General features: G+C 43.3%; 4 protein-coding genes, 2 long non-coding RNA genes and 1 pseudogene across 16 annotated transcripts; 5 read left to right on the top strand and 2 right to left on the bottom strand.

The window, feature by feature from the left end:
* The first annotated feature begins 84,565 nt into the window (after nt 1-84,565).
* On the top strand, nt 84,566-95,108 carry LOC147824599 (uncharacterized). The gene is made up of 4 exons (XR_015442181.1): nt 84,566-84,982; nt 89,824-89,935; nt 91,176-91,353; nt 92,388-95,108. It is a non-coding gene; the product is annotated as an uncharacterized LOC147824599 (long non-coding RNA).
* A 10,165-nt stretch (nt 95,109-105,273) lies between these two features.
* On the bottom strand, nt 105,274-129,627 carry Mtrr (5-methyltetrahydrofolate-homocysteine methyltransferase reductase). Of its 2 annotated transcripts, XM_021258600.2 has the most exons (16): nt 129,527-129,627; nt 128,832-129,035; nt 128,310-128,474; nt 125,606-125,759; nt 123,527-123,644; nt 120,268-120,646; nt 119,182-119,307; nt 117,888-118,041; nt 116,987-117,075; nt 114,173-114,353; nt 112,236-112,278; nt 111,159-111,348; nt 108,403-108,521; nt 106,841-106,933; nt 106,543-106,725; nt 105,274-106,257 (listed from the first exon to the last, which is right to left on the bottom strand). In XM_021258600.2, exons 3-16 carry the CDS (start codon nt 128,436-128,438, stop codon nt 106,113-106,115), a joined length of 2,103 nt encoding a protein of 700 aa, XP_021114259.1. In that variant the 5' UTR covers nt 128,439-128,474; nt 128,832-129,035; nt 129,527-129,627; the 3' UTR covers nt 105,274-106,112. The 2 variants fall into 2 exon arrangements, with proteins under 2 accessions (XP_021114259.1, XP_004845230.1); XM_004845173.4 differs by lacking the exon at nt 128,832-129,035 and having other exon boundaries at nt 105,515-106,257; nt 129,527-129,619.
* A 65-nt stretch (nt 129,628-129,692) lies between these two features.
* On the top strand, nt 129,693-138,910 carry Fastkd3 (FAST kinase domains 3). Of its 5 annotated transcripts, none has more exons than XR_015442180.1 (7): nt 129,693-129,781; nt 130,524-132,050; nt 132,678-132,763; nt 135,087-135,261; nt 136,296-136,468; nt 136,783-136,897; nt 138,144-138,323. XR_015442180.1 is itself a non-coding variant. In XM_004845170.4 (7 exons), the coding sequence occupies exons 2-7, from the start codon at nt 130,613-130,615 to the stop codon at nt 138,658-138,660; spliced, it is 1,983 nt and encodes a 660-aa protein (XP_004845227.1). In that variant the 5' UTR covers nt 129,693-129,781; nt 130,524-130,612; the 3' UTR covers nt 138,661-138,910. The 5 variants fall into 5 exon arrangements, 4 of the variants coding, with proteins under 4 accessions (XP_004845227.1, XP_087045317.1, XP_021114261.1 ...); XM_004845170.4 differs by lacking the exon at nt 138,144-138,323 and adding an exon at nt 138,562-138,910 and having other exon boundaries at nt 136,399-136,468; XM_087189191.1 differs by having other exon boundaries at nt 136,399-136,468; nt 138,144-138,656.
* Nucleotides 138,911-146,737: 7,827 nt separating this feature from the next.
* Nucleotides 146,738-168,808, top strand: Cfap90 (cilia and flagella associated protein 90). Of its 5 annotated transcripts, XR_015442179.1 has the most exons (5): nt 146,738-146,969; nt 156,249-156,320; nt 158,171-158,287; nt 159,911-160,074; nt 160,826-160,995. XR_015442179.1 is itself a non-coding variant. In XM_087189190.1 (4 exons), exons 1-4 carry the CDS (start codon nt 146,745-146,747, stop codon nt 168,477-168,479), a joined length of 435 nt encoding a protein of 144 aa, XP_087045316.1. In that variant the 5' UTR covers nt 146,738-146,744; the 3' UTR covers nt 168,480-168,808. The 5 variants fall into 5 exon arrangements, 4 of the variants coding, with proteins under 4 accessions (XP_087045316.1, XP_021114258.1, XP_087045315.1 ...); XM_087189190.1 differs by lacking the exons at nt 159,911-160,074; nt 160,826-160,995 and adding an exon at nt 168,459-168,808; XM_021258599.2 differs by lacking the exons at nt 159,911-160,074; nt 160,826-160,995 and adding an exon at nt 164,593-164,773.
* On the bottom strand, nt 164,791-570,334 carry Adcy2 (adenylate cyclase 2). Of its 2 annotated transcripts, XM_004845165.4 has the most exons (25): nt 570,117-570,334; nt 547,316-547,513; nt 438,491-438,652; nt 345,561-345,710; nt 278,923-279,071; nt 272,887-272,998; nt 270,207-270,334; nt 266,113-266,271; nt 265,079-265,211; nt 263,594-263,770; nt 260,217-260,260; nt 256,670-256,750; nt 251,153-251,222; nt 248,475-248,572; nt 231,346-231,430; nt 218,857-218,994; nt 210,163-210,282; nt 208,294-208,463; nt 201,836-201,920; nt 196,537-196,695; nt 187,752-187,898; nt 185,782-185,889; nt 173,652-173,766; nt 169,182-169,306; nt 164,791-165,605 (listed from the first exon to the last, which is right to left on the bottom strand). In XM_004845165.4, exons 1-25 carry the CDS (start codon nt 570,321-570,323, stop codon nt 165,453-165,455), a joined length of 3,273 nt encoding a protein of 1,090 aa, XP_004845222.1. In that variant the 5' UTR covers nt 570,324-570,334; the 3' UTR covers nt 164,791-165,452. The 2 variants fall into 2 exon arrangements, with proteins under 2 accessions (XP_004845222.1, XP_021114257.1); XM_021258598.2 differs by lacking the exon at nt 438,491-438,652.
* LOC106009417 (E3 ubiquitin-protein ligase Mdm2 pseudogene) lies at nt 223,861-225,455 on the top strand (annotated as a pseudogene).
* On the top strand, nt 526,069-528,458 carry LOC110349274 (uncharacterized). Its single transcript, XR_002395121.2, has 3 exons — nt 526,069-526,203; nt 527,756-527,831; nt 528,246-528,458. It is a non-coding gene; the product is annotated as an uncharacterized LOC110349274 (long non-coding RNA).
* Nucleotides 570,335-576,716: the final 6,382 nt, after the last annotated feature.

The following is a 576,716-nucleotide window of genomic DNA, read 5'->3' as shown; positions in this document are numbered from 1 at the left end:
ACTCCAACTAACCATGATCAAAAAAAATCTAGACCTAGACATATAGTAATCAAGATTCTGGAAACCCAACTGAAGAACAAAATACTGCAAGCAGTTAGAGGAAAAAAAACCAAATCACATGCAAAGGAAAGCCGATCAGAATCACAGCAGACTTCTCAACACAAATGCTCAAGTCAAGGAGAGCCTGGAGTGAAGTATTTCAAGCCCTAAAAGAAAACAACCTCCAACCTAGACTGATGTATCCTGCAAAACTATCTTTCAAAATTGGTGGGGAAATAAGATACTTCCATGACAAAGAACACCTGAAAAACTTCATGAATACCAAACCAGCACTCCAAACAATTCTAAAAAATATCCTAGAAAAAGACAATGAAGGTCACAACCCCATGAAGCCCAACAGAGCAAATCCATCACACAAGGCAAGAAATTAAAGGGAATCAACAACAGAAAAATAACATGAAAATGATAAGTCAGTACATATCAATGATAACCATCAATGTTAATGGCCTCAATTCACCAATCAAAAGAAACAGACTGGCAGAATGGATTAAGAAGCAAAATTCAACAATATGCTATATACAAGAAACACACCTAGTTCAAAAAGAAACTCATAGACTGAAAGTCAAAGGATGGAAAACAATTCTCCATGTGACAGGAACCCAGAAAAAAGCAGGGGTAGCTATCTTATTTGCAGAAAAAGTAAATTTCAAACCAAACCTAATTAAGAGAGAAAAAGAAGGTCACTATATCCTTGTATAGGGAACAATCCAAGAAGATAATCATAAATATTTATGCACCAAATACTAATGCCCATAACTGTACCAAAGAAATATTAAGGGACATGAAAAACCAAATAAGCACTGATACAATTGTAGTGGGGAACCTCAATACTCCACTGTCACAAATAGACAGATCATCTAGACAAAAAAATCAACAATGAAATAATAGAACTGAAACAAGCTTTTGAATAAATGGACTTAATAGATGTTTACAAAGTGTTCCACCCCACAAAATCAGAATATACATTCTTTTTGGCTGTACATGGGTCATTCTCCAAAATAGACCACACACTAGTGCTTAGAACATGTTTAAGTAAATGCAAAGGAATTGAAGTTATCCCATGTATATTATCAGACCATAGTGCAGTTAAACTGGAGATCAATAGTATAAGAAACTGCAATAACTTCACAAACGCCAGGAAATTGAATAGCACTCTCCTGAACAACCAATGGGTAACAGAGGAAATTAAGGAAGAAATTACAGTTTTTACATTTAAATGATAATGCCAGTACAACATATAGGAATCTATGGGACACAATGAAAGCAGTTTTACAAGGGAAATTCATAGCAGTAAATGCCCACACTAGGAAAACAGAGCCAGCTAAAATAAACAACCTATGCTGAATCTTAACCTCCTAGAAAAAGAAGAATAAGACAAACTCAAAGCTCATAGAAGGGAGGAAATTATAAAGATGAGCAGAAATCAATGCAATGGAGACTAACAGAACAATACAAAAAATCAGTAAATTGAAGAGTTGGTTTTTCAAAAGAATAAATAAAATTGATAAACCCTTAGCCAATCTTATCAAAAAAGGAAAGAAAAGGCTCACATCCATGCAATTAGGAATGAAAAAAGTGAAATCACAACAGATCCAGCAGAAATCCAGAGGACCATAATACCTACTTTGAGAACCTGTACTCTAATAAAATGGAAAATACAGAAGAAATAGACAGATTCCTGGATACATATGAATTACCAAAATTGAAGGAAGAAGATATAAAAATTCTAAACACCCCAATTACAATCAGTGAAATTGAAAACATAATTTGAAATTTACCAACAAAGAAAAGCCCAGGTCCCCATGGTTACACTGCTGAATTCTACAAGACATTTTGAGCAGAACTATTGCACTACTCTTTAAACTTTTCAATCAAATTGAAAGAGAAACAATATTTCCAAATTCATTCCTGGAACCAAGTGTTACTTTGATTCCAAAACCAGGGAAAGACCCAACCAAAAAAGGGAACTACAGGCCAATCTCATCTCCGTAATGAACATAGATGCAAAAATCCTCAATAAAATACTGGCAAACAGAATACAGCAGGTCATCAAGAAGATCATAAACCATGACCAACACAGATTTATCCCAGGGATGCAAGGATGGTTTGACATACGTAAATCAATAAATTACACTATATTAACAGAGTCAAGGACAAAAACCATATGATCATCTCAATAGATGCAGAGAAAGCATTTGACAAAATTCAACACGCATTGAATAAACTCATGATAAAAACCGTACAGAAAATTGAAGTAGATAGTCTTTATCTTAACTTGATAAAGGCTATCTATGACAAACCACCAGCCAACATCATACTAAATAGTTAAAAACTGAAAACGTTCATGCTAAAATCAGGAACAAGACAAGGATGCCCATTATCACCACTCCTGTTCAATGTAATCATGGAAACATTAGCCACATCAATTAGATAAGAGAAAGAAATAAAAGGAATAAAGATAGGAAAAGAAGGTAAACTGTCATTATTTGCTGATGATATAATACTCTATACAGAAGACACAAAAAGCTTCACCAAAAGACTTCTAGGGTTAATTGACAGATTCAGCAGAGTAGCTGGATACAAGGTAAACACTCAAAATTCAATAGCTTTCTTTTACACAAATAACAGACTCACTGAGAGAGAAATTAGGGAAACAGTCCATTTCACAATAGCATCCAAAAAAATGAAATATCTAGGAATCAACCTAATGAAGGAAGTAAAAGACCTCTACATTGAGAACTACAACACTCTTAAAAAAGAGATTGAAGAGGATATCAGAAAATCGAAAGACATCCCTTGTTCCTGGGTAGGAAGAACCAATATAGTGAAAATGGCCATACTTCCAAAACTGCTATGCAGATTCAATGCAATCCTGATTGAAATCCAACAGTATATTTCACAGAACTAGAGAAAACAATCCAAAAATTCATTTGGAACCAGAAGAGACCTAGAATAGCAAAAGCAAGAGACATGGCAGGTGGTATCACAATCTCCAACTTGAAACTATACTACAAAGCCACTGTGATAAAAATGGCATAGTACTGGCAAAGAAAAAGACCTGAGGATCAGTGGAGTAGATTAGAACACGCAGAAACAACTCCAGACATACTCAGCTACCTCATCTTTGACAAAGGAGCCAATCATCCTCACTGGAGGAAAGATAGCCTCTTTAATAAATGGTGTTGGAAAAACTGGATTTCTACTTGCCAAAAATTAAAACTAGACCCCTATCTGTCACCATGCACTAAACTAAAATCCAAATTGATTAAAGATCTAAATATTAAAACAGAAACACTAAACTTGCTGGAAGATAATTTAGGTAAAACTCTTGAAGACATTGGCATAGGAAAAGACTTTATGAACAAATCCTCAGTAGCATGGGAACTAGCACAAAGAATCAACAACTGGGATCTCACCTTGTTAAAAAGCTTCTGCACTGCAAGAGAAACCACCAACAGAGCTAAAAGGCAACCTACAATGTGGGAAAAAATTTTTACCAGCTGTTCCTCAGACAAAGATCTACTATCTAGAATATAGAAGAACTCAAAAATATCAGACCTCCCAAATACAAAGACCCAATTCAAAAATGCACATCTGAAATGAACAGACATTTCTCAGACAAAGAAGTAGAAATAGCAAATAAATATGTGAAAAAATGTTCAACATCACTGGTTATTCCAGAAATGCAGATGAAAACAACGCTGAGATTCCAACTCACCCCAGAAAGAATGGTTGCTATCAAGAAATCAACCAATAACAAGTGCTGGTTGGATTGTGGGAAGAAAGGAACCTTTCTTCATTGTTGGTGGGAGTGCAGACTGCTACAACCACTCTGGAAATCAATATGCAGATACCTCAAACAACTAGGATTGGAAGTCCCATTTGACCGAGCAATTCCCCTGCTGGGTATCTTCTGAAAAGAATTAAAAGAATCATACCACAGTGATATATACTCACCCATGTTTATAGCAACACAGTTTGTAATAGCTAAAACTTGGAAACAGCCCAATTGTCCATTAACTGGAAATTGCATAAAGAAGATGTGGTTATTTTATAAAATGGAGTACTACTCAGCCATAAAGAACCATAAACTACAGACATTTATAGCTAAGTAGATGCACATTGAGGCCATCCTCTTAAGTGAAATAAATAGGACACACATGTGTAAATACTGAATAGTTCCTCTAGTGTGAGAAACTGAGAGTGTAAATAAGGATTAAAAGGTATAACTGATATTGTGAAATAGGAAGAAAAGGTCTAAAGGAATAGGGGAAATGGGAGGGATAGGGGAAAGGAAAGAAGGGAAAAGAAAAATATGAGGAAAGGAAAAAATGGAAACAAATTATTTGTAGATAGGGAAGCATGGAGGAAGTGAAAGGAGGGCTGGGGAATAGGGGAAAAAATAAGAACCAAGATACATCATGTAATGGTACAAGATCCCAATGATGAATGTAACTGTATTATATACCTAGAATGTATAAATAAATAAACTTAATAAAAATTTAAAAAGTAGGACACTAAAAATATATGTTGATACAAGGAATATGCTTTAAACATGAAAATGCAGCAAAATTGTGAAAAAGTCCTCACACTGCAAATGCAAAAGATTCATCTGAATGAATAAAATAGCTTCAAGACCATGAAAAAAGTAAAAACATTACGTAGTGATAAAGTGAATAAACCAAGAAAATTTAACCCCCCTCTATCTATGTGGGTATATCTGTTAGAGAGCTTCCACTTACGCGAAGGAAGAACTAAGACTAATGAAGGAAATAATTTTGCAGTCATTGTGGAGGAGTTTAATAGTGGTATCTCAAGTATCAGAGCACATTAGACAAAAAAGAAAAAATAAGAATATAACACTCTTGAAAAATCAAATAACACCCTCAACCAAGTTGACCTAGTTGACATTTATAAAACATATCATCCTCAAAAGGAAAAGCATTCTTTAAAAGTGCACAAATAGGGCAGGGATGTAGCTCAGCGATGGGGATGTAGCTCCTCGCCTGCCTTGAAAGCACGAGGTCCTGAGTTTGATCCCAGTACTGGGAAAAACAAAGTGCACAAATAAACATAGCACACTTTTTATTAATTAAATTTTCTTCCTGGTACTACATGAAAACAACAACAAAAAAAGGTACACATTAATGGAGTACTTTGTGCTGTTCCAAGACATGTATGCATTGTGTAATGTTTCAGTCAGGTTAAATGTATGCATCTCCTCAAGGAACTACATTTCTTCATGGTGAGAACATTCAAAATCCTTCTAGCCCTTTGAAACATAAATGGTCATCTATGGCCACTGTGCTGACAAGCAGCACATCAGAACTTCTTAGGCTTAGTAGCTAACCTACCCACACTCCTTGAGCCCTGAAAACCACCACTCTCCTCCAACTTCCATGAGACTAAATTCAAAGTCCACGTAAGAGTGAGATCACTTAACATAAAGTTCAATCCACTTTGTCCCGATCAATAGTATTACACCCTCTGTATGACGGAATAGTACTCTGCAGTGTATGTGCACCACATTTTCTTTCTCCTTTGATCGATTGATCACATATCCTGGCTCTTATGAACAGTGCAGGGAGTGCAGGGGTCTCTCCAACATGCTGACCTCACTCACTTTGAATATATACCCAGGAGTGGAATTGCTAGATAGTAACACACCTTTTCATCAGTTTATACTTAAAATTACACCCTGGAGTACTGCACTACTGTAAAGAAAGATAAACTTGAGGCATTCATAGGTAAATGAGTGCAACTTGAGGCCATGATATTGAGAACAGTCAACAACACCCAAGCTTAAATATCACATGGTTTCTCTTACACAAGAAATATATATATATATATGGAGGGAGAGAAAATGGAAGAGAAGGTAGACAAATAGCAGGTAGGGAGATAATCTTGGAACTTTTTTTCAAATGGACAGGAGAACAAGAAAGGGGGCAGGGCCGGGAAGAGAGGGAAAAGGTTTGGAAAAAACTGAAGGGGAAAGAGGCGAAAATAGAGTTTTGCACACGGGAAAGGGTCCAAGAGTTGGAGGGAGCAGGGAGGGAAGGAAAGACAGAAAATGCAAAAAAAAAAAAAAAAAAAATAGGATGTATTAGGTGCCTGTACCAACTCCCCATTGATAAATATAATCATTGTGTACTCCACATATGTGCTAATGAAAGTATAAATAAAATTGCATTGCATATTGACATTGGCTAACCACAGCAATGTTAAATTGAAACCAACAAAAGTATCCGAAAGTCCTCCCCCAAATATTTGGAAACTAAACAACACAAGTCCAAACTACATACGGGTCAAAGAAGAAATTTCAAGCAACATTGCAAATAGTTCAGTAAGTGGTAAATAAAATGATACATATCGACTGTGTGGAATGTTACTAAAGCAGAGCTTATAATAGAAGCATATGTTTACCTGCTTATTGGGGGAAAGATAAAAAATCAAAGCAATGGCCTAAGTTTCCACCTTAATAACCTGGAAAACAGGAGAACACTGAACCCCAAGTAAGGGGAAAGAAGAAAATCAGAAACATGAGAACAGAAACAACAAATATGGAAACAAGGACAAAAGTAAATAAAGCCCAGTCTGAATGTAAAATAGAGCTGGGAAGTGGTCGCTGCATTCTAACAACGAGTACAAAGCAGAACAGAGAAAAAGATCAGCAGCTCTTCTCGGATCCATCAGACAAGCGAGTTTAGGGAAACTGGAGAGCAAATATTTGGAGGCAGAGAATCGGAGCCTCACAGGAAGCGCCTTCTCAGGCACCTCCGCGGGAGCGAGACTGGACTGAAATAGTGCGGCGAGTCCGCTGAGAAGTTGCTGGAGCCTCTGACTCAACTCGCCTGAAAGCTGAGAAGTCCCGAAGGACAGGATCATTCAGGATCCCCACGCTTTCGCGTAAGTTTTACTTCCAAGAGCTTTACTGCTTTCTCACAGTAAAGACCAGGACCCCTCAGGCTTCCCGCAGAGCAGAGGAGGAGACAAGAAACCGTGCTGAAATACTCCAGAGCCTCATTTCCTATTTAACAAGGTCAGTCTTCAAGAGAATGTGTTTCAGCAGAGCCTGACCCACTGCGATTTTGTCAGGGACGGAGTGACCCGGGTGCGGGTGCGGGGCAGGGAATATCCAACTCTAACGCTCTACCGTCACCCCGGGGGCTGAAAACACCCGGGAAGCGCCTGTGAGGTTCGTAGGCCAGGGCCACAGGCTCAATGAAAGGCTGAGCCGAACCTCAGAAAGAGAAATGTACACACACACTGATTCGATTCTCTCTCTCTTCCTTCCTCTCTCCCTTCCTTCCTCCCTTCCTCCATTTGCCCATCCCCAGATATCAATATGCTTCCAAATGCTATTCAAATACTAGCTCGATAACACCTCTAATTTCACTTTTGGCCCCTGTCATTTAAAGCAGCTTCCATCCATCTCTGTTGCTCCGTCTGAGCGTGGAAATGACTCAGCTTGCGCTAATGGAACATAAAGGCAAATTTCCCCTGACCGAAGTGAAACTTGTTCTCATCCTCCCAAGCAAGTGCCCAGGAGCAGCTTCCCCCATAGCCAAGTGTGAGCGAGGAGTCCTGGAATTTCAGTCCTCGAAGTCCCCCTCCAGGGTCCTGAGACCCAGGCCAGGGAGGGGCTGGAGCGTAGACAGGAAGCCCCGGGACAAACAGAGAGCCTGGGTCCTCATAACTCCACGGGCCAGCGCCAAGGCGGGCAGCACTTTGGACCACCCGGGCGTGGGCAGCCGGAGCCCTTACTGTTCAGAACTCGTGGATAGATAGCATTGCTCGCGATGGAAACCACCACCGACGTTTCCCAGAAGACAGGATCGCGTTGTTTCTCACTCAGTAGACAATGCACATGGCTAAAGAGAAGTGCCCTGGGAACTTAGTCCAGGAAGTTCATCTAGAGCTCCTTGTCCAGAGACTGAATCCCTTTTTAATGAAAGACAGATCAGTTATTTCTCCTTTCCATGCTTTGGTTCATCACCAGTTCTAACACTGAAACTGATAATAGTAAATAAATAAATGTATCATCACATGAGACTCAGCAGATATGTAAATGACTGACAATGCCCACCCCAAGTCAATTATAATTAAATTTATCATACCTCCAGCTTGGTGTGCTTCATTATGAGGAAGTGAATTTTCAGATGACTTTGAATTAATGCTAAAATAACATAGCAGTTCCCAGCTCCTTCCCTTGAAGCACTATTAATAGTCAGCCCACGGTGGTGATTTAAATTGCATCCCATTTGGAACTCAGCCATAGGAATGCCCCTACAGAAGTGAATGAAAATGAAGTGGCTTAATATGCTTATAGCCCTCTTTTAAACTGCTTACCAGCAAAGTTCTAGATGAATATGTTTATAATCAGACACAGTAATATGTTGAGTCTATTCTGGGCAGGATCCCAAGGGACTTAGAGTAACACACAGCTTCCAAAAACACAGGAGAAAGCTCCCCACCTATGGGAGAAGCACCTGTTAAAAGTTGGTTTTGTAAGCCTGTTAGCAAAGCTTGACTCCAGGAAAGAAAATCAAATGTTCTCCCCAGGATTTGTGTCCTGAACAGGTGACAACGGCAGGTAGTGTGGCCAGCTAGTGACCACATCGTTCCTCAAAGCAGTGATGATGTTGTTCCCACCTCTCTTCCCATGTGATGCCTTTGGGTCCGCCCAGCCCACTACGATGCCTGGCCTGACCCCAAGCCCCAACCTCAGGCTTTTCTCTGACAGGATGCTAGGAAATTCCATCTGTGGTTAAGATGGCGAGAATCCAGTTCTTCCACTAGTAATGAGGACTGTGATTCCCACACACACTCAGTCTCCTGCCCTCCTTCACAGTCTCAGAGGGTGTCAATGCCATGTTGGGGACTGAGAGCTCCAGGATTTTCCCAATCTGTAATGGGAGGGAAGAGAGAGGGAGAAAAATGAGTGTAATGAGCACGTCCAAGGAGAATCATGGCAAGGTGGGTTGATGCTTCTGTCCAACTGGGAAAGACGATTGCTCTTAGCCCCAGCATTTCCACTGTGCCCTGCTTTTGTGACACCTCTCCTGAGCATTTCCAGAGTGCCCTAGAATGTCACACAGAGATTCAAACATAAGGCTTTGGACCCAGTCAGATCTGAGTTTGAATGAAAACTCTTGCCGTTGGGAGTTGTATATACTTAACAGCTCTGATTCTCAATTCTTTAAAATGCATAGGAGCTGAGGGTATGGCTCTGGGGTGGAATACTGGCCAACATACATGAAGCCCTGGTTCTATCTCTAGCACTGCAAATAAATAAATATTGTCTAATGTGCATATGACTGAAGGATGAGAAGTGCTAGAGGGAGCAGCTGGCACATCGGAGTGCACCATAAACAGTTGCTATCCTCATCCTCATCCTCACCCCAGGGCTCACTCCTCTCACCTCCCTCTCTCTAATGTTGCTGCACACAAATGCACTTTTCTTCAGAACAGAATGGTGGCAGAAGTTTAACATTTTGAAGCTGGACAGGTTTGCTTTAAAAGCTGGACCTTCCACCTTCCAGCAGAGTGAAAATTCAAGTATAAATGGAGCTTTAAACATTGGCTTTGCCAATGAGCATGCATTTGAACCTCAGTCTCTTTCTCGTGTCAAAAGGGATACAATGGACCTTCTCATAAATTGCAAGAGAGTCTAATTAGACAGTATCTCCCTAGCCCCATGACTAACTCATAGTGCCAGATCAGTTTTTGTTTACCATTTGTTCTCCTTTTGCCCTTCAAAGAGTAATATCCCCCTAGCCAGTATTCAAGCTCCTATCCAACTTGCATGCTGGTCAATGGGGGCTGCTACAAGGAAGTGTGGCTCTTAAACAGCAGATCTTCGCTCCACATCCTTGGGAGTCTTCAAGTTCCAGGTAAGGACACAGTGGCGAGGTCAGCTTCCGGGAGGCGCTTCTCCAGGCTGCAGACTGCAGGCAGACATCAGGCCGTGCCTTCACGCAGGAAGGTGAGCGAGTCGGATCTCTGGCGTCTCCTTTCCTGAGCCCCCATCCTGTTCACCGGGGCTCCGCCTTCAGGGCCTAAGCACCTCCCAAGGGCCACGGTTACCCCTACCCCACACTGGAGGTTCGAATCTAACGTATTAACTTTGGGGGGACAAAACACTCAAATTTAAACCATAACAAATGGGTTCCAATTTAACCTTTAGCCTCATCCTCCGTTTTTCCCCTAAGATGCCCTCCTTTCTCTGCGGAACCATCAGCTCTGTGTCATGCTCATCCCTACGCATTACCACCCCACGGGCCACTCTACCATGGCCACCCCTCTCACGGGAAGGCCACCTCGAGTGCCTCCCCACGCTCTGGCTTCTTCAAGAGGCCCCTTCTGCGGCTGCACACATGGCCCCCACTTCAGTGCTGAGCATTTGCAGTTCCTATGCTCTTCTCAGAGGCTGCCTGGATGCACCAGCTCCCACCTGGTTGTTCAGCCTCGAGTGTCTAATTTCCCACTGCCCAGACCCTGGGCTTCCTGTGGGCTGGAGACTCAGGACAACGCTCTCCCATACATGGCCGTGGAAGCTTAGCGGCCCCTCTCCTCCCTGATGTCCTCACTACTCATGTACTCTCCAGTTACTGCCTGGGTGACCTGTTCATTTCCTCTCTATTCATGGCATGGTCAAAATGTATAGTGAATGGTTAAAATTAAAAGAAATATCACAGTAAAGGACATGTTGCCACTGATGCTTCCCAAATCCCCCCTCACTTGGAACACACTTAGCCCCTCATGCTTGCCACTTCCTGAGGCAGCTCTGGAGTCCTCTTTCGTGAATGCCTGTAGTCTCTCTGCCCTGGCTGCCTCCATGTCCTGAATCGATTCAAAACATCTGTCTTTCAGGCCAGAGATTTAGCTCAGTGGTTCACAAGCACAAGGTCCCCAAGTTCAATCCCCAGTACCAAAAGAAAAATCTATCTTTCATGGTCATTTGACTGGGAGAAGAGCTGCAGAAGCTACATTCTTCCAGATCTGGTGAATAAGGCGGATGGGGACACAGCATCATGTTTTTAGGAGCCTGCCCTTCTGTTGGAGGTCACTCCACAGTAACTTCCACATTCATTTTCTTATCACAGAAACATTCAGGAAGGAGGACTTCCGGAACCGATCCAGAAAGTGGCACTAATGATGGGCTGAGTGTGTTCTCAACAACAGGAAGTGTTTTGAGAGGGCTTAGGGGAAATACATCTTCTACCATAATAACTTTTTCATTAGACACACTATATTTTTGATTTGCCTATTTATTTTGATGATTGAGCAAGACCATCTTTATTAAACAGGACATAGCTGGAAAAGAAAACGCTTTTCAAACTGGGGTGTGTATATTTATGACCCACAAAATTGAAATTCTCAAATCAAAATTATTCTCTTCCACTTTATTATTTTCAATACATAAATTATCCTATAAATGAGCCAGAGAAACTGGTGGCTTTGGTATTTGCTGTCATTTTATGAGCTATTCACTTCCTCCCTGTGATTAGCATCATATCTATCCCATGACAAATCCCAGCCGGACACCGCCACTTGTGTGAGGCTCAGCGGAAGGGTCCCAGGGGCCCTGCACCTGCTGCTGTGAACCCCTCAGCACAACTTGGGGTGCGAGATGAGGGTCGTGTGAGGTCCTTGCTTCCCCTCACCCAGCCTGTGCCTGGAGGCGGGGCTCTCCTTCTATCTTTAGGCAGGAGAGAGATGAAGCAAAAGGACGGGTCACGATTAGAAATTTTAAAATTTGGATGTGTGTATTTATGAATGATAAAAATGAATTAAATGAACCATGAATCTTTTCTCTCAAGCTATGTCTAACCCCTGGATGAATCGGAACCCCCTAGCCTCAGCTGCAGTCCAGGCCAAAGGGACAGGTCTCCCCTTTTCAGGGAAAGTCTGAGTGAGACAGGACGAGTCATCTGTGAGGCTGTTTTCCCACTTTGACCATCTGGCAGTGTGGAGGAGAACAAGTTAATCTGCCACACTCTCTGATGCTGACAGGAAATACACAGCCCCCAAGTCAAAAGCAAAGAACTGCCCTGTTCTCAGTAAATACAGCCTCAGGATTATTACCCAGGCCTTGGATTGCTAGACTCGCAAATCCCACTGAGCATCACAGAAGTGCAGCTGAAGGCTGCAGGTGCCGGGGGTGCAGGGCAGGAGGAGTGGGATCCTGAGTCCTGCGGTGCTCAGCTGTCCTGCCGCGCTGTGTCCAGAGGAAGATGGGCTGCAGCAAGAGCCTCATGGCGCCTCGCTTTCCAAAATGCAGAGCCGGCCCGGTGAAGGAAGAGCCTGGCCCTGAGGCTTCCACCACTGAGCAGGATGAGCAGAGGCAGGAGGGGTCGCTCCCTGTGCCACCGGGAACCCCTCCACCGTGCCCCCCCATGCACTGTGCCTACCCTTGGCCGGACCTTTATGTCCAGTGAGAGTGGAAGTGCTTACTTCAGAGACTTCTGTTACTGCTGGAAACGAACAAAGGAAATAGTCTTTTAATGAATGCAAAACTACACAAAATGGAAAGCAAAATGACCCAATTCGAAGACATTTCATTTGACATTTATCTCAGAGCAATTAAATTTACTCTTTTGGGAGAATTCATTGTTTAGTTACAATTATCATTCATATCGCCTGACTTTGTTGGCAGAAAAATCTGAGAATCTAAGAATATAATGATTTGTAAGAGCCAAACTGAGAAGTCCTGACTTAGTAAAATGCAATCAAAGTCTGGATTTTTGTCAGATGCTGTGCCACAAAATGGTCGACAAACCAGAACCACAAGCAACTGTTTTATCTGTGTACTGATATTATCAAATATTTATAATTAAATTTTTATTTAACTCATTTCAGCTGCTTGCACTGAATGATACTTCTTATAAAAAGGAAAAATTAAAAATAACACAGTCAGACAGTAGGGCATTAATATATTTTTAAATACAGTAGTTTCATAGAGGTGACATTTATATCTTAAAATGAACTCTGAATACAGTACAGTTTGATGGTTGGCATTGAGCTTTTAAACCTAAATGTTGATCTACAGTACATGACTGTGTCTATGGGAAGACCAAAAAAAGGTGCATATTTGGCTACATAACCACAGTACAGAAAAGAAAGTCCCTTCTCTAGGGGTCTGCCAGAAATCCTGCTGACTGCTGAAGAAAATAGAACTGTGGTGTTGTGATAAGAAGAATTGAACAAGGCCACATGACAACTGCGTACTTAGCTGCAAGGCTTTTCTGTGTGTGGAAAGCGGATGCTACATCTGCTCCCTGACACCCATCCAAAGGCAATCTTGCCTGGGAAAAGGAAGTTTGCTGATAAGACCAAGAGAAGGACCCTGATGTGGAGACGCCATCCAGGGTTACCCAAGGGGCCCAGCGTACGCCCAAGAGCAGGGCTGGACGTCAGTGAGATAGCATAGGAGGACTTTCCAGCCTCAGTCCGCTGCAAAACGCTCAGGAGAACACCTCCTGTGAGCTGGACTCAGAGACACGAAGAGCGGAGCGACGCTGCCCAGGAGCTGGGGGCGGAGGAGGTGGAGGAGTATTCACCGAAGGAGGTAAAATTTCAGTTAGACGGGAGGAGTAAGTTCAAGCGATCGATTGGACCACATGGTAACCATAAATAATATTATAATCTTAAAACATCACTAAGTGTGTTATCACTGGAAAAATAAGTACATAAGCTGATGCATATGTTAATTATCTCGATTTTGCCTTTCGACAACATATTTCAAAACATCATTTTCCACAGTAAACATATACAATTTTTATTTGTTAGTTAAAAGAGAAGCATTAGGTTGTCTAAATAAAAAGAAAAATTTAGCATGTATGTCCATCAACAGATAAATGGATAAAGAGAATATGACACACAAACTTATGTATCACAGAGTTTCTCTAAAATATAAATCTAAATAAAATAAAAAGCAAAATAAAAGATAACGGGAAGCAGGGAGATCGCTCTTTCTCAAATGGGATGGAGATCAATAGATGGAGGAAGGAGGGAGAAAGGGGAAGGAACTGTAAAGGGGATAAAAATAGAATTAATATGTGTTATATGGGCCAAGTGTGGTGGTGCACGCCTGTAATCCCAGCACTAGAGAGGCAGAGGCAGGAGGATTGCTGCGAATTCAAAGTCTGCCTGTGCTACATAGTGAGTTTAAGGCTGGTATGAACTACACGGTGAGATTCTGTCTCAAAAAAAAAAAAGCATGGGTTATGTACCTGTGCCAACTGCACACTGGGAATGCAAGCATTATGCACGGCACATGTACATGAACTTTTTAAAAAGAGCAGCAGGGTAGAGCCAGAGAAAGATGAGTTTCTAGAGCAGAGGTGGGACAGCGCCCTTCAGAGGTGGAGGCGTGGGTCACGGAGAGCAGGCAGCCACGGGAACCTGAGGGACAGCCACGGGTCCTCCCCAGAGCCCCCTGACAGGGACACGGCCCTGCTGCTAGCTCTCACTAACCCAGGGCAACTCTGTGTGGACTTCCGGCCTCCAGAATCCCAGATCACGTATTCCTCTTGTTTGCAGCCACTGCGCTTGCGTTGATGTGTCGCAGCAGCCTCATGCAGCACATCCAAGTGTGCACTTTCTTAATCTTTAAGATACCTCTGTTGGGTCCCTACCAGTCTTCCTACTCTTCCTCGTCCCATGTGAATGCCCTTCATGAATCCTTTTTTTTTTTGACACCCTGCATCCAGTTCATCAGCCAATCTTTTCTGCCCTATCACCAGGATGTGATCGTTCCTGATGACACACAGCACAAGCCCATGATCCCAGCAATATCGTGCCCAGCATAAAATCAAATAGCAATTGCTCCCTGGCTGGTCTGGCAGCGCTGACACAGACCCCATGTCACTCACAGAAGGAGGGACTCTTGAAAACCCAACTCAAACCTTGTCCCTTCTGCAATCCCTCCTCGCTCAGCCTGAGCCGGCATCCCCTCTGCTCCTCCTCCCCAGGCTGTGCCAGGCTGTCCTCCTCCCAGCTGCCCATTGCCTCTCCACCCAGGGCATGGTCTCACCTGGTTCTGGAGCCCACCAGGCAGCAAGGACATAGGGAGAAGACAGCATCTCTGGGCCTAAGAGAGAGGCCTTGAAAGACCCAACCATGCCAATGTTTTGGTTTTTCACAGACAAAATGGAAAATCACATCGTTCAAACAGTTGAGTCTGTGGCACTTTGTCTTGCCAGCTCTAGCAAACCATGCTCCTGTCATGCCTCCCAGGTCATTGCTCAAAACTACCTTCTCCACATGGCCCCTGCTAAGCATGCTTTCACCCTCTCTGCTTCTGAATGTTTACATCTGTTTCCCTTATTTGTGTTTGCAGCAGGTTCATTCACAGAGCCAGGCACTCCTCGGGGCCAGCTGCAGGTTGGAGACATCAGCAGAGGGTGGCGATGCAGACCAGCATGGTAATGCTGTTGCCTGTTCCAGTGGAGGAGAAGATGGACTTGTGCAGCTGCCTGCTGAGTTCTGAGGCAGAGGAAGGTGGAGGAAAATGACTGACTCCCAAATAGGGCTGCTCATTACCTCAGAGTGTCTCGGACCTACCCACCCAGCCGTGGGCCATGACAGCCCTGGCAGGCTCAGGACCGTGGGCCAGCCACCCAGATAAGACACACCTTGAAGGAGCAGAGTAGAATTGCACTTCCTGCAGGGAGTGCTCAGCCAACAGGGACCTCTCACTCAAGGTCCAATTTAGGCGGCTGATAAATCCTAGGGTGGACAGGAAAGGGACAGGACTGGGAGGACTGCACTAATTGAGCCCTTCCCACTGGAAGGAAACACCAGGAAGGGAAAAGAATGTTTCCACCCTAACATCTTCTTTCAAGAACAAACTCAACTGCTCCTATTTCCAAAAGACGGTTGACCCTGCAGGCAGAATCGGTCTATTTTTCCTCTGAGTTCCTTACAGTCACAGGGTCTTGGAGAGAACTTACCCTCTGCTCCTTGTATCATAGATATCTGTTAATATACCTAGTATCCCTGAATAAGCTGCAGGCTCATGACGAAATGGTCTTTCTCTGTGATTTGTTTTACTTCAGTAACTAACATTTTGCCTTTGGGGCACACTAAAATCCTAATGACAAATAAATGACTGGAATGTGACTAAGGTTAAGCAAAACAGGCTGATTTGCATCTATGACACAAGTGTAAGTTTCTTTCTCTGTGGCCCGGTGAATTCACACTCAGTACATGGGATGCTGCTCCAGAGTCCTGGCCAAGTGCTGCTCCTATATCAAAACCTGAATGATACAAAAAGAGTTTGGAATCTCACAAGGCCAATTCACTGCAGATCCTGAAAACACAGCTTCAGTATTTCAGTCTAGCTCCTAGATTTTTAAAACAACGAACTAATTACTCAACAGCACGTCGAACAATGTGAATTGCTCATGATTTTTAAAGGAAATCTGAATATTTTCTGTGCTTGAACATCTCATTTTATCCAATGTTGGCAACAATGAATTATTGATATGGCTGAGCAATTTCCATTAAAAGACAAACTTTACAAAAAGCTTCTAATTCAGAAGTCAGTTATAGCTTTGGTAATGTAAATTCCAACTTTGAGAAATACCATTCACTTCACTGCAATGAAAATATTGTGAGTTAAAAGATTACAAGTAATATTTTTTCTTCCAATTAGGGGAAGTTGGTTGTTGGAAGCATGAATTACCAGACATCATTTCAGAACAAAATGATATAAGGAAATAACCTAATTGAAATCTGTGACTTTATTATTCCACTTGGTAACGTAATTTGGAAAAAGAATTTTCATGACTATTGAGCATAAAGGAGCTGTTTCTCGACCAGTCTGTGACTGTCGATAGGATTCACCCTTGAACTTCCTGGGAGCTTCTCAACACTTCCGCCACGTGTCTGCAGTTGCATCCAGTCTGTGATCTCTATCCCTCTTCACACATGAGGCCGTCGTCCCTCAAGGCAGCGACTATCTGCTTCAACCAGCGCCGTTTCTGCATGGTGTGGACACCTAATAACTGACCTTCCTGGAACCAGTAATGCTCCTGCGGTCTTCATATTCCTCAGAGTCTGCCCTGCTCAATCACTGTAGGGGAAGATATTTGAATAATCAGCTCATTCTTGGAGTGCATTTAAAAAACTGTCACAGGCCATTAAAAATATTCCACATTGAGAAGAAAGTGACCTAAAGTTAGAGAATCTAATTTAAACATGTTTTAAAATTTTAAATATTTGTTATTGTAGTTGAAGACAAAAAATTTCTTCAAATGCCATAAGATATCCAAAATTAAATCAACCCTTGAAGATATGATTTTATCGAATCAACATATTCAATGTGATGAAACAGGCATTGAGTAGCCCCAGTGCTGAAGAAAGGCTGATACTAATGGTTCCCCAAAACAGTGGTAGACAAAGAATTTCCACCATTTAAAAGTGAGAGACCCCAAAGCTCAGAGGTCTTCGCATAAACATCCAGAAGCACCACTTATCCTATGCTTTCCCAGAGATGGGTCACCTCCATGACACAGGCAGACTTCATGGGACAGTTGTCTCATCTATGGAAAATGGAAAACAAAAACTCCACACACCAGTGCAAGGATCTACTGTGGACCGAACGGTGCCCCCTAAACTCAGGCTGAAGCTCTGAGCTCGGATGTGACTGCACTTGAGGACAGCACCTCTGAGGAGCTAACGAAGGTCACAGGAGCATCACTCTGCAGCATGGATTCCTTCAAGAGTATTTAGAGAAATTGTGCCGGGCCCTGTGTGGGGCCCAAAGTCCTTCCTTGATGAGCAAAGGAAGTGGATCCCTGCCTTCACAGAAACTCTGTTACACAGGAAGGACAGAATTAAACACACGAGAATATTGATACAGGCGATGTAATGGGTGGTAGGTCATACACCGAAACCATGGAGAGACTACCTGGGGAGGAGATGATGGGCCCTGGGGCCAAGGATAGCTGCTCAGGGCTGCTTACCCACAGAGGGCCAAGTGGGTGGGATGGAGGCAGGTGAATGGGGGGCTAGGCTGGGAGAGCAGAAAGGGCCCACACCTGCAAATGGGCCAGGAGCCACAGCGGCCGGGCTTTTCGGAACAAAATGGTGGTGCATCAGGAGTGGGGGGCAGAGAGAGCCCTAGATCCAGGTCGTGGGGTGCTGCAAAGGCATGTGAGGGCTGGTTTCATCTACACACAGTCAGCGTCTTGGGAGGGCTGAGAACAGGTGATCCAGTGATGGGATCCAGGTGCAGCTGAGTACGTGACCTCAGCTTCACTGTGGCACAGGGCTCCAGAAAGAACCTGCGGGAAAAGTGGGCCAGTGGGGCTGCACCCCAGCCACCAGGCGTGGTACGGGGAAGACGGCGCCTCACCCCTGTGGTGAGGGAGAGAGCACCCCTGAGCCACCTGGGTGTGGGTGGAAAACTAGGCCTGGGAGGAGGGAAGGACACACACGAGGTCAGGCTGTACTTGGGGTAGAACTGGCAGGTGTGTTACAAATGGTAATAGGCAGCAGCTCTACCTCCTGCTTGGGAGGGAAGTGACATGTACAGTAGGAAATAACACAAATCTATTAATAAAACGTCGTGCTAGACTAATCGATTTTGAAAATTATTATCCAGGATAATTGGAAATGTTTTGATAAGTCACTTTTTCATTGCAGGAATAATATAATTCCTCCTATTTCACTAGAACAAATGAAAGCAAGGTATTGCTTGGGGATTGGAGAGAGTACTGATTACTATTTTATTCAACATTAATCAGTTTACCCTTCAGATTTCTCTTATATGAATCAAATGTGATATGCTTATACTTTACCCTCAATATCACAAGTGCTTATTTGCCTTGGGTATTTTTCTAAGGTTTCCTTCCATGCATCTTCCCCAGAGGGATCTGTATTTCGTTCCTTCAGTTCAAGTTGCCACAATCATTTTAATCACATGTTGCTCCTGTTTTATATCTTATTTTCTCCTTTCTTTTTCTTTCATTTGCCTTTCTGACAAGTACATTATTCGTTTACACAAAACGTAGCTTTCCACAAACACAACATAAAAATAGCATTTTGGCCACTTTTCCAAGGGTTACAGTTCTGAGAACAGACTCTATGCTGTCGATACATTGATAAAACCACATAGAGCTCCCAATAAGATGCCAGACATCCGAATTTGGAGTTACAGTGCTTTGGAGTTTTGACCATCACCACATTTCAACTTGTCATCTCATCTTAATAATTAATGCCCCTAAATTATTTCTCCTTCAGTTTTATTTGCTCTAGTGAGACTCTATTCCCAGGGAGGAGGCCACTTGTTCTCACAAACTGCTCATTGGCCCTCTACGATTCCTCATCTGGGAGGTGATTTTCTCACAGCAAATATTTTCATAAACTCCTCTCTTTTCAATTTACAAAATGATCGATTCATTTTTAGTGTATCTTTCACTCACTCACATGAATATAAAAATAAATTATAACTCACACCATTCCATCAATACAGTAGTGCCACAATTTGGGGCTAGTATTGAAGATGCTGTTTCTACCACGTTGTTATGAAACAGACTGTAAGGACGGCAACAATGGTCTCTGCATGTTCCTGCATTCGTCCCCTTCTTGAAATGCAGCCAAACCCAGAAGTAATTAAAAGTCCACTTATTCCAGGGATGTGCATGATATCCAACTTTGTACTCCCATGAATTTCTGTAAGAGTGGAAAGGAGATGTTTCTGACTTCCCAAAAGCTTTGGCAAAGCCTGTGGGGGACCAGCTCTTCCTGAAGGGCTCTCTCCAGGAAAGTCATAGGCACAGTGTGACCTCCTGCCTGATCAGAGTCAGCTGTACATTAAGCTCTTGTGTGGGGCAATACTGCCAAGGTAATTTCTCATCTCTTGAAGCCCTGATGGTTCATAAAATTTTGAGAAGAGATTTTTTGGTACTAGGGATCAAACTCAGGACCTTGTGCTTGTGAAGCAGGTGATGGCACCACTGAGCTAAAGCCCCAGCCTGAGAAGAGATTTTTTTTAAAAGTTCGAATTAGCCTCAGTTCCACAGATTACATACAACTAGCAAGGCAACAAATTTGATTTCGTTTTCTCATCTAGAAATCCCTATCCTCTACATGGAATAGCACGATCATAAGTAGAAAGACATACTTACAAATCTTATTTCTTTAATAAAGTGTACTGAGGTTTATATTAGTATGGATCTCACTCTGACTTTGATCTGCACTTCAATGCCATGGGGAAGGAGCAGCAGGTATGGACTGTGTTTGTCAGTTTTCTGTCACTGTGGCAAAATCCCTGAGATAATCAACTTATGAGGAGGAAAGCATTCTTTTGGTTTGTGGTTTCTGAGGTCTCAGTCCATGGTCACTTGGCCCCAACACTTTGGCCCTGTGATGACACAGGACTGCACAGCAGGCAGCACAGCAAGGCAGTGGAGATCTGTCCGCTGTTGCAGCAGGGAAGTTAAAAAGGAAAGAGAGGAAGGGGCGGAGTCCTGACATCCGCTCAAGGTCGCATCCCCAGGGCCCAGCTTCCTGCCACTGGGCTCCAGCTCTTAAGCCAGTTCCACCACAGGCTGGGGACCATGCCTTCAACTCATGGCCTTTGAGGGGTTTTTCAAGATCCAGACCACAGCACTGGTTCTATTTCACAGATGAGGAGCAAATGAGTGAGAAATTAAAAAAATAGATGATTCTCCAGGGTACCACATTCACACTTGCAAAGTCACACTGCACACAAGTGTGTGACTCCCTGCAGCTCCTCTGCCCCTGCTGGCCACTGGCCCACTGCTCTTCCTAGCCAGGGCAAGGTTCAGCGGAATGAGGGGCAGAAAAGCCTACACTGCTGGGTCCTGTCTCTCTTCCTGTTACGTGGCTTCATGCTGCACGGTTATCTCTGTTAAAACTGTGAGATTTGTTTATTTTTGGTAATTGTGGGTTGGCATGCTGCAGACCAACTCTCATCAAGAACAACTAGCAACACCTTAAAAAAATAAAAAGAAATTGGTGGTGGTGATGGCTTCAAAACAAAGTAAATTTTATTACTTCCTCTCATGTTTAGTTCTTACCAGTTTTGTTGTGCTGTCTTTGGTGTGTTTGTCTCCATACGTAAAATTGTTTATTTTCATCTGTGATTTCACATTCCTCATTATTAAAGTTTTAGGCCTTAATTTTTAAATAGCGCCTGTCCCCATTTTTCCCTTCTCTCAAACGTTCCAATTCCACATCTGCTAAACCTCTTCCCACGTATTTCCCAGGCTCATATCTGTATTTTCAAGAAGACTTCTTAGTACAAATAAGCATGAAATACAATATTCAGAATGTCGAAAGAAAGTAAATGTCAGTTCAGACTTCTACAGTAACTGAAAACATCATTTATAGACAAACACAAAATAGAGACATTTTCAGATAAAGAAAGAGTGGTAGAATTTGCAGCGAAAATACACATCCTAAAGAAAATTATCTCAGAAGGAAGAACAAGATATAGGAACTGATGAAAACCAAGGAAAATTACAGATTTTGGGGTGAATCTGTGCAAAGTAATAATATTATATGGCTTTACATTGTCTAGAAAAAGAAAATGCAGAGCAACAAAAGCATAAAATCTGAGGAGAGAGTAGACAGAGTTAACCTGTGGTAAGATCATGGAAGGCAAACGTAGGAATTTATAGTAAACTTTATACAGCAGAGATTCATGTTGTAAATTATAGAATAACTACTGAAATACATTAAGACACTGTACAAATGATAAACTATTACTTTGAAGAAATGAAGCAATGAAAATATGTAATACAAATTAGTCAAGAAAGGCAAAAAGTAGAAATACAAAGCAAACAATAAAATGATGGCATAGTATAAACCCACTAAATACTCCAAATGAAGTATTTATCAAGCGTTATACAAACAACAATTGTAGGAAGTCTTACAGTCAAGCCAGAGGATTCAGACTAAATCATTTGAAAAATCTCTACAAACTTTTTGGAAAAATACTTTATAAAACAGATATACAGTAGAATTTTCTGTATAAAGAGTGTCATCGAAGAACTTGCAGGGGAAGCATACATATGGCAAAATATTGAAACTTTGCCCCTGAGATCAGAAGTGGCTTCAAGAAGCCACTTTCCTTAACACTGTACCAGTGCTTCTGGACAAAGCATGCAAGACTTTAAAAATCAGGCTTAAAGGGGGAAAAGAAGAAATATATGTTACTACTTGCAAATATCACAACATATACTCCATGAAGCAAAGTAAATCTGCAGGCAAACTACCAGTAGGTAAATTTAGCAAGGTTTGCGGACAGAATTTGTGCTAGCTAGTTGGAACTGCCTGAACAAAACCAGCCGAGTGGCTTAAATAATAGAAGTTTGCAGTCACACAACTCTGGAGGCAGGAAGTTCAAGATGAAGGCTTTGGCCGAGTTGGTTTTCCTAGAGATTTTTCTCCGTGGCTTGCAGACCTGGTCGCCCTCTAGCTGCCTGTCACGTGGTCGTCCCCGTGCTTGTCCTCATTTCCGGTGTCTCCTTTCAAGCCCTAACTGCCTGTTTTTATAAGGAAGCCCATCCTACTGAGATGAGGCCCCACCCTATGACCTTATTTAACCTTAATGACCTCTTCAAAGCCTTTATCCTCAAATACACTACGATTTTGAGGTTCTGAAAATCAGCACATCAACATACAAATTATGGAGAACACAATCAATTCTAAAAATCTATTATATATCTATACGCTCACAACAAACAACTCAGAAAAATTAGAAGATACATTTTTTAAAATATTATACACAACAACAAAAACATGAAATTTTGAGAATAACGATAAAAGGCATTTGCAAGACTTCTGTGTAGAAAATTGTAACACTATTGAGAGAAATTTTGTAAAAGCAAAAATGTGCCATGCAAATACACTGGGACCCCCAATATTTTAAACACACTAATTTTCACCAAACTAGTACATATAATCTGGATTAAAAGCCCACCTGGTTTTTATGTAGAAATTTAAATGATGAAGTTAAAATCCATGTGGAAATGCTAATGACCAAGGATAGCCAAGATAAATGTGAACAAGAAAAACATATTGGAAGAATTTTTATAAAGGTGGAAACTGACAGAGATAAACAGAACATGGAGTATTATAGAATCTAGAAGCAAACCCATGTGTTAATGGACATGGAATCTATGCAGAGGCTGGTAGTGTAGCCTCATGGAGAAAAGAACAGTTCTTGAATAAGTTATGAAGGATCAAGCATATACACACAAGGGAAAAACATTGCCCCCAACTTCACGCAATAGTAAAAATCAATCCCAAATGTATTTTAGACCTAAAGAATAAAAGAACAATGAAGTTTCTAAAGGAGGATATATTTGACCTAACCCTAACCAAAAATTTCTTAAATAGCACAATAAACATTACCTATAAAGAAATATAGTGATAAATTAGGAAACAGTAAAATTGTAAATTTCTCTTCAATATGAGAAAGTGGAAACACAACCCAGAGTAGAAATATGCTTTCAAGGCCAGGGATTTAGTTCAGTGGTTCTGCCGCCTGCATCTAAAGCGGAAGGACCCAAGTTTGATCCCCAGTACCAAAAAAGAAATATGCTTTCAATATATGAATGCAACAAAATTTTACATCCAGAATTATTTTAAAGTCTTACAAATTAATGAGGAAATGCAGCTACCCCACAGTAGAAGACTGGACTAACATGAGTTTATATAAGTGGACTAACATGAGTTTATATCTGAACCAAATTATCAGAAATCAACAATTGTGACTATTTCTAGTAAAATAAGACCATGACAGATACAATATTTTTCACTGAAACTGAAGTTGTTCAGAAATATAGCTTACTTTTTATTAGCTTGAACTATCCTCTTGCTATTTTTTATATTGAATTACAGTGAGCAAAAATGACTTTATCAGCTAATTTTATTCCAAAGCAGAATTAGGGGGTTTGAAATCTATTATTATTAATTTAGTTTAGCGTTTTGTTTCTTTTTATGTCTGTTGGTTTATGAAGCTACAGGGCTTTATGTCAAACCCTTCTAGCTTCTTTTGAAATGGGAAAAGAAATATCGTGCATGTCATGTTCTAAGGGCATTTCCTTGTATTTTCATTCACAACCATTACTAAAATAATGGGGAAAAAAGATGGTGTGCTTTTACAGTAAATATATGTTCCAGAGAAAATCTCTAAATTAAAACAAACCAAAAAGGGGGTGGACTGCATTCTCTTTCCATCCATTAATGTCTGTGAGCTGTAACCAACTCATTTTCCCTTTCTCTTCCAATGATTCTTTCAAATATTTCCACTTTTCCTGAAAGCCCCATGTGTTTATCAACAGAAACCTTTATTTGACAGATTAAACATTGATCTACCTCAGACTTGTGTCACCAGTTCTACAACGTCGCAGGTACTGCCATTCATCACGTTTCCTTCACCTCTCTTACCAGGAGCAGGTGCCCTGAGTCGCCTCAGCCTGACTTCTCCACAGCTGCCCTGGGACTCTCCACAAACCTCCCGGCTTACCCTGTTCTACCCGCCATCCTCCTTTTGCCCTGTATTCAACCTTCCTTCTGTGTCTTCTCATCATATTAAAAACTATTTAACAATCTTTAACCTTTTAAAAAACTGCTACACAGGGATGCATGTTTAAATAAAATGCAAATAAAAGACACATTGATATTAATCTCCCCCAAAATCCTCCCTCTCACTTCAAATACCCTCATCCTATCATGCTTGCCATTTTCTGTAGCAGCTCTGGAATCCTCTTTCCTGAGTGTCTTTAGTTGTGCTGTTTGGCTGCCTTGATGTCCTGAATTGATTCAAAACATTTCTCTTCTATAGTTGCTTTGACTTTGGAGAAGAGTCAGAATTCACATAGTGCCAGATCCAGTGGATAAAATGGATGAGGACACAGCATCATGTTTTTATTTGACAGATTGCTGTAAACATGTTGAATCTATTCAGGACATAATGAAGGCAGCCACAAAGAAACACAAAGAAAGACTTCCAGAACTGCTTTGAGAAGTGGCAAGAATGATGGGCTAGTGTGTTCCGAGTTGTCAAGGGGATCAATGGCAATGTAGCTTTTACTGCACTGAAAGGTTTTCAAGATTCACTGTATTTTTCGGTCACTGCTAGTATGCCCCTCCCACTTCTCTCGTGATTCTTTTCTCCCACAATAAGCTTCTTCAAACTCTGCTACTTTACTCTCTCTTCCTCACTCCCCTATCCTACTCACTGCCCACCTCAGTCCTGTTTCTCCTCCAACAGGAAGCCAAAAGTGTTCTGCGTGAGGCACACAGCCGTAAGCCTGTGCCCAGGGGTGTTTCCGCATCTTCCCTCCAAAGTGGATCCTGCGCCTCATTCACAATGTCCATAAATAAACGTCACCACTTTCCACCCAGTTGTTTGTGACAAAATGTGAGCAAGAAGCAGCATTGGCCTGGGAGCCCCATGACAAAGTGTGGCTCCATCACCTGTCTCTGAAGGAACTGTGTTGTGTCTACGTAGGAAACATGCTTCTGTGATCTTCTGTGATTGTAGCACGATCACTTCTTATAAGTGTTTTCACTGATAATTTAAAGTAACACAATAAATATATACCAAGTATTACATGAATATGCACCACCTCATTTATTCCCCATGAAACCGAGTACCTGGTTCCCATGGCAGAGGGAGGCTGGCACCGACCTTGCTCTTATCTCCAGGGGCAGTTGCCCGAGTTTACATTTCAGGTACAACTGACCTATTTCATTCTTCCATTCAATTTCAAAGATCACGCTCACTGATCCTTGCAGTTTTACAAAAGTAGACAAGATAGAAAGTCAGTTGGTTCAGCCACAGAACAAAAAAGAAAACCAGAGTGGGTGTGGCTCTTTCTAATTGGGGCACTTGCACTAATTTTCTAACACAACTTCACTGCTGTATCTCCTTTTCCTTCCCATCCCCACAAACAACAGAAAAGAAGAAAAGTATACTTAATATTTTATTCAGACGTTTTGATGTTCACTCCTAATGCTCAGTGATAAACAGTGAATGCTGCTGCCGAGGGCCATTCCACATGACGCTGCGTCCTCACCACTCTTTTACTAGATCTGGCACCACGCGACCTGTGGCTCTTCCCCAGGGTCAAAATGACCACAATCTACGGCTCACACTCACCAAGCGCCTGCTCCTCAGTGCCATCCGGGTGCAGAAGATGTCTCTGCAGAGCTGTCCTGGAAGCATGCATGTGAGCTCCGAGCCATCCTCATGGGGGGAAAGAACCGAGGGCGGCTAGTATAAAAAATAAAATGTACACAGAAACATGGACACAATACTCCAGCTGGAGAACTCTCCCTGTCACACTGATTTTGAAGTCATGATTTGGAAAAATGGATGACTATTCCTTATACATGCAGAGTAAACCGGCTCACTTTCTTTTATGATATCTCATCAGCTTTGGGTTCCTACAAACACAAAGCAAATCTGAATTTCAAAACTATGTTCCAAGTCTTATTACACTGCTTTGTATTAGGAAGAGAAATATTTTCAGGTTCTGAGGGCACACACTTGTCTTTCACGGGGTGGTCCTGGTGTGCCTGAGTGAGCTTGTGCCCTTGTTCCATCCTGAAAACTGCTGTAGGGATGAATCCCAGCCCGGCGCTTTCCCCTGGCAGCAGAGAACCTTTTGCCTCTGCCTCCCTGGGAAGCCCATTCCCTCCTCTCTACCCACTGTGGCCACAGACTTTCGGCCTCCAGTACCCTCTCACACAGTCACCAGACGGTTAATTCTTCTTTAAAAAGGCCACTTAGACACGCAGAGGACTTCTGCAACTGTCTGACTGGGCACATTTTCATGTTGAGACAGAAATCATCTGGTTTCTAGGTGGAGCCCACATTTCAAACACAAAGGAGAGCAACTCTTTGGTCTTGAGAAGGTAGTTTACCAGCAAGGCCCAGGCTAACCAGATTGACACACAGAGAGTTCGCACTGAGTTTTTATCCCCAGGACACCTCCTGCTGTGCAGTGTTATCTTCCTTCAGCTGCTGAATCTTCAACCTAATGGCAGGTGTCTCATCTTTGTTCCTCACCATGCCTTTATCTATGGACATGAAAAAGAAACACGCAGCTTCTCTTCTCCTTAACCATCAAAATATGTCACCGCTTTTCCTGGAAACTGAAGTACATTGTTCCTCTTCCTCCAGAACCAGACTCCCTCTGCTGTAACTTAGCCTACCAAGGTTGCAGTGAGGAGCAAATGTACAGGCTCTGTTATTTTCAGTTGCAACTAGCTCTGTGCCAGGCCACCCCTCGTGAAGAGCAACCAGTTAATTAAATGACTGTTACTTAATTGACACTGTTAAAACCACATGTGGTGATGTGTTTTGTTTCCTCTTATTTTCCCCTGGGTTTGGAGTACACAGATTTATGTAAGAGGTTACCTCAGTAACCAAATTGTCCTTTGCTTTTCTATCTCATACTGGATTGTCTTAGTCTGTTTAGTGCTGCTGTAACAGTGCACCATAGACTGGGTAATTCATAAAAAACAGAAATTTATGTTCTATACCTCTGGATGCTGATTCAAAGCTCCACCTCTGATGTCTCATGAGGGCTTCGTGTTGTGTCCCCACCTGGAAAAAGGCAGAAAAGCAAAGGGGAGAGTTCTTGTTACCAGCCCATTTCAAAGCTACATGATGCCATTCATGAGGGCTCCTGAAGCTGCCACATCTCTGTACTGTTGTACCAGCAACTATACGTCAGCCTGGCTTTTGGAAGGGGTGAAACACTCAAACTATAGCACAGATTGGGCACTGTGGTCAGTCAGTGGCCAGTAGTCTAGTCTGACCATTTCTGATTGTTTTTGCGGTGCAAGGGAAATATTCAGAGTCCAAAGTGTTACATGTGGGACTTCATGTGGAATTGGTGAGCCTGCATTTCACCTGCATATGGCCACTGAGAACTCTGTGAGAGGCAAGTGGACAGTTACAGGCTGAGAATTCCATAAGTGAATTCTTAGACCCCTGTGAACTGTGAGCCTGCAGATATAATTATTGGAAAAGCAGGTGAGATCCAAGCAATTGAAAAGCATAGAAAAACATCACACATTTTTCCCATAAGTGGAAAAATAGACTGGAAAAAAATCCTTCAGAAATCTAGACATGCATAGCTCAAATTCAATACTTATGACAATACTGGAGTGAATTGTCAAAAAATCAATTTGTGCCCACTTATACAGCCACAGGAGCCTCAGCAGAGAAAGCTACATGGCTTTGTGAAGACTGAATTCAAGAGTCAAAACCAATTTCCTCCAGGGTATTGTGACAGCCACAGACGGCCCTGCATGTGATGACAGCCTGTGTCCACTCCTGTGGAATTCTCCCGCGATGAGTTAAAAAGTTTGACCCTTGGGAACTTGGAAGAGAAACACGGATTAGCTGCACACATAATAGGCACGGCAAGCCAGGAACCTGGGACTATAAACCTGACATCGTTCCCAGCTACAATTTACTAAGGTAATCAATATTAGCCAAAATACATTTTAAAAGCTACCAATACTGATTCCATTGAAATCATTCACTTAAATTACGGGAACAGAAATTGAGCCCTATGAATACAAGCCTAAATCCTCTGGACACATTTGATTCATGATTCATTGATTTGATATTTAATTCAACAGTTATTTTATACTTACTCTGATTCATAATACCTGTTGAATAACATTGCGAAAATAAATGAAGACAAGCAAATGAAGCTAAGCACGGGCTATGTTTTCTGAGCGGGCTGTAGCCAGAGTTAGGCTTGTCTCTCGTGTCTGGTGGAGACTCAGAAGCAGCAGAGGAGCAAGGGAGTGGTGACGTGCGGAATGGGGAGTGGAGAAGGCTTTGGTGTGCCCTCGTCAAAGGCTGCGGCCCGAGGAGGTGTGGGGAAGAGAAACGCGAAGCAGGAGGACTGCGTGCGTGGTTAACAGAGCATGCTTCATTTATTCTAACTGGTTCTAAATTGAAAGAAAAGACAAAAATGATGGGAACTGGCCATTACTATGCGAGTCCTGGCTATTTGGAGCCGGTTATTACAGTGTTTGTTTTTCTGGCTTCCTGGGTTGTTTGCAGGAGCCCGGGATCTGACTTCCTGCAAGTCTGGTTTGTAGCGAGCAGGCCGGCTTGCTGGACCGGTTACTCTGGGTAAGGAGTCTTTTTCTGCGATGGCTGCTGCGGATCTAGACCCTGTTCTGTTTTCATGTTTGTCCTGACCCCTGCCCCTTTGCACATCGTCTCTCCCTCCAGTATGGCCAGAATTAACAGGTGCCATTTGGTATTTCAGTTGGTCCCTTTTACCCCGTGAAGTTCTGAGAATGCCTTTTCCGCAGAGGTCCCCTGTGGCTTAAGCCATTCGGCACTGAGGCCACACGAGGCTCCTCAGGTGCTCCGCCCATCACCTAGGGCTGCGTGTCCTTCTTCCCAAATTGTCCCTGGTGAAACGAGTGACCACGTGGGATCTGGAAGTAAAGGAGCAACTGACACGTTTCTCGGCCCAGTTTTTTTCCAGTTCTTTGGCGATTTTATCATAGGCTTACCAAACTCTCCCTCCCCTCCTCCCTCTCCCTCTCCTCTCCAGAATTTTAAATTAACTTCTAAAGCAAAGGGTCCGGCTGCAACTCCAGGTCCTGGCAGGCAGCCTGTGTGAGTCTCCTAAGTACAAAGCCCTGGAGGGGAGGGGTCCGTCTCTGCCTTTAGAAGCCTTGGGCCGTCCCCAGCCAAGGCTTTCGATTTATTTTACTGACACTGACTGAGCAAACAGAACCTTCTGGGCAGGAACTCGAGGACCCCAATTCCAAGATGTGCAGTGAATCTGGGCAGGAAGATGCTCAATTGAAAGTATGGTCAGAAGTGTACTTGCTGAAGAATCATGTGAAGACTTTCTACTGCACCTTCTGAATAAATAGGTCTTAACCTGGTACCCTTTTTGAAAATTAAAAAGTGAAATAATTTGAATGCAGCAACGTAATTGGGAAGTCATACAGAACAGTAAGAGATTAAAAATTGGTTGGTATAAAATCTAATTGCATGCATTTTTGAAGTTTGTTGCTATTATACAATTCTACACTTTCAAAGGTTAAAGCTCTCTGTTCTCTTCTGCTGTAGTCCGTCTGCCATCATCTTAATGGGAACAATCAGGGCTGCCAGGTGGAATTGTTGATTTATGCAAGGTGGTTAAATGTTAGATTCCACTGGGCTATGTATATAGAGAACAGAACTGGGGAGTGGTTCTTCTTTGTTAAAATGGAGGATATTCCAGGCTGCACTGAAGATGTCTGAGAACTACATCTCACGTGTTGGAGAATACTAAGGTGCAGTGTGTGTGGACCTGGACTGAGGGGAGCAGTGGTCCCCGGCAGCTCTCAGCTATTGGACCCTCAGTCACTGCTTCACTTTAAAGACATGACACACACCCCTGAACCCAGGGAGTGGGTAGGAGGGAACAAGAAAAGGGAGGATGGCACTAGATTCAAGTTTTCAGAAAATGAGGAGCTCACTGCTAAGACAGATCCCTGTAGATTTTGCAGGGAAGATCTTAAGAAGGGGGCCAGCAGATCTGTGCAGACTCCGGGCCCAAAGGCCCACCGTGGGGCAAAGGCGGGAGGGCGAAAGTCTCAGGGCCGCAGTGGGAGAGAAGCCATCCCGCAGAACTCTCTTTGCCAGGAGCCAAGTCATGTGGTTTAGGACCCAGATTTCTGCAGAGAGGGGAAGAGGGGAGAAGGGAAATGAACCTAATCAGTAGGATGACAGCGCATCACATCTGCCCAGGACTTCCCACTTACTTCAAAGGTTTAGCCAAAAGTCTGGATGGTTAAGAGCAGGGATACAGTATCCCCCTCTTGTCTGTCTCGCCTGAACTCATCCGTGGTCCTCCCCAGCATCTCCCCTCCGAAAGCCGGTGGGTGGAAGTGGGGTGCGCCATCCGACTATAAAGTAAAACTTAAAAACTCTCGTAAGACATGTCACAAATGAACCCCAGTGAATGTAAACCTTACGGTCTCAAGCACGAACTAAATAATTAATAATAATAATAATATCAATAATAATGAAAATGAGGAAAGGAGATCCAGAGGTGGAGAGAGGAAGGTGGGCAGGGAGATGAACAGGGATTAAAAAAAGAATAAAAATAGGTACCCACTCCCTAAGAAGGATGTAAACCTCTTGCACTGCAACATGTACTAATAAAATAATTTTTTTAATGGAAGAGCATTTTGAAAAGAAGAGGGTGGCAAATAGTGGTGAGATCTATAAATATGGGTTTAAGTTTATGACTTTTAAGACACTTGATTATGAAGGGAACTATCGAATAAAGTTATAGAAAGGACCAAAAGAAAATGTGGTATTTATATATAATAGAGCACTACTCTGCCATAAAGAAGGATACACTTGAGTCATTTGTAGGAAAATGGATGCACCTTGAGGCCATCATGTTATGTGAAATAAATCAGACATGCAAGCTTAAATATTGCATGGTTTCTTTTATATGAGCAAAATAAAGAGCAAAATAAAATATAGTTAATAGGGAGGTAGATCTCTTGCAAATGAGGAAGAGACTGAGAAATAGAGGAAGGGGGAAGGGAGAAGGGGAAAAGGATTAAAAAATAATTGAGATAAATTATGTACACGTGCCAACTTCCTACCAAGAATATGATCATTATGTACTGCAAGCATATGGTAATAAAAATTAAAATGTTTTAAAATATCTCAAAAAGAGAAAATGAATGTGTATGACACTTGCTCAGTAGAAATCCGGACCCTTGATTACTCAGTGTGAGCACTGTCAACCAGCTGTGAAGGGCTCCTTTCCAACTCTCACCCCTTCACATGGGAGAACTACACCGAGAGCTGATTATGCCCCCTTGGGAAGAGATGTTTAAGCTGCAGAGGTTGTAGTTTTAGTAAACACTCTAAAGTTGGTTGACTCTGCCCACAACATTTCTGTCCCAGGAAACAAGGAAACCTGACCTTCACAGCAGTTTCTTCTTTTCTTTTTTTAATGGTCAATTGAGTTTAATGGGAATGATGATAGTTAAACAACAGAAATCTTAACTATCTCAGTAAAAGTATTAGGTCATATTCTTTTTAACTTTTTTTTTTTAAACAGAACCTCACTATGTAGTTCAGGCTGGCCTTGAACTCACTGTATAGCCCAGGCTAGCCCCAAACTCACAGCAATCCTCCTGCCTCGGCCTACCAAATGCTGGGATTCCAAGTATGCACCACCACATCTGGCCTTCTTTTTAACTTTTTGAGGAACCATGAAATGTTTTCCATAGCAGCTATACCATTTTACATTTCCATTAGCCATGCAGGGTTCCAGTTTCTCCATTTCCCTTTTTTTTTTTTTTTTTTTTTTTTTTGGTGGCAGAGATAGCCATCATAGTGAGTGTGAAATGGTATCTCATTGTAGTTTTGATTTGCATTTTCCTAATGATGTTGAACATGTCATCATAATGCTTTTTGGTTATTTGTGTATCTTTTTTGAAGAAAGTCTATTCATATCCTTTGGCCATTTCTGACTTGGGTTGTTTTTTTCTTGTTGGGCTGTAGGAGTTCTTTATATATACTGGATATTAATCTTTTATCAGAATATGATTTGCAAATACTTTCTCCCATTCTGTGGATTGCCTGTTCACTCTCTTGATGGTATCCTTTGGTGTACATTTTTTTTTTAATTTTGAAGTCCAGTGTTTTATTTTTCTTTTATTACCTATGGTTTCAATGTCATACTTAAGCAGCCATTCCCAAATTCAAGGCCATAAAGGCTTCCCCCATGTTTTCTTCTAAGGATTTTATAGTGTTAGCTCTTAAAGGAACACACATTCTTACTTCTGTCTCTCGTGATGTTTCTTCCCAAATAAAATCTATTTTTGCTTCTTTGCCTGGAGGATCCTCCTTTCCCTTGGGCCCAGTTTCTGCCTCCATGAAGTTCAGCGCCAAGTCAACTGGACAGGACTGTCCAGGTGCAGGACGCAGGTCCGGGGCTGGCAGACTCTGCCCATGGCCGCTCGGGAGGCGACGTGCAGGGCTAAGCCGCAGCGTTTCTCCTTTATCTTCAACTTTATTGTTAATAAGACAAAAGCCTAGTAACTTGAGGTTCAATTTGAATGGTACAAACGAACGCAACACACGTTCATCACCAATTAGACAAAGAACTGTTTTCCTCCAACTCGCTCTGCCTTGCCCCTAACTCCTTTGATTAATTTCCCAATTTGATTTTCCAGGCTCCCTTCTGATAAGGGCCAAGAACCTCATGCTAGACCAGCTACCCTGAAGGTGGCTGTATAAACCCTGGGCCGAATATGAAACACAACTCCTTGAAGGAACAGGAAGGTGACCAGAAGGACGACAAACACACTACGTGGGAGACCCAGGAAAAAGAAATGGCATTGCACATGTCAGGGATTTGGTTCTCTTTGTTTGTATTTGCCTGAAAGGAGGCTTTCTGGGTGACAATGAAGTTGCTGCAACTCACATAGAATCCTGCTCCCTTACTGGCTTGAGGAATCAGAGAAAGAGTTTGGGGCAAGTAGAGAAGCTAGGATATGATGAGAAAAAAAGCCAGCCATAGAAGGGAGCCCAGATCTGGGCTATAAATCCTACGCAGAGTTTTTGCTGACCTTTAAACCACTCATGTGCAAGCAGAGCCCAAGAAGCAAGCTCAAGTTATAAGAACTGAACAATGACTTCAGCTGCTGCCCAGCACAGTCAGGGGCAGAGTGGGGAGCTTGATTTCAATCACGTTAACTGCCTGTGAATGCAAGCATTGAACTCCTTTAAAAGCCACATGGCAGAATAGTCTCTGCGTCATTTTACCACAACGACCGGGAAAGAATAAAAATTTATTAGAAATACACAGAAATGGAGAAATGTCACTCATATTCAAGGAAAAAGATGGTGGCCAATGGAAACTTCATTCTCTGCAGACATAAGAGGAAATGCAATGATGGAAATACACCTAGCCTAACCCCAAGGTTCTCTAGTCTAGAACTGCTGGACAGAGTCCCATGCTTTTAAACACCCCCATCACCCATTTTTAGTTTTCAAAGATCAAGTCAGGAGGGTTCTAATGCACGGCCTCCTCCATTAGTGTGTTTCCTTTTGCTATTATCAGTGGAGAGCAGGAGAGCAAGGCCACACCTGGATGGAAGGAAGCAGAGAGAGGCATTGTGCTTCCTAGGACTATGACCTTGCATTGAACCCGCCCGGGTCTGATGACATGTGGCATTTAGGAGAACTCCTGAGCTCTGGTGATTCTGCAGCTCATTAACTGAACCTCCCTGGAAAAGACTTTGGAGGCAACATAATTCAACCTCATCATCTAACAATTAGTTACAGAAACATTCAAAGTTGTGTACAATCACACCTAGTTAGTTCCAGAGATGAGAACCCCCATTTCCTGCACTGGTACCCTTCAGTAGAAGGACATAGAGTATGAAAAACAATAAATTTGAATAATAAAATTTAAATAACAAAGGGTTAGCAAGGTTAGTTAGGTTGTTTCAGATCACACAGCCAGGTAAAGATAAAATGTGACAATCAGTTTGCCTTCCCGGACAAAAGTGATAGTCTTCCATTACAATGGGCTTCTCAAACTTGAATACTATTTGGAAATTTTTAAAGAAAAATAATGAATAATTATTTGTAAAACCAACAAAAAAGCCTTTATTCCTGTAGCTATGTGAGCTCATGCTCTGGAGCTAATTTACACAGATTTACATTGTTGTCCTTCAATATCCATATATGAGATAACACATCTCATTCTCTCCAAAATCTAAAACCAGATGAGCCACTTGAAGCTTTCCTTCCTTTAGTCAGAGAAGAATTTCAGTTCAATTGGAGATCTTGCTGAAATCATTTTGTCGACTCCATATTTTCAATGTTAAAATAAAAAGAGCAAGAAATCTCTGTCCCAACTTAATCAAATATAGAAGATGCTCTACATCCTATTCATAGGGATTCAGAATAGGTTGTTCCCTGTCCAACATCCCACTGCCCAGGTGGCATTTCTGATCAGACTCCAGGTCACAGGGCAGGGAAATCCCCTCCAAAGTGGCCCATACCAAAGCCTATAGCCAAGGACAATGCACTGTGTATCTCATAAAGCTAGAAGAAAAGATTTTGAAAGTTTTCACTACCAAGAAATGATACATATTTGAGAAAACAGGTATGTTTACCCTGCTTTAAATAATATAAAATGTATATGTGTATCAAAGCATCACATGATAACCCGTCAATATATACAAATGTATGTTTTCATGTATCAGTTAAGATCAATTTAATTCCACTGCATCATAGTTTACCAGACCCAGTGATGTGGAAGACTGGGTGACAAAGGTGGATGGTTTAGAGAAGCCTGGTCATTAATTCCCCAAGGTATGTGGTGAAGTCTTGTGGCGTGCCTGATAACGCCTTCCTTCATCACTGTCAGGGTGGGAGAATCATGCAGTACCAGCCAACACCGTCGCTGTCACCCACCGCCCTGTGTGTGGTTCCACCCTCCCCAAAAGGTGAGTGAGCAGGCTTTCCGGTCCTCTAAATGTTTACATCTTCTTACTGCTACCCATTTTCTTCTTCAACTGAATAAATATCCTGATATTTGAAATATCACAACCACAAGCTACCTTTTCTACAAAAGCAGGACCCTGCCCACTGTCGGGTCATCTCTGGTACACTCAGTCCTGGGCATCTGCAATGTGCTCAGTGACAGCTGTGGTCACAAACAGCAGCCTGGATTTGGTGCACATTCACATCTGTGTGTGGGCTGGGAATTCTCACCACATGGTTTCCGTGCATGGAGGGCTCATCATTAAAATGGGAAAGATGAGCTTTCTTCTGTTATTCATTCACTTATTTTTTATTTGCCTTCATCTTAATGATTAAGAAAGATCTACAGTTTATCACAGGTGTTTAGGTGTGGCAGATAAAAGAATAAGTAAGATAAAATATCTTCTTCCCTAAAGAACAGTCTGAGAGGATATATTAGATACTGAATACAGAGAAAAAGTCAGCTACAGGCTAAAGCTACCTCTCTTCAGTTAGCTCTTTCGTTTTCTAAATTCTGCGGGGTTGTAGTGTTTGGTTCTAACATCATGAGCATTTCCCCTGGATGCAAGATAAAGATTGTCACACATTGGGATTATCACACATTAGCTGCTGTTTGAAGTGAAGAGTCCAAGAACAAACCTATTGGGCCTTTTTTAGAAAAAGCTTTAAATAACAGCATTTTCATGATCTTCATAAAGTTTTATAAATCTCTTAGATAAACCAAGATATGATGAACTCCAGTTCAAGGATCAATTGTTATCTACTTCAATAGATGCAAATGTGCTGGCTCACACAGGACCTGGGAATGTACAGGATCTCTATTTAAGTGAGGCACTGATGCTCTGCCATTGTGGTGAGCACCCACATTTGAAGTCAGAATCCACAGGTGGAACTTTTGTCCCCTACTTGAGTGGTGGGAAGGTACACGGTGTGGAGCTGACTCCTTCTGTGGAGCCACATACACAACTTCACTGAACTCAAAAAGTGTGAAAAGCTCTTCCTTCTATGCTCCCAATGGGAAGCAGATTCCAGCTCCTCTGAATTAGGGTATCATTTTTCCACTCTGTCTGAACTCCCCAATCTCTCTCTTGCACCTTTACACAAACATGGAATGAATGCTGAGTTCCTAGAGGGCAGAGTTTTATCATCTCGGTATCCAAACAACTGCAGACTGCTTTGGGGTGTCCCTCCTCCACGGAGGCATCTGAAGACGATGAGGTCAGCTTTAAGTCCCCTCAGCAGTCCTCAGGGGGACAGTAACAGTACATAAAGGGTTTATTGTATTTAAAAGGAAAATTCTTCCGGAACATGAAAAAAATGCTGTTACTTCTTACTTTTCATGATATAGAACTGTGTTCCACTTTGTTGCTAAAGGGCACTCAGCCCAGTGAGCAGCTCCAAATAGGGGACTTCTTGCTATTTGGCTCTCCTGGGTCTCTAAGCCCCAAGTCAACCTCAGGCGCAGCTGAGCTTCCCTTGTGCCCTGGGGACAACTCCAGATGCAGGTGCATTGATCGCTCTCCTTAATACAGCAGAGTCCAGACTGTGCAGGAAGCAGGTATACAAGTGAAGACCAGGCCAAGGGGGCATGACAAATGGACACTAGAGGCTCATATAATTCAGAGTACTTCAACCCCTTTGCCTGGCCAAACTGGGGGAAGAACACCTAGGGACCTGTGACACTGGTGGGAGAGAATTAGTCCCCAAGCCATACGCGCGCGCGCGCACACACACACACACAGGTTACAGTGTGCATGAGGACAGATGCACACTCAGGATACTCCACCCAGGACACTGCAGGAGACAGAGCAAGAGGCTGAACATAAGAAGATAAGCAGCCAGCACTGACTCCAACCAGCATGACCTGTGACCCAGAAAGACACCAGGCCACTCAAGGTAAAATGAGCTGTTTTAGCTCAAGCCAGAAATTTCCTGACACCTCAGAGCTTGTAGATGATCATATGACTAAGGAATTTGAAGTGTATGGTGTCCTGAGATTTCTGTTTTTCTCCAAGAAGTTTATAGAAGTCAGTGCCCAAAGGTTGATTGATTGATTGATTGATTGATTTCTTTGTGTGTGTGATATTGGGAATCAAATCAGGGAGGACTGTCTATCACTGAGCTACATCCCCAGGCTTTTTTTTTTTTGAGACAAGGGTTTTCTAAATTTCCCAGGCTGGACTGCAACTTGTGGTCTCCAACTGCAACCTCACTACATGTTGAGATTACAGATGTAACCACAGCACATGGCTCCCATATATTTTATTCTTGAAAGACACAAAAGTGAAGGATTCCCCCATGCTCAGAGGTACCAAGTAGCTATTGGAATAGCAACGAACGCAATTTTTGCCTGTTTTTATTTTATTTTTAATAAATGGTATGTTTAGTTTGTATCAACTCTGTTCCTTTGAATGCAGGAGAAAAATCATTAAGTGACAGAAATCAAAGAACCTGTATTAAAACATGGAATTATGTTTGTTTTAATGATAGAAATTTCTAAAATGTATAGCATCTAAGTACAGGTGCTATATTGGTCACTTTCCTGTCACTGATACAAAATAGCTCAAACCCACAACTTGGAAGAGGAAAGGTTTATTTGGCACATGGTTTCCAGTGGGTTCAGTCCGTGGTTGAATGGCTCCAAAACAGAAACGCATGGTGGAAGGACCTGGCAGAGGAAAACTGCTCATCCCATGGTGGTCAGGAAGCACAGAGATAATAAATAAAATATGCCAGATTCAGAAAGGCAAATACCTCAGTTTTCTCTTACATGTGGAATCTATAAAGAAATTTTTTTAAAAAGAGAGGTGTCAGGAGTAGAAAGAAGACTACAGGAAAATAGAAAGGGTTTGGGGGAGACAGGAAGGAAAATGGAGGGGCAAGAGAGGATGAGCTTAATCACAGAATTTTATATGCATGTACAAGCATGCCAATAATTATAACTTGACCCATGTTTAACCACAAAAAAGTGGAAACATTTATCACAATGTGAATATATAGCTAATGATATAGGTGGATTAAACAGCCTCTGAAATAATCTACTAAAATTTTCATAATAGTGCTAAAATACATGCTTTTCAACAAATTTTACTCATGTGAAAGAACCTTGTGTTTATTAAACAACTGGCCAGAAGAGCATACAGTGGTGTTGGAAATAAAGACAGGCAACTCTGTGAGCTGTGAACAGTGCTATTTGCCAGTGTGCTAGCTGTCAACTAGGCAGAAAACAACCGTGCACTCTGTACAGGCTTAACTGCGTGTCCTGTGGAAACAGAACTATTTTAGCACAACCTTGTGCAAAAAGACATCTGAAGAGCTGGAAAACACGTTGTCTTGGTTCAAAAAAGGGTAAAAATGGATTCATGACCTGTAGCACCTTTATCCCCACCCCTTCTAAGCTTAGGTTCCTTCAGCTTTCACTATGTCAACAAAGCTACAAACTGTGCAATGAGGTAAATCCTGCTGGACTCCCAGCAAGGTTAGGGAGCTGATTTCTCCATTTAACATCATTTCCACCCAAATCTCAGAGCTCCCTAAGTCCAAGACCCAAAGAGTCTCTAAGAACTAAACGCACTTTTGCGTTCTCATTGCTCTCCCTGCAGCTCTCTTGCACCTGGCTTTCTCCTTGCCTTGCCGACCTCCTTTTGTTCCCTGGCTTATCACCATTAGATGCTCCCTATCCTGGACAAAGAGGGTTAGGTCTTCACTCTGACAAGTGCTGCATCCAGCCACTTTCAAAGAATAAAATGTAAAGTGGTCTCCAGCCATGCTCCTCCCTAAGTGGGACAGTGGATCTTGTGTACCTGTCAGTCACATTGCCACTGCTCAGGGCTTGGAATCACGTGCGGAGCAGTGGAGAGGGACATTTGTATTTCTCCCTGTCATCTCCTGGGACTGCACACCACAGTCTGCACAGCACACTTGAACTCCTGGGCTTTGGCTCCTTTAAGACAAAAGCCAAAAAGCAAGACAGGATCTGATCCAGCCCCTGGAAGTATTGGGGAGGTCATTCTGCAAGGAAAATAATCAGAGATGTCTTATAAGTATTTATAAAGATGCTTAGGGAATGTTTTTCTACATCAATTATTCAATAACTTCTAAACATATATATCCCAAATAATTTCACTTAGAATGTTACTTCAACAAGTCTATAATTTTAACACCCTTGTCAGTCATTTTTGACCCATTAATATTTCTGCATACTTAGGAATATACCCCTAGCCATGATTAGCTTTTCACATTTGTCCTAACACCCATTTCTGAACACTTAGAACTAGTGTTAATTAACCTTTTCCTTCTTTTACTCTTCACATTGCACATAACCTGCTGTATGGATATTCTTCAAACATGAATAAATGGTAGACAAGTAAATATATAATGTCCCACTTAAAATAATAATCTGACTTAACTACGTGTTTAAGTGTAAACTGCACATATGAGCTTTTCAATACAGCTCAGTGAAGTTTTTGAGTTTCGAGTTATATAGACTACGTAAATTGCCAATGTTCTAAAGACTTATTTCAGGTAAGAGGCATAATGTAAATTTTGTTATAATGGCACAGATACATGTGGGTATATAATGCGCATGTTTATCTTTATAATATGTCTACTGGTGAATTATTAATTTTCATTTTATGAGTTTTATTATATCAAACAATGGGTACTTAACAGGAAGAAAATATTTAAAAGTATTGAATTTTTAATATTTATTGTTTAAAAAAGCATCAAAATTTTCAACATCAGGGATTTTGTGTACAAAGTCTAAAAAAGAACAACAAATAAAAATTCTTATATGAACTACAATGAAAACACCAATAGCACTCTACAAAAAAAACTTTACTTCAATTATCACACCTGAGGTGGTCTTCACACATGACAGCAACACATTCCATGCACACATATTGCTTACGCTGACAGCACATGTGTTGTGCTTTCCTGAACTTTTTGTAGGACATAATTGATATCTTGCTGGTCTTTCTGTTTTGTCAGAAGGTTCTTATTACTTTATACCATGTGTAGTTAACAGGAACACAAAATATCAATAAAATAAAGTATTAAGTTCTAAATACATATTGTACTTTTAGAAGAAACACCAACATTTTCACATTAGCTCTGTACTTGCTTATAAAACCAAGATAATATCAGAAATAAATTCTTATATGAACTACAATTAAAATATCAATAGCACTCTACAACAAAAATAATCATTGCTTCAACTTCACACATGTCTTCACACATGACAACTGCATGTTCAATGCATATGTCTCACATTGACAGCACATGTTCTTAGCTTTCCTTTCTTATGTGGCAGGCCATTCTTGTCATCTCTCTTCTCTTGCTGTTTTGTGAGGAGCATCCTACTATATTGTACAATATTCACTTAGCAGGAAAATAAAATATCAATAAAATAAAATATCAAGTATGTAGAGAATACTTAGAATAGATATCAGCATTTTCAGATCAGCTGTGTACTTGCTTACAAAACCTAAAAGACAACATCAGAAAAAAAACTTAGGTGAACTACAGTGTAAATAAAAACAAAAGTCTACCACAGAAATAATCTTTGCTTCAACTGTTACAAACAAGGCAGTCTTCACACATGAAAACTTCATGTCCCATACACAAGTATTGCTCACACTCATAGCACATAGGTTTTGTTTCCCTCTCCTTTCTTGTAGGGCACAGTTGACATCATTTTGGTTTTCCGGTTGTCATAGTAGATCTTTGTGATGCATTGCCTGACTGTTCACCTGTCAGCTCAGTAGTGTGCTTCACAACTGTTTTGTGTGGTTCATTGGGCAGAAATATTTTGTTTTTCCTCTGCTGTAAATGATCGCTTATGAGTTCCAGTCCCAATCCTCTAAGAAAACTTCTCTGTGGAATTTTGCACTTGCTATTTTCTTTGTAAACTATCAAACTATTTATGGCACATATGTTCAGGATTAAGTAAAACCCAAATCACTGGCCAATCCTTTTCTTGAGTGACATCATAGTTGCTGCATAACTCATCAACAATATCTACTCTGCCTTTGGTTTTGTTGTAGAAAGTTTCCATCTCAGGCTTCCATTTTGTTGAGGTTTTCCCATCAATATTTCCATCATGGTGCAATGTTGACATCAGCAGTATCAGTTTATCTTTCCTTGCCATATATGAGGCCAATGTAAATTTTTCTGAAATTCAAAGATTGTACTATACAATTCTCTGTTTTGAATTTGAAACATTTAATTGGGAATTTCTTTTTTGTTCCTGAATACAGTTCCTTCATTGGTCAACTTGTGCTCTGATAGCAAATGTAACATCAATTGGAAACGAATAAACCAATTTTCAAATGTCACATTCTGATTTGGGAAATGAGAGCAACAAGCCTGTTCACAACATCATTCATTTTCGTTCTATACAAACAAGGAACCAGCAGCTGAGTTCAAGGATAAATTTCTAAATTGAAAGCATAATAAATCTTTCCATCTATGAGGGCATAAATTTTAATGCCATATTTTGACCCATCACTTTTCAATAATCCTTTTACATTCTTGTGGTTACCATGAGAAATTCCTGCTAAATACAGCAGACTTATGAATAGTCAGATAGTAAGGTGTCATAATAAATCCATTTTTTAATATGGCTCTTGGTACATACTGAATGTTTTACTCATATTTCAGCATTTGTGCATTTCACAACATCTTGTAGCATCTCATCTGTTAAAATTTCCAACATTGAATGGCAGTGCTGGCATTCTATCCAGTAGGTTTCATCCTTGCTAAGATCCTCACTAAATTTTTGTACCTAGTCCTAACATATTCCATTTAGTTGTGTAACCATTTTGCCACATTTCCACTAGTCAAATATGTACTCACATTGCTGTTTTCTTTGTCATCTGAATCAAGGAGATCTGCATTCACTGGGTCCATATTGATCATTTCTTGCTCCATTTCACTGTCATAGGAACTTTGATTCATATGGCCAACATCAATGTCATTATCATCTTCATCATCCATGCATGAGTAATCTGATGATTCACTTTTGACCTCTTCCAAAACTTGCAAATCTGGTTTCCCATGTGCCATTGTACTGAATTGGCCTACTTCTACCAGAAGCAAGAGAAAACTTTTTATAAACAAATCCTAAATGCACAGAAATTTAGCAAAGAGAATTTCATGGGTAAAACTCACCTGTTGGTGTTTTGGAGCTGCTTTACACACCTTGCCATTCATCTGCCAAGTGGGTGAATCCACAGAAGGGGTATTTCTTTCCCCAGGTGCAGCTACTGTGAGTCATACCCACATTCCATTATGTTAAAATGCAGTGGACCCTCAAATTACAAACAGTCTGACATACAACATGGGTTATGACCAGAATTTTAGTTTTAACTTATGACAAAAGTCTTGAGTTACAACCCTAATGCCAGCTGCTTATGCTTCCATATGGTCTTAGATATAGATTTAACACTTAAAGTGTCCTGGAAGAAACAGTACAACATCTTTTCCTGTGTGGCATTAATTGAGAAATCCTGTGCTGAGATCTGCCTGGAAGAAAGTATGGACTAAAGTTATACAGGAGAGAGATTTTGAAGGCTGTGTAGAAGAGCATAACCAACTTGAGTTACAACCAGCCCTCACAAATGAATTGAGTTTGAAAAGGAAGGGTCTACTTACATGTTTTCATAACAAAAGAGTGTTATGGGTGTATTTTACCCCGTGATGTTCAGATAAACATATACAAAACCTGTTAGGTGGAGCATTATGTGGGTAAAAATCCCAGTTTGACATTTTTGCACAGGTGCACACATCAGGCCATTCATCATACAAAATGGATAAACACAAAGATTCCTTCTTGTATCCCTCAGGCACAACTATTGAGATGCACAGCTGGCTACTCTAATGCTAAAGTACAAATTTATGGTAGAAAATATGGGATGGGTTGTTGTAACTCAATGTTATGTCCCATGGTTAATTAAATTCCAAATTTTCTATTTGCACTTTGGGTTCAGCAACTACAAATATCTCTGTGTTAAGTGCTAACAATTCTAGTCACTTTCTACCTGAGGGTCTAGGTAAGTAAAAATCAGTTTACTTCACTAGTTTGTAAAATTGACAAGAAAAGAGTATCTGTTATAAAGTTTAATTAGCAGGATATTTTGAAGCTAATGCAAAATGATGTGGAAGGATCTTAATAAAATATAAAGCATAATGCTAATATGAAGTAGGACTATTAAAATCCCTTTGCTGTTTTTCTTTAAATGTGTGTATTTTATGTCCAATATACTAATACTGATATATAAGCATGATTTGGTTAGAAAACAAAGGGAGACATTTAAAATCAAAGGTGGCTATGTTATATCTTTAGGAATTAGATAATATAAAAAATGTTTCTTTATCTTTTGATGTGGACAACTTTCTTGGCCTGATGGCCAATCCTCTTTGTCCCATTTTTGTAACAATGGTGTCACATTTTCCATGGACTATTCAGGGGCACAAAATAGAGTTCAGCTGCAGGGCTTTAATGATAAAATAGGTACATCTCCCTCCAGCTGGCACTGATAAGAGTGTAGCTCTCAAGGATGCTGCCTAGGTCTACTGACCCTCATGTGGAGCTGGCTGGATGGGAATGGAAACAATACAGAAAGCACAGTGTGAAATGGAGAGAGCCAGGCTGGTGACACATGCCGTTTGCAGGCACATGGGTGTCTGGGGCAGAGACTCCTGCAATTAACGCCCTAAGGATGATAGATCTCTTCTGTTCTCACCAGTCTGAGATAGGCATCCTACAACTTGGGGGAAAAAATCCTATATAGCAGGTATTTTGAATCATTGGCAATTTTTAAAATATTAATTATACAAGTGATCTATTAAATGTAATAGGTTAATAGACATTAGCCACTAAACTTTAATAGGTTAAATCCTAAATTCACACAAAAAATATGTGTAAGAAAAATCTCCCCAATGCCAAATAGAAAACTCCATGCAAAGCCACTTGAAAATGTGGTTGGCAAAATGATGTTCAGAGTCATAAACATCAGTATCACCTAAATGGCTCTAAAAAACAACTTCATAGTGAAGTAGCCTTGCCCTGCTCTCTAGATCCTAAGGACAAGTTGTGTGTCAAACTGCAAATGGAGAATCTCCCCCAGAATTCCCTGGGCAGAGCTGAAAATACAACATGTGGAGGGAAATGTTCTAAACTCCTTCCTACTTAGTGGAGAAGAAAGATACCAATGAAACTGTACAGAATTTTGTCCAAATCTTACATACATGATGTCTACATGCTTAGTACCCATCTGTGTGGACACTCTACAGCCCATCCACCACTCAAATTGGCTGCTTGTCCCAGGCCAGTAAGAAGGATGCTGTGAAAATAGGCAGCGATGTTGGTAGCCTTTCTTTCTAACTTGCCAGTTCTCCCACCAGTATGTGAGTGTGTATCACGTACAAATACAAGTTTCAAACAAATGGTTCACAAACAACTGACTGGTGTGTTTTTGTCTGAATCAAGCCATCAACAGTCAGACTTCAAAGACATAAAAAGTCTTATGAAACTTGAGGGGCTCTAATTCTCTTGTAGTATTATTAATCCAGAAAGAAGCCTATTAAACCTTCCATAGAAAGTCATTATGCTTTCTTTATATTCTATGCAACTCATTGAAACTTCTGATGCCTCCTCTTAATTTTGAAATGTTTGCTTACTATCTTTCTGCAGCTCATGCATTTGCTTTTTAGAATGGAGTTCTTTTTCTCATTTGTGACTTTGGTTTCAACACGAGTAGCTTTATTTTTCTGATTGTAAAATTAATGGCTGCTCATAAAAGGAAATCACTTATAAAAAGTGCATGGATGACAATATGTATAAATGTATCTGTTTTAGATTCTTGAACTAGTTGACAATGTTGATTTGCCAAACCCCTTGTTTTCTTTAACTCTGTTACTCTCCATGTCTTACAGCTTTTCAGTCCAAAGTTCAGAGCACTGATGTCATTGCCTCAGACAGTGATAGCTTTTAGCTTTGTTGCCTTTACCCATCAGTTCTTTACCTTTACTTGGCCTGTACCCATCAGTTCTTTACCTTTACTTCACCTTTACCCATCAATTCTTGAGGTTCTGGTTACTGAGGCCACTCTGGAATTTTCACTACCTGTCTTCTTGATTTCCCAGCTCTTTCTGTTGATCAGAGTCTTAACCACCTGCTTTCTTGAGTTTTTGGTAAACCCCATTGACCAATAAGACTCAGATTCATAGGCTGAAGCAGGATGAGCCATAGCCTACCCTGTCTACTTTGATTGCTGGGTCCTGCATCATTGACTCTGCCCTCACTAGAGATAGAGTCTCCAAGAACAGAGACTCACCTGAGCACAATGCTCAGATCTCAGAATCTGGTCCTGTCACCTTTGACTAGGTGTGCTGAAAATCTATACAAGAAACAGATTCCACATCTCCTTCCTTGTACCAAGGCACCAAACACATTCCAAGGCTCCAAGCCAGCCCAAGACTGGGATTCAATCCCTTCAGCAACTGACCAAGACCCTGGACTTGGGGACCAAGAATTGGTGAGGAAATGAGGGTCTCTGTGAAAAGAGGGTAGCTGATGCAAACCTACTCACTAAATGCTGAATCATCCCGGACCCACTTCCTGTCCAGACTCTGAAAACCCCAAGAACCAGCCTTTAACCCTCTCATCCAGCCCCAGGCAGGAGGCAGGAGAAGTCCTCATTAGGGGAACACCTGGTCACATAAAAGCCCTACATATGGATAGTAGATTTATTTTTTGCATGAACAATAAAAGTCCCAGCCCCCTACATGATTGTCCTGTGGTAAAGTTAACCACTGTACCAGCCCTGTCCATTCTCACTAAACTTTCCAGTAGCTATTTATGTTTACCTTGCATAAGAATAGATTGGAAGGAAATCTACCATCCAAGAAGGATAAAATAACAAAAAGATAACACAAAACACAGAGACAATTCATGGAACACAGAAGAATTATATAAAAACTAATAACAGCCTGAGAGAGAAAAGGAAAGATAGGACACCATTAAGAGCATCATACCATAGCAATCTACGCACACCCATGATTATAGAAGGAGTTTGTAAGGGCTAAATCCTCGAAACTACCAAATGCCCATCAAAAGAAAGAAAACGTGGGATTTTTTACACAGAGGATTACGATGCCATGAAGAAGGATAAGCTTGAGATATTTCTAGCTAAATGGATGCACATTAAGACCACTCTCTTAAGTGAAATACATCAGTCACACATGTTTAATATCACATTGTTTCTCTGGTGTGAAAACCTGAAAGTGTAAAAATGGGCCAAAATATATAACAGATTTTGGAAAATGGGAAGAAAATGGTGAAATGGGAAGAGGAACAAAGGAGAGGCCAGGGCAAAAAGAAGGAAAGGGTGAGAAAAAAGAATAGAAGGAAAAAATGCAAACAAAGCTTTTGTAAATAAGGAAGGGAAGGGATTGAAGGGAGGGGAGAGAATGGGAAAAACAGAAAAAGCAAGATACATCATGACAGTACAAATTCCCTATGATGAATGTTATCAGTATGAATATCTAAATGTACCAATAAAATAAAGCCGCCCCCAAAAATTAAAACATAAAAGGCTGCTTAAAAACAAGAGAAATATTTTTAAAGAAAATAACAAAGAACTTGCAAAAAGTAAAAACAGAAAGTATTAGACCAAAATCTAGAGATAATCCTGAATCTGCTGATTTCTAATCCAAAAATCTTTATTCAAAATTACCCCATCCCAACTTTCCTTTATTTCTATATTTATTTCAGTGTAACTATACTTAGTGAAAGTCAGAAAAAGTGCTGTATTTATCTGATTTTAATGTCTTTCCACATACGAGCATCAGTCACTTTCACACAGTACTCACCCCAAGGTACCAACTTCGCCTCAGTTCTATTTTTTCTCAGCTGGCTGCTGTAAAGTTTCCAAGCCACAGATGTGGGGTCCGACTGACGTATGAACCTATGTGAAGGTCAGTAATTAATGTTCCTAAGATCTGGGTCATGGCTTTAATCTTCAGAAGGTTTTATTCTTTGGTCACTCAGTTTGGTTTGGTGTGTTTTAAAAATATTCTCAGAGAATCCTGAGAACTTACATTCTTTATTTTTCAAAAATGCAAAATTTCTATGAATCCATCATGTCATAATCTTTGAAGCCAAAAATAAATTTCTTAAGGGCTTGACATGCTCAGAATCACAATATACGCTTGCCTCTTTTTAAAAAATAATATGCATTTTTTGTAAAGTACTTTTGCTATTATTGGAAACCATGTTCTGTAAGCTCAAAATCTTCTATAAAAGTCATCTCTTTTTGAAATTATGCAGCACTACTGATATAAAAAGGCACTTACTTACTGAACAAACAATAGTATCAAAAATATATTATTCATTTTCATTTATGAGAATTCAATGTTCAAATTTCTAGTACATGATACATATTTCTATAGAACTAAAAAAAAGATGTTTCAGATGGAGTTAAGGCAAATTAATTGCTTGTAAAATAGTTCAAATAAGTAATTGGCAAATAGTTTCTCTAATTTCATAGTTTGCCTTTTCATTTCATTGATTGTTTTCTTTGCTATGCAGATGTTCCTTAATTTGGTGTAATCCCAATTGTCTATTTTGACTTCTGATATCCTTGATTTTAGTATAAAATCCATGGAATCAAAAACCAACATCAAGATTTTCCTCTATATTTTCTGCTAATAGTTTTATGGTTTCAGGTATTCCATGTAAGTCTTTAACCCATTTTGAGTTTACTTGGTATGGTGCGAATTAGAGGTCCAATTTAATTTTTTGCATATAGTTATCCAGCTTCCCAACACTGGGTTTGAAGAGACCATCCTCTCCTAATTGAGTATTCTTGTCACTCTTGTTGAAAATGTATTAACCATGAAGGGTGGGTTTAGAATATGGGGTTATTTTCCAAAATAACTCCTCCAAAGAAATAGATAACTCAATTTAAAAATTGGACTTAAAGAATCATTTCTCTAATGACACACAAATGGCCAATATGGAAATATGGTCAACATCAATAATTATGAGTTAAATTTAAATTAAAAGCATAAGATAACATCTCACACATTTTACCATAACTGTGAACAAACAACAACAAAAGAATGCTGGCAGTATCATGGAGAGATTGGAACCCTGCACATGCCTGTGGGAATATAAAATGGTGTAGAAGTCATGGAAAACAGTATGGAGGCCCCTTAAAAATTAAAATTACTACTATTTTATCTCTAGACTTTTGACTAATAGTTAGTTCCCAATCTTGATTTTTGCAGGTTCTTTGTCTTTTTTAAAAAGTATATCCTTTATTTTTAAAGGATCCAATAATCTTACTTCTGGATATAGACAAAAGCATTGAAATCTGACTCTTGTAGAGATACCTGCACTCCCACATTCATTACAGCAAAACATGGAAGATAGCAAAGAACAACAACCCAGATATCTACCAACAGATAAATGACAAAGAAAATATGATCTATATATACAGTGGAATATTGCTCTGCCTTAAAAAAAAGACATCCTTCTATTTGCAACAATGTAGATGAACCTGGAAGGCATTATACTAAATGAAATAAGATAGTAATAGAAGGAAAAATATTACCAGATAGAATTTGTATTCCTTAGTTTTGGGGAAATGGGAAGTTGTCCAACAGGTTTAAAGTTTCAGTTGTGCCAAATAAATTAAGTTCTAGAAGTCTGCTGGACAAGATAGTTCTTCTAATTAAAAAATATAGAAGTAAGCCCTTCAATGTGTGCTAAGGGGGTAGATTTTATGTTAACTGATCTTACCATAATAAATAAATAAATATTGTTTTAAAACAAAAAACAGCGAAACTGAAGGAGGTACTGCCTCTATTGTAGTGATAGTATCACTAGTGTTTCCATATGCCTAAGATCAATAAATTGTACACATTAAACATGTTCAGTTCTTTTTATTCTTCATATATCAACTATGTTTCAATAAATCTATATGTGTATATGCATGCACACAAACACTGTGTGCATGTATAATGATTCAAGTCCATCTGAATTATATTTTGCCTATTTGCTCAGATAAAGCCTTTGGGGACAGCAAAGGGAGAATCAAGAGGACTCAATTCCTAGGACTAGAGGTCCCATTTGACCCAGCTATTCCCCTGCTGGGGATCTTCCCAAGAGAATTAAAAGAATCATACCACAGTGATATATGTGCACTCATGTTTATAGTGGCACAGTTTGTAATAGCTAAAGCTTGGAAACAGCCCAAGTGCCCATCAACTGGAAACTGGATAAAGAAGAAGTGGGATTTTTTATAAAATGGAGTACTACTCAGCCATAAAGAATGAAAAACTAGAGTCATTTATAGTTAAATGGATGCATATAAAGGCCATACTCTTAAGTGAAATAAACAGGACACACATGTGTAAATACCAAATAGTTTCACTAATGTGAGAAATTGATAGTGTAAACAAGGATGAAAATGATTAAAATGAATAATGGATAATTTGAAATAGGAAAAAAGGTACAAAGACGAAGGGGTGAAGGGAGGGGAAGGGGAAAGGAGAGGAGGGAAAGGAAAAACTATGAGGAAAGAAAAAAAATGGAAATGATGTCTGTGAGACCAGGATAAACCCAAGAAACGCCATCTTGGCCTATAGATAAACTCCCCTCATGCCCCTCCCCTTATAAAATAAATGATTTTTGTGACTGCTTGTTCTGCTTCTGTAAACTTGCTTCATCGCTTCTCAGAAAGAGATAGTGCCTGGTGCCTCCCTTTACTGTAAATTGCCCTAACCTAACACAGCAAGATAGCTGAGTTGTGAAAAATACTTTTGCAACTAGTCAAAAACATGTTAACCTCCCCTTGAACTTCTCTTCTTAAAAATAACACCTATAAAAGCTATGCTGCTATAACACCCTATATAAACTGTGCTGTTCCTGGACTCAGGGCTTCACTTCGCTTAAGGAGTGGAGTCCACGTGCGTGAATAAACTCCTTCAGTTTTAACTTTGTCATTTGTCCCAGTGTTTGGTGATTTACTGGCTCTCTTGGTACAACAAAGTCTTTGTAAATAGGGAAGGGTGGAGGGAGTGAAGGACGCATAGGTAATGGGGAAAAAATAAGAACCAAGATACATCATGTACAGGTACAAGCACCCAATGATAAATGTAAATGTATTGTGTACCTAAAATGTCCCAATAAAAGAACTTAGAAGAGAAAAAAAGAAAAAGAAAAGAGGACTCAGTTCCTAGGAGTCATTTGGCAGCTCCGTCCACAGTTCTCGGTGACAGCAATGTGCTGGTTTCCCATTAGACACACTTTGCTCCTTTGGTGAAGTACTCATTATGGGCTAACACTACATTTGTCTCTGGCATGGGCTCCTCATACCAATTCTAGACTGGAATTATTTTTTAAATCAGCTTTAGTGAGCAACTAATTACAAAAATAAAATTCAACAATTTAAGTGTACGATTTCATTGGGTTATAGCATTTACATTTTTGTAAGACGATAATGGTAAAACAGAGCTTTGTCCTCAGGCTCTCCCCATCATTTCCTGGAGCTCCTTTGTGATCAGTGTCTTTTCTTCCACCAAAGACTGTCCTGCTGTTACCCTAAATCTGCCCTTCCTAGAACTCTGTATAAGTGAAATTGTGCATTTTGTAATTGCTGTGTATCTTGTTTCTTTCATTTCATATGGAGATTTTGAGATTTATGTGTGATGTTGTGTATATATGTTATTCTTTATTTCTCTGTATTTGATGACATGAATATATAATAATATATAAATCCATTTACCTATTGGTAGATCATTGGATTGTTTCTGGCTGGGAGGTTATGAGGGAAATGCTACCAATACTCATGGAAAGTCTTTCTTTGGGCCTGTTTTCTTTTCTCATTGACTAAATTGTAAGGAGCACTTCCTGGCTTGCTTGATAAGTGTATGTTTCGCCTCATAAGAAACCACCAATGTGGTTTCAAAGTGGTTATGCTATTTCACATTATCACTAGCAACTTACAAGTTCAACGTACTCTGAATCTTTGCCAAGACATGCCATTGTCAGTATTTTTAGTTTAGTTAATTTGATAGTTGGGTAATAGTAGATTTTTGCACTTGAAATTTGTATTTACTTAAAACTAATGACATCATCTTTCATTTGCTTGTTTGATATTTGTGTCTATTCTTTGGTGATGCAAATACTTTGCCCATTTTTAGAATTTTTCACTCTTACAACCCACTCACGCTGCTGCAGCTGGAACCTGGCCCACTCCATACCCATTTTAATGGAGTTTTTGTCTTCATGTTGTACAGTTGCTTCTTGCATTTGTTCTGGATGCAGTTCCCTTCGTGGGTGCATTTTGCAAGTATTTTCCCTGTCAATGATTTGCCTTTTTATTTTTTAATTGAGACATAATATCTGTACAGCTCTATATAATACAATACAATAATTTGATACAGGTGTATGACATAGCAATCTTATTACTATATGTTCAAAGGAAATGAGATCATTACATCAAAGAAAAATGTCGCCTCCTCCCGTGTTTTTTTAGGGCTACTTACAATAGCCATGATCTGAAATTAACCAAGGTGCCATCAGTAAATTAATGGATAAGGAAAATGTGTTACATAAATATGACAGAATTTTACTCACCCATAATAAATACAGTCTTTTCATTTGCAGCAACATAGATGGAAGTAGAGGTATTCTGTTAAGTGAAATAAGACAGGCACAGAAAGTCAAATACCTCGTGATCTCACTCATTTGTGGAAGCTACGAAAACAAAAGACAAGGAAACTGAGAATTCAGTGGAATCATGGTCACAAGAGCCTGTGAATAGCAAATGAGGGGAGACGGAGTTATATAAAAGGACACCAAAACTCAGTTAGATAGGAGGAACTAGCTCTGGCTTTCTGTAGCCCCGCAGATTAGCTATTAGTTACAACAATCTCAGATTATCTTGAAATAACCAGAAGGGTGCAAAAGTTCCCAACACAAGGAGATGATTAATGTTTGAAGAAATGGAAGTGATTGTTGCCTTTATGAAATCACTATACATTGGAAAGCCTTTGTGCTTTTTAGCAAGGGTTTGGATATCCAGAAGGTTTTCATTTTAGTCAAGTCTACCTTCTTTTTTTCTTTTTCTTTATTGCTCATGCTCTTTGTGTCCTCTTTAGTCAATAAGTTCCTAGACCAACATCACAAAGAAGTGTTCTAGGCTGTATTATAGTCTCGCTCTTGAATTCCAGTTTGCAATCCATCTTAGTTAATTTTTTGTTTATAACATGAAATAGACATTGAGGTTCATCTTTGACCACGTAGACATCTACCTGTCCCAGTACTAGGTATGGGGAAGACAACCTGTGCCCACTGAATCACCTAAGATGCTTTGCTCCACCTGTGACACGGACTGTGTCTTCAGTGTGGCCATTACAACCTCAAAACATGTTATTGTTAACCAAACACTCCATTTTTGAGGAGTTTAAAAACCGGCAACAGTATTGTATTGTTATCCACAGCACCATCATTCTTTGTGTAGATCTATATTTCCATGTAGTGCTATTTTTTCTTCCTAAAAACTTAATTAACAAATTTTTAGTACAGATCTATAGAAAAGAAGTCTCCTAAATTTTAGTGAAAGGGAAAGAGGTAGACAGAGAGAGAGAGAGAGAGAGAGAGAGAGAGAGAGAGAGAGAGAGAGAGAGAGAATATCCTTATTTTGTCTTTTTTTTTGTAAAATGTGCTTGCTAAAATTGGAATTCTTTATTCACAGTGTTTTCTTGCAGTACTTTAAAACCACTGTCTCCTCTTCTCTCTTCCTTACCTCGCTTCTGACAAGAACTTTGCTTCTCTGATAAGAAATTTCTGACAAAATGTTTAGTTCACAGATAGGTGATTTCATTTTTGTTTCTCTGCGTGTCTTGTCTTGTTTGCCTCTTACAACTGCTCTCAGATATTTTCTTTATCACTGGTTTTCAGAAATGTGATAATGTTCCTTGGTGTGATTTTTGTTTTCATTTGTTTGGATTTTGCCAACATCCTGGATCTGTAGGTTTATCATTTATACTAACTTGGGGATTCTTTAGCAATTTATTTCTTCAAATATTTTTACCTCCCCATTTGGTCCCTTCCTCAACTATACACAATCACTTCACAGAGCCTCTGATGTTCTGTGTGAATCTTCTTCCAGTTTTTTCTGTTACATTTTGGATCATTTCTATTGAGATGTTATTTCATCTATAGTGTGTAATTTGCAAATAAAATTTTAATTTCAGACACTGAACTTACTCTCCTCTGAATTCCATTTGGGACTTAAAAAAATTTCCTCCCAAATCATACTCATTTTTTTTCCTTTATAACTTTAGGCATAGAGAATTTCAAATAGCCCTTGAATATCTTAATCTGACAGTGCCATCATCTGTCATTTCTAATTATTGCTCTATATCCTGGTTTGGGGTCATATTTTCCCACTTATTTGCATTTTTGATACATGGATGCGTTCTAGAAGTTATGAGTTTTATGTTGATTGGGTACCATATTTCATACTCCTTTACAGTCTTTGTTCTGGCATCCAGGTAAGTCACTTTTGATCAATCTGATTTTTTATCTTTGCTTTTAAGCCTTATTTTGATGAATCAATGGCATCTCTGGATATGTATAGATTTTTTTCAACCCCAGTTCAACACTAAATTCTTCCTGGTGTGTGGTGTGAACAAGAACCCCAAGCTAATGGCTGTCAAAAGATGGAGGTTCTGCCTTTTCATGGGTTTGAATTTCCCAAATATTGTTCACAAGTAGAGCCCACATAGGCTCTCTATTACTAAAGCATAGGCAGAGGTTTTCATGAGCAAGGTTTTCTAGTCCATCCCCACTCTACTAATTCAAGATGATACTGTCCTTGAAGGGACAATGAACACTTGGCACCTAAGGCAATGTCTACGCCTGCTATCCCCTCAAAGGGGGCCTGTTCCCATGCTCAGCATGCTCAATACCCACTCCAGCTTTGGATTTAAATCTCATCTCATTTCAAGCACTGGTGATTTTATTTTTCTATTTTGGAATCTCAGCTAAGCACTTTAATTTTATACTGACCATGGATTTTTCAGCATTTACCTCTTTTTCGGCATGCATATATGGAAGAAAAGTGGAGGGATGGTCATTCACTGTCTATGCAATGTCCTAGACAGGAATTCTCATGGCATTGCCCCAGGGAGATGGTCCCAAGGACTCCTGGATGCCAGGTTACTGGATGTTCCATTGTCCGAGGCACATGGGGCTATATGTGAGCCTTCACGTGCATCTATTGAAAAGTGTTCTTTTTTCTCAGCATCCAAAAGAAATGCTGCCTCTCTTTATAGTAAATGTTAGTGTCTGTTATGTCCAAAAAAGACAACACACAGGAAACAAAAGTTTCATGTGAGTGGGTGCTAATCAGTACCTACCTGAAGGTGGCCCTTCTGAGACTGCCCTTACCCTTCATTTTAACTATATAGTTCAATAAAGCAATAGCAAATTAAATGTGGGAAACAAAACTAGTTCCTTGCCTGCATTCTAATTAGCAAAATCTTCTGTTTTAATAAACAATGTAGGGCTGGGGATTTAGCTCAGTGGTGCTGCTGCTTGCATTACAAGCACAAGGTCCTGAATTCAGTACCTGATACCAAAAAAATTTCAAAATAAAAAAAAGCTAAAGTATGTAAGTTTAAGGTCTTTAGGCATTTTTTTTTCATAGAGCAATTTTTTCATGACAATGTGTTGATTCTCACAACTTTCTGTAAATTTTTTTTCCATTTTAGAGTAATTTCTTGAGTATTAGTAGAATGGCCTGTACAAAAATGGAAAGCTTAGTTGTGGAGTCCACTGTCATAGCAATTCGGAGGTGACATAAAAGCAATGTTGACCATATTTTCCAGAGGACATGATTTTTTCCTTGAAACCTAAATTACCTTAAAAGAGAAAATTCTGATATAATTTAGCAGAAACAATAATTTTCTACCCAAAACAGACAAAACTTGCCAACTTTCTTTGCAATGTACTGATTGTAGAGCAATCCATATGCTATGGTCGAGACTGGGCAAGTCCCCCAAGGTCAGACTCATGGGTGAGTCTTTGGAAGGTGACGGACTGATGGGCACGTTATACATGACTCGCTGTCAGGGTGGGGTTTTGTTGGGAGAGGCAGGACATTGTGGGTGTGACCTGGAAGGTGTGTCTCCCTCCGGGATCCCCTTTGCTCTCTGCTTCCTGGCTGCCATGAGGTGAGCAGTTTCCTCCACCACATCTTCTTGCCTTGGAGGCAGCCAACTATGGACTAAAAATGTGAGCCAAAATGAACTTTTTCTTTAAATTGCAGGTACCAGGTATTGTGCTCAGCAACAAGAAAGTGACTGAGACAACATATTAAACTGGTTTACTAATTCAGACTAAAATTTTGTAAATATCAATATTCAGGTCTTACAGGAAACGCAGAATTGAACAGTGCTACATTGGTTCCTGCATTCCCGTCTCCATTGTTTCTAAAATCTACTTTTTCTTTCTATTTGGAGAATTAGACTCCTCCTAATTTGGGTAATATCTCATTGTTGTTTTCAAAAGTCTTGTGCTTTCTCACATGGGATGACCTTCACAAGCTCCCAGACATCTTACAGTGTCTAACAATGGTCCCACTTTAATTTTATTACCATGGTGAAACCTATTTCCAGAGAAAATAGAAGCCAATTCTAGAAAATAGAAGCTAATTATCAAGTTAGCAGTGCTTTCTCAGTGCACATTTGTCGTACATAGTGTTTCCACTCCTTGTGTGGAGTTGGTCCATGTACAGAACGCAGCCTCAGGCCTTTCGGGCTCCCCTTTCCCTCCCTCCCTCCTCTCTCCACCCATCTCTTGATCCTCTTCCTCTTTCTTTCTTGAACACAGTCAGCTCCATTCTGAGCTCTGCGCTCACCCCTGCTTCTGCATCTCTGGGCTCAGCAAGCTGACCTTTGCTGACTGCCAACCACACAGGCCGTCCTGAGCCAGGCTCCGGCTCCTGATCAAGGCTCCAGTGCCCTGCACACCTGTCTGTCGCCGCTCCTCTCTCCTGCTCCACAGTGACAGCCCCGGTCTTCCCGGCTGTGGGCTGTCGTCCCGGGTCCATGAGTGGCCACCCTCTTCCAGCCGGGTCTGCAGGGCAGCGGCTCTTCCAGAGCAGATGGAGCTAGAGGACAGATTGGCGCCCACAGCCCGGGCTGGGGCAGCCGCACAGGAGAAGCGGGTCCCTCATTCTCCACAGCCAGACCAGCGCCACCTCCAGCGGCTCCAAGCGGATGCTCCTCACTGTCACAGAGAAGAGCTCCAGGCTCACAGGAAGAACTCCTTGCTGTGGAGTAAGAGTCACCTGGGCACCTGGGCCTCCACATGGGCTCCTCCCGACCCCTCTGAGCCCTCGCCTCCCTGTCCACAGACAAGCTCGGCCCCCTCTCTGAATGACCAGCCTCCCGCCAGCTTCCCAGTCTCTGTCGCTGACCAGTACTCTTTCCTCTGCCTGCAGTGCACAGCACTGACTGGACATCCGCCCTTCCGGCCGCTCAGGTCCTGCCGCAGCTGGTGAGCGGCCAGGTGTGAGGTCTCCTGGGTCTCTCCTGAGCCCACAGCGGCCCAGGGCAGCGCCTCCGCGGAGCCTGCACGGGACCCCAGACCTGGGCACAGCAGTCGGGCTCCGTGCGGGACTGCTCAGCTCGCCCTGCACACCGAGGACTCGGCGCACACTAGGCCGTGACCACGGGCTAACCAATTTATTTGAGCCGCGCAGCCTCGCTTCCCACACCATTTCGATGAGGGTGTGAACACCTGGGAAGGCATCTTGCTCAGCGTGCCCACCACAGTTCCGTGCTTAGGCTCAGCTGCTGTGAGAGACGATGTTTGCTCACTGGTGTCTGTCCAGGTAGATGCCGGTCCCTGCCCGGCACTGAGGGGTGTGGACGCCGTCAGTCCTCCTAATCTGACGGTGGCCCCAGCTGTGCGAGAAGGGAAAGGTTCAGATGAATGAGGGGGAAGGAAGGAGAAAGAACTTCACTCGGGCATGGCTCAGTGAGCGCCAGCACGGCTTGGCATAGGCATTTGTTCGACTTATTAAAATTCCTCTAAACATCTGTCATGCTGGTCCTCACCGGTCCCCACCGGTCTCGTGTGGTCTCTGCTTCTATGAAGGGTTTCAGAGCTGCTCCCTGCACACGCAGGGATTGGGGTTTGGGGGCGGTTGTTTTTGGGTTTTTTCCTGCTGAAGGACAAATCTGACTTCCATGCACACCAGTGCTGTGATGCTGCTCTCCCTCGCATGCCCAGTTTCTCCCTGCTCAGCTGCATCTCATGTCCAGTGCACCCATTAGCCGTCTCATCCTGGTCCTCTCCTAAGAGAGTAGTGAGGTGGAAGCAGGTGAGCGCATGCAGCCCAGGGCACACAGCAGGCTCGCCCCTCTGCCCCACCTGCCCCTCGGCCCGCTGTGGGTGCCCCCGCCCCACTGCCATGTGCCTCCAGGGTCCACGGGCAGGGGCCAGACTCAGCCACCTCACAGGAGGGCGCTGTTCTCACCTGCACCCTCTGCCCTCCATCTGTAACCACAGTCACCCATCCCGTGAAGAGCCAGTGTCTCCCAAGGGTGGTGCCCAGGCTCCCAAGACCAGAAGGTCCCAGGGAACAGAGAGCTATGGTTCCGTGCAAAGCGGGGACAGCCTGCCCCCAACTCCCGTCACTCCTCAGAGCCACACCAGCTGCTGTAGTTTCCCCCCGGAGGCTCGCAGATTCTCAGGCAGAGAGCCCCTCTGCAGCCTTGCACAGAAGCCCAGGCCGTCTGGGCCCTCCTTGGGGGTCCCGTGGGAAAGAGACTCGCCCCACCTCAGCTCTTCTTGCTAGATTCCACATCTGCACCGCCCACACGTGGCCCAGATGCCCCACACTTCGCTTCAAAAGCCACAAAAACATAAACGTGAAAATAGCTGTTTATGAAGGTCCTTTGTCCACCTAAAAGCCACCAAACTGTTGATTTCTATTATTGTTTCTTTTACCAAAAAGAAAATAGAGAAAGAATAATAGTAATAATACTAAAATAATAATGAAGTTAAGAGCTTCCTGACCTTGACTAGTCTTGGTCTTTCTGTGATGATGTCCAGTGCACAGTGAGGCCAACATAGAGAGTGGCCCTTACTAAACTCAGCAAGCTCATATTCTCCTTGGTTTATCAGTGAATCATCTCACATCTCACACTATTCCCTCTAAGGTTGCCTGCTAATGAGGACCTTAACCTCTTAATTGTAGAGAACGCTTTTCTTCCTAAGAGTTATACCCAGAGAGATGTTGGAGTTGCTCTTCCCATCACCATCTGAGGGCAGGCAAAACCTTTGGTCCAATGGGTTATTCTGTGTCCCACAGAACCTACCAACAGAGAATATAAATTTTTCACTTCCCATGAGCAATGGATGATTGTTACTTGCTTATGATCTTGCTGAAACTTTAAGGGCTGTCTAGGCTGTATCTCAAATAGCAGAACTCTTTTCAGATCATGAAAATGTGTATTAATATGCCCTTCATCTCTTCCAGTCCCGAATCCAGCTACAAAAAGATCTTGATAAAGTATCACCCCTTCAAGTACTGTCAAATTCTACATCCAGCCTAATAACAGTAATGATAACAGTGACCTACATTTGTTGAACTTAACATTTCTGTCTGTACAGGAATATTTCTAACTGCTTTATCCTCATTAACTCAATGAACTTTCCCATTGCTCTTATAACAGAGGTGTTACTCCATCCTACAGATGGAAAAAATGAGGCTGAGGGGTTGATCGTCATCCCAAGGTCAGAGACAGTGGTTGAGGCAGAGGAGGCTGCCAGTAGGCTTCCTGTTAACACCACAGATCTGAACTACCTTCATTCCTGTGAGTTTTCAATTATATCTTTCATTTGAAAACTTCATTTCATAAGAGGCAAAGATGACCTTTGAAAGATGAAGATAATGGGCTAAGTGGAGATGATCCAAATAAGTGATAGACATTGGAACCCAGTATTTTATGCAATTAATAGGTGCTAATAGTTAAAAGAAAAGAATTGAAAATAAAAGCCAATATACAAATGCAATGTCTTACCCTTGCATTTAGTGCAATTAAGGGTTTCGGTTTTTTTCTTTTCAAATGTTTATATGGCAAATGATAAGTTAAATAATTTTTAAAAAAGAAAAATCTGAAACAAAAATTTAGAAAAGGATGTTTCAGGATGTGTGATTAAAATCTTCTCAAATTTTTAAGGTACAAACTATTCCAAAGGCCCCATTTCAAACAACAAATAGTTCAAGAAAACTACACTGGCAGCTCCCAGCCCCAACCCCTGTCCTGGCCCATCCTAGCGGGGGAACATGGGCCATGCTGAGACAGTTAACTGACAGTGCCTCTGTTTCTCGAATCAAAACCATGAACTTCCTGAGGACAAAGAGTTGGAATCCATGACTTCTTTGCATTCACACTGTGTCTCCTGAGCTCAGAGTTCGCAGGTTTGCATTGAGTCTCTGCCATTCCTCGTCCTTGGCTAGGAGCAATGAGCTTCCCAGCATCTCTTAGCATGTTTCTGTTGGTAGAATCAGACACAAATTTCTAGTTTGTCCGCAAGCTGAGACGTGTGTTTGTTTCTCCACTTCCACTGCTGCAAGCATTGCTGCATGAGCTTCTTTCAGGGTTTCTTCAGCAACTCATGGCCACTCAGAAGCAGAGCTAGAATGGGCTTCATAACTGAGGAGGCTGGTTTTGCTCCAAGCAGTTGGCCTTTGTTTCTATTTTCTTCTTTTATTAAAATAACTTCAGCTCTTCTTCCTGTCTCTAATGGTAGATGTACATTTCCCAGGCTTTGCCATGCACTGACCCAGGGATGGCCCAGTTTTCTGGTGGAGGTGAACTGTTGGAGAATACCCAGCATGGCCCACAGCTGGAAGCATCCCCTCACATGGGCATCCACGCACCCTCAGTTGAGGTGCACACTCACCCACCAGGTTTTGGGGAGCATTTCTGCTCTTCTCTTCATCCCCTCAGCTGGATCCACAACACATTTGGCCTCTCTGAAACTTGTCCTCTCTCCCAGGTCGTTAAAAAGCACTCTGATCCCACCAGGCCTACGGACCCAGTCGCTCTGTTGCTTTTCATACTCTAGATGTTGACTATTCCATCAGACATTGCTCTCCACCCCCATAGACTTTGTCAAAGTCACTGATTGTTCTTGCCAATACCTCTGAACTGCATCTCCACTCTCTTATGTGAGAATTAACAAAAGCTTTCACATCTAGAAAATGTTTGCACATCTAAATAAATTATGTCTCCTAAGCTTTTATCAACCTCTAATGTCAACTTCATAAGTTCAGAAGTCTGTTCATTATATTAAAAAATTAGTATTCTCCATTTTTAAATTTTTATTAAATTCATTTGATCAAAATTTACTTTGTTTTCTTTTAAATTCTCTTTCCCTTGTCTCTTGATAATAGAAATATACACTAAACATATCCACTGGAATCACACTGTTCATAGACTTTCTTTTTTTTTAAGTAATTTTATTCTTTATTGAATCTGCAGGTTTCATAAAGGAAGCCAGCACATGGCATCTTTTCATACCAGGTGTCAGGCTCTGTAGGTTAATTACAGGGTGTCCCTCTGGGGCTCTAGATTTCATTCACCCACACTCTCTGTGGACAACTGGTCACCCCAATACCCAGATCTGAATGTTTTACAGGCGTGCTCTGAAGCCTCCTCATGTTTCCAAGGATGAGGCAGGAAAGTGAAATCTAAGAAGCCCTGTGCAATTTCCTACCCAAGGACATTGGAATCAGTACTGCAGGCTATTAAATTAGGAAATACCCATCAAGCCAAACTCAAGATACCTTCTCTCTGGCCCACTTGTCATGGAAATGTGTCCAAAAGACAGTAAGTCCTGCATGAAGCTGCTCCTGGGACAGCTGGAATGAGGACTGTTCCTCACCTGGTGTCTGTCCCTGACAGCCTTAGTGTGGCTGATCGCACGTGGTGCTAACACAGCCAATGGGACCCAGGATTAGACCGTGCATGTGGATGGCTCCAAAGGAGCCACTATCCACCACCTAAGCTTCTGAAGAAGGAGGCTCGCACATGTGTGCCATTGTCCCACAGGTGTCAGCTGCTCTGCTCATACTGTCTGTCTTGACAGCACTTGGGCACAGGTCCCGCAAGTCATGAATGCCTCAGGTGAGTCACCTACACCTTCTCATCTTCCCAGGTAAGGTTTCCCAGAAGTGCTTGGGGGACTGACTCCCCGAGGGCTGGTGTGCTTTGGAGAGACCTGGGGAGGAAACCAAGAATAGCAGAAGGAACACGTTCTTCCCGGGAAGGCCTCCAGGAGGGCACCCCTAGGAGGACCAGGTATGGTGTGGCAGTGGCTGCTGATGCAGGGTCAGGAGAGCCTTCCAAAGCAGATGATGCAACCTCCCATCTCATCTCAGCCGTGCTGACCCTGACACAGCTCCTAGACTGAAGAGACCTGGTTCGAGTCCAGTTGTTCCTGTCCACACTGGAAATGTGAAGATGAGGATCAGGGCAGGGAGAGGGGAGATGGGGGAGGACAGCAGTGTGGAGGGTGGTGAGGATGCTGGGTTTAATGAGGAGTTGATCCCTAACGGCCATGTGGGTGCTGTAGAGCAGAACACACTAGGTGACACTGGGACCATCGCTTCTGAGGACTCACTGGGTGTATATTACATTTCGTCCCCATTGGCTCCTGCCTGTGGCTGCTTCTACCCTACACACCTCAGAATCCCTGCCCCTCTCCACCTCCTGCCAGTATCAGCACCCTCTGACATCCATCCCACCTGGCCCAAACCCCAGAAGGGAATATTTCAGCACCAAACACTTGAACTCTAGAAAATATAATATGTAAGGTGAGAAAAAGAGAAATAAAGAGGAAGTGAATGGGAAAAAGGAAGAGAGATAGGAAAGAAGAGAAAAAGGAAGGCAGGAAGAATGGAAGGAAGGGACAAAGGGAAAGAAGAAGGGAGGGAGGAAGAATATAAATATTAAAGAATTACTGTTCAGAGAAAAGGGAAATACTGTGCCTGTTTTCACACATTCCAGGAACAGCCAGACTGTTTTTTAGCAGTTTTCAACCAGGAATTGATATTTGAAATGTTAAATGAAAACAGTGAAACTGATTTCCACAGCTACACTCAATCCCCAAAGTAGAAAAAGGTGAGCTATTTAAATTCTAATGCAGATGCTTGTTTCTTGTTATTTATTTAATCAAGAGTTCAAAGTGCACACTATGGTAAAATTAACAAATTGAGCCTTTTGTTATAGAAATGTCCAGGTGTCACAGCCTCTCTTATGATATAAAACATTCCAGATCAGCTCTTCAAACACAACTACTCCATTTAAAGCAAACATAACTAAAAACAGTAGAAATTTTGTTTTTTATCTTTTTTGTAGAACATTTAATATTTTAAATTCCTTAGGAGAAAAACTTACACAGAAAATCCAAATCTTTCTTTGAGAAGACAAGTACAGTCTTCAGCGTTATGCTCTTAGACACTGAGAAACATTATGTGAGAAACATTTTGGAACCTCTCCCATACATTAGAAAAACAAAATTCTGCTTCTTGAAGAGTTCAGAAGAAGGTATTGCATTTTTCATGAGGAAAACAGAACTCCTAGAAGTCCCCATGCAACAAATGCCAGAGAAGGACGATCCTTCTGGCTGGCCTGGACCTTGTCTGTCCCTTCCCACGGACCTCCCAGGGCTGGGAGCTGAGGCCTGCACCACTTAGCATTCTGACAGCCACTTCTGAGGTCGTTGAGCCAGTCACCCTTCCCACAGCTCCCCAGCCAGCCCACCTGCGCTGAAAACCGGGCGCTCAGCCAGGGGCCACGTCCCTTCCTCGTGGCTCCCAGGAAACACACCTGGCAACAGTGCACCAGACTCTCTCCATCTTTTCCGGGGACTCCCACGCCACCTGGTGACAGCCTAGTCTCTCGTGCATTCCTGGGGGCCCCTCGTCAATTCTCTATCTCTCTCTCACTCAGGGACTCTGCCCCATTCAATATTCTCACCTCCACCTCATCCTTTGTCCTCAGCAGTCACAACACCCTCCCATTATCCCCTCTTTAATGACATCTTCGGCTGCAAAGAGCCTACTTTAAGGACACACCCACAAATTGGACAGTCCCATTGCCCCTTGTGATCAGAGTCCTCTGACTGGCTGGGTAAACCCCTGGCCTCGTCTGCCCCAGTCCCTTCTGAACTTCCATGATTGATCCAGGGAGTGGGCTCGCTCCCTAAGTTACCACCATTGGTGTCCTGAACGGATTTCTGCAGCAATCAGGTATCCTGAAGCAACAATCTGAAACATAGACCTGGTCGGCTCTCAGAGAATTTAACCCTAGGGAACTGATGATCAGAAAAGATACAAGCAATGACCATTGGAAGTTTATTTTGCTCCTATCTACCCAGATTTTGAATAACTATAAAAATTAAGATTATAAAGACTGAAAAAGCGTATAGTTCCCTGAATGCATTTGCAAAGAGAAGGCCAGCAAAACACCAGCCTCCCAGCAGGGCAACCAGAATTCCATTTCCTCATTCAGATGGAAGAAGGCCAATACCATTTCACTGCACTCTCACGCTTCACAGGGTAAGGATAGACCGCACTTTCCAAATGCCCTTTGTGGGCAAAGTGAAGTCAGTAACTTCCTGCATGTTTACCAAAGGTTGAAATTAGCTTTACAGAATACCCAATTTTTTAAAAATCCAAATAGATTTGATTTTCTAAATCACAAAGCAGGCAAGAGGAACTCAGCACTGTGTGACACAAGAGCATTTTCCCATGTCTCTGGAGGTCTCTTCAGGGGCCTAGCATGGGCACTGCCACTGCAAAGTTGGGGCCAACCTGGGCTGGAGGCTGCCCTACACTCTGTGATCAGAGATTTGGGAGGCCTGGAGGCAGGACTCAGAGGCAGACAGCAGTAGTTTGTAGCAAGCATGCTGATGGAAAGACAAGCACAGTACAAATAACAATCATAGTGAGAGTAGCACAATCGGGAGAGTTCTAAGTGCCAGAGCCAGAGGTGGCAACCATCAGCAAGTAAAGTACCCCCTCAAGAAGGTTGGCAGACAGTGCCCAGTGGTGGCAACTGCCGTGAGTTCCAGGGCCAGTTTTTCTAGAGGGGGAGTGATTGGGGATGGGAGCTGACAGGGCTTCTTTCCAATGAACACTGAATCTCTCCCCCCACTTCAGGAGGAGGAGTTTCTGAACTTCTGGAGACTTAGTTGGAACCAACATAGCAGCTGAAGCTCATTAAGGGGGGCAAAACCACACTGCAAATGCATATAAATGAGGTTTCATTGGGTTAGTGGGTTGGTGGGGTCACCAGAGTTTAACTTGGGGCTTGTGGCCCATGGACTGACTGTGCTGGGTCAAAGTATGAAAGGCTGGGCACAAAGGGAAAGTTGCAAGGATAGCATGACATGCTTTTCTCAGGAAGTCTGGGGACCACAGACTCAGAAAATCTTAGAATTCCACAGCCCATCTTACAATCCTCTCTAACGGCCCTGGTGCCAACTTCCCAGCTCCAGCTAATTTCTGACCAACTACCTACTATATCAGCATTTCCAGGCACCTGAGAAGAAATCTGTACTATAATGAGTTTGCTTTCTTCAGGAGTAAAGTAGTTTCAGCACCGAGTCTAGATGTTCAGAGTGGACATTCATACGGTGCTTGCCTTTGAAGTGCTAAAGTTCAAAGCTGGTATCAGACAGTCATGATATAGGACAAACTTTAGCAGGAACTACATTGTTAACTTTCTTAGCCAAAGGTAAGAGTGACATCTTCTGTAAGCTTGTGGAGCATTTTGAAATAGACTTTTGAAAGGCAAGTGATTTTCTAAGAGCTTTTATTTGGCCACTTGCCATAACCACACTAGCTGTCACTAGTTTGTTTCTCATTTTCCTATACCAAATTCTCATTGACATCCTAGAACAGAAAAAAAATGCTACAGTGATTTTAGGATGTTGTTTTTGTTTCTTTTTGGACTATGTAAAAATTATAGTGATGTCTGATTATGAAAGGCTGAGTCTGGGTTAACCTAAATTCCAAATATGCCTTCATAAGTATTCTGACTCCCCAGTGAGGGATTGGATCTTACTTTTCTTGTTGCTGAGACAAAATACCCAATGCCCACAAATTAAAGCAGGCACGGTTATTTTGGCTCACAGTTTGTAGAGGTTTCATTCCATAGTCAGCTGTCCCCAAGGCAGGGTGGCATGGTAGAGGAGAAACAGTCCATGGAAGGGTAAGCAGGAGGCATCAAGAAGCAGGCATCATCAGCAAGCCTTTCCCTTTTATCCCATGCAGGCTACCAGCCTTTTGAGTGGTGCCGCCCATGATCAGGGTGGGCTTTCCCATTATCCACACCCAAAACGATGCTAAACCAATCAGTGAACTAATCCAATTATCACACACTTAATCCATATTCGCACACTCTAGACACAACCACCCTCGAAAAACCCCACCTATGAGCACATGAGGCTTTGGGGGGATAGCTACATGTAAGGCATAACAGGGAGGGAGACATGGGAAGTTTTATTAGTCATGTCCTATAACTCAAAAGAGTTATAAGAGCAATTTTCTTAAAGTATATTAAATAAATTCTCTGCTTCTAATCGGAGCAGATTATATGTAAGTGAAATGATAAGCCATCATTCTAAACAAAGTCCTAACACATTTTAGGGGAAATTAAACTATCTGTCCTTACAGGAGCTACAGCTAACAATGTGTTCTTCTTGGCAGCATAGGAGAAGCATGGGTTAGATTTTGCAGACCCCAGACCTTCCTCCCAGCTGTGAGTCTTTAACATTGCAAGCTTCCATAAACTGCATAGCATTAAATTGCCCAGAAGGTGAGAAAGAAATGGAGCATGTTTGAGCTACCGGTGCAATAGTTCACAAGAGGTACAGTACAATTTCTTGCTTGACCTACACTTTAAGAAATATCATGAACTGATTGACTGCCACTAGCGATGTATACAGAATTTTACACTACTTTTCTTCTTTGCAGTGTGAAAGTGTTCTTGACTGGTTGGGTTTATCATGTCACAGTGTATAATTCATTAGGTTTGTCTGAACTACGGGTGAAATCAACTCTTATCAGGTATGATAAGCATGAGCTTTTGCACTGGCGTAGCTACTATGGTCCTCAGAAAAGACTGTCTGAGATAACCTCTCCTAGGGAGCATGCAGCTGGTGAGAATCAGGCTCTGAATTGAGTCTTTTTGATGCTCAAAGTTGATTTTCTATGTCACCTATATGAGGTGTGAATGAAAAATATGGTTCATGTTTAAATTTTTTTAAATATATTACAATAAAAGACTATATATTTCCATGAATCCACCTCAGAATACTCCCCACACACACACTTTATACACACTCATCCCATGGTTCTTGTCACTTTCTGAAGCAGTTCTGGAGTCCTCTTTCCTACATGTCTTTAATTGCACTGTGTGGCTGCTTCAATATTCTGAATAGATTAAAAATGTTTACTTTTTATGGTCATTTTCACTTTGGGAAGAGCTGGAAGTCTCCTGGTGCCAGATCCAGTGATTGAGGAGGATGAGAACACACTGCAGTGTTTTTATGAGGCTGCCTTTCTGTTGGGTGGCGTGCAGGACAGTAGCACTTACTGCATTTCTGATCATACATGACAAAGACCCTCATGAAAGAGGACCCCTGAACTGCTTCAGGAAGTGGCAAGAGTGATGGGATGTGTGTATCTGAAGCAAGGAAGAAGTATTTCGAGGGACACTAATGCCAATATTACTTTTACTGTAATAATTTTTAAAAATATAAATAGCATATTTTTGATCAGCTCTTGTGTTTTCAGAAAAGAGCAGTTCTTGTTCCTAATATTTCTGATAGGAAATTTTTGATAATAAATTATATTAAGATGAATAAAACTCTGTTTCCATCTGCTAAAAGAAATTTATAATCCTTTATGAGTATAGGTCCATTAAAAATAGTGTGGAGGCCACAGAGGGGTTCCCGGTGGCAGGGCACCCACCCCATCCAGCCCGCACCCCTGGCAGCAATCCACATAGCCACACGGGTGCCTCCAGGACCGCCCCCCACCCCGCTCCTCTGGCCTCTTGGCTGTACTGCCACCTGGTTCCACACTACAAAGACACAGGGGAGACCGGATCACCAGACAACAGTACCGAGTAAGTTGGAGGGATCATCACCTCCCATCAGAACTGGGACTATCTTCAGGGGAAGGGCAGCTGGAACCTGCACTACAACCTTGCAGAGTTCAACCCTACAGGAGGACAGTGAGCTCAACTTGGGCCTTGCAGCCAGAAATCTGCCTGAATCTCATGGGTCTGTGACTGGCTTGCTGAGACTCATTGACTTATATCTGCACACTGCTATCCACATTGTCTATTGTGACAGCAGAGACATACCCTGAAGGAGGCCCTTCATTTTCATTTTTATTTTTTATTTCCAAAATTAGTATTATTGATTTGGTTTTTGCTCCTCTTATCTTTAATTATTTTCCTACTCTTTGCAAATTTTTGTTTTTCTCTCCTTTTTTCTTCTTTCTTTTCTCTTTCCTTTCTCTCTCACGCTCACTCTCTTGCTGTCCCACATTGTTCATCTCACTTATTGTTCCTGTTCTGGCCCACATTCAGATTTCTTCTTTATTTTTCTATTATTCTCCTTTTCCTTCTCTCGCCTGTGTCCACTGGCCTCACTGTTAACCTTCCCCTGTCCTTCTACCTATCTATCCCTCCCTCCCCAACTCCTTCTAACTCCCCATCCCAAAGGGTAAAGTTGTTATATTGAAGAGTTTATTCACTATAAACATATGATGGGTTGGTCCTCGGTTTTGATTTAATTCACACAGTTAAAGGCGATACATTAATTACTACCACAAAATGTCATTTTCTAAGATGTACTTGATGCTATGGTGTTGCTGATTATATCACTTGGGCTAAGGTGTTGTTATTGATCTAGTCAGTGGTTCTTCCTGGTATAATGAAAATGAGATAGCCTCAGAGTCATTAGAGACTCAAAACTTTAAGACCAGCTATATCTGGAAGACACCTCTGAGAAGCAATCATTCCATAAGTGTTCTTATTCGAATAAACAAAGATACTTGCAATAAGCAATATCGAAGTTTCAACCCAAGAGTTAAACCAAGGACAGTACCAAAAACAAAAATGAGAAGACATTTAAGCAAGTCACAAACTCATACTTCTACCCCACCAAAGGTAAACCCTGGGGGAAACAAGGTGGGAAAGTCTGATAATCAACCACCTGGAAACCCTGAAATAATAGCACAGGAAGTAATAAAACAGATGAATGAGGCTCTAGAAAAATTCAAAGCAGAAATAATCTCCCAGATATCTACAGAGATGGTGAGCACAATGAAAGACATGATTAGAGGCTCTAGAACAGGAACAGATAAAAAAATAGATGAGGTCAAAAATGTGCTGGAAGACATGAATACCCAGCCTAAGAAAGAAATGGAAACCATGATCACTCAACATAAGAAAGAAATAGAATCCATGAAACAGATTCAAACAGATATTCAGGAGATTAAAAACTCCACTGAAAGTATGCATAGCAGATTAAGGGAATCTGAAGATAGAATATCAGATATAGAAGACAGGATCACAGTTAAGGACCATGAAAACAGAGATTTCTTAAAAATAGTAAGGGACCACAGGAAATCAATCCAGCAGCTGCTAGATGATGCAAAGAAGAATAACAGAAGACTGATAGGCATCCATGAAAAAACAGGAGAAAGTACAATTGACATAAAAAAACTGTTCATAGAAGTAATAGTGGAAAACTTCCCAGATAGAGGTAGAGAATTGGACATACAGATAAGTGAGTAATATAGAACTCCAACTAGCCATGACCAAAAAAATCTACACCTAGACATATAAGAGTCAAGATCCCAGAAACCCAACAGAAGAACAAAATCCTAGAAGCTGTTAGAGAAAAGAAACAAATCACCTACAAAGGAAAGCCAATCAGAATCACAGCAGACTTCTCAACACAAACCCTCAACTCAAGGACAGCCTGGTGTGAAGTATTTCAAGCCCTAAAAGAAAATAACTTCCAACCTAGACTGTTGTATCTTGCAAAATTATCTTTCAAAATTGATGGGGAAATTAGATACTTCCATGGCAAAGAACACCTGAGAAATTTCATGAACATGAAAGCAACACTACAAGTAATTCTAAACAATATCCTAGAAAAAACAATGAAGGTCACAACTCCATGAGGGCCAACAGAGAGAAGCCACCAGGCAAGGTAAGACACTAAAGGGAGAGGGGGAAACATAAATAAAAGAGCCAACAAAAGTAAAACGTCATGACAAGGATGAATCAATATCTGTCAATGATAACCATCAATGTTAATGGCCTCAATTCACCAATCAAAAGAAATATACTGGAAGGATGGATTAAGAAGCAAAATCCAACAATATGCTGTATACAAGAAACACACTTAACTCAAAAAGAAATTCATAGACTGAAAGTAAAAGGATGGAAAACAGTTCTCCACACCACAGGAACCCAGAAAAAAGCAGGGGTAGCAATATTATTTTCAGACAAAGTAGATTTCAAACCAAAACTAATTAAGAGAGACAAAGATGGTCACTACATCCTTGTGAAGGGAACAATCCAAGAAGAAGAGATGACAATCCTAAATATATATGCACCAAATACGGATGCCCCCAACTATACAAAACAAATATTAATGGACATGAAAACCCAAATAAGCACTAACACAATTGTAGTGGGGGACCTCAATACCCCTCTATCACAAATTGACAGATCTTCTAGACAAGAAATTAACAGGAAATTCTAGAACTGAAACAAATTATTGAACAAATGAACTTAATAGATGTTTACAGAGTGTTCCACCCCACAAAATCAGAATACTCATTCTTTTAGGCTGCACACAGGTCATTCTTCAGAATAGACCACATGCTAGCTCATAGGACATGTCCAAGTAAATGTAAAAGAACTTAAGTTACCTCCTGTATATTATCAAACCATAGTGCAATATAATTGGAGATCAATAACATAAGAAACCGCAAAACCCCGACAAACTCATGGAAACTGAATAACACCATCCTGAACAACCAATGGGTCACAGAGGAAATGAAAGAGGAAATTAAACAGTTTTTACAAGTAAATGATAATGCTAGTACAACATACAAGAATCTATGGGACAAAAGGAAAGAGATTCTACGTGGGAAATTCATAGCAGTGAATGCCCATATTAGGAAAACAGAGAGAACTCAGATAAATAACCTAATGCAGAACCTCAAGCTCCTAGAAAAAAAGAACATAACAAACCCAAAGCTCCTACAAGAGAGGAAATTATAAAGATCAGAGCAAAAATCAATGCAATGGAGACTAAGAGAACAATACAAAGAAATCAATGAATCAAAGAGTTGGTTTTTGGAAAGAATAAATAAAATTGATAAACCTTTAGGCAACCTTATCAAAAAAAAACAAAAGAAAAGGCCCAAATCCATGCAATTAAGAATGAAAAAGGTGAAGTCAGGACAGATCCAACAGAAATCCAGAGGATCATCAAAACCTACTTCAAGAACCTGTACTCCAATAAAATGGAAAACACAGAAGAAATGGACAGATTCCTAGATACATATGAATTGCCAAAGTTAAATCAAGAAGACATAGAAATTCTAAACACCCCAATTACAAAGAGTGAAATTGAAAATGTAATAAAAAAATTCACCAACAAAGAAAAGCCCAGGTCCTGATGGCTTCACTGCTGAATCCTACAAGACATTTAAAGAAGAACTATCACCATTACTCTTTAAACTCATCAAGGAAATTGAAAGGAAAGCAAGTCTCCCAAAGTAAAAGCAGCAAATAAACACATGAAAAAATGTTCAACTTCACTGGTCATTCGAGAGATGCAGATGAAAACAACACTGATTTTCCACCTCACCCCAGAAATAATGGCTGCTATCATGAAATCAACCAATAACAAATACTGGTGGGGGTGTGGGGAGAAAGGAACCCTTCTCCATTGTTGGTGGGAGTGCAGACTGGTGCAACCACTGTGGAAGTCAGTACGGAGATACCTCAAAGAATTAGGACTACAGGTCCCATTTGACCCAGCTATTCTCCTGCTGGATATCTTCCCAAAAGAATTAAAATAATCATACCACAGTGATGTATGTCCACCCATGTTTATAGCGGCACAGTTTGTAATAGCTAAAGCTTGGAAACAGCCCAAGTCCCATCAGCTGGAAACTGGATAAAGAAGATGTGGGGTTTTTTTTATAAAATGGAGTCCTACTCAGCCATAAAGAAAGAGAAACTAGAGACATTTATAGCTAAATGAATGCATACCGAGGCCATACTCTTAAGTGAAATAAATAGGACACACATGTGTAAATACTGAATAGTTTCTCTAGTGTGAAAAACTGAAAGTGTAAATAAGGGTTAAAATGATTAAAATTAATAATTGATAATTTGAAATAGGAAAAAAGGTCCAAAGAGTTAGAGGTGAAGGGAGGGGTAGGGGAAAGGAAAAATTATGAGAAAATAAAAAAAAATGGAAATGATATCTATGTAAATAGGGAAGGGTGCACAGGTAATGAGAAAAAAATAAGAATCAAGATACATCATGTACAGGTACAAGCACCCAGTGATAAATGTAAACGTATTGTATACCTAAAATGTACCAATGAAAGAACTTAAGGATAAAAAAAATAGTGTGGAATAATGTCATTTTAGAAGTCATTGCCAAGACTTCCACATTATAGAAAGGCAACCAAGCTAGGAAACTGTCTTTCATTCATTATTTTTAGCATCCAAATGAGAAAAGAAGCAGAATTAGAGCAATATTTTATTTTTGGTTTTGTAGTTCTGAAATAGACAAAGCTTTGGTTCAGTATTTATTGAGTTACAAAATATCTTTAAATCAACTATAAATCACAGTATTTATTATTAAATAAACCCACAGGGACAAACAGCAGAAACAAATTCCAAAATAGCATTTGCTCCACTAATATGCTATTGTACATCACACTTCAGGGTGTACTATCTCCCCTGAGTTTCGCAGGTCAAAGTGAATATTGCTCTGCCTTTGCCCATTTTACAGCCCCTGCTCAGAGGTGTTTCCTTGGCAAGGATGTCTTCCCACTCGCTCCTTGTAATTCCTCCTCACTTCCTTTAGAATCCCTGTCCATCTCTCCATGCACATAAGAAACTCTCGTTTTGTTTCTTCCCCTGCTTAATGCTAACTCCAGTCCAAAGCTACTGCACCAGGTGCAACAAAGCACCGTCATAGGTGGGGGGGTTCTGATCCCTTTTGTAAATTTTAAAGGGCCACAGCATGGAAAGATGCCTAGAGAAAAACAGGAAGTTTGGAAAGAAATGTTTGCCAGTCTGGTGACTGATTCTTCTGCATAGCTGAGCCTGGTCCAGCACCCAGAGGTCCTTAGAACTCACTGGGGCCAGGTCACTCATCAGAGTCCTCAGTTCCATTCTCCTTCTGAGCCAGGGCATTTTAGGACCTATTGACTAGCCTACACTGGAGAAAGCACCCTAAACAACATGGGAACTCAGGTTCCAAGAATTCAAATGCAAATCTGTACCCAGACTCCTAGTGAAAACCAGACAAACTTCAACTGCACCCAGAAATAAACCTAGAAGTGAAACCAATTAATGTCATTTGACATGAGTTCCTTTTAGAGAGATTAAATTATTTATTGCAGATTAAAAGTGTTAGATTTCAACTGTACTTCTTGTAGTAAAATAAAAATAGAGGTAGCAAAAGAATCAAAAAGTTGTACAGAAATTAAAATCAACAAATGTCCCCAGATGGTTTCAGCAGGAATCCCACATCTGGCCCAGGTCCACTCCAGAAGAACTGTTCTGTGACGGGGTGCTTGAGTGCAGACAGCGGGCACCTCTGCGTGACCACACCTGCAGGGCAGGGGTCCGGAGATGCCTGGAAGCCTGCACAGGGCCCATGACACTGGCAGCACAGCGACCGGAAGCAGGCGCGAGCCCACTTGTGGACAGCGTGCTCAGAATGCAGCTCTTGGCCCACCCAATCACAGTCCCAACCACGGAGGATGGAAGGAGACGCCGTGGAGAAATGTCATCTGTGACCCCAGATGGGACCCTGGACAAGAAAAAGGGAAAAAGAGAGGAAAAGACTATGCAAACTTGAATAAAGTATAGGCTTGAGAGAGAGAATCTGAATAACTTCCTTTGAGTAGAATGCCAAGAAAAGATTAGCCAATACTTTACAGTCTTGAAATTTATATTTTCAACATGAAAATTCTGTGTGTTGGGATTGGGGCTGCTTTCCCCTATTCATTACATGAAATTTACTAAACAACATTTTGGATGTCATTTAGAAAGCCTTTCTGGTCAAGTCTAGTGAAGCTTTTTTGAAGTAGTAGTATCCTCTTTCCCGGGAATAATAATGTTGCCACTTCTATGAAGGTGGGGTGGAGAGTAAAGAACAGCCACAATACGCGTGCTACACAGGGAGGACACGGTTGTTTGGTTTGGTTTGGTTTCCAGAGCAGTGATGAGATGAGCTGCAGTATCCCATAAAAACCCAATCCAGCACCACACAGGAAAACGGGCTATCCTGAGTGTGGATTTTGACTGCATTCGGACAGGAAGCTCACACATGGACGAGGAACCGTGAGCCACACTATGAGCTCTGCCCCAGAAAGACCTGGAGCAGACAGGCCTTTGCCATCCATCAGACCTTAGCTCCAGCCCACCTGTCCTTTTAGCTTTAATTTTAGTATTGAGTTTTACTCGTAAATTTTGGTACATAAAACCAACAGAATTCACAGCTAAACACAAGATACATGCACTATCCTGACACTTTAAATCGTTTCTTTAAATTGTACAGAATAGAAACCAAACACTACTAAGTCTGTTTCTCAGTATCTATATATTTTCCCAAATCATACATTTCCTTTATCAATAAGAACATGTATTAGTTTCTGCTCAGGCCTTTTATCACATCCCGAGAGCCACTGGATGACAGTTTCTATTCTGTTTTTACTTTCAATACTTAGTCAAGTAGCTACCGTGTGCCGTATGTATAGGTTGTTCGTCGTTACTAAATTTCTTTTCTTCTCTTCTGAAGACCTCTAAGAAGAACACAGGCCGAGACCCAGGACGGTCAGAGCCCTTCCGCCCTCTCCTCGCTCCAGCCCGACCTCCACCCTTGCCTCAGTGCAGGGAGAGGCAGGGTGGAGTCATCAGCCTGCTGACCAGCTGCAATCTGCCGGCTGCTCGGTGGGACCATCCTGTGGACCACAGCGGGGCGAGCTCGGGCCCACAGGAAATCGGGAAGTTGGAATGAAGGTGGCCTTGTAGCAAGCTGCAGAGCGCTGTCCTGCGGCCCTAGGTCTGCGCCTCTGCTCCGCCCGCTCATTCTACAGCGGAGCACAGTCTCGTCTCGGCCTCTGGATCTGGAGGGGCCTCAGCTAACCGTCACCTGGGCAGGTGCAGGGGAGGTGGGATCCCTGGGCTTCCCGGGCAGGCAGGAAGCATTCCAGGTCTGCACACGGGAGCTTCTGGGAATCCACAGTATTTTCCAGACTGGAGAAGCTTGGAGGTCTGCGGCAGAAACCTCTAAATGGTCACATTCATTTTTCTCAATTCATTCACACCATGGACTAAGCACTCCTTGCGGGGTCTCAGATAAAGCATCTATTGAATTAAAACATTTTGAGAATCTACTCTTTCTTATTTTGGTGCAGTGCTGGGGATCAAACCAGAGACTTGTAGGAGCTAAGCAACATCCCCAGCGCCAGGAACCCTCACCTAAAAGCAGGAAGCTGTTGGTGTCCAAAGACCTTTTCCAGTATGACTGGCACTCTCTCCAACTTAAAAACACCCAAGGAGATGATCCACTTGTTAGGGGCAGTGCTCGGAACACAACTGCCCACATGGGGCCAAAATGCCTCCCACAGCCCAGTCGACTGCAGGCCCACTCTACAGGCTGCTTTTCCTCTGAAGGGTGGAGATTTTGTTGTTTTTAAGAGACGTGATTTTTGACAAGGATGGAAACTCCAGGCTTAAAGCGAGCTTCCAGGGTATCATGCTTCATTTCTGAAATTTCAGAAACTCGGGAAATCACGGAGCTCAGGCCTCAGGGTCCTGAGGAAATATGAATCCAAAAATCTAAAAGCCACTCAGCTTTGTCAGAATGCTCAAAGTCTATAAAGTAGGCATTGGAATAGTCCTCTCTCTGAGATGTGGATAAAACTATTTGCTTCCTTCCTCTAAAATAGAGTTTCATAGTCAAATTCCTGGGAGGTTAGAAGATATCAATAAGTTGGAGTCTAGGACAGTGGAGGCAAACCTATGGCATGCATAGTGTTTGTTTTTCTTTTAAGACAAAAGCGGTGTTTTTTTCTCAGCTAAAACCTCAGTATTCAGGTTTAATATCAGTGTTGGCACTTTTTGATAAATAAGTGGGTTTTGGGTGCAGTTTGGGCCCTCGTCTCTAAGAGGCTCACCCTCACTGGGAAGAGAGTGCTGTGGAATTGGAGTTCTCTCCAAAGGTCTCCTTGTGGTAAACTCCTCCCACTTCATTCCACCCCAGCTTAGCTTCTCTGCTTTAATTTACATTTAGTTACCAAACTGGACAATATGTGTCTATTTTCTCCAGGCTAGTTTTGTGCTTTCATCATAAATTCCCAGGAGTTGAATATCATCTAAACTCAAGAAAGGCAGCAAACTGTTGATTTCAAGTTAAGAGACATGCATGGCAGTGTGCTATTCCCCAAAAGTGAGTAGGCACAGAAATAGATTTCTAATTCCCACAGAAAGGTACATTCGTAAGACCTCTCATCGGTGTTTTTCAAATAAATTTATTGTATTTCAGATGGTTGGATTTCCATTCACGTTTGCATGTGTGTGCATTCTTTACAAGGTAACTGCTGCAGCTGTTTCTAGCTAAGACCCTCCTCCTCATGAGCACCACAGTTAGCTGAGATTTCAGACGTCTTTCCTTCACACAGAGGGGAGGAACTGAGGGAATCGAGAAGATAAGGAAGGATGGCTACTTCCGGTGACACTGGCTCCCTGGTCAGCACCGTTCTGAGAGACTCAGCAATGATCAGGGTGAGGTGCCGCCATCTTCCTCTGCCCACGTGGGACAAGGATTTCTCACTGCCCCAAACAGCTCTTGCTCCCCGAGAGAGTTCTCAGAACCAGCAAAATCGTGGTCTAGAGGCCTACAGGAACCGTGACTGTAGAGTCCTGGTGACCCCATTTTCCCTATTCTAGAAAGTTGTCTGTACATGGGAATGTCTGCGTAAAGGGGGATCAACACTTCAATGGGTTGCTTGAGTCTGCTGTCAGAACAGATGACGCCGGGCTTCTCTTGGAAATCTTATGACAAAAGCACAAAAAGAGCTGAAAAAATAGATAAATAGTCTCCAATTTGATCACTTGATCAATTTTCCTCCTCTTCACACTCTAGGAGCCTGGGCCAAGGGCTCTGAGGGGTGTGCTTTTAGCTCACGATGTTTCATTCCCTGGCTCAGGAGAGGGGCTGTTAGATTCTGGGTCCAAGCTTAATCAGACCCGCAGGAAAAGCAAGCCAGTTGGGAGGATTATTAATTACTAAGGCAAATGGCATAGCTGGAACAGAAAAGGGGTCAGGACCCGCCCTAAGAATTGAAAGGGAAATCATCCGATGAATGAGACCATTTACTCACTAAGTAATTAAGTAAGTGTTTCATTTACTTCACCAAGAGCTCCCTTCATCCGTGGATGTGACCATGGTTGGAGGCCGCCCTCAAGTCTCTTTGGGAACCTGCAGCCTTTCCTGTAGGCACAATAAGAATGCCAGCTACTCTTTGCCAGGTACTGGGCTTCTGCACACTTAAACCGTCAGGCAGTATGGAAACTCATGGTGTTGTACCTCTTTTAAAGTGAAGAAACCATGACACACAGCAGCTGAGTCACTTACCCGGGACCACCTCGGTAATAAGAATTACTCCAGGCTAATTCTAAGCCTTATTCTCTGACCGCCTACAAAACCCTTCAAAGACACCAATTTAATGAGCACTTAGGTACCACAGTGTTCAGGCCTTGTAGAAATTGCTTCACTTGCTCCCTCCAGTGTGGCTGGAAGTGAGACACTGTTACCTCCAATTTACAGATGAAGAAGAGCAGTTTAGAGGGGTGAGAAACTGGCCCAAGTTTACACAGACCAGCCAAGCTCATGGTCATCTCCACAGAATGTCTCCTCTAAAAGCCAGCAGTTTACTTCTCACTGGGGAAAAAAATTGACGTACACGATCTCACGCCAGATATACAGAGCATTGCTTTATATTATGCAAAGAACTTTTCCGCACTTGACAACTATCAGAAGGCGGCCTTGAAAACCACTCAAAACTTGTCTCAGGGTGCCTTCTAGTGTCCAGCTGCTAAAGTGACACCCATGTTCCCTCCTGCTCTCAGGCCTTGGATGGGAGCCACACAGTAGGGGGCTGAGGCAGGGCAGGAGCGGACATGGGACCACTGCCCAACCCAGAGCTGTTCCTTTGCAATTTATGTATTCACAATGACACACTGTGGCTTCTCTGGCAAAGCAAAAAACCCACAGGTCATCATAGAGGAGTCCCCTTAGCTGTCACCAACTGTCCCTGGGGTCTGCCGGCCTTCTCTGCATACCTGGCTGCAGCTGTCACTGAGGATTCCTCACCTTGATGGCCTCCATCAAGTCACACCTGTCCAGTTTGTTGACATGGTTGGTGCAGAGCAGGGCACGAGTGAGCAGGGAGGGCCTAGCGTGGCATTGGTACCTACACAGGCGTCAAGGCCCAAGCAGGGTGAAGGGAAATCCGGGGAGAGGCCGGCCAAGCCGGGACATGCTGTGCCTGCAGCGTGAGCCTCCAGCCCAGGGAACAAAGCTTCCGGGCTGCAAGGCAGGAGGAGCCTGCCAGCCTGCTGCCCACCAAAGGGCCAGCCCGTGTGCACCTCACCCATTCCGACCTCCTGCCCAGGGTGACAGAGCCACCTCCCTGTGCTCCAGCACCTGCAGGTCCACCTTCCACACTCACTGCTCAGCAGCGTTCCATCCCATCGGCCCCAGCCCCACTCCGACACGTGGTGTCAAAGGGTCACAGCTCCTGTGCTATTCTCCAAGCACCTGCGAGATGCCAGGACCCCAAGACCCTGCCTGAGGCCTTCCTGCTCCCCACTGAGGCCAGGGTATGGAGAGACCTCGGGAAGCTGAGCCTCGGGGGATGGGAGGGGCCCTCAAGGCCCCCTGCAATATGTGTTAGAAGTTCAGTACCCCTCATCTGCCCCTGAACCCCGGCTTCCCCTATGCTGCGCTCCTCTGCTCCTGGACACCACGTATCAGGGACCCTGAGAGAAGCACCTGTCATCCAGTCCAGGCCAGTAGATCCTCCTGCAGGGAGCAGACAGACCTGAGGTGGAGGGACGCAGTGACCCAAGGCTGCTTCCTCTTGCATCAGGGTCAGCCCAGCCAGCCTCCAGCTGCTAGAAGCCCTGGAATTCCAGACTCCAGCAAAGCTCCTGATGCAGGAGTTCACTCTTCAGTGCTGATGGTTGGACAGTCCAGGCAGGCAGCCCTGGAGCTTTCCGCAACTGCTCCATCCTGGACAGCTGCCTCAGGTTTTCCTGCCTGGCCCACTTGACCAATGACCACGGAAGACTCTGCACACTTTGGCCTTCCCTGGTTTTGTCTCAGAGCCTGAGAGAGTTGGATGAAGCATCTGGGAGCTGTCCCACCAACAACCACAGAATCTTCCTGAACCCTGGACTTGTCCTTAAGATAAGCAAGTGCAGGATCACACGGCTCCCATTGCTCTGTACTCCAGCTGCTAGGACTCCCTGGGGTCAGAGTCACATACAGATAAAAATATTTCCTGCCGCACCAATAGCTCGTATTTCACTGTAACACACAGAAGATGTATGATGGCCTCTGCATGCAGATACTTTGTCATTAGTCAAATGAATCGATCCTGCAGGTGCCTGCGGAAAGGCTGAGGCCACTGACATCTTCACAAGGATTACGGAGTCTTTGCGTCTCATGCAACTAAAAATAGCTAAGTTGAAAAATCTCCACAAGAGCACATTTTTTGTTGAGAGAGAAATAGTGCCTATTAGCTTGGTTTTGAATCTGCTTCATATGGCTCTTTCCTTCGAATATATTTCTGTTGGTCGGGAAGCTAAGAGAGCAGCCCACCCATTTGGTTTAAGTGGCTGATTCTCTGTTAAGGTTGGGCTCTCAGCAAATAGCAGAAAGGTGTCTATGTTGACTTTCTAACTATCATCCTTAGATACGTTGTTGTTTTCACCAGGCAGCTGTAAAATAAGGTCCGCCCAGCTCTCAGCTCCAGTGTTGGTGTATCAGCATCAGCAGCAGGGCCAGTTCCAACCTCACCGGTGCCCAGGAGTGCAGATGAGGGCCTTTCTGTTAGTTTCCCACAGCACACAGCTGTGGCTTCTTACCTTGGAATCTGCTCTGATACCCTAGCAAGTGAGCGAGCGAGCAGCATTAGCACTTCCAGTGCTCCTGGCACTCTAGGCCCTGGCAGGCTTCCCACAGCCTGGTCCAGATAGGGCTGGTGTGGGGAGGAGAAGCTGCTGGAGATAAACCCCACTCTCCAGGCTTGCCGGCAGCAGAGATAAAAACCTTCATTGCATACAGATGGCACGGATGGAAACGTCCAAATTTTTCATAGATTTGAAATAGAGAGCATGTGGCATCCGGGTTTGCAGACTGCCTCTCAGATGTCAGTAACACTGCAGGTGACTTGGCACTGACGGCAGGGACCTGTGCATGTTGCACAGCGCCATGTGAGCTCATCTTACTCCTGGTGTATTTACACTAGCTGCTCTCTAGACAACAACTACTCAGTATCGTATCTGTGGACAGCACATAGGCATGCTCATAAGCACAGACATGCCATGCATCCAGTTCATTGATCTTGGCCACTAGAAGAAGAAACAATTTATAAAGGGGGAAGAGGAACTGGAAAAAAAACAGAAGAAAGTAGGCAGCTGGGGAAATGCTGCTTCCACCCGCTTCTCTTCTCCGCCCTGGAGCTTGCTGCAGAGCAAAGGGTACGGAGAGACAATGATGGTGATGCCGCTGTTCAAAAATACCTAACTAGTTTTTATTTTTGTGTGATGTGAAGTCCTAGGAGCTTGTTTTTGCATTCAAAATTATGACCTGCAGGTGTTGATTTTTTATTCTCCCATGGGTTCTATGCTTGTTTTTAGATGGCTGTTTTTAATCAGGGATAACTTTAAGACGAGGCAGGACATAGCCCAGCCCTGACCAAGTCTGAAACCACTGCACTGGCCTCAGCTTGTGCCCCAGTTTCTGGCAAAATGCACACTTCCAGCTGTGGCCCGCTGGCCTGCTGTGCTCCTGCCTTGCCTGATGTGTGCCATTATTAAAGCGGTGCCGTCACATTGCTGTGGACAGAGAAAATCCATGAGAGCCCAAAAGGAGTCACCAGAACAAACAGAGTCACCGCGGGGGCCGTTTACCCTCTCTCCTGTGCTGCACGTGAAGTCCATGTGCAAGAGGCAAAAAGAGGCAGACACCAAGGCGTTTTACCCCAGTGATGTTCATAATATTTAGGGTTATTTATAATATTTAACATTAAATGTTTCTTTATTGTAGTTAGCCCTAAATATTTATTTATGATGTCTAGAATATTTAGCATTATTTCAGGGCTCCAGGAAATTTTTTTCTCCCTTATAATGATTTTTTTAAAACTTAGGCCAGGGTTAAACAAAAAAGAAACACACTCTTACGATTCTGTCCCCATACCCAGTCGACGTGTTGATTAGGTAAAAGCTAATAATTCTCTCTAGAATAGTATTGTCTTCAGTGCAAAAAAAAAAAAGAAATATAAGCCAATATGGAAAACAGAATTGTAGCTTTTTCCTTTGGTCCTATTGGAGAATGGACTCAAGGCCTTATGCTTGCTAGACAAGTGCTCTGCATTGATCCACATCCCTAGCCCTTCATCTTTTTCATCACTTGAGCTTTGCCTTGGTTCCAGTCAGAATCTGAGCAGAGTATGCCCTAGTGGCACACAGGAAATGCCACATGTACCCAGAGAGCTCCTGAGTTCACAACACCATGACAGTTCTACGCGCTCACTCAGTGGAAACCAGTCTTGAAATTTCCACTACTGATACTTCCTCTGGTCTTTTCTTGTGACTCAGGCCATTGGCAGCAGCCCAGGCTCCCAGTCAGCCCCAAGACCGTGAGGAAAGCAACCACCCTTCTGCCTCGTGGTGCTTGCTGGGAATGTCACAACAGTAAAAACACCTTCAGGTGGGTCTTCTGTGTCCGTGGAACATGCCTGAGTAGTCTTCATTTTTCTGAGTCCGTAATACTTGTTTAAACTACATGACCTACATACTAAGGAACAGAAGGGCCAGGCTTTAGTATTAGTGGAGTCACATCGCTCCTCTGTGAATGCGTGCAGGACTGAGCATAGGCAAGATGCCAGGAAGTCCCCTCAGACCCAACGCTGTGGTTCCAGGATCTTTGGCTCCGGCAGCCGTGATGCCCGAGGGTGCGTGCCCACAATCATCCTGTGAACTATAACCGCACACCAGGAAGCCAAGGCACACAGTGGCCTCTGCAATGCCTGAAACAGCCTTTATTCCCACGCGTTGTTCAGTGCCCACACCACATAGGTAAGGCATCTGACCCAGGAGGTCCCCGCCACCGTCTGTCCCTCTTGCTTCTCATCACTTCCCCGTGCAAAGCAGCTTTGCAGAGACCTGGAGAGAATAAAGCCCTCTGAAACACGAGCAGCACCAGGGGCCTGGAGGGGACATGGGCATTCATAACCGAATCCAGTTCCTAAATCATTCTCATGTGTGACGTTCAAAGTAAGCATTACACTCTCCTGCTATCATCTTCCATTTCCTTGCCCTTGGAGCTAAGTTCTAAAAGCCCAAGACATAGATGTATCCAGTATTAAGGCAATTGAAGGAGACCTTCAAACAGTTCAGTTTCAGGCTTGTTCCCTTCGCAGAGCTGCCTGCTTTGGGCTCCTTTTCACTTGCCTCTGCCTCCCTCGTGCAGCAATTATTTCCATTTGTCTGGAGGCTGGCTTTTCATTCTCCCCAGATCCCAGACTCCTGCAGGTAATTATAACCAGCCAGCTGAAAGCACCTCCCTCTTCCAGGACAAGGCTTTATAAGGCTGTCACCTCCTGAAACCTCCTCTGTCTCCCTTTCTTCTGAGCCCCTGCCATGGCTCTAAGGCCCAGTCACTTTAATTACTCCCAACTGACCTTCCATTCCCAAAGTCACAAGCTCTTCACCCGAATGATGCCGATGCCCCACAGATGCACAGCCACAAGTCTGCCACCTGTGCAAAAGCTCCGGAAGAGAGAGTACCCCTGTGATCACTCACTCAGCAAAGTCCCCTCAGCTCCTGCCACACGTGGGACCCGCCTAGAAATCCCTGTTGCCCTTTGTTTGCTGAAGGGGGAGGGAGCAAAGAGTTAGGTGCTGTCCCTCACTGCCACAGCACTCCATTGCTTTGTTCACTGCATTTCTCAGCACACATTTTTGGATAACGCACACTTGCTACTCACAGGGTATGACAAGATGCAGCAACATGATCTGGGTCAAAAAGGGGTCAGTGGGGAGGCCCCCTGGGAATAGCATGAGGCCCTGTGACCAGCAGCTGCCAGGCGGGAGAGGCTGCAGTGCCTACAACACCCAGGGACTTACTGAGCTATAATCCTGACAGCTCACCAGCCAGGCTGGCCGTGAGCTGAGTGTTGAAGCAAAGGAGATGGCCAAGCCGACAAGCAGGAGGGGGAATCAGAACCATTCTAAGAAGTGAGTACCATTGTTGTGGAGGCACAGAGGTCTGCAAGTACAGGTGGTTTTGCATTGCAGGAGGCTCAGCAAATTAAGACTTGGATGTGGTGGGACAAGTGACTGAAGAGACAGAGGACGACATGCATTCTTAATGCATCTGCATTGTGACTTACTTTGCATTCTTTGGGAGCACAAAAAAGGGAAGAGATTTGTAGTACATGGTTAATGACCATTTGTTGGATGGATGGATGGATGGATGGATGGATGGATGCATGATAAATAGATAACATGTAGATAAAACTGAACATGCACAGCTTCCAGCTTTGTGGTCGAGTCTTCCAATGATGTCCCTGATTTTACAGCGATGCCTCTCCACCTAGGGCATCTCTGCCTGAATTTCTCCAGCCTCAGGAGACTGCTCCTTGATGCCAAGAGGCTATGAAAGTCACTGGGCTGCTCCTTCCCATGGCCCTGGGGGAAGGATTGCTCCCCTGGGAGGAAGCTGTGGATGTTACCGGAAGACTCGACTCAGCACAAGAGAGGTGGTAATGGGCATACCAGACACCCTGGATCCTTGTGGCCGTCTGTAGAACATGTGGGTTCCTCCAGGTGCTGGATGCTGCCCTAGTCCCCAAATCCAAAGGGTCTCCATCTGTCTCAGAGCAACCCCACTGAAATCATCAGTGCATAGCTTTTGCTGATTTGACAGTCAGACTAGAGGGAGGGTACATAGCCCTAAGTATCTTAGTCCTACAGTGCTTGCTTCCTACTTCTTCTTTCTAAACACAAATTACCCAAAGAAAGGCCCAAAAAACCAGAAAAATTTTTACTTCTTCTAAGTACAACCTGGCTTTTCTTTTCTTGCCTTGAACCAGACTTATACAGGAATGCATTGAAATATGAAATGCTGACTATTTTGATAATTTAATTTCTAACTATAGATTTTATACATCTTACAGTAATTATAGCTACCTTTTACTCATCTCTAAGAACCGTCTCTGACTATGACAGATACTAGCTAAAATTAGGCTCACCCACTGAGGCTCTAAAAGAAGTCCCACCCCCTTCTCCGAGGCAGAACAGTTCTGCAGAATAGTTACAAGGTCCAACGTCCTGATTTTATTCCACTGAGGGATGTGTTTCCCAGACAGTTGCAGCTGCTTATCAAGAGGGAAAGCTGGGAGACTGCTAGGTTTTAGACCTAGAAGTCGCCTCAGAGGGCTCCTGTGTTGAGAGATTGGGCTTTGGGAACGTGGCTCAAGCATGGGATGCTTCAGTCATCGGTGGATAAGTCCACCCAGTAGCTCAGAGCTAAATGAGCTGTGAGGAGGTAGGACCTGGACAGAAGGGGTGTCACCGGGCCCCTGTGCTTGCCGGCTACCATGACCTCAGAGCTCGCTTCAGCCAGACCTTTCCACCTGCCCTTCTTGCCTTGTAGCGGGTGGACTGTGGACTAAAAAGGTGAGTGAAAATAAACCTCTTCTTTAAGTTGCAGGAATTGAACCAGTGATGAGGAAACTGACTAATGGGATTCAGGGTGTGATGCAAGCAGAACTGACTTGGAACTTTGGCTCAGGTCAGCTCTGGGGCATGGGAAGGAGGAAATGAGCCCCTCTTAAGCATCATTGGAGTTCCTTTTAGAGAAACAGAATTTACCACTCACTGGGGACTGCTTTGTTTCTCAGTTACAGGGCTTCGTTTAGCCAACGGGAGAGCCGCAAGTCTCATATTCCAGGGACAAGTGGGCCAGTAGTAAAGCCCATTCATTTTCCCCTATCTTTTATATTGAATATTCTGCCACTTTGCTCCATAGAATTGAGACACATGCTAGGCACTAGTTTGCAATTATTACCCACATAATCAGCAGCACCCTCAAACCTTATCTGATCAACCCACATTCATCCTCCGGATTTTTCTAGTCCAGCTCCACAAGAAAGGAATCCCCCTGCCTTAGTGAATCTTTTTTAACCATAATAAGGAGAAAAATGTAGGTGAGCAATAATCTGCTACAATACTAGCTTATTTATCTGTAGTTGCTATTAAATAAGCATGCCAATGAGAAAACTATATGTGTGTGTGGCAAAGTCCCTCAGCTGTAGTATGTCTTGTGACAATAGTTCACACACACAATTTATTGAGAAACCTTCTCTCTTCCCCTGGAAAATAGTGAAGGAAAAAAAAAAATCTTAATCGCCCACAGATATGTTGTGAAACAAAGGTAGCATTTAAGTGCTCTTGTACACAATAGAGTCACGATCTTTTGTTAAAATCATCCATCTGGAAAAATAGAAACATGATTTAGAACCTTTCTGAACCTGTTCCTCCACCTGTTAACCTTTGGGAAGTGAATGAAAGCCGCCGAAAGCTCAGTTAACTGCTACTGAACCAAGGACCCTGGACACAGACGTCTGTTCAGGAGCCGGGCAGTGCTGGGCACTTGCCAGGGGAATTAAAAAAAATCAAGATGACCTTGCTGTGCATCAAATCCTCCCCAAAATTCAGAGCACACCTATCAACAACAGGGAGTTTCTCCAGGAATTGCTCCAAGCGGTAGGAGTAGTCACAGTGGAAACAGCCTGTAGACACCATGCATTTTAAACAGTTGTGCTGTGTCGAGCAGAGATTTATGTGCTTTACATGTGTCGCCTCATCTCGTGAATAGCCACCAACTTTCTGTTCATTTAAATTAAAACTTCCACTCCATTGGCAATATCGGAGAAGAGTTAATAATTCTCTCAAAATGGGCAACCCGACAGACGGTCAAAGCTCTGATACATGAGAAGCCAGCGAGTCAGGAGGAATCCATGCCACTGAGCTTGACTGACTGCTCTTCGTGTTGACCGGAAGCTTCTGAGTCAAAACACTGCTAGGCTTCTGCTCAGAAACACACGTGGTGGGGATGGTCTTGTGAAAAGAACTCAAAGCCACCAAGCTCTGGTCTTCATGTCACACTGTCAGAGGAAATAAAGGAGGTCTTCCGTAAAGGAAGACGCCCTTTGTCGTTGGCTTATGCCCTAGGACTGACAACAAGGACCAGCTGTGTATGAGGAAGTAAAATTCCTCCTACTAAACTTTAGAGATATAAATACTAAATTGTATATACAAAGCCTATAATATATGTTATATATTATATTAAGATATTTTATTTATTTAATATATTTATGTGTATACAGTTTAGTAAGAGGAATTTTCACTATCTACACTTCTTTTTTCTCAGTGTTATTAATGAGTTGGTCTCATTACATAACATACTGAAATAACATCTGGAGAGGAGGTAGGAATACATATATGAATACGAGAGATAAAGACAGAAAGAGAGACCTGAAAATTGAAGCTTAAAAAAGTGAATGTTGAGAAATTAGAATGCAACTAATGCATACAGAAAAAGCATCACATATACAGTGGATTCTTGATTTATGAACTCAATTCATTCTTGACAGCTGGTTGTAACTCAAGTTGGTCAACTGAAGGCTCAGGCTCCTCTACACAGCCTTCACAGTCTTTCCCCTATACACAGGCAGATCTCAGTGTCCTCAGAGAGACACTGGCCCAGGATTTCTCAGTTAACCCCACACAGGAAAGGATGCTGTCATGTTCCTTCCAGAGCTCTGTAAGGGTTAAATCTGTATCTGAGACCATCTGGAAGCACAGCAGCCAGCATTTGGGTTGTAACTCAAGACTTTGATCACAAGTTAAAACTAAAATTCCAGTCATAACCCAAGTAGTTCGTATGTCAGGAGGGCGGCAACTCGAGGGTCCACTGTACTCTCTCTAATTCCATGTGAGAGAAAGCCTGAAAGACAGAGGGAGAGAAAGTGAGAGAGAGAGGGAGAGGGAGAGGGAGAGGGAGAGAGAGAGAGAGAGAGAGAGATCACATAATCTGCTCTCCAAGGCCCCGCAGGGAAGAGGTGATAAGTGCTCACCAGTGAGTAACAGCACATTTTGGTTTCAAAGCCAGCCAGGGCAGGACTTCCAGAAAATGCATGTGTGGCTGGAGACAATGTGGTTTCCCCTTGATTTTCAGAGCTAGCAAACTGCTCCATCAGAGCTCTTGCAACCCACGAGACCAAATTACAAGTCAAAGGGATCAAAACACCCCTCCACTTTCCAACTGCTGTAACATCCCAGCAGCCATGAAAGCACACTTCAGTAGCTTTGCACTCCTCATTGGTCATTCTTAAGTGACTTAAGCTGCTACACAATTAAAAACCGGCATTTTTAAATGACAGTGAAAGGAATGTCTGTTTGCCATTTTTTAAATTTTATGTGGTAGAGAAAACATATCATGTTAAGAAAATGGTAAAACCTTTAAATATTTTGTTTTCTTGCATTATTTGTAATGAGATTCTCCACCCACTGCGACAGAACACACTTTTCTCAGATGCTGTCTTGGGCCGTAATGATCCCCAGATTCCTTTCTCTGACCCCCGCCTTGGGGTGGCACTGGTGTCCCCAGCACACCAAGCACAGCCTGGTTTACCACCCACCTCCCCTGGGGACAGCATTTCCAGTGTGTTACATAGTGAGACACACCCATGTCAATAACAGTGAGACAGGAATGTAAATAGGAAAATTCCTCGTACTGAGCTTCCTCTGTGTCTCTGGAATGATACCACTTGAAAACAAAAGTAGATGTTGTAATTTAATAAGATAAAAAGTGATGTCTTTTTAATTGTGCTAATGCACTTTTTTAGAAAGAAAGCAGATTTATACCTACATATTGGTCTGACACCTTAGTGAATTACATTTCAATATGTGTTTTCCACCCATAACTTCTGCATATTTGTCAAAATTAATCTTTGCACATTCTTGCTCAATGAATATATAACAAAATTTGTCATCTCTCTTCACCTCATTTAGTTGAAAAACACTTTTTCCAGTTTCTTCACATGATGTAATAAACACATGAATAGTTGAGAAAAGCTTTAAGCCTCAGAATGAGTTTGTCAGAGATTTTTTTTAAATTCACATTTCACAATAAATTCTAAGAACTGAAATGCTGTTCATGCTTTTGCTTCTTTGGGATTTATTCTGATAGTTTTCAAACATCTTTGTAGGAGAAGAATTTCCCCTAAGATGTCTTCTCCAGGAAATCCATCATAAACTTCTTTTATAGTAGGTGAAAATTTCTAGAGTGTTTCCTCTTCTATCAAAAGATTCTGAAGACAATGGCTGAATGATAACAAGTGTTGAGAACTTTTAACCCACCGCTGTAGAAGTGCCCAGTAGCTAAAGGAAAAAAGTCAAGGCATCAAACATGCTCTTGCTATGCAAGGCCAGCATCTTTTCACCTTCTTTGATAATTTTCCTTGAAATTTGACTTTGTAGGGAGGTTTTTTTTTTTTGGTATAAATGTCCATTAGTTTTCACTTTCTTGTTGCATGCTTACTAGATTCCTTCAAAAATTTTGTGTGCTGATCTTGAAGGAATAAATACAAAGCTTGAATTTCTCTGTTTCACTTTTAGGCTGATTCTGGTTTCCTGCAGGGCTGTTTGAACTGTAAGGCAGAAAAGGACTGAATGCAACATGGGGTCCCTGATGGGGTTCAGGAGCAGGAAAGTGTTAGCAGAAACACTGAAACTGGAGTAAGGCTGATTCTGGTTTCCTGCAGGGCTGTTTGAACTGTAAGGCAGAAAAGGACTGAATGCAACATGGGGTCCCTGATGGGGTTCAGGAGCAGGAAAGTGTTAGCAGAAACACTGAAACTGGAGTAAAGCCTGGAATTTAGCATTTAAAAATCTCATCAAAATTCTACAGTAATATTATTGTATGGATTATAAATTATTTAATATTATTTGCTAAATAGAATAAGTTACTATGATTAGTCTTATTTTTAAACTAGATTTTCAACTTCTACAAACTCTTTTGTTAAAGTTTCAAAAAAAGTAATTTATGAATTACAGACTACCTAGCATTTCCCAAAAACTGTACAAATGCTGCATGGGTAAAAATATAAAACATTACTGACAGGTACTGCATCTTTAATAAGATGGAAGGTGATACTGCTTTCATGGATGGCAAACTACAATATGGTAAAGATTTTTAATCCTTCCAAAAATCTATCAATTCAAGGCAACTCCAAGTTTAAAACCTCACTGAGGTGTTCAGATGAACCTGAGAAGCTGATTTTATTACAAAAAATAACAAATCTCTAAGAATGTCCAAGACACTTCTTTGGAAAAATAAAGGGAGTTATGAAGTTTATTGGGTTCATTTTACTACTGAGCACAACAACATTTAGATGTGTTATATAATGTATTTTGTGAATGAACTATCATAATACAAACAATTTTTTCTTAAGAGATCGTGGGCTTGGAGCCCAAGCAACCTGGGCTTGAAGCCGGCTGTACTATTTACAACCCAGGATCTTGGAGAAGACAGAGCTTCTAAAGCCAAACTGCCTTGTCTTCAGAGTAAGCATAAGAACTCCTCCTACAGAATTTCAGAGATAACCCAGTGAGACCTGAGAAGGCTTCCTGACACACAGCAGTTGACAAACACCCTTAGCTCACTTGACAGAAGGGTGGTGCCAGGGGGGTTCTGAAATGGGCTCACCTTACCCTGCCATTCCTTAGAATAGCAGGTGATGTACAGTGCCACACCCAACATACTAAGTAAAGGCTGGAAGAGAAACTGGTCAAACACACCAAAACTCATTCACTCTGCTTCACTCAACTGTCACTTATTCTCTCACATTAAACAGGTACTTTTAAAGATAAAAATTGTCTTAACTTCAGAAAACACATCAGAAACCCTAGATGTGAAAATTTAATGAGTGTCAAAAGCAGCGTTTGGATTTCCATGAAATGTCAACCCACTACATTCAAAAAGAAGAATGTTCGCATTAAATAAAACATAAAGCCTGGAAGAATTGATTTAGTGTCAGCATAAGTAACATCACTTTTATTAGCCTTTGAATTAATGCTCCATTCCAAGTGGAGAAGGCTTATACTTTCCATTCAAATATTGCAAATATATTTAAATTACGTCAGTTTTCAACTTTGGTGGAAGTAAGTCATTTTGATGTGCACATACATAAGGCAAACCAGACCACCTGGGTGAGGCAGGAGACAGGGTGACTCAGAACAGGAGGGATATCGGATGGGACTGGGTCTCAGAGCTTGGAACAGTGTCCCTAGCCTGCAGCCTGCCTTCCAGGCATGCTTCTCACTAAAACATTTAGTCATTCAGCTCTGGTTCTGGGTGGATCCAGGTTAAGGTGTCCATGAATGCTGATTTGGGAGTTTGAACATTTAAAATGTTGATAACTTATACCTAAATAGCAAAATAAAATGAGAAATTTTGTGGGACCAAAGGTGATCCTGGAGCATAGAGTACCTCGGTTACATCTTGTCGAAAAGGAGAGACTATATAGCACGCAGAAAACACAGATTCCATATGAGTCAGCACCAAGAGCAGTTGGGTTCATCTCTATGCTGGGCTCATTGGATGCCAGGAGCTCTTCTCGGGGCTTTTCACAGATGACCTCCTTTAGCTTAGGTGACTATGCCGAGGTAGACAGTGGCATACACCCCTTCTCCGAGCAGGGCACAGAGAGAGTCAGGAACACAGCAAGGTGTGACAGGCAGGTTCTGAACATGTGGCCATGTCCATCCCTATGCTTTTAACCCCCATGCCTCTCATCTTTCCAAGGAGCTGCAGTTGTAAGTGATTCCCGACCCTGCAAGCATCCCTCTCATCTATATCACAGTGCCTGTCAAGCATCTCTGGAAGCAGGATGAAACTTTCCATCACCCCAAACCAGAAATGAAAAGCAAAGTCTATGTAATCAGGAATAAACTTTAACTTAAGCAGATAACTAAACAAAGAGGTAAGTAAGTAAATAAATGAACAGCAAAATATCCACTCATGGGAAAATACAACTCCTAGACAAAATGACATTAAAATATGTCATCCTAGACAAAATGACATTAAAATATGTCACAAATATATTGTGATCATATAGAATTTAAAGCTTAAATTTACTACCATGGGCATATCTTTAAGTATTTCATCTTATCCATCTGACTGATTACAGATTAAATGGAAGTCTCTTAATCCAGGGCTGGTAACCAAGGCATCTTTATTCACACTTCTGACCAAATATGTGGGGTTTTCCTTTCAGACAATTTTCCAGACCCCAAGTGAGTGCCCTACAATTCAGTTTGATGTTAACATGAGCAGAGTTATTGCAGACCCCTTAGGTTAAGAGTTTGGACCCACTTCAGATGCCATTCACAAGGCCCAGGATGTCACCTGTGCTTCCAGCCAACCTGTTACCAATCAGGGGTTTCCACGATACACCCTCTAGCCTTTATGTTTAGCAATCCGCTAGAACAGCTCTCAGAATTCAGGAATGCCCTTTATGTACAATCGCTGGCTTATCATAAAGAAGGCAGATAAACAGAAGGGCTGTGAGGGGTGAGTTGGTAAGGGCTAACTCAGTGCCTCCACATCTCTCGGGGTGACCACTGCCTGACACCTCCATGCCTCACCAGCCAGGAAGCTCTCTGGTGCTGAGTCTTAGGGGGTTATGGGGGTTCACTACACAGATACAGTTGAGGGAGTCACTGGCCAGGATCTCCAGCCCCTCTCCCTACCTAGATGTTTAGGACTGGGGCTGAAACTCCAACTATCAGACCAAGACCTGGTGTTTCTGGAGGCCAGCAGTCTTCCTGAAGCTGTGTAGGGGGAGTGCCATCGAGAGTGATCCCGTACACACAAAAGATGCTCCTACCCCCCAGGAAATGACCTACTGAGACTTAACTGGGGTTGCACTGAATCTGTAGGTCCATTTGAGAGAGTTGATATCTTAACTATACAGTTTTCCAGTTCATGAACATGGATTAATTCTGTTTATTTCAGGTTTCCTTTCACTTCTATCACCAATATTCTATACCTTTCAGTGTGGTATTCCTGCACATCTTTTGTTAGACATATTCATGGAACGCTGGTTTATGGTGACTGTGATGGTTAATTAAATGTGTCAACTTGACTAAGTTAAGGGCTGCCCAGATAGCTGATGACTTTATTCTGAGTATGTCTTGGAGGTATTTCTAGAAAAGATTAGCATTTGAATACATAGAATGAGCAAAGATCAACCTCACCAGTCTGGGAGATCATCTTCCAATCCACTGAGGGACCAAAAGGCGAATTTGCTCTCTGCTTGAGCCCAGGCAGCCTCTCCTGCCCTGGATGTTGGGAAATTGACGCTCCTCCTGGTTCTTGGGTCTGACCTCGAGTTTGATCCACACTGCTGGCTCTTCTCAGCTCCTGCTTGCATCTGGCAGCCTGCAGGACTTCTCAGCCCCTATAACTGAGTGAGTGAATCCCTCATAACAAATATCTGTCTCCACGGGTACACTGGAGAACTGTCATACACTGCTCTTCATAAATAGTATTTTACTTTGATTACTTGTTGCTAGTGAAGTTTTGTGTATTGACCTTGCAAGCAACAATCTTGCTAAAATCACTTAGTGAGAGCAATACTTTTCTTATAGGTTGTATTTTCTATATAATCAATTATACAAATAATAACAAATAATGATAATTTTGTTTTCTTTTCTAATTCTATTTTATTTCCTGTTCTTGACTTACCCACTGGCAATGGGATATACCCCAATTTCTGAATCCATGATAGTGGACATTCCTGTTTGTGTACAGACCTCAGTGGGTGGGCGTGCACTAATATGAGGTTAGCTGTAAGATTTCTACAGCTCTCCTTTACCAAAATAAGGAAGTTCCTAGTTAACTGAAAATTTTCCATAAAGAATGGATACTGAATTCTATCAAGTATTTGTTTGCATTTATTTTGATCAAGTATCTTTAAACAATGGACATTGTTAGTTTCATTGAAAAACAACTATATCCCTTTGCTTATATATTTTCTACAGCTGTTTCCCTGCTAAATTTGCATGTGAACAGTGTGACAGAGACCACAGGACTTGAAGAACATAAAATATTTGCTTTTAATCACTATAGAAAATATGTGGGCCCCTGATTTGGAGCATTTTTTCTCTTTTTTTCTGTAAATATGTATTAAACTGATTGACTTCAACCTAACATTCAAAGAAAAAACAACATGCATTATTGTTTACTTATTGATTAAATTTGCTAATGCCTAGATTTGAATTTTTGTATGTGTTCATGGGATAGAAAATGATCTGTATTTTACTTTTCTTATAGCATCTTTGTACTTTTTTTAACTTGGCAAGTAAACACTGCCTATATTTATGGTGTGCGACACGATGTTGGAATATATGTCTACATTATGGGATACCTACACCAAGCTATTTAATATACGTGTCACCTCATCTGGAAGTTTTGTATGGAAATTTGTTTTTATTTTGTGAGAGTTTGCTAAGGGCCAGTCCTTTTTCTTTCCTAAATATCTGAAGATGACCACTGATGACATCTGCCCTGGGGTTTTGTTAGGAAGATTTTAATTAGATATTCAACTTTTAAGTAGGTATAGAAACTGTACATGCTATAATTTGGATCTGCAGTGTCCTCAATAGGCCCATTAGATAAAAGCTTGGCCCCCAGATGATGGTGCTACTGGGAGCTTGTGCAGCCTGTAATAGGTGTGGCCCAGTGGTAAGTTTTCATGTCACGGGCGGTGTTCTTTTGAAGGTAACTGTAGGACCCGGTCTTTTCTCTCATTTCCTAGCCATGAGACGCATGGTTTTGCTCCAACACACACTCGTTGTCATGATGTGCTACGTCACCACAGACTCAAATAATGGGGCAATCAACCATGGACTGATACCTCTGAAAACATAAGCCCAAAGATTACTTTCTCTTTACAGACCAATTCCTTTAGGCATTTGTTATAGTAATAGAAACTAACACAATGAGTATTGTATGCCTATTTCTTTTTTTGTCAATTTTGGTAAAACAAAGTTTTATGAAAATTTGTGTGATTTGTCTAAATTTTCAAATTATGGACAGAAGAATGTTCAACAGATTCTCCTATGATTATTTGGAAGTTGTAGGACATGTAATAAGGTAATAATGTTCCAGCTATCTTTTTTATATTGGAAACATGCTATTTTCCCCCAACTTTGTGCTAGATCAATTACATTAATCTTAAGCAACTAACTTTTGTGATGCTAGTTTCTGTATTGAATTTTATTTTTCCTATTTTATTGAACATTTCTCTCATCATTCTTATTCCTTCTCTGACCCTTTCCCACATTCCCAAGATGGAACCTAGTATCCTTGGCTTCTAAGCTTTTGTATTTATAATGTGTGATGCAGGTTCATATATTTCCCTCAAAGCTCTGCTTTACTCGCATGTGCAATTTTTACTATGCCATTTTTCATCAAACATTTTCTGACTTCCTTGGTGAGTTTTCTTTGATTCAGAGCAAATTTGTGTGTGTGTGTGTGTGTTCTTTATTTCCCAAATATTTTGAGATTATTCTACTTTCAAGTAGTTGCTGTCTTCTGGCTTAATTTTCAAAAAAAGTTTTTTTTTTAAAGTTGGTATATACTGACAAATAGCCAATTAAACTAGAAGATAATTTCTATTCTACAGTTGTTGGCTTTAGAATGTTCATACATGTGTGCACGAGCATGTGTCTGTCCCCGTGTGTGTGTGTTTTGTGTGTGTGTGTGTGTGTGTGTGAGAATTACGTCCTGTATGTTAATTATGTTGTTAAAAAACCTCTTAAGTGGCTGGGCACAGTGGTGCTTGGCTGTAATAACAGGTACACGGGAGGCTGAGGCAGGAGGGTTACAAGTACAATGGTAGCCTGGGTGATTTAGCAAGCTTCCATCCTAAAATAAAAAGGAATGAGGCTAACACTTTGAGCATATCTGGTAATTCTAGAGGCCAAAGGTAACTTGTATTAATCTCATTATGTCTCAATAAATTTAGTATTAAAATTTTAAAAAAGGAATGAGGATGTAGCTCAGTGGTATACTGCCCTGGATTCAATCCCTAGTACTGAAAAGAAAAATCTTTTAAATGGTTACTCGATATTTTGTATGCTTGTTTTTTCTGCTAGAAGAGTGATATGTTACATTTCTCAACTGTGGCTTTGGATTCGGCTTTTTCCCTTTTTAGTTCTCGCAACATTTGCTCAGTATGTTGTGAAACTTTATTAAGTGCACACACATTCTGGTTTTTAGGTTTTCCTCTTCAGTTGACTAACTACTATGAAACTATCTCCAGCAATATTTCTCACTTTAAGCCCCTTTTTGTTTCTTATTTTGAGACAAGGTCCACTAAGTCACTAAATTGGCAAGGCTGGGCTCAACTCTGTTACCTTGCTTTGGCCTACCAGAGTGTTGGTCTATGTGCTGCCCACAGTGAACACTAGTGTTGGAATTACAGGTGTACACCACCTTGCCTGGCTTAGCCTCCTTTTTATACTAATACTTGCTTTCTTTTGGTTTCCATATAGCCTTTCTCACATTCTCAAACTTTCTGTATCTTAAAATGCGCCTCTTCCAAACATATTAGTGGGTTTGCTTAATAATCTTTCCCTTGAATTGCTTAGTACACTGACACTGAACATAAATAGGGAGTACTTTTGGCAAGAGTACTTGGTCTGTCTACAGTGCTCACTAAATAAACCTGCAATACAGCTTAATGGGGCATGGCTCTAGTTTTGGCTTATAATTCAGACACTATTGGGGATAAAATGTGGATATTTTGTGGCCTGAATAGCACCGTTTTTAAAATAAGTGATGCCCCATATGCAACATACACATATTAAATCTCAGTTGAGGCAAAAAGGGTTGCTGACACAGCAGGGCACACCAGGAGGAGTATTGTGGTTGGCTATGTGGCGCCCAATGTGGGGTTTGCACATACCAGGTAAATATTGAAGTCCGGGTAAGGATCCCTATCATGGGTAATCTCTTAAGTCAGGACAAGATAGTTCAGGCTGCACTTGTGAAGGCTCTGCTAAAGACTAGGGGAATGAAGGTCTCCAAAGAACGCCTTCTGGTCTTCTGGGAGACTTCTTAAATCATCCCCATGGATGGAGGGTGCTGATGTAGTGGATCCTAACATCTGGGAGCGCACTATTCATAACTCCCAGCGCACAGAGAGACGAGGAGAGGTATCCATCCTGTTAGACTTTTTTCCTATCGCCTCAGGGATTGTTCAATGCTTGGATCCACATGCCACCAAGGCATCAGAGACATTTACCGCTCAGGCCAAACAGATAAAGGGACCCTTTTGTTGTTCTCAGGATGGCGGCAAATCACCTCGGGATACAAATGGCGAATGTAAATCTCCACTTCTGCCTTCTTCTTCCCCCGAGGCTTCTGCCCCTCCTGCTAAAGTGGAACTTCCCCTTGTTCACACATCTCCGCCTAAACCTCCGGGTCAGCAGGATGCAACGTTAACAAAGGAGGGCAGAACTTCCTGTCTAAAATGGTGTCCTCCGGTATGCGTGCCATCATCTTAACGATCAAATGCAGATACCTCTGATTCCTCCTCCAGTGAGAAGGAATCGGGCGAGGAAGAGTTTCCTAACAATAAATCATTCTTTAAGAAAACCCTCTGGAGAAACAAATTTCACCAACCTTCGCTGAAGGCTTACCCGGTAATAACGGGGGGAGGACCAAATGCCCCTCCTTGGGTGCTCCATTCACTGAAGGTGTGGAAGGAATTCAGACAAGCTGTACAAGAACATGGTCCACAGAGTCCGTATGAATTACAGCTCCTAGATAATTTTGCTTATAATATCAACTGCCCCAAAGATTGGTACAATATGGCATGGGCCTGCTTGCCCCCGGGGATTTTTTGATGTTTAAGGCTATGTATAGGAAACAATGTAACCGACAGGACCAGCACAACAATGTAGCCAGGTTGCCTATCTCTTCCACCATGCTGCAGGGAACAGGCAGGTTCTCTGATGTGTTACAACAGGCCCATCAAACAGGGGTACATTATGATCAAGTGTGTAATTGCACACTGACCACATGGAGGTGTATGCCAGTGACTCAGGGGACCACCACTATTGGAAAGCTCATACAAAAGCCCAATGAGACATTCCCTCACTTCTGTCAGAGAGTTATTCAGGCGGTCCAACCTAAGGTCACTCATCATGATGCCCAGAGGGCCTTAGTTCATGAATTAATACATGAAGGCTGCCATAATGCTATAAAAACTCTCATAACTCTGATAAAGGACAAAATATTCAATGATTGGATTTTATAAACTAAAGACATAGGAATCCCAGACCATACCAATCGGACCCTAGCAGCTGCCATTACTAGTGCCTTTGGAGCAGCCACTCCCTTTCAACAATCTAAACAAAACAGTGGCTCAAACTGCTGGGGCTGTAATCAACCAGGTCACTAAAAAGACTATGCCCCCTAACCGCTAGGGAACCCACAGGAGGCCAAGTGTGCCCAGCGACGCCTTGTCCAAGATGCCAAAAGGGCTATCATTGGAAAAAAGATTGCTGTTCTAAATACCATAGAGATGAAACACCTCTTCCTCCTATGGAAGGGCCTGCCGACCTCACCCAGCCTTTAAACTTCAAAGGGGGCAACTCCCAGCCCCACTAAAAGGGAGATCCCCAGTTCCCATTTCCAATCAATTGGCTGACTCAAGCTCACCCTGTAAAATCATGTGGACCACCCCCATTGATATGTTCAAGCCTAGATTGACCCTGTTCTGCCTGGGGAAAAGGTTCCGCATGCTTATTGATACCAGCACAGATTGAATGATCTTGCTTCAAGAGGAAATCCCCCCGGATTGGGACTTAGTGCCAGGGCCCCCTGTAATAGGGGTAGGAGGCACTCAACCCTCACTCACCATGGCATAGCCTATTCCATGGTCACACCCTGATGGACATAAAAGCAAATTCTGCCCTATCATATTGTCTGATCTGTCTAATAATCTGTTGGGCAGAGACCTCCTTGAGGCTATGGATGCTGTAATTACCACAGATGATAAAGCCTTTTATGATGAATTGTTAGATGAGCACTGCTCCCCCCAATCCTAGAGGCCACTGCTCTGTCATTCCATCTACCCATACCCTTACAGTGGTGTAATGAGATGGGTAGAGCAGTGGCCATTACCCCAACATAAATTAACAGCACTACAGGACCTCATACAACAACAGCTACAACTTGGACACATTGAACCGTCCGCTAGCCTGTGGAATACTCCTATATTTGTAATTCCAAAAAAGACCCCAAGCCAATATCGCCTACTACACAACCTGAGAGCCATAAACGCCACCATGGCTGACATGGGTGCCCCTCAAGCAGGGCTCCCTCTTCTTTCAGTGATTCCTGTTGATATGTATTTATGTTCTATTGACATTAAAGACTGTTTCTTTTCAATTCCTCTTCACCCCACAGATTGCAAGCGTTTCACTTTCACCATGCCAATGGTCAATAACTGTAGGCCTATGCGGTGATATCAATGGTGCGTTTTACCACAAGGGGTGAAAAACAGTCCAGCCATCTGCCAGCTTACAGTCGCTCAGACACTGGCCCACATTCAAGAAGACAGATCCTCCCAGTTGTATAGTTACATGGATGAGATCCTTATTGCCAGTACGGCTTCATCAGATTTAGAGGCCTTACTGGGTCGAGTGATGTTGGCCCTTAAACAGGCTGGGTTTAATATACAGCCTGATAAGATCCAAAGGAGGTGTCCAATGTCCTTCCTGGGTCTCATTATTGATTTGACCCAAACCTCCCCTAAAACTCCACAGATAACTATACCTGTCTTTCCCTTGCTGAGCTACAGCAAATCTTAGAACAAATTAATTGGTTCTGCCCATGGCTTAAAATCCCCACCAGTTTATTTGAGCCTCTCTTCCAATTACTCAAGGGAGATCGCTCCCCAACTTCAAAAAGATGTTTAAATTTGCCCACCAAGCAGGCGTTACATTTGATTAATAAACAGCTCCATGGTGCGGTTATTGCTCGATTGGATCCCACTCAGGCTATAACAGGATTAGTCTTATGCCATAAACCAAGATCACCTATGGCATGTTTACGGCAGAGTCATGGACCTATTGAATACATTCACTGGTCTTCCTCATTATCACAAAAAAAGATAACAAATTTTATTGAAATACTTAGTAAGATGATAATCAAATTGAGAAAGAGGACCTTACAGGTGCTGGGAAGAGAACCTGAGGTGCTGATATTACCTTTAGAATTAGAAATTATTCCTTATCTTCTTGAGTCCGAAGAGATGTTTGCTATAGCAATGACAGGTTTTACAGGACAAATAGATAATCATTATCCTAAACATAAAATTCTCCAAGGCCTACTTAAGCTTCCTCTTCAAATGTTTAATCCAATAACTCAACAAGCTATACCGGAAGCCCCCTTGGTATTTACGGATGGGAGCCCAAATAAATATGGCTTTGTGGCTTTTGATTCCCTCAACAAAAATGAGCCCCTTTATAAGATCCATGAAACCCCATTTGGCTCCCCCCAGGTTAAGGAGCTCACAGCTATTATTTTAGCTCTAGAATATTTTGTGAGTAAACCCTTTAATTTGTTCACAGATAGTGCTTTTTGTGCAACATTGCTTCCCACGCTGCCTCATGCCCTCCTCAAGGTTCTCCCAGAGGTCCCCTTAGATGCTCTTATAATAAAGACACAACAGTTGTTGGAGAGACATTCACACCCTCTCTACGTACAACATATTCGGTCACATTCAGATCTGCCTGGCCCATTAGCTTTAGGGAACAAGATGATAGATGAAGTGGTATCAGCTCTTCCCTCTTCTGTCATTCAGTGTGCTATCAATAGTCATAAAATATTCCACCAATTAGCACACAGTTTAACGAATATGTTCCCTTCACTTACTAAAGAACAAAGTAAACAGATTATATGCACATGTGCAACTTGTGGTCCTCTATTACCTATAGGCCCATTACAACTCCCAGGGGTTAACCCCAGAGGCCTAAAGGCTAATGCTTTATGGCAAATGGACGTTACGCATGTCTCCTCGCTTGGAAGGCTCAGATACGTCTATATTTCAATTGACACTCATTCTGGATTCACCTGTGCCACTGCCACTCCAGGAGAAAAGGCTAAAAATGTTATCAGTCATCTTCTGAGATGCTTTTGTACAATGAACATACCACATAAACTAAAAACAGATAAAGGGCCAACTTACACATCAAAGGCCTTTCAAGATTTCATACAGTCCTATAATATTATTCATGTAACTGGAATTCCTTATAATCCCCAAGGCCAAGGAATCATTGAAAGATTTCATAAATCCTTTAAACAAATGTTTGCTAAACAACAACAGACAAGCATATTTGTTTCCCCCCCAAGATAGGGTCCATATGGCCCTGTTCACTCTTAATTTCCTAACTTTTGATAATAATCAACAGAGTCCTGCTATTAAACATTGGCAACCTTTACAAGGAACAGGCTCCACTCCTCTTGTAATTTGGAAGGATCCCCTATCAGATACATGGCAAGGGCCAGACTCCCTCCTCATGGTGGAGCAAGGATATGCTTGTGTTTTCTCACAGGAAGCAGAACAACCTACATGGATTTCGGCCTGGAATATCAAGCCCTACACTGTTGGACAGCAAAATGAAAGGTCTTCACCTAGAAGAAGGCCCTCACCACAAGCACAGGAGACTCCCAAGACCCAGTAATTCTCCCCCAGTTACCTGGGGTGCTATTAAGGCTCTTTGTGCACAGGCACAAAAGATGGCTCCACCTGGGACCCCTAAACCCATTCCTGGGCCTATGATGGTAGTCCTCCTGTGTGCCGTGCTTATTGCCAATACTGAACAAGCCAACCTGTCTACGGTCACGCAAGTATGGCCCCTTGTACCAAACCCCCCTGTCCTTGTCACTGTTGATTGGAATTCTACCTTACCCCGGCCTTTTCACAATGATTCTCGATTACATCCTTCTTCCATAGATGGAAACTTCTCAGTACCCTTTCAAAGGACAAAGTGGAATATTTCTGTTTCTTTGGGTTCTGTGTGTTTCACTAATGATGCCTCAAACCTATCTAATCCCAACCCTTGTGTTTATCTACAATGACAAAACCTTATAGGCTGGGATGTTCTCTTAACTGCCTTCGATGCTTTCAGTACTAAACCACCAACTAACAGTGCTAAGCACCATACAACAGAAATTCATGCTCCCCCTCCAGTTCCCGTGTATGGGAGTTGATCAACCTGGGGCCAATCCCCCTGCCTTTTCTCTCCCCCTCCAAACATGTCAATCACTAATACCTGTCTCACTTTTTCCTTCACAAAGTCAAGCCATAGGATGGGGGCCTTATGGACCTCTAAATACAACTGCTGATGTTTCGTTTCGGCCTTATGAAAATAAAACGTATACCACTTGTGGTTCCAAACCCAATTGTATTTGGGGGCCTACAATTTCCTCTAGATTCATAGAATATCATCAGCCAGTTGATTTCAGTCCCCTTTTTCTGGCCCTGGGTGCAAATGCTTCCTTTAGTGCTCAAACATATTTTTCCAGAACAAATACTTCAGTCTCTTATGTGCCTAATAATACTGTTCTACCTTTTTCAACATGCCTCCCTTCCCCCATTCTTCTTCATCATAACCAATTCTACCCTACAGGTCCAGGCCAAGGTAATGGTTACCCCTTGCCTAAACCCTTCCTATGTCCCCAATTCTACTTGGTATATATATATTGACAGGAATCCCCCAGCGATCTGGATCCCCATTAATCTCACCAAAGACTGGCAAGATTCAGACCCCTTATTCAACCTGATGCTACACCCTTGAAGAAAACGAGATTTTGGTGTTTCTGCTGTTGTCGCTATCATAGTCTCAGTGGTCGCTGCCATCTCTGCTGCAGTGACTGCTGCTGTGACCCTCCAAAACCAGATTACAACTGAAGTACTGAATTTACAAACTCAAATAGACCTAGTTTGGGAAGAAGTTAAATTATTAGAGGCTAAAGTATTGGGTAGATGTCATGCAAATTTCACCAATATGTGTAAACCCCTATTTTTGCAAAAATTATGATCAATATAAAAATTTGTCACAGTATATATGGAAAACTTGGGACCCTTCAACATTTGTCTAAATTGACCCATACAATTATCCAAATTAATGATACCCAGGCCATAGATATAATGACCTTTAATAATGTATGGGACGATATCTGGAATGGCATAAGTGCTGGACGGGCAAAAATGGGGGCCTGGATGAGGGGGCTCATTCTTACTTCGCCCTATTTTTTATTTCTGTTTGGATTCATAATAGTCTTTGCTGTTATTAAAATGGGTAGACGGGCCAGACGTAGATATATACAAAACCATAAAAATGTGGTCCTTCTGGCCAAGGCTCTGGAGTCAAAGACAAAAGGGGGAAATGAAGGAGAATTTCAGGTCTGGCTGGGTCAAGTACGCCGCACTCCGGTCTCTTGAGCATGCTCAGAGACAAAAAACAGAGTTGAGCAAGCTCACTCCAGTGTGTAGAAACTAGATCAAGTCGACCATACCTCCTCACTCTTTGGGTCATGACTCCTTCGCCTCACCCAGACAATCACCCCATACGGTTTAAAATAAATTTAACTAATAAGAGGATGTCATATTTTCTCCATTGTGTACAATTATATCCCTTTCCATCCAATCAAATTATGCCAAGGCTAAAGCTGTTATAACCCCGCCTATGTAATCGCCCTTTTATTTTGCTATATAAGCTTGTGTAGTTCCTCCATAAAGCAGAAGGGTTCCTGAAACCTCTCTGGAGTCGGCTGGTGACTCTGCGCCTTACCCTCCCAGTCAGGGCTCCCGAACCTAGGTCTGCCAGCAGGCTTGCGGACAACAACAGCTATGAAGTGTCTCCCGAAAGGCTCATGTGCAGAAGGCTCAGTCCTCAAAGCAGCAGTGTTCAGACGTGGGGCTTGAAGCAAGTAACTGGACCATAATGGCTCCGGCTTGATCAATGGATTAATCCATTGATGGGTTCTTAATTTCACAGGCTGCTGGGCCCTGACAGAAACTCACGGGGTGGGATCTACTTGAAGGGCATGGTCCTGGGGGCATGCTCTTATGGATGTATCTTGTGCTTGGCTGTTTCCTCTCACGTTCTGCTTCCTGGCTGCCATGAGGTGAGCAGCATTCCTTCACCATGAGCCTCTGCTATGTTTCTGCCTTGCTACAGGCCTAAAAGCAATGGAGCCAGCTGACCATGGAATGAAATGTCTGAAACCGTGAGCCAAAATAAACCTTTCCTTTTTTGTTACTCTTGGGTATTTTATCACAGTCATGGAAAAGTTACTAACACAAGTGGTGTGGGCATTCCTGAGAAATTTCCTGCACCTTCAATTAGTCAAGCTTGATTCTGGTTCATCTCTAGCTCTTGTGAGTTGGATTGGATGATCTAATCTTTAGCATCGCCTCTCATTCCTCTAAGTGGTTTCCTGCTTCTCTCCTTAGTGGCCCTTCCATTTAATCTCAAGTCCTACAGCCACAGCAAGCCTTAAGAATGTAAGGGTAGATCACGCAACTCTTGTGATCAGGTGGCGTTCTACTTTTTCTGAGTGAAAGCCCAAACTCTCCAGTAGCGTCAAGGCAAGGCCTTGTCAGGGCTCATTTCTTTCCTGCGCATGGCTCACTGTCCTTGTTTCTGCTCTCTACCCATGCATGGCTCTCCCTGCTGTCTAACTTGCCAGGCAGTTCAACCTCAGGGCCTTTGTTCAGACTTCTCCATTTGCCTGAAGACATCCATCTTTGGTTTTTTACAAATTTTAATCACATTTTTATGTGTTTAAAATTCTTCCTTGTGGGCTTTGTGGGTCTTCTGCTGCAGTTGACTTATTTGTCAGTGAAAATGCCGTTTTAATGCAGTCTGTGGTCTGCCTTCATGGCTCAGTGTTTCAGGTGCTCATGAAACCAACAAGGTGCCGTCTGCTGGATGGACACACTTCCCTGGTTTGCTCACGATATCATCTAAATTCTCCTACGAAAACTACTGAAAACAATGGATGCAATGGTGGCTTACTAGAATAACGGGTTAGAAGAGGTCCCACACTTCTGACGCCTGTGCTATTTAATATGTGGAAGTAGGGCAGAGTAAGTTAAAGTACTCCCCAACCTTGCATTGACAAGTTCTAGCAAGCAGCTGGGGGTGCCTGAGTCTCACCTTTAAAATAGCACCATCCAGCCACCAGGTTAGAGCCAAGGACAGGGCACTGTGACAACAGGAACAAAACTTTGCCCTAGAATAGTCAGTCTTGAACAAACGCTTCAAAACATCTTCCTGTGCGGTAATATTTCAACTAAAATCTATTTTTACTGTCACCAGCTGGGAAGGCTCCAGGGAGCTGTTGATCAATGCCACCTACAGCTTGTTATCTAACAGGATCTACAAATAACTTGGATGCTGTGTATAAAGAAATGGCTTGGGGCCGGGAATTTAGCTCAATGATGCCATCACCTGCCTCATAAGGGCAAGGTCCTGAGTTCAATCCCCAGTACCAAACAAAAAATTAAAAAAAGAAAGAAATGTCTCAGATCAGTTTCCACACCAACTGTAATTGGCTACTTATAGGTCTATCGGTTTTGGGCCATGGATTTACAGACATTATCTTCCTGTTACAGTCACTGCTATAGAAAACTGCTGTCTGTCCCTTCTAAGTTTCTCTTTGCTGATATATATACAACCCATGCATGTCATTAACATAGCACTGCTTGTTGTGTTTACCTCACCCACTTTTAGAATAGTTGTTATACTGTATATAAAACATGTAACAACAAAGATAAAATACATAGGACTGGAGAATAAACAGCCAAAAGGCCTTATTAAATCTTAAAATTGTGTCCGTTTTTCAGATCTTTATTTCTCAAAATGACCAGAAGCTTTTGACAGGAAGAGTTGCTAAGGAGTAGCAGAAATAAAAGGAGCTTAGGAGGAATGAGAAGAAACACTTGTAACTTTAGTAAAATGTGCACATTCTGGCATTTGCAATTGAATGAGTGTCCCTAAATTCTGAGATTGCAATATTTAAAAAGTGATAAAAAACAACTTGCCAGAACAAAATTTCAAAACATATTTGTTTTAATCCCATAAAAACTCTTACAGATAGATTAATTTAAAATTAAAATATTTTCTCAGAAATACAGTTTTGGTGATAAACAATCATTTGCTAGTTATAAATATGCAACAGGTAGATTCTACACGTATAATTTAAATAAGTCAAGATGAATATTCTTTATCAATATACATTAGACAAATTACTTTCACATTATTTAAAAAAAAATATCAGCAAGGGAAGTTTATAAGTGTGGTGTACCCAGCAGATTCCAGCCCATCCGGCACCCACGAGAGTATCCTATCCGAAGACTCCTCAGGCAATGCAGCATCCAACAGACTGGGCGAGGTCTCCCACTTCTCCAGACGTGAGGCCCTGCAGGTGAGCAGGGGCCGCCCCTAGGCTCCGGGAGCCACACACAGGCACTTGGCCGGGGGTGGCAGGCAGAGGAAGGGAGCGGGTGGGGCAGGCAGAATCGCTGTTAAGTGACCCACTTCCCTCCGGCCCCCCAAAAATGTAAAACATTTTTTTTCAGATTTAAATTTCACCTTCATTAAAACTGCTGTTTAAGATTTTCAGCAAAAAAAGCTTATTTCTTTTTTGGTTTTATGACCAAACATCCTGAAGGTAACGTTTTTCTTCTTTTAAAGTAGCCAAAGTTTTCATTGCTTCCAGTTTGTCAACTCCAAGCTCTCTGCTTATTATTTCCACAAGGCTGTCATTGACATCCTTGGCCATATTCTTTGCATCTCTAAAAAAGAAAATAAGATTATCCTTTACAGAATCTTTAGTGCACAAATCAAGCTCCCTGTGACCTGCCACCTGCCTATCTAGACTCCTAGCTTGCCAGTCTTTGGTTTCTTTTATTTATTTTTTTGGTGCTTCTCTTTTTCTGATATCCGGGATGGAACTCAGGATCTTGGGCTTGTGAGGCAGGCTCAGTGCCACTGAGCTGCATCCCAGCCCTCTTTTGTTTCTTTTATACACATCATTCCCTGCCTTCCCCCACGTGGCGCTGAAGCAGCAGGGCACTTACCCACACACGTAAATGCAGCCGCGCTCCCGGAGGAGGACCTTTGCCACCTGCTGGCTGTGCAGCTGCAGGCTGCCTTGCACATACTTCGCTGAAGCCTTCTCCTCCCCAAAAGGGGCATCTCTTGAAAAGGAGACCTTTAGGTGAGTCAAGATCCCCTGCTCAAGGAAATGCCTGAGCTCTTCTCTGAAATATAACACACCATGATCACACGGAGGTCGCAGGTCAAGGGGAAAAAGCCTGGACGGTAGAGCTGCACACCCAGTGGTAGCAGCAGTACAACAGCAGCCCTGTGTGGTACCTGAATAAGTAGTCCCTCTCCTTATGTCTACAGCCGAAAAACAACCACATGGCCCCAAAACTTCCATCTGGGTGCTGTTCTTGGAGTTTCTCTCTAGAGACAAAGAAGGGTTATATGTTTAACACAGAGAATATGGCACGGCAATGTAAAGCAAACCTCTTTCCTCAAGAAACCACCAGGAAACTGAGGTTTGTGGAATCCGTCTTTATAGACCTTGAAAGTCTACTCATTTAGTTAACACTTGCTATGGTTAGAATCCTTTTTACTTTACGTATGGCGGGGGGGGGGGGGGACTGGGGATGGACCCCAGGGCCTGGCACGCGCAAAGCAAGCAGCACGCCAGCCTGAGCTGCTGAGGAGCGCGACATCCTCCGATGGCCCAACACTTACACCCTCATACCCAGCGCGCCATTATGGGGGCAGTGCAACCTTCATGGGCGGGGCTGCAGGGAGCGTCTAGGTGGCCAGGAGGTGTCCCCAGGGGCTGGGGGATCCTGGCCCCTTCCTCTTCCTCTTTCACTCCCTGGGCATTAGGTAACAGTTTTGCTTTGCCACAGTCTTCTGCCACCACACGCTGGCTCCTCACAGACCCAAAGCAACAAAGCCAACTGATCATGAGCCCGAGCCTCCAAAGATGTGGGCCGAAATAGCTGAGCTCGGGCATTACATTACAGTCACGGAGAGATGACTGGCACAAGTTTACTACGGCTGCATGGGCGGTCACAGGCATGCCACAGACAATATGTCTCCTCAAGCACATTGAGGAGCTGAAGACTTCCCTGAGTTACATATAAAACATGGAAACCAAGGATAATAAAAATATCACGCTGTGAAACCTGGAGTGATTTCTATGTCAAGTAACACTGGTAACAATTTTATGAGTAAGGTAACGCTTATTCATAAAAGTGGAGAAGTAGCACAGGCTATAAAAGGTAGAAGGCATCAAAGTATTTATGAAATAATAAACACAACACTGTGACAGAGTACATCTACCACTGTGTTTCTGCTTAAGAAAAAAAAGAAAAGAAAGACTCCACTATCTGGGCAACAGATACGAACAGATACTCATTCACTGCTTCACAAACACGGAAAGAAGCATGATTAATATATTTTACATCACGCGGTTCTGTCCTGATACTGTTGTATCTATTATTACCATTCATGTTAATATCATGTTAAAATTACTAGCATCTGGCTTTCACTTTGAACCTTTTGGTATAACTGGATCTCTGTTACTACCAACTTTATCCACTTAAGAAATAAATGGAACAGCTGTACCTTACCACAGCATGAACCTGGGCCATCCCCAACTATATATGCTATAAACTACAGTGCAGCTGAGAAATATGCACAGTGAAATAGAAGCTCCAGTGCAAACCACAGTACCGGGAATGTACTGTGTCTATTTTACCCATGGTGATGTTTGATGGTAATTTTTTCAAATAAAAATCTTACAACCAAAATTCAATTATTCTGAAAACTGAGGAAACAAAAAAAGGCCACTATATTTCCACCTGGGATCACAAGTGGCAATTTCCCCAGGGACCAAACCAAGCACATACCTATGTTGCAGGAAGCCAATGAAGGGTGCTATGCCGGTTCCCGGACCCACCATGACGACAGGGACTGAGGGGTCATCTGGTAAGTGGAAAGAACTGGCTGCTCGAGCAGAGATGGATATCTGGAATAGTAAGCCATCTGTGATAAGTCTGAAAGAAAACCCAGGCACAGCACAGAACCAAGCCGAGAGGTACTGGGAACAGAAAAGTATAAATCCTGGTCAGAGAACCAGCACTAAGTTAAATAGCACTAGACCTTCAGAAACTGAACACATTTGTCATGACAGAGGATGTTTCCTGAAAATGTCTTTTTTTTCTGTCCATATCAAAAGCTTTTTTAAATAACAGGCATGAAATTACTGAGAACAGTGAATAGATCATAAAGTTTTTTCTAGGCCCATGGATGATATTTGCTTTCTAGTAGGCAACAAATCACAGACAGAATGAAGACATGCGCCAAAGAGACAGTTCTTCAGGTCTGTACACAGAGAGCCAATGCAGAGGAACTCCAAGGTGGGGCTGGAAGTTTGAAATGAAAATAAGGGGACCAAAAGTCTAGAGGGCTGCGCTATCCTTACTCTTCTGGGTGCAGATTTATCCAGAATTATTTGCTTGTGTACAACTAGATGCGGAAGTGATATGGTTAAGATCTTTTTCTTAAAATTTCCAGATTTTTCCTTCAAATCATGTGCCAAGGGTACTCACAGAAGAATTAATCTGTCTCACTTCCAGTTTCCCTCCATCCTACGCGTAAGTCACACTGCAGCTCACTAAGGGTCCATCCTCTCTGCAGTGCTAGAGCTGTATAGCACTCAGTGTTAACTTTTAAGTCAAGTGAAATTTGAGATGTTCATGAAGAGCCTCAACATTAAACCTTCTGTGTCTAATTATTGCTCCTCTTTGGTGAAATGGGGATTAATGCTACACTGGCCTGATTCACATGATTCACTCATTTAACAGTTTCACTGAGAGGACTCGGTATGGCCAACAGAGGATGGAAATGACCCCATCTTCAGGAAGCTTACATTCTAGTGGGAGGAAATGTAATCAACAACTATGCCCCCAGGACGACAGGCAACCATGAGTCCCACGGGGCAAAATTAAACAGGCAAGGAAACACTGGGTAAGCAGAGAGCTGCCGATCCAAACATCAGTGTCAGAAAAGGTCCAGACCCTGGGGGAGACCTGTGACTGAGACTTGACCATCGAGTGGGGGCCAGCCATGGTGGGGCCTCCTCCTGTCAGAGAACTAGCGCCAAAGCCCAGAGAAGAGCGGACACTTCCTGTGCCCCAGAGACAGCAAGGATGCTGCAGGAGACCCCAGCTGGCTGACAACCGGAAACTCCCATTCCTGGCTCTGTACATGGCCACTCCTCTGCTCCATGGTCTCCTGCATGGGCCGCACCCAGAAAGTGCATCCCGGACCGGGGTCCCACCGACCCCCACGGCAGACAAGGCCCAGAGAAGCAAGCTCCACTGCCCCCGGGCTGTCTGCTCATGGTGGGGTGGGAGAGGGTCTCCTTGTCCCTGGGACACAACATGGAGCACAGCTGGCGCTACGAGGCTGATGACATGCAGATGGCCGGAAATCCTATCCTTTACCTCTAGTGCCTACTCTCTGGGTAGTCTGTGGAAATCCATTACACTGGAAAGGGAAAGAGGAGGAAGAAAAACAGTATGCGACCCGTGCACTGAGTCTGTCCTACACTGGATTTTTTAACTTTCTGGAGATCACTGCTGTTTTGGTGTGACCATGAAATGATCCATTCGGATGTCAGCACTGTAACATTCTTTTTCTTGATAGTTTCAGCTTCCTAATGTTTTGCACCTGTACAACGAATCGGCCGTGTGTAATGAGCACAGCGAAGCACCTCTCCGCTGGTTCCAGATTGGGGATGACCAGGTAGAGGGCAGCTGCAGGTAGCGTCTTCCATTTATGCATCGAGAGACACAACAAAGGGCTCTGAACTTACTTCTTTACAAACCCCAATAACTTGGAGAAATCCCACTTGTCCTGACACTACTGTTGATACATGAGTTCCTTCATGACCATGAAGAGAAAGCCTGACACTGTTGCTATTTTTACTCAACCATCCTCTGGGAAAGGACGGCCAACTTAGAACTCTTTTCTGCAAGTGGTCCCCAGTGGGGCTCTGCTGACTGCCGGGCAAAACATAAAAGATGGCCCTCGGTTCAGGTGTAAATGCGTCCATCCCTGGTCCAGAAAATCAGAGAACGTTTTCCCTTTAAAGGAGATTTCCCGCCATTTTTCGCTATTAATAACACCAAGTCAAATCCCACACACGGGGACTATGACAAAAGGGGAGAAATACTGATGGGAAATCCAAATACCCCACACAGGAAGACAAACTACACGCTGGCAGACTGCAAGGTACAACCTCTGCGTGCGACAGCAGCCCCATCACCCTCTTCAGGACTTCTGCAGTTTCCTCTGCCCCGCTCTGGACCAATCAATCTAGGAGAACACGTGCAAGAAGGCTTCCTTTTCTAGGAACAGGACAAAGAGGAAAAAGGCAGACTGCAGAAGTTAATGCTCCATGCCTTCAAGGAGCCCACGGGCGAGTTAGGAGGGTGTGAGAGCAACGCTGCTTCTCTGATCTTCCTGCAGATCTCAGAGGCCAAGCACGGCGTACGTTTTCTTCAGGATGAAGCGACTGTGGCTGTGACGGACAATGCAGGAGACCACACCGCTTTTCCCGTCCACAAAGCTGAACGGCTACTGGCTACTCCCTTAGTACCTTAGGAGCCGGGGCTTTTCCGCCGTCCGCATGCGATGCCTGTGAGTCTGGCTTAAGAAATGGGGCGACCAAGGCGGCCAGCCAGCCCGTGCAGAGGCCCTTCCGCAGAATCACCACCTCCGGGGTGTGTGACAAGAACTCCACGACATTAAAGACAAAATGAAGCTTGTCTGGGTGACGCAAACTCGAGCTGCGAAGACACACAGGGGCACCTTGAGTTCCGCACTGGGACCAGCACACAGGGGCGAAACGAGCCTTTCTCTATTGTGAGTTGGCTCCTAACGGACTCCAGCCTACCTTCCAGCTCCTCAGAGAGAAGCAATCTGACTACTGAGCCTCCTGCTCCCCCGCCCTTCTGTGAGGTCATTCAGGAAAATGTCCAGTTTTATTTGCTTCAATACTAGGTAAGATTAATAAAAACGGAGGTGCTCTAAGGGTCTCCCTGTAAAAGACAATCTTTACAAAGACTTTTCATCCCGTGAAAAGACAGAAAGAAATCCTGTGAAACCTCTCATACAATAGTTATTAAGTTGAAATTTGCAAGTAAATGAAGTATATATAGCCAGCAAACTAAATTCACCAAGAGAAGACGTCTCTAAAAGACATTTCTACCTATTTCTTCTCACATGCTCACCGAGGGTAAAGAGCTCCGGAAGGCTCGCTCAGCCCTCGAGCGCACCTCCAGGACCCGTCAATGTGGAAGGCAGGAGCCAGTGAGACTGAGACGGGAAAAGAGGAGGCCACCCCTGCAGGAAGCAGAGCTCCCAGGTCTACCGGCGTGGGGCTTCTCTCTGTTCCCTGCCCTTCCCCACCACTCAGGCAGGTGGACAACCTCAGCTGGCTGCCCTGACTGGGGGACCAGTCTGGAAAAGGGGAGCCACCCGAGACCCCGACTCTGTGCCATGCTGAGGATGGGGTCCTCACAGCTCCCGTCTTCATACTGGATCGTGCCTGGGACCTTCCACAGGCTGCAGACCTTCCCACTGATAATTAGTGGTTAGGAAGGATTTGGAAGTTGGACCTTCTTACGATTTGGGAGGAAGAGATGCTTTCTGTTGCGTTAGTAAACAGCAGTACCTTGCACAAGAATATGGCCTGGGCTGGAGTTTAGGAAGATGTTCTAGAAAAAAATAAAAACAAGCAAGTATTAATTTACTACTGCTGAAAACAACCTTATATACAAAGGTAAAAACTTCAAGGCCTAAATTTGATCTTATTTTCTCTTACTTAGTATATCTAAATTAATTTATCTTCTGGTTTTAAATCCTGCTTTTTCATTCTACATATATATTCCTTGGGTCAAAATAAAATATTTCTCATTTTTTCCTCCATCTCCTAAAGTCAAAAGCCAGACATGCACTGCCTTACTCCGACATCAGTATTCCACCCAAATGCTGAGTCTCATGAACCAAAACCTAAGAGCAGGACTCGTGGATGGGCTTGAGTTAGGGAACTCATCAGACTTCCACATGGGCATGCAGTTTTCTGTGAAGAGATCTCCAGAGTTTTTAAGTAAAGTAACAACCTTAAAAAGATTAAAGACCACTATTTTAAAGATTATTGGAAACACACAGGGGCATAAAATATTTTCCTTCTTATATTTATATAATAAGTTAAAAACCATGTGTCTGGTGACAGTGATTCCTAAACTGCATTATCCACAAACCTAGCGGTTTCCTAAACATACAGAAACAAAAGAAGCGCACACAGAAATTGGTTCTTGTAGTAACAATTTATCTCACTGATATCTGAATCACCCGTTAACAGACTTTGGAATTTTCACGTGTAGGACATTTCCAAGAGCTATTTAAGTGAAATTTCAAAACCATCTAAAGTAGCTTAGAGTTTTCATATGTACTTGAATAACGTTTAGTAAGGGATCATCTTAATAAATTTTTATAGGTCCCAGTGTCTTTTTCTTTTGGTACTAGGGATCGAACTCGGGTCCTTGTGCTTGCACAGTAGGCGGCGAAACCACTGAGCTAAATCAGTGTCTTTTTTATATAATTGTGTAATAAACGGTATTTTTATAAATGCTTAAAAAGCTAACAGGAATCTACAAAAAGCCCTGAAACATCTGCACACATTCAGGGGCTTCCCAAGACTCGCTGTGGCTTCCCCAGCTGTGTTCCGACTGTGGCCCCAGCCCCAACCCAGCACCCTGAAGACTGAACCGAGAGCCTCGGGGTGCCAGCCCGAGGGCAGGACCAAGGCAGGAGAAGAGCTGCACCCAGCACCGCTTTGTTTCCATTTTGGGGAGCAGGAAGAGAAAAGAACACTAAGAAATAATGAGGGGAAATAAGGACCTGACTCGGAGAGGACCGTGTCCTGTACTGCAAGGGCACGGAGCACTGAGCCAGCGAGAGACTTCAGTGTCACCAGAGGCACCGAGCATCACAGCCCTGAGCTTACTCTACAGGCAAACAGGACGTGTGGAAACCGCACGCCTGGGCGAATAAAAGACTGAGCGCCGACCACACAGCAAGACGCGAGCCTCTCTGCTGTCGGGACATGAGGATCGAGAGCCGCTGTGGACACGACACTGGAGGACCCTCCACTGGCAGCATCTTAGGGCAGGTTTCTGCCTCCAAGCGCCCTATGCTCGTCAACTTGTACCACTGTGACACAGGCGGTCCCTTCCGCTCCTGAAGGGTCCCAAATGTGGACGTGCCTGGATGGAGGTATTCCTGCCTGCTCTGGTAACTTCGGTCAGTGAGATCAGATACTATCTTTCACAAATATCATTTTTCTTAGAAAACTCATGTACTTAGAAAAAACTTAGCAAACGGACCTCTGGAGAAAAATCAAAATGCTTGAAAGGGTTTCTTTGGCTTCCAGAGGACAAATGGATGTCACTACACCTAGGAGATGTAATTCAAGACGTTCCTAAGGGGTCCCCAGTCCCTAGAACGTGTGGCTCCAGGAATCAGAGCAGTAGGAGCAGCAGCTGTCCACCCTTGGATGTTCACCTGCTGGGAACGCGGAAAGGAGGTGACGCTGAAATGAGGACTCACCGAGCAGGACGGCAAGTGGCGGCTGACAGGATGGGAAGGCCAGGAGCAGGTCCAATAGGCAGATGCAGGCGTCCCGGACGAACCGGTTGTAATCTGCTGCTCCCTGCTTACTGCATAGCTCCTGCAGCCGCCGTTTTTCAGGACCATTGCTGGTGTGGTCCACAAGAGCTCGCACAAATGCCTGGAAAGGAAGCTGCCTTCAGTGACCTGCGATGACAACCCTGCTGTGGTCAGCGCTGCTGGGGGGGGGGGGGCGTGCAGCTCAGTGGCAGAGCACTAGCCTGGTGTCCAGTCCCCACCAGTGAAAGCAAAAATCCAAACACAGAGAGGAGAGAACACTTGTTCAGAATCTGCCTGGGGACAGTGCCCAGTTACCCAAAGGAGCAGGGAGAGGGCCACTGTGAGTGCGGTCGGGAAAGCCGAAGGCGACTTTCTATCTGCATTAGTGTTGGCCTGCTACAAAAATTCTATTTTTAGTTCTATCTTCAATCACTTTTCCTCTAATCCAAGCAACCCCATCTGTCACAAGTATGACCTCAAATGGCACAAGAGGTGTATGACTTCATGATCACAAACATTTCGCCTTAGCGGATGATTACAACTCACCCCCGACCTTCATTTGGAAATCATGCAGTGCTTTGTATAAGTGAGACACTGGGCGCATGAGGCGCTGGGGACCAGATGGCCCCCATTCTTGTCCATAAAGCTGCACAGGCTGGTGGCAGCAACAGAAGTAAACGAATAATCAGTGTGCATCAGGGCACGTGCAGGACAAAGGGGCTTCCCACTGAGCCCAGGCTGTCCAGGAAGCAGGCTCGGCTGGATGCTGGCCACACAGAAGTAGGAAGGTAGTCGTCTACACAGGTGGTACAGGTGCAGCATTGGCATGAAGGAAGGGGAGGCAGGCAGGAGAGAAAGTGAACCCAGAGACAGGGAGGCAGAGACAGAGGCGGAAGGGATGGGTGGCACCCAGAACGTGAAGGGCCCACCTGTATGTGGGTTCTCAGTCATCTCAGACTCAGTGTGGAAAGAGGGCAACAGAAACAAAGAGAGGATATGAACCAGATCCTAAGTCCCCAGTCTCGAAATCAGAACAAGTCCCAACTCCAGGACAAAACTTCAAACTTGCTAATCACTTTGTTTTCCATGCAACTACCAGCCTAGGAAGCTCTACTTAAGACACCTGGAGACTGACAAACTGTATGCATTTCTCCAAGTGCCAGACTCAGGGCTGAACAGAAACAAGTACTAAGGAACGCTATTAAATAAATCGGTGCCCAAAGCACTGCAAGGTAACAGAGAGTTTATCAATAACCATTTGTAAATTCTAAAGTCTATGTCTCTTCAATTACAGGCTCAAACAATGGCAATTATAAATCCTTTAAAATAATTTTTACTTTGGAAATACAGAAACTTTATGGTCCTAAAACAGTTTTTAGAGAACAAGCTGACAGACAACACAAACATTACTACAATTTAAACTGTAAATATTTTTTAAGAGCAATTCTAGTCCAAGGAATTTACCAAACTGTGTGTGTAAACAACTTCAAGCAGTGTGTGAAGATTAATATAAGAATGTTCATCTAGACATTGTTTTCCACAGTGTAACAACTCCATTGTTCATGAGTAAATGAATAAATTACGGCGCATCCATTAAAATATCTTTAATCTTTCCATACTGAAATATACAGAGTTTGATTTTATTTTAAGTAAATAAGACAAGTTGTAGAATAGGATTCATCATATAAACTCTGAGGGTTTGAGCATCAAAAACTTTTACTTCCTGGGTTACTTATTTTTTGTATCTATAATTTCTACAATGAGCACAATATTTTTGTAGTAGGAAGGGAAATACATATGCTTTAAAAGAGACACTTAACTCAAAACCGTGAATGTACTGAATTTCATAAAAAAAAAAAAAAAGCTCATCACAATGAATTAATTCTAAATGTACTCGAATTATATCTAGGACTCAAGTGTTCCAAAAACTAGACATACAAACAAACGTACAACAAACAAACATTACATCAGGGAGAGAGCAGCCTGATTACACCCTCTCCACACTCACTGACAATCCCCATTTGGCAAAGCACAGCCTGGGAAATGAACCCACGAGTGTCCACTTGTGGGAGATTGTTAAATCAGTTTCAAGAAAATATTCTTCCTGATGTAATACTGACCTCTAGTGGACTGCCATATCTCTGAACTCATCTAAATAAACATCAATATAATCTACCAAAACCTTAATTTTCCCTAAGGAATTCTGACTCATCAGTAAGGAATTACACAGTGCTGCACACAAGTGGTCTAGTAACTCAGGAAGTGGCCGAGCCTGTGTGCGCATGGGGAAGGACCCCAGTCCTGTAACCTTCCTGTCACCACTGACATAACAACTGCAATGTGTGCCTGGACAGCACAGGACTCACCTCTGGGTAACGTGCTGTGCAAAGTCAATGTCTGGGGGAAAAGCTTAAGGAAAGGGTCGATTCTATAAATCTCATTTTAGCGGAAAACAAAAATTCCAATATGAACACAAGATAGAAATATGTGATTGCAACTGTGAAGATACCACACATCCTTGGGAACTGATTTTTTTTGGTACCGGGGATCGAACTCGGGACCTTGTGCTTGCGAGGCGGGCGGCAGCACCACTGGGCTAAATCCTGGCCCAGGAACTGATTTTTAAAATGTGCTATAAAGATTTTACTCTCTAAGGCTTCACAGGCAGACACTAGGTCTGTTCTAAAAGAAATCCTAGACAGAGATAAGATAAGCTTGCTGTAAGACAGCTACTCACAGAAGACAGGAAAATACCTTTTTCGGAACTGCTCGTATGTCAAGACACCAGGTGAACATGAACCGGAGAGAACACTTCTCAGGTATGTGCTGGGGAAGGGCAGCTCCTTTCCAGACAAACAGGAAAGAGGTTCAGGACACAAACAGCGAAGAGCTCACACAAAACATATCTGGGGGGACACGTTCTGCATTCTGCATTCGCCAAGACACAATCAACACTTCATGTTATAATGCTTATTAAAGTATAATGCCTGGTGGCAATATTTAATCAGCCAAAAAATTCTCCCAATATGAATACAGCAGAAAAAGCCCACGTGACTAAGAGATGAAAGAATCATAAATTCAAGATATGCCAAATAAGAGAACAAAAAATTATCTAAAAAAAATAGCAATGCTTTGTTAGAATATGCACTATTCTCAAAAAGTATTTCATGACAGAACGCAAGTACAAGACTGTAAGAAAAATGAATATATGTTTGAATACTTTAAAAATAAATAATTGATTTTAATTATGGGGAAAGCAATTATTTTTACATAATAAAAGCAATAACAGGTGGCAAGAAGAAAATCATTTTCTTTTTTTTTTTTTTGTGGTACCAGGGATCGAACTCAGGACCTTGCACTTATGCGGCAGGCGCGGTGCCACTGAGCTACATCCCCGGCCCCCAAGAAAATTATTTTCTATAATGGTCCTCAGCCACGGGATCTCAAAGGCTGTGCTCTCCATTCACACCCATAGGTATCTAACAGCACAGAATCCACCCGTACCTTACTCAGCACTATCACCTGGCAATGTCGGAGGCACCTCCAACCCCAGGCATGACTGAGCCAGGCAGCCACACACAGCCAGCTTGCCTGCGGGCGGCCACTTGAAATCCAGGCCCGGGACGGAGCCCTGCCAAGTCCAGCACCCGCGTACCTCTCTTCCTGGTGTCGGCCTTGACCTGCAGGAGAACGCGCTGGTCCCGCTCATCAGCGAGCTGCAGCCTGTGGAGCAGATCCTGCACCTCAGAGTCACTGTTCGGACAGAGCACATTGAAGGCATCTCCAGGCTGGTAGGAGAAATCTGTTTTCTAGAGCAGAATCGAAATGAAAGAATTTTGTGTGTTTAAGTTTTAAGAAGAAAAATATAGTTTTCATCATATGACCATTTTAACACAAGAACTGAAAAAAAGAATTATATAAAAAGAATTAAGACATATGTTTTATGTGCATGTACCAAGTGGCCACAATGAATGCAACCGTTAGGTACCACAAGCAGGTACTAATACGAGCAACAGAAATAAAATTAAAAGGAATTCTAACTGTAAAAAAATAAACTAATGAGTCAGCCCAGTTAATAAAGTTTACAGTAGATCCTCGAGTTACGACAGGCCTGACATATGAACAATATGGGATATGACAGGATTTTAGTTTTAACTTATGACCAGAGTCTTGAGTTATGACCCAAATGTCGGCCACTTGTGCTTCCAGATGGTCTCATACGGATCTAACCCTTAAGAGTTCTAGAAGGAATGTGGTAGCTCCTCTCCTGTATGGGGTTAACTGAGAAATCCTGGGCCAGGGTCTCTCTGAGGACAGAGATCTGCCTGTGTACAGGAGAGAGGCTTTGAGGGCTGTGTAGAGGAGCCTGAGCCTTCAGTTGACAACCTGAGTAACAACCAGCCTCGAGAATGAATTGAGTTCCTAAGTCAAGGGTCCACCATAGAAGTAGTTGCTCTAAAAAGAAACTTGGTTATCATTTAGTGCACTGTGCTGCCTTCCATTCTGCACTTACTGAATGCAAATGAGACATTCCTCACTTCTACAGAGTAAGGTTTGGTAGCATTTTAAGTGATCTATGTAAAAATTCTTATAAAACACACACACACACACACACACACACACAGGTACACATATGCTATGACCTAAACAAGCTACCGAAGGCCATCTGCATTAGTTTTCAATTTCCTTTTCCTTGTTTTGTTTTTCCCTTTAGGTAGGAAGAGAGGAAGGAAAGGAAGATTGCTCACATTCCTCTCCTAGGAGGGAAACAGACTCCAACCATTAACTGGCCAGCTGTGAGGTGAAGGGAAAAGGAAGGGTCAAGAATAAAATGCCACACATCCCATAGAAGACCTCTGGCTCTCCCGAGATATGAAACCAAGCACCACACCGGCTCCCTGGGCACCCTGACATCGGAACGGCACTGAGAAATACATCTGGCAACTTACGGAAATGTCCAGTTCTAGCAGCAGAGTGGTTTTTATGGCATCACTGGTAGTAAGTTGAACAGCCTTTGAGACTGGAACTTGAAAGACTGGCTCCACTGAAGGCACAGATGCTTGACTTTCTTCCTCCTCGAGAAACAAATGGGATAAAATGCAATTGCAATCATACCACTCCTTCGCTCAGTGACCATGCAAGATCTTACACACGATCACATCAGAACTTCTTGTTTTCATGGCACCTGCCCATCACATCAGGCCACGCACTGAGACACTTTGGGCCCTAAAAAGTCCCCCCAAAGCCCACATCCCAAGTGCAGCAGTGGAGAGAGGAGGGGCCTTCAGGAGGGGACTGGATCACAAGGGCTTCGACCTCATGAGTGGGTGATTCACTGATTCATCGCCTGAGGTGCAGCTGCAAGGGGTGGACGGTGGAATGTGTAGGCAGTGGGGCATGTGGGGTGGCGGTACGGGAGGCCTCTGAGGAGGGTATTTTGTTCCTGGCCCCACCCTCACTCTCTCTGTTCCTGGCTGCTATGAGGCGAGCCACTCTGCCCAGCCACACACTGAGGAGCCACAGAGCCACGTGCCATGGACTGAAACCTCGGAAACTGTGAGCCAATGTAAATCATTCTTCCTGGAAGCACATTTTCTCAGGTATTTTGTCTCAGTGACAGAAGGCAGACTACACAGGTACGTAATTCTCCAATTGTGGAAGCACACCAACACTCCAAAACTTTTAAATTTCAGAGCGCTTCTGATTTTCAGATTACGGATGTCCCATCCATAACACAAGCTGCTCTATTAACACCTGGATGAACTGAAAGCGCCAGGGAGGAAATGCTTTTGGCTTTACAGGACTCCGCATTAATCACTCAGCTTCGCAACTGAGCTCAAAAGTACACACAGATACTATGCAGGAAAACAGGCATGGCTGTGTCAATCTCATTATTTATAACTGAGTTACAATGGGTCACATCTGGCTAGGGACTCACCATTTGCTGACCTCTGTTCAAATGCAACAAAAACAAAAAAGCAAAGCAAATAGCCATGGTTAAATAACATTATGCAGCGTACAATGAAACAGCTCACCTGGCCAAGGGGCTCCTGCAGATGCACCTGCAAATATGCTGCGGGCAAAGCAGGAATACTCAGAGAGGCTTTCGAGAGTGGGGGTACCGAGCAGATCAGCGAGGGTTCAAAGCCTTCAGTGAAAGCACTTGATTGACCTCTATTCGCTTCATTTTGTTCCAAAACCTCAGAATCCTTTCTTCTTGAATCACCCAACCTCAGAAGTTCCACTTGAGATTCAAGCGGCAATGACTCCGGCTTCACAGCCTCTGTACTCAAGGAGGCATTCGGTGCTCTTGGGAGACCCCCATTCATCTCCCAGTGCTCTTCCCTTGACCTAAAGTGCTTTGCGAGAGCAGCCCAGAGTCCAGCAATCCATGGCTCAACCACAAGTTCCAAACTGGGGTGTGAGAAAAAAGAAACAAATGCCTAAGTCATCCACTTAAACACAAAATGGGATAATGTCAGAGAATATTCATTTAGCAGAATGCTGCATGCAACTGTTAGAAACACCATGAATTTAAGAAGTACGACTGAGGAACCTCCAAATGGATTTTACAGTGGTTGTACAAGTTTATATTCCAGCAACAATCCAGACAGGCTCCTTTTCCCCACAGCATCACCAGCATTTGTTACTATTTGATTTTTTGATGATGGCCACTTTTTCCAGAGTAAGATGGAATCTCAGTGTTGTTTGAATTTGCATTTCTCTAATGGCCGGTAATGCTGAACATTTTTTCATGTATTTATTGGCTATTTGTACTGCTGCTTCTTGTAAGTGTCTATTCATTTCGGTGGGTCATTTTTTGATTGGGTCTTTTATTTTGGGGGTCTAATTTCTGTTTAGTTCTTTAAAGAAGGGAAAAGGGATGAAAAAAAAATTGAGATGTGTTCTGTACATGTACCAACTTCCCACGAGGATGTAATTATTATGTACTGCAAGCACACACTAAAAAATAGAAACTGAAAGGGATGAATGATGAAGCTCCAAAGAACAGAAGATTATCAAGTGCTCATCAGCACCGTACCTCTAAATATGAGCGTGTATAAGGTCAAAGAAACAAAGTGAGATACGAAGATAGTTTAGTAAGAAGACAATAGGAATGCAATTCCTATCCCACTGCAATTCCTCTTAATTCCCTGAAAGAGTTGATAATCTTCATTTAAAAGAAGCTATAATTTTAAAGAGGCATAATAAATCCTGACGCAGCTAACAGAACTTAGCCAAAACCCAAGGCTGCTCTGATGTTGCAAATGATCACTACATCCATCGAATACTCCATGTTTTTTGTTTAACATAGTGATCTTTCTTCAACAGATGAAGATTTCATCAAGAAATCATTCTGGATTAATACCAAATGATTTCCTAAATTTAAAAACTCAAGCTTTTCTATCAGTTCTGAGCAATTGTTTTGGTAAAATTTTAGGGAGGCTGGTTCTGATCTGAGGGAAAGAAAGCAATTATCTTTTGGGAACCGAATTAATCACGATGTGGCAGTCTAGTTATTAATAACAAAGTGTAACTCAACAGAAGCTTTCCCTTCATCCTCCAAACGGAGAAGGTAACCAGACCCACGGGTAAGGAGGACTGTGTCAGCAACCCGAGAACTAGCAGCTCCATCACCTTCCACCCCAAAGGAGCCACCAGTCACAGCCTGACTCACACATGACAGCAAGAGGAGGCCCACTGCAGGCCCCTGACTTACTAGGACACAGGCTGCAACTTCGCAGTGCTCATCGGGTGCTCAAGTGGTACACTGCTCAAACTTTGGTCATACAGTCTCTCTACCCCAAGGGGCCTTCACGAAAGCCGGTGAATAAAATGAAGCGTTCAGTAACAGTTACATTTAAAATATGATTCTCAACACTCTAAAAAGTTAAGTCGACCACATCCCTAACTGTGAAGAGAACTCATGTTCACTGAGCATTCGCCATGTGTCATCATGGTTCTAGAAGACTAACCCGGGTGTCCAGTCTGAACATCCCCACGAGCTCACACAGTGAACACTCGTATTAGCTCCTTCCTGGAGGGAGAAACCAAGGTACAAAAAGTTGAAGTAACCAGGGTTCAGTCAGTAGGTGCAGGATGAAGGATGAGTGTGGAGGTCAATTCAGCAGGAGGTCTTCTGGAAAACATCTTCATTTTGGGAACAGGGAAAAATTCAAATCAAGTAGCTACCTTGAAAATGTAAAAGGTGCAGACTAGTAAAATACATAGTCAAAACTTGTATTTAATATGTGACCCAATAAACGAGCAAGCAAAAACTTGAGAAGAGATGTGAAATACGGATAACCGAGAACCTGCTGGACTAGGGTCAGTATAGTATTAGCGATTATCATGGCTTTTTCATATCAATGAGGCTCTGGCAAAAAACAAGTCAAAGACATAAAACTGAAATAATGGGAGGAACTGTCACAGAGCTTTGTTGCGGTGAGGAAGCACGTGTGCTTTGGAGAGACGGCAAAAATGCACAGCATCACCGCCGCAGAGAATGACCTGGAGAGGATGCCAAGGGTGGGCGAGGGGAGTGGAAATGTGGGAGGAGCCTGTACCTCCCGGGGGGACTGGAGAGGAAGAACAGGGAGACATCTGTGAATGTGCTGATTCCCGATAGAGAGTATTCATTAACTCAGTGAGTGAAAATTCATTTCATACAGGCACCTAGTGGGAAACAAATCGAAGTGTGTATGTTGTTTTCTGGCTACCACAAAAACAAGAGCTAAACAACGGCAGAACAAATGAGAGGACAGCACCTGTGCGTGAGACGGCTCAGTAAACGTGGCAGGATGAGTTTCAGGGTGGCCCCAGGGGAAGTGCTGCTTTGTACCAACAAGAAAAAAAGACATGAAAGGCATGCAGCCCATGGTGACTGAGAGGGTGAGCAGCTGCGGCCTGCAGACATGTCTTCTCCGTCAACAGCCCTGACCCGCCAGCCCCTCTGTGCGAACAGCCAAAGCCCCCAAAGCAGACGCTGCACGGTACCAAAGCTTCCGCACTTTCAGATACCTGCTCCTGGGGCTCTTCAACTAACTAAACCAAGAAGGGTGAGACAGGCAGACAGAGACACCAGGCACACAAAATCTGCGAAAGAGGTAAATCCAGTTCTGGCTCATGTTCTTGGGCCGTAGAGCTCCAAACTTTAAAACTGTAACGCGACTTTCAAGGTGAAAGTGTCGCTGCTGGACGGTGGCCGACACACTTTGCACACTCACCTCTGCCAGGCAGAGCAGGGGCTCTCTGGACAGACAGACAGACAGACATGCATCGCACCTCGCTTACCCTACACAGTCATCGGCGTGGCCAGTGTCGTAGAAATGCCGGGCGCCAAGCTGCTGAAGTCGTTTATCAATTACCTTTCCCCCGTTACAGAAGTACGTGTATTCTGAATCACCCAAACCTAGAGTCCAAATAGGTAACAGGTGCACATTAGGGCTTAAATGTAAGAGATGTAAGGAGCACATAAAAGTGTCTCACAACATTGTTTCACAATCTACTGATGCAGGAAGAAATAATGTGTCACTTCACACTTCCTTATTTTCCTTGAGTAATACTAAATATGCAAACAACTTTCTTCTATTTTACAACCTTACAGTACCAGATACACTGAAGGAAAACACAGACCACTGTTCAAAGAAATACATATGTTCCACGTTTGTGTTCCCACGAAACTGGTAAAACTACAGAAATCTTAAAACAGGGATTAGACAGATTCCAGAACTACAACATCAGCCAAGTGGTGGCACACACCTGTGAGTCCTGCCCTCTGGGAGGCTGAGCCCAAGGGATGTCAAGTTCAACCCCAGGCTGGGTGGGCAATTTAGCAACTTAGTGAGACTCTGTCTCAAAATGAAAAACATAATTAAAAACCAGAAGGGCTGGGATGTACCTCAGTTTGAAAGTCTAAGGATCAATCCCCAGCAATACCAAAACACAAAACAAAACCCACAACATCTCTAATATTTTTCTATCTTTATGAGGAGTCTGGCAACCATAGCCCCTGAACCAGTGTCCACTACTGTTTCTGTAAATAAAGTTTTATTGGAACACAAGGACCTCTGTCAATTTACATGTTCCTTATGTGGCTTTGAAGCTCCAACAGCATTCAGACAGTTGTGATGAGACTACATAGCCCACAAAGCCTGCAGTCCCCAGAATCTGGCCCCTTACAGCACATATGACTCCTGACCTAGAGTCCAGAGAGGCATGTGCCCGAAATAAGCATGTGGTGTGATTGTTTCAGTGTTGAATAAGATTTGCTTCTATGTGTCATGGTAAGAAAACAGACTAACATTTCATACTTAGGTGAAACCTTAACACTGAGTTTTAGATTCCCAGCCCTGTAATTATCCCCATGTTCTTTTTCAACAATGGGGTGAGGGATTGCAGGGTCCGAATGTGGGTCCCATATTGATTAGAATGACTGAATGGTCTTCAGTCTTGTTTTTATAAGTGTTCTGAGGGATTTTCAAAGCAATATATGCTCACTCTTGAAAACACAGAAACCAGAAAAACTTTGGTTTAAAAAAATGTGTAAATACTGTACCATACACTCACAGACATGCTACACATGCCAGATCCCAGTTATAAACTGAAGTTTCTAATCAGTGACCACAGCACAACCCATCCATGCTAGATGCTATGCCCCAAAAATAATCCTCAAGGGTGAACAATACGGATGACAAGCTAAGAACACGGGCCCTCAACTCCCTCTCCAGAGTCACCTTTTGCTGTGCTAGTACTTCTGATCCATTACCTTAATCTGTTTAAACTATGCTCCAGAGCCCAGCATGTGCTTAACCTGGGACGCATGGTATTACAACCACCAAGGAGCTTTTAGAATTACTGGTGCCTCGGCCCTGCCTCGGAATGCTGGAATCCCTGGCAGTGGCCCAAGTACAGGAATCATGAAGAACTCCTGCAGCTGATCCTAACATGCAGCTGGCCGTGGGAAGCCACTGTCTTAGAGGCATGGTTCTTGGACAGGGAAGATACCACAATGACCTGGGAGTTTTTTTTGGCTTGGAGTTAGGAAACACTTCCCTCATGGATTCTGTTTTCATAGTTTTGGGGTGAAGCCTGCCACCAACAGCCTGAACATGCTTCATGGTTGAGCTGCTGTGCACCTTCGGTTATGAAAGCTACTCACAAGGTTCTGCAGAGGAATTACTGTGCAAACCGAGGAAGCATTCACACAAGACAGCACACTGTTTACATTTATTCATTTGGTTTATACACAGAATTTATGTAAAAAATAAAAAGACCCATACCTTTACATTTCATGGTTTTAAAAGATATATTCAGATCCTGGAGTTAAAGCCAGTAATAATAAACACTAAGAGATAAAATATAGTCCATTACCTAATAATCCATATCGCAGGTGAGCAAAGAAATCACCCGGCAGTGTCTTGTCATGTATTTCTTTAACAAACTTTCGGGCGGTGTCAGGCGGGTCTCCAGTGCCTGTGGTAGAAACAACCACCACCAAAGGAGCTGTTTCCGTTTTTAGATCATACTACAAAACAAAGAAATTGAGTCAGGGACCTAATAACTGTACACACTTGTGATTGAACACATCAGCAAGCAAAGCAATCAGTTTGTTTTCCTTGTCTTGTATTTCCTTCCAACTTTCTTCTTTTTTGCATTACTAGAGATGCATGGAAGAATGACCAGTCCAGGACCAGGTGCCCCCTGTTCAACCAGGTTGTCCAAAGTCTATTACAGCTCAGGGCAAAGCAGGCATTTGTTTTGCTGACGCGCATCAAGGGGTTAGGAAAGTCGAATGCGTCCTGTGTCTTTCTCTCCATGAAGTTCACCAGAGCTGGAACCCAGCACTCCAGGGTCCCTGCTCGCCTGACCCCTCATGGCAGGACAGTAAGAGAAGGGATGCGTATAACTGGCTCTGCCACTGGGCCCTAGGCCAGACGTTCAATGTGAGCTCTGATCTGAAAGGCAAACAGGCCCAGCCATGAGCAAAGATGGCTCAGGAAGAACCACACTGAGCTCTCAAGGAGAAAAGGCAGCTAGTGGGGTGGGAATGTCAGAAAGTAAGAAAGTCAAAAAGGCAAGCACAAAGATCTTAAAAGTAGGGAAGGGTAAAATTCAGAAATAAAGAAAGCAGACATATAAGTATCCGGGATTAAAATGGCAGGACAACGAAGGAGCACCAAATAGAATATTCTTCTTCAATTCATTTCTATTTCAACATAGTTGAAAACAGAGCAGCTGTGAAATCTTCAGCAAAACGGTCAGGTGTATGTGCATATATAACGCAAAGGCAAAGGCACGTGGGCATTTTAAAGATGGAGACTGAGCGTTAGTCCTCAGCTCTTAGGGGCCTGACTACAGAGAACAATCCTCATTCCTTAGGGCTCCAGGCAGCTGAGGATATGGTCAGCTGCAGTCAGACCCTCAGTATTCCCAGGCTTATAAACCAAGTCTTCTAATTCTTTAGTAAATTTACTCAAAATAGGGCACTTCACCATTTCTTCTTAGGACTTCATTAATTGTACTGCTCATGAAAGTAACCTAATTTGGGTCCAAAGAATTCCCCTCATTTTACTTTACTTTCTGTGGTCCTGAGGACTGCACCCAGGGCCATGCACATGCTAAGCGTATGCTCTTTCACTGCCCACACCTGCATAGCGATACGGTAAGAACTTGAGCGAACATTTAACACGTTCTTACATACTAGACGCTACATGGTTTACAGGTTAAACTGTACAGAGTTGGGTAAGTAACCTTGGCAAGGACTGTTGCAATCTAGGAAGTTCAGCTGCCTTTTCAACTCAGGCGATGAGCAACAGGTGAAACCATTCGGCTAATACCATGGCTAAGGTGGTTAAAAAATAAAAAATTCACCGTTCACTCATGACTAATCAAGAGCTACTCTTACGACACTACTTGCTCATAGTAACGGATTCAGGTTGCAGCCCCTCAAGTAGCACCATAAGGTAATTTGTTTGAAGTCACTGTCCAGTGACCAAGCTGCCAACGCATGGACGGACAGCGTCCACAGGAAGAACGCGTGTGTGACTGTGCCTGGAGTTACACTCGAAGTGCTTCATGAAGGAACCACATGAGCTGGGGTTATAATTCACCTGTGCTGCTGACGGTCTAATCTCTCGAACCCGAGATTTCTGAAGGTCAGAGAGGGCTGAAGACTTAAGTGAAGGGACACTGGCAAGCTAACTTTTGAAGTCCCAAAGTGAGTTTAGACTGCTCGGTGGCTGATACGTCAACTTGTATAACACCCCTTCTATCTGTTAGCACCTACTTGTCTGGAAAAGTACAATCCAGAAGACTCAACTAACTCAAAGAACACAGAGCTGAGCATGGTGGCGCACACCTGTAATTCCAGCGCTCTGGAAGACTGATGCAGGAGGACTGCAAGTTTGCCCTGGGCAACTTAGAGAAACCCTGACTCAAAACAAAAAAATAAAAAGTAAACTGGGGCTGTAGCTCTGCATGAAAGCACTGGGTTTAATCTCAAGTCCTAAAAAAAAGAATACAGGAAACACAAATTGTTACGGTCTCATATAACCTAATGTAGGAGTGTCTGCAGAGAAATACTGAATGTAGAGAAGCAGTCTGAGGCCTTAAGCAGCTGGATCCTCCCCAGATGATTATACCACTGCTTTAACTTGTATCTCACAACATAATCCAGGCGGCTCTTCCATGGAGGAACTCTCACGTGAATGTCTGCTCTCTGGGGAGCTGGTAAGCGACACTGAGGTTCCTGAGATAGAGAGCACACATGTGTGCAAACACCCATGTCATTTGCCCTCACGGCCAGCTCGTGAGCTACCCAAGGCCTATACTACCGCCAGCATTTACAGCTCAGGAGTAGCTGCTTGTTTCAGTTTCTGAGATTGCTTAGCCTAATTCAAATGTATACCTCTATGTTTAAAAACGACGCTGGTGAAATCCCACAATACAGTTGCTCAAATGAATTTCTGACTGTTAAAGAAAGATTATAGTGGTATTTATCACCTTAGCGTGTTGTTCAACACACATTACTTCCCAACCAAAATACTTGGAAGAATAAAGCAGAGTGAGCTCTTACCTTGTCGGACTCGCTGATACAGTGAAGATCTGCAGAAAACCCATGTGCTCCCGCCTGCTCACATATTTCTTCTGCTATGGCCTTTGCCTGCCCTCGCTGTGTGGCATACAGTAACACAAACCTCCTCATCACCTCAAGGGATGTGCTGTCACTACAGAGCTGACACTGAAAGAAATGGGGAAAGAGATTTTCTGTTTAATGAAGTAATAATAGCCTACAGTATTAACTCTACCTCAAGCTTTCAAAAAGCATACAATAATAGACACACATACGGTCAAGTAGCCTCTAAATTTGTTTCTTAGTACTAATTTTAAATGAAATGAAATAGGAAAGAATTCATCAAATTACAGAGAATACAAGCAAGAATCAAATTCTACTTTGATGACTCACAAATGAGACTATGAGAACAAACTACTTTGGGGGCCTGAAATTGTCGTCCAGAACTTTGTATCTCTAAACAAGCTACTCGGCTGTTCCGTACCTCGATTTCTTCGTCCTTAAAATCAGAATCCTAACACCTACCTGATGAAAATGTGATACACGTGCAGCACCTGAGCAAAGCTTACGGCCCAGTATCACTTAAAAGACTAGGACATCTTTTTGTTTCAATCAGACATCTTTTGTTTCCTGTTTAAAAAAGAAGTTGGCCAGGCGAGACGGCACACGCCTGTAATCCCAGCTCTGGGGAGGCAGAGGCAGAAGGACTGCAGCGAGTTGGAGGCCAGCCTGGCTCAAAACAAAAAAAACAAAGAAGTAGAACTTCCGTTAAAATTACAGGATTTCTGGTTCCTATTTCATCATAATTCTTAAAAAGTAGTCACGGTTCTACATTTAATCAAAGTGCACATTCTTCTGAACTTAGGTCAAAACCTTGGGTTCTGGTGACTGAATCAGTAGCTTTATGTACCTCCGACCCATCGAAGGACAAATGAGCCACAAATAAAGAAAAGGCGTGTCAATCGCGAAGTCTTGGGGACGAGAACGCCGGGCTTCACGGCGCTCGCAAAGATAGCGGAGCGAGCGAATCCGAGAGGACGGTGGACACCGCGCGCCTGCGCTCCCCGGTGCTGACGCCGCATCTCCCGGGGCCACGCTGCCCCGAGCCTCAGCCCCGCTCCGGGTCGCCGAGCTCAGCCTGCCTGCGTCCCGCCCTGTCCACCGCGAGCCCAGGTCGCTTCCCCGCGGGGCCTCATGGTCCCGCTTCCCGAGGTGCTCACCTGGGCGGCGCACACCGGGGTCGCTCCGCTGTCCACCAGGCGCGAGGTGCTGGAACACATCGCGCATGCTCGGCACCCTTGGCCAATAGGACGCTCCGGACAGACCCGGGCCAATCACAGAGCGCCGGATGGGACGGTGCATAGGCGTCTCCGGCCCCCGCGCATGCTCGGTCCCCGCCCGCGTACGGTGGCTCGCGAGGCTTGGCGGGTCCCGGGTGCAGTCTGAGCGTCTGAGCGCGGGTCCGGCGCGGCGGGGTAAGTGTCTTCGAGGGCTTTCCGTGCGGCTGACGGTTCCCGGCCTGCAGGCTTTGAGACTGCAGTGTTGATCCACGCAGCCCCTCTCGAGCGGCGCCGGGGCCCCGGGCCCGTTCCTTTCTCGGAGGACGCGGCTCCGGATCCCGGGTGCTGCACCCTCGTGTCCCGATCCCCTGTGGACGTTCAGCCTGGGGCCTGCCGTTGTTTCTCACTGACCTTCCTCGCTTTACTTCTATCCTAGTGCTTTTCCCTGTCTCGTTCCTTCTCAGTCTTTACCGCATTTGACCTGGACGGGAAACCGCCTTCCGGGGGCTTTTTGGGCGCGGGTACTGTGCCTTGCCCCGACCCGTCCGAATTTTGCCCTCTCTCTCCATTTCTTTTTTCCCCTAGAGACTTCCTTTCAATCCAAAGCAGTTCCTTTGGCCAAACTAACACACGAGAAACTCAGTTAAGAGCCAGAGCCTGTGAGTTGAAATCCCTGCTCTTTCTCACAGCTGCGCAGAGCCAAAGTCACTGCCCGGTGGTTTAACCTCTTTCTCAGCTGTAAAATAATGAAAATACTTCATTTGTGTAGCTTAGTACACAGAAGGCACTTGAAACAGTACCTAGCAAGGGATGGGGATTATTGTTATTGCGGGGGGCTTTTCTACACTTGAGAACACACAAAAAATCTTGTTTTTCAGTTATTTCTGTTTTAGTGGGAAATAGTTATTCATTACTATTTTTATGCCTTTGTCCTTAGGTTCATCAGTATTGGAGTTTTAGTCATGTTCTCAGTGTATCTGACTTTTTTTTCTCTCACGCATCAGGAAGAGTTCAGAATCAGATAGCATGGCATTAGTCACCTTGCGGAGGAACTTTTGTCACCTGCCTGATTTTCGGGTATGTGGAGCTCTGGTTGCTCTGAAAAGTCGCCCTGTAAATCGCATGAACAAGGTCGTTAAGGGGCATCAGCATCCTTGGTTCTGTTCAGTGCAGCCTAAGCCTGTCAGGGTGCTGATCCATCCTGCCTGTGGGAAAAAGTTCCATGCAGAAAATGGAACCGACCATGCCCCACTTGGTGAGCAAAGGTTCTCTCAAGCACACGACTGGGACGGGCTTGACCAGAGCCTTCGAATGGAAGGCGAGCAGGTATTTTACAAGAGGCTGGACAGCCTCACCTCGTGGGAAGAAGTGTTAAGTTTCGTAAGCACACTGGAAACTCTGCCCGAGACTTGGGCCGCGGGAGCTTTACAGCGCATTTGTGAGGTGGGAAAAGGAGATGATGATCAAAGACTGCCAAAGGAAATACAGGAGGATAGTGTCTTTCAAGCTTTGTGCTTTCGGTTGGAACAGCAGCCCTTGCGCCTGTCCAGCACTGGTTTGGTGACTGCTTTACAAGCTCTCATTCTGTTGCATGTGGATCCTCAAAGTAGCCTGGTACTGAACCTGGTGGCTGAATGCCAGAATCGTCTCCAAGCCGGTGTCCTGGAAGCCTCTGATCTCTGCATTCTTGGGGAGACTCTGATTAGGCTGCAAGGTCCAGGCTGTGCGACACTAGAACTGATTATACACCAACTGCAAGGTAAAAAACTGGAAACACTTACCCCAGAGGATATTGTGGCCATTTACAGAATACTGCAGACCTGTTCTGAAAAAGTGGACCAACACCAAACTTTTTTGAACGTGGTAAACAACTTCTCTCTTTCAGTCGTTTCCTACCTGAGTCCTAAGTCAATTAGCCAGATGTTGGCTGCCCTCGTGGTTCTTGATCAAACTCAGGCCCATCCTCTGATTATAAAATTGGGTAAATATGTCGTGAGGCACATTCCTCATTTCACCAATGAAGAGCTCAGGAAAGTCTTGGAGGCTTTCATATATTTTGGAGTCCGTGACAGGTTTTTTACAAAAGCCCTAGAGCGGCGTGTAGCTTCACACTGTCTCACCCTGGATCCTGAAGTTATCAGTAAAGTCACAGAGTACTGCAGTGGAAAACTGATTCTTTCAAAACGCATTCTGAATGCAGTGGCAGAAACTTTTGTCTGCCAGTCAGAAAAATTTTCACCTAGTCAGATTTCTGAATTAATTGAACCATTTGGCAAGCTCAATTATTTGCCACCAAACGCCCCTGCCTTCTTTAGGAAGCTAGAAAATGTGCTGTTCACTGGTTTCAATCATTTTCCACCCAAAACGCTCCTGCGAGTTCTCCATGCCTGTTCCCTTATTGAGTACCATCCAGTCAACTTTATGCCAAAAATATTCAGCCCTTTTTTTCTTCAGCAGCTGCAAGGTAAGTTGGCTATTATTTCTGACATTTGGGCAAAGTTAACATTGTAACTTCTGGTGTTTTCAGCTCACATAGGTATCTTTTACCTTGAGCAAATGCTCTGCCTTTGTCTTTTCTTCCATAATAATATGAAGGAGAGACCTGAAGTTACAGATGCTGGCATAAACAGAGCTAAAAAATGCTAGAATCGTGTACAGTGGGAGGAAAGCAGTGTCAGATAAACTGACTGCTGCCATCTGGGACCCACAGCATTCCTGTGGGATGTGGGGTGTCGATGGCAAGAGCCACTGTCACCTTTGATGAGTGAGCACTGTAACCTCTTTACAAAAGATGATATTGTTTATCTTTATTCGGCCCACACAGGCTGTCACATTTCTGGCTCTCCATAGTTAATATTTCCAGTAATTCTGCAAACGTGGCACTTTTCATTATTCGCTGGCTAGGAGCTGTGAGTTCTTGAAAGTTTCACTGTTTACAAGAAGAGGGCGTGATTAATTCTAACAAGCTCACTTCCCGGTGTCATTTTGAAATTCCTTCTGGAGTGAGTAAATTGATGTACATTCACGGCGTTTCTTCTCTCCTTAAATATTCCACACTTAAAACTGAATGACACGCAGCTTCTTATTGTAGGTGAAGAGTCATACTTGGACAGATTGAGTCTGGCACAGCTGACCCAGCTTTTCCTCACCTCTGTGCTAGAGTGCCCTTTCTATAAGGTAAAAGCATGACGATGCAGCCTGGCTTCGTTTCCCTATGGAGCCACTTTGCTTCTGTCCTCTCGGAAGTTGTTAGTTTCCTTCATGTTTGGTCTATCTCAGTACTCTCCTTAGTAAGTGGGGCGTGTGTTTATTTGAAGTTAGTTACCACCACAAAGCCTGTTCTCTGATAAATTGGCCTCATTTCTGTGATCTTTTCCCAAAAGGTCCAACTTCTACTGCATAGGACCCTTAGGTTTCAAGTGCCACAGGCCTGTGAGTTACAGCAGGACACCTGGGTTCTCTTGGCTTTCACGGGGCTTGGTACTTACCCTAGCTGTTGTTATCACAGTATAAACCTGTGAACGGAACAGATCCTCAATTATTTCTGAGTACATTTTTAAGCTGAGCCAGGAATTTCACTGTCATCTGGTAGGGTTTGGTTCAGGGGAATCTGCTCTTCCCATGTAGCACTGTAATGACCTTCCACCTTCCCTCGGTAGGATCAGAAATGGCCTCCACAGGGTTTGCCGTACCTGCCCAACCCTCCATGCTCTAAGCAGAGTTGAGAGTATCTGATTTTTGGAGAAAGGTGTAAGAATGGGAAGACATTAGTTTCTTTAAAATAGCTAAGCCAGCACTAATGTGCTTACCTCCTTCCAGCCCTGAGCAATGGCAGGAGCAGTTCCTATGGGCAGATAGATATATGAACATACATACAAATATTGTCCAGTTTTTCACTTTTAATGGGATGGGACTGACCAAACAAAGTAGTTTGTTTTTCTACTCAGTATATCATGAGCATTCCGGGAGTCCCATGCGTACAGATCAAATTTCCTCTCTCAAGAGAGGCATAACCATCCATGATATTTATTCTGCCATTCCACTGTTATAAAGTACTTTCGGTTCCTTCCAACTTTTGTCCCTGTCAACAGTGCTGTAGTAAGTAAACATCCTTGCATATCTTACCATCCTGGAGCCTTTTGTTTCTTAAATCTGTAAACTAGATTCCTTAAAGTGGGATTGCTGGCTTCGTTTTGGATAGATGCTGACAGATTCCCCGCTGGCCGTTGTAGGTGTTATTTCTGCAGCAATGAGTGAAGGTGACCCGGTCTTCCCCGCTTCTGCAGCAGTGTTAGTCCCTCATCCACTCAGTGGGAAGGGCTGTAGCATGTCACACATTTAGATTGCGATTTGAAGTTGAGCTTATTTTCAAATGCTCACTGGCCTTATACATTTTCCATCAATTGTCTTTTTACATTTAACTCATGGGATTATTTGTCTTTTTGTAAGGACACATTATAAAACAGATGTTAACTTTTATGTATGTTGCATACATTTTGGCCTGGTCTGTAATTTTTTATTTATTTTTTTTAAACTTTTGTTTATGACGTACAAAAGTTTTTGAGTTTTCTTTAGTCAGATTTGTCTTTTGTGACTTGGATTTTCTATCGCACAAATATTTCACCACTACTAAATCAGTACAAACCTTTTACTAAATACTTTGAAATATTTTTCTTATTTTACTTAAATTTTTAATTCCTGGAATTTTAAATTCTTATTTATGTATTTTATTTTATTATTTATGTATTTTAGTTGATAGTAAAAATTATGTAGCCTGTTGATGTTGTTCTGAAATAAATATACTTAGCCATTCCACAGCATATGAACATACACACAGTGTAATGAGCATATATGCATTGTCTCCCATACTTGTTTCTGTGGTGAGTACAATTAAAACCTCTCATACAGATTTTTAGGAATACAGTGCACTGTTGTTAACTGTGGTCACCACCTAATACCACCTGAGGTTTATTGCAGTCAGTGATGAATGATAGAAGTTGAACTCGATTCTTTTCCACATGGATAACACGTTTGCCAGCACCGTTTATTAGATCACTAACCTCCCTTACAAAGTTGAATGTCACTTTTATCATACTTTGCACTGTTAAAGCTTTAGCTTCGTGTACTTAAGGCTCTTGAAGCAATTCTAAGAGTTCCAGAGATGTCTTTAAACTCGGAGCATGCTTACTGTGCTTCTTCTCCACCCCCTCCACATCTCCCTCACTCTCTCTTCCTGCCTCTTTCTCTCTTTTCTTTCTGCTCTCCTTCCTTTTCCCTTCCGTTATGGCGACCAGTCACTTCTTTTCAAACATGTTTAAAAGATCTTGAAATATAACAAGAATATTTGCATTGTCATATTGAGAAAGCTATCGCCCTAGCCCCTGGAAAAATGTGCCTATAAAGTAATTTTATACCAACCTTTTATGCATGGTTATCTTTCAGTTTACTGTCTGGTTTTATATTTTATTGTTTTCTCATATTTGCATGTATGATTTTTTAGGGTCCAAAACTTTTGGCTAAATATCGAGTGAAATCATTTCTCACTCCATACTGTTCCCTGGAGACCCCAGTGGATTTTGCACTCTATAAATATGTGGTCATGGCCCTGATTGACCTTCTAGGAGGAAGAATGTATTTTGCTTCCAAAGTGTTAACACCGTACTGTTACACCATAGGTAAGTAGTAGCAGGAGTCAGGTGGTTTTGAACAGAAGCACCTTGTCCTCTTGGAGTCATGGGGGGTTTGGTAGCCACTGAAGGTCCCCAGAAACGTAGACTGGAATTGCCCCTTCCTCAGAGGCAGCCGAGCAGTGGTTACAGTGGGGCTGGGGAGTTCGGACTGGGTTTGACTCTCACGTATTAGCCACACAGGAGAAGCTGTCCTAGGCACAGCATTTTAACCTTTTCCTGCTTCTCTCCTCATCTGTAAGATGAGAGAAAGAAGAACGGAGATCTCAAAGATTGAGGATTAAATTATTAATACCAGGCAAATAGTAAATGCCCAGTAAATGTTAGCTGCTGTTGTAATCCATGCCTGTGCTGTCCAAACGCTCTAGCCTTGATAGAGTGGCTTTAAAGTTAAAATTCAAAATCCGTTTCTTCAGTCACACTTAGCCGTATTTTAAGTGAGGAGCCACATCCGTGTGGCTCGTGGCAACCAGGTAGGACTTGGCTGTTACACACATTTCAGGATTGCAGATGCTTACCAGACCCTGCCTTTCTGGCCCTTGAGTCCTTTCAAATTGATGAGTTAAAGAAGAATCATCTCATAAAGGACAGTGGCCCCTAGGCTTCCCGTGATCCCGTCTCACTGCTTGTCTTCTTCACTGGACTCTTCAGAAAAGAACACGGTGGACCGGACGCGAGGGAGGGAGGGAGGGAGGGAGAGAGGGAGGGAAGGAGGCTGGCTGGTCGTGCTTGAACCACACGGTCAAGTTCAGGATGCTCTGCCCCACCTAGGCCACTTCAAGCCAGTTGCAGGATTCGAGTTACACAGCTGTCTGTGCTTAACCTGAAGGTTGGCTTTGCTCTAAATTGAAAGATCTCCTCCACTGGCACAAGAGGAGAAAGAAAGCAGCGGCCACAGGTCATTTGAGGAGCCACTGTTTGCTTTGGTGGTGCTGAGCCTTCTTACTGTAAGGCTGACTTGGTTGATCATCAAATCAGTTAAGTTACAGTTCTCACCAGCGTCTGGTTGTGGTCATTTGCAGCTTCACCTGCTGGTAAATGCAATTTGGAAGAGACTACAGAGGAACATGGGAAGGGTGTCTGTGAGGTGTCACAGGAAGAATTTTTCCTTTCCTCTCTCACCAGATGTTGAAATTAAATTAGATGAAGAAGGATTTGTCTTACCATTTACAGCTAATGAAGATGTCAATAAAAGGTAAAGAAAATTGTGGTTTGTACTGTTAGAAGACTTGTCAGAGTTAAGAAACATTTTTCTTAGTAAGGTGAAAAAATAGACATGATTTTGGAGATTAAAATGCATTTCAGCATATCATTTTTGCAAGTCCTTGTAATGTTGTACAAACATTAATAAAAGTTGAATGGTTTTTCAACAGATTATTCATGATTTATTTTAAAACAATATTGGCACTTAAGACTAACCAAATCCCACATAAATTCTAGCAGTGACAGTATATAAATATTTTGAATTGTTCTACAAATTAGTTTTCTTTCTCCATTTTGATTTCTCAGGATAGCACTGTGCATTGATGGTCCAAAAAGGTTTTGCTCCAATAGCAGTCACTTACTAGGAAAAGAAGCTATTAAACAAAGACACCTAAGATTACTTGGTTATCAAGTTGTTCAGGTATGGTGTCACTTTTTTCCCAAAAACAATTCTTACTTCAACTTTGCATTTTACAGGTACTATTAATTCTGCTGAGTCATGATAAAATTTTAAAATGGTTTTTATTTGAGCAAATCTTTCTTCATGAATTGGGCAATGCCAAACTAGAAGGGACTTGGCACTCTACCAGGGGAACATGAAAGGAAGTCTTTTAAGAACAGACACAATGAAGCAAAGAAAATAGTTGATTGGCTGTAGGTATATAGCTTCCCAATTTGACCTGTTGTTTTCCAAAGTCCCTAGTTATGTAATTATAAATTTGTGGGATGCCTCTGAGTGGCTGAGCTGAAGTTCTCTCTTTTTTATTACATACCTTTATAAGAAATGGCCCAACTGTTGCTTAAGATTGTAGTTGAAGCAAGGTTACAGTTATTTTTCATGGCCCAACTAACATATCTGCTCCAGGATTTTTCAGGGCTAGTGTCTGTTTTAACAGTGGACAGCCTAATGGAACAAGAATCTTAGATCCTGTTTAAATCTCATGGTATGACTTTATTGGCTGGTCTTAGACTTCTTGACTTAAATTTTGAAATACAGACTTTTCAAAGCTTTGGTTTTTCAAATGCAGGGCAGTAGAGCACACCTACATTCCTATAAGGCAGAGATGTCAAACCTGGTAAAGACCGAGTGCCAAACTGCAACCCAAAACCCACTTATTTATCGCAGAGTGCCCGCACTACAATTAAACCTGAATACTGGGGTGTTAGTCTAGAAAAAATCAACTCTTAGCATCTTTTGTCTTAAACATGTATGACATAGGTTCACCACCACTGTTATAAGCTACACGTAACTCTGCTTTTAAAATTAATTAATTGTTGGACTATTTTATTTTAATTTTTCTCTGATTTAATGAATAAAAATGGACATGAAGACCAGGACTCGCATTAATATTAAGACCTTGTTTCTGTTTCCACTGTGAAGGATGGAAGAAAGTCAGGGGCGGGTCCATGGTAAATGTCAATGAGCGGGCTCCCAATTCTCTAGCTGTTGATTGATTTCTTTGAGTTTTTATTCTTATCAGCCCATGTTTGCAGTTCATAATGGTTACAGTGACTGTGGGCAGTTGTCCCGGCCCTCCCATCCATTTATACCGCTCTGCTCCCTGCTTTCCCAGCTGCTAGCTTTCTTCCACTCCATCTTGCAGTTTATCATCTTCCTAAAACTCATCATGCCAGCCTTTGCTAAGGAACCTTCATTATTTCTCTAGCGCTTACAGCATAAAGTGAGAACGTGTCTACCTCTCAGCATCCAGGAGCCAGACACGCGGCCTGCTGCCCTCCCTGGCCACTGTCCTGCGCCTCTGCGGCCGGGCTCCCCAAGTGTCCAGTTCTGCCCAGTGGGGTCTCCCTCGTCTCAACACCAGTCTGTCCCCCTGCTGCTTGCTTCTTGCATTTCCGTGTTTCCACGTGGCCCCTGGGGTGTGGGCTCCTTGAGGAGGAGGGTGGTGGCTCTTCTCCGTGGGCGTCCATCCCTGTTTGTGCAGCGCATTCCTCCCTGCCAGCACCGCCCGGCACGGAGACCCAGGTGACAGAGCCAGGCAGGACCTTTACCTGCCACCTTAACTCTGGCCGAGCGGGCGGTGCGGGAAGTGGGCCGCACACTGTGACCCCTGTCTCCCTCCACAGGTCCCCTATCACGAGATGGAGATGCTCAAATCCAGGCTTGAGTTGGTGGAATACTTGCAGGGAAAACTCTTTCCCCAGAACCCTTCTGTTCATTGGTGACAAGGATACTGGCTTTGGGACACGATAGTGAAAGAACTTGTGGTCTCGGGACAGTTTATGAAAGGAAAATGACTTTTGAATCGGTCATGTTGCAGAATTTTGTCTATGGCCTGGTGATCCAAAAAGAGTCTGTGGTTTTCCTTATATTGTGTATATACTTATTTGTAGTAAATGTAAAATTAATGCTAATGTCATAGACATTTTTACACAGAAAGAATTGATCAAGTATAATAAACAGTGAATAAATGTTCCTTTTGAGTCTTTTATTTGTAATAGCTTTCTGCTAAGAGAAAATACACTCTTTAGAGACCTTCGTTTCAGAGAAGGAATTTTATTGCACTTATTTTTATATTTTGTCACAAGTGATGTAAGAAGCAGAAATAAGAAACAGACTGGTATTTTTGATATCAACATAATTACAGAACCATCCATAAATAACACTTAGTAAGCTATTAGTATTGGAACTTTATCATTTTTTAAGTATAAAAAAATGAAAGCAGATTAATTTAGGTTGGGTTTGGGGGACAGCATTAGCAGAGCAAGTCTTCTGAGGTGAGATCGGAGTGAATTAACTGTGTAGGGAAAGGGGAGTTGCCAGAGAACCCTGCAGTGGCCCTGGCCTCCTGTGAGCCAGGACGAGGTCCTCGAGATAGGAAAGGGAAACAGAAAACACTCAGAACGACTTGAGGGAAACTGAGTCCTGGGCTGATCTAAGCCTCTCTGGGCAGCAAAGACACAGGGCTCCCAGGACGTCCAGTGATTACTCATTGCCAGTGTGGGAAGGGGAAGCCGGGCAGCCTTGGGACACCTGCTGATAACAAGCACCAAGCAGGCGGGACTGGGGAATGAGGCACAGCTGTGCTGCAGAGAACACAGGGTTCATTCAGAGGGGAGAGTTTCGCTGAGCCAGTGGACCCTGACTGGGGGTGAACTCAGCTGAGCTCTGCCACTTCAAGGTCACGGCTGGATTAAATGACGGAGGGTCGAGGAGAAGCTTGGACCAGTGCAGCCTGCTGATCCTGGGCAGAGCTGTTGGCTACAAACTCGGTTCACTCTTGGTGCTGCACTGTCCTTTGGCTCGGGGTAGTGTTTCAGGCAGGAGAGGCTGAGGTGTGGTTTGGAAAGAACTTTGGAGCCAGGGCCCGGGTTCTGCCACCGCCTTGTGCCAGGGCTTTGGACAAGGACAGGCTGCCGTTTGTGGTACGCGCACTCCACGGAGCCTGCACTGAGCGCCTGGGCATCGTGCCTGTGTGCTCTTCCTAGTCCCGGTCCGGTGCTGTCCCCATCCTGGAGCGCCGAGCAGCTCCCAGAAGCTGCGTGTCCTTCCAGGTGTCACTCAGTAGTGATGAGCACACCATTGGAGTTGTGCTGAGGAGCAGCAGCACAGTCCGTGGTCGCCGAGAGTCCAGGTTCAGGAATTGGTGTCTCAGTTCATCCCAGCTTTGCCACCTGATGCTGCGGCTTGGCCTTCGGCTTCCTGAGGGAGAACCACCTGGCAGCGGGGTTGTGTCTTGGTCTCCTAGGTGTGTGTGACAGAGTAGCACAAAGTGGGTGGCTCACATCAACAGATGTGATTCTCTCGTCCCTGGAAGCTACAAGGCACAGGGTGTGGCCAGGGCCTTGCTCCCAGAAGGCCCCAGGGGCCCCTTTCCTGCTTCTCCCAGCTTCCCGTGGCCCCGGCTGCCTTATTTTGCCTTGGTGTGGCTAACCTGCCCCCTTCGTGTCCCCGTCCCTGCTTCCTCCCTGGCCCTAGGCGTCCAGGTGTCTGTCCCCACGTGCCCCTCTCCGCTGTGGCCGTGTGCACGTTTTCCTCTTACGAGGGTGCCGGCCATGCTGGATTAAGGTCACCCTCATGAACTCACCTTCACTTGCTTACGTCTGCAAAACCCCAGTCCCCAAAGAAGTTCACATACACACACGTTTTGTTTTGCTTTTTGCGACAGGGTCTCGCTGTGTAGTTCACGCTGGTCTTGAACTCACTGTGTAGCCCAGGCTAGCCTGGAACTCCCAGTGACCCTCCTGCCTCAGCCTCTGGAATGCTGGGATTACAGGCGTGCGCCACCACGCCTCATGACACATACAGCTTTTGAGGGGAGGAGGCAAGGACGCAGTTGAAATGAGTGTATAGTTAGTATGTGTAGAGAATACCTAGGTGCCTCGAACAGAGCGAGTGCGGAACCCCTTAGCTAATATTGGTGGCGAATCCCCACCCCGTCATGCTGCAGACCTCTTTAGCTTTGGTCTGTCTTTAGGAAGAGGAGACTAGATGAGCTCTAAGACCGCTGTGACATTATGCCTTGGCTGTGGAAAGGGAGGGAGACACAGAAGCAAATGGAGAGTGCACAGGAGAGGTGCCACGGATTCAGACGGCTCCAGGCTCCCGGAAAGGACTCTCACCTCTCAACATCTAGTTAACTGCGGTTCACAGGTTTTCACGGAGGTTAGACCACTTAGCAAGTGGTGCTGACCGAGCCCAAGATCTGCTCTGGGTCCTGTGGGGAGTCGCCTCACACTCGCTGCCAGACCCCCGTCCGGGCCACCTCGGGCTCCTGTGAGCGAGCTTCCCACCCCAGCCGGCCTCCCTCTCCTCCCGCCCCTGTGTCCACTCAGTCGCGGTGTGGAAGTCCACCCTAAACACGGTCGCGGTGGACGGTTCCCAGTTCCAGAAGGACAGAGACCAACGCAGTCAGGAAGGGCACACGCGAGGACGAGCCGTGACAGGCAGACGCTGCCGCAGTGTGTTCCTCCTGTTCCTCCTGAAATGCTCCTCTGCCTTAGGAAGACAGCTTGGGTCCTATGTACAGGGCTGGCGGCTTCCCAGGTAGGGGTAAATTTGATAAGCCAAGTCCCTTTAAACTGAATCTTCACGCCTCCGAGCTTTAAAGTCTGTGCCGTGCAAAAGCGGTGTGGACGTACACGTCCAGCCCAGGAGCACTGGGTGCCATGGATTTGGCGATTGTGAATAAGGCACAGCCTTGCTCCGTGAGTCTTTACAGTAAAGCAAAGAAAGAAAAAACAAGTGGGAATAAATGTTTTCTAAGCATAATCATTGAACAGTAATATTCTTCGGGCTGTCACGAGGGGGCAGCAAAGTTTAAGAAATCGACTGGGTTACAGCATTGCAACCCTTGTTCGCTAGAGTAGATGGGGGGAGGGGAGAGGGGTGGGGCGGTGGACGGGTGCAGCGACAGTTCTGCCTGAAGACAAGCAACTTCCTTTTCCTTTCCCCTACCTGAACCAGGTGTGGACAGAAGACTGCTGGGATGAAGAGACGCTGGCTGGAGGGAAACCATTGAGGATGATGATCCTTCCTTTCAAATCTTGGTTCACTCGCGGCCACGTGGACACTTGGCAAACACTGTGCAGATGGAAGAGAGTAATCGGAGCAGAGTTCATTATATGGGGAATTCTGGGGAATTCTGGGGAAACGAGGAAGCAGCCCGTTACCTCTAAGAAAGGTGACCAAGGCCAGTTAGCCTCCCTCCAAAGGTGGGGTTCCCCCAACCTGGAAATACACCCAGATGCATTTGGATCTTGAACATCTAGCTTAGCGGTGACATGAGGCACGCCTGCCAGTTGTGCCGGTTGCGGTGAGGGTTTCTGGTCATGTGTCTTTCTCAGCGAACCTGTACTATGCAGCTCACAATCATAGTCCAAGCAGGAGCGGGCTGTAAGCAGGAACAGGACACACTTGCTGCTCAGACATCCAGGATACTGCTGCCAGGACCTTGGGCCAGGAAACCTGGGCTGTTTGAAATCAAATCAGTGAAATGGGACATCCTGATAATGGCTACAAAATCTGACCCACAAAGGACACTTTGAATCAGAGAAGTGGCCTCAATGTCCAGCCTGATGGAGGAGCTTCAGATATAGAAATTTAGGACAGAACGTTTGCCACTGACTTCTGAGAATCCTGAATCCACCTCTCAGCCCTGGCTTAGTATCTATCAGCTGTGTGTACAGCCCTGCTGGGCTTCATCTCTCCAGCCCATCTTCATTGGGTTTTACTGACCACCTTTCCCCAAATCTGCAAGGACGCTATCTATGCCTTTGTTTCTCTAGAAGCCCCTGGGTTGTTTGAGGCGAAAGCTCTCTTGATGAACCAGTCAGAAAACTTAACTTTCGTGTTCTCTGGCTTTTGGGCTCCATCAAAGGAAAATGTGCCTTTCTATCCTTGTTACGGCATCTCTCCGAAGAAACAAACATCGCTCCCCAACACCTCCCACACTCTCTGGCATATAATGCATGGTATTTGTGGGCTGAACAGATATTTTTGGTTCTGATGTTTGCTAGAAACAATACCTAATAGTCCTACTGTTTTTAACTTTTATTATGGAAAATTGTGAACACATATAAGAGTGGAAAGGATGGTAGAATGGCTCCACATGAGTCTCTCTGTTCAGCATGAAAAATCACCATAATTTTCCAATCATGTTTCATCTATTCTTTCCCTTTGTTCCTATTTTTTTTTACTGGAATGTTTTTAGAGAAATTGAAGCTATCCGATTTTATCCTAAATATTCCAGTACGCATTTATAACTAGGAAATTTTTTTTTATTGTCTAACCATTAAGTCATTATTGCAATTATAGAAATTAACAATTACTCCCTGACTTTACGTGGACTATATTCTAAGTTTGCTGTTTCAAAATTAACTTGTTGATGTGTTTGAATCAGAACCCAAAGGCCACCTACTACTTGCAGTTATTACAACACTTACACCTGCTCTCTCCTTTTCATATCATTAACCCTACATTAGAAGACTTGGATCAGCTGCGTGTAGAACGTGGAGTGTCAACGCAGTTGTCTAACCTGTCCTCCAGCTGTTGTCTGCCCTGTTAAACTGAAAGTTACACCCGAGGCTTGCTTGCAGTCAGGTTGGACTTCACAGACCAGGAGGTTCAGGGCCAGCTGTGGCCTTCTCCCTTCTGCTCTGACATTGGCCTGCCCCCCCCACAAGTGATGTTTCTTCAGCACGAGAAGCCCCTGTGTCGCTGGCATCTTCTGTCCGACCAGGGTTCTCCATCAACATTTCTTAGGATGGATTTTACACCTGCTGATGGTTGTGGCCTGGACTCATTATTTCACCAGGTATCAAAAAGAAAAAAATCCAAAATGGCTTTCTAATTCTATCATTGTATTTGTCTATAAAGAACTTTTAGCCAGGTACGGTGGCTCATGCCTGTGATCTTACCACTCTGAGAGGCTGAGTCAGGAAGATTACAGATTCCAGCTCACCCTGGGAAACTTAGCAACTTAGCAAGACCATTTCAAAATGAAAAAATCAAAGAAAAAAACAGCTAAAGATGTTCAATTCCTAGTACTGAAAAAGCCAAAAAAGGAAAGAAAAATAATTTTTACATTAACTATTTGCAGACTCTAAAATAAGGCTTACACAGAAAAAAAACAAATGTTTTCGTATGAATTCTTAGGATAAAGTGTTGATCTAGTCAATTGTTTGTTTGTTGGGGGATGCAGATGGATTTGTGAATTTTTATGTATTTGATATGCTTCAATCCTTTACATTTCGCTTTTTGACTTAAATTATCCCCTTTGGGCTGGGGTACGCTTTGTCTGTTTGACCTTGTCATTAGCTTCTGAATTTTTCTTTGTGAACAGAATGTCTTTGGCTCCATTCCTGTCCCTGACCTGGGAGGAAGCGCCTCTCCAAGGACCCTGGCTTCTGCACCCCCAGTGTCTTAGTTACTTTTCCTCATTGCTGATACAAAATACCCAACACCCAAAGTTAAGGGAAGAAAGGTTTATTGGGCTTGCAGTTTGTGGAGGTTTCAGTCCATTCTTGGCTGGCTCCAAGGCAGGGTGGCATGGCAGAGGGGCGCTGCAGAGGAGAAACAGTCCATGGGAGGGAGAAGGCAGGAGGGCAGCAAGCAGCAAAGTAGCAAGTGACAACAGCAGCCCTCTTTCTGTCCCTTAAATTGTATACAGGCTACCCGCCCTTAGGGTGAGTAGCATTCACACCCAGGTGGGGAACCCTTATTCCCAGCATCGAACTACAAATAAGTCCAGCATCGCATCCTTAATTGAAACATCATGCACTCTTGATCCAGCCAGCTCCAGAAAGCTCCACCTATGCCAGCATGAGGCTTTGGGGGGATATCTAGGCACAAGCCATAACATGCCGGGTGGTGGGTGGTGTGCTCACTGCTGAAGTTGTCAGTATTTTGGATTTCTCATTTTAGGAATCATAAAATCGCATTCATTTTTATTTCACAATCAACAAGATAAATGGGCAGAATTTTCACTTAAAAGTTTCAAGTAATAAATTTAGTGCTTAAAGTTACTAACCTAGAGACTTCATCCATTAAGTGAGTCACCCTACTTAAAGAACCTGATGATAGCTATGCTTTGCAAATCTACTCACAATATTGATGTTTTTTTCTAGGGAGAAGGCATCAAATAAGATAAAGGCTTGTTCACCCAGGGCCACTGCACCTGCCCCCGCTCCAGTTCGCATGGCCCATGTCCTCCCTGTTTGCCCTCCATGTTCAAAGCATGGGCCTGGGTTGGGAAACTGGTGTGGTAGGTTATGTGGGCCTCTAGCCTTGACTCCGAGGTCATTTAACCTTGCTGGGACGCTGACCTCCTCCGAGCTGGGTACAAACAGGAATATTTCTCTTTTTCCCATTAAGTTTATTGGTACATTTTAGCCATAAAATACAGTTACATTCATCACTGGGATCTTGTACCATTACTTGAGTATCTTGGTTCTTATTTTTTTCCCCTTCCCCTGCCCTCCCTTCATCCTCTCCACCCTTCCCTATTTGCAAAGACTTTTGTTTCCATTTTTCCCTTTTCTCATATTTTTTCTTTTCCCTTTTTTCCTTTCCCCTACCCCTCCCACTTCCCCTGCTCCTTTAGACCTTTTCTTCCCAAATAGGAATATTTCTTGGCCTGTCTTCTTCCTGTGGGCCGTGCTGAGGAGAAAACTGAGACGTGGGAGTTAAGTGGCTGAGCCAGCATAACAAGCTAGCTGGGACTTCCTAGCTTCAGAAGGCTGAGTTCAGCTGGCTGTGGTAGCACATGCCTGTAATTCCAGTCTTCTGGAAGGCTGAGGCAGCAGGATCGAAACTTAGTGAGACTCTGTCTCAAAAATAAGGAAAACGCTGAGTATGGGTTGAGCCCTGGGTTCAATCTTTAGTACTGCACAAAAGAAAAAAAAAAGTTTGAGTTTAGGAGAACTCAGGGTAAACAAAGCATATGCCATGCAAGATGTGCTGAAGTCACAGCTACTGTGGAATGACAACTGTCTCCGTTGGTTTCTCCTTCCCTGCCTCACAGGTGCAGGAAACGGACTTCTAACCAAGTCTCTCCGGAGCTTCTTTCTTGCTCCAATGTCAAGAGAAACAGCCCAAGCTTTCAGCTGCAGTGTGGACCCCGCAGCTCTGGAGTTCCCGGAGCTCAGGGTCGCCCAGCAAAGCCCTGGCTCTCGGCTCCCTGCAGGGAGGTGCAGGCTCTGGTCCGGTGCTCAGTTCAGCATCACAGAGCCGTGCACAGCCTGCAGCGTGCACTAGGCCCCCTGGGCCAGAGCAATATGAGGAGACACGGAACGAGCTTCTTCGCCCTTGCGGCTGCGGCTGATGAGACCCCTGTGTTCTTTGTTCTTTTTCGGTACCGGGGATCGAACTCGGGGCCTTGCGCTTGTGAGGCAGGCGGCGGCCCCACTGAGCTGCATCCCCGGCGCCCCTGTGCCCTGAAGTCCGACCTCTGTCCTCTTCGGGTCACTCTGCTTCCTCGCCCTTCCCCGTCCCTGCACAGCGCACTGCACGTGCCGGCGATGGACCCGAGGAACGTGAGCGCACTCCACACTCGGGTGTGTTCTGGACCCGTATTCCCCGGATCGCTGCGGGCCGCTCACCCCATCCCCGCCTCCCCGGGCCGCACCCGCAGTTCCGTGCACGGAGGCCCCTTCCCTGGCGGCCGCACGGCCCGAGCCAGGAGGGCGCTGCCCTCGGCGTGGGTGGGTGCTCCCAAGGCCTCGCACCCGGGGCGGGGCCGGGCGACAGTCCCGCCTCCCTCCCTGCCCCGCCCCCAGCCCCGCCCCGCGCCGTTTCCAGGCAACGGCCGATGCGGCCGGAGGCCGGCAGCCGGGGCGTGGACCTCGCTGAGGCGGGGGCGATGGACCCGGACGCCCCAGAGCGAGTGGAGGACCCAGAGGACAAGGAGATCACGGCCCACACGCTGCGGGGCCGGCCTCGGCCGCTGCCCCTCTCGGCCCTGTCGGCCTTCAGCTACGTCCCGCCGCGGCGCCGGGACCCGGAGGAGCACAGCTACTACCGCCGGCGGGGCCAGGTGGAGGGGCCTGGTGGGCGGGGCGAACAGGGCCAGGGGGGCGGGGGGAAGGTGGGCGGGGCCTGTGGGGCAGGCTGGGCGGGGGAAGGGGCGGGGAGAGCAGGGCCAGGTGGTCCGGGCCTGGTGGGGCGGGCGGGCGAGCCGGGGCGGGGCGAGCCGGGGCGGGGCCAGGTGGGCGGTGGCAGGGGACCCTGCTGGACAGCCCAGGACTCGGGACCCAGTCGGGATCCCGGTTTCTCAGAGGGCAGGGAGCCCCTGCAGCCTGCAAAGCTAAGAAAGCAAAGAGGAGAGGGCTGCGCGGAGACGGCCGCCCTGGCTGCTCGCTGGGTCGCTGGGTCTCAGGGTCGCTGGGTGGCGGGCGTCCGGGGCGGGGCCCTCACACCCCCTGCCAGCCCCTCACGCGGAGCAGCACTTTCCGCCCCTAGCGGTGGTCTCTTCCTGTAGTGTCACTGTCCTTGCTGTGAGGCTTGCTGCTCGGGCTGAGGACGCAGGTGTCACAGCTGCAAAGGGGCGGGGGAGAGGCACAGAGCGGGTTGCCGGGAGGCGGGTCCAGGCCCTCCCGGGGTGTGAGCTGTCCCCTCAGAGCGCATCCCGGTCCTCCTCCCCACCCTCAAGCCCAAAGCCCGGAGAAATCCCTTTCCATGTGTCCTGGAGCTTAGACCTCCAAACCCAGGCAGCCGCTGCCAGCTTCTGCGACTGGCAGGGGATAACTTGTGTCCCCCGAGATTCATGCTGCGGAGCCCTAGTCCCCTATATCTCTGTACCTCGAATCACATCTCTACAGAGGTAAGCAGATTCAAGGATTCTTCATGGCAAGCCTGACCCGGTGTGGCTGCTGTCTGTCCGTAGGCAAAGGGAAAGTTAGGACAAAGAGACAGACACACACGGAGGGGAGGAGACCTGGAGACAGCCAGAGGAAAGCGCGGAGCAGCCAAGGGGGCCCGCAGCCGCCCACCCTGCTGGCCTGCGTGCACACCCCTAGCTGCTGGGACTGCGTGACCACACACTTGTGCCACCCGCGTCTGTGCCGCCAGCCCCGGCGCCAGAAGACTGCATGCACACAGCCCAGCCTGCCCCAGGCTCCTGTACCTGACAGCTCCGCTCCTGCCTCCCAGCAGCTTGCCAGGTCGGGTCGGCAGATGGGGGCCAGAGGGACACTGGCTGTCAGATCCGCCTTCACAGTTCTGCTCGCTGACCCTCCTAGACTGAGGGGGGTTTAAAGCTTCGGCTCCCCATTTCCTCGCTACCCTGGACCCCGTTTTCTCTCCTGTGGACAATATATTTTACATGAACTCTTCTCTGCAAATGATTCGCTTATGAAATAAGTTTTATGTTTTATGCAGGTAATGTCTGTATGATAGCTAATTATTTTATGATTAATATATATAGCATTAAGGCACAGCATAAGATAAATAACCAGAAAATAATGTTTTCCATGGTCTATGCTGTTTTATTGAGAGAATGAATATAAGATGTGCTTGGCTATTTCTGAAGATAATTCAGAATATGCTACTTTAAGGGGGCCTGTTAAATACCACCTTCCTGCTATGAAGACCTAGGGCGGAAGATGAAGCAGGTTGCGGCTGAGAGACTTATTAAGGATAAAGACCACGTTACAGAGTTGCACAAAGGACTCTGAGCTCATGGCCCTGCTGTTCTGAATCTCAGACTGGGCAAATTTACACTTCCTGGGGACCCAGGGAAAAAGCAGATGGAAAGACATGCCAAGTGAAAAGGGACAGATGTGAGCCTAGCCGGTCCAGCTAAGTCTTCACTTTACTAGTCTGATAGATGGCTTCTCTTCTCAGAGCCAAACCAGCCAAGGGACAGAAACACCCAAGCCCCAGCCCTCAGGAGGAGATGAAGAGCAGGGCAGAAAATGTGCCTGTCAGTGCAGCGTGCACACACAGACCTTCATCAATAAAGTTTTATTAGAACACAGCCTCACAGACATTTGTTTCGGATTGCCCATAGTTATCACATGGAGCTGAGTAGTTTTGACAGAGACTGCATGACCTGTGAAGCATAAAATAATGACAAGGTGGCCTTTTACAGCAAAAGTTGCCCACCCCCGTTCTAACATATGACTGCCTTCTGGAAGGCAGAGATGGAACAAAGGGCAAATCAGTGCAAAGAGGATTTGGGGAAAACAAAACAAACAAAATTAAGGGTTTTGATAACTGGGATTGCAGACAAATTCAAGCCCCAAAGCCCTTAGTATCTCATGAGAGAAAACAATGTAGCAGAAATGTTAACACCTGGATGAAGAGTCTTGAAAGCAACAAGAACAGAAGACATTTCCAAGCCCTTTGGACAAGCTGGCCATCCACGGCAGTGATGAGCTCCCTGATGCCATCTGACCTGGTATTCAGTTAGCCACAGGAGTCAAGAAGCTGTTTCTCTGACCCCGAGCTCCCTGAGAGGGTGGCTTCTGTATCACAGGCTCGCTGAAGACTCAGCCGCAGCTCAGTGTAATGTGGAAACCTCTCAGAGTGAGTGCGTAAGTCAGGGCTTTGGTCCAGTGCCTGTGCCTCGTGCCCAAATTCATAAGTAACCATCCTCACCCGAGGTGATGGCGCTGCACGGTGACCCCTGGGGAGGTGCTTAGGCCCTCATGAATGGGGTTAATCACCTTACAAAAGGGACTGCAAAGAGATGCCAGCCCTCCCATCGTGTAAGGACACAGCGAAGGCCCCCTCTGTGGACGCGAAACAGCACACGCCCCAGACACCAAAGGCTCCGGCAGTGACCTTGGACTCTCAAGAGCTATGAGAAATGCAGTTGTGCTGTTCAGAAATTTCCTGGTCTGTGGGACTTTGCTGTAGTAGAAGGGACAGACTAAGACAGCGTATGACAGTAGCTTGTGTAGTGGTCAGCTGATGATACCAGCTGAAGTCCTGGGCAAACTACTGGCTCCATGTTTCCTCTCTGTGTGGAACTGCCCAGGTCACACATGCTCGGCCTGGCTCTATCCCTCTATGAGACCAACAGTGTCAGCTTCATGGGGCCCTGATGAGAATGAATCAAACTGGCCTGGGGTGTGGCTCGGTGGTAGAGCACTTGGCCAGCATGTGCTAAGGCCCTGGGTTCAATCCCCAGCACTGAAAAAAAATTTAAGTAAACGAACGAGTGCCAAGTAGCATGAAGCAAGCACAGCTATTGTTATTTTGCTTTTGTTCGTGAATAGTTTGACTTTCCTTTCACTAAGTGCTGAGCCCAGTAGCCAAACTAATAATCGCTGACCTCCAGTCACTTCGCGACTCACACGGTCTAGTGGCTGTACTCTAACAGAGCCTGCCCCAGGGAGCCCACGGAATTAAGGCGCTGAAGGCTGAGCACTTATTTAAAGCCTCAGTGATGCCTCTGAATCACAAGACAGATTTGTCCTCTCAAGCTGCCAGCCAAAATGTGCCCAGCTCTGGTACCGCTCCCGAGGAGGCTCTGGAGACACATGAAATGCGGTCCCAGGGGTTACAAAGCAGCTTCAGCTCAATGGCATTGCCAAATTACTTTCTCCTTTCTCTGCCTTGTGCAGCATTTCTGCTGCTAAAATGGAAAAGCCAAGTCAAAGGAGACTGCCCTTTTATGAAGGTTTTGATTAAATTCCTCAAAGTCTAAGAGTTAAGCTTAGAAAAAAAAAACAGCCTAAGGGGTTTTACGTTTTATACCCTGCTCTCCCAGGTGCTGGCTTGAGCAGTTCTGTTTTGAGGGACACTTTCTGTTCAGGCCTCACCTTAGTTCTGGTGGCCTTAGAGATGCAGACCCGGAGCCCAGGGCTGACTGCGTCTTCATGTAGCAAGAGTTCTACCTCCCGGTGCCCGACTCCCTCGGCTGGAGCGGATTGCTTTGCTCTGGGAGGTTGTGGATGTGTGCTGCCCCTCCAGGGTGCAGAGTAACGCTCTGAGGCCAGGGCCAGCACCCCGTGTGCAGCCAGTGCTCAGTAAGAGCCCCTGTCCCTGGCTCTGTGGCACCTTTCCCATTTCTAGTCACCTGCCACCTGGGCCACGTGCACTCGGCCACTCCTAGTGGGCTGTGGAGGAAAGAGCGAAGGGAAGCTGGGTCTTTTCCACTCCTGGAGCTTCCTCCCCACAGGGCAGCAGTCTCTCACAGGCATGCGCCTCCGGTGGCAATAAGCTTTGACCTGGGCTCCCTTCCTCTCTCCACGCTGGCTTTTCTCCTTTGTACCTCTGGTTTCTAACCTGCTAAACATTTCACTCAGTTGTCTTGCTGTCCTTGTTTTTCTGCTGCTAAATTATGCGCTGCACAAAGGCAGGGATTCTCCATCACTGCTATCTCTTCAGTCATCAAAACAGGGCTTCCTGCTCCCATAAATGCTAGCTGAGTGAGTGGCCCAGGAGTGAATAAACACAAGCCAAGTTTTAAAACAAACACAGTGGTCACCTCTTGGAAGGACTTGCTTCACAAGCTGAGGCGTGGCTTCTGTTTGGCTCTTCGCTGTTTTGGTTGTGTGGCCCTCCCTGTGCCTGCGGAGCTTGGTAGCGGGAGTGGGCTGACTGCAGTTTGCTCTCTGGCACTCTCTCTCTCCCTCTCCTTGCCTTTCACTGTCCAGAGACCACTGGTCCTTGTGACTGCAGGTCTGTGGAGTGGGGCTGGGAATCTTCCTCTTTCTCCAGGGCAGGAGGGGCTCAGCCCACCTTCTCTTGAGAACCCACAGTGACCAGGAGGCTGGGTGTCTTCCTCATGGGAATGAGTGTTTTCCTGTGATCCTAGCCCCACAGACACCTGCGATGTGTCTTCAGCGTGTGCCAGTGTGGGCAGTGTTGTGTCTAGTGTGTCTAACTGAGCACATGTTCACGCACAGAAGATAGCACAAATATGTACGTATACATTTGCAGCGTGCGTCTTTCATTTAAAAGTCTACTTCAGACTGCCTCAGTTTACCCCCTTCCAGGAGCATAGTCAGCTTTTTGTTTCCATAACGGAGCGCCTGACGTGGGAGACTGAGTAGGAAAGGAGGGTTTCTCGGCTCTCAGTGCAGAAGGCTGGGGATGGGAACAGCAGAGGCCCGGCTGGGCGACCTGTTGGCTGCATGGCCGTGTGCTCCGCACAGCAAAGCTGCAAGCGTGTGGCAGGGACAGCAGTCATATGCTGAAACAGGAAGTGGAGAGAGACTGGGGCCCATCCAGAGCACGTTCCCAGCAACCTGGTGACCTTCCGCCAGGCCCTGCCTCTTGACGGTCCCACACTGTGACCCTAACCCTGATCTGTTACCTTTACTGGGTTAAGAAGGGGCTAGCAGATGGACGGAGTATGTTGTATCTGCTGGATCTGGTGGATCGCGGAGTCCTGAGATTGGGCAGCATATCTGGTCCCTGCTCGTTCCTCTCTGGCACTGTCCACCGCTCTGCTCCCTGGCTAAGCATCTTTGCTCTGCCATGCCCTTCAACCATCAGGTTTCCGCCTTGTACCAGCTGACCACGGACTACATTTCTTGAAAGTATGAGTCAAATTAAACTTCTCATCTTTAAGTTGTGGTGGCCAGTGCCATGTCCCAGCAACAGGAAAGCTGACTGATACACACAGCATCTTCCATTCTCCACCCTGGGGGCCACACTGCCTACATGTGAACCTCGAGGGAGACACACATCATATTCAAAGCACAGCAAAGATTCAAATAATAATAATCAGTAAATGATGAAGAAAAGCATTTTCCCCAGTAGATTTGACAAGGGGGAAAGTGTAAGATTAGATTCAAGCATCAGCCTGTGATGTGGATTTCTGGGGACACGGAGTAGAAGATGGACCCAGTCAGCTCCATGACCATTCAGTCTCCCCTTGGCCACCAGTGGGCCCCTGGGACTGACCAGAACTATGGGGTCAGAACACATCCATACTGTGGGACAAACGTGTCAGAGGAAGAGGTCTACTGGCTTCAGTTCAAGGGTAAAATATTCAAATTATTTGAAAAGCCATACAAATTCCCAAAGTTTATGATATTAATATACCTAGAGAGGAGATAGAATCTTTTACACAGACAAATGAAAGAGAATAGCTGAGCATAGTCCTTTCAAGAATGCTCACATCTTGTCCTTGATAAGCTGAGGTCCTCTAAGGTACAGGATCTTAAGTGCTGTTGAAATTCATGAAAATATTCTGACTGAGCTTCACACACACTGCTTAACTTCGAAGGAGAAACTCTGGGTTTATCAGAAGTACAAGGAGGCCCCTGTGAATCAAAGGCACTATTGTGGGTTGCCTGGGGAAGTTTCTGTTCTGTTCTTTCCAGGTCCATGATGAGACGGGACTCATGGTGGGGAGAAGTGGTAGAAGGAAGTGGCTCATCTCCTGGCAGGGAGAGAAGGGAAGGGGCCAGGTCCCCATACACACCTCAGAGCCCGCCCCTGGGACCTACTTCCTCCCCTGGCCCCAGCCCCTAGAGTGTCTGCGCTGCACATGGCATCTGTGCAGGTGGAGTGACTGAAAAGCACAGGATGTGAGGTGACAGCATGGTCTATGAAGAGAGGGAATTAGCGCTGTCCTGTCACAGCCCGGTTTCCATATTGGTGGAGGTGAACCAGGATGCCCTGCAGGACCAAATGACCTGAACCCTGAGAGGCCGAGTACAGAGCCTGCTCTTACCCCCTGATGAGAGCCCATTTGGGGCATCTCTAAACTTGTGTTTAATTGGTTCCCTGCAACTGGCCATGTTATTTTTCATCACCGTGACAAAACACCTGCGAAAATCAACTTAAAAGAGGAAAGATTTGTGTGGGCTCACGGTTTCAGGGATTTCAGTCCATGGTCACTTGGCTCTGTTGTTTCTGGGTCTGGGATAACACAGAACATCATGGCAAAAGCACGTGGGAGATGTGGCTCACCTCATGGCAGGCAGGAGGCAGAGAGGGCGGACCAGGGGTCCCAGAACCTACTTTCTCCCTCGAGGACCCACCACCTCGCTTCAGCTCCACAGCAGCATCTATCTGGCCCCAGGCTGCAGGAAGCTCTCAGCATCAGGAGTGGGGTCACCAAGGGATGCTCATGGCAGGTCATCCAACACCAGGTGTGGCGATGCTGAAACACGAAGGAACAGAGGAACAGGGATGGCAAGAAAAAATACATGTTTTCTGTTTTGCTTGTTTTGAAAAGCAGCATCATGTGTGAGACAGAGTAATTCCTTAAAAGATTTAAGCTGCAAAAATACCAGTAACTCAGATGCTGTCCTGTGAGAGCATCTAAATCCCAGCTGGTTTTTATTAATCTCAAGCCATACGGGATTAAAGAAAAAAAGAAGAAAGATTAGTAATTAAAATCCAGGAAAGACACACTTGCATTTTGATTGGAAATTGGAAATGGACAGTCACTTTTCTCAGTCAGGCTGCCTGTCTCATAGTGACTTTTTTTCCTTTTGTTCTTAATTTTTAATGAGAGAAAAATTCATTTTCACTCTGGAAAGTTCTGAATATGCAAAATCCATGCAAAGCAAAGTTCTCCAAGATTCTGATCTCTCCACACCCTGTGGCAGTGAGGTTCCCAATGAAGACTACTGTTGGGAGCAATGCTACATAATTCTAGGGAAAAATCATTTGAGTAGGCCTAGTTCTCCTGCCTACAGGCCAGCTATGGCATTCCAAAACATAACTCCATTTAGGCCTCAGGTCACAACTGAGATATCAATGATCCCGTGATGCTGTAATGCTCCAGGACAAGACCACACCTTCAGGAGACACCAGGGAGGAACCAAATCTTCATCTGTGTAGTTCCTGGGAGGAACCAAATCTTCATCTGCATTGTTCTGAGATTTCTGCCTCCCCCCACCCAGCCCAGTCTTTTGTTACACCTTGTTTATCCCAATGTGAAGTACTGAAATCTACATATTCATTTGTTACATTTGTTTCTCCTGATGTACTGAATAAAAGGTGCGGTAAGCTAGGGGTTCTTGTCTTTGCTCCCCAGAGCAGCACTGATCAGACCCAAAGCTCAGCTTCTTCTCAGTCTGTTTTCTACCTTTCCTGTAATTCTCCATGTGCTACGATGGCTCGCAGGAGACCAGGACTCACTGCAGAGGTTCTGGTAACGTCCCCTTCCCCTGTTCCCTACAGACTAAGATGTGCTTGGTGCTTGGTAACTAATTCTGGGATTGGAAGGCAGCAGGTACTTTTACACGTGTTAGGAGCCCTGAGGAGAATGGAAAGAAACGGCCAGCTTTTCTTTAAAGCTACACATTATACTGGGTTTCCTTTAAAGCACATTCGCCTTCCCTTCCTCATATAGGAATAGTGACTGCGTTCTTCTTCTGTCCTTGAATCCATTCTCCCAGGATAAGCCAGGACCCTGGGAGGGGTGGGGCTTACTTGGACAGGAGCAGGTACAGCCCAGGCAGTTCCTGGAGGGTCTGTTTTCTGGACATCAGTGCTGACCCCCTCTGGCCGAGCTGTTCATTGACCTCAGTGAGCCTGTGGTGGCCAGCAGTGAGCTCCATGTGGAGACAAGGTTCTTAGGGTGCAGAAGAGGGCGCCTCAGAGCCATGGGGGTCCTGTTCATCATGTAGCACGCTGGCTAATCTCGCGGCAGCAGGAGCAATGGCAGAGACCAGGGAACACCTGGATTAGGACCAGGAACCCAGCTGCTCTGTCATCATGGGATATCGAGTCATGATTGCTCTCGTTTCCCTGCTGGCCCCATCTGGGCCTGGCCAGTAGCTCTGCGCATCAGCAGGGAAAGTCTGGCTGTGATACATGTGCTTGCCGAAGCCTCTGCCTTTGCAGAGCTCACTACCTGCACCTGCACAAGGAGGGCGATGCGCTTGGATTTTCTGGGTCACAGAGGGCCTTTTGTTGGCTCACCCCAAAAAGCTGTGCTTGGTTCACAACCCACCAGCTTCTGCATTAACAGAGCCCCCCGCCCCTGCGATATGTGTTAAAGAGATGGACATGCCTCTGTCATGTCTTCAAAAGGGTTTTTTTTTTTAATTTACTTTGGGACCGGGGATTTGGCTCAGTGGTTCTGCCACCTGCCTTGCAAGTGCAAGGACCTGAGTTCGATCCCCGGTACCAAAAAAAACCCAAAAAACTTTAGTTTTATTTGATAAACAAATGTCTAATTTCACAGTCAAAGTGATTGATGTTTTCTTTATGACATTCTCCTCATCGCCTTTGTGTGTAGGAGGTCTCCTCTGGGTTTTCTTTCTCACTTATTTTCTAGTCTGTCAGGAACTACTTTTATCTATAATGGGATGTGAAGCCCCAAAGAGCTAGGCGATTTTTGCAGTGCTAAATGCTGAACAATTTATCAATTCCCCACTGACTTTGGCTTTTCCAGCATCAGTTGGGATATTTCAGGAGCCTTGAAGGCCAGGGTGGTTTGGAAACAACACGCCCAGAAGCTGAGCAGGTAAGCAAGCGTGGAGACAGGACACTTGTGTTCACATTAAATGACCAGCAGCGTAGAGGCCAAAGCTGTGCTCCGGAGAGGAGGTCACTTTCTCCCTCTGAGACACACAGCGACTCTGGTCGTAGGCAAAGCGGGGCTCCAGCGGTGTTGGAGTAAGTGCCTCCCATGTGTGTTGCTCTTGCACCTCCGAAGTGAACCTGAGAGGTGGTGCTGCTTCCCCCACAGGATGCGCAGTTGCACGAGGACAGTCACACCTCTGAGTTGGGTCCGAGCGCCCCCGCATCACGGTACTGCATCTGGCAGGTGATCTGTGAGCGGCCTAAGAGGACCCGTGAGGCTCTTAGTTACACTGTGGTCATTCCCACCGCTGCCAGGAGCTTGGGGCTCCCGAGGCCAGTGAGGACGGGTCAGTGAGGATGGTGTGTTTCCCACACCAAACACGCATCGTGCATCATTTTCACTGCTTGTTTCCACATTCCTGTCCTGCACTTGGAAGAAATCGTTCTCACATCACTATCAGGAAAAAGTAAAGCCGAAGTAAGCGAGCGAAAGTTAGAGATCTGATGCTCCCCCATCCTGTGGTGATGTCAGGGTTTACTGCTGGATTTAGGGTGACAGGAGTGACAAATGCCAGGTCTGCCTTAGTGGGTAACGATTAAAGACCAGCCGGGATGTGAACTCCTTCTTTTACTAGATAGCGAACAAGGCAGACTTATTTAGTTTTATTTTTTATGTTTTTGGTACCAGGGGTTGAACTTGGCACCTTGTGCTTTCGAGGCAGGCGGCGGAACCTCTGAGCTAAAGCCCCGGTCCTAGACTTTTTTTTTTTTTAAGTAGATGAAAAACTGGAGATAGGACAGATGAGAGCTCAGTTGACGAGTCATTTTCTTAATACATCAGTGCAGTGCATTTACGTGTGTATGTGCATTTCATTAATGTGATAGAGGCACATGTATAGAACATATAGAGAAAGGATATCCACATATTGGAATTTCCAAGTGTTTGATCTAGCACATGTGATTAAAGAAAATATTTTTGTCTCTCAAGGGAAGGTTTTCATATAGAACATTTGAATATTGGCTAGCAACTTAACAACTCTTGTTCGGTTATGTCGTCTTAGCATTCGGGTATCGGTAATTTTTCAAAGCAATGCAAGTTTATTATACAATTTGGGATTTTTGTTTTTAAACAGACACACACATCCTTAGAGATAGTCTTGCTGTGCTCTCAGGGTTTATACCCCCACACCCAGATTCCTGTGTTGAGACACAGCCCCCAGTATTGTGGCGTTCAGAGCACGGGCCACTGGGAGTAACAGGCCAGGACGATGCAGCACTCTCGAATGGGATTAGTGCTCTCGAAGAGGCCTGGGAGCTCATGCGCCCCTTTGCGCCCCTTCTCCCATGGGAGGACACAATGAGGAGTGCCAGCTCTGAAGCACACAGCAGCCATCAGCAGACTTAGACTCTGCCCGTGCCTAGAAGTTTCTGTGCATGCACCGGTCTGTGGGATTCTGTTTCCCGGTGGACTGAATGGACTAAGACTCGGTCACTATTACCATCCACGATCTGAGCTGTGGCCGTGGGTCAGACAGGCAGAGACCCTGAGCGGCCACGTCCATGGAATCGAGGACGGTGCTGTGGGAATGTCCCTGCTCTGTCCCGGCCCCCAGCACCCTGCTCTGGCCATGGGGCCCGGCTTCCTCCTGCTCCAGGTCCAGCTGTGCCTGCATCAGTCATGTGGGCCCTTTCCCAGCACACCGCAGTCAGGAAACCACACATCCCGGCTCTGTCAGACACCAGAGGCTCAACCTTCAGGTTAACCATGGCTCCCTTCTATTTTATTCCCAGACAGGGATCGTTTCGCTCTATGACTGCATCTTTAAGAGACGCCTAGATTATAATCAGAAATTGCACCGAGACGACAGAGAACACGCAAAAGGCCTGGGACTTCATGTTGCTGAGGAGGTGAGAGTAAGAATATACTAACAATATATGTGTGTGTGTCCATACTCACATACGTGCATATGTTCCTCTCTATACGTATGTACATATTCACATGTGTATATGTCCCTGTGTGTACATATTCCCATATATGCATATGTCCCTGTATGTGTACATATTCCCATATGTGCATGTGTCCTTGTGTGTGTACATATTCACATATGTGTGTCCCTGTCTGTGTACATATTCACAAGTGTGTATGTCCCTGTGTACATATTCACATATGTGTGTATGTGTCTGTGTATGTAGACACATATTGAACATGCATGTTTAAACATGCACATTTGTATGTACACCCTTGTGTAAATATGTATACATGTGTTCGTGTATGTAATATGTGTATTGTTCATGAGTACATGTGTGTGGATGTGCATGTGTGTATATAATGATGTGTGTACACACATATGCATTTAAGTTTGTGTTCTGTTGCTTTATGTATCTTTCTTTTTAAACAATTCACGTATATCTCACTGTGCCAAGAAGCTGAGACCAAGCTACTGTTCTAGCTCCCTCTATTTTATAGTGTCATTTGTGTGTTAATTTTTGTTTTTCATTCTGTTGTTTGGTTTGATGGAAGATAACCACATAAGCATAGTGAAATAAAGAAGCTCTTTCCATAGATAAAACAGGTCTCTGCTTGCCCTCTGAGTCCTGGCTGTCACAGTTCCTCCAGGACCTTGTGCTGTCCAGGGTGGAAGCTGCCTGCACCAGGATATCTCTCCACGTTTATTTAGGCCCTGAGCCACTGTAACACTCCAGGCCACTCTTCTTTTGACTTTCCCGATTTTCTGGAAGGGGGCGCTCTCCTGCAGTCAGCCGCAGCTGGGAGTCTTGCACAGCTAGCCAGTCTCAGAGGGTTGAGGAGGTCAGAGCTTGCCAGAGGGAGAGGTTCACAGCAGGTATCACCTCTTAGCCTGGCTGGGCCCATCGGCCTTTTAGGGTAGACCCTTCTGCTGCCTTGCTGCACTCTGAACAATATGTTCACAAAGCCTGGTGTGAGGACAGCAGGAGTATTAGAAGTCAGGAGCTGAATGAGTAGCCTTTTATACATTATGCATTGTGCATTAACTATTACATAGAATATATACAGAATAAAAGCTTCCGGTAAGGCTTCTGTTTGGGTCTTATGACTATTACTGTTTAGGAATGCCAGAATAGGGATGTGGTCCAGTAAGAGAGCACTTGCCTGGGATGCACGAATCCCTGGGTTTGGTCACCAGCACTGCAAAGTATGGCACAGTGCCACGTGTAGAGATTCTTTTTATTTTTTATACGATTAAGTCATGAAGGTACTATGAAGTATTTACACTGAGGCTGCACATACTGAGTTTTTCTACTAGTTTTGTTCATGTTAATGCATCCCAATGTAGCAAAAGGAGGTCAGTACTTTCCTCATGAGAAAAACGAGGCTCACGTCACTTACTCTTTATTGCCTTGCACATACATGTGTGTACATGTAATATGTGTACTGCTGAGCATGTACTCCCACGTACGACTGAGTGTAAAGGAAATGACACAGGGTCCTGTCCTCTGGAGCTGACATTCCCACAGAGACAAAAATAAAGGAAATACTTAATCCTATTCCAGGTAGTGATACCAGGTATGCAGAAAAAGAAAGTCATTTAAGGAGACAGAGAAGTGGCCCCAGCAGGGAGGGGTGCACGGGAGGCTGTGATTTCGTGACATCTGGAGACTCCAGCAGTGTAGCAGCCCCAGCAGGAGCAGGACAGAGAAGTGAGCAGGAAGAGCAGGTGGGTGGGAGAGAGTTCTGAAAGCTGGAGAGAACTGCCCTGAGTGCTCGGAGAGAGGAAGAGGCAGGAAGGGCTCTTGGCTACTTCTCATCATCAGTGGGACACAATCCCGACACCCACAACTTAAAGGAAGAGAGGTTTATTTGGGCCCATGGGTTTTAGGGGGTTCAGTCCATGGTGGGCTGGTTCCAAGGCAGAAATGGCATGGTGGAGTGGCCTGGGGGAGAAAAGCCGCTCACCCCATGGCAGCCAGGGAACAGAGAGAGAAGGGAGGTGCTCGGGACCAGAATATGTCCTTCCAGGTCGTGTCCCAGGGACCCCTCCGAGCAGGCCCTGCCTCTCTTCCTCACTGCTCCAGCAGCCCTGACTCATCACGGATGGCTCCGCTGATGAGCACAGCGCGCCATGGTTCAGTCACCTTCCAGAGGAGAGCGTTCTGGGGCACAGCCAAGAGGGGAGAGAGCTGAGGCGACAAGGGCTGGGGGAAGGCAGGGCGCGACTGGGCAGCGGGGAGTCTGCAGTTGGAGGTGCGTGCCGCAGGATCCGACCTTTTCCTCTGAGCGACGCGAGGCCGTCAGAGCCGCTGGGCAGAGGGCAGGTTCTGGTGTTGTTCGGGAGGAGCCCACGGGGTCAGGTGGAGGCAGCCTGCAGGTGTGTGGGCACCTGCTTAGCCCCTGGGCGGACCCAGACAGCAGCGGCTCAGCTGCGCTGGTGAACGTGGGTGCTGACAGTGCTTTGCTGTTCTCACCAGGAACAGGCCAGGACTGTGGGGGTGCTGTCGTCCTCCGTGTATGGGAAGCGCATCCAGCAGCCCACTGAGCCCCTGAACCGGGGCCATGGCCGCGTGAACCACGTGCAGGCGGACTTCTATAGGAAGAACGACGTCCCCAGCGTCAAGGAGCCTGGCTTTGGCCACATCGCTCCAGCCTGACGCAGTCCTTGCGCCGGCCGGAGGGGTAGGGGGCGCCCATTGGGCAAGTGAGGTTGCACAGGAAGGACAGCACCCACGCCACGCCCTAGCATCGCGCAGCACCCTGGTGGTAGGCGGATGCGCAGCTTTTCCTCGGGCTGTCTTGGCTAGAGACCTGGCCATACACCTTCCGTATTAGATACGTAAGAAGATTTTACCTGCGCTCACTTCGGATTAAAGGACAAGGGACATGGGCTGATTGTGAGCACCCGAATAAAAGGAGAGCGAGGTTCCCTTCCACGACGCTGGGTCGGTCTTGTCACTTCGCCTTTGTCGGGCTCTCGTGGAGGCCGCAGGAGTGAGGAAGCTATTTTGCTGACAGTGATGGGAAATGCTGGTAACACACACAGCCCTGACTCCTTCCTTTCTCCACGGGGAGAGAAAAGGCATCTGCTTCCTAGAGGTCTGACTCACAAATGACCGAAGGCAGCCCCGTGAGAGTGGGTGGCTCCTTGTCACTTCTCAAGGGAGAAGCAGCCAGAGGCCCCGAGAGAGGCTGTGTTTGGGGCTTCAGTGGATTTGGGGAAAGTTCTGGCCGCTGCCTCTTCTGTGTGGTCTAAGGCAAATCATTTCATCTAGTTGGGCCTTCATTTTCTCACCTTTAAAATGGAACTTCCAAAGCTAGATGAGTCTGTGCCAGAATCAGTGAGGTCCCAGGGGTGGAGCTGGGGCACTGTGGGTGTCTGGCCCCAGGTCCTGCCCTGCCGTGTGACTGTCACCCCCAGGCCCCGAGGTCCACTAAGCGCCTCTACGCTCTGCTCTGGGCTGCTCCCCACCCAGTCCAAGGGCGTGTTTCCCAGTGGTTCTCCTTGTGTGGAAACAGCTGTTTTTAGCTTGGACATGTTAGCTTTGGAGAGAATGGGAAACTCACCTGAAGTGCTAACGGATCAGCTGTTTCTAACGAGTGGATCCTTTGGAAGAAATCATCCCTCGTCTACCGTGATTTAATTTCCCACAGTTTGGCAGTTAATGGGCAAGTGATCTAATTAATTTCAGTGCCCATCCCTGGATCACTGGTTTTATTGTGTGAGTCAGAGTCTGGTGGAGGATTCTCTAAAGACCCACAGTATTCAATTGCTGGCAGTTTCAAGGCTGAATGACTCCTAAATGTTTCTTTATTTTTTGAAATGTTTTTTCAGTGTACATGCCTTTTATTTTAAAAAACACCAAAAGTTTATTTGAGTTGTTTTGGGGTACATTATACTATATTTCCAATAGTACAATAAAAATATATATACAATCTGGATGATAAAGCTTTGTAGAAATTACTCTTTATTCAGTACTGATTTCAACAGAAAATTATCTCTAGGTGACTTCAATAAATTTATATCAAACTAAATTATTTTTATTTTACTTTAAGTCAGACACAACACTCTTAACCTACTGCTCATTTTTAAAAAGCAGGGGTGGAACTAGGCAAGGTTTCAAAAGATAGCACATTTATCAGGCAGTAAAAAATTAAATGTATTTCTTTTGGCATCCTGACATTCACGATTTAAAGCCACTAAATGGATGCCCATTAAAGCCATCTTATCAAAGAGAGGACTTTGTTTTAATTGAGAAAGCGGCTCCCAGGCTGGTCTCAGACTGGTGCGCTCAAGTGATCTTCCTGCCTCAGCCTCTCAAGTAGCTGCAACTACAGGCTCATCCCACCATTCCTGGCTGAAGAGAGGATACTCTTATGTTATTAGGATGTTTTCATTTAACAAATTTCTACCATTGTTCAGTTATATTTCCTGATCAGTAGATGAATGTAGAGCAGAGCAAACCAGAAAGGTTGCTGCCTTCAGGAAAGCCCACTGAGCTGGAGAAAAGAATAACAGACTTAGCCGTCTCTGAACCCGGGAGTTTTAAGGGAACTGGACTCATGGTTTCCCAGGAAAGAAGGCTAGCGGTGAAGGAGCACTGGAGGGATTCTCCTGGAGGACAGGAGACAGAAGGGACAGGCGGTGGAGGGGCGTGGCGAGCCCCCATCTGCACTTGCTGCTCACAGGGTTGACTGCTGGTGCCCAGAGACCCAGGAGCCTGGGCAGGGGTGACCCCTCTATCTCGGGGACCAGTCCATTTTCCACTCTACCCTCACCTTGAACACCCAGCCGCGGTCACACTTCAAACACGGTCTAGGTTTCTCTGTGCCTTCACTGTCAAACACAGGCGTCTCAAGCTGGACAGGGCATCGGGGCTGCCCCAGGAAACTCAGTCACCAAAACACAGACAGGTGCTGGGCCAGCCATCTGAGTCAGCGGCCACTCTGCTCCGAGTGACTGCCTTCTGCCTGTGTTCAGGGGCTCTCGGGGCTGCTGGCAGGGACCTGGCCTGCACAGGCCCAGGTGTGACAAAGCGTGCCAGGCACTCTCGTCTGGTCAGACTGGTGTACAACTGAGGGGATGGACTCTCCTTCCGGGTCCTTCTCACCACAAGCCCAAGTTCACTGCCCCGATGGGGACTGTGTCGGGGAATGCGGTCAGTTGCCCAGAGCAGGTGGCCGAGGGTGCACGAAGGGAAGAAGAGCCTACAGGTGCTTCCAGTGAGCAGCACTGTGAACTACCGACCACAGCAGTTTGAACTCACTGACATCTCCTGGCACTCCAGCCCAGCTCTGACTGAGAGGGAACAGAAAGGGCCTCACAGTGTTTTCCTTGCTTCAGTCACCTTTGCTTGGAGATTTAGGTGTTTTAGGACCAATGCTGAGTTGTGACTATGGGATAAAAAGTCTCCTAGTTGAGGCAGAAAACTGAAAAAGTCACGCTCCATTCACACTTGTGTGACACTGGCCAGCTCTGAGTCAGGGCCCCGGTGCAGCACCGTGTGCCTGTGTACCTGCCGGAACTGGCTGGAAGAGCGTCATTAGCTCACTCACTCACAGGCCAATCCTACAAGCCAGCAGGGAGGAGAGCACGCCTAAGAGGAAGGAAGAGATGCATTCCACGTCTCAGGGTCAGGCTAGCATCAGCGTCAGACTGGAGGCCTGCGCTTCCCACCTAAGCTCTCAGTACTAAACGGCTCAGAGCAGAACTTCAGAGTCCTCTGCCCCTCACACATGCCTGCCCTGAGCCAAAAAAGAAGCCAAGTTTGCCCCACCAGGCTGCTATTTGCAGTTTTGTTTTTAAATATTAGAGTTTGCATGATTGTTTTATTTTTCAACATTTGGCAAAGCATAATTTCCTCATGTGAATAGGAAAAGCACCAAACAACGTTAGAAGTGGAGTGATAAGAAAGAAATCCTTCCAGGTCTTCTGGGTTGAGAAAAGCATAAGCACTAGCTTTGTGTCTCCTTAACCTTCAGACTAATGGCAGCCTCTCTGGGTCACTTGAACTGCTCTGATGCCCGACTTACACAGCTGGTTCCCAGTTATTCTCAGGGAGTCCTGTCCACTAGTTCTCAGGAACTATCACTGTGGACAGGAGCCCAGGGGACAGAGGGACTCTGGGATTTGCGAAGAAGACTCTTTTCACTGTTAAAATATTTTTTCCCTCAAGAATCTCAAGAGATTCCAAAATGCAAACCAAACCATTAGAAACACCAAGCATACTTTCTTTCCCTCCAGGAAGCTGTGTCATTGATTATCTGCATCCCCTACTTTGTGCCGAACTGAATGACTCAAGGGTACCTCAATGTTGGCTTCTGGAGGGCTTCTTCTGAAATACGTGTGCCACAAGGGAGAATGATGGAAAACAAACTTTAATTCTGGAGCAAACTATAGCAGAAGGAAGAAAGGAAAATAAAAGATACAGGCACTAGAAACCAAAGTACATAAAAGTTTTAATGAATTAACCTTACAAAAGACAAATGGCAGTAAAACATCAGATGAGTTTGGTACAAAACTGTCCTAGGTGGTCAAGACTAACTCTGGTGATGGATGGCAACGTGCTGCTGGCACGAGACACAACAGAGCAAGGTGACACACCCCAGATCCCGGCGGGAGCCACAGGTGGCCACTGGCAATGAGACACGGTGTGGTGAGTACAGACTCCATGTGGGGCAACCGAATCAACTTATTCACAAATACTGTGTGTTTGGATATCAGACTAGCGGATGCATTTGGCGAGCTACCGTATTTTCCAGAAAAGAACATGCACCAGAAGATAATATACACCCCCCAGTTTTATTGCCTTAAGAATTTGTGTTTGCTTCACCTCTCCTCTGTCAGTTCTTCGAATGCTCTCCTTCTAGGACACACTCCATTCTCCTTTTGCTCAGGAAGGAGTAAGCACAGTGCAAGTGGCAGAAGGATCTGGGCACACGTCAGACACCAAACAGTTGCCACTGGGTCACAGGAACCAGTCTGCAAAGGCTCTGGAGGACGGGACAGAGCACGCACGTGGAGACGAGGGACAGAGGGTGCAGTGAGAAAGTGCGTGGTACCTTCCAGAGAGCACAGTGCTCTGGCCACAGTGAGGCGCCTCTTCAGGGTGCCATGTTGCTCTGGGAAAGGGACCGTGACATCTCTGTGTTGACGAAGTACGTCTTCAGGTCTCCCTTTCCTTTTACGTTGATGACACCTCGACAGGTGCACGTGTACCCCAGTGTCTGCAGGGCGAGGCTGGTCTCCTCCGTCACCTGCAGGGCACATGAACACGTGGAAAAGTGTGAGGCCCGGAGTCAGTGCAGCCCACCAGGGCCCATGAAAGAGCCAAAAAAGCTTCATGCTTTGTGACCCAGTCATCCCACTCCTGAGAAATTATTGGAAAGGGAAAGTAATCCACAAGGAGAAAGGTTTTTAAGGACAATAATGTTTAACTCAGTGCTGAGATAGCAAGACACTGGAGACAACCTAAAATTTCAAGTACTGTACCAGATTTGAGAAAGTCATGGTGCTCCCATCACTGACATCTCAGATGACAATGAGCTAGTGTGCAGCCATTTCACCCCAAAAAGCAGATGCTAGCCACACAAAATTATGTATTCACATAAAAGAGCCATGGAAAAAAGATAAATCAAAATGGCATTGGAATTCTGGGCTTTAGGACGCTGTCCATTGTCGTGAGTGCCATTTCATGAAATACTAACTAAAGTATTAACAATAGATTTTTTTAGCTAGAGGGGAGAAAGCACCCCAAGAAGCACAGTCAGCTCTGGTGATGGCTGTGTCACCAGGTGTCCTGCACAGGAAGTGACCTACGGCAAAAGGAACAGTGAGGTTTGCACCAGCATTAGTGGAGTGGGACTCCGGGTTGGATTCGAAAGTCTCCTCTGTGCACTGCACTGGGGCGATGTGCTCACCGAGGGAACCCTCCCTGCACCCTGCCTGTGTGACCGCAGCATCTGCTCCCAGTCAAGGCCAGGGTCACATGGCAGTGGAACTTCCAGTGCGGATGCCCTGTGCTCATCCTCATGTTGTCGCAGTTGGAGTGGGTGCTGTGTCCTCCTTAGGAGACCAGGCCTGGGACGCACCGGCCCTGAGGCCCTGACCTGCCTAGGTTCTTCTGCAGGGGCCTCTATCAATGGCTTTATCCCTGTCAGGTGCACAGCTGTGGTCTAGGAAGGAGACCTTGCTGCAGAGGCAAGGCCAGGCCCCGGCCCCCAGGACAGTCCCCAGGAGGGGCCTGGGTCTTGGGCAGGGAGGGAGGCAGTTGTTTCCCCGGGGACGCTGCCTGGGAAGCATGTGAGGTGGACAGAGGAGGGATCTCCTCCCACCTCACCGGAGGCCCCTGGCATGGCTGTCAGCAGCGCATGGGTGGCGCCTGGCCACCTCAGGCCTGTGGGCCACACCCGAGCCAGGCGTGTTTGGCACAGTGTGGCAGCTTGTGCACAATGCACCGGTGTTGAGACACCATGTTGGCTGTGCTGCAGATGCTGCCTGGGGAGATGGTGCAGTGGCAGGGCTGGCTGCTGGGGGTGGTGCCCACAGCTCGGGGCTGAGGGGCCTTGAGGGCAGACACTGCGAAGGGGCAGCAGCAGGAGCCCATGGAGCCTGCGGACACTGGTCATTGCCGCTCCCAGTGTTTCGAGGGCTCTCTGTGCTGTTCCCTGGGTTTTAGGTCCAATGCTCAGGGGGAGCGTGATGTTGGTAAGCAGCAGCTTTTTGATGCCTAGGCATCACTTTTTTACTTTCCTGGCTCCTCAAGACTGCTTTTGCACAAACGTGGAAATGAGAGGCCACTGGAGCTGGAGTTTGCTGAGCGTTGGAGGAAACCTGCCCCGGCCACTCCCAGCTATGAGCTCAGGGCATCACTGCCTGCAATACCCTTGCTTTTGACAGGCAGGAGCCTGCCGTTCCCCACCCCAGGTCAGACTGCACGAGGACAGCCTCAGTGACATCATGGGGAGCATTAAGAGGCCAAATGTCCTCCTAGAGACACAGAGACACCAGCTTGTCTTCAACATTGCTTGGCAGGGACTCTGATCTCCAGGAGGGGCAGCTCTCAGCGACCCCCTCTCTTGGCGTGATTTTGATCCTTACCCTTTCCAAGGGCTGGAAAACTGCTTGTAGCCTGGAAAGCACCATAAAAGTACTATCCATGTCCGGAATGCTTGGGGGTGTGGGGACAGGTGGGCCTGCAGGTGGGAGGTGTGTCCTCGGTCAGCATCCTCTCTTCCCAGCAGAGCAGACCCTCTGTCCAGGACTGTGGAGCATCCCAGGCACTTGCACGGCCAGATGAGGCTGCCGAGTGCTGGAGCGCTCCTCCTCTGGAGGGGTGCAGGGCTCCATGGATGCTGAGCACCGTGCAGCCCCCCTCCGAGGAGTCCCCACCTCTCCCACCCCGAGAGGCACTCGAGGCCCACTGGCAGTGTGAGCTCAGAGCAGACCCAGCTGTCCTTCCCTCAGCAGGGGCCCACTGGGCTGTGAGGGCCAGGGAGACTTCCTTCCTCTCTTCTTCCATTGCTTTCCTTCTGTATCTGCCTTCTCTTTGTTGGATTTTGGCTTTCTTTGTAGCAACTGTTGACTGACTAATAATCTGAGTGGAAGAAGGCAAAGACTTAGAAATAATGTTTGGTCGTTCCTTAAAAATCAAAGCTGTGGTTTAGAAAGGCCACTGGAATACATCTTCCCAGGACAAGTGAGGTGGAACAGCTTGGAGAGGCAGGTGAGTGAGTAGAGGCATGATGAAAATCCCCCTTTGAAGCCAGGGGTGTGGGTGGCATTCTACACAAGTTAAGAAAGGACTGTAGGACTCATAAATCCCAGAGGCAAGGTTATCTTCGGCCTTTCAGGCATAGGGACTCCTGTCCCACCCAGGAAGGCTGGGCTGGGTAGGTTGTCAGTGCTCCGGGCGTGGCATCCATCTCTCCTGCATACCTCTGCCAGGTGCTGGGGCTGAGGAGGAACAAGAGAGGAGGAAGCCACTCCCGTGCTTGATGCTCTGGGTTGTCACAGTGCACAGTGGGTCACTGCTAGATCAGAGGGCCCACCAGCACTATCACAGGTGCCACGGTCTTTATCTTATTAGAATCTTGTGGTTGTTGTTGTAGGTATCTTCCCAAAAGAGTTAAAGACACCCTATTTCAGTGATCAAAGCACACCCATGTCTATAGCAGCACAGTTCATAAGAGCTATATCTTGGAAGCAGCCTGTATGTTCATCAACAGAAGAATGGATAAAGAAAATGTGGTATTTACACACCGTGGAGTACTACTCTGCCATAAAGAAAGACACCCTTGAGTCATTTGTAGGAAAATGGGTGCACCCCGAGACCATAATGTTGAATGAAGTAAATCAGACACACAAGCTCAAATATTGTATGAGTTCTCATATAAGAGAAACCTAAATTATAAAGAAAGATCAAAATAAAAGATAGATAATAGGAAGGAGATTGGTCTTTCTCAGTTGGAAAGGGGATGGAGGGAGGGAGGCAGGGGAGGGAAGGAGAGGGGAAAGGAATGAGGGTGTGTGCAGCATGGGCCAGCTCTGCACAGGAGTATAAACATTATGTACTGCACACAGGGACTGAGCCAAACAAATGGGGCAAAGAGGGAATCACTACTTCTAGGTTAAAGCAAGTTACATATAAAAGAAAACAAAAACCGTTAATACAGAAACTAATATTTCTGTAATAAAAAGGTCTGCGTAAATTCCAAGATCTACTTTTGAAAAAAATGTGTTTAACATTATTATTATTATCATCATCACTAAGATCATGTTTACTGCTGGCTCCCAGGGACGGAGCGCTAAGACACTGCAGAAGACTGAGCCACCTGTATTCTGTCCAGGACGCCGGTGCTGTCCATCCTGCTGGCCACATTCACGGTGTTGCCCCAGATGTCATACTGTGGCTTCTGGGCACCAATGACGCCAGCTATCACAGGTCCGTGGTTAATTCCTGCGACACAGCAGACGTGGGTTAGGGAGGCTCGGATCTCAGCCATGGTCTCACACAGCAGAGTTTCGTTTCCCCCGGCCATACTGGAGTCGCTACTGAGCAAACACTAGCCTGACCCCTGGAACTCTAAAAGCAAAGCCAAGTCGATCCTCTAACCTCCAACGTGTACACTGTCCGTTTTTCCCCACTAGATCTTAATTCACATTTATATGACCAGGCATCACCATTCTATACAGCACGACACTGGTATTGCTATAGTGTGAGAATTTTTCTATGTGGCTATATAACCATAAGCAAGAAATATACGGTACTATTTTTCGAAAGTTTGAGAGTGAATACAATTTTGAAATAGTCACAGTTTAATTTTAAGAGGCCACACTGAGGGAATCCACTGCACTTTACTGGCCATTTTGGATTTGGGGGTTTACACCAATGTTTTGCCCAAACAAGCATGATGACAAGTGCCAGAGCTGCAGTAAGACAGCGTGTTTGTCTTCCTATTGCTTCCGTTTGGTGACTCTTCTAGCCATCACCACGGCCCCATGAGGTGGGCCTTGCAACCACACGTCCTTTATCGGGGTGGGTTCACACAGGGTGATACGCCCTACAGGTAGTGGGCGGGAGAGGCAGAATACATCCAGGGTGCCCCTGTGGCCCCCACTCCTGGCAGCCGGGCCCCGTCTCCACCCCAGGGTTCTGTGCACCTGGCTCCCCCCAGCTGCAGGTGGGCTGCTGCTGATCTTTCCACAGGACAGGAGCACATGCAGGGTGGTGATTCCCATTGCCAAGCCATGTTCTAGTGTGTTTGCCTGATTTCCACTACTGGTAGTGAGGATTCTACCCAGGTTCCCATTTAAAGACATCTTCCTATGTATGATTAGAAAGATTCTGATAGAATACAAATCTGGGGGAGTTTTTCACATAAGGAAATCATGGGGATTTAATAACACGCAGCTGGGAGTGGAGGGTAGAGAACTGAGGTGGGGGAGTCCTGGGGGCTTTGCATTTGGAAGGGAGGTGAGGGCAGTCAGGAAGAGGTCAGCTGAGGACATCCTTCCTGAGAGGCGACAAACTCCATCTCCAGGCCAGCTCTGGAAGGGCTTCCAGGTTCTGTTGCTTGGGCTTCCATCCCTACTGGCCTTTCCTTCTCTGCATTTGTCAAAGGCCTAAGCCTCCTCACTGTGATATGCCAAGGAGACTTGACCAAAAGGTCACTGGAGCAATTCAAAACGTCACCTCCTTCTGATCCAGTCGGCCCCTCGTGGCTAAGGCAAAATGGATTTGTTTGGAGTGCTGGGGCTCATAGGTTAATTCACGTGTCATTCCCCAGATAATCAGGTGTGCCGGGGCACCAGCAACAGCAGAGGCAACACTGGTTCTGCCAACTTCCGTCCCTTGCAGATGAAATTATGAAACCCTTGTTATTGCAGGTTGACATCCAAGGTCAGGGTGAGCTTCCATGCTGGGTGGGATGTATGTAATATGTCACCCGTTACCACGAGCCAAAGCTCCAAAAGTTGGATCGCTGCCTCTAACTGCAGGGGGAGGCCTGGGGTCCTCTCTAGCTCAGTGCAGGGGTGGGATGACTGCTTGCCCTGAGGACCCAATTTGAACACACAGACCCACAGCCATTATGGGAGTGGCAGAGGAGACCCTGAGGTAGACCCCATCCCCCACATTTCCTCCTGGGCCTGGGCCCCCACCATGTTGCATTTGTCTGACAGTGTTGACTGGTGGGGGTGTTTCTGAGAGATGTAACCCAGAAGTTGACCTCCTTAGTGACTGACTTTAGGGAGAGTTTCCTCTCCACTGTGGAAACTTATACTTGGACACAGTCCAAAAACTGTTCCATAACTTTATAGGTGGATAAGAGGCGTGAAATACATTCCCCTTTGCTTTTGGGGAGTACACAATAAAACTCACTTCTGCCTTCGACAGCCCAGCTCTGTCACAAGCTCCAGTCACCCAGTAGTCAGGTGTGGATGCGAGGCCAAGACTGCATTCTCTTATCCATGGGCTTTGCTCCTGGCTGCTGCAGACTCCTGCTGGGGAGCAGCTCCGGGGCAGAGAGACTGATTATTGCTGGCAACAGGGCATCCACTTGGTGCAGGAGAGTGACTGATGTGTGGCTCCGATTAACCAAGTGACTCTACAGCTCGGCATGCAGAAAAGGATGCAAGGAGCAAATGCAGCTTTTACGTGTACTATTGCTTTTGGATGGCACAATCATGCTTCCGTTTTCCTGCCTGGAAACTGCCATTTGATGGCACTATGTGTGGAGGTAAGCCTCCTAGGAGAGGGAGAGGCTTTGGGGAGGGGGAAGGCTCAAGGCCAAGTGAAACACTGAGTTAGCCTTCTTGAGCAGTCTACAGGGCTGATACCATTGCCCTTGTGCATCGATGCTCTTAGCTGTTCAATAATCAGTGTAAAGCTGGCACTTGGCAATTACCTGCTGAGGGGAGGACATTCAATCACTCCCCTGAATTTGGAAAATATTAGAGTCAAGACCAAGAAAATTGCTTTTGATGTAAGCCATGTAACCATCAAAGAATTGTCCCATTCTTATGCTGAAGTTCAGGGCAGGATTATTTTGGTCCATATATGTTTGGCAATGCAAAAGGTCATTCTGCCACATATAGATTTTTCTTCTCAAAACAGAGTGCGATGGTTAGGATGTTTCAATGTGTTCCCGAGGGGTCATGGGATAAATGGAGGCTTGGTCCTCTGTGTGGTGATGTACAGGTAGTGGAAATTGTCAGAGGTGGGACTTAGTATAAGGTCATGAGGTCACTGAGGCTACTGTCCATATGGAGATTAATACTGGTTACCCACTGAGATCCCATTAAAGATGGGCTGTTATAAAAGAGTGAGCCTCATTTTCTAATCTCTGTCTGGCCTCCTGTCTTGCCATATGATTTGTCATTCTCACACACAGAGCCACCATGATGCCATCTGTCACACTGTGGTGTTGCCATAAGCACAATGATTTGCACTTGCAGTCTACAACACTGAGAACTAAGCAAATCTCTTGTACTGACTTCAGGTATTTTGTTAGAGCAGCAGAATGAAAGGGACTAATACAGAGCAGTAGTATGAAAGTCTGAAGACACCATTTTCCAAGCTGTCAACACAACATGGTGGCTCTCGGACCAAGGGGATCTGTTTGATGTGGTCCGCGGTTGCGTAGGGTAGCATCTGCCCACCAGGCCTGCCACACCTTTGTGTTTAGCAGAGCCCTGATAAAGCTCACTGTGCACAGAGGTGAGGAAGCATAAAGCAAAACCTACTCAGATTCCATGCTGACCATTGGTAGCACGTGCAGAGAGAGCATCTCATTTGCTAAATGAGATGTAAAATATTTCTTGGTTTTAAAATTCAGACCACATATAGAAAGTGAAGAAAATAGTTTAAATATCTCCATTTTCCCAAAATGTTGAAATCTTTATGTAAGAGAAAGTTAAAAATTATGCAGATGGAATTTGTCTCAAAAACTACTCTTCTATGGTCTTCCAGAAGCCAAATGTGTTGCCAAGAAAACCCTAAAATTGTCAAAGAAGCTCTTAAAAACCCTGAGTGGTTGCAACTGTGTACCCACTACAAGACAGCTGTATGTTAACTTGGTGGCTCAAAACCCACACTTTTTGAAATAAGAATTTGTGAAAGTAATCATAAAACATGCCAAGAAATCAACTTACATTTTGTTAAGGACTTATTAGAAATCAGGAAGTCTTTTTTTTTTCTAATGTACTCAAAGGGATTGTTTTTTATGGTAAAGAAAGGCATTTATTTTTCCCTATTATTGGACAACTGAAAAAGCTATGGCCGTTTCAGAACCTAGGACACCTGTTTGCTGTGCATGTGAGACTGTATTTTAACAATTTTAATATGAGCTTTTGCGTGACATTTTCACATCCCTGAAATCTGGGTGTATGTTATGAGGGTGGCAAGTTCCAGTTTCGACAGTCTAGAAAATAACGGAGCAGCTTTTGGCCGACAACTTCTGGTAAGTCACTTACTGCGATGCATACTTTGTCTTATGGATGGAAGGAGGACAGGACTTTGGCTGGACAGAGGATGTGGGGGCTGAAATCCAGCCCACACCCCACTCCCTAAAGCATGTGCCTTCAGCTTGGGTCCAACCAAAGTGGGAGTTTTCCTAATTTGCACAAATGTACTTTAGAGACTGATGGCTTCCCAAGCCCTGCCATCTGCACTCCAGTCCTGCTGCCCTAAGATGGCCCTGGCACTGTTCTACTCCAACATCATGGGGTCAGTAGTGCATCTCGGGACTTTATTCCTTCTCCCTTTGCCCCTGCTGAGACCTGGATCTCTCCACACAACATACCCACTCGCAGCTTGAAGTCGTTGAAGGAGTGCTTGTTGATGGCATCCAGCTTGGCGACCAGGGCGAAGGCAAACTCCACCATGGTGCCTATGTGCATGTACTGACGCTCCGGCTCCTGCAAGGAAGCAGACACATGCAGAGGGCATCAGAGCTGAGTGGAGCGGAAACTACCCCTGACCTCACACCTGCCCTCCAGGCAAAGGGAATGCTGACACACTCTAAGAGGCTTTGGAAGAATCGCATCTTGTCTCCAGGAAGCCTTGTGTGGGAGCCTACTGTTGTGGCCAAGGGGACATAAATCTCAGAAGGCATTGGCCTGAGTGTCTGTCTCAAGCATCTTGAATGGGGCTCACACTTTAGGTGACGCTGTGGAACCCGGAAGACAGCAGCGGACCCAGCTCTGAGGAGGGCTGGCTCCTTTTCCTCCGTTTGCCCTCTTTACCCATGCTTGGTCCTTCTTTGCTGGCTCTAGCTCCAGCCTCTAGAGCTGCCTCCCCTTCATCCCTGACTTCCAGCCAAGAGTGACCAGGGGAGCTCCACGGAAGACTAGAGGGAGGGAGACTAGCTCCCCATCCCTGCTCTGCAGTGCTCTTTGACAGCGGTTGGCTTCCCTCTCATAGGACAAGGCTTTCCCTCCTGGGTACAGCATTCTGTTCTCCCTCTGCAGCTCCCCCTGGTTCTCTTAATATCCTGCTTCCCTTTGCTCTTTCATGCCTCAATGAGGAAAGTGCTGTGGGCTAAGCTATCCCAAGGCTTTACATTGAAGTCCTAATCTCAGTACCTAAAAATATAACTGCTGTCTATTTGAAAACAAATCTTTAGAGAGGTAATTAAATGAGGTCATTAGCATGAGCCATCATCCAACAGGACTGGTGTCCTTATAGGAAGAGGCCATCAGGACACAGTCAAACACAAAAGGAAGGCCATGTGAAGACATAAGAAGGTGACACCGTCTACAAACCATGGAGAGAGGACTCGGGAGAAACCCACCCTGTCCACACTGCGACCTTGGACTTCCAGCCTCCAGGCTGGGAAAGTGTAAACTTCTACTGTTTAACCATCCAGTTTGTGGTATTTTGTTAGGTGGCCTTTGCAAACCAATATAAAGGGGAAAATTTTCCCTGAGTATTTAATCAGTCCCTGGGGATGAAAGGTTTATGGAGCTGAAGGAGAGAAGTCCAAAGTTTCCAATGGGGATAAGTGAGAATTTCTATGAGCATTTACTATTAATTTACTCTTATTATTCCTATTACTAATTTATAGTTGCCACTAACTTGTAACATGTATTATATTTATTCTTCAAATTTATCTTTTATTAGTTTGTGTTTCGGGCAATGTTTTAAAAAGACTATTCATCGTGCATATGATTCATAGAACATTTTAACTACTATGTATGAAGGTTCCCATTCTCCCAGTACCGAATGGCTGGGGACACCGAAACGCTTTGGCGAGCAATCCCCGTTTCAGAGTGCAGGTGGGTGGCTGAGCTGAAACCCAGAGGCAGCCTCTCAGGTGCCTGTGGGTGGGGTAAGGACATCTATTTTGGCCCTGAAGTCCAAGTTTTGGAAGCACCTCTCATAGGACTTTGTGAGGCCCCTGGGAAAAGACTCTGCTCAGTTAATTCGTGTCTCTACAGTAGAATAAAGTTTCCGGCATGGGTGAAGTGCTTAGAGAATGTCTACTGAGTGACAACAGTAGGTTAACCAGGAGGAGGTGGCGAGGAAGCCACAGGAGGAGGCCTGTCGGACTCCGTGGGAGGTGGGAGCCTGATGCTTACTGGGGATCTCCCCGCCAGAAAGGACCATGTCTGTCCTCCAAGGTGGCTGAGGCTCCCCAGGAAGAAGAGAACTCGTCTTGGAGGGAAGGATGGGGGGCATGCCCTCAGCTAGGACAAGGAGTGGGTCATGAGTCAGTGAGGGACACAGGAAACATCTGAAAGAGATGAGGAGAAATAAGAGGAGCTTTTGTGTGGGGTCCCAGAGGAGGCTCCATCAGACTGAGGAAGCCTCAGAAGCAGAGAGAAGGCAGCTGGGGTCCACGGGAGAGGTGACCTTCTCCATGGCGGTGAAGATGAAACCAAGTCTAAGGCAGGGTAGGACGAGGAGACCGTGGCTATGAACCACTGCTCAAGGGGCCAGGGAGGTGGCGGAAGCCAACATAAGGGGAAGGGGACAGGGACACAAGCCCATTCCACGGCTCCTCTGAGTCACTGGTGAGCAGCATTGAGGGACAACACACGAAGCAGGGATCCTCAGCCTGGGTGCTGCAGTGCTTGGGGAAGGCAATTCCTTCTTTGGGGGCCCATCCTGAGCATCGCAGGGTGACTGGCGCCATCCACGACCTCAGCCTACAGGATATGGGTGACATCCCCACCTCGAACTGCGACAATCCAAGCTACCTCCTGACACTGACAAATGTCACCTGGTTGAAAACCACTGCACTAAGTAACATAAATGTGAATGAACAAGAGGAGTTAAGTTTCTTTCTTTTTTTGTGGGGGGGGTACCAGGGATTGAACTCGGGTGCTTGCGCTTGCGAGGCAGGCAACGGAACCACTGGGCTAAATCCCCGGGCCAAGTTTCTCTTCAAGAGAGAAAGATTTCTTTCTTTCCTCGGGTGAATTAGATCATTCCATAAAAAGACAAAGTGCATTTTTGTCTTAAATCCTCACCATAAAATCGTAAGAGGAAAAACCAAACAATTACAAAACTGGAACTACGAAGCAGACAGTCAGCCCACTTAGGTAGAACTGCAGAGTGTCATTTCGTAAGAGCACTAGGTTTTCTATCAGAGCTCGCTGATGTCCTCTGCCTCCTGACTTATGGGGAACTCAGGATTTGAGGCTTGTGCTGCCATCTGGAAAACATCTTCTGTTTAACAGGAAGCACAGACTCTTACATCAACCAGTGGAATCTTGTGTGGCAAAAATTGTAAGTATCCAATTGGGAAGACGTATTTATCATGGGAGAAATGGGTTGCTTTTTACCAAACTGAGGCATAGCACACAAGCCCTGCTGCCTGATAAATTATCGCCCCGTCTGTTTTCATGCAGTAGGTTTACAGTTCAGGGTTATAAGTGACCTCAGCAATAAGAGATCAAATTCCAAGAGTGAGGTTTAAATCCAATGCCAATAACTCACATGGGCTTAGTAAACCCCAGAATAAAATTATGTTCAGTCTCTGGAAGATCTTAATTCATTTTGAAAGGTCCTCACAACCGAACTCTTGATAAATATTTGACAGCAGCATGAAGCAGCTATTTCTCCCATGACCCAAATTATTTCTGCCAGATTTCTCCAAATATTTAACTGACTTCCAGCTACACAGCAAGACAACTTATTCAGTTCCCTGGAATGAAGCTTGTAAACTGACTATTTTAGAAGTTCCACCATCAAGGAACATTGCTGACAATGCATGCATGTTTTCTGGGATTATTTAAAAATCCAAGTGACTGATAACAACTGATGTCATATTTTGTGTTTAAAATGAAAACAGTGAATCCTCTTTCCCTTCTTTCCTCCATTCACCAATCACCTGCTACATGCCCGGTACTGGGAAACGTCTGGTTCCCTGCTTGCTTCTGGAGGGATTTGGGGGTCGCAGCTAAGGAGCACCCTGCTTGGACCTCACAGGATACCTGTCTGACCTCTTCTCCAGGTTCTCTGGGAGGGCATCCAGGGTCCTAGGTGGGCAGAAGAGCTTTGCTCTGTGATGCTCCACTCACCAAGGGGAGGGAGCTCAGGGAAAACCAGGCTCAGCACCAGGTTCCCAATCATTGGTGGTGTGGCTTTGCCAGAGCCACTTAATTTCTCTGTGTTTTTCTTTGTCTCTCCCATTTAAAATAGGACAGTGACTACGTATCTCAGAGGGTTGTGGTTAGGGTTAAATGAATTGTTCAGACAGCATATTTGGCTGCCTCCCTGGGCCGTGGGATGTATCTAGTATCTCGTGTGATAGTGTGGAAGCAGACGCACACCCCTCTGACTGATGTGAAAAGCATTAGGAGGAAGGAAGGAGTGATGAGCTAGTCAGCTTTCTGTTGCTGTGACAAAACACCTGAGATAAACAACTTGAAAGGAAAGGTTTACTTTGGCTCATGTTTTCAGAGGCCTCAGTCCCTGAGAGCCTGGGCCTGTGGTGGTGCAGTGCAACATGGTAGGAGTGCATGGTGCAGGAGGACTGTTCACCTATGGCAGCCAAGAAATGAAGGAGAGAGAGAGAGAGAGAAATGGGGAAATGGGGCCAGGGTCTCAAGATTCCCTTCAAGGGCATGGCCCAGTGACCTCATTTCCTCCTGCTGGGCCCATCTTCTAAAGGTTGCACTGCCTCCCAACAGTGCTGCAGTGAGAGACCAGCCTTCAGCACGTGGGTCTGGAGACAGCGAAGATCCAGGTGTGGTGGTGCATGCTGCTTATCCCAGCACTCTGAGAGGCCCAGGCAGGAAGATTACAAGCTTGAGCCCATTCTGTGGAAATTAATGAATCAGTGAGAATGTATCTCAAAAAAAATTTTTTTAAAGGCCTAAAGATGTAGCTCAGTGCAAAGTTCCTGGGTTCAACCCTCCAGAGCTGCAAATGAAAATCCAAGGCACAACAATAGGGAAGTGCCTTAGGGTCCAGTTTGGCCCTTCCCCTCTGGCCCATCCATCCTGACAGAGGCTCTGACAGACCTCAGTGTACAGGAGTCTCCGTGAGTGCAGTGCAGTGAAGAGTGCAGCTCATCTCCTGGCAGCTTTTAGCACCAGTTAACAGCAGTGTCCAAGGAAACTCGTCTCTTGTGGTAATGCATTGTGACAGCTTTGGTGTGTGCACAGAGCTGCACGGCCTTGGGGCCTGCTTTCGTGGGCAAGAGTCCCTCCCTGTCCTCTTCTCTTACCAGAAGGGAACTGGTGCTGGGTGCTCCCCCTCTGCTCCTGGGAGTGGGGGAAGCCGCAGAGGCTGCTTCTTCCTCTCTGGCCCACTTGCACGGCCCAGTGGGATTGCTGGCTGTCCTCACCATTCACACTCAGGCTGTGCCGCCCAGGCAGGGCAGTTGGGAGCAAGGACCCGGGACAGGAGGCAGAGAAGTCACCATCATAGGACCTGACAGCTAAATAACATCTGGGCAGCTGAGTGGGCAGCTCCTAATGCAGGCAACGATGATAATGGAGGTGAAGCAAACACAAGTCCTGCCCATGGCTCTGCCCGGCTTTTCCAGTCCTCAGGGTGATCGGGCAGTGGACTCGCAGGGGGCCTCACTGGAGCCTGGGGTCTGACTCCTGTGAGCGCAGGCAGCAGAGCAAGGAGAAAGGCGGTGCTCTGGCACTGGGGCCCCATGGGGACTGGCAAGAGCAGGATGGAGCAGGAGGCCTCACTTTCCCCAGGAGGCAAATGAAAGCTACATCGGGATGCTGTTTAAATACAATAGACTTGAGAATAAAAATAGAGTAATTAAAAAGAATGTAGCAGCATTCATGAAATGTTTTGGAAATCCTGATGACCACCAGCACTGGTGCCTTATTGAAAGGAAACCCCTGCCTCTGGCTGCTCCGCCCCCACCTCTTGGTCCCCCTCACCCCTTACTTCCCCCAAAAGTGTCACTGGTGAGAGGCATTCGGCTACTTGAAATTTCGACGAAAAGCTAGACGTTTGGCTTATTACAGTGACGATATGATCAAAGCATGAGTCTGAATGAAATGTTTCAGCCCTGTACTTTGGGTTATTTTTTATCTTTTCACAAAGCTGTTTATTAGCACGTGTTTGCGGTGCATACTGATCACAGTAGTGGCAGGGAGTGGGTCCCTGTATATAACACACACTCATTCTTTTTGCCTTCTCTCCCCCTTCTCCCTCCTCCTCCATCCCTCTCTTGATCCCTTCTCATTTGCAAAAAGATTCATCTCTCTGTTTGCTCTTTATTTATGCTTTAAGTTTCTCATTTGAGAGAAACCATGTAATATCAAAGTTGTGTGTGTCTGATTTATTTCAGTTAACGTTATGGCCTAAGGTACATCCATTTTCCTACAAATGACTCAAGTTTATCCTCAGTGGTTGAACTAGTTTACATACTTTGGTTTTAGTTCCTAGTAAGATTTGTTTGGAAAAAATGAAAGCCATGCACATCATTGCTATAACTGGCAATATGGCTGATCTTTGATTAGGGGATCGGGGAGGAGCTTCCTCTACAAGAGGCTTCCAAAAACCCAGGAGACGGAGCAGGGTTGGCTCCGCAGAGCAGGAGAGAAGAGAAGACATAGGGAGGGAGAACCTGCCAGGTCTAAACAGGGCAGCTGCCTCTGCTCCAGCTGGTTGCTGTCATCAGGAATGAAGATCAGGCAGATAACCCACCAATTTTCAGGAAATATCCTTTAAAAATTGATACTCTACAAGTCAAGAAAAATATATCCATTACCATAGGTTTTCTTGAAGTCTAAAAGCCACAGAAAGGAACAAACAGTGGGCTGCAAGGATCGAACTTGGAAGACTGAGATCCTGAGGGCAACTGGAAGGTGGGCAAGTCCCTGCTTCAGCCCACACTATTCTTGCTGGGACATCTGGTCACCCGGTGTGTGTGTGTTCATGGAAAGCTGAGTGGGGGTTAGAATTTGGGCTTGCTCTCGGGGCAGTGTTTCACTTCTTGGCAAGTGCCTGCTTCATTTAAAATCAGTAATCAATTCTCACATGGAATGCAATCTTTTAGGGACACTGACTTTGCACTTAAAATTTGAATTCACCATCTCATTTAAAAACTACAAATGAAGTGAAGCAGAGGCAGGCCTGAAGCCCTGCCTCGGTGGGGGTTGATATGCTCCATGCATTTATTTTCTGGGTGAATAAGTTTATTGCTCCTGCAAATAGGAAATGCACAAGAAATTACAGTGGTACCTTGGTTCATGAACTCATTTCTCGTCACGATTCTTGTTCCAAAACAAACTGGATGAGAATCGAATCACATTTCCCCATAAGGTCAACATTGAACCTAACCACTGAATTTGATTCAGTTCTCCTCCAATTCAGTTTGTGACTAGAATCAGGGAAAGAATTAAGGTCATGAACTGAGGCACCATTGTACAAATAAAAGCTAAACTGCCAGAGGCTAATATCCAGACAGTTTTGCCTCTTTTAAGAAAATGCTATTAATCCTTAAAACAAACCCCACTTAGTTTGCAAATTGAATATCTTTTGTTGTCAAACCAGAGATTTGTTAATAATGGGAAGCATTTTGTTTATAGCTAGAGAAAATCTTAAGCTCATTTCAGGTAGATTACAAAAGACGAAAGCGACATCCATTTCTTATAAGAATCATACTAGCACTAACATTTATCAAGCATGCTTTTTTCCTCCAATCAAGTGTTCCGAGGTTTCCTCTCAGGAAACCTTCATTGAACTTAAGAATGATCCTACTGGGTTGTAATTAAAAGTTATAATCACAAGTAGCTCATATTGAGTAGAAATCTCCTGCACAGATATGGTGACATATGACATTTCATTTATGTCAAAAACCCTTATCTCTGCTCTATTGGAGGGGTTAATCGCATCAATTTTCAAAATAGCCCATAAACCACTATTGTATTATTCTTACTATTAGTATTTTTATTGGATGTTATGACATGGAGCCTCTTAAATATTCTGCATATCAAATATCATCTTCTTGACAGTCATATGCAACAAGAAGGATCCCACACTATGTACAAGGAAAAGGAGGTGCAGAAGCCATGCAATGAGCAGGCTCATCTGAAAGTCACGTCCTGTCCTTGCATCTCCACCCTGAAGGTTAGCACTGATTAACATAAGTGACAGGAAGGAAGCCCACATCCAGGGAGGGGTTAGAAGGCAAGTCTTGTTCTGATGAGAGCAGAAGGATGGGCTCCTTGCTAAGACACAGCTGGAAGCCATTTAGATACAAACACCTGGATGCAGGTATGAACAGGGCAGGCGGAGGGGGGGGGGCAAGTGAGAAGGGAGGACATGAGGCAGTGGCAGGGTCCACTGAACATTTAGTAAGTGTTAATGCTGTGGGAAAATGCAGAGGGTCTGCCTGTGAGGAACAGGTCTGTGCAACAGAGTGAAGGGAGCAGAACACTGTGGGCAGGATGGGTGGGCACACAGCCTGTCATCCAGCAGGCAGATGTATGACCAGCTGTGTGAAGGGCCCTGCTGGGAGCCTGGGGATGCCACAGGATGCCGGCTGTGATCTGCATGGTGGCTAAGAAACACACATGACCGCGCGCACACACACACACACACACATGCGTGCACACACATGCACACACACAAGCATGCACATACTGCCAAGAAGGCTGAGAATGAGATGCAGCAAGTTCGGAGAAAGGGAGACAGGGAAGTGCAGGAAGCTTCCCAAGAAGGCCAAGAGAGACTCAGTCCTGCTGATGGCCGCCATCGGACAGGTTCCCCTGTGGGGCAACAGACCTTCAGCGTGGCAGTCACCTGGGGACACTGGTGTCAACGGGGAGGGAATGCCAGGCCCCCTGAAACAGAGAACTTTGGGGTGGTCCCTGAAAACAGCCGAACAGCTGCTGCTGCAGGTGGAGGGGACCCAGGGCCAGGCCCCGTCTGGCTCACACAGAAGCATGCCCATGCAGAGAGGGCGGGACGGGAGGGAGAGGGGTGGGTCGGGGCCGCAGGTTCAGCATGGGGCTGCCTGGGGGGTCAGGAAGACAAGAAGGAGAAGGGGTGGTGTGAAAGAGCTGCACACCCATGGAAAGCTGGGTGACACCCAGACGTAAGCGAGTGGTCAGACAGATCATGGAGCTGCAGGACAGACAAGGTCTCAGGTGAGCTCCCTGGTGAAGAAGAGGGGTCAGAAAAGAATGCTAGCTGTGCCCAAGTGAGGCGGCACCAGGGCAGGGGCGCAGCCAGAGCAGGGGCCGGACATGGACGGGGTAGCAGATTTCTGGGCACACGTGACAACTGCTGTATCAGAGGCCACAGGCAGGACCTGGGGATGAACGGGCAGAGGATGCAGCCAGGTTTGGAGTAGGGAGTGTGGGAGCAGTGTTTGGTCCAAAGTAGAATTTCTGATGTTGGCAGCAGTGAGGGAGGACGCAGGGGTTTAGGGAGAAATGAGAAGGAAGAAACAGGCCGTGGGTACAGACTCTCAGTCCATGAAGCTGACTGTGTTGGAAGATAGAAGGCCGGGAGGAGGCCAGGTCTGGCGGATGTAGACAGGGTGTTGATGATGAGGACAGGCAGAGGGGCTGCCCTGCAGGCAGGTGCATCGCCTCCTGGGGGCGACGTCTCTGACGCCATGCGTTTGGGAGCTGGGTGTCAAGGAGCTAAGGGGTAGGGTGGGTGTGACTGGGGAGAGTCCTGCAAAGGGCCCTCCGCCCCTCCAGGGACCTGGGCTGCAAGGCTGCAGGGCTGGGCTGGTGAGACAGGTGGCACAGAGCTCTGGTAGGAGACGTCAGAGGATACCAAAGAGGCCTAGCAATCCCACAAACCCTGGTTGTAATACCATCCTGGAACAAATTCAGCCTTAAGCAAGGAATTCGTGCCATTTGTAGGAAAACGGATGGATCGTGAGACCACGGTGTGAAGTCAAGTAAGTCAGGCACGGAAAATTAAATGTCATATGGCTTCTCTTAGGGAGAACCCTCAAGTATGAATAAGTTAAAAAGTACAATAGACTTTTTGGAGATGGGGAAGGGATCAGGAGGAAAGGTAAGGGGCGGGAGGGGATCAAAGGTGATCAAGATGTGAGATACACATATCAGTTCCCCAAAATGAATGTCAATATTATGTATTGTAAACATACACCGATAAAAATAAAAATCTATGCAGAAAAATCCAGGATGAACTGAAATCAAATTGTAATTTAGGCCCAGGGTTTTAGCTCAGTAGTTCCGCTGCCTGCCTTGAACGCGCAAGGTCCTGAGTTCGATCCCCAGTACCCCAAAAAAAGAGACAGTGCTTGCATCCTTGCAGCCCTAACCTGTGGCGCGGGTCTGTCAGAGGCAGAACTGTGAAGCCCGTGATGTTAAGTGAGGACCCAAGGGTGGGCCCGGGTCAGAGGGAATGGGGTCCTGAAAGAGCACGAGACCTGGCCTTTCTCTGTCTCTTCCGCTTTCTCATCTCTTTCCCACCCCACGCTGCCATGTGAGGACGCAGTGAGAAAACCTGTCTGTGCTCCAGAGAAAGAACCCTCAGTACCCTGGTCGGCAGAGGAGGGAGGACCGTAGCTACCCTGGTCCCTGATCTTATGCTCAGGAGGCCACGTCCTGGGCTGGGAGAGATCCACTCCCACAGTGCTGCTCTTGGCATCTTGGCACCCAAGGTGCAAGAGAAACCAGTCCTTCCATTCTTGTTTTCAAGTTATTTTTAAAAATGGTTACGTTTTTCCAGAAGATTAAAGGCACCAAAAAGTGTAAGTTTGCTTCTATGAAAGTCAAGATAGTCAAATTATAAATAGTTCTTTTTTTATATAAATAAGAAATTTAAAATTGAAAAGGTGTAACATTTTAATATCTCTATTTTACATATTTTCAGTATTTTTTTAGCACTTTAATGTTCTGAGACTAAATGCTAATCATTAAAAGTATACAGCACTATGCATAGAGATGGATACAACATTTTTTCTTTTGCCTCAGGCTCCAAACTGGCTTGGAAGCTTGCTGCTCAGAATCCAAGAGTAAAGGTGTGTTTTAAAAATTTCTTTTATTGCTCGTCTATTTTGCTTTTTTCCCCTTATTGCTAAAGTAGTGCATATCCAGTAAAAGTAACACTGCACTGTGCTTTTCATCCTTTAGAGCATAATTCTCCTTTTTTAAAAGAGTTTGCTGTAAAACAGTGCGCTGCTATGCCAGTGGTAGCCTCCTGTATCTCATGTTTAACTGCGTATGTGGATAATGCCAAGGGGCCATCAAAGATGACTGACGTGTACCTTCTCAGTTTGCACTTAGGAGTTGGCACTCTGTGTGGTTCTTTGCGATACACACGGATGAAACTGTCTAATAACATATTTCTCCGATTATATTTCCATCACGTGTCACATGACTGTATTGAAATTTAAATTTAAAAAAATTTGACCTATGTGGAGTCTAGTTTTGAAAATCTTTCTAAAACAAATCACATCATTTTATGTCTTGTTAATGCTTGAGATGTTCTTTAAAATTATATGGAAAAATGTTTAAGTACTTTTCAGTTTCGCCTTGGTTGAGTTCTATTATATTTGAATATTATTACAGTTTTTTTCCCTTGCATTGCTTTTCTTTGAATAATTTGAATAATTTTAATTTTTGTATATGTGTGTGTTTAGTGAATGATAATACAGTTATACATTAAAACAATAAAGTAACACTGCAAGCCACGAACTGAAAAGGAGAGCAAATGGAATATCCATTGCCCCTTTCCTCGGGAAAATGGGAGGGCAACAGTGAGTCAGAGGCCACCTCCTGTCTCTTCGCACGAGCAGCAGGGGGGACACCAGCCCCTCCTCAGGGTGACACCTGCTGTTTCCCGCCATGGGAGGGAAGCTGAGAAAGTGGGGCTCAGGCCATCTCTCTTTGGAACCCTCCACCCTCAGGAAGCTGTGTCCTGTGAGTTCTGCTCCTTTCTGTACCCAGCAGAGGGCAACTGTACAGCCGACCTGTGCTGGGGCCAGGCAGGAAGCGTGCTGTCCCCAAGGAAAGGGGATCTTTCTTACTGAGCCCTGTTGGGAATGCGAGTCACACCAGTCTGTCTGCACAAACATGCCACACACAGGCAAAAAATATGACAGAAGATCTCAAATTCCCTAGTTGATTGCAGTGCCTGATTTTGCCCAAATCATCTTTTCAACCAAATTCCTATGTGGCTGACTTCATTTTTTGCTACATTATTTTAAATCAAAAGACTAGGATCCATCCTTAATGCGTCTCCTTTAATAAATAACTTTCACCTTCTACCTTATTACCTGTTTACTACAGCTACTGACATCATGTTGTGGCTTCCCTGTTCATGAGCAGATGTTCTGAGAACAGACTCGCAGGCCCTAAAAAGACACTAGGATTCTCATTTTCCCTTGCAGAACCTTGGACACTGAGCTCTGGCTTGTACCTAGGAGCTGCAGGGCTCTTGCAGGGCTACTTGGGCTTGGGGTGACCTGAGGGTGGGTGGAGCGGAGGCCCACATGCACGTCGGTGACACACGTGTACCTGGGCGTGTTCTTGGCTGGGCACAGCACTCAGACCCGTCGCTGCCATGTATGTGCTGCCGATGGTCTTGATCTTTTCAACGCCACTGAATTTTGGTTTGGACAGCAGCTGCAAGGCAATGACAATCCTTCAGTAACTTAGCTGGGTACTACCGGAAGCTGAACACTCCACAGAGTCATTCTCAAGTTCAAGGGCACAGAAAGTAGCCGTGACTTGTCTCCACCACTGTTATCACTCCCTGACCTCGGGTTTGATGGGAGAGAAGACTTTATGAGTTTCGTAAAGAGTATGTCTTGAAAGGAAAGAGAGTACAGTGACTTACTTCCACAGAACATGAATTACCTTCCAAACTGTGAGTGAAGGAACCAAGGTAAATTACCATGCAGATATTGGCCTCAAATAAATTTCCTGACTGTGTTTGAAAGGCACTGATACAAGGCATTGATTTGCTGAGTGAGGTCTTCCCTGCCGAGGTGCAGTGGTTTATGGCCAAGTATCAATGCTGAGGACTACTGGCTTTGCCTCTAAGTACCTGAGATGAAAAAATAAAGATTTAGAAGAAAGAGTCTCCCAGCCAGGTGTGGTGTTGCACGCCTGTAATCCCAGCATCTGGGAGACTGAGGCAGGCGGATCTCAAGTTTGAGTCCAGCCTGGGCAACTTAGCAAGACGATATCTCAAAATAAAAAATAAAAAGAGGTGGGGATGTAGCTCAAGGTGGAGCCCCTGGGTTCAATAACCAGCACCAGACACACACACAAAAATCCCTCCTCCCATCGCCCCTAATGCTAATACTTTTGGCTCAGGCAGCAGTTACCAGCTTCCCATTTGACTCCTCCTTGGTCCACTACTTTAGGCCTTGGGGTGGGAGGCAGAATGGACAATATAGAACAGAAACTTTCGGGAAGAAGATGGATGGGTGGAAGATCTGGACAGTTCTATATCTTCTCAGAAAGGCAAGGCTCAAATTGATAGGACCAGCCGAAGACCAGAAGCATGTCCTTGCCTCTTCCTTAGAGCTGTTGTTTTCAGACAAGATTCCTCCAGGATAATGTGTCAAAGAACTGAAGCTGGATGTGTCACATGTCCACATGTCCACTGTCACTCATCCACGGGGTACTAGGAAACTTATTTTACTAAGGGACAGCTGAAGCTGACATACCAGTGTTTTTCACTACCAACCTGATAGAAGAGTGGAAATCTCAGGTTTTCATGATGTCCTCATGAATATCCAGGGTCAACCTCATACTGAGGATAGGGCAGAAGAAAACCCACCGGACTCACATGACATTTAGAACCAGCTAGGTCTAAAACCATCATGTTACAAAATCTCATCACTGTATTTCAAAATTTCATGAGCCCTGATGAACATAATTTTGTGGAGATCAACTTTCCTCTATTTTGGCAGTGATATCAATTGTGTAGTTGCAATATCTGTACAACCAGAGGAGGGTTTGTTCTCACCAAAAAACAGAACACATAAATAATATGTAGACAGAATATGGAACATTGAAATATGACACCTATTTCCAATTCTAAAATATATACTTTGTCTCTTCTAAAAGATGATGTATGATTCCCCACACATACTGCTTTGTCAGTAATAAAGTGTGTCATTTATGTAGCGCTTAAGGTGATGTCTGATAAAGACATTGAAGTATGCACAGGCATTGCCAGCAATCTACTAACAGAGAGCTTCATTATATTTTAATAAGCAAAAGGGATGGCGACATATTTTCCATGGAGGACAAGCCTTTCTAGAAATTGGAATACAGATTTTGGTAGCTGTGCTTAGTAACAATGTTGTCTCCCCCAAATCACCCTGAGACCCAAATACAGCACACGGCTTTAACTCAAACCACCAGACGCTAAGTCAAAAGACAACTCTTAAGATATATCACTCTACAGGACTAATTTCAAATGCAGAAGGAGTGGGCCTTCCTCTACTCTCGAGGTAACTCTCAGTACTTACATCATCAAAGTCAGCGATGATCTCATTGAGGAGCCGGAGGCATTCCAAGCCCTCCTTGTTCACGTCTGATTCTGTGTAGAATTCTTTGAAATCCGGAATGGAGGCAAACATGACACAGACGCAGTCATAAGACTGGTGGTATAAATCCTATCAAGGAGAGAAGGATTCGCTGAACACCGGGAAGCCTTGCAAATAAGACTCCAAATGCGAGTGCTTGTTTATGCTTAGATTTATAAGGAAATCACTCGAGTGCCTTGTTCCTCCACCCTGTCTAGCCGCTGCTTCATGCCCACACCACCCATGTCAGGAGATGCTTCTACTAAGAAGATGCCCCCCCTGTTAACAGGCGGTCCCCTTGTACTAAACCTCTGTTACCTGTATCCTAGGTAATAACAAGCAATCACACCTGGCTTAGGAGAAAGTGTCCTTCAAACAACTGAAGGGAAACAAAGTCATTTCCTAAGTGACTGCATTATCCTAAAATAACTTGATATTGCTACATTCTTTGGATGAGAGTCCACAAATTTTCCACTTTGTGGTCTCCTGAAAGGTGCAGATAAAGCTCAGCAAGTGGTTTCTTACCACACCAGAAAGAACCAATGGACTCCTCAGGCCACTTATTCACACGTATGAAACACCAACAATATTTATTCAGGTTTTTCTTTAGATTTCTAAATAGAAAGAGGCTCATATTTCTTCAACCATAGACAAGAGTAAAATTGCAATGTCTTGTAAACACAATTTCAAGATGTTTCCATAATTTTCCCAACACATAGTGACAATTTCAAATTCAGTGAAGGTTTCAGAAAGGAAGGGTTGTTGGGTGGCCACAGGTGCTGATTCTAGATGTGGACAACCCACTTCGTCCACTGGGAGAAACAGAAAGCCAGGTGCCATTGTGGACATAGTGCATCTTAGGAAATGCTTCTCCACCAGGAAACATGAAGAAAAGTCCCTAAGCAAGTGGCTGACTCCAGAGTGGAAGGAAACATGAGTGGCTGGCATTTCCTGTGTTCCTTGCACAGTGAGGGATCTCATTCTCCGCAAACACTAACAGAGAGGGGCCTCTGTTCTCTGGGCACCTGGCAGAGCACTTAAACATGGACATCACTAAGGTCTTCTGGGCTCTCTTGGGGACTATTCTTCCCCCAGTGAGGTCTTGTAATACACATCAGGGCCATGGCAGCCCAGCTAAAGATCGTAACAGCTTCAAAGAAAAGCCAGACTCATTCTGTTTTCAGGGCTGACCAATCTGTAATATCTTCCGCTACTGCCTCAAAATCTGCACACGTGAAATGAACAACGGAGTCAGGGTTCCCTTTGTCTCCTGTGCTCAGTGTGGCCGCTGTCTCTGGGGAAGCTGTACTCTCTCTCTCTCTGCCAAGCTGCTTTGTGAACATTCCAACCCTTGGGAGACAGCCTGTGACACGCAGGACTGCCAAGGCTCGGCTTCAGCTACGCTGACCACCACCAGGGAGGTGGGCTAACGGGGCAGAGGTAACCGTGCATCCTGTTTCAGTTACAAAGGTCAGTTTTAGAAGAGTAGCATAAACTCTATGGGCTCTTCTGGTCTTACGGAAAAGGGATACATATAGCAAGGGTAGCGCACACCTTCTGTACCCCGTATTTCCCCTGCTGACTACTAACAGGGGCCAGAGTGATCCTGGGGAAGAGGGGAAGATGAGGACAAGAACACGCTGGAGAATAGCTGGCTCTTCCCAGGTGCCCACCACCTGTCAGGGTGCGCGCATCTCTGCACTCTTGACATGCATTATCTGGCACTTGTTTTCATCCGTATGAGGCTCAGCCTGTCATTCCCACCTATGGATAAGGAAACTGAGGCTCGCAACAGCCACGTCACCTGCCCAAGGCTGCAGTTGTCAAGGCTTGCTGTGGAGCTCACCTTTTCGAAGGCCACACTTATGCTTTGTCCTGTGTCTCTCAGGTGACCATGGTCGCTGCTACCTGGATGCAGGAATAGCCTGGAGCTCACATCACTAGCAGATCCTGTGACTTTACCTTTCTTTTTTTTCTTGAAGTCTTTAAATGTGTCTGAAGTGCAGGACTGAACTGACCGGCATTTGGATCTGACATATCACCTCATTTCATAGGACTCAAGTAGGAATGTGTGGAACAGTCACTATGAGATTTCCGATAAAGCAGATGTCTGCCTTCCCCCACTGACTGGCTGGAACTCCATTTCCTAGAATGGGCTCCATCAGGTCCCTTTGAGAAGCTCAGTACATAACTCCGCTGTGTGGCTGTAATGAAGAACCACAGACAGAATGAGGAGATGGAGCTCAGTATAGCACAGTGAGCCAACAAGGTTCTCGGCTGGGTTGAGGAAGGGCCAGGACCAGTCTTTGCACAAGCTAAGAACCATGACAGCTATGGGGTCGTGAGCTGTAAATGCTTGCTCTCCCTCTCTGGCAGAGTGGGCACCTGGATCCTTCAGGGAGACACTCAGGGTGAGTTTACATCACTGGCCCCCTGGTGTTGGGATTCAGGGCTTCCATGGGTCTACAACTACTCAGAAACCAGGGGCACCTTAAGCTTTCCACATTCTGTGGAGCCAGCAAAACCTGTAGGGCTTGGACCCATACTCAACTCCTGAGGGGCTCCTCGGGTGTCTGGACTGGGCATGGGGCCAGAGAAGACCACATGCTGCCTGAAGGGTGACTCCAGTTTGCCATGCATCCAGTGAACTGGGGGTTGTGTTGGGACTGGTGGAAAGCACTTGGGAGATGTGGGAATTTGGAATCTGGAGTGGTGACTCTTACCCAGCACAGAGCTGCCATAAAACATCACTGAGCTTGGGAACTGGTTGTGAGCTTAGATGCCACTGCAAGGTCCATTCACACGCAGGGATTCTGCTGAATGAACCCAAGGAATGGCAGGATCATCACAAAGCAGGCACTACTGTGTTCACTGTTCCTTCCGGTTTGTATGTGGCTCATGGATGAAAACCTTACATAGCTCTGCGGCTCTTCCTGTCAACCTAGGTAACACGAGTTCCTGGAAACTAATGATAGCACCCAATCCACTCATCATTCAGAGCTCTGGATCTGGGGAGTGGATGGCCTTTGCCCTTCCCTGAGCTGGGCCGAGGACCGTGTGGGGAAGGGGTGCCAGAGCCTCCTCTCTATCCCATGCTGGTTCTGTGACCTCCCTAGCTTGCAGCCAGGTTCTCCAAACCATTCGGTGTGGACAGCAGAGGAGGAAGAAGTGGCTGATGAGACGAGACAGTTTTCCACTGACTGCACCATCTTCCTGGGCAGGAATGCCGGGTTTTTCACCAGCGGACATTTTCCTGAGTGTGTGATGCCTGCCTGCTGCTCTCCCACCTAGGCGTCCTGTGACAAGGTCTGTGCACATCCCCTCTGCTTGTCACCACTCCCTCTGCCCCAAGCTCAGGGCTGTTCTTTCTGCTCCTCCTCTGCTGCAGTGCGGCTGTCCCTCCAGGTGGCTTTGTAAGCCAGCATCTAAAAACTCCACGCCAATTCCCTTGCTTTCTCTCTGAGAAACACTCAGCACCCTCACCCTTGTAAGATCCTGTTAGTCCAGTTACAGCCCTAACTACAGTCCCCAACTCTGTGGGCCCAGATATTCACTCAGCCTGCACCCTTGGCATTTCCAAGTGTCACAATCAGCCTGTCATCTGCATGTACCAGTTACACTCTGTCCACAAGCTCTTTCCAAGTCCTACTCTTCTGGCCAATACATGTACTCCAACCTAGTTCTTGAAGGTGCTTGCGTGCACACGCACACACACACATGAGGAACCCCCACACCAGGTGTCACGATGCCAGGAATCAGGGCTACAAAGGTGAATGACACCAGCCCTGCTCCAAGTGCCTTGATGGTGAGATGGGAACAGAACCTAGCAGTGAACAGCACAAGCGCTGCTTCTGCCAGGCGTGGAGGTGCATGGGTCCCTCACTAGGCTGGAGAGGGCTGGGTGTGTTGTAGAAAATGCTCAGGCCTGCACTCAATCTGGGGTCTGCGGACTTCTCGCTGATGCAGGGCTCTCTCTTACTGAGTCAGGCTGTGTGACAAGGGCCTGGAGACTGGCCTGCCCTTTCTTGGCTAAGCTATGTGTGAACTGCTTGGCACTTTGTGTCCCAGGTGTCACTAAATGTCCACTTGCTTCCTGGCAGTCAGATGACGAGAAAAGACAGAAGCAGCTCTTGAAAGTGCGAACCAGCTTTACCCTCTCGCAGATGAGGGATGCTGCTAGAGGCCAGCCGTGGCCTCTGGAGGTCCTCACGGTTATCAGAGAGCATTTGTGTTCAGTGTGCCCTGCCGGCATGTCCGTGGTGGCAGCTGTGGCTTGTTTTTGACTAAGCCTTGGCTCAAAATCACACACACTCCCGACTGCCTGGGGACTTGGTGACAACCTGCCGTCTTCTCCGGAAGTGATGAGATCTTGCTCTGATGTGCATTTAAGGGGCGAGTGGGCTGAACACAGCCAGAAGAGTTCACAGCCCACGGAGAAGCCTCAGGAAGGTTTAGGTAAAACAACTGCCACGGGGGAGGAAAGAGGTGCCTGACAAACTGGGCTCCGACAGCAGCAGCAAGCTCCATGCCCACACAGCCCAACAAAACCAGTGTTGAACAGAATTTTGTTGAAACAAAAGCTTTCCCGGCATCGTTTGTTATAGTGGTTAAATCATTCTTGACTCCAGTTCTGAAGGGAAATGAATTTCTTTTTTGTGCATCGATGCATTGGGTAAGAGAATAAAAATGACATTCAAGAAGGCTCTTTGTTAATGTAGGTCATAAAGTCATGCTATTTTGCCAAGGATTGTTCCAGAAAACCATGGAGTGAAGGATGTTCAAAACACTTGCTCGGCTCAAAGTCAGTCATCAAACTCAGCCTGAGAAGGAAGTGGAAGCTCCCGCCCCGGGTCCCCTGCAGCCTCAACTTCCCTGTTCTGGCCAGGGTGGAGCAGCTGGTCTTGTGTGGGTGTAAAGTGAAGTGCTCCATCCCCTCAGCCACTTCTGCTGCATAAGCAAGCGGATCTCAGGGAGGGGAACAATAACATGACATCAAGTTCTGGGTTTTTTTCCCCCTAAAGTCTTGTTCCACCTGCTTATTTCAAAAGACTCACAGCAGAGTTCACCAGAAGTGGGCTAGTGTGTCAGGCACCACGGAGCAGAAAGACTGGCGCCCACACAGCATGCTCTCAGCACCCCACCCGGACGCAGTGAGTGCTCAGCACCCCATGTGCAGCCCACCTACCCAGAGGGAGCTGGGGACTTGGGTGGGCGCTGCCTGTGGAACTGCACCTCCAAGGCAGACAGGAGCGGAAGCAGGACACGAGATTTTCTTTTCCACTCTATTCAGGCCCTAAACAGATGAAGGAGGAAGCTTTCCCTGAAAGCTTTTAATAAACTGCTAGAGGCAGTGAGTCTTACTGTGATGTTCCTTTATTGGAATGTTTGTTTAAAAGAGAGCTAGGGCTGAGTGTTTACTGCAGGCCGGTACAGTTTGAAACCATCTATGTGATATACAGCTGCCGAAGTTAGTGGTCTAGGTTCTGAGAGGACTCCAAGAGAAGCCCGAGCAGAAGCTCTGCTCTCAGCTACCAGGCAGGACCTGGAAGGTGACTCGAGGCTCCCAGGGGCAAGGAATGATGCCCTTCACAGCGCTGCAGGGTGTCCCTGTGCTTGGAGAAGCACTGCACTTGCCTCGGGGCTGGCCACACTCTGCATGTCCCCTGAGCCCTTTGGAAGTGACCCCAGCCCAGGCCTCAGGGTGAGAACTCTGAGCCTCTGCCCTCTCCTGGGGCAGGAAGTCTGGTGGCTGAAGGGGACCGTCCACTGCAGGCAGGAGCTGGAGTGTGCTCTGGTCTATGGGCTCAGAAGAGTGAGTCTCTACAAACCCTGTGCATTTGCAAAAGAAAGCAAAACGCCCCTCCTCATGCTGAGGCCCAGGTGGGATTCTCAGAAGGAGCACTGGTGCTGGTCTGCTCTGTGGGCAGTGCATCCCCCAGGGCTGTGGCTCACACAGTCTGCAGGGAGAAACCTGTCTGGGAATTGCAGCTCGAAGCCTCCGAGTGGCAGCGCAGGGTGGGCTGCTGCTCCCTCCCTGGTGTGTCCAGGGCAGCTCCTTTAAGGGTTTTGTCCTCGACTCTAACTGTGGCTGCTTGAGCAGCTGCCTCCCCAAGTGTTTACCCTGACCAACAGAAGTTGGCAGGAAAACACAGAAGGTTGCAGCCAGTGGGAACTCTGAGTTCTGTGTCAAGTACAGAGAGCCTCACAGCCTGCGAGCTGTGTAGAGTGAGGTGATCACTTCCGAGTGTCACCCTGGTGCTATGGCCTTGCTTCAGGGGCCAGGGTCTATCGATCTACCCTCCCGAGCTCTCAGAGCAGCAGCTAGAGATGGCAATTTAGGGATGTCAGGAATCACTGGACTCTGAGTGAAAACCCATGACCCTTAATATGGCTCTTATGGAACATGGGGCCATTTGCACCACTTGGCTTTGGAAGCCCCGGAGATGTGCTCTGCACATCTCTGGCCTGGGTCAGGTGCATACGCAGCAGCCTTTGTTTGAGAGCGAGCTTGGTGAGAGGAACTGACTGCCCAGGGGGGATTTCTTTTAAAGTGTAAAAGGGGTGAAGTCGCCATGGACAGAGCCCCCACGGAGGGTGGTGAAGGCTGTGGGAGATGCGGTGTGTGTTTTTCGTATTCAAAATAGCAGTGCTAATGAAGAGACCTGGAGGGCACTGTCACCCTCCCCAGGGAGCACCTGAGATCAGTGGCAGGAAGGCCCCTGCTCCGGTACACAGCGGGGCCCTCAGCAAGCTCCGGCGTCAGTGTGAGCTGCCCGGCCCAGTGCTTGGCGCATTCCTATCCTGGGGGTCTCACCTGTCCGGGCCAGGGCCCTGGCTGCTGGCTGAAATGCCTGCTCCCTGCACACAGCTCTGTGCGCACGTGCCCTGCCGGGCTCTCCCTACACAACTGCAAGGCAGGGCACTTCCTTCTCCTTTCACAAATGTGGAGTTCCAGATCCAGAAAGTAATGGCTCACGGTCACAGGAGCAGACTGGGCTGGGAATGAGACTGAAACGCATGCACCGAGCTCCAGGTTTTCTTCTCCTTCCCACTCTGCTTGTCCTGATTATTTCCCAAAGGCACCTGGTTTCAGATGCTTGCTGAGCAGAGGCCAAATGGACAGGAAGAATAGCAGCATCTGTTGCTCTTGCTGGTCAGGCCCAGTGAGATTTCAGGGAGCCCCTGGCTCCCCTCCTCCTGGATTTTTTTTTTTTTTGTACCAGGGATCAAACTTGGGTCCTTGTGCTTGCACAACAGGCAGCGAGACCACTGAGCTAAATCCCTGGCCCTCCTCCTGGATTTTCACTGGGTACCTGCCTGGGGTGTAGGCAACAGGCCCCAGGAACCTAGAATCTCCTCACCATCCCTCTCCGTCCGTACCCCTTCTCCTAGCTGGTTTGTAGCATTTTTTCAGATTCAGAAGTCCCTTTCTCCTGGTGGCATCATGGACCCTAACATTTACACTGCCAGTGTCCTTGGAGAGAACGGACCCTGGTTTGCAGGAGGAGCCCAGGAAGGTGGCCGCTTCTGTGCCAGTCACTTCTGCATCCAGGATGGGGTCAGCTTGGCTGCAGGGCTGGGGCAACAGTAGGAGCATACAAACTCCCAAACTGAGCTGGCAGGCAGCTAGGTACACAGACACGGAAGCTCCTGTATTGCAAATGAACACAGATGGTTCCTTAAAAGACATAATGATTTCATTACCTGTGAGCATCAGGTAAGTAGGTTGCTGAGTTAACTGCTACGTGTGGAAAACATCAGGAGATGAAACAAGAAACTGAGTGGCCCCGGAAGCCTCTCCTGTATGCTTCCAGGAAAATGTCTTGGACCTCACTGGCCACCTGCACTTCTTGCTTAACATCAACCTTACACACGCTGCTGAGGAATGCTGTTCCGAGCCTCCTCATGCGAGGTGGGTTTCACTCTAGCAGCACCTGGGCTGGGCTCATCTGATAACAAGTTCCCTCTGCTGCCTTCCCAGCTACTCCCAAACTGCAGAGAAGATGTTCCAGGCATGAGACTGCTCCTCAGACCCCGAGACTCTGGAGCCCTGAATGCAGGGCTCTGAGCACAGCGGCAGTCACATATGTTTCTAAGTTAAGTCCAACTGGACACCTGTCTGCTTTTCCTTGTGATTCAGCAATCTGAAAGAAATCCATGACGTTTCATTTCATAAGCCATTTAGCATTTCAGTAACACCTGTTCTTTTCAATGCTAGTTAAATAGCCATTCCCACAAATGTTTCACTACATTTTTCACTACACATTTCCATTCATTCCAAGAGACACACTCAAATCTCTGTCCTCTTTGATGCAGGTAATTCCTCAGTTCTGCCCAATTCACAAATTTTCTCATCCTCAAAATTCTAAGACCCTTAACGGTCACCCAGGAAGCTGAGGGCAATGAAACCAGAGCTGTTGGCTTTCCGTGGGCTCTGGCCTCAGGCTCCAGTGCATGCTGGGAAGTGACAAGAGGGAAGTGACCACTCCGCGGGTGCATTTGGGGCTGTGGTCCCTCATAGTACACAACTAAAACTTTCTGTGATCGGGGAAGAAATCTTCCTAATAATGAATCAACTCCACGCTCAGATTTAGAAGGTGACTGGAACTCCCAAGTACTGTCTCTAGGACCAATCACTGTGCTCTTGAAATGGGAAAATCCCAGCCACCTGCAGGACTTCAGCCTCCCCAGCCCACTCCGCCCCAGCCCAGCCCCAGCCCCAGCTGACCTCATTCTTCAGGCTCCTGGCCAGGAAGTGCTCGGCCACGTGCGCCGGAAGCACGTTCTCCAGCAGCACACGGTTCAGGTTCTCCATGGTTTCTATCTCCTCCCGCTCTTTTTTGAACTTGTTCTTCCACAAGAAGTCTAACCTACAGTAATATTCATTCTGTTACAGGAGGACACAGAGGGGAGAGACAATAGGCATCGTGTCCTGCCAGAGAGTGGAGGTTTCAAAGAGAAAATAAAAAGAGCAAAACCAAACTGTACAAAGAACCCCAAATGGAATTGTCGCCCTCCCTACAAAGGCCCCTGTTCCCTTAAAATGTCTATCAATCAATTTCTAACATGGATTAAAAAAAAACAGGCTGAGGAATGCACTGGCCCCCAGAGAAGGGTAAGTGGCTGCCTGTAGCCTCCCACGGCCACGGGAGGGCAAAGCTTCTGAAGAGGCCGCGTTACTAAAGCATGGTTTAAGTATTTCTTTGAGAGGCACGACAGAATATAAATGATGAAGACATGGAAAATGAGAGGTATATAATATAGTGCACTGTTTGTTGATTCATATTAGAAAGATAAGTGTTGTTTGGTGGGAGTTCACTGTACACAGATGATGTCATTATGGATAGACAAAAGTACATGCTGACACAATGTCAGACAGTGCCTGATAACTGCACACAGTTGGGAACACATAATCCTTGCACTCCAGGAGGCTGAGTCAGGAGGATGGTGGAAAGTTTGAGCCTAGCCCGGGCAACTTAGCAGGACCCTATCTCAAAACGAAAAGTAATAAAAGGGCTGGAGATGTAGCTCAGAGTGAAGGTCTTGGGTTCAATCACGAACACTACAAAAAAACACACTGCCTGCTAGTGAGAACATGTGTTTATGCTTTGTCATGTAGTAAAATATAGTATTTTTTCAAAGCCAATTATCACTAATATTGTAGAAATGGAGAAGCTTATTTCTTGGCCAAGGGTCTTTTCAGGCTTGGAAATTATTTTGTACTTCTCACAATATAAATAATTGAATATAATTTGACTGAACCCTTCTGTCACCGAAGGGCTTAAACGAGAGGGTGTATTTCAGCACAGAGAATAACTTATTGCCAAATAAATGTAAAGAAGAGCTACATGCAGGGTGTGGTTTGGCGGACTTGAGTAATTATATGACAGTATAAGATACAACAACACCGAGATAGAATACAGTGACCCAAATGCAAGAATGGCCTCTCATGCACAAATGGAAATTTAAACAAATCCACCTTTTGAAACATAAAGGAACAGCGATCATTCATCAATTATGTTTATTCAAACTATGTATGAATACTCAAAAACATTCCTCCTCCTCTGGTGTGGCATTTACTTTTTACCTCATGCAGAGAAACATTTCCAAAAGACTGCAAAAAAGATACTCTGAATGTTCACTTATGTTGCCTGTCTCGGCATGATGCCTCTGTCCTAACGGAGATCCTGCTATGCACTTCCCAGGAAAGTGCTCGCACCTGCAGGACAGACTGTCTACCTGGAACTGGGGGATAGAGCAGTGGTGTGGCTGGCTTTAAACTAAATGACAGCACTGATCAGCGACGGGGACTACGAAGGCATAGGCTCACCCCCAGCGTCAGCCTCAGCTGCCAGAGGAGGAAGAGGTGCACTGCGAGCCTCCTAAGAGGCAGCCAGCAGCAAGCCCACCCGTGGGAGTCTGAGGGCTTCCTGTCAACCATATGCAGGAGCTTCCCGTTCTCCCAGCAGCTGCCCCGGCACCTTGCACCTTGGAAGACTCCCACTAGAAAGCAGCCTGGCCCTGGGACCCAGCCGCATGGCCTGGAGCAGGCTTTCTGCTCACTGGTCTATCTGTGTACTATCCACTGATCACTCCCATCCGCTATGGCCCAGGTAGGTTTGAATGTGGCCCCTGAGAGGTCCCCGTGTCGGATGCTCGGTCTCGGGGGGCACAGATGCTGTGAGGTGGAAGGGACCTGTGGGAGGTTCTTCGGCCCTTGAACCTGTCAAACTGTGAGATAAAGAGACCTCTTTTCCTTATAAAATTATCTGGTCTGTATTCTGCTACAGTAATGGGAATTAACTAAAACATCACCTGTCTTCTTTGTGTACCGTCTATGTTTACGTACCTATCAATTCTACCACCTATTATCAATTGTTTATCTTTCAGTCATCCATCCACATATTTCTATCTGTTCCTTACCTGTCTATCCCACCCCCTCCCACCTACCCTACCTACCCTAGGCTACCCTCTCTATCCAACCCATCACCTTGCCAGGCCATCTAATCTGCTTTAGGATCTTCTTCTTTATGTTGAAGTAGCTATTACAACAGAAACTCACTTGGAAATCCCCAACAGGAAAAGAAAAGTTTCTATCCCAAACCAGTCGTTCTGGGTTAAATAGTACCCCCAAAAGACAGTCCCAAGCCCCAGCCCCCGATATCTGTTTACATGGACTTGATAAGGCCAAGGTTCTTGAGATGCCCTCCTTGTGGATTTAGGGTTGGTCCTAACTCTAATGATGGGCGGGCGTCCTTATTGGAGGAAGAAGAGGCAGATTTGACACTGAGACCCAGGGTGGACTGTGCAGACACCGCAGGGGTCAGGAGGAAGCCAGTGGCTGGGTGACTGGGGCGGTGACAAGTGGGGAAGAGTGGAGCTGAAGGAGGCCGTGTCTGCCCCAGCACGAGCTGCAGCAGTGTCCAGGCTCCCCAGCTGCAGCTGCAGCTGCAGCCTCACCCTGTGAGCTCCCTCCATGGCTGCCACCCACCTCTCAGCTTCAGTCCCAGGCCACTCTGCATGGTTTCCGTGGCCCAGGCCCCATGCAGAGGCACAGACACAGTCTGCTCTGCCTCTGGCTCTGGGCACGGGGAGGGAGCAGGCCGACCTGGGAGAACCCTCAGCACCACCCCTCACCTCATTCTGAAACCCTGGGGTGGGAAGGCTTTACACCCCTATGCAGCCCGACAGAAGGGCCCCGGGCTGGGCTGCAGGACGGGTTCTGCTTCTCCTTGGATTCCGAACTCCTCCTCTCAGGTTGTGAAGACATCCCCTGCTTTCCACGGTCAATGCCCCTCCCTGCACCCCAGGCCCCCCACGGGGCAGGCTGTCCTCAAACTGGTGGAACCCAGGCTTCTTCCTTTCTCAGAGGAGGCCTGCTTGGCTGCATTTCAACCACAGACCTGACTTCAGTGTCGCAGCAGGGCTGCAGGCTTTGCACAAGAGATGTGTGATATTTCCCTCAAGGTTACTTAGCTACCTAGAGTGACATTTAGTGCACTAATTTGCTCAGAAAGTAAACACATTTCTTCCATTTCAAAAAATGGTTATGGGGTACAGGGGGCCTCTAGGACAAAGACAATGGACATAAGTTCCACCATTTAATAAACCAGTCAGGAAACAGAATACACTAACCAGGAGGTCACTAGTGCTATGGTGCTAGAAAGCCTTATTTCAAATGAGGGCAGGCATTTGTAAGATTCGTGTGATTAGGGAAGGCTTTGCAGAGGCACTGTATCACAGAGGGCAAAGGTCACTTTGGGCAGAAGATGTGGCACCGGAACAAACCACTTGGTTCATAGCCCTAGGCGAAGGGCCAGCCTGCTGGGCCACCCTGGCTTTCCCGAGGTGCCTTGCATAGACCGAGTAATTCCTAGACAGCTGCTGCAGCGATCATGAAGGATGCCTACTCCCTTAGGGAGGCATATCTTTCCAGGCTCTACATGCACCCATTACTCTCGCTATTTTAATGACAAGAAGGAGCAGCCGCCTGCAAGACTAGAATCAGTGCAGCTGGGCTACATCAGGGCCCGACTACAAGAATTCTTTTGATTATTTACCGTAGTAAATCACTCAGAGGGTAACGGCCCCATTGTCAGTGGCTGTTCTCAACCAGTTTACGTAGTGCCACTGACTGACAGTCACCTTAGTGACTGATAAAAAAAGTCGGGAGAATTGCATTTGATTCTAGGTGCACAGAACGTGCTGCGGTGGAGTGGTGGCAGGCTCCCAGCAGGAGAGGCTGTGGGAAGCCATGACTCGGAAAACAGGCGACCCACACAGAGGGCTCTGTCCAAGGGGCCATGGCCGGGTGTTCCCCACGGCAGCCTGACTGTCCTTCCATCTAAACTCGGGGCTTCCCGAGGGGGCACGGCCTGTTCTGGAGTGAGGGCGGTGAGCTGCTGAGGAGGGAGAAATAAGCAGATAAATAAGCAAGTGGTAGGAGAAACCAGGAAAGTAATGAGAGCAAAAAGCATGAGGTAAGTTGTCAGATCCGTAAGCCAAAGGATGCAGAAGGGAGCAATGCTAAGGACAGGGCGGGGAGTATGCAGGGGCTGGCGTGGGAAGGGAGGGGTCTTATGAAGCTTTGCACCTGATCAGACAGCTTGGCTAGGGCTGCTGCACCTTTGGCTCCTAAGGAGGGTCGCAGCTCACACTGCCTGGGTGGAGAGGAGGGGACAGCCCCAGAGGCAAGAGAGCCACCCACAGAAATGCCCTCTGCTTGATTGTTCAATCGCTAACAGCTCCTGAGCAGGGAGAACTGGAGCCAGATCCAAACTCATGAGTCTGCCTCTCAGGTGTGTATGGCAGATTAATATAACTCGGATTTAATACAACTGGTTCAGAGTGTGTATGGAGTTTAATATGCATGGCTTGAGTTGGTTATTTCAAAATAAATGTTTTGCACTGCCCATATCACAGGACTTAAAACAGATGTTGGTTGAGGCATCTGGCTGCCTAGCTATAGATGAGTTTTGTAATCTATGAGTGAGCAACCTTGCAGAAGAAAAGAATAACCCTTAAAATCCTGCATGCAGTCTCTGCTGGGAGACCCGGAGAAGGGGCATGGCCCATGGAAAGAAGATGTTTCACATATACATTTTTAACAGAGGACCGTATCTGTAGAAATGGTTGCAAAGGGAAGCAAAAGTATCATGTCCATTTCCAAGCCAAAAAAGCATGTCGTCCATTCTGAAATGCACCGAAAATCCCAGTCAAGGGTTATTTTCTCAGATCATGCCAGCTGTTGGGAAACTGTGGGAGACACTTCTGTACGCCCAGGACACCTATGAATTTTGCTGTAGTTTTAACAGGAAATTAGTTGATCCATATCTCTGGCATTCACAGTTTGCCTCTTGTGGGGAAAAGGACTTCTTTCCTCCCTATCTAACCTAGGCTTCTTGCAACCGACTTTTCTCTTAAGTGATAAGGTGATTTTGACTCTTAAGCATTTGTTTGCACAAAAGTGACTACACCGCCCACCTACCAATACCAGCACCTCAGAGATACGAAAGCAGACTTCTTACCTGCCTACCCAGGACAAGCAGTGTGATGAAGAATATAGAGAGGGACACGGAGCCCATGGTCTTCAGGTCTTTCCAAATGCCTGGCCTATTAAAAAAGACAAAAACCCACCAACAGACAGACAGACAGACAACATGCATAGGACTTAGAATTCAAGTTCTGACAAACTTTAGAATCCCTAGTGCATATCTAGGTTCCACCCCGTCACACACACATTTCAAATACATCTTTAAACCCAGCTTGTATCAAAACAAAACCAAAAAAATAAATCTTGATGTTTGAGATTGTAATAGAAGACTTCGAAGGTAGGCCAAACTTCCTATTATATATATTAAACTCTGACCAATACAAAAGGTCTGGTAGAGGATCAATGCCATTTGGTTTATTCTTTTATCAATATATACAGTCTGGCACACACGAAGATCCTTGTGAACAGCACTAGTGATTTCTAGTGTGAACTGCAGGATTGTAAGGGAAGGCGATGGGGCTAGGAGCCAGAGAAAGGGATAAGAAAAGGTACATTAGCAAATTTCACTGGCAGAAGGAAAGACCCAAGTACATGGGAAAAGCAGGATGAGGAAACACAATTGCTTTGTCTCAGAGGCCGAGGGGCTTGGGATGGCGAGAATTCTGCAGAGCGGTGGTGGTTGCACTGGGCCCCTCCCTCCCTCCCATACCTGCTGTGGCTGGAAGGGGCTGAGCTCCACCTGCGGCCTTTCTCACTGAGGATAACCCCAGTGCAGTTATCCTGTTCACAAAAACCGGTCTTAGTACAAAACTGAGCTGTTTTTCTCTGAGCCCATGGCGGCTGTGTCTAACGACACAGTTGACGTGACGGAGAGGAGCAAATGTATGAAAACAATGCTGACTTCAGGGAGTTTTAAACTCACTTTTGTCTACGTTGACTACTCGACCACTATGCAGCACAACACATCCAGTGTCCCGAGACGCTGGTGCAGGCTGAGCTTTTCGGTTTCCTCTGACCAACAGCAATTCCGAGGGACCAGGGGGAGAAGCTAGGACTTCCCCTTCGTCCTCCACCGCCCTGTAAGCCCCTAAGAGTCCAACACCAGGCCCAGATGGTGCTGTAGCGCCATGAGTGTAAGAAATCAGAATTCAGCAAACTTTTGCTCCCCCTGGTAAGCGGCCAGTGCCCCAGATGTACAAAGCCAGAGACAGGGAGGGCTCTCTTACGGAATTCAGGACCTGGTGGGTTTCGTTTGGATATGAGAACACTCTGCTCCACCTGTCTTTCAGATCTTGCACCTTACTTACAGTAGTGCCAGCGGCGATGGAGATATGAAGGAGGAATTGAGATGGGGGAAGCTGTCCTTGCTAGTCTGGGGAGATGAGAAAATCTCAACCTAAATGGACCTCAGAAATAGCAGGGCACAAGCAGCCTGCAGAACAGTTCTGTGCTGAGACACAGTGCCTTTTCTGCAATTCTCTGTGCACTGGAAAGGACTCCATTTGGCTTTCTTAGATTTTCATTAGACTTCTCAAATACTACTTTCATTTAGTTAGCAGAGAACTGCCAATGCACACAGCAGGCCCGTCTCCCATCAGGGCTGCCTCTGTGTCTGTGTGCATGGGGGAGAGGTGAGCAGGAGGTGGATGGGAGAGTGGAGGAGAATCTGCATAGACAGCCTGAGCACCGGAGTCTGAGTACGAATCACTACATTAGTTCCCGGGCGGCTGTACCAAGGTAAAACAAGCAGAGCGCCCTCAGGGCCACACTGCTTCTGAAGTCCCCGGGACTCCCCCTCAACATGTCCTAACTTCCAGGAATATCCGGTGTCCCTTGGTGGCTTGCTGAGAATGCCTGGTGTGGTCCTTTGGCTTGTTGCTGTATCATCCAGTTTCTGCCTGCGTCACCGTGTGGATCCTCTGTGCGCCTCAGTCTTCACAGGGCTGTGTTCTTCCAAGGCCTCCGCCATGCTGGACCAGGGCCCGCCTTTCCCCACCATGACCTCACCTTAACTAACCATATAGCTCCTGCAACTATTTTATTTCCCAATCAGGTAATGTTTGGGGGAACTGGGGGTTAAAACTTCATCATATCATCTTTTGGGGGACACAATTCAACCGACTGGCTGGGTGCGCCATTCCTATAAAAAGCTGGAGGAGGGTGTGGTGTGTCACACCACACATGCGTGTGCAACACACACAGAGAGGTGTAGTGCCAAATCCACTTTGCACCCTCATGTTAGGAAGAAGCCGTCACTGCTTTAGGAAGTGGGAAAGATCCAGCTAACATAACAGCTAAGATATATCAGAGAAAGTTTCTAACAGTAAGATTTCTAACATAACAACAGTAGACAAAATGTCACCAAATGTGCCTTCTTTCTATCTAAAAATTAGACTCTGGAGACTTAGACCGCTAAACATGCCCATGGCCACAGATTAATTTGCAGTTCACCATCTGCCTGCGGCTGTCCTTGGAGCAATCATTCTGACCCTCAACTTTCAGGACTCTAGAAGAGAAAAATATGCTAAGAAACAGGGTGAGAGAGGTGGAGGAACTGCTTGGTGAACCAGTCCCCCACCTAAGGGCCAACAGTTCAGGCAAGGTAAAGAGGACATTTCATCATTCTCAGGAGAGCAGACAGGCTGCACTCAGAAACACAAACAGAAACTGACTTCAAATGGTGGCAGTTTCCCAGGTAAAATGAACTTTTACTAAAAAAGTGTACGCAAAGAAATCTAGCTTCCATCGTGTTGTGAACAACAGACTAGCTGAAGTGAAGCAGATCTTCTCGGGCCCTCAACTCATGGAGGAGAGTCCGCAGAGCTGGAGTTCTCGCCAGCTGCTCGCTCAGAGCATCTATCTTCCAGCTTTCTCGGTCATCCGTTTGCTGCACCGTTAAGTTGGGAACACCTGGCTTTGCAGCAATCCTCAGGAGTCTTTGATGTCAAATGACACAGAAAGCAAAAGTTTTGTCCAACTTGACGATGTCAGAAGTAAGAGTCTGCTCATTGCACTTACTCTGCACTGGCTGTGGACGAGATTACTGACTACAGTAGACAACAAAACACGCAGCAAGCCAATGCGGGTGCCAAACAGGATAAGGCCAAATAAAGCTAGAAAATAAAGACAGGCCTGCACCCTCTCAGTATAACTTCCTCTGAGTATCTCCTCTGCAGCAGCAGGCTACTGCTGACATGCACTGGCAAAGACTCTGAGATGTCCTCTCTCGTTTCAGCAGTCGCATGTGGGCCGCTTGGGTCCCCTCTTGGAGCCGCCCACCCCACCTGAGTCACCCAGGCAGTGGCTAGTGATGATGCAGGAGAAGGTCCGGTCAGCCAGGGTTCCCACACTCTAAATCAAGGGTGCCCAGAATGAATGCATGGACAACAGCTGTGCTGGTTTGGAAATTGCCCATCTCCCCTCAGGGGTTTCTAGGTGCTCCTTCCTTCCTGGTTGGACACAGAGTCACCAAATCCCCATGCAAACTTCCAGAGAAGGCAGCCTGGTGCCATCCAGGGACAGATGGCTCAAAGCCTCATGCTTTGTCAGTGTTAGTCATAAATGCCAAGTAAAACATCCCGGGGCTGTGAACAGGCTGATGTAACAAGGAACAGGCTAAGGCCAAGGAAAGGGCCCGGGAGGCAGCTGCAGGTCAGGAGGGGTAACACAGCGGGCTGGAGAGCCAGCGTTGGCCATTGGTTTTGCAGATGACGTTGCCTCCCGATGAATGTGGCTGCGGGTCATTCTGTGGAGAAGGGAGTTTTAACGTGCAGTGACGCCATGGAGCTGGGCACAGGGTGAGCATCCCAGCTGGGAGAGGAGGGGTACAAGCATGTGCTCTATAGAGACCATGAGCAAAGGCCTTGGCCAGTCCCACTCCCCACCTATAGGTCAACTGAAACAAGACAAAGCAAGCCCCCAAATCAAAAGTCTTCCTTCAAGCAAGCCCGAGATGGTACAGGTAACCACAAGGCACTACTTCAGGTTAGCTAAGAAGTACGTTAGCAAGGGCTGCTTCCTATTCAGAGGAACTGGGCAGTCCTGGTGGACGTGCTTTCTTGCAGAGTTAGGCTGCTGGGATTTCCTCCCTCCCTGCTTCTCTGACGTGTGCACCACACATGGAGAAACGTGTGTACACAATGACACAGGGCACAGGGTGGCTGAGGAGCGCTCCTGGGAGTTCCACAGGGTGTGATCAAGATATGTGGTGAACGTTTAAACTAAAAAATTTAGAGTAAAACACATTTCCCTGAATCCCACTCAAAGCAATCGCCCTTGCTTTCATCATTCCTGCCACTTTCTGCAGGAGTTCTGGAAGTCTTCTTTTACAGAGTGTCTTTACAAGGGCATGATGGAAAATACAGTCAGTGCTGCTACTAAGTAGCTTACCACAGAAAGTTAGACTTGTGAAGATGTGATGCTGTGTCCCCAGCCACCTTTCTCACCAGATCTGGCACCATGTCACTCCTGGCTGCTCCCCCAAGTCACAGTGACCGTGAAAGGTAAATGTTGTGAGTCCATTCAGTACATCAAGGCAGCCATGACAGCAAAACTAAAGACACTTAGAAAAGGGGACTTTCAGAACTGCTTTAGAAAGAGGCAAGAACCATGGGATAAGTGTGTTTGAAGTGAAGGAAAGTAGTCTGAGGGGGACTGATGGCAATGTGTGTTATACTGTAATCAATTTGAAAGGTAAACATTTGCCCTAAGTTTCGATCACACCTTCCTAAGCCAGCCCATGCAGGCACAGGTGCAGGAAGTGGCAGAACCTTCTGGGGGAGACTGGGGAGTGGGAGACAACTGCACCCACATCTTTACAGAGAGGCTGGCTTCAGGGTAGGAGTAAGGCTGCCCACTGAGGCTTCCTGTGTCAGCCCTGGCTCGGCTGCAGGTCACTACAGAGCCAGGCCAAGAGAGCAAGCACACAAGGCAGGAATAAAACAAAAGTGCTCTGAAAGTTAAAGCCCTCTTTTCCTCCTCTGAGTAAACTGCTCTCCTGCCTCTGGGGTTCTGCCCAGGAATCGTGTGGCTCTTAGTGGGCCTTGCTCGGGTCCTGGGAGTAACTTCCCTGCTTCTAAACCTTGCTAATCTAATCTGTGCTTTTGCTTTGGATGTGTAACATATTCCATCACTTTAAATTTAATAAAGGGGAATTTAATAGCGTCATCAGCTGTGTGTGAAAATCGGTGATGCTACATTTCTTCAGGAATGTGAGACAGGCTTTCTGGATACAGTGCCTTTTGGTTGGTGATTTTAAGAATTTATAGGAAAATTAACTTCTGATTACATTCTCATCTTGGCTCTGGAATCATAAAATTTCCTTAATACAATTATGCATTTTTGCAACTCCAGTGCCTTAAGCTTGATTAAGATGATCAGAGATTCCTAGTGTGGAGGATGAGGAAAACTAAGTTAGGCGGAGAGAAGGTGCTGTAATTGTATTTCTGAAAGTACTCATGTTGGTAAGAAATGTTCACAGTGATACAATGAGGTGACTACCTTTTGGACACCAGAGAAGTAAGCAGCATGTATCCTAAACATGACCTATTTTTCTGAAGCAACAATTCTATGCAAGTATTTAAGGCATTCATTATTTTATGTCCAAAGAAACAGGGAAATAACACAGAAGAGAATGCAAAGCAGTCATAGAAAATGCTTTCATGCCTGGGGAGGTCCATAAATAAATTTGATATAAAGTGTTTTGCTATTGAAATGCAAAATGGAGGTTAGCGCAATGATTAAAATGATTTTTTTGAAGCAAGGAATAAAATATTCATTATAAGCTCATGAGACTACTCTGATAAGGGGAAGCTTTCATAAATCTGAGTGGACTTTACAGATCCTCCTTGCTGGATCTTGACCTAAGGCTGGGAGAGTTGATGCAATCTTATCCTTCTTGGAATCAAGTTCTTCATATAACAAAGAATTTCTAGGGTCTACAGCTTCCTCACCCCATTACAGTATTTTAGGAAATCTCTACTAAGAAACAGCATGAACACTTGTGAGTATAACTACTCATTTTCCCCAGTGCTTTTGTTCTGAACTGAGAGCTATTTTTAGTTCCTGGGGACATTTGTGAGTAGGGGTGAAGGGACTATGATTAGGGGTGAAAGGACTGTGATTAGCATCCAGTAGGTGGGCAGAGGCCAGGGTGCCAAGAAACACCCTGCAATGCAGAGGACCACCTTACTACAGGGAATTACTCCACCCAAACTGTCAATGGGGGCTGAGAACCCTGGGTTGCTCCTATCAGTGTAGTCCAGATTGCAACACAAATTTCCTCTCTGAACCACTTCATATCTTTTAAGTATATTTGATGACACATATGCTAAGTCATAATCAAAACACTCATCATCTTCCTGAGGCATCATTTTAAAGACACTCTCACCCTGACTACCAGTGACAATGGCACTGCTAATCTGCACTCAGGCCCCACTCTGTTAGCAACATCCCATGGAAGAACTAAAATCAGGAGAAGGGGAAGCAGCTTACCTTTCAAACAGGACCTGGCTGTAGTCATCCAGGATGTGGGCGTGGGTGTGCAGCAGGATGGTATTGTAGCCCACCAAGGCCACCATCATGATCAGCATTTTCAGCTCATAATTCACCCTCAGGAACACGGAGCAGGAGATCAGCCCCAGAATGCAGCTGTATATGAAGTACTGGGACAGGGACATATGACAGACACTTAGGCTTTCTCCGGAGAAATGGTGACACCACTGAATTGAGGACCACCATCAAGTTCATGGGGTCAGTTTTATAAATTGACAGTGAAAGCAGATGCCTGCTCCTTTCCTCTGGTCCAGTGGTAAATGGCCAAGTACACTGGATTCATGAGAATTATTTACTCCATGGCTTTCTAGCCCAGCCTGGCATGCTAAACGAAAATAAGTGTGTACATTGCCAAATACATTACAGAGACAAAATTTTCAAAGAAGCCTACATTGAAGACATGATCATAAACAAATGTCATTTATATCTTGAAAATGAAAATAGTATAAACCCTTATACATTGATGAATTAAAAATTATAGTACATGGAATCCTTTTTGGCCATTCAATTATTTAATTCATTATCAGGATATAAATCATTGCAGATAACTCTGTTCAAAGTGTAAGAAAGGCCAGACACTTAATATTATGGCTTGTGTCTAGATGTTCCCCCAAAGTCTCATTCAATCATAGGTGGGGCTTTTCAGAGGTGGCTAGATCTAGAGTGTGTTATGCTGGGATCAAGGGTGTGTGATTACTAAATTAGTCCACTGATTGGCTTGGCATAGTTCTGGGTGTGGATAATGGGAAGGCCCACCTTTGGTGTGAGTGCTACCTTCCCAAGGGTGTGTAGTTTGGATAAATAATAAGGGACAGAAAAAGGGCTACTGTGGTCATCGCTTGCTGCTTCTTCACTATTTTGCTGCTTTGCTGCCTTCTGCCTGCCATGAACTCTTTCCCTTCTACGAAGCCTCTCTGTCATGCCACTCGCCATTGGAGCCAGCCAACTATGAACAAAAACCTCTAAAAACTGTGAGCAGAAATAAACCTCTCTTCCTTTACCTTTGGGTATTGGCATTTTGTCTTAGCACCAAGAAAACTAAGACATTTGCTAAAAGAAAAATCTATTATTACAGCTAATGAACTTAAAAAAGATTGGTAGAGAACCTTGAAAGTTTGCATATCAAAATACATATATAGGACTCCCAACAACGGCCAGTAAACTGAACACTGAGGAAGAAATTGAGCAGGAATAATCTGTGCCTCTTTCAGATGCTTTTTCAGAAAATGAGAGGAGGAGGATTAAATCATTTTTCTTTCCACAAAAAATTCATGAAAAACAGAAACTCTTAAGGAGTAACTAATTTAACACTGTTTCAGTAAAAAGACTGATGTGTTAGGAAATTTAGAAATTCCAATCAAGGCGCTCTGTACCATTGGTCCCAAGGAGTCTGTGAACAAGAACTCTGTGAGGCCTGAACCCCTGGGGATGCAGGACCAGGAGACTATCCCCAGCATCACAGTGTTGGTGGAGGATATGTAAAATCTATAAGCAAGAACCCGGAAGCTCAGGGACATATCCCTGGATACTGCATGACAGGGCCCAAACTAGAAGTGTATCACATCTGAGAGAATGCAGACATGTACTGCTGGCGACAGCATCAAAATGATGTCATGAGTTTGCAGATGTATGTTCAGCGGTGCCAATGGACTGGGACTTCCAGCCACAGCTAATGTTTATAAACTCAGGATCTACTCAGGGATTGACACGGAAACAGAAACGTCAAACGTGGAATCAAAGACCCTATGTTGGGTAGGTTGCTGAAGGCACACAGGAAAACAACAAAAGCAATGATGAGTGTGTTCTTACCGGGAGGAAAAATAAACTTTGTGCACGCAGAATCGCTGCCTGGTTAGGTGAGGCAGAAAAATTTGTGTTTGATGCATTGGCAGTTGGAAGGACGGTCTCCTCGGAGTCACTCAAGAAAAACTGCAAAGAGAAATGATCTTTTAAGTGAATTTATGCAAATTAGACAAAAATAGATAGCAGGAGGGAACTGCACCTAGGAATGGCTGTGTTGCCCATGTGTAGTTAGCAGGGTTGTTGCTGTGGACAGTTGGTTTCTCTAACCTTCAAATGCTTATAGCTTTCATTTTTTCCTTTTTAAAGTTCTGGTAACTGGTATTCCATAAGTAAATAACTATTCTACGGTTCACATTCAATAGAAAGTTCTATATCTTCAATTCCAAAGAAAATGGAAGGATGCCTATTAAATATTTAAAATGCACAGGGCCGGGGATTTAGCTCACTGGTTCTGCCACCTGGCTCAAAGTGCAAGGATACCAGCTCGATCCCTAGTACTCACAAGAAAAAAAAATGCTCAGCACAGGGAAGAGGGGCTGATTAGCTGATGTCACCACATACACAGAAATTCAACTTTCCACCACAAAATCAGTGCCTTTAGAACACTTTCCTGCAGTATTTTTGTTTTCTCGGTCCAAACAGTAGAGTCAAGAGAGTTCTATGCATTTTTGATCTTAAGAAAGGAAATTAATTTCATGGGCAAAAAGCAATCACTGACAGCAGCATTTGTATCTATTATTTGTGAGTGTTTGGCAGTTCAGATCACGAAGGATTACAAATCTGAGAGGATGGGATGTTCTCAGGACTGTTGGAAAGGTGATTATAATTAAAAACTAAAAAGTAATCTAGAAAGATAAGGTTGATTAGCTATTTTCTATTTTTAAAATTTTTTATTAGTACCCATTGTTTCCTTTCATTCTTTCTTTTCTCCAACCCCCTCCTTACTTCCTCTTTCGAATGTGATCATAATGTATACCTAAAATGCACCAATAAGTTTAATAAAAGAAAATTTGTGAGTACATGTTTGTAGTACATAAGGGTTACACTCAACGTGGCGAGTCGGACATGCACAAAACACATCTTAATTCTTTTTCCTTCCCCTGCCCCTCTCTCCACCTCTTGGTGGACCCCCTTCCCATTTGCAAAATAGGTAACAGCAAGCAGGGGGACAGAAATTAGTGCTTAGGTAATGGTCACTGGCATCATCAGCGTCCAACAGCTGGCGAGGCAGGAAACAGCCTCATGCGTTCCCCTTCCTGTCTCTCCTGCAGAGAAGCTGTGGTACCTAAGGCTTAAATCACCAAGGACCGCTGCGCAGTGATAGAGCTGAAAGTCAGAGCAACGTTCTGGAAAGGCTAACCAGGAAATCATAACTTGTGCCAGGTTCCTTTTACTGAGAGAAATTAGTCTCCTTTATAAGTCCACGTTGTGTTTTCTGCCTTCAGCTAAACATTCATATTCAATATTTTAAAAGTAAAAATTTCCTGTATGTTTCAATAATCACTTCTATTTGTGTCTACTCATGTATTTCTAATTCTTTTGATGGCACAGTTCTTGTCAAATGCCTGAATTAATTTACTCAGGTGGACAGGAAGATATTTATTTAGGATTTTTGGGGGAGATGGCTTTCATAGTTCAAGAATGACACCAGATGCAGTGTTTCTACCATTTATGTCATTTGATAAAACATAGAAAAATGCTGATTTAAAAATCAAAGAAATTCAGATTTCTTTATTAAATGCTAAATTATTTATAACAAATGAACAACTTTGCACTGAACCAAAAAATGTGCTAATTCTTTGGGAAAATTATTATCAGGGGAAAAACAAATGAGTTGCTTAATAAATACTGAGTTCCAAAATGTTACAAATTTAGATTTGACAGATCCAAAATTCAGCAGACACTACTTGGCTTGGTGGGTTCCTACTAAGGTTAGTTTTAGGCATCCAGGATCTTAAAATAACTAACAAAAAGTTTCTTGGTTATATGACCACACAGACTAGAAACTCAATCAGTTAAGAAGAAGCATCAAGTTCTTGCTTGTGAAAACTCTGTGTTCCCAAGAATGCTACACAATACACATGATGCAGTCACTTTGAAAGACACAGAAACCTCCAATCCAAGAACACAAGAATGCCCCCATAGGTCCATCTAGAAATACTAGAAAGTATTCATTAAATGTCTGCAAATCAACAAACTCTTCTAATTCTTTGTCCTTCTTTCTTTCAAGTAAAATGGCTGCAACTTTTTCCACAGAATCAATTCCAAGAATTACATTTTTAAATAAAACTCTTTGTTGGAATAATTTTATTTGACTAAATCTTTGGTTATAATTAGAAAAATGATATTGTCATCCTAACAAGATATCCTCATAAAGTGCTAAAGAATATCACACCTATTTAGCTTTACTTCCAAATTTTACAGTTCCCAGAAAACTTGAAATACATGAATTTCAAATTATGAACATGTGGTTCCTTATGGTGTCTTATGCCTGATGACATTATTGTGTTTGGCATTTGGTTGGAATTAGAAGTACAGAGAGATTCCTAGTTAATGAAGGCTAACTCTTTGTGGGGATCACACATTTATATATGATTAATTTATAGTAAATCTTTTGGAAGTTTCTCAAAATTAGTTGCAAGATGATGTGGGTAGTTACATGGTGACATGGTCAAAGTGTCAGAAAAACAATGGTAGGGCTGTCCAGGTTCTCAGACACGATTCTAACAGTTGCCCACAAACTAAACTGGAGACAAAACACAAGGTCATTTGCAATCTGATACCAAGAAAGCCTATATTTGAAAAAAAAAATGGAAGATTAATTGTTTTTCTTCATTTTCTCAGTGAGGTATTTGGTATCACACAGGTGAACATCAAATGATTAAAATACCTTGGAAAAATCTCACAATTCATTTGACATGGAACTGACCTAGACACTGTGTCTTTCAGGATCAGTGTGTAATGGGATTTTAAAAGCCAGTCCTCTGATCACATGGTTCTGCTAGCCGTAGCTCCGGTACAGGCTGTTAAAATGTAGACCTGGAAAAAAATCCTAGTGACTTAAAGCCACGTGGGTCTTCCACGGGGACCTCCAGAGCAGAGGAAGGTCACAGGCACTTCCAGCAGCTACAGATGTTTCAACCCAGGCCTCCCTCTGAGCTAATTAAGACAACAGGAGGTGATGGGAGAGAAACAGGCTATAAGGGCTGCCCACTGCTGGCTGGAAAAATGTATGGTAAACTGAGGCCTGCCTAGTGCAGCAAAGAGAATGAGTACCCCAAGGTCAGTATGCTATGTGGGATCAGGCAGACCCCTAAGGACAGTCACTGCGGAGATCATCCATAAAGGTACCTGGAATGAGGAAACGGGCCAGGTGCGGGGCCAGGGGGTTGGGGACATCAGGGAGCCAGTATTTCATGGGTGTGGAGTTTGTGTCTGAACCGATGAACGAGTTCTAGAGATAGATAGTGGTGACTGCTTAACGCTGCTGAATTGTACTCGTAGAAGTAGTTAAATGATACATTTTATGCTATATGTTATGAAAGTAAACATTGAGAACAAAAAAGAAAATGAAAGCATCCTTGTTTTAATCCCTAAGAGAAAACACAGGGGTGATGTATGAGGACTCGAATGAGACTATGACTCTAAAAAAAAGTTTTCTTTCCAGAAGTTTAGTTCTCTTCTCAGTGACAAGGAAGCAGGTGCACAAACCCCTCCCCGCAAACGCAAGGCAGTGCTGCTGCCATGGAGACTCGAACCCCGGGCCTGGACAGCCTCGCTGGGAGAGAGCCACGGTGAAGAAGTAGAAGTGCAACTCCGCGTGGGGCTGTGAGCCTGAAAAGTGAGTTCCCCCAGGAAACGCTCAGGAAAATGTAAGATTCGATACTGCATGCAACAGCACTGCGCCAGGACAGAGTGTGAGGTGGGGTCGGGTAAGGAGCCTCACGGTGGGTCGGTGCAGTAGCCTTGCGCGGGGGGGACACGGGGCTCTCACATCTGGATGCTGCCTGCCGCCCTGGCGAGGAGCAGGAGCCAAGACTGCCCGCCACGTGTCGGGCCCAGCAGCTCCAGGCATCTCCGCACGTCTCAGCTGTGATCAAAGGCCAGCCCCGCGGACAAGCCTTTCTGCTGCTATTAATACGACACTCTAAAAAGCGCTACAACTCCACGGAATCCCTTCTGTACCTAAAGTCGACTTTTATAATGTTTTATGGTTTACCTTTGACATAAACCCAAGGGGAGCACCTCCAGGGAAAACAGCCACTGATTTCACAACATTAGGTGTCGATGAAAAGGGATTTCTCGGGCCGGGGATTTAGCTCAGTGGTTTCGCCGCCTGCTGCGCAAGCGCAAGGACCCGAGTTCGATCCCCGGTACCAAAAAAAAAAAAGGGATTTCTCCTCCACTACGGGAGAAACAACTGTGAGCAGATGTGGTTTCCTCCCCTGCTCCTCGGAGGGACGGAAGGAGGGAAAGTGGTTCAGCTCATTCCTTGCTCCCACAAGGTTGCTCAGCAGAACTTACTTAGTTTCCTTCTCCAAGGTTGTCCTCTAGAAGCCTCTTGACCTCCCTTGGCAATGACGCCTTTCTTTGCAAGGACGGAAAACAACGCTGGAAGATGTATTTCTGGTCCTGAAGATGAATTTCCTCCCCAAGGGATCCTAGTTAGTGTGGATAAAGTCTCCGGCTAAATGCTCAGCCTGTCAAACATTTATAGATGGTGACTAAACTGGCTGTCGGTCTTTACTAATTATCACATGCGAAATATGGTTAGCTTGCAAGTCAGATGTTTCTCACTTATATTCTCTTATAAAAAATTAAGTGATAGATAAATCTTGGATAGATCCTTTATCTTGGTGATAAGGAAAACCAGATTTTATAAAAAGAAAGGAATTCTTTTTGAAAGAGTGAGTGCTTACCTACTTACTCACTGGTTACATATTCGTTAACCTGTTTAAGAATAAAGGGTTACTCCTTACATGAAAGCACTTCCCTAGGACATGTTGAAAAATAAGTAAAGAAAAAACTCCTCAAAAAGATAGCTTCCTGTGTACCCCAATGTTTTTTATTCATAATAGCCAGGATACAGAAACACTGCATGTGTTTACTGACTGATGAATGGATAAAAACACATGGTGTAGGTGCACATATGTCACTGTGGTATGATGCTTTTAATTTTTTGGGAAGATACCCAGCAGGGGAATAGCTGGGTCAAAGGTGACCGCTAGTCCTAGTTCTTTGAGGTATCTCCATACTGATTTCCACAGTGGTTGCACCAGTCTGCACTCCCACCAACAATGGAGAAGGGTTCCTTTCTCCCCACACCCCCGCCAGCATTTGTTATTGGATGATTTCTTGATAGCAGCCATTCTTTCTGGGGTGAGGTGGAATCTCAGTGTTTTTTTCATCTGCATCTCTCGAATGACCAGTGATGTTGAATATTTTTTCATATGTTTATTTGCTGCTTCTACTTCTTCATCTGAGAAATGTCTATTCATTTCAGATTCCCATTTTTGGATTGCATCTTTAAATTTGGGGGGTTCTGATTTTTTAAAGTTCTTTATATATTCTAGATAGTAGACCTTTATCTGAGGAACAGCTGGTAAAAGTTTTTTCCCACATTGTGGGTTGTCTCTTCACACTGTTGTTGCTGGTTTCTCTTGCTGTTCAGAAGCTTTTTAATAAGATGAGAACCCAGTTGTTGATTCTTTGTGCTAGTTTGAGTGTGACTGAAGTTTTGTTCATAAAGTCTTTTGCTACATCAATGCCTTCAAGAGTTCTACCTAGCCCATCCTCTAGCAAGGTTTATAGTGGCATAGTTTGTAATAGCTAAATCTTGAAAATAGACCAAATGTCCAGCAACCGGTTACTGGCTAAAGAAGATGTGTTTTTTTTGTTTGTTTGTTTTTTACAAAATGGAGTACTACTCCGCCATAAGGAATGAGAAACTAGAGACGTTTATAGCTAAATGGATGCACTTTGAGGCCATATTCTTTGGTGAAATAAATAGGACACACATGTGTAAATACCAGATTATTTCTCTGGTGTAAGAAAAATGAAAGTATACATGAGGACTAAAATGTGTAATAGATAATGTGAAATAGGAAGAATAGGTTCAAAGGGGAAGAGAAATTAGGGAGGGAGTGGGGGAAGGAAAGAAGGGAAAAATGAGAAAAGAAGGGAAAAATGGAAGCAAAGCTTTTGTAAATAGGGAGACATGGAAGAGTGGAAGGGAGGGAAGGGGAATGGGAGAAAACAAGAACCAATGTATTTTATGTACAGGCACAAATTCCCAATGATGAATGGGATCATAACGTACACCTCAAATGTACCAATAAATGCAATGAATTGAAAAACATATGTTATATAACACAATGAAATACTATTCAGCATTAACAGAAGAAGGAATCTTGTCTTTTGCAAAACTATGAATGAATCTGGAGGACATGATGCTATGTGAAATAAGCCAAGTACAGAAAGAAAATTACCACACGATCTCATTTGTAAACTGAATCTAAAAAAACTGGTGTCATAGAAGTGGACTACAGTGATCACCAATGCAAAGGGGAGAAGAAATGCAGAGCTGTAGGTCTAAGGGGGAAGTTACAGTTATGTAGGACGAATAAGTCTAGCGGTCTAACGTCTGGATGTAACAGCTAATAATACTGTATCATATATGGACAGTTTGCTACGAGAGGCTTTAGATGTCATACTGCATACAAAAGAAGTAAGATGAGGGGATGTTCAACTGCTTACCTGTAGAAATCATTTCCCTGAGTGGACAAAACATTACGTCATAAACTTGAATTGTAAGGGCATCAGGTCAGTCACCCCATCGTCAAGGTGGGCACACACCCTCCCTGGTGGCTTCAGGATAGCTGGACTCTGCCATGTCTCTGGTCTCCCACGGAGTTTACTCCTGACTCTGCCAGCTCCCTCAGCTTCAGTGTGCCCAGCCTCTTTGAGCACATGCTGTGCCTTCCAGCAGCCTGGCTCTGAGCAGTGGGGTGATGTACAGATGCAGGTCACAGAGCAGAGCACCTGCAGCCCCTTTTCAGAAACACACTCACGTTTCTGTACCTCCAACCAGTGTCCCTTGCCTGCCTCTCTGCCCATCACCCCGTAGTGTCTGTTTGATACTGCGTTTCTAAAGCATCGCCTGTGCATGGCAGACAGGCACTGTCCCCCCTGGTAATACACTGGCAGCAGACTCTTTTAGGAAAGTCCTTCTTGAGTCTCTCACCCTCTGCTCCCAGCCCGGGTTTGCTGCCCTTCCTTAGGCCAGCAAGCACCTCGGGCTGGGGATGCAAGTCTCCACTTGAGCCGTGACATCTTAACATCCTTCCGGAGGGAAATTCTCCAGGGCAATCCCGATGTCCAGCATGGCACCCACTCCTGGCTGCTTCCCCTCCATCCAGAGGAGCCCTGGTTGGCATGCCCGGGAGCCTGAAGATGAGGCTCCATCCCAGAGAAAGTGTTATCATCTGTACAGCAGTAAGTGGGCCTCAGGTACTGCCAGGGCCCAGGAGGAAGGGGAGACCTGCCCAGAGTTGCTCCCTGATTTTATAAAACCGCAGCCGCAGGTCCATTAGCTGCCCTGCTGCAATCTCACACACCTGCCAGGGCAGGCAGGGAGGAGGCTAAGCCAGTTAAGCTTCTCTACCATGTCCCCTTCTCCAAGATCCATTTCTAGGCAGGATGAGCAGAAGGCAAGACCACGCGCCCTGGCTCCAGGTGGCGTGGGCCTCTCCTGATCTCCAGGGGCCTCGGAGGAGGTGTAGCTCTCCAGTGAGACTCTGGGAGCTGATCTCCTGTAAACACTCAGGGTCTCCATCCACTTCTGCAGCCTTATCTTCACTGCTTCTTAACACAGATTTTGGCTCTCATCCTGGATCCGAAAGTCCTGCCTCCTCACCTGCTATCTACCTTCGCCTGCCCCTCTTTCCTTCAGGAGTGAGTGCATTCTCTCCACTCATCCTCAGTCTAGCTGGCTCTCTTGGCTCCGCCTTGCCCTCTATTTGCTTTTGTCACTGTCCACAGTGTGTTTTAGGATAGTTTAGGACACACAAACTGCCAAGGCATTCTCTGGTGGCAGTTACGATGATGATGATGATGTGAGAATAATAGTAAGACTGCAGCATCAAGTATACTCATGGCCTAAGTGTCTGTTTTGAGGGAGAAGATCAGTAATAATGGTGATACTGATAACAGTAAGAGTGGATGTTGGTTCTATGTTTACAAAGGGCCCAGTGATGTGCTAAGTGTGGTCAGAACATCAGCTCATTTCACCCTGAGAACCTCCCTGGAGGAGAAGTCAAATCACGGAGTGGAAATGGAGCCTCTGTGGCTTAATGAGGACCTCTCCCAATGGGGGGGGCTGTGGCCTGAAATCATGCATTTTGACTGTGCTCACTGCACTTTCCTGGTTTGATGGCTCCAATATCGCTCATGACCAGTATTCCTATCATGCCTAGAGCTTGCCAGCAGCTTCCAGGCACACAGAAGAGGGAAACTGCTCCAAGGAGCCTCCCTCTCTCTCAGGGTGGCTTGAGTGAAGCCATCCTTTTCCTCAGATATCTGCTGCTGGAGCTGTGAGACGATTAATTTAACCAGTGTCACCAAAGGTACCAATGGGTAAGTACCGTGCCAATACTGTGGCCCACAGGCCCCCAAAGGCGAGAGTGTCCACCCAGGCCTTACCATGTTGAACACAGCCATGGTCAGTATGATGGCCGTGGTGCCAACAGTGAGGGAGATCCGTGGCCAGGGCCGGTTGGAGATGATGCCTGAGGACTTCAAAAGCCACATGAGCGAGGCGGAGGCTTTTTTGCTGCATTGCTGGAAAGAGAGAGAAAAAGACAAAGAAACGCTGTGCTTTCGAGTATGTCCTCTCACGGCTGGGAGGGATGATGACAACATTAACAACCAGAGAAGCACAACACGGGTCGTGAATTAGACGAGTGGATTCTGTCCTTCCCTGGGGACACAGAGCAAGCCACAAACCTTATGACTGTCGGCATCATCATCACAAATTAAGAACAAATTGGATTTCTATGATGCAACAGTATGATATGCATATAAGTCTTTTAAAATAGACCCAGAGTTGTGTTTTTAAGTAATTCTTCAGGCCAAGGAAAGATGTCAGTTAATTGAATCACTCTGGGAGATGAGTCTCATTGGAAACAGCAAGTACAAATTCAGCTGATTCATGTAGAAAACAGGTCAACTCGTCTCCCATCCCTTTTACCGCTGCAGTCGCTGATCATCGGGACAGAAGCAGAGCACAGGTTTAGTTTGGTGGCTGAACCTGCAAAGACGATATCCAAAGGTCCCAGCGCTGAGGCCTGAGGACTTTGCCACATCCCGCCTTGCAGGGCTTTCTCCCATGGTGCTGGGCATCGGACCCAGGTCTCCACACTGACCTATATCCCCAGCCATTTTTAATTTTTATTTTGAGGCAAGGTCTCAGTCTGTTGCTAATTTGCTAGGTTGTGCTCAAACTTGAGACCCTTCTACCTCAGCCTCCCAGAGTGCTGCGATTTCAGGTGTGATGGCCACGCCTGGTCTCTAAGCATACAATATGAAATTTACCCTCAAAAGCTTCTCAAGGGTATAGTTCAGCCATCTGGACTGCATCACACTGCTGTGAGACATCTCTACAACTTTTCCATTTTGCCAAACAAACTCTACCCATAGAACAAGAACTCTTTCTCCTCCCCTCTTCCCACCCCTGATCCCATTCTTCTCCTTCCATGATTTGGACCTTGACCACCCCTCATGGAAGTGTATTCATGCAGTACTGTCCCTTCGGAACTGGCTACTTCACTCAGCATGAGGCCCACGAGACTCATCATAGCATAGTGCAGGACAGAGTTTCCTTTTAAGGTTGAACCAAGTCCCGCTGTTAGTACATACACCTTTGTTTTATCCATTCACCCACTGAAGAACACATGGGTTGCTGTTTCTTAGCTTTCTTGAACAATTCTGTGAGCACGGCTGTTGGAAATGCTCTCTTAGTACCAGAAGGAACTGAGGTCTTTAGCAGAGGATAGCAGGTCCCTCACCATTTACCAAGGGACAGACACAGCTCCGTGGGCTCTCAGAGATGAGCACACCATAACCTGAGGGCCACCTCTCAAGGGAGGCACCTCAGCCCAGGGGACAGGACACCGGTACAGACGTTTCCACCAGGCATGGGAACCACAGGCATGATGTTATCTGATGTGACAGGCAGTACCTAAGAGTTCCGCAGGAATCTCAATTTTAACCTTTATGCTAAAGAGGCTGTGGCCTCATGGCTTGGTGTTCTTGGAGCATAAAAGAGTGATGCCTTAAGAAACTCAGAGGAAGTAGTATGGGAACGCTGCGCTTAGGCCCTTGGACCTGTTCTACTCAGCTAACCTAACGGTAGATCTGACGCATCACCAATAAAAGGCAAATGGAAAGTGCTGCTGAACACAGCTGGGAAACACCTGTATTTCTCTACCTCTTTCTCATTTTCTTTCTGGTTATTCTGAAAACTGCTATTGAGATAGCACTGCAGTATGTTAAATGTCAGCCCAACAATCAAATGAGATTAATTCAGGAGCAGAGGTGATTAGAAGGGCAGAGGGTCAGCCAGCAGTCCTCACAGTTGTGGGACTTCCTGCAAGTTATTCATCCTCTCTGACCTCAGTTTCTCCATGTCTAAAATGGGGAGCATAGCAGTAGCTGCCTCCTTGACATTTTCAGAGGCTAACAGAGCACAACAGAGCACTGCAGATGACTTAGAAGTGTCAGTCCTCCAAGTATTTTCAAAGAAGAAAACATGGTATTTCTCAGAAATATTTTAGGGACTAAAAACCAACTTGCTTTATACCTCTTTGGACAAAAGCAATAAAAACTTCTGTTTCTCCTCTTTCCCACTTGGTCATTTTCCCCTTGCAGGTCCTGATGTAGAAGACGAAGGGTGTTTGTCTACAGAACATAGCCCAACTTGCATATGAGCCCATGTTTCAGGTTCACTCCTTGGGGAGTTTTCCTGGCACTTCCCTGATTCCTCTGTGAGCCTGTTGGGGCTTGAGCCAGCACTGGCCTGAGTGCTCGGGGGCTCAGGGGCTGAGCAGCTGGTGCAGGAGGTGCACTTGGCCAGGGGCTGCAGGGCATCTTCTCCCTGGCAAATAGAGAGCCAGCTTGGCACTTCACACTTCTATCCAAGTGCAGAGTTGTAATAAGGCTTAGTGGCCTTAAACTTGTCTCCTAACAGGATGGGCCTAGTGCTCTGAACACACAAGATCTCAGAAATCCAGGTGGCCATGAAACACTCACCTGAGCATGCCCATCACTGCTGAGTGGGTGGAGTTCTCTGCAATCAGAAGCTGCCTTCTAAAGCTCTGGGTTTCTTGAGGAGTCTCAGCCCCAGCTTTCTGCCTTCTGGAGGCCCAGGACAGCCTGTTCTTTCTCCGTGTGCATTAAAAGTCCACACTCTAGGTGTGTAGCACAGGTTCTGCTGCAGGACATGCCTGGACCAACCCTGTCTGTCCCTTGGTGATTTCCCTTTGGGTCTGTCACTAAGGTAATGAACATTCTCAGCAAGCATCGGTTGGGTTCTTCCTGCCTAACAAGACCTGCTGCGGTCACTGTGTTCAACCAGCTATGGGTGGCTGGGGCTAGCTCAGGGTCAGCAAGGACTGCCCGGTGTGGACAGTGCCCCAGTGTTGGAGCAAAGCCCTGGGCAAGGGCTGGGGCTGCACTGGGCACAAGAGAGAAGCAGTTGATTTCTCAAAATACCATTGATTGAGATAAAGAAATATCCCCACAGGAAACTCAAGTGCAACTAGATAATCGAAGCACATGTGAAAGCCTTCAAGACATTAATATTATGGGTAATTATAGCTTGACACGTTCCTGCCATCCAGAAAAAGGTCTTCAGCCAATTACAATGCCAAGTGGATGCTCCTTTGGGTAAATACTCAAAAGCACACTATTTAATGAAAAACTTAACCACTGTATTCTTCAGGCAAGATTTCAACACAGGTTTTGCTTTTCTAGTAATAATAGTTTCTTACTGAGCCTCTCTGTTGTGTTTCTGACTTTTCTGAGCTTTAAAACATTGTATTAATTAAATTCACCTAATATATGCATCTTGTTTTTAGGTATGTCATCTTATTTTTTACAATGAGCACTAATGAAATTGTGAATCCAGTCTACCTTCATAAATGTTAAGCTAAATTCTGAAGAATTAATTTTATAGCTAAAGGCTACCAGTTGCTTCCAATGCAAGATACTCAAATTAAGAAAGAGACGAGGGTAGGGGAAGGGGAAACATGGTCAGTAGGGTTTTTTCTTTGTAAAAATTTAAATAGAATTTATAAGGATTCTATTTTTCTGTGGGAGATCTGTCTGTCTAAGATGAAGAGTGTTAATACCCCGCTCACATTCTTTCTATTCTGTTCCTTCCAGCACTAACTCTGGAATAGTGTCCACCCATGAGTGTGTGTTCTTTCTTCTACTGCATCTCTCTGTACTTTTAGAATCAACCCTGTGCCTGCTAGTGGTGAGCGTGGGACTGCCAGCCAAGAACATTTGTGACTTCTAGAGGAAGAAACAGTATTCAGCACGAACAGTGAGCAAAGATGTTGTTAACAAGAAGAATTATAACAGTGAATAATTCAGGCAGCTCCAGTTCAGAAAAAATTTAAACCATACTAGCATGGGCAATGGGAAGGGATCCTCAGACTTAGAAGAGGATCTCTGTATAGTTCCCGAAGATCCAGATATTAATGGGTCTTGTTAATTAGGTTCACAGGTTACAGGTTTTAAGGCAATAACCAAAACCAAAACCACAGATCAGACTAGAACATGCAACTCCCAAGTTACTTGAGAGAATAAAAGAGGACAAACTCCATTGGCAAAGAGAAGGGGAAAGAGAAGAAAAATAAATACATAAAAGGAAAGAAGACATATGGTAGATTAACACACACACACAGAGCCTGTGACAGTCATTATAATACATGTGAATGGATCACAATAGTTAAGTCAAAGAGACAGATTTTGAGATGAGAGACACATGTACAGCCAGACTCCTTTACTAGAGACACAACCAAACCTGCACACGAAGAAGAAGCTGAGTGCAAAAAGACGGGCAACTGGACAGCAACAAACCCAACTGAAAGAGGGCTGCCATGCTGTATTCACATTAGAGAAAACGGGCTTCAAGGGAAAAGCTCTCCCATGGGGCAGAAAGCTTTCCTGTTGCCGGTGTGTGACCTACTTTTCCTTTCCCGGAATGACTTCCGAGTTTGTGCTTTCATCTCTGCCTGGAACATGGTGGGGGGAGGCACCATATTATCTCTGCTATACAAAGCACAAGGTAGCAACGGTGGGAAAAAACATCTCTTCTGGCGCGCATCGAGGGTCTCTGTTGCTTACGGACGGGCCTTTGTGGCTCTCTGTGACTGGAAGATTAGAGCAAGAAGCCTAATGTGCGGGTAGCCTCGACCCCCACCCACTCCCCGGCGGAGGTCTGGCCGCTCCCATCCCCAGGAGCCTCCTTCCTCGCCGCCCTGAGTGCGTCTGAGTGCCCCAGTGGCCTGGGCCCCCGAGAATAGTCTCCGAGGCCCAGGTCGTCGGGCTTCCGCGTGCCGGGTGAGGGGAACTGGGGTGTCCTGGGGGACCCCTGACCCCACTCCGGGCGCCAAAAATGCCACACGGTGAGGAGCAGCTGTGTTCATTGTCAATTGGAGATAGACTCCTGTGATCACTGGCGTACAGCAAGTTTTCTGTATTGATCCAGGCCAATGTGCAATACCAACATGTCTGTGTCTACTGATGGTGCTGTAAGCACCTCACAGATTCCCACTTTGGAACAAGAGACCCTGGTTAGACCAAAGCCATTGCTTTTGAAGTTGTTAAAGTCTGTTGGTGCACAAAAAGACACTTACACTATGAAAGAGGTCATATTTTATCTTGGGCAGTATATTATGACTAAACGATTATATGATGAGAAGCAACGACATATTGTATATTGTTCAAATGATCTTCTAGGAGATTTGTTTGGAGTACCAAGCTTCTCTGTGAAAGAGCACAGGAAAATATATACAATGATCTACAGAAACTTGACAGTAGTCAATCAGCAGGAACCATCAGACTCTGGCACATCTGTGAGTGAGAGCAGGCGTCACCTTGAAGATGAGAGTGAACAAAAGGACCCTGGGCAAGAGCTACAAGAAGAAAAACCTTCATCTTCAGATTCGGTTTCTAAGCTGTCTACCTCATCTAGAAGGAGAGCAATTAGTGAGACAGAAGAAAATTCAGATGAATTGTCTGGTGAAGGACAAAGAAAACACCACAAGTCAGATAGCATTTCTCTTTCTTTTGATGAAAGCCTGGCTCTGTGTGTAATAAGGGAGCTATGTTGTGAAAGAAGTAACAGCAGTGAATCAACAGAGACTCCATCAAATCTGGATCTGGATGATGGTGTAAGTGAACATTCAGGTGACTGGTTGGATCAGGATTCAGTTTCAGATCAATTCAGTGTAGAATTTGAAGTTGAATCTCTTGACTCAGAAGATTATAGTCTTAGTGAAGATGGACAAGACCTCTCAGATGAAGATGATGAGGTATATCGAGTTACTGTGTATCAGGCAGGGGAAAGTGATACAGATTCATTTGAAGAAGATCCTGAAATTTCCTTAGCTGGCTATTGGAAGTGTAATTCATGCAATGAAATGAATCCTCCCCTTCCATCGCATTGCAACAGATGTTGGGCCCTTCGCAAGAATTGGCTTCCTGAAGATAAAGGGAAAGATAAGGGGGAACTCCCTGAGAAAGCCAAATTCAAAAACTCAACACAGGCAAAAGAGGGCTTGGATGTGCCTGATGGTAAAAAACCTGCAGCAAATGATTCCAGAAAGTCATGTATTGATGAAGATAATGATAAAGTCACACAAGCCTCCCAGTCACAAGAAAGTGAGGACTATTCTCAGCCATCAACTTCTGGTAGCATTATTAATAGCAGCCAGGAAGACGTTCAAGAGTTGGAGAAGGAAGAAACACAAGAGAAAGAAGAAAGTGTGGAATCTAGTTTTCCCCTTAATGCCATCGAACCTTGTGTGATTTGCCAAGGTCGACCTAAAAATGGTTGCATTGTTCATGGCAAAACAGGACATCTTATGTCATGTTTCACATGTGCAAAGAAGCTAAAGAAAAGAAATAAGCCCTGCCCAGTATGCAGACAACCAATTCAAATGATTGTGCTAACTTATTTCAATTACTGTCATATCCATAAAAGTATATATTTTAAATTTGTAACTATATAAGCCTAAAAATTTAGACAACATAGATTGTATGAATATATATCAAAGCAAGAAATATAAGTAGTACATTTTTTTTTTTTTTTAACCAGGGATCGAACTCAGGTTCTTGCGCTTGCGCAGCAGGCAGCGAAACCACTGAGCTAAATCCCCGGCTATAAGTAGTACATTTAAATGTAACTTATTTAGTACCTTTTGTGTAAAGAGAAAGAAAAGTATGCGAAAGAGTTAATATTTAAAATGTAGATACTCCGAAACACCAATCCTTAGTTTCTCTCCCCTTTCAGAAGTTCTTACATTTGGTGCTATGTTATGTAGGTAAAAATGTGCCACTTATTATAATTAATAAGACTCTTTAGTGAAAATAACCAGAATTGGTAATAATTGAGATTATAAATGATAACATAGGTAATGTTATTCAACATTCAGCTCTGCAAAATGGGTCTCATTTTATATGCTTATGGATTACTAATGTAGTCTTGATTGTCTAAATTTTTAGGTTTAGCATATGTATATTATTTATTTACAAATAAACAATTTATTGAATGTTTAAAAAAAAGAAAAAACATTTCTTCTGATGTTTTCTAGCAGTGTCTGGTATACTTGTTCTAAAGATGAAATTTTTTTATTGGTAGTGTTTTTGGTTAGAATCACTCTCTTATATTTGGTATAGAAATGAAAGTCCATCTCAGGTACTTTAGAAACTTGATTCTGACAGTAGCTACGCACTTATTACAATTACTGTGATGACAACTATCTATGGTTGTTCTTTTATCACCGATTGTAATGAAAATGTGAACTCGAATCTTTTTAGTTTGTTTCTACCTGGATAAAATTCATTGTTTATCAAACAAAACACTTTGATAAGCTTTACCGCAAATAGATATATTTTGCAAAGTATTATTTTTCTTAAGAGTATTCTTTCAAAGCCCAAAGGCAATTATAAATGAATCTTTTCATTTTATTAAATGGCTTTTAAGCTGGAGTTACTGCTTCAAGTAATCTGGTCCAAGGACTGGATAAATACACATCAGGAAACCAGAAGAGAAGAGATATGAACAGGTGCAACATGAGGTTACCTTGACTCACCAATGTGATTTGGGTTAAGCAGATATCACAGGGTGAACTCCGTGCTGCCAAGCCCACGACTATGAACATGGACATTTCTACCCAACATGGCGCCCCATCTGCTGGTGACTTTCTATACCATCTGACCCTCTGGAACCTGCCTTCAGGGTTTCGAGTTCTACTTCGAGTTCTGGCTCCAATATTGATTTGCTGCTCACCACTGGGCAAGGGAAGTATCACTTGTAGGCCTCCTTGTCATGAAGCATAGAATGGATATTCTCTCCGAGGGCCATCATGGATAAATGAGCCAGGATATGCTAAGTGTCTGGCCAAGTAAGTAGGCTTTTTTAGCATGATATTTATTAATTACAAACTCCAGTCAGGGAAGGATTAGGACTACTCATGGGGACTCTGCCCACCAGCAGCATTTGGATCAATTCTGAAGGTTCTAATACAAGGGCAGAAAGCATACACAGGGGCACAGTCATGACATCCATGATTCTGCTCCAAAGTACCCATTCGCTCCTCAAGAGATCTGGCTATGACCCTTCTGCCTTATTTCTCATGAGGGGAGCTTCAGTCTGAATGACTGGAAGTGGAAACTCAGGTAAGGGCATGGAGTCTTGGGTCCCTCATCCACAAACTGAGCTGCTGGGCAAAGTTATCCCTTGTTTCCTTTCTGCTCTTAAGTTTTCCAGTTCTAAACTGCTGACCAGCATCAGAGAGAAGGCAAAGGCCCCCAGAGGGCACTCAGAGACGAGCAACCTCAGGAGACTTGGTGCTGAGGACAACAGGATGACAGGAAGGCCAGGAGCTGGCCAGATGCTGAGTGAGCTGCAGCCACCCTGAGCTGAGGCAGAGCTTCAAGCGTGGAAGGGGTCCAATCTGGGTGAGAGTGTGCTGGGACATCTTCTGAGCAGTGTGCCAGGAAACTGAATTTGGGTGTCACTTCCAACCTTCCTGACATTAAATATTTATTCTGTCTCTTAAGTCCCCCAAGTATCACAATGAGCGAAGTACCATTGAGATGAACTTGAGGCAGATCTCTCTGTCTAACCGGGCACGATACATAAGGGGAAGCCAGCCAGGAGGAGGGAAGCTGGTGGAGGCAAAGGTGGGCTCTTTGGAGTTAGCCCAGGAAGGTTAGAAGACTATTCCCATGTGAGGAGCCGGCCTGAAGCTGTCAGAAGCGAGGGGGTTGGTGCTTAAGAGTGAGTCATTTCAGTGAGGCAAGCCAGTCTCCATCCCATCCTCATTCACACATTCATTCGCACACGGAACACCCCCCCCACACACACACACCCCGTAGGACATCTGCAGAAGGAAGGGTTTGCAAAGCACCGTGGGGCAGGTCTCACTCTGCCTGGGCATCTGAGTAATGAGGGAGAAGCTACACGGGGCCAGGGGAGAGGAGGGCGTAAAGAGTCCCTGTAAGCAGCCAGAGTCCAGCAGCGTCCACACAGCATTTACCTGCCCACTGGACATGTGCAAGTAGACAGCACTGCTGCACCCGGTGGAGGACAGAAAGCAAGTTTAGAAACCATTCTGGTCATAGAGAACTTTACTACACATACGGGAAAACAACAGAAAGAAAAATTAGTGGCCAAAATGAGATGCATACATGGAGGCTAAAATATGTGGTACAGACCCTAGGGTCTCATGGTCCCCACAGAAGAACCCAGGGCGCGGGTTAGTGTGGATCCTGAGAGTTTCTGAGGAAGCAACCAGCTCCAAGGCCCCTCTCAGGGCCAGGAGGGGGACGTCGGCACTTTGGCTAGGGAGAGAGCAGTGCTCACCCCTCCGGGAAGGAGCAGGGTCAGGCCCCGGGCTTCTCACAGAAACAGCAGCAACTGAAAAGAGGTTTCCTGAAGTAGCTTTAGATCCTGTCACTGATCAAACAGCTACAGTTTCCTTGTAACCAGAAAACATTATTTTTCTTCATTTGGATGCCTTTCTACCTTTTTATCGAACCCAGCTATGAAGCAGCCGATAGATTGTTTTGTTAGTGTGTGCTTGTGAGACACAGTGACTACCTTCAGCCTGAGGGGTTGGTACACTTACGGATCACATCTCGGTCCTTTGTGCCTTCTCTATCCCTCTGCCCTCCCCTCTCCCTCCTTCCCCAGACCCCCTTCCCATCTCTATCAAGCTACTTCCCTGTGTCAATGTGATTTCCTTGTGTGGCTCTTCTTGTGAAACAGAAGGTGACAAGGACAAAGCTCTGGAATAGAAGGATCTTCCAGGCTTACCTTTGTAAGAGCAGCTGACCCTAACTCTTCACGCAGAGAATGGAATTCCAGTGCTATCAGCCAGTGCTGCTTTTGACATTTATGTTTTCAGAACGGTAACAATGTATGTTCATAGAAGGCAAGGCTGGGGTGGCCAGTATTCCTACATAAGCTTATTGCTTAATTCATAAGTACATGCCAATCATTGTTAAACATTGTACAATTGGCAGGTTTTCAAGAGACCAGGGACTGAGCAGGTAGGTTGTAGCAATATGTACAGTCTCTGTGGAATATTCATGAAATAAACAGTTTTGGACTATGTTTGGAGAGTGGACGATCAAGCACAGATAATTCGCATCAATCAGCTGGTCATTAATAGTTTGATGTTGAGAGTTTAAAAATGGAATGGTTTGAACACTAAAAAGAACCTATTCTTAAAACGCTAATTTCTTCTGGAATTTTGTAATGATCACATCTGGACAAGGAATTACAGCCAGCCACTAGGGGGAGACTCCTTCTCAGAGCTGAGTGACTCAAATTCAGTAAGCGCAGGACTTCAAGCTCCACCCCCTCGCCAATGACACCAGACAGGCCTCTTGTGAGAAGGGAAATGGTACCAGTGTGTTTGTAGTCTTGATATTTTCTTCCTGAGACACCTCTGAGTCAGAAAGGGCTTCCAGGCTTGTAGTGTGTGGTTTCCGGGTCTCAAGAAGCCCCAGGGAGGGGAGGCCTAGGGAGCTATGGATGCCATCGTGACAGCCCGTAGGGACCATGGCTGAACTCAGGGGGATCGAGGGGTGTGACAGGTGCAGCAGGGAGACCAGACTCCCCCAGGTCTGGAAGGGCAGACACTGCAAGGAGCAAAGCAACCTCCAAAGGTGGTACAGTCGCTCACGAGGTTCCTGTTTGCTCTTCCCATCCCATGCTTCTTTTCTAGAACAACTCAGATGGTGGAAAGAAGAAAGCCACAAACTCCAAATGTACACCACACTCCACATGCACATTACTGGATGCCTTGGAATAGAAAATGAAAAACTTGCTTATTTAGGCACGAGAGTGTAAACTTCTTTTAATCAGAACGAGGTTGGGAAGTCCAACGGGACCCACAATAAAAGCCTGAGAAATGATCTGCAGAAGACTTCTAGGAGAAAGGGAGACCGGGGGAGCGTCTGCTTCTCCACCTGAGGGATGGCTCCTCCGGGGACATGGGAATCCAGCCATCTCTGCATGTTAGGCAATTTAGAACTTCGACAAGGATCCCCATCAGAGTAGGTCACTGTCCACCTGACTCTTCCTCTCTTCAGCCTATACTGCCTTCAGGAGATTTCCACAGGCTCCATATATTCTGTGTACATTAAGGTAAGGCACAGACCACAGACCCGCTTTGAGGAGAGTTTTCAGTGCCATTTGAATCACCTAAACCATCAGATAGTGAACAGAGACACAGAAGTGTGCAAAGGTGCAAGGCCCAGGAGGCAAAGGCAGAGGCCTGCTTTGGGATCTTTACCCTTCTTGGCTGAAGGATGTCAACTCATCAGGCTGGAATGCAACCTTCAGTGTCACCTCCAGGATTACTGCTTTTCAGAGCTTTTGAAGAGGCACAAGGACTTTAAGAACCCTTATGACACTGCACCAATGTCGCCAGGAGTAACAACAAAACACCAAAATGATAATACAAGGAGTAGATGATATAAAATGTGGACTCACAGGCCCAGAAATGTGCTACCTTGTGGCATATGAGCCCTTGGATGGTAACAAGACCGCAAGCTGTGGGCTGTCTCTGTTTTGCCTAAAAGTCAAAGTGTAATTGGCCAAATAAATCATGATTTTGAAATCACAAATATATCTACAAGCCTCTCCTGTTTGACCTCATCTTCAGTAAACAAAATGAAACCTGGGCTCACCTTTGGGATCTTCCAGCTCCTTGCTGACTTTCTTAGGACCTTTCTCATAGAGCTATGGACAGCTTGCTATACTTGTTCTGTCCTCAAGAAAAAACTTTAAGTTCTCATATGTGAAAATAGCATTTATTTTTATTTTTTTTGGTACCGGGGATCGAACTTGGGACCTTGTGCTTCCAAGGCAGGTGCCGGAACCACTGAGCTAAATCCCCAGTGAAAAAAGCCTTTAAATCAAAAGTCTACAATGGTTGGCTTAAATTAAAACACCAGTAAAAGATATTTTTACACTTCCTAGCTTGAAACATTCCAAAATTTTATATCTTACAAGTGGATATAAATGATACATTTGGTTTTACTTTTGAGGTATACATGCAAAGCTTCTTGTAAGGCTTATACTCACAGCTACAAGTACTCTGAAAATGTAAAGGAGATGATAAAAATGTTGATAGAAATAAATAAGCAAGAACATGATTTTATGGTGTGACAGCCAACATTTTAAACAATCTTCAGCTTAGCATCTTACTGGTCGATGAGCTACCTCTGTTTATAACTCTCAGCTGTTGGCCTGAATGGTGTATATTTCCTGGCTGCAAAGTACCTTTAGGAATGTGAATCAACCAGCTAAAAGTTTCAAGCAAGAAATCCATTTTTATGAGACAAACACACCTTTCAAAGAGGTTCCGTATCTGAAGTACCTACCAAGAGCTGTCCAGCAAAGCAGACGAACAGGATGAAGGCCAGGGAGAGGAATGCAGCTCCAAAGGAAATGCCGAGGATGGACGTCCTACCGGGAGATAAAAAGTGACATGTTAGGGTGAGGGTCGCCGCTACATTCCGGAGAGCTACCAGCAACCCTTTGGCTCCACTGGGGCGTAAAGAAACAGGACCGCCATCCTCACTGATCATTGTGAGAAATGGAAATGAACCTAAACAAAAAAGATCATTTGCCCACAGATGTGTCTATGGTTATGGATGGTCAACTTACTGTGACTTATTAAGACTGCCCTAAAAGCATTAGTTCTTTATGAAAGGGAACACATGGTGAGTGGCTGAACTACACGCCTGGCTCGCACATTCCCCTGGCCATGTCTTTCACTCGGGGGTCCTCTTTCCAGCTCCTGCTGTGCTGGCAGCCGTTGCTTCCAGGCCAGCCTCACCACAATGGCATGGGAGATCTCACGCCCCAGCATCCCTCCTGTGGACCCGGAAACACGGAGCCCTCCAGACTCCCCAGCCCACCCAGCCAGATTCCGTGTTCTTTAATACAGATGCAGCTGACTGTTTACTATAGTTCCTCCAAGATCCCACAGAGCAGCCTTTTTATGAGCTCAAGCAGCCAGGGAACATGAAAGCATCCCATGAGGGCATGAAAAGCACTCCCAAGAAGTAAAATTCTACCACTGACGACAGTTAGGGCTTCATTTATGAAATTGCACACACTTCTGAGTGTCCTTTTAAATAATTAAAAGCCCTTTAAAATGTCATTTAATACAAGAATAGAAGCCTGAGAAGTGCTGAAGACTGGCAAATAACCAAAGATGAGCTTCAACTGGAACATCCAGGGAGAAGTCAGGTGGGCCTGAGGCCCTAGTGGAACTGTCCACCAAGGAGACTGGCCAGAGATAGTGCAGAAACAGGTCTGCTGTGGAGAGGAGGTGAGACTCCTCCCGATGACAGCATGCGGAATGGAAGGTCCAGGTGCAAATCAACAACAAGCTGAAATCATCCGCAAGCACACAGCTGTGAGCCACAGAAGAAGAAAACAAGGCAAACAATCAGTAGAGAGGAAGCCCCTAACGCTCTGACTGCAAGAGGGCTTCCTCGCCACTACCCCAGACAGCTACAGGAGACGATCACACAGCCACACTTCAAGCAAGACCTACAAGAAATTGAGTTCAAACCAACACTTGAACCTGATCCAGTGATGTTTCGGGAACTGAGTCATGTGATCCCTGTTTAGAGCTTCTAGTCTACCTTGGGAGCGCATCATGTGTCTCCTAACTTGCCTGTAAACCTTTGCCCAGAATTAAGTTTTGTTCTTCCTCCCAGACCAGAAATCAAGAGAGACCCTGGCTCTCAGCCCTGTGCTCACCGACTAGCCAACACAGCCTCCCCGAGCAAGCGCGCTTATTGGCTAGGCCAGGTACGGGGGAGGGTGTGTTCCAGTCCTCCTCTTAGAGGCGAGAGGACTCTTGTTATTCCTGTGGCCTAAGGAGGATATGGAGACCCATGTGCTGAACTTTGGTTTGCCAAAAGCTCCTCTGAGAGATCTTCTGGACTCTATTCTCTCCTAATTCTTTCTCAGGGAATGCTGGCCTCATAAAGCTGAGTTCAGAAACAGTTCATCATTTTCTTAGGTCTGGAATGGCTTATTGGGGGATCTCTTCTTGGCAGTTTAGAAAACCTCAATCCTAAAACCTTCTGATGATAACGTGATGGTGGTCGTGACAGTGGTGATGACTGATGATGCTGGCCGCGATCGCTATGTGTGCTACTGCCCGTGGTACCTACTGTCTGGACAGTCTCATATGCGCAGTTTATTTATCCTCAAAATGATCCTACGTACTAGTTACTATTTCATTTTCACAAAGAAGAACTGGAGGCCAGAGGAGCTGAGAAACCTGTCTAAATTATGTCTCTATTCAGCAGCGTGTGCACGATTATGTCTGTGCGGTCGCTCCCCACCCAGCTTCTGTTCTAGGAGCAGACGTGTCATAATTCCGCCATGTTGACTGGTTCTACCTCTTCAACGGTTTTGATAGTGTTCCCAGAAAATGTACAGTTTCACCTAGATTTTCAAATGCAAAATATTCTGGGCAATAGTCTGTTAAAATTTAAAAGACTCCATATTTGATTTTGTCTTGTGCTTAAGATTTTTGTTAGCGTATGTCTGCAATGCAAAATAGAAATGCTTATTTGGGGAACTGGCACAAATGTATAACATGCGTTGATCATTTTTAATCCCTGATACCCGATCTCTTACCTCCCATTCTCTCTGATCACCTTGTACATCTCCAGAATTCTGTCTTCTTGTTTTTTATCCCTCCTTTGCGTTATTCATGTATTCATATTTTAGGTTTCTCATATGAGAGAAATTGTGTGATATTTAACTTTCTGTGTCTGAGTTATTTTATTCGATGTCTTGTTTTCTTTCAGTCTTTTGAAGTTTTGCATATTTTGTTCTCCAAAGACTGAGTTTTTGATTCACTATTAAAAACTATGTTTTCTGTTATGTTCTATATTAGTTTCTGGTTCAACTTTTAATATTAATTCCTTCTTTATTGAAACATTGTTCTTTTTCTTGATTGTCACTAATGGCCAATCATTTGTATTTCCTAATAAATGCATTTAGGGGCATAAATATCACAATAATTACTATTTAGCCAAACCACACAGCTTTCAATTTATATAGATACTCATTGTCACTCTTTCCAAAAGGCCTATATTTTTTATTTCTTTTTCCTTTTAAAAGAAGAATAATTCATTAATCTCACTTTAGGTCCTACAAGGAGATTGTTTTTGGCTGGCCCTTGTCATTTCTAATTTCGTTAGGTCTTACCAGAGATTAATTGTGACTTCGATTATTTCTACTTTGGTCATTTATTTTCTTTCTCAGTATTGTAAGTATGCCCTACTTCTATGTCATTGGGATTTTATATATATATGTGCGTGTGTGTGTGTGTGTGTGTGTGTGTGTGTATACATATAATATGTATGTATATATTCTTTTTGCTGGTAGCAAAGTGTGGTCTTAAAATACATCTACTGAGGGAGGCTGATGAGTTTTTCAAAACCCTGAAAGGCTGACTTATTCATTCTGTCAATGGTAGAGCAAATATTAACACTTCCAACTAGTACTGTCAGTTTGCCAATATATTTGAATATTTTAATAATTTCGGCTTTACATACTTCAAAGAGATGATGGATTACATAAAAACTTATGATGGTTAAATTTGCAGAGACCAAGTATAATAAAATATTTTTTCATATTTAATGTCTTTCATTTGAATTTTATATTGCCAGAAATTTATATTATTGTGGGTTTATTTTTTTTTCTGTAGCCGTTTCCTGTAATAGCTGTTCTCCATCCTCCATTTCCAACCTTCCGTTGCTTTTGTATTACAGCCAGATTTCTTATGTACAGTGTAGGGGGGACTTTTGGTTAATAGCTCCAACCCCTTTAGCCTCTTTCCATGAATGGGGCATTTCTGTCTATTTACAATTATAAAATTTGATCAGTTCTTTTCATCTTGTTTCTTATAATGTTTGGTAGGTATCACATAGTTATCATCTACATATAAAGTTTCTCTCTTGGGATGAAGTTTAAGAAATTAATAAATTATAAATACACAACCATTTACATTGTCTATTATGTGGCAGTTTCCGTAAGATGTAATTTCAAGGAATTTCCCATTGTATTTAAATTGTGAATCTTTTTGGCCAGGTAATTTGTAACACGTGTCATATTTATCCTGTTAATGTCTGTGGAGGATTAATTAATGGTCAGCCTGAGTGGGGGCGCCCAGCACGGCCTGGGCGTGGAAGACCCACCTGAGGATTGTTGCCGGAATGGCATCAAAGGAGAACAGGAGGGGCAGACTGGGTGCTGCTGATTTCTCAGGAGATACTTTTGTGGCAGCTGGTTTTCCTGATAAGGCTGTTCCAGCCAGAGGAGGAGCTTGGGACCTCACTGTCACCAGGGCTGGCTGCTGTTCTGCTTGGGGGAGCTCTGGTCTTCGCCTTTGTCTTGATCGTTGTCTCCTGGCTCCAGTGCAGGCCCCTCAGCCTGGTGGCACAGATCCTTCAGCCCGCCAGAGCATGCTTTCCAGCTTCCACCACTGGCCTTGGGCCTTCCTGGTGCAGATCCTCGATACAGACTTGCAGGAGACATTGCTGTGGGCCCCAGGCCTTCGGCTAGATTTCATCTCTAGTGCCATGCACAGATCTCTTGCTCTCTTCTGCATTTGACTTTTTTGGATGAATAGTATAAGATAATCCTATCAATTATGTGTCTATTCCCTTGCAAACTCTGGCTACCACAGTCTGAGGGAGCCATAGTGAGCTATCTTTCTCTCTTGTTAGTTTGGATACTTTGTGATTCTCTCTTTCTCTCTCTCTTCTTTTGTAATCAGTCTTGGCTGACTTTTAAGGATTTTCAACTTTTTAAAGAACACAGTTTTGGCTTTATTAATTTTCTCTCTTCAATGTTTTCTATTTTGGTGATTTTTTTATCTTTAGTATTTATTTCCTTCTATTTGTTTGATTCTAACCTGGTCATCTTTCTCAGGATTCCAAAGTTGAAAACTTTTTTTTCTGCTTTAACATAAGACGTTTAAAGTAACAAGTTTCCCCCTCAATTACTGCATTAATTATAACCCAGATATATTAATATATTGTCTTTTGTAATTAAAACATTAAAAAAATTCTATCATGATTTATTATTTGACTTAGGCATTATTCCAATGCAGGCACTTTAACATTGAAATATTAGGTAATATTTTGGATATTATACTGTTATCGATTCTTTATTTGATTTTGGTGAATTAAATAGCAGACTGCGAGATTTAATTTTTTTAAATTCGTTTCATTCTATTCAAATGTCATGAGGAAAGTTTCTGGCCTAGCAAAGGTTATATCTTGGTTGTTGCCCATGTCCAGTTTAGGATAATGTGTACTTTACAGTTGTGTATAATGTTCTCTATAGCAGTAATGAGGATATTCATCATCTTTCTTGGGTCTTCTGAATGCTTATTTGTACATTAATGTTAGAAAAAGGATTTAAATATCTAATGATGATGATGTAGCGTGCCTAATACTTTTTTCATGAACTTGATAGTTTTATGACTAGGTATAAGCACATTTTGTGGTTCTTTGATTTTTGATGAACAGACTCATCATTACTAAATATTTCTCTATTAGTTCTTTAGCTTTGTGTTCCATTTTCTGATAATAACATACGTACAACAGTCTTTTTGTAATTACTGTTTAGGTCCCATACATTTTCCAACCTTTTACTTTCCTTGAATTTATCTGCCTCTTGTATTTAAGGCAGTATCCTGTAGACAGCATGTGGCTTGCCCACTTTTATTTGATGTGTTTAGTTCTTTTACATTTAATATGCTTGAATTTAATCCTACTTTCTTACTATCTATTGTTTAGGGTCCCTCTAATTTTGTGGGTATGGTGTATTCAATTATTTTTGTTACTATTATTTCAAATCTACCACCTTACCATTTGTTCATTTGCCTATTTCCTTTTGTTTTTATGTTCCTTTTCATTGCCATTTTTATTAATTGCGTATCTTTATAGAATTTTAAAATTTCCTCTTGGCTTTTTGGCTGTACATCTTTCATAATATGTCATTTTCTTTATAGTTCTCATGCTTGCTGTTCATACAGCTCCTTGCTGTTGCAGATCATGTCGACAAATATGTCACTAAGTGTGCTGGAAATGTCCTGCTTTAAAATCATTTCCATTCACCTCCTAAAGACTCCATTGTTTGGAAATAGTTTTGGCTAAGTTTGCACAGTGAAAGTACCGGTGGGAGACTGGAAGGCAGGGAAAGAAAAGGGCTGGATATATTTCCTCCTGGTCTCTACCTACCTACCCCCTTCCCCCCAAAGTGAGAACTAGTCTGGAAAACAATCCCCCCAGCAGCCTATTCTTGCTTATCTCCCATCACCATTCTTTCATTCAGTGGCTATACTGTGAGGCAGGCAGACCAAGTATGCCTTGGTTCATGAAAGCTTTTGTTCACGAACAATTCGGTTCATGAACAGAAGCATTCAACAAACTTCTACTTCCTTTCGAGAACTCCACACTGGGGTGACAAACAGGACTGTGGCCACTTTGCCTGCATGAACAGGAATGCGGCCATCTTCCCAGAATCGTGGAAGGAATTGAGTTTGTGAACCAAAGTACCATGGTTTAGGCTGACTGGGGCTGACATTTTTGATCTCTAGCTTTCAAGGCAATTATCCAGCTAGGTTTTATTTTCTGGGAAAGATGGTAACGGCCCTTTTTGGATGGTCTGATAGTCTCGTCTTTCCTACAGTCCCTAACCCTCGTCAGACATGAATCTGCATTGGTCTCAGGTTCAGCCAGGAGGACTCTCTGTCACTCTAGTGTCTGCAGAAAGGCCCAGGAGCCTGGCTGCTGCTTCTCCCACTGCATTCCCTCTCTTCACAAACCCACGAGTGGTAGCAGATTCCTCCTCTTACTGATCTCTTGGTTGCTTTACTGTCCCCTGCTTGGGTTCTCCATTTCCCTTCATTCTGTAAATACTTCTTTACTAAACTATCATTAAAATACCAGAGTCAGTTTATAATCCTATTATCTAATCCTAATCCATTAACTAGACACATGTTTTTTTCAGACACTGTGAATGATATTGCCAGTGGTTAGAAACTCAGGACTCAGGGAAGAATTATAGTTACTTCTCTAAATTTCTTCCCTTTTCTTTTGAAAAAAGCAAAAGGATTAATTTTTTTTATTAGCAGTATTGAGGAAGCACCTACATGTTCCTTGTGTTATGCCACATTTGAATTTCATTATAAATGGGCAAGGGATTTTAGAATTATGTTGGTTTTTAGTTACACATCTATCAAAAATTTAATGGTCACTATGGGTCAATCGACTTCAAATCACAAGATTTGTAAATTGGACTTTAAATAATAGATTTGTGTATTATGAGTTTCATAGGCCCCAGGCCAGTGACAGGAACCTTTTAGAGATGAGTGCCCAACTGCCACCCAAAACCCACTTACTTATGCCAAGTGCCAACACTACAATTAAACCTGAGGACTGAGGTTTTAGCTTAGAAAAAGCAACTCATAAATGAACATCTTTCATCTTAAAAGAAAAACAACACCTGTGCTGTAGATTCACCACCACTGCCCGAGGCCCTTATTTTCTCCTTCCATCCTGTAATAATCTGCTGGATACAGTAAAGAGAGCCCAGCAGAGCTGATATATTTTTCTAGATGTATCTGAAATCTACTACTTTGATTTTTATGTCAGGATCTATTAAGTAGTAAGGCTGAAAAAGGAAAACAATGCTCCTAATATTATCTGTTTGTGTTTTGGTTGGATGCATGACAGACACATATTTAAGCAGGAATGAAGATTTTTAGAAGTACTCTATGACACAATAAAGTAGCTCAAGAAGATATAGAGAATCTGAATAGCTCTATCTACCACAAGGAAAGATTGGCTTCATAATTAAAAGAAAAATACTATTTGCCAAGAAAAGTCCCTTGCCAGATGACCTCACTGGTGAATTCTTCCATTTAAAGAATACTAATTTTTAAAAAATGCTCTCGGAACATAGAAGATAAAGAAACAGTTTTTCTCATTCTATGAGGGCAATGTCACACTGATAACATTTCCAGACAAAGTTATTATAAAACAAAGCTAATTTCTCTTAGGAGAAATTCAGTTTCTTATGGACTCAATACATGCGTCCCCAGAAATCTTTAACAAAATATTAGCAAACCAAATTCAGCCACATATAAAAATGTTAATATACCACAACTATGTGAGCTTTATCCGAGAAATCCAAGGTTGGTTTAATATCTGAAAATCAATCAGTGTAATATACTATATGAGAATACAGGAGAAAAAAACCCTATACTCTCAAAGGCTGCAGAAAATGCATTTGACAACATCTACCACTATTTCAGGTTAAAACATCCAACAAATCACAAATAAAATGGTTTCCTTATCTTGGTAAAGGATCTCTATGAAAATTTCACAGGTAACATAGTTAATAGTGAAGAGTGAACTCTTCTTCTGAGATCATAAATAAAAGATGTGGGCTATGTCTACTCCATTCAGCATTGTGCAGGAGGTCTAAGCCAGGGAAATAAAAGACATCAGACTGGAAAGAAAGAAGTGAAATTAGTCTTATTTGTTGATGATATTATCTTTAAGATAGAAAAGTATGCTATGCCTGGATTCAGGCCCCGAGTGGCTCTCCCCAGTATGCTCAGTGTGAAGTGGTTCAGTGTGGAGCCCAAACCATGCTGATGTTCTTGCTCAGATGAACATTCCTCTCTTCCCAAGTTGCTATTGACTGAATGCATGTGTCCCCCACATTCTTACATTGAAACCTAATCACCAGTGCAATGACATTTGGAAGCGAGTCATTTGGGAAGTGATTAGGCTATAAGGATGGAGCCTCATGAATGAGATGAGTGCTTTATAAGCACTGGTCAGAAAGATGGCCAACTCTTCTACCAGATGAGGTCACAAGGAGAACATGACAGCCAGCAGCCTGCAAGGAGACCCTCCCCCCCAACCCCCACCCTATGCTGGCAGCCTGGCCTCAGCCTTCTGGGCTCTAGAACTGTGAGAAATAAATTCCTATTGTTTATGAGCCACACAGTTTACGGTGCTTTGTGACAGCAGCCCAAATGGACTAGGACACCAGGGAACACGAAATACCATGAGGCAAAGTAATGGTTGGTCAGAAGCTCTTAATCACCCCCATTAATCCTGCTGTTCTAACAAATACTGTTCAGGCCCATTAAGCATACAAGATGTTTGTGCTACTTAATCAATTTTAATTAACATTCTGGTTGCAACACTGTTCCTTTTAAAAACACAAGCATAATTGATTTCTATACTTAATGAAAAGCAAATTTAACTTCTCCATCTCGAGGCAAGCAAAATGACACCTTTTAGTGATGATGTTTGACTTTAGCACTTTAATTAATATATTGTCAAGTCTATGCAACAGGCTAACTTGAGGCAGTCTGTGTTTTTCCTTATCTGTGTTTTTGCTTTTATTGTAGAAAGGTGGCACTGACAGGGAGGAAATCGTGTTTTGCTAGAACAAACTAGCAGCTATGCCTCCCCATCAACACCTAAAACTCATACTCATTACAAGCCATTGCTATAGGGAAAGAATATATTTTTCTAAAATTATACTTAGTATAATTATTTTCATGCCCTCTCCTCATTACCCTCATTCCTCCTAAAAGAAAGATTCCTGTCAATTATTCACATCTGCTGCATGGGATTCTGCAAAAATAGTGCAAACCAAGCAAAGAGAACTTTTAATTATTCTAGAGTAAAATAATACAAATTGCTCTTTTTTAAATGACAATTTCAACACGAAAGGGAAGTCAGTAAAATTAAAAGGATAAAGAAGAAACCATTTACAAGGAGGAAATGGCATTTAAATATTCGTTGACATTACAAGAGCCTTCCTGTGAGCTTTGAGATGTTCTGGCCAATGTAGGTCCTAAGATGTTGGAAAGCGAAACAAGATAATCTCTGGATAACCAAACTGTCCCTCCACAGTGACAACCAGGGCCGAGGATCTGAGTTTTCAGACACACCTCAGTCCCTGAAGTCTCATGGTCTTCTTTTTCTATTCTTACTTCTAGGTGAGCTCATCATCCTAGCATGAGGATTTAAATTCTACCTAAGTGCTGAATTTTCCAGATTAAATCTCCAGCCTGTAAAACTCCTCCTGTAAACCCTGGGCTCACTTGCTCCCTCTGTCCATGAATCTCTACCTCCTGAGTATCTAATTCACATGGGTATCTTTGATGTCTATAATTGAGCCCCAGAGCCCACATATCTCTCCAGTTGTTCCTCCCTTGGGATTCTTCCTTTCTGTAGGTGGCAACCATTTTTTCAGTTGCTCAGATGAAAACAAAAGTCCAAAACCCACCAAACTTCACTTTCTCATACCTGCCCTAGTCAACCCAGTGGCAAGAACTCTCTACATCACGCTTCATAATATAGACCAGAATTGGACCACTTTTTACCACCTCAGTAGCCCCTCCATGAAAATCACCCTATCTCGACTGGTCTTCTTCTTTTTTCCCTGATGTGCCAGTGGAAGAACAATACTTTTAAGCATAGCCAGATCATGATTTCTGCTTGGAATTTTCCGTATCTTCCAACAATGCTCAGCAAGTAATCCATAGTTCCTATGGTGGCCTGCAAGGGACAACTCAATTTGCCCTCTCACAGTGCTCACCCCACTCATCTTCCACCTCTGGCTCACTCTTCTCCCTGCCTCCGATCACACATTTCCCACCAAAGCAAACTGCCTCCACAGGCATCCTTCATCAGTGGTCAGCAAAACAAGCCCACTTTTAATGCATATGAATGATACTACCATCCAGCTATCTTTTTTCTTTTTGAGATAATCATAAACAAGTACCTTTTTTGAAAGGAGTATTAAAATGGGCCAGAGATTTAGCTCAGTGGTTCTGCCACCTGCCTCGCAAGTGCAAGGTCCGGAGTTCGATCCTCGGTACCCCCTCCTCCCAAAAATCTACAGCATACTGAAATGAGTATTAAATTACTGAGTACTGAAATGAGTAATGAAACTGGCATTAGAAAATCTAAGTTGAAATCATAGTTTTTAAAGGTATTTAATATTGTGATTTGGCTATGAATTTTTTAAGTAAAATATTATTAGTAGCTTAACCAGGGCTACTGAAACACATGATATTTAACTAAACTTTTTTGAAAAAAAAATCATCCTTATTTTGACAATTTCCCCATACCTAGTTAAACATAACCATTCGGTCTGGCAGGTAATATGAAAGAAACTACTAAGACATGCAAAAACATTTCATGCTTGGTCATTTTTTGTCTTTGGAGGTAGTTCACATTTCTAATAAAATTATACAACAAGGAAGACAGTGAAAAAAATAACTTCATGAAGAAGAGCCAATTGATAATTTAATTATACCTATTTAAACCCTGAGAATATAGCCAGATTCAAAAGTTATATATGAATATAACTGAATAAGAATGTCAGTAAATATCAGGAAAACACCCCCCTTTTCTGCTCCTTCCCAAGTAAAAAATTCCTCTATTATTATTCATTAATTCATTCGATCATTGTGTTCTCTTTTGGAAAAAAACATGAGATGATGGATATGTTAACTGCCCTGACTTAATCATTACACAATGTGTATGCATGTTAAAACATCACACCATGTCTTATAAATATGTACACTCCCCATTTATCAATTAAAATGCAAAAAAAGAATCTCACACACACACACACATCAGGAGATGGTTTACCAAAGCGAAAAAAAGAAACAGCATAATTATAATTCAGTAAGTTAGAAGACAAGTAAGGGTATTTCAGCAGAAGTGAGAACCATCATGATTCTAATAAAAATACTTCATAAAGTATAACAAGATTATTTTTCACATAGATTATATAAGCAAAAAAGAGAAATTACTGAGTACACGGAGGATATTCAAAAGCAGCGTGGTGAGAAGTATTGATGCTAAGTGAACCAAGAAGAACCAAGGCTGGTACATGCTGTGGATGGTTAAACTTAATGTCCACCCCAGTTGGTGATGCTTTCAGGCATTTAATTGATAAAAAATTGGAACTGAGCTTTGAATAAAGTTAGGAGGCATGAAGTGCTGTCTCACCGAGAGGGAAAATGGAAAAAACTCTGTACACCAGCCTGGCAGTTTCCAGGGAAGATAACTGTGTGAACAGAAAAAGTCACCTTTGCAAACAGAGATCCCCAATTCTGCTGCATGCCCGGGAACCTGATCTAAATTCACTTGACCCACAGAGTCCATGAATCTTGACCTCAAGTTTCAACAAAATATTGGAGTGGAACTAGTGAATCCCAGTGGTACCTGATGATGAAAACTATCCCATCATGATGCCCCACGTGAGATCACCACGGACCAAAGTCCCTCTATTGATGAACTCACAGTCAAAATTATAGAGGACACAAGGAGACTCTCACCACCACGAGAGAGTCAACAGGTCAAAGGGCACGATCCACCTATTTCTGAACTACAGGAATTGGAGTGATATTTTCATGTAATTTATTTAAAATTGACAAATAACAGAAAATAAAATCCACAGGCAAAACATAGAATTATATATTAAAAAGTCAGGTTTAGAAAAGAATTAAAACAGAAGCAATACATCTGCTGGAAGATAGAATAAGTAGAACTCTCAAAGACATTAGTGTAGGCAAACTTGAACAAAACCCTGATCACAGTAACTATCACAAAGAATCAACAACTGGGATCTCATCTTATTAAAAAGCTTTTGGACAGCAAGAGAAACCACCAAGAGAGTGAAGAGACAACACACAGTGTAGGAAAAAAATTTTTTCCAGCCTTTCCTCAGACAAAGGACTACTATCTAGAATTTATATAGAATTTTGAAAAATCAGACCCTTCAAATTTAAAGACCCAATCCAAAAATGGGCATCTGAAATGAATAGACACTTCTCAGATGAAGAAATAGAAACAAAAAATAAACATATGAAAAGATGTTCAACATCACTGTTCTTTGGAGGGATGCCAATGTAAAACAACACTGAGATTCCATCTCTAGAAAGAATGGCTGCTATCAAGAAATCAACCAATAACAAATGGTGGAGGGGGTGTGGGGAGAAAGGAACCCTTCTCCATTGTTGGTGGGAGTGCAGACTGGTGCAACTATTGTGGAAATCAGTGTGGAGATTTCTCAAGAAACTAAAACTAGAAGTTCCATTTGATCCATCTATTCTTCTTGGTATCTTCTTGAAAGAATTAAAAGCATCATACCACAGTGACAGATGCACACCCATGTTTATAGTGGGAGTTTGTAATAACTAAAGCTTGAAAACAACCCAAATTCCCATAAACTGATGAATGGATAAAGAAGAAGTGGGGTTTTTTTATACAATGGAGTACTGTACCATAAAGGAGGATGAGCTTGAGACATTTTTAGGTAAATGGATGGACCTTGAAACCATAATCTTAGGTGAAATAAATCAAACACACATGTTTAAATACCACAATTGTTTCTCTGGTGTGAGAAACTGAAAGTGGAAATAAGGACTAAAATATACAATAGATATTGGGAAATGGGAAGATAATGTTCAGATGAAAAGGGAACAAGGGAGAGGAGGGGGAAAGAAAAGAAGGTACAAGAAATAAGAGAATAGAAGGAAAAGTGGAAACAAAGCTTTTGTAAATAAGGAGGGGAAGAGGGGTCGAAGAGGGAGCTAGGGAAAAAAAGAAGAAGCAAGATATACCATGTCCAGGTATAAATTTCCTAAAATGAATGTTATCATTTATATATATCTAAAATGTACCAATAAATGTTTTGTTTCAAAAAAGTGAAAAGAAGAGGTGTTGAAGGGAGGGCAAGGGAATGGGAAATAAAGAAGCAGCAAGATATATCACATAAGCGTACAAATTCCCAATGACAAATGTTATCGTTATGTATATCCAAAATGTACCAATAAAAATAAGTTTATGGCCATTAAAACAAAAAAGGAAACACAAAATACGATAAGTGTTTAAAAACATACATTTTGTAAAGAATTAGAAGAAGTTTGTAAGCACCAAACAGAAAAAAATGGCAATTGTTTAAGGATAATTTACATATTTTATGTAAAAAAGAGCTATGCACAAAAGGCTTTTCATAATAAAATGCTGAATGAAAAAAGCTGAAAACTAAAAATAAAAATGTATTAAATATACTTGGATAGAAAACACAGACTTATTAGAATTATAAACTCAAATGGATGAGGAATTTACCCGAATGAAGTGCAAATAAATGAGTGGAAACTGAGAGGAAAAATGACAAGGCCTGGAGCAGAGAATTAAAAAGGCAATCTATCAATAATAAGAGCTCTATGCGGAAAGAATACAGAAAGCAAAGGAGAAGCAATATGGGAGGAGGTGAAGGCAGAGAAGGTTTAAGAACTGAAGAAAGATATGAAACTGCAGATTGAAAAATCACACCAGTCACTTAGGTACATAAGAACAAATACGCATCTAAAGACAATTCAGTACCTTCCACTTCACAGGCACTAAGAAGAGAAGATATGTTATCTGCAAAGGATGTAATAAGACTGAAAGAGAACATTTTGCTCCTCCCAAAGGAAACAGCATGCAAGGAATACTGTCATCAAAATGCCAAGGAACAATACAAGTTAACCTGAGATTTTATACCCAGCTAAACTATATTTGAAAGCAAATGTGAAATAAAGCAGATAAAGGAATGATAAGTATGTGTGTGTATGTGTGTCTACTTACACACACTTCCTGATCAGTAAAAGAAACAAAAGAATAAAATAATTGCTTCTTTAGAAGGTAGGAAGGAGGGGAGAAAGGACCAAAGAAAAGGAAATATAACATGGCAGGAGCATGTTCACACTCAAAGTTAAAGAAAAGAAACACAAGTGGAAAGAAGTCATATGAATATAAGAAAGATACTATCTCATTGTATAAATAAGACCAAACAAAAATAGATGCTGTTACAAGGAAGCACATCCAAACAGAAAGAGCCCTAAGAGCAAGAGGTCTGTCCACAGTAGCAAGACACAGGTTAGCATTTTTAACAAGTGTGGCTGATGGACAGATCATGCTTATTGTACTAACTCTCACTTTCCTGTACCTTTGAAGCATTTCACAGCAAAAATTCTTCAAAAAGAAAAAGAAAGGAAAAAAATAACATGAAAGAAGATGAAGGAAGAAAGGTAACGCAACTCGAGCTTTGAGATGGACACCCAATATTCAACCTCGGAGGGAGGAGGCCTCAGCCCTTTCTCCCCACTTCCCAGGCCTTAACATCAGTGGAAAATACAGACCATGTGGCTTTCCCAAAGCTCAAAGCCTGGTTTGTTGCTCCAAAAAGGACAGATTAATGGATGACAAGGCACAAGAGAATGGGCTTCCATGGGTCTCATAAAAAAGTATCATGGCCAAAGAGAGACATGAAAATCAGTGCTGAGACAACAAGGACAGAATATGATGTATTTCCTAAAAGCAAATTCCATGAAATAATTTTCATGGTTCCTTTGGTCTCTGTCATCTTCTAAACTGCCCTCTCCTAGCTCCTTCCAGTGAGTGACAGGCCCTGTGCTACTTGTGGTGTGGGGAACATAGAAAGCTTGTCCCATGGGGAAATGCAGAAAAGGAATGCATTTATCTAGTTTAGAGCAGTAAGGATCCACTCCCCTGGGGATATTTCTCTCTCCATATACCCTGGTAAGTCCCTCTGCTCTTTAAGCCTGTGTATATGGAACCTAATTTCTTGACATTTTCTTGAAGAGAAAAGTGATCAGTTGACAGTGGGAAACTTCAGTGAAGATTTTGTAAGTCTAGCAGGACCCCTCTGGCCCATGTATTCCAATGTTCACATATGAGGGAAGCAGAAAATCTAATGGGAACTTCTCCCAAAATGGACCAGATAGCTAAGGAACTGTACATGTTCCAAGGCAAAGAAAACCTTTTGCTTTGTCAATACTTCTATACATGCCATTGTGTTGGCTCAGTGCCCCAGTAAAATCCTTTGGCGCACAGAGGCCGAAGACAGAGCGCTCCTTTCTAGTTTGCAGAGCATCTTCATGAGACACAAAGTGACCTAAGCAAAGTAGCTCATTTGCCCACAAGTGCTGGCTATGCCACAGAAGTGAAGCCCAGTACTGAAAATGATCACTTTGACATGTACAAAATAGCTACTGGCGAGGGCAAGGAAGACCCACTGTAGAAATCATCCTTTTCTATATCTTCAATTATTGTAAGAAAGACAAGAGTTTTTCTTTTCTTTTCTTTAGGTTGCAAAATGAGAATCAGCACTCAGCTTGCATTACTCTCATTAAAAAAGTGCAAGAGAACAGATAATTTGGAATCACAGTGACTGGATTTTCAGTAGGAGGTGGAATCAGAGGGAATCCACCCTGAAATGCTTTGCTCAGACTCTCCCCTCTGTATTCATAGCTCTTCTGGGAACAGCGAGCAGGACCCCAGGCAAAGATGACTGCCGAGGGTGGATGTGAACTAGAGGGAGGAGACTGTGTGTGGTGGTGCATGTGTAATCCCAGAATTGTTGAAGGCTGAGGCAGGAGGACTGCAAGTTCAAGTCTAGCCTGGACAACTTAGAGATGTAGCAAGATCCAGCCACAAAATAAAAAATCAAAAAGGGTCAGTGCAAATACCCTGGATTCATTCTCCAGTCCAAAACAAAAACAGGAACAAACAACAACCACCAGCACCAAAGGGAGGGAAGCATAACTCACAGAAGGTGAAAACGAGTGGGTAATTTGGCAAAGTGTGCCCCATGCCGCTTCTGCCCTCCCAGGATACACCCGTGTTATCTGCTTATTAAAATAACAGCTGGTCATTGTGGGTTTTTTTTTCTTTTGGTACCAGGGATCTTTTGGTACCTGTGCTTTTGAGGCAGGCAGTGGAACCATTGAGCTAAATCCCTGGGCCTGGCCATTGTGTTCTTTATGGGTAAAGTTGACCGGGCCACATTTCTTAGACTACATATCAAAGTGAAACCAAGATAAAACTTACACAGTCAAATTTATTTTGCATGGATAAAGAAAATGTGGTATTGGAACACAGTGGAAATAAAGAAGGACACATTGGAACCATTTGTAGGAAAATAGATGCATCCTGAATCCATACTGCAAAGTGAAATTAACCTGACACACAAGTTTATATATGGCATGGCTTCTCTTAGGCTAGAAAGCCAAATTATAAAGAGCAAAATAAAAGACAATAGGCAACAGGGAGGTAGATCTTTTGCAAATGGGAAGAGGATGAAGAGATGGGCCGAGGAGAGCAGAGGGGACATAACAAGAAGCAAAATGTGTCATGTATATGCACCGGCTACACTTGATGAATGCATTCATTATGGACCACAAACATGCACTAACACAAAATTTCCAAATCCCTATAAAGTGAGTTTGTATGTCCACGTTGAAAACTCATTGCTATAACTTAGAAAGACACAGGGGGACCGTGACCGCGACGTCCTGAGTTGCCCCTCCTCCACGGTGAGGGTGACAGGCCCAGGGCACCTCATCACTTACTTCGGCAGCAGGAGAACCTGCACGATGAAGATGCAGAAGAAGATGAGGCAGGCGCAAGTCACATAATACTTGAACGCTGGCAGTGCGGTGGCTCGGTACTAACGGAGAAAAAGGAAAGCAGAGTGAAGGTTCTGGCAGGCAGGAGTGCACCCAAGCGTCCAGCACCCTGGCGGGACCTTGGCGGGCATCGCCCTCGGGAAGGGCAGCCGGGGGCATAACCCGCTACAACAGCACATCCTGGGCAGTCAGAGCTTCCTCCGTCCAGAGGAACCAAGAGTGACTTCCGGTGCCACGGTGAGGACTGCGACTGTCGCTCAGCAGGGAGAGAGGCAGGCACCTGACCAGGACGTGAAGTGGGTGGGCAGGGCTGATGCACTGTGCCATTTCCCTGGGTCCCTGGTGAGCCTCATGCCCAAGTATTTGGGGAACGCAGATGACCTTTCACATAACACGATCTCAGTTTTGAACACGATGGAGGCATGTAAGCCATATGTGTTTATTTTAGGGCTCTACATTATCATTTATCTTGATGCTTCTTTGAGTGGCAAGGGAAGGTGTAGGAAAGAAAAGATCTGTGGGCTTTGTTCTGGGGCTGGTCATGGGCCATCCTTCTTTTCTTCCTCTTGGCTGGCACAATCACTGGGGCCCAGAGAGGTCTCCCTACTGCCCAGACCTGGGCCGGCTGCCTACCCAGGGCTCCCCTGCGTGACTGTGCAGGAAACACAGACAGTCAGAGCCACACTTAAAAATAGTGCTGCTCATCTCCATGGCACGGACTCTTTCCCCATGCCAGGCACTCCGAGTGCTCTCTGTAGAAACACAGTTGATCTGCGGCGAGGCAGGTCCCATCACGGTCCTGTGGGGGGACGACTGAACTGCAGACTGGAATGACGGAGGGACCCTCTGGGGAGCCACAGCAATGAGGCACCCGGGACCCTTGCGGGGTGGACTGCATGTGCACCCAACCTCGAAGCTACACTGCCTCTCCAAAGAGCTCAGCACAAAGGCAAAGGAAGTGAGTTCCGTGCCAATGCCCTGAAACCTCATGAAGATCCTGCCAGTTTGGGTGAACTGCATGTGTACAGAATGTTTCCTAAACCACAAAAAACATGCATTTCTTGGTTTCTTTTGCTGAAGGATGGGCCGCCCGTCGGCTTACTGATGTGTCCCTTCCCATACATCTTGCTGCCTCTATCCTCCCTAGGGGCCTGGAATGCAGGCTGCAGACAGGTGGACAAACCTGGATTAAGCCTTAATTGGCCTTAAAGGAGGCATCTGTAAATAGGTACACATGGGGCATGTAAGAAAGAATGTAAGAGAGTATTTTTAAATGATGATTACCTTCTTTTTTGTTCCTTTCTTTCTGGAGAGTGCTGTGATTTAATAACCAAGATAATTTACATCCTGATGAAAAAGCTTTATAAGCATAATTGCTGAAATAGGATTACATCCTATGGATTGAATTACATCCTTATCTTTTAACTTCTTTAGGGCTTTGTGCAGAGATATGAGTTGGAATTTCATTGTGGTATTAGTAAAGGAAACACACTTCTTTCACAAAGGAATAAATAACAGACAATAAGGAGCCATTTGTATTTGTTTTGATCTCTCAAGAGTGAGGTGGTCAGTAGTAACACATTTTATCAGCACCAAATCTGGAAAACATCTGTAGTCAAGTCTGTTACTTAGAAGTGACAATTAATCTTGATCATAAGGGAAAGTTTGGATGCACCTGTAAAATCTGACCCTGATGGAGTTTGGAAATATTTTTGATGTTTGATTATTTTATCCAACATCCATAAAATAATGAACTCAATTTTCTCAATAGAATTTTATTAGCAGTGATGCAAATGCTGCTGTTAATATAATTGTTTTTGTTCCAACCAAGCCTTAATTAAATGGTTGGATAATGGAAATTACCTCCAAATCTTGTTCCTTCCCTAGATCAACAGAAAAAAAGGTAGAGGAAGTAAAGTTGACCTAGAAGAATGGATGTCCTTCCTTTAATAATTGGTTACTTCATTTTAACAAATCTATATTAAAACTGACATATAAAAACCAAAGGTCTGCTTCTTATTTGTGCCTGAAATAGCTCTTACTTTGGGAGACTTAATGTGAAATTATGTAGATGCAACAAACCTGGAAAGTTTGCATTTTCTAATTTTTCTGAACAGGTGTTAAATGTAAAGCTCACATTTTTGTCAAAATATTAAGGCAATCTGTATGAAGACATTGTAAATTTAGTAGGAAGGATTTTGTTTTCATTTAAAGTCTTTCCTGAGAAAATTTCACATTGAGAAAGCCCTGCATTTGCTCCTCCTATTTTCTTTCTTTCTTTCTTTTTGTAGTGGGGATTGAACTCGGGACCTTGCGCTTGCGAGGCAGGCGCAGGAATCCTGCCCTTTTCTTTCACCCCATATTTCAGACATGAGGCTGACTTTGTTTAATGCCAAGTGTTGAGATCGAGGAGGGGCCAACATAGGAGCCTGTTAGCAAGGAATATATGAAAGCATTGTATGCAAACAAGAATCGCCGAAAATGCTATGGAGAGTTCTGATATACTTTCAGGTGATTTAAACGCTACAGGTGAAAAACAGGAGCCCGATTTCATGACAGAGTTCAAAACTACCATTTCAGAAAAACTGATGGATTTTGAGAGAAGAGAAAAAACAGCTTACTTCTTTTTCTAGAATTTTGTTATAGAAAAGCAGTGAGATTCTCTGAATATCTTCAGACTTGAGCCATTGCCTGGAAATAAAAAAGACAGACATCAAAAATCCGAAGCTCCAACCAAACATCTGGAACTACTTTTTATAACATGACTTGGATTCTTCTTTCTTGATTGTGAATCATCCCAAACTGAATATTTTTTAAAACATAAGGCAAACTTACTGGTTATGGAATCCAGAGATTGTTAACACGATCTACAAATACAACATTTGTGATCACAAATTACTCTTTTTGGGAAGGTATACATTAAGAACAACTGTCACATCAAATTGAAACTCAAGTTATCCAAATAAAATAACTCAGGAGAAAACACAGCAAAGGGATTCAAGTGCATCAATAGGTTGGTTCCCTGAGGCTTGACTGAGTCCCATGGTAACTCCATCCACCTCATCTCCTGGTGGATTTGGTTTTGTTTTTTTTTCTTGAGTTCTTTTATTGGTCCATTTTAGGTATACAATACATTTACATTTATCATTGAGTGCTTGTACCTGTACATGATGCATCCTGGTTCTTATTTTTTCCCCATTACCTGTGAGCCCTTCACCCCCTCTATGTAAAAAGGGAAGGGTGGAGGGGGGGGGGAAGGATTTGGTTTTTAAAGAAACATCTCATTTTTGCTTAGAGAAGCAACTCTTCACACAGTTTCGCAACTGTGAAAAAGCTTCCTCCACACTTGCTGAAGATCCTTTCATTGTTATTTTTTTTGCACTTCGAGAAAGTAAAAGTTGTGGTTGAATGCAATTTTCCAAAACTTGCTAAAATTACTAATATAACGAGCCACTGGTTCAGAAGGTTTGTTGATGAAAACATAAAAATCATACAATAAATACATATGGATTTCTGTGATGTTGAAAAGTAAATGAAAATTATATAGAAGCATACAGTGTTTCCACTGACCAACTTTTGGAAGTCTGTTTTGAGAAAACAGTTGTCAATAGAGAACGAGTATAAGGAAGACACTGAAGTGCAATATGGAATAATCACAGGTGCAAAAGCCACCTGTATATGACCATGGAAGCCGTGCATGTAGTGTCTGACACAGCCACACGGCATAAAAACACAGTTTACAGGGCTGGGGATTTAGCTCAGTCGTTTCGCTGCCTGCTGCGCAAGCGCAAGGACCCGAGTTCGATCTCCAGTACCAAAAAACAAACAAACAAACAAAGACACAGTTTACAAGGTCTAACTTGGTGAAACGGAAATATACCTTCTTATATTCATAAGTACGAGAATATAAGAAAAACTCCAGATCTGTGCAGAAAGGAAAATAACAAAACATTACTGGATGGTTTGGCTCACTAGTCACTGCAGGATTTGTACTTCTATTTTCCTTAGATAAAACTTTTCGAATTTTAAAAATGCAGTAATCTCAAATATATATACATATATATGTTTATGTCCATATGTGCATACAACTACATCTACAATTATGACTATATATATGTGTGTGTGTGTGTGTGTGTGTGTGTGTATATATATATATATATATATATATGAGTGAGAGTATATACTAGGCTATCAGAGAGGTAAATATGTTTTACAAAAATTTCCAAAAATGTTATACCTGTTCAAACAATTACCAATTCACATGAGTTTCCTGATGTAATTTTCCAATCTGTTGGTCATACTGTATTTCTGTGGATTTTGATGCCCTAAAATGTTTTAGGGAGATAAAGGATTTAAAGTCTTGGCGGACCCATGGAAAAAGAGCAAGTGAAATGCTTCCACCAGATTTGGCACCTGCAGGCACAGCCACTTCCCGATTCAAGATCAAGGGTGTGGGTGTGAACTTACACACGACAGTGTGGTCAAGAAGGGCTAACCCAGGAGACCAGGACAGTACTGAGAACTCTCTAGGCGTATGTGGAGCTCTCCACAGGCAGCTCTAACATGCTCACGGCCAGACATGCATCCCAGTCAGCTTGACCACCAGAAGAGTCACCAATGCATGGTGCATTTTAAACTGAGCTGGGGAAATCAATAATGTATTTTAGAATAGTTGCCATTAAAAGTGAGATCAATAAAAATGATATTTGATTCAAGGTTATAAGCTTTAAGTATCAGGGAAATAAAATTTTTGGTATTTCTTCTTATTATATCAGCTGCAGAGCTATGTTATTATTATCTTTTATGAGATTAGTTGGAAGAATCAAAGAGTGATTAATATTAAATGGTCCATAAAATAAAATTAAAATTCGTTTTATCAGGACTCACCCCCGGAACTGTGTAGTTATTAAGATATGAATAGTGTTTGCAGGTAACTTACTAAAAACAGTTGTTTTCTTTATTGAGAAAGGAAAACCTAATTTAAGAACGCTCCAGGATAACATACACTTGGACGTGAAATGAGTGACTTTTACATAGTAGAAATAAAACCGGCTCCCACTCTATTAGGAGGCCACAGTCCTCCTAGTCCAGGTTTTGGTTACCTGTGTCTTGCAGGTAGACAGGAAGGTCTCAGGCCAGGACTTGCCTAGCTAGAGTCTCCAGAGCCTAACACAATGCTTCATGAGCCAGCGGCCCGGGGGAAATGACTGAATTCCCACCAATGCCCAGGCTCACCTCTTTTCTCACAGAAAAGCCAGTTCTGTGGCTTCTGCCTGGCAGCAAAGACTGATGGGTGTGACTCTTACCTGGTCCTCAGAGTTAAGGAGTATCATGTTTTCTGAATACTCACTGACTTAACCGCCTTGGTGAATTCTCTGAAGTGGCCTGAGTTTCCACTACTAATTGGTAAAGACTTCAGAGATTTAATTATGTGGTTTGCTTAAATGAATAGGAAAGATTTGTGTGGGCTGATAAGGTCATATATTATTTTTGGCAATTGGAACCACAGAGAAAGACAAGGGAAGACAAGAGCAGGGGCGGAGAAAAGGAAAGGAAGGGGAAGAAATGTATGTGTTTTCTTCACTGTCGTCGGACATTTCCCCTCGCCCATGTGCTCTGTGGCATGAAAAGCTTCATCCTTGTCCCTGGGCTGTATTACAAGTGACTCATTAATTTACTTTGCACTATTATTATAATTATTTGTTGCTAGACCAAAGGCAAATAAAGGAAATTTTAAACAAGATCCAGATGGGAGGGGAGGGACAATTGTATAACCACCTCCTCCCTGAGACTTGTTCTGGAATAGAAGAATGCAAGTTCTTAGGCAAGGGGAATCCAGAAGACTGCTGTCCTCCTGTGGTGGACTCAGAGTCTGTGTCTCTCCCCAGATTCCTGCGTTGAAGCCCTAAACTCCATCATGGCTGTGTACAGAGCCTGGGCTGTGAGGGGCGTAGATGAGGGACAGGAGGTGTTGGGAGCTGGGCCTGACCTGATAGGATTAGGATTCTTCCAAGACCAGTCCGCAGAGAGATTCTGCCCCTGCCACCCGGGACACATACCCAGAAACAGAAAGCTTCTGGACTCATGTGTCTCATGCTAAGCAAATGCTGACATTACTCATCTTTTTACAAATCTTCGCTAAATGAATGAGGGAATGAACAAATGACAATCTGCATAGAAATCACTGTTCTATATCAAGAGCAGAAAACAACTGGATGGGTTGGGAAGCCTAGGGCCCCAGTCATATCCTTGGGAGGGATTAAAAGAGCAGAGGAACCGTATCAAACTAAGAGGAAGCTAATGAGTAGGGCATAACAATATATAATGAACACTAATTAAAAATATATGCATAAGAGCTTCCATCTAAAAACTCTCCTTCTTGTTTTTTGAGTTAGCACTGACGTTTTCTCTATTTGAATTCTGAACTGTGTTGGGAAATTACAAGAGAAGCATTTAGACCAACATGAGAGCTTTCTTTAGAATAAAGCTGCATGGAACTACGAAGGTGTTGGCTAAGCATGTGTTTGAACACCAAAGCATACAAAGCAAACAGACACTTCAAAAGCAACCTTAGCAAAACAAAAGCAAAGCTAATGATTGTACTTTCTATTAATTCCTTCTGCAGGAACATTCTAAGAGATGATGCAGAGGTGGCTTACGAAGGTAGGAGTCCTTCCTGGGCACATGCTGAGGCTGCCTTTGGAGACTGGCATTCAGATATTACTGGCAGCAAATCACTGTCAAGGAACATGAGTTCCTTTTTCTGTTAATGCTGTGTGTTGGTCTGAGGGTGACAGCTGCTATTTTCTCTGGTTGAATGAACATGTCCTTCTACCTGCCCACTTGAAACAAGAGGCTCCTGAGGTTCCAGATGTGGGTTGCTCACAGGTAAGAGCTTGCTTCCTGGTTTGAGATGTGTTGCAGTTTCAACTGTGGCAGAGGTGAGGCTGTGTTCACACTGCTCCTAGTGCCAAAGCAGTGCATTTGTCCAGGCACTGCCAGTGCCCTGGACACTCAGACAGGTAGAGGCTCTGTCTATTTGGAACAAATGAAGGAGATCTAGGCAGGTGATAATTCAGCATGATAGATATCTGATCTGCAGCTCCTGCTTGGCCAAGATGCTTTGTTGCATGGATGCATATGCATTTACACACACATTCACATACATGTATCATACAGATGTTCATGTGAATTTTTCAAAAGTCCTGTAAATATTCTAAATACATATTTAGAACAATCCAGTAAATCATGCCATTTGCAAAACCCTACATTAGCTGAGGTCCTGTGATTTTACATTACAGGCAGAGAATTCTAAGTGAAAAACATTTCTGCTTTACAAGAACTGATTTAAGTTTTTATCAGGATGGCAACATTTCTGTGAAGGCTGTTCACACAGACCCACCCGTCTTCACCATAATGCAGACTTACAAGCACCTACCGAGTGTCTACTGTGCATCAGGTACCACGTGGAGTTGCCCGTCTCTGCTCTCCATGAAGTTCCTCTGGGGTGCAGGGATTGCAGTGACTGCAAAGGTCTTTGGGTGCAACCACTCTGTCCATCAAGCGGAAGTCACCACCTCCTCTAAACTTTCTTCTCTACATCTCTTAGTCATTTCTAACTACATCAGCAATTCTTGATTTCATGGGAGGAATGATGTTTTGCCTCCCCAAGAGTCAATTTTCCTTCCATCAGTCCCTGTGAAATCAGATTCTAATACTTTTCTAGGATTTGGAACAGTGGGCATCTCCATATCCTCTGATTTTGCAAGAAAATCAATGTATCTCCAATGGTTAGTGTCACGTGAAACAATCTCAGCTTTCCCCATGTAGAATCTATATTAGTAAACCAGGAGGCTGTAATTTTCTCTCCATGATTGCCTCTCATTTTGCTTATTAGTAATTGACTTGGAGAATAATTTCTAGGTGGAGACAAAGCACTTTTTAAAAATGATGAAACAAATACTATTAGCAAAAGCTATTGTAAAGGACAATTGAAGTGAAATCAATGAATTGTCTCAGAAAATTTGGCTTTGTCATCATCACTATTGCAGAGTCTGCTGTAAAATGTTTTTATAAAATAAGACATTTTAAAATAATAGGGCTTGAACTAAGATAATTTAAGACGAAAAATTACTCACTTTTGTGCATTGATTCCATCAATTGCTTGAATCATCCTTTCATTCAATTCTTCTTCAAATCTTTTCTTTTGTGACTTGGTTCTACATGGACAAAGAAATATGATGGGTTAAAATAGTATGAAAATTAATATTTGGCCTATTTTTCTATGATGTCAAAATTTCTGTTTAATTTTGTTACTAAAATAAGGCAAAAGAAAAGAGAACATAATCTATGAGCAGGTTATCTTTATTAACATAAGCCCACTCCGTGGATGGAATCCATTCACCAGAGTATGTCGTTCACTACAGAAGTTGGTTTATCTTTTACCAAAGGTGAAATTTATTAGGCTTCAAAAATCAACACTGAAAGCTATTTCCTCTCTAATATAAAAGAACTTTCTGTCCTAAGAGATGTATTAATTAGCCTAAACACACTGCAGTCATAAACTTCATTTTTTGACAGAACACTGAATCTCCGGAAATTCCCCTGCAAGATTCTGGTTTGGTTGACAAGTCATTTCTTTTTCATGTTTTCCTTGGTCAGGTTTCAAGAATTTTCAAAACTACACTTTTATTTTCAGCATATCAAAGCTTAATTGTATGTATTTAAGTGTTCCTTAGTTTTCAAAAGCACTATTCACAGAAAATTCCTACATTTGTAGTCTAACTCACTTGGTCTTGACATCAAATAATCTTTAGCCAAAATGTAAGTTGCTTTCTGAGCAGATTACACTAAATAAGAGAAGCTCCTCAAAGACAACTTGATAGTTCACAGGAGAATGATGTAAGGAGGAAGCTGGATTAGTGCCTATTTTTAAAAGTTAATATCTACTGCAAAGATTAACAAGCTCAGCCTGGCCCCTGAAAGCTGGCTTTAGCAAGCCTGGGCCTCCTGTCTCAGGAAAGGAAAAGATTCTGTACATTCTGGAGGGTTACCAGATATGTGAATTTACCTTGTAATCTGGAACAAAAATAACACTTTTGAGATCAGAATTACCTCTAGGTAGAGATAAGAAGAGCATTAAATATGCATTGTCACACATCGTTTATCTGTAATTAAATCTCACAGAAGTATCATTAATGAGAACGATGGGTCTTCCTATCGCAGCATCTTATATTATCTGTGCTTCTCCTCTTTTCAAACAAGCTGAGGGCAGTCTTGGTTCAAAAACCAGGATGTTATGAAATGATCTGCTTATATTGAGTTAACTGAATTAAGATGCTTTTGCATACCAAATTCCAATCTATTTGAACAAGACAAATTAATTTTTGTCCTCTGCTTTCAGTGCCAAGGATTGAACCAGGGTCTCCTGTATGCTGTGTGCGCACTGTACCACTGAGCTACACCTAGCCCCTCACTCTTTGTGGAAATTGTAAAGAATCTTAGCAGTCATCTAGTATGTCTCACACATTCTCATGTACAGATGGGGAGGTCCACGTCATGTTATGAGCAACTTAGACCTTTCATTTTTAATTTATTGGTCCCACCACTAGACTTGAATCTTTTGACTTCAATTTTATGAAGCTCACAGGAAAACACACATCTTCAATATTTTGCCCAGGCTAACAGAGGCATTGCCTTTGTCATACTCCTTAGCATTAGCATAAATACTGCCCATACAGAGCTCAACATCATAAATGTGGCACAGGAAGTAACCAATACTCAGCATGTTGGCATGCGTTGAGTTCACCAATCATCTGGACCACAGTTCTGACACAGCTAGTTTTCTGTAATTTTTTGACCTTTGTTCTGGAGATGCTAAGGTGTCCTTAGGGCTCATAGTCTGGAGAAGCTATTGATTTAGCAGTCGGGACTTGGTCCCTCTGACTGCCAGCACTGACTTCTGGTCCTTCATCCGCCTCTGGCCCCACGGTTGGCCTTCCTGCTGCTCTGTGTCCTTAATCCCACTCATTTGTGGCCATTTGTTCTTTCAAGACCCTTCCTTAGATGTGTGAGGGCTGGAGCCTCAGACAGGTTTCTAAGAGTCTGCCGTCCAAAGCCAGAAGGCAGGAGGAAGCCCAGGTGAGTTGGACTCAAAAGCAGTGTTCTTCCCACAGGCCTGGTGGCCACCAAAGACCAAGTACCCGGAGAAAAGGAGGAGAAATGCGGCAGGTGCTCTGCGTGAAGCCAGCAGGGCAGAGGCGTGCTGAGCAATGCTGGCTCTAGAGTCACAGAGCCTGGCACACATTCAGTCATCATCTTCACCAACCCTGTGACCATGGGCATCCTCCTGAGCCACTGTGCCTCAGTTTCTGTCCTTCAAAATGACCGTGCAACAGCATCTCACACACAGTGATGCTGCAGGGATGAAATCTGATTTTTCTATTGTTTAGTAGAGATAAAAGTAACAGCATTTTGTTATCATATTCTGGGCTGTGCTCATCTCAGAAGATACTGCCCTACAAAATGTTGGGGTTCAGTGAGGCATTTTGGTAAGTAGACTCTTGAAGCACTATCGCATGGAGAGGGACACAGACAACAGAAATGATAAAGCAAAAGGAGGCTCATGAAATTTCTAAGAACAGCAGCTCATGCATGTGCTGGCATCTCACTGGCCTTCAAGGTAGGCCTTCTCAAGGCATCTCATGGGGTCCATAATATTCTTAAAAGTAGTTTAAGTTTTCTTAAATATGATATATGCCACCATAAAATAATGCTCTGAAGGTCCAAGAATCAGATTGTTCTTATAACATAAGGAATATAAGTATACATTTCAAAGCTAAAATTTCAAATTTGCACAAAACAGAATGGAGCCCATTACAATAAATGAAGTCATAAAGAAGAATTCTTTAAAAATGTGTACTATTGCCATGGTTTGGCAGGTGAAGATCTAAGTGCATTTAGCTTTTACTTGGATACAATACATTTTCTACAAGACAATATATTGAATCTTGAATTTTTTTCTTTTATTTCTGTAAACTTCTTGGTGTCGCCAATAAAATGACCTCTTTGTGAAGAAAGAAGGGGCACTTTACCTTTTGGGATTATATCTTATACTAATCATTCCAATCTCCTACTATTCATGTGGGTGACTTCAAAACCAATATTAAATAAAAATGAGCACCAGAGGTGGAGGAACATGCAGTACAAAGGGTAGTGCGTGCCTGTGATTTATCACGAATAGTGATAGGGCACAGTGAACGGTGGGTGGTGGAAACGTTTTCCTTTGTTGAGCAGGATGGGCAGCTCCTCAATTCACTATAAAAGGCTGGACTCATATTGGTTTTATCTTTAGTATGAAACACAAGAGTTAATTTTAAGCAATACATTCATTTTACGGTAATTCAATTTTTACTACAGATTAATATTAAGAAGAGTTATTTCAAGAAAAGAGCTCAAAATGCTAAAGTGATTACCAGGTGCTGTTTTTCTTTCCCTCCCCTTAATTATAATAGCAAATGCTAATAATCTTATTTTTAGAAGCCAGAAGCAATTTAACAGGGCTTTTCAGAAGTAGCTGCTCATTTAGAAGAAGGCTTTGAAAGGACTGTAATTGATGATAATTACTTTCAGAAATAAATAAATGCAATCAGCTTTAAAAATTAGAAAGTAAAAAATATACCATACCTTAAGGTGCGATTTTGAAAATTATGCTGACCCATTGGTACATCCTATATAAAAAAGTTGATTAGTTACTAAAACATAATTCAAGAAGAATGTTGCATTAATAATGATAAATAATATATTTCTCGTTTTTGCATGAAAAGTGCCAGTTAGAAAACAAATGATTAGCAATGTGAAGCAAAAGAGCTTAACCATAAATGTGAATCAGATTTAAAACCCAGTTTATGTTTAGAATGTTGGTATAATCCATAAACTCTAGATGCTGAAGTATCAGGAATGTGGTCTGATTTTTAAAAATTTGCATCCTGATATTTGCAAATTTGATTTAGATAATGATCTGCAGAGTATCTCTATTAGAGTTCTTGTCAGCAACTGACAGTCAAGTGAAAATAGGCCTGGTATCAAACAAACATTAGAATATGCTTTAAAACAAACATAACTGTAAAACCTATATCAGTCTTCATTGTGTAACTGGGATCGCCAAGAAATCTACCACATGTTAAATAAGTGAAATCAGGAAAATTTGGCCAGAAAGAAGGAATCAACAGATAACTAATGAAGTTCCAGGAAGAGGAACGGAAGAGACACTGGGAAAATTCACTGCCAAATATCATAAGAGACTTTTTTAAAAATCCATTTTTATACATTTATAGTGGAGACTGAAATAAAAGTTGGAATAAAATAGCTCTAAAGAAACTTTTGTTAGCTGGTTTGAACCTCAAGTTTAGATTACGAATTGTACTTAGACTTAGAAAAGGTAACATTATTTTTTAAAAGTAATGGAATGCCACGCTTTATTATAGAAAGTAAAATAATGCATTATTCAACACAGAGTTAATGGAATTCTGCCTAGGGGATTAAATAAAAGAAATAACTTTTGGCAATGACGATTGTTCAACCTTGGAATGTATCAAAAAATCACCATGGGATATTTCTGAAAATGACTGAGAAACAGCGAAGTAAAAGTGGTAGGGGCTTCATGTGCTAAGGAAAGACTTTGGACTTTCTTAAAATAACCTCTATTGCTTCTAAGGCAACATGAGCGTTGGCTTTGAACCTGTGACAGGAGAAGCCAGACTGTTCACAGAACTGAGTTCATACAAGAGGTCCTCTGTGTTTTATAAACAATTTTCTGCAGTTGGAAGCAATCAACAGTCCTGGCCTATCCTGAAATAGGCATTTCTATCAACACATTGCAGCAGATCCGACGCAGACTGAAGTCATTTCTGTGATAATGAATGACCCAGTCACTCAGAGGTCATAAAACACCACATACAGACTGGCAAGAAATAACAACTACAACAAGATACTCGGAAAAGTAAGACTTGTTTCCCAAAGGTATTTCTGAGGAACAGCACAATCACATGCAAATATTTATAAATGATTTGTATTCATTAAAAACCAATCAATCAGTCAACAACCCAAGAACTACTGAGTACAAATCTTAATGAGAGACCCAGTTATTAGCCATGAACATTAACAACAAAAGCCTCACCCAGTCACAATTATCCAAATCATTATTTTTTATAAGAATGACAAAAGCATTCATTTTCATTGGGGACTCAATGAATGCAGGGATCCTAGGGTGCCAATTTCTAATACACCCCAGGCCTCCCTCCTTGAATTTCTTTCTTCATGATTTTGACCAGGGCCAGGGCTTCAAATATCACCTAAAATGCAATGACTCTTTCGGTCTCAACTCCAGAGGGGACCCTTCCTCTGAGTCCAAGACTTGTACATGCAACCATCGATCCTTCCACGTTGCATCTAGATATGGAAAAGGCATTTAAAGATGTCCCTTTGCAAAGTCTTCACCTTCTCATCTTAAATAACTTGCCTTCCACTTTGCATGTGTCGTCTCCATTCCTGACCTCATCTGTCTCTCCACCTCAGAGCCTGCTCCTCAGTATCTCTCGGATCCAATCCCCGAACAGCTCTGATTTCTCAGCTCTAGGCCCTGATTTTATTTCACATCTCCCACTGCCGAAGTCAGTGTAAGATGGGATCAGTCCCACTGGGACTCCTGCATTCTTACTCCTTTATTCCAAAGCATCAATGTGCTGTGTTCCTTCCTTATTTACGATCGACCATGGCTTTCCATTGCCCTTAGAATGAAGTAGTAACTCCTACCCTTGGTGCATCTCACCTGGATGAGCCCCCTTTGCTCACTGTTGGTGACTCTGCAGGTTCCCCAGCCTCCTCTGTGTCCCCGGAAAACATCGCCGATGATTTCCATCCTAAGGACACCGACTTGTTCCCCTGCCACCTCCTCTCTACCTTCTTGTTTCCCTCTTTGCCTGGGGCTTCTCCAGTCATCCCACGCAGAGTAGCCACCCTGTTCACCCCCATGGCATCATCCCATGCCATCCCCATCATGGCCTCAACGGCACAGGGAATAATTTCATGCACTGGCTTTTTCTCTACTCACATCCCCCTCTGCCCCTTAGAATGCAAACTCCAGAGCTTGTCCCGGTGTATGTTTTGCTGACCGTCTGACAGGTCACAATCTTCTGTCAGGTCAATATTTTTCAGTTGAAAAAAACCTCAAGGAAGTTGGCCGAGTCAAGAATGTTAATTAAACCAAATCAAGAATGTTGGGCCCCTGCCTGGGCTTAGGGTTGTCACTTAAGACTGGGGCTGTGGAGTACAGCGACACTAGAAACTTTTAACCTTTATATGACAACCTGGCCTATTCCCCCAACAGCCGAGGAGAATCGTGTAATGGTGCATTTTCTTTTTTTAATCTCAATTGCATCCTCAATACAGCTAATGCCATTATGTGGAATTATACTCACAAGTGGTTTTAAGATATAACAATACTATTGGGATTATGCTAAGTGCTTAACTATCTTCACTCTTCCTTCCTCCTGTGGGTTTATTTCAATGTCTCTCTCTCCATATTATTGCATGTGTTCCTGTTGTAAGGAACTTTGGTACTTTATCTACGTGGGAAGTCGGAGTGATGTCAGTCAGAAGTGACCTTCCCTCCACAACAATGCAGCATGCACTGCTGCCTACACAGCATGAACATCTGGGCTTTTAACATAGTCTTGATAATGTCATTCAGACTCCAAGGATATTCTGCCTTTATCTGTCTTTTTATTATGATGCTCAAGGCTTCCTATTTCATAATACAAAAACGACCTTACTTGGTTAAAACAATAGCTCAGGTGCAGTTACTCTTATCAAGTGTGGACTTTATAAACGTGTTGGGTTATAAAGTTAAAATGCAGTCACTCGGGGTTAGAACCCGGAGCAATGTGGACTTGGAATCATCCCAAGAACACTGCTTTCCTGACAACAAGAATTACTCTGACAGGAGCCGAGCAGCTTTGTGTGGGGGCTTGAGCTCTTAGCACCTTGGAGCGGGCTGGGCTTACCGTGGTACTGATCTTGCCGTTCTCGGTGGTCATGCTATCTCGGTGATGCAGATGTGCAAAGGGCTTGGCTGCCCCCCACGACTCCAAGTACCGGGTCATGCGGACAGAGGCCCTCATCTTGGCTCCGTCCAGGGTGTGGCGAGGTCTGAACAGGTGCTGGGGACTCCGTCGCTCTCCCTTGAGAGAAGAAACAGCGTGACACCCGGAGCACCACAGCCCTGTGCCTCATTCTTCTCGCACCGAGCTCCCTTGACCAAGCCGGTTCCAGCCCAGGCCCTCCCTTCACTCAGCGCCTTTTGCTTTAGCCTCCTCATGGGACCGAGAAGAAGGTATCTGAGGTTTTCTCCATCGAGTAAAGCTTAGCTGTGACTGAAGCTTAGGAAAAAATAATAGATCTCTCAGTGGACATTTTTATAAAGTATATTCTTCAATAAGTACGTTAATGTTTTAGCTTTCTCTTGATGGTTGAACTTTTCTAAAGTGATAGCTGGATCTGGGGGTTCCCATACAAACTGACCTCACGGGTCCGTGTTTGGGTGTGCCCCATCTGGACAAAACTCCTGTTTTGCACACTTTCCATCACCCCACTGTGATGGAAACGTGTGGCTGTTCCTTGTCACACATTTATCTCCAGAACCATCACCAAGCTAGCTGGAAGTTTGTCTCCAAGTAAACAGCTAATAGTGAAGGTCAGCGTTCCACCTTGTTGGCAGGAATCTGAGAAGTGGTGACAGAACTCAGACCTCTCAGCCCTGGGTGTGGCCTCACCTGCAGTGTGAACACAGTAAGACATGGCTTCTTACTGTCTGACCTGTTGGCGTTTTCCTGGTGATGGAGGGTTTTATGGGATGTAAGGAAACATGTCCATATGTGCACATGCCCACACAGATGCAGTGAGATGTATCTGTCAGGCTTCCAACATTTCTTCATTTCCTTTTTTTCATATATTCATTCTATTTCCACTCATTAGACTCTCATCCTTTGAGTTCTGCAGCACCATCTTTTCTCTTTATTTAATTTCCCAACTCACAGGTGTTAAGGCTATGCTCACTGATCTCCTTTCACAAGCAACATCAACACACACACACACACACACACACACACACACACACACACACACACCAGCCCGAACCAGCAGTGGCATGGATGCCTCGCCATGCATACATCTGATACTTCTCAACTGTTTCTTTTTTTTTTTTTTGTGCCGGGGATCAAACTCGGGGCCTTGCGCTTGCGAGGCAGGCGCCGGAACCACTGAGCTAAATCCCCGGGCCTCAACTGTTTCTTTATTAGTCGAATACATTCTTACAAAACGTCTTCTCTAACTAAGCCCCTAAATGTTCTTAAATTCACTTTAGAGGCAAGATTAGCAAAGAATTAAACTGATCCTGGACTAAAACACTCACTCATATAAAACATTTGCCCCTCCTACCTTTTAATCACAGAAATAACAGACTAATCATAGACTCTTTAAATGGTACTGACCTTGGGGTTGATGACGAAGTAGGTTTTCACCAGATGCTGTTTTAAATACGGGTCCCTGATGTCGCCATCTCCCTCCTCCACTTTATATGCCCCATTCAGGTGCTCCAAGGTCACTGAAGAAATGTGAACACGCCTAAAGTTCCATTGGAAAATCACAGTCAAGGCATGGAAGGGAAATGGAAAGAAGGACACTGTACTCGTGACTGGAGTGATAACTTCCCGTTCAGAGGGAGGAAAATCTGTGTTCTGGGGGTGTCAGCACAATGAAGGTTTGTATTTCACCCATCACTGTTTTGGACTTCTAGAAGTCATGAGTTACTAAGATCTGAAGCTTCTGCATTCATAGAAACCTACATGGTTGGTGCAGTGAATTACAGCAGAGAACGCTTGATGGCTTCGAAGTTTTGCATGTGAGAACATTATTCAAAATGCAGATCAAGGGTGTTTTAGGGACAGTGCTGAGCTGTATAAAAGTGTGGGTTTTCTTTCTCAGTGCTCACTCTCAGGCATCTCCACAGCGCAGCCTTTGCATTCAGATTCTCTTGTCTGAGAATCTTCTCACCAAGGATGGAAGTTATAGTTGCCTTTTTAACAGGGCTGCTGTTACAGGCAGACACTGCTAGGGAAATGCCACTTCTGGCTTGCATTACAAAACACCATAAGCACAGGCCTGTATTCATAATTTGCAAATAAGTAAGGGTTTATTATTTGGCATCTATACCAGTGCTTGACCAGGAGGTCATAAGGTCGGTGGACTGGAGACTTGAGAGTCTGTGTTTTGTTTTCTTTTTTGTGCAGTGCTGAAGTGCCTTGCACATGCTAGGCCCCTGCTCAGCCAGTGAGACACATCCCAAGCACACGTGCTCATGCCTGATGACTACGAGAGGCCATCAAACTTGTTTGGAAAGACAGCACGATGCCAACACAGGCAAGAGAAGTCATCAGGACCTGAAAAGTGAATTCGGTAGCCTCTTGACCTGTCCATCCTAACTGTGCTGCCAGCTTGAAGACAGAAATGCCAAATCTGGCCTTACCCAGGGACACCTCCCGCTTCCATGTGGTTGGCCAAGGTGACATCGTGTGACCACACGTCATACTGCCACTTCTGCAGGCCGATCACACCACACAGCACGTTCCCGGAGTGCACTCCCACGCGCATGTTGATGTCGACCCCAGTGGCATCCCTCACCTTCCTAAAGAGAAGGGAAGTGACGTCACAGTTCAGCAGCAGCCTGCCCTCCCTTTCACTCTTGGTCAGTTTCCTTGGCATTTTTATTATTCAGAATTTCTGTACTGTTGAAAAATCTGCTATGGCTTCCTCCCGGGGCAGAAGATCACTGCTCTAAACTGTGAAGAAAGTTGTTTCTTCCCAGACAACCTCCAGTTCGACCCATAGCTGCAGTTTCTAGCTAGCAAAGCCAGACCAGGACAGACCTTGCTGATGACAGAGCGAGTTAGCTGTAGATTTCACTCTTTCAACTAACCCGTGCCAAGCACCTACTTATCACGTGCTGCACCTGCCATGCACGTCCACAGGAGAATGACACATTGCTTTGTAACATCAGGAACCATCTTGGGGGCCATTTGTAATGCTCGTGCTCCCTGTGGCGTGTGCCCCAATGAATATATTCTGCTCGCAAGAGAACAACTCAGCTGATTTGAGAGCTTAATAATGAGAGCCTGAATATGAATTTTAAAAAAGAAAATCATGAGATTAAAGCTTTTGAAATGTGCAATTCTTTAAAAAAAAGAACATACTTTATAAAAGCTTTAATAATGCATAATGTATCATGAGGAGGAAATTAATTTAAAGTTTTATTTAAAAAATACTGTAGAACCCTATGCTAACTATTAAAAGAAATGAAGAACTTCAGTGAAGAGGAAAAGGAATTGTTTGGTGAATTTGTTTATTTTTGCCAGCTAAATGACATGCATCATTTAAAGCATTCTTGTAAAAGAAGCCTTGTCACATGGAGAAAATCACTCTAGAGGAAATGTGGAAGGAAGGAAGAGGTTGTTGTGTGAATTATAATAAAATACATCAGGAACATCTCAAAGAAGCACAGCTATGTACATCATGCTGCAATGATAAATGACATCACTTGACCATGCTAAAAGTGATAAAAGAAATGCGGCCAGCTTCCTGAAAAGTGGGTCCCTTAACTAGCTTAAAACATTAAAATTCCTGCACTTATTCCCACCTTATGGGTCAATAGTGGGAGCAGGAACGCTCACCTCTCATGTGAAAAAGAATGAGAACAAAGAATTCCTAGAATTTGTTGAGATGCTCACTCTGTTGTTACACTATTGGGGGTGTAACATCATGGCTTATTTTTGATTATCTTATCAACCATTCCTAAGACAAACAGGTGACATGCAATACAGGAAGGATACGGAGTCCCTCAGTCTGAGTGGCAGGATACTGGAGCACTCCACCATTACGTGATTTGAAGACTGAATTTAGGGATAAGCAAGGGTTAAGGGAGTTTTTTTTCATGTCTACTAAAATTACTGAGATTTGGACATATACTAGAATATTGCTGACACATCAACGATGAATGGGAAAATGAAAAAGAGCATTAACATGGGATGGAGTATTGTCCTGCCACAAGAAGGAACGAGGCGCAGACATGTGCCCCGCACTGAAAACACTCTGCTGATTAGTGGATAGAAGGCAAAAACGAAAGCATCACTACTTTGAGAGTCCTTTCATGAAACATCTAAAATAGGCAAATCCACTGAAAGAGAAAGTGAAGCAGAGATGACCAGGGGCTGGGGAGAGGGGGCTTTGGTGAGTTACTGCTTTACAGGTACAGAGCTTCTGATCGGGGTGAAGAAAGGGTTTCCACAAGGCAGCAGCAATGGCTGGTTGCACAACATTCTGAACGTGCTTCATGTGTGCTATGTACAGTTTACTCCAGTCAAACTATGGAATGGAGACATTTCAGAAGAACTAGAGACATGGTACACGGTAGTAAGTATAACGCAAGGATTCTCTCTCCTAAAATCTCTCAGCATATTGTAGTAACAAACTTAATGGAATCAGAAAACAGCTGATTCAAAAGTGGAAATCAACTTTTTAAAAAAGTAGATGGTTTAATCCAATATATTATTATTATGATGAATTTTTAGTTTATTTTTTAATTCTTTAAATTTTTATCAGTCCATGTTCGTAGCACATAAAGATTAGCTTCTTCATAGAGAGCTAGAACATGTCCATCACACATCTTCAGTTTTTTACTTCCTCTGCCCCTCCTCCCTCCTCTCTCTATTTCTAGATCCCTTTTTCCATTTGCAAAAGTTCTATCTCCCCGTTTCTGAATATCTAGCTTGTATTTTGTTCTTTAAATTATTAACACTTTGTTTTTCTCATACAAGAGAAATCATGCAATATTTAACCTTCTGTGTTTGATTTATTTCACTTCATGTTATGGTTTCAAGGTGCATCCATTTTCCTACAAATAACTCCAATTTATCCTTCTCTGTGGCAGAGTGCATTCCATTGTGTGTAAATACAACATTATACCACATTTTCTTTATGCAATCTTCTGCTGGCAGACATACGGGCTGTTTCCAAGATTTAGCTATTATGTGCTGCAATGCTTTAAACACGGGTCTGCATGGATCACTGTAATATGATGTCATTAACTCTTTTGGGAACATACTTAGGAGGGGAACAGGCGGGGGGTCCAACATATTATCGATACACATATTTTTTCCTTCATAAAAATATTTCCAACATCTCTTTGAAAAGAAATTCAAGTAAAATGCTTTCCTCTAATAGGAAAGGGACATGGTAGCTGCCTCCAGGAGTAGGTCATAAATTTGAGAAAAGGTATTATTTTCCTTGATTGGAGTCACTCATGTCTAGACTGGCAGAGTCATGGTATTTACTTGCTTTTAAGAAAAGTACAAAAAAAGTCATGTATCAGAGAAAACAAATGACTTATTTATGGGATGAAGCACGTATAACACAGTCCTTTCCCATACCCCATAATTTACACAGGGAACTGAGTCCACAGTGACCCCTCTTCACATGTCCGCTCCCTGTGGTTTCACGTCATTCCCTCCCTTTCCTGATCTCTCCAACAGCACCTACGTGATTAGCTTTGAGCCAGTGGACCTGGACACACCGTCCGTGTAGGTCTCTCACTCCTCAGGGATGTCATGGCTGCTCTGAAGGTGAAGCTCTCCATTCCTGTTCCCTGAACAGCCCTGAGAAACACCTATAAAGCTTGGACTACTCCAGAGCATGAGACCACATACACGCCGGGAAACACAGGGTCGATCTGACTTTTTATTTCCTCACCTACCCCTATTTGCTCAAACCTTGAGGCACTGAACTAGAATATCAAGCACATGATCCCTACCCTTTTTAGATAAAAACAATATGTGGAGGATAAGACAATTTTTAAAAACCAAATAAACTAGAATTCTTTAATTAGCAGACAAAAGTTTTCATCCTTTATAAGAACACTCTAGGTTCTACCAAAGGCATTGCTAAAGAAGAATGCATGATGGTCCTTATAGCAAAAGTTAACCTTTTACTTTCTATGGTTACCATATATCTGTCAACAGTAGTGAGAACGATGTTCTGAACAAGCAAATCTTCTCTGGAATCACAATAAAAAAATAAACACAATGCAGAAGACACATGCAGATATAAACGAAACTATACTCATAAAGCTGAGCACATTTTTGACTAGATGAAGCAATTCTGAGTTAGATATTTAAATTAATTAGTCTGATAGTATAAACTACTTTTTTGCTCCATAATGTATATGGCCATATTTGTCAGAAATTAGAGAAATACTGAGGGTAGAGACTTTCTCCACATCAAAGAAGACACTGAACAAAATTTTTAAAATCACAAGAAAACAGTCCCTTCCCATAAATTTCTAACTCAGATTTGTTGTAATCTAAGGGTGATAATAATGATAGCAACCATTTACAGAAGCCTTTGGACTGAGTTACTCATAAAACCAATAAAAGGGTCTCTGCATATTTATATTTACATGTGCAATAGTGCATTTAATGCCAGTATACAGAAAAAATAGAAATGCTTGCAGGTGAGAATTACAGTTCAAAATTGTTAGCATTAAAAAAATTTGGTAAGTAGTAAACTTACTTTATGGCTTCACACATATCCAATCCCATTTTCACACAGTTCTTGGCGTGGTTAGGAAGAGATATAGGGAGTCCGGAAACACAGTAATAGCAGTCTCCTAAAATTTTAATTCTCATGCATTCATTTTCCTGGAAGAAGAAATCACAGAATTCTACCTGCATTAGCCTGTTGGAAACCCAGGACCATCAAAGTGCTGGTTCTACCGACGCTGGTCTTTGGGGAGTGTACGTGGGAAAAGTGGGAGGGAACAGGAGCTTCCCTGTGCTTATCCAGCAGGCATCAGACACCTCGCCTGCATGACCATTTCCAAGACAGGAAGCAGAGGGGAAATGGAAGGAAATGGGAAAGTGGGGTGAAAGCTCTGGAATTATTTACACTCAGTACAAGCAGAGGAGGGTAAAAGCTGGATCGTTTGCTTTCGTCTGAGCAGCTCCAAACACTGATGGTAAAAGGAACCATTCCATGCAGAGAAAATCTTTCCATGTAGAAATTCATGGCCAGAACTCAGTCTGAATTTCAATCTTTTGCTATTCTCTACTCTGCTACTGTTATCTTCATTTATTTTCAACCTGAGGAGATTCTTACCTGCAGAATCTGATGTGCAGTGACTGATAAACATCTTAATAATTTGATAAGCCAGTATCGAGCACCACCAAGTAATAATTCTGATTTTGGGTTAAAATGAACTAACACAAAATTACACTCATTTATTTTTCTTGGGTGGACCGTGTTTATAATGTTTAGATTAACTGCATTTATATACATCAATCCTACATCCATTCCTCACCTTTTCAGCCAGTTTATAAACTCTTCAGTAAAGTAAAATAGCAACAAACATTTACCAAACACAGATTTTTCTTCCCTCTGACACCAACAAATTTCAAAGAATGATATTAACATGACTTGTTCTTTCTCTTAAGCATGCATTACATTTGTTGGTGATTTGGCATATTTCTTTTCCTAATAGCTCAAACGCTATGATGAGCTTTTATGCTTATTTGTAGCTACTTATGTTGTGTTTCGTCATTCCAACAATAATAATATCATAAATAAGAAAAGGGTAAATTACTTATTAGTCAGGTTCCCCTCCCACACTTCCTCCATAGACATCCTGCTTCTAGAAAAGTAAGGGTCCATGGCAGCGATCTGGAGTTCCTCGGACTAAAGGATGCACTTCATGTGGCATTCACTCAGTGGATATGCTGTTTGCTGCTGCTGTTCTCTATAGTCACGGCACCTCACTGTGAGCCACAGGCTGCTTGCGAGGTGTGCTGCCCTTCTGACAATGCATGGAGAAGCCAGCCAGGCTCAGACATTCATTTCTTTGTTGCAGGGAGAGGAAGTCACAGTGAGTATCTCTGTCATGAGCAATGAACTGCGTCCTCCTGAATTCATCTATTGCCCTCAGCCTCGATTCCTGGATCTGTGATCTCATCTGGCGATAGGATCATTGCACATGTAATCAACATGTATACTGGTATAATGTGGGCCCCCATCCAATATGGCATCTGTCCCTAAATAAGGGGTGGTGTGGAAACACGAGACGCCATTGCCATGTGAGCACCAGCTTTATGCTGCCACCGAGCACACAGCGATGTTTCTTCCTAAGATGGCCAGGTAGTCTAAAAACTAACTTTTTATTAATGAAAAATTTTAATACATTGGGTAAGGCTTGGCTTTTCCTTTTCTGTAAGTGATCACCTACGAAGCTCACCTGCTTCCTTTCTGTTGGTAGTGGAAAGAATCAGAGCTACACTCTCTGCTTTTAAAAATCCCCAGTGAGCACTGCGAGCCAGCCGATGTGGGCAGCGGGATTCAAGAATGACCAGCCGACATCTGTGAGCCAGGCCTCCTCCCAAGAGACTTGGCTGGGAAGCTCTGTATTATTTAAACGTGAGCTAAACCCACAGTGAGCTAAATTTAGGACCAAACCCTTCACCTATAAATAACCAATCAACAGGCATAATGAAGTAGTTTTTGTGGAGGACAACTCAAAGACAGAATTACGTTGATTAGAAATGTTTCCCTTAAGCAAAGAGATGGCAAGAGAGACTCCACTCTTTTCACCAATATTCACCAGCATGTCTAGGATCCCAGTAGAGAACCTGTCACCTGCCCTATGTGTGAAATTTCCCACAGAAGCATATGCAGGGGAAACTGGGAATCTACATTTCTGTCCAAGTGGCACAAAAGCCAAAGGATGAAAATGAGACAGTAAGAAACAAAAGGCTTGCACACAAGGTTTGCGTCCTATTTTACGGGTTCTCTGAGAGCCCCGCTTAACAACAGGAATTCAGGATGGTACAGCAGATGAGGAGAAGTGATCTTACCACGCCTCGACACGGAAATGCCACTAAGAGGCCTCAAAATAGCACAGCGTAGAGAGAACTGCAAATGAAATCTCATCATCTTGAATGTATTTATTATATGTGTGCTGAATTATATAGAAGCAGGTTCTAAAAATAGATGAAAATGCAATAATTATATGCTGTGGCATTTCGCATCCCAGGTAGAGACTTGAGATTCCTCAAAGCTCAATGACAAATAAAACCAATGAATTTTATATGCAACATTCAGGAAGCTGTTTTTATGAAAAAAAGTGAGCTACTGACAATGTGTTGTGAAAGGTAGGACAAGGTTTGAGAGACCTTCACAGAGGAAGGGAAACCAGGGTACTCACCTTTGCAATCTGATCAAACTTCCCGAAGAGCTCGTTCAGCATGTGGACGAGTTCCCCCGGGGAGCAGTCACTTGCCAGCCGAGTGAACCCCACAATGTCAGCGTACAAGATACTGTGGGAACAGGAGTTGGAAGTTTGTTAAGAAAGTCATTGCAGCTTTGTCCACTGAGAGATTTTTATTTGTTTGTTTGTTTTTACACTTCGTATTTTCATGAGAAAAATGTCATTTTCCTGGAGAGGGAATATATAAGCTTCTTGTTACATTTCTCACTAAACGTTTTTAGTGTTAATTATTTTCCTTTTTTTTTTATGGTACTGGGAATCCAACCCAAGGTATTCACTTCATACTAAGCTACATCTCAGGGCCCTTTCTTTTTGTAATTTATATTTTGAGATAATGTCTCACTAAGTTGCTTAGGCTGTGCTGGACCTTAGGATCCTCCTGCTTCAGCCTCCCAGATGCTGGGATTACAATTGTAGGCCACCATATCCACCTACATTTTTGTAGTCCAGAAGAAAAGCTGGTGGGAACAGAAAAGCCCTGCCTGGAACGTGCTAGTTCCAGGCCGTTCTCTCGGACCAGCGGCCTCCCTCCCTCCTCTGCATGTGGCACACATCCTGACCTACTGACCACGTGCATCCAACAGAGCGCCCACACTGGCACGTGATTTACATCCAGAAATTCACACAGCAGAAGCAGTAAAATAATGAAACCCTATCTGGTTTGTACCAACTGAAAAAAAATGGGAATTATCTTTCTCATAAAGGGTATTTGCTTTTGTTTTTGTTTTTTGTTTTTTCCAGGTTTTGTTTCTGTGAGCGCATGTGTGCCGTACACAGCGATCGCAGCCTCTGGGAGGTGGGACACCGACATAACGTCCTGTCCTCATGCTTCTTGCAGCCCCTCTCCCATCCCCCACAGCTCTCCTGACGCAGACGTTTAAATGAGTGCGGAGTGTTTACTACGGGCCAGGATGAGGCAGACGTGGAGTCTCTTCGTAAAGCTCAGCATTCAGTCAGAATAGCGCATCAAGCGAACAAGCCCACCAACGATTATCCTCACTGCAGATCATTTCTGAAGGAAAATGCCAGAGTGAGGGAGAGAAAGGGTGTGCGGCCAGGCCAGCTGCGGAGGAGCCAGGCTGCTGTTCCTGCTGTGGGCTGCGCCCCTGGAGGCTGGGCCGGGTCCCTGGAGCCCTGCACGTGCTGAGGTGGGAAACCCAGCCCCGGCATGCGCAGCACAGCGTTTGGTGCACATCTGCCTGACCCTAAGAAGCCTAGATTCCTGTGCGTGATTTGACCACCTGGATAGCCAGTAAGATGCGGCTCAAGACAAACCATGAAAGAAAAGTAAGGCCTCTTCCACCTTCCTGAGGATGGCTGTTATACAAACGAATGAAAAGAAAACCCAGGAAATAACTGGCGTTGGTAAGCCTGGAAGAAACTGGAACCGAGTGCATAGCCGTGGGAGTGTAAAAGCAAAGAGCGGGCAAGAAGAAACAATTTTTTCACAGCCACTAATAGAAAACAGTACAATAGCTCATCAAAAAGTAAACATAGAATACCATGTGGTTCAGCAGTTGCACTTCTAGGAATGCATGCAAAGGACCAGAATCCGGACTTAGGCAGACATTTGTATGCGAAAGTACACACCTGCTTCATTCACTCCAGCAGAGACAGAAGTAAAACACACGTCTGTCCACAGATGAATGAACAGGCAAACGCACACACAGTGGAGAACCAGGCCACCTTTAACAGAAAGGTGGTCTAGCTGCATGGCAATGCTGGAAAGCATTGTCTATGTGCAATAAGCCAGGCACGGGACAAATGCTGTGCGATTCCACTTCTGTGAGGTCCTGAGCATAGGCCAAGCACAGAGAGAGAAAGCAGGAGGCTGTGCCAGCAGCTGGGAGAAGGGTGCGTGGGGTGGTGTTGAAGGACCCCCCACCCCGTAGAATGAAGAAAAATTCCTGCAGACAGATAGGAGTGATGGCTGCACAATATTATCAATGTACTTAATCCCCCTAACATACACTTGAATTGTTAAAATTATAAATATTACGTATGTGTATGTTACCATATTAAAAGAAAAGAAAACAAATGTCAGCAGGAATCTAGGTCCCAGCCAGATCAGGGCAGGGTCTCTGCTCACAGAGCCAGGCACAGGCTATGGCTTCATCACTGGGAGCATGTGGCTCCCTGCAATGGACAGGAGCTGCAGGAATCTCCTGCAGGCCCAGAGAAATCAGGGCTGGCGAGCACCCTCCTGCTTGTTCATGTGACCTCGGAAACTACCGTTACTTCTCCCATGCTCCCCTACAAGGCAGGGACGGTGAGCATTAGACTATGATTCCAGCCGAAGGACTAAGTCTCCTGAGTCAGGGAACATTTAGAGCAGAAGGCATGAGCAGGCAGCCAGCTCTACTTCCTTTCCAACATCTCCGGAGTTTCCTGTGGTCAGACTTGAAGTAGGCACAGGTCCCTAAGATAGGTGAGCTGTTGATATCTTCAGCTGGTCCAGAGGTTATTTGGCAGAAGAGAAATTTTTGAAAGTAAGCAAGCACTTGTGATGCAATGTTCCATGACTTGGGGTATAGGAAGCTTGCACAGTGCACTGTGGGGCAACAAGCCTGGGGCGAGAGGCCGATCAGCACCATTACAGCCATCCCTCCGGCTGCCAACCCAGTACCTAGCACCACTTGCCAGGGATCCAGGAGAGCCCACTGGATGTCTACAATGGGCTGGGCAATGGAGACAAGCAGAGGGATGTGGAAGGAGAATAAAGCAAACATCGTTATGATTAGATGGGGGGCGTCTAGAAAGGAAGCATGGAAGACGAAGACCAGTCTCAGCTAAGAAATTGGCTTCAGGAAGCTAAGTCTGGACAGAGGAAAACAAGCTTGGAGGGGACAGTGACTGGTTCAAATGCGTCTGTGTTAGTTTGAGGTGTTATCTTAGATACCTACTAAGCAGATGAGCACGGGAAGTTCTGTTGAATTCTGAGACTCAGCATCAAGTAGATGGGGATTCAAGTCCAGAGAGAGGGATGAAGAAAGAGAGAGGAGCACAAGACACCAGGGACAACACTCACATACAGGAGAGGCTAGAGTCCGTGAGGAGAAAACTGCAGCGAGACTAAAGGAAGAGCACACAGAGAATGCAGCCAAGGAAACCAAGGGATGGACACATTCTGTAAGTTGGGGGCAAGGTCAGTGGGGCTCAGCACATTTGAGAGGTCATGCAGTAAGTGTGCAGGTATCCTGCATAGATCTGGGGATTAGACAATTTAGCAAGAAACAACTCTGGCTTGGTAGAAGGAAACGCCAGAGGATGACAGTTTGAAGAGGAAGTAAAAATAAGGTAGATTAACCAGAAAGCGTGGAGGGGAAATCTTTCCAGAACTAGGCTGTGAAAGAAAGAGGCAGTTTCAGAGTTGCGTGGTACAAAACATTAAGGGAAATATGTTTGTTTTTAATTAATTTATTTGTATTTGTATGTTTTAAAAGCTATAGTAGACTTGTGAATGTTGCAGAACTATTGGGAAAGACCGAGAGAAAGGCTATGGAGATTCAAGAGACAACTGGTGGTTGCTGTTTATACAATGACATAGTGTTGTTACTATTATTATTTTCTTTAGATAGTAAAGAGCCAGGAAATGTTATTAACAGAGAATATAAAGGCAGAACCAAGAAGCAGCGATTGATTTTTTGGTACCATTTAGACACAATATAATTTTCATTTAAAAACAAAACTAAAACCACTCAGGGATTCCCTGGACTAACTGCATGATATGCGTCAAGTCTGCTTCTCTGCCTATACCTGTCTTCATCTAGGATCACAGGTTTTCAAATTTCTTTTAAAAATATTTGGTACTCCACCTCACTTAAGGAAGTTTTTAAGGTAATTTGGGTCCCAAATATATTTTAAGGATTTCAATATAATGTGACATTACAAATTTATTCTACACAATCTGTGAAGGAAAAGCAGCAAGTTGGCTGTTTTCACTCATCCTTTGCAATAGACAGTGTGGCAGTCATTTTTCAAGATGGCCCCAGAATCCTCATCTCCACTACTTTGTGTTGTTTCCTCCTGCACTGGATGGGCTGACCTTTGTAACCAATAGGATATGACAGAAATGCCCTTCTAGGCTGGGTCATAAAAGGCCTGCATCTTTCTGTCTTAGACTCCCTGCATTTGGGGATGTGAGCTCATGCTATGAGGATACTCCAGAAGCCTACAGAGACAACTCAAGAAACTGAGGCTTGAGCCAGAGCCAACTGCCAGAGCCAACTGGCCAACCACTCAGGAAGCCCATCAGAGACTAAGCTTGAGGCACCTGAACAAGCTCTACCCAAATTCCTGATCCTCAGACACTATGAGGTAATGTTGGTGTTGTTTGATGCCACTGTGTTTGGGGCTCATTTGCTATACAGAAATCAATAACACAGACAGCACAAGGACCTTTGTTATCTGCCTGCAGTTGGGATTTTTCCAGCCATTTGTTCCTAGATGGTAACAAAACTACTTAAAGATATTCTGTGTGCCTGTTTAGATACAACTGCATTTGCCTTCACAGGTTGTCGGTATCTAAAAATTAAAAGTACTTCCTGTGATGGCGGGGCATTGCCACATTTCACAAGGCTGGGAAGGCCAATTAGTGCATTGCATGCCTTGTCAGATTCCATGGATTCCTCTTTAATTTACAGGCAAAATGCTTACAGACTTGAAGGATGGCCAGTTTTAAATAATTTTACCTCTTATCCTGTGTAAACTTTCTTTAAACATAGTGTCTTCCTGTCACTTAACCAATGGCACATCTTTAGTTCCCATTCAATATGCTGTGATTTCTCTATGATCTCCTTCCTGAGCTGTTTCCTGCTGGGCATTTACATTCCTGCATGCTTGGGTATGTACATCACCGGTTCCATATGCTTTTTCTAGGATCCAGTGTCAAACATGGTTTATCCTAGTAACATATGCATATGTCAGTTATGTTAGCTTTTTCTTAATGGGCTTCCAAACCTTGTTGGTCTAGGAGGCATCAGGCTGCAGAGGACAGCCTGGACTGGGGGTATGGGCAACAGGCTGGATCCCAGGTCTAGCCAATGCTCTACAAAGTTGAGTTGTGACTGGTTGCTGTTACTGAAGTATTGGTCAAACTGATGTCCTGACAACTAAACAGACAGCACCAAAACACAACAAAGAGGGCCAGATACGTGTTCATGTTCTTTAGGGTGATCGGCAAGCTAGAAGAAAAAGCATCATATCAACATAATAATGGATAGAAAAAATCCCCCAAAGAAGAAGGGTGGCCATGGATGGGCACAGAAATCTGTGTTGATCTGGCTTTCCAGTGGTTGGGAGATGTGGGTAAGGCGGGAGTCCCTCTCCATCCAGAATTGAGGGCCCCACATGATTCCTCTCTGGAGCTCGGGAGACAAAGGCCTCACCTGGTTCTTGCCCACGATCCCCTGATGCTGGCATGGTAGCTTTCCGGGCACCATGCTTCCAGAAATGACTTCCTAGGAAGTAGGTCATATGACTGTGCCCACTTGGCAAAGCAGTAACTTTCATGACAATTAATTAAGGTACACATCAGTTCCTATAGTCCTTGTCACTGGTTGGCTGTAACCCCCACACCCCGAGCTCCTGGTGGAAAGCAGAACACCCAGTTTCCCTGGAATGCATGGGCTTCATGAAGGCCCTTCCCTAAGAGGCCATCTTGAGGAATCAGTCCTTGTGCCCGGATATGCACAGGCTCATACTGCAACCTGAACACAGGGTTCCAGCACAAGGACCCCCTCCAGCCCTCTCCTGGCTGTGCCTGGTGATCAGCCGTGGGAAGCAAGGCTACTGAGGGCAACTCAACCCAATAAAGCAAGAGGACCACATGTTCTTCTCTGAATGTGCAAGCCCAGAGGCAGCAGAAGGGGGATGGAGCTGGGCCTGTCCACCTGCACAGACTGAACAGTCCCAAAGGAGAGATGGTGCAAGTGACCAGTGCCCCAATGGGGCGCGTAATTTCCCCCAGCGTACCTCACGTTGGTGTGCCGTTTGACGTACAGGTTGTGAAAGTTGTTGGTGTTTTCCATCTGGCCAGCTTTGGGGCCCTGCAGCCTCTGGATGATCTCAGCTTTCATTTCCATGGCTATGTGGGCTGGCAGCAGGGACAGCAGCAGCCGCTCCTAAAATGGAGGAGAAGGGGTCACGGTGCTTAGAACAACTGTGTAAAGGGCCAAAAAGAACGTAGAACCTTCCCTGATTTGGAATGGGGCCAGCGTGGGGGCTCTTTCCTATGAGTTAAAAATACAGTCCCAGAAAAGCACATTGAAAGAAATGTCAAATTTTCTAAGGTCAGACTTTGTTATTATATTATTTATTATTTATTGAGTTCTAAGTATGAGTTCTTCAGCATGGAGAATAAAGACAAGCCAAGTTATTTCCCCGGGGCTATTATTTATCTATTTTGAGTTAAAGTAGTGAAGCAGGAATAATATTAAAATCCCAGAAACCAGTGGTCAGCCTAAGATAAAAGCATTCATTTTCGTCTGCTTGTTCATTTGAGAGATAAAGTACAAGCTTTATTGCACTTTAGGAAGGCAACTAATATTGCACACTTCCAAAAAAAAAGGTATTCAAAAGTTTTCAAATATTTCATTTCCTCTCTGACAAACACCCAGTCTCCTTCAGTGATTCTAAGCTGTATAAAAAAAGGAGTTAGAAACTTTAGCTTCTGCCAGATAACTTCTGTAAGAAACTACAAGTGGAACACAAAGAAATAACACAGGAGTGTATTTTTGGTTTCTAAATTCAATAGATCCAGTAAGCAATAATTATTAGTGTGCACTATTCCACTTACTTAAATATATACTTTTTTTTCCATTAAGTTTATTGGTACGTTTTAGGCATACAATATGAAGACATTCATCAAATATATACTTATTTTAGTTAAAGTAGCATATTTCTGTAGTTCCATTCTTCTAAAAAACGCTTTTTCTCCCTCTACGGAGACCATCACCGAAGGAAGGATGACTGTTCAAAGTTCACTGTCATCATAGAATGATTTTAAATGCTAATCCACTGCATAGGAATCAGTAGACTTCCCCAGTGTTTACACTGGCTTCCGGCTGTGCCTCCCAGCTGATGCTGCTGGCCGCCTACAGGATCCAGGATGGGATTCCACTTGGGGCGGCACACGGCCTCCTGGGGATCCCAGAGCTGGGCCTGAGGGTGAGCCTCCAATAAAGCTCACATCCTAAACGGTGAGTGGGGACCCTTCCCTCTAGGTTTGTCTCACTGCGCTGTTAAAATGCTCTGATCTGAAGGAAAAGCTCAGTATTACCAGCTCTCAAGCCCAGTATTCTCCCTTAAGGGGAGAAGAGTGCCCCAAAGCTATTTTTTCTGTGTCTTGGTCAGTGAGCTTCTGCACTACCTCTCCACATGCTGCACATTACAGGAGGGTCCTGCAGGATGGACCCCCACCCCCGACTCTTCCCAGTGAATGGCTCCACCCCTCCCATCCCTTCATCCTGGAGCCACTTCCTACCTATACCCAGATCCTTGCCTTGGGCCCCGTTGGCAGAAATCTAACTGACACGTTTCTGGCACCCTCCCTCCTCCTGCATCTGCACTAAAATCATGCTAACCCTCGAAGCACCAGCCCTCCCTTAGAGACACAGATTTCAAGACCAAAAAAAGGAGAATCAAATATAGTAATTGCCTCTTATCCCCCAGCCTCATTTAACAACGAAATGCAAATTACAGTCTCTATTTTAAACCCAAATGTAGAGAAATGATTAACTTTTTATAGGTGGTGTGAAAAATGTAGAAAACAAAATTCATATGTTATGTAAAACAATATTTTTCTCTTTTGTTGTGTTGAAGAAATTTTTGTGCATTTAGCCTGAGATAGATTTTGGGAACAGCCAACCAGCCACGTGAAAGGGTTCCCCCTGATCGTGCAATTCAGGTACCACCTGCAGACGGCAAAGGCTCTGGTCAGAGCTCAGGAGTGGGGTCCCGCACTGGGGTCCACTCGCACCCTGTTGGTGAGAGTACCAGATAACCAGAGGAGCCTCCACAAGACGCCTGAACTCAAAGTGGCAAAAGGAGGACACTGTCTCTTAAATTTGTCTTTCTCCCTCTTACACATGCTCTGATCTGAAGGAGAAGCCCAATATTACGGGCTTTTAAGTCCAACAGTAACCCTTCCGCTTTCCTGGAAGGTCACTGCTGAAAGAAAAATCTGGTATTTTGGCACGTGAGAAAATTTCAACCCAATTCATAATCTGACAATGTTACCATTTCCTTTAACATTTCAGCTTTTGCTAACGTAGCCGCATGCTCTGTCAACTTATCTGAAAGCAACACATACACTTAAGTGGCCTGGGTATTACTTAGCACTATTATCTTTCCAAGTGCACTGGACAAATTTCTTAGAATATTTTTAGCAAACCAAGTTGTCCATTAAACTGACTGATGGGTACCACCATTATGCTTGTTAGAAATGCTTGTGTGACTACAGAGACTTGGCCAATTCTGGCATATCCAAAGGTTATCCAGTGAATAATGTGGCTTTAGTTTGGGGATTCTACTTCAACATATCCTTTTATTAAACATTTAGTTATTATTCAGTAGCACTGCATTTCTCCCTAGAATTTGTTCTTTTAAAGTGTGCTTCCTGCAAAAGCTCCAGAATTAATTTTAATAAATTTCACCATTCAATTGATCAAAGTCCAGGGTACTCTGAGTTCTGAAGCATTTCTAATACGATGATGCAAAGAAGATATTATAACTATAATTTTATGTTAATTTTGTAGGCAAAGCTGATAGGAAATCCAACTTAAGCAAAGAAGATTTGTGCTTAAATTTTGAGCTAAGATATAGTCGTTTACTTATACCTGGAAGAAACCATGCATATTAAAATATTTAAAGCTGCTTTACTTCTCAAAGGGAGGATAATAGTGAAATATTCTTTTAATAAGAATTAAAAATGTTTTCTCCTTCAAAATGCTCATCTTTAATCCTCATTTTCAGTGCAACCTGATCCTATGACAATGCCTCACCAGTGCAATGTCAATGCCCAGGCTGGATGTTTTTATAAATTCCTCTCTTCTCCACAGCAAGCAGCTCTCAGAACAGGAAAGCATCAGAACCCAGGCAGTTGCTGCTGGGCCACATGAGGCTTTGCTGTCCCTTACAGAAGAGGCAGATGATGTCACCTGACAGCATCGTGCAGGATGAAGGAGCTTGGTGTCCATTTGAAATGCACCACTGCAACTGCACTTGGAAGCCACCTGCTGCAGACGTGACAAGGAAGTCCGCACTTCCCCGCTGCTGCTGTTGCCCCACACCTTCTTCCCAGCCAGCTTTGTGTCCACACATCTCAGAGAAGAAGCATCCCCCACTTGCACCCACTTCTGTCCCCAGCATATCACCAAAGCTCCGTTCCAGCGTCAACTGCTACCGTTGCTTCTTTTCTTACCACACATAGCTGGTTTCTCCTAGATCCCTTTTTAAGATATTTGTTCCATATCAGTAAATTAAAACAGCCTGAGTATTTTATTTGAAAGGTCTTGCTTTATGTTTCTTTGGCGATTTTATAATAGGCCATCATTTTTACATGTGACAGCAGTCAGTCCTTTGTTGTGGAGGGCTCTGAGGCAGGGAGATAATGTGGATTCCAGCCTTTGCCACTTTGACCAAACTGCATCAGTGCCAGAGTCTATTGCATGAGAGAAATTGGGTGCTTCCAAGACTAAGTAAGACTCTGGCCCTTTATGCAGGGCCCTTTCTAGAATTCATTCCCCATGCTCCAGAGATAACTATGTCCTGTGGTCAAACAGAGCAATGAGTGTCACACAGAGGAAGGGACACAGCACACAGACCCAACATGGCACTGCCACCCTGAGTCCACAGGACTACCGGGCATGAGGCACTACTGGGACCTTAAGCAAGTGAGCAACGGGGGGCTGCTTCTGCTGCTTCTTGAAGAGCCCTACATTGAGTGGGAGGGGAAGTTGGCTGATTTATTTCATAGTCCTAGAAACCCGGGATGCCTTTGGTAAATTAAAATCAATACCCAATTCAGCAAATCACCATTCCCTGTTACAAAACATCAATCCTTTCACTGCGTGTACAGTTTGTTTCTTATTTAGAAACCCTGTTTACATACATTTTCATTTAAATTTAAACATTTGACAAAAGGGGACAGTAAATACAGATGTGGCTCAGAGAGAGCCAAATGAGGTGGCTGTCACCTGGAGAGTCAAGAAAAAATTTGTGTCTTCTACCTGCAGGACTTTTGAGCTGCTCTTTCCACCCATTCTGATTTTTAAGTTCAAGGAGATGGGCAGAAAGCTTTTAAGAAGAACATTGTGAAACAAGGTGGAAAGAATAAAATTACTACTCACATGTGATTACTATCCGGTTAAAAGAAGTTAGACAAGAAAGTGCTAATCAAGTCAAATTATAAATTATGTCTATAGTCCCTGATGACAGTAAATTGGTATTTCTAAATTTGAACTGTTTACCATCAACTGTCAATTCAATCCTCTAAAATAGAGCCTCAATGGAAACAGAAATCAGTCATGAGGTGGAAAAAATATTCAGTCGGTGGCTATGGAGACCCCAGAGAGCCACAGATGTGCTCCCTGGGGATGCTGTGGCATACCAGCACCCAGGGCAAGATGGCAGGGGAGTGGCAGGCTGGGGCACTCAGAGAGTCTGAGCATAACCCAACCAACACTAACATTGATGACTCACCCAAAAGGAACCTCCTCATACAAACAGAACCTGCATGCTCATAAGCTTAATTTTGTCAATTTGATTGGCTTGTGTGCTACCCAGGGGGTTAGTAAAGTATATTTCTGGATGTGTCTGTGTAGGTAGGTCATGGAGGCATGATCTTGGTGCTATATCCAATAGTCCCTGGGCCCTTCCTTTCTTGTACTATTGTTCCCCCTCTTTGTTTCCTGGCTGTCAGGAAGTGAGCAGCTTTGTTCCATGACACCATTCTGCCATGATGTTTCCGCCATAAAGCCAGCTAATTCCCTGAAACTGTGAGCCAAAGTAGAACTGTCCTCCTTTAAGTCATGAGGGTCCACTATTGTGTCTCAGTGACAAGAAAATGCAGAAAATTAGTATCAGAGAAGTGGGGTTCTTATTGTGACCATGCCTGATCATGTGGTTCAGAAGCCTTTGAATCACACAAACTGGTTTTTAGTAGTATGGAAATATTTGGAAATGTGGGATCTAAAAGGTAAACAGAGCTTATGGGTGATTCTGGTCAGAGCTCAGAAGACCAGAATGCTGATGGGCACGTGGACAGTAAAGGCCAGGGTCAGAAGGTTTCAGTTGGAAACAAGGATTCTACTGGCAATTGAACTAGAGGCCATGTGTATGTTACACTGTAGCAAAAATTATGCCTACATTTTGCCCATGTGTTGAAAATTACAGAAGACTGAGATTAAGGGCATAGCCTAATTGATCCCGCAGAGGAAATTTGAAGGAAGCTCAATACAATACTCAGGCTGTGGCAATGGGAACTACTGCCTGCTTTCAGCCAGACTTACTGTGAGAATCCAGGGAAAGAAACATAGCATAAAAATTTGAAAAATTTTAATTCTAGCCCCTGAAAACCCACATAACTATGCATAAAGTTTGAGCCAAACAAGGTGTGATTTCTGGGAAGATTAGTGCCATTAAAACAAGTACTTTGTACAGGAAGCAGAAGAAAGATACCCGAGAGCATCTCAAAATTAAGCAATACTCCACTCATCATAGGCTTAAATGTGCAAAGCCATCAACCTTTCATGGTAGAAGAAGAGTCCCCGGGACCCCTACTCAAGAAGTGCCTCCTAGGCAACTGGTTCCTAGAGATTCATTTCACTGCAATCAGTCATCTAGGCACTCAGAGGCAGCTGCAGTCAGGGCTCAAGGGCATGCAGCTACTGTTCCAGAGCTTGCTGTCCTCCACATGCCGATTTTACAGATTACCAGGAGAAAAATTGAGTATTTTAACCTCCAAATGCAATGTCTCAATGCAAAAATACACACTAGATAACTAGGCATGTGATGACATTATGTACCCTGCACACTCATAGTAAACTGAATCACTGCCCTGACACTGTGCTGACCATCCCTCTCTTGGCCCAGTGACCCCAGGCTTGGTCATGTGACCCTGTCTAACTAGTGCAATATGAGCAGAGTTATTTGTGCGCCCAGTGTAAGCTTCGAGGGCCAGCGTGTGACTCACCATGCTTTTGCTACTACCTTCTTTGCGACCAACAGGGTCCTAGAGAATGATTCTGTGTGCCACGATGCTAAGTAATAGCCCAACTGTGCTAGACAAGTACAAGTGCAAAACCATTACTCTTGGCAGCCAAGATTTCAGTCAATTTTTACCACACTACACCTAGCTTTTCAGATAGTTGCAACATCATAAGGGATATCCACAGCAGCACGTATCCTCAGTCTGTGTGTGGACAGGGTTTCCACAGATGTTTTGATTTGGGGAGATTTCACGTATGCATTCATGTAAGTCTTCTCTCCCAGTGAGCTATGCTTTTAGGGTAAAAGCTGTGGGAAGCCCCCGGGAAGCTGAGTCTTGTCCATCACGTAACAGCAGCGAAGGCTGAGACTCAGTGGAGTAACCAGCTTGTACAGGGTCACAGGGCAGGGCCAACCCCCCACCATCTCCTTGCAGGCCATGGAAGAAAGGGCCAGGATGATGCGGTTACTTCCAGAGGTGTGGGAAATACACAGTAGGAATGGTCCCACCAAGTATGAGGGCATCTCTTCACTAATTTGCATTTTCTCCTCCACAACAAAAAGCAGAATGGCTTCTATAAAGATTAAACTTCTAAAACATCTTTTAAAAGCTGGAGTTGTGAGAACTTACCTATTCTCCTTGGTCACGGGTCTTATTCTACATACAAATTGTTATTGTCTATATTCTCCAGTCAACATCTTAATTCTCACTGGCTGCAAAAGCACTGGGACATACCAGTCAGCGGTGCTGCTATCTCTGCGAATGCTAGCTGCATGGGGTCGCCATCCTAATCTTAGAGAAGCCCCCATAAAGCACAGATGGAAGAACACCAGTGTCTGCCCAAGGGGAACAGTGTAGCTCTCTTCTGGACAGGGGTGAGATGTCAGGACTCATGCCCCCAAATCCTCTGTAGTGAACGGCTCTGGCAAGCCGGGGAGCTCATGTTTAACCCCAAGGAGGGTAAGACGAACGTGGGGGGGGGGCAACAGGAAGCATAGGAAGGAGATCGGGTCCTTCAACACCGACACTAAATTCTGCTCATCAGAGGTCTATAAATTCATGCTCAAGGCATCCAGGATTCATGACTGAAGAACAAGAGACCTCTCTTTCATGGGGAAGTGAACGCTCTCCTATTGCCCCCAGGAGAACAGATGTCCTCTGCTTGACCACTGATGCTGAGCTCTCGATTCAAGATTCTTTCTTCCAGCCAACATCCAGTGACTACATTCCAGATGAGAGTTCCAGGTCCCAGCAACCACAACTTTCATCTGACTTATTTTTCCTACCAGCCCAGGTAGTCCTGCTTTCTCTATTTCTAGGAAGAGGAAAGGGAAGACCGACCGAACAAGTTGCTAAACACTGCCCATCAAAGAGGTGATGGGGTGGGATTCGAATCCACAGAGATGGTTAGTCATTAACAGTTCTTAATCAATCTGCTAAACTGCACTCATTAACAGTTCTTAAACAATTTGCTAAATTGTTCTCAGCAGAAAGATATAATATATAAATAGGCCCAAGAATAACTAACACAGCGTCAGCTAGAGATGTGCCACCCAATTCCACTGTGACTCTATTTTCAGTGGGGAGAACTGCTTTCCTTTATGCTGAAGTTGGAGATTTAAAGCCCAAATCCAAACTGCTCTTGGGATGAGGATCACAATCTTCCTAGACCTCTGGCAGCTCTCCCTCCAGCTTCTTCCTCCCAAGCTGGTCCAACCCCACCAGAGCTCTCCCTGCGAGAGAGCTGGGTCTTTCCTTAGTGTGTACATGAACTAGAACATTATTTTCTACCTTATAAATACATATAATTGTTACTTGTTGGTTAATAATAAAATTTCAAAAAGAGTTGGGACACAGCCTGTGACAGCCAGTATCAGAAAGCTTTCTTTGCAAAGACAGTGAACTGAGGAGGTCACCAGAAGAAAGGGCCTCACAGTTCTCCTGTGAGCTCATGACTGATTTCTGATGGGTACCGCACACTTTTACTGGAAATGCAAAGTTCAGGTGCTGACCTGGAGGGGTGAGCCAGTGACTCTGAGCAGGTGCTGAAACCACTGCTTATTTGTCCTGATAAACTAAGCGTCCCATGCCAGCCTCCAAAGACACAGCCTAGCAAGGAACACCCTTTAAGTACTGTTGCTTCCTCAAACACTGATTGTTGCCAGGGACACAGATGTCATGGGTACCCAGAGATGGACCTATCATTTCTGCACAGTGGCAATTTTTTGGGGAAAGATTAATAAACGAGAAAAGAGAGGCAGCTTAACTGCACTAATTTTCACTTTCCTAATGAACCAAGGTCCTGAGCTTCCTCAAGTAAAAACTCAAGATACAAGCAACAAAGAGCACCACAAAATCATCATAACAGAAAGCTGAAAGGCAGTTGCATGCATATAATTCTATTGAAAGTGACTCAAATGTAATAACCATGGTTCACACACAGGAGAAAAGGCGCTGTTCTGTACCTGCTGGCTGGACTACACACCTGGTTTGCTATGTACACGGCCGGCACACATGATTCTTTTTTGAAGCTTCGTGTTTGTCTTTAGAAAACACATTCTTAGCAATCAGACCACAGATTTCATTCAAGGACTCTCTTCTAAATTTCACTGATCGTTTTGCCCTTGGAGAGAATCACATCATACATGCGCTCAAAACAACCTTTACCAGGATCTCATATGCCCAACTTCCTGACAAAGAAAAATAAACCACAGCTTGGAACGTACATAATTTAAGAAATCAAATATCATGTGATAGATTCTCCTGTGTGTTACCTGTGTACTTGATAATTCTGTAGGAAACTTGATTCGGTGTTCTTTGCCCATTTATCTTACTATGAGTATATGAGTTCTTGAGACTCATCAAAATTTCCAGTCCAGAGAAGGCCAACAATCTAGCCAACTGTGGGTTGAGCCTGATTGGCTTTCAGTGGGGAAAAGCGCGTGTGTGTGTGTGTTTGTGTGTGTGTGTATTTAAAAGGATATGAACACATCCAGATAGCATGTGCCCTGGACAGTGTACTGCACTCTGCACTATTCCTTAATCTTGCAGTTTCACTTTACAGATCCTCTAAGTCACAGTCTCTTGGGGCTGGCATTTGAGGATAGACAGGTTTTCGTTGTGGGGGCCTGCTCTGCATGTCGCACTACTCCAGTGGCACCACTCCAGTGTAGAGGTTCAGACCTCCCCTCTTTCTCACACTTGCTCTGCACCAGGGGTCTTTCTCAAATGGGAAGCTGTGAACTCAGCCCAGTATCTGAATGCTTCCAATGCCCAGGACAACACCCAATCCTTCCGCCCTTATAAGGGATGGCACACTACACACAGCTCTCCTCTGTACTTCCTCTTCCTACTTTGGCCCTGTCTTTCAGCTCTTCTGAGTCACATGCAGCCCCTGCCTGCCCTGAAGAATGTCGTTCTCCTGGGACCTGGTGGCAGGCACTGCCGTGTCACTCCCATGCATGTTTCTTCCCGGGCGCCATCCTCATCAGATGCCAGAGAAGCGTCCAATCGCATTAGACCTCCTTGCTGGGGGCCGTCCTGGTGTCCTCCCTACCTCTAACTGGCTCAGCACCCCATGTTCACCCTGGCCATGGTCTTGAGCTCTATCAAAGTGCCCCCTTGCTTTATTCCACTCAAAGGTGACTCTTCCACATCATCTCCCCACCATGGAGCCCAGAGCCGTGCATATGGTAGACACTCAGTGAACACCTGATGGACTGACACAGAAATGAGTGAGTGAACATGGGACTGGATTCCCTGTCGCACTGTGAATAAGGCTTCTGCTGAGAAGCTCCAAGACAGTCTAATTGTTTCATACAGAGTCAGGAGAACATTTCTGGCTTCAGCTCTGTCATTCATTCAGTGGACAGTGGGTCAGTTATGCAACTCCCTTGGCCTCTGTGTCCTTGCAGGCTGAGTGATGTTGAAATGAACTTCTGCCGTGACTGAGTTCTACGTTTCTTCTATTTTTTCAGGTGTCAGGAGGAAAAGGGAAGGTGTCCTGGAAGGTGGCAGCAGAAATAGGAATAGATTCTGAATTCTATTTTTGGTCATTGTTGAAAACTTGCAATTTTCTCCATCAGAGGTGATGGGAAGATGAATAATACAGACACACACACATGTATTTTATATGTATATAGCTATCTGCACATACATACATATTAGTTTTAGCATGATATGCATGCATAGCTTTCTAAGAGAACTGCAAAAAAGGAAGGGGATTTTAAATTTGTTCATGGATTTCCTTAAAGGTCTCCTGATTTCCCATCCCTCCAGTGCTGATGAAGTGGCACTCTCCTGTTTGTCATTCTGCAGGAACGAGCAGGAGCCTCATGCAAATTCCACAGGCAAAGGCTCCTCCTTGACTCATGTCAGCTACTCAGCGTGATGGAAGGCTCACAGCCCAGAATGCAACAGGAAGACCCCTGTTAGAGAGGGAATGCATAACTTATGAACCACGGCCCCGCCAAAGTGGAAAAAAAAGCAAATTTTCTGCCAGGAAACAAAAATTGAGGGCAGCACGGGAATGAAATTCACAGCTAATAAGAAAATGCCATATTAAATTTTTTAAAAACCATTTATTGATGAATTTAAATAACTACATCAGCATATATAATGGGAAGTTTCAAATTTGTTATGCTAACAAAAATATTTACCAAACAGTAATCAGAATTTTAAAGAGTATTTAATTGATATGTGCATGGTTAATGTCTGATAAGATGTTGAGTCCTACATACTGATTTATAAGGAACACAGTGTGTTATTCTCACTAGCTATGTGCCCACACTGATTGAACTCAAGCTTTGTTTGGTTGGGCATATACGTTAGTGACCTATTGCTAGAAAAAAACTCACCTCAAAAGTAGTGGCTGAGAGCAACAGTGATGTTTTCCTCATGATTCTGTGGATTGGGCAGGTGGGTTTAGGTACTGGCTTTGCTGCAGGAAAATCATGTGTTTATTCAGCTGGGGCATCAACCAGGTCCTTCACGATGGCCCAGGTGCACAACTGTTTTTCCCATTGCTTCTCCAATCTCCAGGGCTTTGGGGTTCCCTTCCAGGTGTGGTCCCTCATTCTCGCCTAGACTACACAAGCTTCCATGTTGAAAGTCTAGGGGAGCAGTTCTTGAAGTGGGAAGGGGAACTTCAAGTCCACATAAGGCCCAGGCTCCAGAACTTGGAGTTCTCTATTAGTTAAAGGAAGTCACAGCCCTACAGATCCAAGGACAAAAACTGTTTTCAAAGATTGGGTGGAGCCAAGGGTTAATTTCTACAGTAAGTCAGGAGGCTTCACTCCACAAGGTACCCCAGGAACTAGTAATCCAGAAACCCCAAGTTCAAGTCCAGTCTTAGCTCTCTCAGGCTCCAACTTAACGTCTGTGAATTCACTTTATTCCACTTCTGTATTTATTGTCTCTTATCTGCTCATTCTCATAGAGACCCTTGTCCCAGGCCAGACTTAACCATGTAGGGTAAGGCAGAGAAGGACTGGGTTTCTGGGAGGAAATGAGTTGCCTACAATGGACTCTCGAGTTACAACTGGCCTGACATATGAACAACTTGGGTTACGACTGGAATATTATTTTAACTTGTGAACAAAGTCTTGAGTTACAACCTGAATGCAGGCCACTTGTGCTTCCAAATGGTTTCAGATACAGACTGAACCCTTAAAGAGTTCTGGAAGGAACATTATAGCATCCTTTCCTGTGTGGGGTTAACTGAGAAATCCTGGGCCAGTGTCTCTCTAAGGACATTGAGATCTGCCTGTGTACTGGAGAGAGACTTTGAAGGCCATGTAGAGGAGCCTGAGCCTTCAATTGACCAACCTGAGTTACAACCAGCCCTCAGGAAAGAACTGAGTTCGTAAGACAAGGAAGGGTCCATTGTACTATGTTATGTTCTGCCACGACACTTTGGTTTCCTATAAAAATCAACTAGACAAATAATTCTTAGAATTTTCTTAAAACAAGATAGACTAGAAATGAAGTAGCTCACTACTAATACAACAAGTCAATTTCCACTTATTTCAAGATTGTTTTAGACATGAATCCCTATGAATTAGAATTTTTTTAATAAACTCCTACTGACTTTTTGTCAAGAAAACAGAGTAAAGACAAATCAGAAAAGACTGAGATTTCTTTTAGTAAATAATTTTGACAGAGGAGGGAGAAATTAATGAAATGACATTTGGATATGTTTCATGATCATTCTTGGGTGATCCAATGTAATGGGCCTTCCCATTATCCACACCCAGAACTACGCCAAACCACTCAGAGGACTAATTTCGTTATCCCACACCCTCGGTCGGGCACTACACACTCCAGATCCAGCCATCTCTGCAAATCCCCACCTGTGACTGCATGAGGCTTTGGGGCAACATCTAGACACAAACAATAATAAAGTATCTGTCAGATTTCAAATAATTTTTTCCAAAAATAACCTGATACGAAATGCTCATATTCTCAGTGCTCTACTGTAGCAGAGTCCTTCTTATCAGTAAAACTAGGCAATGACTACTTGTTTGTTGTTTTTTTTTTGTGGTACTGGGGATCAAACTTGGGTCCTTGCACTTGCGCAGCAGGTGGTGAAACCACTGAGCTAAATCCCCAGCCCCTATAGGCAATGACTACTTGTAACTTGCTGACAACCTGAATGGAATACTAACAATAATATAACAATAACTGTTCCCCAGTAAAATATACTGTTTTCCTCTACTACTTCTATGAAGTTGTTTTCAAATATGAAATTTCTCTCAAAGTTCTTAAATTGATCCAATACTACCTTGCTTAACTCTCTGCCTTTTCGTTAGTTACATGCCACTGAGTGGTGGGCAAAATCCCCCTACAGAAGAAAAGGACGAAGTGTTCCTCCCTAGGAGGTTGCTGCGGGCTTACAGGAATTTCTCTTTACAATGGTCTTAGGATGAGCTTAGCACGTGGGAAATCTGTACATTTTAGTCTCCATGGACACAAAGGCTCCCTTGTCTAGTTCGCACACACACATCCCTCTTTTCTCTGAATTAGGATTGGTTTACAGTCAGCAGTGCCAGCTTGTAACTTAATTACTTGCTACCTCTTTCATTTACATTGGTTCTACCAATTTGTAGTCCAGATTACTTGGCAGGGGGAATGGGAGAGTGAGCAGAAATAATGCATTTTATTTACATATTCTTTACAATTTTGGTGTTTATTACACCTATCTAATGATCAATAGAGATAGGAATAAAATAGGTGACATAATTTAGGTGTCATACTGAAACCATAGAGCAGAACTTTCCTCCCACAGTATCTAGCAAAATAGGCCAACATTTACAGAAAGTAACAAAGAAAATTCACTAACTACAGCCAAAATACAGAAGAGTCCAGTATTATGGACGCCATAAACCATTGATCAAGAAGAGAAAGGGACGATTCCAAGCTGAGTTACACTGGGCATTGAGCTAAGACACAGGACTCTTACTGACACTCACACAGTGGGAAAGAGACAAATGAAAGACATTTTTCACTTTCTTCCTGAGGGCGAATCTTTGCGTCGTGGAAACAAACATAAGAAAGAACAACAACAACAAAAACAAATAAAATGGCACCGTTTCTCTTGGTTAAAAATGAAAGACTCAAAGCTGAGGAGTGGGTTTGGATCCCGTCATCCTACATGGACAGGAGAAACTCCTCCAGGGTGTGAGGACAGTAGAACCAGAACCCACGCCAAGAGTCAGAGGAAGCCATCTCTGCCACCCTAAGGGAGCCCTCCCCAGCCACCATGGCTACCCTTCCCTCACAGGAAACTGGACAGGGCACTAAGTCCTCTACTTCCAAACTACCAAATCAACCAGCCTTCCACACAGTGCAAAAAGAGGTAGGACGTGAAGGCCAGACAGCTGGAAGTCAGTGTATCAGTACGTTAAAGAGTGTTTCTACTGCATCCCAAGTAGGTCAGGTGCCTCCATCTTCCACACCATGACAACTGATACAGAAGGCAGGGTGACAGCCAGGGGCACTGATGTAACAGCAAAGCCAGGGACAGCTGGACACAGATGCACTGCAACCTGTCACCTCCAGACGGACCCTGGCAACAGCCCTTCTTCCTACCTCACCTTTCAGGTTCTCATTTTCTCCCTTTGAACAGCAAGAGTGCTCAAGTGCCCAATGAAATAAGTTTATAAAGGAATGTAGGAAACCCAGGACAAATGGCCGACCTTAAAGACAGGTCCTGGGGAACAATGAAAACATCTTCCAGATGCACCAGCCACTCTGGGGTCTGCCCTCCAGGATATCAACTCTTGAGTCCCCTTTTGAGATCTCAGGCTACTATGATGTTAGGGCCCCAGCTTCCTCTGCCCCCTACCCCCAGTCTTCTGCTTAGTGGCTTTGCTTATGAGACCTCACATTAAGCCAGTGGTCACAACGAGCAGGAGCTTTGTCCCCTGCACCAGTGGACCTTGGCAGAGCCTAGAGACCTGCTCCTAGCATCCAATGGGTAGTGGACAAGGATGCTGCTGGGCTTCCTGCAGCACACAGCACCACCCTCTCCACAAGCAAGCATCCAGCTACAAATGTGAGTGAGTAGTGCTGAGGCTGAGGCGGGAAAGCCTGCTCCAGGCACCCTGTTACACGGCCTGGCGGTACAGTGTAGGTTTTCCGATTCAGTTGTGCTTAAGCACATGATGATGAAGTGAAGCGGTGCACAGCAGCACATCCTGCAGGGATCATTGTGTCTCCGAGGGGCCCTTTCTTCCGCACACCTGTGGATGTGACAGTCTGGGAGTCTCACAGTAGAGTCGGAGTTGGAGTCGTGACGCTGGGAGGAAGCATCAAGTACCACCGAGCCGCTACTCACCGCAGCAGAGTGAACAGGGGCTACCAAGCTTCCTGGAAGGGGCCAGGAAGTAAGCAAGGCAGACGCCAGTCTCTACACCATCTCTGCCACCAGTGCTCACCTCCGCCGCTGTGGCATGAAAGCCACCATAGCCAGCATGCACAGGAACAAGTGTGGCTACACACGTGCCATAACACTTCATTTGTGGAAATGGAAACTTAGACTGCATATATTTTTCATTTGTCAGGAAAATTATGTTTTGAGCTCTTCAGAAATTATCTAACATGCCATCTGCCTTGCAAGTGCAGGGTCCTGAGTTCGATTCCCAGTACCAAAAAAAAGAAATCATCGAACAATACAAAAAATAAGATTTTTAGTACTTAGGGGCTCACAAAACTAGACGGTGGGTTGAATTTGCCCCCAGGCTGGGGTTTGATAACTCTTGGCCAAGAGGAAGTTCTTTTGAAATTCTCAAGAGTAAGGCATAGAAGAGACATTAGCATTGTGGCTAACAATGGAATGAAGGACAATAGAGGTTAATTTCTTCATTTGAAGGACATTTTTATTATCATTTCCAATCTGTTCCTCTGTTTCTATTCAACAATGTTGGATTTTACAATGAAAATCATAAAATAGATCTCTGAAAATAATAATTTTCAAATTATTACTGAGTTCTCAGCTAGGCAAGTCCATGGCTTTGGAGACAGCTGTCTACAGGTGAGCCCCAGTTCCACCACACACTTGCTGTTGAGATGGCGCCGTGCACAGGAGAATCGGGCCAGGCTGGACAAAGAACTTGTTGCCATCTAGGTAGCAACTGAGGACAGGATTCAGGAAGCGGTGACCAGCAAGATCACAGCATTTATTTCAGACACCTACATTCCAGTGTCAGGTTGGCCATAATTTGTGTAAGACCTCTGCCCATTTAGGGCCTCACTCTGCTCATCTTAAGATAAACAAGCTAATCTCAGTTGCCTGTGAACTAGCACAAACAATCAACAAATGGGATCTCTTCTTATTAAAGGGCTTCTGCACAGCAAGAGAAACCACCAGCAGTGTGAAGAGACAACCCACAATGTGGGAAAAAGTCTTCACCTGCTCTTCCTCAGACAAAGGTCTACTCTCTAGAATCTATAAAGAACTTAAAAAGATCAGACCTCCCAAATTTAAAGACACAATTGAAAAATGGGCATCTGAAATGAACAGACATTTCTCAGACAAAGAAGTAGAAATAGCAAATAAATACATGAAAAAATGTTCAACATCACTGGTCATTCGAGAGATGCAAATGAAAAAACGCTGAGATTCCACCTCATTCCAGAAAGAATGGCTGCTATCATGAAATGAACCAATAACAAATGCTGGTGGGGCTGTGGGGAAAGAGGAGTCCTGCTCCACTGCTGGTGGGAGTGTAGACTGGGGCAACCACTGTGGGAATCAGTATGGAGATACCTCAAAGAACTAGGACTGGAAGTCCCATTTGACTCTGCTATTCCACTGCTGGGGACCTTCCCCAAAGAATTAAAAGAATCATACCACAGTGATATATGTGCACCCATGTTCATAACAGCACAGTTTGTAATAGCTAAAACTTGGAAACAGCCCAAATGCCCATCAACTGGAGACTGGATAAAGAAAATGTGGATTTTTTATAAAATGGAGTACTACTCAGTCATAAAAAATGAGAAATTAGAGATATTTATAGCTAAGTGGATGCACATTGAGGCAATACTCTTAAGTGAAATAAATAGGACACACATGTGTAAGTACCAAATAGTTTCTCTGGTGTGAGAAACTGAAAGTGTAAATAAGGACTAAATGTATAATAGGTAATGTGAAATAGGAAGAAAAACAGCAAAGGGGAAGGAAGTGGGAGGGCTAGGGGAAAGGATAGAAGGGAATGGGATTAATGTGAGAAAATGGAAAAATAGGAAGAAAATCTTTGTAACTAGAGAGGACTGGAGGGGTTGAAGCGAGGGCTGGGCAAGGGTGAAAAATAAGAACCAAGAGAGACTATGTAAAGGTGCAAATTTCCAATGATGAATGTCATTATATTGTATACCTAAAATGTACCAATGATTAGAATGAATAATCGATAATGTAAAATAGGAAGAAAAGGTCCAAAGGGGTAGGAGTAGTGGGAGGGGCAGGGGAAAGGAAAGAAGGGAAAGGAAAAATGATGAGAAATGGAAAAAATGGAAATAAAGTCTTTGTAAATAGGGAAGGGTGGAGGGCATGAAGGGAGGGCTAGGAATGGGGAAAAAATAAGAACCAAGATGCATTATGTAAAGGTACAATTCCCAATGAGAAATGTAATTGTGTTGTATACCTACAATGTACCAATAAAAGAATTTAATACACACACACAAAAAAAGATAAACAAGCTGGACTGAACAAGCTGATTATCTTTTTGCTGTAGAAGCTTTTTGGTTTTTTATTTTTAGATAAATAAAAAGGAAAAAAAGAGTCAACTCAAGTGTAACTGCAAACAAAAGTATCTCATTTCCCCACTCGCCAGCTAATTCTCCAGCAGGCAGAATTCAGAATACGTGTTGCTTGATCTATAGTGGCAACCTGTAATTTGTGCAAGAAAGACTTATTTTAGAAGAATGCACATGTCATCTTTTTTCATAACCAAGTAAGAGTTACAATTAGTTTGATTCATAAGCTGTCAAGGGTATCTCCAGCACACGTTTGTGAACAATAAGAAGTTTTTCAGGCAGCTCTGTGATAGAGGGGAGAGAGAACTATTTCTCACTTGTGTAATTAATACTAAACATAAATCCTCCTCCATTTCCCACTTGAATATCCCATGCTCACTTGAGTACCATCTTCTATGAGCACATTAGTAAATGTACTCATAGAACATGAATTCACTCATGTCCTACTGAATTTTGTTCTGCAGCATTCCATCTTTGGGAAATTGCCAAGATAAGTAGCAATGAAATGCTCAAAATAATGGACCAAATAAGAAATACCCGAAGTTTTTCATCCATTATCACAGACATTTTAATACACAGCAAAAATTTCATCCATATTATTCTATCAAAATATTTTCCAATGTTTCATATACAAATCAATATTGGGTTTCCCAAAGAGTGGGCATGCTGTTAACAGATAAAGCATTACAGTGTTCATGATCACTCCATATCTAGTTCCCAAATTCTTCCCTGGTTTATCATTTATCTGTAGTATTCAAAAATTAAATGATTCAAATCTCATTATGGATTGGTTTCATTAACACAGATCAAAGAGACGTGATTACATGGGATATGGAATAGTGGATATGGGGTAAATTGGTTCGTTTCAGGACACAGGAGTATGTACATGTGCCAAAAAGCATTGTGCAATATTTTCGCAGCAGATGAAACAAGTTTTTATTTTCTATAACATCAAACAAAAGCACAATGGCATAGCTCTTCAGTAGAGCACTCTGTCCATGCATAGGTGGGTACACAAATGAATATACGATTTAAAAAAAGATTCTCAAATACCCTTCATCTATTATGCACTAAATAAATACTGAGAGTGAGCTATGTTTGGTGACACCAGCTTGGCCTATCTACTTGGGTTGCTGCAGCCTCGTTAATGGAAATCTCGTGGAATGAAGTTAGGAGGAAGCCGAGTGCAAGAGGTGGATTGGGGCACTGCTGCCTTTTACTCTGAAGCCTTCAGCCCCTCAGATGCTGTGCACACTAGGGTGGACACCACCAGCCTCCCTGGCACTGTGTGTCCTCCTTGGTTGGGCTGTATGTCTCTCATAGCTTCATGGTCTGTTTTTAGGTTAACTGTGCAGTATGTTTCATGTAGTAGCTACTGAGTGAAGATAGGTACTTTAAACACCAGAACACTAAGCAAAAGAAAAATACATTACTGACAAGTCCTCTGTAGTGAGTGGTTAGTAGGTGCCAGGCATTGTGCACACACTAACAGGAACTGCTTGACTTTCACAGGAAGTGCAAATGTTGGGAATGATTATTATGCTCTTTGACAGTTGAGGAAAATGATCTGAGCTCACATGGCCTGTGGGCAAGCAAGCGTTAGTGTTCCCAAACCATCTTTTAACTGGTCCTTCAACCCATCCTCCTCACTGAAACCAAGAAATTTGGCCAGATGCAAAAGCTGATGTTCTTGCTCTCTCAAGTTAGTCTTCAGTGGTCCCCATCCCTTACAGCAGTGGCTTTTAAACCTGTCTGAAGAGGACCTATGTAAGAAAGCCCCATGCACGGATACATTTATAACACATAGAGAAAGCTGAGCTGAAACAGGTGGTCTCTTATCCCACCTAAGCACCCTTTCTTCATGAAATACACTGCCATTTTCCGTTCTAGTCTGTTCTTTTCAAATGCTGGTTGCAACCCACTAAATTGATTTTACGACCCACTCACCAGCGCCACACAAATCCCAAAATATCCATCTAAGTGGTAAATCTAAATCCCATCCCCCGGGACACGAAATGTCATCTCCCATTGTGTCTCCAATGTGTTCACACTCCCCACCACAGCATTGCTCTGAAGGAGTGGTCTCCTAGGTATGGGAGGCAGCTCCACCCATGACCCTCGTGGCCCAGCTGGGAACTGCTGTTCAGAATAACACATATGGGAGAGTCTTTGATTGTTCAGCTTCTCACCATGCCTTGACTATTTGGTATCTGTTTAAAGGGGAAGATATGCTGTTTGTTTGTCTATTTACCCTATCAAAATTTAGGCTTAACACACCTGTACCTTTATTTGTTTTTTATTCCTCTTTGCATTTATTCCCTCTGATTGCCTTTTACTGCTTTCTTTTCTTTTGAAAAGAAGTACGGTAGTTCTGATGACTCCAACAAAAATCAAGAGACCTAGTATTTCCTACCACCAGGCCATGCTGTTTGTTGACACCAGAGGTAGAGTTGGGAACATTTCAATATGGAACTTCAGAACAGTTAGTGTCTTCTAGTGCCAAGGGCAACACAGACGAATGGGGACAAAAGACAAGAAAACCCATGGCTGACAAATCTCCCAGCCAGAGCAGAAATACAATGTCATATTCTTTCCTTTCTATAATGAAAAATTTCTTTTTACATTCATATCAACTATTTCTCTCCAAAAAACGTATTTGTAGTAAAAACCTTGTTTGCTGGATCACTGTTTTCAAATGTGTTCTTATTCTTCTAATTTCTCTGTGATTCTCCTGATTTCTAGTTATTTCTCAAGTCACCATGTACATTAATCCGTTATCCAGAGAAAACAAAAATAATAGGATGTCTGGATATCTCTCAACTTATCTATCATCCCTCTATCAAATTTTATTCTAAAGAATTGGCTCACACAACAGAGAGAGATAATAGGTTCAGATTTTGCAAAGCATGCCAGCTGGATGCTGACCCAGGAAGAGCCCATATCGTCCCTCCAGTTACGGGCTGTGTAAAGGCAGATTTTCTTCTTTGTTAGGGATTCCAGGCTTTTTCTTTTATGGCCTTCAACTGATTGGATAAGGCTCGCCTATTATGCAGAGGAATCAGCTCTAACTCAAGGCTTATTTACTTAAATGTTACTCTCATCTAACAGATAAACTTTGAAGATACTTCTTAATCTAGTGTTTGACCAAATATCTGGGTACCCATGATCTACCCAAGTAGACACATTAGATTAACCATTACACCTCAATTTCAGGCCACGTAAAGTATGAAGCACATGCGGAGACACTGATAACTTCTTCCTATTTCTGACAGACCGAGCGAGGCTCAGTAGGCAACATTGTCTCTTCCAAAATCATTTGTATCTGTAGAACTCTTTAGTTGTAATTAGTTTACTTATAGGCAATGAAAACTCAGTGCTATTCAGTGGAAGGCAGTAATACACAAAGTTATTACACATATAAGATAGCTACTTTACTGTGCCACCCACATCAGGGTGACACATTCATTCCAGTCCAGGAATGTCTTCTTTTCTCCTAATCAAGACTTTTAGCGTACAATTTTATTATTTTAGAAGACAGCTTTCTGTGTTAAGGGCATGAATAAAAATGAATGAATGATGGTATATATATTGAGAAGCAGGTATCAAATCAAGAAGTATCTCGGGGTTTGGAAGTAGATGAGGAGCCGACAGGAATGCAGTTTGCTGTTTTAAGGTGGCTTTATGCCTGATGCATCACACAGTTTTCCTGTGGACCATGGATTCCTTGCCCAAACATCTTCCCAGTGGGGAACCCTGAAGGCAGAAGACCAAAGGGACGGCGCAGACACCTTTGTTCCCAGCTGGGACAATCGTCTCTGCCACTGCACAGACAGATTCTTTGCTTTGACGCTGTTCCTTCTCAGGAAAATGCCAAAGTCAGGCAGTCTCTGTAGGGAATCCCTCCTGTTCAGACAGTGCCAGAGACAATGTGCCCATGTGCTCAGCACAGCGGTGTTGCTCAGGGGTTTTTTGGCACTGGTCTTTTCTTACTTCTTCCATCCATCTCCTGAGACACACTCGAGTGTCCCATCAAATGCATGACCGCACTAGGCAGAAAGGACAGAACAATGTCCAGGATGCAGCCGGCCTGCAGAGGTCTTGGCCGACGCAGAGAAATCAGAGGATGCAGCAGAGGTTAGAAACCAACTGCGTAGCTGTTTATGTCCCAAAGTACAACTGGGGCACAGAGAGGGCAGAACAGCTCTCCGGGGATGGAACCACAGGGCAAGTCCCACCGTGAAGGGTGGACAGAGAAGCAGGCAGCCGTGGGCGCTGTCAGCCAGGGACAGGCCAAGTACAGAGGCATCGCCATCCACAGCTCAGGCTGTGGGCAGGGGGAGCAGGGCATTCAGGACCAGGTAACAGGGACCAGTACCCTGATCCAGACTTTACGCACCGCTGTGAGATCGCAGACTTCACATGTGGGAATCTTAGCTTCATTATGAGCAACACAAATAGAGCTCCACCCACCCTGCATGCTTTCATTGACAATCTGATGAAAACATAAAACATTCTTGGCACAGTGTGGGCACTAAGAATGCTCGCTCCTCTCCTCCCTGACAACCCAAAAGACGGCCTCCTTACCATGTAGGCAGTGCATGGGCACATGAGGAGGTGGTTCTCCTTCCTCCTAGAACTCAGAAAAAGGATGAAAAGACCTTCCTCTAGGAATTACACCAAAATTAAACACAAATGGGTAGAAGACTGACATCTTAAAGAGCAATATCCTATCGTGGGCCTTGTCAGGACTCAGCAGGAAGTGGCAGAAATGGGGCTACTGAAGCACAGGTGAGGAAGAAGGGAATGGAGACAATGTCTCCACAGGGCTGTACCAGGGAGAGGCAGGCAGGCGTGGGGCACTGTGCCGTGTGTGATGCTGGGGCCTCTACCAAGCAGGTACACAGCCCGGCATGGCAGTGACTGAGTCACAGCAGCAGTCTTTAGCTGGCAGGCTCATCACATGCAGCAGGAGCCCATCAAGGAGGGGACTGTCTTGTAGAGATGAGAGTGGAGTTGCTCTGCGTCAATTCCTGAATGACCTGCTTTCTGCTTGTAATGCATCCATCTCAATGAGTCCATTGAGAGTTTGCATGAGAGTTTGCATCCGAGAGTGGACTGCATGCTCAGAGCACTGTAATTAAGTCACTGAGCTTACAGATGAAGGACCACCACCCAAGGAGCTACCTTGGTGGACATTCAGGTGGACGAGCAGGACAGCCAGGGGTCACCAATGATCACCGGTGTCTTTCAGTGCAGCAACAGAGAGGCGGGAAAGGAAGATGCAGACCAGCCAAGCAGCCCTCCCGAAAAGTCTTTCCCCTTGAAAGTGTAAGTCTTATTGGAGGACACAAATAGTTCTTTACAATTTAAGCACAATTTTAAAAAATGACTTTTCAGTTCAGCAGTAAGGGGAAAAAACCCCTCACAATCTTTTTAGACTGAAATAGCCTGTGACCCTTATGCTATTTTGTCCCATCTTTTGTCATTAAATGGTTTTATTAGGAAGAAAGTCTCTTAAATGTTCATAGAATGTCAATTTTGATGGTTTCCATAAACAGAAAGTGCTAGTGTTATTTTGAAAAGAAAAGCCAATTCCAATTCATAGGATGTTGGTACACTAAGCCTGGAAGCTTGCAGCTTGAGTTCAAAGGAACACACAGGTTAATTTAGGCATCAGAGGTCCACACGGAGAGCCACACTTTGGAAACCTCCTCCCTGCTCAACTTGCTGACTTGTTGCCAATGCCCCCCCAACCCCCAAATTCCCAGTTTAGAGCACACCTCCTTCCAAGGAGATGCATAAGACTCCAGGTTCCTGGGCTTGCTTGTTTGATCTCATGGTTCCCTTTGCCAGAATCCTAACCTCCAGCCTTTGGGGGTGACCAGATGTGTTCCCTCTATGGGCCATCAATCTGCGGAGGGCCCCTGCTGGTCTCCTGGGAGAACCAGAATGCAAGTCCCCGGGTTATACAACTGGCTGACATAAATGTGCCCCATTCCGGGCCTTTCCTAAGGACCCAGAGGAAATGTCCTTAACTTGTTTCCTCCAGTGAGATTCCTTTCAGCCTCAGGAGGCAGAAGTCATGGATGACTTCAGAATCTCCTAGTGAAATCCACAGTCCTGAGGTCCCCTGGTGGGGACTGAGCCTTGGGAACCGAGATTGAGGTGTTGCAGTAGGCTGGCTGCCAGGTGTAGGAGCCCTCAGAGACATGGGCTGATGGTCCCCCTGAGAGTGAGTGACGCAGGGCCTGGGATCTGGGCAGTGTGCTTCCCATGTGCGGGGTGTGGGATGCCTGTGCAATGCACTGCTGCTGGGTATAGGAGCTCTTGTTTTCTGTTAGCAGCTAAATCTATCAACCCAGGAGTGGTGTCCATAATTGTGTCCAATATAATCAATTAGTAAATAATCCTCAGTAATATTAAAAATTCTGCAAGTCATATAAAAACCGAGAGATAATTAGATGGATATATTCATAGACTCACATCTTCTGGATTACCAGATTTTCTAATGTCTATTAAACCCAATCTAATGTATTAATACACTAAAAATGCCTGTTACCTATTGCTAATTCAAACTGAATATGGGTGGGGAGATGCAGGTTTGGGGAAACTGTGATTGCTCTATCCATTTCCTGTCTCTTCCTAAGATTTGGACCCTGCTACTAAATGTAGCAAAGACAGCCCCCAGACAAAGCGGTTCCATAAAAGTCCTCTCTCCTAAGAGGTCCTTAACTCAGACAGATGACCAGGAAATGCCTGATAATCAGGTGACCTATCATATCATCCTGGTAAGGGGGGCTGGGAAGCATTTCCGACCATGGTGGTTTTTGGGATAAGGGAATGACATGCTTAGTGAAGCCTTTTTTTTTTTTTTTTTGCTTAAATTCTTTTATTGGCACATTTTAGGTATACAATTCATTTACATTTATCATTGGGTGCTTGTACATGATGTATCTTGGTTCTTATTGTTTCTCCACTACCTGTGTGCCCTTCACCCCCTCCACCCTTCCCTATTTACACAGACTTCATATCATTTTTTTCTTTTTTCATAATTTTTCCTTTCCCTTCTTTCCTTTCCCCTTCCCCTCCCACCAGCCCTTCCCCTTTGGACCTTTTCTTCCTATTTAAAATTATCAATTATTCATTTTAATCATTTTAATCCTTATTAACACTTTCAGTTTCTCACACTAGAGAAACTATTCGGTATTTACACATGTGTGTCCTATTTACTTCACTTAAGAGGATGGCCTCAATATGCATCCATTTAGCTATAAATGTCTCTAGTTTCTCATTCTTTATGGCCAAGAAGTACTCTGTTTTATAAAAAGAACACATCTTCTTTATCCAGTTTCCAGTTGATGGGCACTTGGGCTGTTTCCAGCTTTAGCTATTACAAACTGTGCTGCTATAAACGCGGGTCCCCATATATCACTGTGGTATGCTTTTTTAAATTCTTTGGGTAAGATACCCAGCAGGGGAATAGCTGGGTCAAATGGAACCTCTAGCCCTAGTTCTCTGAGGTATCTCCATACTGATTTCCACAGTGGTTGCACCAGTCTGCACTCCCACCAACAACGGAGAAGGGTTCCTTTCTCCCCACACACCCACCAGCATCTGTTATTGGTTGATTTCTTGATAGCAGCCAATCTTTGTGGGTTGAGGTGGAATCTCAATGTTGTTTGCATCTGCATCTCTCGAATGACCAGTGATGTTGAACATTTTTTCACATATTTATTTGCTGCTTTTACTTCTTTTTGAGAAATGTCTGTTCATTTCAGATGCCCATTTTTGAATTGGGTCTTTGAATTTGGGGGGTCTGATTTTTTTCAGTTCTTTTGTCTAAGGTACAGATGCTAAATTTTTTTTCCCACATTGTAGGCTGTCACTTAGCTCTGTTAGTGGTTTCTCTTGCAGTGCAGAAGCTTTTTAATAAGATGAGATCCCAGTTGTTGAATCTTTGTGCTAGTTTCCATGCTACTGAGGTTTTGTTCATAAAGTCTTTTCCTATGCCAATATCTTCAAGAGCTCTACCTAACTTATCTTCCAGCAAGTTTAGTGTTTCTGTCTTAATATTTAGATCTTTAATCCAATTTGATCTTAGTTTACTTCATGGTGATAGGTATGGGTCCAGTTTTAATCTTTGGCAGGTTGAGATACAGTTTTCCAACACCATTTCTTAAATAGGCTATCTTTCCTCCAATGAGGATGGTTGGCTCCTTTGTCAAAGATGAGATGGCTGAGTATGTCTGAAGTTGTTTCTGCATCTTATAATCTATTCCACTGATCCTCAGGTCTGTTTCTTTGCCAGTACCATGCTGTTTTTATCACAGTAGCTTTGTAGTATAGTTTCAAGTTGGGGATTGTAATGCCCCCAGCTATGTCTCTGTTGCCTAGAATTGCTTTTGCTATTCTAGGTCTCTTCTGCTTCCAAATGAATTTTTCAATTGTTTTCTCTAGTTCTGTGAAGTATATTGTTGGAATTTCAATTGGCATTGCATTAAATCTATATAGCAGTTTTGGAACTATGGCCATTTTCACTATATTTGTTCTTCCTACCCAGGAACAAGGGATGTCTTTCCATTTTCTTGTATCTTCCTCAATCTCCTTTTTCAGAGTGCTGTAGTTATCAGTGTAGAGGTCTTTTTCTCCCTTTGTTAGACTGATTCCTAGATATTTCATTTTTTTTTTGGATGCTATTGTAAAAGGAATTGTTTCCCTAATTTCTCTCTCAGTGAGTCTGTTATTTGTGTACAAGAAGGCTATTGTTTTTTGAGTGTTGACCTTATATCCAGCTACTATACTGAATTTGTCAATTAAGTCTAGAAGTCTTTTGGCCAAGTTTTTTGGGTCTTCTATGTAAAGTATCATATTGTCAGCAAATAATGACAGTTTAACTTCTTCCTTTCCTCTCTTTAGTTCTTTTAATTCTTTCTCTTGTCTAATCACTGTGGCTAATGTTTCCAGAACTATATTGAACAGGAGTGGTGATAGAGGGCATCCTTGTCCTGTTCCTGATTTTAGCATGAAACTTTTCAGTTTTTGACCATTTAGTGTGATGTTGGCTGTTGGTTTTTCATAGATAGCCTTAATCAGGTTGAGATAAAGACCTTCTATTCCAATTTTTCTGTAGGGTTTTTATCATGAGTGGGTGTTGGATTTTGTCAAATGCTTTTTCTGCATCTATAGAGATGTTCATATGGTTTTTGTCGTTGGCTCTGTTAATATAGTGTGTTATATTTATTGATTTACGAATGTTGAAGCATCCTTGCATCCCTGGGATAAATCTGACTTGGTCAGGGTGTATGATCTTCTTTATGACACTCTGTATTCTGTTTGACAGTATCTTGTTGAGGATTTTTGCATCTATGTTCATTAGGGAGATTGGCCTGTAGCTCTCTTTTAGGGTTGGGTCTTTCCCTGGTTTTGGAATCAAAGTAACACTTGCTTCCAGGAATGAATTTGGAAGTATGGCTTCCCTTTCAATTTCCTTGATGAGTTTAAAAAGTAATGGCGATAGTTCTTTAAATGTCTTGTAGAATTCAGCAGTGAAGCCATCAGGACCTGGGCTTTTCTTTGGTGGTAAAATTTTTATTACATTTTGAATTTCACTCATTGTAATTGGGGTGTTTAGAATTTCTGTATCTTCTTCATTTAACTTTGGCAATTCATATGTATCTAGGAATCTGTCCATGCCTTCTGTGTTTTCTATTTTATTAGAGTACAGGTTCTTGAGGTAGGTATTGATGAACCTCTGGATTTCTCCTGGGTCTGTTTTGACTTCAACTTTTTCATTCTTAATTGCATGCATCTGAGCCTTTTCTTTCCTTTTTTTGATAAGGTTGGCTAAAGGTTTATCGATTGTATTTATTCTTTTGAAAAACCAACTCTTTGATTCATTAATTTTTGAATCATTCTCTTAGTCTGCATTGCATTGATTTCTGCTCTGATCTTTATAATTTCCTCACTTGTAGAAGCTTTGGGTTTGTTATGCTCTTCTTCTTCTGGAGCTTGAGGTTGTGCATTAGGTTATTTATCTTAGTTCTCTTTGTTTTCTTCATATGAGCATTGACTGCTATGAATTTCCTGTGTAGAACTGCTTTCATTGTGTCCCATAGATTCTTGCATGTTGTATTGGCATTATCATTTACTTGTAGGAACTGTCTAATTTCTTCTTTAATTTACTCTGTGACCCATTGGTTGTTCAGGAGGGTATTATTCAAATTCCAAATGTTTGTGGGAGTTTTGTGGTTTCTTATATTATTGATCTCCAATTTCATTGCACTATGGTCTGATAATATACAGCATGTAACTTTAATTCTTTTACATTTACTTAGACATGTCCTATGAAATAGCATGTGGTCTATTTTGGAGAATGACCCATGTGCAGCTGAAAAGAATGTGTATTCTGATTTTGTGGGGTAGAACACTTTATAAACATCTATTAAGCCCATTTGTTCAATAGCTTGGTTCAGTTCTAGAATTTTGTTGTTAATTTTTTGCTTAGATGATCTGTCTATTTGTGACAGTGGGGTATTGAGGTCTCCCCTACAATTGTATTAGTGCTTATTTGTTTTTTCATGTCCATTAATATTTGTTTTGTATATATGGGGGCATTCGTATTTGGTGGATATATATTTAGGATTGTCATCTTTTCACAAGGATGTAGTGACCATCTTTGTCTCTCTTAATTAGTTTTGGTTTGAAATCTACTTTGTCTGCAAATAAGATTGCTACTCCTGCTTTTTTCTGGATTCCTGTCACATGGAGAACTGTTTTCCATCCTTTTTCTTTCAGTCTATGAATTTCTTTTTGAGTTAGGTGTGTTTCTTATATATAGCATATTGTTAGATTTTGCTTCTTAATCCATTCTGCCCGTCTATTTCCTTTGATTGGTGAATTGAGGCCATTAACATTGACAGTTATACTTGATAGATATTGACTTATCCTTGTCATGATGTTTTACTGTTATTGGCTCTTTTATTTCTTTTTTTTCCCCCGCCTTTCCCTTTAGTTTCTTACCTTGCCTGGTGACTTTCCTCTGTTGGGCCTCATGGAGTTATGACCTTCATTGTCTTTTTCTAGGATATTGCTTAGAATTGTTTGGAGTACTGGTGTGGTGTTCATGAAATTTCTCAGGTGTTTTTTGTCATGGAAGTATCTAATTTCCCCATCGATTTTGAAAGATAATTTTGCAGTATAAAACAGTCTAGGTTGGAAGTTATTTTCTTTTAGGGCTTGAAATGCTTCACTCCAGGGTCTCCTTGATTTGAGAGTGTGTGTTGAGAAGTCTGCCGTGATTCTGATGGGCTTTCCTTTGTAGGTGATTTGTTTCTTTTCTCTAACTGCCTGTAGGATTTTGTTCTTCTGTTGGGTTTCTAAGATCTTGACTAGTATATGTCTAGCTGTAGATTTTTTTTTTTTATCATGGCTAGTTCAAGTTCTATAAGCCTCACTTATCTGTATGTCCAATTCTCCACCTCTGTCTGGGAAGTTGTCTACTATTACTTCTGTGTATATTTTTTTTATGTCTATTGTACTTTCTCTTGTTTTTTGTGGACTCCTATCAGTCTTATGTTATTCTTCTTTGCATCATCTCGCAGCAGCTGGATTGATTTCTCGTAGTCCCTTACTTTTTTTAAGAAATCTCTGTTTTCATGGTCTTTAACCACAGTCCTGTCTGCTATATCAGCTATTCTATCTTCAGATTCTCTTAATCTGCCATGCATGCTTTCAATGGAGATTTTAATCTCCTGAATATCCGTTTGTATCTGTTTCATGGATTCCATTTCTTTTTTATGTTGGGCAATCATGGTTTCCATTTCTTTCTTATGCCTGGCATTCATGGCTTCCAGCATATTTCTGTGCTCATCTATTTTTTTTATCTGTTTCTGTTCTAGATCCTCTAATCATGTTTTTCACTCTGCACTCCATCTGGGAGATTATTTTTGCTTTGAATTTTTCTAGAACCTCATTCATCTGTTTTGTTACTTCCCGTGTTATCAGTTCAGGGTGTCCAGGTGGTTGATTATCAGCCTTTTCCACCTTGTTTCCCCAGAATTTGCCTTTTGTGAGGTGGAAGTCTGAGCTTGTGCCTTGCTTAAATGACTTCTCATTTTTGTTTTTGGTACTGTCCTTGGTTTAGTTCCTGGGTTGATACTTTGAAGTTGCTTATTGTAAGTATTTTTGTTGATGTATTTAGAACTCTTATGAAATGATTGCTTCTCAGAGTTGTCTTCACGATACAGCTGGTCTTTAGGTTTTGAGTCTCTAACAGCTCCATGGCTATCTCACTTTCATTATATCAGGAAAGACAACTGATTAGATCAACCACAACACCTTAGCCCATCTGATACAATCAGCAACACAATAGCATCAAGTACCTCTTAGAAAATGACAATTTGTTGTAGTTATTAATCTGTCACCTTTAACTGTGTGAATTAAATCAAAATCAAGGACCAACCCAACTTATGTTTATAGTGAATAAACTCTTCAATATAGCAACTTTACCCTTCAGGATGGGGAGTTAGAAGGAGTTGGGGAGGGAGGGATAGGTAGGTAGAAGGATAGGGGAAGGTTAGCAGTGTGGTCACATGGTACAGGCAAGAGAAGAAAAAGAGAAGAAAAGAAAACTAAAGATGAAATATGAATTAGGGCCAGAACAGGAACACAAAGGGGAGATGAAGAACAATGTGGGGCAGCAAGACAGTGAGTCAGAGAGAGAGAGAGAGAGGGAAAAGAGAAAAAAAAAAGAAAAAAGAGAAAAATAAAAATTTTAAAAGAGTAGAAAAGAAGAAAAAAATTAAAAATAAGAGCAAAAAATAGTGGTAATTTCAAAAATGACAAATAAAAGATAAAAATGAAGGACCTTCTTCAGGGTATGTCTCTGCTGTCACAATAGACAATGTGGGCAGCAGTGTGCAGTTATGTCAATGAGTCTCAGCAAGCCAGTCACAGACCTGTGAGATTCAGTCAGATTTCTGGCTGCAAGTCCCAAGTTGAGCTCCCTGTCCTCCTGCAGGGTTGAACTCTGACAGGTTCTACTGCAGGTTCCAGCTGCCTTTCCCCTAAACATACTCCAGGTTCCTATGGGAGGTGATGATCCCTCCAACTTACCAAATATGGTGGTCTGGTGTGCCTTTATTGCACATTCTCTTCACTTTTCCAGTGGGCTTCAGTTTTCATCAGGGAGCCTGATAGAGCCCCTCTCTCTGTTGTTCACTTCTGCAGTGCAGGACAATGTCCTTTATGTCCCCCTGTGCCTCTGTAATGTGGAACCAAGTAGCTGCACAGCCAAGAGGCCAGAGCCATGGGGCCTGTTGTTGCAGGTGCCCATGTGGCTAAGGAGGCGCCTAGTGGGCATGCTGGAAATGTGACTCTCTTTATGGCATGCTTTGTTGTTCCGGTCCTGCATGCTGGACTTAGAGTGGCACCATGTGATGCACTTGGACACTGAAGACTGAAACCTGGCTTCATCAGGAGATCACCTGATCTCTTGGAGTCTCTGCTGTGTCATCCCTGCAAAGAGGTTTGGCTCATCAATCCCATGTTTTCCAAGGTGGTCCAAGCTTAACATGAGGAATATCTTTGTCCATTGGGTGAATAGGAACCCAGCCAGGGCAACTAACAATGCAGTAAAACCAGTTTCAGAGGTTTCAGTCCAAGTTTACTGGGCTGTGCTGCTTCTGTGCTTGTGGTTAGGCAGAATAAACATGGCGGGAGCAGGTGAGGAAAACCTTAGTGAAGCCTTATACCTCAAGCAAAATGTATCCTGAACCAGGTGAGAAGCTAGTGAAACATTCATGTTCCCAGCATTCTACACTCAAATCAGAACAGAAAGCATTACAGCTGTGGTGCTGAGAAGAGGGGCTGGGGACCCAGACACAAGGACATCTGTCTGCAGGGAGGTTGGGAGGGGGCTGAGCAGGCTTTTTTTGAGGATGCCAGCAGCTGTGCCACAATGAAGGGCACCAGCTGCTAGCTGCACTCTCAGCAGCTGGAATGAAGATTCTCAGCTGCACTTCTGTTGCAACCTTGACACCAGAAGAGAGAGATTTGGCAGCAGTCTCTCACTGCTGGAATACTGATCACTGCTAAATTCTGAGCAATTTTCTTGGTCAAGGAATGATGATACATCCTAACTTGAAGAGTTCTGTTATCACTCTGATCCCACTGTTGTCCCCCAAAATCTGTAATCTTTTTTTTTTCCTTTTTGGTGTGTGAGACAAACGAATTTTCTATTACCAGTTGGCTGGTGGTTATTCACCAACCCCATGAGACGAGACAATAGGTGGTAGACAAAATCGCAGCTTCTCCTACACACTCACTTCCTGGCCCGCAGAACCTGTGAAGGTCACGTCACATGGCAAAGGGGACTTGCAGATGCGATTAAGGAAAGGATCTTGGGATGGGGAGATGACCCTATTGCATTCCACCTGTGCTCAAAGTAGTAAGATTTGTTGTTGTTGTTGTTTGTTTGATGAAAGGGAGACAAAGAGAGTCAAAGAGAAAAGCTGAGGTGATGGAAGGAGAGACAGACAGACAGACAGGAAGATGCTGAGCTCCTGGATCTGAAGATGGAGGAGGGGTCATGAGACAAAATCATGAGCAGCCTATGGATGCCGGGAAATGCAAAGAAGCAGACTCCCCTGGGAACCTGTTTTAGGCCTCTGTCTTTCTGAATTGCAGGAGAAAACACGTGTGTTGTTTAGTGCCCCTATAGTTGGGGTAATTTACCACTAGTTCTCTCCATAGAGAAAAGCGGATCCCACAGCAGAACTTCTTCGGAAAGGAGCCAACGGGAGCACAGATGAACTTGGCACCAGCATGGGCCCTGGGGAAGGGCAGAGCCAGTAGGTACAAGCTGGACGTGGCCTAAGATCATGTCTTAAGAGAGCAGCACAGTGCTGCAGCCCTTGTCACAGGGCTACATGAGTGAGATGGCTTTGCCTTCTATGTCAGGGAAGTGGCTCCATTCATGTCTATTTGCAAACTTCTTTCCACCTGTAGGATCAGGAAAAGCTTCCAAGTGGCATTCTTAGATGAAAATCTAGTCAGATGGTTTCCACCAACAATATGATTACTGAATATAATTTACCAGAAGAGATAAAAGAGAGTCATACTGTGCTCCCTATGAAAAAGGGGCTTTCGAAATTTCTGGGAAGTGTTAGAGACAGGGTTCTCTAGAAGAGATACATGAGGTGTGTGAAGAAAATACCAGAACTCCTATATATGCTTATCTTTCAAAGTGGAAAGAAAGACATCTAGCCACTGAATGTCTTGATTAACAGCAGTGCACTCTGCAGGGGACTCCAGGTAGGCCCTGGGTACCACACAAGATATGGAAGACTAGACTGGCATCCTCTGGGTGTGTGAGCTCACAGCACACAGCAGCCCATGGTGATGAAGCTGCTCCAGGCTGTGTTCTCTGTGGGTCACTCCACAGAGCGAGGAGGCCACATAAATAGTCACAAGGTGCTGAACTATCACAGTAGTGCTCTGCTTGTCTTGTGCATTGTGGTAAAATAATTATCAACTCAAATAAGAGTGAGGTAATTTTTGTCAAAATTATAAGAGTTCAAAATTGTGGTCAATCTTTCCTGCCATGACAACAAATTTCCAACATTGTGCTAGGTAGAGGATATTTTTGAAGTGCACATACAATCTCCCCTCCGTGTGTAAGACTGTCATTGTAACGATGAGAGGAGAAATAATGTTTTTAAAAAGAACACATACTATGGAGAAATCATGTGACAATCATGCACTTAGAAATGTCTCTTTATGTGACTATATTGCCAAAAAATGTAAAGCCTTTCATATTTGTACAGTAATATGCCTTCAAAATATAATTTTAATGTGTTAATAATACATATTCAAAATATAATTTTAATATATTAATAATTATTCATTACAATTAAAAACTTTTCCAAATAAATATTCAATGACTCTTGAACCCAACTGCTAAAAACTAAAAATTCAATGTCTATTGTCTGAATTATAAGAACTGACTGAAATCAGGGAATTTGGAGAATGAGCAGCTGAATTCCATCCAAAATGTTTTTGTGAATGTGGAAGGGACTGAAGACTATGTATTATGATTTGGAGTCTAGTCACTGAGCCTTTTGCTGGCTGCTTATGAAAAGCAAATGTCAGAATCAAGGGAACTCAAATACAGTCCTAGGAGCACTCTATTGCTGAGTTAACCAAACATTTAATTGGGAAGTTAAATCCACTAACATTTAGCATAATAATTGATACCTGGTTGGGAAGGGTTTACTGCTGCCATTCCCCCCACACCCGCTTTCTGTTTTGCTTTGTAGTTCTTTCCTCCCTCTTTTTCTCTCTTGCTAATGAGCCTATTCCATCATAATGCTCCTACCAAAAACATTAAAATGAGACGGTCTAAGGTATGTTGAAGTTTTAAAAAGCAAATCATTTAAAAGCCTTTCATCTCTGTCTACTTTTAATTCAAATTTGTGTTTTGTAGTGTGGAGCTGGCACCTCTATGGGTCCCTTATCTGCAGTTCTACCAATCATAGGTAAAAATCAGAAAAAAATTGCATCTACACTAAACATGAACAGACTGCCTCTTGTCATTATTTTCTAAAAAAAGCCACATAACAAAGATTTATATTACCTTCATACTGCATAGGTATTATAAATCATCTAGAGATGTTTGAAAGTATTCTGGGAGATGTGCATAGATCATGTGCAAATATTGTGCAATTTCATGTAAAGAACTGGAGCATCTGAAGATTTCAGTATCTGTAGGGAATCCTGGAACATTCCCTAATGGAAACCAAGGGACAAATGTAATAAAATATTGTACACATGCTTCATGAATAAACATGTATATACCAAGTATTAAAATATTTTGCCCATCAATGTGCACAGTCAAAACCAGTTTGAGGCCCCAAATCTTGGAGCTACGTCTCCCTAAGCAAATCAACTCTGTTGACTCCCAAGCAGGGAAAGGAAACAGGAAAATGCATTGCCCTGGGGCCTGGGGAAAGTCACCCACTGAGTGAGAATTAGCAAGGGTCTCTGGAGGCTGATGTTGCAGGGCTGAGCTCTCCCTCTAAGCACAAGTGAAAGGAGCCTCCTTCTCCTCCACAGTGAAGCTCTCTGCTTCTATGCCGTGCTGACTAATTTTAAGCATCAGTATGGCTGGGCTGTCCTCCCCAGTGCAAAATTCCTGCAAGGGAATTTTTTGCATAAGAGTAACACTGAAATAATAATGTGGATGTGCCCTATCCAATCAGCTGCAGGACTTAAGAACAACCACCAAGGTTTCTCGAAGAAGGAATTCTATCTCTAAATCACAATACCAAATTCTGACTGAGTTTTCAGCCTTTTTGACCTACAGATTTTTAGATCTGCCAGCCTTTAAATTTGCATGACCCAAATCCTTAAATCTCTCTGTTCATATATGCACATGTGTCCTGCTGGTTTCACCTCTCTGCAGAAGCCTAACTCTGCCTAACTCACATGTGAAGGAGCAAGGCTGGAGTTAACACCTCTGTCCTGGCCACAGCTCCATCTCATTCCTCCTGGGAGGGGAGGGATCTGCAGTGGTTTGTGAGCAGGATCTTGACATGGTCTCTAGGGCCCCTCTGTCCCCTTTGCTGTCTGACAGCACACCTGCTCCTCTGCTCCTCACAGACTTGGTTTTCCAGGGAAGGGCTCCAGAGAGTGCCTGTGTCTGTTTCCACCAGGGACAGGGACAAGATGGGTTAAACCACTCAGGAGTATATTTGCGCCAAGCCTTCAAAGGTGCTTCATCAATAATAAAGGTATACCAGGTGTGGCAATGCTGTAATCCCAGTACTCTGCAGGCTGTGGCAGGAGGATTGAAACATTGAGCTCAGCCAGGAAAATTTAGCTACTTGGGGAGATCTTTTCTCAAAATTTAACAAATTTAAAAGGGGCTGGGGATGTAGCTCATTGTGAAAGCCCTGAGTTCAATCCTCAGTGGCATAAAATGATAATAATGATAATACTACTACTAATTACTACTACTGCTAATAATAAAGGTGCAATTCTGATATCTATCTATCTATCTGTTCTGTGTTTTTATCTGCTGTTCTGATTTCGGGCAGGCCACTGAAGGGGCTATTTATCGGGTCCCTTGCATCCCACAGAACATACTGGCACTGGGTACAGTGGCCAGCAGGCATTTGACAGAGCTGTGAAATGTCAGCATGAGAAGCTCATGGGCAATGGATGAGCACAGTGCAGGCTGCCAGCTGTGCAGAACTGCTGAATGCTGCTGCTCTACACAGTAGCCTTTGGGGGCGGCACTCAAGCTGAGACTACAGTGTCAGCCACGTGGACAGGAAGTCAGGTAGGGTTGGAGGGAAAGGAGAGGTGACAGGAACAGTGGTGAGAGGGCTTTGTGTTTGTGTTTGGGGGCTGCAGAGCGTGGTCCACAAGGCAGTAGTGAGGTTCACCTGCTAAGGCAGGTCTTACCGTAACCTCCTCACCTTCTTTCCATAACCCACTTGGCATCCTCGTGGCCATCTTAATATGGATTTGGGAGCACAAAGGCAAGGCCACAGATATGAAAGCTCCGTGCTCACACTCAGAAGTGGTTTCATTTTTAATGACTGCGTTTACAGAGGCCTATCTGCTCCTCACATCACTGTCAACTAATTGCACATACCAGTACCCTATACCCCTAATTTAAAGAAGAAGCATTTCATTTAGCTCACGTTTTAAGGGGACTCAGTCCATGCTTGGATAGCTGCAAGGCTGAAACATCATGGCGCAAGGGCATAGTAGAGCAATGGTGCTTAGTTCATGGCAGCCTGGAAGCAGAGCAGGAAACAGCGCCAGAGAGGAAGGATGGGGGGTCAGATATGAAACCCAAGGTTACACCTTCACGGTCCACTCAGACATACCAATAAGTGTTCTCCACTTAAACCCCAGGTGACAGCTAAGCCCATTGAGGTGACCCCATCAAGACTAGCTATTACAGGAGATAACACTTCCGTGCTCACTTGACCAGTGATTGTGGCTGAGCTCTGACTGCGAATGTAAAGTCCACTTTCCCAACTGCTCCTAGGAAGTCTGCCTTTGTATGAATTGCATGAGATTAATGAGACTGTCTCCTGTAAATCGTTCCATTGTTGTGGAGCTGTCTCATAGCAGGGCATTCTTGATCCTTAGTAACTCAACACCCTGGTCCCACAATGGTCTGGTTACAAGCCATGGATATTTGAGGATTAACGGCTAAGTAAAACTCAGAAACCAGAGCTATGGGTTCAGCACAGTTACAGGGGAACAGACAAGGATTTTGGTGTCAGTTTCACCAGGATGTTTTCATTTTCATTCCAAAGCTGGTGAGAAACAATGAAATAAAACAGAGAATAGTAGTCAGGATATTGTAAAGTTCCTGAGTATAAACACGTGTACACACACACACACACACACACACACACACACACACACACACACACAAAGACGACACTTTGGTTTATGCCAGACCTCACCTTAAATTACTCTGCAGTGGAGAGATGTGTGTAATTATTCAAATTACACATTATTGAACTGGAAGTGCACTGAGCAGCTGCAGTGTAAGGAGCCTACGTACACTGAAAAGAAAACCCACAGAAACTTAGCATTGATGGCAGTTCTTGTTTCTTTCATCTCAGAATGTGAGTATTAGCACACTGAATTTTCTAGTTGTCAAAAGAATCTTTGCACAATATTTTTTTGTTTTTGTTTTTCTGGTCCGAAGGACTGAACACAGGCCCTCATGCATGGTAGGCAGGTGCTCCATGGCTAAGCTGTAACCCCAGCCCTGACTTTAGAATTTTTTAACTGAAGCACCAAAAAAAAAAAAATAGGTAAGTGGTGAGTTAGCTGAAGCATTGTATTGGAACACATGGTCAGCATTTTTCTGGATACTTCCGTGAGACTGGTTTTGGATGAAATCAACATTTAAATTCGTGGACTTTGAGTAAAGCAGATTGCTCTCTGCCTGGGGCTAAGTCCTTGAAATGCTGCTGATCCCTCCCAGCAAGAGGAATGTGGAGCCCAAGGCCTTTGCACTTGAGCTTCCACTCGAGCTTCCACTCGAGCTTCCACTCGGGCTCCAGCCTGCTCACCCACATGGCAGATTTTGAACTTCCTAACCTGTATAATTGTGTGAGCCAATTCCTTAAAATACATCTGTTCCTAATAAACATAAATCCTCCTGGTGCTATTTCGCTGGAGAACCCTGGCTGATTTGCTCATGATTAATAAAAGCTAATGATTCTGTTTCTTTAGTGTTGTGTTCCTACAGAAGTAATGCAGTAAATACAATTTTCTCCCCTAGTGAAAAGGGAAACTAAAAACTTGCAGAAAAAAAGAATTAAGAGAACATATCAAAGAACAGCATAGCTCAAGAGTGGGTGAGTCTCAAAAAGAAGGAATTATTGGGATACGTCCATGGGAAAGTCTGGGGCAGAGAAAGAGGACACTGATATGGAGCAGAAGACTTCAGTTCAGGAAAGGCAGCTATGTGCTGCACGTAGCTTCATGGTGCAGAGCTTCATCGAAGCACAGGCTGGGCACAAGTGAGCATCACCATGCTGGGGAAAGGTTCTCTGCTTGCTGCCTTTAAAACCTGCCTCTTTGATCCAAGAAGAGCTTATGTGGAAGCATGAGAGACCCTCACACTCACCACTGGGAACGAGAGGAAGTGGGGGGTCACAGCATCTGGAGGTCTGGGCCTTGGGCATCACTGACGCACATTTCCAATGCATTGTTCCCCTGGGTGCTGAGCTGCTGGGCAGCTGTCTCACTCCACAATCACAGCTGTCCCTTTTCTGGCTCCTACACTGCTACAGGGAGACGAATTGCTCAGGATTCTGACATTTGACTTTTGGCTGAGTGAGGAAAGCAAGATTGGCCATGACTGAAGAGATGGTGATCCTTGTCTCGATACATCATGCCAAAGAATTAGTGCAGAACGCATGTGGTGGGCACTGGTTTTGGTCCTTGGTTCCAGTATTTAAGTGGTTAACATTTCATGTTCCTCAAACCTTCGTGTGAGAAAGAACAAAAGAGCATGCCCCTATGTGTTAAGCATTTGCTTATGGATTAAAAACAGGTGCATTGGTGTGTGTACATGTGTGTGTGTTGGGGTGGGGGGACAGGATGAGGCCAGAGCACAGGCAAATCTGGAAGCCACAGGAGGCAGGAGTGGTGCTCGACTGGGACCCAGAAGCTCTCAGCTGGCTAGGATACCTGCAATTTGGCTCCTTCCTTCACATTCCCTGCAGTCCGCCAGACTGCTCACACACATCCTCTCGTGTTTCTGGAGGACTCTGCCCTAATCCACACACCTACAAGAAATGGTCCATGATGTCAGAGACCCAGACAGAATCCCCGGTCACCACCAGCTCAGTGCTGCTTGAGCCTGTGCTGTCTCAGCCACTCTGTCAGGCAGGTGTGTTGATGCTTGTTCAGAATTTCACAGCTCAGCCACAGAAGACTGCAGAATGTGAAATCAGGTGGATTTTTTTCTTCCCAACTGCACTTGAGCCTGGGGTCTTCTATTCTTTCTGAAGGATTCTATCACTTATCTGCCCGAGTTTTAGCGACCTTGTCACCTCCCTTGTTACCTTGCTTGTCTTGAAGTGGCCAAATACTGTCCCCTAGAAGTGCACCCTGGGGGTCCAGGTGCATAAGATGGAAAGGATGCCTGACCACTCAGCTACCCAGACGCTAAGGGTTGCAGGCTCACTCTGACATGAGAGACGAAAAAAATCTCCATGACTACATACAGACCAGCAGTTCAGTATTATTACCTACAAAATGAATCTGTATTTCCCAATTAATTCTCCCCAGTGCTTATCACTCAAAATCTATTGATTTGCCTTGTTTAAGCATGCCTGAAAAGATTCTCAAGAGCAGGATCCGCATATAACCACTGGGAAAATTTAGGGGTGCTGCGTGCATGGGGCTGGCGTTTGAGAAGAGCTCCCCATGACAGGAGCTCTCCAGGTTCTCTCCATGCCAACAGCACCCACAGCCTCGTGTCATAGGACACTGCCCCTAAATGGGGACAGTCCAGCCCGAGAGTCTGGCGGGTTAACTAACAGTCAGCTTGGAACACCCAGCTGAACAGGGTCAGCGTGGTCTGGGCGTGGAAGAGTGGAAGACCCACCTGAGGGTTGTTGTGAATGGCACAAAAAGAACTGGAGAGGGAGACTGGGGGCTGCTGACTTTCTAGGAGAAGCTTGCTTCGGATGGTTTTCCTGATTCAAACTTGCCTGTTCTTGGAGGAGATGCTCCGGGCCTCTCTGTCACTGGGAGTGGCTGCTGTTCGTCAGGGGAGCTCTGATTTTCACCATGAGCATCACTTCCTGGCTCCAGTGCAGACCCCTCAGCCTGGTGGCAGTGATCCTTCAGCCCACCAGCACAAGTTTTCTGGCTTCCACCACTGGCTTTGGGCCTTCTGGGTGCAGATCCTCAATATGGACAAGCATGACACACTGCTGTGGGCCCATGGCCTCTGGCTGGGCTTGTGGAAGACATTGCTGTGGGATCCAGACCCTCGGTTGGATTCTTTGAGTCTCTAGTATATGGCTAATCTCTTGCACTCCTCTGCATTTGACTATTTGGGTGACTATTATAAGATAATCCTATAAATTATGTGTCCTGTACTAAATCTATTTCCTTTACAAACCCTGACTACAACAGCCTGAGACCATTGGGGGTCTCCCCAACAGTAACCAGATAGGTGGAGCTTTGCTGGCTTCTCCACAAATCCTAAACTATTAGTGCATGGTCGCCTCTGACAACTTAAAATGTGTGCTTTCTCATAGTTCTGATACTCAGTCCTTTTGAGGGTTACTTCTGTGTGTCAACTTGACTGGGCTAAAAGAATGCCCAGGTGAAATACTCGAGAATGTGTCTGGTAGGAATTCCCACAAATCCCACTGAGGTAGGAATCAGAGGACTCCGTAAAGCAAAGCACTGTTCTCCGTGGAAGGAGACATTCTTGTCTGTCAACAGCCAGAAAAGAACAAAGGCTGGTAGAATTGGCCTGTTTTGTGTCTGGCCTCCCAAATTTAGCCAGGATATAAGTTTTCTCCAGCTCCCAGTCCCTCAGCCTCAAACTTGGATTCCACCGCTGGCTTTGTCAATCACCAATACACAGATACCAGGTCACAGGGCTTTTCAGCCTCCGCAGCCTGTGAGCTCTTCATGTACCTATGCGACGTCTGGAAGTCTGCACTCTAGAATATAGTAATCAAAGTTCTCCAAAGAAACAGAATATATGCAACTCTGCTTCTCTGGAGAACTTAGAATAATACATTCCTAAAAACTCATAAATAACAATAAAGGCAACAAAAAACACAACCAAATAAAACTTCATAAATTAGAGTCCTCTTCCACATGACAAATTTCCAGGTCCCATTAGGTCCCTTGGTGCCTGCCCCAAGGTACAGAAACAGCCACACAGGACTCATGCTGTGACCAGGGGTCAGGGGCCTGCCACGGACAGCACCCATCCCTTGGCTTGGAAACACATCGCTAGATAAGGTACCCCGAGCCCCACAGGATCTGGTAGCACACTGAGGACTTGACTGAACCACTTCTATTTGAGCCAGCAGTATCTTCAGCATACACGTTTCAGAAATGTACGCTCTCCTATGAGCAGCAATTACTGCACTTTTCCCGTGTCTCAGGGCCTTGCCACTTTCCAGCCTTTGAGACTCCCCAGGTGCTGAAGCACAGCCTTTGTCAGTCTCCAGTGCTGCACTCCCACACCAGCTGTGATCAGCACATCCCACTGTGTCATGTGCATGCTGGACACCACAGCTGGGGTGTGCAAAGACACAAAAACAAGAAAAGAAACGCACATGAGGAAACAAGGAGTTTGCAGAGGAGAAGATGGAGCACACATAGAGGTTGGGAGGCTCCATCTCCACCTGCCAGCACTTCCACCTCAGTACAGGATGTCTGCTCTTGGTCCTAGGCAAGCTCCACCCTTCAAAGGGGCAGCACCAGCCCTCCCTGTCTGCTGCTCCAGCTCTCGGCTCCAGTGGGCTACCTGCCAGCTTCCCTTAAGGCCCATTTAGTTTTCTTTCCTCCTGGATCTTTCAGTGATGTGCATACATGCTACCCTTTCTCCTACCTGTAAGTTTGTTTTCTTTTTGGAGTCAGGGACTCACTATGTTGCCCAGGCTGGTCTCCAATTTGGGCTCAAGTGACCCTCCCACCTTAACCTCTCTCATAGCTGAGACTACTCCTGGGCACCGCCATGCATGCCTGGTGCTCTCCCTTGTTGAAAATCACCTGCCTTTGATCCCATTTCTCCTGCGGGGCTCCCCTATTCTACAGTGCTGCTATTTCACACCACCCAGCTAGAACATCTGTTGCTGAAGACAAGGTGGCTGGTGCTCCTTCCTGAGCCTGCAGGTCCCAGGCTGTCTGGGCACCACCCCTCTGGCTGTCCTGTTGCTGCATGGGCATCTCTTCTCAGTCCCTCTGTTGACCCCCTTCCTTCCCTGTCTCTGTATGGCTGTATGCAGTCACAGGGCCATAACACTCTCATCTCTGGGCTGCTCTCAAGTGCAGATCTGTGTCCCACCCATGCCTGTGAACCACCATCACCTTCCCAGTGCTTCCCTCTGTTTCCAACAAGCTCCTCACACTGAAGGCCAGAGCTGAGCTCCTAATCTGTCCCCACCTTGAACTTGCTCCTCCACTAGAAGCCAAGACGCATCCATCCTGAGAGATGGATGGTAAGAGCTTCCAACTCTAAAACTTCAGGTTTCTTGCGATAGTGGAGAAGACACCTGGATCTGGGTATGGTGGCACACACCTGAAATCCCCACATTCTGGGAGGTAAGGCAGGAGGATCACAAGTTCAAGGCCAGCCTGGCCAATTTGGCAACATAATGAGATTCTGTTGCAAAATTTAAAAAAATTAAAAAGGGCTAAGGATGTAGGTCTGTGTGAAGGCCCTGGGTTCCATCCCTAGTACTGTACCTTTTATGATACTTTATAAACTGTATGAAAATAATAGACTCAATTTCAGGAGATTTAAGTCAATTAGCGTGTTGTCCTGATGAGAACCTCAGTGTTCTAATATTCACGGAGAGAGAGAACAACTGTGATAAGTTACCTAATATTTACTGAGCTCCATGTAGCATGGGGATGATTATCATCCAGAACTTTATATCTTAGGAGACTTAACAGCAGTGAAAACTTGCCTGGTGTCTCATGCGAGCTGGACCCAAGTCCAAGCTACTGGCTCCGGACTGGCCTGGGTCTGAGCATTGTCATGGGAACAGGAAACAAACTGAGAAAGGAGTACTTTGAAATCCAAATTTGTTAGTAATCACACAACAGAAAACAACAGCTCTTGTTGAATTGAGTCCTCTCGTGTCCACACCCACAGTACTAGCAGGCTCCAGGGAGTTGAAACCATGTGAGTTCCAACACACAGTTACATAGGAAAAACTCAGACTTTCGGATGCTACATTTCTGACCATTCCAGAGCCTCTTCTCCCTCGTTTGTTTTCCTTTTTACATCTTTCTGTTTCACTGGGCAATATTTTATCGCTTTTCCTAAAGAATTCAGGGCAGCTGTAGAGCAGGAGAAGTCTCTTCATAGAAACAAAGGGAAGTGACATGCATAGCCAAGACACTCACGAAGAGCCCACTGCCAGCCTTGCTAGCCCGACCATACACACAGGTCTCCCAGGTAGAATCATGTCAGAGAAGCTGTACTCACCCCTGGAGCAGGCACGCAACCTCCTTGAGTTCTAAGCTCCTTATGTATAAAATAGCACTCATCAAATCCAACGATTCATGAAGGACAGATGGAATTATGTGGGCTATTAGGCAAAGGGTTCATCATCAGCATTCAAAATGATTTTGTACTGAAAACAATGACTATTTTTAAATAGCATATCTCAAATTTATCCTATTTTAAAGGTTAGGTGAAAGAAATGGCTATGTTTTGCTCTATGTTTAGTATACCTGTACCACCACACCACAAAAATGATCAATGGCAAAAAGTATTACAAAACACTTAACACTCAAAAACTGGATTTTTGCTTTGGGAGAAAAGTAGCTTCAATCAATATTTCCCATCAGTTTCTGATTTTCTTTAAAATAATCACTCTATTTCTTGTAATGCAAAAGGCTCAATCTATTTATACATGTTGCTACCTAATAGGAAAGGCAAAGGAAACACCTATTACCATAATCATAGAATGACTTAGGATTTTACCTTTTATATTTCCATTGACCAGTTTTTATTTGTGTGATAAATGTTATATATTCTGCTCAAGGCTGGAGACCTTAGTTGGTTAAGAAATGCATGTGGGAGGAGATACTTCTTAATGGACATGTGATATATTTCTTACCAGCGGCAGCCACTTCATAAACTGCCCTTTTTTGCCCTGCTCCATCTATATTCTTGCTGGACAAACAGGTTTTATGGTGTTGGTTTGCTTTTTGCTTGTTTGTTTGTTGTCTGTTTTTCTGAGTCAGGGTCGCACTATGTATTTCGAGCTGGCCTTGAGCTGGCCATGGAGCTCAAGCAGGCCTTGGACTCAGTGATCTTCTGACTCAACCTCCCAAAGAGCTGGGATTACAGGCATGTGCCAATATGCCTGACTCAGCCAAACAGCGTTAAAGAACCACATTTTGATGCCTGGTTTCAAATCTGGGCCCCAGGTTGAGTACCTGACACTGATCTTCCAGGCAGCTACATAATCTAGAGCAAAGAGGAAGCCTCAGGCTTGCAAGACTAAGCCCACACACTTCTCTCTGCAGCCTTATTGCTGCCATGTCTCCAGGGAATGGTAACCTAACCACTGAGCAGTATCTAGTCAGAGCAGCGTCCCATGAGCATGTTCTTATGCAAACAATACTCCTGAGCAGCTGTCCTATAAACAGAGGAGAATGACTTCGGTTCCAGGAACCACGCTGCCTTGCTCAATTCCATTTTATCAGGGCGTGGGAAAATGTCTCTTCACTCAACTCCTATTTTCTCTCTAAACTGACTTATTCCACAAGGTCCTAAAGAACTGCATTTTTCAGAGGAATCATTTCTTCAGACTTACACAAATATATCATTGAGAACAATGGCAGCAGGGGTACTGGGATATCCCTGGGGCAACCTCTGTGCCCTCGAGAGAAAGGCAGACAGTAGAGAAACCGAATGAGCTGTTTCTATATCTCAATAGAAGACCTCCTTCAGACCTACGATCGGAAAACAGTTTTCCCATTCTGTCGGTTGTATTTTTACTTTGGTGATGGTGTCCTTTCAGACACAAGAGTTGAGTTGTTCATTTTGATGAAGTTCAAATTAATTATTTTTGTATTGTTCTTTTAGCATCATATACAAGAAACTACAACTAACCATGGGCCAGGAAGATTATTGGCCATATTTTCTTCTAAAAGGTTAACAGTTTTAGCTCCTGCATTTAGACATTTGATCTCCCTTGAGTTAAGTTTTGTAGATAGTGTGAGGTAGTAATCCAATTCCATTGTTTTACATCTGATATTCAATTATCACAGCACTACTTGTTAAACAAAGTATTGTTTTCTCACTGAATTATCCTGGCAACCTTGTCAAAACAATTGGGTATAAATATGATGGCTTATTTCTCGACTTTTAATTCTATTACACTGAGTTATATTTCAATACTTATATGATTATCACACTTTCTTTGCAGGAATTCTGGAAATCAGGAAGAGTGAGTCCTCCAAATTTGTCCTCCAAGCACTGTCATTTGCATTTCCTTTCTCTCAATTTCTACTTCTTCCCTCTTTATATGCCTTTATTGTCACACACATTCTACATACACAACCTCAGTCATACCTTGTTATAATTATTGCTGCACATTTTTTTTGTATTTTAAAGAAGCCACAAGAAGAAAAAAAAAACCCTAAGTGCATATACTTTTTTAAAGGTGCAAATTTCCAATGATGAATGTCATTATATTGTAAGTGCATATTCATTGAGTTTGTCATCTTTATCCTCTTACCGTGAGCCTCTTTGTTGACAGTTTATTTTTCTTTCAGAACTTCAATAAGTCCATCCCACTACCTTTTGGCTTCCATTGTTTCTCAAGAAGAATGAGGTGTTAATCTTGCTAGGGTTCTCTTGTGAATGATGAGACACATTTCTCAGGCTGCTTTCTAGATTTTCTTGTGATTGGCTTTCAGCATTTCCACTACGATGTGTCTGGCTGTGAATCTCTTCACACTCATTCTATTTGGTGTTCTTTTTGTTTTTAGATTCATCAAACTTGGGGAAGTGCTGACTATTGTTTCTTAGAAATTTTTCCAGCTCTTTGTCCTCTCTCCTTCTGCATTCTCTCCTGATGCTTACATTGGTGGATGTGACAGGGTATTGCCATTTTTCTCAAACTGTATTCACCTTTCTTCATTCTTTTTGTTTGTTTTTCAGCATTTACAATACCAATTGACCTATCTTTAATTTACTGCTTCTTTCTACAGCTAGTTAAAATCTACTGTTGATTCTTTCAGGGAAATTCTTATGTAAGTTATTGTATTTTTAATTCCAGAATTTCTATTCAGCTTTTTTTCATGAGTCTTGTCACTTTATGGAATTCTCTATTTGATGGGACATTGTTACCATTCCTTCCTTTATTTCTTTTAGCATAGTTTCTTTTAATTCTTTCAATATATTTACTATGACTATTTAGAATTCGCTTTTGTTAAGTACCAGCATATATCAATTATCCAAACTTTCAAAGTCCTCATATCATGGTGAATAGTTTCCACTGAGTGATAAAAACAGTGATCATCCATCTATGGTAATATATCATCCATTTATGCATGATTCATATTCTGAGAATGGTTCTTACATTTGGACTAACAATGTGTGTGTGTAAGGCATAAAGTGGTAAAATGGCTCAATTTTGCTTCTTGGATTATAAAGCCTAAAATATTTACTCTCTAGCTCTTTATAAAAAAGCAGTTTTCTGACTTGCTATATAGACAATACCAAAAGAGAGGAGAGGAGGGGAGGGGAGGGGAAGAGAAAGAGAGAGAGAGAGAGAGAGAGAGAGGAGGGAGAAGGAGACATCAGGGAAAGAGAAGAAGAAGAGGAGGTGGAGGTGGAGGAGGAGGAGGAGGAAGAGAAAGGAGGGGGAAAGGGAAGGGAGAGAGAGAAGGAGAGGGAGAGGGAGAGCGAGGGAAAGAGATTCCATGCCTGATACTGCAAGATTGGGGTGGAAATCATGGGAGTGCTGCATCCATGTATCAGGTAGTGTGGCCCTAGGGTCACCACTTAGGGGCAGGCATGAGGACAGACACTTTATGGCAAAAAGGCTGGGACCAAAGGTGGCAACGACTATCAAAGTTCCTTATGGAATGCACTCAGACTTCAAAACAGCATAGAGCCCCAGGTCCTTGATTCAAGGAAAAACACTGTGTGACAATAGGAAGCCAGAGACCCAGTCAGGGCCAGACCATGTGGACTGTATGGAGCACTCTAAAGACTGGGGTTTCAGACTCTCTTCCTTCAGGTTAAAATGAGGAGCAACACCATCTGGTGAACTTTTGAAGTCTCAATGTGGTGAGCGTGCAGTGAAAGACAGGGGTACAAAACTATAAGCAAGGCCACTTTAGCTAACATAAACCCAAAGAGAAGTGCACAGGCTGGACTAGGATGCTGAGGGGAAGGCAGACGGTCTTGGGTTTGGGCGGACTGTGAAGGTAGAGTGATCTACCACCTTTTGCAGAGGATCCGGATATGTGGTATTCCAGCACGACTCCTAGGGCTCTGGCCTGAGCAAATAGGTAAGTGAGGTGCCCTTTACCAGGGGAGGGGTAGAGGCAGTGTTGCTTTAGGGGGAATCAGGTGCTCTGTTTTGGCACAGAAAAGGCTCCAAAAGATCCAAAAAGCTCCAAAAAGATCCAAACTCTGGCACAGCAGCATCTAGAGGTGTCACGTAAGCAAGGTCACGCACGACATTTTCTCACTTCGAAGTTCTGTACATTACAGCTCTCTAGGTCTTATCACCCTCAGAAACAGAGCAAACAGCGGAAGAAAGTCCACTTTCATCCCCACCCCTTCAAAATACACGTATGCGTATGTGGCTTGGCAGAGGCTATGTTTAGAGACTCCAGACTCTCAGAGTTTGTTAAATTTACCATGCTGTTTTAGCTGTGTTTTTTTGTAAAACGATGGTGCACTCACAAAGAGATACAACGTCCTCCGAGCTCAGATTCCTATGTTTAATCCGAAATGAAATAGGAGTGTAAATCACAAACATGATTTTGCAGCCATGTTCCAGTCCACACAAACACAATATTTGCAATTCTAAGAGATGAAGGGGGAAATCTTACTGAATTTTATCCACATGAGAAGTAAAAGAGAAAAATAACATCATGTATGCCTTTCATATTTCAAAGTCATCAAATTGTTGAAAAAGAACAAAGAAATAATTTCAGTGAGAGCAGAACATATCTCTGAATGTGGATCCCACTTGTATGATCTTGAAAATATATAAAAGGATAACAGTTCCTAGCCAGAGAAGTGATTTATAATAAGCCACCCAAATTTATTAGACCAATTTTATGTTCAATAAAGTTCTGTAACTTATTTTCTGAGCTATTGTTTGCCTAAGTCATAACTGTGAACAAAAGACCTTTATCCACTTCCATTATTTTTTGAGAACTTGATTGGAAATCTATTTTGCCTACAGTGGTAGAAATGGCTTGCTTCACAAATTTAACATAATAACTTAGCACATCTAAATTCCATCAAATGACACAAAATGGTCTTAATTCATTTTATCTACAGCTAATATCATAGATATCTATGTATTTCAATTCCCAGAGACAGTCAGTTTTCTATCCCTGGGGATTTTACTTGATGAGGGTTTTAAAAAGCTTTTAGGTTGGGGATTTAGCTCAGTGGTTTTGCTGTCTGCTGCACAAGCGGAGGGACCCGAGTTCGATCTCCGGTACCAAAAAAATAAAAAATAAAATAAAAAATAATAAAAATAAAAAGGTTTTAGGAGACCCTGTTCTTTTCTCCTGCCCTAAAATGTGACGTAGCAGGCGCTCATTACCTGAAATCTCCAGTAAGAAGAATACTGACGATTTTGGACCATGAGATGATAATATTAATGGGAGAATACATTTCTAGGTGAAATGGATTTTTTTCCCATTGTGTCATATTAGTGCTCTTCCTCATAAATACAACAAAACTGTTTCAGAAGAAACTTCTATCCTTATGCTGTAATAAGCACACATGAATATGTACAATTAAAATAATATCTAGGTTTCTGGCATGAGATGAATTCATGCTTGCAGGCTAGAAATGAATGTCCACGGGGAGGAAGAATGAAATGCATAGGGAAAATATCTTAAAATCATACTCAGAATTTGAGGTACAGTGTAATGTGAATTAAAGGTGATCAGTCATATTTTTTCCTTAAGGTTTATGAGAGATTGAAAATAATATTAGGAAAATATAAAATTAGGGCTCATTAGGCTGAAAGGGAGCTTACAGAATCCTCAGTTTGTACATTTGGGAACCCAGCCGCAGACAGCACTGAAGACTCACTCAGCATCTAGGTTTTCCCAGGGCTGCTTTAAAGGGAAGCAAGAAGCAGAAACAGGAGGAAGCATCAACATCAAAGACAGAGAGGCCTGCAGTGGCTACAGACATTTAAATGTCTAAAATCCTGCCAAATAATGGCGGAGAGGGAAGAGAAGAGAAGAGCAAGTGGCCAATGTCCAGTAGCACACTAGCTGGCTTACACTTTCAGTAGCTCTTCACCTTCCCTGAGTTAGTTGCTATTTGGCTTATGTTTTAAGACATGCCAACAAGCATTGCACATTTCCAAAGGTTTGCACTGTGGCATCCCTTTCCCAAACCTGTATGTAGGGTACTTCTGAGAGTTCATATAATTCTGAACCTCTGTGATGTTGTCAAGGCTTGGAAACCAGGAGAAGCGGTGAGGGTAGACATCTACCTACTTCCCGTCGTGGGGCTGGGAGTCTCCATCCTGGAACAACCCTATGGAGGAGACACTACTGATATTTACACTTTGCAGGTCAGGCAACAGCGGAACACAGAGGTTAAAAATCAACCACATAAAGAATTCAAACAAAAATAGCTCCTCAGCGCTTAGCCCACGCTGGTGGAGCTCAAGGGGGAAGCGGAAGGTGCCTTCATGCATTCCAAGGAAAAGCAGGGAAGCTCTGTCCGGCGAAGGCAAGGAAAGCCTCCCCTTCCTCAGGACACCACACACACCTGGGAGATGCTTCCAGTCACACACTACAGGGGATGAGGCTGGGACTTGCGTGGTGAACAGAAGCAAACCCAGAGCAATATTGCCCAATAAAATCTGCTCTTGACTTGTGCTTCATGATAACTGGTGAAACTGTCCATTCGTTCAAGCTTTTGATGAGCCCTCAGGAAATCTCCACCATAGGCCTTGTGATAACTCGGGATGAGATAACTGTAAAATACGATGTTTATGATATTGGTGATACTTATTAGATTTCTGACGAACTTGGTTCCCTTAGTGGAGAGATGCTCTGTAAATGCAAACAGCAAGCAACACACTGAGCTATGTGCATAGAAATGTGTCCAGGATTCAGCATCTACAGCTTAAACAGAGCACACATTCTGTACCTGGTCCTTAAACGGATTTTACAACATAAGGACGGAAGGAAAGAAAAGGTTCCAGACTCAACGTGTTAATCTGCATAATTCCAGAAGGTGGCCAAAGTAAACAATGCCTTCCTTTGGATTAAATTTGGAATGAACACCTGAAGAGAGTTTTTCAAACTTATTTATCCATGATCCAATTTGATGAGTATAAATATTGAATCCTCTCCTTTAAAGCTGCATGAAATTAAAACTAAAGCATTTCTATGACTTAAAGCAATGAGATACACAGTGTTTTATACACAGACACAGCCAATTCTTCTAGATAAGACACTCAGCACTTAATATCGTCAATGTAAAATCACTCAAAAAATATATATCAGGCTTTTTATTCTTCCTTTTTATTGCTATTTTTATGATAGGCAATTAAAATCATTCAGTGTTATCCCTTAAGTCTTGTTTTTTTTAAAATCTATCTCTTAAGTCTTACTTGTTTCTTTGCTCATAGAGTTTATTTTTATGCCAAGATTTCTCTTTTTTTTTTTTTTTGGCACCAGGGATCGAACTCGGGTCCTTCCACTTGCGAGGCAGGTGGCAGAACCACTGAGCTAAATCCCTGGCCCAAAGCTTTCTCTTTTATCAGAATTAATTTTTGTTTTAGTAAAGGAAACACTCAGATGGCCTTGCCACCTACATCTACGGTAGTTGCTTTTTCTGAGACAATGTACACCTAAAAGTTTTTATTCTAACATACTGGAACTTTGACTTGGTTTACAAATTGAAGGGCAAGGTGCTTTCCTTCAATATTTTTAAGATTTTTTATTTCCTGTACTATGTTCTAAAATCTGTCGTTCCTGAGACAAATCTGACTCTTGTCCCACAGCAGTTAACTGAGTTTATGTTCTCCCTCCCTCTCTCTATTTCTGTCTCTCAGATTTTAGGATTTCTCTCTTTGTCTTTAATACTAAAACGTCAGCAGCATTGCACAGTGTCTGGTTAATAAATGAAGATGCAGCCCCTTAACTGGAGTATCTTCTGCTTTTCTCATTTTCTTTTAGGAAAAAGAAACATCTATTACTAATGACTTTCTAGAACCTACTTACTAGAAAGAAGGCAATGAATTCATTAGGAATTTGTTCCTTCAGGGTGACCCAGTGACTCAAACCAAATACCTCCTTCATGAAGTTCTGCAAGCTGGACACTCTCCTGGCATGAAGACCAAAGTCCTTTACACTGGCCGTGCTTCAGTATCTCCTTACTCAGAATCCGTGGCTGAGGAAGCACAGCCTGGTCTCTAATGGTTGCCTCAGCTCTCTCTTCCAAGATTTCTGAAGCTGTGAAGACTGATCTGCACTTATCACCACTCTTGAACATTTCCAGGGGAAGCTGGTGACCTGCCAGAGAGCCTCAGCTACCCTTCTGCCCTGACACAGAGCCCTGGATAATGTCTGTGGGCTTCTTTAGGCTACAGGGAGTTCAAATAAACATGCATCTTTAGTGAGAGGAGGGCCCTTCAGTGACGATAAAAATGTTTAAAACTGAGATAGGTAATGTCATTGTCTCCCTAATTTATGTATTAAAACAAAGAACTAGAAATGTTAAGCAATTTTCCTAAGGTTACATAGGTATCAAGGGTGCCAAAGAGTAACAGACAGCATGGAACCAGCATGACGCTCATGACAATTACATAATGCAGCATTACTTCTCAATAATAATTCAAGGGACATCTGTTAAGGGCATTGCATCCTTAACCAGGCCAGGTGTTAATGGGCTCAGCCTTGCCCTGGTTTGAACCGTCCTTGGGAGGATTAATATGATGCTACTATGTGGCATGAATTTGATGAGTGAAGATGAATGAACATCAAGCTAAAGAAACAGCCGTGGAAATGGCAAAGAAGAACTCTGATGTGAAGAGAGAAATGATGCAACAAAGCTATTAATTGTACAGGGGACAAAAAGACAGGGAGTCAAAGAAAGGAGGTTTAGATGTAGAGAAAAGGGGGCCATGAGTTGAAATGGACAGAAGGGAAGAAGAATGTGGGTTGGGTAAGGATGGCGTGCGGATCTTCTGAGTCCATGGTGTTGATGAAAAATGGATCCAAAACCCACAAAGGATCAACCACAATGAAAGGATAGGAGAATTACTGCTGAACTGGAAACCAGTAATCCAGACAAGATCCTTGGAAATGTGTGACCAGCACAAGCTCGCTCTTGCAGATATGGAGAATGGATGTCCCCAGGCAGGAATCCCCCAACGAGCGGTGCCCTAGGTGGGGTGTGTAGGGTGAGGACAGCAAGTGCTCTCCCGGGAGCGCACAGAGGACTGAGGTGCTGCCCGTGACCCCCCAAGAGCACCTCCTGCCCGTAGACAATCAGGTGCGCAACCGAGGGCCTGGCTCAGGAATGCAGGGTGAGGGTGGCAAATGCCTCGACAACCAGTGTTTTCAGGGAAACAGTGCATTCGGATGGCAGTGGAGGAGTGAAGGAGAGAAGCGGCCAAGGTTCAGAAGACAAAGAAATACAAAAGAGTGGTGACAGTGGGAAGGGGTTTTCAGCAAGTTGAGTGGTGCGTGGAAGAAAGTGAGATTGAAGAGATTGTAGGGTACCTTAGAAAAGATAACTGTTTTGGTTTATTTTTTGATTTCAACATAAAAGAAACTGCAAAGTTTATCAGCAAAGAAGAAGAGACACATGCACTATTGGGTGCCAGTTAAATAAATAATGATCAGGTTAAAATGTTGATAAGGATATTATAAAATGCCTCACAAGGTATGTTAGAAATAATATAGAGGCTTTACAAATCATGCTTTATAAGAAAATGAAATACAAAATAGAATGAGATTGTAAAAATTAGGAAACAATATTGAACAACAAAAAATAGGAGGAGAGGCTTTAATAAGGCACATGACTGACCACAAACGCAAAAGGATTAAATCCACCTCTCAAGAAAAGCAAGGTAAGTTTATATTTATGAACAAAATAAAAACTTCATGACTTAAAAGAGAAATGTTTAAAGAAATTAGAAAAATTAGCATATTTTTCAAAAGAACTGAATATTTAATTATATAAGAAGAACTGTTGGATCTTTCCTATAATCACATGCCTGACAGAGCTGTCCAGGGTGTTTTGTGCTGGCGAGAGGCTTTCCATACCAGACAGCAGGAAAATTAAATGCGCAAAGGCAAACAGAGCAGTTTGCAAACGTTTAACGTCAGTACTGACTTCAGGATGTATCAAGGCATACCCCTACGACCGTCCTGCCTGTCAGTATGATATGAAATAAATCAGATGAGATACAAAATAGCCTGCTAAAAAACAGGCTGTATGTCCCGTGACATTGCCCCATGGCAGGCTGATGCAGGTGTCCTGAGCACATTTAAGATAGGCTCCATTAAGCTTTCATGCACTTTCAACCTTTGATGGGTCTGCTGGGTGATTCTCATTGTAAGCCAAGGAGCAACTCTGTATGGCTTTAGGCAGAACGCATGGCTAAAGTGAACAGTCTCTTAGCGTCTGGAAAAAAGAGAAATATGCATCCTAATCCTATCTCTGTACTCTTATGATCAGGTAAAAGTCATGTTACAAAGAAGATAATCTCTTCATAAGAGCACACAGGTATATGAAACTTCAGTAGAAAAAACTTTGTGAGAAGTTTATGGAGCAAATCCTGAAAGCTTGCTGATTGATTTAACGGTATATTTCTATATGAAAATCCAACATTTCTGGATGGGAAGGCTAAAAAAAAATATCGTATATTTTGGAAACCTGAAAACTAAAAAGCAATCTCACATTCTGTGTAGGAAAATAAACACTCCAGAAATCAAATAAAGTTGTAACACACTCACACACACACACACACACACCAAGAATAATAGTGGTAATTTTGGAAATTATGGGAAATACTTCAAAGAACAATTAGAACTGTAAAGTTACTGTGATACAGTCACAGAAACAAACTCATGGATATAAAAAATAGTTCAATTTGCCCTAAAATGTTGAAAAAAAATGACAAAGAAAACTTCTTTTTTTGGTACTGGGGATCGAACTCCGGTCCTTGCGCTTGCGCAGCAGGTGGCAAAACCACTGAGCTAAATCCCCGGCCCAAGAAAACTTCTTAATATAATGGAGCAGAGAAAGACAATGCACCAACAAGAAAAAATAAGCAGATTCATTTCTAAAACTATGGCCATCTACGTCAGAGCACAAGCGAATCAAATCAGATGGAGGTTCACAGAAACTGAGCATCTTGGGACAAATTTGGTCCCATATGACTCCTAAAACCCTCCATCCACACTCTAGGCTGTGGCAGACAGAGTGTGGTGTCCTGGCTCCACAGAGCTGCAGGACTCCCATAGGAGCAGAGAAGTAACTTCCTGTCATCAGAAGTGAGTCTATACCTGGGGTCCCCCCCTTGCAGGACATGAACTGATGGTAGAGACAGGCAGAGTAGCCCCAGATTTTCAAACTTCTCTACTCGTGGGTTCCTCAATGAAAAAGAGCTGAGCCACAAACAAGCACAAAATTTTCTTTGTAGCATTGGAAAAGTAAGGTTTTTCAAATCCATTCTCAGCTAGTATGATATTTAGCTATTATTTATGCGTGCTGTGAGAGACACAGTACCCCATAACTCTCTATTTCACGGGTAAAGAAAGATACCAAGGAAGGAAACGATTACCCTGGTCATTTTATAGAGAAAACAACCACAAAGTACCAAAAAATTGGTGTATTTCTATTTTTATGCATAATAATATTCTTGATTTTCTCACTCTAGGCTTTCTTCTTACAGTTCATTTCCCAGTGAAATCAAGTCAAATTGTGATGTCACAAAAGACAGAAGACAGGAGATATAAATGCTAATTTACATGAGAAATGAAAGGAACATTTTTCGTGGAGACATATAAAAGTGAACTTCATTGAAAGACAAGTTTATTCCTTTTTCATTCTTCCTCAGCAACTCTGAGAAATCTGTCAACTTTCTCTCATATGGAATTTGTCACATTTCATGCTCACTTATGTCAGCTGATAAAGTATACTGCTCTTTAATGAAAGGTTTTCCTTCTGTTTTTCAACAAGGCATTCAAAATGCCACTCAGAACGCTCCAGGAGTCCCACCCACGGCAAAGAGTCATGTCACCAGGGCCTAGGTTTCGGGTGCCCCATGACCTATGTTTCTTTTTCATGTTTCAAATCTGCTATTGACATTTTCCCCTGTGCACTGACCCCCTCTTTGTGATGCCTACTCCTGCAAACTGAAGTTTTCCATTCAGTTTGTTAATAAAATTCTCCAGCAAAGATGTGAAATAGTAATTATGCTAAGTATTCTACTCATCAATGTCAAAATCCAACACTGTTTTAAAGACTCGTTTCCCTGCAAACCGTCATCGCAGTTGTATCCACCAGCCAAGGGTTTTAATAAACCTGAGTTTAAATGCATGCTTTGCAGCAGATCTTGATCAAGTGAACAAGCTGGGGTGATTTCAAGCTTGTTTCTCACCTCTGACATAAAACTGCATCCTTCATAATACACCCCAAAATTCTCTGCCTCCACTACCTCCTGGAAGGAGACTGATGGCTTTCATGACAAGGACGTTAAAATAACTCAAGAAATATGTCAGCCCATATTACACTGGAAGCCACTACAGAGAGGAACACAGGTCTGGGAGAGCTGGAAATCTTGGCTGATGATCTGTTTATGGTGTTGGAAGTTTCAGCACATCTGAAAATCACTTTTGTGAGTGATGGTGTACGTGAGCCTCTAATGAGAAGATGTGTCTGATAATGTCTGATTTTCTTTAAAGCAGCCCTGAAGCCCAGAGCAGTCAAAGACTCTTTGGCCTGCATCACATTTGGCAGAGAGTGAAGGAGAGACAGGGAGAGGCTTCCCAAGAGGATGTAGGGATACTCAGGGCTCTGAGCACTGCTAGAAGTCACGGGCCTTGGGAGGTATGGCTGTAGGTCCATTGAGAATAACTAAGAATAAAAAGAAACAAATAATGAAATAATAGTCTTTGCCAACAACACTTCCCAGTCTAGTTTCGTGATGACAGAAATGGAGCACAGGCAGATCTGCTGGGAGGACATCACGGTCCATGGACCTGAAGCACTTCATCTGGCACCGAGGTCTAAGGTGGCTCAGGGTCAGTCAGAGCCTTCAGGAGGGGCCTGGGCTAGGACACCTGTGAGGCTTCATCATACTGGACTACGCCCCCATGTAGAAGTGGGTTTTGTTTCATTGGAAGGGATTTTTTTCCCCCCTCTTTCTCCTGGTTCCTGGTCCAGAATGACAGAATCTATGCTATTACGCTTTTTCCACAGGATGGGTATTTTCTACAGCGCAGAGAACTCTGTGTGGTCAGCTGAGCTGGATGTTCCAACAGACTGGTTTGACCTCATAATATAGTCAATGACAAGACAGTCATATCTTCATCCTACACCACATACTGATTCAGGCCATAAATCCCTAAGGAATCTGGCACATGGGAAAGGTGCCTAAAGGACGACCATCAAAAAAGGGAAAAAACCTCAAAAAAACCCCATAGCAAGGGCAAACATCATTCTCTGGACCGTTGCCACGTGCAGTCTTGAAGGGTTCAGGTGGACAGCAGTGAGGAAGTCTCAGGACGCCGTCTAAGGAGATGACTGAAGCACCACCATTGGCTTTTTTTGTTTCTGCTTTCTACCTGTAAGTTCCACTGCTGATTGATTTTTATCTTCAGGAGAAACTCCTGGCTTTGGTCTTTCCATTCTCATAATGTCCACTATGCTTTCAGCTAAACTACTTAACCTTGAAACTGCTAAGCTCAGAACACCAGTCCTCCTCAGAACAGTTCCAATGACACATGCATTGGTATGTGCTGATTTTTTAAAGGGACAGATTTGTTTTCTTTCAGCACTTTATTGTGCATCTAAAACACTGTTTCTAAAACATACTCAAACCCACCTAAGGCTTGAGTATTTTGTCTTAAATGATTTTATCTTCCCTACAATCTCGCCAGAATTTTGTTCCTCTTCATGGTTTCCATATTATGGAAATGCCTCCTTTTAAGTAAATATTTTTAATCCTTTCTGTGTGAGTTAAAACTCTTTCTAGTAGCTATCACCAGAATACTAGTCCATATGGGATAAACTGCACCTGCTATTAATTAACAACACAGGAAATCAGAATTTGTAGAAAAATCAACCAAACCCTCTGCCCATTCCTTCCTCAGATTAATGATTCAGGATAAAAGCTAAATGAGGAAAATGACTAATGTCATACAGTAAAAACAATCAGTAGGCAGTTTTAAAGGGATTATCAGCAATACTAGATACTATAGTAAATATACAACAGAGTGTTGACTCCCTACTCTGCATTTTTGGCTTCTCTTTGCTGCTACGTATCTGAGCAGGGGTGTCCCCTTCTGCAGTACCTGCTGTGTGCCTGCTACTGCTAGGTGCATCTTCCCAGCACACACCAGTTTTCTCCCCATGGCCTACAGAATAAAGTCTAAAACCTTTTGTCCATAAAAAATGGAGTGCCATGTTGATCCTCTCCAACTGACTGTCCTTGCTTCCCACTTTCTTATCTGACTCACTCATTTTGACACTTCTTCGCCACCGTAATTTTACTGTCCAGCCCAACAATGACCACGATTCTGTCAAGACCAGTGGTCACTTCTTTACACTTTTCCCACAGTGACTCTGCAGGATTTGACTAAGAAACCATCTGCTGTGAAACTTACTGACTTCTACTGAACCACATCCTGTGATTTTTTTCATTACAGGGAATTCTTATAATTTCATACCACCTTGTGTGGCAAACTTAACTGTCAACTTGCTGGATTGGCAGCTGCCTAAATCACTGTGCCCGAGTGGGCCACAGAGCTGTGATTTTGGATCCATATCTGGTCCCCAGCCCCTTCTTATCTGATGCTATCCTTTTGTTCTGCTTCTTGACCACCACGATAAGCACTTTTGCTCCGCCATGCCCTTCTGCCATGATACTTCTGCCACGGAGCCAGCCAACTAGGGGCCAAATCTTCTGAAATTATGAACTACTGAAATGTCTCCCTTTTAAACGAGGTATCAGGTACCGTGTGCCAGAGGTAGGACAGCTGACTAACGGAGTTTGGCATTAATTTTAAATGAGCTGTCCTTCTCATAGTAGAGCCTGATCATCGCTGGTAGTTTCCATTCCTCTATCTTCCTCCACTTCCTGAAAGTGGTTACTCCAGACATGTGGGTGATACGACTATCCATTGGTGAACCCCACTTCCACCTCCCAGTGGGACATCCAGACAGACGCCCACCATCGTCCCACCACTGACACCTACACCATGTAAGACTGCAGAAAAGCCACAGTGACCCCTCAGCCACAGCACGAGTGCAGGCAGCTTTGTGCTTGCCCCGAGTCCCGCAATTGTAACACCCCTCAGAAATCCTGCCAGGGTAATGCCCAATAAATGCTCCACCTCACGGAGCTTCCCTTTTCACTCTCCCTCTCTCTCCCTCCCTCTCTCCCTCCACACGTGCTGCCTGAGTATAAGAGTTCTGGACAGCCACCACTTCGGCTGGCTCTGTGATGTGATGCACACCCGTGACTCTGGCATCTGTAAGAAGCACACTCCTTTGGTTATTCTGTCTTTTGTTATGCTGCCTCCTTTGTGTCATCTGTTACCATCTGTCCTAAATTTCTTTTCCAGTCAGTTCTAGAGACTACCTTGATAAAAATAAACTGGGCACCAGACAGATGGGAGCCATAGGGCCTTTGCCACTATACACAACTCTTCGTGTGTGAGAGGACACCTGGCCACAGATTAGACACTTATACAACAGGGCCCTTGCAAGTATAAGGAAATGTCCCATGAGAGGCGCGTTTTAAATATCTACAGCTGAATCCTCAGGAATTCCATTAAGGCAGGTTCAATTTATATTGACTCTTATGAGAGAGACCTCAAGATCAAATTAGAGAGAAAAAATTCATCACAATATCTACAAAATTAGCTGATCTTTCTCAGTAACCTTGGTCCATTCCTCTTCCTCTATCTCTACTTAAACATTGGTAGGTTTTGGATTCTATCTTTTCCTAACTATATTCTTTCCTTAGGGAATCTCATTTGGAACAGTAGCTTTAAATATCAACTATATGCTGGAGACTCACAAATTTATATCTTTAGCTCCAGATTTTATTTACAACTGTCAGCTTGGCATCTCCCTTTGGGTACCTAATAGGTATCTCAAAGTGAAATGTTCAAAACTCAACTCCTGATTTCTTCTACCCTCAACTCCTACTAAATACTGTGAACAAAGAGCTTGAAATCTCACATGTGGTATATCAATTATCATCTAGTTGTTCCAGCTCAAAACCCAGGAAACTCTCTAGGATTGTTTATCATTCTTTCATCCAATATCTAATCCCAACATAATTCTTACTGGTTCAATTTCAAAATCTATTCCACAACTGTCTATTCTCACTCAGGCGCCCTTTTCTGTAAACTGCTGCCATGGTGCCACGGTTTGAATGTGTCCCCCAAAAGTTCATGTGTTGGTTACTTAATCCCCAGATTCACATGTTAATGGGGTTTAGAGATGGGACCTTTGGGAGGTCAATAGGGTTATATGAAGTCATGAGGGTGGCACCCCCCTGATGAAGTTAGTGGCTTTATAAGAAGGGAAAGAGAAACCTGTGCTAGGAGCTTGGTCTGTCTCACTAAGTGATTCCCTTTGCCACATGAGTGCTGTCACCAGGCGTCAACACCATACTTGTGGACTTTCTGACCTCCAGAATCTTGAGCTATGGAAATCTCTACCACTAATAAATTATAATTTAATACCCATATTCTGGTGTTCAGTTACAGCAATAGAAAATGGACCAAGACACACAGCTTCTAATAGGTCACCCTACAATGCCCCTTCCTCCTTCACTTACTACTGCTCTCTATATGAATGTTAATCAGTTCATGTTGTTACCTACCTTAAAACCCTTCCTAGTCAATATGTAATGAAGTTCCACATCCTCACTAGAACTTATAAGGCCCAACATACCCTTTGTATCCTGCCATTCTCCCCAAGTCTTCTATCTCAACAACTGTCACACTGACCTTTATAATCCTCAGACAAGCCCATGTGGCTCGTGGCTATTTGGTAGTTTTATTCATTTTGTTTAGAGCAGCTTCCCTCAGGCCCTCATGGGCCTGAAACCTTCTCCAATTCATGTTTCAACTCATATGTCACATTCCCAAAAGAGTCAGCTCGACTAGTATTCCCACCATCCCTCAGCCTTCCCTGTCATGCTTTGTTTCATAATGCTATGTCTTCCCATGAGAACTGCGGGCTTGGTAAGTAATGGTCTGTGTCCTACCATAGGATTTACGTACACACAGAACTGGGATCTGTGGTCTCAGGTACCGCTGTATTTGTCATAGCTGGGAAAATCTTCAACACATAGCAGAAAGAAAATTATGAATTTGGAATTCTGATACATAGGAGAAGTACACCCTTCCATATCTGCATATTCCTGTAATCAGTGGAAGAATTATATAAAAATATGCATGAGTTCATATGTATATAATTATTTTCTATGCTGTTTGTGTTTCATTAACAGAATAGAGCTTTTTGAAATCCAAAGTATTTTCACATTTATAAAAAATATGTTTTTTGGAGGAATTCTCACATTCATTAACACTCATACATTCAATGGGTCACAATACGCAAATATATTAAAGGATTCATCTAGAGAACTCCTAGAATAAAATTTACTAGGATTTTGAGAAAATTCAGACAGCTCTAAGAGGAAAACCCCAAGGAATAACAGCTTTTGAACACACATGCAATTAACAAACTTTGAAAAGCTGCATCTCCATTTTCAGCCTGATGAGTACACACATGGTACTCGGGCTCAGTAAACATAACACTAGTGCTTCTGGGGGTGCTCGTGCCCGGGCTGCTATAATGTACTGTAAATTATAATGCACTATAAAACATGCAAAACTGATAACTAACATTCTGAAGGTGACCCTATTATGATAAATGCAAAATTCCCTCCTTTCTCCATTAGAAGTTATAATAGCACATCTGTGTTACCTTTGCAGAAGAAAAATGCTGGCAGTCTCAGGAGACTGGCCACTTTGATTTTGGAGTAGGGACAGATTTTCTCCTACAAGTGACAACTATCAGAAGAATGGATAATGATACCAGGATGGCTGGTTTTGGGATTTCGTTTTATTGGATTTATTTATTCATATCAAATAATGCAGCATTTTCTTGAATCTTCCCATTAGATTATCCACGGCCTATTATTCAATCCTAAAACTATCAAAGCAACACATCACAGAGTGCAGAAAGCAGTCTCCATGCAACACTGCCACTTCCAGTGCTCCAGAAGCATCAAACCACTGTCCATCCTAGGAAACAACTTGCAGGAACCTGGGTCTCTTGGTATCATTAGCAAAGATTAGCTCGTAGTAATCTAGAGCAATAGATCCCTTTCCAGCAGTCTCCAACAACACAGGTGAATGACTCTTCAGCATGGCCATTAGCTGGGGGGTGTTGTTCAAGGTCATTACATAGGGAAAACTTCTGAATAGTTTTATTTTACCTTTTGACTTTTCTTACCGCAAATAGACATCTGCATATATTTTATTGTTAAAAGAATCTCTGATTAACTGCTGCAGTCTTATTTTAATTTTTTCCTTAGGAGCAAAATTATTTCTTTTTAAAGAATTAACAAACAGTTGCTCAGGCTTTTGCTGCGAGCTCCTAAAATCTCCTGCACTTACGTTATTCACGACTTTGCAGAGTTTCCTGTCTTCCTCCTCTTCTGCTTGATCTTGGGGCTGCAGGGGTTGAGGAACAGAGTCCACATTCCAAGCACAGCCTTCTTTTCAGGCTCTGAGAACAGGTAATGACCTCCATCTTTCCAACGAAGGACTTATTAGAAAAGTTCGCTGACTTGATTTGAGGATTATTGACATATTCATCCTAAAATTGACCTTCATTCCTCATGTAGAAGCACCCCAAATGGTCGCATCTTGAAACACTTTGCCTTGGAATTCCTCAATGTGGCTTAGCATCTGGGCTTCATGAGAATTCAAGAAATCAGTATGATGCAATGTGGTGCAAACTGTTAAAACAATTCACCACGTTCATTCTGATGGATTGGAATGGCAAACATTGTGTACAGAGCTCTTTTCTGAAATCTCCTTTATTCACATTTTTCAAGCCGAGCCTACAGAGGGCATCCAGGCTACCAATTATGAGCAAAGTGTGTGTGTCCATGTTCTGCTGTGACTGTTGTGTACACCATCCTATCCAAAGTGCACGAGGAATGTTTATATCAAACTTCACTGCTTCAGTGCTTTAGGATCTACAGTGAGAATGTCTCATTGATTTGGCTCCATGAGGAGGCACCTGCTGTTCAGATGCCTCATCTGTGAGTCCCCCTGTCAACTCAGATGATGACAACTGGGGAAATGAGTCCTGTAATCAAAGCATCCTCATCTGGTTTTCTGGAGAAAAGTAAACTGAACATGGAGAGATGTGGTTGACAAAGAGTGTTTGGAACAACTCCCCATCAAATGTCCAAAGCCATGAAGCAGAATGCTCTGTTCACTCCGTTTGCCTGAAGGAAAAGGGGTCTATGCTGAGGGAACTTGAAGGAAAGTGTATGGTCGGCATCCTACACCCGGCATCAGCACGGCTACTTGCAGTAGGGGCAGGGTGGCAGCTCAGCTCTGTGGTTTAGTGTCGGTGCATGAGAATGCACTGTCAGGGTCAGCTGCAGACCACTATCCCAACAGAATGGTGAAAAGACCATTGCTTAATGTTCCCACCATGAAAAAGAGCCAGATTTTAGTAGCACAGACCTAGAGCAGCTCAAAAACATTTTACCTAGCAATATAAATGAGTTATGCAGTACACTCACAATATCACCACCAGGATAAAGATGGGTACCCCTGGCATCTGCCCAACCACCATCCCTCTACAAACACCTGTGGTTCTACTGGAGTTGCAGAGAGGAAAATAATTTTGCAATCGTGGCCAGAAGGGACAATCACTGATTCACCAAGTTCCCACAGTGGGTGCTGAGTCCAGGTGTACATGGGTTTCTGTGCATCACTGGACCCATATTATATACTGGAATGTGGGTATCGTTATATTCAACCCACAAGATGGTTCCACATTACGGCAGACAATGTAAAAAGTCCTAAGAGATGTTTATTCTCTGTTCTTTAAAAAAGCAAACTGGTTTTAACTCCTATAGAGAGAGTGTTAATTTCAGTTGTCTTGGCAGTTAGGAGACAGGGTGCTTGTTGTGTCTGAATCCAGCTGTCACCAGTTCCTGAGGGTCTATTACATACTCCAGAGAGGAACAGTCTCTGTCTTCTCAGGTCTGATAAAGAGCCATCTGCTACCCTGCATGGTGCTTAAGAAATGGCTGAAGCGTTTCCTGCAGGATATGAAACACCAGACCAAAGCCAAAAGTCACAGAGACAAACACCTTCAGTCCTGGGGTGCCCTCCATTGTAATGCGATGGGTTGCTTTTCCTCCAAGTAGCAATGCCTGATTGTTACTGCTCCTTCAGGAGGGCACTTTTAGGGTTAGAATGCAATTTTGAGAAACCCTCTACCAACATTTTTCATTGCCTTTTCCCCTAAAATCTCACAGTGCAAACAGCCACTTATTCAAACACTGATTATAACGTCTAGAAATTCTTCTAACTTGCATCTTGAAAAAAAATCATGGAATTTGAAGAAAAGCAAGTACAGAGTTGTGCAATTTTGGAAAGATCTCAGAATCCCTACATACTTCCCAAGAGTATCAAGTGTGGACAGCCCCTTCCTGGGGCAAGTCACCTCCCTTTGCCTTCTTCTTCAAGGACCAAGGACAAGAGAAAGCAGAACTGTGAGACAGGCCCGGAGAGAGATACAAGATAGCAGCCCCTCGACCTTTCAGGAGCACCAACTCTCACTGAGGCAGCTGTCAACTAGGAACAACAAACTGACAGTATTTGTTTGTCCAAATAAAGACTGAAACAATTTTTTTTCTGGCTGATCAGCACGTACTCTCCTGAATAAGGACCTCAAAGGGCTGCTGTTTACTGTAGCGATGGTAGTGGAAGCTAGGGAAGTTGTGGTATGGGCAGAGTAGGAAGTGACGTATGGGATGCAAAGAAAGTAGCTCATGGACCCTAAGACCTTGATGTGGTCTGTGGACCCGCCAGGACTCAGGGACTGCTGGTCTCTACGAAGGCTGCACAGTATGCCATTGGCCAAGTACTTTGTTCCTTAAATCGACCAGAATATATCTTTTGGATATTTTCACCAAGTTAATTTATTACCACTAGTTAATTGCATGTTGTTCTGAAAAAAAAAGTACAAACATTTATTCTGATTCGAGGAACATACTTTCTGCAGCCCTAACAAGAAAGGTGCTCCATTCTAAGAAAGGAGAACATGGAAGTGGATTTCCAACTTTTGAGACCAAATACACGTGAGGTGTCAAAGTATATTTCAGTAAACACTTTTCCTAGTTTCTTATCGTTTTGGTGTCTTTTTGTTTATTTTAAGAAGAGTCATTGGCTTCTTTTCTAAAGACTACAAAATGCATGCCCTCTGCTGTGTGACATGTTGGTTCTGTAACGTCTCTGGCACTTTGGATACCATGGTCCTCGAGGCGCCTGAGATCTCAGCGTCAGCTCCCTGACCGTTTGGACTCCTTGGCTCACTGGGACCAGGCTGCTATGTGCTTTGGCTGCTCCAGGCTTTTTCAGAGAAATACAAAGTGTCAAAGAGGCTGGTAGCTCGACTTACTGCTTTGTCAAAGCTGTTACTATAAACGTTAGGTTGATAGCCTTGGTACAGTTCTGAAGTAGATTCTGGAGGTGACGGAAAACAAAGTCAAGTCTGTGTGTTGGAAATAACTCGACTCAGTCTCTACTGTTGGAATGTGGACATCATCTCTTCTGAAACTCTCGAACTCTGGAGCATACAGTACACTAACATGGACTCTGACCACCACACGCTGCTTGTTGACATTATGGAATTTTCTAGAACCAAGGTGTAAAACATTACTGAACATCCATGTATGAAAAAAACAGACAAGAATTCCAAGGGAATAATTGTCTGTATCTCTTAATGTATCCAGAATTTGATGTATACATATAGATAGCTAGATCAAAAAGAATTAAACCTCAGTTACTGAATCTCTTTGCTATGCAGGTTCGTTGTGAGACAAATGCAAGTTTCTAAAGCTGGGTCTGGAAGCAAGCGGCATAGGCCTTCATCCCAGTACTCCGTGAGGCAGAGGCAGGACGATGCCAAATTACAGCCCAGCCTGGGGAATTTAGCAACTTTGTGAGACCTTGTCTTGAAATAAGATATAAAAGTGGGCTTGGGATATAGCTCAGTACAAAGGCCCCTGGGTTCAATACCTCCTACCACAAAAAAAAGCAATTAAAAAAAATGCGTGAGATTTGCCCGTAATACCAGTGAGAAAGCACCGTTCATAGCCATACCCCACTGGCTAGAGCCCGCTGACATAAACTCTGTGTTCAATAAATATTTGTTAAACAAACAAACTAATATCCCTGTTTGAATGAAAAGGGACTCAATTACTATTCATCAGACCATACATAAACAATGCCCAGTGCCAATGCTGAAAGGATATTCCTTTGCTCTCACCACTAAAATACATTTGATGAGATTTTGCGGAATGGATTAATTCAGTGCAATTTAACACAGTGATTAAGCATCTACTATGTGCCAAGCAGGCTGACAGCCTAGGTATTATGAAGGAAGGTTGCAAAGAAGTGCAACACAGAAAGACGTGCCAACTGTCACCAGCTCCCTGGTGATAAATACAGGACGCCAAGGAACGCAAACCATTTCCATGGCTCTTCTGCCATCACCTGAAGGGCAGCCCATCCAAAGCAGGGACTCTTTCAGTTGGTCTCCCCTCCATTTTGCCTGCTTGACATTCCCCAAGACAACACATGGTTCGCCTCCACACCTCTCCCACCAGTCTTCAACCCAACAGTCATCTAGGGTGACCACTGAGAAGGGCAACTGCCAGATCCTCCCTTCCATCCTGGCCACCACCCTCCCCATAATGTCTGTGATTCTATCCTGTGTGGGCCACAGACACTACCCACAGTGCTGGGGGTACAGCAGAAGGGGAGGCTCAGGTTTCTGCGAGGGCAGACTCTTGCCACAAACACTAAGCAACAGTAAGTATCCTAACAGAGCGTTATTATTAGTTCAGTTTCCAACCCCACCCCCCAGAGCTGTGGATGACAGCATTTGATGTGGCTGTCTGCACGCAGTGGTATTGCGTCATGGGGCCACAGGGTCCAGGGCTGCATGGAGGAGGAGATGCCATCTCTGATCTTTGTTCTAAGTCTCCAGGCAGAGAGCCTGGGCCTGGGCATGAGCAGTCAGCTGCTTGGTTTCTTTCTGAAGCTCATGAATGAATGAACTCCATACTCAGTGCTGATAGCAACAACTTCATTTTAGTGCTGCCTTAAATGATGTGGAGATAGAATTAAAAGCACATTTTACCTGCTGACGTTTTTCAAATTCCAACTTGATCCGGGACTTGATGCAGTTGCACGTGTCCTGATATGTTTGCTGCAGAGCAAGTTCCATGAGGTGCTTGTGGTAGGCTCCGGCCAGGTTCCCACAGATGAAAATGATCACGTTGGCCAGGATCTACAGAGACAGAAAGAGCCTCTCAATGGGACAAGAGCTTCTAATTGATGGGCACGATTAAGCAAAATGTAGAAAAGCAATAGTTTTAAAAATATGACTCCAGGAAGTTCACTATATGTGTGATTCAGACTGACTTCCTTGTTTGCCTAACAGAGGGCATTTGGGATTCTGTCCCCTTCTGGATCTCAGGTAGAGACTGTGGCCTTTAATAGACAACTTCACAATCACTCCCTTGAGTTTGGGCTCAGCCATGTGTAGAATCTGCTTTGCTTTGGCTATTGCAGTGTAGACAGAGGAACTGTGCCATACCCAGCCAGATTTATGAGACACTGTGCATTTCAGGTAACTCTTTTCTATCTCATCAGGCGAAGACCCTGCTCTGGCTATTTCACCTGTCCCAGGGTGAGAGAGGCATGGAGTGGAATGCAGTCGCTCACTGTGTAACACTGAGATTTCTAGTTGTTATGCAGCACTATTGTGCTGTTCAGTGACAGATTCATGCTGCCTTCACATCAAAATCATATGCAGAGCCTGGATAAATGATGTTCCACGTTATCTTTTATTTATAGAGGAAGAAGACAGCCTTTCAATACATATAGCTTATTCTTTTGATGATAAAAAACAATTAGTGTCCATAAAAATTTGGGGAAAGAAAATATAAAAAACTCTGAATAGAACCCTAATTTCCCGCCCCATGAAGACATTCTGCTGCCCTCATGGCTGTGTCCACGTATTTCTTGTCTTTCTGTACTAAAACTGGTGACATAATTGGTTTGGTCATCTTGTTCCAAAAGACTGTGGTTCATTCCAACTGTAGTTTTGTGCTTTGATTTTTAAAATTTATCATTTAATCAAAAATTGAGATCACATAAATTCAATGGAAACAGCATTTTGTTTTTTGTGTTTTTTTGGTACCGGAGATCAAACTTGGGACCCTGTGCTTTCGAGACAGGCGGCAGAACCACTGAGCTAAATCCCCGGCCCCAGGAAACAGTATTTTTAATGCTAAGATAACATTCAGTTTAAGACTGTCAACATTTAGCTGTCAACATTGATCATTTTTCTAGACTCACTTACTAAAAATATATTGAGTCAAAAGTCACGCATATTTTGAGTTACTGATAGATGCTGCAGAAATGCTCTTAGGGAATATTCCTTTTCTGTTCTCATCAGCGGAGTGTGACAATGGTCTTCCCAGTGTGTGCTCCTATTACATAGCACACAATTCACACAGAGCAAGAATCCTGAGCTCAGGGCTAAGCCTACAGATCTGTCAGTGGATGGGCAGACAGATGTGAACACCCACCCCTCACTTCCACATGACCATATTTCTAGCCCATCCAGGTCACTCATGGCTTCAATCTCAAGGCTGGACTTCCTTTCCAGAGGCCTGTGCCTCTCTGTAAGAGCGTCTCCCAACACAATCAATTCCCCACACCAGTCACCTAACTCAGTGGCAGAAACAGGTGGGAAGATTCATTCGTAAGCCTTCAAAGTTCCCTGAGATGGAATTGCCCAGAAAATCATGGCTCCTCCTCTGCCCCGGGGCCACACCCCACAGTGACAAGAGGAATTAATCTGATGGGAGGAGCTAAGACAAGGACTTGGACACTGGGCAGCTTAGCCTCTTCTCTCCCCCGCTCAGGGTTGTCCTCGATGAGGGTGGTGTCTTCATGTGCTGCTTCCGCAGCCGGGCTGTGAACCCGACCACTCTCTCAGCCTGTGCTGGGGAAGGCCTTCATCTGGGGGCAGAGGCAGGGGAGATGGGTTAGCTCAGGGGGACATGCACAAAGCCATGTTCTCCACACAGTTTTAACAGTAACAACGGTGGCATGTTTTCTTCATCTGCCTGGTACCTTTGTCCATCGCTTCACAGGTTGTAAAAACAGGAGAAAAAGGGATACTTGATCCTGAGCCCCATGAAACCCTAATAAATGCCTTTGGGGATGGAGGATAAACCAGGCTAGAATTAGAAACAGGAAGGACCACGAGATGAGTCTCTCCGTGTCAGTGCACATTAGAAGCAGCCCTCGGTGCCGTCCATGTAACTCACACATTCCCCAGATAGCTGGGTTGGGAGCTCTCCAACCTCATATTCTGCTACCTCGGCCCCAAACACCTTTCATGGATCTGTACTTTATCTCCCCTCCATCTGCCTAGATGACTAAAACATTCACTTTGGGTATTGTCTTGTGTGCATAATATTTGAGTATAGTATATGATATATGCACATGATGTGTATGCAGGTATGTGAATTGTGTGTGATATACATGTGTGGTGCAATCTATGTCATGTGCGTGTGATCTTCATGTCGGTTCTGCATTCCGGAGAACCACATGTGCTTTGGGCTTTGCTAGGCGTGTACCTCATGTGCTGTGCGCAGTAGTCATGTGTGCTTACAATCCCTGTGTCCTTGCAGCTGCCAGAACCTGGAGTGAAGTGGCAGCTTTCAGTGTGACCTCTGAGCACTTCTGGACTGCAGGGGGCGCTCTTCCTTCCATCTGTACACTGACACCTCTGTGAATGTCCACCCTGGACAGATGGGGAGTCTTGGGGTCCTTCCTGGCTCCTATTTGAGAGGACCCTCCTGCAGCTGAATGGAGGTTGATTTTGGCGCAGTGTGACACTGTTAATTAAGTCCTGCCATGCTTGGTTTTAGCCAAAAGACCATCTGGTTTGCTGAAGACGCTTCAGACCTTGTCATCGCCTGGCGGACTTGCTTTGAAGAACAAAACCCCAAGGAATGCAAGGAATGAGAAAAGCGACGCAAATCATGCTGCTTGCAATTAGAAAATACTCTTTCCTTATTAACTGCAGCTGCTGAAACAATAATAAAAATAACTTTGTGATGGTCCACAAGAGCCTTTTTTCTTCTTCCTCGAAAATGCCTTACAGCAGAAATGTCAAATTTTAGAAAATAAATGCCTCCAAAATAAGAACCAAGTGGAAGCAGCAGAATGGAATGAAGCCAGCACCTTTCCCTGGCACCCAGCAGGAAGTGTGGATTCAGCGCCTCACAGAAGTCCCCTGTGTGCCAATCCAGCCTCCTGAACGACAAAACCTGGCTTTCCCTGTTTTCTTCCTAGGATTCTGCTCCCCAGTTCCTTCCTCTGAATGCCCTAGTCTGGATCAGGATGGCAGCACTCTTGTCTAACCGCAGGGTAGGATGCCCTGCCCTGCAGTCCCCTGTGGGTGTGTCAGGAGGGGTCAGCAGACTCAAGTTCTGGGCTGAAGCCCAGCCACGCAGAGTAGCTTAATCAGATTCTGACAGCCTGGGTCAGAACTGTTGTCCCCAACATCCTGGCTCTTCCCATTATTACCATAGCTTTCCTCTTCACACGGGGCAGCCACTTCTGTGTCCAGACCCTCATTGCAGAGCGAAGTCAGGCTGGGCCATGGGAACTACTGGGCCACATACGATCACCAATGTGCTGCCAGATGAGCATCTCTTGTCTGTAGAGAAGATCCCACACCCAGCTTCCCACATGGAAGCCTGTCCAAGCAGAAGAGGCTCTCCAGAGAGAAGGGCGGCCTCTCTGCCTCCTGCCTGTCTTCCGCCCAGTATTACAGACCAACACATGACAGTGGCACATTTGCCTTGTCATGGAGCTTAAAGAAAAACCTTGAGCCATTCGTTCTGGGTGCTTTGAACAACATGGACTTTCAACCTTTCCTGGCTAATGACATTGGAAAGAACGCATTTCCTGAGTTTTATATTAGAAGGAAAAATTTACAAAACAGCCAAGAGCTTTAGTGCCAAGTAAAATATGGGACTTCTTTTCCAGTAGAAAACTTTTCAAAATTACAAGCATTTTTTTGATCCCTGGCTTCATACAGCAATTCTACATGCGAAAGTTAACAGAATTGGCATTTTGATAGCAACATACATTTCTAAATATGACTGATGTCCTAAAGCATTTTTCTTTCAAAGCGATGCATTCATATGACTTTATATGAAACCTGGAGCACAGAGGAAGTGATATTAGGTTAAGATTTTCTTTTCAAAAATAAAGAGAAAGCATTTTATTTTCTGGAAGATCGTTAAAGTGGACCACATGACTAAAAAGTCTTACTTCCACAATGTTGGCTTTGTTTTAAAACATCATGCTGTCTGATGTCTTTTTCATCTTGTTACTTCCTTTAGCTTCTCTCACATCTGTGGGAAAACAGGAGAGGGAACTGGGCCTCCCACGCGATGTCTCGGGAGAAAACAATTTGTTTAAGGTAATATCACCAGTCGAGGGTTACCCTGAGGACTAAACTCAGCTTTGGAACCACACATAGCATGATCTCCAACCTGTACAAACCAAGCTGCGACAAGACATCGCCACAGAAGCCTGGCTGTCCACACCGCTCCCCAGCTCCCTGTCTCCGCTTAATATAAGGGCGAGAAGGCCAGTAGCTACCAGCAAGTGTGACGACGGAGTTCACTTCTCTCGGAGGGGTCCTCAGTCCTTTTGCACATACACTTCCTATCTCTTCATACTTGCAAGAGTCCAGAACGCAATAACCAGGAAGACTGACATATTTTATTATTCTATCTTCTAGTCAAGGAAACAGAGGTCCAAACAATGAAATGAATTGAGAAAAGGCCCTGGGCCGAGTTAGGCTCCTGGGGCAACCCGTTTTGCCTACCCCACCGCAGCTCATATGCTTCCAGTCAGGTTCGCTTGGAGCAGCGAGACTCCAGCTAGCGTGTGGGAAAGTATTTCTGCAGAATTTCTAGACATACGTGTTACTTTATAAGAAGCTAACATTTGTTCCTTTATAAAGCATCCACATCTTATGCTATAAAGGGTGTCCACCCTTCAGTCATTTTAAGTGGCTACAGTTTAGAGACCACAGGCCCATGTACCCCTCGACTGGTTCAACCTACAGATCTGTGCTCATTCAGAGGAAAGCAGTGAGAATGTCAAGCTGCTCCCCACCAGACCGTGTGGCTCAAAGGTGACCCAATTGAGACTATGTCACCTGGGAAGAGAACACCTGGAGGCTGCCTACTCACCGTTCTTTGAGAAATGCACCATATGGGTTAGGTGATGCCCCAGATCTCTCATGACTCTGAGCTACTCTGTACTTTAAGGAGGGAAATATTCCAATTCCTCATCTTGTATTCGGGGTGGCAAATTTAAAGGTCACAGAGGACAAGAGGAAGCCCCTGCACGCTGAGGGGAAGGAGTAGATCCTGCTGTGTGCCAAACACCATCATTTAATGACAGTTTTTTCTTTCTGATCAATGGCACAGTGTAAGAGAAGAAAAAATATTGTAACATTTGAGACAGGCCATCACCTTAAAACAAAGCAGATCATAAATACGCAAAAAAACCAATTATAAGTCAAAGGAAAATAAAAGGGAAAACAAGAACTTGATGAAGAGAGCGGCAGATGAAAATTCAGCAAGCTCCCTGCATCTCAGAAGCATCAAATTTGGCTCGGGGGAGATGTTCAGGTGGAATCTTCCTTAAAGTTCTCTCTCAAACATAGCTATAGGAAACTCCAGCGCCCTCTCCTCCGCATTTTGTCTCCTTAAGAATTAATGTAGCTGGTTGCAATGGCCTCAGGGTTTCTACTTTTTATGTCCTTTCATGAAGGTTAGAAACATTGTGCTTTGGCTAAGAATGACCATTGAGCCTTAGGTTATGTGCTAGAATCTTGTTCTCATTTAAAATCCTTCCAAATGGAGAAGAGTGTCCTCAAAAAGAAATGTATAAAGAAAATGGAAAGCACAACAACTTCAAAAATGGGTGATATTAGGTATTTGGGTTAAGAGATGGGAAGTGAAAGTCAGGAGTCAAATGCAATTTCATTTCCTAAGAAAACTACCATTTCAAAATAGATAGCACTGCTGGGCATGATTGCCCTTTTTTGCAAGAGATGGGTTGTTAAGTCTTTTGAATGGCAGACATCTCCTTAGTTCTTAAAGTAACACACCAGAGAGACGCAGCTCAAGGTCAGTGGGAAGACCAGATAAATTGGAAGGGGGCAGCTTGCAGAGCTACTTCTTCCTTTCAGAAATCCATCTCCTGTACCTCATCAAAAGCCAACTGGGAGAAAAGGCCTTAGAAGATGCTCAAGATCTTGATAGAAAGTTCCTACGTATTAAACCATTGAGAACACAGTTTCCCTCCCAAAGGAATCCTGAGTTGACAGTGCAGAAATCCCAACTTGCACAGCTAAGCTCAGTGGCTGCAAAGTTGAATGTGACAGGGAGCAGGTTACCTTGATTAGTTTTGAATAGGAGCCAGGTGTGGTGGTACACACCAGTAATCCCAGCTGTTTGGAAAGATTACAAATTTAAGACCAGCCTGGGCAATTTAGCAAGACCTGTCTTAAAATAAAATACTTTGAACGGGGGTTGGGAATGGAGCTCAGTGTTACAGTGCTTGGCTATCATGTGCAAGGCCCAGAGTCCAATCTGAAGCACATTTTAAAAAGTTTAGAATGTGAAAAAACAAAACAAAACATAGTGTTCTAATATTGATAGGTCAGGGGAAGAAAACTCCAGAACCCGCACTCCGTGACCGACATTCTCTCCCTCCAGTTGCTGCAGTTGAGGCATCATTACCCGGTTTTCTCCCCCATCTGTCTGAGCTTTGACTTCAAGCACACAGAAGGATCTTAGCTTCAGGGCTTAACTTCTCTTTGCCATGGGCAGAGCCAGGAAGACCAAACGAGTAAGTGCTACAGGGAAGTCCAATGAAAAAAATGAGAGATAATCGTGATAACCAAGTTCTATGATGAAATCTCTCTAAAAGAGCCATATCAGATTTTCCAGTTCTCCATGGGATATCACTTAGCCCTTTACTATAAATTAAAATGGAGGGCACCAGGAACGTGGTCAACTGCTATGGCTTAGATATAGGATGTCCCCAGCTGGTGGCGCTATTGAGAGGTGATGAAAATTGGGAGATGGAGCCTTGTGGGGGAGGTAGGTCACTGCAGGGTGTGTCCTTTGTTTCATCCCAGGCCTCTGATTTCCCTCTCCCCTTCTCTCCTCTCCCCTCCTGTCCGTTTCTCTCACCTGCCTTCCTGGTCACACAGCCTCTTCACTCCACCATGCCCTTCTACCATGATGTTCTGCTTCACCACAGGCCCAAACGCAATAGAGCCAACCAACAATGGACTGAAACCATGAGCCAAAATAGACCTTTCCTTAAGTTGATTTTCTCTAGTACTTTGTCATAGTGACAGGAAGCTGACTCACACAATTACTCATATTTCACATCTCTTGCATTCAAAATAAGGCCGGACATTTCCCCTCACTCTTGACGTACTCTGCAGGCTCTTTCTGCAAAGCAGTGTTATCAGACATTTCCTCTCTGTTCCCTTCTGCTCCAACACAGCCCCTCTCCTGCCTGAGTGGAAAGTCAGTTTCTGGTGATATGTGGATGATTACATCTGACATTTGGTCAGTCAACAGATCGGTGGTTACCTGAACGTTTCGTCCCTGCTGATATCCAAAAGAAGCAATTATCTCCTGGGTCTGTGTGAGTCCAGATAGTTGGATGGCTGCTGATTTATCCCAGACATGTTCCATCTGCTTATTTCAGAAACTCAGAGAGGCAAGTGGTCCTAGATCTTCCAAGTGCCTTATTAAACGCCGACCTCTGGACCTTTCCGAACCCTCTCTCCTGAAGTAATACTACATACATGCAAAAGGAGGATACATCCTAAGTGTTCTTCCTTTCTCAGTGCTTTTCAAAGATGTGTGAACATGCCACTATGTACTAATTACAAGCCCAAGTCTACTAGTCCCAAACCTGCTCTGCTAAGGGTCTCCACTAGCCAATATTCAATTTGCTTACTCCAGGCAATCTCAGCGGATTAAATGCCAAAGGAAAAGAAAAGACACAACGCAGTGCAGGCTTCTCATTAATTCAGACGGATCATCTCTCTGATTGCTTCGAATCAGTTGATTAGCTTCTTTAAAAACCACCCATCATTCTCTTTTCTGCACCACTACTTAATTAATTAGTGACGCATTTGGTCCTCACCGCCCACTGAAGAATGTAAAGGCAAGCAGTGTTCAGAATCACTGAAAACTATGACCTCAGCTCTGAGAGATGCCAATCTGTGGAGCCTAAATTAGAAGGAAAAGACTCCCCATGCTTTGGTGAGCTTGTGGAGTGAGTATTTGCCTTCCACTAACATCACACTGAAGAAGGGCTATGAGTCTTTTATGGGTGCATGGGGCACATTTACATGGCTGCTCCGTTTGCAAATTGCATTGTGACCTATTTAACCCATTTATAATCTTCCTAATAGAAGATAAATTTAGAATGAAGTAAACAAGGCACAGTGTACATCACTAATTATGAATGAATAACAAAACATTTTTATGAAGGTAAATGCACCGAACTGTAGATACTGAATGTAACAGGAGGGATGAGTTTGCATAGAGGTACAGGAAATAACAGACAGGGATAGCATGGCCTAACCTAGAGGTGCCTTAAAAATGGGATTAATAAGTGCATTCTTGGGAAAGTGATGATTGCAAAATTCTCCAAAATAGTCACAGACCCCAAACACATGATAAAAGCAACACGTGCTGAGACTCACAAGGTCTACTTAGACTTGGAATGCCCTCTCCAGTCTGCTCAAAATATGCTCCACATAATCACATTGTGATTTTAAAAAATAAGTGACTCTGGGGTGCATATATACAGCCATTTGCAAATAGGAACATAAAAATGTTCCTATTACAAACTAAACTGTAACTGCTTATTAATGATAGTGGTTATGCAAAGGGATGCCTAATAGCAGCTTCCCTGGACAGAACAAAAGGCTACATTGCACCTGAAGGCGGTATCTCCCTCAGCGTATGTTGGGGTTCCCTCCACCACCTGTTTTCTTCTCCTACTGTATGCCTTCCTGTTACGTTATGTTCTGTAAAAAAATGCAAAGGCAAAGTTTTAAACCCACTACATCACACTCGGGCCCACTTCTAAAAGAGAATGTATATTACTTCTGCCTAAAACCAGTGGCATCTCAAGATCTCTGAAATGGACAGGGACTGTAGCTGCCTCTCCCAGTCAAAAACATTCAGGGCTCAAAGTCTAAGAGAGGGGACTTTGCTAGACACATGCTTTAGTTTGCTAGACCTGCCATATACAGAAGCCACAGATGGGTGATTTAAACAACAGAAATTTATTTTCTGAAGACTACAAGCCCAAGCCCAAGGTGTAGTCAGAGTGGGACAAGATTTCATCCCTTGACTTGAAAATGGCTGTTTTTCAGTTATGCTTTCATGTGTTAGTTCATAAAGGCTGATATATCAGAATGGGTAGCAATGAGTGGGTACTTTATCACAAGAAGACGTTTATCAGCTCACAGATCTGGAGGCTGGGAAGTCCCATATCAAGGTGCCAACAAGTTTGGTGATTCTGATTCCAAGATGGCACCCTGAAAGTTGCATCCTCCGGGGAGGGAAGGGGTGGATGGACAAAGAGGCAGAAGGCAGCTGAACTTGGCCTTTCAGAGGGCACTGGTCCCACCCATGAAGGCAGAGTCCTCATGGCCTACTCACTTCTTCAAAGTCCCACACCTCATACCATTGAGATGGGAATTACAATGTAGCATGAGCTTTGGAGAGGACATGCAAACCCTATCACCTACCCTGATCCTCTTCCTGTGACTACACATCCCGGTGTTTCTGTGCATCCTGCCCTCCTCCGACACCAGCCACAGTTGCCTTACAGCTCACCTTAGTGATCTCACTTCACCACAATCACCTCCAAATGCCTTACCTGAAAATACAGCCACATTCAGAGGGGACACAACTCAGTCCCTATCAAAATAATAACCACTTTTAACAACAATGTATTTATAGCTCACTAGAGAACACACATGAAGCTTAAAACTGTGATGCCTTCAAGATTTGGAGCTGTACTTCTTTTGCAGAAATATCACATACCACAGTGGATAATTTAACATGGACTGGGGTAAGATATTTCTTAAATCACTTCTTTCATTCATTCAACAAACATGTCCTGAGCCTCTATTAACCATCTAAATTTTGTAGCCTTCTCCTCAAGAAATAAACATTATTGAAAGTAATGCAATAAAATAAACAAATAATAAAAGTAAAAAAAGCCTGACAGCAAGTGTAGACAATGCAAAGGAGACTTGTGAGCTGGAAGGAGGTGCGTTTTATTTGCAGTCACTTGGTTCTCAGGGTGACTGGCAGAAATATCCTGCTGTTAAAGATCCACACTGGCCAGCTAACTTTACAGCTAACATATGGATGCTTGTGGCTGAAGGGAGACTTGTGATAAACCACACAATATTTTAAAATTTTACTCAAATAAATAAATGCTCTAATGTAGAAGTTCCCCAGTTTTCTTGGTTCCTAACGCCTTCAGTGTATCATTAGCTTTTCATAGCATTCCTAGGACAAAGGAAATTTTGTTTATTATGCAGTAAGGTCAAAACAACGCAAGTATGATGCCCTAACTACTTCGGCTATTGCAAAATAAATAAAGCCCACCATCATATATTGAAATGAAACATAATATTTTTATTTCATTCTTATATAACCATGGTGACTTAGTAATGGGCTGTCCATGGCCACATGACTGTTGAGAGTTGTGAAATTTCTCAAAACTGGCATTTGAATCTAGCACAATCACCTACCTATGTCTCCTGTCCCATCTTGATTTCCACACTGTGCTGGTCGTGCCAATAGCAACAACCAAAAACCCAGCTTTGCAAAGATACGACAGCAACAAAGAAATGCGATACGACCTATCACTGAAACCATGGGCTCCTCGAGCTGCTAATCTGCAGCATCTGACAGATGCTGAGTCCTGCTGAACTTCCAGGAAGAATTAAAATACCTAGGGGTGCGCTAGGGTGCCTTGGCACAGTTCGGAAACTACATACCCTAGGAAATAGTTTTAAACTAAATATACCAATGAAAAATAACATAAATTGTTACTGAAATTGCAGTGGACCTGCTATCTAAAGTGTCCTTGGTGAACTTTGAGGTGTATACCTGACCAGTACCAGGTGTGCTCTCAGTGCCCAGCTGTAGTCTGCTTTCAGGCAAGATCTCGCCCTAAAAACAGGGCGTGCACAAAAGCATTAAAGCTTCATGGGTGGCAATCACAAAGATGATGGCAGGGATGAAGAAAACCACACAATCCCCTCAGACGTGCTCACAGAGAGGTACTGTTGCCACACAAAGACCCGAGGAGGCAAAAGGAGGAAGGCGGAACTACAGTCTGAAGGAAGCGGCTGCTGTTGGAGAGCCACCTGCTCTAAAGCAGCTGCAGGGAGCTCCACTCTGCTCCTGTCCCACGTCCCACAGGACCAGGGAGCTGGGGTGCGCAGCCTCACTTCGCCTCCCCAGGTGCAGGGGAAAAGTGTGACCAGGCACCTGGGCACCACACACCCACACCACATCCACCACCTTTAGCCTCATGCCAGCCACAGCGGATAAGCCAGGGGCAGGCCCGAGCTCCTCGGCGTCTCTCTCCCGGAACTGAGCCAGGCTGCAGAGACACAGGCTATGGGACTGGCCACTGAGGCCGCCATGCAGGACATCTGTGATGGCACCTTGTGGAAGCTGAAAGGTAAAACCAAGAGGCTGAGCTGTGGAAAGGGAAGAACAAAGCCAAGGAGCAGAAATAAGATGGGACAGCCACTCCAAAGGACACTGAGAGACAGAAGTCTTAGTCTCAGGAGGCTGGAGCAAACTTGAAAATCAAATGGGATCTGAGATGTTTCCCTATAACCTCCTTCACCACATTTACTCAAACCACTCTGCACTTTGATCTTTGTGACCTGCTGTCTCTGTTCGGCACTCATTAGATTCATGATGCCCATCTCATGTCAGTTTAAAACTAGTTTTGATGACTTGGAAAATGTTCCATGAAATCCAAACTGCTCAAACCAGTCCAATGCCGAGTCACACTCGTCCTTCCAAACGTGATCTCCCACCAATCTCTAGGTGCGCTCCAGTGCCACTTCTCTCTTGCTGTCACTTTAATGCATGATCTATTCCACAAAGAAACATCCTCTGCTGTATAATAAAGGACATGACTGGCTTCTGGCCCTGGCTCCTGGGAGGAGAGTCCAAGTCCTTGGATCTCCTGACGGACAGGAACGTTTGTGCTGCTCTTGCTCCCCTTGGATGATGCCTGAGATGGCGTGAAGAGAAGCCAGGGCTCAGGACGAGCTGGGGACCTGTGAGAGCAGCCCCAAGGTCAGAGGGTCTTGGCTCTGAGCCTCCAGGGCAGGCACAGACGGAGTCCCATTGTGCCTAGGAAGTGGTTCAAAAACACAAACTCTAAGCACCAATGCTCAGTGGGGCTTTGCGATGGATGAACCTGTGGATGTGCCAGGAGGGGTCATGAGAAGTGGAGTTTGCAAGCAGTGGATCAGAAACGCAGGGGCTGGGAGTCCCCAAAACATGGCTGGCATCAAAGAAAGGAGAGGCCTGCAAGCCAGAGCCCCTAACTCACTGCTCAGCCCTAATGCCGGGTGGTTAATGTCTGACTGGAACTGCTGCACACAGCTAGGTGAGAGCAGCTTCCGGACTACTGCCTCTGGAAGAGTAGCCAGCCTGCGCTTCTGCTTCTGGGCTGAGATCTTTGTGCCTCTGCCATCCGGCGTCCCCTGGGGCCCCTCTGGGCTCTGCACTGTGCCCATACCACTTGCAAGCTGAAAGCTCCCTTGTGCAACCCTCTCTGTGGCTGCTTGTGGAGGCTGGGACCACCTCGTAGTTGTTACTCCTCTCTGCTCCACTCCTTCCCTGGAGCAGCAAGTGAGCGAGCAGTCACTGACCCACACACCGAGGCTCCAAAGTCCCGCTACCTTTCCTCAAAGCAGAACAAACGCTGGCAGAGTTCCCGCTCTGCTCCAGTGCGTTCAGGCTGAGGCAGGCCTTGCCCCACAGCCCGACAGCTCCTTCCTTGCTTGCTGCCTCATCTGCCCCCCGATCCTGAGTGGAGAGCAGGCTTCACCCCCACTTGGCTCACCACAACACAGGCTCTGTTTCTGGGAAAGAAAACCAGTAAAAGTCACTGTGCATATGTGTTGCGTAAAAACCAAAAAGCCAAATATTTGACTGTTTATCATCATCCCATTGATGTGTACAGCGACTGGTCTTTGGTGAGGAAAGAACTTGTTCAACCTATTCATACTGCAGTGCTGTCAGTACCTAACTAGGAGGCTTCTAAGTGGAGAGCAGCTCCTTTGTGTGAATTCAGGGGCCCCTTTCCTTCCCCCCTTTCAGGCCTAAGTGTGAGGAAATGAGAAACACCTCTCAAGGTTTAAAAGACAAACAGAAGCTACTATGCTTGGGGGAAGAAAAAAATTCGGTGAAGAGTTCCATGTGTGCAGATGACTCATTAAAATTAAATCCACCCCTCTGGAATACGGTGTCTTATGTGCGCCTCATCCCTCAAAGGCTGCCAAGGTGCCAGCAGGCCCTGGATAGTACAAGACCAGGTTTCTGCTACAATAATTTGTGGTCTTGGTTCAACTTCTAAAACCAGCTCATTGTCCCCTAAGCGGGCTCTGGGTCCACTTCCCAGACCACCGTACTTCATAAAATAATGGCAGGCTCAACAGGTCACCTTCTCTTAGAAAACATGACAGTGCTTCCCCTGCGACGGCTTCCACCCATGCTTTTTCAGTTTGTAAAGAAAATAAGAGATAAAACCTGAAGCTCATTTCACATCGTCAGATCACAAGAAACTCTCTAATGTCCCCAGGTCTAAATGCATTTCTGGGATGAATCAACAGGACTCCTGGTGGTATGGGGGCACTCCAAACCAGCAATGAAATGCAAACCCATCTAAGACTGCTGGAATGTTGAAGAACGAGTTAAAAGTTGAAAATGCTCATTCTTATTTACTGGTGGACACATTATGTAATAAACTTGCCAACTAGAAATTCAAGAGTAGAAATATTAGTTGTTTAACAATCAAGACTAATACTTTAGATGAATCATTCCAGAGGTAATAACATTTTAAGGGCCATCATAAGGATTAGACATCCTAGTTGACAACTAACACCATAGTTTTTAGTTCTGTCTCTCATATAAAACAAATATTAATGTATTGGGGCAATGTTTACTTTTACATGACTATTTTTACTATGTGAGAAAATATTTTAATATCTTTACGACTTTACAGGGTTACTTGGGAATTGAAATTGAACAGAAGCAGTCAAGTTCACTGAAAGTTTAAAGGAGACAGATGGACTAAGAAACCATCTCTCCCAAGGAAGGCGCACAGGCAGGCAATGGGGAGCTTCCCGTGGTCAGGAGGCCCTGAGAGTTATTTTCCTAGCAGGAAAATTGAAATTCTGTGCTTGCCACAAGGAACGGTTTTCACACCTTGAGGATTTCTGAAGCAATCACTGCAGTGAAAGATGCTGATGAGAAAAAGTAGTGCCGGACATGAGAATCACTTGGGAGAACAGGAAAGCAAGGACCGGGGAGATTTTAAATTATGCATTAAAAACTCTTATTTAGATCAAATTTGACAACCAAATGCAACAACTTGCAAGCAAAACACTTTGAAAGTCTTCCTGAATGCATGAGAAGACGATGTACACCTAGCCTGGTGGGTTACCGGGAGTATCTGTTACCAGGCAACGAGGATCCCCAGCGACGACAGTGGAGGCCACGCGGACTGCTTTCCTCTGCTTCATGCATCTCTTCCTCTTTGCACCACTGCCAACAGCAACAAAGCTGTTCCTATCCTAGCAGTGCCATCGTTACACACACACACACACACACACACACACACACTCACTCATTTTCCTCCTTTTCTCATTTTCCCTATACACAGCCAAACATCTAAGTCCTGTCTACTTAAGCTCTGTACCTCTCTGGCCTCTAAATCTCCTGTACCATGAAGTAACCCCAAGATGTCACCAAAACTACTCACGAGAAGGACCCTAGCTACCTTCAAGGGTGCCAAACCCCATGACCCATCGCGTGACCCCAGCCTGACTGCCACCAGTGCTCTTCACAGCCCTCTTCTGCTCACCAATGACCGGACCGGCTCAGCTCCGCGGGCGCTGGCTCCACAGATCTCCCACCTCCCTGGCTGCCCCTGCTCTGGCTCCAGTGTTAGTGTTGCCCAGGGTGCTGTCTGTTACCCTCTTCAACTTCTCCCGCCCTCTTCCGGTGTCATCTATGCTCCTGGCTTCTTCAACGTCAACTAAGTAGCACTGGTGGCCAGAGACACGGCCTCGGCTTGGGCTCAGGCCTTTCTTTTGAGGCCCAGAAGCGGGGCCTCTCCACTCTGATGTCTCAGGAATGCACCCTGCACTGGACGCGCTCCCTGACCCACCTGTGCTAAATCTTTAAACTGCACCCCTGTCCTGTCCCCCAGTTCTGCTCTGGGCACCAGGCTCTCCTTTCCTGCCCACCAACATGGCTATGGCCACGGCTCCAAGGCATGGCCCAAGAGCTTCCCTCTGCCTGGCAGGCTCCTGCCTGGTCCTCTTCCCCTGTCACATGGCCCCTTCTCTTTCCTTCTGTGTCCAGTGCTGCTGTCCACTCTCTGAGAACCTTTCTGCTACTCACCAGCATGGCTCCTTGCATCCTGCCAACTCTTTTGCAACCTTCCCTCTGCTTATGGTGTCTTTCCTCAGATACTCCATGCTCTCTGAGGGCAGGGATCTCATCTGTTTCATCTCCTTGTGTAGACACTGAGTAATTTATGCAGGATCTATCATAACATGGGCTAAATGAATGGACAAAGTCCTTCCCATCCATATGACTTTCTCCATTAGAACTGGAGATATCTGAATTTATTTACTGAATAAAAATATATTCTTTTATTCAACAAATGCTATTGAGAGCCTACAATGTGCCAAGTACAAAGTCTATAATTTTAAATAAACAAATGAAAGGCAAAACTCCCGTTCTTGTGGATGTATATTTAAACACAAATTTTGGCCCTGATTACTCCATTTTTCTGCCTTTCCTATTTGGTGAGAAAGCTTCATAGTTGCTTTATATTATCTTTGACTATCAGACTGATGCTTTGATATGTATCTGCTGTCCTTTTAGTAAATCTAAGTAAATAATGCTTTGAAAGAGATGATGAATTTGGCTTGAAAATGTGCTATCACAATTAAACAAAAAGCATACAAAGACCAGAATGGAGGGCTTGGGCATTGAACTAGCACTGCACCTGTGCTATCTCTATGCTCTATGGACATAGCAGCTCCTAGCTGCAGAGAGAAGGGGAGAGGTGGTTGCCCATGATTATTTGGTCCACTGGAAATCTTCCACATGATAAATGAACGCATTGGCAATCTCAGCTTACATATCATTCATTTTTACCTCTTCCAGAGAAAGTCAGCATCCCAAGGCTGATGGAGTTTAGATTCCTCGCTGGATCACACCTTGGACCTCCTCTCAGCAGAGGAGCAGCTGTTCCCAGTAGACAAACACTCCCTGAGTGGCCAGGCTTCCCCTAGAGACTCATCCTGTGTCACCATGACATTCAGAAAGTCACGGCTGTCTATGGGTTCTCCAGCCATAGACTAAAATGTGCCCGCTTCACTGTTTGCCTTTCTCATGAATAACACACACATCACACCGAATTCTATGTATGACTCTCACTGTGCTTACATGTATAATGAGCCTAATGAAAACATATCATGTATACATGAGAGTTTCCAGCACAACCTATGCTCTGTTTGGGAAACAAAGGATTTGCAATGTTTCAGAGCATGATGTCAAATGTCAGTGTCCTACAAATACAGTGCCTTTCCTGATATGCTGCTGGCATTAGAAAGGCAAAAGGAAAGCTTTGCCAAGGTCTTTTCCCACCAGGAACTCAGGACACTCAGCTCTGAACCAGCCTGAGCACTGGAATCACCTGGCACTTTTAAAAGACAGGCACATACCTGGATTCTGGTTCCAGAGAGTCACCAGTCTATGATTTTTTTTTTATCATAAATCTCTCCAAAAAATATTATGTGCAAGACCAGTGAAGAAACTAATGTCAGATAAAAAGCAGATGACTCAATTGTAGTACTTCCAGAACAAAGAAACTGTTCAGGTGGAAAGGAGAGCTGAGAATTAATAATGGATTAAATAATGGTTAATGCTAATGAGGATGAGCTTTCTCCGCAGGAGGTGGCTCTGCTATTCAGACAAGAAATGCAAGCCCGGAGTAACTTTTTACACTGAAGGAAAAGCATTCTCGTCTTGTTCAGGACTAATCAGAGGAGGAACAACGGGCATCACTGTTAGCAGCACTGGAAATCAGACTGGAGGGTGAGTGGGTGAGTGGTGCGGACCACGGGGAATGGAAGGCACACGGGAGCAGTAAAAGCTGAGCCTGAACTCACCTTCAAAGTCACATCTGTGTGCAAGGTGACGCTCAGAAGACCCATGAGGATGGATAAACAAGGACCAGGGTGGAGAAGGCAGACAATATATACAGAGATGAGAGTAAGGTTGTATCTGAGAGGACTGCTTTCCCTACAACTTCTGAAGAGACATTTGTAAACGTACTCTAGAATTACAGAGCTCATATCTAGTTTGTGCACACATTTTGTTTTGAAAGCAAATAGCAAACATCCCGTAGTTGCTACAATAGTGGAAAATCGAAGCCATCCATGTAGAGCTGGGTGGTAAATTATTGTATGAAATTATGTATCATTCTCTTCCTCCATTGTTAGAGCACGTTGGGGTCTTGCAGGAAAGCATCTGGACTAACAAATCTGATCATGTTTGGCAAAGGCACTCAGGCCAAGCCTTTGCTAGTAGTAACTGCTGGGTTTAATGACAAGTGACCAAGGTTCGATTTCACTATAAAATCATCCTTCATATATAATATTACCTGATTTATTTCGAACTGATAACTAACGCAACCATTTTCTGGACCATGTTTTCAGTCTCCCTGTACTTCTTTCTCCTTCCCACATCACCACTGGACGCAGACTAGAAGACGGTGAGTTTACATGAATTGCCTCCGGCAGTAGAGGCTCATTCTAATTGGTGTTCACTCCTATACTTACTAGGGCAAATTCTGCAGCTGGCGGCTTCTCTGCTTGGGAGTTAATGATTGCTTACTAAGTTAATAGCTGTTTTCATCAATCCTGGCATCAAGCAAGATGCTGATATTGGGTGGAGCAATGAAGACGCAGGACAGTGGGATTGTGTAGGCACTGTTGCTCAGCTTCATCAAGACCTGTCCACCCCTTCTCCCTGGGTGCTCCCTAAGACAATGGCTCAAAATCCATGCATCCGCCTCCCAAGCCTTCCTGTGACTGAGTGACAATGGAAGCAGATGTGAGAGAAGATAGTTTTGGGAGAGGAAGGACCTCTGTGGCAACTTTTAATTTCATAATAAAGAAGAGGAGATGCAATTCTTGGGGAACTTCTACATTCGTACTCGTTCAGCTTGCTTTTAATGTAGATGAAATTGCTGGATCTGCAACAGCCTCTTTATGACTGAGAAAAAACCAATGGACTGCTGGAGACATCAGCCCTAAGCTCATTAATCCGCTAGACTACTGCCAGCAGACCCCACCACCAAACTTCTTTTTATGTAAGACAATTCAATTCCTATTCTGTAAGCCTCTGTCCTCTGATTTTCTGTTTCCTGCAGCCCAGTTGAGTCAGCAAACAGCCTCGCCTGTGTGACAGCACAAGCTTCTGCCACATGCATGCAACTTGCTGGGTGTGCTTGGTGTACAGCAAGTGAATAAATCGAGTCCACATAGAAAAGCCATGCATGCAATGCGCTCTCAACAAGCTGGCAAACCAATGTGAGAAGAAATTCAGACCAACCTGAGAAAAGTGAACCTTTTCATGAAGACAAAACTCTAAGAGAGGTGCACATGGGAGGGGTGCACTGACCGTGCCAACCACAAGAGAACCCCTGAAGGTGGACTGTGAATGAAGCACGAAGAGGTGGGGCTGAGGCTGCTCTGCACAAGTTGAGAACTGAACTCAGACATCCTGAGTGTACCTGCTGCAAGGTTACAAAAGAGCTGTAGAATAGAAGACATTTTCTTCCCTCAAGGAGCTGCTATCAAGTTGGGACAGTTAGTTACAAGTCTTAAAAGGAAAAACATCTAGGCACATGACCGTTGCTCAATTCGCATTCTTCAATTGCAGTGAGGATTCACTTGAAAGTTGGGAATGTGACCTTTTTATATCATTCCATGAAGTTTAGGACTCTGAGCTAAGATCATCATAAAGTAGAATGGATCCTAAATCCAGGGCAAGTACCCTTGTAAGGAAAAGGACGCAGTAAAGACATATGGCACAGGGAATGAGGTCACAGGAGAAGCCAGGGAAGATGAGCTAGATGGCAGTGGTGTAGCCACAAGCGGAGGATGACCTGCAGCCACCCGAAGCCAGAAGTGGGAAGACAGGATTCTCCCTGGGACCCTCTGGGAGGAGTGTGGTCTTGATGCGGGACTTCTGAGCTGTCAGAGAACACGTGGCTCGGGGTGTGAGTGAGCAAATGCTGAGCAGGTCTAATCTCCTAGTTCCCCTACAGCTATCACTGCTGCAGAAACGTGAAGGCCAGGTGGGCAGGAATGGACCCTGTGAGGGAAAGGAGAGAGCAGGGTGCTAGGAGCAGAGAGGAGAGAGGAATGGAGGTCCAGAAGAAGCAAGGATGGCCAATTGGCTGTGAGATAATGGTGCTGGTTATCTGATTGGCTAAATGAATGCTTTTCTGCTAGCAGATGGCCTTGTTCAAACCTGAATGGGACTGAGGTACAAGCTGGGGAGAGCTGAATCCTGGAAGTCACCTTCCTGCAGGAAGCTTAGCACCAGGCATGCTGAACATCTCTCTCCCTGGTGTTCACAGTGTGGAGATTGAAAGTCTAAGCAAGCGACATGGAGTCAGGCCTGTCTGAATGTCCTCCAAAGCTATTTTTTCCTTTCTTAATTTTCCATGTCATTCATTTAAAAATGAATTATTAATAAGTTAATAATAAATTGGGCTGGGGATTTAGCTCAGTGGTTTCGCCGCTTGCTGTCCAAGCGCAAGGACCTGAGTTCGATCCCCAGCACCAAAAAAATAAAAATAAATAAATAATAATAAACTGGCCCCCAAAACTACCATCCAAGAAAAATACACTGGTCCAGCAGTGAAAGGTTGTGTCCTGTGCGGTGACTGACCCTGTAGCTCTGTCCTTCACCTGGGCCCTGTGGGGCTGGACAGCTGTCCTGAGCCCAGCTCCCTTGCCATTCACCACAGCCCTGCTATCTACTGCTGGTCCACCAGCCTGCACGCCACCATCCTTTTTCTCTGGCCTCTCCTGTGCCTCCTCTGCTTCCCGGGCCACTCACCTGGGCACTCTCTTGGGTCTCGGATTGCTCTCACAGAGCTCAATCTAAGTGACTGTGGTTGATACAGTCTTCTGCAGTACCACATCCCCAAATCTGTGTCTCCAGTCCAGATCCCCCTTTCTTCCAGAATTCAGTCACAGCCAGCTGCCTGGTAGATACCTACCTGGTATCCTCCAGAACATTCTAGAATATGGCCAGAAGGAACTTCCCACCCTTCCTTCCTACATTAATTCTCATCTCACGCTATAATTTGAGTCTGAAATGTCACTGAAAGCCCCAAGCTCTCAGGGCTTGGCCCCAAGCCCATGAGTATTGAAAGGGGTTAGAACCTTGAAGGGTGCAGCCTCATGGGGAAAGCAGGTCATTGGGAGAGTGCCCTTAAAGCAGGCATTGGAATCTGAGCCCCTTCCTCTCTCCTTTTGCTTCCGGGCCATCATAAGGCGAGCAGCTTCTCTTGCCACACACTCCCACCATGATGTGGTGCTCAAAAACAATGGAGCCAAGCAACCATGGACTGAACCCTCAAAAACTGTAAAACAAAAGCAAACCATTTCTCCTGTAAGTTGGTCTTCTTAGGTGTTTTTTCACAGGATACATAGCTGATGAACACATGCATCTTCTCTGCATTTGGTGACACTCTCACTACCCAGTCACTCAAACTCAGAGCTGAGCCCTCCTCCCTGAGGTGTCCTTTCCCCACACCACTCACTGACCATCATCAAGCTCTGCCACGTTCATTTGCCAAACACCTCTGGAATGTGTGCCCACTCCTCTGCACCCCACTCCCTCTGCTCTGCATCTCTGAGCTCTGCCTCCTCACCACACGTCTAACTGGTGCTCCTGCTTCCAGGGCAACCCTGCCCCAAACCTGTGCAGAAGTTGCCAACAGATGGTGCTGCCACAGTGAGCAGCTCTCAGTCTCAGTGGCCTCATGCAAACTGCCCCTTTCTAGGTCAGCTTCAAAGTCCACATGGGTCAGCAGAAGTAGGGGGAGCTCTGCTCAGTGAGGCACCTGGGAACCGAGGTGGACATGGCTTCATCTCTGTGGGGTGCCCATGATTCCTGTGTCGGAGGGGAGATGATGACACCAGCGCCTGCCAGAGGCACCACACACCATTGCTGCTTGTCACTGGAAATCAAGTCTCCTGAGCTCCATGGGGCAGGGGAGTGCAGCCCTACCCTCCATCCAAGAGAAAACAATGCAAACCACTGCCACTTGCACCTGACAGGCCTCTGCTTAGAGGCCCTCAACGACACCCCACAGCCTCCAGCTCTGGTACCACAACCCCACTCTGCACAGGAAGACACAAGACTAGCTCAGGAGGCACTGGCAGTAAAAGCCCGGCCAGCCCATCACTGGCTCCCTATGTTAAATGGCGACTAACAATCATATGCATTTATGCCGTCCCACCTGGTAAACCTTGTGCAGGGCACGGCCTGGCCTGACTGAGGCCTGACTGCCAGCTGCAGAGGAAATCTCTACTGGATGCTGCAAGGATGCTGGACTTTTCCACCTGCCTACACAGCGCAGGACACAAAGAACATATACCACAAACTGCAGCATCTGAGTGAGCCTTCCTCTGGCCCGCTGCTGCTCCCACTTCTATAGCATCTTCCCTCGTGCTCTTCTCCTGCCTTAGAGAGGCAGGGAAACATCTGGATCAGCAAGATGGAGCCAGAACTGGGCCCCCAAGCCCTTCCTGCAGCTCTGTGAGCCAGTGCATCCCCCACACACCCAGGGCTCAAAGAGGGCTCTGTGAAGCTTCCGGCAGCCCAGCTGAGCGTTTGCTTTCAACCCAGCTCAAACCGCAGCCCCAGCTTCATCCAGGCCCCTTGCACCTTTACTTTGCCTTCAGGCAGAAGCCAGAAATAGCACTTGGCAGAGGAAGAGAGGAATCAGCAAAGCCTAATGTTGTTTCTTTGCCCTTCAGACAGTAAAAAAAAAAAGACCATGATGAATAGAGATTTCTGGGGTTTGCTCCCTATATAGATTCAACCTGAGAGAAGCGTCTTAGGCTTGGCTCTTAGGGGAGCTCATAAACAGGCTCCCTCATTTCCTTGTTTCTCCCATGCCTCAGTTTCCCTTCATATGCGTCTTTACAAGGTATGATAAAAAATACAGATAGTTTTGTGGAATAGAAAGGCAGGCTCCTAAAAACATAACCTGTGTTCTTGTTCATGAGACTTCTTGCTCTCCCCTGGAGTCCAAATGACCATGAAAGTAAATGTTTTGAATCAATTCAGGAAATGGAGGCAACCAGGACAGCAGTGCAACTAAAGACACTCATGAAAGAGGGCTTTCAGAACTGCTTCCAAAAGTAGCAAGAAGAATGGGATGCACCTGTGCAAAATGGGGCGGGTGGGGGGGGGGAGAGTCTGAGGAGGGTTAATGGCTGTGTATTTTTTATTTTGATACATTTTCAATAAAAATATATTCTTTTAAAAAATCTCATCCCTTACATATGTTAAAGGGGAGGCCATTAGCTTAGGAAGAGCACCAGGGCTCTTAGTTCTTGCAGGAGAAACAAGAGCCCAATGTAGAGAGCAAAGGGGAACTGGAGACTTCAGTGACTCAAAAACAACCTCCACCTCTGACCAGACCTCTGCGCTAAATGCCCCCAATCGATTTCCTTTGCAGAGTTCGGGGTTCTGCTTTGCTCAGAGCATCTCCTGGCTCACAGTGCTGCCCCACACAGGAATCCTTCGAGGCTCAAATTCTGTGAGATTCCTTTTGTCTACAGGTTTTAACAATTCATGGGAAGGCACAGGGATGCTAAAGGGGGCTTTGGAACAGGACAGTGTCAGGACTGTGGGTACCCAGTCCCCTGGGTGGGTGGGGCTTCAGGAGCCTTTGGGAGCCCTGGAAAGGTATGTGGTCACCAGATGGAAAGAGTGGAGAAAGGAGCATTTTCAAAACACCATCATCATGTGAAATTTCTGGTGTGTCTATATGATTTTCTAGTATTTAAAAGTTAAGTCATTTGTAAGTCAGAGACACTCATTGCCTAGGAGATACTAAGAACTCATTCTTTTGATTTTTGAACACTAAGGAGGACTTTTTATCTGTAGGAAAAAGATCCCAAAGAGAAAAGAAAGTAACAGAACACTCTTTCCTTGATCCTCAAAGATTCACACCATTTTTCCTTTTTTTTTAAAAAAAATAATAACTAAAGCCACTTAATTTGTTTAAAAAAACAAACTTAAATGCCCCTAAAGTATCTCAGAAACTTAAAAGATTAATGCAAACTACATCAATATTTACATGAAAGACATTAAAATATTAGTATATAAATATTTTTAAACCCTAGAAAATTAGCAATGACAATGGTCAACAAGGAATGTCCCAGTGAATTTTTTAAAAAGTACAGCTAGTGCTGACTGCCTCTTTCATTATTACAGTGCTGTTTTTAATTAACTCCTCGATATTTCTAAGAGATTGCACTGAGGTGACCAGGTGTTTGATAGCTGCTGCAATGTGCTCATTAGAGGGGAACAATTATAATTAGATAATGAACAAAGGCATGATCCCCTTGTAAACCACTCTGTCTTCAAGAACAAAGAAAACAGATCAGGGAGCAGCAAATCAATTTAGAATGACAGACCGGTGGCCCACAGAACTGGCTTAGAGAACCATGAACAGCTAGCATTTCAAAGTGGCTCTGGATCCTGTCCACTGAAACTGGCCTCGAGGTTCTGTCCTCCTTAGACATAAACTTTCATCTTGCTATGAAATAAAGTTCCTAATATCGATATAAGAGGGTATGGAAAACAGCTCTTTATATAAGGGCTCTGGATTATTTTCTTTAATAATTTGAAATAGGTGCTTTGGGGGAAATGTTTTCTAATGGTGGAAAATTCCACAGGTTTTGTTCATGTGGTCATTCAGCCATGTGGTGTTTTACTGAAGACAAGACAGGCAAACCCCTGCCCTCATGCAGATTTACATTCTGGTTAGAGACAATGACAGCAAGTAAAGAAGGTGCTGTATTGAGGATCACACAAGAGCTCCTGGATACTTACAGACAAAGATTGGAGCACCTCAGAAAAATAGTGATTGTTGATCTAAAACTCAGAATGCCTGGGGCTCTTCACCTCAAGCTACCTGACTGCTCAGTTTCTTCCCTTCCAAGGGTTGCCTGGTACCCATCTGGCCAACACCCCTGCACCTGGGAGTCCTGTGTGCTACCTCTGCTTCTCACCTGCACCCTGATTGGTGGGGCTATGTAGATACTGCATGTTCACCGTGGACTGCGTGGAACACCTGTCACTGCTGGCATCACTCACGCACTGGCCCTAGGCCCCCTCACCTCTCCTCTGGATCAGCTAAAGCCATGTCCAGGCTCTGGCCTTACTTCCACCTGTTTCCACACAGTGCTGCAGTGCAAGTTGGACCACGAACTTCACTTTCTCATGCTGCCCTGGTGGCCTCTCCAGCAAACTCAGGGCAAAAGGCAATGCCCTCCACACAGCCTCCCAAGCCAGTGGTGGCCCTTCCACTGCCACCTCTCCAATCTCAGGGCCCACTCTCTTCTCTACCACACTGGCTTCCATCCTGGCCTTTGTACCTGGAACTTTTTACCCAGATATCCCCATCCTTTAGATCTCACCTTGAGTGAAACTTTATGAGTTAGGACTTCCATGGTCAAACCATTGCAAACCACAATACTTTCCTTGCATACTACCCAGCTACTTTTCCGGCTTTTTCTTCCATATAATCATCACACTCAGCCTTGTTATTTTTCCATGAATATGTAACCATCATTTTTATTGTATGGACATGTTTAGAGCACATGATGTTTCCATTCTTTGTGTGCAGTCGGTTCATGTGCATAACACATCTTCATTCCTTTTTTATCCCTTTTCCTGCTCTTTCCTTCCTGTTCCCTCCATCTCTTCATACTCTTCCCATTTGAAAACGATCTATCTCCCTACTTCCTATTATCTATCTCCCTACTTCCTATTATCTCTCTCCTTGCTTCCTATTATCTATCTTTTATTTTGCTCTTCATTTATACTTTGGATTTCTCCTGTCAGAGAAACATGTAATATTCAGTCCTGTGTGCCTGCTTGATTTCACTTAACATCACAGTCTCCAGGTGCATCCATTTTCCTACAAATCATTTGAGTCCATGTTATTTTTTATATATTCATTACATTTCCCCCCAATCAGAATATGTGTCACGAAGATAAGATTTTTTTTTGTCATTGTGTTTACTGTTGCAGCTTGTAGAAAAAGTGTCTGGAGATATTTCACCCACATATGTTGAAGAGATATTTTGAAAGGATCTGGATCTTTTTGGGTCAGTATTCTATAACAAGGACAATTCCACTCTTTTCTTTTTGGGGGCATTTTTGAAGCTTTTAACATTTTTTTCTTCTCTCATCCCATCGGCTATCATCCTCCTACACACCATCTTCAGCCTTAACACAAATCTTGCAGTACCAAATGACGAGAGGAGAATGTGCTCTCATCGGCACTGGCAGGGAAAACCTCACACTCAACCCTTTTCATTGAACTACACCCCGCGGGACACATTCATTTTGTTCTCACAATTCCTGTGCATAAGGTAGTTTCCCACATTGTGCTGAAATAATGAAATAATTCGGAGTTGAGAAATACCTCTTTTGGTCGGATCCTCAAGTTCTCAGTGTTGAAACATTTTTCACATGGAAAGTAACTTTCGGTAATATTCCAGAAATACTCAGGAGAAATCCCTGATGGGAACAGAATTATCTGGGGAGTATTGCTCACAGCATTTTATTAGGAAAAGTGACTCTAGCATTGACACTTTTATATCAAAAACAGCAAATGTAGAGATGGACCTAAAACCTTCCAGTGACTGTTTCCAGCACTTGAGCACATGGATTATTACCTGAATTCATAGTTCTTATGCAAATTTTGCATCTTGTTCAAAGTAGTAGAAAGTGGGAAGTTCCCCACTGATGGCAGGTCAAGGTGCCCGAAAGCTAAGATATTTGTAACACTGCTGGGCAAGGCTGGTGGCATCTTCAGGATCTTGCTTTATCAGGTCTTGTCTTCCAACTCTGGGTCCTGTGCAGCCCTGAGTAACAGGCAGGGAAAAGATGAATGCTGCTCAGAATGTGATAAAAGACAGTAGATGTTCATCCTCAAGGGGGCGCTGGACAGCTGCCTCCTTGCTCCCAGGATGCTCTGGGAATGAACACTGGTCTCCAACCCTGCCTAGAGTCCAAACCAACCTGCATATTCTTTCCAAATGCAAAGGGCTTAGTGGCAAAAACAGCAATGAAAGGAAACATAAAACTTTGCATTGTATCTTACATAACAGCATCACGCTGTACCAAGAGGAATTCTCCTTTTCATTAAGTTTTGCTTTCTGAAGGAAACAAGTCATATTTTGCTGTTTAAATAATGGTCCTTTTGTGTGTGGGTGTGTTGAGTGTTCTACATAATTCAAGTAGGATTTTCTCCATGGCCTGGTTGCTGAGGAAGCCTAGAATTTTTGTTCAACTTAACTTCATTCTAAAACGTCACTCCTTCAGGAATTTCCTCTTTGTATTTATTGTTGGAATTGGTGCTCAGTTTACCAATCTGTGTGCATTTTCACCAATAATGTCTTGATTTCACCGTATATTATAGGATATAAGCAAGCTCTCCTTTCATACATTATTTTATTGTTCTCTTAGAAGTTTCTTAAGATTTTCCCTTTTCTTGCAATTTTATCATTGTTTCCGTTCCAAGAAGAGATGCATGTGTGGCTGGCTTACTTGCTGTCTCTACCCTGGATGGGAAGAACCCATGGGGGTAGATTGTGAGTCTTCTCACTGGATTGTCAGCTGCCTCAACATTTCTTCAGATTTTATTTTCTTTTGCTAAAATTACATTTTATCTTCATGCAGGTGCTAAAACATTCCATTGAACCTATTTGTCAATTAGCTTGCCAATTATTGTTAATTAAAAGGTTTCTTACTATAAAATTTTACTTTTTCATCCAATGATATCAGTATTTCTAGAGTCTGGTTCCATAAAAAACCGTGATTTCCAGATGGATTATATTTGAATTAAAAAACAAAAAGACGTTCATAATGTTTTGGGGACCCTTTTTCTTATGTTGGGAATTGGAGGACTTTCCAAATAAGCTTGCAACTTGGAGGTGATAGAGAAGAAGGCCACGACTGATGAGGTAAATTTTACATCCAGTGGTAAAAAGCTGCTTCACACAAAGACAGAGGACAAACGAAAGTCTCCTTAGATGTTTAGGCAACACATATTCAAATAAAGTGAAGGCTGGGATGTGGCCCAGTGATAGAGTGGTTGCTTGCACAAGTCCCTGGGTTTAATCCTCAGCACTGCAGAAGAAGGGGGAGGAGGAGGAGGAGGAGCAGGAGGAGGAGGAGCAGGAGGAGGAGCAGGAGCAGGAGGAGGAGGAGGAGGAGCAGGAGCAGGAGGAGGAGGAGGAGCAGGAGGAGGAGGAGGAGGAAAAAGAAGAGACAAAAAGACAACCCTTATAGATAAAAGGACTTTAAAAACGACTTCAAAAACAAGGAAAGTACCAAACCAGTGACCATATAAGCAATGCTCACTCTCTTCCCTGTTCTCCTGTTTTCCCTCAGGGAAAAGCAAGCAAATTAAAATGAAGTACCACTTTTGCCAACCCTTGGCAATAAAACAGAAAGAAGGAAATGGCATCCAATGATCTCTACCCCAGGCCTGTATGCATCGCTCTCTTGGTTCTGCCCAGGGCTCGGATATCTGGCTACCCTGGCTTGAGGACTCCAGGTGGGGGCCTGGGACCCACCTGTCCTCCAATCTTCCAGTCCAGGGAGGGCATCACCAGAACTGGGCCTGCGCAGTCAGGTATAACCAGCAACAGGGCCAGACCTCAGGCTCTAGTACTGTGGAGTAGGCAGATGGCGAGATCAGATCTGACGCTTTAGAAATTGTCAGACTAAACTTAAAAGAATAATACGACTTAGTCACCAGAAGAGACCTGTGCGTGGAAGGCCAAGACCCAGCATTCCCATCCTGCACCCACACAACTATTTGTTTATGTGCAAGATCATACTTGGTTATTATAATGAATACATAGGCATTATTTTTAGCATTTTTATAGAACCTGTAATAAAATGATGGTATTATAAAAAACTGCGAGAATATCCCAGCATGAGCAGTAAATTACGAAGAAATTTCATTGAATAAGGAGCCAAAAGGAAAAAAAAGGAAAAGCAAAAAAGTCTTTGACTTTCAGTTTTTCTGATATATATGCATCAGCTCATGTTTTACCTAACATAAAAAACTCAGTGTATTGCTTTAGAGGGCGATAAACTACATTAAGTTTAAAGGTCGGGCTCTTCTTCTAATGCTACTATTTATCTACTGCTAATCACAAGAGCGATTATTTGTTTGCAGTCCTGGGGATAGAACCCAGGACTCTGTGCATGGTAGGAGAGTGTTCTACCACTGAGCTAGATCCCTATTCCACACGAGCAATTTCTAAAGCTAAAATGCAATTATTTCAAAACTGCTTACCAGTACAAATTTTAAACTTGTAATGAAACCATGATAGAATGGAATTAAGTTTAAAATATAAGAGAAAACCTCAAATGTCAATAACTACTTTCTTTTTCATTTTGAATGTTATTTATTTTTCTGCTAAAATATGAAAAATAGAGGATATAGGAACAAGCAAATTGTTTCACTATCTAAATTGCTGAGATAAATTAATAAATGCCAAAAAGCAAAAGTAAATGGAATTGTTTTCTCTCTATATTAAACATAACCACATTTACATTACACTACAGATTCCTATGGGTTGCCTTTGTCCATACCATAATGTTTATTCCTTTCTGTATAATTAGAATTACACTATGCTCCTGTCAAATAATTTTGCATATCATTTCACATTTTCTGATGGTGAACAGCAGTCAATACACTCTCAAACTATCTCATTAACTGCACAGGAAAATCTTTATGTAGGTCTAACTGAATTACTTATTTTTTCCCCAATCAAAACAAAAATTTTGATTATTTAAATATTCCTTCAGTTAAAGAGAACATAAGGATCCTGAAAAGGCTTACAGGATTATAAATCTGTATTTTTAAAAACAGAATTTCAAGAAGGATAGCCAGCATTTAAATATAATCTAGCTTTGCAGCAGGTCTTCAGTTTGCACATCTGTCAGGAAAAGCTCCTATCATTCTCTAAGGAAAATAAATTAAATGACAAAACTAAAAGATTGCCAATATCAACTGATGATGCCCACAATTTATCATGTTTTTGAGTGTTCCGAATTTAGCCTCCTTAGACCTCCTTTTACGTTATTAGCCTTTTCATCCTTTGTACTTCCTTGAAGTACAGTGACTCTCAAATGACTCATTTCCTTTTATCTCATTTCCAACAGCTCCTTTCGGCTTTGGTTTCAGCTTTGGTGAATGGAGTCTGAGTATTTGCCTGGCTGTGGGATTTGGTGCTCATGGCAGCCAGGCCTGTAACTGGTCACAGAGTGAGCCACCTGTGGCCAACACCTGTACCTGTCAGCACAGGTAAGGATGGAGCAGTGAGAAGACCCAGGGCTTGTTGGAATCAGTGGTGGAAAGATCCATTCAGGGCTGCATAAGCAGGACTGTCTTCACTGGATGGTTTTAACACATTCAGGAGAGGAAACAGAGGCTTTAGTAGTGCTTCCTCCATGTGAGGGAAGGATGAGAAGTGCTAGGAGCCTACGGGAGCTCTGTGTGCTGTATGCCTTCCCTGACAGCGCCTCCCAGCCCTCTGGAGGAGCACTGTGGGAACCCACTGCAGAGGCCCCAGCTTCTGGGGGGACAATCAAGAGGGAACACCAAAGAAGCAGCGCAGATTTGGGGCCTCAGGGAAACTCTTTTCAGTTTAGGATAGACTTTATTGTTACAAAAATAGCTGGTCAATTGTATTTTCCCTTTTGTGGGGGGGCTAGTATACATTGCTTTATTTCTCTCTAGTCTTTTTTCTTTGTCTATATAAATTTTGTAAAAACAAAGTTGGAATCCAAATGCATTAGTTACAATATATGTTTTTCATTTTTTCTCTCATCCTTTACTAAAGTTTTTTAAAAAACAAGCAATAATAGCAAAATCCTTTATAAAATAAATGGGAGTGAACCTGGGAGACCTAAGACAATTTAATGCTATTAGCTTTCTGTAAAGGTTAAGGCAATTGTGTGATTATTGAATGACTATCATTAAGGACTATTAAAATGCTTGCAAATCAGTTAGACTTGCTGAAATTTCCTTTAATTTTAATGACTTCATTGTTGCAGTTAACTCTTTCCTTGGAATTTGTTTTAGATGTTGGATGGTAACTGAAAGTGTGGAAGAATTGTTTTTTCCTCAGTGATGTTACCAATTCTTAACACAATTTACTAAATATTTTCTTCTTCAGTGGTTGGTGATGCCTCCTTTATATTAATTGATTATGCCTTAGTATCTACCTCTTTTCTCTTCATTTTAGGGTTGGTCATCTATAAATCACAGTCCAATTCAAGTCTATATATATATATATATATATATATATATATATATATATTTCTTTTTTTTTTTTTTGGTACCAGTGATTGAACTCAGCACCTTCTGCTTGTGAGGCAGGTGGCGGTACCACTGAGCTAAATCCCTGGCCCTAAAGTCTGTATATATTTTTAATGGCTCTTGAGCTAAGAATCATTTTTATATTTCTAAATGACTGAGGAAGGAAAACACATAGAAACAAAAATGAAAAAATCAAACAGTATAATATATTATAACACATAAAACTACATAAATTTTTAATTTGATTGTAAATAAAGTTTTATTGAAATATAGCCATGCTCATCTGCTTATATCCTTTCTATGGTGGAATTTGTGGTACTGCAATAGAAATGAGTAGTTTGATCCACAAAGTCCTTGCCAGTCATGGTACCATTCCATTTATCCAATGCTTTTTGAAATGATGACATCTTGCTGTGCTGCCAGTTGGTTTTGAACTCCTGGGCCCAAGCAATCCTCCTGTCTCAGGTTTACAAGTAGCTGGAGCCACAAGCATGTGCCATCACATCCAACAGTCTACTGATTTTTAACTTATAATTGATGGCAAATTTTCTTAAGTGTTATTTCTTTTTGGGGGGTAAAATGCAGGTAATTTAATCAAAGGAGAGGCTAATTGAGTGTGTCAATCTTATAAATGAATTTGGTCAAGACTGGTCCTGATAAACAAATTCTTTTGGCGCAATAAGATAATATGCCCACAATCACTGAGGATTTTGGTTTTCTTTTATACTCTTCCATTTTTCTTATTAACTTATTTTAAAATATTGCACATTTTAAAAATATTTTCAATACAATCTCTTCTTCTATTACACTTACTAAAATAAAGAAAGCTTAATGGTTTCTTATGTTGGTTCTAATAATTTTTCTTGATCCTCTTGGATTTCTCTAACACAAAATATCACTTCTAATAATAGCAATAGAGACTATGCTGGTAATAATAAATGTCTACTTCTTCCCTAATATTTGTAGATTTTTTTCTTATATAATTGCTTGGGCTAGTATCACTACAACAATTTTAACAAAGTTGTTTTCCTATCATACTTATTTTAATGGGAGGGTGAACAAAGAGCTATCAGTAGCTCTAGATAAATTAAATAAGTTAACTAGATAAATTAAATAAATTAAATAAATTAACTATGGGTGAACCTTGCAGGCTCACCCATAGTTAATCCATCCTCTAAATATTTCTATGTCTTCCCTATACCCCTGTATTTTATTACCTTTTATTTGCTCATTCTGCACATCTTTCCCTTATCTGTCCATAACAAAACTGAATCATATTTTAAATTGATTATTATCATCAGAATATTAAGAGGAAAGGCCATGTCCATGAAGTTATTCAGGCAGATCCCAGTTAACTTCCATATTCCAGATATCTGGACATTTTTAAGAGTTGGGGAATTGTAAGACAGAGGCCACCCACTCCTAGAAGGTATAGGGATCCTGTTTTCAGTGGGACTCTGGAAGACTGGGCTGGGGGAGGGAGATTTCTCTTTTTCTTTGATTCTTTTTGGACTGTGTACATGTATCACATTTATAATAAATGCCGGTGATGCTGATTCAAGATAAGGTATTAAAAAGACAAATTCTTCAATTATCAAAGAGGCCAGTATGTGTCATTAAGTTCCTCAAGACACTGTAGGGAAGGAATCACATGAGTAGATCAAACTCAAGACACTGCCTGCAACTGCCTAAGAGTTACACAAAGATCCCCCGGTGGTCGGGACAGCAACTCCAGCAGGAATCTGGGGAGCAAAGACTTTTTGGAGCAGGTGATTTCTCCATTAAGTCCCAAGGGAGGAGCTGAAGTTGGTTATGCGAACGGTGGCATATGGCATTTATGCCTAGGAGGACAAAGGTTTGGACCCTAACTCCATCTCCCCTTGGGAGTTAATTCAGGTAGCTCTTCAGCTATGCTTCAAGCTCTTCACCGACAAACCTAGAAACTAGGTGATCTGTCTCTCTCTCTCTTCCTCTCCCTGCCTCCCTATCCATCATCTATCCACCTCCTATATTATTTATCAATATCTATATTTGTTTTTCTGACATCTACTTATATGTATTATATAAAGTAGTTGATGCTACATGTACAGCTATCTGTATAGAGAGATAAACAGATGTAAAAGGATATTGATATGAATATGGACAAGGACATAGACATAGCTTCTCCATTTTTACCCATGTATATGCTCGAGCTTTCCTTCCACTACTCTTTCAAAATGACTTCACTCATGCACACAGGGATAACAGATCACTACCTATGTACCGACTTACAGAGCTCCTGGCTACAGGCCTTTCTTTGACAGTCTCGAATATAGAGTATCATGGACATGCCTGGTCAAATTAAAGACAGCCTGCTAACTACCTGAACACATCCCTTGGGGAACATGACAGGTGAGGTCCGTGTCTCCTGCTTATTCTATTAGCCCGTCTCCTATCCCAAACTGAAGCTCTCTGGCCAACATGATGGAATCTAATTAACTGTGCATTGTCTTTCTGTCGGATTTCATGAGTTCACTTGGAATAGCTGTCTGTGTAGACATACACCCGTGCTAGAAAGCAGTCAGGAACAATCTGGATGAGTGCGGGAGAACTGGATTCGGAGGGCAGGGAGGCAAACAGCTTTGGGACCTCCGAATGGCTTCTTTTAAAAATTATGACTCTAGCTTGATTTCCCACATCAATAATTTAGCTTTCTTATTTTCCTCAACCTCTAAACTGCCTCTATCAACTTGTTACGGATGAATCAAAATTTACAATATTGGTTTGCCACAAAAAAGAAACTGAGATAAATAAAATGAGTGCAGCATTTTCCCTTCTCATGCAGTCATAGTCACATCTATCAGTCACGATACTTGGAGAAATATCAAGCAACTCTGCTGAATTTGGCAAGTTTCTTTTTGTCTAACACTGACTCAAGCACACTGCTTTTCCTTCAAAATGACACCTACATTTGCTTGCTTCATGCACTGAATCTGCCTTCATGTTTATTGTTCTATCTACACTTACTAGAATTCAAGGTGAATATGTATTCAGAAAACAATGAAATGAATAATATTTTTGCTCCACAGGAACTAGAGTCACAAGACAGTGTGATAAGCAGCACAAAATCGTTGCAAATTTAAAACTACTCTGTTGGTGCTTTTAAAAGAAAAATGTTTTCATTGTTGCTTTTAATAAATTCAAATTAAGAAAATGAAATCACTTCAATTGCAATTGGGGGACTTTTAGCTCATACCAAATGAATTATTTCAAATACATTAAAAAACAAAGAAAAATAAATGCTTGCGGCATTTTAAGCCCTTGTTTATTTATTTAAAGTGGACTGCTGTCATCAGAGTCTGTGAGTTTTCTTGCACCTATGTGGTGTCCTTAAATGTCAAAGTAATGTTACTCAATTACCTATCAGCCGTCATTTTCCCTTAGCCACTGGGCCCCTTTGACCCTGAATGACAAATTCACACTTTCAGGGTTCACCAAGCATAGGCCTTTGTGAAGAGAGATGATACAATGTATTCATCAACACTTCAGGTAGAAAAGGGGAAGAAAGTCCTGGGAAGAACTTGGGTTTCCCTTCCCCTGAGGCAAAGTGCATAATTAGCAGCCAAGCTGTACAGCTTCTTGGAGCCTGGATGTAAAATGTGGGCACCAACTATGTCACAGTGTCAGCCGGCAGAGGCAAGGCGCTGAATTACCAAGAGCAATGATGGGTGGATCCCAGCCAGCGCTTTGGGTTCAGCCAGGTCTCCCCACCCACCCCGGCGGCCGCCAAGCTGACTTAAAACCATGGGCACCAACCTGCAAATGCTAATGACAGTGAGACTGGAACGGGCAAGGGGACACTTCTGGGAGTTTCTTCGGTACGACTTTATTGAATTCTCACAAAACCACGGGGTGTATTTCCACATGTTATTATTGGTACTCACATTTTATTTAGTACTCACTATTTCATCAATTTTCCCTCAATATTTGGTTCTAAAAATTTCCTAACATTTGCACAAAAGTTGAACATTAAACAAAGATTTATAACAAATGTTATTATTTCTTTTATAACATATCTAGCCCCCTATTTATTTATCCATCTACCAATCCATCTTATTTCCTTTGTATTTCAAAGTAACTTTCAGATATCAGTTTGCCATACCATGCATATCATTAAGTGAAGCTGAATATTTAGGACATAAAATTTTTGACATAAAATTGTCCATATAGTTACATGGGTAAACCTTTCAACGTTAAGTCTGCAAGGGATATAGTATGATCTTTTAATATACATATGCAAAGAGAAATGATTACTAAACTCACGCATGTGAACGTATCTACTGCCTCACATATTTCTTTTAAAAATGTAGTTGGAGCACCCAAATCCACCTTTAGCAAATTTCCAGCAGGCAAAGCAATATTATTGATTATTGTTACGCTGTATGTTAGAACTCTCAGGCCATTTGATAATTTGGGACAAATTCATTCATCTGACAAACAAGCCACTATAAAAATATTATGATTTACTGGAAAGAAACCACCCAATTCACAGGCACCCCCCCATCCCTCTTTCCTTAAGAGAACCATTCTTCTGATTTTATTCATCATGAGTCTTATTCTCACATAAAACAAATCACACAGTGCTCTTACCATGGGCTTCTTATACTTAATGTTTTTGTGATTCATCTATGTGGTATGTACCAGTTGTTTATTCCTTTTTATTGTTCAGTATTCCATTGAATTAATGCTTCATAGTTTGTCTAACCATTCTCTTGTATCTAGTTTTTGTCTGTTTTGAATAAGGCTGCAATAAATTTTTATGTAAAGATTTATATGTTCATATGCTTTCATTTCTCTTGAGTACAAACCTAGAAATTGAATTGCTGAGTTACAGAGCAGGTGTGGTTAGGCTCAAAAGTTGCCAGATCTTCTCCTCCACTAGTTATATTATTTTGCACACCAACTAACAATAGGTGGAAGGTCCATTATATGACAATCTTGACAACTGGTGTTGTTGTTCTTTTAAACCAAGCCAATCTAGCATGTAGCTGGTGTTATCAAATTGTGGCTTTAATGTGCATTTTCCTGTTCACTGATGAATTAAAGCCCATTTTATGTATTCATGGAATACTCATATGTTATTCTTTGTTAAATGTCTGTTAGATCTTCCATCCCCTTCTCAGTTGAGTTATATTTCTTCACATCATTGGACTGTAGGATTGGTTTCTTTTCAAAAGTCTTTGGTCAAACATATGTCTTGCAAATGTCTTTCCTTGTCTATACCTTTCCCATTTGTGGTATTAACGGGTGTTTTGAGGAGAAAGGTTTGTTCCTTTAAGGTTATTATTTTCTGTCCTGAATAAGAAACACATTATGTACTTTGGCTCTGAGGAATGAAAATGTTGTTTTGTTTTCATTTAAGGGCTTTGTATTTTTAGATTTTTACATTTAGCTAAAATTAGACGATTGATCTGGACTTCATTCCTGTATACGGTGAGAGGTAGACATCGAGGTGTTTTCTTGTGTCTGCATGGATATGCAGTTGTTTAAGCACCATTTTAAGAAGAAGACTTTCCATTGCCCTTGAGAATACTTTTCCATCTTTGCCCCAAAGAAAATGACTCTTATTAGCTGCATCTGTGTATGGAGTCCTGTGTTCGTCAGCTTTCCATTATTGTAACAGAATACCCAGGGCAGGCTACTTATAAACTAAGAAAGATTCTGGCTCATCTTTTAATTAAGTAAATTATATTGTGTAAAATATATTACTTCATTTACTTTAGTCTTTTAAAGAATGGTCTTTTTCAGCCTGGCATGGCGTTGCATGACAGCAATCTCAGCATCTCAGGAGGCTGAAGCAGGAGAATAGCAAGTTCAAGGCCAGGCTGGGAAAAATAGTGAGACCTCTCATCTCAAAAAATAAATAAATAAAATAAAAAAGAAAGAAAGAAAAAGAAAGGCATCTTTCAGCACCATGTTAAATGCAGAGATCTAACTTGTCTATTCATAAATGTATTATTAAATAAATATTTTATGGCTTTTAGATAAACTTATAAAGGAAATTACATCTTTTACTATTCTTCCAATTTTTCCTTCTATTATATAAGAATACAATTGATTTTTGTTCACTGACCTTGTATCCTTCAAAGTTGGTATATTCACATTTGCTCTACAATCCATTCATTAATGGATTCTATGTAAATAATTTGTCCTCAAAAAAGAGACAATTCAACCTTTTTTTCTGTTTAATGCCATTTTTTGCCTCATTTTAATTGTATGCATTGTAGTAAAATATTGAATAGAAGTGTCCAATTTTTGACTTTAGGTGCAGTGTTTAATATGTGATAAATGAATAAAATGTTAATTGTATTATTCTCAAATATATCCTTTATTAAAGGTTTGAAATTGTTCCTTTCTCTTCTAAATTCCTGAGAATTTTATCACACATGGGTGTTTAATTTTGTCAAATACTTCTTCCACTTATTTTTCCTTTATTCTGTAAATGTAGTGAACTAAACTAATTAATTTTCAAATATTAAGCAAATCTCTTGTTCTTCAGGTAAACCCAACCATGGCTAATATATGTTCTGTTTTGTATATGTTGGAGGATTTGATTTGCTAGTAGTTCTATCAAAGTTTTTGCATTTAAATTTATTAGGGATGGGGTCCATCATTTTCTTTCTAATATCTTCATCAAGACTGTTACGTGGGCTGTGCTGGCTTCGCAAAATGCAGAGAGAAGGGTTCTCCGCCATTTTCTGTGTTTTTGAAGTTAAAAAAAATTAAAATCAGGATCTGTGTGATGCTGTTCGCTAATTAACACTGATTCATTTTAAGAGAACTTGTCTCTCTTTTTTAACTTCCATCAGCTCCATTTTCTATCACAGTCTTGATTGCCACTGTATGTCTTCTGCATAAATGAGCTATCACGTGATGGAGTTTCTGGCAGTTCTCAGGGCCTTGAAATAGGCTACGAGAGACATAAACAGAGCGCCCCAAACCTTACAGCATCTGTCCATACAGAACAACTTCTGCTTCTTTTATCTTTAACCTGCATGTCCTTATATTTTAAGTGCTTCTCCAGTAGATAGCGTATGAGTCTTACTTGTCACTCTGATAACAGCAGCCTCTTAACCAGTGTATTTAGTCAATCACACAATTGTGAGCTGGCTGGATTTAGGTCTACTGTTTTACTAGTGATGTCGCATTCATCTTGTGTGCTTCAGTTCTCCTTTCCCTACTTTCTTCTTTGGTCAGCAAATTTGTTCAAAATTCCCCTGCAATCAATTTATCATGCTGTCAGCTGTACTACTGCATCATCACCCCAGTGACTGCTGTGTTGCTGTAGTGACTGTGAGACCCAGCCATAACTTTTCAGAGTTCGTTTCGAATTCATACTGCACCACCTACTGTAATATGAGCTCCTCGGCACTGTGTACTCCATTCCAATTCCTATGCACTCTGTATTATACATGTGCTATGTACTAACTGGTCATAGGTTAAAAATGCCCCAACACAATGCCCATCTTAAACTTCCATGTGTACTTTTTAAAAAATAAGATGAAAATAGGTTTTTTTCTAAGTATTACAGACATATTTATAATTTCTCTGGCTCGCTCTTTCAAGCTTGCATATTTTTACTCAGTCTCAAGAAGTCCCCACTCTGTTTCTTGCAGGACAGGTAGGCATTGAGGAGCACTCCTAGGTGTTCAACTGAAATGTCTGCACCCGGGAAAGCTGTGTTGCTGACTACAGATCTGCAGTTCAGCAGAGGTTTCTTCCTTTTGCACTTCACAGCACCATTCCAATCTGCCCTCCTGACTTTGTTGAAGTATCAGCCGGCATTTGTACCGCTGTCCCCTGTGATGGGTAGCTGTCCTCTGCGGTCTGCAGAATGTTCTCCTCATCTTTCTTTGCATTGGTTCAGTCGGGGCAGGTCCAGTAGTGCTATTCTTTTTGTTTGATTTTCGAGTGGTCTTCTAAACTTGAATTTATACTTTAAATTGTTCCCCAAATTTTGGATATATTTGTACGTTCTTGCTTCCAATATTTTTCTCATCCCATTTTCTCTCATTTCTTCCTTTGTAACATCAATTACATATATTTTGGGCCTTTTGTTAATGTTACACAGATTATGATGACTTTTTTTTCTGCAAAAAATCATTTTTCTTTTTACTCTTCAAATTAGTTTCAAATTCACTACCCATCTTTTGTCATTCCAAACATGTTGTCTGTTAATATTATAACATCATATATTTCAATTTCCAGGTCTAAAATTTTCATTTGGCTCTTTTGTTAATAATTTCTCTGTTTACTTTCCCTATCTTATTGTTGAATCTGGGAATATTTTGTTTTGTTTGAAAGCTTTTATTTTACATTTAATCATAGCTATTTAAAAATTCTTGCATGCTACTTGTAACTTCTGGATAAAAATATCAATATTTATTATCTCTTCCTGAACATGGTCATTTTGTCTCATTTCTTCTTTATATTTCTTTGCTTTTTCTTTCTTTCTCTTTTGAACTGAGTTTATTGGTACATTTTAAGTACACCATGTGATCACATCCATCACTGAGGAAGATATATCTTTATATTTATTTAATGTTGGATTATATTCTAAGCATTATGAGCACTGCATTATATTTGCTTCAGATCAGCTTATTCCTCTGTAAAGTGTTGACTCATTTCCTTTGGCCTGGAAGGGCTCAAACTGCAGAGCTGGTCTCCCCTACACTGTGCAGCAGTGAAGTCGTCATCTGGTTTTTCGGTCCCCTCTGGGTTGTGGGTTCTGCTCTGTTACTGCTCATCTGAAGATCCAACTGAAGTTGGTGTGTGCTTATGTGCAGCGCACAGTGTTCTCTCGATGTGTGGATCTCCCCGAGATTTTCTTCCTCATTCTACAGCTATGGAAGCATTGTTGAACTCTCTTTTACCAGCACAGCCCTGGAAAAACTTGGACGTCCATTTAAATTTTATCCTCTTAAAATGGCACCAACAAAGGTCAATACTGAGGCCAAAATTTATACAAATAGACAACTCACTCAGATGCTGTTCTGCTTTTCCAAGAAACAGATTCTTGTCTAGTTCTGCTTCTTTTTGATCACTTCTCAGGGTTTTCAGGTAGTTAGCTTTATATGTATCCAGACTTCAAATTGCTATTGCTGTAGCTCTGATACAAGTGACTCCACCATGATTAGAAGTAAAACTCCAGGGCCGGGGATGCAGCTCAGTGGCACTGTGCCTGCCTCACAAGCGCAGGGTCCTGAGTTCAATCCCTGGTACCAAAACACACACAAAGAAAGAAGCAAAACCCCATCCATGATCCCACTGGAAAGATGAAGAAACTGAGGGGCTGAGTAGCTATGTTAGAGCCTAGCGTTTTAAGGACTGTGTGCACATCAAAAGCCAGTGAACTTCTGAATTCGGTGGGAAACACCTGAGCTTCTGAGGAGGAGGCCTCAGTTGCCCGGCCTTCACCCAGGCCACCGTCTTTATTCCCATTCTTCAAAGGAGCCCAGCAGGACAGACCGTATATGGGCTCAAGCGTGAATGCTTAGCACACCATGACAGTGCTTCTGCAGCAAATGCTCCAGGAATTCTACCCCGCTGGGAGCACTGAGGGGTGTAAGGCTCTGTACAGGGGTCAGCACTGGGGGCTGGCAAACTACGTGCTTAAAACAGGAGCTGGCAATGAAGAGGGTCTCTCATCTTTATGTTGTTTCCCACTTTAGAGTCATGTCAAAGGAAGCTCTTAAAATAATGTGCCCACAATTTGAAAATACTAGGTCAGTTAGAGAAGCTGGATAAGCAAAGAGCCAATGTGTTGCGAAAGTACCTAAATAAAAACAACAAAGACAAAACGAAGCACACACTTCCACTAACAGAAAACTTGCCAAAGAGGATAATTTCTCTTTTAAAAATACACAGACAGCAAGCAGGAACACATGACAGATACTTCACAGTCTGGGAAAGGTGAGAAGGAAGAGCTAAGTGCTTACAGTGAGGAGCCCTCCATGCTGTATTTACATACCTTTCTGAATAAGAAAGCACGGGCAACACAGTCAACATTTCTGCTTCAGTTTGGCCACTGGCACCGAATCAATGCACAAGCTAACATTTCTGAAGCATGGCCTCCTTGCACTGCAGATTTTCAAAGTGCTCTCAGACAGATGATGTGCCAAGAAACAAAATACCAAGGGATCCACATTAAATGCATTCTCTATTCATGTAGCTTTGATCAGTGCACCTGAAACCCATATAGAATTTGCAGGACTGCTCAAGGGGGAGCAAGAAGCCTCCAGTCTATTGGATTTGACTCTAAATAGCCGGAAGGATCTCTGGGAAAATGTGACATCTTTCTAAGAACCGAGGAGGCCCTCTCCAGAGTCAAGGAAGGTATGCAGTGGCAGCTGTGGGGTGAGAGCCCAGCGAAGCCCTCCCTCCTTCCTTCCTCTCTGCGTTTTCCTCTCCACCTTCTGCTACCCAGTGTCCACCGTGAAATTTAAGTGCTTTTCTTCAAACACGTTCCCTGGCTCTGATCCACTGGGATCTGGTAACAAATGGTTAGAGCTTCCCTTCCTCCTATTCGGGAGGCAAACAGGGTCTCTTCCATCTTCTAAGTTTTACCTTAATTTGCATATAATTAGTACTTCAAAGCTGGTAGTTATAAGAAAGCAGTCCAGGGGCAGACAACAAAAAGCAGGTATTTGCGACATTGCAGAAGTCTCCTGCGCAGTTTCTCCAGATGTCCTGGGTTAGGGCTGGAGCCGCAGGCCTCACCACTTTTCCAGCTGTTGGCTGCAGCCCCAGGAGACCAAATTCATCCCTGACTAGCTCCGTTCCTAGAGAACGAAACACAGACACCCTTGGCTGTTAGAAAAATCTCTCTTAGCCACACCAGTATCAGAAATCACATACAGACATGTCAACTGCAAATTTGTTGGCGGGTAAAACTGTTTTAAGAATGCTGCAAACAGGATAAGCTAAGGTCTTCTACAGGATGCAGAGAAGACTGGGCCCATGCTGGAAAGGCAGTCTGCTTTCTGGGTGAGGCCTCTGATATTAAATTAAATTGCTCTTATTTGGCTGTGATTCACTGTTTCTAATCCTGCAGGCCTCAAGGAGGGCTAGAAGGAGACACTTCCTCATTCTTCCAGGGTAAGTGCTCATGCTGGCCTTGCTGCGATGTGTGAACAGACCCATTTCTCTGGCTCAGAGAAACAAATTAATATTTGGAAGATGACACAGACAAGGAAAAGTAAAGGAATTAACAACCTTCCTGGCATGACCTTAAGGAATACAGAATGCTATCCAGCACAGTTTAATGAAGAAGGAAATTGGTATCAGGGTGTATTGGAGCTGCTTAATTAAGACATACCTTGAGAGTTGCCTGGGATTAAAAAGTTGTCTTTTAAGTAAAGATAAGTGCTCTCAAGTTAACCAAATTTAGGCATAAGATTTTTTGAAAATATTCTGCCCAACTTAAATAAGTTTACTAGCTTTTTAAGTTTACTAGCTTTATTTGTTAAGCAAGATCTGTTTAATATTGTGGATGTGTGTAGAATAAATTTGGTACTTCGGAAAATTCTTAATGATTTTGAAGAAAGTCTTGATGAAAGTGTTCAGTGTCTTCCTCCTCTTATAAGGGAAGACCTTACCAAGTTATTTAAACTAGCAGGGTCTCAGAAGGTCAGGAATACACAGTTTTGTACACGTCAAACAAAATAACATACTGAATAGCGTTACTTTGTACAGCCTCTGGCACAGGGCACTGGTATTAGTCAGCAACCCTTCCAGTTCTTCCCTTACCACGCCTGCCCTGATGCAAGGCATCATGAGACACCCCCTGTTCATTCTGTAACCTTGCTTCACCTGTATCACCCGGCAGGTCCCTGTCCTGCCCATGCCCAGGGCCAACCTGGATAAATAGAGTCTCGCAAGAGCCGCAGGAGGCCCTGGCCACACGCGGGCCTCGAGCTTGATCTGCCCCACCCTGGGCACCGCGTGGCGCACATGGGCACTTCCCAGCCAGCCTCACCTCTCCCCCAGGGAGCCACAACTAGAGGCTGCGGACCAAGGCAGGAGCCCTCTGGGGCTACCCTGAGGGCTCAGTTACTGCCACGCCTCCTGTGTGCAGCAGAGAGCCAGAAAGAAAACGGGTTTGTGCTTGTCTGAGTCAGGGTCTTGTTGCTAGGTCGCTCAGGCTGGTCTTGAACTCACCATCGGCCCAGGGCGGCTTAGTGTCCTGATCCTCCCTCCTCATCTTCCTGAGGGCTGGAATCACAGGCGTGAGCCGCCGCGTCCAGTTTAAGAAAGCACTTTCAGCTCTGTTTACTGCAGGCCAGGAGGGAGCAGCCGGAGGGTGCTCAGACACAGGTTTCTCAGAGTCTGAAGCCCGGTGCACAACACCCAGAGGGTTGGCTTCAAAGCACTTCAGTCTGAATAGTTCTTCCTCGTTGTTTTAGAAAGCAGAAAAAGCATATACCCATGCACAGAGACGCGAATACACAGAAAATAGGCACGACATTTCTTAATTATTGAAAACCAGCAATGTATTAAAGGTAATTGTTTTAAACACACTGATTCTCTTTTCCCGTAGGTTTGATTAATTATGGTAAATTACAATTTTTTACCATTGGTTCTAAAAAAGAAATTTCTGTTAAGGATGGTACATATCTGATTGTAAAAATATAATTTAAATTACATTTTAATTGATCCATAACTGGCTAAGTAGACATTAGCACCACTCAAAAGAGTAATTTTAAAAAGGATACCTTTATCAAAGGTATGCATAGCACCAGAATATCTATTACTCTGACTCTGGACGTCCTAAATTTTAGGAATATTTTGAAAAAGAGATAACTGTCAATGAAATGAACAAAGTAGAAGCATGATATTAATTGTTAAAAATGCTTCCAAAAATAAATTCAAGTTGGAAAAATAAATACAAAAAATATGAGCTTACTGTATAGCCTGGTGCTAGGGTATATGCTTAACCCATATGAGGCCCTGGGTATGATCCTTAGCTACACAAAAAATAAAATAAATGAACTGCTGAAAAATGAACATAAAATCTTGCTCCAAAGTCCTACACCATCATTTTCATGAATTAAGATGTGTTATGTACATGTGCAAATTCACCATGGTGAATCATTATGTATTATAGATATGTACTAATAAAAAACAGAATAAGAATAAAAAATATCTACTGATAGCTGAAAAAAAACACAGCAATTATATTATTAATGTTTCTAGGACATCTTTCTTAAGTTTAAATACACTGAGATTTTAGCAGTATTTTATGCATAAAGTATGAAAAAAAGAAAATTCAAAACAATAAAAATCACTATAACCACCACTCCAAAATACTTCATTTAAGAACCTGAAAGTACATCCTTCCAATAGTTTTTGTACATATGCTGCAATTTGCTTTACATAACTAGAATTATAATATCGCTATCATTTTGAAGCCATTTTTTCACACAATAATGTAAATAAATATTTCCTACATTGTTAAACTTCCATATGTTTAAATAATTTTATTTGATTGTTAACAGGTTTTTTTTTTTTTTTTTTTGGTACTGGGGATCAAACTCAGGACCGTCTGCTTGTGAGGCAGGCACCAAAATCATTGAGCTAAATCCCTGGCCCTTATTTGACTGTTATAAAGTGTAGTTATGCCACTTGCTGCTGTTGGATGTTTAATTCTTTCCACTTTTAACCACTGTAAAATGTACTGTGACAGACAGTCTTAGATGATTTTTGCAAACATCCCTTCATACTTCCGTAGGATGCATGGCTTAAAGCTTCATTGGTGATGCAAGGCCATGCTAAATGTGAAGATCATTGCTCTGCTTGTCTCTCTACTGTGGGATCTAACTTAAAGATCTTGGGAGGAAAATAAGAGGGTCTATTTATACAGACCTCACAACCAGAGGTATTACACACCTTGTCATCTGCAGGGAGGCCAATGACCTTCAGCCTAGAGCAGACCACATGCACCACAGCGACCCCCCAAAGTTACAATGCAGCTGAAAATTTTCTTTTATCTAGTGACATTGAGGCCATCATCATCCTAATACAAGGCATTGCTCACAAGCTGGTGACTAGGTTGGGGTTAACAAGCCTACGGCGCTGCCAGTCAGCACATACACACATAACGCAGCAATAAAAATCTACATAGAAATGAAGTCACTCAACACTGTGTTTCTCAGAATATGTCCGCAGTTCAGGCAACCCGTGTGTGTGTGTGTGTGTGTGTGTGTGTGTATGTGTGTGTTACTGGATGTGTTTACCTGCAGAACCCTGATTCATACAGATTTCACACAAGGAAATAGTACAATGAGTCTTGGACTTATGAAGGCTTGATTTATAATTTTGACTTTGCAAGAGTGTGAAAGTGATATGTATTCAATAGAAACTGCACTTTGATGAATTTTGATCTTTTCTCTGGCTCATGAGATGTGGTACAGGCGATATATGAATTATGATGAATTTACTCATAGTCAAAAGAAAATTTCTAGGAGCCACATTCTAGAAAGAAAGGTGAAGTTCTACACCATGGTATCCAAAAATATTTAGATACCCTCTTGAAGCTTTAAATTTTACTTGCAAACACAAGCATTTTTAAATACATTGGACATATCTTAGTTCAGACAATCATTTCTTTTCTTCTACATCTATTCTTCCCTGCATCCTCATTTCTGGCCCACTTTCCATTGCTGCTGCTTATATGTGGAGTTGACATACTGTCGCTCCATACTTGTGGAGTACTGAGCCAAGAGCCAATGCCTAATCCCTTTTCTGGTCTTACAGAAGTACAGATTACAGCGGTTTTACCCAAGGTTTGTTAAACTATCTTTTTTACAACAAAGTTACAGAACTCCAAAATATTTAGTTGGTCAATTTAAGTTTTTCATGATGGTATTTAACCCACAGTTCATGTGTTGTAGCCAAACTGTCAAAGAATCATCACCGTGATCTGTTTCTCTGTATTTTCATTGTATCCCTGAAAAATGTACGACTTCCAGACATGAGGACCACACAGACCCTCAGAAAATCACAAACTCGGCATGGCAAGAATTTTGATCCTACAAAGAAAAGCTTGAGAAAGTTTGGAAAATAAGCCATATAGTTACACATACAATGATAAAACATTCTGTGTTTGAAGCAGGTCCTTTGATTACTTCTCTAAAATCAATCAGAATGGTTTAGAAGCTATCTAAGATCCCTTGTATTTCTAAGATCATTAATGGTTTAAGAATTAATCTTTATCCAATGATGCCTGTTCAGACTAAAATGAACTCTCTTGTACTTCGGAATAGAGAACTGAAACAGCACAGTTAAGTTAAACTGAAATTTGATTCTTTATAACCATACCCGGCTCAGCAGCCACAGTCTTCTTTCCTTCTACAAAGGGAAATAACCAGTATTTCTTTCATTTTGTTTTAAGTCTGAGCAGTTCCTCATTTCAACTATGGGCATGGAGCTTGGGAGCGCAAAGCCATGTTAGGCACAGAAGTTCAGTGGAAAGGTTGGCCAAGAAGTTAGATCCACTGGGTAGGAAAAAACAAGCTTTAAGAATTATCTATTCCAAGCTGCTTAGTGACTCAGGAAAGGAGACTTAGTAGGGAGGAAGTCAGCTAAAGGCGGGGAAAATGAATACGAAAGAATTCTAAGTAGCCAGCAAAGCAGGCACTGCAGAGTACGCAGATGGCAGACACACTTGGGTGCGTTTTCCAGGGACCTGGGTTCCTATCCTTCCCCTTTTTAAAATAGCTGTGATCTCTGCGGTGCTCCTCACAAAGAGCCAAATTACTTGTCATAGACAATACATGGTTTCACCATCTGGCCCACACTGTCCTCAAGCATGGTGTGTAAGAACTCACCCACACCTACCAGGCAGCTCAAACCACTCTTCTCAGGTAGAATCCCCTGAGCCCTTTTGCACTCTTAGACTCCGTGCTTGTGTGCAGTTCCCTCTGCCTGCCAGACCCTTGTGGTGCCTTCTCCTTTGGAGCCTTCCCACCCTGCCTGAGGCCTCAAGAGGCACCCTCTGTGCACCTGCACAGGACACCGAGCCCATCACCTGCTGCGCTGAACAGGGACTGCTTGTTTCCGTGTTCATCTCCACAGAAGCACATGGGCCCTGTGTGGTGCACTCCCAGCTATGGCTACAGCCTTCATGCAGAACGGTTTCTCTGCTAGGAACAGTCAAAGTTCTACCACAGGCATTAATTAGCCTGCTTGACTGGCAGCCCACGAGCAGAGACTGCAGGTTGTAATACCCTAGTTTAATTGGAAAGGATGAGAAGTATACAGATGTTAGCTCAGATTCATGCCTGATCCCTGATGCCTTAGCTGACAAAATGAGGGGAAAAAAAATACCACACACACACTCACACAGGAAGCTCTGTAGCTAGAAAGAATAAAACATTTTCTAGAGCAGATGTAAGTCGGACAGAATTAAATAAGAGTTCATCTTTATCATGAACTGTGTCATAAATATAGGTGGTAAATCTGCTGTGATTTAATTAGTAAACTCTGAAGTCCTCTATTTTATCTTCAAGAAGAAGACAGGCCTTTTAGTGAGGAATTCTTGCAAGAATTTCTAGAAGCAGAAATCATGGTCGTACACCAGTACCTCCCATCCTTGACCCTGTTTCCTCCATGAGAAATTCCATAAAATCACCGAACACTCTGGACACTCAGATGACATAATTTCCATAACGTGAGAGAAATAACTTATTTTTCTTAAAGAAGAGCCGTCAGCACAGTAATTATTGTATCAACCATAAGGATAACACCATGCCAGTCCTTTGACTTTCTCCGAAATTAATCTTACTAAGGATTAATGAGGGAATAAAGTGATTAAACCTTCCTGAGACTGAGAGGCTGAGGGGAGGCCAAAGATCAGAACCTGCAACATATAAAGTTAATGTAGTAGAAAGGCTGCCATGAGATGCAGAAATGACTGACCCAATTATGACATTCGCTGAGAGAGGAATGGGGAAGCATTAGAAGTAAGTATGCAGGGTGGAGTTTGAATCGATAAACTTCCTGAAGAGCTAAACTCAACAAAACCATGTCCTTGAAAGGTGAGGGTTCCAGGATACACAGTGTGGATTGTAAGGATGAAAAGGACCCCTGAGAACAATGCCAGCTTCACTGGTAACTAAAGAAAAGAGGACACAAATTCCTGAGGTTCAGCTTTTATCTGTCACTGTAAGGGAGAATAAAAGGAAATACTAAGAGTTCTCGAAGAGAAGGTTACTGTGCTTGGACTCAAGACAGCAGAAGAATCCTGCTTGCTCTAAGGGTGCTTCGAAGGAACAAAAGTAGCCACACGACTGCCTTGCTAAGTCCAAAGAGCTTACAACAGCAAGTCGCTTACTGACTCTCCAAAACTTCATGTGATCTGTGACAAAATTATTAATATAATCTATTTTGAATTATTTAAGAATTCATTTTACAGAAAGATAATTTGAAATCAGTTCACCCATTCACGAAATAATAAAAGCTGCTACTAGCAATCACTTTTGTATTTTTCCTAGGCCAGAATACCACGAGTCCTGAAAAATTCCAAATACTGTTTTGCAACTTTACTGGCAAAATTTTAGGATGCCGGATAATATCACACAAGTGGGTGCGATCGAGTTCACCATTTTGCCTTTGAGGAATTTCAGGTTCTACTGCAGGACTTTCAGCTCCTGACTATGGGAGACCAAGCCCCCTGAGGGAACAGAGTTTACAGCTGCAAGGTGGGGCTCATTTCTGCAAGGTCACTTAGAAGGAAATGGCGTTTGGCTGCTCAGCATGCTTTCTCCTAACACTGACGGGGAGCAGCCCCACACAGGACCGTCATATAACTGCTTTCCACGTGTGCTGACCTCCCTGTCCTTCCCCCTGAGCCCACATTCTCCCTTCCTGCTGCACACTGGTGCAGGTGTTTCCCTCTCTGCAGGAGAAAAACTTCTTTCTAAAGCATCTTTTGCTTTTTATTAGAAACCGATTTATATTGTTGCTTTCATTTGGAGAAAAATCAAGTTAAGTCTCTCAAAGCGTGTTTCTGAGGAGTGGGGATGGGATTAGTGGAAAAACAAGTGGAAAGAAATTTCCATGGTCAAACCCGACTCAATCTTGCCATTCTTGGATTCATCACTATTTGTGATGAATCAGGGCTTATTGATGGCTGTGCTGACAGTCCTCACACCAGCAGGTCAGTGTTACGGATGCACTATGAAGCTGGGTCACTCAGGACTCAGTGCCCAGGAACCGCTACAGCCATTACTCATCAGCTGGCAATGCAATTTCAGAGGGGAATAAGACAGTATGTGGCCAACCGCCAAGACCACGTGGACACAGGTCTCTTTTCTGTAGACCCAAGAAACTTGGGTGAGTGAAGACATTTGGCAGGTGCTGGTCCATGTTGTGACAGGGCCGCTGACCCCTGTTTCCAGGCTACAACAGGCTGAAATCAATTTTCTTTGCAGCTCCAACTACTTCAATGTGAGTATGTCTTCTAGTGTTTTCCAGTATGGTGTCTCCACATTCTGTTTCCAAATCTGGTAAAGTAAATTGACATTGGAGGAAATAAATAGTTTGAGAGTATCTATCAAGGCATTATTCTTTTCCTTATTGATATAAAATGGATGCGATAAAAAAATTATTAACCAAGGGAGTCCAGATAATGTTCTGTGGTTATTTTAGCTCTTAGGAAAGATCAGCCCGATGTATTCTCTTCTCTTCAGCATTGATTTTCCTAGCCTTGAAAATAAACTGAAAGCACTTTTGGTGCTTGCTTCGGCAGCACATATACTAAAATTGAAAGCACTTTTGATAAACATTCTAATGAGTTGCCCAGGGCTTTCATCTATGTGTGCTTTAAAAAACTTGAATAATGTCCAGTAGACGCACAGTTAACTTCTGAATGTCCGAAGATTAGCCTCACACGGGCTAGCTAGGCAAGAAGAAGTGAGTCACTGCGGCTGGATGCTGGCACAAAAGTGAATGCACCCACAGCCACGTGTGTTTGGATATAAGTTCATTTTCACCTACTTTGGAGCTTCGGTTTGTTAAGTGGGAGAAGGGGAATAAATGGAGAGCTTTTACATTTAAAGGCCTACTGGGAGATTCAAATTATGTAAAACTTAAGAGAATTCTCCTTTCAATATTGCACTTTGCTGAATTCCCCATACTTTGCTAATGTTCACTGATAAGACATCTCTTAGTAAGGCCCTGCATACTATGGAGTTGTTGCTGTATCTGCTTTCTGTGAGATGTCTGCCACAAGGGATACCTGACCTCTCGTCAGTGGCAGTGCCCAGAATTCAGGGAAATGGCATGCAATGTACTTTCCCCAAAGCCCAGGGAACCCTGGCCAGTAGCATGGTTCGGGAGCCTTTTGGGTGTAAGAAAAGCAGCTCACTGTCCAAAAAACAGAGGTTGTGATCAGACAGGGACTTGTATTTGCAGAGGCAGCATAATGTTCATGACTGGGAACACCGCACTGAGGAGGGGCTCTGAGCTCTACTGTCTGCTGGCCGGGTGGCTCTGGGACAATCGGTCACCCCTTCTGCGCCTCACAGGGATTGCTGTGAAGTATGAGTGGGTTAGTAGCCTCAAAGGGCTTCCAGCAGTGCCTGAGACTGCCGCAGAACTGTAGAGTGCCTCTGTGACCCTCCCACTCAGCCACTGAGTTCCCGGAGTAAGTCTTCTGCAGGTACCTCACTCGTAGCTCTGCCCCATTACAGTAAGGAATGAACCTTCACTTCTGGGGCTCCTTCGTCAGCCTGTAAATGTATCTGGGACTCATGGTGCTTCATGGCACCAGAAGAAATGGTGCTAGATCAACAGACAACCAACCCTATTAAACTGGTTTTGGGAAAATGTGGTATTAGAGTAAGAAAAGCTACCACGTTCAGAGGTAGAAAGAATATCTTGATTATGCTCACTATGTTCACAAACATGGTGTCCTAGAAACTCATCTCTAAACAGATAATCTGAACTCATTTTCAAATCAGACAGGAATATGGCCATAATCATCACAGGGAATCAGAATTTGTCTAAACATGCAATTCCAAAGCAAGAATCTTCTCTCTGTGTGGGAAGTGATTGCCATGAAGCTTAGGAGGAAAGCAAGCAGTCTTTCTTTGTTCAGAACAATTGTAACACCCGGCTATTTGGTCATTCACTCAACTAACTGAATACAAACAGCAGAAAAGGATTTTGGGGATGGAAAGTCACGGCACAAGAGTCCCATTCCCCAAACCCTGAGACACGAAAGAACTAAGGGCAGTACACTGCAAGACAGAAGGAGAACACTGAGGCCAGGCACCCCCAAAGGAAATACTGGCCCCTCCGGCACTAGTACAGTAGATGGAGAAGTAGAGTAGCATTTCCCTGATGAATTCACCCCATCTTTGGGGTGTGCTTTTCAGGAGACAGGGGATAAGCCCTCCTGGGATAGGATGCTTTTTTTATTTTGTCCTGGGGATCGAACTAGGACCTTGTGCTTGCGAGGCAGGCACTGCACCACTGAGTCAAATCCCTGGCCCTGGGATAGGAGGCTTTTGTGCAGCACCACGAGAGGCATTCGATGGGATATTTATGGTTTCTAAACACCTTTTTATACTAACAGAGCTATAAATATACTACTCAAGAGATGGCAGCATTTTGGTTTTAAGGATGGAACAGGTGATTTCAGCACCCAGTGGCTCTGGAGCAAGTCCATGCAGTCAAATGTCCTGGGGCTGCAGTTTGCCTGTCCTCAGACTCGGGGCTCTCTATCAGGGGGTGCGTCCCTCACTATGTGTCCTGCCCGTATATATTTCTGCTTCTATATCACTATAGCTAGAGAATTGCAGAGTGCAGAAGATTCCCCTCAGCAGAAGATACTGACAGAATGGCAGCCAGAAATAGTTATCTTCTTCATGTAAGTTCCGTTAAAGCTTATGATTCCGTTAAAGCTAATTCCTTTTAACTTTACTCTGAAGAAGATAAATATCACAGACCACAGGGTTTACAAATAAGAGCCCAAATGTGGTGAGAGTCAAGGTTAAATCTGTCCTCAAAAATGTCAGCAGAGATTAACCACATGGTTTCTCTTACACAAAAAACCCAAAATATAAATAAAGAGCAAAATAAAAGCCAGGTAATAGGAAGTGGGGAGATAGATCAAGACATGGGGGGTCAAAAGGGATGAAAATAATTTAAGATGTGTATGCAGATGTGCCAAACCCACACGAGGATTTGTACACACACATGTAGTAGGTATGTAATGCAAACAGGTACTAATAAAAATTAAGTACTGGGGAAAAAACGATTAAAGAGACCAATAGAACTCACGCGAATTAATACACAGGATAGAAAAATAAGCTGGTACACTCAGAAAATAAAACATAAAGAGGAATGCAGTCAGTAAGAATTCCTCACTGTCATTCCCAGCTGAACTGAAAACTGCTAGTGGCCTACAAAGACAGAAAACACGGGAAATCTAATGCCTTATTAATGGCTTTCCAAGTTGAGTGGATAAGTAGTTCATAAATACACCAAGACCAGAAGAAAAGATAAGAACTTGATAAAAATTTAAAATGTTAATGTTCTAGCTAAACTTGAGGGGCTTTGCAATTCTGAAACTTGTTTGCATCGTGCCCCAGTTGTCTGCTCACTGTCTGCAGTCCTCTGTGAGTATGTGTGCACTTGTGTGTGCTTTCCTAGATGGGAATGACTCAAAGGAACTGTGTAAACTCTTCAGGGAAACACAGAAGACTAATACTACATCTTCTGTTAGCACAGAGAATAGCACAAAACAAACCACTGCACATAGTGGTTCAAAACAAAGAATTGTCAGAGTCAATGCCAAGCCACCAGCCCATGCTGAATGAACAGAGGAGGCTCCTCCGCTAATGTCAGACTTCACAAGATGCTCACTCTTACAACTCTTGCATAATTCCTGTCCAGGAGTTTAACTTCATCAGATAAAAATAAAGGAGCAAACAAAATCAGGGATACAAAGACTGAAAATTAATATAAATTATCATTATGAATTATGACTGTTCACAGACATCTTCACCCATTTGTGAAAAAAAGAACTATTACTAGTAAGAGTGTTCAGTTAGTTGATCCATTAGAAGCTACAAATATTAAAATTGATAGTTTTTCTTAAAGATTAGCCAGAAAGCATAATTAAAACAATTAAAAACCTATTTAGAGTCAACAAAAATATATAAAATACTTAGAAATTAACAAGAAATACACAAGGCCTCTATAAACAAAACTACAGACTCCGAAGGGGATACAGGGAAAACCTCACCCAAATGCGTTCTTATATGTGTGACACAGTATTTCTGGGTGTGGAACCTTGGAATGGTAGAGAAGCTAAGTGAACGCAGACCTAATCAAATGGGCACGCTGGAGAAAGGGTGACCAGTGTGGCTGGTGTGAAGAAAGTAAGGTGTTCAGATGGCTGGACCAGGAGCATGACAGCAACGTGGACAGCAGAAGCTGTCCCAGAAGTAAACGGGTCCCGAGCAAGTGCCCCGTATCGCCTGGAGTCTGACACCTGTGGCCACCTGTTATGCTGCGAGGAGAGGAGCCTGCATCAAGGCGAAGCGGATCTGGCACGAACACATTATTCACAGATTCTGATAGCTTTGTAGAGAAAGATATTTATTATTTACCTTCATATTTTAAAATTTGTTATTTTAGAGAAACTGACCCCTAGAGCTTTACATTTTATCTCCTATTTTAAATATAACTTATACAAGTTATTCAGAAGTGAAAAAAAAATCACTCAACTGGATTCAGCCTCAGAAGGAGCCCAAACATGCATTTAGGGCACACAATCTTAACTTTTCCTTAGGCACCATTGGAAATCAACGGGAACAAAGAAAAAAAAATCAACAATAGTAATGTGTCTTTTAAATGTTAAATAAATGCTAGAAAAAAGTTAGTGAATTCAGAGGAACCTTTCCTCATCATTGACTTGCATGAGAAAAAGACTTGAGTATCTTCAGTGAGGCCCATTCAAAAGTCCCAAGGCTCTAAATTTCAAAAGATTATGCTCCAAATGATGTCTGAATGTTGAATGTGTACATAAAGAAGAGGCACCACTCAACCTCTGCCAACTACTTCTAGATAGATGTGACATAAAAACTTTTTAAAATGGCATTTTAAAATGGCTAAGAAAATTGTATTCATTTTTAACCACTTCAAAAACTGAAAAAAATTAGAAGGTAGAAAAGTACAAAAGAAAAAAAAAAAACCTAACAAATACACCTGAGCCTGACATGCACATGTACAAAAAGGTTACTAGAAAGATTGGGCATCTCTTCCCGTTTAGCTGCCAGTTAGATACACTCATTTAAAAATGCATTTCATAATAAGAACCAAGAGAGACTATGTAAAGGTGCAAATTTCCAATGATGAATGTCATTATATTGTGTACCTAAAATGTACCAATGATCAGAATGAATAATCGATAATGCAAAATAGGAAGAAAAGGTCCAAAGGGGTAGGAGTAGTGGGAGGGGCAGGGGAAAGGAAAGAAGGGAAAGGAAAAATGATGAGAAATGGAAAAAATGGAAATAAAGTCTTTGTAAATAGGGAAGGGTGGAGGGCGTGAAGGGAGGGCTAGGAATGGGGAAAAAATAAGAACCAAGATGCATTATGTAAAGGTACAATTCCCAATGAGAAATGTAATTGTGTTGTATACCTACAATGTACCAATAAAAGAATTTAATTTAAAAAAATGGGGAAAAATGCATTTCATATGCTGTCCATACATATTTATTTCATGATTTATAAGCAATAGAACTTTTATCAGCTTTGTTCACTACAAATATTCTCTCTCCTGGTTCTGGCTATTTCTTCACTTTTTGAAATGGTATCCTTGTACAATTAGAATTTTAAATTTTTTTTAAATTTTATTTTATTGGTACATTTTAGGTATACAATATAATGACATTCATCATTGGAAATGGAATTAATATGAGAAAATGAAAAATGGAAACAAAGTCTTTGCATATAGGGAGGGATGGATGGGTTGAAGGGAGGGCAGGGGAATGGGGGAAAAATAAGAAGCAAGAGAGATTATGTAAAGGTACAAATGTCCAATTATGAATGTCATTATATTGGAATTTTAAATTTTAATGTACTGAAATTATCAGTCTTTCCTTTCTTGTGAGTGTTTTTGGGGTCTAAGGTTCTCACAAACACATAAAAACATTTAAAAAGATTTAAAAATTATAACTATATTATGTTAAAACCCTATATATGACAAAAGTTATCACAGGTAAAATTAAAGTTTGACATCGCGGGGGGGGTGCTGCCCATCAAAACAATGGTGCAAAAGACGCATACTGGTTAAAAATCTCTTGGATGGGAATTGATTCGCGTATTTATAATTCACTCATTTAATCATTTATTCACTTTTATCTTGTAAGCTGTTTATTTTCTAGAGCCTAAGTCCCAGGATGTCAAAGATTTTTAACTTTTTATCTGTGAAACAGCTCCAGGCATTTAACAGCTTTTCTATGAATATGCACCAAATGATGAATGAATTACTGTACCTCGTCAAGATATAACATAGATGTGGGCAACGATTTATACATAAGATGGGTCATTACAGTACTATTTATAATATTGAAATCCTGGAAGTTACCTACCTGCACAGCTGAGAGAGGCAGGTTAACAGTGAATCATATTCTTCGCCTGAGTGTGCTGGCCACTAGCTATAAATCACAGTTAAGCACATGAAATGCAGCTCACGAGGCTGAGAAGCTGAATTTTATCATGCTTACCTTATAGTTAATTTTAAATAGCTATCTTTGGCTACTGTATTGAATAGTTCACCTCTAACTCATGAGACCAACAGAATCCAAAGTATTGCTTGTTATTTTTGTTGTTGATTTCATCATATAAGAAGCCTGTCTGTGTACTTGTGTGCATGAGATTGTACCAGTAGAGAGATTCTTGACATGAGAACATGGATAAAATTGTACATACATTTTATTTATGAGATTAAAATGGTGCCTGGAGTTCTAGGAATGAAATATTTCTGAAATAAATCACACACTAAGAAAGTATTTAACACTTCCATTTTTAAAATCATCTTTTAAATTGGCTTGCTATATATTTAGATTTAAAATGATTTTTGACTATGGGCATAGAAAATTATATTTAAATAAATATCCATAACATACAAACAAGTACCAAATCAAGTACAAGTTTTCTATTAGAATGTAGACAATTGAAACTATGTAATGGATCAACTTATCAACATGATAGCAAAAGGCCTAAACCACTGGTCAAAAATGCATTCCTACTCCAAAATACAAGCAAGCCAAATATGAGGTGTTATTTAAATTTCCATAACTTGTATTAGATACGTACTTGAGGGCATGCAATCCGCAAGTGTGGTAGGCATCTATAAATGCCTGTCGGATGAATGAATGAGTGAGTGGGTGAATAGTTACAGCTGAGGACAACTGCATCTCCCTCTCTTGTGCAAAACTCCCTCCCTTCTTGTTCTGTACAATAAACTCTTCAAGGAGGAGATCCCTGAGGGCTAAGGAGGAATCAGCAGGATTCTTGTGTAAAATGATGTGGACACATGTCTGAAAACAGAGTACAGAGAGGCATCCGGCCTAGGCCAGCGCACAGCCAGGTCCCCTGAAGGAGGCACAGCCCTTGCTCTGAGGATGCACTGACTCTGCCTGCGCCACTTCCCTCCTTGGCATGTTGCGGGTCTGTGGAGATGCACCCCGCTGATGGCTAGAGAGCTGAGAGGGGCCCGCCTGGAAGAGAGCGGGATGACTCAGACAGTCCTCGCCTCCTCACCTTCAGCCACAGCCACTGGCCTCTCTGATCATCTAGCGAAGACTGTTAGAATACTTATACACACACACAGAATCACAGGAGCTCACAAGGTTCCCGAGACCCTGCGGAGTCCACGAGGAACTGCTGTCCTAGGCTCAGGCGACCGGTCAGCACCTGAAATGGGATGGAATTCTGGCCCGCAGAAGGAGGCAGATTTGACCCACAATATGGAAACCTGTGTGTGACCCAAACCCTACCTAGACTCCTATTTACAGAGAGTAAACATTTGGCACTCGTAATTATAACCAGATATATACCTGCCATCCCCAAATAGCCATGCTTCATCAGAACAGCATACTGTCTTCATTACGGTTCAAAGGTAAAAACTATGTTTCCTTTTCAGAATGTCACTCAAACACATTCTCTCATGTAAAAGTGTTAAAATTAACACCTCTATTTAAAAATTAAGACAAATCCTATATTTATTTACTTTTCATTTGAAAGAAGAAAAACACAAATTTAAGCATGTTCAAAACTTGAAAGCTGTTTCTTTTCCAGAGACAGGCTTGGCAGAACTAGTTCTAGCACTGGAATAATTAGGACATTCTGATCTGCTATTCACTCATCTCATTATTTATACACATCTGACCTTTTCCTCTGATGACCTTGGTCTCTCACTCAGATGCTTGATTGCCACATTTTCAGCAGCTGCAGTGGGGTCTGCATAATAATGCTGGCAAGAACGTCACCATGTGCCCGCCTTGTCGTGTTGCCCTTTCTCCACATTCTCCCTTCCATGCTAAGAAAGAAATGAGTGGATGGCCCTGTGCTTCTACTTCCAGTGGCCCTGGAAACACCCAGGCAAGAGGGTGCTGTACCACTGTGGGGGCTTTGGTCCTTTGGTGCCGGCTGTGGAGAGCGCCAGCGTTTGTCCCTCTAAGAGCAATGTTCCCGCAGGTACTGAGGCCACCTAGCCGAGTGCCAGGCCACCACAGTGAATGCTCACCAGGCATGCACTCTGGCTTTGTCCCCCTGCTCATCTGCAGAGATGTTTTACTTGTCTCCTTGACAGTGCTGGGGTCATGTCAGGCCCTCCTGAGCAAATTGCCTGGCTTTAAGACAGCTGGAGGCTGGGGTGGGAGGGCTTGTTTCACAGTTTGGCCGATCCTCCCGCTGCTCTTTTTCTGTTCTGAGAAGTCAACAGTAAGACCTAGTGTTCCTGATGCAGGTAGAGACTGCTCAGCAGATGCCTCTGTGCAGGAACAGGCCCTGAAGAGAAGGTGTCTGGAAAACTCCACTGCATCTCAATGACTGTCCATGAGTTCTGAAGGCAGCCAGGGAAATGCTGCCCATCTTAACTATTCTGCTGTCCATATAGCTCACAGATTTTTCACAAGTTATCAAAGTGAACACTTAAAACAGTGCATCTCAGTATATATAAATGTCACCTCAATAAAGATCTATTACTGTCATGAGGGACCACAGGCCTGAGGGTCACCTTACAAGGCTTCTTGGGAATGCTTGTCTCTGCCTTCTACTTGGGACCAAAGAAAGGGCCAATCCCAACCACACCGAGGAGGGCTGGTTGAAGACTGGCCTTCTACATGAGTAGAATGAAGAGTGGACCACCAACCATCCCATTTAAAACAGTGACAAGTAATACATTATCAGCAGAGTATTTAAAATTTCTATGCACAGGTTCTAAATCTTACAGGGCAACTTAAAAAATATAGCCTTTAAAAAAATCCTTCTAAGATGTCCTAAGAATTGCAGAAGGCCAAGTTACTCTGGTACATTGATGACTCAAAATAATGGAATACACAGAAAGCTTATTTAAAGACATATCATTCGGGGCTGGGGTGTAGTTCAGTGGTGGAGCTTTTGCCTAGCATGTGTGAGGACCAGGATTTGATCCCCAGTACTTCAAATCAAACAGACAAATAACAAGCAAACACATTTTTCTACAGAGCTCTTCCTATCTGACCTGCAGGACCTGGCCAAAGAGGATCCCAAGAAGCTACCCCAGAACATGTACAAGAGGGCTTGTGGCCCATAAAGATTTCTAACAGCAAATGCTATTGTCTACACAGACTTCCAAGTATGGGAGATAGAGCAGAACCAATTTCTTCTACTATTTTTAAAATGATATTTGGATGATTTAATTCCCTTAGAAAGACAAAAAACCTAGGATTTGCAAAGAAAGTGAGACTCCAGCTCTTAGGACTGACAGGGACGAAGATGTTGGGAAACTGCCAAGCAGCAAGATCCCGCTTCTCCTGGGCAGAAGACTCTGCATCCGGGGCCTTTTTCTCAGATAGATTGGTTTTGAACAGTGTAATTAGAATGTCCACTAAGGGGAAAAGCTTGGCTTTCTCCGCCTTAACAAGTCAGTTCACTGAAGAAGGTTCAGTTGGCTTCATGAAAGAGCCTCTTCTAAGTCTAGTAAAAGGGTCCATTTATTAAAATCACCTGTAGCAAGTTCACTACTTCTTTCCCTCAATGGTGTTATTAAAATCTACCCCCAAATGCTACAAGATTTTCATCAAGCCATTAGTGGTCATTTTATTAAATGATACAATTCTGGGTGGTTTTATTATTTACAGGTAACACACTGTTCAGGTTACTAAAATTATGAGCATACAATAAGCAGAAATAATACACCACCCCCAGACTTCTACATATGGGAAACTCATAAAAGATATCGGGCATAATTTTAGACAAGGTGTAGTCATGGGGTGGCTTTCCCAGATGTCTCTGTGATTTAATCATTACATTCCAGGGGCTGGGGATTTAGCTCAGTGATTCTGCCCTCTGCCCTGCAAGTGCAAGGTCCCAAGTTCGATCCCTGGTACCAAAAAAAAAAAAAAAAAAAAATTACATTCCAGGCACTCAGTGGGACCAACACAGAGACACATGTGCACAAGCACCTATGCCTTCAACATGTCCCGAATACCCTTCAAAATACAGTGTAAGAAAATAAATTTAAAATAAATAAATAAATAATGTTAAAAAGGGACTGGGGATGTAGCTCAGTGGCACCACACCTGCCTGGCAAGCACCAGGTCCTGAGTTCGAGCCTCAGCACCAGAAAAACAAAAGTACAGTATGCCCTCGTTGGTAAGAGAATGACACTGTCTCTCTCCTGATACTGGTGTTGGTCACTCGTGGTGACCACAGAACCCTGGAGTCAGAGGTGCTGGCACACAGTAGACTTCCTTAAATATTTTGAATAAGTAAAAGAATCCGTGGATAATCCGTGGAATATTAATGTACTCTTGAAAGAAACCCATAAGCGTTATTTCCAAACTTCGCCTTGTGGGTCATTACACGAAAGCCCAAGTCTCCTGAGAGAGAGAATAAGACGCCAAACAGGCCACGGGCCCTGACACTTCCTGGAAACGGAAGCACGGCTGGGTCTAACCGTGTCTCTGAACCTCAGTCTGCCAGTATTTAAACAGGACGATAACAGCAACCACCATCCGGAAGCTTAAAAAGCTGTGTGAGGAAATTGGGCAGAGCCTGAGCCCTGCCATCAGCTTAGAGTAGCTTTTCTTCCTTTGCTTCCCAACCTCCAAAACATTCTCAGACCCACAGAGAACTGAGATGTGATGCGGTGCAGACTGACCTGCAAAGCCGGATCAGAAGGCTGACTCGTTTGAAGAAGGTTTTGAATGTGATGCTCTCTGCATGTTATGAAAACAAGAAAGAAAACAGTACCCGATTCTACCTGTGGGGAGTTAGCCACTCTAAGCTGGTTTTTAAAAGATTCTCTGTGCATACAGAAAAGGGGATGACAGGAAAAAGAGAGCACCATATGCCACTAAGTTGTAGAGGCCACAGGAGCTCGGTAGGCTTACACATCTGAACACAGCAGAGCAAGAGTGGAAGGCGGATGAGCGAAAGTGTTGCTCGGGGTTGGTAAGTGACACTACCTGTCTTCTCAGTTAGTGATGTGGGACCTTTGTTTAACCTTAATTGTTACCTGGACTGGAGTTTGAGACTGCTGGAGAGGTGACTCACTGTGAGGGCACTGGCCTTGTGAGTGGGCGAAGCCTCTGATGAGTTCACAGCTCAGTGGGTTACTAGGAAATAGGCACCTGCTGGAGACAGTGAGTCATGCAGCATGACGTTGGGGACTCTATCCAGTCACAGGCCCCTTCCTCTCAGGCTCCTGCCCTATCTCTGCTTGCCAGATGCCTTAAACTGAGCAGTTTTCCTCTGTCAGGTTCTTCCGCCATGATGTGTCTGCCTTGGATGGAGGAAGCCAACCATGGACTGAATCCTCTGAGATCATAAGCTGAAACAAACCTTTTCTCCTTCAAGTAGTGTATGTCAGAGACTCGGTCACAGCAACAGGAATGCTGCCGAATACAGTCACCAAGGTGAGGACTGAGCTTGGAGGCTCAAAGTGGGACACGTGGAGAACAGCAATGACAAGAGGACAGGACTGCTCCAGGACAGCCAGGGCCAAGGAGCTCCTGGCTAAGAGGGATGCAGACCCCTTACAGGGCTCTGACAATGAGTTTAGAGATCGTAAAGTTGGCAGAGGACGTCTACAAGTAATATCTATCCAAATAATTCACATAAATGCAAATTTGCACTTCCATGTCACAAACATGGATCAGAATTGCTGCCTTTGAGATTTTCCTGCGGAACATGCATCTCATTTTTCATAGCTCTACTCATTCCAGTCTCACATGTCTTAGTTAAGGATTCTCCTGGGGACAGGAACTTTTTGACCCAGTCAACCATTAATGTTTAATAAGCAGTTGTTTAAGCATTAATGTTTAATAAGCAGTAAGTATAAAAGAATTTATAACAAATTGAGACATATTATTTCTGTACTTTAAAAAATTCCTGTCTTGGTCAAGTTCACGAAAAAAGAGAATGTTTGGGTTATAACTGGAATAATTGGAAGGTTCTTAGCTGTTATTTAAGGACATGGTGGTCCACTTAGTTGTGGGAGGATGGGGCTGATGTGCAGGTATATGCGGACTCTTAGCTATTATCACATGTCAGGTGCATAGTTTCAAAGTCACGAGTAGTGCCTTTCTGTTCACGACTAATATTAAGGCAACATATTCAAGCTGTAAGTTTGATTATGACACATGTTTTGCAAGGGCATGATATTCAATAGTTATTGCTTATAGGAGACACTGAGAACTCCTATAAATATTACTATATTTCTTTGTGTAATAATTCTCAAATTGTAATGCAAAATAAATTTTAAAATTACACATTTGTTATATAAATGTAACAAGCAAATTTGGATGTTTAAATAATTTTTTTACACTTTAACACATACTAATAATGAATGTATCCTTCACATACAGCCTCTGCTATAATTCCATTGACTGTGACCCCCTCCCCCTCAAGTTAGGAGAGTTGTAACTAGAGCCAGCGTGAAGATTTGATTTGCATTCTCCCTCTCAGGATTCTGGGAGATCAACAGAGGGTCTTAGGATTCTATTTGCAACAAATTCCAAGGATCTCAGGAAAACAAAGTAGTAGGGGCCAGAATTCCAGGGGGAAGCTATGAGGAGCATAAAGATGGGGATGACTCACACAGACCCACCTGAAGCAGGGCCTGACGAAGAGTCTAGCTTTGCCCAGGACACTGCAGATGTCACCTGGACAGAGACACTGCTGTGCATGACTGTCACAGTTCATTTTGCTATAACAACAAAATACCATACCATTAACATAGGCACCTAAGGACTGAATTCCAGCCTGAGCTTCAGGGAAGACCCTCCAAGCACAGCAATGACTGAAGGCTACATTAGCTCCGCACAGGCTGCCTGGCTTCCAGATGGGCTGCTGCATCTCCATACAATGAGAACGCTGGGGGCAAAACTCTAGGTTAGAGAGCTCCCAAAATGGAAACGGGCGATTCCACTTCAAAAGCAGACTGTCCAAACTCAACCAAAAGAAGCATAGTCATACGGACAGAACACTTCAGATTTTAGAAGTGATGGGGAAAAGATCCAAGCAACAAATGAGCATTTGCTCAGAAATGGATTTCTCTTTTAAAGGACAAAGAAAGTTGAAGAAATCCATGGATGTGAGAGGCCCAGATGTGGTGTATCCTTGTCCTCAGATATTCGCCGCACACTCCCATGTGTGAATGGCCTCTAGACCTCAAGCTTGGATTTGTCACCTGTGATGCCCTCCCTGTCCAACTGACAAAAGGTCTGGCCCAAGTATGGCCAGAAAAACTGCCTTGAGGCATCTGTGAGAAGAAACTTCAAGCATGATCACATGATCCTGTGAACTCCCGCTGCTATTCACCATGAGCCAAGCAATATTCCAGATGGAGATGCTGCCTTGGCCAGGGATCTGGAGGAAAGAGGATGTAGAAAGAACCACAGCCAACTATGCATGGCAGAAATGTCATGAGAGCAAGAAATACAACTCCGCCCATAGCTGTGACATACATAACACCACTGCCTTCACAAAATCCTTCCTCTTTTTCTTTTTGATACCACTACCCTCACCTACAAATTCACCACCTATGAATTTTCTGCTGCCTGATGCACATGCAGAAAGCACTACTCAACCCGAGGTTCTACAACCATGATTGCACTCGGCCCACTACCTCTCCTCCTGGAGCAGGAAACAAAGGCAGACAAGTAAATATTATAGTTGCAGGCTTATTTTTAATATTTCAAAGTTCGTTTACATGCATATCACAGATGGCTTTGGTTTCTAGGCAAGCTGCCAAAGAAAGTTCTTTAGGGCCTAAAGTGGAGGCATAGTGTCTTGACTTGACAGCATTTTCAACATATTCTAGTGATTACAGTGCTTGAACCTGAAGAAAAATATTAAAGTTACTAGAAAAAGCTGAGCTCTTGGTAGCTTATTCTCAGGGGGACAGAATAATTAAGGGCCACTAGTGCAAAACTGAAAAAGAAGTTGTTTATGCAAACACAGACATACAACATAGTAGGATATGGATTCATGATTAGACAGTCTGCCAGCTGTCCTAAAAGAAATCCATGGCAAATCTTTATTCATGCCAGTTACTTTTGTGTGGCATTTCTTTCCTCACACAGGTTTTAATTACTGATTTTTAGATTTACCGGGTAGAAACATTCTGACCACTCTAAGTAGATAATGCTAATTTTTTTCTTTTATACCAAAGACAAAAAACTAATTTCAGAAGAAACCATTGATTTGTGGATATCAATAGTATGCAGGATTGCAAGCAAGATGCCTGCTGCCAGAGGGTGAGGGGAGGAGCTGAATTTTGAAAAATACAGTAACTGAAAGCGGAAAGCAGGTTGGCATGAGCTGCCCTAGCTGTGCAGTGGCGGCGGATGCTGTGTTAACTCCAAGGCCCACAGCTCAGCATCACCGCTCTGGGACGAGGCTGGCCAGGCGAGCCACCCTAGTAAGGAGGACGAGAAGACAGGCAAGCTCAGGACTCTACCTTTGGAAACTTGTTAGAAGATCCTGAAAGCCCACCTGCCTCCCTGTGCTGCACAGCCAAGGGCGGATTGCTGGCTCTGGCCTCCTGTGGACAGCCCGCCTGCCCATGTGTGTCCTCATCCAGGAGACAGAGATGCAAGATCCAGGCCAGGATCTGTCCTGGCAACTTTCCCAGACCTCCCAGATGCCATTATGGCTGCTCTACTCCTGTCCCCTCTAACCCATGCTGGACTCGAGGAGTAGGCAAACTGCACTGCTGTGATTATCTGAGTATCATCTCTCTTGTCCACTGGATGACAAGATCTTTGAAGACACAGAATATTTCTTAACTCAATTCTACCAAATGCCCGAGGAGCACCACAGCACTGCACAAAAGAATGAATAAAATAAGGAAGTCAGAAATCTCTGCTTTGGGTCCTGCACTTATCCACTTCTGGGTGTCTTGGGTGACAAACGTATGTGTGGGCTCACTAGTGGGAGTGGAGTGGAATGTCTACCGTGTGGGAATGTGCAGAAGTGCTATACTGTGAAGGTGGAGCCCACTCTTACAAGCCCAAGGAGCTTTTAAGGTTGTAAGGGAAGACAGAAACTGAAAAAAGGAAATAAATAGTCCAAACGATGTGAAGTCCTTCACCACCAATGACATCATGGGTTAGAAGAGGAAGGATGGGAACCTACTTGGGTTGTGGGAGTCAAGTTTCTCTAAGGAGGTGACATGTGAGGAGGCAGGGGGCAGGAGCCACTCCAGGTGCACAGGTGTAGTGCGGCACGTGTTCTAAATGGGGGAAAGCAGGTGGTTAAAGGACAGGCCACTGGCAAATGGCACAGGCAATGGGGGATTCCAAAAAGGAGTTTGGGGTTTGGTCTAGCATGTTAGGCTTGTAAGCAAATCACATGATCCAGTTTGGATTCACTAGATCACGCCTAAGGAGAGAAGGAAGTAGGGGAAGGGAATAAGTGATCCTCCCAGTTTATGCCGGAATGACCCGGATGTGGAGCTGATCAGAGGGATGGGGACAGAATCAGTGATGGTGGGTTGAGACAGTGGAGTCCATGCGCCTGAACCCACATGCCAGCTCTGAGACTCGCACACAGGGCATCTGAGACTCTTCATCTCTCCAAGCCTGAGTTTTCACACAGCAATGAGGAGCTAGGGAGTTTATTATCAGACTAAATGAAAGCAAGCACGACAGAAACCTTGGGGACTGTTTGGTGTGCACAGTAAGTCACAAAAAACTGTCACTGGCAATCAAGATGTCCATCATTGCTGATGTGTGTATCCATGCATGATCTGGAAGTCAAAGTCTACTTGGGGAAGGGCACCAGGAAACTAGAGATTATGAGAACATGTGATGTGAGCTACATTTCTGTGGAACCTTGTTTGTGTGCCATGTGAAGGCATTTCACATGTGCTAATGGAAGGGATGAAAGGCATTTACTTCACCAGACCTGGGACGGCAGCGAGAGGAGGGGAGGAAGCTCATTCTTAACAGATGGCTTCCTAGGCAGAAAAAGTGAATCTCCCTCAATGCTTCTGAGGAATGATAATTTGGAAGGAGATGTTTTCCTCAGTCATCTGCAGCGACCCTCTCTGAAGAGATCCAGGGTATACACTGTACTCAGAACAGCTGTGGAGGCTCTGATAACCCAGCCAATCTCTGAGCTGCCCATCACCCAGGCTGAGCTACTCATGAGCTGCGGATTACAGGCAAAATGTAATTGTAGAAAAGAACAAACGTGCAAAAGTGCTGCTTATCAGCTGGAGTGAGACTCCCTGATAGTGCACTGAAGGATTACCTTGTCACCATCAAAATGACCTTCCGGGAGAAGTAACTGGCTTCTAAACAAGTCAAGTTCTCCAAATGCACACCTGCAGACACATGTACAATAAGTACTGCACAAATATATCCTTTCTCTGAGCTCCAATTGCTGGGGCTTCTGGGTGGGGGCTTCGTGGATCTGGACGTGGCATGTGATTACTAGAAGCTTCGGGAGCCTCTGGAGTGGAATGGGCCCCTTTCCCCTGCCTCAAAGGGACACAGACCCCCTCCCACCTGCACTGCTATTGACAGGGAAGTGATACAGCTCTGGACCTTTAAGCAGCCAGCACAGCACCAAATAATGCTCACCAGGGCAACCGGGCTCTCTGATACACTCTTTCTTTGCCAAGGGGAGCCTTCAGACGTCCATGGCCCCACCCTGCAATCTCAATCCTGGGAGACACCCAGAGTCGCAGGCCCTTCTAAGCCAAGCCTGGATCCCTGACCACAAAATAACTGAGATTACACATGCTGTTGTGAGTCATTCTGTTCTGGGGGAGATTATTAAGTAGTAATAGCTAAATACATGCCAGTTTGAAACAGAGAATTGAATACAGGCAAGTAGTTACTGAGAGTCTGAGGAATTTCAAGGCCAAGCTAATGGAGCAGGGCTAAGACCCCCCAGGGAATAGACAGAGAAAGCCAACCATCGCTGCCTCTGGCCCTAGGCTGGAGGGAAGGGAAAGAGGTGATGACAACAGATCCCAGAGGTTACTGGGAAGCGCCAAGATGCATCTCTGCACTGGAGCTGGCACCACACCAAGGAAACTCTTTTTGAAGGTACAGAGAGAGGAGGGAGCGCTGTTGTGCTTTATTTCCTGTGACTCCCAATCTCCTGCCAGGGCTGAGTGGCCTGAATCCAGCTGGAAGGCACAGGCCCCGGAGCCCGGACATCCTGGGTCAGACCCTGTGACAAGGAACAGAGGAGAAAAGGGTGAGGACAGACTCCGGGGAGACAGGCCCAGGCCTGGCCCCAGGTACAAACCCATCACACTGGGGATGACCTGTGTTCTCTCCACGGGAACCAGACTCCGCTCAGAACACGCGGGTTTACTTGGTTTGTATGTATTTGCTTATCTGTGAGCCGTCTGTCTCAGGTCTCCATGCGCATGTCCCTCTCAGGAAACAATCCCTCTGTCTTCTCCCAACTGAATGCTCCTCCAGGACACCAGTGTGACAGGTGAGAAGGAGACTGGTCTGGGCCTGAGTGATGGGCTGCGACAAGTCCCCTCCAGGGCAGACCCCAGGCCCTGGGACGGGCAGGTTCTTCCTGACATGGCACAGGGGCTCTAAAGACATAATTAAAGCAAGGAACTTGCGCTGGGAGCTACACTGCAGGAGCCAGATGCAAACAATTCATCACAGATTCTCCTATAAGGATGAGACAGGACCAGAAAGGAAAGAGGAGGTAAAGCTTACAGAAGCAGGAGTGTAGGCAGCTCCTGGAAGCTAGAAAAGGCAAGAAACTGGATTCTACCCTAGAGCCTCTGTCCGAGAGGAACCGGCCCTGCCCACATCTTGGCTTTATCCAGGGAAACTCATCTTGTATGTCCAGCCTCCAACACCGTAAGAAAAGAAATGTGTTTTCTCTCGGGACACCATATTTACAGTAATTTAATACAGCAGCTGAGGAAATAAGAGCTGCCTGCTGGCCTCAGTCACTTCCTGCTAGCCCTGGGGACCTTCCTGTCTGGGAACTCACATTCTGATGGGGGGCTCTGGACCACGGAAAGGGCACCAGGCGGGGCAGGGAAAGGATGGGCATGAACTGCTGGGAGCTCGCCCGCTGTCAGAGCTTAGGGTGGTTTCTGTCTCTGTCTCTCACGTGCATCTCTCCTACGATCTGGAAAGAAGAGGGGTCTAAAACTTCAACAGCGTTCACACATGTGATGACAATCTGCCAGTTTCAGAGGTCCTCAGACCCACAGCTGGACTTACTGTGGTTTTAAAGTGGTTTAGAGCTGAAGTGAAACAAAACTTAGCTTTTTCATAAAGAGATAAAGAAATATTGAACTAAAACATTAAATTAAGGTAATTATTATAATGCCTTATTGTGAGAATAATTATTTTAATAAGGCCTTTGAAGATAATAGAATAAGCGATGTAATAAAAATTTTGATTGTTCATTGTAAGAGAAAGATTAAACTTCCCATACATGCTACGTGTTTTTGTATAGATCTGTACATGTACACATACACATGCAATATGAATGCGTGGCATGTACCTTTGTGTTCTCCCTCTAGTCTTATACAACCCAAGGTGTGCTAATAGTAACTGACTTTGGATCATTCAAGTATTTAAGTGACAGGATATGAAGGAGAAGAGTGAACATCGCCAGAGGCCTCTGCATCCTCCTCTTGGGTAAGTGTTAGTATACTTTCAGTTGTACGCAGGACAGTTGTATCATGCTATGAGGAAATATGACTTTGTTACTCTATTTGGAAATTAAACATGTTTTTAAAAGATGTGAATGAGTGTCAAGTAGACAAGGGGTAGACTGTGATGGTTATTTTTATGGCTAGACCATGGTACCTAATTATTTAATTAAAATCTAATTTAGGTGTTGCTGTGAAGGTGTTTTGGAGACATCTATAATCCAGTGAATTTAAGTAAAGACAGTCCCTTTTCATACTGAGATGAGCTCTACCAAGTCAGGTGAAGGTTGTAAGTATGACACTGAAGTTTCCTGAGGAAGGAGGGCATTCTGCCTCAAGACTGTAGCATCAGCTCCTGCCCAAGCTTCCATCCTGCTGCTCTCTCTCCAGATTTTAATCTGCTGCCAGCCCCACAATCATGTAAGCCAGCTCCATGAAGCAAATCTTTTAATGTGGGTGTGGGTGTGGGTGGTGTGTATCTGGTCCTGTTTTTCTGGATAATTCTGGGAATGCTAATCAGAAAAAGATACAATAGCCATATTAATTGCAGACAAAGCAAGCACTGGAGTAAGACAGACTATTAATAATAAAGAATAGCATTACACATAATGATAAAGGGCCAATTCTCTAAGAATGTATAGTAATCCTAAATATCCATGCATCTAACAATGCTCAAAATATGTGAGGTAAAAACACTGAAGAGGAAAAAGCAGATAAATCCATTATTATAACTGGGACCTTAATACATCATTCTCACTAACCAACAGACCAGGAAATCAGTAATGCTATGAAGGACCTCACTGTAACTAAAGAATCGATTTGACCTTGATGACATTTATAAAACAACAGATACACATTTTTCTCAATCATACATGGACATTCATCATTAAAGACCATCTTCTGGACCACACAGCATAACACAATAAATATGAAAGAATAAAAATCATATGAAATACGTTCTCAGAACACATATCCTCATAACAGTTAAACGAGAAATCAGTATCAGGAATGTAGCCAGAAGCTCCCCAAATATTGTGAAATTAAATTACATAATTTGAAGTAATCTATCGAAGAAGTCTCAGAGAAAGTTAAAAAGATATTGTGAACAAATTAAAATTCCACTTACCAAAATATATGGGATTCAACTAAATCAGTCCTTAGAGGAAAATTCATAGCATTAAATTCACATATTAGGAAAGAAGACAGATCTAAAACATATAAAATTAATGTCTATCTTGAGAAAGAAGAGAATAATCTGAATTGAGAGGAAGGAATATATGATAAAATTAAATAGAAATTATTAAACCTAAAATCAGGAAAACGATAAAGTCAAGAAAATTAAAATCTGTTCTTTGAAAAGATAAGTAAAATTGATATGTTTCTACCAGGCTAAATGACAATCTTAGAATAACTGAAGGGATGTGTAACATACATGTTCTGTTTAGTGTGATTTTTTTAATTTAAGCAAATTACATTATTTATGCTTCGTAGTTTGGATACTGAACCATTTAGGTTCAGTCTAAGGCAGCACAGTAAAATGAAGCACCATTCACAATAGATGCCCATCAACAGATGAATGGATAAGGAAAGTGTGGTATTTATACCCCGTGGAGTTCTACTTGGCCATAAAGAAATATAAACTTGAGGCATTTGTAGGTAAATGGACATGTGTGATGTACATGTACCATCTCCCCACGATAAATATCATCCCTATGTACTGCAAGCACGTATCAATAAAACTATGCAAATGAAAGTTAAACCTAAAAATGATAAAGTTAATTTGCCAAACGGTACGTAGTCACAAAGCCTACAGTTTTCACAAGTGCCACTGAGGGAAAAGCTCAAGTACTCTTTCATGGCTGGGTCAAGGAGCTGAACTCTGACTTTGCGAAGCTGCAGGGGAGCAAGTTGCTTCTCGTCAATCTGTTAAATGCTTTGTCTTGTCATACTTTGTTTCATGGAAAGATTTTCTGATTTTTGTCAAGGATCTTCAGGATAAGCAGATTGTGGTTCTTGAGTTTCTCAATTGATTGAAAAATAAATTCCGAAGGCAAAAAGAAATTGAGGCCAGAAGATGGGCGTCAGCGTCTGGGAGGCACGGGTGGGTTTGGCCTCCTTCCCGCTGGGTGCCCAGTCAGTTCTTCCACTTAACTGGAGCTACAGCGCTCACCCTTCGAGACGTCAGCAGCAGCCAGAGCCTTTCGGACTCACAGGCGGCCTGCGATCATTCTTCCTTCGCTGTGTACAGAGCAGTTTCCACACAGGAGCTGCTCTTGGTTTACTTAATTATGAAGACGCTGGGCTGGGAAAGACCTCAAGGTCACTTCCTCCAGACCCCTTCTTTTCCTTTGAAAATCAATGTTATTGGTGCAATCTAAATATACACAAGGATCGCGTTCCTCAAAGGGAGTTTGCACCTGTACCTGATATAGCTTGATTCCTCTTTTTCTCCCAGTCCCCTTCCCTCCCTTCAACCTCCCCTCCCCCCTTATTTACAAAAGCTTTGCTTCCATTTTTTCCTTCTTTTATCGATTTTTTTCCTTTTTCCTTTCTTTCCCTATGACCCTTTCAGTTTCCCTTTCCTTTTGAACAGTTTCTTCCTATTTCATGTTATCTATTGTACATTCTGGTCCTTATTTACCCTTTCAGTTTCTCACACTAGAGAGACAACGAGATATTTACACATGTGTGTCTGATTTATTTCACTTAATAGTATAGTCTCAAGTTGCATCAATTTAGCTATAAATGTCTCAAGTTTATCTTTATGGCTGAGTAGTACTCCATGGTATAAAAAAACATCATTTTTATCCATTCATCAGTTGATGGGCATTTGGGCTGTTTCCAAGCTTTAGCTATTACAAACTGTGTCACTATAAACATGGGTGGACCTATATCGCTGTGGTATGATGTTTTTAATTCTTTGGGGAAGATACCTAGCAGAGGGATAGCTGTGTCAAATGGGACCTCTAATCTTTATTGTTTGAGAAATCTCCACACTGATTTCCACAATGGTTGCACAGTCTACACTACCACCAACAGTGGAGAAGGGTTCCTTTTTCCCCACAGCTTTGCCAACATTTGTTGTTGGTTGATTTCTTCGTAAGAGCCATTCTTTCTGGAGTGAGATGGAATCTCAGTGTTGTTTTAATTTGTGTCTTTCAGCTGACCAGTGACGTTGAACATTTTTTCATATATTTGTTTGCTGTTTCTACATCTTCATCTGAAAAGTATTTATTCATTTCAGATGCCCAGTTTTGGATTGGGTTTTTAATTTGGGGGGTCTGATTTTTTCAATTCTTTGTATGTTCTAGATATTAGTCTTTTATCTGAGGGGAACTGGCTAAAATTTTTTTCCACTCTGTGTCTCTTTCCTCTGTTGGTGATTTCTTTCCCAGTACAAAAACATTTTTAATAAGATGAGATCCCAGCTGTTGACTCTTTGCACTATTTCCTGTGCAGTTTTGCTTTTGTTTCATGAAGTTGTTGCCAATCTCTAGGTCCTCAAGAGCTCTACCTATTCTCACTTCCAGCAGAATTAGGGTTTCTATTTTAATATTTAGATATTTGATCCATTTTGACTTTAGTTTAGTGCATGGTGAGAGACATGGGTATAGTTTTAACATTCGGCATGTAGAAAGCCAGTTTTCCCTGCACGACTTATTAAAGAGGCTATCCTTCCTCCAGGGAAACACCTTTCACAATAACATTGGGAAAGAAATGAAATACTTAGGAATCAATCTAACAAAGAAAATAAAAGACCTATGCATAGAAAATTACAGTACTCTTAAAAAGGAGATTGAAGAGGATATCAGAAGATGGCAAGACACCCCTGCTCTTGGGTAAAAAGAACCAACATAGTGAAAATGGCCATACTTCCAAAATTGTTATACAGATTTAATGCAATCCCAATCAAATTACTATTACCATACTGCACAGAACTAGAGAAAACATCTCTAAAATTTATTTGGAACCAGAAGAAGCCTAGAATAGCAAAAACTATTCTGAGCAAAAAAGACAAGTCAGAGGGCATCACAATCCTTGACTTGAAATTATACTACAGAGCCTCTGTGATAAAAACAGCATGGTACTGGCAAAAAAAAAAAACAGTCCTCAGGATCAATGGAACAGACTAGAGGAGGAAAAACAACACCAAACACACTCAGCCACCTTATCTCTGACAAAGGGGCCAAATCCCTTCTTGAATAGATTGGACGGGCTCACATGTGGACCCAAATCAGGGAGATGGTGAAGGTTCAGTCCTAGGCCTTTGAGAGAGAGAGAGAGAGAGAGAGAGGGAGGGAGGGAGGGAGGGAGGGAGGGAGAGGAGACTCCATTTTTTCTGTAGTTTCCTAGCTGCACTTCCTGTAGGTTATAACCCAGCACCTCTAGGTAGGGAAGTTATGTCCAAGATTTAATTCATTCCCAATGAGCAAGTAAAGGCGAGGGGAAATCCTCTAAGATCTTGTTGTTATTGGAGGAATTCAGGGAAACTGAGGCCTTCCTATAACTGTGTAAAGAGTGACCCAGATGACTCCACGGGGGTCTGGGGTGTGGGCTCTCCAGTCAGACCTCCTCCTTCCAGGTCCTGAATCTCCCACTCAGAAGCTGGGCCACTGTGTGCTGTGGGAGGAGCACATGAGTAGGAATACGCAGAGTGCTGAGAAAAGCCAATGCTAGTCAACATTAGCCAACTCAATGGTGCGTAAGCACGAATGTGAACCTGTTAGCTAGTATCAACCTTTTCTTAAAAATAAGTGAACTTCATGCTAAAGACATTGAGACAGGTGTATCTGTGTTTATATTATTTCTTTTTTGTTGTTTTGTTTTATGTGGCCAAACATCACATGGCCCTACTTGGGAGAATGATAATTCTGTTTTAAGCCAAACAAATCAGTCAATTAACAGCCCACACAAGTCCCTAAAATTCTTTCTATAAGAAGGTCTGTGGTATCATGCTTTTCCTTGTCTGTGTTTGGGCAGTTCATCTTTTGACTTTCATTCATTTGAAATAAATCTAATTTTAAACCATTTGTCACCCACGCTAACTGGACCAAGTCCCTCTGGGGTCTGTGTTGTTTCCATCATATGTCCGTCTCCTCTAGACCTACCTCATCAAACATGGCTGCAGGCCTGCCCAGCATCATTCCTGCCGCTACAGGAGAATGATCTCAAATGTGATGCAGCAAGGGGACCCCTGCAAGGGGACCTGCAGTTTCCCTGGGCTGCTTGGTCACAGTAGACACACTGCCCCACTGAGGGTGAGCTCTGCTGGTGGCACTGGGCCCTCCAGGCGGCACTGCCATCCCCACCATATACCTCTTGTCTTTTCCCCAAAGAGCTCAGGCAGGACTCCTCCAGCACCGTGATCAATCACAAGCCCCCTTTGTCTCCAACCCCTGGGGGCCTACGATCCCAGCAGACCTTTAATAAATGGGCAGGGCTGTGTATTTTTGTGAATATATTTTCATTCTACAAGTCTTTCATTTCACACCATCTGCTGATCCGGGCACTTCTCATGTTGCCAGTCAGCTTAAATTTTATTTTTAGATGCCAGCTTTGGGCAGAACATGAAAACCCTGTGGGCAACATTTTCAGATGTTCTAAACAAAATTTCACAAGTCTTTGAAGACCTAATGAGAGTGCATCGTGTTAGAAGCCAAAAGCATTTAGCATTTAGCAATTGGTTGTCTCACAAAAGGAGGAACGAAAGCAGATGCAAAAGAAAAAATCTCTGGGGACCAGGTACACTGGTCGGGGGCAGTGACCACAGCCAGGATGCTGTGTGCTGAACAATGTACACTGGTCAGGGGAAGTGACCACAGCCAGGATGCTGTGTGGGGCGCAGCGCTAGGGGACCATTCTCAGCAGAGAATGAGAGGAAGCTGTGATGCCCGAACAGCACAAGGCAAGCATCCTCGAGCTCCTTTTCTCTTTACGAAGCTCTAATCTTTCCTTGGCCTCTCTGTGGATCTGGACTAAATATAACAGCGAGGAACTAAGGTAAGAATGCAGGAGAAACATTAAGAATCACAGCCCTTTAGTCAAATAAAATGCAGACTTATTTCACCAACAGCAGCCTGTCTCTGTGAAACAGACCCCAGCCAGGATATGAGCTGTGAGAAATGCTGACCAGTGTGTTCTGGCTGACTTCTGTCTGCTCTATTGGAGACTGTGGGGAAATATTCAGCAGAACCCTGCAAACTGAAAATTTATGGCATGTGTGCCTGAATTTCCCAGGCACTTACACCGTGTCAGAAAATGTAAATGCGTTACATGAAATCCAAAGCGTCTGCTTCAAATCCAGCAGAGAAATTCAGACACATTCAGGGCATCACTGCAGTGAGGGATGGGAAATAATAAAAGGCCTGAGTCTCACTGCCAGAGGAGAGGCACAGAGACCGATTAGATAAAAACCAGCCCCACGTTCACTGGGATTGCACACAAGCACACGTACTCTGAGACTCAGAGAGTAAGGGGAGGGGCAGATCTGCAGGAGAAAGGTTGTTTTGGAAGTTGTGTAAGTCTCTGAAACAAAGGAACTAACTGAATGCAGTTAAAATTTTAATCACAGGCAGACATTTTGTGGAGTGATGCATCATATCACTGGAATGAAAGGAAGTTCACTGGTTATTATTCTGGATTAGTCCACTGCTTGTGTAAATAAAGTTCTGTCAAGGAGTAGCCATCCGCTTGCACATCACCCACAACTGCTCCCGGAGCAGGTGCAGGAGCAGCCCCAAGACCAGATGGCCTAGGCTCTGAAAATACCGACTCTCCGGTGTTCCCAGAAGCGGAGGTGAGTCCCTGTGCTCAAGCATGCACCAGTCTCTCTTTGTGGCTTGACTTCTTCCTCGTGGGCCCTGTTGGCAACCTCACAGCCAAGTGGCAGGCAAGGCTGGTGCCACTGTACAGCCCCACTTGGAAGAACTCCCAAATGGAGAACTTGGTCAGACGCTGGACTATGGTGAGTTACGTGGCGTACTTTAGATCACATAATGAATAATCAACCATTATAAAATTGCTATGAATCCACATTCCTGCATGTTGTGCTCCTCATATGTCTCCTCATCAATGCTACCATGCTAGAAGTTTTGTTTCTGTCTTTTTAAAAAATCATATGCATTCCATAGAAAAGGGCTCAAGTATAGCAACTGCTTAAAATATGTCTGCTGGATAGATGAATGAACTTGCAATGGACATCAATTTAATGAGCTGTCTAAATTTACAAGATGTAGATTTATCAAAGTTGTTACTTGATTTGTAGAATGAGTACAATTAAGTCAAAATTTTGATTCAAGAAATTAGTTTTGAAAACCAGTTTGACTAGTTCTTATGCTTACTTTGCATACCACATGGTGGTGTTCAAAAGCTCTGGACATTTAATTGTTGCTCTAATTGATATAGCATTACATTCCCTCCCTTTGTGAACTATATTATTCATCCATTAACATTTCTAAAAATCTACCAAGGGTTGTCTTGCTGGATGGAAAATATTTTCTTCTATTTCCATATCTCAGGCAAAACCTCTGTATTTTAAAGACTGATTATGTATGTGTTGTTAAGAAGTAATGAAGTATATGGGGGACATAACCTAATCAGTGGCTGCTACACATTGGATACATGAGTCAAGCATTCAGCTAAGAATTACAAATGCCCAATCCCTAATCCTTAGTCCAATTCCGCAATTGGTCCTTTTATTACAGATAAGTAAACAGATGGTCAGAGGCACTAAATCACTTGCTCAAATTCATACAACCAATCCACACAGAACTGGGATTTGAGCTCAAGTCTTTCTGATTCCAAAATTAAGGCTCTTTCCATTATGAATCATGCTATTTCTGTAAAAGGGAAACATGTCTTTTAGATCTGGAAGATTTGGCAAAAAAAAAAATGTTACAAAAGAATTTAACCTCTATTTTTGCTCATATAGGATGCAAGTAAGCTTTCTGAATTCTATAGCTTGAGGCTGCAAATGTCAGACACAGCAGACAGAGGCATTTTGTAAACCTGGTAAGCAGTGTCCTCTGTGGGCCAGAGAGCAGAAATGAAGTCCTTGCTCCCAAGGAGCTTCTGAAGTAGCACAGGAGTCAACGGAGAAACCAGTGTCACCAAGGCGAGAGGAGTGTGGGCCGACTCCAAGAGGCTGCTCCTAAACAGGCGCTAGGACGAGCTCATGGGCCATCAAGGACCTCCCGCAGGTGCCACCTAGGCTGGGTACTGAGCACTACCCACATGACAGCCTGAGCTGCTGTGGACAGAGCACACCACAGCACCAAGAGAAGAGGCAGCAGAGCACAACCAAGAATGCGAGGAGATTGCTTAGGCAGAGCCAGAATCCATGCAGGGAAAGGGAGACTGTAGGAGCAGCTGGATGGTATCCTACGGGGGCTTAGACAGAGAGCTGGATTATTCCGTTCTGCAGGTAACATGAAGTTACCGAAGGATCACATGGGCAGAACAGGTTGTCAGATGGTCACATGGGTGGCTGTGGGAAGGCTGGGGGATCCTGCAGCAACGTGGGCATTAACCCATGCATCCTGACCCAGGGCAGTGGTGGCAAGAGAAGTGGCAAAGCGCCATGGGAGAGAGCAGGGAGTACACATGGCAGAGTCTCGGGCCAAGGGCCACACTTCCTCGACATACTCGGGCACACACAGAAGCATGCTGCACTACTCTCCTAGGTGTTTCTTAACCCAGTGAAGTTGACACATGATGATTAATGGTCACATTCATACTTCAGACAAACATATACTGAGACCCAGAGCCAGAGACCATCAAAATGTTTCTTCGTCAAAGAAACAGGAATTAAATCAACATTTTATACTCAATAGTTTTTCTACTCCTCAATAATGGACTGTGAGAAAGAAATCAGATAAATAATTTCATCCAAAACAGCTTTCAAAGTAAATAAATAAATAAATGAAATAACTAGGATTCAATGTAACAAAGATGGCAAAAGACCTCTACAATCAAAGATTCAGAATAGTGAAGAAAGGAAATGAAGATGGAAAGACCTCCCAGTTCACGGATTGGCAGAATTAATATTGTTAAGACGGCAATATTACCAAAAGCAGCCTACAGGCTCAATGCAATCTCCATCAAAATTCCAATCACATTCTTCACAAAACTAGAAAAAAAAGAATCCCAATGTTTATATGGAAAAATATAAGACTCAGAATAGGCAGAGCAACCCTAAGCCAAAGACTAAGACTGGTGTCACAAAACTCAATTTTAAATATACTTCAAAGCCATAGTAAAAAGAAAACCACAGAAATGGACATGGAGACCAATGGAACAGAATAAAGGATACATAAATAAAGCCATGTAAATATGGCTATCCTGTTCTCAACAAACGAGCCAAAAGTATACGTTGGAGAAAAGACAACCTCTTAAATAATGCTGGGAGAACTGGATATCCACGTGGGAAAGACTGGAACTGGATCTCTATCTCCCTACCTGTACAGAAAGCAACTCAAACTGGATCAAATACCTCGGCAATGGCCCCAAACTTTGAAACTGGTAAAAGAAAACAGGAAACACTTGAAGCCATAGACACAGGTAAAGACTTCCAGGACTCCAATGGGACAGGAAGAAATAACAAAAATCAACAAATGGGACAACAGCAAGATAAAAGGGTTCTGCACAACAAAGGAAACAACTGAAAGAGTGAAGTGGCAGCCTACAGATTGGAAGAAAATCTTTTCAAACAGAGAGTTAATATCTGAAATATATAAAGAATTAAACACAACACCGAAAAGTCAAATAGCCCACATAATAAATGGACAACTGAACTGAGCAGACCCTTTCCAAAGAAGTACAAACGGCCAGTAAGAATATGAAAAAGTCAACATCTTTATCCATTCAGGAAATGCAAATCAAAACCACACTGAGGGGTCTTGGGGATTTCGTATTTAGTTCAGGGGCACCATGCCTGCCTTGGAAACAAAAGGTCCTGAGTTCTATCCCTGGTGCTCCAAAACAAAAAAAAAAAGAAAGAAAGAAAAGGAATATTTAAAACCACACTGAGATTCCATCCAAAGTGGGTATTATCAAGAACATAAAAAAAATGATAAATGCTGGCAAGGATGTAAGGGGAAAAGGAATCCTTCCACAATGCAAATGGAAATGGAAATTAGTATAGCCACTATGGGAATCAATATGGAGCTTCCTCAAAAACCTAAAACTAGAGCTACCATTTGAACCAACTGTACCACTGCTTGGTATATACTCGAAGTAATTTAAGTCAGCATACTGTAGGGTTACCAGCATACCCATGTTTATTGTGGCATAATTCACAAGCCAAGATATGGAACCAGCGTAGGTGCTTATCAACAGATAAATGGAGAAAGAAAATGTGTAATAGTATGATTGAACCCTAAGGAAGAATGAAATCCTGCCACTTGCTGGATAATGAGTGAATCTAGCGATCATCAGGTTGAACCAAATAAGCCAGACTCAGAAAGACAAATATCACATTTTCTCCCTAATGTGTGAAATTTTAAAAAGATGACAAAAAAGCAGAGGGGAGAGTATTATTAGTCAAGAGAAAAAGAACAAGAATGAGGGCAGTGTAAGGACAGGTAACCGGCAGGATGCATATGATCAAAATATACCTCATGCAAGTGTGAAACTAAGGGAAAAGGCAGGCAAGGAGCTTTCTGGACTGTCATACGCAGGTATGGATCTGCCAAAATGAAGCCATTAATGTGCATAATCAGTATGCACTGATAAAAACGATGTGAAAATATTTTAAAAATGAATTTTACATTATATGCAAGACACAAAGTCAGCAATAAAATGGAAATAGCTCTATTCTGAGCATGGTATAAATATTAGACTTGAAAACACTTTAAATAATAAAGGAAAACTTTACGCTGATCCAAAATACTAAGCTTGAGGGATTCTGTAAGATGTCCTATAAGAACGTACTCTAACTTCAGGATAAAATATTTACACCTCCCTAGTCTTTTCATCAAAACCCCCAAAACTCTTTAAATTCCACTGGAAACAGTTACAGGGAAGAAAGGAAATAGCAGTGCAGTCTATATGCATATTTTCACTCATATTCCCTTAGAAATGATAGCTTTTACTCTAAAAACTTAAGATAAAAATGAAACTTTATTTATAGGAAAAAGAAAGTATGCCATGTTAAAACTCCACAAAAATCCAAACATCTGTTGGATGAGTGGGTAAAGCAAATGTCGGCTGGGAGAAATATCCAGGGTGGGTTTTGATACAAAGCAGATGATGCAACAAAAAGAGGTAGAAATGCTGGGAAACAGATTTGCAGTGGGATTTCATGGTCTGACAACCATGGTTCTACGACATGTCAGGAGGTCCCCTAAGGGACAGTACCAAAATGACCAACTGGCACTGAACCCGCTGTGCAGGACTTGCCAGGTGACAGGGATAAAGGTGCACCTCAGCTGCACAGCTGTGGGTTTTCAGGCTACCTTGAGATCTCTGCTGGAAGCCATCTTCATTCTCAACAGTGCTCACCTCCAATTCTACAACTGCTAATCTGCCCTTCAGCAGCAGTCTACGGGCTGAAGAGCGCTCCCCTGGGCCACCACCGTGGGGTGGTCCGCTCCTGGACAGTATCCAGCAGCGAAAGAAGGAGGACCTACCACATGAAGGTCCAGCTCTGCTTGGATAACCACTTTCCCACTAATCCAAGAAGCGTAGTCTCCACCTGTCACTAAGTCAGAGCCGAAGACACAGGATTCGAATCACTAAGGACTTCAAGGACTAACTTCTGCAGTGATGTGAAAGGTAGTTTATGTCAAATGAATGCTTCTAGTTTCTCTTGCAGTATTTTTAGAATTGTCTGTACTGTATACAAATTAAATCAGTAACAGCCTCTGCCGAGTTAAGGTGTTGAAGCAAGGCACTCTCTCTTGGTCCTGAGAGATGCTCCCCAGGAGCTCTAGGGAGACAGGCATCTGGTCAATATTTGTTCTACGAGTTACATTCACATCACTGGAGGCAGGTCAATTTTAGCTCATCTTCCTGCCAATAACAAGTAACCCTAGATCTTTGAACTTTTCTTTATATATCCCATTTCCTGTGTCTTCAAACATCTTGCATCTTTCTTCTGATTCCTGTATAATACTGTAAATTTGAAGAGCTCAAAAACCAACTTAAAATCTACGCAAGAATCTGGCTTATCTTGAAGAAGAGAAGAGAATAACATAGAGATCTGAAGATGTCAGGCTGGTCATTGCCCTACCAGATCACCGTGGAAGAACTCCTGGCTGGCTTTGCCTACTGTAAATCCAGCTGCCATGCACAGAAGCAGTGGATGTGATGAGAAAGACTTGTCCATCATTCCGCGGTTGATGACATCAAAGACACGTGGACACTTGTCACATCTCTCTATTTGGTCACACATTCATGTGATCCCTCATTCAGTCACTCAAAGATTTAGTCATGTGCAGACCATTTAACACTTTGAACATTTAGGGGCTGGAACAAAAAGCAGTAATGAAAAGCTCCAATTCCTGCCACAAATCCCAGCTCCTCTCCAGGTCCAGGGATGTGTAGCCAAAAGCAGAGTGGGAGAGATATGAGAAGAAAAGCCTACTAGAATATGACGTAATGGTTCCTGTAAAACTGAAAATCACAGGAGCACGGGGTCAGGCAAGTCCCCTCCCACTCCACCCTTCATCTCCAGATCAGTGGTTTACCAGTGCTCACTTAAACCAGGGACTCTGACACCACCATTATCTCATCTTTCTGGTTGACCCCAAAGCAGTTCTGTCTTCTGCAATGAAATTCAAATGAGGGAAGGGAAGGCTGAAATCCTCAAGGATCAGAACAGAGGTCTTTGTTGGATGAATGCTCTAAACAATGCTGAGACACAGACCTGTTGGCCTTTCTAACCCAGAAAAACTGCCCCATGGCTTAGACTCTTGGAAGAATAACTAATACTGTAAGAAGCCTCGGTTCATCCTCTTTATCTTTGTTTTTCTTCTTCCTCTTTCTATATGAAGTTCATATCTTGATCTATGTTTTGAGCCTGAGACATCACATACAAAGTAAGTTTTTTAAAAACCAAAGAAAAGGTTATGGATTAAATATATCCACACAAAGACAATATTTTTTATTCTTATTTGAAAACTGTTCAGAACATCAAAGAGAATCAGACACCACACGTGTAATTTCTGTTTTCAATAAAATTCCATGACTGACAGAATCTCCAGCCTCCAACGTGGGAGTGACAGCTAACAAAAGCAAGCCGGACCACAGAGTGGAGGCAAAGAAAAGACACTAGAAGAGAACAGGGGTAGACCAGCTGGCAAATGTCAGAAGGGAGCGTGATGTGCTATCAAAGGGCTCACCTAGAGATGTGACAGCCAGGACAACCCATTCCCAAGATAGCAATGTGCATGGAAGCCCTCACTCGGCACTTAGGAGGCTAGACTAGAGAAGGAAGCACACCATCCAGGGATACTGGTGGCAGGCAGCCCATGTCTGTGGCATATAGTGACCCAGTCAGCACCTCCCATACGGGGACACACCAGGACTAAACAAGGATCCTTTACCACCCTAATTCCCCCAGCACATGCTCAGTAAGCTCTGCTGGCCATGAGAATGGCCATAGCAGTACAGTAGCCATGGGCAGCTCATATTAAAGGGTGCACAAAGAAGGAGAGAGGACATAGTCTCTATTCTTAATGCAATAAAACAAAAAAGAACAAAAACACAGAAAAGGAAAAAAAATCCTCTAGCTGCCTGAAAAGAAAGCAACAACAGAAGTTTCTCTGTATCAAAAAATGCAAATCAGGTTTTAAAATGTATGAAAAATGATGTTAATGTGCACATCTAAAGCAGAGAGCCAAAGTTATTTCAAAGGGAAATTTAAAACCTTATTACTTATTCCAGTATAAATGAATGAGAAAGAAAAAATAGATTAAGTAACTAACATAGAAGTCAGGAATACCAAACAAAACACAGCAAGGGAAACCAAAATAAGAAATTAATAAAGGAAAAAACTGAAATAAATAAAAATCGGAAAATCAATAATAATAAACATATCCAAAATTTACTCCTTGGAGAAATAAGGTAAAGCAACCAAAGCATTAGCTACATGAAACAGGAATAATGGGAGAAAAACCAAATTCTAAGAAAAAGAAACTAGCCAGGGAAAAATGAACACAATGCAGAGGAAACGGAAACCATGAAAAAAAATCTGTGAAGTAAAACTGAAACTCTGAATGAAAGAGATTGTATTGACAAGAAAATATATTTGGCCACAATAAACTCCAGTGGCGAAAGTAAATCTAAACAGAAATATTTTCACAGGAAAAACAGTGGCATCCATCTAGTCTAGTCTCTACAAACAATGGAGATTAAAGAAGTTTATCAGTCAGTGAAGCGCCAGACTCCTCCTGGAGCCAGAACTGGAAAAGTGTTTGTCCTTGTTACTGTCAAGACAGATGCAAAATCCCTAGTAAATTACTGGTCAAAAGAAGCCACAAATAAAACATAAAATACAATGTAACCTATTGAGGATAATTCTAAAAATTCATGAATTGTTCAATATTATATAAGCACTGAAGTCATACAATGTCCAAGGGAAATGAAATAAAATTTTAGATCTACTACAGAAAGAGAGAGAGAGAGAGAGAACATCTCTAAGTAAAACTCTATTTTCTTCAAATTATAAAATTTATTTCACTTAATCCAAAGGTCAGTACGTAGCTTAAAGGAAAAATGGCAGTTCTATTAAATAAAAAATTATACAAATGTGTCTACTAACACAACCTTTATGTTAATTATTTTCATAGAGGTAGCAGGCAAAGTAATTAGAAGGAAAAAGAGGTTTTTAAAATTATAAAGATCCACTTGAAGTTGATATGATTATTGACCTTGAAAACTAAGAGGATAAAATGAAAAACTACTCAAAAGATAAGAGAATTCACATGTGGTTGTAAGAAGTGTTTTCTTTGAAAACCCTTTGAGAAGCACATTCTCTCTCTCTCTCTCTCTCTCTCTCTCTCTCTGTCTCTCTCTCTCTCTGTGTCTCTCTGTCTCTGTCTTTCTTTTCTTCCTATTTTTAAAGTAGGCAAAGAGCCAAGGCCAAATGTTTAGTTGCCCAATCTATCTGCAGTCATCTGGCAAGTTTTCTTTTTGCTTTCCCTATGGGTGATAGCTTTGTTTAAACAAAGATAAAGTTCCCATATGTTCCTTTGTTTTGAATTTTTCTAGTTTTGTTTGATTTTCCTGCATTACCATAAATACCTTTCAGGAAGGTACCTTTGTACACTCTGCACCACAGAACCTCATGTGGCCTGCATGGTGAGAGGAGTCCACAGACTCCTCGACCTGGGGACTGAAGGGAGCAGATGGCAAACACGCCTGGACGGGGCAGGGAAGTGGCACTGCAGCCCACCTGCAGGGTGAGATCTGCACTGAGCAGGACAGTGCCCCTCACCCGAAGTCAGGTCCACCGGAATCCTTGGTACATGGCTGTTTTGGAGTAAGAGTCTTTGCAGATGTCATTAAGTTGCAGATGTTGCAATGAGATAGATCATCCTGGATTTTGAGAGGGCTCCAAAAACAGTGTCAGTGTCCGTATGAGAAACAGAAGGAAGGAAGGTACACAGACTAGAAGAAGGTGGAGACTGTAAAGAATACCAAACAAGGGGGCAAAGACCGGGGTTATGAGGCGCCGAGGTTTGCTGCCAATGCCCAGAGGCCAGGAGAACCATGAATGGATTCTCCCTCAGCACCTCCAGAAGGAACAACCCTGAAACACCATGATTTTGATTTCTGCATAAGAATAAATGTCTGAATCTATGTTTTTGTGGTTGGTTTGCAGTAAGTTTTGGTGGCCCTGAAGTACCAATAGCATACCTCAACTGGAAGAGGTAAGAGAGATTCAGAGACGGAGCTGTATGGCTGCATATCTTCTCGGCTACACACTGAGGTTCAGGATGACCAGATTCATTCTATCAAGGCAGCAGGATGGCGGGCAGGGTGAGGGAAAAGAGCAACTCTCAAGGTTGGCCGGACATTGAAGTGAGCTTCTCCAAAGGTAGACAGTCTAGAGAAAGAGTGGCATGGAAATCTAGGACACCCAGTGGCCAAATGGCCCCCAGCCATGCCTACTCTTGTGTTCCCTTGTGTTCCTGCCAATCGCTTCATTCGCAGGGCTGGGTCTCAGGGGTTTCCAAAGCAAGCATCCTGTGGACCTAGAAGAGTTCAAACCCTCAGGCATCAGTAGAGCTTCTCACAACCCCTGACAAGGAAGTGTGGGCCGTTCCAGCGCCTCAGCAGGATGGAGCTCACGGTGGGGTCCAGATGGGATACACAGCAGGATGGTGGTCACCATCCTGAGCTCTGTAGGTATCACACATGTGTAACAAAACTCTAATCTACTCCAATCTATAGGTCATTTGAACTTCAATTATAAGCGTATTCTCCAAAGTATTTTTATGTTTCCTTTCTTTAAGCGTTTGTAAAATCATATAAACTAAATGAAATTTATCATTGCTGCTATTCCTGCCTACTGTCCTTTGGGAGCTGAGCTGCAGTCTGCCTGGTAACAGGCTTTTCATACACAATCAACACCAAGTCAGCAACCATGTGGAAAACATCCGCCATTACTGTTTCCATTGTACAGGTGAGAAAACTGAATAAGCTAAAGAATCCGGCCCAGCACTGGTGGCATGGCAGAGTGCAGTGTCCAGAAAGCACATTCTGAAATGGAGTTGAGACCCAGGGAGAAGCTGAGCTGCAACACAGGCCCAACAACTTCAAACACATGGATGCTCTGGATCTGAAGCAGCCTCCTAGAACTGTCCTGTGAGGACCAGAATGGAAGGAATTTACACCCCAGTGCAATCAGGCACGAATGTGAGTTACCCTCAGAAGGAATGACACTGGGATGGGAGGTTGTTGGGGCAGTCTCCAAATAGGTGGACAACTGAAAAGCAGCTCCTGACAACATCCCCAAGTGCTGCTGGCCAACCTTTCCTTGAGATCTGAATGACCATCTCTATGTTCACCACATGCAGCTATAAAGCAGAAGTGGGATCCAAACCCAATTCTGCCTAAGGCCAACAGTGTCCTCGGCAGACCATCCTGTCCTCCTTGAGTCCTCTCGATGTCAATACTCTCAAGCTGCTGAGATATACATCCGAAATTCTCAGTCCTGAGTATGTCCAACAGGATCTCACATCTTCTAGGGCAACTGAAAATAATGCACATTACTCTTGTGTTGTGATCACTGCTGCAAAAACAGACAACGCTTGTCCTCCCTCTGCCTGCAGCCTGCCCAGTTTGTTGTCCTCTGCAAACATAATGTGGATCTACCAGGAAGCTGTTACTGTTGTTAACATCTGATGCTTTGGAGGACTAACTATGCAACCGGCCCACTTACGTCCTTTGCATTTATCCCCTCACTTCATCATCCTTGCTGTTCCAGGAAGATGACATGATTATTTTCCCATTTTACAGATAAATAGCCCCAGTCCAGCTCTGTCTCTCCCTGGAATGTCTCCAAGTGTCAGTGTGTACATCCTCTCACCACTGAACCAATGCACTGAGTTTCTTCTCTTAAGGAGAGTCCTTCAGAACCAGAGCCATGCTCTGGCTAGAGCCAAATTGTAGAGAACATTCTTCTCTCTGGTCACGGGCACTGCAGATGCACCATTCTGTGTGTGCAGGAGGAGGCTGTCCTGGGTGACCCTTTCTAGGGGATGCTGATTTTCTCATTTTCCTCTATTTCAAAGAACAATTGCTGGAGGGGTAACAGAGGCCTAGAATCAGTGTCTTTCACAAACTACCTCCCTCCCTTAAGAAAAGTGGAATAGGCAGAGCCTCAGAAATTCATAAATAACAGACCAAAGATATATGGATTTGTCCAAGTAGGAGGGAAGTCATCACCAAGATGTCAAGTAAAATGTTAGTGAAAGGCTCCATATCCAATGCTTAATAAATTTATAACAGAGCATCAATTGGACATACATCTACTTCTTTTAATGAACAGAGGACTCAGGTTCAGATGGCAAAATCAAGAAGAGGATGGGGAGCGTGTGTGGTGACTGTGACTCCATGCTCCTTTGATCATATCTCTAAGGATAGGTTCGTGTTCGGATAGGGATTCCCTGTCTGCTCATCTGTTCCTCCAACAGCCTCCCCAAAGCAGCTCACTAAGGCTGGAGAATATGCCCAGTTCTTACTCTACCATTACAGTGAAATTTCTAACCACTAACGGGAAAGTATGCCTCCAGTGTTCTTGTATTTTTGTTCCAGAAATTGCTGAAACATTTTTATCATGATTTGATGTCCTGTATTCAGTCTTAATATTGTTGTTCACTTGTGTTACCAAAGCTCCCCCTCATAGGACCAAAGGTCAAAGTTCCTGTCATTTGGAGAAGGACCCGTATGGGTCCAGGAGGGGAGGGATCAGAGGAGAGAAGGAAGCTCAGGAAGGTGAGATGCCTGTAGATTTGCTCTAGGGTTTAGACATCTTCCTATTTTTGACCTCTTCTCAATCTTTCCTCCATTCCTTACACATCCTAATGCCTTTAGAAGAGTTAAAACACACCTCACTAAAACAGGATATGAATTATACACACACGGCGGCTTCTTATTGTGCAAAGTGGGCTATAGCACATTCTCCTTTCTTCAGTCTTATAAAAAAGCAATCCTCTGCTTTTCTGAAGACAAAACAGTTAAGAACAGGGAACCAAATTCCTCGCAATTAGTCTCCTCCACAGCCAGAAACTGGGCAGCTGGTAACCTGCTGTTTCTCTTTTGAGTTTCCCAGATTAGATTCTAAATGCAATTTAATTCCAGACTCCAATATACACTTCCTGAGTTATGCATCAAAAGAAAGACTTATGTAACAAATCTACATTACTATTGATTATACACTTGCCATAGACCATTGGGTATATTAGGTACAATAAAAATTTTCCAATTTTAATGCAACTTAAATATATTAAAGGATACAGAGTGTAAAAGAACCCTGCAATATTTCCCTAACACAAAAGTAATCTTGTTAGACAATCAATAAGCATTCCTTAGCCTATCCTCTTTAATAAATATGGATTCTCATATAACTTTCGCTTAAGTAAATCTATACTCAAATCCCCCCTCTTCTGTGGGAAAATGAAAGATCTATGCAATGAAAATTCAGAGCATGCTACAAATATCAAAGAATTAGAAATGTAAGAAGAGTTAAGTAAATTTCAAATACAAAATGCAAGCATAACGTATACATAGGAATATGTGAGCATTCCTTGAGTTTGCCTCAGGATTGTGCCGACAGTGACGGTGACCTACAAAAGTAAAGTAAAGGAAGAGCGGAGAAGATGCCTATTGACAAGGACCTAAGTGCCCCTCAGACCAAGCTTCAGATGGGATCACGGCCACTGCCCCACCTGACTCCTGCCCCAGGCTGGAGGAGACCCCAGCCTCCTACCCTTCTCCAGTGACTGCACAGCTGGTAGCTTCCCAGGACCCACCAGGAGCAGCCGCCATGGCGTGAGGGTGGAGGGCGCCTCTTGTCTTCCCAGCCTCAATTTCCTTTTTCTTTGGTATATTGATAAGGAAAAGAAGGCTCACTGCTGCACTAATGGAACCTCCATCAAATGCATGTCATCTCAATAAAATAAGAAAACTTCTTATTTCTTCATTAATAATGAACTGCTAAAGATGTTGGTGGTTAGGTTAAATTTATTGTGTAGAAATGATATATTCTTCTTACATGGGCAACATAAAACTGCTGCTCTTTAAATTTCCTGATATTACATTTTCCTTCCTTTCATTATTAAGGGATCACACAATCCTTTCATATCCCAGATTTCAGATAAAACATTTTTTTTTGAAACCCAGTTAGGATAACAAAAGAGAAAAGGATTATAAGAAAACTTGTGGGATTTGTACCCAGTGAATGTGATCATAATGTCTACCTAAAATGTACCAATAAAGTTAATAAAAACAGAAAGCTTATGGAGACCAACACAAAGCAAATCTCAGATTAACTGAAAATCGTCTCCTCCTTGCCAGAAGTCTAAGCTGTGTTCCAGATGTCCTCATCTCCTTCTCCTTGGGGTCTCACTGCCTCCCTCCCTCCCTGTGCTTCTCTTTGCACCCAGAACGGCTCGGCTCCATCCTCCGGCCTTTCCATGAGGCCCAGCACGGCAGCACCGCCCCACAGAGAGTGGGGTAAGCGGGAAACTGTCCAGGAGCAGCGAAGCCGCGACCTAGGAGCATCAGAGTGGGAAAAACCCAACACGGGGGACAGAGCCCAAGGAGGAGGGGACGCCACTCGAGGGGCGGCCTCACACAGCTGGAGGGACACAGACAGGCTGAGTGGGGTGAGGATGTGCTAGCGGCGGAAAAGGTGGGTGTGACCTTCAGAGCAGGATCCCAGTGAGAAGGCGTCTGGGGGCCGGAGACAGTTACACTCGGGCAGTGACTAAGGAGGTACACAGACTGGAGTTATGGGAGCCAGTGTTTTCACTGTTGGTCAGAGGAACGGTCCATGTGAAGTCGCTGTTCCATCCAGCTATCTCTCTCTATCTCTCACTCTCTATATCCTCTCTCTGTAAGGGTATGTGGGCCCAGCCTTAGTGGAATGACATCCAAGGCTAAGAACACCTACTGGCCAGATCTCGGCTCTCACCCTCACTCTCCACTAAAGAGAATCAGGGCTGCTGAGACAAATGGCTGACTGCAGAGCTGCGGCAGGAGGAACAAAAGGAGCCTGAAACCTTGTGTTGTGCTGGAAAGCAAGAGAGTGCCAAGAAGATGACAGGGACATGGCCAAAGGGACAGGAGCCAGGTGGAGGGGCGCGCCCTAGGCAAGTGTGAGGCACCGTGTGCATCTAAAGGAGCAGTGACGGTCACAGCCAACAACCTATCGGAGAAGGCAGAAAATAGAGTCCTTATACATATAAATTACTGAATAACTGAAGGTCTGATAAAGGGGGAACATGCACCTAGTTTTAAAGTAACTTCCCAGAAATGTGCATTAGTAACACAGTAGAAAGCCTGGTGGACAGAGCCACGACACAGAGGGACATCACAACCTACAAGGCAGACTGAAATTGGGCGACCCTTGATAGAACGGCAGGAGGACACAGCCACCATCGCAGATTCAGACTCACACATGAGCCAAGTCTGTTTACCAGGCAACAGCAGAGAAACTCAAGCTGAAAGACATTTCACAACAACAGAAAGGGCCTTCAGTCTGCAAAAGGGCGAGGGTCATGGGCACCAAAGAAAGACAGAGTCCTTCCAGACTGAAGCCTGGAGAGACCTGAGAACACACTCGCTGCCAGGTATGGCTGCGAGCTGCGCCAGCCCTATGGAGCACTTGACTAAGACAGCTGAAGGAGCCCACGTGGGCTCTGAGAATCAGAGCAGTGACACAGCCATGTGACTACCCAGCTTTGATGGCTGTCATATGATTCTATAAGAAAAACAAACATAGAAAATTCACACTGAGGCATTTGGGGTGATCGGACAGCAAACTGGCAACTTAGCTTTAGATGGTTTAGTGGAAAAACAATTCTATGTGTTGTGATTCCCACTTATTGTTAAATCCGTGATTATTTCAAAATAAAAGTTACAAAATAATTAGATATTATACTTTAAACTTAAAATACATTAGGAAATACCATTCATAATTTTCAATTATTAACTAAATTCCCTCAGTAAAGAGATCTATCGCAGCCTGAGAAGGTGGTGCATTTTACGGCAAGTGCTAGCAAAGTAACTTTTCTGAGAACAGTGAGCTTGGTTGTGCAGTATGGAAAGGGAAAATGACTTCTCCTGAAGTCAGCATTTGAGTTAACAGGTAAGTAGCACAGGCTCTCATTGGACTGCCAATGTGCAAAGGCACAAGATGAGACAAAATGCTTAACATGCGTTTGCTCTAAACAAAATGCATTCATTCTGTGGTGGTTCTGATGGCAAGGTGATGCTGACCGTCACCGACAGGCGAGTCCTCTTAGACCGGGCCAGTAACCTCTATTTTACATGGTGTTGGTGTAAACACCCACATCACACAATATAATCGCCAAAGTCATGACCTTGAAATTTATACACACGGTGCATAAAATAGTTCAGTAAAGTATTTTTCTCCCACTTCAATCCAGTGGTACTTTTGGATTATATTTTCAGAAATGGCCAAAAGTAGTGAAAGCTCTTTTCATACTTTGATGTTTACCTACAAACCTATTTTAAAGCAACTGGCATATTTCATGTTTCTCAGCTATTGCAACAGTTATGAAATTATTTTTAAAAGCATAGGAGATAGACAACATGTTCTTTTCAATATTATTCTAAACTGAAATACTACAGAGTGAAGCATTTTTATCTTTTTTGCTAGTCTAAAATTATCTTACCTCTGGGGTCTGTAGATACGAAGTATTTTTTGTTTGTTGGTTTCGGAAAATGAGTAAATCCATTTTTTACTAATATAAGCAAATAAAATGGACACAGAAAACTCCAACTAAATATGGTATGTAATAACCTAGAATACAACAGGTTCTTTGCAAACCACTTACTTTCCCCTCTTTTATTTTTAACCCCATTTGATTTTGTGGATGAATATTAAAATTTTCTCATCCCAGAATTTTTAAGTAGACACTTCATTTATTCAGGAGGGAGGCGAAGAGATGGGTACAAAATGTTCAAGGATGTGCTCCACGGGATCCCCTGAACCCTCAGAGTGCTGTGAGCTATGAAATGTTTGAAGGTCCAGTCGCTGGAGAAATGAGGGATTTCCCGCAGTTGTTTCCAGAATGTAGACTAACTATGAAGATTATGTACTTGTCCCGACTGAAAAGCCACATCCACCCTCTGACCTGGATGAGTGACCACCTACCGTTGGGCTTGATGGCTCAAGGGAAGGGCAGGATGGAGTTTATGGGAGAAAGGAAGGATACTCCATAAATATCCTCTAGAGGGAAAGGCAAGAAAAGGAAGCAAAATCGGGGCCCGAGATCATGTGCAGCAGGGCATCTTGGAAACTTCCTCCCAGGCATAACCGGATGTTCCTTTGAGTGGAACGGTGGTTGCCAGAGGCCAGGAGTTCAAAGAAATGGGGAGATGCTGGCCAAAGGATAAGATATGTAGCTGTAAGGTGAGCAGGCTCTGAGGATCTAATGTACAAGATGGGAGATGATGGGTGTGTGGACTAATTTGATCATAATAACCATTACCCCGTGTATATCATATTGTTTAGCTTGACTATATACAATCATTATGGGTAAGGTAAACACTTTAAAATAAAAAAACAGTCCACATTCCTTGCTCCATTTGCTTAGGTACCGGACATGCTCCCTCCCTCCATGTTGCAGGTTACTTGGATTTATCAGATGGGACACAGAGCGGAACAGTATGTGTTGCCTCTGCTTCTCTGCCTCCCGGTGGTGGGTGCCTCCTGGTAGTTCCTGAACAAGCTGTTGGGAAACTCCATGCATGGTGCAAACTAGAGGTCACTGCCTTTGCACTCCATGCAGAGGAGGCAAACTAGTGTACACAGCTCTCTCCAGCTGCTCTGACTGAACATGATCATAGGAGGTGAATTTTGGGAAAGGAGAGCCCTAGAAAGCTTTCAAAACACAAGAGTTCCTGGAAAGCTCAAGGGGAAAGCCCCAGTTCCATCTCATATTTCCAAATGAAACATCCTATGGAAGGCATGCAAAACTGGTTTCCTGGGTACTGCAGAGCTCAGGGGACTCAGGTCTGAAGTCTCGTTTGTGGGGCCAGGAGTATAGTTAGAGCATTTCTCTCTCCTGAATAAGGCTGCAGGCTCCATCCCCAGGACACAAAAAATAAAATTGAACATAAAATCCATTTTCCAATGGCACAGTGCTGTTCATAGCTCTAACTTGCTCAGCCTCACTACATTATATGTCATGGCCACAGCTGTTACAACTGATCCCCATACTGCAAAAGAAAACATATTTTTATAGGTTAAAAAAAAGAGACTGTTAGGAATAACTCCAAATCACTGACCCACTGACTGTCATGTTGATGAATTTTCATACAAAGGAATCAAAGAACTTTTAAAATGCTTTTAACTAATTAAATAGGACAGCTTCTTTGACGTGCCATGTACTACTACACCAAGAGTTTCTGTGGTAGCATTTTAAGAAACTCTGTCTTTCAATGCCCACAGACCTACCAGGAGATGGGCAAATGGAGAAATATTTTCCTTCTGTAAGGAGGGAGGTGGGGGAGAATTACACATGTAATTGTATAAATTATTTCAGTCTAAAAATAAGAGCACTCAATGATAAGATAAAGTGACCATGCCTTTTAACTATCAACATCCTATCACCGTTCAGCAATCAGCAAAACCGAGTTGCTACAGCCAGTCTTCCTGGTATGGTTCCTTTCACTGCTGTTGGTGGGCAAGTGACTGCTGATCCCACCTATGGAGGCTGGGTGGCGCTGGGTGGACAACGACAAGCAGAAGACAACAGCGGCTGCAGGTACACACCCTGAACGGGCACCGGCACCTCTTCACCCACCCCCAAAGAACATGGAAGCTCACCCACCTGCCAGACCAGGTGCTCCTCAGCCCCAGAGGTTGCAGACAGGCAGACGCTCAGCACAATGGTGTGGGATGAGGAGGTGAGGATGCTGGCGATGATGGCATCCCGCATATTGAAGGGCAGCATGGTGTACACCACGAAGATGATGAAGAGGAAGAAGGACACCTGCAGTGGAAGAAGAGCGGGAGAGTCACCGAGTACCTGGGCTCCCAGGGCTTCCTCTCTCCTTCCCAGTAAAGGCTGGAAAGCCAGTATGCTCACTGAGGAAATAATAACATGGCACGAAAACACAGCATGCCAAGACACGTCTACCGGGCTACAATAAAGAATGGATCGGTTTTGTGATGGAGAAAAACAATTCTGTGTAAAATTGCAGGACTTTCAGTTTTGGTTTCCAAACCACTGCAAACATCACAAGGCAAACTGACTGTGTGTGGATGTAGATGAAAGGCTGGTCTTAAACCATCGGCGTTTGGTTCCTGTGATTTAGAGTTAATAAAGGCAGGTGCAAAGAGCATGAATACAGATGGTTCAAGAGAAGAGTTGGGAAGAGTTTGGTACTTCCTACCGATGAGACTGAATACAGAATAACTACATGAGCCAGCAATTCCACTCCTGTGTATATATCCCAAAGAACTGAAAACAGGCACTCACACAAACACATGTACACACCTGTTCATTACAAACCTGTGTCACAGCAGAAAGTAGAACAAATGTCCATGGAGGGATGAATGGATCTGGCATATCCATACAATGGGATACTCCTCAGGGATACAATGGAATACAGCACTGATCTGGGCTCCAGTGTGAATGAACCTCAGAAAGATTATACGGAGTAATGGAAGGTTGAGCAGAAGACCCCATCTGGTAGGATCCCATTTAAATGGGGTGTACCCAATAAGTAAATCCACAGAAATAGAAGGTAGCTTTTTGCTGCCAAGGTGGGCTAGGTGGGGAAGGAAGAGAGAGTAACTGCTTAAGTGATGCAGTTTCTCTTGGGGCTCATGAGAAAGGTGCAAACCAGACAGAGGGGACGGCTGCACAGTGTCAAAAACATACTGAATGCCACTGAGTTCACTTCGAAATGGTTAATTTATGTCACATGAATTTCACCTCAATAAAAACAATTGGTATGAAACCACTTAGAGAGAGGCTTGGAATAGACAGGAAAGTGTTTAATAGTTAATAAATAAAATAGCTATTTCCATTACCAAAGGAGTGGGATGGAAGCACAAGAAATTGAGTAAAAAGGGGGCATGCCCAGCAGGCAACGAACGGAGGCCAGGGAAAGTGGGGCGGGGCAAGCTCTGCCAAGCAGCTCTTCACTGCAGGGCAGGAGCAAAGGTAAGGAGGAAGAGTCCCCGCTAGCATAACCCTGTGCTGTTGGGAGGGGACTCGGAGGCCCAGCGCAGCTCGGGGGAAGGGTCCCGACACAAGTCACTGTGAGTTCCTGAGCTTGGCTTGGTGAAGGTCAAGCTCGCAATGGATTTATGAAGAGCACAGCCCCATGGACACAGTGCCCATTTTCAGGAGCCTGCACCGCATGTATTTCCAGAAAGTGATGGTGTGTTACCATGCCGAAACTCCAGAGTGTCTTATAAGCTCATGAGTATTTGTGTAACTGTCACAGACAAACAAGCATGTGGGAGATGGAGCAGGCACAGCCTCAAAGTAAGCTTGGATGCCACAATGTGTGCAAACATGTATGAGCTCCTGTGGAGGCAGCAGGTTTTGGCTGTGGAGATTGGATGGCAGGAGCCTGATTCTCAGGGTCTTCAAGATGCAGTGGGCAGAGGCCATGAGTATCTGCTGTCACTTCACAATTTGTCTAGGCCAAGAGAAGGTCCCCTCTTCCCACAGCCTCTGGCTGAGGAGACCATGAGGTGGCCTCCAAACCATCTTCTTTTTTGGTTGCAACCACCATCTCAGAATGGTGACCCAGAAGAAAGGTACTGAGCATGGGCAGAGTGACCAGGAATTCTCTGCAGCAATCTGGGGTTCACATGGACCATCTGTCTCAAGCCCCCATTTCCTCCCCTTCGATCTATATTTATGAGGGCCCTCTGGCCAAGAACTGTGGGTGAACATATTACCATAGCAATATTTTTTCTGCCAAATATTTTCCTTTCACCTCTTCAAAATAAAAGACTATGAAGATGTTTGGGGGTAAAGCATTATTATTTAGTAGGGTGTTTATTTGACTTGTTCCATTCTTCATATGGAATGTGAATCCAAGGTCCCCCTCAAAATCTTAGGTGGTTTGTATATCAAGAGGCAGAGTGGAGATGGGAAGAGACCTCACTGCCCATGAGGGTTTCCATGCAGTGGGCAGTGCTCCAGCCTGCCAGCCTCCATGTCTTCCCAGGCAAGAATGTGCAGAAAGACTTCTTGGAACCAATAATCGTATTTCCAAACCACTAATAAGCAGGGCGGGCATTCACTGAGTACTTGGTGTTTGGGTCCTTCCCAGCTTGTCACATGGGCCTGAAAGAACTGCTGAGCTGTAGGAAAGGTTTCTTTAGGAGGGAGAAAAGCAATGGCTGTGTGTCTACAGCTTACCCAGAAAATTAAATTTGCTTTGGAACCCCTACTATCCATCAAATTAGAGGAAATACTTCCAATTAAGATATTTTTATTTCTATACATCACACATATGTGAAAAGTCATGTGCTACAAGAGGGTTTGATGTTTACAGCAGCACTGTAAGGAGATGCAAGCTCAGCCCATTTTTCAGAAGACTTCACTAGTGCAGAGACGTGGGAAACTTGGCCAGTGACTTATCAGCGAATGTCAGAGCCTAATATGAGCCTGGGTCCTAGCTTTTCTAGCTCTTCTTGGTCAAAAGCTCGCAATATTCCCCTCCTCTTATAGATACAAATCTGACTAATTAGTATAAGAACCAAAACTTCAAAGTGAAGGCCTAGGAAGGCATGAGTGCACACGCACCATTTCTGAGCCTGACAACAGGCACTGCTCTCTGTCGCTACGATAACTATGTCCAGTGCCTGGCACTGTGGCTCAGGTTCTGAATTCTTTTGGTACACAGCTTCATACACTCATAGGTGGGGCTTTTGGAGGTGACTGGACCATGGGTTTGTGATAATGGATGAGGCCACTGACGAGTTTAGAGCTGAATGTGATCTTGGGAGGGAAAGCCTGGTCAGAGGAGGTGGTCACTGGGGGCGTGGCCTGGAAGGGTCTGTCTCCCTCCTCCTCCCTTGAGCTCTCTGCTTCCTGCTGCCCTGCCATGGACTGTTTCTCCTCTGCCATGCCCACCGCCGTGCTGCCCTGCCTTGGAGCCAGCCAACTATGGACAGAAACCTCTACAAACTGAGCCAAATAGACCTTTCCTCCTTTATCTTCTGGATGTCAGGTGGTTTGTTCCAGTGATGAGAAAAATAACTAAGATACATAGTAAATGTACATTTTCTAGTACCAAAATTGATGGCCTATCACCAGAAAACAAAACAAAAGTACATGTCTTTCATAAATGCACATTTTTCTTCTATTGCAAACACTGTTACTATTTTTTGAAACTACCTTAACTTTTGGACAGTTTAATTTTGGGCTGCTTCAAAGTTCTAAAATTCTAATATCATTTTCATTAGCATGAATCTTTGCAAATGTTTGGTGTTTTGGAATGGAAGCACATGGCAGGCCTATCCACAGTACTCAGAAGGAGAGTAGACCTGCAGTTTCCTGAATACAGCAGCTCTTGCAAGTGCTCACTTGTAGATGGCAAAATGAATTTTCTAAAGTTTAATTGAGTAACTTGCATTAAATCAAGTTCAGGGTCAAAGTAGCAGCATTTCTGAAACTGAGTTATTGGTAACTGAGCAGTATCTGCTGTCAGGACCGGGACAAAGAAAATCAACTTCACCCCAGGTCCCATGGGGCAAACATTCTTCACAACTTATTAATCTCAGAGAGATCCACACTTCTAAGCCTGCTTTCCAACACAACTTCAAATAGGGCCATATGTAAAACTAAAATGGATTTGGCACATCTGAGGAATGTGTGGGTGAAATGCTCCACAATGTCTAATGCAATCTCTAGGTTTACCATGTTACCATGGGGACATGGATCCCCCTCATATGGACCTCTCTGTCCAAAGGCTGAGAGGAGCAGCCTCTGATCAGATTGCTGGACCCCCAGCTTCTCAGGCTGGTGCAACATGGAAGAGGCAGCACTTGCTCCAACAAGGCAGTCTGCAGTGTGTTACCTCGTTGCAGCTTCATGTCTGCCAAATGAAAAGACGTACATGTCTTCCTTCTGATCTCCTACTTGGAACTCCAGCCTCACAAGCTCCTAACCAAGAGCTTTCCTCTGTTTCTAAACATGTTCATCTTTCAGGATAACAGATTTCTATCCATGGTGACACATCTTCCAATCATCCAAATGCAAACCACTGAAAATTCACCTGGGTAGTGCTCTCCCTCATATCTATGCTCAGAAACTGTCTTCTAACTTTGAATTTGAGCATGCCTTGTTCCCGTCCACATTTTCTCCCACTAAGCTGGTTCTCAGTCTTCCCATTTCAGAAGAAATATATTCTATAAGCTCTGTCCTCCTCTACTCTCTATCCCTCAAAGAGAAAGGCAGAGTGTAACTTTCCTTGTTTGTGTTCACTCCACCTCCTTTCTCCATATCTTCGGTAATTGTCAGGACTCTTCTGGGCACATGATCCAAGTTTACTTTAACATTTTCCTTCCAGTTCATTGAGGATCACATCGTGCTCTGACAAATGGAGCATGAGCAGAAATGATTTGTCCTTTCCAGGTGGAAACTAAAAACTACTGTATAATTTGCCATTTCCTCTTTCTTCCCTGGCAATCACTGGATCGTGGCATTGGAGTTTGTCTGGGCTGGGTCCCCAAGTGAGGAGCAGAATCCCTCAGTCATGTTCACAACTGATGCACTTTTAGAGTGCTCAGCCCAAGTCCCTAAGCATGTGGATCCACTCCTGACTGGTATCAAGGTCTTCTTCATTCATATTCACTTGCATTCATGTAATCTCTTCCCCGCTGCCTCACTCCTATTTTTTCCAAGTTGTAAAGTATTCCCCAGCAATGATTACACTATAACTTACAGTCAACACGGCCTTAATGCTGCCTGCTCATGGCAGGACAGGTGCTTGTTTCCTGACTGCTACATACTCTCTCTCATCTCCTCACTCCAACATTCTCCTGTCTCTAATGCACCCAACATACTACTGCCAGATTTGTGTTTCTGAATGCACAGGTCTAATATTCTCCCTTGGATGATGAACTACTCTGGCTAAATCAGAGAACTCTCCCAGAAATGGGAAAAAAAATCTCTTCCTACCACACTTCTCCTTTCTCTTTTTAAATTCACTGTGTTTATATTTCCCATTTAATGGTTAATACTCACTCTTCCCAACACTGATTAATGATGCTTTGAGAGCAAGGACTAGATTTCCTCAATGCCAAGACTTCCATTCCTAGGATAGGACCTAGTACATGGCAGATTTTCCACAAGTGTTTGCTGCCTGTCCTGATATGACTCAAGGCACATCCACGTGATTAGCATCTGCTCCATAAATGCATCTCTAGAAACATTATGCTATCTTCATTGATCCTATTGGCCTCACCATTAGCTGTAAACATGTTGATTCTTGAGTTAGCATTTCTCTACTTCATGGACCAATGACATTAAAAACTCAACCAGAGAGACATGATCATCAGCAATTAGCAGGAGATCCTGGGCAGAAGAGGGGACAGTCCTTGTTCTCAGGGGACACAGACTGTATGCACAGCTGCTCCTCCTCACTCTACCTCCAGCAGCCCTGAGGCCTAGAGGGAAATCTCTCCCAAGACTGAGGGCACAAGGCAATCTTCATCTACAGAAGGAAGGGGAATATTGTCCCTATTTTCTCACAAAGGAGGCTCTTTTGCAGAGAAGAGCTCATCTCTTTTTGGGAGGTAGATGGTCCTCTTGGGTTAGCATCTGGCAGGGCAACTGCACGTGATGTAAGTCTCATGGCCCTCATGACACGGGGAGCTACAGTTTTATGTAACTCATACAAATTATATAAATTTTAATCTGCTATGAAACTGATGGATGGAAGAGGCCACTAGATCCACTTCTTCAGAGGCTGGAGAGACCTACATGTGTAGGACTACAAGCTTCCGTGATTTCATGGATTTTTCAGGAGCAAATGCCAAGTGTATCAGTTTCCTGCATCCATCATAACAAAATACCATATGTTGAGTGACTTAAAACATCAATCACAAAAATTACTTTGTCAGTATTCCAAATCAAGGCATCAGTGAGGTTGCTCTCAGGGAGCTCTTGCCTGCCTCTCTCCTAGCACATTATGGGAGGTTTCTACAGTTCTGTGCTTCCACTGGAGAGTAGAGGCATCCTCCAGTCTCTGCCACCATCAGTAAGAGGGCTTGTCCCTGGGAAGATGTGTGTCTTCCCATGGTACCCTCTTCACTGTGTGTCTCCATCCAAAAATGACATTAGCCACTGGATCTGGAGTCACCCTAAACCCACTATAGGGATCCCATTTTAACTTTTTACATGTGGAAAGGCCCTATGTTCCAATAAGGTCAGATTCATAGTCAACTGTCATATTGAGGGTTAGGACATTCAGAGACACAAATCAACCCATAACATCAAGTTTATACTGTAGATTACAACAGAATTTAGATCTCAAGTATTCTCTGTCCACTTTACATCCTATGTTCCAATTCCAAGTAAGACTTTAAAATTAAATGTCCAGAATATCAAGATTATTTGCATCTCAGATATCCAAGATAACTTGCTAAGTTTTGTTTTTGTTATTTTGTTGTTGCTGTTGTTTTTCTTTGACAGACAGTTACCATGGACATGGACAGAAGCTAAGGAGCAGCTTAAGCAAAGTAGCGTAGACATAGACATGCTTCTAAGTTGACTCTACACAGGTCAGAGGTGTCACTGTCCCACCCCGTCCCAAGTCTCGGGGTCAAAGCTTGTGGACATTCAGAGTATGGTTCAATATATCTGTCAGGGATCAATGACAAGAAAAGAATTCCAGAACATGCCAATAATAGCTTAAAAGATGAAGCTTTTGATTTTTTTTTTCAATGAGTCCCTCAAATCTAATCTCCTAATGAAGCTTCTCTGTTCATCTCATTCTCTTCTAGAATATTTAAACATGCATAATCAGCAAGATAATCAGGATCAGTTATGTAAATCAGTGCTTCTGTGGAGAAATACACTAGCAGACAGAGATTTTCTATTTTTGTTATGCTAATAATGTTAAGGGAAATAACATCTCAGTGAACATAATGTAAGCATTTTATAACCAGAAGCAGAGCTCCCCAAATTGTTTTTCTCTCCAACAGATTTCTGAGAAATCAGAAATAATATAATACTGTATTTTAAGTAGTATTTTATTTTCTAGAGAGAGATTTTCCTGAAAATCATAGTTATTATGCCAGCCTCACTATAATATTAGGATATAGTTTTTATAATATTGTATTTTATCATTGGAGAATATAACCAGAAATGCAAAAAATAATACAGCTTGCACAAAAAGGTAGAATTCTTTAGACACTTCTCTAAAGAAGATATACAAATAGTAAACAAACATACAGAAAAAAATGTTCAATATCAATAATCATTAGGGAAATGCAAATTAACCATGATGAGATAGCCCTCCCAACTGTCAGCATGGCTATTATCAAAAGACAAAAGGTGGCAAGGCCGGGGATTTAGCTCAGTGGTTCTGCCACCTGCCTCACAAGCACAAGGACTGGAGTTTTATTCCCAGTACCAGAAAAAAAAAATGGCAAATGTCGACCAGTATGTGGACATAAGGAAGCCCTGCACATTGTCAGTGGGAGTGTACATCAGTACAAGTATAAGGAGAAGTTGGAGAAAGATTACTCTAAAACTCAACACAGGGCTACTGAATGATCACCCTGCAACCCCACTTCTGGTATTTAGACTTGAAATCAGTATGATGAAGAGACATCGCCCTCCCTCATTCACAAAAGCCAACACCTGGACTCAACCTAAATATCTTCCAGTGGATGAATGAACAAGGGGCATGCGCTGCACATGCACGGAGGAAGAGTATTCAGCCTTCACAAAGGAGACAGTCATTTGCAACAACATGGCTGGAACTGGAGAAAATTGCACTAAGTGAAATAAGCCAGGCGTGGAAGACAAATCTTTTATGTTCTGACTTATGTGTGGAATCAAAAACAATTAAGCTCAAAGAAGCAGACAGCAGATGATTAGCAGAGGTCTGAGTGGGGCCATAATGATCAAGGGCTGCAAAACCACAATTAGACAGGAGAATAAGATTTCTTTCTACCTTGAGACCAACTGCACAGCCCAGTGAGCATAATAAACAACCACACACTGTACATTGCAAAATTACAAAGAAGTAAATGTTAAATATTCTCATCACAAAAAGGCTGAGTATTCGGGGTGCTGGATAGGTTCATTAGCTTGATTTGATTATTCCATATTGTATCACTGTATTTAGAAATCATAACATCACTTAGTTTAAATCTAAAAATTAAAATGAAAAATAGAATTCTTGAATATACTAATCTAACTGGGCACTGCAGAAGGTAAGCTCTACACTGACAATAAAACTTTTCATTGAATTAATTTCATTGAATATTATCTTCACTTCAAAGGATTGATGCTTTTGAGAACATATATGTATGACCATCTTTAAAACGTCCTGAAAACATAACTAGAGATCTATATAGCTAGAAGCACACTTTCAACTTTTCAAAAGCAAAGCTGGAACCAGTAATGTAGTGGTGGCAGCATGCTTGCCTAGCATGCTCAAACCCTGGGTTTGATCCCCAGCACTGAAAAAAAAATTCTACAAAATAATATTTACTTTTTCACCTACATTAGTGCTCTCTTATCTTGCTCCTTGATCATACTCAAATAAGGATTACTTTGGCTCACTACTACATTTTCTATACAAATATTATGAAGTATGTAAACAGTCTTCTTTGTTTGAATTGGGAGAATCGCAGCCATTTCCATGCTTAGTGAAAACCATCCCTGTATTAGGGCTTCCTCGAGGGGCTATGGCTGTACCATTCCTCCAGCTGATTTAGCTGTGTCCTGCCCTGTCTCCCTTTTCTTCCTCCGCTCCTCTCCAAGAGGGCAGGCGTGCATGGATAAGGGACCGAGCACTGAATGTACATACACGAGTGTTTGTACACATCTTCCACCCCACCCAAGTGCCACCAGTCCCCAGCTCTGGGGTTCAGCTGAGAACACGGCAGTCCGCAGGGAGGCCAGCACCCCCAGTACAACTCCCAGGGAAAGGGTACACTTTCTCCCGCTTGCAGGCCCTTCCTCAGAGGCCATCTGGAGCCCAGACCCGAGCAGGATTCTGCAACAGTCCAGGTCTGGATGCAGCCAGACACTTCTGAGTTCCTCAGGTTCTGTTCTCTTGCCTATCATGTCAGCTCCTCTGGGCTTCCTGAGATTTCACTTGGGGCTGCGGGCTGATTCCCATGGCCTCACGTCTAAGACCTAATTCCTGATTTCATGGGCTTCTGACGCACTAGATTATACAGACACTGTAGCCCAACTTTTGTTAATATTTTTTATTGGAATGCATTAAACAGAAACTCTAGGTTGTCAAGATAGGCCTGGGGAATGTGGATACATTTTTCAGAGTATTTGATACCCACCCCTAACCTCAAACAAACCTCTGTTCTCTTCATGCTCTTTTCCATTTCACTTAGGAAACTTCCAGTTCCCAAACCTATACACTTTTTCCTTCCTCATTCTCTCCATTCCTAAAAGGCATCTTTAATCCATCTGTTCCCTCCTGCCTGTGGCTACAACAGTCACAATTACAGAGCTTATCCACAGGTTCCCACATTGCATCCAAATAGTCTCTGCTATGTCCCCTACAACACAATTTCCAAACAAATCAAAATGGTAGTTGTAAAAACACAATCACATCATCATTTCCCTGACTGTGTCCCTCTGGGGCTGTCTAGGACACCTAGAAAAAGCCACTCAGTCTCCAGCATGTCAGTCAATGTCCATGGAGTCTGGTCCTGTTGACATCTCCAATCTCATGACCCACCCTTTGCCGGTCACCACATTCCCTGTCCTCCCTACCGCCTCCTGGCCAGTCCTGGAGAAGAAGCCTCAGACCTCTGCCCTGCTTGCTCTCCCACCCCAAATGGTCTTCCTGGACTCTTCCCTTGGCTGCTGGTCACTCAGGCCTCGCCCCCTCCCCAGGGACAATCCTACAGATCTCACTTCCATTTTCTCCCTTGTTCATTCTTATACATTATTTAAAATTTTAATTTTCTGTCTTTCCTTATACATAAGTAGGGTCCTAGAGATAAGGACACTGTGTAGATGGTGCCCAGTGTCTGAGAATGGAAAAATGGCAACAAGTATTGGCTGAAAGAAAGGAGGAAGGAATAAGCCCCTGGGTAAGGACACAGGACAGTTCTGGGCAGGGAAGCCTCTGGACGCTGAGGAGAGATATGTTATGTCCTCAGTGATGAGTGTTTCCAAGCTGTGCGCCTCACTCTGCAGACCTGCATCAATTCCCCAGGTAGTGGCACCGGCGATGGCAGTCATTTCTATCTTAAGCTCTCACCAAGAACAGATAACTAAGAACAACAAAGCCTCACAACTGCATGTTCTTCATTAAAAGACCCACATACACTGTAAATAACTACAACCACTGTGGAGGGAGTGGTGAGCATGAAACCACTTGCCTGCGCTCCGATGACGTTTACCTGGACTGCACACGGCCCACCCTTCTCCACAGTTCCTCCAGGCTGTGGGAGGCACAAGCCCCCACAGTGCCTCCTATCATGCCCTGGGCCAACACTGACCCTAAAATGCCCCTCACTTGGTGAGGCTCTCGGTCTTTGCTGCACCATACACAGGCCTGGGGCCTGAGTGGCAGTCTCACCTAGGAGCTTGTGTGGAGGTTACATACTGGGCTGCACCCTAATTTACCAAGTCGGGCTCAATACAACCTGGCTTCTTAGGCACTGTGCCTGTGACCCCCATCACTCCCAAGGTGGTCAGTGGACACCAATAGTCAGTGTTGCTCTTGCTATGGTGATGAGTGAGGTAGGGGAGTCTCCAATGGGCCCAACAAGTAAGCGTGGCACGAGGATAACACACAGGGCTCCACCCTGCACTCCTGCTCAGTTTGGTGTCAATCACTTGGGGAATTATGAGGAAATCATACCCATCTTTGACTAGATCACTGTGTTTTCTTTCTTGATGCACCCAAACCAATCTGATTTGAAAATAAAGAACACTATAATAGATTTTTTTCAACTTCATTTCTACTTAATAAGCAAATGTGACCAGACCAAGAATTCCTGTGCACAGGAGATCGCCTGGACACGTCTGGCTCTGCTTGGCAATTACTCCACCCTGGTGCTTCCATTCATGGCTGGAAAGCTTGCATTTCATCAGACGTAAATGAAATGACCAAGGGAGTCACAAAATGCCATCTCCTCTGAAAATCTGAATACTATTTTAAGTACAATCTCATTTTTCATGCTGTGAAAATCACACCTAGAAATTCTCAGAAATTAATTTTATACAATTCCAAAAATTTCGTTTAAAATGTATTATGCATACGTTGCTTTGAAATAAGTACACATTGTGGCATGACTAAACAGAGCTAACAAACATAAGCAGTACTTCACATACATTTCATTTCTTGTAGTGAGAAAATTTAAAATCTACTGTCTTAGAAATTTTAAAGACTATGATACAGTGCATTGTTCTTGGTCACCATGTGGTATAACAAATCTCTTGCATTTATTCTTCCTGTCTAGTTGAAATTTTGTATCCTTTGGCAAATATTGCCCCAACTCTCTGTTCTCCTAGCCCTTCTCCACCAGCATTCCACTCTTTACTTATCAGTTAACTTCTTTAGATTCCACCTAGAAGGGATGTCATGCAGTGGTTCTCTTTCTTCACCTGGTTTACTTCACATAACAGAATGTGCTCCCATCCCTCTGCTGGCAAACGGAAGGATTTCCTTCTTCTTCAGGACTGGTACCCGACAGTGCACATATAACATATTACCTTTATACACCCCAATGCACTTGTTGTTGGCTATGGGGAGTACTGTGCTGGACATAGGGGTGCAGACCTCTTCAACATGTGGAGTTCAAATCTCTCCAATGTACTGATTTCCTTGGTTTTGGATATATACTTAGAACTAGGATTGCTGGATCTTCTGGTAGTTCAGCTATTTTTAATTTTTTCAGTAACTTCTATAATGGCTATATCAGTGTACACACTACAAAATCCTTTATTACCATAATATAAGAAAAATCTCAGAGGTATTGATGACTAGGTGATGTAAAACATCTCATTTTTTCTATATAGTTATCTTAGCTCAAAATACTTTCTGAATATCAACTCTATTAGAATGTTAAAACATTTCTTTAAATGTTATATTATTAAGCAAAAGAACACATATTATGTTCTTTGATGAAAAGCTTGAGTTCCAAATGAGCAGTGATGAAGTCGTGAATCACTGGATAGCTTTCATTTATCCTTTGAAAATGTTATGCAGAGTTAGAGAGACTGATGATGGAATCAGAGGTAAAATAATGACCTTCACTGTGCTTTTTTATTTGAAATAAGTATGAGGTATATCATACATTTTTAAAAGCTTGAAAAAATATTAGGAGAAATCTCCTTGCTTGTTTCTGGTATCCATCTGCCTGTGTGTGTCATCTTCATTGCTTCATTCACCATGACTTCCTTTAGCTGCTGGTACTTATTTTAAGCTTATAATAAATGAGGCATTTTATCCACTATTAAGGTGCTATACTCAGATCCTAAGTGCCTCAAAAATGGCCTATGTATAGAAAGGTTGGGGTGCTACTAGGAAGGGGTGAGGCCTCGTGGAAAGAGTTTAGGTCACAAGAGAAAAATGTACTTAGGGGATACCGGAAACTCAGACCCTTCCTGACTCTTTCTTTGCCTCCTGACTGCTGTGGATAAGAATCTCACTCCTTCTCATCCCGCCTCACCACAGCCCCAAGGCAATTGTGCCAAGCAGTGCTAGCCTAAATCCTCTGACACTGTGAGTCAAAATAAACTTTTCTTCCTCCTAATTTGATGATCTCAAGTGTTTTGTCACAGTAAGGGAAAGCTGACACATGAGTGTAATACAAGGCTCCTCTTCTAAAGATCCTTGATGTCTCCTGGAGTGAAGGCCAATTTATACATATATTTCTTTATTTCTCCCACTTTTTAGTACCCTGATAGAAAAATAATAACTGCATGATGAATATGCAAGCTGATTTGAAAAGAGTTGGAATATGTAAACTTTCCACCAATCATGAACAAACTCTTGCCTTTTGTGTGAAACTGAGCTACCTTCTCCTTGCTCTGTTAATGCGTTCACAACACTGACTCCCTTGTGCCTTCCAGCAGCATGCCACTCATACATTGTACAGCTAGTGCCTTAATACCTTTCAGATCTTTACAGACTTGTTTCAGATGTTGGTTTCTAGCCAACGCAAAATTAAGATCATAGGGATTTTCCTGTTTCTTAATGTAAAAGACAGTGGAATATATTATGTCTATAATTCTTCCTCCTTTGCCTTGCAGTATACTTACTACCCACCAACTCTGAACGGAGCCACATGATGTACTTTCAGGAAAGGAAGAAGGCAAAAACAACAGTACACCAGTTCAGAATTAAGGTTTTACAAGACCTCAATTTGCAGTTCCTTCTTCTTGCAGTTTGGGCCTTAATAATGAAGGTCATGAAAGCCCAATTCTTCAACTGGGCTCTGGATTGAAGATACATGGACCAATGCTGCAAGCTACTCTGCCTGCTGAGCCTGGACAAATTTGTCTACCACAGAGGCACTTCAGCCACCTTTAAGCCCTGCAAGAAATAGGAAATAAATTATTATTGCTGTAAGCCATTGGGATTCGGGAGTAGTTTGTTATGCAGAGTCATCAGAGCAGAAACCTATTTAACATCAGAAGTAAGGTGCTACTGAAACACAAACTCACAATGTAGGTCACTGCCCTAGGGACTAGCAAGAAGTCATTACAAGACCTGGATAATGTTATCCCATTGGACAAACAATTGGTACATATGGAATTCTAAGACGGCCACCTACCAAGAATATTCAGGCTTCACAAGCTCTTGAATCACATGATAAAATCTATCAAAACAACGGTGAACCTAAGAAAAGGTGGGTCTCTCCCAGAAATCCCTCTCACTATATAAAAAAGTCTGTCATCCAGTCTAAAACTGACCTTTTGTGGATCTCAAAACCTTTTACAAGCAGAACATATTGACAAGCATTTTTTTTAATTTTACATGTGGGGAAAACAGGGCACTGAGGAGTTAAGTATTTTGCCCAAAGTCATAAAATAGCATTAAGAATAAGCCATGATGTTCTGCTGAAGCTAAAATGCAACTCCAATATAATCACTGAAGGTTACAGAGCAACCCAAGGTGGGCTGGCTCAGTACAGAGGGTGTTCATGTTATTCAGACTAAAAGAAGCCCTGAGAACTCATCTGTCCTGCCCGTACACCTTTCTCTAAAACCAGGAAGCCCTTTTTCTTAAAAATAAATTTTCTCATCAAATGCAAAAAAATAAAAGACAAGTTCCTTTGGAAGCAATCTGACAAAATAATGTTGTTTATTATTGTTGCATGATTAGGAGAAAGTAATGTGCTTTTTGATAATTTTTAAAAGTATTTTTCCAGAAGCTGAAAAGTAACTTTCTCCATTCTGATTTTATATTTTTACAAATGTGACTCCTTTACTATTTTCATCCCTTGCTGCCCCTTTTTATTGTGACCAGGATGGTGCCAGCCCATCCTTCTTAAAGAACTCTCTACCCTCCTTCTTGACCTGCGGTAATCAGACAGCCAAAGCCAATGAATGTGTCACAGATTTAATCTTTTCTATAGCAACTCCATTAACTTCACTTTCAATAATGCTCGGATTTAAATTATACAGTACATAGCCATTAAATCAAGGATTTATTCTGAGCTCACGTATTTAAGGAAAATTAAACAGACACAGCTCTTGGCTAGAGTGTCATACAGCAGACAGCAATTCCCTTCCACCCCAGTGGTCCCAGCAATCACATAAATAGGAAGACTCTGACAACTCCATTAGCAGAATTATTCAATCGAATTTCACCATCCCCTGCTCCTTTTACACCAATTGTCCAGGCAGTGATAACTGTAGCCTCATCTTTATTTATTGTTTCTCTTTTCGTCCAAATGGCAGCTGTTTCATTCTACCCTTAAAGAACTATGATAAGATCTTTGCCTCTGTGTGCCAGTGTATGAGCAAATGCACATTTTGCACGTTTGAGAGTGGTATTAGAATTAAATCATTGGCCTACATGTAAGGGAAAAGCCAAAATGGTCTGTTGCATACTTCATGTGCATGAACTGGAGATATATTTTCAGGGCACATGATCTGATTTTATCTATTTTTTGACAATGCTCCAGTTGTTTAGACAAACACTTTATTGAGTACTTGGCATCAGGCTGGGCTAAAATGATGGCTAATGGGCTATGCCATAAACACCCACATCCCAATCTCTACTTATATATAGGAAAACACTGCTGTATGAAACAATTTGAATAAGTATTTACTACCTCCATAACAGGTAGGCTTTGAGCAGAGATCGTGTCCTGGAAAACTACTTTGAAAAATACCATCTTAGAAGTGAAGAAAAAAACAACAAAAAATAAAGTCCTTGTAAAAAAAAATTAAATGTTATGTAAAAGGGCTTTTATTTATATTCACTGTTTTGGTCCTTATGAATATTCATGTCCATATTCTTTTGAAACATTATATTTATTTAATCTGAAAGGCCATGCTTCAGATGAGAAAAACTCATGCAGGGAAAATGAGTGAATTATTCATCTAAAAACAAATATTGTTTTGGGATTCCGTTTTATACTTGTGTATTCAACATCTACATAAATCAGCATCCACTGGAGCCCTGCACTTGTGCAATGTGCTCTTACCACAAAAAGATTCACCAAGTACTAAATGCCTTTGTTTGCTTTTTGCTTTACACTGGAAGAGGGAAGTCTTAGTACAGAGAATGCATGTTGTTGAGCTGTAAAAACAAATCACTCAGGCATCCACAAGGCTTTCTTGAAAGATTCGTCCTTCCCACACAGTGCTCCACTTCAACCCACTAGCACAGAGCCATGGGGTCCCTCATGTGATCTCCTCTGTTAGCAGACACAGCAGCCTCCAGGCTGGGCCTATTCCATGGCGGAGACCAAGCCACCGCCACCTCCTGCACCAACAGCAACCACATGTGTGCACGAAACTCTGAGGTCCTTGCAGGATGTGGTCTTCCTAAGCCTCATCTCACATTCTCTCAATTGTGTCTCAGGCTTATGTCACACTGACGGCATGGCCCATGCTATTAGACAGATGTCATTTGAGCACTGCCACCACGAAAACCAGTAACAAGCCACACGCTTTAGTAGGCTTTGCTTTGCATGACTTTAAAGTCACTTCAGGATAATGATACACAGTATATCACCTATTGTTATTCCCTTATTATTTTGTTATGAAATTCTGTTTTATTTTCAAACAAATAAAAATCACTTCAAAAATGAGAAAGCATGGTACTATCTTCTGACTGAGCAATATTTATTTTTAAAGTTATAACAACCCTATTGCTACTAAATATTAACAAATATATATGAATTTCTGTTTGCTTAGGCAATAGGGTCCACAGAGAAACGTTAACTAAACAAAATGGGAACATTTCACACTCAGAATATTTTCAGAGTGCTATCTCTGTGGAAATGTGACACCAAAACAGACTCAATTGGCTTTAAAGAAATGTTTCCATTCTAGTTTCTGAAACATTTGACCTTTAGGTTTGTGTTTTGGTTCATTGCACCACGTTTTGTTTTGTTTTCTGGCCCATAAATAATTTTGACTTTGTCATTTAATAAACAAATTCCTTTATTTCAAAAGTTGCCTATGACCCACTTTTAATACACACCGAGGAATGCCAGGCAGTCCCAGACTTGGGCAAAAGGGCAGCAAGTCCGAGTGTGTTTAGCCAACATTGTTTCTGGAGGCCTACCAGGTGTTTTTCTCAATTCCACAGCTACAACAACTGCAACTGATCACCTCTACCTCAGGAGCAGGGCCAAGCCTTCAGCAAAACTTTCCTCATACTGATGTGTGTGCGTGCATCCCTATGTGTGTGTGCACGCGTGCGTATGTGTCTATAAACTCCAGTGAGTTTAGACAGAAAATATTCATGTGTTGTTTTCCTCTCTCCTTGAAATGCCATCCTCATTTTTAATTTGTGTGTCTTCACTTATATTTGTTCTCCAAAATTAGTTGTAATTTTACAATCAGCTGACCGTGGTACCCCGCCTTCCTGGCCCAGGGGCAGTCAGTACCCGAGCTCACTGGTGCTTCCTTCTGCTATGGAAACACTGCCAACTCCACTGCAGCCTCCCTACCAGGCCTGCTTCCTCTAGGCTAAGAATCCTGGAAGCGCTAGCTTAAGCCTGTGATCAATCACACTAGGAAGTCCAGCCATTTAAGGGTAAGGAAACTGAATCACAGGAGACAAGCACCTTGATGCACTGCACACAGCGAAGCCAACATCGCATGAGGGTGGGGACCCAAGTCTGCTCTAGAGCGGACCCTTCCCCTGTGTCTAAGCTCAGGCCAACGCCAGCACAAGATTGCTAAACTGACATGGCTTAGGATTTAACCCATCTTACTCAAAAGTCTAATATATTACTGATCATCACGAGTAAGCAGAGATATAATGATGCAAGTGGTTGGTTTCTCATTGCCACCTATACTTACAAGCCTCGATGTGTGCGTTTGTTGTGCTACGTGCTTACACTGCTAAGTACTGCACCATGTAACTCATCGAAACTGTATGGTAACCTATACTTCAAGAACATCGAAATCTATGAATTCACAAAACAGGAGCTTTGCTCTGAGTAGTCTCTGATGAGGATGCATTTGAATGATCTATCACCTCAATTGCCTTTTGTCGCTAGGCCCAACTCTGACTCTTGGCACTCACTGGTCATCAAGACCAAACGACCAGACTGGAGCCCAGAAAGGACTGTGTGATGCTTAGCAAAGGGACATCCCAAAGCCCCTCCCCTGGGCCCTGTGACAGTGGCCATAGCTAATGACTTCGAGGTGAGAACGACAGAGTGACATGATAGTTCCCGTTCACACTCTGCAGTGGTTTGATCCTTACTTGGTGACAATGAGGCCCACAGCAGGGGCTAACACATAGCCTCACATCTGGGATTCTGGCAAGCAAGAGAATGTTGCCCTGCCTTAATGTGGGGGCTGTCACCAACTGAGTCGCACAGTGTGGTTAGGCTGTGGCAGGGTTGGGGTGCAGGCGTTCAGTTTTCATTTGATGTCTGTCGTCACTGGCATGGATTCCTTTTTGGTTTTTTGCTCATTTTCAAGAAACATGGTTGTAATCACATTCATGCACCAGGACCAGGGAGCAGTTGTTCATTCATCCACAAGTCTGGTCTCTTCTGCATGCTGTGTCTGGCTGCCTCCCTAAGTGCATCGACTGTGCTGGAAGTGTCCTATCTACAGAGGGTGGTGTCCCGATTTTAGGAAGAGGACTCGCAGGGTGCAGACACATTTCCCGAGCATCCCAGGTGTTGGGATGCTGTGAGCATGGTGTGGTCCTGTGCCTTCACTCCTCCTGGGGGTGGGCGCCCACTGGCATCAGGGGAGGAACACCAGGCCAAGGTGGGCTCAAGACTGAGTAGGTCCATGGCTCCATTAACAGTCCGCCCCACCTAACCTTGCATCGGCTTTATCTTGTGGAAGGAAATTTGACGTTGTCTCCATTTTTGAAAATTTAATCTCTTTGTCTTTTGGTGGGGTGGGTGTGAACACCTCCCACGTCACAACCAATCCTCAAGGACATTCACCAGCTACCGAGTTTTCTAAAGCTCAGACTTGATTTTTATTCTACATCAGAACAAGGTAATTTCTTCTCAAACCCTACCATACTTTTAGGAAATGTAATTTTAAGTTGACATTTTTAAAAAATCTATGATTATGATGGAAAGTGTCAGTATTTAATGAAGTCATTTCTTTTGTTGAACAGTAACTTCCACCTTACGCCTAGGGTTGCTATCGTTCTGCAACCTGTGTGAGGAAGAGTACAGGGAGTCACATCAAGTTCAAGACTGGATGTGCCCGTGCGTCTGGGACGTCCACGGGGACCAGCCCTGTCTGCTGGCACCTGTGTCCCCTCTGTCTTCATGTAGAAGTCACTAAGAGAACAGGTGATAAAGGAAAGTGCGAGTTTGGACCCTCTGCAGAAGCCCAGTAAGGAGAGAAAAGGCAAATGCTGATTTTCTAAAAAATAATTTTTTATTTAAAATGTGCCTGTTACTTGTCAATAAAAAGATGCTGAAAGTCATCCATAAGAACAGAAAAAGGCAAAGTTTCAGAAACCCTCTGTCACCATTGCAAGCCTTAAATCCCCAAAGGAGCTCAGACTCTGACACACACAGAAACTCTCTTCTGTGTTGCCTTTAACCGTGGGTCCAGAGTTTTCAAACACATTTTTTCTACCTCCGACCTAGAATTAAGATTTCCCCAAGAATCTTAGTTTCCTTAAAGAGAAGAATTAACAGTAACCAGAAACTGGGTTCTAGGAGGGACAACTTTAGGGCGCCATTTTATTTTGGGTTACTTTCCGTGACGGTGGTAAAATACAAATATGGAAACATATGCTACATGTGACGAGTTGGTAGCAATGCCTCCAGGGGACTCCAGCACTGTACTGTTTCCTTACCTGGCTCAACTGAGATGTGCGTCTCTTCTTCCACTCTGACAGCCTGGCCCTTAACATCACCAGTGTATTTGCTCCATTCCCCGACACACATTAATCATGACTTCTTTAGTTACTAGGTCAATATAAAAACAGGCTAGGTTCAAAGCATGTTTCAGATTTTTTTTGTTATTAGAAATTTTCCATAAGGATGCAGCGTAGTGCCCTTGAATCAGTTTTTCTTTGTGTGTTGTTATCAGTGTTGCATAGGTTTAGGTTAATTTGAGGATTTGACTTTTTTCTGCATCTTATTTAATTCCTTAATATATATATGAATAAAACTCAAAACAATATACAAAATAAATGCATTTTTCTTTTTAATTTTTAAAATTAAAAAATACTTTTTATTTGTATTAGCACTTTTTTCAGTACCTAACAAGTATCTATATTGGGGAGCTTGGTACATGTATATAACCATCTTCATTCTTTTTACTTCCACTACTCTATCCCTCCATTCTCCCTTTCCATCTCTAAAACCCCTTTGTATTTGCAAAAGATCTATAGCCCTGTTTCCTGTTAGCTACCTTATATTTTGTTCTTCAAATTATTTATACTTTGGGTTTCTTATATAAGAGAAACCATGTCATTTTTTTTTTGGTACCAGGGATTGAACTCAGGACCTTGCACTTGCAAGGCAGGTGTGGTTCCATTGAGCTACATCCCCAGCTCAGAAACCATGTAATATTTCAGCTTGTGTGTCTGACTTATTTCACTTGGCACTGTGATCTCAAAGTATATCCATTTTCTTCCAGATGACTCAAGTTTATCCTTCTTCATGGCAGGATAGTACTCCATTGTATATAAATACCACATTTTCCTTATCCATTAATCTGTTGATGGGTATACAGCCTGCTTCCAAGATATTATGAGTTGTGCTGCTATAAACATAGGTATGCATGTTTCACTGTAATATGATGTCTTTAACTCTTTCAGGAAGATACCTAGAAGGGGAATAGCTGGGTCAAATGGAATTTTTATTCTTAGTTTTTGAAGGAATACCCATATGACTTCCATAATAGTTGTAATAGTTTATATTCCCACCAATGATGTAGGAGGGTTCCTTTTTGCTTCTGGCCTTGCCAGTATTCGTAATTCTTTGATTTCTTGATGGGGGCCATTATTTCTGGAGTAAGATGGACTCTCAGTGTTGTTTCAATTTGCACTTCTTGAACGGCCAGAGATGTTGCATATCTTTCATCTACTTATTGCCCATTTATAGATCTTTCTCTTCTTCATTTCAGTTACTTGTTTTTCACCAGATACTTTACAAGGGTTGTCTACTTTTTTGTTTCCTTTGCTGTGTAAAAGCTTTTTAATTTGTTGATTTTGGATGTTATTTCTTCTGCAACTGAGTTTCTGTTCAGAAAATCCCTAGCTGTGCCTATGTCTTCAAGAGTTTTACTTATTTGCCAGTAGATTAAGTGCTTCTGTTTTAACATTTAGATCTTTGACTCATTTTTATTTTAGTACATGGTGAGAGATACGGTTCTAGATTCAATCTTCTGTGTGTGGATAGCCAGTTTTCCCAGCACCATTTATTAAAGAGGTCATCTCCAGTGCATGTTTTTGGCCCCTTTGTCAAAGACTAGATGGATGAATGTGCTGGGGATTACATCCATTTTTTAATCAATGACTTGCTAATGAAAATATAGCCTCAATTTTGGCTATCACATTTAATTTGGAACTCTAAGATTGATTTCACTGATTATTTGGCCTAGACTTTTAATAGCTTTAATTTTCCTTATTGAGAGATGTGCTTATTCACTTATTTTTGTAGACTCATCCTGTCTTTCAGTTCAGAGCCATTTCAATGGTCAATCCCTGTCGATACCTTCTTGCATCTTTCTTTTCATTGTCTTCATAAAGGTCATTTTTCTACCTCGTCTAAGGTTATAATATCCCCTACTTTTTCAACATGTGCATCTAACTGATGCACAGTTGCTCCTTTTACATTTTTAATCTACTGTAATAAAACCAGGTTCAGAGGTACGGAATAAAATGCAAAGCTAACACAGTGTTCCCACATGCTTTGAACCCCTTACTCCTATTACACTGTCTTACATTACATGGTACATCTGTTACATTTAAGGAGTCAGTATTCGCTCATCACCACTAATTAAAGTCCATGGGTCATTCACATTTCCAGTTTTTACCTCATCTCCCTTTTCTGTGGCAAGATTAGAATTAGTCCTCTTACTTCTTTAGGCTCTTGGCCCGACAACTCCTCAAACTTTTCTTGTATTCGATGGCCTTGACAGTTTTGAAGGGCAATAATAGAGTATTGTGCAGCAATTTCCTCCGGTAAAATTTGTCTAATGTTTTCCTCATGGTTTTACTGTGCGCTGGGGAGAAGGAACAGCAGGGGAAGAGTGTGGCTCCTATAATGGCATGTCATGGTGCACACTCCTGCCATGACTTCTACTGTGGACACCGACCTCAGTCACTGGGCTGAGGTCATATTTGTCAGAATTCTCCTACGGAAGTTACTTTTTCCTCTCACTTTTCATACTGCACTGTTTAGCAGGAGGTTGTTTGTGAAGCCCACAGTTAAGAAGAGGAGTTAGTTTGTGTTTCTTAAAAGCAGGATCTACAGGAACTGCATGGGATTTTTCTGCATGGAAAATTTAACCATCCCCTCAGTCATTCACTTATTAAGTCATTTATTCATATCACTTGTACTCTCTGTTGTAGATCTCTTATGATTTAGATCTAAAAGATGCCCCTAGCCTGCTTGCGCCCCACCACCAGCAACCAGCTTAGCCCAGAGGGCGTCAGCAGTGTCCCGCCCCCGCCCCCCCCCCCCCGCCGGCCTCCTGGCTGCGCCTGTACCTGGATCCACACTGCAGAGGCAAAGGGGGTCATAAAGGCCCTTGTCCTGAGCTCCAGAAGATAGAGCAGAAGTGAACAACAGAGAGAGGGCCTCTCTCAGGCTCCCTGATGAAAACTGAAGCCCACTGGAAAAGTGAAGAGAATCTCTGCAATAAAGGCACAGAAGACCACCGTGCTTGCTAAGTTGGACAGATCATCACCTCCCATCGGAACCTGGACTATCTTCAGGGGAAAGGGCAGCAGGAACCTGCAGTAGAACCTGTCAGAGTTCAACCCTGCAGGAGGACAGGGAGCTCAATTTGGGACTTGCAGCCAGAAATCTGCCAGAATCTCAAGGGTCTGCGACTGGCTTGCTGAGACTCATTGACTTATAACTGCACACTGCTGCCCACGTTGTCTATTGTGACAGCAAAGACATGCCCAGAAGGAGGCCCTTCCTTTTTATTTTTTGTTATTTTCAAAATTAATATTTTTGCTCTTATTTTTAATTTCTAATTTTTTTCTACTTTTTTCAAATTTTTCTATTTTCTTCTTTTTCTTTTTCTTTTCTCTTTCCTTTCTCTCACTCTCTCATTCTCTTCCTCTCCCACATTGTTCTTTTGTTTTTGGACCAACACATTACCATTTTTTAATATAATGTAAGCCTTCCTTACACAAGCAATAATCGATGAGTTTAATGTGCCCTTCTGAGTCCAGTAATACATTTTCCAATTTTAAATTTCTGTGAATTATTCCCTGTGATGAAGATAGTTGACTGCTAAACTGATTTCTGCAGAGTAAAACCTGGCATGTTCTTCAGGAAGCGTTCTTTGTTGCTGCACATGAAACAGTAGATCTCCCCCACTGACATAGTCTAGAACAAGGAACAGTCTGCTTTCTGTCTGGAAGCAAGCATGCAGTGCAGCTAGAAAAGGGCAATTGGATGTCTGCTGTAGAATGTACCTCTCTCTCTGTATCTGATCAACGTTGACATGCTCTTTTTTCACTGCATACATATGATTTGATTCTTTTAGTTGGACTAGCAGTATTTTCCCATAACTTCCTCTGCCAATCACACGGAGCAATTCAAAGTCCTCAAGACCTAGACCAGATGAAGCTTTGCCACCTTCCCCGGTGTTCCCTGCCTTATTCTCTTCATCAACTTGTTCTAAAACCTCATGAGTTGAAAGGTTATGTGGAATCGCTGTGTATGCAGGGTCTGAAGCCATAGATGATGGATTGACTGGTATCGTGGGCTCTGATGGTAAAGAACGCTGCCCACATTCAACTGTGACAAGTTTGTGGCACTTCTTGTGAACTGAGAGTTTACAGTTGGAGCACTTATACACCTGGCGGCCAAGTCTTTCTGCACGGTCTGTGCAGACAGCACAGCGAGCTTGCCTGCTGAAGTGTTTGACCTGAAAAGTGTGGCCATTCGCATAGTACAGCTTTTTCCAGCAGCCTGCAGCTCTGTGGTGGATGGATTTCTCTCCTCCTGGACAAGGCAATTTAGGATGTTCTTGTATACAAGGCGATGAATGAATTAAGAGCTCAGAATCTTTCTTTAGCTCAGAAAGCCTAATGGCCTCTTCTAACTCCAACTGAGGTGACACAGTATATGGGTCTCCTTCCTCCTCTACCCAGTGTGTAGTGAAAAGCTGTTTGTTGTCCAAAAACCACACATCTCAATCTTTATCCACACAGGCCCTCAAAGGGGATGGAATTCTCAAGAGATCTTGTTGTGATGTCTCTTCCCAAAATCAGGGCCAATTGGGTAGAGGTGTGGGTGGAGGTGCCTGGGAAGAAAGGACCATAGACGGGTTGGCTGCCCAGGTAAACAGGCAGGCAGGGCTCAGAGAACAAGAGCAGCGTGACTGCTTGCAGGAACCACACTGGCCAGAATTCTGCAAGGCTCTTTGTGAAGTTGTTTCCAATAGTGTTGGCCAGGCCTGAATGGATGTACACCAGGCTTCTCAGTGTCTCTTGGGGGCCAGTGGCTGTGACTTCAGTCTCCCCCTCATGGACTTTGACTCTCTAGGATTTCTGTGCCCGGCTCTGGGGAGGCCTGCCCAGAGCTACTGGGTGTTTCTGGGCCTGGTGATACTTGCCCCACGCTCTTCTCAGTTTCTGTCCCATTGGTATTTGGGCTTAGGGAGACTTCACTGGGGTACCTTGATTTTGGTAGGTCACTGGTGGTCACTCCTGGGGAGACCTTCTCTGGGGTGTCTGTGACAGTCATGCGGCTGCTGCAGCGTGGCCTGTGGTGTCTGGATGGAGTCAGCCATCTTCTTAATCTTTCACAGATACTTTCTCTACCTGGGGTCCTGAGGCTACAGCCTCTCAAAGTGGAGAAGCAGCTCAGAATGTTCACTGTTGACTGTCTCCGGCCAAGTGAGCTTGGGAGACTGCTGTTACTAGATTGTGATACCCATTAACAAGGGTTCCAAATTCTGTTAGGAGATGTTGCCAAGTAAGTGAGCTCATGTCTTGGGGGTTCCATAACCTGAGTCACCATGTAATAGAAAAGCCTATAGCCCTGTAGGAATCTAGACCCCAGGCAGGGAGAGATGAGGCCCTCCCCAAGGGAGTTCAGATAGCTGGCAGAACAGGCTTAACCACTCATAAAAAGCTGACAGTCTGCTGAGGCTGCACCTCCTCTTCATGCTGTACCCTGCAAAGCTTGGTTTGCTAAGATCAAAAGGAAAAAGAACCTTCGCCCTAAGACGTAAAGGGCCCCTGAAAAGACCCTTCCCTCTTGTCCCTAGTAATGAACTAAGTTAATCATTAACCAATCAAGTAGGGGCGCCCTCAGCACAGAGGCAAGATAGGCCCCCAACTACTATAAAACCAGCATCTTGAGCACCCCTTCAATGGTGGCTCCGTTTTGGGCACCCCTGCCTGTCTCTCTGTGAGAAGGCAGCTGTACTCTTGCATGCTTGCTGAATAAAAGTACAACTTTGCTTCTATGCTTTTGGTCTCTATGTGATTCTTCCACAACCTTCTGCCTCCTCGGGAGAGTCAGGCCCAGGACTGTGGGGACTCTCCCCCGTCTCTGCCTGTGACAGTCATTTTTTCTTCATACTAAATAAATCAGTGTCCACTTATTTTGTTATTTTTATCTAAGTATCTATGAATTTTTTTTCTATTTCTCATCTATCTGTTAATTTTTCACTTTTGCATTACTGGGGCTTGTACTCTGCATCTCCTCAGTGAACTCTATCCTCAGAAATTTTACTTCAGATACCCACTAAGGGTCTCAGTAACTCACCAAATTGGTCGGGCTGGACTCCACCATGTGATCTTCTTACCTCAGCTGTCCAGAGTGCTGGGACTGTAGTCACACACCATCCTGCCTGATTCAGTGTGCAACCACAGTGGTCTGGTGTGCCTTTATTGCAGAGATTTTCTTCACTTTTCCAATGGGCTTCCATTTTCATCAAGGAGCCCAAGAGAGGCCCTCTTTCTGTTGCTCACTTCTGCTCTATCTTCTGGAGCTCAGAACAATGTCCTTTATGACCCCCTGCACCTCTGTGCTGTGGATCCCAATACTGTCTCAGCGCAGCCACCGGGGTGGGGGGAGTGGTGCTGCTGGCACCCACGCAGCTCACCTCCTCGGCACTAGGGGTGCTCTGCTCCTCCAGTTTTTTATTGTTTTGCACTGTGAAGTGCATCTGAGGATTTTATGTGGCTATCGTGTCCCTGGGCCTACTCTAGAAAGTTGTATAACAAATTTCTTCTATGTGAGGGTCAGCCTGATACCAGCAATGTTGAACTATTGAAATCTTGATTTCAGGATCTGCAAAGAGGTGAACCTGAAGAAGATAGCTTGTACACGAAAGTCCCCTTCAGAGCACCGCTTGTTTACCCTTCATGACTGTGAAGCCAGCTGGGAGCAGAAGCGTTTATTAGGAAGAGAGTATCAGGTCACATGTTGCCAGTAAATTGTTAACTGCTTCCAGATGTGGTGGAGGATGCTTGTAATCCCAGCACTGGGAGACTGAGGATATGCATTTGAAGTCTGCCTCAGCTACATACTGTGTTCAAGGCCAGCCCGAACTACATAGCAAGATCCTGTGCATGGGGCTGGTATGGCTTCCGCAACTCCATCACAGGGGCTCTCTGATGTCCAAGAGGAGGCAGCACAGCTCCTTGTCCTCCCTGCACTCCCAGATCCTGATGTCTTCACAGAAATCAGCATCCTGGTTCAATTATCACTGCATAACGAACCATCTCAAAATATAAAGACTTCAAATATCTTCAGTATTAGGGACCATGAGTCTGGTTGTATGGGGGCTTCTTCAGCTGACCTTGCCGCGTCATTCTTGGAGCAACATTCCATTAATGGACATTCTCAGTAGTATGCCTTGAAAGAACATGTACAAGACACTGATGGATACCATTGCTGCTGTGCATGATGAGAGGCACAGAACTTTTTTGCTGACATCAGAAATATGGCAAAGATTTCTCTTCTCGCAATTTTTCTTCAATATCACAGTAGGAGTTGTAGCTATGCCTCAGAGCCAAGCCCAGCAGCTGCTGGACGCCGAGGCCTGAACACCTGTGTGTGGTGTCAGGAGCGACAAGGACTCCCACTGCAGCCGGTGTGCGCGCTGGGCGGCCAGTACATTCCGGTGCATGGCTGGCATTCATTGCCCCCTCCAGGCCATGACTCCAGTCTAGTTCATGGAGGTTTCAGTCCATAATTGGCCAACTCCAAGGCAGGGATGACAAACAGGTATGGCAGAGCAGAAACAACATGGGCCGCACAGGCAGCAAAGGTAACAAGAGAGGTGTCCCACATTGTTCTTCATCTCCCTTTTTGTTCCTGTTTTGGCCTAATTCAGATTTCTTCTTTATTTTTCTTTTCTTATCTTTTTCTTCTTTCGATTGTCATTAGTTAGTGTTAAAGGAAAGTACATAAGGTTTCTAGCCTCCCTGTTGCTGTTAGGTTGTTCTGTTCTCATCATTGTTCTTTCATTCTGTCTTTTCCTCTTGTCTTCAACAGTTTCTTAGAGACTGCATGATCCTCCTGTGTCCTCTGGCCTCATTGCTAACCTTTCCCTATCCTTCTATCTATCTAGCCATCCCTCCCTAACTCCTTCTAACTCCCCATCCCGAAGGGTAAAGTTACTATATTGAAGAGTTTATTCACTATAAACATATGTTGGGCTGGTCCTCAATTTTGATTTAATTCACACAATTAAAGGTGACAGATTAATAACTACCACAAAATGTCATTTTCTAAGTTGTGCTTGATGCTATGGTGTTGCTGATTGTTATCACTGGGCTAAGGTGTTGTGATTGATCTAATCAGTTGTCCTTCCTGGTATAATGACAATGAGATAGCCTCAGAGCCCTTGGAGACTCAAAACCTAAAGACCAGCTATATCTGGAAGACACCTCTGAGAAGCAATCATTCCATAAGTGTTCTAAATATAAGCAACAAATATAGTAACAATCAACCCAGGAATTAAACCAAGGACAGTAGCAAAAACAAAAATGAGAAGACATTTAAGCAAGGCACAAACCCAGACTTCTACTCCACAAAAGGCAAACTGTGGGGGAAATGAGGTGGAAAAGACTGATAATCAACTACCTGGACACCCTGAACTGATAGCACAGGAAATAACAAATAAGATGAATGAGGCTATAGAAAAATTCAAAACAGAAATAATTTCCCAGATAACTACAGAGATGGTGAGCAGAGTGAAAGACATGAATAGAGGCTCTAGAACAAAAACAGATTAAAAAAAAAATAGATGAGCTCAGAAACATGCTGGAAGCCATGAATGCCCAGCATAAGAAAGAAATGGGAAGAAGGCATAGGGGTGGTTGGAGGGGAAGGGGAAAGGGAAGAAGGCAAAGGAAAAATTATGAGAAAAGAAAAAAAATGGAAACGAAATCTATGTAAATAAGGAAGGGTAGAGGGGGTGAAGGACGCACAGGTAATGGGGGAAAAATAAGAACTAAGATACATCATGTACAGGTACAAGCACCCAATGATAAATGTAAATGTACTGTATACCTAAAATGTACAAATAAAAGAATTTTTAAAAAAGGAGGCTATGATTGCCCAACATAGGAAAGAAATGGAATCCATAAAACAGATTCAAACAGATATCCAGGAGATTCAAAACTACATTGAAAGTATTCACAGCAGATTAAGGGAATATGAAGATAGAATATCAGATATAGAAAGCAGGATTGCAGTTAGTGACTATGAAAACAGAGATTTTTAAAAAATGGTAAGGGATCACAAGAAATCTATCTAGCAGCTGGTACACGATGCAAAGAAGAATAGCATAAGACTGATAGGAGTCCACAAAAAAGCAGAAGAAAATATAAATGACATAAAAAAACTGTTCAAAGAAGTAATAGTAGAAAACCTCCCAGAAAGAGGTAGAGAACTGGACATACAGACAAGTGAGGCATATAAAACTCCAGCTAGCCATGATAAAAAAAACTACACTTAAACATATAATACTCAAGATCCTAGAAACCCAACAGAAGAACAAAACCCTACAGGCAGTTAAAAAAAAGAAACAAATCACATGCAAAGGAAAGCCCATCAGAATCACAGCAGACTTCACAACACAAACCCTCAAGTCAAAGAGAGCCTGCAGTGAAGTTATTTCAAGCCCTAAAAGACAGTAACTTCCAATCTAGACAGCTGTATCCTACAAAATTATCTTTCAAAATCAATGAGGAAATTAGATACTTCTACAACAAAGAACACCTGAGAAAATTCATGAACACCAAACCAGCACTACAAACAATTCTAAACAATATCATAGAAAAAGACAATGAAGGTCACAACTCCATGAGGCCCAACAGAGGGGAGCCACCAGGCAAGGCAAGAAACTAAAAGGAAAGGGGAAAAAATAAAAAATAAAAAAGCCAACAACAGTAAAACATCATGACAAGGATGAGTCAATATCCATCAATTATAACCATCAATGTTAATAGCCTCAATTCACCAATCAAAAGAAACAGACTGGCAGAATGGATTAAGAAGGAAAAATCAACAATATGCTGTATACAAGAAACACATCTAACTCCAAAAGAAATTCATAGACTGAAAGTAAAAGTGTGGAAAACAGTTCTCCACATGACAGGAACCTGGAAATAAGCAGCAGTAGCAATCTTATTTGCAAACAAAGTCGATTTTTAAGCCAAAAATAATTAAGAGACAAAGATAACCAAATAAGCACTAATACAATTGTAGTGGGGGACTCAATACCCCACTATCACAAATAGACAGATCATCCAGACAAAAAAATCAACAATGAAATTCTAGAACTGAACCAAGCTACTGAACAAATGGACTTAATTGATGTTTACAGAGTGTTCCACTGCACAAAATCATAATACACATTCTTTCTGGCTCCCCACGGGTCATTCTCCAAAACAGACTACATGCTAGCCCATAGGACATGTTTAAGTAAATGTAAAAGAACTGAAGTTACCCCCTGTATATTATCAGACCATAGTGCAATAAAATTGGAGATCAATAAACATAAAAAACCGCAAAACCCCCACAAACACATAGAAATTGAATAACACTCTCCTGAACAGCCAATGGGTGACAGAGAAAATTAAAGAAGAAATTAGACAGTTTCTACAAGTAAATGATAACGCCAGTACAACATACAGGAATTGATGGGACACAATGAAAGCAGTTCTATGAGGGAAATTTATAGCAGTGAGTGCCCATATTAGGAAAACAAAGAGAGCTCAAATAAACAACATAAGGCTAAACCTCAAGCTTCTAGAAAAAGAAAAGTATGACAAACACAAAGCTTGTAGAAGAGAGGAAATTATAAAGACCACAGCAGAAATCAGTGCAATGGAGACTAAGAGAATGATACAAAAAATTACTGAATCAAAGAGTTAGTTTTTCAAAAGAATAAATAAAATTGACAAACCTTTAGCCAACCTTATCAAAAAAAGGAAAGAAAAGGCTCAGATGCATGCTATCAAGAATGAAAAAGTTGAAGTCACAATAGACCCAGCAGAAATCCAGAGGATCATCAATACCTACCTCAAGATCCTGTACTCTAATGAAATGGAAAACACAGAAGAAATGGACAGATTCCTAGATACATATGAATTGCCAAAGTTAAATGAAGAAGACATAAAAATTCTAAACACCCCAATTACAATGAGTGAAATTGAAAACGTAATTAAAAATTTAAAACCCAGAAAAGCCCAGGTCCTGATGGCTTCACTGATGAATTCTACAAAACATTTAGAGAAGAACTATTGCTATTACTCTTTAAATTCAAGGAAAGTGAAAGAGAAGCAATACTTCCAAATTCATTCCTGGAAGCAAGTGTTACTTTGATTCAAAACCAGGGAAAGACCCAACCAAAAAAGAGAACTACAGACCAATCTTCCTAATGAACATAGATGCAAAAATCCTCAACAAGATACTGGCAAACAGAATACAGAGGGTCATCAAGACGATCATACACCCTGACCAAATCAGATTTATCCAAGGGATGCAAGGATGGTTCAACATACATAAATCAATAAATGTAATACACTATATTAACAGAGTCAAGGACAAAAACCATATGATCATCACAATAGATGCCAAAAAAGCATTCGACAAAATCCAACACCCATTCATGATAAAAACCCTACAGAAATTTGGAACAGAAGGTCTTTATCTCAATCTGATTAAGGCTATCTATGAAAAATCAACAGCCAACATCACACTGAATGGTCAAAAATTGAAAACTTTCATACTAAAATCAGAAACAAGACAAGGATGTCCACTATCACCACTCCTATTCAATATAGTTCTGGAAACATTAGCCACAACAATCAGAAAAGAGGAAGAAATAAAATGAATAAAGATAGGACAGGAAGAATTGAAACTGTCATTATTTGCTGACGATATGATACTTTACATAGAAGACCCAAAAAACTTGGCCAAAAGACTCCTAGACTTAATTGACAGATTCAGTAGAGTAGCTGGATATAAGGTCAAAACTAAAAAAAAAAATAGCCTTCTTGTACAAAAATAAGAGACTCATTGAGAGAGATATTAGGGAAACAATTTGTTTTACAATAGCATCCAAAAAAATGAAATATCTAGGAATCAATCTAACAAAGGAAGCAAAAGACCTCTACCCTGAAAACTACAGCACTCTGAAAAAAGAGATCAAAGAGGATACAAGAAAATGGGAAGACATCCCTTGTTCCTGGGTAGGAAGAACCAATATAGTGAAAATGGTCATACTTCCAAAACTGCTATATAGATTCAACGTGATGCCCACTGAAATTCCAACAATATATTTCACAGAACTAGAGAAAACAATCCAAAAATTCATTTGGTACCAGAAGAGGCCTAGAACAGCAAAATCAATTCTAAGCAACAGAGACATGGCTGGGGGTATCACAGTTCCCAACTTGAAACTGTACTACAAAGATGCTGTGATAAAAACAGCACGGTACTGAGAAAGAAACAGACTTGAGGATCAGTAGAATAGATTAGAAGATGCAGAAACAACTCCAGACATACTCAGCCATCTCATCTTTGACAAAGGAGCCAACCACCCTCATTGGAGGAAAGATAGCCTATTTAATAAATGGTGTTGGAAAAACTGGTTTTCAACCTGCCAAACATTAAAACTAGACCCATATCCATCACCAGGCACTAAACGAAGATCCAAGTGGATTAAGGAACTAAATATTAAAACAGAAACACTAAACTTGCTTTAAGAGAGGTTAGGTAGAACTCTTGATGACACTGGCATAGGAAAAGACTTTATGAACAAATCTTCCTGGATTTTTATGGGAACTAGCACAAAGAATCAACAACTGGAATCTCATTCTATTAAAAACCTCTGCACTGCAAGAGAAACCACCAACAGAGCTAAAAGATAACCTACAATGTGGGAAAAGATTTTAGCAGCTGTTCCTCAGACAAAGGACTACTATCTGGAATATATAAAGAACTTAAAAAAATCAGACCTCTCAAATTCAAAGACTCAGTTCAAAAATGGGCATCTGAAATGAACAGACATTTCTCAGATAAAGAAGTAAAAGCAGCAAATAAACATATGAAAAAATGTTCAACATCACTGGTCATTCAAGAGACGCAGATGAAAACAATACTGAGATTCCACCTCACCACAGAAGAATGGCTGCTATCAAGAAAGCAACCAATAACAAATGTTGGCAGGGGTATGGGGAGAGAGGTACCCTTCTCCATTGTTGGTGGGAGTGTAGACTGCTGCAACCACTGTGGAAATCAGTATGGAGATAGCTCAAAAAACTAGGTCTAGCAGTCCCATTTGACCCAGGTATTTCTCTGCTGGGCATCTTCCCAAAAGAATTAAAAGAATCATAACCACAGCGATATATGCCCACCCATGTTTATAGCGGCACAGTTTGCAATAGCTAAAGCTTTGAAACAACCCAAGTGTCCATCAACTGGAAACTAGATAAAGAAGATGTGCTGTTTTTTTTATAAAATGGAGTACTACTCGGCCATAAAGAATGAGAAACTAGAGACATTTATAGCTAAACGGATGCATATTGAAGCCATAATCTTAAGTGATATAAATAGGACACACATGTGTAAATACTGAATAGTTTCTCTGGTGTGAGAAACTGAAAGTGTAAACAAGGATTAAAATGATTAAAACAAATAACTGATAACCTGAAATAGGAAGAAAAAGTCTAAAGGAGTAGGGGAAGTGGGAGGGGAAGGGGAAAGGAAAGAAGGGAAAGGAAAGAAGGGAAAGGAAAACTTATGAGAAAAGTAAAAAATGGAAACAAAATCTTTGTAAATAGGGAAGGGTGGAGGGGGTGAAGGGAGGACAGGGAATGGTGAAAAATAAGAACAAAGATGTATCATGTACAGGTACAAGCACCCAATGATAAATGTAAATGTATAGTATACCTAAAATGTACCAATAAAAGAATTTAAGGAAAAAAAAATAAAAAGAAAATATGTCCCTAAAGTCCCAAGTGTTCAGAGGTGGGGCTTTTGCAAGCTGCCTGGATGGTGAGCAGGTTACACTCATCCAGGGGTTACTCTGCTGATGAGTTCACAGTGGAAAGTGCTGTTTGGAGGTTGGCCTTGTTGGAGGAAGAGGTCGCAGAAGGTGTTCCTTGGGTGTCTCTCCCCACCTCTCTGGCCCTTCCTGCTCTCTCTGCTTCCTGGATGTCACAAGTTCAGCAAGTTTCTTCCACCAGGCCCTTTGACCATGATGCTTCTGCCTCGGAGGCATTTGACCATGGACTGAACTCTCTGTAATGGTGAGCCAAAATAAACCTTTTCTCTTTTAAGTTGTGCATGTCAGGTACTTTATCCAGGTAATTTAAACATGACTAATCGTGTTACTTTTCTTTCCTTGCTGGGACAAAACACCCAAAGTTAAAGGGGGAAAGGTTTATTTGGCTTACAGTTTGTAGAGGTTTCAGTCCACAATCAGCTGGCTCCAAGGCAGGGTGGCAGAGGGGCAACAGTTCATGGTGGTGGAAGCAGAAAAATCAATAAGAGACTTTACTAGTGTCTTTCTGCTCCTTTTATCTTCTTCAGACTACCAGGATTAGAGTGGTGCCAAACCAATCACTCACATGGAGTGGTTTAGTAATCACTTGCCCTTAATCCTAGCATCAGGCACTCTAGATTCACTCGCATAGGGCTTCGGGTGGACATCTAGATGCAAACCGTAACACTAATACAGGATCATACTACCTTGTTTATTCTGGTGTTCCAATTCTTCCATCTCTGATTTTCCCTAGGGAAATGGTTGGTTTTAGAACTGGAGCAGGAAGAAAACAAGGTAAGACTTGGGCCTATTCCACTGTAAGCAAGTACATTAAAAACAAAATAAAACAAAATCCCACAACAACAGGCATGTCGGGGCACAGAGAGCTCCCCATTTGTTAGCCTTTCTCTCTTCAACTGAATTTCTTTTAAGCAGCACACAGTTGGGCCTTGTGAGCTGAAGCGAAGATTTCTCTTCCTTTATGAATGAGTTAAGTCCAGTTACATTTACTGATATGACAAAAGGTCACAACTTGGTTAAGCTGGTTACATTATACCATTTCCATTACCTTATTTTTACTACTTTTTTCCTCTATGTATAGGGTTTGTTTTTATTTTTAAAAAGGGTTTGCATTTTTGTTTTAGTGGTAAAATTACATTAATATCTGTATCTAAATATGTATAGCTTTGTTATTTTTTCCAAATTATTGCATACTATTTGCTTTGTCACTTTTGAATTATATCCTCTGATTCCTACTTATTACCTAGGTACAAATGAGGTAGTTATTTTATTTTTCCTCCTCTCTCCTGCATGTCCACTTGTGATCCATGTATTTCTAGCATCCATACAAAAATGGGAAATATCTATGTACATGTCCTAAGGGACTCCAGAAAGTGAACAATGTTGCATAACCAGAATCCAGAACAAGAAACAAAATATTTCAAAACCTGCCCTTGTAGCCCAGCCCCTACATCAACAATTCTGCAAAAGTCTTCACCATGTGATGTCAAATGTCATGGACTAATTTCAGAGGTTTTCAGATTTTATCTGAATGAAATCATGCCACATAAATGGTTTATTTGAATTTTTTATTTTCCCCATGACCTATGCAGACTACATCCACATCAGTAAATGTAATCCTTGTGCTTCCTGCTGGCTCTGTCTAGCTTCCCATTAACTGTATCACCATTTACCAATCTTTTTTCTATCAGTGAATGTGCAGGTAGTTTCCAGATTTAAACAACAATCACAAATGCTGCTGTGGACATTCTTGCATATATCTTTTGATGAATAAGTCTGTACACTTATAATGGCTATAAACCAAAGAAAAAATTGCTATGTAGTAAGTCATGCATGTGTTGAACTATATTAGATTTTTTTTTTTTTTTTTTTTGCGGTTCCAGGGATCGAACTTAGGACCTTGCACTTGCAAGGCAGGCACACTGCCACTGAGCTAAATCCCTGGACCATACTATAGTAGATATTAAATCAAAGTTTTCCAAGTAATTGAACTAGTTTATATTATCAAAAGTACAAAAGTTTTATTTGCTTCAGATCCTTATCAATGATCCTCTTTTTTTTTTTTTTTGGTACCGGGGATCAAACTCAGGTCCTCACGCTTGCACAGCAGGCAGTGAAACCACTGAGCTAAATCCCCGGCCCAATGATCCTCTTATTTTTACATTTTGTTAAGTAGTATTTTTTCAGAAAATATTACAATTATACATATTGTTCTCCCATATTGGTCTTTATTTTCATTTTAGTCTTATATCTACAGTGCATCCGTGAAATCTGGAAACCGATAATTATGTCTTTATCATTATTATTTTACAAAATGAACATGACCCAAAAAACATTGTGACTATTCTCTATGCTTCTGTTCTTTACAGGTACCTTGCAGAATTCAATATATTCATGTCAAATCATCAGTCCCTTTGTCTACATTTCCCAGTCATCTGTTCTTACATAAATCCCTTAGTATGGTGCTACCCCAAGTGTGGTCCACAGAATAGAAACTAGTGAAAAAATTAAGAAGTTTGTGGGCTGGAGATTTAGCTCAGTGGTGCTGCCACCTGCCTCACAAGCACAAGGACCTGAGTTCGATCCCCAGTAGAAAAAAAAATTAAGAAGTTTGTGACAGAATTAAATCAATTATTCAACGAGCCCCAGTTAACTCAGGTTTTTGTTACTTTTCTTTTTTCTTTTCCTTCCATTTCCTTCCTTCACTTCCTTTCCCTTGCTTTCCTTTCCTTTCTCTTCCCTTCCATTCCCTGCCTTTCATTTCCCTTCCTCTTCCTTTCCTCTGGAAGCAAAGATTTTATTTACCAAAGCAAGTTATACAATGAGTTACTTTCAGGAGCAAGGTCCTTCTCTCCTCAAAGCCCTCTGATATTAACACCCCGACTGGACTCCCCTGGAAGCATCAATGAGTACAATATGACTCGAGTGATTATCATTCTTTAAAGATAGTTTGGCTGGATATAAAATTATAAGCTCACATAAAATCTATCCTTCAGTTTCTTAAAATATTATTACATTCTATCTATTTTATTGTGTGACCAGAAAGAATATGGTGTCAGTCCAATGTTATTTCCTGTGTAATTAATGTACCTTTTTGTATGAACACTGAAGTTTTGCTCTTATCTTTAAAGTACAAGTAGAGTTATCGGAAGTGTTTTGGCACTATTGTAGGTCAATTTTCTCAAATACTTTGTTGGGCCTTACAAGTATAGATTCAGGTTTTGATTAATTTTCCCAAGATTCCTGTGTTGCAGTATTAAAATATTAGAGCTGATTGTTATCTTTGACAAAGGGGCCAAATTCATTTGCTAGAGAAAAGATAGCCTCTTTAACAAATAGTGCTGGGGAAACCAGTTATTTGCATCCCAAAGGATGAACCTAGACCCATATCTTTCACCATGCAGTAAACTGAAGTCAAAATGGATCAAAGATCTAAATATTAGAATAGAAACACTTAATATGCTCAAAGACAAAATAAGTAAAACTCTCAAAGATGTAAGTGTAGGCAAAGACTTTCTGAACAAAGCACCAGTTGCACAAGAAACAATACCAAGAATCAACAAATGGGATCACATCAAATTAAAATCTTCTGCACAGCAAAGGAAACAACCAACAGAGTGAAGAGACAGCCTACAGAATGGGAAAAAATTTTGCCAGCTATTCCTCTGACAAAAGACTAATATCTTGACTATGTAAAGAACTCTAAAAGAATTGACTCCAAAAATATAAAAATCCAATTAAAAATGGGCATCTGAAATGAAAAGCCTCTTCTTCTCAGATGAAAATACAGTCATAAATACATTAAAAAAATGTTCACCATCACTAGCCATTAGAGAAATACAAATTAAAACAACCCTGAGATTCTATCTCACTCTGAAAATAATGGCTATTATTAAGAAATCAACCAATAACAAATGCTGGCCAGGCCATAGAGGAGGAAGGAAGCCTTCTTTGTTGCTGATAGGACTGCAAACTGGTACAACTACTATAGAAATCAGTATGGAGATTCCTCAAATGCTAAAACAGAAATTCCATTAGACTCAGATATTCCCCCTCTAGGTATCTTCCCAAAAGAGTTAATGACATAATACTACAGTAATATATTCATATCCATGTTGATAGCAATGCAATTCATAATAGCTCTTCTGCATTTATAGCAATGCAATTCATAATAGCTAAATCTTGGAAACAGCCTATACGTCCATCAACAGATGAATGCAAAAATAAAAGAGAGGGAGGAAAGGGGAAAAAGAATTGAAATGTGTTATGTACATGTACCAATTCCCTACAGTGAATGTAATCATTATGCTCCACAAAAATGAAGTAATGAGTCAACAAAATAAAAAATAAAATATTAGTGCTGCTTTATTATACTGCTTTGGTTTTCAAGGACTCCAGTTATATAAATGTTCACTTTTTCTCAACTTTAATTTTATCCTTTCTCTCTTGTCCATTTTCTGTCTATTTTATCTCAATTCTCTTGGCTATTTTGTAGTCTTCTATATGCTTTATTATATTTTCATGAAATCTATTCTGCACTAGGCACTTTTGTATTCTTCTTTAGTCTTCTTTGATATTAATCAATTCTCATTTCATATCTCCTTGTTCTTTTTATACATTTTTCTCAGGTTTTGGATTTTTAATTTAAATTGTTTACAATGAAGCCTTTGTAAGATATATGCACTATTTTGTAGTTTGCTACAGTTTTGAAAAATTCCGTTTTGTTTTGTAGGGTTTTCTATTTGCATTTTCTGATTGCTTTTTAGAGAAGCTCTGTACAGACGTTGTCCTCCAGGTTCGGTTCATTTTCTTGCAGAAACAACACTATGAATATGTAGGCAGGAAAGAAGAGAACCTTCTTATTTGGATATAATTTTGCATACGCTTTCCTTAAGCAATGAGTTCTTGGGAGGAAAAGAGCGGTCCTGGTTTTTCACTTGTTTCAGTACAACTTTAATTCTACTTTTATTCTTGTTTCCTCCCATTATTATGCATTTAATAAACACTCTCTTCTTGACCCCTTGCCCCCCCAAAAAAATTCCCTCCAAGACTGCCACCCCTACTCCTAAAAACTTTTGAATAATTTTCTGTAAATTCTCCATGAGTCAGTTTTCTGATTCATCAAGTTTCACTGTTATTTTGCTCCAGCAGGTTTTATCTCTCTGGAGATGTTTTATCATTTTTAGTTTCCCACCCCAAGGTTGCCCCTGTGGTTTCCTCTGTGGTCCACTCCAACACAGTCTTCAAACGTGGCTCTGCTGGTAGCGAGTCCTGCACATGACAGTTTGTTCTCCATCACTGCATAGGAGTTTATTTATCTCTCTTTTTGTTATGCTTTTTGGGATGGTTATAGATTGTTTCATTTTTCTCTCACTGATATGATTTCTTTTCAAGGGATCAGGAAGAAACTTAAATTACGGGGCCACCTAAATGGGCAGAGTGACATCAGAAACTGTACTGTCCTGCTTTTATCCCCCAAGGGTCAGACTTTTTGAAGACACACATTAATTTCCCATTGATTTGAAATTATTCCTGTTCTAGCTATCTGTCCATTTTTGTTCTGTTAGCCTAACCTTATAATTACTACATCTTCCTCACATTGTAATATCACAAAAATTCAAGCAAATACCTACAGATCTTCTTTATATAACTTCTCTGGTGATTCTTGACTGGCATCTTCTGTATTGATCTTAGTCACATGGGATTTACCTTCCCATACTGTGTGAGCATTTTGGTTCAGACTTCACGCAATGTTAAAGATTAAAGACTAGAGAAATATGAAACCTTTTAAAGAGCACTGAACCTTCATATATAGGAATATGTTCTATCTCTTGATCCATTAATACTTACTTCTTTAGACTTGTATAGTTTTCTTTTGAAGGATTTTGAATATTTTGTCTTGGGTTCATTCTGGACATATGATTATTAATAGAATAATATATTCCCAGATATATCATTGTTACTGTAAGTAGTGCTACTAGCCCATTATATTTGCTAACTTTTTGTTACTAGAAAGCACTGTAGCTCAACAACTGACTCAGGGAAACTCTCCATTAACGCTAACTGCTTTAAAGTAAACCATTTTGGCTCCTCAGGAGGTAATAATAAAGAAAATGAAATCTAAGAATGCATTGCCCATTACTGTAAAAGAGGCATCTCATATGCAGTATCTAATTTTAACAAATCTGTGAAGTAAATGGTATTAACAGCCTCAGTTGAAAAATTAAGTATTAATATTTAGAAATGTTAAAGAACCTTGCCAAGCTCACTCAGCTGTTACAGTTCTAGGTCAATGTAGAAAGCAGCCACAATTGAGGATAATTCTGCCTTACTCGTTCTTGTAAGACTTTAACTCTCCCCTAGCTTACAGTCTGGATAGGCACAGCATCCTCCAACAGGCTGACAGCATTTCCTTCTTCAGCCTTCACCTTCATCAATGTTCTAACTTGGAGAGAGCCATCTCTAGAAAAATGTTAGCTCTTCCGCCAAACATTTTATATACTGTCAAGGGATTTTTCATTTACTAAGAGTTTCCTCTCCATGAACTGGAATTGAATTTTCCGAACTCCTTTTGAGCATATATCAAAATGGCCTTCTAATTTTATACTTTGGTAGATTACGATATTAAACACACTAAACAATATTATTAAATTTTCTAATGTTGAACTTTCTTGACAGTCCACCCCCCAAAAAAATCCTATGTAGTTGTACATGGTACTGTAACCTTGAGAAAATTGTTTAATCCCTATAGGAGTGTTACATGCTTTTATATAAAATAAGAACACTACCAATCTCACTATGCTCCTGGAAACCTTATCTATTCACCTGCTCCACAACTTAATTGCTTTATTCCTATGTTGTAGGTCCTCTTCTAGGCACTGTTATTATATCAGTGGGCAACAGAGAAAAAGATTCTATTCACTCATATTTAGTTAATCAGATAACGTAAGAACTCTGCCTCAGCGCTTCAGCTAGAACATAGGGGCATCTACATAGGTCTTAGCATCATTAATATTCCACTTTCAATACACTAGAGAAATTTGCCATTTTCTTTCATAAAATTTTGCATCTATATCCACAAGATTCATTAAGATTATTTTTGATGTGTTCTCTTTATCAGGTAAGATTAGGATAATGCCAGAGACATAATATCATTTACAGAGCTTTTCTTTCCTTATTTTATATTAAACACTGCATAAAACCTCCAGACCAAAAATGAAAATTTCTGATATGAAAGCCTTAAGATAAGTTTTCTTCCTAAATTTTTCAAATAGTTATTTCACTATTATTGTTTCCCTAACTATTTGTAGGTAATATACATTTTATTAAAAACACACCCATTTCATTTAAATTTTCATATTTACTAGCATCGATTTTTATGCAATAATGCCTTGCAATTTGCTAACATTAGCCTATTACTGTGATGGTGAAGGAAGACTACATTTCCAAGGGCAACACAGAGGGCAAGAAAGGAAAATGAACTATTTATATCCTCTTCTGCAGCATTTCTGAAGGAAGTATCAACACCAAGAAATTATACATAAATTGTTAAGACTCGCCGTCTGAAAGAGACCACTCCTAAGTTCCAGTCCATCCTACCCTGAAACACAGCTACCAAGAAAAGCCCATAACGTAAAAAGGAGTGACCGTATGGAATGGTAGTCTCTCCTTGGTCCCGATTTATGATCTAATGTCCAGGGCAGGAATTACAGGTGTGCACCACCTGGTGGCTGTCAGCATCCACTGAGCTTAAACTCCTCTGTGTACCCATCACCAACCATGTCCTGATCACTGATTTATCACCTATCTGTCAATTTGTCTCATCAATTTCATCTATCTATATATTGAGTTTTCAGTACCTTGTTGTGTAACTGCACTGAAAATCCAGGTTAAATCACTGCCATGCATTGGACACGGTTAGAACGTGCACCCCAGTGGCCTTGTGTTGGGAGTCTGGTCCTCAGAGTGGTGATACAGAGAAATGCTGGCACCTCAGGAGAGCTGGCAAGGTTACGGGGTTGCTGACTACAGAAGAGGGTAAGCTGGAGCCCATCGGTCCCCCTTAGTTCTACAGAAGCCTGACTGGCCCTCCCAGGCTCATGTGGCTGATCTCGCCACACAATCACTCCCTCTCACAAGTGCTCTGCTATGGGTCATCACCAGAGGCAACCTGATGCTATCCACATGTCCTGCACTTCCAAACCTGTGAACTACGTAAATACCTTTTCTGTACGAACTACCTAGCCTCGGGTAGTTTATGATAAAGACAAAAAAACTGCCTAACACAGTGGCTGTCATGAGATTTTATTTGTTCTCCTTATTGCCCTTAAAATCATATATTTATTTTTTTTAAAAGCACAGACATAAAGTCTAGCAGTTCAGTAATGATATTTCTGATCTTTTGATTTTTAACTATGTCATCCACATTTTAAACTTTGCCCATGTCTCTGGCAACAAATCCTCAGCATTTTTTCAGGTCATGCTCTGTTAACCATGGGTCACCATATAGAAAATTTTAAAAACACACCTTTGTAGGCATGAAAAAATTATTTTTATAAATTCAGTCATTTTTTTCATGATTACTTTTTTTCTGAAATGAGTAAAAACTTCACTGACTGGCTGAATAATTCATTGAAACTGCCTTCGAATTCATTCCTAAATTGAAGAAATGAAAAACTTATTTCATGAACTATTTTTATATAAAGATGTCAAAATCTTCAGATTTAGCCAAGAAATTTAAAGTGTACAGTATGATTTTTTCAGGCTTATGTATAAAGTGAGACAGAATGCAATGAAAATAAAAAACTATTTTAAAAGAACCTTTTATTATCAGAAGATATAAATAACTTTTCTTGAGATTTTAAAAACATCAGTTTAAGTCATTTCAATTAAAAGCAGCTATCTTCACTTACAAATGTATTTAGTTTCATTTCCTGGGAACAAATCAAACTTTCAGGTATGAAGAGCTATTATTCTTATGCAATGACATTTTCTTTAAGCTTACAGTATCCAGTTCCACAAATGGATGAATGGGTACCATTTTCAGAGCTCACGAGGTTACCCTGAGTCTTAGAAACAAACAAACTGGAAGATGTGACAGGAACAAGGATTCCCAAACAAAGGGACAGGAGTTTCCTGTTACGGGATGAAACAAAGGGTACAAGTTTCCACAGCGCAGATTTGACTTCTTTTCCTGGGAGCCATGACGTCAGGGTGGAGTGTTAACCTGCAGGGCTTTGGGATCTGCCCAGTGGGCTGGTGGAGCACACTTCTGGGAGGGCCTGACCTCGGCACGGTACACTATCCCTGGCCCATGCCCCTGCTCACCTCCCCAGCCTGATGGACTCAGTCCCTTTTCTCCATCACCCCCTTCCACTACGATGCTTCTGTCTTGGAGCCAGCTGACCATGGACTGAATTCCTTGAAATGTAAATCCAATTAAACCTCTCCTTTCGTGTAGGTGTGGGCTACTGTCTCCAGCAATGGGACAGCTGACGCAAACACAGCACATTCACGATACGGAGCACATTCCGGAGAGAAGTCAGATGCAGTACACCACACAGGGGCTGTTGAATATGTGTCCATGTGTGCCTGCCTCCATGTGGCTTACAGAGTGGGCCAAACTAAAGAGAGACACCAGGAAATTAAACGTGGGCATGTTTGAGTTTATCCTGAGGACAAGGAAGGTTTAAGAAAGAAACAGTAAAAACGAAGTGATACCAGAGGTGAGGAACAGCTGGATAATTCCCCCAAACGGAGTGTGCTGAGCTTCCGGTGGAACAACCCCAAGACTGTGAGCCCAGAAAGCTGATGCAGAACAATCAGCTCACCATTTCCATCCACACCCCTCCTGCTGCCTAAAGTTGAGACAAATCGACAGGAACAACTAATGCAAATGGAACTTGCTTCTTTGTTTTCTTGTTCCTAATACTCTGTTGGATTGTGTTACTGGGCACGTTGGTAGTTCTCCAAGCAATTCACACCTGGCTGGCAACCCAGAAGAGTGATTACCGAGTCCTCACTGTGACTTCGAAATAGGGCTTCAGAGCCTCGCTCACCAGGTAATTATTGACACTAATAGGGCTGAGGGCCCTCTTTGCTTCCTGAGCCCCCACCCTCTGCCTCGTCTGGAGGAGTCTGGAAATAGGATCCAGGCCATGTCTACAAGGGTGGGTTAAGGGTGACAAAATCTGAACACAAGAGGGGCCAGTCTCACTTTTCCATCACAGGAAAACACTACAAGAAACACGAAGCCACACGCGAAGGCCTTAATAGTAGCGCAGTGCACATGGAAGGCTGGAAAATGGAGGCTCGAGGGCAGAGAGACAGGAGAGGCCAAAGTACTTTTGAGTCTCAGGCTCTGGCGACAGAAGGCCGGGGTGATCAGAGGCACAGGGACCGCAGAAGGTGCCCAGCAGACGGGAGAGCATTCCCATCGATCACCCTCCCTGCTCGAAACTACCGCTGCAGCTGAGCGAAGGACAGCAATGCCTGTCCTCCACCACACTTGAGCGCTGCCCTGGGGCCCTGGGTTGCAGGGGCCTGAACTGGAGGCGGGAGACAGGGAAGGCCTTCCTTGAGAGAAGCCTTGAGAGAAGATGTCACAGTCCTTGAGGACTGACAGCCAAGTGCCCCTGGCACCCTCTGTCAGCCCCTGGCCCGGCAGCCCTGTGTGTGCAGCATGCGGCTGAGGTGTGGCCGTGCCCCGTCTCTGAACAGATGGCCCCCTGTGTGATTTGGCTTCTCAACCTCCTGCCTGCAAGGGAGAGGCGGTGCTAGGACACCAGCAGGCAGCTGGGTTTAGGACTTGGGCGAGGAAGAGATCCGCACTTCCTTCCTGCTGTCCCGTTCCTGCCTCTCCTCAGGGCAGGGAATCCCCGAGATTGAAGACGCTGTGGTATTGCCTGGTGGGTCAGCAACATTCTGTCGCAGGACAGCTGCGTCCCCTGATCTAACAACCTGAACCTCACCACCCGCCGTTCCTTTCCACTTAGGACCCTGAGAAAACAGAAGAGGTTGTGACACCCCACTACCTGAAGGTGCAACCCACCGCCTCCTCATCTCCACGTGGGGCTGCACTCTGGACACAACTGCTTCCAGCCCCAGAGAACGCGCTCGTTCCATCTGCTTCTCATCCTTCATCCACCCAGGGCACATGGAGCTGTCCGTTTTCAGATCCTCCACGTAGCTCACAAACAGGCCCATGTTTTCTCCTGGTCAAATAAAAGCACTTGGTGGCCTCCCACTCTCAACTCTTTCCTTCTCTCTTCCTCCATCTCCTTGAAGGGCTAATGCATCTCACCTCCTCTTACAATCTCCGAGAGAGCTCCCTGAAGCCTTCCCAAAGGTCACTGTGTCCTTGCCAACTGCTCACGGACCTGCCAGGCCTACCCTTGAATCCCATTCTTCCTTGAGCACCAGGTCAGGGCTAACTCCTGGGTTTCCTGCTCCATCCACCACTTCACCTTGCTCCTGTTCCTCAGTTTTTCTCCTTCACTACTGCTTACACCAAAGATTTGCTATGGCTTTAGCAGCGCTCCGTCCTCTGAGAAGCTGAGGGCAGCGCCATCACTTTCCTCACAGCCTTTGCTCTTCACAGCCCCAGCCGGGAACTCTGAGGAGGCTCTAGGATGTTCAACGGAGCGACAGATGCTGCCTTGGGCCTCTCAGCTCCTTGTCTTGCTGCCTAGAACCCTTAGTGGCTATGTCATAATTACCTACACAGCATCTGTATTACCTATACAGAGATAATAAAGTCTAAAGAGAATTCCATTACCTGTGGATATTCCAAAGCCTCTCCTGCTTCATTGTTCCTATTGTCCAGTGGTAAATTCACCTAATCAGGGCTACTTTACCTGTGATCTGCGGGCATTGCCCTGTGGAGTCCTGCTTCCTGTGCACCCTATAGCTGCAGTGTGGGAGGGACAGACAGGAGTGAGCCTGCAGCAAACTGTGAATAGTTAAATATTCTCCTCTGAACATAGGTCCACTCAATATCAGAATATCTGAAACGTATGAATAATGGCATGAGCAGAACAAAAGGACAGCTCATACAGAAGTCATTCATATTATTCAACTCCTACCAGTTGTATGGAGGAGAAAGATGAATGTCAATTGTATATATATTATTTTAGTCTATGAAAATTCCTGCTTCTCCTGGCAGCGGTACTGAGTGTCCAATCACACAGGAAATTGCCTTCTCTCAGAAGTAACATCCCTGCCCACTCAAAGTGACCAATTTTACCACTCAGTCCTCCATTAAATGGAATGTTAAACCTGTCTTCAGGTTCAACCAAAATGCACAGAACACAGGCCTAGCAGAAGGGCAGTCCAGCATGCCCGCTACCCATGGCTTGGCTTCCAGGACAGGCACCTGCTGTCCTGGCCACCACATCCTGCTCCTGGGGGTCTCGAAGTGTCATCCTTCCCACACACTCACTAGGAGAGAAAGAGCAAAGGTAACTCCAGGGTGTGTGACTGATCCTCAGGCTAATCTGTTTGCTGCACTGGGGGAGTCCTGGGTATTTAAGGCACAAGTATCTCTCCCACTGCTGGGGCGGTGAACCCAGAGCCAGGTGTGGGGGTGGCGTGGAATCCTGACTCAGTGGCAGCACAGGGACCCAAGGAGCGGCTGAGGGATACGGGACAGGCCAATGCTGATGTTAAGAGGTGACAGAAGTCCCAACTGAGGAAATAGCCCCAGGAAGAGCTGAGTAGAGGGGTGAACCAGGTGTGCACAATCCTAGAAGAATGGCAGCATCCACCAGGTAAGCTGAGGCAGGAACGAGTGGGCAGAAGAGCATGGAGCCACGCTGGGCAGCGAGTGCCTCTCCAGGAAGGAGTCTGACAGGCTTTGTGTCCAGGTCCTCACATGTCACGTGTGCCGTGTGCAAACTGCCACCTCAGGAACACAGGGGTGTAGTTCCGGGAAGTTTGCCCCAGGAGAATGAGCTTGGCTAACTGATCCAGCTCGAGTGAAGGCCATTTCAAAATATCTGCTGGCAGTCAGACATGTGATTTCAGCACTCTGGGAGGCTCAGGTAAGAAGAGGGTTGCAAGTTCAAGCCCAGCTTGGGCAACTCAGTGACTCAAGACCATGTCTCAAAATAAAAATAAGGCTGGGCTTGCAGTTCAGTGTGAAGGCTATGGGTTCAATCCCCAGGGCTACAAACAAATACAAATCTCCACTGGTAACCAGAGACAGAAGGCTCATGCTTTATGGGGAGCTCATCATAGGCCCCTTCTGGGTTTCCCAGGCAGGAGTGGTCCCTGGATGATTTTAGCAGAGATTAGGAGTTTGAACTGCCCCCAAAAACCCTGGCATTGTGCCCAGAACCCTCAAGAGGGGCTTTGGGAGCCCAGGAAAACACAGGAGATGGGGTCCAGGGAAAAAGTGGCTCAAGATTTCCCCTTTCTGAGGAAAGGGCTTTGGTGAAACCCTCTCAGTGGGACGCTTGGGGCATTCCAGGAGCCGGACTGCCAACTCGCCTGGCCTCACTGGTGTCTGTATCATGTTCTCCCTACAACTCCCCACCTCAGTGAGTGGGAAGAAAAACTGCTCAATGCAGGCTGGAGTAGGGTTAAAAATTTAGAACAGAACTCACAAGAGAGAGCTAAGTGGGAGAATGTACCCTCAGGACGTGACCAGGTAGAGGCACAATGCACTCCCATCAGGGGACTGAGTGACCCTCACACTCCTATACCTTTTGGAATCCCAGCAAGACCATCTGGGTTACCTCAAGGAATTACAGACTCATTCACGATGAGTGATTTTTTTTTTCTTCCCCTTCAGTAGGCCCCACACACTAAAAAGCTTTTTTAATGATGTGTTTTGCATACACAAGTTTTCACCCACACCACTCAAGAGTTTTCCAATATAAGTACATCTAAATAAACAGACTAAATTTGTTGCAAAAGGCAGCCTATTGCACTCCTGAAATAAAAGACGGAAATCAATTAAGAGGATGACTAAAAAAATTACCATTTTGGAAATGGTTTCATGCTGGGTGGGCTATTTCCATGAGAAGTGGGACAATCCTAGTCCTCTCCCTGCACTGTGACCTCAGGCAAGATGTTCGAAATGTCTCACTGCAAACCAGGGAATGAAATACTGACTTCCGGGGAACCGACTGCTCTGACATCGGACAGAACCAATGTGGTCTTCGAAGCATGTGGACTTGGGAAGGTCCTACGTGTCTCATCTTCGGTCCTCGGCACAGCTCCCTGAGGGTCAGACTCCTTCAGAATCTGGGCGGGAAATGGTTGCTTCTATTGGAAAGGAGAGGCTTTTTTTAAACAAGTGACTGGCAGGGACTCGGGCGACATGTCGACGATGAGGCAGTGGGAGGAAAATAGCGCAAGAAGGGCTCAAAGAGCACCCCCGTGGGTGTGGTCCTGCAGGCGTGCCTGTGGTGGTGAGGACTCTGTGGGGTCACTGCATACAAGGCTGCTCTGCGGATGTGGTGGGAATGGCTCACTGGACGAGAAGCACAGCTCAGATGCCTTTGTGCCGAGGAGAAGCCAGGACACAGGACTTGGATGTGGGCAGGCACTGGGCCGAGAGGGCCTGCAAGACAAGGGGCGAGTCTGGAGCCCAGAGGCTGAGCACAGGGGACAGCTGTCTGATTCCAGATGTAGCAGATTTCAGGCCACGATGCCTTCTCAAGGCCACGCTGTCACCCACAAGCTGCTTAGAAGTCACACTGAAGGACAGACCTTCCCTGTGCTGTCACAGACTAGAATTAAAGCTGCAAAACCATTTCAGAGAGGCTGAGACCATGGTCACTGTCTTGACGTCCTGGTGTCTGTCTCCAGACGCACGAAGCATGCACGGCAAGGGCAGTCAGGCCACTCCCTCCCAGGAACTGGCCCTAGCAGGGGCCCTGAGCTCCAGACCCTGCTGCTTCGCTTTGACGCACCAGCCTTGGACCAACATGGGTCACTCCAAGGGCCCATTTCTTACCCTCAGATCACACCTACGGTCTCTGTTGCAGAGGTAGTATGCACTTCTGTCAAATTTCTGTAAAATGTCAGAATGCATGAATGCAAGGGATGGATGTTCTGCTGAGGTGGGTAAAGTTAGGCATGATTACGTAGGCGCGTCACCCCGTTTTCACACAGCAAGGTCTGTTTCCACAGTAACAATCTGCCTGGAGGTGTCAGAGACTTTCGCAGTTGCTCACATGGGCTGAGCTGCTGCAAGGAGCGGGCACTGCCCTTCCAAAAATATGGGCTGAAACCGTGAAGATTTTTTAACTTCCCTTGGAATTCATTTTTAAAATAACTTTGGAAGACTCACACAGAAAGCTCATAAACCGAGTATCAGCAAAGTGTCACAGGACTTATGGATGGGTATAGTCGTGTGTGGCTTAATGGCGGGGTATATTCTGAGAAACATGTCATTGTGTGAACAACACAGAGTGTTGTTTGTAGATACAAACCAAGGCAGTAACAGTCCAACGGTAGAAGCTGGCCTCTTGGTGCAGCCAAAGGACTACAAAGATGATGGCTGTTGTAGGAACATACGACACACTGCCTAACTACGCCTAATATTGAGAAAGCATAGTCCAATCAACACAGAGCCCAGGGCCAGGGATTTAGCTCAGTAGCTGCCTTGCCAGCTCAAGGTGCAGAGTTCAATCCCCAGTACCAAAAAAAAAAAAACACAAAGCCCAGAAACAGGCATTTATGATCATTATCAAGATGCTGTACTGTGCTTAATTGATGTTTTAGACATTTATATGACCAGCCGCATAGTAGGCCCACTAACGCCAGCATCACCATAAACTTTTGAATACTGCAAGTGTAGGTAGTGCCTTACAGCAGCTTTGATTCATGAGGCACCAGGAACTGTCCACTCCATTGTCACCTCATGGGACCACTGTCATATACCTGGTCTGTCATCAACAAAAAGTTGTTATGCCGTGTATAGCAGTACATATGCACCTGTGTGTGCGTGTGTGCGCACGCATGTCTGTGCCCACATTATGCCCTACAATACAAACATTTAAATATATATATACTTTTCTTTGTTTTCATATATATATGTATATGTATGTACATTTAAGGTTTTTTTCTGCTACAAGTTTTATTATATTTTCTCTTCACAAAGAGCAAGCCATTTGATGTCAGGTGACTCAACTATGTTGATATATATTCCTAATATAGAGATATGTTTCTGATATATATTTTTTTATTAAATTTATTGGTACATTTTAGGTATACAATATAATGACATTCATCATTGGGAATTTGCATCTTTACATAATCTCTCTTGGTTCTTATTTTTTCCCCATCCCCCTGCCCTCCCTTCAACCCCTCCATCCCTCCCTATTTACAAAGACTTTGTTTCCATTTTTTCATTTTCTCATATTAATTCCACTCCCTTCTTTCCTTTCCCCTACCCCTCCCACTTCCCCCTCCCCTCTGCCCCTTTTCTTCCTATTTCACTTTATCTATTATACCTTTTAGTCCTTATTTACACTTTCAGTTTCTCACACTAGAGAAACTATTAGGTACTTACACATGTGTGTCCTATTTATTTCATTTAAGAATATTGCCTCAATATTCATCCATTTACCTACAAATGTCTCTAATTTCTCATTTTTTATGACTGAGTAGTACTCCATTTTATATTAAAAAATCACATTTTCTTTATCCACTCTCCAGTTGATGGGCAGCTGGGCTGCTTCCAAGTTTTAGCTATAGTTGCTGTAATGAAATCAACCAATAACAAATACTGGCAGGGCTATGAGGAAAGAGAAACCCTGCTCCACTGATGATGGGAGTGTAGACTGGTGCAACCACTGTAAAAATCAGTATGGAGATACCTCAAAGAACTAGAACTGGAAGTCCCATTTGACCCAGCTATTCCCATGCTGGGTTTCTTCCCCAAAGAATTAAAGGAATCATGCCACAGTGATATATGTGCACCCATGTTCACAGCTGTCCATTTAAATTATATAATACTTTGTTAAAATCTTAAGAATTTACAAGAGCAGGATTATAAGAGACAGAGAAAATCTGATCATGCTCATTTAGAATTCCCTGTCTCTGGAGACAATGCTTCTCCAAAATCCCATTAGACTTCCCAATTTTATGTGTCCTTGATGAATAAAATCATATATTTTCATTTTGGATTTATACCTAGCATTGTAAGTAAGTTTCGTAACAGATAAGAATGGTGTATTTTTCTATTCTATTATTTTACCTTCACTGTAGTAGATATTCACGAAAACACAAGATGACTGAAATGAAGAAGAAAAGTTAATGTAAATATCTAAAATCCATACCAACATGTCTTATCATCTGGACATTTATTCTTCAGTATTTTTTTCTAAAATGAAAAATAGGTATTATACTACACATTCTAAAATGATGTATTATAAGTAGGATGTTAATAAATCTTCAGACTATAATGATTACTAATGTTCCATAGTTTTTTTTAAAAAAAATCTAGCATTTCTCTACTGTGAAATGCTTCTAAGAAGATTGAGTTATATATTTTGCATATTTATGTAATTATGTTTTTAGGATCATTCACCAGATGTGGAACTGCTGTGTCAAAGGAAATGCACATTTTAGAACTTAAGGAGAAATTTGCCAAAATCCCCTTCATCAATGTGCAGCAATCTCTACTCCATTAGCAATGCATGTTCCTGGCTTTTCTGTCTTACATTCTAATTGTTTTGACAATGTCATATTCCTGTAGTCTGAATCTATCATCACCAGACTGAATTTAGTATTTTTCATGTATTATTTGTTCTATGAATACTACATTTGTGTTTTGTCTGTGTCTATTCCTCTGTTTGAGTTCTGAAATTATTACTTAAATGAAATACTCTCTATGTGATAAAATCATTAATCTTCTGACATTCAGTTAAGTTTCGAGCACTTTTCCCAATGGGCAGCTGTTTTATTTTTACTTTCATTTTTGGTGCTGAAGGTTGGACCCAAGCTGAGCTACACCCTCAGCCCTTTTTCTGTTTTATTTTGAGACAGCTGCTCCTGGGTATCTGGGATTATAGACACGTGCCTCCATCTTTATTTTTAAATATTCTTCTTTTTAAAAATGTAGGTACTGGGGACTGAACCTAGGGCTTTCTATTGAGCTACACCCCTAGACCTGATATTATTAACTCCGAGACACAAGCAGCCCATAGGGTGGGCTCAAATGTGTGGTCCTCCTGCCTCAGTGTTTCAGAGCACTAGGATTACAGATGTGCACCACTGCATTTAGTTTTAAATTTCCTTGATTTTAAAATTATTTTTTGCACGGGTCTGCATCTTTTAGACTTATGGAGGTTTTGAAAGGGTGTGTAGTCCCACCTATGCAAGTTTCAGGGTATGAGAGAGATCCTAGTACAAAGAAATAAGAGGAAAGCTGAGATGGCCACTGGATTTAGCAACATGGAAGTCACCGGTGACCTTGACAAGTGACCTTGATGAGAGCAGTTTCAGGGGAATGAGGGACCCTGGACCCCTGCCCTCCTCTGGGACTATCACTGTCATTGGGTTCTCATCCACTCTGGACCTTCTGATGTCCAGGCAAACTTCAGATCAGGAAGCACAGATAACAGCGTCAAGGAATCCTGTTATAAACACAAAGAGACAGGTGGGATGGTCTTGTACAGAAACTGAGGCCAGAGCGAGGATGACCGAGGTCAGTAGCAGCTCTGGGAGGCCCTGTGCTGGGAGTGATGACAGAGAGGAGGGAGCCACCAGTGCACTTTGACATCAGCCCCTTTGAGCGCAGGGCGGGGCAGTGGGAGCCCTGGTCCTCCACAGCAGGACACACTGCACGCACTCTGTCCACTCAAGGCTTCTTCGAGGCCATCACTGAAGTGAAGCAAGCACATTCTTCTTTGAAAAGGTGATGCGCATTTGTTAGAAAGTCTACCCTTAAAAAGTTCTGCAGTTTTGTACAATCTGTACATTAAATTTCCCCTAATTTTTAACTTGGGTATTATTTGATAAATAAATCCTGAGTGCTGCACGTTCAGTTTTTTAAACTAATATTTTAGCACATGTCTGCAGTACACAATGATCCCATTCCTCACGGGCAGTTGGTACCTGTACATGATACATCTTCACTCTTTTTATCTCCCCTTTCCCCCTTCTCCCTCCCTTCTGCTCTGTCTCTTGTTTCTCTTCCCATCTGCAACACATCTATCTTCCCGTTTCCTATTATGTGTCATTTATTTTGTTCTCTAATTTATTTATACTTTGGGTTTCTCGTGTTCAGTTTTAACTAGCTACTTGGAAGATTTCTTGAAGCATTAACAGTCGTATTTTCAAGGTAGTAGATATAAGTGAAATAAGTTTGATCCATTATAATTGACTTAAAGTTATATTTTGTTGAGAGGAAAACTACTTATCCATTAGCAGATGGACAGAGAGTAAATGTGACTATCCTATGGGAGCACAAGTCAACTTCCTGGAACCAGAGTTTCCCCAATTATCAAAAAATAAAATCTGCACTCTCAATATTTTAGTGAAGTCAGTATCGAGTCCTGTGTGAACTATTTGTAAATTTTCAGCAGAATGCAAGCAGTAGCTATTACTAGTGAGGTGCACATCAGTGAGACACATGAGTCACACCTGGTTAGTGGCCAGGATTCGGAGTGCAGATGACAAGCAGGAGGCCGCGCCTGGGAGGAGGGGCAGGGCCAGCCTGGAGGTCCCGTGCTCCCCTGCAGTGGGAACTGAGCGAGGACAGCAAGCCAGCACCCTGTGAATGCACCTTCCGCAGCCCTCCTGTCCCCGTCCTGGGCTCGGGTGCAGCCACGTCCTGATGCTGAGTCAGGAGCTGGGCAGAAGCCTTGTGGTGAAGGAGCTTTCAAATTGTGCTACATTAGACAGCTAACAAAAGGAAAATTTTCACTATTCTGGTTAAGGGTGACTTCAAATGAAATGCAACTGGTCTTCTTAAATGAAATGAAATTGTTCTTTAGAGTCTGCAAGATCTGAAAATTCAGAGCATTCTTTGAGAGATTACCCAAATTATCTATTAGCATTTTCTAAAATCCAATTTGCTTTGTGGCACTGGGGATTGAACCCATGGCCTTTGTACTGAGTGACATCCTAGCATTGTTTTATTTACAGTATTTTTTATTTTCAGACAGGGGAGCACTAAGTTGCTCGGGTTGGGCTAGAACTTGTGACTCTCCTGCCTCCTCCTTTCTAAGATCTGGAATGACAGATGTTTGCCACCATGAGCAGAGGAAATTCAAGTTCAAATTTGTGAATCACAAAGAAAAATACACATATTGATTGACTTAGAAACATAATAATTCACTTTAAATCATAGCCCTAAGACCCACATTGAAAGCTAACTTCCTACAATGATTGCATCATACTAGAAACAAAGTACATGACATTGATGGAACAGGTTCACTAAGCTGTGAGACTGTAGCCAAAATTAGATAACTCTTGAAGTAATAGCTGGTTTTTATTTTTACACATGAGTCAATAACTATGATCCCAGCAACAGAATGATAAGGAACATTCTAATCCAGTATATCTGCAACGTCATGGTTTATTTATAACCTTATCATATCCTTCAAATGTTTCCTTTATAAAATAAAGCCATACTTTAGTTCTGTATGTGCTCACACGGCATTTAAACCCCTAAGAGCAGGAACACATGAAATATACTGATGACTAAAGCATTTAATAACATACTTTAGATCCCAATATTAATACATGTCCTACAGTACATACCAAGATTAATATTGGTTTCTGCTAAGTTTTAATCATCCAAGACCTGACAACTATATAAAATAAAAATAATGCATTTATACAATAAAACACAAACATTAAATTTCATAAGGTCTCATTAATTGTCAATAGAGAGAGGCACCTTTTTATTAGCATAGGAGATGTGATGGACAAATATGGTGAATAAATTTTTTTAATGTGGTACAGTAAAAAAACATATTGCCTTTAATCCCCTTTAAAAGCCTGTCCGTTGCCTTGAATACATCTATCTCATCATTCTTGCCACTTTGTGAGGCAGTTCTGGAGTCCTCTTTTCTGAATGTTTTTAGTTGAGCTGTCATGGCTGCCTTGATGTCCTGAATGGATCCAACATGTTTACCTTTCAGTCATTTTGACTTTGAGAACAGGCCAGAAGTTTCATAGCGCCAGACCCAGTGAATAAGGTGGATGGAGACACAGCATCATGCTTTTACAAGCCCACTTTCATGTTGGATGGCGCTCAGCAGCAGCCTGCACATTTGGATCCCATCTCAGAAAGAGAACTTCCAGAACTGCGCCCAGAATGATGGGATAACTATATTTGGAGCAAGGGAAATATTTTGAGGAGGATTAATGATACTGTATCTTTTACTGTAATAATCCTTTTCCAATTTTTTCCAAACACTCGCTTGTATAGCTTCATCATGTCTTGTAAATAACACCTTAAAACACCAAATTAGGAACACCCACATCTTGGGCTAGGCTGCTGTGGAAGTTCCTGGCATTTCCAGAGCAGCTATGGCCCCACAGAGACATCAGTGTCTCACTGTAGCCCTGGAGCTTACTATAAAACCTATCATTCTTCTGTATTACTCGAAGATGTCATCAGTGCAGAAATAAGCAGTTTTGGTACCAAATTTATCTGAGGCCAGAGATTCTCTCTGTGAGAAAACACCATGCGTGTGGGCTGCGTTTAACAGTCCTGCGCAAGCAGAGGGGGCTCTGTGTGCGTTCCAAGATTTGCCTTCCCACAGACCATTAGCTGACAAAATAATACGTTATCAAACACTTCCATTCTCATTACAACAGTTCGTTAAACATTTATGGAGCAACAAAGACATTTCATCATGCAACAAATGTTTGCATTCCTGGTAGGCTCAAATGTAATTCTATAATTAAGATCACATACATATACTCATTTATGCATGCATAAACATATGAAGTTTGATAAAAAGTATGGTAAATGTTTAAACTTTTCAAGAGTTGATTATAGTAAAAGACATATTGCATTAACCCCCTCCCCCTTGCTTGAAACACACTCATCCCCTCCATCCTTGGTTCTTGCCCCTTTCTGGAGCAGCTCTGGAAGGCCGCTAGCCTAGAGACCACCTGCCCTGAGACAGCGACCCACTGAGATGCAGAGACTTGGGTGGACCTGCTTCGGCATCCAAGGAGGAGCAAGGAGGCCCTGGGTCTGCCATAGTGAAGAATGGGACACACAAAGCAACAGAAGTACTGCACCGCTGTCACCTGTACTCTGGTCAAGAAGTTCCTTCTGGTTATTTTAATCTCCCGGGCACTTGGGAGGGTGAAAGATGGAATCCAGGAAACTAATGGCCCTTCGACTCACAGCTCTGTCCTCTCTCGAGTAATTGCTGCCTGTGGGGTTTGTGCACATAACCGATGTAAGGAAATATTTGTGCGGCTTAAGAGTCGAGGAAAGGATGACAAGGACGGCGGGCTCAGTCCCCAGATGGGTCAGTGAACTCCACACACCGGCTCCTGTTCCGAAGCCGCTTTACATAGAAGTATTTTGTTTAAAAACACACGCAAGCTGAAGAGCAGATGCAGGCAAACCTTGAAAAGCTGTCTACAGTGCTGCCTGTTGCACATGGTTAGGGCGCTGGCACGGGCTTTCGAGGTGAGGCTTCTGCTGCTGGCTACAGAACCCCCTGGCTCTGGTTCCTGGTCAACAGCTGGCCAGACAGGGCCTCAGCCCAGAAACCTGCTTCCCGATTATCCTCAACTCAAGGCTGGAAACATGAACAGATACATCATCTCGAGTACTGGTTTTTTAAATGGACAATTCCAGAATCATGGTGACCATCCATGGAAGCAGACAGAGAAAGCATATGTGAAGTCAGGCTGGGATTAAGGCTATCAAATATCTTTTCCATTTTCTAGAAAATAATTCAATGTTCTCTGCCTCCTGATGTGGCCTGGCTCTTTTCACACACCTCTCTTTGGAGAAACCATCAAGTCTTCACTGTGAAAAGACCCTATCACGTTTATAACCCATTATCTTTGCAGAGGAAGTGGAGCTAAAGAGAAGAACAAGCGAGAGGTAATGTCAACCATGGAAGAAGCTTTAGCAGACTCCTATAAGCCGGAGAAAGATTTGCAGAGCTGAAATTTCGTGGGTTTCAAGCAGCACTTTTACATTTGTGGACTCCTAATGACACCAGCAGTGCCAGAGACAGGGAACATGTGCTATTTCTTTCTCCTCTGCTCCACAGTCTGCCTACCCTTCTCGGAGGTCACGGTACAAAGTAAAATTAGTGAACGTAAATAGTTTTCTGTATTAGACATTAGTCTCTTTAGACATTATAAGCCTCCTTAAGAGAACATATAGATCAGAAGGATGACTTCTTAGTTTGGTACAGAGTCACACGTTTCCAATGCCAGCATTCTGGGAGACTGGGCTGGGGGGATCACAAGTTAAAGTCTAGCCTGGACAACTCAGTGACTCACTGAAGCCTGGTCTCAAAATAAAAATATAAAAAGGACCAAGGATGTAGTTCAGTTGAAGGCCCTGGGTTCAATCCCCAGTAACACACACACACACCTTCCTGTTCAGCATCTCTACTTGGCTCTCTCCAAGTTGCCTCAGACTTAGGAGCTCAGGAAATCATGACTCTGACCCCTGCTGGGTCACCACAGGCTACCTTTCCCCACCACAGCCAGGGCTTCAGAGAGACCCGGAGCCCCAACCCAAGACCACTTCCTCATCCTAGGTCAGGCCATGGGAGTCACACACCATCCAAGGCATTTCCTCTTACTTTGCCGCGTGTGCCTTACAAACATGGCTGCTATCAACATTTCCTGACCACGCCACCTGAGCGTGCTACTTCCTCCTAGGACCGGAGTTGGCGCATATCCTTTTCAATTCCCTTGCTCCCAAGACCCCAGATTCTTTCTCTCTTGTCCCCCACAATCTACAAGACCAAGACCTGGCCTCTGCCTTCCCTCACCTCCATGGGTGTCCTCTCCAGGTTCCCTTGATTCCTTCTCTGCCTCAAAATTTTTCTTCCAATAAAACTTATAAAGAAATCTAGAGGAAACCATTTTTCAAGTGATCCAAGAATAATAAACTATCATTAAGCGCATCTACTATAAATAGATCATTAATAGTACACTGTAAATAAATTTATTTTATGTCATTTTTACAAATATATAAAAATAAATGCATACACACGTGGTATAGAGCAGACACTACCAGTTTTTAAAATTCAAAATTGAACAGTATCTATGAATGGGTGGTTGGTGAATTGTTCATTTTATCCCCTTTTCATTTTTTTTTATTATTTTTTAAATCTCCTCTTTGTGCTGGTTCTATGTGCTTTTGTGCAAAAGCATACATTACTTTTATAACTAGGAAATAAATAAATGTTGCTTGTTAAAATCCTCCCCGAATGCAAATTCAGTCATGAAAGTAGCTGCTCACTTTGGACCAAATTACTACAATAGAGGAATAAAGAGAAGATGGGCTGCCCTATTCTGCTTTCAGCTCCAGGGAGCGGCCAGGGCTATTAGAAACTGTGGGCTAACAATACTCGGACATATATTTACACAGCTGTTCACAACTTACCTAACAAAAAGAAATACCTAAATAATTTTTGAAAGTGGTGTTCATTTAAACTGTAGCACCTGCTTCCAATGCCTCTTGTGTCTAAATGCCTGGGTAAGGCCACACAATAGCAGAGTCTACAAAACGGAGTCTGAATTCATGGTTTCCGAGTCCTTGTATTTTATTCCAACTTCTAATTCAACAGTTAAACAAGAAGGTTTTTAGGTAAGAAACAAGATCCAAATTCAAAGCAATAATTCTCCACGTACAGTACTATCCCATAAACGTTTTCTTTTTTCAATTAAAACATTTTTATTGGTGACACAATACTCTTTTTCAAAAGAAGCAAGTTTTTACAGCCAAAAAATAAAAATAATACTGCATAAAATTTATAAAGCAATCAGAAAAACCATACTTTCAACGTTGATGCAAATGAATATTTGATCTATCATTCAGCTATCAAACTGACATGAAATCTGCCAAAATTATTTAAGAATTCATTTTCCTTTTCTACTGCTATGACATGAACATGGATTGTTCCCCAACTCGTGTAGGGGTTTAATCTCCAGTTTCTTACGTCATCCTGTGGACAGGGCGGAAACTTAATCCCACCGGTCAAAGGCGGGACTCAGAGGTGGGGCCTTTGGAAAATGAGTAGACTGGATGAGGTCACTGAAGTGGAAGCCCACGACTGAGCTCTGGTGGGTGTGGAAAGAGTGGGACAGACGACAGAGACACCCGCCTTCCCACCTTGAGGTGACGCAGCCAGAACGGCACCGCCCTGTTTGGACTTCCAGCCTCTGATCCTGTGTGATAAACGAACCTCATGTCTCTCTAAAGTAGCCTGCCGCAGCAAGAACAAAATTCATTTGTCAGGAAACACTGTCAAGTAACAGAATTTCTCCCAGAGGCAGAAACCTGAGGACTCTTTCAAGGCAGGATAAGGCCAGTCCATTGAAGGCCAGTTGGTATGACTCTCATCTGTCACAGAACGGCCCAATGGAGCACTAGCCGGGACTACAGAGAGATGCTCTCTCATGCAGGGTGCGGGATGTAACAACCACAGCTCCCGGGTGCTCAGCACCTGTTAGGTGCAATGTGTCTGGCAGAGAAAGGGTGAGTGCCTGCTAGTGCTGGAGGAAAGGGGGCTTGGGAAGAAGGAAAGATCGGCCGACAACCCAAGGGCTACCTAGAGCCAGAATCCTGCTTTCCTGAATGTTAGCTGCTTTCTGTTGTTGTTCTCAGCTGACATTACCTGAGATGAAGATGACTGTATGAAGGAAATTTCCTTTGGGAAAGAAGATCACAAATTCAACTTGGGGACATCAGCTGGACATTCAAAGGAAGACTGAAGGTTCTAGATCTTAGTAGTTTTATCAACTCTACATAAAATTCTTATACCCCAAGCCTCCTCCTAATACAACCTCTCCTACTCCTGCCATTTGGAAAGGTTATCTTGACTCGGTTATGTCAGATGTAAAAGCAGCAAACTTTGCCACCTCGTATTAAGCATCGCAGACACCCCTGTACCTCACCCCGGTGCATGACCCCAACAATGGGGTCTGACACCATCATCTACCGCTGCATCACCAACAGTCCAGGACTTACTGTCTTCAACCACAATAGTTCGTTCATCTCACAATATTGTGGGGGAGGAGCTCGGTAGGGATAAGTTAGGAGATCCTTTTGTTCTATGTGGCATGGCTAGAGGTCGGTCAAAGGCACACAGCCAGGCTGGGCTGCTGGTCCACAGCGGCCCCCTCAGAGGGGTGGCACCACACAGTGTCTGGAAAGAGAGACTCTGGAGGAATCCTGGATTTGAGTCCTTACGCATGGCCTTGTAGGCAGGATGCTCCCTGTCTAGTTAGACAGCTCATGTAGCATCTCCTGCCTGTAAGACAGTGCCCAAGAGGACAAGGGCTGCTTTCAGCCTCAGCCTTCAGACTGCTTACATTACAGAGGGAAAGAAAGTCAAAAGCAAAATGTTTGTGCAGGATGTCTCTAGGAAGTAATTCATATAGGTTGAGCATCTGTAATGTGAAAATCCAAAACGCTGTGAAATGTGAAACTTTTTCACAAACCACTGAATTCCACAAATGGAATGTTCCACATCTGATCTCAGGCAAGAGGCTGCAGCCACAGCTCAAGTGCACTAAAACCACTGCCTGATCAGTGTCTATGAAACAATTGAATTAAGGGTTTAGACTTGGGTCCCATAACCAAGACATCTCATTCTGTACATGCAAATACTCCAAAATTTTAAAAAAACTGAACACTTGTGCTCCCAAGCATTTTGGATAAGAGATTATCACACAGAAGAACAGAGCAAAAGTATGAAACCATGTGCAGAATAAATTTCCTTTAAAAACCTGCCCATATGTGTTGATTCTCTATTGAAAATCTCCAACGGCCTCCCTGTGTCTGCCAAATAAGTCTGAACTTATTTTGGTCTCATGTAAAACACATCAGAATACGGCAGCCCAAATGCAGAATTTAGGAGCGCTGCCCGGTGTTCTCCACTATGGTCCGGCACCGTAGCTCTGCAGTGCCCCCTGCCTCCTCGGGGCCCCTCATGTCTCTGCCCCTCCTCGAAGGCCCCATCTCCGTGGACCGTTTTCATTCCTTCTGCCTGAGGCACTCTCTTCTTCCCTTGAACCACCACATATTCTTCCCGCAAATTAATATAAAATATGCTCCTCTCTTTACTATGGTTAGGCATCCTAAGATACAGTGTTTGGGTTCCTGTGTTGCTGCTAATGAAAACATATTAAGCCTCTCTTTACTAGGTGGTAATATTCCTTTACTATGTTGTACTGAAGAAAGTGCCATACACAGACCACTCTTTCCCAGACTCTCCAGTTCCTCGAGTACCTACCCTCCAGACCCCAGCACAGGATCATCTGTGACAGATGAAGGACGATACAACAGAACCAAGTCGGAGCGCCCAAGCCTTGAGATCAGGCTCATCCAGGTTTGGGCCGCAAAACAAAGGACTATGTATTTGTGGAAAGTTACTCCGCCTCTCCAGACGACAGTCCCCTCACATTACAGGAGGGGAGGGGCAATAATTACTTTGGAAGGGCAAAAGAGAAACAAAATCTAAGCATAGAGAATGACTGTTTTCTCCCTAGGGTGCAGCAGACACTGAAGAAACACTTGCTGAATTGAGAGGCAGTATTAGAAGGGATATGACGGCATCATCCAACTTTTAAAAAGTTGTAGCAGTGCATACGATGACGGGAAACCAAACACTGGAAGGCCACAGACATGAGGACTGTATTTGGTTTCAGAAGCCAACTTTTGATAAAAAAAAAACACTAGTTTTATTGACTCAAAGGGAAACACTGCCCAACTAAAAAGAAAATGTCCATTTAAATTTCAATTTCAAGGATAGCTCAACTCCATCCAGGCAGCCCAAAGCCCTCCAAGCCACTGCCCTTGGAGCACATCTTTGAGTTATCACCTCCCTTTCCAATGTCACTGCCCACTGCAGGGCAGGTCCTCATCTACTCCCTGTCCCTTCCTCACTGGGACCCCAGGAGCTATCTCTGCTTAGACTTACACCAATGATAAGAGTCCGAGAAAAGCAGCATTCTGAGCATCTATGTTCTAGTCCAACCCACACGCATGCTGAAACAGAGAAACATGCTCCTCAGAGAATTACGGTGAATGAGCAGCTGATGTGAACCCTACAAATACACTGATATAATCTCACCAACTTGGTTCAAAGGCATTTCAGAATTCTGGGCTGTTCTTGGTAATATCTGCCATCAGATACTATCGTGATCTTAAGTTTTCATTAATAAAACGTCAAATAATTTCATTTTTTGGTGGTCATGTTTAACAATCGTTTAACAATAATCAATTTAATTATATCATTCAATTTAACATGATTGATAATAATCATGTTGAATAATTGATTAATAATAAGAAGAACTACTTGCTATAAGAGATGAGAAGTATCAAATGCATTACTAACTTTAGTAAATGTGAATAAAACAGCAATATTGCAAATGTCATTTAATCAAGAAATAAAAGCTTGGCGACTGACCTGTTATTATCAATCAGTAGCTGAAAACACAATTTGGGGACTGACATGTTTGTTACTTTCATCTGCCAATATTTTTTAAACACTTCCATTAATTAGCCTGAGAGATTTATGACTCTCTTTCAAGTGTTATTCAAATGCTACTTGAAACTCATAAGGTTAGACATACTAAGATACAGCACTTGGGTTCTTGTGTCACTGCTAATTAAAACACACCGAGCCTAATCAAACACTCAGAAGGCTTTCTGTAGACAGTTCCATCCTTATTTAAAGGACAATCAGTGAATGGCAATAACCTGCACTCAGAACAGGCAGACGCAATCAACCAAAAGCTGGGAAAAGCACCTTTGCCTTAACTATCTGTCCTGATTTCTCACCAACAGACCAGGTAATAAGACAAAAAAAAAAAAGCAGCTCTGCCAACCACTGAATTCCTTCTCTGAAGGATTCTGACAATTTTTCAAATTTATAAGACTGTCATTTCTTTCCGTTTAATGTGTTTCGTGATCATAGATGCTAAATCATGAGATCTGGAGAGAAATCATTTACCTTATTAGCAAACAGATGAAGTTTTAAATGTGAACTTTTTTTAACTTGGTCCGACAGCATAACCAGCATTCATCACTTAATAAACTCAAAACAAAGATCATCTCAAAAATTTAGCTAACAAATTGCCACTCTAAAACTAAGATATTTTTTAAGTCCAAGCTTAACTTTCCCATAAAGAGCCAAACAAAAAAGAATAACACAACTAAATCTCCAGCTCTTTTTTAAAACATGGTTTGATTAGCTTGGAAGCTATATCTAATTCTAAGACATGCCAAAGGCACATATGTGGAAACACAATTATAGCTTCCAAGCAGCTGATAAATAAAAACCACTGAAAGGCAAAATATTACACTCTATTATTAGATTTTTTTCAATTTCACTGAAATGCCAGGATTTGGTACATACCACAATGCATGTCCCAACCATGTATTCAGAACATATGCTGAAGACAAACTGAGCAATGTGCACCAAGGCTACGGCTTCTGGCATCAGCTCCTCGTTCTTGAAAGGAAAAGAAACCCCAAATCTTTGTATTCCCCAGGTCCCTTTCAGACAGATGTTAACCTGAGACTAAATTCCACAAGGTGAGGCAGGCAGCAGTGTGCCCGGATCTCCCCCTGCAAAGCTCTTTGTGAAAGGGACAGCGTGCTCCTCCCAGGCTGGACACCTTGTGGTGGCCTCAGACCCAGCTGCCCCAGAATGTGGAGCAGCAGATGGGAGCAGTGGGCAGCAAAGGGCCAGGTCTCTGCTACCTCAGGAAGCCTCCCTACCAACTGCAAGCTCCTAACTCTAAACTTGGCAGAGATGCAATGAGACAAACCTCCCTTCTATGGGAACCACTGTGGCTGGGCTTTTTTCTTCTCCAAGTACAAGTGACAGTGCAAGACAGAATTTATGATGCCCGTGGCCCTCTAGACCATGCCCTCACCATGACAGACATGTGCATGTTTACATCCCCTGCCCTCAGCTTGTAAAGGACCAGAGGCCAGGAACTGTTATGACAGTATCAAATAAGAAATATGCACTTGGATACTAGACATCCTCCCAACCTCAGCAAACAAAGCTAAAATTCATTTGGTAAGAGTAAAAATTTTGATGCATAGGAAGAAAAAGCACCCAAGTGAGCCTACATTTAGGTTCTTCTTGTATCTTTCACTTTGAAGACTGCTCCTAAGAAATGTGTCAACCATGAATACATAGCTTGTCACCTGCTCCTGGGATACTGTTAAGTGCAAATTTCTAATGGTTATAACTCAAGAGTTCTATATATGGTAATGTTGAACACTTATATTTATAGTTTTGGTTTAAAAAAGATAAAAATATAGTAAAAGCCAAGTAAGACTTTCCGGCATTCTTAGCACTGTGTTTATAGAGTGCCTGCTTATCAAATGTCTAAGTAGAATTCTAGAAGGCACAGAAAACCCAGGAGATGGAATGAAATTATATTTCCACATTACCAAGAAAAACTACACCTTAAACTATTACAGGTAGTATATTCAAATTATTTGACTTACTAATGTTATATATTGTTAATGTTATAGATTCTGCCTAGAGCTTTTCCATATTTTTAATTTATGTTCCCAAGTAAACACAAAAATAACTACAGCTAGTCAAGTAGCAAGACACAAAATTAACATACAAAAATCAATAGCTTTTCTATATACCAATAATGAAACTGCTGCAAAAGAAATCAGCAAAACATGCCCATTCACAAAAGCATCAAAAGAAAGAAAATAACCAAGAATTATTTTAACCAAACAGTTTTAAATTCTTTACAGTTTAAACCATAGAACATGGAAGGAAAAAATTGAGGGTTATATCAGCAAGGAGAAACTCCTCCCATATTCACGGGTCAGCAGGATAATTATCATTACAGTGGCCAAATAAACAAAAGCAATCTACAGATTGAATACAATTGCCAAATTAACAACATTCTCCAGAGAACTAGAAAAAAAACAACCCTAAACTTCATATGGACACAAAAACCACCCAGAATAGCCAAATGAGTCCTGAGCCAAAAGAAGCAATGTTGGGTGCATCACAATATCTGATTTCAAAGCCATAGTAACAAGGCATGATATGGTGTGAAAATGGACATGTGCATCAAGGGAATAGAACAGACATCAGAAAACAAAATTCCATTCAACTACAGCCATTTTTGAGAAAGGGGTCAAAAATATATGCCAACCTCTTTAATGAATGGTGGTGGGAAAAATGGATATCCATCTGTAAAAGATTGATACTAGGTCCCTATCGCTAACGTTGTAAAAAATGGTCAACTAAAAAGGATAAACAACCTAAGTGTAATTCCTTAAACTTTCAAACTGCTGGGAGAAAACATAGAGGAAACACTAAAGTCATAGGCCCAAGCAACAGTGTCCTGAAAAGAGCTCCAAAGGCAAGATAAAAAGAACCAACGGATAGGACTGCATCAAATTAACAAGATTTTGCACAGCAAAGAAAACAAAACAGGGTAAAGAGATAGCATAAAGAACAGGAGAGACTCCTAGCCAGTGAGAATATGTAATGAACTCAAAAAACACCCCCCAAAAAACCCCAATCAATAAATGGGCAAATACCACTCAAAAATGTGCAACATATTTAGCCATCAGGGAAATCCAAAACAAAACTACACTTAGATTCCATTTCACTCCAGTCAAAAACACTATCGTCAAGAATGCAAAAAACAGTAAGAGCTGGAGAGGATGGGGGGGGCGCTTTTCTTCTCTGTTGGTAGGAAAGTAAATTGGTTTTGCAACTATGGAAACCAGTATGGAGGTTCCTCAAAAACCTACGAAAAGAGCCATCATTTGATGTGGGTCAGTCACTCCTTGCTACTTATCCAAAAAATGAAATTCAGCATACTGTAGAGATACCTGTATGTCCATATTTATTGTGGTACATTTAACAACTGTTGAGCTAAAAAAAACCTAGGTACCATATATATCCTAAGTATCCTACATACATGGTGCCTAGGTTGTTTCTATAGCATATATATATATATATATACACACACACACACACACACACACATAGTTTATATATATTTATTTGAGCTATGTATATCATATATATGCCATGAAGAGGAATGAAATCAAGTCTTTTGCAGGAAAATACATAGACGTAACTGGTGCAAAATAACCTAGACTCAGAAATACAGATATCAAACATTTTTCATGTTTTCTCTCATAGGTGGAACCTAAAAAATAAAAAGGGGAGAGCTGACATGAAAGCAAATAGGACACTATTAGAGAAGAAGAAGGGGACCAAGGCAAGAACAAAGGAAGATTAAAGCAGACAAGATAGGATGACAGAAACTGAATAAAATATGTTATATGCATGTGCCAATATGCCAAAATAAAACCCACTACTCCATACAGCTAATATGCACCATCTTAGTCACTTTCTCCTTGCTGGGACAAAGTATCCAACATCCAAAGTTAAAGGAGGGAAAGTTTATTTTTCACCCACTGTTGAAGTTTCAGTCCATCATCTTCTGGCTCCAAGGCAGAGCAGCATGGGAGAGGAGAAACAGTCCATGGCATGGCCAGCAGGAAGCAGCCATCAAAGCAGGAGGAGGGAGATATGGTACACCATTCCAGGACATCTTCACAGTACCCCACCTCCTCCCACCAGGCTTCACCTCCAAGCTCCACACCCAGCTATAAACCCATCAGCAGACTAATCTAGTATCTCATCCATGATTCAGTCACCTCTGAAAAGTCCCACCTGAGGCATGAGGCTTTGTGGGCACACTGGATATAAACCACTCATTTTCAAAAGAAAAAAATTAAGTAACTGCAGCCTATTCTATTTGGGGGTTAATGCAAGAGCCCATACTGATCTCAATTATTCTTCAAATCATCACTAGTAGTCTTAGAAAAAAATTTAGCCACTTCAAAATTGCTACTACTAAATGGACCTCCTGCTTGGAGGCTAATTATGTGAGGAAAAGAACAAGTCTCCCAGGGTTTTCAAAACCATGTGAGGCATGGACTTGGCTGAAAAGTTGGAATGAGAGATGAAACTAAACCTTGTATTAACACATGCCCATCTCTGAAAATGGCCTCAGCTCCAAGACATCCTGGACTCACCCGGCCTTGCTTGATCATCTTTGCTCCACCTCCTTTCCCTTCCCCCTACATAAAAGACATGGCTCTGGTTGGTCAGTGGGTGTGATGGAGCAGTGCTTGCACACTTCACTTGGCCCTTGTGCTGTGCTGTGGTGATCCACAATGAGAAAACACCCCGAATCATCCCCAATCCATGCAGAAGGTAGACTTCAGTAGGGAAGATCAGAACTCACTCACACCCTAGAGGGAGGCGCAGCCCAACCACACCAAATTCCATCCAACTCACAGATTTGAGTGAGAAACACATTCATGAATTAATCCACTGAACTTGGGATGATTTGTTTCACAGCATTATCATTCAATGGCTGACAGATACACTGTTGAAAGTGATTTTGGCCAATTTCTGGGGTAGCCTTTTTTTTTTTTTTGGTACCAGGGATCAAATTTGGGACCTTGTGCTTGTGAGGCAGGAGGCAGTACCACTGAGCTAAATCTCTGGCCCTAGAGTAGCCTTCTTGATAAGCCCTCCATCAGCCCTTCTGACACTATGTGTAATTATTTCAATCTCAACACATCTTTTCAGCCTACCTCAAAACCAATTTCAACTAACTCTCCCAAATGACTTATAATAACATTATTTGCACCCCATCAAGTCTTATGTACAGTCTTTGCCATACTGTCTTGGCCTCTGTGATTGCTTTATAATTGACAATGGAGTTACCTATCTTGCATCATATTGTGCTCCCAGAGGGAACAAACACTGTCTTATAATTCTTTTAGAGAGAAAGAATTCAGACTAGAAAGTTGTTTAAAATATGCTGACTGGAGTTAACTTAAATTTGTGAACTAAAGAGCTTTACTTCAGTGCAGACTGAGCATACCAGGGAATATATCTTATTTTTCCTAACCGTACATAAGAGGCAAAAATAAAAGGCTGTCTTTAAAAAATATAAACTATAAGTGAGTTGAATATATCTGATCATGGTTTACAAATCATGGGTTTAATTTCATATTAGCAAATTATCTGAAATGCAAATAAATATTGCTCCCTCATTATACAGTATTACTCTACAAAACTGTTCATTACTGGCATTACAAATTTAAAATGTAACATGAATTATTCAAACTGCTACACTCATAAATAAGATAAAAGATCATCCTTTTTTTTTTTGGTTCAAAGCTCATTAATCAAGAACATTATTTTTCTACTTTTCACTTACCATGAGCACTCATTATAATGTAAACAGTTGCAGAATCACATCAGAGACATGTTGTCAAAGCCCATACATAATAATTATGACCATCTTCCTAGCATCTCTGAAAACATTACCAGCGGTACAACACCAAGGGGCCTCTACATACAGCATGTATGCCACAACTTAGAATAGCTTGTTGTGAACACAGAAGGTTAACTATCACATGGTGTCTCTTATATGGAAAACCCAAAGCCGAAGTAATTTAAAGAGGCAAAATGAAAGACAGAAGATAGGAACAGGGATGTGGACTTTGTGGAGATGTGAGGAGGGTCTGGGGATGGGGCAAACAGCAAGGTGGTACACAAGGAAGTACACAAGACCAGGGTGTGGTATATATATATATATGTGCCACTGCCCCATGATGAATTTACTAGGTGTTGCAAGCATGTACTAAATAATAAAAATAAAGCATCCAATAAAAAATAAAGCAATAGAAAAAATGGTGACACAAAAAGAAAAAGAATATACTGTAGAAATTGCACAGGAAATCCAGAGCCCAAAGTGGAGAAATGCTTGAAATAAAAGGTATATTTTACTTGTCTGCTTATCTTATTCTATAAGCTCATATTCAAGAAAGGCTGATTTTGACTTTTGCAAATGCAGCATTCTCGCTGATTGCAGGGAGACTTGATGAGTGTGGACAGAGTGCATTCTCTTTTACTCACTGCATCTTACTTTCCAGCACTGGAGAAATCACAAAGCCTTTTGTCTCTGCTTTTAACCGACGGACTATGTGATGAAGGTCCAGAATTTCTTAGCCAACAAGCCATCGGTCTTGACCCTGATGCCCAGGTACAGTAGACTGTTTGCAGAACTGTTATGCCCTCCCTGCACCTTCTTCCTTTCAGGATGTGACTGCCACTCCTCTCACGTGGAAGCAGAGTCCTCCTCTCAATGCCCTGCAGTTTACTGCAATTCAGCACCTTGGGGTGGTAAAGAGAACATGGTGCACAGGACACAGGCCCACTTCTGAGGCCTGGACTTGCCTGCCATTCAAGCAGGCACCCTGGGACAGAGCCTGGAGTACCTTGGAGAGGGAGGAAGCCTAAGCTGAAGACAGACCAGGCTCTGACAAAAGCCCAGCCAAGACCAGGAGAACAGCCCAGAAGGGCTCACATGTTTGTTTCCAACCAGTAAATTCAGAGTGGTTGGTAAGACTGGCAAAGCTAACTGATATGCCAGGTCTTCATCCACAGGCTCAGACACAGTCTCTTTCCTACCAGCAGGGGTCATCACCAGAGATGAGGAAGGAGATTTCCGTGTAGGGACAGTCTGGAGAAATTCAACATGCACAGTTCTTAAACTGTATGAAGTGCATGATAATCACCAGGATGGCTTAACACAGGATGGCTGCTGGGCCAGCCCTGAAGCATCTGATTCATTTGTCCTACAGTGCGGCCTGAGAACCTGCATTTCCAAGTTTTTCTAAGGTTATCAGTGTGAGTCACACACACTGAGAATCATTATCTATATCCCACACAGAATCCTAATCCTATTCAATCAGCAGAATAAACACATCTCTTTCAAAAATCCAGGGGCTGGGGATTTAGCTCAGTGGTTCTGCCACCTGCCTTGCAAGTGCAAGGTCCTGAGTTTGATCCCTGGTACCAATAAAAAAAAAAAATCCAATTCAACCAGAGAGTACTACCAGATTTCATCATAAAAAAGGAACTAAATCTATTCTGCAGACATGCTGGGCAAAATTAATATTCAAACGGAAAACAATATAGGCCATAAACACTTCATGAATTACCTTCCCTGAAACAATTTTTGGTTGTATTTAAAACTAGGGCCTTTTTCTTGAACACTGTAACATATGCAAGGCACATAAATAGTACACCAGGAATAAACAGTGTTTTCATATACTATCAATATTTAAATTCTGAAGTCACAGTAAGCAGAGCACTTATTTCCTTGAAACTGATCACTGTAATATTTCGAATATTATTCATGCCATGAGCCCACCCATGGTTTATGGAGTGTGCACATATTCATTTCCAGTGTCTTGCTGCAGTAATATGAGGGTCTACAATCTCTGAACCTGTGACTGTGCTGGCAGTAATCCCTACCTTGTTTGAGGAATATGACGCTGTCCGTTACCCTCCTTCTGTCTATGCATCTCACGGGTTGTTAATGGGCCCTGCTCCCCTCAAGACAGCTAGGCATGGGGGATTGATATTTGATCAAAGCAATACTAAAATTCATAATTCCCCAAACTGACTTTTATTTCCAAAAGGAACACAACCGTGTTGTTTTCATTTCAAATTAATGATTAAAACTCCAATTTAGCATGATATTAAATATCATTATTTTCTAAACTATAAATATACCTAGTGAACAACTGCAAAGCAAATACTATGTTCACATACCACAACTCTTTTCTTCCCCAGTAAAACTGTGAAATATTTTATTTCAGGCCCTTATTTGTTAAAGGTGGGAGAAGCAGATAAAATTTTTATTTATTTTAAATTTTATTCCTACTAAAAGTTTTCTAATTAGTTATGCAACATTTTGTGATAGAGAGCTATGCTGTTAACATATGACAGAATAGTATATAATTATGATCCATTATTATAAATAATATAATTATATATGTCATACAGTACATAATTTATGTATATACATTTTATATACATAATGTATATACAAATGTATATACATTTTATAAGTTAGGATATATAATTATGTATAAGTTATATATTGTATAAGGTTCACAGAATTATACATCAAACAAGTTATGGCTTTGTTCCTTAACTGAATAGGCAATTGTATAATTTTAATCCCACATAAATGCTAAGTCATTCACTGGGTACCATTTGCTCAAATGTCAATAGTTTTAGGACATTTTCATCAGATGCATTAGAAATTTTAGTGGAAAGGTATGTGGCTGCTGATCTTGCATCTCAGACCGCCCGTTAGATCTAAATATAGCTGTGTTTACACACAGAGTGTGTCTCGCCTTCCTTCACCAGCACGGTGTCACCAGGGACAGTAATGTAAGCATAGCTGTAACAGCTCAGCTAATTTTATTCTTCTGTTATTACCCTTACACAAACACTCAGGAAATTATATACCATACAAAAAGAACCTAGGAAAGATGGCAGAATGGTTAAAGTTTGTGTTATTAAATGAAAAAAAAACAGGAATGGACTCTTAATTCACAGGGTGGCTGCAAAATGTTGAAACTTCTTTTCAAAACATACTCAAAAACCTTGTAAATCCTCACCTAAACCAGGAATTTTACTTTTTGTAATCAATATTAAGAAATGACTGGGGCCGGAGATTTAGCTCAGGGGTTTCACCGCCTGCTGCACAAGTGCAAGGGCCTGAGTTTGATCCCCGGTACCAAAAAAAAAAAAAAAAGAAAAAAGAAATGACTATAAAAAGCACACAAAGTGCTCTATACATACTGGGAATATATCTCACCGTGATTATAATACTAATAATATGTGGAATCACCTAATTATCTAACAGTTTGAAAGAGGCAAATTTAGCAGGAAATTCAATTAATGATTATGAGGAACTTTAAATACACGGAAAAGGCTAGCTGTTAACTGAAGACAGACCTTGGGCTCAAATACACATAAATGCAGATAAAATATCTCAGAGAAACTTCCAAAACAAGCATCCTATCACTCCCCACTCTGGAATCACTTGTGAATTTTGTTTTTTGTATATTATAGATTAACATATTTTATTATACTATCATCTTAGAGGAAAACATTATTTAAAACGTGGTATGAATGAATACCTCTACTTCCTTTGCTAGATTATGCAAGAACAGAAATGTTCACCAGTATTTGGAAGCAGTGGATAGAAACCTACAGGGGCAAGACAGCAAAGCAGAATGAAGGAGAAATTTACACCTCAAATCTTGAAATACTTAAAAACTGTTTTCCCCATTGGAAGCTGAGAACTACCTACTTCACATCAAGTTGGCTGTTTTCAAATGGAATTTCAATTACTCCTTCCTCTCAGCTCCTGAAGTCAGCTATCACATATCTTAACAGAGGAGGGAAGATTTTCCATTTTGTTATTTATTTTCTGCGTTCACGTTCAGTAGCACAGCCTGAGCATGGAGCCAGCACTGCTGCTGTTCATCTGTTTTAGACCCCGCTGCCATGGCCCTGCACAGGAAAAGGGGAGACGCCAGTATACCGTGGGCTGCCCCAGCACCAAAGATGGGACCAAATACACTGAAACGCATTTGGAGTACACAACTGACTTCAAGAAGAATGACGGCTTTATTCTCTGGCAGATTTGGAGATCAATGTTGTAAAAATAAGGATTTGGTTTTTTGTAATAGAATGAATTGATGGATTTGCTCCATTTTTTTGAGAAGATAGCAATCAATAATGAATAAATCTCTTCCACACCAAGACCTACGACTGTTAAAAAAGTCAGACAAAAACGGCAGAAAACCTAACAGTGTCTAACAAATGGAGCTAGAAAATTGGATATCCACGTGTAGAAGATTAAACCTCAAACCTTCTCTCTCCTTGTACAAAAATCAACAACATGGATCAACAGTCTAAATGCAGGAGTCGAAACTTTGCAAATGCTAGATGCAAACACAGGAGAAACACTGCTATAGGCACAGACAACAACTTCCTGGAAAGGACTTCAGTGGTTCAGGAAACAGCAGCAAGAACTAACCAATGGGGCTGCACCGAATGAAAAGGCTTCTGCAACATAACAGTGGGAATGGGAAGTAACTCCTGACAGCTATTTTTCTGACAGAGGATTAATATCCAGAATATATAAAGAATGCAAAAAATGTAACAATGAAAAGAATAAGTAATCTAAACAAATGGACAAACAAATTGAACAGACATTTCTAAAAGCAACTACAAATGGTTAATCGTCATAGGAGTGGAAAAACACTGAACTCCTTTAGCTCTTAGGAAAATGCACATCAGAACTACATGGAGATTCTGTCTCATTGCAGTCAAAATGGCTCTCTGTCATCAAGGATGCAAAAACAATAAATGCTGCCGAGGATGCAGCCCACACGGACACCTTGTGAGTGCAAACCATGAACATAGGCATGTGTCGGTTGGTCTGTGAACCTCTACAGGGAACAGCTGAAATCAAGGACACCAAATTTATCAATAAATACAAGCAGCTCCAGCTCATCTATCAAAAACTAAGTTTTCAGGCCATAAAATAATAACTCTGCTCTATGTATAGGAGGAACCTAAAACCCTCCAGAAAAATTACAAATGAAAGGATATAACAGGAAAAAGCAATAAGATTTAATTTGAGGTTGTAATTTTGATATAAACCATGGTAGAACTCAGGAAAACAGTGCTCAAGATAAACAAAGAGAGTTATTTTGTAATTCTAGAGATTAAAATAAACAATTGAAATCTTTAAATAAAACTGATGATAACACATATGGAATTCATTTCCAAAAATGTCATACAGGTATTTAGCAAAATTCCACAAGGATCCTTCATTTAAGAAGACAGTAAAAGAGGAAGAGCTAGGTGCTTACTTAACATCGCATGTAATCAGATAGATATAAATTCTTGGTCCAAATGCCAGGATTTTATCAGTAAGGGAACACGAGGGACATTTCTAGCAGAGTGAGGAAAGCCATCACAACAGTCAGCAGGGATACATCAGAGAACGCAGGAAGCAGCAACTGAGGCATGAGAATCAAAGAAAGAGACATAAAACTATCTTCACATTCAGATACATCTGTCTGAAAATTCAAGTGTGCCATAAAAGGCTTTAATACACACCATGAAAATGTAGTCAAATAGGATTGAAGTTAAAAAATCAATAAATTTCATATATAACAAAAAATTAAGAGAATACAGTGGAGGAAAATACCCCACTTACAACAAAATAATTGAATAAATGAATGAAGGCATAAAAATGCAATATCAAGGCACATAAATGATGTATATGGCAAACTTGATGTGAGAAATTTAAAACATTCCTGAAAGAAAGAAAAAATATATAGACATGAATATGAGAAAAATGTACAATGTTCTTGGATAAGATCAGTCATCAGTGCCCCCAGGTTCAGTTAAAATTCCAACACAATCCCTATAAAACATCAGGTTTTTGTTTTTCCCTGCAGCTAGAAAAGAATTATAAAATGTGTACTATAAAAGATCTAACCAATATTAAAATAGACTACAAAATCACCCAAATGAAAACAAAGTGGATCTACCACAGAATCTAATGGAGTAGAATAAAATTGAAAAATAAATAAGTACAAGTTGGAAATTCAGCAAGGGAGACAGCAGCAACCTTTCAGTGAGCACCTCTAGGCCAGCTGGAAGCTACTTAGACGAAGATAAAGGAAGCCCAGAACACAGGAGTGGATACCATGAGCAAAGCTCACCACCTGCAGCTGAAATGAATTGAGGGCAAGAAGTGACCACTGAAATTAAAAGGTGGCAGACACATCCAAGAAATACTGAAGGGCTCTGGCTCCTTTATGAATCTGATGATAGATGAATGTGTGCAATGGGAAACTGAGCAATAGTGGAACGGTGGTAATGCTGGAAGCCTTGGACAAGTTTAAATAATGACTGTTCAGGAGAGAAATCTATGATGGCTCTCCACAGAGCCAGTTGTACTGGTACTGAAAACTGGGTCATATACATTTCCATCTTAAATTTTTTGTTAAATAAACTTTTGCAAAAGTAAAAAAAAAAAACCTTGACATGCACACTGTCCTTCCCATGGAATAAATGCTGCATGAACTGGTTAATCTGGTGTTCATGGAAATGTACTTCTTCATAACCCAGAAAGGAGTGAAGAGGGCTAAATATGTCTCCAAAAAGATAAAAGATTGCTTAATTTGACAACATAAAAATTTAAAACAGAAACTTTACAATGCAAACCATCATAAGGAAATTCAAAAGACAAAAGACAAATGGGAGTAATATTTGCAACTTTTATCAAAGGCAAGCAAGGAATATCCTAAATGAGTGAAGAACTCCTAGAAATGGAAAAGAGCCTAACACAAAACTGTGAACAACTAAGAAGTAACTAAGGAAAGAAGAAATTAAAATGTCATTTGAACATAAAAGTCTGTCCAAGTTCACTCAGAACAAAAGGGACACAGATTGAAGTTGACTTTTATACCACTTCTCCAAGCATACGACAACATCTACTAGTGATGAGCAGGTGGAAAAATGGGCATTTTCCTGCATGACTGTGGAAACCAACAGCCAGAGCTCAGGACAAGGAAATCTGACAGCATCTATGAAACTGAGCTTGTCCTTCACCTCAAAAATCTTATTCCTAAAAGACTATCCTACAGATACCCCAGCAAAAAAGGAGGAAGTCATGTCTTATGGCATTAATTCCGGTATAAAAGTCAGAAAATAACTCCAATGAAAATCAGTATTGGCATGGCTAATAAATGAAGGTAAATGTGAAACAGAATATGCAGCCAAAGAAAAAGTGCATAAGCTGACAGAATATTAACTACAGAATGTAACTTATGGGAGGAAAAAAAGAGTAACTGAAAATATTGAAGAAAAAAAAAACAACAGCTGGGAGAAATGATTACCAAAAGGGCTAGAAGGGAACAGGGGAAAAACAACGGGCATGAGGACGATACATCTGAAACTGTTCTGAGATTGTACATGTGTATTAGCTTATATATGGCTACAACTTTGGGGTTATGCATTTTATATATTCAAAAAAGTCAAATTGAACTTTACGAAATGGAAAACCTCTGAAAATCGAAAAGAAATTAACCCAACTATATGTCAGAGACAGTCACAAACACACTGAAAATATTCCAAGGGAACTTAAAACACAGTATTTTGGCTCTATGTACTTAGTGGAATATATTCTTAGACTGCAGAGAACTACAAAGAAAACTTAAAACTGATGCAACAGTCTTGGTATTTTCAAAATGTATTCACAGAGTCTATGTTTTGTGTACTTACATATACTCTATAAAAACAAATTCATAATTATTTAAGGTTGTTAAGAGCAAAATTTGTAAGTGTAAGGATGCATACAGGCATAAAACCAAAATCAACTTTGTCTTTTCAAGCCAAATAAATATTACCAGGTGATCACGATTTCTCCTTCAAATTACGTCACTGCAAGTTCTGACCACTGGAAACACCTGAACACATGACAAGGCGCCATGAGCACCCTGAGCACTGCTCCCCACTCGTGCTGGGGGAGGAAATGTGCACCTGTGGCTGAGACATGTGTTATGCAAAAAGCAAAGAAACCATTACAGATGCCAGGGCTTCTGTCCAAAACACAGAAGTGACCGTTACGGGGTTCCAACTAGCCAAGGAAGGGGTAAGTCAAGCACTAGAAATAATGACTGCATCTGAGAGTGGTGGTAACATCCCTGTAAGCCCAGCACTCCAGGAGGCAGAGGCAGGAGGATCACCAATGCAAGCCCAGCCTGGGCGACTTAACTTAGTGAGACCCGGTCTCAAAATAACATTTTTAAAAGCGTAAGTCTATGACTCAAAACCCCTACCTGGGTACAACCCTAAGAAAGTTAAAATTAGGGAAACCAAAAAATAGTGAATCCAAGCAGGGCGAGTCTGAGGTGAGGCCAAGATGAAGGGGATGAGGAAGGAGGAGCGGGGGCCAGCTGGGCACCACAGACAGGGAGAGAAAGGTGGGCCACACACAGCACTTCCACCCGCCCCAACTCAAACACGGAGGCTGAGTCTGAGTCCAGCACCACCTTGACAGGTCGCCTTCCACTAGGCAACAGCAGGCCACCCACGCACAGACGCTGAGCAGGCCACAGAGGCAGCTCACAGGTTAATCCCAAAGCGAAGGGTCCTGCAGGCCACAGGACCAAGCCATGGGAAAAGAGAAGACAAGACGTCAGAAACAAGAGGGGTGCAAGTCTCGCTGAACAGACACCGGAGAGGCCCAGCTACTAAGCGCAATTCCCCCATCTGATGTGGGCTCAACCTCACCGAACCAAGAACCAAGGAAGACAGTGTTCATCCTGCTGAGTGCGATCCTGGAGTTCCATCCGGATTTTACCACAGGAAGAACCATAGGGCGTGCACACGAGAGAGACTGTAAGGAGGTGACTTATGCAGAGACAGATGCCTTAGCCTCTACACTCTGCCCATCTCTTCTGAAGCCCACTGCTGACATTCAGTGAAAAGGAAAGCCAGATCCCAGGGGTGTGAAAGCCTCCTGCTAAGTGCTGGGAATTCTGAGACCAATAAGTGTACCTTGGAAAACTGGCAGCCCCATAGAGGGGGCCTTTTCTGATAGGTGGCTTTACCAGCAAATTATTGTTCTAGTCATCTTTAGCAACTCAAGAAAGTGTAGGATGTGTCCGTTTACAAGCAGACTGTCTTTCAACATTCCGTTCAGTATCACTCAAGCAAACATCCTCCCTCTAAGACACTCATGGATGCCTGTCAGACTCCCTGGCTCAGGGTTTCTGCCCTGCTCTGTAATTCCATCTCCCTGCATCCCAAGCACGAGGCACCTCAATTTGTTCACAGAGACCAACTGACCAGACATTGCTGGAGGCCTCAATTCAAACCCTTGGAAGCTGTGATTGTTGACTGACTGTGTCAACTTCAGTAAGAGAAGCTCAACTGAACTGGCTCAGCAATTCCACACCCTAGGGTATGGAAGACCCTCCCCCAGAGTCACTCGTCACCGGGGCGGTGTAAAGGGGAAATGAAGAAGGAGGGATCTGCTTCTGTTTCTTCAAAGGAGCTCTAGTCTTCACCTTCACCTTGGGCGTCATCTCCTGGCTTCCGGTGCAGACCCTTCAGCCTCCCGGTGTAGACTCTTCCGTCTCCATCACAGATCCATCGGCCTCCTGATACGGACTCACACAGGACACTCCAGTGAGCTCCAGACCTTCGATGGGATCCTTCGCTCTCCAGTGTGCAGATGGACTCTCTGCACTCTTCCACATTGACTCTGGGCAGCCACTGTAAGCCGATCTCGTAAATTCTTATATACTTGTATATCTTGGGTTGTATCTGTTTCGTTAATAAACACTGACTGATACAGAAGCCAAGAAGTCTGTGTCCCTTATTCACTTGACTTTTTAAAAGATATTAAAAATCCACTTCTATAAGAGTATGTCTCTAAAATCGTCCTGCTCTCTACTTCTTGATCTTAAATTTGCCTATTTCACATACTTCAGAGATCTCTATATTGGCTACTGGTGGCCCCATTCCTCCCAATCAGGTGACCCGGGCTGAGTTCCTGTGACTCGGTTTCCCTTCCTGTGATGTGAAGACAACAGTGTCCTCTGCCTCAAAGCCCTGCGATAGTTCCAATCAGCTCCATGGCCCAACTTCCCTAAGCTTGAATACACCTGCCTCAGGCTCTTGGGTCAAAATGGTTCTTTGTTTGGATTTATCCAACAGATTCAAGTTACTGTTGATCGATTTAATTTTATAGCTTACTTCCTGTCTTTGACATTTTGAAAAATATCTCTAGCTTTGTGATGGTTTTCCTGTGTCTAACACAACTGTCACAATGAATGGTTATTGGAATATTTGACCCTCATTGATACAGCTGTCACCATAATTCTTTTTTGAACCAACAGGCAGTATTTGGAGCACCCAGGACTGCTGAACAAGACAGAATAAAACACTGACAAAGCTGTTCCCATATGGTGCATTGTGGAAGAGCTAGGTCCAAACTCTACCTGTTAAAACAGGCTCATATAACAATCCTTCCCTAAGATGCATGATCGACCACCTATGGTGGTGCATGCCTATAATCCCAGCCTGGGTTATATAACAAGTCCAAGACCTTGTCTCAAAAAAAGAGAAAAAAATGTATGCTTCAATGTGCAAGAGATAAGTGAAAAGACATTTTATAAAGAGCAACTTAGGAAAACAATGCTTGAAAAGCTCCTGTAATTAAACATTTTAGGGGCACAGTCATAAAAGCTGTGTCCACAAAGTGGATTTCTTCAGTGAATCATCTATCAGGAAGAAAATCAAGGACACCCTTTGTTTAATGACTTTACTGCCCTCTCTAAGTCAACAGAAAAGTGACCAGTAATGAAGACCCCTCTTGCCAGGGTGGCTGTTCTGTCCACCTCATTTGCAATTTAACAGCTCGACCTCCATGGCTTTTCCTCAGCTCTGCACTCGGTGACATCTGGGTGACATCTGTCCTTATCTCTCCATTTTCATTCCCTCTGCTTTCAAGATGGTGGTCGAGGCACTTGGCTGGGGCTTCTCTTGCTTCTCTGACGTTCTCAATCCTGATGTTCCCCTGGTCCTCCTGCCCTCTCTCCCTTCTTAGGAAGCATCTCCTAGCACCTACAGCTCTATCTTCTATTTTGTTGTGGTGCTAGGGTTGGAACCCAAGGTCTTGCCCATCCTAGCCAAGTGCTCTGTGACTGAGCCCCACCATGGTCCCACAGGTCGAGTGTTGAAAGATCCTTTCTCTTAAGCCCTCAACTCTCCCCTGACGCCCAGGCTTTGCCACCTGGACAGCAGGACATCCCTTCCTGCCTCCAGTTTCTCCACAGCACCACATGCAGAGAGTCCCAATCCTCCCCCTCCTCCTCCTTCTCCTCTTCCTCTTCCTCCTCCCCTTCCTTCCTCCTCCTCCTCTTCCTCCTCTTCCTCTTCCTCTTCCTCCTCACCTGCTTCCATGAGCTGAAGTCCCGTGGATTCCTCCTCAGCAACATCTCTTACAAACACATGGCTCTTTGTGTACAGTGTGGGCCCTCGTACCCCCTTCCCTGTTGCACACATTCCCATGAGTAACACAGACAGAACTTTTAGTCTGGGTTTTCTATCCTAATAAGGAGATAGTAGTCTTTAGTAAAAGACTATTCCTGAGGTTTCAATATGTGGAACATATTGATATGCGTGTGGTGTGTGTAAGCAGCTTAACCAACTCTTTCATAGTTTTTATAAAATATTGAAACAAAAAAAGCCATTGCGTACAGGAAACTCTACCACTTGGCTGGGGTGTCTTCATAATCCTGCTTTCCCTCTGAGGTCAGGACAGGAAAGAGAAGAACACTCACAGCGTCCCAGCAGTGGTAAATTTGGAGCACTGGACGGAGAGTAAAAAGGGGGAATGGGGTCCTGGTCCCGCCATGGCATCCAGATGACCTGGCCCGAGGGACTGCTAGCCGTGCTGTGTCACACGTCCCTCTGTCCCCGGAGGACTCATGGTGCCCCCGCACCTCCCAGCCTCACAGGCTCCACGGGTGGAGCAGACACGTCAGATACCACCTGCTGCTCCTGTCGGACCCTCCTATGTCCACAGGGTGTGTGCTGGGGCAGGGCAGGGACCACTGAAGACTTGCTACTGGTTAACCCTGGAAGCTGCCCATCTCCCACACAAAGAAACTGCAGCTCACAGAAATGAAGTCACTCACAGCCGGTGAGCCACCTGGCCACACTGAGCAGTCAGGGTGGTGGCCGCTGACAGTCCTGACACCTGGCAGGACCTGTGCCCAGGGCTGCACTGAGGATGATCCTCACAGTCCCCCCTACACCCTCTGGGGGCCCGCTGACCTGACACTGGTTTATAGGTGAGGAAACCGAAGACAGGTACTGCCCTTGACTTGAGTCTCTCAACCTGTACACAGCAAGGCTGCACCACAAGCGCCCTGCTCTGAAATCGCAAGCTGCACTGCTCACCACCACACCCCTCCCAGCGGTGCACACTGAAGCCTGAGGTCTACAGAGCCTCAGCTCCCTCTCTAGCAGTGCATCAGCTCACCAATCCTAGGAAAGGCACCGGGACCTGCCCTGGAGCTCTTGCTTAGCTTTGCAGTGGCTTAATGAGGTTGCAACGTGCACGGGGAAGCTGAGAAACCCAAGCCAATCCCTTGGGATAGGCATGGTCGATCTGTCCTGGTATACTGGAATTCTTTGAAACTCCAGTCCTAACATCACAGTAGACTCTCCTGGCCTGAGCTGTTGAAGCCCTCAGCACTCTGCAGGGCAGCCCTGGTCCTACACTGGTCTCTAAAAAGCAGGGCTGAGCCTGATTCTGTGACCTCTTTAGAGTCCCTGTACTGCAAATACCATTGAAGGGAAAGAAATGGCCTCTTGTGAGCAAGCTTATCCGGAGGCTCTGACAAGATTTGCTGCCATTGCTCTGCCTGCACTCCAGCCCAGCCCTACCGCAGAAGGGTCCTTACAGGCTATTCACATCAGGTGCTGCCCTTAAGCTCTCTGCTACACTCGCATCTTTAGGAGCACACAGGGGTGCAGGGCATGGCATGTCACCTGATCTACCACCTATCAACCAGCAGCTGAAGAGTGGAGTTGTCGCCAAAGAGACTGGGGAACACTCATGAAGGGCATGTTGACTAACGAAACATTGTCTTAATTCTGGAATTCCTAGTCCATTCCATGGAACTCTCTGATTCTGTCATGGGTTTCAATGTCATTTCAATGATGGCCTCAACATGTGTGGGGCAAAAGCACAAATGAGAAATCTCAACCAAAGTTCATACTGTTTGAGTTCATCAGATATAAAAATGGAAAAGGTGACAGCAGAAGACAGGAACAAAGCCAGCCATCCCAAAGCTATTTCCCTTGGCTGCTGCGTTGATGCCGTCCTCCCTGCTTCCTCCAAGGACAGGCAAGTCAACTCCTGTTACTGGAACTATGTGGTACTTCTGTCTACAGAGTTTCTGCGAGTGCGAACCTAGACATGCTGAACCACTGAGCACAGGGCAAGGCTCCTGCACAGCCTAGATCAGTGTATTTTCATCCACAGATGCACTTATGTGCACTTCTATCTAAAACTACTTACCTAATACAGTGTATTGTTGCCTCACATGGAACTCACTACACTTGATGCCTGAATGGAACTTATCTGACACACTTTCTCTCTAATGCACATCACAGCCTCTTGAGCTTAGGGACACTAAACGACACTTCAGCGTGATATTTGGGGTAATTTTAAACAGCAAAATCATCAACACAAAGCACAAAAATACAAAAAAAAGCAACACTAAATAGACCACTAAAGAGACACTTTCTGGCATGAGAGTTGAAATGAGAGAGCAGAATGTGTCCTTATTCAACTTCAGCTGGGAACGTGAACTTCAGGCAATTCAACTTTTTTCCACTCTGTATATGTCTATGAAAATAAAAAACTGACTTAGGGCATACAGATAAATTATAGAGAGTAGAGAAATTCACAAACATGGGAGCCACAAACAATGAGGATCAGTCATAGTTCCATTCTGTGCTGAGTCTACATAAAAGCCAACGAGAGGATGCTGAGATTTCTGAGGACTTCGTCATCTCTGGCCATTAGAACTATGTAAATCAAAACAACACTGAGATTCCATCTTATGCCAGGAAGAAGAGCTATTATCAAGGAATTCAAAAAACAGCAAGTGCTGGGAAGGTTGTGGGGGTAAAGGAACTCTTCCATATTGTTGGTGGGAATGTAAACTAGCACAACCACTATGGAAATCAGTGTGGAGATTCCTCAAAAAACTGAACTAAGAAATTCCATTTTACTCAGCCATACTTCTGCCACTTCTGGATGTCTTCCCTAAGAGTTCACGTCATCCTATTACAATGATACATGTGTTCCCGTATCTATAGCAGCACAATTCACAATAACTGATTGTGGAAGCAGCCTGTTTGTCCATCAACAGGTGAATGAATGGATAAAGAAAATGTGGTAGATATACACAGTATATACTATTATGCCATAAAGAAGGATAAATTTGAGTTATCTGTAGGAAAATGGATGAACTTTGAGACCATAATTCAGAGTAAAATAAATCAGACATAGAAGGTCATGGTTTCTCTAATCTGAGAAATCCAAAATAAAAATAATTTAAAGAGCAAAATAAAAACAGATGGTAGGAACCAATGAGGTAGACCCTGTGGAAAGGGAAACAAGAAATGTGAGGGTAGAGAGAAGTAAAAATGATCGAGATGTCATCCATGTATGTACCAATTTCCCAAGATGAATGTAATAATTATGTATCTCAAAAATATACGAAAGAAAAAGATGTTTCTGATTCACTATTATAAAGAATAAAAACTAAAACCTGAATAGTGGCTTCTTTCTGTAGAAGTCCACCATTACTAAGTCAGTTAATTACCTGTTGGGGTGAGAAAGTGCCAGGAATCTGCAAACCTTGCTCACGTCTGATGATTACAGAAAACCCATTGTCTCTGCTGTTAAGTTTTGCCGGACACAAACATCCGGGGATGATGAGTGAACTCTGGGCCATGTCTGGCCATGACCGGCACAGGCAGGCAGTGTCCTACACCTGGAATAGCATTTGGCTCAGAAGGAGAGTGAGACCTCATCCGTGCTCTGCATGATCCACAGGTTCTTCAGTTACTCTTGGTCCCTGACTTTTTAATTGGATCTAATTTGACATCATAGTCAGCTCTTAAGGAAGAATACAATCACGTAGAGAACAGCTTTCGTGCAATGAGAGTTGCTCTCCTGTGAGCTGTCTCTGCTCCACACTGTCTCTGATGGCTCTCCACTCCAGGCCCTGCTACAAGAAATTTGACCCTGTCATATGAGCAGGCCGTTCTCACGCTGGCAGATGTGCTACGTCCCCAGTGCAGGGGCACCCAGAAAAGAGGACAGAGGGTGCCCGCCGAAACCCAGCCCCACTCTCCACAAATGGGGGACGAGAGCTATTACTCTGAAAATATTTATCCTTCTCCCTGGACCACACTTCCTGTAGAAGAGCTTAAAGTGATTCCCTTGAGAGTACAGAGAGGTGTTGGAATGGATCCTGCAGAACCTCCCAGTCTTGTAGCCCAAGACTGTTATCCAACACAACCTGCCCTACACAGCGACCTCACAGCGCAAGGGCGATGCTCCTCACACTCTGCTGCGGCCTGAATCCCCAAGGAGAGTTCACGACCCACTGCATTCTGATCTGGTCCTCAATGCACACCCAGCGGATCAGGTTTCCCAGGCCACCTGCGCGGTCCTTGAAAGAAGGTATTTTGGTCCGCAGGCAAGCAGAAGTGTGCTCTGAACGATGATCAAATCGTCAACTGGGATTCTGGATGAGTGAATTAACTCCCCACACTCAGAGCATCCCCACAATGCTACAGAAGAGATTCTGGTCCCACGCAGACCTCCCACAGCACAGACGCCTGAGGGATCTGGGCTGAGATACTGGCTCTTTATAAGCACATTGTGGGAGATACAACTCTGAAGGATCCCACTTCATCGTGCAGGATGCGGGGTCTCAGTTTCTCTCTGTGATCTCAGACAACCAGGCTCAAGCTTCAGGACGTCATGCCAGGAACCAGCAGACGAGGACAAAGGCATGCTTCCTTCTGTGTTTAGTCTGTGAGGCAACACTCAAGTTTGTGTTCACATCTAAGCGTACACATATGAAGTGTGATTGAAAACACAGTGAATGTTTAATTTTTTTTTAAAAATTGTATTGCTGTGAAAGACATGATGCCATTAATTCCTTCAAAATATTCCCCCTTGCTCTGAACACACTTATTTCATCTGGAAGTCCTCCTTCATGAGTGTCTTCAGTTGCACTGTTGTGGCTGCCTCAATGTCCTGAATCGATTCAAAACGCTTCCCTTTCATGGTCATTTTGACTTTGGGGAGGAGCCAGAAGTCACACAGTGCCAGACGGGTGACTGAACTGGATGAGGTCACACCATCGTGTTTTTATGAGCCTGCACGTCCACTGGCAGGCACTGGACAGCTGCACTCCCCATGTTCTTTACCATGCCTCAGACACAGCTCCTGAAAGAGGATTTCTAGAACTGCTTCAGAATCTGATAACAACAATGGAATAAATGCGTTTGAAGAGAGAAGTATTCTGCAGGAGATTAATGGCAGTATGTCTTTCACTGTAATATTTTTAAAATTTAAATATATACTGTATATTTTGATCCTATGTTGAATCATACATATGTGGGGTGATAAAAGTAATTTTTGCATTTTGGGAACATTAAAGAAAATACAGTTTGCGACCTACACACTGAGTGTGTGTGTGTATGTGTGTGTGTGTGTGTGTGTGTGAATACCATGTATAATTTTTGTTATTTTAAAAGGGACTGAATTTTAAATCACTCAGTAATTGATTTATCAGCATTTTTAAATGTTTCTTAATAAGTCTTTGCTCAAAGAGTTATCTTCTCCTTAGACTTCATAAAATGGAAACAGTACAATTAGCAAAGAACATCTCAGTTACTGCAGTCTCCTTCCGGATCCCTAGATTCTTTTAGCCTCCATAAAGGCAGGGAGGAGACAGGATGGAGGATGGATAGATGGACGGAAGGATGGAAGAAAGGAGGATGCGAGGGAGAGAAGAACAAAGTAAGAAAGGAGGCAAAGGATGCAGGCCTCAAGCCCTTGTCCTGCCGTGTGCTTCTGGCAAGACACAAAATCTCTTTTTTTCTTTGTTTCATGTTTGCTAGAATAATATTTCTTTGCCAAGGGTATGAATCCATAAATTAAAATAGAAGACATGAAAATTCTTTGTGTGCTACACAAACCCATACACTGCTCTCCAGCCTTGTTGAGGTGACACCGATGCTGCTGCACACAAACTGCCTGTGCTTCCCGTGCGCCATCTGAGAAGCCCTGAACACAGGTACACACCTGTGACACTATCACCATGGACAATCTCACTCCCACACCACCCTGTGCCCTGGCCTTGTCCTCTCTTATCCATGTCAACATTCTGTACTCTAGTCGTTTTGCCACCAGCACATCTGATGGACATGTAGTGGAATCTCACGGGGCTCCTAATTTGCATTTCCCAAGTGGCTTATAATGCTGAGCATATTTTGTTGAGAATATCTGCCATCCATCTGTCTTCTGCGGTGAAGTATTTTTGAAAGCCATGCTAATTTCTGTTGTGTTGTGTTCTTATTATGAGGTTTCAAACCCTGTTATATCTTCAGCACAAGACCTTTCTGAGGTATATATTTTGTTACAATTTGTCCTTGTCCCTGGCTTACATTGCTCACTTCAAGTCAAAATGATTTTAATAAAGTCAACACAGACTTTTTGTAGTTTACATTTGTCATGTTTTTTAAAAACTAGTCTTGTACTCCCAGGGAACTAAGAGCCTCCCTCATGTTTTCTTCTATATGTTTAGCAGTTTTAGATCTAACACTGAAGCCCATAATCTATTCCGTGTTAAGTTTCATATACTGTGTGAAGTCAGGGTAGAAGTTTATTTTTTGCTTAAGGCTATTCAATTTTTTCAGTGGCTATTTTGGAAAAGCCTATACTTTCCTCATTGAATTGGCTTTGAACATTGTCAAAAATAAATTAATCATATATGTTTGTGATCATTTCTGGGATCTTTTGTACCCACTGGCCTAAATGTCTATTTTTACATCAATCCTATACCATCTTGATTATTGTAGATTTATAATAAACCCTAAAATGTAGTAGTGTAAGATCTCCAAGTTGTGATTTTTCATTTTTTTCTTTCTTGTTTCTTTTCTTTTTCTCTCCCTCCCTCTCTCTATACATTCCCACAGCTGCTTGCTACCCTCTACAAAAACCTTGTGGAGCCTCTGGTGGTGGTTGCCCTGAACCTGTAGGTAATGAATTTGGGAGAATTATATATCTTTAAACCCACAAACAGAATCCTACTCTCCAGCCCTCTGGCCCTTCAATTCTCAACAATGTGTGATTTCTTTTCATGCCAAGGAGTGTATGTATTTATTCCATTGACTTCCAGGTATTTCATATTGTGATGTTATATTAAATGGTATTTTTCCAATTTCTGCCTGGATATTCCAAAATATATAAGAATACAATCTGTGTCTACCTCTCAGCCTCATGAATCATACCATCGCTAACCTACTCAGTAGTTCCATAGCTGTTTTGGGAGTGCCATATAATGTTCAGCATAAACCAAGAGAGTCCAGTACAAATACAGTGCCAGCCACCAGTAAGACCTGAATTTTTCCTGCAGCTGCATTAGAAGTGGACAAAATTAAATCCAATCACTTTATTATGTGACGAGCAAAAAAATTATGATTGAAAGAGCTGACAATCTTTCCTTTTTTCACACTTCATTTTCAAAAGCTGGTGTCTACCCAGGAGCACATTTTCATCCAAAACAGTCACATCGGAAACACTCAGTAGCCACACGGGGCTCGTGGTGACATCAGCAGTGGACAACGTGCAGGCTGGCAAGTGAAGACAGCTTCGTGCTTTATTTTCTTTCTTTCATTCTTTTTCTTTCTCTTCTCTTCTCCTCTTTTTTTCATTTTGTGGTATTAGGTATTGAACCCGGGGAGACCCTACCACTGTGCTTCATTCCCAGCCCTTTCTGTATTTTTTATTTTGAGACAGTCTCATTAAGTTGCAAAGTTGCCCAGGCTAGGCTCGAACTGATCACCATCCTGCCTCAGCTGTCAGTGGCATGGCTTCCTTCTTATTTTCTAACCTGAGTGTCCCTGATTTGCTCTTTGCTCTCATTAACAGGCCAGCGCAGGGCTGAGGGGCACCGAGAAGCACTGCCCTCACACCACTCCCCATCGCAGGGGGCAGCAGGCCCTCCTTCACCCTTCGTCTCACGCTGTATTTTTTGGAGTTGCCTTTATCAGTTTAAGGTACTGTGGCTCCTTGCTGTTCCAGATTGCTACAAGCTGTTATCAAGAACAGATGTGGGGTTTTATCAAATACCCCCACAGCATCTGCTGACAAGATGACCTAGTGCCTCCACTGAAACGATCACTAATGTGGTGAATCATAAAACTTAGCTTTTAATATTAAACTAACTTTGTGCTCAAGAGATAAATTACATTCGTTCATGTATATTTTCTTCTATATATACATTTTCTTTTCTATAAATATATACATACACATACAAATATGTGCTTATACATACATGTGTGTGTGCTGTTGGGTAAAATTTAATTAATAAATCTATATTAAAATTTTGTTTAGAATTTTTGTGTCTATGTTCATGAAAGATACTAGTCTATACAGTTTCCTTTCCTCGGAAGGTCTTCGGGTTTTGTACCAGAGTATCAGAGGAAACAGGGAAATGTTTCCTCTTCTGTTTTGTGGAATTCCTATAGTATTGGAATTATTTACTCTTTAAAGTTTGTTATGACTCAACTGAAAAGTCATACGGGCTTGGAGCTTCTTTGTATGAAAATATTTAGTTATTCAAATTATCCTATAATGATATAAGGCTAGACAAGGTTCATATTTTTCTTTTTCTTTTCTTTTTTTTTTTTTTGGCAGCACAGGGAATTGAACTCAGGACCTTCACATTGAACTACATCTTTAGCCCTTCATTTATTCTTTATTTTGAGACAGAGTCTCTCTAAGTTGATAGATTGCCCAAGCTGGACTGGAATTTGCAGTCCTCCTGCCTCATGGTTCATCCTTACTATTTTTTAAAAGTCTGTAGGATCTGTAATGATAACCCCTTATAAACTCTTGATACTGATATTTTACCTTCTATCTTCATTCCTCATCGGTCCAACTAGAGGTTTATGAATTTTACCAATCTTCTCAAAGAATCAGTTTTAGTTTCACTGTTTATCTCTGTTTTTTTTTCTATTTGCAATTTCTTATTTCCTGACCCTTATAATTTCCTTCCTTCTGATAATTTGCACTTCTTTTTTTCTGGTTTCTTAAAGTGGAAGCTTAAGTTACTGCTTAGAGCTCTTTCTTCTTTTTTAGTACAAATATTTAGTGTTACGAATGTCCCTCTAAGCAGCCCTACTGTAAGTGCATCTCACAAATTGGGATCCATGTTTTTATTTCACGGAGTTCAATATACTTTCTGATTTCCCTTGTAATTTTTTTTAGGACTCATGTGTTATTTAAAGAGGTTTGCTGAGTTTCCAGTTATTTACTAACTTTAAAGATTACTTTATAGCACTGATTTCTAATTTAACTATTTTGGGCAAAAAACCCCACAAAAAACAAAAACATACTTGTCATGGTAACAATCTTTTTAAACTAAGTGAGACTTTCATGGCCCAGAATATGGTCTACTCTTGGTAAATGCTCGATGCATATTTGAAAGAATGCACACTGTGCCTGGTTGGGTAGAATGTTCTATCTGTTAGGGCAGTGTGTTTAGTAGTTCTTTTCAATTCTCTTATTTCCTGACTGACTTTCTTTTTGTCCTATCTGCTGCTGAAGTCAGTGTGCTAAAACCGCAAGGAGAACTAGGTGTTGAAGGCGTGTCTTTGGAGCCTCTCTTGGCAGGCGTATGAACGTGAGTTGATTAGGTGCTTGGGACACACAGGTTTTCCTTCCCTTAGGGAAAATCTCTCCTCCCTAGAACTGTCTCCCAGGCGCTATGAGCGCCAGGAACCATCCTGTCCGGAGGTTCCTGAGCCCCAGTGGGCTCTTCCTGTCCGGCATTGGCCAAGATTGCTGAGGCCTGGGTGGGGGCTGGACACCCACTGCAGCTGTCTCCTCCCTCTGCAGCTCTGTCCTCTCGCCTCCCTGGCTGAAATTCTGTCCTGAGAATCGGGGCACTTTTGCTCCCAGCCCCAAGACCCAGAGCTCTGTTTCCTTAGCACAGAACAACTGCTGGGCTCTGGCTGCTTCCCTCTTCCTGGGCCATGGCCTGCAATGGTCAGGGCAGGAAGCTGAGAGCTCACCTCTTCTCTTTCCTTTCTCCTAGGGCTCAGTGTCCTGCAGCACCCTTTGACCACTGTCTCAAAACCATCGTTTCATATTTTATCCCATTTTTCAGCTGTTTCAAGTGGGAGAATAAGTTGTGTCTGTATTATGTCACCATGTTTGGATGTGATTATCCACAGCAGTATCAACTGACTTTGGAATGGGATTGGCATACCGCTGGTTTTAGAGAAATGCTTATTCATCTCAGCTTTGAATTTATTGGACAATAAAATTGCTAAAACCAACTTGCTGCAAAATTATTAAATTTAACACGATACGCATCCCTGCATAGAGTGGTATATATTAGTGGACCCTCAGGAGTCAAAGCGGCTCTTTAAAAGAAAAGCTGGATATAAGCAAGGGAGCAAAAACAGTCATAGATCATGTGTGGCAGGACTAAAAGATTTGCTTGGCAAACCAACTCCAACCCTGACACAAGACAGTTTTGTTGTGTCCTTGTTTTCTCCCCTTCCACCCCCACTGAGCAGAGATATACAGACACTTTTTAAATCTACGTTATCTAACTCATCTCCCTTTTCCACCAATTTCCTCTGCCCTGAAGCCTTCTCTACACTTCAGGTGGTGAGATGGCCCCTCCTGCCACCATAAACCTCCCTGGACAAGAAAAATAAGCGGTCCTCATGTCTGTAACCACCTGAAGCCAGGAGTTCAAATGTGGCACCTTCCACCTGAGAGCCACCTCCTGATTTCTCAGCCCCAGCCTCTACCTGACAGCCCACAGGCAGGCTGGCTCCCCAGATGGGCCAGTGGCCTCTGTCTCACAGACCCCTGTGTAGCAGGGCCCACCTCACCTTAATGCTCTGCTCTTGCAATTCTGAAATGCTCAGCACTTTTTGAACAAGGAGTCCTTTACCTTGAGCCTCACATCTATGTAGATTCTGAGCACAGATGAGGTCTAGATGTAAGTTTTATGTCTGGTAGGCCTTGAATCCTCCCACATAAGAGAAAAACTAGAAATACGATTTCACGACTCATACTGTATCAGTTGCTTCCTCGGTACAGTACCCGTGACCCGCCGGCAGAACTATGCTCCCTCTGCCTCAGGACGGGCCTGACGTAGAAATGGGGTCATTGTTGAGGTTGTTACTTACCATAAGGTCCTACTGGTGCAGGGTGACTGGTAACCTTTTAAGAGGGACCTGAGAAGACAGAGGGCTCTGACGACAGAGGCAGAGCCCCGGGTGACACAGCAGAAAGCCAGGGTACCTGTAATGCTCAGCAAACTACACAAAGCCAGGCAGAGATGAGGACAGGTTCCCCTACAACACCGAAGGGACTGTGGCCCTGCACCTTGTTCTCAGGCCACAGGTCTCCAGAACAGTGCGGCAATGTCTGCGGCCCCAAGCCACCCATGTCATGGTGCCTAGGACATCGGTGCAGTCCTGACCCACAATATAGCAAAACAGCATGTTAGCTCCAGGTCCGTACCCAGTCGCCTACCCGGTGAAGCTCCTCACTCCTAAGCCTCGGGCCTGGCCATCCTTCCAGTGTCCCTGTGTGTGGTCGGACTTTACAGAAGGGAAGAGGAGGCGGGACTTCAGTGTGCCCTCCATGACAGCCAGCCCAGGACTCATCCAGGCAGGCCCTGAGTGCACAGAGAACACCAGGGTCTCCCCATTCACTTGTGGTGAGGCTAGGATTCCACACGGCTGCAAACTCAATCCCAAAGCTGCTATGATGGGACTGCCCATGCCCCTTCCCGACTTCAAGGTGAAGCTCGGACACAAACAGCATGGAAAGGTGGGGCCTTCAGGAGGTGATGAAGCCTCGCAGACTGGCCTCTCATGAGGGGGACTGATACCCATAAAAGAGTCTTCAGAGGCCTGCCTCATTCTTTCATCTCCTCTGCCCGGTGAGGACACAGCACTCACGCCCTCTGCCCCATCCGCCTTCCAACATGTGAAGACCAGACGCTGGCGCCATCTTGGAAACAGACAGCAGTGTGCACCTTTATCTTGGACTTTCCAGCCTCCAAAACTGTGAGCAACAAATGTCCATTTTTGTAACTTACTTAGGCTGTGGTATTTTTTCAATAGCAGTACAAAGAAAGACAAAGGCCAAACAGGTCTAAAAAGTAAATGACAGGAACCCAATATTCTCCTAAGACCTCAGAGAGTTTTTACTCTGCTGATATGCTTTCCATGGGCTGGGGCTTGGGGACACAAGAGTCATAAGCAAGAAGATGCAAAGTTCCACCCCAAGGGAGCAGATAGTACAGTTGACAAGACAAACACAAGGAGTTATGTAAAACCCACACCTCTGCTAACACCTGAACTGAACCAACAAACCCTGAATTTGCAAACCACAAACTTAAGAGCTTAGTGGAGAAACATTCTTAAGGAAGCACTGAGAAGGCAGAATGGAGAGAAAATATCATGTTGATTATATACCACGCAGTATCCAACTTCCTTCCTGATGTTTATTTACCATGGATCACAAGGTTGCTGTAACAACATCTTTACTGGATTCGAAGTGTTCTCTCCTCCTTCCTATATGAGTTAGGTGAGGATGATATTAGTAGCCGCTGAGAAAAGGAAATTTGAAATACAGAAAACCGGAGTAGCTAAGTGAGGTGTTGCTTAGCAACTCTTAATAGGAAATAATTTAAACTCAAGATTTATTTTTTCCTGAGAACTTGCTGCTCTAGCTCAGGGTCTAACATTCATTTCTCTTCCTTCCAGCAGCTCTTTGCGCACATGCAGGTCTAGGCATAGAGCCCGACCTGCTGCAGACGGAGCGTGCTTGCCACCAGCACCTTCCACCCATCCCCAGGACTGCACCACCGCGGCCCCAACCCAGCAGAGTGGCTGCTGGGATCCTATGATAAACACAGACTCCCTAAAGGCAACTGTAAGCACAGTGCACATGGAATCCACTAGTGACCTGGAAGCCCAGGCCACATTTTTCCTCCCCTGTGAACTTTCAGCTCTTAGGGTAAGTGTTCTGGGGACACTGTGTGGCACCACAAAGACGTGTACATGAGGCGCAGACAACATACAAAGCAGGCACGACACAGGGAGAAGCTGTGATGGATCAGACTGGATCCAAACTGGGCCCGGGTGAGTCTGACAGACGTTTCCTGCAAGAAGAATGGTCCGTGGTGGGTGTGCAGGAGCTTAGACAGGCACAGGTGGAAAACTAGTGTAAAGTGGCAAAATGCTAAGGAATCTTACAACAAAATGAAATTTCTGTTTTAGTACAAAAGTAATAATTGATTCCCAAACATAATGAATGAAATACACACACACACACACACACACACACACACACACACACACACAGGGACTGCTGCTCCTTTGGTCAAATAACTCTTATTTCTCTTATATATTCATCCACAGAGTAAAACTGCTTCCAAATGAGAATACCAGCTGGCAATTCAGACAGTAATATTACTGAGTTTTTTATATCTCTGGAAAAAATCTGAATAACATCTAACCTAAAAGTGGTTTACAGAGAACACTCCAGAATTCCCAGCTTTATCCCTTCCCCATCACACAAGAATCTGTCATCTGCCCAGGCAGGACAGAGGGGAGTCCCCCGAGGTGACAGGTGGTGACAGGCACACGGAGGCCACTGTGATGGTTCAGAATGCCAAGTTCAAATGCTGGTTCTCCTCCTAGCTGTGGAACTTTGCAAAACTTTAACTTCTCTGGGCTTAGGCTTGCTTAGCAGCAAAATTCAAGCAACAGTAGTACTCACTTTATGGGCCCATGGAAGAAAGTAATTGTGTGTGTAAAAGAATTGGACAGTGCCTGGTATAGAGAGGACCTTGGAAGTATTTTCCATCATTCTTACAGTAGGGGAGACAAGTGAATAGATACATTGTTTATACTCTCATTAGGTTGGTTCCACAATTATTTGTAGGACAGCTATTAGTTTTGCATTGGTATTGATGGTTAACTGTGTTGTCAACTTGATGAGTAAGAATCGTCTAGCCAAAAAAAAAAAAAAAAGAATCATCTAGCCAATTACTAAAGCACAGTTCTGGGTGTGTCTGTGGATGACTGACAGGTAGGCCAGCAAATCAAGGAGGAAGGCCCACTTGGATGTGGGTGGCACCAACCAATAGGCTTGTAGCCCGTATGGGATAAAAAGAGGGAGAAGAAATCTGCCCTTTTTCTTCTTCAGAGGAGCTGGGGTCTTCACCATCACCTTCAGATATCCATTTCCAGTTCCCTTAGGCTTGAGCACAGACTCTGGCCTTCCCATACAGACCCTTCGGCTTTCTGACTGGGATTCGCACACTCTCTACAGTGAGTGCCTGGCCTTCAACCTTCCACTGGATCCTCCAGCTCTCCAGCGTGCATTCTTCTGCCCCAGATCCCGCCTAGGTAGTAAATCCTTTATATAATCATGTACACATTTTATAATAGATCTGTTCCTTTACTGAAACCTAAGTGATTCAACTAGAAATGGAGTGAGAAATAAAAACCTCCAAGACCACATGGTTCTTACAATCCCCACGGACATAGTAGTGCAGCTACAAAAGGAGCAGAGAATGGCAGGGCCTGCTTATGGCCTGATAAGAGTCCGGTTAAGAAGCCAATCTTCAGAACCAGCTCCTTTGTCTTCTGAAGAAAAACATAGACAAGAATGCAGAGGAAGTAGAGACTGCTCGCGAAACACCCGTAGGACTGTCTATTCCAGCAAGGCCCGTTGTGGGAAAGCCCAGGTGAGGGTCCTGGAGAATCCCCGCTCGCTGCATAGCCCGGATGATTTTCACCACCCTGTGGCTAGTACCCAACAGCAGGGCAACTCAGAAATGCCGCCTCTGTTCTAAACAGCCAGAAATGTGTGGGATCCCAAAATAACTGCCCAGCAGGCTGGTTCCAGCACACTGAACTGCCTTAAAATTCGCACATCTCATCAGTACATGCTTTACTACTTAAAAAAAAAAATCTTCATATTTGTTATTAACTACTTTTTAATTTTTCTCAGATGTGTGCTTATTCATGTTAAGTCCAGAACGGCCCCCTGAGAAGCAGCCACGGTGTGTGGCAGCCCAGACCCGGCCTTCTTGGGCACCCAGAAAGGAGCACCACGGGTAGCATTTTTCTTCTTTCATTGCTGTGCTACGGCACTCTTCCTTCTATAACATCCTAAATCACCGCCCTGAAGGGAAAGCAAAGCAAACGACTACAATTTCAAAGGCTTCGAGAGACCTTTATTTTCTTTCATTCTCACCCATTTTCAATAAAAAAGATGTTTGCACACTGATGTCCTACTTAGGTGAGAAAACACACGCGTGCACACACTGGATGTTTACTTCCTTTGAGGTAACAGGGCAAAGAAAGCCTCTCCATCCTGCAGCAAAACATCAGCCCTCTGAGTTGCTGGTGCTGGACCAGGTTTCTGTGATCATGCAGCACGGTCTCCCGGCCACAACTGGATGGTCTCATCAGAAGGAGAAGTTTTAGTTCCACTCTGTTCAGAGAGCTCTTCGTACAAAGGACATGCAGTTAACTAGTGTCAGATGCAAACAGGACTGGGCTCCTGTATCTGCAGGGACAGTTTCTGGCCGAGCTCTCTGTCAAGCTAAGATAACCTGCAGCCTCGGGGCAGGCAGTGAGCCTGAGCAGAATGCCCCTCCTCAGCTTCTCCCTTAGGGACACTGTCCCAGCTCAGAAAACCCTCATGCGCAGCAGCTTGCTGAGTCAGCAGTCACCAAGAAGATGAAATGAATTCGCTTTCGCCAGAAATTCATTAAATGAGATGTCACTCTAAAAACCTAGGCTTTACAAAGTGAACTGAAGATATTTAAAAGTGTGTCCGGCCAGGACACACCCCGGGTCATTCATGCAGAGATCAAGAATGACCTCCATTGCCGGGCTGGCAGGCAGGGGTCAGTGGACGTCTTGCAATGTGCAGACCCCAGCTGAGAAGGCCCACATACCTCCATGGCAATGTGGGCAGGCAGGAGGACTATTCCTGTGAGTGTGGACTCATTTCAGAGTGACACTGACACACGAGAATGTCGTAACTCCGGGGAGACTCTGGTTTGAAAGGACCTCAATACCTCCCTAGCACACATTTTCTTCCTAGATGGCTTTGGAATCTGTAAGACGGTCTACATCAAGGGTGTGATCAGATCTTGGAAGGGACCGTGAGTAGTGCCCGCCACCCCCTTGGGGGACAGTGCATCCTCGGCACAGGGAAACCTGGCAGGGGTTGAACTGTGTCGCCAGACAGTATGTTCAAGTCCTAAGCCACTGTGCAAGTGACTACAGCTCTATTTAGAACCATCTGGAAAGAGGATCCTTGCAGATATAATCAAGCAAAGAGGAGGAAATTAGAATGGCGCTAATCTAACTGGTGTTCCTATAAGAAGTGAGAAGAGACATGTAGGGAGGATGCCAGGAAGGCTGAGACCAGAGTGAGGCACTGCAAGCCCAGCCAGGGAGGGCAGCTGCCACCAGACAGTGTGGCCCTGTCCTCCGTGGGATTTCGGACTTGTGCTGCTTCCAGAGCCAGGTGGTGGCACATTCCTGCCGTCTAACCACGGAGCAGAGTTTGGGCAGTTCTGAGTAACAGCAGCCCAAGGAAAGGGAATCAGCCCTGCCCAGGGGGCGCAGGGCTCTGTGAAACTTCCAGGACCCCAGAGCACTCTCCCTGGGCCTCTGGGCCACTGCTTGGGGCCTCCACAGCTCCCCACACAGGCTTGCTTCTCAGCGCCATTTGTCAACCTTGAAGAAACCTCCTTCAGTGGGACTGACTCTCAGGGCTCTGCAGCTGCCTCTTCACTCCACCTCCAGGCCTGTTTCAGGGGCTCTGGTCAGGGTCAGGGGTCACAGTCGCGCTGCATAGTAGACGAGGTGGAGGAAGCAGAGACACATCCCTGCCACCTTGTTACTGAGGTCTTAAAAATGCAAATTATTCCATTTATATTAAGACAGGGAAATCACCTTGCATACTCCTCTGCTAACTTAAAATTTACAATGATTCAAGTATTTTTAAACCAAAGAGGAAAGGCAACTACAGCAGCGCAGTCTGGGGCTCCCGTGTGCTTTCCTGCGAGGCACAAGGAACACAGCACACAGGGCCAGAGGCGAGTAGGAAAGACATCTGCGTGAGATGCAAAACCCTGCCACCCAGCAGCTGGGGGCCAAGCAGTCTGCAACTTCCTGCCCAGACTTCACTCGGAGTTGTTGGAACCATCAAGGAGACTCCAAAATACTCTGTATTCAGGAAGCAGAGTGGGGAACCAAGACCGCTGGGTTAGAATCCCATAAGTACAGAGTGAAGGGACCTTCCAGATGGGGTTGGCATGTGCTGAATTGAAAGCAGGGTCAGGAAGTCCCTACGTGTAGACGGGTGGTGGCAGCGGGTATTTTTTCCCTCCACCTTATTTCCCCACTTACTCATTCATGCCACGTTGCTGACCAACTCAAGCCTGCCACCCCTGGCCCTGCCCCTGCCCCTGCTAACACTTTCCAGGTTCACCCCATGCAGAATCTCCTTTTTAAGCAAGATCCAAGCTATGGGCAGCACTCTCAGGTCATGTCCCGGCCACTCCCTAAGATTCTCCTTAGTGAGGGTAGTTTAAAAGGATACAGTGAAGGACAGTATTAAACAATGCAGTGCTTCTCGGACTGGGTGCTCCTGATAGCTTGGGATGAGGGCAGTCTTTGCAGTGGGGGCTTTCCTGTGCATCCTTGGCTTCTGCTCTCCTGGGAACATTCATTCCAGTTCTGGTCTCCTGTCTGACAGCAGCTCTCTGGAGTCAGACCCTTTGGTTTCGATCTCTTCATTTCACCAGACACTTGGCCATAGGTAAGTGTGCTACCACCCTGTGGCCTGGTCTCTGCCCTTGTAAAGCAGAGGAGGATGGTGCCCAGCTCCAGGAGCTATGTGGGAACAGATGAGGCTATTTAATAAAAACACTCAGTGCAGGGTCTGGCACGCATGCATACCATGAAGGTGCTGGCTGTCCATAGTCCAGGTTCTGCACTGGAGATGTGGATGACTGTATGGATCAGTTTTCCCATGATTGGGACAAATTACTTGACACCTATGACTCAAAGAGGAGAAGCTTGTTTTGGCTCACTGTTTCAGAGGGCTTAGTCCAGGATTGGCTGGCTGTGAGACAGAAACGGCATGGGAGAGGACAGCTGCTCACCCCGGGGAAGCAGGGAAGCACTGAGAAAGGAGGAGCAAGGGAGGGAGCTATACCCTGAAAAGGCTCACCTTAGTGCCACACCAGGCCCTACCTCCTAACAGAGCATGGAGCCATGAGCTCATCAACAGATCAACCCACTGATGAGCACAGTGATCCCACGACCCAATCACCTTCCAAAGGCCTCAACTCTGAACGCAGGAGACTCTGAGGGACATTCTAGATCTGAACCCTAACATGGACTACAGAGCTTCACTCAGGCCTCATGCACTGTGGTTGTCACCTCACCCACAGAAGCGTCTGGTCTGGCCCTCGGCTGCTGGGGGTGACTCAGGCCCCTACAACGTGCTGCCGCACACAAATGTCTCTGTTTGCCTGTGCTTTGGGCACTGACAGTGAAAATGTGATTTGTGATGAGGCCTGAGGGCCAGGAGGTATCAGTGCTAACCCCAGAGGGATGGAGGCTAAAACTGCAGCCTCATCTCCGGAAGGCAGGAGAACCTGGCTCAGCCATGCAAGCGTGTGCAAGGACGGGAGCTCCTGCAAAAGCTATGGACACTGAAGGCTCAGCTGTACCTCTGTAGTAGACAGATGCTCATGACTCCTGTCACTTGTCATGGCCAGGAGAACAGCACTGTCCATGATAGGGAGGGAGGACACAGAAGCTCCACAGTGGTATTTACCTAGAATCTCCCCTTGGCCACACCTTTCTTATATAAAAAAAAAAAAACTTCAGCAAGGTGAAAGCAGCTTTCATAATTCTGTGAGTCCTTCTAGCAAATTATCCCCTCAGGGTGGCCCGAGAACTGCACACAGGTACAACTGGAGCAGCAGTTGTGTGCGCGATTCTCTCCAACTGAGCAGCAGTCTTCCTCTGTCATTACTGCACAAGAGTATGGCTGATTGCACACTTCAAGCAGGAGCCATGCTGTTCGAAAGGACAGTAACCGTTGTTACCCACTTCTTAAGGATGGTGGACCTCCTGCAACTCTCCTGCATAGCCAGTAGTCACTGAAGGGCCACATCTCTGGCATTTACACCGTGGCTGGCCACACAGTAGACTTTGGGTGATGTGACACAACAATTTCATTCCCACTAGGCAAAAGGAGCCCAGAGTGTTGGGCAGGATTTCAACCTCCAGCAGAGGCACAAGGCTCAAGGTGTTCCTGTTCTGGCATCGAGAGTAAACAGGCCCACAGCATGGGGCATACACCCTGCCAAGCTCCTTGTTAGGAAGGGTGGCCCCAAAATAGCCACAACCACTGAGCTGGGCCGTGGCATTTCCTGAACATCATGCCAGTGGGAAGAGGAATGAGCCGACACAGCTGTGGCCCTGACACATGCCCAGTGCACAGGCAGGCTGGCCACCTGACTTGAAAGGTCAATACAGGAAAAAATGGGCAGAGTCTGTACATATGAGCTGGCTTTTCCTGAGTTCAGCAGCTAGAGAAAGACAACCATAAAGAGGTCAGAGTTCTGGGCGGGGACAGAAATTTTTTTAAAAAGCCAATTTAAAGTCAGCTTGGAAAAAAACTGTCAAATGCCATGGGACAGTGAATACCAAGAAATCTGGCCAATAAATTCAACACCTGGGAGAAATCGGTCTTGAGAAATTGGATGTAAAATGAGTATGAAATAAACAAGTTTAAGATTCTTGAACAGTTTTTTTATGTGTGTACCATTAAAAAATACATGTTTTAAAGTCAAAAGATAGGCAAAAACAGAATAAGTGGACACAATAATAACAAAAACAACAAACTAGAACATGAAAATAGAGCCATCCTCTAAGGCTTCCATCAAGCAAGCAGTGGCTGGCTTGTCCACTGTGGGTCAGCACTGTCCTGGAGGGGATGATACGACGCTGGGAAGCAGTAATACCACTGCCCACAGGAGGTCATGGTCCAGCAGGGAGGCGCACGGTAACCAGAGAGGGATGTGCTGAGTGATTCAAGTCTACACACCACCATGTGTGCTCCAGAAATAGTAACTGAAGGTGAGGGATTTGACCTAATGGGTGGCAGAAGGAGGTCAGGGAAGGATGTTATAAGGAGAACGCAAACCTGTATAAAAGCGTTCCAAACAGATGGGAAGGCTTTTTTCCTAATTAATCAACTCTACTTCTATTATTAACAACGATAAAGCAAACCTTTATATTTTGGATGAAATTCTGGATGTTCCGCTGAGGTGGAAACAGGCCTGATACCACTTATACTCTTATTCACTCCCGCACAGGCAGCCCCAGCTAATAAATTACACAACACGCTACGTAAGAATAGAGTGAGTGGAGGATTTGGTGGGGAGAAAGACAGTTCTAACAAGCTGCAGATGACAACGCTATCTAGGTAAATTAACTGAAACTCTCAAATGAATAGAACTATTGAGATTCTGCCAACATCACTAGATACAGATCAACATAAGAAACAACAGTATTCACATGACTCAGCATTAACCTCCTAGAAATGGTAATTTTTAAAATGTCTGTTTATAAAACAACAAAAAACTTCAGGCATCTAAGAACAAATCTAAGAGACATATATACTAATTTTGTAAAAAAGAAAACATCTTTAAAAGACACAGAAGATAACCAAATTTCTTGGAGAGAGATGCCATTTGGTAGAACAATTCAACAGAGAATATAACATATCTCTGCATTTTTTTATAGTACCCTTTTTTTAGTTCACAGTTTTAAATATCTTTCAAAGCAAAATTTCAGAAATTCAATATAATGCAAATCCACATCCAACTGGACTTTTTATTGAACATGACACACTTATTCTATAACTCAACTCATATGGAAAGTAAACTAGGAAATTCTGAACGAGGAAGGGAACTGCGCCTCCCAGAAAGAGAGGCATCTGGGGCAGCTGACTCATCCCTGACAAAGCCCGCTCAGTACCTCAAGGCTGCACTGGTGACAGGGAACACTCTAGGTTAACACCACGAGCAGCAAGCCAGTGCTCCAAACCTTCTTCCACCATTGTGGGTAGCCAGGAAAGTAAATCGCTCAGGGGCTGAGGAGCAGAGACACGAGTTGAGGCCAGGGAAGTTGCTGGTGGGAACCCAGGGGCTTCTTTATCCATTTCTGGATCTTGTTCCTTTCTCAACCACTGATTCTTGATGTTCTCAGCAACCCTGGCCCTATGGGCTGCTCAATTCTCTGTTTCCCAGGATGGCTACAAAATTCCATGGCTTCAATTACAAGCTTTCGGCTAACTGCTCAACCACCCGTATCTCTGGCCAAGAGCTGTGCCCTGGAAAACACATCACTTAAACAAGCCATCAGATGGACCCCTGGGAGAAATAAGCCATATGGCAGCAGCACTAGGGAAAGCCCATTGGTTAGACCACACTCTCTTAAACAGGATACCACCCAGAGGTGAGTACTTTCTTAGCCAGGAGCCCCACTGGGAGCAAATCAGATTCTAGGTCCCAATAAGGATGCCCAGGAATCCTCTTCGCAGGATGTGATCATGGTGACATATTTGTTACCAAAATCTATCTATACGTAGGAAGACTTTAGCTATTGAGGAGGAATTTTTTTATTAGTGCTGATTCCTTTTACGAAATACTTGGTTTCAAAGTGTATACTACATTGTGAATTCAATGGCAGCATCCAGTCTCAGAGGGATGGAAGCACCTGGTGAGGATGCGAGGTAGGTGTACAACCTGGAGAAACTGGACAGCCACTCAGGAAGCACAACTGAGTTACAAAAATCGTGATGGAGACACGGAGCAAGGCTGTGGACTGAGCAGCAGCAGTGCAGCTGGGCCAGGCAGGGGCCACTGCAGCCAACCCAGATCCCTGTATCAGCAGGGCTCGGTGCTTACAAAAGGCTTCCACTCACTGTGGCCACAAGACACTGTGACAGCAATTTCAGAAGACTTTCTTCTCTTTGCCTGGCTTCTTTGACTTTCAGTTGGACAAGAGGAGTAAGATTCAATGATCTAGCCCACAGCATGCTGAAAGCAGTTAATAATTTTAAAATAGTATTTGACAAGGGTGCTAAAAGACTAGCACACCAAAAAAAGATAAGGAGATGAACTATGTATTATGTTAATTACACCAATTTAATCTTTCTACAAGGTGTACCTATATCAAAACTCTCTATTTATAATTAAAATAGAAGAACATATAGTTTGGAAAACAACTTTGTTCTCAGTCATAGGAGGAGTGTTCATAAAATTTGGTGAATTTTTAAAAAATGTGTTACATCCAAGACACATTGCCACTAATGCCCTCAAAACAGTCCCCCTGATCCAAACACACTTGACTCACTGTTCTTGCTACTTTCATTTTTATATTATGAAAAACTATATAAGCATATATATTGAAGTATTTTCAGAACAGTGGAATTTGTAACTTGGGGAAGTATTTGAAATTCTCTCTACTTCCTGTTTATCTCTGAGATAATTCATGTGAGATGTGAGATAATAAGAGATGAATTTCCCATATAAGGGAAACCATGCAATGTTTGAGCTTATGTGTCTGGCTTACTTCACTTGACATTATCCTCTCAAGCTGCATCCATTTTTCCTACAAATGTCCCAAGTTTATCCTTCTTTATGGCACAGCAGTACTCCATTGTGCATGAATACCACATTTTCCTTATCCATTCACCTGCTGATAGACATATAGGCCACTTTCAAGATTCAACTATTACAAATTGTGCCGCCATAAACATGGATATGCATGTATCCTTGTAATGTGATGATTTTACTCTTTTGGAAAGATACCTTGAAGGTGGATACCTGGGTCAAGTGGAACTTCTAGTTTTAGTTTCTTTAGGAATCTCCACACTGATTTCAGTAGTGGTTGTACCAGTTTACATTCTAAGCAACAATGAAGAAGAGTTTCTTTCCTCCGCCCCATCTTCACCAGCATTTGTTACTATTAGACTTTTTGATGACAGCCATTCTTTCTGGGGTAAATTGGTATCTCAGTGTCGTTTTATTTGCATTTCTCTGATGGCCAATGATGATAGTATCATTTTTTCATGTATTTATCAGATAATAATACTTCTGAGAAGTGTCTATTCACTTCAGTTGCCCTTTTCTGATTGTGTCTTTTATTTTAGTGGTGGTCTGATTTTTCTGAATTCTTCATATTTTCCTGATGTTAGCTCTCTGTGGAGTAGAGGACAAAAATTTTTCCCATCCTATAGACTGGCTCTTCTTTCTGTTGATTACTTCTTTTGCAGTATGAAGCTTTTCAATTTGATGTGATCCCATTTGTTGATTATCTGTATCATTTCTTGTGCCCCTGGGATTCTGTTCAGAAAGCTCTTGCTTATGCCTGTGGCTTCAACAGCTGTATCTATTTTATCTTCCAGGAGACTGCTTCTGTTTTGACATTTAGATCATTGATCCATTTTTATTTTGGTGAGATATATGGGTCTAGACCAAATCTTCTATATGTGGATATCCAATTTTACCAGCAGTATTTATTGAAGAGGCTCCCTTTCCTCCAGTGTATGTTTTGGATCCTTTGTCAAAAATCAAATAGCTGTGTGTGCCTATGCTTGTTTCCGCCACTTCTATTCTGTTCCATTCCATTGATCCACATGCCTGATTTTGTCCAAGCTTTATGCTGTATTTTTTATTTTAATTATATTCATTGGTACAATTTAGATATACATAATGATCACATTCATCACATGGAATTTGTAACTGTAGATGTTATATTTTAATTCTTATTTTTCCCATTCCCATCCCCTCCCTTCAACCCTTTTCCCTCCTCATTTACAAAAGCTTTGTTTCTTATTTTATCTTTCTTTTCTCACTCTTTCCCTTTTCTCTTTCTTCCTTTCCCTCTTCTCCCTCCCTATTGCCCCTTTCCATTTGAACTTTTTCTTCCTATGTCACATTATCTATCATACCATGCTGTATTAATCACTGTAGCTTTAGAGTGTAACTTTAAGTCTAGGATTGTGACTCACTAGCTTTGCTTTTGTTACCCAGGATTGCTTTTGTTCTTCTGCGTCTCTTTTGATTCTATATAAATTTAGGATTGTTTTCTCTAACTCTGTGACAAATGATGTTAGTATTTTGAGTGGGATTGCATTAAATCTGTGTATCCATTTTGAAAGTACGGCCATTTTGATTATGCCTAGGGATATTATTCCCTTTTCTGATGTTTTCCTCAATTTGTTTTTTCAACCTGATATAATTTTCACTGTAGACATTTTTCATTTGCCACTTCCATAGTTAGGTTAATACCTAAGTATTTAATTTTTTTGATGTTATTGTGATGGTACTGTTTTCCTAATTTCTCTTACAGTGGGTTCATTATTAATGTATAGGAATGATATTGATTTTTCTGTGTTTATTTTGTATCCTGCTCAATTTGGTTATCAATTTTAGGAGTCTTTTGGTGGAGTTTTTCAGGTCTTGTAAGTAATTCTGCAAATAATGGTATTTTGACTTCATCCTTTCCTACACATATCTCTTTTATTTCTTTTTTCTGCTTGATTGTTCTGCCTAATGTTTTGAGGACTGTGTTGAACAGGAGTGATGGTAATGGACATTCTTATCTTGTTGCTAATTTTAGAGGGAAGGCTTTCAGCTTTAATATGATGTTGTCCGTAGGCTTGTCATAAATGGCTTTTATCATGTTGAGATAAAGACCTTCTATACCTATTTTCTTCATGGTTTTTTATCATGAATGAATGTTAGTTTTGTCAAAGGTTTTTTCTGCATCTTTTAAGATGATCATGTGATTTTTTGTCCTTGCTTTTCTTTATGTGATGAATTGCATTTATGGATTTGCATATGTTGAACCATCCTTGCTTTCCTGGGATGAAGCCTACTTCCTCATGCTATATGGTCTTCTTTATGATTTGTCACATTTTGTTTGCCAATATCTTGTTAAAGATTTTTGTATCTATGTTCATTAGAGAAATTAATGTATAGCTCTCTTTTTTTGGCTGGATACTTGTCTGCTTTGAAGATGAGGATAATGTTAGCCTCTGAGAATGATTTTGGAAGTACTCGCTCCCTTTCCATTTCATTAAAATGTTTGAAGAGTGCTCATGTTAGATATTCCCTGAAGTTCTTATAGAATTTGGTTATGAATCCAAATCAGGTCCCAAGTTTTTCTTAGTTGATCGGGGGTTTTTTTGTTATTATTACTACTGCTCCAATTTTATTGCCTGTTACTGAATTATTCAAGATTTTTAAGACTTCTTGGTTCAGTTTTGGCAGTTTGTATGTATCTAGGGGTCTCTCCATGACTTCTGAGTTCTTTAATTGATTGGCATATATGTTTGTGAAGTAGTTGCTAATAATTTTCTGGATTTAGCCACTGTCCACTGGGATTTCACCTTTGTCATTTTTAATTGGATTAATTTGTATCTTTCCTATTTTGGTAAGACTGGCTAAGGGTTTGTCGATTTTATTTATTCTTTGAAAAAAACCAGCTCTTCAATTCATTGATTCTTTGTACTGTATTTTAGTGTTCATTTCATTAACTTCTGCTCTGATCTTTATAATTTCTTTTCTTATACAAGCTCTAAGTTTGGATTCCTCTTCCTTTTCTAAGACCTTGAGATACATCATTAGGTTATTTATTTGGGCTCATTCTATTTTTCTGCTATGAGCATTCACTGCTATAAATTTCCCTCACAGGACTGCTTTCATTGTGTCCCATAAGTTCTGATATGCTGGGCAGGCATTATCATTTAATTCTATGAACTGTTCTATTTTTTCTTAATTTCCTTTGTGGCCCATTGATTATTCAAGAGTGTGTTAAGTTTTATATGTTTGCATAGTTTCTGTGGTTTCTTTCTTATTGACTTCTAGTTTTATTGCACTGTGATCTGATAATATACATGGTGAAATTTCAACTCTTGTCCATTTACTTAGGCATACTCCTTTAACTACTATGTGGTCTACTTTGGAGAAAGTACTATGTGTGGCCAAAAAGAATCTGTATTCTGCTGCTGAGTGGATCTCTTTGTCTCTTTGTCTGTCTGTCTGTCTCTCTCTCTCTCTCTCTCTCATTTATTTGAAGTTTGGGTTCAATTCTGATATTTCTTTGTTGAGTTTTTGTTGGGTTGCTCTATTTGTGATAGTAGGGTATTAGGTCGTCACTACTGACATCTGTCTGATCTTTTATGTCTATTACAGTTTGTTTTATGAAGTTGGATGCACCATAGTTTGGTGCATATATGTTTGCAATTGTTATCTCTTCCTGTTAGTTCCTCTCTGAATAGTTCCATTAACCAATATGCAATGTCTATCTTTGCCACTTTTGATCATCTCTGACTTAAAATCCACTTTGTTGGAACTAGCTACTCCTGCTTGTTTTCAGGTTCCCACTGCAAGGAATATTGTTTTCCATCCATTAATTTTTACTCTATGAATTTCTTTTTGTGTTAAATGTGTTTCTTGTATACAGCATACTCTTGGATTTTCTTTCTTGATCTGTTATGCTAATCTGTGTCTTTTGATTAGAAAGTTAAGTCCATTTACATTGATACTTATTCACCAATTCCTGTCATTGTATTGATTTCTTTTAGCTGTTTTGCTTTCTTTCCCTTTAACTACTATCCCTACCTGATGTATTCACTTTATTGGACCTTTTGGCATTGTTATCTTCATTGTCTCCTTCTAGGATATCCTTGAAAATTTTTTGGAGTGTTGGTTTGGTGGTCATTGATTTCTTTAGGCTTTCTTTATTGTGGAAGTATCTTATTTCTCCATAAGTTTTTAAAGATAATTTTGCAGAACAGAACAGTCTGGCTTGGAAGTTGTTACTTTAAGAGTTTGAAATACTTCGTTCTATGCTCTCCTTGACTTAAGTTTTGTGTTGTGAAATCTGTTATAATTCTGGTATGTCTTCCTTTATCGTTGAGTTGTTGCTTTTCTCTAGGAGCCTTTAAGATTCTGTTATTTTGTTGTATTTCTGGTACTTTAAATATTTTGTAACATGGAGCGGTTTTTTGTCTGCTCAAGGCTAGTTGGGGTTCTATATGCTTCACTTATCTGTATGTTAAATTATTTTTCTATGTCTGGAAAGTTTTCTGCTATTACTTGTGTAAACAGGTTTATTATGTCCTTTGTGCTGTCTTCTGATTCTTTGCAAATTCCAACTACTCTTATATTAGACCTCTTTGAGTCATCTAGGAGCTGTGAGATCCATATTTCATGTTTCCTTGTTGTTTTTAAGATAGCTCTCACTAATTCATTACTGTCAACGGCCCTGTCCTCTAGATATGATACTCTGTCTTCATATTACTCCATTAGGCTACTCATATATTCAAGCGTGTTTTTAATCTCCTAGATTCCTATTTGGAACTTTCTTATGGACTCACATTCTTTTCTATGCTGGAGATCCATGTTTTGCAGCGTCTCTTTCTTAAGCTCTATTAGCCATTTGTAAGTGTCTTCTCTAGACTAGACTTGCCTATCACTTGATTCATTATGGTCATTATGTGATTAGTTACATCTTCTTTTTTTTTTTTTTTTTGGTACTGGGGATCGAACTCGGGTCCTTGTGCTTGCAAGGTAGACGGTGAAACCACTGAGCTAAATCCCTAGCCCAGTTACATCTTCTTTAAATTTGCCAAGCATCTTAAAGAAGTTTTACCTCCACTGGTACCCTCTCAAATCTATTTGCCATGTATTTCATTATTTCCTCCCCCCTTTTCCCCCATACTGATTTTTGGGGAGTTGCGAGATTTTGGAAGCATTTTTTGCCTTGTCTTTTTATGTTTCTGTTTTTTGCCTGTTTTTTGTGCTGGGGTTTACAAATTCTTTGGCCCAGTGGCCCCATTCTTCAGGATAAAGTCATAGTACTGTTTATGCCCCCTCAGGCAATCCAGGTATCGGCACAGGAGAAAACCACTTGCTGGCCACTTCTATGTTACCTTGTCAATGGTAGTAAATTCAGTGACAAAAAATGACAACAGGATAGTGATAAATATGAGGAATCTGTCATGAACATCCCTTCACTGAACCAAAGAGGACTGATTTTAGTGAAGACTATTTGGTTCCCCTTTATTGACCTATAGTAATTTTAGAGCACTGATTTCTGTTGGATGTTGGCAGCAGTGCTAGGACTCAAACATACCACTAGATTAAATGCCTTCTTCTTCAGGACTGCCCCCTGTGACAATTATTGCCACCAAACCTGGCCTCCCCCAACAGCAGACAGGCCCCATGACCTCCATAGTCTGAGCCCAGGCACCCCAAGGGATCCCAGGAGATTCCTATGTAGCCCTCACCCTCTCCACATCTACCTCCCAAGGCTGTCTGTCTCTCTGAGTCTGTGAAGGGTAACACTTCAGTCCTGAAGCTGGACTCTCCTCCTGGATGTTCTTCAATCAGGTCAGTCTGTTATCCTGTGATGTGGAGAACCCAGGGCTGGAGGTGGGTGCACGCTTCGTGGGCCTTCAAGGCTCCAGCAGGTATCCTCGCCTCTTGCCACTTTCTCAATCTGTTCTGGAAGTTCTTTTTTGTGAGCATCTTTAGTTGGGCTGTCATAGGTGCTCAATGTCCTGAATTGATTTAAAGTGTTTTCCTTTCACAGTCATTTTGACTTTGGGGAAGAGCCAGGAGTCACACTGTGCCAGGCAGGGTGAAAGAGGCAGAAGAGGACACACTGTCACGTTTTTATGAGCCTGCTCTTCCATTGGATAGCACTTGGCAGCAGCATTCACTGTATTTTTTATCACTTCTTGTAAAGATATGAAAAAGGGCTTCTAGAACTGCTTCATAAAGTGGCAAGAACAATGGGATAAGTGTGTTCAAAGCAAGGGGGATTATTTAGATGGATTCATGGCAATATGTCTTTTGCTGTAACAATTTTTAAACATTCACCATATATTCTGACTGTACTCACCCATCTCCTTTTTAGTCTTGGGCCAAGTTGGCAGAACTAAGTATGTCACAAATCAAGGCACACAGAAGAAATATCAAAAAAGATTTTAGCACCCTACCTGGTCCCAGGGAGAGACGGTGCCTCCAAAGCACATGAACAAGTATCCCATGGCAACGAGACATATCCATATCACCAAGGAGAACACTCGGAGCAGCTTCTTAAACACAGACTCAATGCAGACTAGGATGAATATCGCAAAGAAAATCGCCAGAGCAGTTGGCACGGTTATTAAAAATGCCACATGGTCTTCAACTTCCTGAAGAGAGGAAAAAAATAGATTGAGAAGTTACAATTGAGAGACTCTGTGATATCAGTGATTTATGTTGTTACAATGTTACAAACATTAATCAACATCAAAGTATACAGAGTTTAAGCGAATATTTCAAAAGTAGAACAGTGGGAACTTTTAAAAACAAAAGTTTCATATTAAAAACTGTGTTTTCTTAAGTAGATCATTCAATGCTGGTTATTCAAACTAGGCAAAAGAGCTAGGCCCTCATATTTACATGTTCCCTGAGAAATGGGGTGAGGAGAGGATCCTGTATAGAAGCAAATGCCAGGGAACAAATGAACACAAGGAAACATTCAAGCTAGGAGAAAATAAAACCAACAGTGTCACTGCCTGAATCGGGGAACCATAAATACTCCAGCTTTAGGAAAGTATGTCTTCCAAATAGATTTGAAATCTTTTATTTAAAAAAAATTTCAGTATCTCAGGTTCTAAAATGATGAGCCTTTATTTTAATGCATGGTAATTAGTGTTTTAATGGGATCTGAGGTTAATAGAAAAAGGTCAAAAGTGCTAAATATAAAAAGAGAAAGAGTGGGAAATGCTCAGGGGAATGGGTCATATTTGTTTTGCTTCCTGCCCCTCTGCTGGCACCAACAACGAAAGGAAAATGGGCATTTATTATTAGCCTCTTAATGGTGCATTTTTCTAGATTCATATCAGCACACTAATACTCATTTTGTATTTATCTGTCCAGCCATACACACACGCACACAATTTCAGTTCTACACAGTATCAGCCCCAGGCCACAGAAGTCATTTCCTTTGATCACACAGGCATGGTTCGAGGATGTCTTCTGCAATGCATTAAGCCGAGGCTTGCAACGGATATGTTCAGCAGGGAATGGAACACTGTTCAGCTTCTTCAATCCTTACCCAAATGCACACATTTACTAAAACACAGATAGCAATGTCAATCTCAAAACATACATAATAAGAACCACAAAAACTTCTGTTGGGGTTTTAGAATGTTAACAATAAGGGTAAAAACCAAGACAATGAAGCAGCTGTCTTTCATATTAGAGCCAGGTGACTACCAAGCTTTACTGATGAGGACAGGAGCCCCATCCCATTAGCAGCTCTAAGTTCACACCAAAGACTGAGATTCAGTTCAGGGTCCTCTCTCTGGAACCAGGAAGTGAACAGCCAGGAATGGGTGCCCACAGGAGCTGAGTCTGAGGGCATCAGGATGGAGGGCAACATGATCCATGGGCTCTGCAACCCCCTTCCTGGCACAGGTTTTAGGGCTCCATTGCACCCTGCCCTCAGAAGTGTCCAAGGACATGCACAGTGCCAGCCTCTGTCCCACTTCCAAAGCACGGGGCCTAAATCTCCAGAGAGAACATCTGTCTGGCACAATCCACATCCTGCAGGAGGGAGCTCATTCCAGCACACACTGCAGCTAAGAGGACTTTCTAAAAGCTTCAACCAGAAATCACAACTGCTAGTCGCCTGGCAGGAGCCAGAACTGAAGAGTCAGAGGTGAAAACCCCTGTCCATTGCTCTGTGTGTGCAGCAAACACCCAAGACCTGGGTTGTGATCAGTATGGGCCTTGCTCCCTCAGCTGAGCACTTAGGGAAGAAATTTTACCTTTCTTCTGGTATTTTATTTGTGTTTAGTTTTTTAAAACTTTTTCTCATTTAACCTATTTTTTTCCAATTTTTCCTTTTCTTTTCTTTTCCTTCCTTTCATTTTTTTCCCCATTACTAGGTATTGAACCCAGTGCCTTCACACTGAGCCACATCCCCAGCCCACTTGTTTTTAGTTTTACTTTGAGACAGAGTCTCACTGAGTCGCTGAGTTGCCCAGGCTGGACTTGAACTTGGTACCCTTCTGCCTCAGCCTCCCAGAGGGCTGGGATCACAGGTGCGCTCCTCCATGCCTGGCTTCCGTTTTTTTCTTTTGGTTTCTTTTTTCCTTAGCAATTTTAATCTTTTAATTTTATTTCCCCCCCTTCTTTTCTGTTATTGTTGACTTTATTTTACCATTTGTTTTATTGTTACTCTGCAGTGCTGGCAACAGAGAAAGGGCTGCACACGTGCTGGGTGAGTGTTCTGCCACTGAGCTACACTCCCACCCAGCTGACAGGAAATAAACTCGGCGTCAACCACAACCTCATCCCACCTGAAACGTGGAAGATACTTCAACTTAAAGAATTGGGAGAGGTCATGAGCTCCTATCCTCCAACCCACCCCCAGATGGGCACAGTGGGGGGTTCTGAGGCCCTAACCTGGACAGCACTCCCCATACCAGACAGGGATGGACACTGTCCTCTGCGCAGGTCACACTCCCCCGTAAGGCTGCACACTGGTGAGACTGGATGTGCGTCCATAGACATCAAACTGTGATCTGGACCCCACCAGCCGTGAAATCGAGGGTCTCCATCAGGGTCTAAACTGAGGACGGGAGCTGAAGAGCACTGACAGTGTCAGATGTCTTTCCAGTAATGGACCCAGTGTGAGCGGTGCCACTGGAAATCACTGTCACCTGAGAGGGTTCCACTGCCACCGTGGAGTGACCACAGATAGTACACCCATGCCGCCTGTGTCCACTCAGCTGTCTACACCACATTGGTCCATATGATGAGAAAGTCCCCATTCTGGAAAGGTTCACGGAGACAGAGGCCCCCCCCAGACTCAGAAATGGTACACACTATGTCAAAACCCACTAATCACTGCTGAAAAACTCACAAGGAGGTCACATTACATCTCAAAGCCCAGCTGGAAATAACTCAACCATACACAACAGACTGATATCCCAAGACTTGCTGCCAAGATAAACCACCTTACAGAGAAGTCCATCACGTGAGTGTGAGACATCCATCCCCACAGATGTGCACACCTCCTCATGAGAGAATCTAAGAACACAAGGCACAAGAAATATAACAAAACAAGGTAATACAAAACCCCTGAAAATTCATAACTCTCTCCTAACAGTGTCCAAGGATACTGAAGCCAATGAAATGCCAAAGAAAGAATTCCAAGGAATGATTCTACAAAGCTCAGTGAAATTCAAAAAAAAACAAATAGTTGAATTAATTAAGAAAGATAATGTAGAATGTGAATGAGAATATTTGAAAAAAAGAAGCAAGCAGAAATCTTAGATATGAAAAGCTCAATAAGCCAGATAAAGAACTGAAAAGCAGACTAGACAAAGCAAAAGAAAGAATATTAGAACTTGAAGACAAGACTTTTCAAATATTGCATTCAGGCAGAAAGAAAAAATTAGAATGAAGAGAATGTGAAATCTCTGGCTGTCATTGACAGATCAAACATCCAGCTCACTGGCATATCCATGGGAAAAGCTAGAAAAGCTGGGGGCATAAAAACCTGTGCAATTCAGTAATAGCAGAAAATTTCCCAAATCTTCAGGAAAGCATGGTTATCTAGGTACAGGAGGCAGCTAGACCTGACCAGAAAGGAAACTTTCTACAATATATTATAATTAAATTGTCAAAAGTACAAGAACAAAGGAAGAATTCTGAAATCTGCAAAAGAAAGAGCCAAGTAGCATTTAAAGGAAAATCCACTAGACTAACAGATTTCATAGTAGAAACCCTAAAGGCTAGGAAAACATGGGATAATATATTTCAAGTACTTAGAAAAAAATTCCTAATAACCAAGATTGCTATTAAATCCAAAAGTTAACAGGAAGAGCTATACACATATCCAATAAATAGATAAAATATACTTACTTTCCAATGCTAGTGACCAATGGACCCAGAGCTACTGAGCCATACCCCCAGTCTCTCAAAATATACTTTAAGACAAAATCAGTTAGAAGAGACAAAGCAAGCCACTACATCAAGGGAGCAATTCATCAAGAAGACATAACCAGTATAAATGTATGTGCACCAAACAGCAGAGCACACAATTTTATAAAACAAACACAGCTAAACATAGCAGAAGAGACAGACCCTAATACACAATACTGGATGGCTTCAATATCCTACTCTCACCAATAGCTAGATGATTCAGGCAAAAATATATCAACAAGGAAGCATCAAATAGATCAAATGGACTTAGCAGACATTTATGGAATATTTCATTGAATAGATGCACATGATTTTTCTTTCTAAAATAGACCACCCATGAGGCCACAAGGTAAGACTTAACAAATTCAAAGAAACTGAAACTATTTCTCATCTTCTCTAGTCATAATAAAATAAGACTAGAAATCAACAGCAAGAAAAACTGCAAAAATTATACAAACATGTGAAGATTTAAGTGCAGTTCTGAATAAACAGGTGACTGAAGAAGTCAGAGGAGAAATTCAAAAATTCCTTAAATCTAATGAAAATGGAAACACATCATACCAAAACCTGTGCAATACAGCTCAAGTAGTTCTAAGGAAATTTATAGCAATGAGTGCCTACATAAAAAATTAGAGATCTCGGGCCGGGGATTGAGCTCAGTGGTTCTGTCACCTGCCTTGCAAGCGCAAGGTCCTCAGTTCGATCCCTGGTACAAAAAAAAAAAGAGAGAGATCTTAAACAAATAACCTAATGGCACATCTCAAAGTTTTATGAAGTCATAAGAAAAAAATGAAATGGAAATCATTAGAAGGAAAGAAAGATCAAAGCAGAAATAAATGAAATAGCAATTAAATACCAATGCAAAGGATTAATACCACAAAGAGTTGGTTCCTTGAAAGATACACAAAACTGACAAACCTTTAAACTAACCAAAAGATAGAAAAATTACCAGTAAATAAATTAGGGCTGAAAATGAGATATTACAACTGACATCACAGAAATTCAAACAATTATTAGGGAATATTTTGAACATCAGAAGATCTGCAAGAAAAGGTCAAGTTGCTGGACACATACAACCTGAAAAACCAAATTTGAACCAGAAGAATATAAAAGTGATAAGTAGATCAATAAAAAGTAATGAGATTAGATCACTATTAAGTCTCCCAACAAACAAAAGCACAGGACCAGATGGCTTCAGTGCTGAATATTCCCAAAGAAGAATGCCAGTGCTCCTCAAACTATTACATAAGAAGGAAAGGGAAGGAACCATGCCAAATTCATTCTACAAAGTCAGTATTACATTGCTACCAAAATCTGACAAGAAAACAACAAAATGAAGGCTACAGACCAATAATTTTTATGAACATACATGCAAAAGGCCTCAACAATGTGCATGCAAATCAAATTCAACATTACATTAGAAAGATGATACACATTGCTTCTCAGCCTTTTGGCTAAAATCAAGTGTAGAAAGATGACACACCATAATCAAATTGCTTTCATTCCACAGACTGAAAAATGGTTTGATATATACATTTTAATCAACATAAGATAGCACATAAATAGAATCATGGATAAAAATCACATAATTACCACAATAGAAACAGAAAAAGCTTTTGATAAAATTCACTATTGCTTCATGATGAAATCTCTGAATAGATTAGGTATAGCAGGATCACATCTCAAATAATAAAAGCAATGTATGACAAATCTGTAGCCAACATCAGTCTGAATGATAGAAAACTGAAAGTATTACCATTAATATGATAGGATGTCCACTCTCACCACTCCCATTCAATACAGTACTGTAAGGTTTAGCCAGGACAATCAAGAAATAGAAAGAAGTAAAAGTTACACCAACAGAAGAAAAAGAAATCAAATTTTCCTGTTGTAAAAGATATGATTCTGAACATAGAGAATCCTAAAGAATCACCAAGATACTATTAGAACTAAAAAAAAATCAGTAAAGTTAAGGGATATAAAATCAGCACACTAAAATCAGTAGCTTTTCTATAAACCAATAATGAGTTCACAGTGAGAGACATCAGGAAAGTAATCCATTTTCAATAGCCAGAAAAAAAAAATACCCAGGAATAAACCTAAGGAAGTGAAAGAACTCTGTGATGCAAATTACAAAATACCAAGTAAAGAAATTGAAAAAGACACTAAAAGGTGGAAAGACTTCATGTATTGGAAGAATTAACATTATTAAAATGGCCATGCTAGCCAAGGTGGTCTACATATTCATTGTAATCCCTATCAAAACCAATGATATTCTTCATACAAGAGAGGGAAAAAATCCTAAACTTCACACAGAAGCACAAAAGACCCTGAATAGCCAAAGCAATCCTAAGCAAGTAGGAGCAATATGGGAGGTATAAGAATACTTGATTTTAAAACATATTACAGAGCCATAGTAACAAAAACAGGTCAGTATTAACATAAAAACAGACACATACACCATTGAAACCCAGGGTGAGTGCAGAAATAAACCCACACATCTTCAGCTAATCGAGTCCTGACAGAGGTACCAAAAATATACACTGGATAAAGGACAGCCTCCTCAACAAATGGTGCTGAGAAAGCTGTACATTCACATGTAGAAGACAGAAAGTCCACTGCTGTCTTTCACTTGTACAGAAACCTATTCAAAATGGATCAAAGACCTTAATTTAAGACCTCAAATTCTGAAAGCGTAACATAAAGGAAACACTTCAAGATATCAGCACAGGCAGTGATTTAATGGGTAAGACACAGAAAACAAAAGCAAAATTCAACAAATGAGATTACAACCTACAGAATGAGAAAAAAATCTTTGCCCATTATTTATCAAAAAGATGATTAATGGCCGGGGATTTAGCTCAGTGGCACTGTGCCTGCCTCGCAAGCACAAGATCCTGAGTTTGATCCCTGGTACCAAAAAAAAAAAGGTGATTAATATCCAGAATACATAAGGAACACAAAAAATCTTGGTGAAAAATAAGTATTGCAATTTAAGAGGCAAATGATATGAATAAACACTTTTCAAGACAAGAAATACAAATAACCAACAAATGCATGAAAAAAATGCTCAGTATCTTTATCCATCAGAGAAACATGAATCAAAACTACAATAAGAGTCCACCTCTTCCCAATGAGAACAGTTATTATTGAGAAACAAACAAAAATAACAAATGCTACCCAGTGTGGCGGGGGAAAGGCAGTGCTTCTAGGCTACTGGTGAAAAGCGAAGGAGTAGAGCCATCGTACGGAGGCTCCTCAAACAGTTAAACTAGACATAGGTACGATCCAGTAACCTGCTTCTGGGTTCAGAACCAAAGGACGTCACCACACGGAGACACCGCATGCCCTGGTTTATTGTGGTTCTTTTCAACATAGCCAAGACCATCAACCAATGAATGGATAAGGGTATGACAGTGCACGTACACAGCAGAAGGAGAGAATGTGACCAGGTCATTTGCAAGGAATCAAGCAGAGGTGGAGGTCATCATGTGAAGTGAGACAAACTGGACACAGGAAGACACGTAGTGCATGTTCTCTCTCAGATCCAGAAACTACAAAGCAAAATGAATGGATGGCCTCAAAGTAGAAGAGGGGCCGACAGGCTAAGGATGAGGCATGAGGGAGGAGAGAGAGAGTGGAAGACAGCAGAGGGCAGAGGAAGGCAGGTGGATATGATCTAACTGTACAAACAGCACAGAGACCCCGTTTATTTGTGCAATTAACAAGTATAAATAGTTACAATAAAATAAACAAATATCAGGGACTCTATCCTCCCTTTTCTACAGTTTTAACATCAGCTCACAGAACTAACTTCTCTGGGCCACAGGCTGGCTTTTCCGTACTCACACTGGCACCCTGCCTGGCTCCCATAATCCTTCAGTGGCCCTCAAAATATATTACTTTCCTTTAAAATGAAGAAACACGGGCTTTCAGGATCAATGATGACATATGTCTTTATGGTAACGCAGTTGCATGCTACCATTTTTAATATGCTTCCAGGGAGGGGGGCCCCTAAGCCGTGACCGGATGGTCAGCGCCTGGGCACACTGTCATTCCCAGGCGCATACCGTCACCAGGTGCACTCTGCTGCACCTGGAAGTGGGGCACCAGCTCCCAGCAGCAATGGATAAGCCAGAGCCCCACACGGCCAACGACGCAGGGCAGTCAGCTGCTGCTCATGAGGCTGCGACCCCACCCTCTACAAAGCTGAGGCCCACTGAAAACCAGGGACTCCTCAAAGAAGAGAACAGCTGCAGATTTATTCTGCATCTGCCTCTGAGCTCCACCTCGGAACAAGGTTTAATATAGACTTCTCCACAAAATAGAACCTTTTATATGGATGTCAAAGGGCAAACAGAGGAGTATTCATGAAAGAATGTATAAGCATACAAACTAGATTCTCCCACAGCCTTGGCACTTGCATCACGCATTTTTCTTAAGGCTAAGTAAACGAAAGAAAGGCATGGCCCCAGACCGGAGTTCCACGGTTCTCTCCCTCCACACAGTCCCCAGTGGATGGGAAGACAAACAAAGCCACAGAGCACATTCCGTGGCTGTGTGTTTCTGAGCCAGCTGAGTCTTTAAACTTCAGTGGAAAAGCAAGCAAAGTCTCTTATAATAAGCAAACTAAGACATCAAGAACATCATCAATCTAAACTCAGTATTTTATGTTTTCCAAGCCCTCCTCTCTTTCTTGAAAAAGTGCAAACTAAATGAAACGTACTAAAAGCCTTAAGTAGTACTGAAATGACTAAAATGCCTTTAAAAATGCCTTGAAGAGGGAAAAAAAATTTTACCATATAATGCATAGAAGATGAAATGCACTAAAAATGCCTTTTACAGGGGAGATTTTTCAGCCCAGTATCATCAACTGTAATGATACTGGATTCCTATTGCTCTCCTTGCACATTTTATCCTTTCATTTTCAAAGCATTTTCTGGTAATTTCGTACAGCTTCTAATTGCTAGGCCTATTAAATCCCCACGGCTTTTATTTATTATGTGACAACTTCTTTGTCTCTTAGAGGCTTTTCCACAGAACAACAGTTTCTCTGGGTTTTCACTCTTTCCCATGTGCACTTTTCATTTGGTTTTTGTTAGAAGAACTATGTTTCATTTAGATGAGAAAGGACTAATGTAAAATAATGCTTCCAGATTAAATATATATATACATATATATATATTTTTTTCTTGCGGAGTATTTTGAGTCAGGTTGTAGGTAGAGCCCGAATTCCATCACCTCCTGCTGTGTAACTGAGGGAACTTCCACTTAGTGGCATCTTCTGTGTACCCTGATGAAGACTGTATGGCTGCGGAGTGTCTCGCATGTCACAGGTGCACCCCAGATGGCAGTGACCCCCAGGAAAAGAGAAACCTACAGTGAGCTATGATACACAGGTGGAACAGGTTCAGACATAGAGATCCACATCTTCAGATGCACGTAATACTAAACATGTTTTCCTTCTTCTCCCAGTGTATCATCCTACCCTGCTTTACCAAAGAGTACAAAGTTAATGCATAGCAAAGATAGTAAACACTTCTAAACGCAATAAAATAGGTTCAAAGTGCATAAAACAAATAATTGTACAAGCAGAAGGAAATGTTAACTAGTTTACCAAGAGGGGAAGATTTCAGCACCTTTGTATAGCTATTGATAGGCCAACCAAGCAGGACAAAAATGGAAATAAACAGAAGGATGGAGAAACAAAGTGACTGTCATAATTAGCAAGCTCAGCTTGATTGAAAAACACAGAATCCCACATCCAAACATCAGAGGTGACAATATTCTTTTGAAGCACACACGGAACATTTATAAAAACCACCTCTTAGTTAAGTCACAAAAAGTTTCCAAGAACAGGTGTCATAGAGCCCCAAGTTCTTTTATCACAGAACTTAAATGAGTTTATAATAAAAGTAAATTAACACACATCACATATTCATAAGACAAAAAGCACAATCATCAAGAGCGTGGACCACAAGAGAAACCACGTCATGGATTTCTGAGAAGGATGAAAGCCAGGTGCACCAGCCCTCCTGGGTGCATCGCAGCAGTGCCTGTGGGGAAACTGAGGAGCCCGAAAGCTGAGCCCTGTGGGGTGTCCCCTGGCTGCTGCCTGGAACTAGGTCTCCCTTGACCACTTCCTGTAGGGGCCCTGCTGAGGGCGGGACAAAAGGAGTTCACCCCAGAGGTGAGCACAAAACTGAAGCGCGTCCTCCCCGCAGTCTCCAGCGGCCCGGGACCTTCCACTGCCCGCACCCTCCCCTTCGCCAGGGTCCCCTCTTCTCCACAGCATCCCTCTCTGGTGGCAGAGTTGCAGCAGATGCTCGGCTGCAGAAGCACAGTGGCAGGGGCTCCCGGGAAGCAAAGGATTTCCACAGATTTCCACGGCCTGTCCTCCAAGCATCCCTACCCCAGCGCCCCGGAGACAGCCATCTTTGCCTGCTCAGATCTCCCTGGAAGCCCACCTTGTCTGCCCTCCAGGGCTCTGTGGAGCCTTAGTGACCCTGCAGACAACCAATCTCCTCCCGAGAAACAGCAGCTGGACTGGTGGCAAGCTTAGGACAGAAGTCTGGCTCCACGGGCCTGTTGTGTGACCCGCGCAAGCTGACAGAGATCACGTGCGTAAGAGCGCCTCAGAGTGAAAGGTGCACTAAGACTGTGGTACAGACAAATCCTTTCAGCCGACCAAAATGGCTCAGGGAAAAGAAAATTTGAAAAGTGTATTTCTCATACAGGCTCAAAGCACACACAGCTGAAAGGGAAAACGAAAGATTGAGAACGAGAGGACAGGAGGAAAGAAGGCAGAGAAACACAGCAAATCAAAGGGATGTGCCAGGAAAATACCCGCAGCTGTCACCACTGACCCAGTGAGATCACTGGAACCCAACAGATGATAAGTTCAGGGCCGGGCACATGCCTGTAACCCAGCACCTGGAGGCTGAGACAGGAGAACTGCAACTTTCAGACCAACCCAGGGCCCTGGGTTCACACACAAAAAAGAGCAAGTTTAAAAGATCTGTGCTTCCAAACAAACACCAACTAAAACTCTGAAAAGTCTAGATTTCGGAGAAGCTTTGTGTTATTCTATGTAGCTATGCCACGGCAGCAAATGGGCTGAGGAAGCTGCTCAGTCCCCAAGAACAGAATGTCCTCCCACAGTCAGAGCAGGTGTGGTAAACAGGGTAATAAACACGAAAGAACTCCCAGGGGGAGGATTCAGAGGCCGAAGAAAGTAAGAGATAAATTCCATGACAAAACCCTAAGTCCAAAGAGAAAGCAACCTCAGCCCCAGACCCAAGGACCCTCCAAGCGGCTGCCCAGGGAGGGCCAGGGTGGCTATGATCCGAGCAGCGTGTGCCACCCTGCCCTTGGTGTGAGGGGAAGGCTCAGCAGGGCCCCCAGTTATGAGGCAGATAGCTGGGGACACATCTTTTCAGTTCATATGTATTTAGATCGAGAGAAGCCACACCCAGGCTCAACGAGGACACAACTGGGCAGCATGCTGTTCCCCTGGAAGAAACAAGCACCACTCAGATCCCTGATTCTGAGCTCGCTGTCTGTGAGTGGGACTTTGGCGATGTCTGTCTTAAGACAGGGGTGTGTGTATTTCCTTAAACACAGAATACTCCAAATATGCGGTGACCAGGCAGGTGGACTATGGTAGCAATTACTGTGTTAAACAGTCTAATTCACCCCTCTGTTGTAGCTCTGTCAGCAACTTTGGCTATGATAATTATTCCCTTCACTCTGTCCATGCTGTTGCATGATTCTCTCCCCCACTGACTCTGACCCCAGCCATGTGACTCTCTTTGGTCAATCTAATGACATCTATGTCACGTAAGCGAACGGTTGACGGTTCTGGGTGAGTGGAGGGTTACAACACAGTTCCTTGCTGCTCTCGGGAACCCTCTGAGTTCCATGCAAAGAAGCACAGGCTAGCGTGTTAAATGAGCATAACCCCATAGCTTGTGACCTGTCACCCCACCCAAGGGTCGTGGCTGACATCTTACCATCTGGCCACACATGTAAATGAGGTCACAGGTGATCCAGCTAGCCCACCAAATGACCACACCGACAAGAGGTAGACTAGCAGAGATCAACTGGACAGCCTCAATCAGAACTAAGAGCTTACCTTCAGAATTGTGGGTTAAATAAAAGAGTAGTTATTTCAGTCTGTTAAATTTGGGACTGATTTGTTACACAGCACAAACTCACTGACACACATCATCCTTCCAGACATTTGCAAGTTTGGCATGACTATATGCTGTACTGTGGCAAACTGCATTTTCCACACATGGACCACACTATATCCTATCCCACATGTGGCCAGCACTCTTGCCTTTAGATACAATCCTGTGATACTCATGAGTAGAGTGTGGGAAAATTGGTTTTCTCTAACTTCAGAGACAGAGTCATTAAGACACTGCCCTCTCACCATGTTATTTTAGGGCAATCATTCTTGGAAGCCATCTAACACTATGAAGCAACCAAGTAATCGTGTGAAAAGACCATAAGAATGTGCTCCAGCCCACAGTCCCACTTGACTCTCCCACAGGTAAAGGCAGGGAACAGGACTTCAATGACGGCAGCCCCCCGCTGTCAAGCTACCGCAGCTGATGCAGGAACTGAGATGAGCTGCCATTGCCAAGCCTGCCCAAACTGCAGATTCAGGAGGAAATAAATGATGCTGTTGTTTAAAGTTTTGCAGTTGTTTTCAGTACAACAAAAGATAACCAGAACACTTGTTGTGGCCAAGGGGGGAAAAAAAAATAAGGTGCAGCTTCCACGTGTAAGACACTGTTTGGAGTAGTAGGACACTGAAGCACCCTTCCTTACCCTGGTGTGTCGACTGAGACCAGGAACGTGCTCCCGGGGTACCTTCCTTCACCCTGAATCCCTGAATGGTGGCCAGGAGGGAGTCCCTCTGCCACCTCACCCTCCTGTGCATTTGAGCAAATTAACATTTGATGTATTAGACCACTAAGATTTTAGAGACTTTTGTCTCCAGGGCATGCTCTAAAATATTTTCTTACTGAGGTAACAGAAATACTAAAGGATGAAAATTAATATGCAATATGAGGAACAAAGAATGATGGTTCTTGAAAAAGTTTAAAAAATGTAAGGATGCTGTTATGGATTAAAATCAAAGATGGAGCATATCTGTAACCTCAAAATGAAAATAGTCTTATCAACCGCATGCCATTAAACTTGAGAATTTGGATGAAATGCAAAAATTCCTAGAAAAATATCTTAATAAACTTGACTTAACAAATAAAATTATTTATATTTATATCAAAATATTAAATAGTCCTATTACTACCACAGATTTTGAAACAGAAGTTTTATAATCTCCCTTCAAAGAAAGAAACAAGCTCTTGTGATTTTTCTAGGCATTTACATCAACTCCAACACAGTAAAAACTTTTTTAGAAAAATCAAAAAAAGAAGACAGACTGCCTGACTTATTTTTATAAGACTAGCAATACTTTAATTTTAAAAAGAAACAGTAGTATCAAAAAGGAATATTCCAAACTCATCTCACCAGTGAATACATTTGCAAAAATCTTAAAATGCTAGCACATTACCTCCAACCTTGCATGGGATATCATGAAAATGGAGCTTGTCTCAGGAATACAAAAATTGTTTCCTATTAGACAATTGATAAGTATTATTCCATACTTTGACAGATTCAAAAATACCCAAAAAAGCTCATGGTCATCTCAGTTTGATTAAATTCAATACCCAATCACTTTTAAACATTTTTGTAGGTTAGAATAATAGGGTATCTCAGAGGATATTTACAGAAACCTACAATCAAAATCATCCTATGTCCAGCTGGGGATTTAGCTCAGTGGTTCTGTCGCCTGCCTCACAAGTGCAAGGTCCCAAGTTTGATCCCCAGTACCAAAAAGAAAAAAAAAATCATCCTAAGTGATCAACTGAGTGAATTCCTCTAATACGTAGGGAAAAGACCCATAAACACCAATTCAGTAGAGTCCCCAGCTAGCATATACTAAAAGAAAATGAAATTAAGAGTCTTTATATTGGAAAACAGGAAATAAAGCTCTGATTATTTGTCAATAATATGACTGTCTACAGAGGACACTGAATCTGTAGTCCATTTATTCAGAATAAATAAGATACAATAGCAAGGTGTTTGGATATAAGAGCAACATCCAAAATTCAGTTGTATTAGTTTACATTAGTAACAAAATAATAGAAATCATATTTTGAAGAAAACCACTTACAGTAAGCAGCAAGCTACAAAACATTTGTAGATTGAGGAGCAAGAATGGCTTGTAGAAAATTGTAAAATGAATGAAATGACTGATGGCTGTATTAAGATAGAAAAACTTAATGTCATAAATTATCAATTGTCAGCAATGATTCAAATTCAATATAAACTAAAAGAAACAATCCCAAGAAAATTTTCAGAAGGGGACTAAGTTAATTGTGAAATTTATATAGAAGAAAGAAAGGTTAAGAATAACCAAGATAATTTTGAAGGAGTTGAATTAAAATATTATTTGCACCACCCAATATACTTAATATAAACCTGTAGTAGTATCTAAGGTTAAAAATAAAAGCAAAGCAAAACAAAACAAAAATACCTTAACCAAGGGAGCAGAACAGCACTCATATGTGGAATTTTTACATGTGATGAATGTGAACAAAGAGAAACTGAAATGTATCAGTCATAGCTGAATCTCTACAGAAAAAAAGTTTAAATAGATCTCAGTCGCTGCTTCACACCACACATATAGAGATGCGCCACCTCCAACGAGGTTACATCCTAATAACTTCATGCTAAATTGAAAATATCACCAGCTGAAAATGCATTTAGTGCAGCTAGCTTCCTGAGCTCTGTAGCTCAGCCACAATACAGGGTGTGTAGAGTATGGGCTGTTTTCCTCATGAGCATGGGGCTGATTGGGAGCCCAGGTCCACTGCCACTGTATCACAGGAGAAGGAATAACACCTTAAAAAGGGCCAGGGGTGTGGCTGAATGCAAAGCCCTGGGGGTCAATCTGCACCACTGGAAAATAAAGAGGAGGATTGTACCTCATACCATTAGTCTAGGAAAAGATCCCAACTCAATATTCAGAGAAATATTTCTATTGAATGGGCCTCATTTTCACACCATCCTTAAGTCAAAATATCCAAAGTGGAACCATCGTGAACTGTGTGTGTATCATTTGTGTATATGTATGTGTGTGTGTGATAAATCAAACAAAAAGAAAATCAAAATAGTGATAAAAATCCATTTTATTATGAAGTTTACTCATGAAGAGAGATGGGGAAAGGAATAGGCATATAGGTAGAAATATATCACTAGAGATATTCTAGTTCAAATTGAATTCACAGGGGTTTACTTTAATATAAATAAATAAGTCAGCCAGACACAGATCAAAGAAAATTGTGCCCAAGAATCAAAGACTAATCAATTTAATCGAAGATTAATCTTACACTGTGCACCTAAAGTTCAGTTCTAAAGAACATCAATGCTATGTGTTTGAATTCGTTTCAAGTGGGCAACAGGGAACAAATAAGGCATTAGGGTCATCATATGTATGACGTGTATTATCATTTCTTCCTTTGACTTGCATTTACTTGGTTCCTCTGGTAAATTTTTTTTTTGGTACCAGGGATCGAACTCGGGTCCTTGCGCTTGCGAAGCAAGTGTTGAAACCACTGACCTAAATCCCTGGCCCCCCCTTTAGTAAATTTTTTAACATTAGTAGCTTTTATTGGCTCTAGTAATGGACTAGTCTAAAATTTTATTTTCTTTACAATGTGTACAAACAACTAGTCGGTTGAAATTTAAATACTTGGTCCTTCATTCTTTATATAATTCAAAATAATACAAGACATGAATATACACAATAATTACATCTTGGAGTAAGCATACAGTGCCCTGGCTCTAGCTTGTCTGTGTGCAATAACTCAACATCATTGCATCTGAAGGACTCTGATGGAAATGGATAGAATTCTTCCAAGACCCTGTAGTCAGTTTCCCCAGTGCTAATCTTCCCTCTTCTCCACCAGGAACCTTCCAAGGGGCAATGGACAACTTGATTTACTATCAGGATTGATTCTCTTGGACAATAGTGACCATCTTGAGAAATCTTTGGAATTCCACTTTTCTACAAAGGGACTACTGTACTTTATGTTCGCAGGCTTCAACTGCAATAAGTTATACATTCAGTACATTTTGATGGCACTAAGAATTTTTTTAAAATTCTCATTTCAAGCACCAATTTCCTCAAAAGCAACTTGATGGAACCCTTATATATTCCCAGTGGCCAGGAATTGTGTTCTCATTCATTCCTTCCTCTCTCCCTCTCCCTTCTCCCTTCTCCTCCTCCTCTCCAGTTGTTCTACAACTCTGGGTAGAGGCAGAGACCTGGCTGCCACCGAGGCTCGTGATGGTTTTTCGGGGGTTGAAGTTCTTACTGTGCCCACCACTCTCTCACCCAAGTCTGGTGTCTGGAAACAGAGGTGTAAGATCGGGTGAAAAAAAAAAAGGGAACAAAAGGAATTATTTATAACATTGCCCAAAATGGCCAGACGAAGGAAGGCATTCTCCAAGGCTCTTCTCTTTTCCTTCTTTGAGCTTTTTCTGTACCCTAACACAAAGAGGGCACTAACCTAGCACATGCTTCATTTTTTCAAGTGGACTGAACACACAAGGTGACTCAGTAATCCTTTTCTCTCCTTCCAAATACACCTGGTCCTCGCAAACCTGACTCTCCAGGTGTGGTTTCATAGCACAAAGCCATACGGTAAATATCACCTTGTTATTTTTGGTAGTTTTATACAAAATCATCCAAACCCAACAAAATTGAAAAATATGGAAGAAAATACAAGTGCCAATCTGGCAAGAAGTTTCGTGCTGGAGAATGTTACGCTGGAATCAAAATGCAACTTTTAATTAAACCTCTATTATTTTCCCTGTCAGTATCATTTTTAATAATTCAAAGCTTTATGCATAACATATCACATAAATAGAAATGTATCCCCTGGTTTTTCAGGCAGAATCAAAAATTCTAGTGCTCATTTTGCATTCTGTCTAAAACACATCTACTACAAGGGACATCGACAAGGATATCCCTCTATGGTATTATTTCAATAGCAGGGATTTATTTGTCTTGAGTGCAGTTTATATCTGATAGTGTACTAAATGCTAATGGAATCCAACAAAGCTCTGTGAGATTTTTTTATTTATTTTATTTCATGGAAGAAACGGCACCAAAAATAGGTAACAATCAGGAGCAGACAGTGGCAACATTGAAGCCCAGTTCCAGTCTGTCAACCATGTTTGGGCTCTTTACCAGTAGGGCAGAGGATGAAAATGATGCTGCTAAGGAAAATGTAGCTACGTGGTGCAGTAAGCATGTATCAATTAAGCACCTGCTGTATCGTTACTGTATGTTCAAGTGAGGAATGGTAAGTCTCTTCCTGGATACACTAACAATTAGTCAGAGACAAAGCGAATCCACAGAATTATCCTGAACTTCAGGTCTAGATAGTAATGCAGAGGTTAGATTACTCTGCATAGCTCGTGAGTTTTTCAGTCGTCAGAGGCAGAAACCAGTCCCGCTAAGATTGTTCAACACAGGCTGACCTGTCAAGTTCAAGGAGGTGAGCTTGAATCTGAATGTACAGAGAGGAGCAGAGGACTGGGCCATGGCGACCAGCTAGTGTCCCCACTTCAGAGATGAAAACAATAGTTAAAGGGGTCGCACTACTGTGTCTGAGGTTAGTGCCAGCCAAGACGGTGCTAATCATAGCACCTTCCAGCAGGTGCTTAGGAAATGTTCAGGAATGGATCAAGTTCAACAGCCTGTACCAAAACCAATGCCAAGTTATACAACAGACCAATGCACCCATGGATTATCCCCAGACATCTACTGTAGACTGTCCTCTTACATAATCACTGGTCAAATACAGCATATCAATGTGATTACCACAACCATCAAACATGTTTATCAGAGTGATACATCAGCTCTGACTGTCACTATATTTTCAATACAATATATGATTCTGAAATATCATTAAGAATTACATCTCCATAGGAACAACCACCACATTCCTTACTGCTTACGCCAAGGACTTCTCAGAAAATCAAAGCAAAGCCACAGGTAGATATTCTGCTTCACTGGGAAGAAGTTGGGAATATTTTGCACACTGGAAACAAATGATCCCACCAATTCCATGTGGTGATGGTGAGGAATCCTGTCTACCCAAATTCCTTTGTCATTGAAGAGGGAGTGATAACGTGTAACTTCTCGACTCAGAATGAAGACTAAGATGTTCCTATTGGTAGAAATTTCAACCAGATTGGCAATGTTCTCCAGAAAAGTCACACAAGACGACTCAAATACCCAGTGACCTGTCCCCTGCACTACAGCTGCCAAGACCCCAGAGAAATGAATTTACCTCTCTGGGTCTCAGTTTCCTCATCGGTAGAAGTCCCCACCCCCCAGCTCTATGCCAATGTGGCTATGGCATGTCCATGGTAACAATGGAACCCAACTCCAGAAAATCTGATGAAAGCTAACAATGCTGGGCTTATTCAGTGTCAAGCACTGTTCTAAGGGCTACTAATTTGGATCATCATATTACGAGGCAGGTATCCTTCTACTTTACAAGCCAGGCAACTAGAACGAAGATTGAAGGGTCTGCCTAACATCACAGAAACCAAGGTGGAAAGGGGCAAAGCCAAAACTCCTATGCAAAACTCCTATACTCCCACACTCCACCACCTTTTTAACACAGGGAGGGCACACTGTCGTGTATACATTTGGTCACACATTTTAACATCCAAAGGATGCTCCCAAATTCTTTCTTGCTAGTGCTCTAAATTGCAACCCCTTTCCTGAAGACAATTACAGTCTTTCTTGGCCTTTGTTTATACCACAGGTAAACCCTAACTAAAATGACTTATTGAATTACTGGTTGCAAATTACAAACACCTGCAGAGGAAGATATTCCTGCATGTATAGAAATGCACAAAAAGATGTATCTTCCGCCAACTTTGCTCCAGTAACTAGGAAGATGCTTTGTTCCACCACCACGTTGTGGGGGACTAGAGAAAGAACACAGAATTCCCTGCTGTTTAGAGGTGTCTATGCGCCTTGCCAGCCTTCCACCCTCCCTCTGAAAACTAAGAGCAGGGTGATTTCTTCTGCCCACTGGAGGCACTGGAAGATTGGCCTAATAAAGCCAGCTTCTCTCTACAAATGATTGGGTCTTTTTTTTTTTAAGAAGAATACTATTGTTTATCAACTCATAAATGAAAGAAACAGTCTGATTAATTGCTCTTAGAAAAAATACTAGAAAATTGATTCGTCACGAAAAGTTCTTGCAGTCATTGTTATGTGGCATACCATATCACCCTAGAAAAGGGTGGGTCAGTTATATATATATTACCTAGTTATATAATAAAGTACCCTTCTTATTTCAGGATCTTGCTAAAAACAAAACAGACATATTTATGGAAGTATTTGACTACCTGAATTTTATAGGAATATGATTTTTCCATTCAAATTGAAGTATTGACTAATATTTCTAATCGTAAATTTTAGCCAAAACAAATCTGGCTGGAGCCAGCTGGTATTTTGACAAAAATTTTTAAAAATCTATCAACCTTTCCTAAAAATAACAAGAAAATTTTGAGACTGACTCTGGACATAATAAATAAGAGGATTTCATTCTAAAAAGGGGTTTTCACACATTCAATAAGGAGAACCAGCTAGAAAGCAAAGTTGCATGATCAGGTATCCAACTTAGTCTGGTCTCGTTAGCTTTGAGTTTTGGGGTCTGGGTCAAACTTACTTAGCTCATCCCATGTAGGCTGTGCTGTGCTTGGCACTTGTAGCTACCCCACAAAATAATGTTGGAAGAGTATAACTCTCATTAGACATTTCCATGATACACTATGGAAAAGAATTTTTCTTCGAGGCGCGGATCGAACTCAGGACCTTGCGCTTTCAAGGCAGGCATGGCACCACTGAGCTAAATCCCCAGCCCAAGAATTTCATATTATTAAGCAGGATATGAAAATCAAAGAGATACCATCATGTGTTCTACTTACTTTGTTTCATGTCTTCAGATAATTCTTAACAAGTATGTGATTAAACCTATTTGATAGATTTTTGTGCAGAAAATAATCAATTGACCCAAAACCGAAAGTGTCAATTCTTCATTTGTTTTTACAGAATAATAAAAAAATACCTCATGAATCACTGTATCTTCGTGGTTAATACTATAGAATCATAGATTGACTAGAGACTGAAATTAAATCATTTTTTGAACAATGTCAAATAGGGAAGTAATAAATCTAAACAAAGCTTGCTTTTTTCCCTTTTCAATATTTATTTCAAATCACCTCACACAAAGGCAATTACACACAGTAAAAAAATCATCTGTGTCCTTGGATTATGGAAGGGTCGTTTTGTAATCCAAATGCTTCTGATGTCCAGGGATGTGTGTGAAGAAACCGCCAGACTTTTTCTTGTACAAGAACTGATGAAAGTCTAATGAAAATCAAACTAGGCAGGTTCAAGGGAAAGAAGGACTCTGTCCAAGATTTCAGACAGCAAAAACAGAAGTGCTGTGCTACTGAAGGTCCCCAGAAAAGTGCTCCAGGGTGCAGAGCTGGCAGGGCTCGCCTGGCCTGGAGCAAGTCCACCCCCAGGGGGCCTCACAGAACCAGGCTGGGCTCAGCCTGGAGAGGGACTTGGTCCTCAAGGGCAAACACTGTTCTAACTTAGAGCTAGCTACCTTCCCTCCTCCCCAAACCATCTTTGATGATCTGGATGGAGACGCCGGCTGCAATACTACTAAAAACAAGACAGAAATGAGCTGTTGGGAGCTCAGAATCACGAGTCCCTCCTATGGTGCGGTTTGGCAAGTCAGTGCCTGTCTCTCCCAGGGGTTTCCCGCTTCCGGCAGCCCTGAGGGTGCCCTCTCCCCACGCACAATCACCCTGGCCGGAACATTTCTGCAGAGCTCACCACTGCTGAGGGTTCACATAGCAGGGATGAAACCAAGAATGGGATCCCTTTCAGGGTCCGTGGACCTCACAGCCATGGTAGGGGAAATGCCCACTTTTCCCTCGCAGTGATTCAGCTGAATGCAAGGAAAATGTGGAAATGATTGACACACGGAGGAGCAGCACAGCCAACTGGATAAAGTTCTGAAAGGTTCCTACACCAGCACATGCACTAAGTGGAACGGGGCATAAGGGAATTGTGTAAAGAAACACAAACACGAGGAGGAAAGATGATTCAGAGAAGGGTACTTTAAACCGACATGGCTAAATCTCTCCCTGAGTCATTCGAGAACATCTACATCAATGAAGTTTAAGAAATTAGAACGCTCTATCATAGAAAAGAGAGTAGTGTGCACCACGAACATGAACTTCACACTTGTCTAACTATATTAATGGCGCTATAAATAGGCCATCACCTGCTCCTCCTTCCCATTTACAGAACAAGCCAGGATGGTTTGAATTACAGGTTCAGGAGAATCACAAGCAGAAATCTCCTGGCAGAACAGATTTCCAGAGGAAAGCTCTGACATGTTTTCTTCCCTGCAAGCAGAGGAGGAACAAAAAGATCCCTTGCCAAGGAGGCTGGGAGGAAATCTTTCCCCAAGTCCCTTTCAGTACTGAAAGCAAAACAGAGATAAAGGTGCCCTTCCAGGGACCTGTAAGGCTGGCTCCAGGGGACCGGTAAGGACTTCCTACCACTTCAGTCAGTGGGGACCGTAAGGGCAGAAAGCCCTCTCTGCTCTGCCTGCTACAGTGTGAGGGCCACTCAGGGACAGCACAGCCTGCCACAGTGCTTTTCTCTTCCTGCCTCGTGGAATTCAATCAGAAGACAGCACCCACTGAATAGTGTAGGGGGAAAAGAAAACATTTTTTTAAAAAAAGATGGTACAATTTTCCCATGCATAATATGGAGCACCATCTGGTTCAGGATATCCAAACCAAATTGTCAAATACCAAAGACAGCTATTCTGGGCACTTGGTAAAATTTGGCAGGATCCATTTCTTTGCTTTTGGAGGCAAATAGATAGATACAGGCTCAAATTTACCTGCCAAGCTCAATATGTATAATACATATGTGTACATCTTTCGGTGGAGACGTTTCCAGATCAACCACTGACCAAAAACACCCGCGCCGGATAATCGAGGGCTGCCACACAATCCCCTCATCCACATCCTGAGCGGCGGCGCAAAAGTTTGAGGCACACAAGTGAAATCAGTGACAGGAAGTTACCGCCATCTACAGATTTCCTCAATGCTCAAAGCGGCGAGCCAAGGGTTTCTGCTTGAAAAATAGACACCGGCAAAACGGACACGAGCGGCTGCGGCGCCTTAGGCTCCCAGCGCCGAACGCGCTTCCGTGAGCTATGCGAAGCCGGCCGGGAGTCGGAACAGGCACCGTGCGACTCAGCCCATCACTTTCTGCGCACCGGCCGGGCTCCGCGCAGTCTGGAGGCAAAGACGCGCGGTGCCTGCCACCGTTCTCATTTTCCTGGCCATTAACCACTTTCCCCGGGCAGGCTCTGCACAGAGTTAGAGAAGCCCGGGACCAAACTCCAGCTCCGGGCTGAGGCAGAGGCCGGGGACCGGGGGGCGCGGGCTGAGCGGTTCCGACCCGGTCCACCTGGTGCACAGCCGGCAACTTTGTCTCGCTCGGGCCGAGCCCTGGGAGGGAACTTTCCCGGCCTTGCCGTCCCTGTCCCCGTCCCCGTCCCCGTGCCGGCCGCGGGGTCGTGGGTCGCGGTCCCGGCCGCCACTCACCAGCCCGAGCGCGAAGAACACGGCGAGCAGGGCGAGGCAGGCGCCCATGACGATGAGCAGCAGGAAGACGATGAGCGGGTGCTGCTGGCTCATGCGGTAGTAGGACTCGTACAGCCAGTCCCGGGAGCGCCGCGGCCCGGCCCCGCCGCCCGCCGCCTCGGCGCGGTCCCGCAGGTAGCGGCGTCGCCGCATCGCCTCGGGCCACATCGGCGGCACGGCCCGCGCTCGCCCGCCCGCCAGGTGCCGCCCCCGCGCCGCGCCCGGAGCTGCGCAGGGGCCTGGGCCGGGCGGGAGGGCGGGGCCGGGCCGGGCGCTGACGCCGCCGGGAGGGCGGGCGACCCCGCCTCGCCTCGCCTCGCCTGGGGCGCAGCGGGCGGTGGGGCGCCTGCTCCCTGCACGGGGCTCCAGAGGGAGTCGCCTGCCGGCCGGGCCGTGCTCTCCTGGCCTCTCCGCGCTCTGAGGGTCACTGTGCCCCGCGGGCGCCCTGAAGAGTGCGGCCCCAGGCGAGCAGCGTCAGGCTCGGCGCTCAGCCTCCAAGGGCCCGGCGGCCTCGGTCGGTCGTTGGGTTGGCGTGGGAGGCCCAGGGGGCGCTCTCTGGCTGCTCCCCGTCTCAGTGAGCCCCGCCTGCCCTGCTGGGGTGGCCGAGGGGCGCGGTCCACTCTGGGACTCGCTCCTCCGGGCCTCCTTGAGAACCGGCCCGGGAGGCAGGAGAGAGACCCAGGCGGAGCGGGCCGAGGCTCTGCGGCGCAGTGTCCCGCCTCACCCACTGGGAGGCCAGGAGGTCGCATCCATGACCCCGAAAAGATCGCAAGTTCGAGGCCAACCGGTGCCACTTAGCAAGACCCTTTCGCCAAACAAAAAAGGGCTGGGGGTGTAGCGCAGTAAGAAGGCTCTGGGTTCCATCCCGGTACCAAGAAAAACAATAAAACAAAACAAAAACATCCTTCTCCGTGTCTGATCTCAACCCCTGTTGTCCAGGCAAAAGGCCCAAATCCCACCTCCTCCCAAGCAACCCGAGTGGCCGTGACCCATGAAGACCCCAGGCTGTGCGTGGAGACCTGGACCTGGAATCTGCTGGGGGATTTGACTTCTAGCAACTCAAGGAGGACGGACGGCCTTGTCCGGGAGCAAAGCTTGGGTGGAGGTGGCAGAGCCTCTGCGGACGTGCGACCCCAGCAGGAGGGCAGGGTGGGGAGAAGGTGCCTTTCAGCCTAGGACACCGGTCCTGGGAAGGACTGGCCCTCCCTCCCACCCGCAGCCCTGGGCTTGCCTCCTCCTGGGGTCCTGTGGAGAAATGCGGGGGCAACGCCCGCAAGGGGCTCCCCTGGCTTCCCCCGTGGTCCCGGGTTGTCTGCCGCTGTCTGTCCTCCAGCCCTAGCAGCGAAATGAAGCTCCCCTTTGTGTTGGGTGTGTCATCTGCAGGACCCCCGCGGTCCTCTCCAAGCCCCCTGAACAACGCCTGCACTTGACCAGGAGCGAGGTGGCTGGATCTCAGCTTTTCCTGGATCCAAACCCTCTGTAGACTCGGTGCTTCCCTTTGGACCGGGGAATGTGATTATTGTAGTGCCAGATTTGGGTTTTTTGGAGGTTCTAGGTGCGAGCTTCAGTAATAGACAGTAGTGATGAATCGGACTTATAAATATCCAGGGCCTCATCCCGCTGAGGAAACCCAGTTGAGTGGGCAGCTGACCACTGTCCTTTGCGTGGATTCTCACCCGCCGGCACCCTGAGCTAGGCCTTTCTGGGTGGGCGGAGTTGTGCATTTACAGTCCTTTCCTGCCACCAACATACTACTATTCACCCGTCCAACTCTTGTTTCCTCACAGCTTGTACTGATAAAAGTCTGCCCACACAAGAAGCAAAAAATACTACTCATAATAATAATTTGTAGCTCAAATGTATAGGGATAAGAGCTGCAAGACTTCAGAGAGAGAAAAGTAAGCACCTAATTATACTTCCTTCCTTCTTTCCAGGGGGAAAGTTGCATGTTTTCAATATTCATGTCCATATCACGTACATGTTCTCCTTATATTAGGTGGGGTTGTTGGAAGACTTTTAAGAGATTTTGCTAAATTGCGATGGCAAAATTTATTTAGACACACTGTGCATGAAGACTTTACACATGACTCTTGCGGGATTCTTTTTTAACACTCATTCCTTCATTAGTTTATTCAGCAAATATTTCTTTCATGCCAATGAGGGACCAGATGCTCAGGGGAAAGGATTCTAGGACCTTTGATGGGGTTCCAAGTGTCTTTGAAAAGCAGGACTACACAAATCAAAACGGGAACAACAACCCTTTTCCCTCCTCTCTCCTCCCCACGGTTTAAGTGGTGTCATCGTAGGCAAAGGTCTTAGGAAGAATATGCTATAAACATTAAGGATATGTTGGGCTTCTTGGAGGTTTTGTTGGAATTTGGTTTTGGTTTTGGTGCTGATTTTTATGGGGGCCCCTGTGAATGTTTTAGGTGTAATACAAAATATATGTAACTAGTATAATGGCCATTGTTATTCTATTAGCTTTTAGAATCAAGGAGACCAAGTATGCCTTTGAAAATTTCACAGCAGTTTCTATTTCAATAGGGAAGGGGGAAGAGAGAAAGAGGGGGGAGAGAGAAAGAGAGAGAGAGAGAGGAACAATAACTCCTAAACAGCATGGAGTAAAGTAAAAAATACCCTTTAGTCCCCAGCTGGGAGGATGAAATGTATACTCACGTCCCTAAAAGGACCTCAAGGAGTCCTCAAGTTTATTTCTGTACCTTTGGGTAGCATGGTTGCTATGCAAGGATAAGACATGGGGAGCAAGGGGTTTTGCCCATAAATTTACTCGGTCCATTTATTTGTGATAAGATTGGCAGAGAAACCAACAGCGATGGCTCTGGCTGGGCAAGAGGGAATGCAAAAGCGAGCATTAGGAGATCTGTTGTCCGTGCAACGCTAGAGGGCAGCCCTCCATCCGAGAAGCGGCAGCCAGGGCTGGCTCTGGTGTGTTGCTGGGTGTGCGGTTCTGCTAGCACCGACTTGGACTTCTTAACAGTTTCTTAGCAAGAGTCGCTGAATTCTCACTTTGGCCCTGGCCCTGCAGATTAGAAAGCCAGCATGCTGCACCCGACAGCCCCCATAGGCCACCCCCCTGCAGAGCCTGTGGTCTTGCGGTGCCAGCCTTCAGACAGGGTTTCCTCTGGAGCCTACAGCCTCCCAGTCTGGGCCTCTTTCACATCTCCTCACGCTCTGGGCACCTCACTGATTATAAATCTAGCTGATCACGCTGCAGGACGGGTTTCTGCATCAGTGGGTTTTGCTTTAAAAATAACCCCTCTCCTAGTTCCTATTTCAAACCCAGGTAGAGTAGCTTGGTCAATAAGGATGCCGCCCTGTTCCTCCCGACGTCCACGGGGCCCTGATTGATTAAATAAAGGCGGGCCACCAAAACACACCCAGGACAGAGTTGGACATGTGCCAGCCAAGCGGGGCATGTCGGAGTGCTGAGCCCCAAGAATTGCTCTGGGTATTCATTTTTCTCTCTGCCAAACGTATTACTAAAATTTATATAATAAAGTATGAATATTGTGTCAACAGATTCATTATGAAATATGTTTTGTGTACTTAGATAACATTTACATTTTTATTGAACCACAGTCTAAGAATACAGAATCCATCCAACCAAAGCTAGCCGTGGCTCCTAAAAGTCAAATTAACTCTTTCAGCTCATTCACAAGACCTTTTGCAGCTCAATTTTCAGAGCATCAGGAAAAAGCTGCTGAATGCAACATTAATATTCATTTGCTTTCCCATCCAGTAGTTAATAATACTCACATGCCTTTGAAAGCCCCTGATCGCTTGGCTTATTTGACAAAAGATTTCTCCAGTGACAAAAGTAGTTTATTTGATAGAGTCATCTTTAAAATCTGACTGCAGGACAGTTGCTGGGATTGTTGGTCCTTAATAGTATATGTGAAGGCAGGACTGGTGTCTCAGAACAGGCCTCTCACAAAGGCACTTGTGCTGAAAAGTTTGTTACTTGTGCTGGTTACATGTGCACTGAGATGCAGGCCTTCTTTCCATGAGCATGGGGAGCAGTAAGGACGGGTTAATGACTAATCAGTTTCCAGCTTGCTACAGCCTTAGGAGAAATCGATGTCTCCAGTCTAGTTCAAAGGACAGGATCTATGACTCACTCAGTGGAGAGATGCGTTAAAGATCTGCTGCCTAGGAAGAGGGGTTCAGGTAGAAGTTTAAAAGGACAGTTCAGAAAACTTGGATTTTATTTTATACCTCTGTAAGTGTGCCTTAACTTAGTTCATTAAAGAGTAATCTAGTTATACTCTAACATTAAAATAACATATGGGAGGACCAAGAAATTGCCCAATATGAAAAGCAGCGCTATGACATAATGCACATAGATATCCCATCCAGCTCTACTGCTCTCATTCAATTCAGATCACTTAGCTTATGACTTTAAACCACTCTGCTCTTTGAGTCATGCTTTTCTTTTTGAATTTGAAAATAAATCAGGCTCGCTGCTGGTATTATTTCACAGTGTGTTGTGATTACTTTCAATATTCTGATAAGAGCTTCTTTAAAGTAGTGGAGTTTGTTCCATCTCCAAAATCAACTGTACATTTTGGAGAAACCATGTAAGATCTCTGCCTTTCAGTTAATTTATCTTTAAATTAAGAAAAATGGGTTATCTAGTCTAAGGATCTTCCAAATATGTTTATTTTACTCTGCCTAGTAAAGCATTGGATTTTAATCAACTGTTTTGGAGCAAGAGGGAAAAAAACACTCCCAATTTTTAAAGAAAATGTGAGTGATATAAATTGAACTACACTGAAAGGTTTTTAATTTTTTTCTAAGAATTTATTAACAGATATTGTTTCTTTTTGTATAAAGAAGGAAAGAATATATATTGGCAATGTTCCATGTGAGTTTGATAGACACACATGAATCTCATTTTTGTATAACTGCCATCAGTCTTCTCTCATAGAAGGTCCCTTTCGTAAGTACAGGATATTTTTTTTCTTTTTTCACTTTTATACCCCTATTACTACTTGAAATTTGCAAAACACAGTGTTAATAAGGAAGGGGTAGATGGATGGATGAATGGAGGAAGGAAGACAAAGATGGTCTAATTTATTTTTTAAAACCACAGTTGACAAATAATGGCAGTAGATTGCTGTAATCAGACTGTGATTCAATATAAACGTTTTCAGGCCCTGAAGACAATATTATATTTATATGTTTGCTACTGATACTATATTAAACCATGTCTTCCAGAACTCTACCTTTGAAACCCCGTCATGTCTCCAAATCCTAGAATGGTGAGATTTTCATGAAAGGTTACACACTTACTGCTAGCAATTCAACTTGATCAGTAGAACAAAGAGCAACAGCATATACAAGGTGAGGTCCTGAAGGAACAGCCATAAAACAAATGTGTTCAGGAAAATAGGTTGTCCGCAGACAGTACCATCTGAGGTGGGTTTCACCAAGAGAAAGTGGCACTTAGCAGAGTGAGTTTCCAGTAACAAATCGTCGGCAACACAATTGCAGGCAGTGTCAGTGAACGGTGGAGACCGCAGGGTGTGTGGAGTGACCAGGTAGGGTCTCATCCCTCTGCAGGCTTACCCAAGTTGAACTTGACAGAAAGTGAGCAAGGGTAAGGACTCATGACCTCCCCAGGGCCGCTGGAGGTCAGGGGTGAATGCCAGACTTTTGGGGAGTAAGAAGCAGAATCAGCCTGCTGGAGTTATTGGGTTTTGTTTGTTTGTTTTTCTGGCACATTTGACAAAAGCAGTATATTTCTAAATTGAATTTCAAATGTGAAAGCCCTTGTGTCCACGGACCTTGTTAAAGATTTCCTATTATACATTCAGAAAATTTTTCTTTTGCATGAAAGTCTTCAGAAATAAAGCTCAGTGCATTGTGGGGTGGTTTTATTAGCACATTAAATGGTGCTGCATACAATACCATGCATATGTTCATACCTACGCAGTTAGGCACTTCCCAATCACCACCATGGTGTTCTCGGGTCACATTGACATCTGCCAGACTTTCTCCTCACTCTGAAGCCATCTATAACACAGCAGAGCTAGGCTGTAGCTTGCTCTCGTCTTGCTGTATCACCCACCCACATCTGAACAACCCCAGCTCCTGCCAACTTCACCCGCCTTTCCGCAAGTCTCCCCAACGTGCTTCCCCCAATCTGCAGCTGCTCCGCTTAACTCACATGCCTTCCAACACCTGATTTGACATGTCGGCAATGACCTGCAGGGAAGGTCCTAGATTTCTGCTGCACCTACCTTCCCCCCAGTGCTGGGCCTTTATACCTGCTTCTTACTTTCTGTGACCACTAACTACACACACACACACACACACACACACATACACACACACACATGCAGGAAGACATAAACACTCACCTATCTGCTTCCTTTGCTGGGAATCACTATCCGCATCTGGGACTCTCATTGACCTCCGTTTTCCATCCATTCTCAGCACCATCTGCTGCATCTAACACTATTTCAATCTTGATCTTTCCTGAAATAGAAAGCCACTGTCACCAAGCAATATTCTGAGGGAGATCAGGAGGCTTACATA

This window comes from Heterocephalus glaber, unplaced genomic scaffold, assembly GCF_053883595.1.
Source record: "Heterocephalus glaber isolate CG9 unplaced genomic scaffold, H.glaber_assembly_v1.0 deba00001537, whole genome shotgun sequence".
Taxonomy (NCBI): domain Eukaryota; kingdom Metazoa; phylum Chordata; class Mammalia; order Rodentia; family Bathyergidae; genus Heterocephalus; species Heterocephalus glaber.
Note: the sequence above shows the minus strand (reverse complement) of the source record. Positions and strands in the feature narration are given on the sequence as shown.

Excerpts from the sequence above, each read along its gene's own strand:
- Fastkd3 (XM_087189191.1), top strand. The coding sequence starts at position 130,613 with ATGGCATTAGTCACCTTGCGGAGGAACTTTTGTCACCTGCCTGATTTT. Across the intron at positions 132,051-132,677 it reads TTTTCTTCAGCAGCTGCAAG|GTGAAGAGTCATACTTGGAC; the intron begins GTAAGTTGGCTA and ends TTCTTATTGTAG. Across the intron at positions 135,262-136,398 it reads ACCGTACTGTTACACCATAG|ATGTTGAAATTAAATTAGAT; the intron begins GTAAGTAGTAGC and ends CTCTCTCACCAG.
- Cfap90 (XM_087189189.1), top strand. The coding sequence starts at position 146,745 with ATGCGGCCGGAGGCCGGCAGCCGGGGCGTGGACCTCGCTGAGGCGGGG. Across the intron at positions 146,970-156,248 it reads ACTACCGCCGGCGGGGCCAG|CATCAGTTGGGATATTTCAG; the intron begins GTGGAGGGGCCT and ends TGGCTTTTCCAG. Across the intron at positions 156,321-158,170 it reads CACGCCCAGAAGCTGAGCAG|ACAGGGATCGTTTCGCTCTA; the intron begins GTAAGCAAGCGT and ends TTTTATTCCCAG.
- Adcy2 (XM_004845165.4), bottom strand. The coding sequence starts at position 570,323 with ATGTGGCCCGAGGCGATGCGGCGACGCCGCTACCTGCGGGACCGCGCC. Across the intron at positions 263,771-265,078 it reads ACTTCGTCATCAACCCCAAG|GGAGAGCGACGGAGTCCCCA; the intron begins GTCAGTACCATT and ends TCTTCTCTCAAG. Across the intron at positions 260,261-263,593 it reads ACGGCAAGATCAGTACCACG|GATGTACCAATGGGTCAGCA; the intron begins GTAAGCCCAGCC and ends TTTTTTATATAG.
- Mtrr (XM_004845173.4), bottom strand. The coding sequence starts at position 129,586 with ATGTGTTCCAGCACCTCGCGCCTGGTGGACAGCGGAGCGACCCCGGTG. Across the intron at positions 123,645-125,605 it reads CCTGCGATATGGATTATTAG|GTTTGGGTGATTCAGAATAC; the intron begins GTAATGGACTAT and ends TTTGGACTCTAG. Across the intron at positions 114,354-116,986 it reads TACGAGCAGTTCCGAAAAAG|GCATTTGTGCGAGCTCTTGT; the intron begins GTATTTTCCTGT and ends CTTCCTTTCCAG.